The sequence below is a fragment of the Fistularia commersonii genome, chromosome 12, assembly GCF_037954325.1.
Source record: "Fistularia commersonii isolate RoL2024-O1a breed Wild chromosome 12, RoL_Fcom_v1.0, whole genome shotgun sequence".
NCBI lineage: Eukaryota > Metazoa > Chordata > Actinopteri > Syngnathiformes > Fistulariidae > Fistularia > Fistularia commersonii.
The window spans coordinates 2,964,091-3,540,806 of NC_141295.1; the positions used below are offsets into that span (position 1 = coordinate 2,964,091).

General features: G+C 40.5%; 24 protein-coding genes, 3 long non-coding RNA genes and 2 other non-coding genes across 47 annotated transcripts in view; 17 read left to right on the forward strand and 12 right to left on the reverse strand.

Annotated features, from left to right (window-relative positions):
• Positions 1-15,349: 15,349 nt before the first annotated feature.
• On the reverse strand, positions 15,350-26,399 carry LOC147228134 (uncharacterized). Its single transcript, XR_015106888.1, has 4 exons — positions 26,257-26,399; positions 19,449-19,532; positions 17,232-17,282; positions 15,350-17,052 (listed from the first exon to the last, which is right to left on the reverse strand). It is a non-coding gene; the product is annotated as an uncharacterized LOC147228134 (long non-coding RNA).
• Positions 26,400-38,939: 12,540 nt separating this feature from the next.
• Positions 38,940-64,856, reverse strand: LOC147228135 (cytoglobin-2-like). Its single transcript, XM_086156570.1, has 3 exons — positions 64,440-64,856; positions 42,514-42,745; positions 38,940-40,365 (listed from the first exon to the last, which is right to left on the reverse strand). The coding sequence occupies exons 1-3, from the start codon at positions 64,637-64,639 to the stop codon at positions 40,201-40,203; spliced, it is 597 nt and encodes a 198-aa protein (XP_086012696.1). The 5' UTR covers positions 64,640-64,856; the 3' UTR covers positions 38,940-40,200.
• An 8,659-nt stretch (positions 64,857-73,515) lies between these two features.
• On the forward strand, positions 73,516-142,789 carry LOC147228136 (myosin-10). The gene is made up of 44 exons (XM_086156370.1): positions 73,516-73,652; positions 77,208-77,582; positions 86,756-86,912; positions 99,735-99,762; positions 102,799-102,901; positions 103,310-103,339; positions 104,212-104,229; positions 108,614-108,706; positions 109,677-109,740; positions 109,965-110,063; positions 110,318-110,461; positions 110,986-111,081; positions 112,060-112,178; positions 112,630-112,782; positions 113,317-113,490; positions 113,830-114,003; positions 115,642-115,756; positions 117,666-117,859; positions 118,055-118,176; positions 118,286-118,355; positions 118,602-118,762; positions 120,955-121,063; positions 121,508-121,639; positions 121,880-122,086; positions 122,904-123,041; positions 123,300-123,423; positions 124,654-124,825; positions 126,995-127,207; positions 127,962-128,106; positions 128,194-128,400; positions 128,830-128,934; positions 129,544-129,696; positions 129,839-130,087; positions 130,816-131,028; positions 132,280-132,492; positions 132,603-132,764; positions 133,843-133,971; positions 134,083-134,171; positions 134,314-134,437; positions 135,475-135,564; positions 137,253-137,371; positions 137,977-138,085; positions 138,209-138,381; positions 139,359-142,789. The coding sequence occupies exons 2-44, from the start codon at positions 77,238-77,240 to the stop codon at positions 139,501-139,503; spliced, it is 5,979 nt and encodes a 1,992-aa protein (XP_086012496.1). The 5' UTR covers positions 73,516-73,652; positions 77,208-77,237; the 3' UTR covers positions 139,504-142,789.
• LOC147228137 (uncharacterized) lies at positions 142,070-162,492 on the reverse strand. Its single transcript, XM_086156371.1, has 17 exons — positions 161,930-162,492; positions 161,046-161,162; positions 160,153-160,251; positions 159,191-159,301; positions 158,245-158,348; positions 155,692-156,277; positions 155,041-155,111; positions 154,572-154,701; positions 153,670-153,776; positions 153,258-153,368; positions 151,390-151,533; positions 150,357-150,407; positions 150,186-150,228; positions 147,573-149,102; positions 147,284-147,491; positions 145,009-145,077; positions 142,070-143,760 (listed from the first exon to the last, which is right to left on the reverse strand). The coding sequence occupies exons 1-17, from the start codon at positions 162,230-162,232 to the stop codon at positions 143,714-143,716; spliced, it is 3,831 nt and encodes a 1,276-aa protein (XP_086012497.1). The 5' UTR covers positions 162,233-162,492; the 3' UTR covers positions 142,070-143,713.
• A 1,094-nt stretch (positions 162,493-163,586) lies between these two features.
• Positions 163,587-180,155, reverse strand: LOC147228138 (intraflagellar transport protein 56-like). Its single transcript, XM_086156152.1, has 18 exons — positions 179,900-180,155; positions 179,617-179,760; positions 178,888-178,980; positions 178,527-178,641; positions 178,128-178,177; positions 177,608-177,753; positions 170,842-171,013; positions 170,440-170,514; positions 170,255-170,357; positions 169,988-170,043; positions 166,985-167,038; positions 166,830-166,893; positions 166,648-166,736; positions 166,340-166,423; positions 166,199-166,268; positions 165,193-165,299; positions 164,665-164,798; positions 163,587-164,487 (listed from the first exon to the last, which is right to left on the reverse strand). Exons 1-18 carry the CDS (start codon positions 179,900-179,902, stop codon positions 164,373-164,375), a joined length of 1,674 nt encoding a protein of 557 aa, XP_086012278.1. The 5' UTR covers positions 179,903-180,155; the 3' UTR covers positions 163,587-164,372.
• A 3,378-nt stretch (positions 180,156-183,533) lies between these two features.
• LOC147228139 (uncharacterized) lies at positions 183,534-194,343 on the forward strand. The gene is made up of 11 exons (XM_086156382.1): positions 183,534-183,630; positions 183,809-183,898; positions 184,297-184,377; positions 184,651-184,793; positions 184,922-185,016; positions 185,160-185,224; positions 192,555-192,644; positions 193,235-193,315; positions 193,531-193,673; positions 193,784-193,878; positions 194,035-194,343. The coding sequence occupies exons 1-11, from the start codon at positions 183,549-183,551 to the stop codon at positions 194,177-194,179; spliced, it is 1,110 nt and encodes a 369-aa protein (XP_086012508.1). The 5' UTR covers positions 183,534-183,548; the 3' UTR covers positions 194,180-194,343.
• A 130-nt stretch (positions 194,344-194,473) lies between these two features.
• Positions 194,474-223,291, forward strand: LOC147228140 (centrosomal protein of 95 kDa-like). Its single transcript, XM_086156379.1, has 21 exons — positions 194,474-195,061; positions 195,993-196,121; positions 196,417-196,524; positions 196,697-196,807; positions 198,389-198,506; positions 199,165-199,283; positions 199,556-199,770; positions 200,384-200,453; positions 200,666-200,733; positions 201,070-201,260; positions 201,356-201,488; positions 201,773-201,890; positions 202,201-202,406; positions 202,795-202,875; positions 203,301-203,457; positions 209,464-209,630; positions 210,508-210,582; positions 210,675-210,827; positions 211,007-211,153; positions 216,778-216,849; positions 216,943-223,291. The coding sequence occupies exons 1-21, from the start codon at positions 195,037-195,039 to the stop codon at positions 217,117-217,119; spliced, it is 2,640 nt and encodes an 879-aa protein (XP_086012505.1). The 5' UTR covers positions 194,474-195,036; the 3' UTR covers positions 217,120-223,291.
• LOC147228141 (E3 ubiquitin-protein ligase SMURF2-like) lies at positions 220,386-290,055 on the reverse strand. 2 transcript variants are annotated; one of them, XM_086156381.1, is made up of 21 exons: positions 289,969-290,055; positions 289,666-289,863; positions 267,065-267,103; positions 265,757-265,865; positions 258,877-259,010; positions 254,943-255,008; positions 253,375-253,459; positions 252,897-252,980; positions 250,917-251,128; positions 248,274-248,358; positions 246,797-246,955; positions 246,385-246,441; positions 240,659-240,872; positions 235,119-235,222; positions 234,914-235,028; positions 231,762-231,940; positions 230,225-230,362; positions 227,726-227,846; positions 226,582-226,783; positions 226,339-226,414; positions 220,386-225,024 (listed from the first exon to the last, which is right to left on the reverse strand). In XM_086156381.1, the coding sequence occupies exons 2-21, from the start codon at positions 289,715-289,717 to the stop codon at positions 224,925-224,927; spliced, it is 2,331 nt and encodes a 776-aa protein (XP_086012507.1). In that variant the 5' UTR covers positions 289,718-289,863; positions 289,969-290,055; the 3' UTR covers positions 220,386-224,924. The 2 variants fall into 2 exon arrangements, with proteins under 2 accessions (XP_086012507.1, XP_086012506.1); XM_086156380.1 differs by having other exon boundaries at positions 289,666-290,043.
• A 1,010-nt stretch (positions 290,056-291,065) lies between these two features.
• LOC147228142 (importin subunit alpha-1-like) lies at positions 291,066-300,115 on the reverse strand. Of its 2 annotated transcripts, none has more exons than XM_086156372.1 (11): positions 300,060-300,115; positions 299,412-299,517; positions 299,190-299,327; positions 298,430-298,518; positions 298,065-298,333; positions 297,724-297,818; positions 294,248-294,511; positions 293,673-293,906; positions 292,555-292,737; positions 291,565-291,714; positions 291,066-291,412 (listed from the first exon to the last, which is right to left on the reverse strand). In XM_086156372.1, exons 2-11 carry the CDS (start codon positions 299,475-299,477, stop codon positions 291,326-291,328), a joined length of 1,575 nt encoding a protein of 524 aa, XP_086012498.1. In that variant the 5' UTR covers positions 299,478-299,517; positions 300,060-300,115; the 3' UTR covers positions 291,066-291,325. The 2 variants fall into 2 exon arrangements, with proteins under 2 accessions (XP_086012498.1, XP_086012499.1); XM_086156373.1 differs by lacking the exon at positions 300,060-300,115 and adding an exon at positions 299,769-299,899.
• A 3,060-nt stretch (positions 300,116-303,175) lies between these two features.
• Positions 303,176-303,248, forward strand: trnar-ccg (transfer RNA arginine (anticodon CCG)). Its single transcript has one exon. It is a non-coding gene; the product is annotated as a tRNA-Arg (tRNA).
• Positions 303,249-304,410: 1,162 nt separating this feature from the next.
• On the forward strand, positions 304,411-313,582 carry LOC147228144 (UPF0450 protein C17orf58 homolog). Its single transcript, XM_086156378.1, has 5 exons — positions 304,411-304,545; positions 304,996-305,649; positions 306,179-306,265; positions 306,443-306,634; positions 309,639-313,582. The coding sequence occupies exons 1-5, from the start codon at positions 304,473-304,475 to the stop codon at positions 309,824-309,826; spliced, it is 1,194 nt and encodes a 397-aa protein (XP_086012504.1). The 5' UTR covers positions 304,411-304,472; the 3' UTR covers positions 309,827-313,582.
• LOC147228145 (nucleosome-remodeling factor subunit BPTF-like) lies at positions 313,580-370,176 on the reverse strand. 3 transcript variants are annotated; one of them, XM_086156374.1, is made up of 36 exons: positions 369,438-370,176; positions 364,568-365,390; positions 361,563-361,614; positions 361,269-361,437; positions 358,231-358,482; positions 356,890-357,099; positions 355,929-356,117; positions 355,650-355,825; positions 355,056-355,232; positions 353,604-353,785; positions 353,146-353,277; positions 352,122-352,251; positions 351,007-351,142; positions 349,544-349,828; positions 347,268-349,356; positions 343,695-343,819; positions 342,464-342,592; positions 342,225-342,375; positions 342,076-342,115; positions 341,341-341,566; positions 341,011-341,160; positions 337,305-337,432; positions 336,134-336,248; positions 333,992-334,209; positions 332,660-332,900; positions 331,589-331,872; positions 331,199-331,312; positions 330,104-330,265; positions 329,314-329,396; positions 325,854-326,079; positions 325,398-325,753; positions 324,325-324,498; positions 322,547-322,739; positions 320,942-321,026; positions 317,737-317,923; positions 315,685-316,576 (listed from the first exon to the last, which is right to left on the reverse strand). In XM_086156374.1, the coding sequence occupies exons 1-36, from the start codon at positions 370,009-370,011 to the stop codon at positions 316,570-316,572; spliced, it is 8,970 nt and encodes a 2,989-aa protein (XP_086012500.1). In that variant the 5' UTR covers positions 370,012-370,176; the 3' UTR covers positions 315,685-316,569. The 3 variants fall into 3 exon arrangements, with proteins under 3 accessions (XP_086012503.1, XP_086012501.1, XP_086012500.1); XM_086156377.1 differs by lacking the exons at positions 315,685-316,576; positions 356,890-357,099 and adding an exon at positions 313,580-315,650; XM_086156375.1 differs by lacking the exons at positions 315,685-316,576; positions 331,199-331,312 and adding an exon at positions 313,580-315,650.
• LOC147228146 (uncharacterized) lies at positions 321,787-331,197 on the forward strand. Of its 2 annotated transcripts, none has more exons than XR_015106895.1 (3): positions 321,787-321,951; positions 329,339-329,430; positions 331,168-331,197. It is a non-coding gene; the product is annotated as an uncharacterized LOC147228146 (long non-coding RNA). The 2 variants fall into 2 exon arrangements; XR_015106896.1 differs by lacking the exon at positions 331,168-331,197 and adding an exon at positions 330,221-330,405.
• Positions 370,177-371,274: 1,098 nt separating the features above from the next.
• Positions 371,275-371,356, forward strand: trnas-aga (transfer RNA serine (anticodon AGA)). The gene has a single exon. It is a non-coding gene; the product is annotated as a tRNA-Ser (tRNA).
• Positions 371,357-378,333: 6,977 nt separating this feature from the next.
• Positions 378,334-382,620, reverse strand: LOC147228148 (small ribosomal subunit protein eS6). Its single transcript, XM_086156383.1, has 6 exons — positions 382,562-382,620; positions 381,809-381,940; positions 380,968-381,178; positions 380,381-380,527; positions 379,116-379,273; positions 378,334-378,462 (listed from the first exon to the last, which is right to left on the reverse strand). Exons 1-6 carry the CDS (start codon positions 382,565-382,567, stop codon positions 378,367-378,369), a joined length of 750 nt encoding a protein of 249 aa, XP_086012509.1. The 5' UTR covers positions 382,568-382,620; the 3' UTR covers positions 378,334-378,366.
• Positions 382,621-386,481: 3,861 nt separating this feature from the next.
• On the forward strand, positions 386,482-407,135 carry LOC147228149 (alkaline ceramidase 2-like). Its single transcript, XM_086156384.1, has 6 exons — positions 386,482-386,847; positions 387,196-387,310; positions 395,004-395,145; positions 396,003-396,140; positions 404,525-404,662; positions 404,760-407,135. The coding sequence occupies exons 1-6, from the start codon at positions 386,734-386,736 to the stop codon at positions 404,944-404,946; spliced, it is 834 nt and encodes a 277-aa protein (XP_086012510.1). The 5' UTR covers positions 386,482-386,733; the 3' UTR covers positions 404,947-407,135.
• Positions 407,136-408,570: 1,435 nt separating this feature from the next.
• On the forward strand, positions 408,571-419,000 carry LOC147228150 (tetraspanin-5). Of its 4 annotated transcripts, none has more exons than XM_086156388.1 (9): positions 408,571-409,027; positions 410,984-411,034; positions 411,653-411,799; positions 411,873-412,043; positions 412,133-412,258; positions 414,686-414,733; positions 415,327-415,443; positions 415,863-415,924; positions 418,818-419,000. In XM_086156388.1, exons 1-9 carry the CDS (start codon positions 408,944-408,946, stop codon positions 418,843-418,845), a joined length of 834 nt encoding a protein of 277 aa, XP_086012514.1. In that variant the 5' UTR covers positions 408,571-408,943; the 3' UTR covers positions 418,846-419,000. The 4 variants fall into 4 exon arrangements, with proteins under 4 accessions (XP_086012514.1, XP_086012515.1, XP_086012516.1 ...); XM_086156389.1 differs by lacking the exon at positions 418,818-419,000 and adding an exon at positions 416,463-417,040; XM_086156390.1 differs by lacking the exon at positions 418,818-419,000 and having other exon boundaries at positions 415,863-415,928.
• Positions 413,243-465,608, reverse strand: LOC147228151 (uncharacterized protein C4orf54-like). 3 transcript variants are annotated; one of them, XR_015106898.1, is made up of 3 exons: positions 461,668-465,608; positions 455,281-455,311; positions 413,243-413,360 (listed from the first exon to the last, which is right to left on the reverse strand). XR_015106898.1 is itself a non-coding variant. In XM_086156385.1 (2 exons), the coding sequence occupies exon 1, from the start codon at positions 465,505-465,507 to the stop codon at positions 461,692-461,694; it is 3,816 nt and encodes a 1,271-aa protein (XP_086012511.1). In that variant the 5' UTR covers positions 465,508-465,608; the 3' UTR covers positions 455,066-455,311; positions 461,668-461,691. The 3 variants fall into 3 exon arrangements, 1 of the variants encoding a protein (XP_086012511.1); XR_015106897.1 differs by lacking the exon at positions 413,243-413,360 and adding an exon at positions 447,293-447,441; XM_086156385.1 differs by lacking the exon at positions 413,243-413,360 and having other exon boundaries at positions 455,066-455,311.
• Positions 430,406-448,407, forward strand: LOC147228152 (microsomal triglyceride transfer protein-like). Its single transcript, XM_086156387.1, has 18 exons — positions 430,406-430,524; positions 432,048-432,235; positions 433,890-434,033; positions 437,467-437,574; positions 437,660-437,776; positions 437,858-437,997; positions 438,701-438,851; positions 439,709-439,866; positions 439,976-440,144; positions 441,274-441,381; positions 441,491-441,703; positions 441,783-441,994; positions 442,088-442,185; positions 443,858-443,979; positions 444,055-444,282; positions 444,566-444,690; positions 447,307-447,477; positions 447,567-448,407. The coding sequence occupies exons 1-18, from the start codon at positions 430,464-430,466 to the stop codon at positions 447,712-447,714; spliced, it is 2,661 nt and encodes an 886-aa protein (XP_086012513.1). The 5' UTR covers positions 430,406-430,463; the 3' UTR covers positions 447,715-448,407.
• A 15,852-nt stretch (positions 465,609-481,460) lies between the features above and the next one.
• On the forward strand, positions 481,461-487,645 carry LOC147228153 (leucine-rich repeat LGI family member 2-like). Of its 2 annotated transcripts, XM_086156204.1 has the most exons (8): positions 481,461-481,725; positions 481,841-481,912; positions 482,026-482,097; positions 482,266-482,337; positions 482,463-482,534; positions 484,402-484,571; positions 485,643-485,807; positions 486,797-487,645. In XM_086156204.1, exons 1-8 carry the CDS (start codon positions 481,553-481,555, stop codon positions 487,630-487,632), a joined length of 1,632 nt encoding a protein of 543 aa, XP_086012330.1. In that variant the 5' UTR covers positions 481,461-481,552; the 3' UTR covers positions 487,633-487,645. The 2 variants fall into 2 exon arrangements, with proteins under 2 accessions (XP_086012330.1, XP_086012331.1); XM_086156205.1 differs by lacking the exon at positions 482,463-482,534.
• Positions 487,646-491,255: 3,610 nt separating this feature from the next.
• On the forward strand, positions 491,256-506,008 carry LOC147228154 (coiled-coil domain-containing protein 149-like). 5 transcript variants are annotated; one of them, XM_086156397.1, is made up of 14 exons: positions 491,256-491,500; positions 492,012-492,173; positions 492,258-492,296; positions 494,124-494,231; positions 494,808-494,924; positions 495,073-495,245; positions 496,729-496,801; positions 497,434-497,518; positions 497,598-497,745; positions 498,390-498,466; positions 498,577-498,612; positions 499,248-499,322; positions 499,396-499,554; positions 505,512-506,008. In XM_086156397.1, the coding sequence occupies exons 1-14, from the start codon at positions 491,450-491,452 to the stop codon at positions 505,643-505,645; spliced, it is 1,437 nt and encodes a 478-aa protein (XP_086012523.1). In that variant the 5' UTR covers positions 491,256-491,449; the 3' UTR covers positions 505,646-506,008. The 5 variants fall into 5 exon arrangements, with proteins under 5 accessions (XP_086012523.1, XP_086012524.1, XP_086012521.1 ...); XM_086156398.1 differs by lacking the exon at positions 505,512-506,008 and having other exon boundaries at positions 491,976-492,173; positions 499,396-503,292; XM_086156395.1 differs by lacking the exon at positions 505,512-506,008 and having other exon boundaries at positions 499,396-503,292.
• LOC147228155 (extracellular superoxide dismutase [Cu-Zn]-like) lies at positions 500,820-503,039 on the reverse strand. Of its 2 annotated transcripts, none has more exons than XM_086156400.1 (2): positions 502,901-503,039; positions 500,820-502,017 (listed from the first exon to the last, which is right to left on the reverse strand). In XM_086156400.1, the coding sequence occupies exons 1-2, from the start codon at positions 502,912-502,914 to the stop codon at positions 501,402-501,404; spliced, it is 630 nt and encodes a 209-aa protein (XP_086012526.1). In that variant the 5' UTR covers positions 502,915-503,039; the 3' UTR covers positions 500,820-501,401. The 2 variants fall into 2 exon arrangements, with proteins under 2 accessions (XP_086012526.1, XP_086012527.1); XM_086156401.1 differs by lacking the exon at positions 502,901-503,039 and adding an exon at positions 502,706-502,873.
• Positions 506,009-507,342: 1,334 nt separating the features above from the next.
• On the forward strand, positions 507,343-517,365 carry LOC147228156 (ATP-dependent RNA helicase DHX15). Its single transcript, XM_086156463.1, has 14 exons — positions 507,343-507,472; positions 508,346-508,688; positions 508,799-508,992; positions 509,078-509,237; positions 510,119-510,337; positions 510,442-510,609; positions 510,701-510,787; positions 512,498-512,647; positions 512,715-512,823; positions 512,905-513,096; positions 514,305-514,427; positions 514,523-514,713; positions 516,870-517,039; positions 517,114-517,365. Exons 1-14 carry the CDS (start codon positions 507,411-507,413, stop codon positions 517,229-517,231), a joined length of 2,286 nt encoding a protein of 761 aa, XP_086012589.1. The 5' UTR covers positions 507,343-507,410; the 3' UTR covers positions 517,232-517,365.
• A 978-nt stretch (positions 517,366-518,343) lies between these two features.
• LOC147228157 (solute carrier family 22 member 7-like) lies at positions 518,344-523,114 on the reverse strand. 2 transcript variants are annotated; one of them, XM_086156239.1, is made up of 9 exons: positions 522,734-523,114; positions 522,276-522,379; positions 522,038-522,192; positions 521,785-521,953; positions 520,945-521,068; positions 520,752-520,861; positions 520,289-520,503; positions 520,089-520,197; positions 518,344-518,554 (listed from the first exon to the last, which is right to left on the reverse strand). In XM_086156239.1, exons 1-9 carry the CDS (start codon positions 523,112-523,114, stop codon positions 518,344-518,346), a joined length of 1,578 nt encoding a protein of 525 aa, XP_086012365.1. The 2 variants fall into 2 exon arrangements, with proteins under 2 accessions (XP_086012365.1, XP_086012364.1); XM_086156238.1 differs by having other exon boundaries at positions 521,785-522,192.
• A 4,485-nt stretch (positions 523,115-527,599) lies between these two features.
• On the reverse strand, positions 527,600-531,754 carry LOC147228158 (solute carrier family 22 member 7-like). The gene is made up of 9 exons (XM_086156226.1): positions 531,380-531,754; positions 531,095-531,198; positions 529,874-530,028; positions 529,627-529,795; positions 529,396-529,510; positions 529,184-529,293; positions 528,288-528,502; positions 528,055-528,163; positions 527,600-527,948 (listed from the first exon to the last, which is right to left on the reverse strand). The coding sequence occupies exons 1-9, from the start codon at positions 531,752-531,754 to the stop codon at positions 527,717-527,719; spliced, it is 1,584 nt and encodes a 527-aa protein (XP_086012352.1). The 3' UTR covers positions 527,600-527,716.
• Positions 531,755-548,115: 16,361 nt separating this feature from the next.
• LOC147228159 (uncharacterized) lies at positions 548,116-551,902 on the forward strand. Its single transcript, XR_015106880.1, has 3 exons — positions 548,116-548,199; positions 549,405-549,447; positions 551,881-551,902. It is a non-coding gene; the product is annotated as an uncharacterized LOC147228159 (long non-coding RNA).
• Positions 551,903-552,190: 288 nt separating this feature from the next.
• On the forward strand, positions 552,191-556,244 carry LOC147228160 (synaptopodin-2-like). Its single transcript, XM_086156402.1, has 2 exons — positions 552,191-552,440; positions 553,168-556,244. Exons 1-2 carry the CDS (start codon positions 552,206-552,208, stop codon positions 555,438-555,440), a joined length of 2,508 nt encoding a protein of 835 aa, XP_086012528.1. The 5' UTR covers positions 552,191-552,205; the 3' UTR covers positions 555,441-556,244.
• A 3,690-nt stretch (positions 556,245-559,934) lies between these two features.
• LOC147228161 (myozenin-2-like) lies at positions 559,935-567,085 on the forward strand. Of its 2 annotated transcripts, XM_086156403.1 has the most exons (6): positions 559,975-560,124; positions 561,063-561,173; positions 563,179-563,345; positions 563,677-563,767; positions 564,567-564,729; positions 564,809-567,082. In XM_086156403.1, exons 2-6 carry the CDS (start codon positions 561,092-561,094, stop codon positions 565,032-565,034), a joined length of 729 nt encoding a protein of 242 aa, XP_086012529.1. In that variant the 5' UTR covers positions 559,975-560,124; positions 561,063-561,091; the 3' UTR covers positions 565,035-567,082. The 2 variants fall into 2 exon arrangements, with proteins under 2 accessions (XP_086012531.1, XP_086012529.1); XM_086156405.1 differs by lacking the exon at positions 561,063-561,173 and having other exon boundaries at positions 559,935-560,124; positions 564,809-567,085.
• A 6,749-nt stretch (positions 567,086-573,834) lies between these two features.
• The window catches only part of LOC147228162 (ubiquitin carboxyl-terminal hydrolase 53-like), a 21,728-nt gene continuing 18,846 nt past the window's right edge, over positions 573,835-576,716 (forward strand). Inside the window, exons 1-2 of the mRNA XM_086156408.1 lie at positions 573,835-574,080; positions 575,728-575,883. Of these exons, the coding sequence (XP_086012534.1) occupies positions 575,799-575,883 (85 nt within the window). The 5' untranslated portion in view covers positions 573,835-574,080; positions 575,728-575,798. The remainder of the gene's footprint in view (positions 574,081-575,727; positions 575,884-576,716) is intronic.

Sequence of the window (576,716 nt, forward strand, 5' to 3'; positions counted from 1 at the left end):
CCATGCTTCTCCAGACAACTGAAAACCCGAGTTCGGTGCTCCAGGTGCACATTAGTAGACAGGCAGGACGAATGGGAGGTCACGCAGCACCGTGTCCATAAGCCTTTGGAAGGTCTGGGCGTCTCCCCTTCAATCCGGAGGGCATATGCAGAAACTTGAACAGGCCAATCGGGGTGATCACCGCAGTCTTGGGCACGTCCTCCTTTTGTCAGCGACGGAAAGGGTCGATGAAACTATTGTTTCAACCAATCAGATTTTGAGTTGCGACACCAAGGCCTTCTAGAAGGCTGCGGTAACATCAACGTGTCACACACCCTTTGATTGGATGATCAGAGAGCGCACTAGCCAGATGCAGGCAGCATCTGTAGCAAGCGTCGATATAACAGCTGATTCGTCAACCCATGACGACTGAAGGAAGATAAGAAATGCATCTGGTTCCAGATTTATTGTCAAGACTATTTTCAAGAAAAGCTGGACATGGCTAAGAAAGGTCGGGCAATGCTGAAGCTAGCTGGCCTGTTGCAGTGAGGAAAAGGATTTGTCTGTCACTTTCAGTCTGCTAACTGCATAAGATGGGTTTTGTAGCAGTTATTAAGAGGTGGATTGAAAAGATAAGATAAGATAAGATAAGATAAGATAAGATAAGATAAGATATGATACGATAAGAACGACTTTATTAATCCCGAAGGAAATTGTTGTGCCAGAGTTACAGAAAATATAACCGTAATAAATAATAAAAAGAAAAAGGCAGAATTGGAAATAAAAATAAACTATAAACTATAAAGTGTCTCAGTGAAACTATAAAGTGTCTTAGTAAACAAGTGATAAAACTATAAGTGTCTTAGTAACAAGTGAGGTAAGGAGTGCACAATAGTATGATAAAAGGAAAAATTGTAGTGTAGCTGTTATTGTCACGACTCATCGGATCCCCAGGCAGGTGGCACAGCAATCAAGGCAGTTATCCCCTGCACCTGGTGAACACGCCTCACCAGGAAACAATCCCACTAATTGGGCAAGAGTATATAGGGTGGACCCAAAGTTGCAGACATTGTCTGATCTCGTTGCTATGAGAAGTCTGCGTAGTCGTCTCCCTGATGTGGGTATGACCTCCCGGTCTATCAACTTATTAAACCACCAGCGATTCTACGAACCTGTGTCTGTCCTCTTGGGAACCAACCATAACAGTTATGAAATGAAATATTGCACAGTTCTGAATATTGCACAGTGAAATGGAATATTGCACAGTTTTTTTGTTTTTTTTTTTAGGTTAAAGGTAGGTTTTTATGGTTGCCGGCGGCTGAATGGAGAGGAATTAAAGTCTGATTGCCTCAGGGAGGAAAGACCTCCTGTGGCGTTCAGTGGAGCTCCTTGGTATCAGTCTACGGCTGAAAGAGCTCTGACAGGACGTCAGTGTGACATGCAGGGGGTGATGGACATCGTCCATGATGCTGAGGAGCTTCCTCAGCATCTGCACAACAGACTCCAGCTCCACACCCAGGACAGATCCAGCTCTCCTGATGAGCTTGTTGAGTCTGTTAGCGTCAGCTGTCTTGAGCCTGCTGCCCCAGCACACAACAGCGTAGAAGATGACGCTGGACACCACCGAGTGGTAGAACATCTGCAGCATGGTCCTGCAGACGTTGAAAGATCTGAGCCTCCTGAGGAAGAACAGGCGGCTCTGACCCTTCTTGAAGATGGCGTTGGTGTTAACAGTCCAGTCTACTGTCCAAGTGGACACCCAGGTACTTATAACTGTCAACAATGTCCACCTCTGTAAGGTCACCCTGATGGTGACTGGGGTCGGTTATTGAGAGGTGGATTGATAGCACTACTGAAGGTCTAGTGAAATGCACGGCCCGCCGCTGAATTAACCATTCAGCCCTCTCAATTTGCACACTCTCAATTTGCACTTACAGTTAGCTCATGTTCAATTGCATGATCATTTCTTTTAGTCCCATTCAAATTATTTAAATTTTTGCAGACTTTACATTTCTGTATTTTTCACATGCTGCCTTTTAATTGCATTTATCATGTACTATTACATATTTATTTCATACTGAGATTATTCTAGTTTGCATTCATGTACAATAGCAAATAAACAGAGTATCATGGTAAAAGGAAACATGTTTTCTGACTCTGCATATGACCATAAACACTTGGAATACTTGGATCCTTGAATAATGTTCTTCAAAATGTAGACACCAACCAGCCCATTGTCACATTTCTGAGATTTAAACCTTAAGAGAAAACTGCCTGATTGGGGAAAAAAAGCCAAAACAAAATAAATAGAAAGAGTTTTTATATTAACTGAGCAGAGCTGCCGTCAAGCTTGTACGTCACCATGTCCTATTCCTGTCCTCAACACTGACAGCAGAACCCACAGAACTAGGACTGGAACTCTCTGCTGAATGCAAGTGTATTATCCAGTATTCTCACAGGAGAATGGAGCCTTCCATTAACTTCGCATCAGAATCTGTAGAAGGGGAAAGATGCCCGGTAATCACCATAACAGCTGGCTGCAGATAAAAAAAATCAAAATGAAAGTGGATATTAGACCCCAAAGATGGTTTAAGCTGGGGATGAGCTCCAAATAAAATGATTCCCTGGATATTGTGACCACTGTTAAGCACAAAAGAGACATTTCCAAATCCCCATGTCAACCAATATCTCCCCGATTTTAACTAAAATATTTGAAAGCGGCCATCCAGATGGATTGTATTGTTAAGTATTTAAATTCCTTATTTTTTGTGCAGTACACAGTATCATATCTTGAATCTCATTCTTTCCTCCATCCTGTGAGATTGTGAGAAACGTCTTCTCCTTTGTATGTCCAGTACATGTGGAATTATTGACAATAAAGCTGACTTTGACTTTGACTTTCACCCCTCCGCCCCAAACCCCCACACACATTGTTATTCTACCGGAATGTATATCTCTCAGCTAAAGGAAAATTACATCAAACAACCAGTACCCATCCAGGAGTGGAACATTTTGTTTCTCCTTCCACTTCAACTGAATTATTGGCCCTCGGATCCCAGTATCAGATATGAAATCACTACTGACATGAACAAGATTTTGCTGCTTTACATTAGGTGGTTGACACTAGTTTGATTTTATGCAATATTCAGCCTGTCTGATAAGACATATCTCCTCTTCTTTGGATTGTGTGAAATTAAAATGAGAATACAGTGTACCACCGCTGCTGTTGAATGACTGCTTTCCTAATTGTTAAAGATTGAAGCAGTTACCTCTGGAGACCAATAGATGGTGATGTTAGATTAGGAAAAAGAAAGCATACGTTCACCATTTTGCAATCGTTATTTTCACACCAATAATGTAGTAACATTAAACTGAAAATAAGTTGACCTGCAATACATGACTAGAAGTATGACTGAGTAACTGTTTTAGGTTAAAAAGAATGCAAATATTTTCAAGCGATTTGAATTTCATTAGGGAGGAATTTCTCCTTCATAGTTTATATTCATCAGGCATTCTGTAAACTTAAGTCGTCTGCATTCAAGGTGTTCTCTCTTTCTCGTTCTCTTACAGCATGATTCAAAGTTTTCTTTTGTTGATGTCCACATTGTTCTCTTTTAGTGTCTGCCTGTAAATATCTAAAATTAGCTGTGTTGAATAATGGATTTGCAGAATTGTACTGTTTGTGAAAATGTGTGTATAAGAGGCTAGCCTATATGTGGATGTTGTGACATCACAAATGTTTCAAAGTCAATTTGGAAAAATTCGGCAGCAGCAGCGAGAGTACTGTTATTGTAATGACTAAAACTTTTGTATATCCATATATTTCCAATGATATATGTAAACTCATATTTTTCAAATTAGAGCTAAACCACGGAGGGGTTTTAATTAATTTTATGTTGTAGTCATATTGGTCTCTATGGAAAACAAACTTCAGTTGTACTTTGACAAGTATTACATTCATGTCTCTAAGGGGTTCTAAATGCATATAGTACATATAGTAGAAGCTTTGGATCTAATGAAGTCCATCGAATTATCCATGTAATCCCAATATAATTGAGAAGAGGTTTAATTCGCCTGACCATGCATGTACAATATTTTAACAAGACCATGCCTTTGTACCTCAGCGATGTATCCTTGTGATATATTGTTCTAAGAAAATAATTAAGAAGTTGTCTGACTTGGCTCCGGTCAAATTAAATTCATTGTTGTTTTCTTGTTTCGCTCCAGGCGCCAGAACCGGATCTGGAGAGAGGAGCCGAAGAGTGGGAGGAGTAGGAGGAGGTAAAGCATATATACAGAGGGGAATTAGAGGTCCCAGTTAACACCTGGAGCCATGGGGGAAAAAAGATGGTTGATTCACATGCAAGCATTGTGCCATACAGTACATCACAGTGCTTTTCAACCACTTCACTCCAAAGGATAGGTAGACATCACCTTAATTCCTCTTTGGCTATGAATGTTGCTTTCCCCCAAAGCTTTTCAAGGTTTACTTACATTAGCATATTATGTAATTTGCTGCAATGAGAGAAAATGCCTTTGAAAATGTGCCCGTTTCTTCAGCTTGCAGATCATTACGCACACTATGGGCTTCACAACAAAAGTCTTTTCATTGCAAACTGCAGGGTAGAATCTGATTTCCTAAAAGCTATTGATTGAGAATGGAACAGCTGAGGAACGGGAGTGGAGCAATGAATGGAGATAGTAGATCCTCACTTCCACAGTTCTCCAGCTGTGAGCTCTACTGCAGCCCAGTCTCAATGGGGGTATGTAACATCTTTCATAGGATTTAAGAGACAAGGCTGTCACACCCACATGTGTTAGTCCTTATAGTTTTGAGAGGGTTCACTTCATACTGGACGAAAACATAATAAAAACTGTCTGATCATGTGCCTCGGTTTACACTAAATGGCATCAGCATCGCTCCCTCATGTGTTTTCATCAGAACATCAGTGTCACATGCTTCAGTATCGTTCAACTGCCATATTATTTTGCAGCCGTAATGCAGCAGAGATGTCAACTAACTTAATATCAATAGGGTTAAAACTCAGCCCTCGCCACCCCACAACCTTCAGACAAGGGTGGGAGGAAGGGCTGTCATATACCTTGGCATTTATTTAGAACCGGCATCCAACATGACAGATACCCCGTCTGGGTCGCTTATCACTGAGGGCTTGCAGAAAGGTTTCGCCTGTCTGTCTGGCTCCTCTTCAGTTGTCCCTTAATTTTGCTCCGTTTCTTCAGATGCCCACCACATTTGTCAAGGCACTGCAATAATTATATGAGTTATGCAAATCTGCCTCTTGTATGAACAATGGATTTCAGCAATACAATATTTCTTGATTAGGTTAAATGGTGATAATTGTGATTAATGCACAGCCCAATTTTGCCAGCAGTTGATGCAAATAGATATTTCAGTGCCATGATGATATCCACAGTAGCTGTCTGCATTCTGTGCTTTGAGCTAAATTAACTTTATAATACGCAAGTGTGTACCCAATGTAAATACTAACATACTGACAAACTATGAAGCAGATGGGCCAACCATAGTCATTGTCATAGTTTGCCAACATTTTATGACCATAATAGATGGAGTTTTAGATATGTTACTGCCATGAATCAAAATGAAGTCAGTATTCAAAATACCACCAGACCAGAGAAAGGGTGGGAGTTTTAAATTATTTTCTCCTTCGCCATCCATTCCCCCTTCTTTACCAGCCACATGGTAAAATGAACAGTGCTGGTACACTATTATCTTTTAATTCTTTTCCCTGCTTATTAGATTGTTCCAGTAATCTGTCAACTGTTACATAGTCGGGCACATGTTACAGCAAACACCTGGAGGCAGCTGATGCCTCAGTGGCCATATTGTAGAAACCAGCTGCAGGTGCTTCAAGTATCTCTTGTATCATTCAATTTGAACCCTTTCCCCCCTTTTTGTTCATTAAAAACATTTTTTAACTTTTGCTCAATAGCAGTTAATTAGTTTGCATTATTTCCCAAAAGAAGAGTTATGTCTATTAAGATTTTTTGCACTGCCTAAACTGGCAATCCAAAATCCACATATATTCAATGTAATTGTACACTATTGTTGATATATGCATCGCTCTTGATCTATTTTATACATTGATCTGTTTTTTTGTTTTCTTTATTTGTGCAAGTCTCCCCTATCCTTTCCCTGTGGAAAAATCATAAAGTGTGATGTGAAAATTAGTGAAACACTAAAATTAGTGTTTGGACAATAGACTTGAACAAGACTCAAACAGCAGTTGCATTTAATTTCCTGTGGAGAGACACTTTTGTCTTACCAAGAGCACTTTAGAAAGCCTACTACTGCATTTTTTACAATTAAACTCCATTCCAGTGAACTGTCTCAGCTGCCACCCAACAGATTTGGGGCATTCAGAGAGCTGAGTCACTCGCTGAACTGAAGCTGGGCCAAGAGGGGCAGAGTGGGGGAAAGCCCAGGCCCTCCACCACTGCAGGATTCACTGCTCATTACGTACAGGGTTTAGTGGGTCGAGCCTGTCAAATAACCTGGTTGTCGGTGCATGATTTATTGGATTCAAATCGAGTCAGCCGGAAAAGTCAGGCTATGAGTGTTGATATTTGTCATGAGGGGAGATATACACTCTGGCAATATAAGTGACCCAACTTGCCTGACCTGATTAGAGGGAATTTGTGTAACTCTTGAGATGTAGCATTGTGTTAGGAATGTTCTCAATATTGCAGCCAACGGGCAAAAGCGTGCGCGTTCACTGAATTGTACTCATGTCTGCTGCATGTTGGTGCAATTCGTTGGCAGGTGAGATTTGGCTCTTTTATAGTCAAGCACAAGAGTAATGGGTCAAATATGTCATAAACTGTTCACATCTCATTATTTTCATCTGGATTCAGAACAATGGTGCTTTCAATTATTCTTCTTAGTGGTTTGTAAAATCCTTATCAAGTAAGTTGTGTCACAACAGTATATTTTTTCGGATGTTTGTGTGTATCAGTAACTTGATTAACATAATCCAGATAATATTCAACTGTTTTTGAGCTCTGAATTGTCAACAGCTGGAGTATCACATTTTTAGTAAAAGGTCCTTTTACCTTGACCTCACAAAACTTCTGACCTCTTTCTCATCTAATACTTTAAAATGAAATGGACCTATTAGTTATGTTTTCAACAAAAGGGGAAAAAATGTTCACGGCATTATGTTGATAAGTTACCCAGGCTGTTCCTAGACAAGTAACATAGTTAAAATAATTAAAGAAATTTGTAAGTAAGTTAACTAATTTAATGTAAACTCATCCGCTAGGTATAGGTAATTGCCGTAAATCACTTTTGCCGCTTAAAATATGAAATTTATCACTATATACCATCTGGCTACACGGCTATACACAGCGTTCCTTCACAGCGTTGCCTATTTCCTCCATGACAGTCTTGGTCACCTCTCATGATATTCACACAGATTCATCCTATTTTACCCCCCATTTCCTGAACTGGCTTCCTGTTGGTATCCAGAAAAGCCCCCCCCAAAAAAAACCACTGTATTGACTGCTATTCTCACACCACTCCAAACCACTCAAGACCCATGACAAAACTTAACACCCTCACAAAAGGTTTGCAGATGATGTGTTTTACACCCGCTTTGGAAAGATAATGAAAGCAAACTATCAAATAGCTCTGACGCACTAAGGAACACATATTGGAGAAAAAAATAGGAGTTACAACAGATTCGTCTACTATAAATTACCTTTTAATCCAGAAAATTATCCAAAACTCTCTGCAATCAGTTTTGAGATTTCAGGAGTCACTGGGTGGAATCTTTGGTGTAGCCTCCCAGTGACGGCTCCCTAACAATTTTGATTTAAAAAAAAAATCAGTTTGGAGCTGATTTTAAAATACTTGAGATATTTCTTCATAATACTGTGTCATTTTAAAGGAAACAGAAATTAGTTTTGAAGATAAATTTAACGGGTCACCCGTTGGTCGGGTCGGGAACCAATAGCGTCCGAGCATGTCCGGGTCATTTTAAAGGTGAAGAAATTAAGTTTATTAGATAGCCAACTAGTTTATCCGCTTCAACCCTTGTAACGGAAAAGACAGTGAAAAGAAAAAAAGACGATGACTAGCGTGCATTCCAGGCTGCGTGGACGGAGGAATTTGCATTTGGATCTGCGGTATGTCTAATGTGCAATGATAAAAGTGCATCAATAAAATGGTCAAATATACACTTTGAACAAATCCATGCAGCACCAGAGGTCACATTGAAAATAAGACATATTTAATTTATTATACGGTGAAATACTATATGGCTCTCAATGAAATATTTGGCTTTTATGGCTCTCCCAGTCAAAAAGGTTCCTGACCCCTGCTCTTGGCCAAGGGTGTCAAACTCGTTTTAACTGAGGGCCACATCAGCATAATGGTTACCCTCAAAGGGCCACATGTAATGGTAGCAGTATAAATGCAACTGAATATAACGAAATGTAATGTAAAATAAATATAACGCCGCCTTAATGTTAAATAACTCTAAATTTATTACTCATTCAAATCCAAATGTTACATAGGCATTCCCATCTCTCTTGAAACAGCATTCAATCTGCATCGGCTTTTCTCTTCCTGGACATTGAGGGATCATTCGTATTTCTCAATTACACTTGTTGGAAATCGCATCGATGTGGATGCACTTCTATCTAATGCCGGGATGCCGTCACTTTGCTGGTCACATGGTCGGCATGAATTGTGGGAAATGTATTTTATGTATTTAATGTTCTCGCAGGCCACATAAAATGACGTGGCAGGCCACATTTGGCCCGTGGCCCTTGAGTTTGATACATGTGCTCTAGGCTTTTGTACAGGTGAAGTTCAGTTTCAGGGGTCGCATCAGACACTGCTTTTAGAGGAAAAAGTAAAACAGGACCTTGATTTTTTTCTCAAAAGCAACTTTGACCCATTCTGCTGGTACTATTTACAAGCTGGAGTGTCCCAGAGGCAGCCTTCACTGAGACATGTAGAGCACTCCCAGGCTTCAAACTGGTTGTTGCACCAGGACAAGAATTTTCTGGTGAGAATTGCTGTTCTCTTCTCCTTCTGATGCCAATTTGTCAACATCTCTCGGGGTGTGTAGAAGATATAACAAGTGTTACGCTGCCAGCATATATTTGATATCCAGTGTCCTCAGGCATTCGGATCTGTTACTGTATCACAGCTAAGGGCTCAATGCAGTCAGGAAATCCTGGAATTTTTTGCCTTCGGGTGACTCAAGTTGTTTGCCAAGAGGTGGCTGCTCTTGTGTTAGGCTAAAATAAGGAAATCTTCCCCTCGACGTTCAAAGGTGCCTCGGAACTGGATGTTGCTGTGGAAGTCTCTCTCACTCAGGATAAAGATGGTGAATGCTAAGCTCCACTCTGCTGTGACGGCACCATAAAGATGAAAGCTTTGAATGCATGAGGAATATCGCAGAAATGTCATAGTAGTTACGCTGCAATGCATAAAACAGAGAAATAGTAATCCTGTTGAAGTGATGTATCTGAATAAAGACTAGAGTAAATCTGACATAATTAGACTTTAAAGGTGAAGACAATCAAGCCCCTTAAAGGTCAGACTGATGTCTAAATCTTTTTACAATTATTCTTCAAGATTCAAAGTGTTTATTGTCATATGCACAGCGTGGAAACATGTTTCCCTGTCGAATGAAATTCTTACTTTGCTGTCCACAGTGCATTTGGATTTGTATTGGCATAAATAGGTATTGTAAACACTATTATAAATATGAATGGTGTTGGCCGTGCAAGTAAAACATTGAGTGCAGCTTGGTGTGCAACTCACAAAGTGCAGATGCAACAGTGAGAACAGTTTAAATGGCAGTAGTTCCATGTGCAATGCTGCATTTAAAGTGCAAAAAAGAAGGATGAGTGTCAGCTGTTTTGGATTCTGATGGCAGCCGGGTAGAATGAGTTCTTCAGTCATGTCATTCTACATTTCACACTCTTGCATCTCCGGCCGGAGGGTAGGAGTGTGAAGTCCATGTTGAGGTCCTTAGTGCGTGGTCCTCGGCGATGGAGGCAACTCTCCTCTTGACTATGCGGTGGTAGATGCTCTGCAGAGAAGGCGGTTCTGGTGATCCTTTCTGCAGCCTTTAACACTTGCTTCAGGGGTTTGCGGTCCAGAGCAGTGGTGCTGCTGTACCACATGGTGATGCTGCTGGTCAGGATGCTCTCAACAATGCAGCTGTAGAAGTTCTCCTTCTACAGCTTCCTCATCTCCACTATCATCACCTTGGTCTTGTCTGTGTTGAGGGGTGAGGTTGTTGTCCTCACACCACTTCATCAGACTGGCCATCGCCATTCTGTAGACTGTTTTGTCACTGCTGGGGATGTGTCCAATCACTGCGGTGTCGTCTACGAATTTCAGGATGACGTTGTCCTCATGGGAGGCAACACAGTCGTGGGTAAACAGGGTGTAGAGAAGGGTTGTCCAAACTTTTTCCACTGAGGGCCACATACAGAAATGTATAAAAAGGACTGGGCCACTCACTAGTGGTCAGGTATATAATTTCACCTCTAGTGTATTAAAATGGGTAGAATCAAGAAAATTTTAGTTAACTATGCTTTCTAATTGAATATGGTTAAAGTAAAAATAAAAGCATATATCACAGCTTTCTATTGATGGATATTCATTTATTTTGTTACCAAAAGGGTAAATGTAATTTGCAGTGAAATAACAGTTACTCTGAAAACCAGCAGACTGAGAAATGAAATAGCTCACAGCAACATCAATCTCTTCAATATTCAAAACAAAAAATGTATAACAAGGTAATACAGTGTGAAGAGATTTAACTGCCCAAGTTACAGGACCATGTCTAACATTTCTATCTTGTAAATTAATATTTATAAACCAATGGAAAATGAGTTAAGAGTAAAGCAAGTTGGAGTCGATTTTGTGGAGAAGTCTGCATCTCAATACAAATTATATTGTTTATGAGTAGTCAATAAAAGTCTTGGGCTGGGTCTGCTTTTTAGGATGGTTATCCCCCTTCACAGCCCCATGTAAAGCGGAAAAAGAAGGGACAAGGGGAGATGGGTAAATTTCAAGCTTGTTTATGCAAACGATTTTTGTTGAGCTTGGTAACACATCAACTAATGTTTGTGAAAAAAATGTAATCAACATTAGTTGACCGAATTTATTAGGAACTATGATTATTAACACATGAATGCTGTGTAGGCTTAGACATTTTTTAACTCACCTATAAAGGGAACGGCATTGCACTCAATGTGCACAGTGATGCTGCGCTTTAGATTGAAGGATAGCTGGCAGGTCAGGAGAGAACTTGGTGGTTGAGATACAAAGGACATCACGGAGATGGCTGTCGGTCATTGTTGTTCTCAGTCTGCTATTGTTCAGACTTAACAGAGAAAATGTTTGCTTACATACGTATGTTGACTCATCATGCATTTTGCTTGGCGTCTCATCAGTGGAAACTTGGCCTTTACCAAGCTCTGGTAGAAGTCAGGGAGGGAGAGAAGCTGGTATCGATTCTTCAGAGAATCATCACACTGCATTTTGATGAGTTCTAACTTCAGACTCTCTTCCACTTCTTCTGCATTCATCAGGAATGGAGTCCAAAACAGCCGGTTTTCTTTGTCAATGTTAAAAAAATGCTTGAAGCGTCAACTGAATTCTGTCTTAAGAGATGTGATCACAGACACATATTTCTCCTTTTTGTCAGAAAGGTTGGCTGATGGAAAATGCAGATTTGATTTCAGACAGCATGGGGAAGTGTGCAAGATTGTAGTTGTGCAGTTGCGTCTCAAAGAGACGGACCCTCACGCAGAATGCTTTCACTTGCGCATACAACTGTGTAACAAGCTACTCTTTCCCCCGTAGACTCTTGTTCAGTGTGTTGAGATGATCGGTAAGATCAACTAAAAATGCCAGATCTGCCAACCATAGAGGCTGACTCAGCTCATCGAGAGGTTGGTTCTTCTCTTTCTCAGGGAATAAAACCGGTGCAATACGGCACCACGACTGAGCTAGCACACTTCGGAGTGGTAGAGTAGGTCCCCGTATTCCACCTCTACATCTGACAGGAAATCCTGAAGTTGTCTGTGGTTAAATCCTCATGCTCAAATTGTGTTGACAGTTTTCACAACAGTGTTCATCACATTGCTAAGCTGGACTACTTTGGCACAGTGGGTTTCTTGGTGAATGATACAGTGCATCTTTACAGCCTCACCTCCGTTTTCTTGCACCTTGATGCACACCATAGAAGGCATTCCTTGGTGCTCACCTGTCATAGCTGGAGCCCCATTGGTAATAACTCCACACGGCTTTTCCCATTGAAGTCCCATCTTGTCAATTGAAACCGACACAGCTTCAAATATGTCCTTTCCAGTTGTTGCGCCTTTTAGACTCCTGAGCTCAAGCAGCTTCTCCGGAATGCAAAAATTATCATCAACTCCCCACAAAAAATTTTACAGCTGTGCGGTGTCTGTGGCGTCTGTGCTCTCATCACACGTGATCGAATCAAAATCAAAAGCACAGGCTTTGTCTGATACTTGAGGTTTTATGTTGGCTGACAAGTCTTCGATGCGCCGCACAACTGTGTTTCAGGACATGCTAATGTTGTCTACGTCCTGCAGTTTTTCTGAGCACATTATTCGCACGACCTTTGTGAGGCACTGTTTAATAAATTCACCATCTGAGAAAGATTTTCCATGTCGGGCGATGAGTTGAGCTACTTCATAACTTGCCTGTGTGGCATTTTCTTGTATTTTCTGAGCACGAAAAAAATACTGCTGTTGATTTTGCAGGCTTGCGGTCATTTTTTTTTACTTTATCTTCTCTTCCAACACCAGTGTAAGAAGTGTAGGTCGGATGTTTTGTTTTGTAGTGTCGTCGGACATTATACTCTTTCATCACTGCAACAGTTTTGTTGCAAATTAAACAGACATTGGCTTCTTCCCATTGACTTCTGTAAAGAAATATTAATTTCCCCATCCTATCTGAAATTTCCTGCTCTCACTTGCGATTTTCCATTTCTTTGGTTCAGCTATTTTTGGTCGTTGTTGGCAATTTTTATTTGAATTCTCTTGTCAGGAAACTGTCTGGTTCAAGACTGTATCGCCACCCTGTGTTGAAACTAAGAAGTGAAATGCAGTCAAGTTTCATGTGTGAGACATATTCAATTATATTTTTAGAATTTGCTGCAGGCCAATTAAGAATGGGCAGCGGGCCACAGTTGGCCCGCAAGCCGTAGTTTGGACACCCCTAGCATAGAGGATGGGTCCCCATTGCATGTGTGACTCAATTCTGTGTTGTGGGTGGGGATCTCAAAGCGGGCATAGAAGATATTGGGGTTGTCCCGCAGGCTGTCTGTGGTGATGCCGATGCCGGGGATGGACTTGTGGTCCAAAATGGGCTGCTGGCCTTGCCACATCATCCCAGGATCAGCAGTGGAATAGAAGCCATCCAGCTTCTCTCTATACTGCCTCGCGGCTGTTCTGATGGCCTTCTCCTGTCCGTATCTAAACGCATGAGAGAGCGTACGCAGCATGCTGCGTACCAAACTGTTAAGCCAAACCTTCAGCTTGGGGAACTTCCTGACTTGTATGGTGGGCACGATGTTGTCAACACAAGTGCTGATGTATCCAGTGACATACTCAACATACTCCTGTACGCTGACAGAAGAGTCCTCCTGAGTGACTGTGGTCGAACACATTCCAGTTGGTTGAAGCAAAACCTGATGCCCTCTTAGTCCAAGTTTGATTTATCTGGTTACGGCGTTTGTTTGTTTCAGTCTCTGTCTGTACATGGGGTACAGAAACAGAGAGATGTGGTCTGCTTGTCCAAAGTGGGGGCAGCCCTGTACACGCCACGGACGTAATTGTTCACGTGGTCCAGGGTGTTTTTCTCACGGGTGGGAATGTCCACTAGTTGGTGGTACGTAAGGAGAACGGGCCTCAAGCTGCACCGGTTGAAGTCGCCAGCCGCGATCACAACGTCATCAATGTGCGCCGTTACCTGCGCACTGATGACGTCATGAAGCTTGCCCAGCGCTGCCGTGGAGTTAGCCCGTAGCGGGATGTAAACAGCGGGATGTGAACAGCAGCTAATACTCGGTTCTTATTCCCTCGGTAAATGGACGGCAGTTAAGCAGGAAAAACTCCACGTCTGGTGAACAGTACTTGCGTACAGTGCACGGAGTGGGTCTTCAACTGAACTACGTATTGCGGGACATTGTCCGGGGGACAGTGGGGTCCGGGGGTGGTTTCACGCTGGGTTGTGATCCTGGTACACAGGTCGTTCAGATTGTTCTCGAGGGACCGTCAGCTAGCAGGGGGCTAGGTAGCGGTGGTCGGCTCGCTCGGGCTTTTAGCCTAGCATGTAGCATGAAGGTGGTGTTAATGAAAATGATTTTTTTTATTGCTAAACTAAATGCAAAACACTATCAGAAAGTGGAAATAATTAGAGAAAGAAGAAATACAAGATTTTTAGCTGTAATGGGAAGGCAGCAGGTGAAGGAGATATGTAAGGCGATGAATGGCTGGTATGATGTGGCAGGCTTTTGTGCAGGGGATGTAACTGGAGAACAGAGACATAAGGGAAATTTTGAAGGTCACAAAAAGTAATTTTAGTATTCACAATATTCCTCACGGGCTGCCCAGCAAGTAGGCAAAGACTGTATTTGTCTTTGCAATTAGGCAAAGAGTTCAATTAAGATGAAACTGATGTATAAAAGATGTGTAACCAGATTGGATTTAGATTTGAATCAGAGGGAGGGACACACTCACAGGGAGTTTACTATCTCATGAGTATTAAACATCTGACAATGAGGTTCATATAAATAAAAGATTCATACTAGTTTAGGACAATAGCAAATTAAATTGGACCATTTTTATGGGTGATTTCCAATTATTTTAGAGCTGTACGGCAAAAATGTCAGGGGTGACTTTTCCGACCCCTGATGTTTTAGTCTGTCTTGCTGATGTTAGTGTAGTCCCTTAAAAGTCAACTTTCTGTTGAGTCAACAAGAACTATATATGCTGTAAGTTTTCCTTTACGGTTTGAAAATGTTTGTTTCTCAGAAATTATGTATGACTCAAAACTTAACCAAGTCGACTGTAAGAACCTTCATAATATAGACAGGAAGAAACCATGTTTTTGTGTATACATATTTTTTTTAGCTATTCGTGATTTCAATGCCATGATGGCTATAGATGCTTGATGGAAAAGATTTAAAGAAATATGTAACAAAAAATATGTGAACCATATTGAGAATCTGTCAGCTGCCTAAGTACATTTATCTGCAGAATTCTGGAAACACTTTTATACTTGCCATTACCATCAGAAAAACTTGTAGAATCACTGTATTCCATTTTCTGATTTATTAAGCACGTGCAGAGATTTCATATGAGTGCCCCTCGATACATTTCTCAAAGTAGTACACACATATGAAGGACTGTACATTATCATGTATTTAATTCATCCATTTATTACAATTTGAGGAAACAAGGAAGGTTAAGGAGGGTCACAGGAAGTTAATAAACACTCCTGGATTAACATCCAATGTTCTGTGTATCTAGAAAAAGATCACTCAATATGATATATAGTACATGATTTTCTTAGATGATTGATGGAGGCGTAAATTATGTTGTTAAACATAATTTATAATTAGCATCGCCAACACTACCTCATCAAATGTAGAATCTCTAAATAATTTTTTCCTAATGACTGGGGTATGCAGACCAAAATATTGACTTGGTGACAAAAATTTCCTGCATCCTTCAACTGCCAATCGTGAACAGCAGTGACAATATTCATCACATTTCCTTTGATTCCTCTCAGTAAAGAGAGGAATTAGTGTCGAAAAAGCAGGCTGCCCCAATCATTGGAGAGGAAAGGGGGGGCTTTGTGTTGGAGCGTCCATCACTCCATATCACCCACCTTGTCTCTCTCTCCCCAAGGCTATTAGGAATCATAGCCCTCTCGCCATCATTAGATTAACTCCTGTGGTCTGCCAGTGTATGCAGGAAGACCAAGCTCATTACCCACACTGCCCCATTTTACCACCGGCACAAATGCCCTTTTAACTTGTAATATGAGTCTGACAGAATCATCAGTGAAACAGTGAGAAATTGGTGACCCGACTCCACTGTCTGCCGCTATCTATACTCTACACCACCGTATGATTACCCAGTCAGATTTAGACTGTTTGGAAGAGGCAATATTTCTAGGGACGTATCAAGCACATCAGTCCCTCCAGCTTCAGCCAGTAGTGCATGACGGCTGGAGGGAGTTGGTAGACAATGATGCACACAGACATTTGTGATAATAGAGTTCTTAATGGAGTAGATGCATAATATTCAGCCATATTCCTACCACAGAAGTGGCTTTGGTCTCTTTGGAAAAAAATAACTCTATGGCCTTTTAGTCCCTGTGGAACATAGATGAAATGCGTGCTGTTATCCTGAGGAACGCAAACAGGGAAACAACAACACAAGCATTTATGTAATCAGGCAGGAAGCAACAAAGGAAATAATCAAGCACATAAAATGATGAGCAACATTAATTATCTAGATCCTTTCATTATTGAACTTGTTTGATAATATTCATTATCAGCTTTTAACATGGCCAATGCCAAATTAAATATAAGTAATGCTTCTGGTTGTTGGATTTCCCTTCAAATAAAGATTTAGTTTTTCATGTATGTGCCACAGAAAACCCTTGTTTATTTCAGTAAGGGGTTCATGGCAGATAACAAAGTGTAGTTGTCCAAAGAACCTGAAGTTGTTTTTTCCCTTTGTCAGATAAGGGACAGTCAAGTTACAAAACACTCGGGTGTGAAATTGTTTTCCTTTATTAAAAGCCTTAGACCCATGAGGGACTGTGGAAGTCACTGTAAGAAGTTGCCTAAGGTTTTGCCTTCAAAGTCTGCCTTATAAGATTATATTTTAAGAACTGTAGTAAGTCAGTGTTGAATAACTCTTTTTCCAGAAAAACATCAAATAACATTGAAATAATTTACAGGAGCCTCTGGATTTTTTCCACTCTTGCAGATACGGGCACCTCTTGAGAGAAGCATTCTGGGAACAAGAGAGGGTAAATCAGTTTCAAGCTATTACTATTACATCCAACTATGTATAACTGCTGAAAAATGCACATTACTGCATCTTTCTAATCTAGAGTGCTCAAATTGATTCAGTCATTCAGGCTTCCGTTGATCCACCTCTTAGTTTTTGGCATCCAACTTGATTTAACTTACCGGCTTTCTCATCATGGACCTAGGGACAACTTCCATGTCCAATATCCACATCTGTGCAGTGAGATGGGAAAGGGGCAATGTTAATACTGTATTGCATCAGTTAGCAAAGCAGGACTCGCTCATGCTCCTTTTTATGGTAGTGGGCCATTATCAGAACAAAAGTGAGTGATGAAAATATGAAGGATTTCCAAGGAACCACACTACCACACTACCCCTCAGACATTTGCGAGACATGTAAGCCACAGAGGAATATGTTTTTTTTCATCCATGGAAATTTCTTTTGCATACTTTTATCTTGCACAAAGAAGTTTTCACCTCATTTTTTCCTGAAGTCAAACCCTAGTGTTTTGCTGAAGAGTTAGAGGAAGAGTATCTTAATAATAATAGTCTGAAAAAAATCTCAGTAACAGAATGATTGTACAGTTACATTTCACTAAATGTGCAAAAAGAAAGCTGACAGATTGATCTCTAAGCAAAAACCTATATTTTTCCTTCATGAAGAGTAACAAATAATTGCCCCACGGCCTGTCAGTAAGAGAATACTTCATTTTCTGAATAGCCGCATCCATCGTCTGCCGCTTATCCTTCACTCAGGGTCATGGGGATGCTAGAGCCTATCCCAGCTGTCATCGGGCAAGAGGACGGGGTACACTCTGGACTGGTCGCAGGTCAGTCGCAGGGCTACATATACAGACAGGCATTCACTCACTCATTCAGGGCATTTTCCCCCTTTTTTACTTTATGTTATTGGAATGAAACCCAGAGAGACATGCCAGACAGAATGTCGGAATGCTCTGAATCCCTGCAGGTTTAGTATCAAAGGGTGTTTTTCAACTTATTCCCTTGTCTCGTCAAATAATTGTTCAAGTAAAATAGAAAACAATGGTTTCAAAGGTCAAACAAACAGTGGAAGAAACAGAGTAAGCTTTCAGGACCGATGTGTGTTAGTAGGGGAAACTTTCTATGTAGTTGATTTTGGATGTTCACACAAATTTGCTGTATCCCTATGCTAATGTAATCGTAATAATAATAATAATAAAAATATTAATAATAAATAAATAAGTAATAAAATAATAACCATTATAATAATAATAATACAATATTAATAATAAATAAATAAATAATAAAATAATAACCATTATAATAATAATAATAACATATTAATAATAAATAAATAAATAATAACAATAATAACAATAATAATAATAAATAAATAAATAATAAAATAATAACAATAATAATAATACATTTTATTTCAGGTGCATTACTCAACACTCAAGGACACCATACACACATGTGATATGTCTGGACGTACACATATGTACGTAATATATATGCATAATGTGATGTTATTATCGCTTACATATAAAACAGTCAATTGATGAAATTAGGTTATTATTTTGTGACACCAATAGTGATATAAGAAATGAAGAATGGAAAAGCTAATTTTTATCGGACTGTTTTCAGATCAGACATTGCAACACTGAATGATAAATCAACAAATATCACTCTTCAGAGCCATGGCTTTTTTTTTTGCCATTTTGGTGAGATGTTTGCTTTTTAACATACCTACATAAACAAGGACATGCAGCACGGAATAGGACCATTCACAATGATGGATGCACTAAACAAAAGCCAGAAACTTTCTACATTGAATAAAAAACAGATACTCAAAATTACTCAGTATTGACTGTACTGGAGGAATATACAAGGTCACTGAGTCTGACAACAGGCTTTGGTTTTGCTTCTTCAAATTGCACTACTCTCACACATCCTGAACACATGTCAGGAATCAGTCTGTCACCCTCCTTTGTATCCAGTCTGTTCCCTTGACATTGTCTGTAGCATTATAGCATGTGTCCAACATGGTTTTAGAAATTATTTCCTGATTTTTAATGCTTCACTTACCATGCATAAGAATACATACAGTGATGGCATCAAAAGCAGGAATATGAGTCTAAAGAAAATGACCTGCTTCCAATGATGTACCAAACAAAAGCTCAATTAGAGGCTCAGTTTCCATTTTATCTATACAATATGACAACTTGAGATCAAGTTATTGTCCACATAAGGCAATCGTTCTAGTTTGGGTCAAAGCCAGTACAATAGTAACTCATTAAAATGGGCATCCCTGTGCAAAATTGGATCTGAAAATGATTGTTGGTTGTTCTTGCTGGGGATTGAAAACACAACCTCAGTCTATTTTTCTTTGCTTACCTGAGATGCATCGTAGAAACTCATTTCTCTGAGTCTTTAACGCATTCACTGGCCGCTTCCTTCGTCACCGAGTCTTTGGGGTAGCTGAGAACAGAAAGATATCATGCTGAGCGAAAGGCATGCAGAGCTGTTAGTGGAAAGAATTAGGTAAAACTGAGTGGATAATATATTTACCGGGAAGAGAAAATAAGATGCTGAGGTTAAGTGATGGTGCAAGGATAAATGTTACTATTATCTGTCAGAGTCAGTAATCTCCTGCCTGGAGAAGAGGTTTGTGAGTTTAACACATCGAACGGAGAGGAGATCTGCATGTGCCAAGACTGCACAAAAACACAATGGATTTGTTGATTAGGCCTGCTGATGCGAAGAAGACCTCAGACATTTTAAATATCACATTACCAGCAACAGTCACAGACCAGGCCACTTGTTTTTCAGCCTGTCTATTTCTTTCTCTCAAATTAATTTGAATGAGATTCTACAGGAATGCCTCATTCAAATCTGACACAAATGTATAACTTTAAACTGACAAGGGAGATTAGAAGTCAAGGTCTCTTTGACTTCATCAAGCGCAGCTATGGTCAAAGCCAAATAATTCACCTGCTGATTAGAGTGCAATTTTACATAAAAATGTCATTGGATAAAACATGGTGAAATGATTATGATCATCTTATAACATTATATTAGCATAAACACTTTTGTGGCATTTAATCACCAAGATGTAATACTAGAGCGTGTGTTTGTTTGGAAGAACAAAAGCAGGGATTTTGCCCTTTGAAGAAGTGTTTTTGTTGTGTTCTAAACTTTTCTTTTTCACTCTTTGGTTTCCATTTAAACCACTACTGTGGGATATCAGTTGATGTTGACTTCGGCGATAGCAATGTTTACTCCTCATCACCGCTGCCTCATGTAATCTAGATTCCGATCTCACTAGCTGGGGAAGGATAGAGCACTTTCGCTTGTTTTGGCAGCACCTGAATGACGGATGCAGATTTGAACATATGTGATTTACAGGCTGGAGAGTAATGACATAATGTATCATATTTGGGACCAGGGTTAGACCTGAACTTCACCATCCTCTTGCTGCAGTGGTCAATGTCTTAGTCAAAATGGTCTAGTAATGCATGACTGCATGTAGAAAATTGGAAAAAGAAGAGAATATCTTGTGAGAAATTCTGACTCAAGCTTCATTTAATGATATTTTGGGATTACATTAACACAAAAATCGTTGTTACATTGCAGTCTTTTAGGAGACGCTTTTATCCAAAGCGACTTACAAAAAGTGCAATTCAGTTGTCTATGTGATCTTCTTCTTCTTTTTCGTTCGGCTCTTCCCGTCAGGGGTCGCCGCAGCGAGTCAACTTTCTCCATCTAACCCTATTCTCCGAATCTTCCTCTCTCACACCAACTACCTTCATATCCTCTCTCACTACGTCCATAAATCTTCTCTTTGGTCTTCCACGAGACCTCTGACCTTCTCCCCAAAACATCAAATATGTGCTATTCCTATGATAGACTCATTTCTGATCCTACCCATCCTGGTCACTCCTAAAGAGAACCTCAACATCCTCATCTCTGTAACCTCTAGTTCTGCCTGCTGTCTTTTGGTCATTGTAACAGTTTCTAGTCCATACATCATCGCTGGTCTCACCACTGTCTTGTACACCTTTCCTTTTATTCTGGCTGAAAGTCTTCTATCACATAGTACCCCCGACACTTTTCTCCATCCATTCCAGCCTGCTTGGAACCGTCTCTTCACCTCTTTTCCACACTCTCCGTTGCTCTGGACTGTTGACCCTAAGTACCTGAAATCCTCCAGCTTCTTGATCTCCACCCCCTGTAGCCTCATCGTTCCACCCGAGTTCCTCTCATTCACACACATATATTCTGTCTTTCACTTTCATTCCTCTTCTTTCCAGAGCATACCTCCACCTCTCTAGATTTTCCTCTACCTGTTGTCTGCTCTCACTACAGATCACAATGTAATCCGCAAACATCATGGTCCATGGGAATTCCTGTCTAACCTCATCTGTCAGCCTATCCATCACCATTGCGAACAAGAAGTGGCTCAGAGCTGATCCCTGATGGAGTCCCACCTCCACCTTGAACTTCTCTGGTACCCCTACAGCACACTGCACTAATGTCTCCCAGCTAGCATACATGTCCTGCACCAGTCTTACATACTTCTCTGCCACTCCAGATTTCCTCATATAATACCAGAGCTCCTCTCTTGGCACCTTGTCATATGCTTTTTCTAGGTCTACAAAAACGCAATGCAGCTCCCTCTGACCTTCTCTGTACTTTTCTATTAGCATTCTCAACGCAAATACTGCATCTGTAGTACTCTTCCTAGGCATGAAGCCATACTGCTGTTCACAAATGCTGACTTCTGCTCTCAGTCTAGTTTCCACTACTCTTTCCCAAAACTTATTTGTATGGCTCATTAACGTTATCCCTCTGTAGTTGCCACAATTCTGCACATCCCCTTTATTCTTAAAAACAGGCACCATCACACTTTGTCTCCATTCTTCAGGCATCTTCTCACTCTCTAAGATCCTGTTGAATAATCTAGTCAGAAAATCTACCGATACTTCTCTGAGACACTTCCACACCTCCACAGGTATATCATCCGGACCAACTGCTTTTCCACTCTTCATCCTCTTCAGTGCCTTCCTCACTTCACTTTTACTAATTTGTGCTACTTTGTGGTCTACGATAATGCCCTCTTCTACCCTTGCCTCTCTTTCATTTTCCACATTCATCAGCTCTTCAAAGTACTCTTTCCATCTTCCCATCACTCTTTTAGCATAAGTCAATACATATCCCTCTCTGACCTTAATCACCCGGACCTGTTGTACATCCTTTCCATCTTTATCTCTCTGTTTCGCCAACCTGTATAGATCCTTCTCACCCTCCTTACTATCCAACCGAGCATACAAGTCATTGTACGCCCTTTGTTTTGCCTCTGCTACCTCTATCTTTACCTTTCGTCGCATCTCCCTGAACTCCTGTCTGTTCTCTTCAGTCCTCTCAGTATACCACTTCTTCTTCGCTAACCGCTCTCTCTGTATCCACTCCTGCACTTCTTCATTCCACCACCAAGTCTCCTTATCTACTTTCCTTCCAGATGATACACCAAGTACTCTTCTACCTGTCTCCCTGATAACACTAGCTGTAGTTGTCCAATCATCTGGAAGCTCACCCTGACCACCCAGACCCTTTCTCAACTCCTCCCTGAAAACCATGCAACACTCCTCCCTTTTCCGCTTCCACCATTTTGTCCTCTGCTCTGCCTTTGTCCTCTTCATCTTTCTTGTCACCAGAGTCATCCTACAACCCACCATCCTATGCTGTCTGGCTACGCTCTCGCCTACAACTACTTTGCAGTCACTGATCTCTTTCAGGTTACCTCGTCTATACAAGATGTAGTCTACCTGCGTGCTCCTACCTCCGCTCTTATAAGTTACCCTATGTTCCTGTTTTTTCTGGAAAAAGGTATTCACTACAGCCATTTCCGTCCTTTTTGCAAACTCTACCACCATCTGTCCCTCTGCATTCCTATCCTGGATACCAAATCTGCTCATCACTTCTTCATCCCCTCTATTGCCTTCACCAACATGTGCATTGAAGTCTGCACCAATGATCACTCTCTCATCTCTGGGAATATTCTGCATCACTTCATCCAACTCATACCAGAACTTCTCCTTCTCTTCAGAGTCACATCCCACCTGTTGGGCATAGCAACTAACAACATTGAGCATCACACCTTCAATTTCCAATTTCAGACTCACAAGTCTATCTGACATTCTTTTCACCTCTAAGACGTTCCTAACAAACTCCTCCTTCAAGATAACTCCTACTCCATTTCTCTTCTTGTCAGTACCATAATAGTACAACTTAAAGCCTGCTCCTAAGCTTCTAGCCTTTCCACCTTTCCACCTGGTCTCCTGGACACACAGTATATCCACCTTCCTTCTCTGCATCATGTCGACCAACTCTACCTTTTCCTGTCATAGTCCCAATATTCAAAGTCCCTACTCTCAATCCCAGACTCTTTCCTTTCCTCCTCTCTCTCTGCTTCAGAACACGCACTCCTCCTCTTCTTCTTGTTCTTGTTCTTCGACCCACAGTAGCCCAATTTCCATTGGTACCCTGTAGGTCCTCAGTACCAATGGCGGTCGTTGTTAACCCGGTCCACGACCGATCCGGTATGGTATAGTTATGGTTGATTCGCATGTATGGTTTTGGCAAAAGTTTTACGCCGGATGCCCTTCCTGATGCAACCCTCTGCATTTATCCGGGCTTGGGACCAGCACAGGGAGACACTGCTCCGTGCCCCCCCAAGGCAGGCTTGGAGAGACACGGGTCAGTGCCGCCCTGAGGCTGCATTTCAGTTGTCTATGTGATAAAAGCAGCTTATGGGAAATTTAGCATCAGGATGTAAATCCTGAAACTGCAGGTAACTACTTGTATCTCTGCTTGAGTTAAATCCACTTGTAAGAGCTTGCTAAATGTCCTAAATATAAGGCCTTTGTAACCATAACTGTGTTGATTTGATAGGTGTCGATGGATTTCAAAACAATCCAAATAATAAGCAGCATGAATGCCGAATGTGGATTTGTGTTGGCAGGAAACTAAAGAAAAGCAGCCATAGCTTGATTGTTCTGACCAAATCTGAAACGAGAAATTCTATCGCCCAAGTACCTTTTGAGACACTGGGTCTGACACCTAAATCTAGCTAAACACTTATGAAATGTAGGAATGTTACGTTGCAGAGTCCCCTTCTGTGAGAAGACCTAGGAAAGACAAAACTGTCACAGTGGTCATAAGTGGTTTCCCAGCACACAGCCTTATAATCAGTTCAAGCGTGAAATGTGACATTATTCACACCACATAATTGCTTTGTTTGTCTGTGGATGTCGAATGCTGTAATGAGCTATATGGACGGATCCTGCCGAGGGGCTGAGAATCTGAAGGGCACTTGGAAAATGACTCATTTTGTCGGTCCCTATCATGTTGTAGCATTGGACACGGACCTCCTGCTGTGGCGCCATACCCCCTGACATGTGGAGGTGTGTGATATCCAAAGGATGATGACATCTAAAGCAACTTATTCTCAAGCATTGTGCAGATCCCTGCACATCTGAAGCACCTGCTGCATCTTAAAAAGAGATCAAATGTATTGCTAAAACCTGAATCTCTTGAGAGATCAAGAAAGCAGCCAGGGAGTAAATCAATGTTCTTAGCATAGCGGCGAATAACTAAGCGAATAACTTAACTAAGACTGGACAGGGAAGGATGAGTTTAAAGTTGATGCTTGATTTGGTGAAAGCACAAAAAAAGTGTAAGTGACCTAAAATGAAAAATTAATGATAATCAGAGCCTTGTAGCCTGTTAATCTCATTTAGGCTCTTATTTAGCACGCATAACTAGCCATCGGGTGATATTTTAAGATTGAATACTTTAAGAAAAAGCCCAAATCTTGACATGAGAAAACACAATCTGGAGAAGGTTACTGTCTTTTCAAATTGTGCCGGTCCTGTGCAAATAAAATAGATTTCACAGTTGCACAGTCAAAAGATAACTGTCAGATTAATCCTAATGTGATGAAAGAAGTATAGCGTATATTTATTAAGAGGGACAACACTTGCTTTTTTTTTTTTTTGAACTATTCTTTTTTTTTTTTTCCTTTTTGTCTGATGCCAGGGGAATCAATTGCCACAGTTTTCGATCAAGTCTCAGTTTCCAAACTGAAAATCTCATATCAATGAGTTTTCATCAGTTCTGCAGTACATGCTTGAATAATAAGATATTAGCTAACAAACACATACGGTTTTCACTTCTCTGTTGGCGTAACCGTTGAAATACCCGTGTGAACCTGATGAGACTAAACTGGTCCACTTTTGTTTTCAAAACAAACCTTGTTCTTATATCTTTTTTGTAAGGTGGCGTGTTAAAGGGAGAAAGAAAAGCCTTAATCCATGAGTCCGCAGGCAGGCATGACCTTGAATAAATTGAAATCTTTTTAATGCAAGTAGGACCATTGGACTGGAATACAGAAGTAAAAGTCAACACTGAGCACAAACAACGTGTGAAACATTTCTCGGTGATGGTCCCATCTGACAAAAATTAAGGTGACGGCTGACACAGGTCGGCATCATGTGGGCGGGTCGTACGGCGTGGAGCACAAAACCCCCCAAAAAAGACAGAAAATGAAATCGAAACTGACAAGGAACAGACAAACTACACTGCTCGAAAAAATAAAGGGAACACTTAAAAAACACATCCTAGATCTAAATGAATGAAATATTCTTATGAAATACTTTGCTCTTTACACAGTTGAATGTGCTGACAACAAAATCACACAAAAATGATCCATGGAAATCAATTGTATCAACCCATGGAGGTCTGATTAGGAATCACACTCAAAATTAAAGTGTAAAAACAAACTCCAGGCGGATCCAACTTTGATGTAATGTCCTTAAAACAAGTCAAAATGAATCTGTGTTGCTTCCTGAGTGGACACTATGATTTCACACAAGTGTGATTGACTTGGAGTTACATTGTGTTGTTCAAGTGTTCCCTTTATTTTTTTGAGCAGTATATTAAAGGAAATGGGGAGTAAATAGAAACAGCTTTTAACGCAAAACTATCCAGCTGACTTATATAAATAAACCCAAACAAAGCACAAACTGAAACGGATTCCTGAGACAAAAGCCCATCTGAAAGTCCGAACAGGTCTGTGAGAAGGCGTCACGGTCCTGTGGAGGTGACAGGTTACATAACTGGCAACAAATAGAAGAACACTTACGTCTTGACACGGCTGATGAAATGCTGGCGCAGGACAAGAGCCAGTGTGGAGAGAAACACGATTGTGGTGCACATGTTTCCTGCAGCTCGGCACTAGCACAGGGCTAGAGACGCAGGGTTAAAGTCCACCATCCATTAGGACGGCCGCTGTCCAACAAAATGCACGTTATCCAGGTGTCCCTATATCTTTCTGCCTGTCTGATTGGATCAGGAGCATCAGAGGATTAGTCAATCCCGGATTAGAAACAATGACACGGTGTATTATTGAGTCACAGCGAAGCAAAACTAAGCCATGATGTAAAGTGGGTCCTCCTTCATTGCATTTAAATTCTAACCAGTGTATATAGATCTGTGTGTATTTTGATTGTGATCAATTTTGTTTGCATTTTATACTTTTTGTTACTTCTGTGTTTTGGATTCTGCTTTCATCTCTCCATTTATTTTCACCGTCTTTGTACATTTTTGAAAAAAACATTGGGTCGTTGAAATATTATACTCACTAGATTGGATTTCCCAGCATCTCTTTTTTTAACAGAGGCCACCCTGCATGTTAAAATAAACAAGAATTCAGATTTTTCCCTTTTTTATCAGCAATTTCTATTTTCATTCTTCCAAATTGTTAAGCAATAAACACCTGGTTGTCCTTTGTGTACTTTATTATTGTTACCCTCCAATACTCGGCACATTTCAAAGGATTGCTAAAATACAACCACTTGTTCAGATATTGATCACCCTGCCTCTGAAAAGCAAAATGGCAAGCTGTCAACATCAAAAGTTTCACTTCAAGAGGATGGCTAATGATCCACACGCACCCGCCCTGAAAAAAGACACCGTATGAATACACAAGGACACAAGTGAAATCCCAACCCGCCCCTTTCTGTGTCTCATTAGGCCAAGGTTGTATGTCTTGCAGGCAGCAGAACGTGGAATACTCTGAAAACAGCAGCGACATCCTGACAACCCCATCTGTGACTCTGCTGCCACTCTGTCATGAAACCTCTCTGGTGCACGAATAAGACAGATGGAAGTTCACACAAGTGGCTGTCAAGAATGTCAAGTTGCGACGATGTGGCTGTGCATCTCATTTTCAGCTTTAGGACACGCTCATGCACCCTAATTGGACGATTCTTCGGGTCTTCTCTCAAGTGTTAAGCTGATCGAAAGCTACGGGAACTTGTCGTTCGCCTAAAAATCAGGGGGTTTAAAAGTCATGGAGCTATTCTTTGTGTTGACCTGCATGTTCAAGCTGGCTTAGCTATAGTCTGGGCTCTTCTGGGTAAAGAATGACGGGATTTCTTTGTTGTGGGTATCTGATGAAATGGAATAAATGTAGTTGGTGTTTTTCCGTGTTCATTAAGTCAGCAAACTATGTTTAAAGAGGAATTAACACTCCGAACCAACTGAGCTGAAGAAAATGCTTGTGGATTGTATCGCCAATTGACAAAGGTCCGTATTTTGACTCTTTTGTTTCGTTAACATGCATCCCATTCTAAAATAATGACATGCTAGAATTTTGCTCGCACTTAGAATACTTATGATATATCTAGCCTTCCAAATTTTTTTTGTCAGCGTAATTTAATTTGGCATTCTAAATCTATCTTTCAGGTCTCGCCTCAGAATTAAGATCCCAGCAAATCATGGACCTTAGTAATCCTGGAAATGGCAGAAGTATACAAATGCATCGAAACCATACAAAACACATGCATACTAATAGGAATGAGATGATATTGAAATAAAATCACAGAGGGGTGAGCAAAATCACACTCAAGTGCAGAAATGGTTTAACATGTGACGCCTTTATATGCCATTGAATTTATTTATGTCAAAAAAGTCAAATCAAGCTGGGCTGTCACTTTTTGTAAGTCGTCTTGTGATCGAACACTTTTGTTAATGATAGTAACTTACATAGTAACTAACAGTTTTACCAGAAACATGGGCTTGGAACAGCCAATTGTCCAGAGTCATCCTCAAGTTTATGGCATCGATTTGGTAATCAGAGATTTAGAGGGATGCGGGAATGCAATCTTTTTTCCTCTCTGAGGAGAAATTGCTTAGTCTTTTCTGTTCAGTTCTGATTTGAGTGCAAAGATGGATGCCCCATTGTCTTTGAGCTAAGCTAAGATGAATCTCACAGTTTCTAAATCTGAGGTAATCTTAGAGTTCAAATACCAGAGATTGGAGAAGCCATGTTAATAGTCTGACTCGGATTTAGATGTACAGTTGGCTAACACAAGCCCTAGAACCGAGTCCTGGGACATGCCGGTTTATAATATTGTAACGTACTCTGGGGAGACTCTTGGGAGAGTCTTCCCTGCTTCTTTAACTTTGGCAGTTGGAAGCTTTTCTAGTCTCCAGGAGTTTAATGGTTGAAAGCCCGAGTGTTTATGTAAGCCAGTGGTCCCCAAACACAGTGGTGGGCCGTCAGGGCCTGCAAGGCCTTCTCTGCTGGCCTAAAAAAATATCTGAACAACTGACTGATTTTAATCATCTTTTGTCCATGAATACTTATTAAATAATTCCGAATGGTCTGTCCGCTTCCTTTCATAGCTTTTTCCTTGGCTGTTCTGCTTCCAGACATGTATCTTTATACTACAGCATTTAACCAATCACATTTCAGCCATTATTTTTTGCCAGGCAGGGTCAAAGTCAAATAATCAGATTCACGGGCGCTCTCGCAAAAAATAAGGGTCGATGAAACTGTTGTTTCAACCAATCAGATTTTGAGTTGCGACACCAAGGCCTTCTAGAATGCTGTGGCAACGTCAACGTGTCACACGCCTTTTGATTGGATGATCAGAGAGCGCACTAGCCAGATGCGGGCAGCATCTGTAGCGAGCGTTGATGTAACAGCTAATTTGTCCACCCATGACGGCTGAAGGAAGAGAAGAAATGTATGTGGTTCCAGATTTATTGTCAAGACCATTTTCAAGATGGACGTTTCAAGAAAAGCTGGACATACCTAAGAAAGGTAATGTCGATGCTAGCTGTCCTGTTGCAGTGAGGAAAAGGATTTGTCTATCACTTTCAGTCCACTAACTGTATAATATCGGTTTTATAGCAGCTATTTAGGGGTGGATTGATAAATGTAGCACTATTGAAGGCCTAGGTGTGAAATGCACGGCCCAAACTATGGCCCGGGGGCCGGATACGGCCCGCCATCACATTTTGCCCGCCCCCGAACAATATCAGAGATGCATTATGATTTTTTTTTTTAAATTCCGGCTACATAATCGTGACTTGTACATGCATGAAACTTAACATTCTGTTCCACCCTTCTGCAGTCTGTGCCGTATCTGAAACCCCTCCCACAAAAAAAAAAGATACTGGTCACTCTCCTGTAAAATAACATGGAATAATGACGAAAAGATTAGGTAAGAGAAAAATAGATTCAGAATGCAGGGTATTTAACCTGGTGGGTGTATTTAACTTGGTAGGTGTTGGTATCAGTTCGGTTTCATTGCCTGCTTGCTTTCTGGTTTTCACAATGAATTTGATAGGAGAGAGCTGCAAACAGTTGTGTCCACAGGAAAGTTAATGTTTCTTGGCCTTTTTATCCGTGAAAAACTTGAAAATGGTATTTTGTTATTATTATATATTTCATAAATTGTGTTATTATTTATTTTCTGATTATTTTTTTCCCTGTCAAGATCCCAGAAAGGGTTAATTTTGGTTATGTGTGGCTTTCTGGACACCTCTGCGATCGTCATACTTTTTGTTACAAACTGGCCCGGCCCCCTCTCAGAGAAGGGAAAAGTTATTTGGCCCTCGCAGGGAAAAGTTTGGAGACCCCCTTATATTGTAAGTATCCTATACATGTGCACATGTGATGCACTAAGCCATGCTGTACTTTTGCATAACGGCAAGGGGAGAATGTGAAGGCACCATGAGTGTCGTTAATCAACCCCTGAGGATTTTCTATCCGTTATATTGTTTATAACCTACATTTTCATAAAAGGGCATATAGCTCGAGGAAGAGTCTACTCTATTTGCTTCCTGCAACCTTGGCTCGCCACCGTATGCTGGGCCAGGACAGAGAAACCCTCCATAAGACTGGAAAGAAAAAAGCAGAATCCAAGAGTGTTAAGATTCAGCAATTACAATGAAAGCAGCGCACATTTAAGACAAGGTTAGCAGAGAAGGATTTAAGCTATAAAAATAAGGAGGCTCCAAAATTTCAATTATAGATTGAATATGTTTATTGCATATGGTAAAGTTATTAACAGAATATGTACCAAATTTACAACCCGGCATAAAAGCCGTATCACTTCACCTTTTGTTGTCCTCCATGTTTTGAGACCATTTTAAACTCTTAAAAACACAGTGGAGTTAGTTTTCTCTCATGTGAGCAGTTAAAATCACCATGGTAACATCTTACCATAGTTATGGCCTCCCAATGAATTCAAATCAGCTGACTGGATGGTCCTATGTTGTCTATGTCTCACTGACATTTTTTTCTAGAACTCATTTTAACTTATTCCTTGTTCTGAGATGTTATTTGAGCATGCATTATTTTTTATAAGGGACTTTACTCCTATTTCTCTCAAAGATAGGATGGGGATAACAGGTAAAACAGGTAAAAACGTTTCTCTTTCAGGACTTTTTACTGCGCTGATGCCCCAGATCAGTTTGGCAGCAAGTTAGGCTATGCAGTGTGTGTGTGTGTGTGTGTGTGTGTGTGTGTCTCTGTCCAAAAAAAAAAAAAACCTCACTAACCCAAGCTCACTGTTCTGTATATTTCCTGTGCATCGTGTATTTGCAAGTGTATTTACAGTCCCTATGTCCTCTATTGTAAGTCGCTTTGGATAAAAGCGTCTGCCAAATGCAATGTAATGTAATGTAATAATGTAATGTAATGTAATGTAAAAAATGTAATGGATAATGCTGAAGACAGTGACGACATTGCCAGTGAATGAAAACATTCGTACAATGAGCTTTCCTGTAGACATTTTTCATGAAAATACCATGAAAATGCAAAGGCTTGCAATCAAAAATTGCATCTAAAAATATCAATGTGGTTTTTAAAGTCCTCAGCATTTTTAAATGTATAGAGGAAACTGTCCTTCCCACCTACAGGTAATATCTCATCGGGTTCTGCAGTTCAGGCGGTTTATATTTAGAACAACCTTCTTAATCCTAATAGAAGACTGCCCGCTGACAGACAGATATATGTGAGTTTTCTTTGCACACACTTGTGATTAAATGACAAAGTGTTAATGCATCTTTAAACATACCGTAAGAATCTGATGTGGGTACGACGCATGGATATTTCTACCCGATCCTGTTTGATTTCTGAACCATGGATTGATGTTGTGCTTCTCAAATCGTCACCTAATATTAGAATCCTTGTATTTTGAGGGTAGTGTTTGGACAGGTGCGTTTGTGCATCAGTCTCATTGGGTGTGATGATCTGCTGTAACCAGCACTCTCTGGAAATTACAACATCTGACAGTGGGAAAATGTGTCGCCATGGTGATAAGTCAGTGTCCTGTCGACCACACTGTGCACACTGAGAAATTCATGGGTGAATGATCCTATTTTCTGACTGTCCTGGTGGTGTTTACTGACTTCACCCATCCATATTTCTCAAATGGGAAAGTAAAGTGAAACTAATTACTGTAGTGTATCTTGAAAATGCAGAGACTGAGCAACAGGAATTCACCTGCAATTTAATACGCATGGATACTTGTTTGAATACATGATGAAGGTAAAGGCTCTAAAATACATTATTTGGCTAAAAGTATTTACTCACCTGCCTTGACTTGCATATGAACTTAAGTGACATCCTATTCCTAATCCATAGGGTTCAATATGACAAATTTAACTCTTCTGGGACAGCGGTCCACAAGGTTCAGGAGTGTGTTTATGGGAATTTTTGACCACTCACACACTGATGTTGGCCGAAAAGATTCGGCTCTTAGTCTCTGCTCTAATTTATATATAGATATTTTTAGATGCAAAATTTGATTGCAAGCCTCTGCATGCTCTAATCCATCCCAAAGATGTTCTATCGGGTTGGGGTCAGGATTTTGTGCAGGCCAGTCAAGTGCATCCACGCCAGACTCTGTCATCCATGTCTTCGTGGACCTTGCTCTGTGCACTGGTGCACAGTCATGCTGGAAAAGGAAGGGACCAGCTCCAAACTGTTCCTACAAATTTGGGAGCATGGAATTGTCCAAAATGTCTTGGTATGCTGACACTCCTTTCTTTCACTGGAAATAAGGGGGCCAAGCCCAACTCCTGAAAAACAACCCCTTCACCAAACTTCACATTTGGCACTATGCAGCCAGACAAGTACCGTTCTCCTGGTAACCGCCAAACCTAGACCAACAGATTGCCAGATGGAGTAGCGTGATTCATCACTCCAGAGAACGCATCTCTGGAGTGTCCAGTGGCGTGCTTTATACCACTGCACGGCTTGAATGAAGCCATGGAAACCCATTCTATCAAGCTCTCTGCGCTCTGTTTTTGTGCTAATCTGAAGGCCACATGAAGTTTGGAGGTCTGTAGTGATTGACTCTGCAGAAAGTTGGCGACCTCTTTGCACTATGTGCTTCAGCATCTGCTGACCCTGCTCCATCAGTTTATGTGTCACTTTGTGGCTGAGTTGCTGTCATTCCCAAACACTTTCATGTACTTATAATACAGTTGACAGCGGAATATTTAAGAACGAGGCAATTTCACAAGTGGATTTGTTGCACAGTTCCACACTGGCATTCACTGAGCCCCTGAGAGTGATCCATTCTTTCACAGATGTTTGTAAAAACAGTCTGCATGCCTAGGTGCTTGATTTTACACATCTGTGGCCGTGGAAGTGGTTGGAACACCTGATTTGATTATTTGGATGGGGGAGCGAATACTTTTGGCCATATAGTGTATATTCTACTGTTCAGACCACACAGCCCGGTACAGCAAAATCTCTAGCCTTTGAAGATAAGAAGTATGTTTGAATGGATCCTCTTTGCGTAAATCTCCCACTGGAGTCTCAGAGTCTTGCTTAGAGCAAGACGGGAACGGGCGATCGTTAATCACTGTTTAAGAACATTTATATACCATTCCATTTAATTATCTCTTGTCTCTGAAACAGTGGGACTGTCAAACAGAGTATTTGCGCAGACTAACTGCCGGCGAGAGTTCAGCGGTACGAGGGGTTATCTGGGTCAAGTTCTTCATGACCGTGCTTTTTTCGTCTAAGAACTATATGCCTTTTCAAGCAAAATAATCGGAGACCATTTGGAATATATAATGTGATCAGACAAGCTTTGCTGTGTGAAAGAAAAGTGTTGAACATGGAGCTGGTTGATACAGCACTAAACAACTCAGGTCTAAAATCAATTCTTGATGAGCAGGAATGGTGAGGGCAGTGACGTGCGGTGACGTCATCACAGTCAGATTCACAAACATATGAACCCTACAGAGTAGCTTATTCACCATTTTATTGGCAGCAGTTGACGTGTTTTGTGTGAAATATCATACCAGCATTCTTTACATATACAAACTGTAGCATAGAAAAAAGCACATGTAAAAAAAACATTGTTATCTCTTACCTTTACTTATAAATGAAGTCCATGCGCCCCTCCTTCTGAAGCATCGGTAACTTGCTTTTAGAAGTCTTCTGTTTCTTTCTTCAGTTTTAGAAGTGTCTCCGTCTCAATGGAAATCACTTCCGGTGAAGACAGCCGCCTTGATCCGATTGCATGTTTTGAGTGTTTTCGGCGCCGAGAATGACCGCTCCTCCGATGCTGTCGTAGCCGGAACGGTGCCTCAGGAACAGTTTGAATGAGATCCTTCTGGGCCAAAAAGTTGAGAAGCTGCCCTGGAGATTCACATTCATTCCTCACCGTTTATGAGCTATGTGATCGGCAAAAAAATAGTTGGATGGCTTCACTTGACTTGTTAATTGTTTACCGTAGCTTGCTATTGCTAATTCTATTATCCTGTAGCCGAGTTGTAAGAAGGATCCCTGGGATCAGCGGCGCCCTCTACCATGAGGCACCGTCACTGCGTGCCTCACTTAATGTCCCTTCGCAGTCGTTTTACAATTACGAGAAATACGAGAAACACGTTACAGTTGTTGACAAAAAACATTTGACTCATCAACTAAACTATAGAAATTTAGTTGACATATTAAAAGTGTTTTTAATAGTGACATCCACAGAGACAGCACTATGGTGTCAGTGCATAGCATGCCAACACAGTTAGCAGAATCATTGCGCAATCCATAGCGAGATCAGCTAGTTGTCGCGTCACCGCACGTCTCTTCTTCTTATTCGAATGGTAAATGTGAATGTTTTTTAGCGATTTCGAAAAAAAACAACTAAAAATGGTGAGGCTACGTGAAAAATAACTTTATAGTGCAAATCACTGAATAAATATAACCATTTAATTTATTTTTTTCATTTTGCATTTTTTCTTTCCATGATGACGGGTGAGGCCCGGCCTCCCCTGCCTCTACTGACTGCACGTCACTGGGTGGGGGCCATCCAGACCCCCTGTGGAGGGGGTCAGTATTTGGAGGTTGCTCTCAACTCAGTTGGTGTTAAAGCAGGTCCAAAGAGCAAGAAATAATTGTTGACATTTTGGTTCTCAGAGATACTCCTTTCATACTCTTGCTCTTGTTAAATGTAATTTTTTTTATAAATATATAATTTCAAATGATCAAATGTAAACAAGGAATGCCATCATTTCTTGACTTCCCAGGTGGCAGAGGTGAGTGCCATTTTCTTTTCATCTCTGTGTGTATTTTTCAAATTAACTGCAGCAAGACTGCTAATGTTGCTGACAGATGACCGGTATCAGATGCAGTGACGTGCGGTGAGGTTCATGGCTGGTGAGGCACTGACATTTACTGTAGCTTGCCTTTGCTAATTATATTATTCTGTGGCCGAGTAGTAAGAAGAATCCCTGGGATCACCAGTGCCCCCTACCATGAGGCACCGTTACTGCGTGCCTCACTTAATGTCTCTTCGCAGTCGCAGTTTTTGATTGCTCAGCACAAGAAACACGATACAGTTGTTGAGGAAAAACATTATAGACACCAGCTAAACTATGGAAATTTAGTTCATATATTAAATGTGTTTGAGCATGTTAATAGTGACATACACAGAGACAATACAGTTAGCGTAAACATTGTGTAATCCATAGTGGGCTCAGTGGTTGCTGTGTCACCGCACGTCTCTTCTTCATATTTAAACAGTAAATGTGATTTTTTTTTCCTGGCGATTTTGAAAAAAAATAACGAAAAACGATGAAGTTACATGAAAAATAACTTAATAATACAAATCACTGAATAAATATAACCATTTAATTAATTTTTTCATTTTGAATGTTTTTTCCTTCCATGATGACAGGTGAGGCCCGGCCTCCCCTGCCTCTACTGACTGCACGTCACTGATCTGATGTAATTTTATCTGGAAACAGCAGTTGAGGCTCATTTAGTGTGTGCTTGCTCTAATCGGATGGTTACTCTGTCCACTCAGCCCCTCCAGTCAAAGTGCCGAAGTGTCCTTTGGCAAGACACTGAACTCCCCAGTTGCTCCCGGTGGCCTGATTGCTGCCTTGCATGGAGGTGCTGCCATCATTGGTGTGTGAGTGCATGTGTGTAATGCTGAATTGCAAAAAGCACCATATAATTAGAAAAAAAAATTACTATTTACTTGTGTGTTCCACAGGTGGCAGTGGTTTGCGCTTCGGCGCTGCACCAAAGGACCCTTGCTCGATTCCAGGGGACCTTTCTGTGTGGAGTTTGCATGTTCTCCCTGTGTCTGCGTGGGTTCTGCCAGTCTAAAACATGCAGGTTAATTGGGAAAAATTGCCCTGAATGAATAAGCGAGTGGTTGCCTGTTTGTTTGTGCACACACATATATATATACATATATATACATATGTATATATATTTATGTGTATGTGTATATTGTATATACATGTGTGGCCCCTGTAATTGAGGGTGTACCCTGCATCTCGCCTGATGCAGGATAAGCGTAAGAAGATGGATAGTGTGGTCAAAAGCTTGGTCAGAAATGGAAAGATGCTCATTTATAAGTAGGCTATATTTTATTGATACTCATTATGAATTTTCACCAGGTCTACAAAGGTACAAGTCTGTTTTTGGCTCTGCAAACATGCTCAAAACACAACGAAGCAACTGCACTCGCTCTCACAAACAACGCAGTAAACAAATGACATGTTCATATACAGTATTCAAATACATAATATCCCTCTTATAGACATATTTAGAAAAATATAAAGTCCTAACTTTTCAACTTATGACAAAAACACGAGAAAACGCATTGATCCACATAAACTCTGATGCCCTTATTTTTTTGAAAGAGAACAAATGTATAATTGATACATTATTGTGTATAGGAATGTGGGTTTGATATTTTTTCCAAACTACTGTAGAATATATGTTGGATTAAGTGCTGTTGTACACCTGGCATAAGAGGAAATACCCGCCTCACCATCACTTTAACACGGGCTCTTTGGTGAGTGTATCTATGTGTGTGTGTGTGTGTGTGTGTGTGTGTGTGTGTGTGTGTGTGTGTGTGTGTGTGAGGAGGGACATGCTGCATATTGACAAGGGGTCACAAGTCAACAAGATTCTTTAGTGACGGGTTTCACACCAAGCTGTGTTTACTATACAAAATTACATGGAACTCTTCCGGGCCACATTTATTCAGAGGTCCGGCAATGAAGGTGGTCAGTGTGTGTTTGGAAACGTATCATTTATGACTGACAACTTTATAGCTTCCAGAGTTTGTTTAAGCCAGTCAAGATAGTTTAAGTTTAGATTTGTTTGACACCTGTATAATTTTACCTACGGTGTGACTGAGGCCTGCATCTTAACTTGAAAAAGAAACCATTTAACAGTTGCTTTTACTGGTTTTCTGCCAGACATGTATATACAGTAAATGGGCAATTTAATAGAAATGGAAGTAGACATTGGAGATGGCTGCTGCTTGGTTTTAATGCCAATATAGTCTTCATTATGAATGTTTATGTTTTTTCATAACATATGTATTAAAATATAATCTCAGATGGGTTTTGAGAAAATTGCTGCTGTCAGTCTTGCAAATGTTATTCCGGTAATTAATGTAAATTCACCTGGATTAAAAGTTTCGCTAACCTCATCTTGTTAATTTCATTTTATTGATGTACTCAACATGTTTTGAGGCTGAGGGAATTTGGTTCATCACCACTGTTATACTACTGAATGTCTACCACAGATTATAAATAGCAATTTATAGATAGATAATGTGTGCAAATATGGTAACTTCATGTCAAATTAAGGGCATTAGACGAGGGTAGACGCACCAGGACAAAACCTGGGGGTTAATAAACTTCTCAACAATTTTTGCCAAAAATACCATTACCAATGATCGGAGCAATGGCTGGAACAGACCTTTGAATGACTCTGCTTAGTTGTATTTGTCCTTTCCAAGAACAAGGATATAGCTTCCCCTACTATATCTGTTTAACCTGAACCCCACTGAGCAAAAATGTGTTTTTGGAATAATTTCCAAAAAACACATTCCTCTTTCACTTTTGGAAACAACCTGAAAGGCTGCAAATAACATAAAAAAAAAAAGAAAAAAAAAAGTTACATCCGGATAAACATATTGATGTATACATTTTTTGATGAATTCTTACGTTTTATGATTTCATGAGGGTCACAACAGCTGAAAGAAGCCTTGTCGTCAACGAATGTTGATCGTGGGTTGGTAAGACCATCTGTTTAGTTGTAATTGCTTTTGTTCTCAGTGACACAGCTCTCAGCAGACTATGGGAAGTTACAGGAGATGAATGACCAGATGAGGAGGAGAGTAGACTCATTACCTCCTCATTAATGCCAGATGCCAATGCCAAGGGGGGTCAGATGGGAGATGAAGGACATCACTGGAACAGATGCAAAGCCAAGATTGGATCAAATGTCCAGCCTAAACAGATTTGCTGTGTATCTGTGTATGTCTGGGAATTAAATAGAGAGGCGCCCACAGTTGGGGACTGTAAATGACAGCGCATGTAATCCAAAGCCTGGAAGAAGAGGTTGAATAAGGTAAAGGAAGGTCGATGGTCGGGCTTGTATTTTGAATTTCGGGGTGTGACAGACACTTTACCGAATCCATTTTTGGACAAAAAAATTACAACTCTCCGTGTTATAGATAAAGAAACCCACAAGTGCTGTTGAACGAGGGCACTGTAATCTGTCTAGATTGGTCAGAACCTGTGCGGCAGCACCTCAAAATAGTTTTTGTCCAAAGAGAGCAAAAACCCTTAATGGAATCTTTAATGCAGCATGTCTCTCTGACGCGTGTTGGAGAGATAAACTAACCAACGGTGCTGTAAATATTAGCACAGGGGAGGTCTAAGGGCATGTGAGTGTGCTAATGTGTACATGTAGCGGCTGAGTATGTCCACCTGTCCGGGTTGCAAAACTAAAACATCGGAACTATACGTTCTCACAAAGCCTGCGTCATATTTCAATGAACCTGTAGAAGAGTCTAATTTTGGGCGCGGCCTCATCGGAGGAACGCAGTTTCTCATTCGGAAATCCGCTTTTAAGCAGGTAAAGTTTAGATATAGATACGGCTGTCGATGTCGACGCGATGCTCCGGGTTTATCGAAAAATTACGAGAAGGGGTGTCGGTATGCGATGCTGAGGGAACCCTCCCTGTTCGTCAGGCTGTTGTCGCATTGGGAGTGTGAACGCGTTACACTAGTCTGAAACTTTCAACGAAGAAAAAGAAAAAAAACCTGCTTTTTAATATGCCAATTAGTTGTAAACAAAGGCCGGAGAGTATGCACACTTTGCCCACTGTACGCTTATACAAACGACACTTCTGTAATGTTAAACAAGACATTAAGAGCACGCAATGCTTCAATAGAGTGAGGGGGCGCGGTTCCCCTTAATATGAGGATATATTACAGGACAGAGAGATTCTATTAACAGTCAGCAGCTCCATGGTCCCATAACCGGGGCTTCGACAGCTAAGTGCCCCCTAAAAATCATTCTTTGTCTAAATATTTTCCCGAACTTGCTTTCAAAATATCACAAGGTGTACTTGTACGTGTGACACAGCCAGAAGTTGCATCTTAGACAGCAGAGTTTCCACAGAGATTTTCCCTCCGTAGTAGTAATACTTAAAATTCCCATTCGAAAATAATTGGAACCTGTAATCGATGATCGACATTAGCGATTGACAGACGGCGAAAAACCCTCCATGTACAACAATGACATGTTGCCTTGCAAGCTGAGCTAAAGTTGAATGATGTTAAGTGTGTTTGTGAGTGATTGATAAAAAAAATGGATTTTGAAAGGTTGCGGATTCAGAAATAATACAATGTTTGTCCACATTTGTTTAACTCCAGAGCATTAACTAATTCTCTTCCCCAAAATGAGGGAATAAAGTCTCAGCTTGCATTTTAAAACCTGGGCTACAAACTACACCGATGACCATTCTTTAAATTTTGCCCAATTTAGGTTTTGTCAATCGTTAGCAACAGCTGCCTTGGTTGGTACTACTTCAGATAACATAATAAAAACTTTTAGTTACAAATGCAAAGTTCGTATATAGAGGTTAATCCTATTTCATTGAATGATGGAGTAATTCATCCATTTAAATCTGGGATTAAGGGCATCAGCTTGAGTCAAAGGTCAATACCAAGTTGAAGTTCGTTCCACTGCTTTTTGTATTTTGTGAAGATAAAATTGTATTTTGCAACAAGCATGAAGTCAGTAAGCTTTAAAATCATAACATCCATGATCTGTGCCTCGGAAACACCTCAGCAATGGAAAAAAAAAACCAAAAGTGCAAATTCTACTGTTATCCATGTCTGCGGAACCCTTCCTGACAGATCACTCAGCTTTATAATATGACTGACTTACCATTTTACTTTTTTTCCCAAACATATTAAGTCCATCTAACTACGTACTCTTCTAACCGATTTTTCACACAGCTGAGCTGGAGACCTGGAGCCAGCCCACCTCCGTATAAGCCCCCGTCACATGCCAGTACACTGCCCCCATTAGTTTGGTCCAGACCATTTGCACCTCTGCTGTAAAGAATTCTGGGAAGTCTTCTGCCAACACCTCCAGCATCACGCCGCTCAGGATCTGAAAAGAGAAGAATTAATATTATCATAATTGTAATATTATTATGTTAATATTAAAAAAAAAAAATCAAATTAATATTATAATTGTGTTATTATCATTATTATTGATGATAATAATAATAATAATAATACTAGTGCTACTACTAATGATAATAATGATAATAATATAATTATAATATTAATATTAAAAGCACAAATGGCCTGAGGTATTGATAAGAGTCATTACTGTTATCATTATATTGCATTGCTATACTGGTGCGGAGGGAGCAGGGGAGAGCAGAGCCGTAGGAAAGAGAAAAAAAAAAAATCCAATTTACTCTTGCAAAAATGAAGGCAAGACAGGTGAGAATTGGAAAAGGAGAGAGCAAAACATAAAAGAGGTGGGTGGACAGGCAACACAAAGGGAACGGCTGCGATGAAATAGAAGTGGGACACTGCATACGTTGAAATGAAATATCAAATGCTGAGAAAAATAAAAAGCAGATGAGTGTTGAAACTACAGCTATGGCCATGCACATTAAATTGTTGTAAACAACCTTTGATAACAGGAGGAAACGTTTCCTTTTCCTGCTTTGTCTGAAATAACTCACTTGTAAGTGGCTGAATGATAAGAGAAATATGTTGAAAATCAAGCAAATTTCTCTTCCTATTTAAAGTAACAGAAGTTTCCGCAGGTCTTTTTTTTTTCTTATTTAAAGAATATTTTAAAGACAATATCCTGTAAAGATGCACCTCTGGACATGCAGTATTAGACCCGTATAGTGATTCATTTAGTTACACAAAATACCTTTGACATAGCAGACTCTCAGTGGAACCCTGTGTGATACACAGGGTTTTGTTTTATTTCTAATTGTCTTCAGATATCTTTCGAACGCCCAGTCACTGAACAAATTTTTTGTGTGCCACCAAAGTCAAACTCAGTTGTCATAGTGACATACACTATTGGCTTAGAACACAACCGCCATGCTGAATGAATAGGAAGTGAAATACGAAGAATACATGTAAATCGAAGCGAAGGGGCCACTGTTTAAGGTTCAGGATTACACAGTCAAATAAATCCATGCAATGATTTATTCATAAAAGTGATCCATTAAACCTTGAAATGTATTCTGAAGGCAATCGGAAGCCAGCCGAGGGATGATCATGGTGGTAATGTGTTCTCCTCGCAGCTGCATTTATAGACTGACTGATGATATTCAAAAGACTGGAAGAGGGGAAGCATATGCTTCCCCTCTTCAATCACAAGATGCGATTCTCACATTCGAAATTATGCAAACACGTGATCCAAATTAAACACTGGAACTTGAATGTTGTGGAAGGTAGTTTTTATAGTATACTTGATTAAAATCACCTGACCTGCTACGCTTACTTTTAAATGATAAACCGCATTAAGATCACAATCACAGCTAGATTCCGACATTGTGTATCACGCATAAAACACTTACTTAATTCTTTCTATGCATGCATGTGCCACATAGAGGCGGTGAGAGAATTCCTTTACACCTACAGGGGCTAATTTATATCAAAACACAACTATCCAGCTATCCATATTCATTTACATTTTGTTGTTTTGATCCAAGGAAAATAATTACCCTCACCTTTGACCCCTATCTTCCCTTGAGGCACTTGCAAAAATCCTCTGTTAAATGTAGTATAGATATACAGCATATCCCTGACTGTGTGTGTGTGTGTGTGTGTGTGTGTGTATGGGGGGGGGGATATGTTTGTACAGGATAAATGCAAGCCTGGAATGATTTCACAAGTCCTTAGCTTTCTAACAACCAGTATTTTGAGATGAGATGAGATGACAACAACTTTATTAATCCCGAAGGAAATTGTTGTGCCAGAGTTTCAAGTAAAAAAAAAACCAAAACATAACAGTAATAGATAATAGTAGAAAGGAGGAAGAATAAGACATATAATGAAATATGAATTGTCCTAACTGTCAACTGTAACTACAAAGATTGAAGATTCCCTGCGGCTGAGGGAAGAGGAATTAAAAAGTCTGATAGCCTCAGGTAGGAAAGACCTCCTGTGAAAACAAAGTGTGTGTTTGTCAGTGTGTGTTTGATTGTAAGTGGACCTGGAATGAGTGATAGATGAGTAATAAATTGCTACTGAAGGTCAACAACCAACAACCTGATAATACCTTGAAGTACATCGGTTCCACCTTGTGTTTGATGGCATGTGCCTTTCCCACCAAGGCCAGAACAGCGGACACTTTCTCTGGGTCGTTGAGGTTCTCCACCACGGTATTGATGGCGTTCATCACCCTGCGGGCGTGGTGCCGAAGTTGGCTGCTTCGCTCCATCTCCTCAGGATCCTCCATGTCCTGGAATTGGCTGAAGTACTGTTTTGCTGATGGGAAGTTGACAAAGAACCTATGGTGGCAAATACATTTGAGAAATTTAAATAGAGAGCATATCAATTAGGTTGGGTGCAAAAATATATGCGTAAGTCAACTCCCTGCCGATCACGACGCATTATCGAACATGTTGTCCCAGTTGTGTGCGGGCTCAGAGGAGCTGAGTAGTGAGAAGTGCTCTTCTCTGTTATCTGATATTACCGTGGCTCTGCATAGACCATCCTCACAGCTGAAAAGGGTATTGCTTATTCTCCACCTGGTTGAGTTGTGATAAGAAACCTGTCACCAGCACCTCATTTCTCGCCTCTTTTTATTCTATTCTATACACTACAATTATTAATGATTAGGACTCCAGGCAGTGGGTTGCTGCTATTTGCATTTTCACCATTAAGCCAATTAAAATTCACTAAACGGAAAACACTTTCCACAGATGCTACTAATTAGTCGGTCGGCATGAATATTAATGATTTAATAAACCTCCGACTTCTGACTGATGAATGAATCTCAAAGACTTTGGTGATCCCTGAACACTGGACTGACCCCTTCCTGTTATTTGGTGATATTTAGCAGGGTTGTCAACAAAATCTGCCAACCTGAACCTTTTAATTTCAACAAAAGTGCCCTTTGAGTGTGAAGAATTTCTCATTTCAAGGCATAAAGAAACAATTTATTTGAGTCAAGCTCTGCTATGTTTATGCTTTCCAACCTGGCAGATGGTGTGAGGTAAAAATTAAAAAACTTAAGACTTGCCATCATGATGAACCTAAGTGGAGGTTCAGTACATTCTTTCCTTTATAACCTATGTTCAAACCTCCATGAAAGGAAAATTTCTGTTCTATTGAATTGACAGCACTAACTTGGTCCATCTTACTACGAGCAATGAGCAAGAACCAGTAACTTAAGGAAAAAAACTTCGATTAAAAAAAAAAAAAAAAAGTTAACTGGTAAAAACATAACAGACGGGCTGACCGTGAAATTATCTAACCTGCAAATTGTGTTCTGACCAAAAGATAAAATATTGTCAGCGCGTCACGGAACACAGCAGGATCAACAACTCAGTAGAGATCCACTTCAAAGAACCTCACTTCTAAACTCCTCAAAGAAGTATTGTTACGGCACAATGTATAAACGAGACTACGAAACAACAGGGTTTATGATCGCTTAAGAAAATGAAAACTATAATATCACAATAGACCGATTGTCCATATCTGGGATATGTGACTGGATGCTTAGACCGTCTCCTGTATATCACCAGGAAGAAACTTACCAAACTCAATGGGCTGATAATCAAGGTTAACTAAACAGAGTCTTAGCTCCCTTTTTTACTGATGAATCTCACCATATTCTTATTGAAGACATACCTATAGTTAAGTGCTCTTTATAATCGAGTGAGGGCCTCTGTGACTTTGTTTTGTTTTCTGAATATTTCATTGTAGAATGCAGTATCTTCGATCCAAATCATGCATATCTGTTTGATTTCCAAACCGTAGATTCTGACAGAGAGTCCAAATGCCAACTTAGAAACACAAGGATGTTGCAAAATGACTGTCGGTTTCCCATTCACGTGTTCAGTTTGAAGTACAACTTCACAGGAGTAGTGATAGAATAATGAAAAATACATTTAAAACATGTAACATGTTCATTAAGAGTGAACAATGACTATGTCTGTTGAATGAGCAGACCTATAGTCACCAAAAAACATTGTGGAAATCTACATTACTATTATTCACAGTTACCAAACCTGTTAATACTCGCTAATGAATAATTGACCAAAAAGAACAAATGAGCCATAAAGTAATAGCTAATGATATATTATTTATAGGTTTGGCAAAATGGAAATCCACTGTCTGGCTGGAAACAAAATGATATGTTATCTAAACACGATACATTTTTTTATAAATGTGGTAAAACATCTTTTTCCTCGGCAACTGTGTTTCTGACTTAGTATATTCTTTGTGATAGGTGTTAGGTAATACACATGCACCATCAACATAGGAATGAAGTGCTTTGGGAGCTCTGCTCAGGCCCTCACACTTTAAGATTGTTTGACGAACTTGAGTAACTGGATCCAGGTGCACTGAAGAGCTATTTTCACTTTGTTGCTTTTCATTAGAGTTTGCAAATGAACACACATGAGCAACTGCCAATATTACACAAATACACATTTGTAAATGTGCATTCAAAAGATTAAGGGGATGAAATAGACTATTAAGCTTACAGCTTGCCATCCATTGATGGCAAAACTCAAAATGGCTGTATGATTAATTGCTTGATTAGTTGTGGGTTTGAAATAACGTGGACGGGTTGATGCACCACCATAGCTTGTGAATGTGGACATAATCACCTTGAATGTCAACTGTAGTTCAAAATGACAACACTGACTCAGTCGTGAAACATCTCTGTCTATGCTCGTTGTTGAGAAACAATGACGGATCAATTGAAGTCTACAAAAAAAAATATACAATTTCTAGTCCTTATTACAAATTTGACATTAAACAATGTTTGCAAATCATGATTAACACCATTTTAATGCAATGACAATTATCCTGAGATTCTTATATTCAATTTATTCATCTACTGTATATACAACAATCTTGTATAATATAATTTATTGGTACAATTTTTTGCGTCAACCACAAAGGGTGGCTGTAGGTGATGGAAATGTTGTATTATATAGACATACATAGGTGGACTAACAACCCCAGATTATTGCTATTGTAGCGCTTGTAGACTTGGACCTGCAAGCACTAAACATCTACCTAGGCTCAGGAGAGAGGTATGGCTTAGGTGTCTCACCGGTAAAAATTAGTTGAACAGTTAACAAATGTATTGACTAAATGAACAGGAAAAAGAAGAACTCTTCAAAGCAATAACAATTTTCATAATTTTCACGAATAATGAAATTACATCACATCAACCCAAAATAGTGTGATATAAGCATTTGCATTACTTATAAACTTACTCGTCGGTGTAAAGAAAATATATCGCATAAATCACAAAATAAAATGTCCTTTTTTCACTTAAGAAACAAAGTGCTTCGTGAAAAGCATTGCCACTTGCTAACTGGCTTAAACCGAGTGGCGTAAAATAAGCAAAATAAGCGCCATGTTCCTTTTAATGCTCAAATGTGGTTCAGTAGGCTACTACGCTATTATGTAGCACTAGCAACTAGAGCATTTGATACCTCTAATCAGACAAAACCTTAACATTAACGCTAAGTGTATTTGTAACTGTAATAACTCATAACACAATTCTTAACATCTACTACGACTGGGTTTTGTTGGAATCCTTCTTGTCGATAAGCTAAATATCAATCATCTTGTGTTGCTAGCAAGGCCTGATTTAGTGCTCAACTCGCTGGAGTTCCGACTGCGATAAAACTCAATATGACAGTCTTGCTGTCTTGCATCAACCTTCGTTTCGGGTATAAAGATAACTTAAAAGACTAAGCAGGTGGAAAACAATCAGTTTTAAAGTATTCTTCACCTTTTTTCAATTCAAGACCAGAGAGCTCGCCGACTCATGTTCAAAGCGAGGGCTGAAGAGGGGAAAAAGTAGAAAAACAACTTAGTTGATCGCTATTCTCCTCCACTTTAGTAGGCCTATATTCATGGGGGGTTACACCATCAAATGAGAAATACCATTGCCGTGCTTAAAATTGAAAACATTTAGTCGTTGCCTATTAGATAACTCAGGGGTGGGCAAACTTTTTGGGGCTGCGTTGACTTAAAATTTGACTGATGGGCTGGCCCACCACAAGATACGATACATATAAGGAAAAAAAAAGCATTTGTTAACTGTACAAATCAAACCCGTCTGACAATTGTCTGAAAATTTTCTGATATTTTTGCTTTGAAAATAAAACCAGCTTGGTTTTGTAGGCTCTGACATTTGCTTACGCTTCATGAACAAGCCAGTTTTTCCCTTGTAGCTTCACGTCCAGTAAAGGCTAAAGCTAAAGCTAAATCATAAAACTAATCTGTCACTCAGCTCAGGAAAATTCTCAAATGTTCTCAAGTCGCTCCAAAAATGAAATAATCTCCTGTTTGAGCTCCCGGATTCATTGATCCAATCATTCAATGGATCCAATCTTTGGCGGACCGGATTAAAAAGACCAATGGGCCGGATGTGGCCCGCGGGCTGTAGTTTGCCCACCCTTGAGGTAACAGAGAATAGTGGTTGATTTTTACAGTTTTGACTTATATTTCCCTATGCCAAAGTTTAAACTTGCCCTGTCACGTTAATTTAGTGTTTCGCATCCAGGAAGGTTACTTTGAGCCGATTTGATGACAACGTAATGCAAGTACATGAACACTAAAAACCTAAAATGCATTACATCACCTGTCACTGATTTAAAAAGGGAGCGAAACTCGCCAGCTATTTGACCGTAGAGTCTTGACCCTAGATAATTGATGAGATGATGTAACGAGGCTCTCTGGTCAAGTGTAGCGAACAGATGACCTTTTATTAATTTAAGTTTGTTGCTTGTCTGAACTTCTGGTCCAAAAGCAGAATACTTTTAAGCCTTTACTATCTTTGTACTAGTTTATAGATTCGAATAATCTTTTCACACAAAGAAGTGATGGCCTCCACTGGCCCTAAGGCAGTTTCGCAGCAGAGCGCAAAGCGAGCAGGATGAGAGTCAAAGGCCATGTTCTGTGTTTTGCTCCCCCTGGGTTGGAGAGGTCATTCCAGTTAAGTGCCTCCATTATGTTCACCGAATTAAAATGGAAAGAGGGTCAGACAGGAGAATCAGCGAGACGTAAGTGTCGAAGAAGAAGCTGAGTTGAACTGTACATTTACTGTACAACCATCACATATATCAAAATATCTGCGTAATAATTGCAGGAATTACATTATTGATCAAGTACAACTACTTTCTTGTAAAGGAAGTTGGCCTGTATTAAAGGTTTGATTTAGTTTAGTCAGATTTTTCTCACCTTAAAACACTTTATAGCCTTGACTTTGACACTTAATAGTTTTATTTGTATTTCTTATTCTCCCTCCTTCCCACTATTATTTATTATTGTTATGTTTTACTTGAAACTCTGATATAACAATTTCCTTCAGGATAAATAAAGTTGTACTTATTCTTATTCTTATTCTCATTCTCATTCTCATTCTCATTCTCATTCTCATTCTCATTCTTATTCTTATTCTTATTCTTATTCTTATATAGCACCAAATTACAACACAGTTGTTTCATGACACTATACAGGACTGTCTCAGAAAATTAGAATATTGTGATAAAGTTCTTAATCTTCTGCAATGCAATTACAAAAACAAAAATGTCATACATTCTGGATTCATTACAAATCAACTGAAATATTGCAAGCCTTTTTTTATTTGAATATTGCTGATTATGGCTTACATCTGAAGAAAACTCAAAAATCCTATCTCAAAATATTAGAATATCATGAAAAAGTCATTTTTGTTTTTTTTAATTGCATTACAGATGATAAAGAACTTTATCACAATAAAGTTGAGGGAGAAGGACAGAGAAAATAGAAAGCGAGAGTCTGATAGAGAAAGAGGGGGTACGATGGTTGGTAGGCACAGGCGCAAATGACCTATTACTATGAATACCGGCAGAACTGAAATTAGCTGAAATTTTACATTAATAGCTTTAATATTCACAAAAGAAATAACAATGGTGGTCGCCTGGCAAGATCACTGCAGTTGATCAAACCACGCCCCCTGGTAACCCGGGAAATGAGAGAGCCGGGGACTAGGAAGTAGACATGAGGTGACTATCGTGCATCGATTTAGAGACACAAGAGCAAATAAGAAAGGACGAGGGGGAGGAATGAGAGGGGTGGATCATTGGATATCCCTAATAAGCCTATGGCAGCATAACTAGAAGTCATCCTAACCCTAACTCAGTGGTTCTTAACCTTGTTGGAGGTACTGAACCCCACCTGTTTTACACGCGCATTCACCGAACCCTTCTTTATTGGATCGAGGATCGTTTCGTTGATGGGTACAAAGAACAGGCAGAGTAGCCTTTTCATGGAATCTGGCTCCCTTCACCTTGAATTCAGCAAGCGCTATGTTCTTGTAGTTCCCATCTCCACGCAGCTGAAGGAAGCCTTCCCTTAGTTTTGCCGGTGCAGGACTAGAACTGCTCATCTTGTCTTTGCAAATCCTGCAGTTAGGACATCGATTCCGATCGCGTTCCGTCATACATGTGAATCCGTATTGTACGTGTTCTTCCGACCGCTTTCTTTTTTTTGCCCGACATAATTAGTATGAAGGGATTCAAATATTAAGAAAGAAATCACATGACGTACCATCACGACAGTCACAAGTTACTACAACTGAGCGCGCCAAAATCCCCGCGGCACGGATAGGCTAAGCTATGTAGCGTGATCACCCGCTGCCAGTGATGTCATCACCAATGCGTGTCTTGACCTCCGCCGAACCCCTGAGACTGACTCACCGAACCCCTGGGGTTCGATCGAACACAGGTTAAGAACCACTGCCCTAACTATAACCTTTAAAAAAAGAAAGGTTTTAAGGCTATTCTTGAACACAGAGAGGGTATTCTAGGTCAAGAATAGAAGATTCAACAGAAAAGGGGCTTGATATAACTGAATGCTCTTGTCCCTGTTCGGGTTTTAGAGACTTTAGGGCCCATAAGAGGTCCTGGATGCGTAGAGCAAGCGGGTAAAATGTATGGCGTTCTCCCTAATGATATTACCAAAAGGAAGAATATATAGGGCCCTTGTCTGTCCTTGCAGGACACCATAACTTAGTTTGGTGCACATAGAGGCCACTTTGTTTACATGTTCAAATTGAGATCTCTCAAAGAGACATGACTTGATCCAGTCCAGTGCATTTCCTCTAATGACAATCAACTATTGCAGCCTTTGTAATACAATTTCATGATCAATGGTATTGAATACAGCCCTGAGACCTAAATTATCCATCACAGAGATCTGATGCAACTAAAGGGGCATTTGTAACTTTGACCAATGCTGTCTTAATGCTATGGAGCATTCTAAAGCCCGATTGGAAAACTTCAAATAGCCCATTGTAATGCAGAAAGTTATTGATTTGCGAGGATTTGCTCATGAATCTTAAGAGGGAAATGGGAGATTTAAAATGAATCTAAAGTTAACTAAAACCTCTAGATCTAGAGCGGACATTTTAAAGAGAGCCCAGCCTGGGAGGACCAAGTGGCATAAATATGTGCTTTATTGTTTGTCTCACACCCAAATGTTTCGTTAAAAAAGTATGAAGAACTGTTATTTCTTTAAAAATCTCAATTTATAACACATATTTTAACCTATGGGTGCAGACATTGTTTTACTAGCGCGCTGCATGCTGGGTTGATGACAGGTTTCATTGTAAAAAGTGGATCTTATAATAAATGCTATCCTCTTGCTCAAGTCTTTCTGCTTCAAATGAGAAAGGTTGCACAGATGACATGTTTTTACACCCAGAAAGTTTTTTTTTTTCATAATCTTATAGAAACCAAGATATAAGGACGTAAAAGACATATGAAAAGATTCTTGAAGTTGCTCAAGTTTAACTGCAGATAAGCATTGTAGATATGTATCTAGTTTCGCTAATGTTCCTGTGTCAGTAGCGGTTGGGGACGAAAGCTGATTAATTTTGTCTCTTAGTTTGCTGAGTTTTATCAATAAAAAAGTCCATAAAGTTCTTTCTTGTCAGGTTTAACAATATATGTGTCTCCTAGGAGCTCTGACTTTCTGTTAGCCTATGGCGCTAAAAAGGAACATGGGATTGTTGTTATTCTCTTCTAACCGTGCTGAGTAATAAGTTAGTCGAGCATTAAAAAGGGCCGTCCTGCATGTTTTAGTTTGTCTTGCCAGACTACGCAGGATTTCCAATTTGGTGGAATGGCACAGAGTTTCTTTCATTGACAATCTTCATTTTTAGAGGAGCAATAGTCTCCAAAGTAATTTAAGTGCACCTGTGACACTAAAACTGGTCAGCATGTTATCTATTCTGTCAAACTATGATTTTGAATTTCATATCCTTAAACTTTACCACATCAGACAGATGTCTTATAGGTAGGTATTGCAGCGTTTTAGTCAGGAAAAAACCAGGGTGATGATAAATCGTCCGTTTAATAAGCAATAGCTGGTGTTGACCACGGCCACAACATACGTGCCTCCAATACAAGTAACTGTTCCTGGTCAATTCCAAGGAAAAAAAAACAGAATTCCTTGCACCCCAAACCACACCCACAAAATTCCCAGCAACCCCCAAATCACACAGAAAACAGGCAACATAAACCCCAACATTTGTGACTCGCGACAGTATATGAGATGAGATGAGATGAGATGAGAACAACTTTATTAATCCCGAAGGAAATTGTTGTGCCAGAGTTTCAAGTAAAAAACATAACAGTAATAGATAATAGTAGAAAGGAGGAAGAATAAGAAATATATTGAAATATGAATTGTCTTAACTGTTAGCAGTAACTACAAAGATTGAAGATTCCCTGCGGCTAAGGGAAGAAGAAGTAATAGAAAAATAGAAGTAGAGAATTTAGGAAAAAGAGACACTTAGGTGAAGAGAAACTCTGGCAGGCAGCCATCCGAGACAGCGCCGGAAGTAAAAAAAAAAGAAAAAAAAAAAAAAAAGTGTGATTCTGCTGATAGACCAATAATTGTGTGGTCCCTATGTCGTATGCCAGGACGAGGTCAATAGTTTAGTTAAAACAAAGGGTGGGTTTATGCATTGACAGAAGCCAGTTGCGTCCAACAGTGAGATTAATGCAGCATCCAGGCTGTTGCCATCAATGTCTACATCACATGTGTCAAACTCAAGGCCCGCAGGGCAAGAGCTTCAAAGTTTTGAGTGTCTAAAGATAAATACAAAAAATAATTAAGAGCGTGCTTTGACCGAAAACTACATTTCCCACAACACCTTTTGACTACGGTAGCCGCGGCAGTGTTTCCACATCCATACCAATGAGTGGAATTGAGATATAAAGGTAACCCTAACTTTTAAGAGGTAGCGTGCCAGGACCGTGGGTGTTTCGGGTTACAGTGTAAAGAACCAAAGAATATTCCAGTGAAAAGGACACCGTTACGGCCGGACAGGGGAGACTTTATTTTGTTCTCACTTGCGGAATCAGTCAGGTTCAACCCTCCCTACCCTCTTCCCCTTGCATCCTCAAAACCAGTCCCCACAAAACAAGGGCAGGTAGAACCGATCACATCCCATACTTTCTCCCCATTGCATCTCTTTAGGCAACTGCCAACAACAACAAATGAAATTGAAAGACCACCAAGATACAACCCATAATCAAAATAACACATAATTTACATGGTTACATAAATAATGATCCCAAAATGTCCTCCCAAAAGGGGAATACTTGTTTGTGCTTCAAGGAGAAAGAACAGTATGTCTTTTGTGTTACGAGGCGGTGTCGGTTGTCAAAGAGTACAATCTGCGTCGACATTTTGACACCAAACACGGAGCTAAGTACGCTAAAGCTAGCCTTCAGGAAAAGCAACAATGGCCCAAGAAAAGGCAAACTGCGGTCGCAGCAGAGTTTGTTCACGAAATCCACAGCCAAAAAACGAGGCCGCGATGAAAGCTAGCTTCATCGTCGCTGAAGATATCGCCCACGTTTCCAAGTCTTTATCAGAGGGAGCGTTTTTTTTAAGCATTGCAAGCTGAAGGTCTGTGAGCAAGTGTCAGTATAAATGTTTAAATGTTAAAAAAGTCAGTTTACAAGAAACACCATCGCGGAGCGAGTGAAGGAACGAGCAGAAAATTTTACAACACAGCTGGCTGAGGAGACACGCTGCTACACAGCTTTTTCATTGGCTGTTGATGAAAGCACAGATAACATGGACACAGCACAGTTGTCAATTTTTATTAGTCGTCAAGTCGGACCTCTCTATCACTGATGAGCTTTTGGATGTGGCTGCAATGCATGGGACCGCGACAGGACAGGACATTTTTGATGCGGTGGAGAAGTCCGTAAGTAAAAATGCATTGCAGTGGGAAAACTTGGTGGGAGACTGAAGGGGAAATTGCAAAAAGCCATGATATATATAAACGCATGATATTCATGTAGACTCTACATCAGGGGTGGGCAAACTACGGCCCGCGGGCCACATCCGGCCCGTTGGTCTATTTCATCCGGCCCATCAAAGATTGGTACAGAATTCATACTTGATTTAAATGATTGAATGATTGGATAGATGAATGTGGGAGCTCAAACGGGAGATTATTTCATTTTTGGAGCTACTTGAGAATTTTCCTGAACTGAATGACACCGATTGGCTTTGTGATTTAGCCTTTAGCCTTTAGCCAAAAAAAAAAAAGAAGAAATGAATGTATGTATATGGTTTTGAGATGGCTATTTGGTAGAGTGGTGACTTCTGAATAACGACTACTGGTACTTCAGATCTTCTGTTATTGAATTGCAATTTTTGTAAGTTGCTTTGGATAAAAGCGTCTGCTAAATGACTGTAATGTAATGTAACTGACGCACTGACACCCATGAATGGGCTGCATGTGAAGCTACGAGAGAAAAAACGGTTTGTGCGTGAAATGCATGCAAACGTCAGAGCCTTCAAAACCAAGCTGGTTTCAAAGCAAATGTCAGGTGAGTCTTATACGTACAGTTAACAATTGTGTTTTTTTTTAATTTATTCATTTTTTTATATGTATTTTATCCTGTGGTGACCTGGCCCGTCTGTCAAATTTTAAAATTCAATGCGGCCCCTGAGCCAAAAAGTTTGTCCACCCCTGCTCTACATGAATATCATGGGTTTCCTCTGGGTTCTCCAGTTTCCTCCCACAGTCCAAAAAACACGTAGAATGTTAATTGGAAATCGGGCGATGGAAAAATACCCCAATGTACCCCAATGATAGCTGGGATAGGCTGCAGCATCCCCTGTGACCCTAAATGTAGGACAAACTGTTGTTGAATGAGAGACTAGAAAAGAAGATTTCAAATGAGCTATAGTTAGAGACCAATCAACAAACCTTGATTGAAGATTAAGAACAGCTACTCCGCCTCCACAACCAGAATTTTGGGGAATGTGACTATCATTATGACTGGGAGGAGTGGACTCATTTAGGGTCACATATTCGCAGCCATATTTGGGGAGGCATCCTTCTACCAATATATTCCCTATCACTCCTCTGTACATGAACAAGCCATCTCATTCTCACTTCCCTGACTTTATCTCTACAAAAAAACAAACATGCTCTCCCTCTGATAGACTCATTCCTGATGCAATCCATCAATGTCACTCCCGAAGAGAACCTCAACGTCTTTAACTCTGCTACCTCTAGCTCTGCTTTGTGTCTTCTTTTTTAATGCCACTGTCTCAAAACCATGCAGCATTACTGGTCTCACAACTGTCTTATACCCCTTTCCTTCCATTCTGACTGACATTCTTCTATTTCATGGTACCCCTGATACTTTTCACAACCCGTTTCAACCTGCTTGAAGGTATTTCTTCACCTCTTTTCCAAACTCTCCATTGATCTGAACGTCTGTATCTCCAATCACTGTAGCCTCACTGTTTCACTTAGGTCCCCTCGGATTCACACACATATATTCTGTCTTGCTGCGACTAACTTTCATTCCTCACCTTTCCAGCGCATACCTCCACCTGTCTAGGTTGTCCTCCATCTGTTCCCTGCTCTCACTACAGATCACAGTGTCATTTACGAACATCTTGGTCCATGGAGATTCCTGTCTAACCTCATCTGTCAGCCTGTCCGTCACCACTGCAAACAAGAAGGGACTCAGAGCTGACCATTGATGGAGTCCAACCTCCACCTTGAACTTCTCTGTTACTCCTACTGCACACTGTTACTCCCACTGCACTGTCTCCCAGCTAGCATACATGTCCTGCACTAGTAACAATATTTCTCTACCACTCCAGCCTTCCTCATACAATACCATTGATCATCTCTTGGCACCCTGTCCTATGCTTTTTTTAGATCTACAAAGGCACAATGCAGCTCCCTCTGGCCTTCTCTGTATTCTGTATGCATTCTTAAAGCAAAAACTGCATCTGTTGTTACCGCAATTGTCCACATCTCCCTTTTTTCTTAAAAATGGGCACCATTACACTTCTCCATTCTTCAGGCGTCTTCTCACTCTCTAAGGTCCTGTTGAATAATCCAACCAGAAACTCTAGAGCTGCCTCTCCTAGACACTTCCACTCCTCCACAAGTATATCATCAAAAACTGAATTTCCACTCTTCATCCCCTCCAAGCACTTCTCACTTCACCTTTACCAATCTCTGCTATTTTGTGGGCCAAAATTGTCATCTCTTCCCTCTCTTTCAGTTTCCTCATCTATCAGCTCTTCAAAGTGCTTTTTCCATCTTCCCATCACTCTTCTAGCATCTGTCAATACATTTCCCCCTCTATTCTTAATCACCTTAACCTGCTATACATCCTTTCCATTTCTATTTCTCTTTTTTGCCAACCTGTATAGATTATTCTCTCCCTCTTTAGTTTCAAACCGAGCATACAGGTCATCATACACCTTTTGTTTGGCCTTTGCTTCCTCTACCTTTACCTTTAACTGCATCTACCTGTACTTGTGTCTTCAGTCCTCTCAGTGTCCTTCTTCTTCTTTGCTAACCTCATTCTCTGCGTATAATCCTGCACTTCCTCATTCCACCACCAAGTCTCCTTATCTAATTTCCTTCCAGACACCACATGAATCTGTCTCCTACCTGTCTCCCTGATCACATTCGCGGTACTTGTTCATCTGGAACCTCTCCCTGACCACCCAGTTTCTCAACTCCACCCTGAAAACCATACAACACTCCTCCCTTTTCAGCTTCCACCCCTTTGTCCTCTGCTCTGCCTCTGTCCTCATGATTTTCCTTGTCACCAGAGTCATCTCATAAACCACCATCCTATACTGTCTGGCAACACTCTCACATTTCTAACAAACTCTTCCTTCAAGATAACTCCTATTCTGTTTCCCCTTCTGTCAATATGACAATAGTGCAACTTAAAACCTGCTCCTAAGCTTCTTGCCTTGCTGCCTTTCCACTAGAATATCCACCTTCCCACTCTGCATCATGTCAACCAACTCTCTGGTTTTCCTTGTCATCTTCCCAATACTCAAATTCCCTCCTCTCAGTCCCAGATTCTTGCTTGTCCTCTTCTCTTTCTTCCAAACACGCCTTCCTTGTCTCCTTCTTCGACCCAATTTCCGCGGGTACCGTGTAGGTTATCACCACCAATGGTGGTCGTCGTTAACCCGGGCCAAGAAAGTGTAAGTAAAAACAGTAACAGAACAACAGATGGGTTCACACACACACACACACACACACACACACACACACACACACGCGCGCACTCTGACCCAATTTAGATCTTGTCAGAGCTTGCGCTGACTGCAGTTGCTAATACAATTATTTCCCAGTTAAAATTTGGCCTTCGGCAGCCCTGCCAGACTACATTCATATCCCTGGGATCCAATGTCCTGCTAGGCCAACACACACTTGGCTTGCCTTTAGCACTTCTAGCTTGACACCACCAGCTGTCATAATATATAGCCTCCACACTGTTTTCCTGGGTCTCAAGAATAATGGGCTGCCAAGCTCTCGCTCTGATAAAAAAAAAAAAAAAAAAAAAAAAAAAAAAACAATCACATTCGGGATATCAGGATATACAGTTTTGTGTTCTGGTGATATCTTTGAGGTAAAAAAGATAGCCTTGCGTGTGTTAACTGAAAGAATGTTTAATCCTCCGTAGTGAGTGCATAATTCTTGAAAGCCTAATGGGGGGTGTCAACGCCCCAGAAAGCATCTTAATCCAGAGTTTCCAAATCAATGACGCTGGATTCGGGGACCCTCAGAATTAAATGTAAAACCTAAATTGTAGGTAGTACTTTATATAATCTTTAAAAAAGCAATCTGAAAGAGAAGAGAAAATTCCTCCCTGGAGATGAATCAATCTAAGACTGACTGCTTTGAGGTTTTATCTCCACCCATCTGCCCTTTAGCTGACTCCCATTTATCACCGAGCAAACCAAACAGTTGAATTTTACATTTCACTTCCATTCAGTAATACAATGGTAAATTGCCAAGATTGATTGTGTCTGCAGCGTCACACCCTCTGAAATATAGGAGAAATCGTTAGCATTACGATGATTATTGATAAAGAAAAGCTATTTAATGCAGCCAACTATGAGGGGACATAATTTTGTTGAGAAAATGTGATAGTGGAATCAATTTTGTGGTTTAGTTTTATAATGGGGAATAAACATACTGCAGCCATTCACTGTTTCAGATTATCTGATTCTCTGCTTCTTGAATGGAGCGGAAAACAAGTGTGACTAGAACCAGCATTAACAATTTACCTTGAAAGTCAATGAGACAAAGGTGTTCAGTCCAAGTTATTGATAAAATCCACTGAAAATGAATTTTACCACACCCCTCTTCATCTTGCATGTTGGAAAGTCTTTTGGAACTGAAATTACTTGGTCGTATCAAATCATGACAAAAACAAAACCCAACTTTCTATGATGGGGCTCTGTGTTTTTATCACTTATTTGTGAATGTAAAAATCAGGACTTGCCAAACGATGCAAATTATGAAAGTATTGCAAAAAAATGTTCATGGAAGACCATCTTTCCTTAAGTCCAATGAAATGGAGGGAGAGCCTTAAAGAAGAGAGAAAACTCAGGAACAGTAAAATGGCTGAAAATGATTTACAGTGATTTGGATGTCTGGTTTGTGCTCCGGAGATGTTTATTTTCAAAGCTCCCGACCAAACGGATTATGAAAACAGTTTATGTCTGTTTTTTGTTTTGTAAGGTGGGATATGTAAAAAGGTCACCCTTCAAGTCACAGGTTCCACTTTTTTTTTTTTTTTTTTAATCGGAGAAACGTACAAACAGTATAAACAGAGGATCCTTCTGCGACACTCTTCATAAAACTCCTTGTCTTACATCCCTCCCACATTACTGCTCTGGATTTGCACTGGTTTTCATTTGAGAACTCACACCTTATGCAGTAGCAACAGACCAGATAGGAGTTAAATGTTGGATATTTGTCATCCACTGGTTGTCATTTTATACACTTTACCGTGCGGGTAAACCATGAAAAGAGACGACCAGCTGCATTTTACCGTATTATCAAGTACAAATCAGCTGGTAATGAATGGAATCCCATCATTAAATTGATCTGTGAGTGCTGTTGTGACTCTTTTAAGTGCAAAGAATGGAAACCAGCCCAATTCCAGCCCTTCAATAGTAGATAAAATAACCCATGGGATCCATAATCACATGATATTCCCCTAAAAATGTGGCCCCAGTGATTTTAACTACTAGCTATTAAAACATTAATTTGTCCCATCTTGACTTATCTTAATTTCATAAAGCAAATCCCAGATCTTGTAATGTACAAAAAAAAAATTACAGTTTGACCATCTAGCATTTCTGTCATGCTTTAAACATTTTAGGATTTGGCTTTCATTGACAATCCTTTGAGCACGATAAGTTTATCTCTTTTAGACAGACCAATGTGGACTCGTTATTTGAAGGCTCACCTGGGAGATACGCTGCTGCAGTAGCAAACTGTGTATTTTCCACCTTGGGCAACAAGGATAAATTATGAGAGCATGAGGATCACAGAGCCACTTGATCCTTAATACAGTCTGTTACAGTAATACTACATGCATCTACAGACACAGACAGGAACATTTTGTCCCCATGTTAAAGGAGGACTTTGGAGAGCTCTGAACACAAGTCTTGCACCTGTCTCTGCATTTAAATGAAGCTATCAAAGACAATGCAGCCCCATTAGCGAAGCTTGTTAATCACATATTCATTAAGCTGGAAGGTTTTTTTTTTTTTATCAATCTTTAGAGAAACAAGAACAACCTTGAGCCTTCCTGCCGGATCTTGGAGGACACTTTCTGACAAGGTCTTATCTGTAACTTAATTAGCAAAAGTTATTGAGAAAAAAAAAAAAAAAAAAATATATATATATATATATATATATATATATATATATATACACACACACTCAAACAATGAGTATATATATTTTTTTAAATATATATTTTAGATATATATATATATTTTTTTTTTAAGTGTTTTTCTCCATTTTTTTTTCAAGTTACAGTTTAATAAAAGGGACTATTACATTTTATATATAATCTTTCTGCATTGCTAACTCATTTATGACATACTTTCTATGAAAATAAAAAGGATTGTCCCCAAACAATGAGGATACATCAATAAGCTGACTTGTAACTTAATTATGTTTTTATACAGTGCTGGCAGACAATTAAGAGCTATTCTATTGTATTCATTTCTAGGCTGTTGGCAGGAAATCATTTTGGGATGAGAGCACAACAAATTGCATTAACAATTTCTATGACAAAACAATTTCTAGAAAGCAATGTGAGCAGCAAGATAAATTAAAATATCAAAGCCACCACAAAAAAAGGCCAGACCTTCATAAACATAATAAACCCTAATCTTATTAAATCCCTCAACAGTGAAATCTTCAGGAGCTTTATTAATGTTGTTAATTTTCTCCCATTTCAGTGTTAAAAGGTCTGGCATTTGTGCCACATTGAATATAAGCCAATGCACCGTTATATTTTAATGATAGCTCCAACAAGCATTTGACATTTACTATTAAGATGTTCAAAATACATACATATTTTAGCATATCTAAGTTTTCTGTTCCGCATTTAACAAACTACATGAAATGTTATCTTTTAGCACTGTGGAGCGGATGCTTTATGTTTAAGCATGTCATCGTTGACTGACTTACCTCATCCACTGCACAAAACACTTACATTAAATCAGTTTCCCACTGCAGTGTCCAGTCACAAACAAAGCAGCAGATATCACAAATTAATAGAGTGCAACAAACAATATTCTGTTTTATTGACACATGAGTGCTTTGTAAAATGCACTCCTATCCCATTGCCATCACGACAGCGATACAATTTGAGTCAAAACATGGAGAGTTTGATTGTATTAACAAAGCTACCATGTGCACTGCGTGTGCCCGGGGTGCACTCACTCTTTGGTGCAATTGCATTTGTACGCATTGGTGAGATCAACTGAGGCTATTGTCACTGTGCATTCTCCCCATGCATCCAGGCAGATGGATCAACATGGAAATGCAAATCATCGTTCACGTGGCTGCTGTTGTGCACTGATTTGAAAAATAAGATGTCGACTGTACAACCAAGTGTCAGCCTCTGGTTACATAAAGTAGCCAATTTCTAAGTAGTCTCTTAATATTCCCGGCAGAGATAGTACAGTGAATGTAGTTAACATGTCTGCACAATTATGTTGAATCGTCAAAGAAATAAGTTGGGTACAAATGGATTAATTTTTTTGTAAAATATCCCCCCCAAAAAATTCAAGACATCACCAGATTCTGAAATATGAAGATTGATAGAAAGGGTTATAAAATATTGGTTGGACAGAAAAGACAATCTGAGGACATCGAACTGGCTATTTTCTACTCCATGGCTGCCTTATTTCAAGGCCAAATGTCTTTAAAAGTGATGTCATACAATACAGGCCGTAATGTCTGGCGAACAGAGAAAGAATTTGAGTTGATTGAAATGTTTTAGGGCCTTTTTTGGCACATGTCTGAACCAAAATATTGCCCAACTATAACTTTAGGGACACAGAGTGAGCACAGAGTGTACAGTACAAAGTGGGTTGATGTGACTTTTTGCCATCAGACAGGGCCTCCATCTCAAAAACTATTTCTAATATTAGGGCTGAATAGTACTAAGAGTCACAGTAGAATGTTTTCAACGAAATATATCTTATATTGCAATGTACCACATCATTTTCTGATATCGGAACATCTTCCGTCTCTGCTTCTAAGGTGCCCACTGTTTTTTTTTTAGTTTTGAAATATACCCAAATGTCAGCTTTGACACATAATGGTGCATCTCCATTGGTATTTGTCCTGTTCTGTTTTTCTTCTTTTCCTTCTGTTGTCCAAATACCAGAAAGCACGATTATAAGGGAAAATATGTTGATGAAGTATTGTAGGAAATAATATTGTGATATGTCGACAGTATTGAAATTATTTGGGCCTTAATTTAACCCCGCCTTTATAGGATTAATGGCTTAAGAGTTATTGCACTCCCAATTCTGGCAATGGCTTTGGTTGTAAACCTAGAAGTGTATACAAAAGGTAAACAAACGATGAGTTTTCCGTTGCACCTTGGTTACAAGAGGCTCCTAGTGGTCAAAATGTTTCTGAGCCAAAGCAAGCAAACCAAAATCCTGAGCATGTAATCTGCCCGGCAGCTCTGACATAATTGATTTGAATGGGAAGAAGAATTTTTTTCATCATCCTTCACCAAGGGCAGAAAAAATGTGGCAAATTGTGGAACGAAAAGAAACATGAGAGATTGAAAAGAGTGAAAGAGGGGGAGACAGATATGAAGGCGCAGAGGGAGACATAGAAGTGCCAAAGCTTGTTGCTGTCAACCCCAGATAAGAACACGAGACACACACATCCACAAAGATGCTCCCTGCCCCTTCCTCTCTCGTCTTCGGGGATCCCAAACACCCCAAAACATCCGCCTCCTTGACTACGACTGACTGTCCATTTTGACAAGCCTGAAGTAGTTTCTAAGTGTAAAATTGAGAAAAGTTAGGTATGGGTGATTAAAAAAAAAACAAAAAAAAAAAAAACCTTCTCTTTGGAAACATGAAGAAAAAGATTTAAAAAAATTCTTCTTCAAAGAATATTGTTTTATAACTTAAGGAGGCAGCAGCTAGGAACATGGATGAAATAAAGCAGGGTGATGAACAGGTAAAACTAAAAATATCCAAGGACCCCTGTTTAATACTCTGTGTGTGTGTGTGTGTGTGTTGTCTGCAGGTAAAGCTTAGCACCTTGAATTTAAGCAAAATTAGAATTAAAATGTATTAAAAAAAACAAAAATAAAATGATAATAAAAATTTAAATTTAAATTAAAATTAGTCTTGAAACTACATTCATTCAACAGGGAGACTACCGCTGTCTTAAAGTTATCTCTGTTATTCTAGGCTCTGCAGAGCTGAGTCTATTTAACTGTCATTATATTTTGGATTTTAATGTATACTGCAACAAACCCTGGTCCTCTTTCCCAATGCATAAGGAAATGTAAAGACAAACCCTATAAAAGACACATTACTGCATTAGGGTAAGCATGAGTATTCAGGGACAAAGTATTTTCTTTTCTTTCACGATGAAAACCAACACGATTGAGCATGATCTAAACAAAAGCCAGAACATGTTGAACTGAGACGCACTTGCTGTAAAAAGATAAACCTTGGTGTTGACATTTCAAACCAAAGTCCAACTCCAAGCCAATACTTGTTGAAATATAGCTCAACACACAGCACCTTGACAAAACACAAACAAACTAAGAACAGATCTTCACCGTTGTGACAAGCACCATTTAGAAAATGTGTTTGACAGAAATATGACAGAAATGCACTTTCTGTACCAGGGGTATGTAAAAATAGTCCAGCTGCATCACATTTGTTATCACTATCAATAATATCCTGCATCTTTTTAGACGACAAGCAGACTCAGAACACACTTGAACACTAGCTTTCTGCTGAGAGGAAGGTCTGACCAAAAACCTTTTTGGAGGCACATGCTGGTGTTATTTGAGTGAAAAATATTTTTTATTCTGACATTTTAGCCACTCTTTCTAGTCAAATGCACGATAAGCACCAAAGACAAAGGAGCATTTTTATACAGATGGACTTCATTGCGAATTTTACATCGCCATGTCATCATCGTCATGAGTGTCAACATATGAACTACAACCCTGGACCTCATCCCGCGATTCATTGCAAATGTATAAGGATGTGCAAGAGACTATTCTGTGTAATGAATTGCATGTTCTTTGTTTGTTTGTTTTAATTGGTTATGCTGATACTGACCTCAATACATCAATAGAAGATTTTTTTTTGTCCAAATCTTATATTGAGTATGAGTATGAATGCATAACCAGTCTTTTATATCTGATTAACTGGCTACATTTTTCCACCAGCATATGAACTTGTTTACATTATGAGCCATGTTAGTTTGTTGACACTGTATTGCACGGTCACAAAGTACCGCATTAAGTCATTCATTGCCTGCTTTATTGCCAGAGTAAGGCAAGATGTAGTAAACTGATTCTAGGGATGTAGATTGTCACCAGCCCTGCAGGAAGGGCTTCATAGGTAGTGTTGGGGTTGGAAGTAGAATCACATATAACCATGTGTTTGGGCTCATCTCCATACACCAAAATTTCAGGAAACAAACTTCTAGACAGAGGCAGTTGGACTCACTCCTTATAACACATGTGATATGTTATATATGTTTGATGCGAATGTGGAAAAAAAAAAAAAACAAAGCATGTGGAATTTCTCATCACGAAAACAGAAAAAAAATTAAGCTCAAATGATATAATAATGATGAAAATAAATAAATAACAGAAAAAGAAAAAATGAAGCTCAAATAATATAATAATAAAAAATAAAATATGATAAAATGTTTTTACTGACGTTATGTCTTGGTGGAATTTCTCATCACGAAAGAAAAAAGGAAGCTCAAATCATATAATTATGATAAAGATAAATAAATAACAGAAAAAAAAAAAAAATGAAGCTCAAAAAATATAATAATAAAAAATAAAATATGATAAAATGCTTTTATTGATGTTACGTCTTGGTGGAATTTCTCATTACGAAATGGAAAATATGAAGCTCAAATAATATAAAAATAATAGTAATGATAAATAAAAATATGACAAAATGTTTTTATTGAAGTTATGTCTTGGTAGAATTTCTCACTACGAAATAGAAAAGAAATGAAGCTCAAATAATATGATAGTAAAAAGATAAAATATAATAAAATGTATTTACTGATGTTATGTCTTGGTGGAAATTCTCATCACAAAATAGAAAAAAATGAAGCTCAAAAAATATAATAATAAAATATAATAAAATGTTTTTACTGATGTTACGTCTTGGCGGAATTTCTCATTACGAAATAGAAACATATGAAGCTCAAATAATATGATGATAATAATAATAATAATAATAAATAAAAATATGATAAAATGTTTTTACTGATGTTATGTCTTGTTGGAATTTCTCATAAAAAAACAGAAAAAAATGAAGCATAAATAATATAATAATAAAAAAATGAAATATAATAAAATGTTTTTACTGATGTTATGACCAAATTTCTCATCACGAAATAGAAAAAAATTGAAGCACAAATAATATGAAAATAAAAAAATAAAATATAATAAAATGTTTTTACTGATCTTATGTCTTGGTGGAATTTCTCATCACAAAGTAGAAAAAAATGAAGCTCAAATAATGATAATAATAATACATAAAAATATGATAAAATGTTTTTACTGATGTTATGTCTTGGTGGAATTTCTCATCACGAAATAGAAAAAAATATGAAGCTCAAATAATATGATAGTAAAAAAATAAAGATATGTTGAAATGTTTTTACTGATGTTATGTCTTGGTGGAATTTCTCATCCCAAAATAATGATCTCATCACAAAAAAAAAAAAAAAAAAATAGCTCAAATAATTTTACAATAATGAAAATAAATAAATAACAGAAAAGGGAAAAAAATGAGCTCAATGAATATAATAATAAAACATAAAATATAATAAAATGTTTTCACTGATGTTACGTCTTGGATAAGTTTATCCTCTGGACAAAAACTCACCTTATGAGCACAGACACCCCAACATCCTCGCAGTTTTTGTAGACGTGCCCCCAAGTGTCCTGAATGATTTCTCTCTCGGCGTCAGAAAGCGGTTCTGCGCGCTCAGGACGGTCCACGCAATCCACATCCCCTCTGCGCACTCCGAGAAGCTGCGGGGTCGGAGGTGGCGAAGGTGGCGGTGGAGATTCCCTGCGTGACATCCTCCTGCGGTGCAGCAGCCCGGAGGCTCCCAGCAGTGCCCGCGGGAGGTAGGGGGCGAGGGAAGGGGGGAGGGAGACGGAGAGCTGAGACCCCACGGCGGGAGATGGGAGAGGAAGGTGCAGAGAAAGAAGAAGAGGTGGAAGAGAAGAAGGAAGGAAGAAGGACGCAGGCGGCGCTCACAGCCAGAGAAAGAAGAGAGACAAAAAAAAACAAAAACTGCTCTCTCACTCTAAACTCCCTTGCATCCTCTCTCTCCTTCTCCCCCAGATTTGTTTGTCCTCTCTTCACCTGAAAACTTGTTTTGTTTCCCTCCTCAGTCACAATCTATGATGCTCTCTCTCCCCCAGTGAGGGAGATCCTTCAGAGTAAACACAGATGTTCCCGCGTCACTTTCACTCTGTCTGATCCTTTCGCTCTTATGGTGGAAAGAAGGCATTTATAGGCGGTAGTGTGTGAGTGTGTGTGTGAGTGTGTGTGTGTGTGTGTGTGTTGTGAGGACCTGATGGAATGAGAGTGGGGTGGGGAAAGAGAGAGGAAGAGAAAAGGAGGTAGACAGGGCTCAAAAAAATGGTCAGAGACAACTAAATTTGAAATTACAATGACCTGAAATATCACTCATGCAATTATTTGATAGTTCGAATAACAGATTATTATTATTATTATTATTATTATTATTATTATCATTATTATTATTAGTTGTAGTAGTAGAAGTGGTATTATTATCATTATTATTATTATTAGTGGTAGTAGTAGTAGTAGTAGGAGGAGGAGGAGGAGGAGTATATAGTAGTACTAATATTATTACTATTATTATTATTATTAATAGTAGTAGTAGTAGTAGTAGTGGTTGTACTATTATTATTATTATTAGTAGTAGTAGTAGTAGTAGCAGTAGTAGTAGTAGTAGTAGTAGTGGTAGAACTATATTGCTATCATTATTCGCATTATTATTATTAGTAGTAGTAGTAGTAGTAGTATTACTATTGTCATTATTCATACTATTATTATTATTATTATTATTATCATTATTATTATTATTATTATTATTGTTATTATCATTATCATTATCATTATTATTAGTAGTAGTATTATATAGTAGTAGTACCATTATTATTATCATTATCATTATTATTATTATTATTAGTAGTAGTAGTAGAAGTAGTAGTAGTAGTAGTAGTAGCAGTAGTAGCAATAGTATTATTATTATTATTATTATTATTATTATTATTATTATTATTATTATCATTATTATTTGTAGTAGTAGTAGTAGTTGTAGTAGTAGTACCTTCACCAATGTTGTTATTTTTCTGGTGTCATCTCTGAGTGAGTGAGCGTCCTTTATATGTTGAAGTGGCTCGTAATCAAGTTTATTGATTATAAATAAAAAAAACAATAAACCAAGGGTTTATTGTTAACATTTCATAATATTTCATTACCGATAAAACTAAATCATCAGAGGCTTACACATGATTTCAGACAATGTTGGAGAAAGGTTGTACAGCCTATTCAGGTCCAACAGCATATTGCCCACATTATATGTATATACATGCATATATATGTAAATATATGTAGATATGTAAATCATGTGATGCCTCTTATTTACAAATATGATTTGTAGTTACTCAGGAAATACTACATGAATTAGGCATACGCTTCCTTTTTGTCTGTATCTGGTGATTTGGCAAAATGAGAGTGCTCATAGTATTTGGGTAATTGTAACATTTCTTTTTATGCAGATGATACTCTAGTATTACTTGAGGATATTCGAATCAGAACTTTGGAACAGTCGATCATGAGCCTCATTTTTATGACAAGCTTGCAGAGAATTATAACAAGACTCCTGTGTTTTTTTTTTCACTTTTCAGTGCATTATAGCATTGTGTTTTTCAGCTCCACATTGGCACTATAGAGTTTTATTTCAAAGGCCTCACTCTTGTTGACCTTGTTTCCAGTGATAGCAGCAACAACAGATAAATAAAAAGCAACTACTGATGAACATTGTGGGGCATTTAGCAGCAAGAGAGCTGGATAATGGAGGGACAGAGTCAGATGGAGAGTAAACGTAGGTATTTACCAAATAACCATAATTAGGATTATAAATAAATACTAATGGATTTGTGTTTGATGGATAGACATCTGTTTACAGACAGTCATTTTAACCTCAGAAATAACAGATTTTATGGGCGACACTAACATACCTGTGACATTTTGAGTTGACCATTTTTTCCAAAATAATTGTTAAAAATTAGAGGATTGTTGGTTTGATCCCCTTCTACTTAAATGGCACTATCAAATAAGACAACAGGCCCAGCGTGCTTTCCTACTCTTCTGCTGTTTCTTTTTGGCGGCTCCCTTTGTCAAGCAGGCCGGACCAATAAAACCATTACCGAGAAGTAACACTAAGTCCAAATTTTTCCTTAGTTTTAATGTAAAGGAGGTAAATTATAAATACATTAATATGTAATGAACTGTTCCACTAAAAAAATGTATGACGAATTAATATGAAAAATAAATACTAAAAAAGTATTGATGAATTACACCCTAAAAATATTGTTGATCTCATCACAGAGGGAAAATTAACCACTGGTAATTAAATCAATCTTTTTAATTTTGCCCATTTTTTTTTTGCTATTGTTTTTGTGGTTTTTATAGAAATAAGAAAAGAAAAGATTGTTTTAGCAAAATCACTGGACCTTTTTTTGCATCAAAAAATCATTTTGTTTTCAAATTTTGAAGCAAAAAAAAAACATTGCAAAGTTATTTTTTCATTTTTTCTTTTCGAAACCCACTGTATAAAACCTCCAGATGCATGTGAGAAAAAACAAGCGGGCCGCACTAACACAAAGATAACACAAAGAGCCAAACCTACTCGTTTTTTTTTTTTGCTCTAGGTGAGATTTTATATTGTGCCTCCTTCCATTGGTGGTTTACATACTCTTACAGAAGAAATCGAATACACTGCTTTTACCGTTGTCTCTAATTTATAACATCTTGCCCAATTTACATGATAAACAAATTACAAATAAATGCAAAAACAATTAAATACAATACAAATATGCTTACTACAAATCAAAAAACCTGTAAATTAGTGAATAAATGATAACAATAGTAAAAAATTATACCCTTCCCCCACAACAGGAAAGGGGACGATTAATTAGGCATTACTTTACATTTCAATCAATTTTGAATTTTAAGAGTTAAAAATTATGACTCGTTTTATATAACAACTTCAGAGATTACTTTTTTCCTCATTTTATGGCACCCCCTGATGGGCATTGCGCCCTTAGCATTTGCCTATATTGCCTTATGGACCAGCAAGTTCTGCATGAGTGTGTGTGTGTGTGTGTGTGTGTGTGTGTGTGTGTGTGTGTGCGTGTGTGTGTGTGCGTGTGTGCATGCGCAAGCATGTGTTGATTTTAGCGTCAAAGAGCGACTCACCAAATATGCCATATATTGGTTCATTTACACTGCACACAGCCTTCACTGCCCACCAGAATTTTTCCTACAAAAATTTAGACAAAATAAAGAATATCAAAAGTGATGTTAACGGACTAGATTAAAAAAAAAAACACACATACAGACATATACATGCAAATTCCCGCTTGATAGTCATTACCAGTGGCAACCCGTTATACATGATGTTCAGAGAAACCTGCGAACGACCTGGAATTAAATGGAAAGACCCCAGTATAATGTCTGTGTATAATGTCAATCTACTGCCAACCAGAAAACTCAGTTACACTTCTTTTATTTGGAATAATCCTAAATCATACCATAGATGTCTGTGAAAATCACCAAAAATTAAAAAAGTGAAAATCTGATGCCACTCACTAATCTTTGCAGAGATACTTCAAGGAGATTACATACAAAATATACAGGATATTTTCTTTGCAGTCTAAATTTTGGTGAAGAGCATCTTCATACTGCTGTAAATGAAATAGACAGTCTAATCAGGCTGCTGGCATTCCCAAATTTCATGAGAAATTCAAACATTTCCTGCTTGAGATAATTGATCATCTGCCACCATAATAGGATGCGAAAATGGGGAATTTCCAATAGGTCAAGTATAGAATTAAGAAAAATAATAGAAAGGACAATGGATTCAAAGGCAAAACAAAACATCAGAAAGGTGAACTCATTTCCCCCACGCTGAAGATGTGTGTCACACAAAATTACTTGTTGAGATGGAAATTTTTGTCCGAGCCAAGAGAGCACATTGATACATACTGAGCAGAAATGTGAAGACGGTGCTCATGGAGGTCAAACATTTATCTCCGTCTAATACGGCTGTGTGGTATTGAAAATGGCACATTTGACATTCCTTATCTATGCTTACAAAAAAAAAAAAAAAAAAGATGGAGATGTGTGATAAACTGCCGTCTAGACAAAAGCAAGAGAGGGATGGTGGAGGACGGCGCTGATGACAGGTCTATTATGCCACAGAGGCGACTGGAGAAGCCAACTATTGAGAGATTGAGCTGTCACAGCATATTGAAAAATGGCAGATTTCTGCAGCACACCAAAGGGTCTCACTTTGTCACTCATCCAGACAAGATGGACTCGCTCACACACACATCCTGCATCTTTCATTTATATTTTGCCAATGTTCAGTGTTGGTTCTGAAATTCAAAAGTAAATCATTCTAGTTGGTACGGATGAAAGTCTGTATCGTTCCATGATTGATCGACGTATGAAATTGAAAAGATTGACAGACAGCAAGAATACACAGAATCGTTCTAATTTAAAACTCAAATGTGACTCAATTTGCAGAGCAACTGGATTATAGCACAAGATCGCCAAGGAGATAAGGATAACCGTGTCTTATTTTGAAATAGTTCCTTTCCTGCTGCTGCCCTCTACTGTCAGCCCAACTGCACATCTTCATTACGTTGGCACCATTTCAGTGTTTACAGGAAAGGTAGTTCAATAAGGGAGTTACAGCTGGATTAAAGTGGTGAAATATTGCACTTGGCAAATAACATCTTTCCCAACGATCTGCATCAATTAAATGCAGATTAAATAAAAGGCTCAAACTGAAAATTAAATTGTTGTACACTTTTCTATGGTGCAGTGATAGACAGTAAAGTCATTTTTTGTTAATTTCTTGATTTTCATTTTTTGCAAGCTTAGCTGTCCAGATGAAAAAGAATGGAAATATGGAAATAAAAATATGTATATGTGTGTCTATCTACATATATATATATACACACACTCGCATATACATACACGTTTGTGTATATACTCTCGCGTCAGTGAGTGTGTGTATGTATTTTGTGTGTGCATTATACACACACACAAATCCACATAAACACATTTTTTTGACATTGTAGTAGAAGTTTTTTGGTGTGTGCCCAAATGTAATAATTGTGTTCTACACACTAAACATTTAAAGATCATGTCAAATGTGTTCTTTTGGCCGTGTTTATTATTTAAATTAATAAATGTGAAACAATTGTAGTAATAAATAATACATGTGAACAATAAATTTATATAGATAGATAGATAGATAGATAGATAGATAGATAGATAGATAGATAGATAGATAGATAGATACATACATACATACATACATACATACATACATACATACATACATACATAGATACTTTATTAATCATCTGATCTACACAAGATCTGCTCTCTGTCATTGTAGGTGAAAAACTGTTCACAAATTCATATTACAACTAAAAACACACACACAAAATATCCCAATGCTTCAATTTAAAATGATATAATGTCTATGTAAAGGAACATACACAGCTTTAGAAGTTTCCCCTCTAAATGTTATTATTATGTTAAGAAGAACACACAACATGAAGGATAAATGACAAAACTAGCAGTACTGCTGAGTAGGAACAGATTGGTGTGAAGTGCACATTATTGCATATAGGGGAGGGGACATTGGATATTTATCACATACTGCACGCATATTGTAGAGTTCAATCACCTTCAGGGTTGCATGCTATTGTTTATGATACTGTTTATTCTGTTTAGCATCCTCATTTCAGCCTTTACAGTACTGAGTGACACTAACGGTGGTGCACGTCTTTCTCATAAGTTTATTGATCCTGCTCTTGTCTTGTGTGCAAACACCCGCCCAACAGCACAGCAGAAGTTTGCAGGTGTTAAAAGATCTGAGCCTCCTCTGTTTCTTGCAAAAAATTTGTTCTGAGCCTCATCCCCAAAGGTAGATGACCACTTCCTTGGTCTTTGTAGTGTTTAAATGTCAGATGATTGTGGTCATACCTGTTGGTGTTTGAGGTTAACATGATAATGCCAAGTGTATGGATTTTGTTATGGTACTCTCTGGCTTACTTCAGTGTTCATTATGATGATTCCTCTTTAAAGTTTGTCTATGAAAGACATCGTCTCATCCAAGATTGGACTGAGCCATACCATGATTAGGACGAATGGCCACAAACATTGTGTATTATAAATAGTAAAATATAGAGCTTATAGAGAGCATGCTTACGGAGTATTTTTAGGACAGTTAAACACTGTCTCCAAATCTATATGTCCCTTCTGCTTTTGAACATTTTTTTTTTCAATTTTGCATGATGATCAAACCCATGGCATAAAGAATAAGCCAAACTTGGAATTAAGATTCACTCCTAAATGTAACAGGTTTTTCCTGGGCTCAAGTTTCTTTTAATTAACCTTAGTATTCATGTTGTCATCTGCAAATGGAAAAAAAAATTAACTTTATCAAAACAGGATTGAGCGGTACCCTTTTGTCTTTAAGTATCTATAATAAAATTTAATCAGTCAGACACAGGAGGAACTATGCCACTTGACATCAGCTAATGTTGTGTTGTAAATGGAAAGCAAACAGTCATATGTACTGTTACTAATAATTTTCACACTTGACACAATGAAAAGTATGTATATTCAACTACGTTAATTCTTTGCCAGTTACGTTACCAATTTAGGCATGCCTTGAAAGTTTGTAGAACCTTCAAATTTGTCTGCACAGCACACTGCAAAACCATGCAGTGAGCTCATTTCAATGATTGCATTTCGTTTGTTTACTGCTGCCAAACGTACTAGAACAATAATACACGGTGCGTTTCTTAAGATTATCCTGACATTCACTGACGTGTTCTCGCAATCGACGCATTTTTGCTCAGAGAGGGATGCAATACGTCCTAAAATCGTTGGAGAGCGCTATTTCAACACGTAAAGACTTCTGTAACGTCATCTATAATGACGTCATCTCAACAGGGATGCATGGAAATTCATTGAGACAAGATTTGGAAAAAAAAAGCAAAACAGAAAAAAAACGTAAATCAATTACAGTGAAAATGCATGCAATTAATGAATAAACAAAGTCCCAACAAGATTAAAAAACAAACAAAGGAACAGGCGGAATCGTTTAAACATGATCTATATTACTTACGGTCATGCGCATGAAACATGCAGAATCCAAAGAGGAAAGAAGAAAAGCAAAACAGCCTTCTAAAATCCATGTGAATGTTAAATACATTTTGAAAACAAATTTAGTGATGCGTGAAAGATGATGAATATATTGTTTCTGGTGGCCCTGACTTTAAATGATAAAACTTTTGAAAATGTTAAAGATGTCATCACATTATGTTGGCGGGCTGAATATCGAGCTTTACCAATCGGCATTCAAAATGTCCTCATTGATGTCTTAACCTTTGTAGGTCGCCATAAACTATCACTAAAAATTTGCTATAAATTTGCTGATTACCAATGTGGGACTCATTAAGGATGACTTTACCTTTATAAGATATCTATACCTTTATAAACTCAGAACGGACAAAATATCTTCATTCGAAATGTTCTACTTACTGAAAACAATATTATCTGTACAGCGTTGTGATAATACAGGTGTGTAGTCAAAATATGACAGTACTGTAAGACAGTGGTGGGCCTGCAAAGCCTTCTCTGCTGGCTTAAAAAAAATTCAATCATAGAATGATTTGAATTACAATTGAATCTTAATTATATTTTGAATCTGGAATCTGATTAAATAATTCCAAATTGTCTGTCCACTTCCTTTCATAGCCTTTTCCCTTACTGTGCTGCTTCCAGACAAAGAGAACAAAGAGCATTTTACCAATCAAATGTCAGCTATTATTTGTTGCCAGGCAAGGTCAAAGTCAAAAAAATCTGCCTGGAGGCCAGCAGAATCCGATTCACAGGCGCTCTGGTGAAAAATAAATGTTGATGAAACTGTTACTTCAACCAATCAGATTTTGAGTTGTGACACCCAGGCCTTCTAGAAGGCTAATGTCAGTGTGTCACACGCCTTTTGACTGGATCGTCAGAGAGCATACCAGCCAGAGCGAGGGGGCAGCATCTGTAGCGAGCTGCATGAACACAATTATAGTTTGTGCAAAACTTTCCTGGGGGGAAACACAGCTCCACAACGAAAAAGTGAAGAAAAAGAGGAAAATCTCAAAAAGACTAACAGTTTTATAGCCATAGAACAGTTATCAAGGGGATGAATGGATCGCTAAAGGCCTGGGTGTGAAATGCACAGCCCACCACTGTTTTAGGATAATGTGTACATTTTCACCAATGGCAACATTTCATTATAGAACAACGTATCAGCTGTATGTCGGAGATATTTCCGAATATACAAATGTAGCTTTGTCATATCAGTTTGTTTGTTCTTTCATCAACACTCTCATGTGAAAAGCAGCATCAGCCGCATCCAGCATTTTGCAGGTGTTGAATAGCTCGGACGGCGGTTGTCGGCCGAAGAAGTTTTGCGATGGAAATTATGTTGGACCAATAGCGTTGAGGTACAAGACCCGGACAGCCAATCAGATTAGCTATTGTATTGTGGGCGTTACCCAACGTGCGGCGGCGCGTCCTGCCTGGCCGGCGAGAGTTCGGTTGAGAGCGTGCCGGATGGTGGAGGAGTACCACTGATGAGAGAGCAGCCAAAGAAGGGAGAATTTTAGCACGCATTGGAGGACTATTACATTTATCGACTGGATACGGATAAACTGCAGGGAAGGGTTTCTTCATTTGCTGCGTGTGGTAAGTTCAGCAGAGGTGCCGTGGCTCTTCATTTCAATGACAATCTAGGTTGTGGTTAGCCAGTTAACGGTAGCTAGCGGATTATTGTGCCATGACTTTTCAATGATGGAGGACCATCAGCCTTGCTAATGTTAGCCGGATTCGGAGAACCAGTCTACAATTTAGTAACATTTTTTCATTCATCACTGTAAAACGCGACATAGACATATATTTTTGAAGTTCGACGTATTCCCTTCAAGCCGCGGGAAGCTGTGTGGTCATTGTCCTCCTGCTTTTATCCCCACCCAGACGTCTTTTGAGCCTCCCACACCCATGATGGGATTTTGCCCGAGGAGACAGCTTACTTCAGTCTTGTAACTCACATTTGAATGGAAAATAAACTGCCAGGGAATGGGTATCTCTTTGCCAATTGTCCTTTGCCCCGTTGAAGTTGAAACGATCGTTTAAGACCCTATGCAGTTTTACACTCGCCAGTTATCGCGTTTGAGTCCATGCAGGCATCTTTTCAAGCGGGTGGGACATTAAGCACAGCACGCCAACTTTGAGCTAACGTTAGCAAGCTAACCTAGCCGATGCAGCTGTTTGGCCTTGCCTGTCTGGAGTATCCTTTAAGTTATAATATAGGCTATTTTTAACCAGTAATTGCTGAATCTCGCCCCTCCCTCCTTTGTGATACACCAGTTAGTGCTGCGGCTTGCTATTTCCAGGGCTACATGCGGAATGAAAGTATTGAGCGAGGGGATGCAGTGACACGGCACCCTGCAGCAGCCACACTGATCCCCCATCCCGTGACCTGACCCAGATTCGTGTCTAACAGGCGCCTGATTCAAGCATGGGGCATGATTGTAGGTTAAATATCTCAGGGCATTTATCAGCAGAGTGTCTTCGATTAAAAAAGAAGTGAGAACTTGTTTCTATAAGGCTAAAATTCAAATTTGTCAATGATCTGGGGATTAATATCTCTATTTTCCACCCAGTCACTGTCCAGGTCATTTTCTTAAAGGACATAATTTTGTCATCAGCCACCGTGGTGAGGTTGCAGCTGAAGATTATTTAATCCTTTTCGTTATCATTTAAAGTCGATATTACAGAAATTCATTAACAAATTACCCTTAAATGTACACACTGTCTGACCAGCATGTCCTGATTGTTACTTATTCATTTGCCTCTCAGTTCATTAGGGAAAAGAAAAAATGAGAAAACCAAATGTCTTCATGAAAGCAATTACTTTTGTATTATATAGTCTTTATGTTGTTGATAAAGTAAGTCGGCCTTCCTTAGAGTGACTCAACAGATCTTTTGAGTCATGCTTACTGTGTTCTGCTTCTTCATTTATATTGTCTATGCACACATCAATAGGTGCATAATCAGACTCAACATGATTATTGAATGTTAATATGTATTTATATACATATTTTTTAACTTTGCTTTTCAATACTGTGGGCATGAGTGATGCATCGATTCACCCGCAGCTTCTTTTTCATTGAATTTATATTTATTTGTTTGTTTGTTTATTTATTGAGGGAAAATCCTTTGCCGTCAATGACTGGGTGCGCTCATTTTCATGACTAAATCCTAAATCTCCTTTACTGCAATACTTTGCCAGGTCTTAAATGTTGCCGTCTTAAGTTGCTGCTTGTTAGTGATCTTACTGCCCCAAATTTTGTCTTCAGCTCCAGAAATCACACTCTATTGAGTTGGGTTGAGTTATTTGACTGTTGAAAATTATCCCAGTACTTTGTAAAACTTCCAATTTTGCTTTCACAATTTGTTGTTGGCTGTTATTCATCTGTGCTATGAAGCTGTTATCAGTGTTACAGAAATTTGCTAAATGTGATTACAGTCCAGCCACATGTCCTTCAAAGATTGCTGGACTTCTGTGAGGACTTCACGTCATCAATTTACATCAGTGACCCAGATTATAATGCAGCCCAACTTTTATCTTTTCTTAATTTTGGCACAAATGGTCATCTTGTTTTCCTCCGTAAATAGAATGTCAAGACCTCAGCTTTTAAATTGTTCCTGGCAAAGTCTGATATGACTTTACTGTTCTTGAGTGCTACCAGTGATTTTCACCTTCTAGTCCACTGTGTCTTTATTATAAACTTAATTTACTTTTCATGTCTTGAGTTTTATTAAGCTAGAAGCTGTTAAGCGTTTTCGTCTCACCAAAGATAGAACTCTGTAATGCCGAACTACCGTAATTTCCGGACTATTGAGCGCACCTGAATATAAGTTGTTGGGGTAAAAATGAATAGATATATGTGTACGTATATAGGCCGCACTTGTCTATAAGCCGCTGGTGTCCACATTGTAACATGAGATATACACACAGAAAGCTGTTACACAAACTTTTTTTTTTAACTTTTAATTAAACACATACGTACGACCACAAATATGTGCTGGAAATGTTTCTTTCCGAACAGTGCCTGTAACATGGCTGATGAAAAACATAATAATAAAAAAAAATAATAATAAATGACTCAAGGAAAAGTTCCGCCATCCAATCATTTTCTATTCCTGCTTTGTCCTATTCTAGCTGATCGCTACCTTCGTCTTCCCCCTGTGCACTAAAACCATTAAAGTCGTCTTCTTCAATATTGGAACCGAAAAGCCTATTATTTTCATGGTAATTTCATTGGTCCGAAATGTTTTGGTGGCATGAAACTTGTTAGCTTCCCAAAAAATCGGGCCAAAAATTGTTTAAGCCACAGTGTTTAAAGCGTGTGAAAAAAGTAGTGGCGTATAGTCTGGAAATTATGGTACTACATTTGTCTTTGAAGGAATAGTTCGTCCTGATGCAATAGAGAGCTGCTAATGAGGTCATAAAGGTATTCTAAAATTAAAGTCATTTTTTTGTTGGATATATACCTAAAAAATATATCAGAAAAAATTCTGTCATTGTTTCCAAAACACAATTTTTCTAATGTGCTCGATTCGGATATAAAAGTCATATTTGAAGGAATTGCACTTTCCAACTGCCAAGTCAGTCTCTCCTTTTTCCATTGTCTGTCAAATATTGACAATACTCTGTTCAAACAGTTTGCTGTTATTGTTGCTGTTGCGATCATCACTAACTGACAAGGATGGATGTGGGCAACTAACGTGTACCAAAAATAATATAATCTATTAAACCTAATGAGATGACTTTTGATATTACTGTACTTTCTCCTTATTTTAAAAGGGGAGACTTTGACAGTGTTGCATGTCAAGAGTGCAAGTGGTCAGCACAACCTCTTTATGAGCTGCTAACTCAGCCCATCAGAGGTTAGTGCTGATACAAAAGTGAACATCTTTACTATGCAATTTCTTTGAATTTGTTTTGTTGTGACATCAAATTCTAACAAACCATCTTTTGATTTAACATATTAACTACAATTAGCTGAAGTTTGACATATAAACAAATGAACATGAACGAGCTTATTAATGTTGATAATGTTTATCACCTTTCCTTCCTTGTTCTCAGTGTCTTGTGTATTGCAAGAGTGCAGGTGTTTACTGCATGCATCAGTATTAACATCCAATCTTTTTTTATTCTCTCTGTTCACCGTACAGGTGGACTAGTGTCTCCTGGTTCTGCTGGCCATGTCTCAGAGGAGTGGCCATGAAGACCCAGAGCGGTACCTCTTTGTGGACCGTGCTGTGGTTTATAACCCAGCTGCACAGGCTGACTGGACTGCCAAAAGGCTAGTATGGGTCCCATCAGATCGCCATGGCTTTGAGGCTGCCAGCATTCGTGAAGAATGTGGAGATGAAGTGGTGGTGGAACTGGCAGAAAATGGAAAGAAGGCCGTGGTCAACAAGGACGATATCCAGAAGATGAACCCACCAAAGTTCAGTAAGGTGGAGGATATGGCTGAGCTGACATGCCTGAATGAAGCCTCAGTGCTTCACAACCTCAAAGATCGCTACTATTCTGGCCTCATCTACGTAAGTGTTTTTATGTCATAAGATCAACTATCCCTCACAACTGTGTTTTCATGTGTATACTTTGTATCATAATCATTTTTTGGTTATGGAGGGAGAAAGCCTCTTCAATCAGAGACAGTTTTAAAATGCTTCAATGTTGAGGTCTCCCATGTCAAACTGCACAGAAAGTATGGGCGGCAGCTCATTGATGTGAAGAATGTGGGTATGGAAAGGACGAACATACTGTGTATAATTACTGGGGATGAACTATGGAATTCTTTCCATTTGACAAGGAAAATCTACCAAGGAACAGCATCTATAATATTTATTCAGACCCTTCATGGTCCGCAAAGAGATGTTATGCTGTAAATTATTAAATTATGTGCTGAATGGATTTCAAGAAAAAAAAAAGTCACACATAGGTACTGCTAAAACCTGTAACTATGATATTTGAGATAGATTAGTAAAAACATCATTGTCTAGAAGCTAACACCTTTCCATGACACAGTGTACAATGCTGAATAAATCATATTACTTTTGAAATAAGCAGTAGGAGTTGCATTTTAATATTCTCATGGTTGGAATAAATTAGAAATTTGCTGAGAATAGACAAGAATAAAATAACTACTGGACTGGATAAACAATTAACACAGTTTTTAAGCTAATCTTTTCTGTTTGTAGTCCGCAAAATATATATGTTCTCAATAAGCCAACTGGCTAATTGCAAAAGATCAATGAGACAAAATCCAGGTGACATAATTGGTCAAAAGGATATCATAGCAGGATGAAAAAGAAGCAGTTTTGTGGTGTACAAATACATTAGTGAACAGTAATTTGTGGGAGTTGCTCTCCCTCATATTTAAGTAGTCAGATCAATGGATGTACTTCAGACCTTTTGTTTTTATTGAGAAAAAAAGCTCATTACAGCCATCAGTTTTGATTAATTGGCGTATCAATGTTTTGTCTCCCTATATCATGTCTTCAGTGCTTCTCGCCGTTCTTACCAAGACAACATGGCATATAACAATAAACTAATAATCTTTGTCACATTAAGGTAACAGCTAACCTAAAGAGATTACTCACTTAAATATAGTGAAACTGGTCATTTGGCAGATGCGATTGTCAGATGTGTCTCGTGTAAGTATTACCTAATTTTGAAACATCCAAATTACAGCCTTGAATATTTTTTTGCATCTGAAGTACTTCAGCAGGCTCAGAAACAAGTTTTCCTTTCAGGAGCAAGCATTATGTCCTACATCGGCTACAGATTTCCCCTGTGATTATGACCCACTTAGTGACATGCATTCCTGGAATAGGCCAGGCACAGAGCTAGTGGGCCACCTGAGACCAGGGAGGAGATGGCGGTGCTATGAGGTTCCACACTAAGAGGCCATTTCTTTTGCTCTATAATGCATTTTTTAAATGATGAATGTATACATTTAATGGTTAGATTTTTGTCTTCTCGCACTAACTGGACTCTCTGGATTTTCTTTCCTTGAAGATGTTTCACCTCTCATCCAAGAAAGAGGGTTCTTCATTTCACTTCTTCAGTTGATGGTTAGATATCAGCCAATTGAAAACTTTATAAGGGCAAGAAATTACAGGAAGAGTAGAGTAGTAGTTTGTGACCAGTACTAGATTTTAAGGCAGATGCTAAAATTTTGAGTATTGATTTCTACTAATAAATATTTTTTTTTAGTACAAAGGTATTGCTTTTAATAGATTAATTATAAAATGAAAACAGCATTTCAGTATATAAAAAAAACCTTGAACACTCCTCGCTCTATGTCATTTAGTATTTTAGGTATAAATACATGGGATCTTTGAGTACATGGGAGTCATTATTAAATATTATCCTTCCAAGAAGCTGTTTAAATTCTGCTTTTTGACTAGCAATGGAATCTCACAATGGTCAGGTGACATTTTAAAGCCTGTTGTTCAGAACTGAGATGGAAGTGTTATAACTCTCAAAGGGATGAAGGACTTCCATTTTTGTCCAATACATTGGTGTGTGTGTGTGTGTGTGTGTGTGTGTGTGTGTGGCACAGTGGTTAGCCTCATTGCAAGATTGCCCTTGGTTTGATTCTGACAGGGGGCCTTTCTGTGTAGCGTTTGCATGCTCTCCCTGTGTCTGCATGGTTTCCTCCCACAATCCAAAGACATGCAAACGGTTAATTGGAGACCTTACTTTTCCCGAGACGTGTGAATGTCTGTCTCGATATGCGGATATGTGGCCCTGTGATCAAGTGGCAACTGTACTCCGCCTTTCACCCAATGGCAACTGGGAAAGGCTCCAGCCCCCTCTCGACCCTGAGTGCAGGATAAGTGGTATAGATAATGAAAGAAAGAACACTGGTGTGTGTGTGTGTGTGTGTGTGTGTGTGTGTGTGTGTGTGTGTGTGTGTGTGTGTGTGTGTGTGTGTGTGTGTGTGTGTGTGTGTGTGTGTGTGTGTGTGTGTGTGTGTGATAATGGTTTTTTTCGAGATCAGATTTCTGCCAGTCACTTTTATTCAAACCAAGCGTCCCATACTGTGAAGCTACCATAACCCACATGTTTAGATGTTTAAATTCGATGCCTGTAGACCATGTTGACCAGCTGCTTTATCATCAAAATCTTCTTTTCTTCGTAACTGGACTTGAATTTCTTCACTTGAGGATGTTTTACCCCTCTTCCAAGAGGCTTCTTCAGTTCTTATGACCTATGGGGAGTTTTTGAATATAACTGCCAAGGTTTTGGGCAGGGCTAGTTTATGATGTCTTGTTGTATAAATGGTAGAGTCGATCTGGAGAAACTAGGTGTAAGGGGGTTGTAATGCTAATGGGAGTGTTGGTCATTGGAACAAAAGAGCAATTTTATGGGATTTCTTGGATTGGAATGTGAATAGGTAAAGCTAAAACAAAGGAGTGAAATCTGTTGAATCACATGAACTGAGGCTCATGTGGACATTACTGGCGGCTGGTTCCGGTGGTGGGTCTTTCCTGGTTGTTTGAATGGTGTAGATGGTACGCTGTTGTACATCTGTGGAAGGTTCTGTCTGAAGCCCCCGCCTCTTTTTAAAGACGTTTTTTTTTTTTGTTTTGAGAAAGATGGCGTCTTTGACTCCTCACTTGAACCATGTTGTCGTCTCTGGTCAGAATATGGATATTGCTGTCTTCAAAAGAATAGCCCTTGTTCTCCAGGTGAAGGTGTACCGTGGAGTCCTGTCCTGAATAGGTGGCTCTCCTCTGTTGGACCGTCCGTTTGTGCAGAATTTGTTTGGTCTCCAATATAGACGTCATCATAATCCTCAGTGCAAGTGACAGCATACGCTAAATTCTCTATCTTGTGCCATGGTGTTTTGTCCTTGGGGTGCACCAGTTTTTAACTTGGGCTGTTGTGGTGTTTGAAACATACTGTTGTTCTTTTTGAACACCCTTCGGAGTGTCTCAGAAACACCAGCAACATACATTGTGACGATATTCTTTTGTTTATTGTTGTCTTTCTCCTGTTCTATATTCCTGCCTCTGGTGGTTTCTGATTTGGCGAAGGCCCAATTAGGGTAGCCACAGGATGTCAAGGCTTTCCTAATGTGTTGCACCTTGGTCTTGCTTGCTTTTGGGATTAATGAGATGTTCTTGGCCTGGTGGTGTAGAGTTCTGATTACCCCTAGTGTGTGCTCAAGGAGGTTGTATGAGTCGAAAAGTAGATACTGGTTGGCGCATGCAGAGGTTTCAGAGAGGAGTCAAAGAAGCCATCTTTGTTGAAACAGAAGAAACATATCTGAACAGAGGAGGGGGCCTCAGACACAACCTTTCACAAACGTACAACACTGTCCTGGAAAGATTTCGACAAGAATTCACCATGATCTGGATGACTGAGAACCTCCACAGACATCTGCTGCTTAAGCGTTTCTGTGAATATGTCTCGTCCTCCTTCTTCTTCTCCTTTCGGCTTTTCCATTCAGGGGTCGCCACAGCGAATCAACCCTCTTTATCTAACCCTATTCTCTGTATCCTCCTCTCTCACACCAACTACCTTCATATTCTCTGTCACTACGTCCATAAATCTTTTCCTTGGTATTCCTCGATACCTCCTGCCTGGCAGCTCCAATTCCAGCATCCGTCTACCAATATATTCACTCTCCCTCCTCTGTACATGTCCAAACCATCTCAGCCTGGCTTCTAACATGAGTCGTCACTCTGATAGACCATTCCTGATCCTATCCATCCTGGTCACTCCCAAAAAGAACCTTAGCATTTTCATCTCTGGACTTCTAGCTCTGCCTCCTGTCTTTTTGTCATTGGAACTGTTTCTAGGCCATACAGCATCGCTGGTCTTACCACTGTCTTGTACACCTCTTCTTTCATTCTGGCTGAGTCTTCTATCGCATAGTACCTGACACTTTTCCCCACCCACCCCAACCTGCTTGAACTTGTCTCTTCACCTCTTTTCCACACTCTCTGTTGCTCTGGACTGTTGACCTCAAGTACCTGAAATACTCCCAACTTCTTGATCTCCACTCCCTGTAGCCTCACCGTTCCACCCGAGTTCCTCTCATTCACACATATATACTCTGTCTTGCTGCGACTAACTGTCATTCCTCTCCTTTCCAGCGCATACCACCACCTTTCTAGATTTTCCTCAACCTGTTCTCTGCTCTCACTGCAGATCACAGTGTGATCTGCAAACAACATGGTCCATGGAGATTCCTGTCTAACCTCATCTGTCAGCCTGTCCATCACTACTGCAAACAAGAAGGGGCTCAGAGCTGAGCCCTGATGGCATCCCACCCCCACCTTTAACTTCTCTATTACACCTACAGCACACTGCACCACTGTCTCACAGCTAGCATACATGTCCTGCACCAGTCTAACATACTTCTCTGCCATTCCAGATTTTTTTTCTTCATTTCCTCTTTAATTTTCCACATTCATCAGCTCTTCAAAGTACTCTTTCCATTTCCCCATTGCTCTTCTGGCTTTTGTCAATACATTTCCCTCTATCCTTAATCACCCGGACCTGTTGTACCGGTTGTACTTTTCCATCGTTATTTCTCTGTTTAGCCACCCAGTGTAGATCAGTCTCTCCGTCTTTACTGTCCAACCGAGCATACAAGTCATCGTATGCCCTTTATTTTGCCTTTGCTACCTCTATCTTTACCTTACGTTGCATCTCCCTGTACTCCTGTTTGCTCTCTTCAGTCTTCTCAGTGTCCCACTTCTTCTTTGCTAACTGCTTTCTTTGTATATACTCCTACACTTCCTCATTCCAAGTCTCCTTATCTACTTTCCTTCCGCATGACACACCAAGTACTCTCCTACCTGTCTCCCTGATAGCGCAAGCTTTAGTTTTCCAGTCATCTGGAAGCTCTCGCTGACCACCCAGAGCCTTCTCAAGTCCTCCCTTAAAACCATACAACACTCCTCCCTTTTCAGCTTCCACCACTTTGTCCTCTGCTCTGCCTTTGTCCCCTTGATCTTCCTACCTCCTACCTCTGCTCTTATAAGTTACACTATCTTCCTTTCTTTTCTGGAAAAAGGTGTTCACTACAGCCATTTCCATCCTTTTTGCAAAATCTACTACCAGCTGTCCCTCTGTGTTTCTATCCTGTATACCAAATCTGCCCATCACTTCTTCATCCCCTCTGCTGCCTGCACCAACATGCCCATTGAAGTCTGGACAAATTACCACTCTCTCATCTCCGGGGATAGTCTGCATCACTTCATGTAGCTCATTCCAGAACTTCTCCTTCTCCTTAAACTTACATCCCACCTGCAGAGCATAGCCACTAACCACATTGAGCATCACATCTTCAGTTTCTAATTTCAGACTCATAAGCCTATATAACATTCTTTTCACCTCCGGAAATTCCTAACAAACTCCTCCTGCAAGATAACTCCTACTCCATTTCTATTCTTGTCAGTACCATGATAGTACAACTTAAAGCCTGCTTCTAAGCTTCTAGGCTTACTACCTTTCCACCTGGGCTCCTGGACACACAGTATATCAGCTTTCCTTCTCTGCATCTTGTCGACCAACTCTACCTTTTCCTGTCATAGTCCCAATATTCAGATTCCCTACTCTCAGTCCCAGACTCTTGCCTTTGCTCTTTCTTTGCTTCCGAACACACCTTCTTCCTCTCCTTCTTTGACCCACAGTAGGCCAGTTTCCTTTGGTTCCCTGTAGGTCATCAGTACCAATGGCGGTCGTTGTTAACCCGATCCTTTTTGATCTGGTTATTATGACTGATTTGCATCTTTGGTTTTGGCAAAACTTTCACGCTGGATGCCCTTCCTAATGCAACCCACTGCATTAACCTGGGCTTGAGAATATACCCGGCCCGTGCCCCCCCCCAATGCTGGCTCGGGGAGACACTAGCCTGAGGCTGACTTAAACCAATGAGCATAAAGCATCTCAATTAACCCAATAGGAAATGAACACCCTCAATTGCAATAACAAAAAGATTCACAGGTCAACATAATATTCAAGATATGCCACATAAAATGAAACATAAAATGAATATACAGTTCTATGATTTCCAAAATCTTGCTACTTAATCAGTCCTTTAGCAAGTAAATGGGAGTTAGCAAGTGAAAGTAAAGCTATCGCTGCTTAGACCGTGTGGATATCCGCTCTCGGTAAACAGTTGGAAAAACGGTACTGTTGGCTTTGCAGTTCAAAATCCACGTTCCCCAAAAGCAAAGAGAACAGAACAGTAGGGAGGTTCTCCTACTGATGTCACATCCAGTCGAGTCGAGGCACTTATTGTGGTGGCTCGCCATCAAGCATTCCTATCCAGTGCGGGACGCATGGGCTCTAGAGTTCACCGTTTCTCCTGTAATACAGTCCTTAACTTAGCAGGAAAATGTTCAAAGTAACCAGTCTATCAACATAGACAGAACATTAAATAAAACACTTAGAATGATAAAGTAAACATCAGAAATACTTAACCTTCATATTGTGTTAAGGGTCAATTTGACCCATTAGGTCAATGGGTGAAATGGGTCAAATTGACCCTCAACATAATATGAGGGTTAATATCTGTTCCTTTCTTTGCTCACTGACTTGATCAACTCATCGACATGACTTTCTATGCTTATATCGTGGTTTCGCGTTTTTGTCTCGTAACTTCTGGAACAAATCGCTGTCAGCATTATGATTGGTCGATAGATCTACCACTCCCGGAAGCAACTGTACGATTAAACTAAATGACAAATAAATTCACCAGCAATATGAAATGATAATTTCATATTATTTGTCCCATTTAGACATTTTATATCACTAATATGACATTAAAAAAAATATGGTGAAATTCTATTTATTCCTATTTATTCAAACATTTATTAACTTATGGCCATCCTCAACTGGGTTACATGATTCTACACAGTATAATGTCAAAATCACTCAAATCCAGCCACAAGAATAAAAGATATGTCTACAGATATAACCCTTGAACAACAGGAATGAGAAAAGGGGCACACTTAATATCTAAATTTCCAAATCCTTTTCTGACCACTAACATTTCCAGATTCAAATCCAGCTGCCTGGATTTAGGTTTCCTTTTCTTTTATATGTTACCAAAACTTGAACAGATTCGCTTTCAATAATTAGATATTAAACAAAATGTAGGATTATGACATTTAGATCAACTGTAGCATTTTTTTCTCAGTCTGTCTTTACACAAATGGAAATAAGTTTAATACCTGTATCTGCAGATGTATTTCTTCTCCATATTTGCCTTTTAGGCTTTTACTGATACCTTACAGTCAAGTTATGTTTGAATTAAACTTGATTCAGAGACCCATGAAAAAAAAACCCTGTGAGAAGCTGGGGCCCTGTTGCTTAGCATTGGTTGTTTCACAAACGTTTGTCTTTGCAGAGGCCTGGGACTATTTAGACTGTTCAGAAGTTCTCTGCTGTTAACCATTATCTTATCAGATTGTGCTAGTCTCCCTGTTCACTTTCCATCAGGTCGAAGCATTGTAAATTCCCCTCAGATTTACAGTGATTTATCTGTACATCTATTGAGTAGGCCTAATGGATTGAAAAATTAGTTGTGCAATCTCCTTTAAGTTGACGTCTAACGATGTCCAAAGGTTACATCTTTAGAAACACATAACCTTCTACAGTAAACTGGCTGGTGTCTTGATGTGTAGGCATCCCACCCCTTGCCCAAGGTTCCCCAAAATATCCCCTGGGGTGCATAAGCATTTGTTGCATTTTGTTGATTTGGTGGGCTGCCAGCTGAGTCATTCCTCTCCCCACTGCCTCTGGCCCCTGATGGTTCAGTAGCAGTGATCTGTCTGCTTGGCGCTGTGCCTAGAATAGGGGGTCTAGATTATGGAAACAGCCTGGCAATACATTTTGCAAAAACAATCAGCACCTACCATTAAGACTGTATATCCATCCATCCATCTTCTACCACTTATCTTGCACTCCAGATCACGGGGGATGCTGGAGCCTATCCCAGCTGTCATCAGGGCGAGAGGCGGGGTACACCATGGACACGTTGCCAGTCAATCACAGAACCACGCATACAGGCAGACAACCAATACAAATACAATAAAGGAGCTTTATTGTCATTTCTACATCCATGTACAAACACCCAGAAATCCGTTCTGCCACTGCAGCGTGAATACTCCATCTCACCATTTTTCCAGTTCAACTACTGGGTCCCCTGGAGCCCACAGGTCACCATATATGCTTTAAAGAATGTGGCTTTGCAGACCAGCCAGTGGTAGAAATGGAGAGAGGGGGTTGAGGGAATGTCAGTAATACACAGAAGGTGAGGAGGTTCATGGAAAGCATATTAAGAATTAGCCAGACTGGACATAACAGCAGATAGAATAAGGGAAATAGACGTGCTGGCAGAGTTATTTATATTTGCAGATAAATAAAGAATTTTGATTCCAGCCGTTGATATGTGAAAAGGCTTAATCTGTCGGTGTCTAATATACCCTTATACACACTTGAATTAACCGAGCCTTCCTGCAGAGGCAGACATGTTGCGGATTAACCCTGTCCTGGCGTGTCTGTCTGCATTATGTCGCTGACAGATAGATGTACTGTCATAGATTAAATCTTTACCTCCTTTGTCTGATTGCCAGTGTCTCTTAAACCTTAAAATCTCTGTCCATTGTGACTGAAAATTACATAATGTTGGCGAATAGCCAGTAAAATAACAGCATCTGATTGTATATTTTGTTTTTTGCAGACATACTCGGGTCTCTTCTGTGTGGTAATAAATCCCTACAAAAACCTGCCTATCTACTCAGAGAACATCGTTGACATGTACAGGGGCAAAAAGAGACATGAAATGCCCCCTCATATCTACGCCATCTCAGAGTCTGCATACAGATGCATGTTACAAGGTAAGTGTGTTACTGTTGTATACCGTGGCCCTTTCACTATAGTTGGTTTTGATTGATATACACAGCAAAACATGAGTTTAAATTACGCATTTTGTTGATTTGGTAAAAGTCCACTGGGTATTTATCCAACTGGCTCTTTGCCACATTAATTCAAATATTGGGAAACACGAATAGACCTCAGTCATTGGAATAACTGTTTTACTGTTATAACAAGGGCATGTTGTTTATTGTTGATACATATGATATTCTCTGGCTTGCCCTGTAGTTTTCAAGTGGTGACAGCTGCCGTCTTAATTTTGCTCCATTTACCAGCTTCTTCCTTGTCCGTTGCAATGAGTGGCGACAGACGGAAGGCAAAAATCACTTTTGAGCTATATGTTTTCCGCCTGCAGTCTTGTGACTACAACCCACTCTGTGTGGTCATACAATTCTTCCTGTTGAGACTGATTGATTGAAAACTAAAAGGCATTATAGCAAGAGTGTTCATGTTTTTTTGAGTTGAACTCTTCTGGCTTTTATTCATCACACGAACCTCACCATGGTGAGGCTGTCATTTTCTTGGCTTTATCCCCAAGCTGTCAGCCTGCTGTCTTGCTCTTAGTTACTGGCGGTTCTCTTGGGCTGTGAGCTCTGAATGCATAAATATTCAGGATGTCCACGAGTCATTAAAAAGCATTAAAAGTAATTAAATAGATTTAGCAAAAGTTCGGGCCTTAAATAGCATTATAAAGTATCAAATTCAATGTCTTGAGGAATTAAGAATTCAAATACACTTGTTTGGAAAAAAAAACCATTGCTATTTGTAATTTGTTTTGATTAGGCTACATAAACATTTCATCGTTTCGATGATGTGATGGTCGGTCATAATTTAATCGGCTATTGTTTATGCCCGCTGTTCTGACGATGCACAAAGTTACTACAGTGAATGTTGAGCGTGGCAAAAGAGCGGAGAATAGTGTTGTGTTGGGAAAATGGGAAAGTGTCCTATTCTAGACAAGTGGATGGATGAAGGACCGTTCGAAGGCTGTTTAAAGCCTGTTGGCGGGATTTGTAGCGTGTCTGAAAAAAACTTTTAAATTGTACATGTGATCAGAAGGTCATAAGTCGGGGAAAGGCGGGCGGATTTTTTTGCAAAGCAACTGCTCCGGTCGCCAACACAACAGCTGTTGCTGCTTCGACCACCAACTTCGCCACAGTGACTACTTTTGTGTCTGGACACTGCAGTGTAGCACCACTTGTATTTGTTAAACCAGGGCTCAGGAACCTTTTTGACCGGGAGAGCCATAAAAGCAAATTTACTTCTATATATATATATATATATATGTCATTGAGAGCCATATAGTATTTTTAACGTATTATAAATTAGATATGTCTTACTTTTAACGCGACCTCTGGTGCTGCATGGATTTGTTCGATGTGCCGCTTTATATTTTACCGTTTCATCGATTCAGTTTTATCATTCCATATAAGACATACCACAGATCCAAATGCTAATTCCTCTGTTCACCGTAATCATCATATTTTTTTCTTTTCGTCATCTTTTCCGTTGCAACGGTTGAAGCGGATAAACTAGTTGGCTATCTGATAAAATTAATTTCTTCACCTTTACAATGACCCGGACGTGCTCGGAAGCCATTGGTTCCAGACACGACTGACGGGTAACCCGTGAAATTTATCTTCATAACTTATTTCTGTTTACTTTACAATGACACAGTATAATGAAGAAATATCACAAGTATTTTAAAATCATTTCCAAACTGATTTTTTTTTTTTTCTCAACTCAAAATTGTCTGGGAGCCATATGCCGTCACCAGAAGAGCCAAATATGGCTCGTGAGCCATAGGTTCCCGACCGCTGTGTTAAACAATGGTGTCTCTGAGCTGTTTGAGGCAATGTTTCCGGTTTCTGACATAGCTAAATCTTTTACACGTGGAAAGGACAAATCAAGCTATAGTATAACATTTTGATTTTCCCCATACTATAGAAAAGAACTGACTTCCAGAGTCACGTTCCTAAGGGAAGTGAAGATCTGCAACACAACTGAACAAATTGTTGAGGCCCTGAGACAAGTCTGTGACCAGGTCAGAGCTTGCGGAGATGTTCTCATAGTGTCCCGCACAAAAGAAGTACTGGCATCTGTAGCGCCAGCCAGGACAATATAAAGGGTGTAACTCAATTAAGAGAGAGGGAAGCGAGAGGGTGCAATGCACGGACTGAAAAAAACAGCACTGGAAAATGTGCTTGAAGCACTGAGAAAAAAAAAAAGGCTGTGTTGACAGAGGTGTGCGCCAGCCTTCAGAAGGACTAGATGAACTGGCTGAGAAAGCTGAACAATGCAGGCAGTGCACTCATGGATCAAATGATCTAAGGAGGAGATACAAGGACAAATGCCTTGAACTGAAAAACGTTGACAGTTGTAGGAAAAAGGAACTAAGAAATATGGACTAATAATCAAACACAAAGTTTTTTCCATGTGCTTCTTTAGTTGCATTGTCACTCAAAATCTGTTCAAATCTGCTACTGTGCGAAATCTATTCCAGATGTAAATGATATTGTTATAGGGGTGCTGCTCGCTGGCATGCCAACTGCTCATGGTTCATCCATGATGGGTTAAATGCAGAGAATAAACTTTCCGCAAGGGATTAATTAAATATAATAAGGTATATTGATATATATTTAAAGTGGGATTGAAAAGGACACTGAAAAGCATTAAATTAGAGTAGCTGATACCTGCAGAAACCTTGTATATCGTAAAAAATTGAACAAGAATGAAATGATGTGTTTCCTGTTTTTGAAGATTTTTTTTCCAAATACCTGAGTAAGGAAGTTTACTTCATTCAGCGCCATATTTCTCAATTTCACTTCTTCTGGTGTTCTGAAGATTTACCTAGAAAAGTCTATTCCTCAAAATTGTGGCAAAATAGATGTTCTAATGGCCTTTGACTGTGTTCCCTAAACCCACACTAATTTATTGATGTTTCAAGGCAATTTTTATCATATGGCTTGTGAAGGAGGCGGCACGGTAGTGCAGGCGTTCGCTTCACACCAAGAAGGGCCTTGGTTCGATTCCAACAGGGCCTTTTTATGTGGAGTTTTCATATTCGCCCTGTGTCTGTCACTTTGCTCCGGGTTCTCTGGTTTTCCCCGACAGTGCAATTACATGCTGTAGGTTAATTGGAGACCCTCATTTGGCTTGACATGTGAATGAGAGAGTGCATGGTTGTATTTCTCGAGATGAGACCCTGTGATCGACTGGCGACTGGTCCCTGCTTTACCCAGTCTTACCAAATGACAGTGACCCTGATTCTAGGATTAGCTGTATAGCTGTAATTAATACATTTATTAAGGATCGCTAAGGTCAACTTAAGGTTGATATTGGGTAAGCTGATTCCTACCCCTTTCAGTCAAGTTTCCCTGCACTGTAGATTTAATTTGATCGATCTGATGTGACTTAGGGATGCTACATAATCAAATTGTTCACTATAAGACTGTCGTGCTATACCCTTGTGACTGCGGATTGCTAGCATGCTGCTATAAAAATGTTAAATCTAATTTATTTTCAAACAAAGCTGCATGATTAATGGCATACTTAAAAAAATAAAAATTCTTTTCAAGACAAGTATTTTTTAAATGCATTTTTTATATGCATTTGTTTTAGACAGAATGTCTGTCTGAAACATTTTATTTGTATCAAGCCTTCACCCACATCAATGGTCAGTGTCAATGCATTTGTGTCTCTGCACACAATAAAGACATTTTCACATTTTAAATAAAACGACCACAGTCCGAACTTGAATCGTCTCATGTGATGGACGTTATTACTCAGCAAATTTCTGAATATAAGTAGGTAGCTGAAGCTTTTTTCAGTTTTGATAGATTTTGGTTTTAGAGAAAAAAAAAGGAAGATTCACAGTGAAAGAGATCCTCCCAGGTTGGTTAACAAACTTCAGGACACGAGGACACTAAGATCACTGACTTATTTTGATTGGACCAGGGAGAACAGAGGGGGTGACCCAATTGTACTTGACAATTGATGCTTTGTGCTATTGAGAGGGCTAACTAGTGGGGGAGGAGACACACTGGACAGTCCTGTCTGTCTTTTCAGGCTTCATGTGTCCACTAAAGGAGGTGTCGGCGATGCCTACAAGGAATTGAAGATACCTCTCGTAATAATACTTTTTCTTGTCATCCCTTTCCCATCACCAGGCTTTTGCGTTGTGCTTTTGAATGTTGACCAAATTGTTTTAATAGGGTTTAGTAGCTGGTCCGCCAGCTACATAATCAGGGGGAATGAACAACAATACAATATAACTGCACACACAATACTGTTTGTTTTTCTCAGTTTGGCTACCAAAGGCGCCATACTTTATTACACTTTTTATTGTTTCTATTGTGGTATATCTTCCCTTTGCTCCTCTTTGCTTTTGTCTCTGTCAGTCATTCTTTCATGCTTCAGTTATGTCAGCAGTGTAAGTTGATTCCCACTTAAGTGCTCCACCCTCATGTAAAATTGTTTGATTTAATGATTATTCGTGAAGTAAATTTTGTAATTGAATAAGCCAGTTATTCGAGGAACCATTTCAGCCCTAATTTGAATGAAACTTTTCAAAACTGTAATGAAATGTTAATTCATATTTCACAAACTTTGAGAAACCTTTTTTCAGAGACGAAATTCTGAGATTATAAGAAAGGGCTGCAAGAAAGATGGTCTCCGTTTAGGATCAAAACTTGAAGATAATTGGACTCAAGTCTCAACCTGCAATTTTTTCATAGCACTTTCATTCCATACCATTATTTGTGTCTATACGAGAATCAACCATGCTGTGGTCAGAAAAAGAGGTTTATAGGTTGGAGATTAGTGGAGGCCAGCTGCTGTTTTGCTGTAGCCCAGAGCATTTCAGCAACATGATTAATATCTGTGAAGATCCACAACATTTAACATGCTCTACCCTGTTTCCTTCAAAGTTTTTGATGAAGATGAAAACCTGAGCGATGCCCCAGATATTGTCTCACTGTCTGGAATGAGCCACACCATGAAATTTGCTTCATTTGTTTGTCTTGATAGTCATTTAATTGCATTCTATCTGAAACTTGCTGTCATCTCAGAGTTGAGTTCATATGACACTTCAGAAGTTAAAAAGCAGAGAATAGATGTCTACTTGCTAAGTTTTCTAACTAGCTTGTCAGCCGTTCTAGCATCAGATACAGTGGTGGAATTAACATTCAATTTTTACAATTAATTTTTTTGAACTAACTTGAATATATTCACATTCAGTTTTTCATTAGTCCCACAAAAGGGAAATTACACAAATGAGGAACACTTCATGAATATCCAAGTCATCCCTACTTAGAGGCCATACTGATTTATACTAAGTATTGCACCAATTTTTGTTTGTCTTAGATTAACCAAAACATTTCACCTAATTGAAGATGGGAGGGATTGTCCATTCCGTGATTTTGGACACTCATGTAAAGTCGGATGACACAATTATTCAACCCTGAAATCCAAACCATATTTGTAATTACAGAAAATAACAGAAATGATGAGCAAATAGTTGATATGATGAAAATACTATATGTCAGCACTTTACTTATGCACTAGCAAGCATTTAAACACATCGTTAGACTGAAACATGCTGAGAAATTTAGCCACAGATGTTCGATTTTGAATATGGTATTTCTAATTTATGATACATGGCAATGAACAAAAATGTCAAAAATCACATTCATGGCTGAGCAACATCTTAAAACCTGCAGGGATATGTTAATTAACTGCATTGCTGTGAAGCTAGTCGGTACTCAGATGGGTAGTTAAATGAGGTGTTACCTAACAAACACAGGGTGTGTAAGCTAACTGCTGGAGCTTACTTGACATCTGCCATTGATTAGTGCTCCAGATACACAATCACCCTCAGTGCTGTGCTGATATAACCTCAATACAGGACAACACACCCATTTTACTCTATGTGGAGATGTTTTATAAAGACATTCTGATAAATACAAATGCCTTGAAGGTCAATGAACATGTCATGTCAGCAGTTGTGATGGATTCCAACAGTGCACTTGCATCAACATCACTGGAAGGATGCCTTGGTTGGGTTGTTAAACAGGGGATCTTTGTATCTGATGTAATGGTGAAAGACACCCCTCTTTAGTCCTTCCTTGGGGTTTTATCAGGGTGACAGAGCTCTTTCTCTGTTAGAATTAAAATGTATCCTCAGGGAAAATATCTTACGAGCCATCAGTAACATCAATATATTAGTAGTTAAACTGTTCAAAGAATGCCTGTTGTATTGCATTTTCATCTATTGACCTGCACAGTGCCATAAAAATAGCTTGACCTTCACAATGGCAGAGCAGACACTTAAAGCAAACACTAACAGTAACACACTTTTGAGCTGGATAATTCAAGACAAGGTTAAATTATTGAGATATTTTTGCAAATTTTATCTGTTCTTAATGATACATGGAGTGGTTTTGGCTGTAAAACCACTCTCATTTCACTATAAGGAGTAGTCTTTTTTTGGGTGTGTGATAATATATAAATCCCATCTGAGCCAACAGATTTTCCGCCCAATTGCACAGTTGGAATTTTATAAATTTGAAGAACCTTTTTTTTATCAATGTCCCACTGCAATGCATTAGTAACTAAATCCATGAAAGCTGCATTTCAAACAATTCATATTCTGCAGCTTAACACGACCCAACTTTAAAGACCTCATGAAAAATAGACAAAACTAAAATATAACAAAACCACTACTTGCCCATCTACCCAAAAAACATTTCCTTTAATTGCCTTGTAATTTCGTGTTGAAAAGAGCCCGATAGTTAATTGTATTTGAGGAGTATTTCAAATAAAGTGGAGCTATCCATCTGTTGACCAGAATCTCATTTGTCACTTTTGCAGCACTTTTGCTGACTGATTTTACAGTTTTACTGTTTTTCAGTAAAAGTTTTTCAGTTTTACCACACATTTTCTGTGTCAGAAATATTACATACTGGTTACAAAAGGCTGTGAATCTCCACTGCCATTAGTTTCTTGGCATGAACCCCAATTTAACTCACACATGAGCGCTTTATCATCTTACCCATAACAAATGAATGATTCCTTTTTGTTTCTTAAAAAACAAGAAATACCTCTGAAAGTCCCAGGTAGTACATTCTTCTTTGGGTGTCAAGAAATAATTTTCATTTGTTTGGAAGATGTCACAAGAAGATAACTTAAATGGGTTTTAAAGCTGTCTTGCACACCGGCATAGCTGAGTCGTTCAATGGTTTTCATGATTATGTTTTTCCAAACCAGAGAGGACAATGCAACACACATACAATTATTTAAAATCAACAAGATTTCATGCTTGTATTGGTAAGATTCCTGCCAACCCATATTCCAGCTGTGTGCAAAAAGAAATCTAGTAATTGCTTCATGGGATGCTTAACCACTACTTTATTTTACGTGGAAAATGTAATATGTAAGGTAGTCTATGCATGGTCATGTTGCACTTCTTAATATTTCTAAATTGACTAGATTTGAAATGTATGTCAGGTTGTTTTTGAAATATGTTATACCATGTTTTAATATTTTATTTGTTTATTCTGTTTGTGTGGCATCTACTGCATGTCTGTCCATGTTCAGAGAGGGATCATTCTTAAGACCTTTCACTGACAACCTAAACCTGCAAGAAAGGCAGAATGCCCTAATTTGTACTGATTGAAATGCCCTTTGAGGCAAACTAGGTTTGTGATTCTGGGCTCCTTCTCTATCGAACTTGACATGTGTGTAGTCTAAAAGGACGCAGTTTTAGCATGCTGGTTCGATATTTGGGTTTTATTGCCTCTCTCATGTACAGGCGTTAGCTGTCACTGGCCCAGCATGCTACTGCCTCACAATAAGATCCCTGTCCTAAGCTCAGATCAGCTCTTTCTTCAATCTCCCTCTCTCCTTGTCCTTCCTCATCACCGGGAGAGAAGCCACATGCACCGCCGAGCATGTCAAAGCACAAGATATCGTCAAATATGCTGCTGTCACATGTCTTTTACACCACTGAAGCAGACATCTGTTTCAAGGCTACCTTTATTAACGTCAGTCCAGCATTTACATTTTAAATGTTCTTTCCCCATGTTTCTGTCAAATACTCAAAATAAATGTCCTTTGTCTGCGTCAATCAACATTATTATACAGTGGAAACTGAAAAAACGAAAAGTCACGTGTTTAACCAACTCTACTCAGGGGATTCCTTGAAACCATCATTAGGTTTTATCAGGTGACTGAAGGCCATAGCATATGATTCACATTATCTTCATAACCATCACAGCATTTCCTGGCCTTTTTGGTCATCATGCGACCATCTGCATTCATGATGTCCTTACACTGATTTAGTCTTCATTCCTTTAATTTGTCATCTTCATATTATATTCAGTGGAAAACCTCAGTCCCCCCCAGACAGTCATGTGAATCTGCCAAGCAGTTCTACCAATCATGCCCAACTCACAAAACAGTCCTTATGACCAGCTTGTAATGTTACAGAAATAAAAGTGGTTGTTTGGATATTTCTCTTCTGTACAGACCCAGAGTGTCTCTGGGCAATTAATCAGAGCTTAACGCCGTGTTAACATCGCAGCTGCACCGTCGCCTCAGAGAATGGAGACATAGATGCTCACAATGACGGGATCATATCTTTCCACTGAGTCTGCAATCTCTCTGATAAAAGACACCAGCTTTCTGAGGAGTTTTGTGTTTCTCAGATACAGATGTGAATAATGGCAGATGTCAAAGAGGTTGGGATTATCTACAGATTGTGGCTGATGGATGCTTTTATTCGGTGTTTATGTGCCTGTGAGGCCAGCCTCTTCCCGCTACAAAGTTACTGATTCGAGCCAGGAAACCTTGGTTGTCCCTGATGAGCCATCCAGCTGTGTCCTCAGTCAGATGTGATTCCATCAGAGTCAGCACTTTTTACCACAAAACTTTCATCTCTGTCAGTGTCGTCAAGCCCGGGATGTTGAGTGTCGAGTTTTCAACCTTTTTCGCCTTTAGCCATAGAGCCCTGTGAAGCAACCTTTTCCATTTCGGATTAAATACCCAAATGTGGACGAATATTAGCACTGTGAAGGTTCGCCGTAATAAACAGTTCTTTATTAATATTTTTAGCTGCTTTTTGAAAATCCAGGAATGGCCTCTCAAAGTGCAGTGGTTTAATAACTTTGTTCAACCCAAAACAGCTAACTCTTCTATTTTTATTCCTTGTAGCCTTAATCAATAATGGTATAATACTTTACCTTAGACCCTTGGTTATCATTCAGTGGAAGTCTAATGGTATAACAGTAGAAGGGCATGTTTTGTTTTAAAATGTGGCTACTAGATCCTTTGTCGACACTGTGGCGTTACGCTCTGTTGTCAGCTCTTTAACTTTTTATCAGTTTTACTTTTATCGGTATGTTTTGAATACTGGAAAGGAATCAATTGCAAGTGATAAGCTAGTGTCTATTTAAGATCCTCTCTGCAGTTTGCAACAATTTGAACACAATTGTGTTTTCTACTCTTTTCCCTATAAAAAAAAGTGCAGTTGCCAAAACAAGATTTGGGAATAATTAACCATGACGTGGATGAATGAGAACATTCATAGACCCACTTTTTCTTGTATTCAAAAATAGCCAGACTTCACAATGTTTGCTATTCAGTTTGTTGCTGCATATGCTGTCAGTTTGCATGATGTGTGCTAAAAGTATAAAACATATATGATCTCTTCGGTATAATTTCTACACATTTGTGGCCATTGTCTTTTACACACACACACACACACACACACACACACACACACACACACACACACACATACTGTGAGAGTTACTGCCACTGGATATGTATCTTCAACTCTGACAACACTGCCTATATTCTGGACTACCTCACAGGATGGCTGCAGTATGTCAGGGTGGATGGCTGTGTATCTGAGGCTTTAGCGAGTAGCACAGGAGTGCCCCAAGGTACTATCCTGTCCCTATTCCTTTTCTCCGACTTCCGCCACAACTCTAGTTCCTGCCACCTCCAAAAGTTCTCAGATGACTGTTCTATAATCGGATGCATGATTGACTACGACGAGGAGGAGAATAGAGGACTGATTGAGAGTTTTATTGTGTAGCGTAACCAGAACCCCCGTATATGAGGACACCTGTACCAATCACTATCCAGGATGAGGAGGTGGAGATTGTGGACTCATAGAAGTACTATGGGATCCACATAAACAAACTAGACTGGACACACTTAAAACAGATGCCTTCTATTGGAAAGGTCTTAGCACGATGCTCTTCTTTTGGAGACTGAAGTTGTTTTGTGTTTGTTGTTGGCTCCTCAAGACCTTCTACCAGTCTATGGTAGCCAGCGTGCTCTTTGTTGCCAACACTGGCGAGGTCAACAGGCTTAACAAGCTGGTGAGGAAAGGAAACTTGGATTGTTGGGAAATGGTGGCAAAGAGGAGGGTGAAGGACAAACTCGGAGCAATCATGGACAATCCTCACCCTCTGGATGATGAGCTTTGGCTGATGGGCAGCCCATTAAGCCAGCGGATCATCCTACCCTGGCGCAGAACCCAAGTCTAAGGTCTAAAAGTTTTGACCCTTCTTTGTGTCCACTGCTATCAGACCGTACAGCAGCAGTCTGGATGGCACACAACTCTGACAGGCTGGAGTCACTTCTGTACTACTGGCCACTACTTGCAATTTTCTCTTTGCTCCCGTTCTCAAGTAGTAGTTTATCTATTTTTATTGTTGTTGTTGTCTATATCCTTTTTAATGTCTATTGTCTATTGTCTATTTATTAACCTTAATGTCTTCTGATACCTGTCCTCTGCCCTATGCTGCTGCAACTCCCAAATTTCCCCAGTAGGGATCAATAAAGTATTAGTATCTTAATCTAATCCACTGTGCACCAGCTTGGAAATAACCAGTTATCTAACTGATTTTGCAGTTTTTTGGTAGTACTGATGACACGTCAGCCTAAACTCTTTTTGAATGGGCTTGGAAGAGAAGTAATTGTTACAAAAATGTCAATGAGTACCTACCATTTCCTTTGCTGATTGAATGTGAATTAATCACCTACAATTGGGGTTGTTCACTTACATAATTGCAAGCTGTTTAACAAGTTTGACTATTTGGCTTCTTTCACAAGTGATCATTAGACTTTGGATTCATGGATTCATGTCTTGTTTTTATCTCAACCTCTACAGATTTTGAGACCTGGATTGCAGGTATAGACAGATCTGGTCAAGAAACAAAAAGCATAGAGCACAGTTAAGTGATTTGGCTGAAACTGATACATGGTGGCCCCATGGTTAGTGCTCGGGCTGCCCAAGACCCTCGTTTGATCCCCACGGGTAGGAAATTGAATTGTTGTGAAGTTCTTCACTTGAAGACGTTTCAACCCTCATCAGGCTTCTTCGGTTCAGAATTGAAGAAGGTGATTTCGCTAATTCACCATGTATTGGATTACTGAGGACCTCCACAGACATAGGAAATGGAATGAATAAAAGGGAAACATGCTGCTGTTGTTTCAAACTTTTTTCTTTTCTTTTTGCAGATATAAACTCCACCAGTTTTCACTAACAGAATGCACTATCCAGTCAATGCCCATGACCAATTTTTGGTTTAATAGACAAGTGCAGATAGATGACTTTTTATCTAATCTTTGGCCTTTTGCAGCACTGCAGGACATGTGACTTGACGGGAGGGTCCCTCTGGTGGTTGGGGTATAGGGGAGGTGTTTTTGATGAGAGAGTTCTCTTTTCCCATGACATCATCACTTATTCCCTGGAGGGCCTTTCAAATGATTACTTGGAATCTCAGACTAATACTTCATGCGAAGCAGTATACTGGCCTACTTTCATGGTTCATTGAGACCCATCAAGTGTAATTTTATTACCCCATAATCATAGTGAAAGCTGTCCCTCTTATGATAATCATTAAACATTTGTAAGAGGGAAAATACATAGATCAAGTGGTCAATATAGGCTTTTTTTATAAATATAGTTGGACACTTTGTTTTGGTTGCATTTATAGAAGTCTTTTATTCAATTAATCGTCATGAAATATCCCTTACTGATCATATCAAGACAGCTGGATGAGCTTCATGAACATCCCTTAAATGTGGTTAGAGGTCTAGCCAGCAAACCCAAAGATGACAAGCGGCTGATGTGGTGCTGTCACAGTGGCTGCTCTAGCCACTAAATGTTGGCGATAAAATCAAAAGCAAACATTTCTATAACAGCTTAGCAGTTATTATTCCCAGGCATCAGTATGCAGGACAGTCCTGTAAAATTTGACTTGATACCAACATGTGTAACATTTCAGGTTTATGAACCTTTATTGAATCTGAGTTAGCCTTTTCTAGCAATTAACATATCTTTGAACTTCTCCAAGTACCACATATATTCTACAGAACTATAGGCATCCAAATAAGAAGCTAATCGTACTTTGACTTTATGTCCCTGTGTAATTTGATTGTATATTTTTGCTTTTTCTGATGCTGCACTCAAGGAAATGCATGCTGTTAAATTCTGTGTAGGCTGAAAGTGCAACCAGATGAAAAAACACAGATTAAACTCACTTTCTTTTTCCGACTTCAAAAAAATGCTGTTTGTGAAAAGCTGTGTGAGTCCATAAACAAGCAAGGCTGACCTTCAGTTGTGCTCACTGCTGATAAGACACTACTTTGGATCCAGTATTTTTGTGATGCTGTCAATCACATCGGTTGAAAACCCAATAGGGATTGGGTAAAAGACAGAAATTGAGGTTAACCTTTTCTCTTCCTTTTCTCCCTGTTATTTGCTACAGATCGAGAGGACCAGTCCATTCTTTGCACGTGAGTAAGAAGTCTTACTTTCGATAAATTCAACTCTGCTTTTATTTTAAGCCTGTTTTCTTGTGGCATAAGATCATTTTTCATTCAACAGTCTCACGCATATGTCTTCTCCTTATTCCAATTCTATGAAAGAACTTCCCTTGCTTTGGATGCATTAAATTATATTTTATATGACTAGAATATGTTTTGGCAGTTACATGTGTTGATGTGTGGTGCTAGTTGATCAGCTGCAATGGGGCAGTGGGTTATTTTAAATCTTGGTGTCACTGTTACTACTTGACAGAAAAGGAAGAAATGTGGGTCTGAGATTTGCCCCGCATTTCTGCTACATTGCTGTCTGGTGTCATTGTAGTGATAAGTGACTGCAGATGACAGGAATGAAGCCATAAGACAACCCTTAGAGGTATCAAGACACAAACCATGTAACTGTCATTGTGTGATTTGTTCTTAAGTTCTCATTCCCCCCCAGTTCTCATACCCCCCCCCCAACTCCCAAAAAAAGCTCAAACTGAACATGGCAGTCACACTTTTGGGTTTATGCCCGCTTTACTGCTTAAGTACTGGCACACTGGCAGCCGTCTTGGAGGGATTCTGTATTTTTAAAAGTAGCTACAGCTTACCAGCGATGTTTTCAAATCCAAATGACTTTACAGACAGTCCAAAGACTGTATTAGTATATGAATTGTGCTCATTAATTATAAATACAATTAATATACACTGCTCAAAAAAATAAAGGGAACACTTAAAAAACACATCCTAGATGTAAATGAATGAAATATTCTTGTGAAATACTTTGCTCTTTACACAGTTGAATGTGCTGACAACAAAATCACACAAAAATGATCCATGGAAATCAATTGTATCAACCCATGGAGGTCTGGATTAGGAATCACACTCAAAATTAAAGTGTACAAACAAACTCCAGGCTGATCCAACTTTGTCCTTAAAACAAGTCAAAATGAATCTGTGTTGCTTCCTGAGTGGACACTATGATTTCACACAAGTGTGATTGACTTGGAGTTACATTGTGTTGTTCAAGTGTTCCCTTTATTTTTTTGAGCAGTATATTATAATAAATCATGCGGTAATGTTTTTGAGTTCTTTACATTTGAGACAAGCCAAATTTACAGAGGACAGAAGGCCATGCAAAAGCTTACAGGATGTGCACTGAATTTTGAGCATGTAAAGTCTTTCCTGACTTTGAACACTTGCAAATAAACCTTCCAGAGTTGATAGTTAACTTTCAATTAAAACATTAAAAGAGAAAAATACAGATCTACTAGTACCACTACTAATTAATGGGCAGTCAGCATCATTAAACCATGATTACTTCACTTTTCAATATCTGGTCCTGTCAACCTCTAATCCCAAGGCTAAATGTCCTACTGAACGTCCATGACACTTCAGATATCTGGTGGCCATTGTCGCTGTCAACAGACGAAACTGTGCTATAAGATACAAATAGCTAAATATATTGCCAGTCAGTCCAAAGGAATGTGGGAGGCAATAAACCATCTGATTAAATACTCAAGAAACTGTAGCTACCAAGTCCCTTTAGAAGTCCCACAAAAAGATTTCTTTTCAGCGAATCTTAGTGTTTTATTGTTTACGTAAACTGATCATCTAGTTAATCGAGCCCATCCTCATTTGTAAGAATATCTCTGGCAAGGCCCTGTATTAATTGGGCTCTCCCAATCTTCAGTAGCTGTCAGCAATTTTTCTTAGAAAACCTACCTAACACAAAATAACAATTTCACAATAGGCCTGCTGTTGATGGACCCAGTGGATGTCAAAATGTATGAAAGCAGAATTGGCCAGAACTGAAAAACAAACTTAAAATTTAACTTGGCATCGTAGCAAATTAGCCAGATCACATTCCGGTGACTGTGAACTGTCTGTTGTTTGTTCTTGTTCAGGTGTCTGTACCAAAAGTGAGTATAATATACTTAAGATTAAGCAGTATGATCATTATTAATCATTTTGATTCTGACAATTAAAAATATTTGCCAGGAAAGGAGTTTTCCATAACACAAATAAGTCCACACTTGTCATGTTTTGGCTTGTTTCTTGAAATGGGAGGTGTGGAGGAACTTAACACCCAGTGATTTGAGGCTAACAGCAGAGATATTGACGTAATACCTTCATGATTACCCTCATTCACAAGACAGACACTTCTTACACTCTGTTCTTATAGGCTTTACTTAAAAGTCACATCACATTCGCTGACCCATAAAGAAAAACAGTATTTTGTGCATACTTGGTGTATACAAATTTGCACTTACGGAAAACCCAAGCTATACTCTAAATCTAAAAGGCTCCCCAACAGTCTTGTGTTGGAAGAACTATTTGGGAGAGTAGCAAAAAGCAGGCAAAACTCCAGAGTAGAATGACAGACAGAATTGAGCAACAAAAAAAGCATTCACAAGCTGTGCAGTCTAAGACATTTCAATGGTTTTGGTTTGTCAGGGTGATTCGACAGCTTCAAATTACATACAGTATTTCTACCTGCTGCACTTTTACTCGTTAAAAATTGTGGTAGCACAGCCACTAATGTCAAATGTGACTCATCACATTATTTTTACAGCTAAACTGCTCTCTAGATGCTTTGGAAATATAGCAAAATCATCTTGGGGAAACCCCTTTTTTTTGCTTTTCTTTTTTACTATAGATAAAGCCTCTCAGCAGTGTATTGTAAAATGAGTCCTATTACCATCAGCTGCAACACTGAAGATTAAAATGTTTGCATCGTTAATTATAGTACAGAATTTAAATTCTGACAATTGAGTTCATTATGGTATAGTTCAAGTATTTTAAAGTCTGGGTAATATTTCAAAACTCCTGTTTCCAGCCTAAATGATTGATAGGAACTAATGTTTTTGAATTTTGTTCCACTATTAAGTGAAAATTGTTTGGTTAAAAAATGTCTGTAGGCAATCCTCTGGAGCATTTGTCATGAACGATAAATATCCACTAAAAGTGCTGTCGATGCCCATGAAAAGTTAAAGTTATTGATAATATTTTCTTTTGTTTTGACAGAGGGGAGTCTGGAGCTGGCAAGACAGAAAACACAAAAAAAGTCATCCAGTACCTGGCACATGTTGCCTCCTCCCACAAAGGAAGAAAAGATCACACCATTCCAGTGAGTGTTACCTAAATGTGAACAGCATTCCCTCCTACTCCATCTCTGCCTTTTACGCTGCTGGTTTCTACCATAAGCCATAAACTTTGTAAAACTCAAATTGACCTTTTTTGAAATTTTGACCTTGTCCTTTTATGCGAAATCAATTTCCTCTCTCTCATGCCTTACAACGTCCTCATATGACCGCAAAACTTCTTTGGGATGATGAAGTCACTTTTTAAAAATTGATTAGAACAAATTTAGTGTCTGTTCTTGTGATGATCATTGGAATGATTGATCAAGCCTGGCAAGATTGTTGTGGGCTTTGCAGTTTTGTTCAAAGCTCCTTACATGACAATGTTTGGGTTCTGGAAGCAGATTTGTAACCACACAATCTAACATTTACATTTTTTTATTTGTAACAAACAGGCAGAATCTCCTAAACCAGTGAAGCTACAGGCAAGTCCTCATTTTTTCTTAAACTATATTCATATGCATGTTACACTAATGTTGTACTTCTCCGTAAAACGCAAAGACTTTCTCTATTTTGGATAATTACTAAATATTTCCTGTTTCAAGGTGGGTATTGGTTAAACAAAATCCACTGAAACAGACTGTAATTGAAACATGATGATTACTGGAATGCAAAACAAGAAACCAGTGTATTTAGAATATATCCTTTCTGTCTCTGCCAGGCACAAAATGCATTTGTAAGTAATTTCTAACATGGCATGAATCTATATTGTTAATTGTATTTCTTGTGGAGTATTTTGGGATTACCCTACTGTAAACCTGTTTGCCATTTTTGTGCTTCCCACTCAGTCAGAATAATCACACATGTTTTTTGTATTTGTTGTGACAAACTGTCATGTCTTGGGGTCATCTTGTGCAATATGAAATGTTTCTGTTTGACCGTATCCAAAAAGTTGAATTGTTAATTTTGTTATTTTATTGTTAAGAGGATGGATATTGTTTGTTAGAGATGTTGATTTGAGACAAACATTGATGATGAGAAATTTCATTTGCAGTAAATAAGTGTACTAGTCTTCATGACCCCTGCAGGCTCTTGCAATCTACCCATTTACTTTTGGCAAATGTTAAAAAGAACTCTTATCCATTAACTACAAAACATGAACAAGAAAAGGGGTCTTGTGTGCCAGCAGGGGTACACAGCAGGGAAATTTTCAGTTATATTCATGGACTGCTGTAGATTGTGCTTCACTTCTGCTGCCACAGTGTAATTGAAGTGCAAATTTTCTCAAGTCCATGACACTAAAGCAAGTTGTTATTTACATTCAACGATAACAATTGAATCTCCCCATGTCCTACAGAGTGGACCCCTGTTTTATGTGAGTAGACTGTAGTTTTTCACCTATCTTGCCTTGCATACAATCTAAAAGAAGTGCTTTGCCTCCTCTGTTGCATCTAATCTTTAAATTATTAACATTTTGGTATTGCCAAAAGCTAAGCCATAGCCGCTTTCCATCCACCATAAGCCACCTGCTGTAGTCGTGCCTTAACTCTTGCATAGCATGATCTGTACTTTTCTGTCCTCTTTATGCTATACGATTCTGCATCTATTCTGCAAATGCAACTCTGCTTTAATTAGAATTCATTACACAATTGGGCTGGCATGGAAATGATCAAGAACATTTTATATTTGCCTGAGTTGTAAAGTCGCTTCTTATTACTCTATCTGATTTTTAAAATGTACTGCTCAAGCTAACTGATATAGATACTGCGCTGATGGTTTATCACATAGGTTAACTGTTTCTCTCTGCTTGATAGCTTGTTTTTTTTCCATATCGCAGCTTGTTTTTCCCGATAAACTATTTCTTTGAGATTTTTTTAATTTAATTTTCTCCTATTTCCATAATTTGATTCCAAATTACTTTTTTAATTTTTTTTTTCCCATTTAAAAAAAAAGACTTGCTTTCAGAATGTGTCTATAGAATAAAGTTAAGAGATTGCATTTGACTTTTGTCGTTGACAGGGTCAGTTGCTAAGTGGTCAGTTTCTCTGCAGAGTTGTCCTATTTTCTAGTACAATGTACTAATCCCACAGCTAGTGCTATCTTAGACCAGTTTATGTAATAATGACAAACTTCCATCTGCCAGTGTTTTGACGTCAGGCAGATGGCATCAATTAGTTCTGTTAATAGTTCTGTACTTAAGCAGCTAAAGATAACAGCTTTATGCTCTGCCGTAACCTCTAAGATTACCTGTTTTTAATTTCCAAACCTATGATGATGAGCTGAAATTATGACCAACACACATATATATTTTACAATATATACACATCATGGTTGGTTGGTCTTTGAGAAGCAATAACAACCCCCACTTCAATATTTCCTTGTGTCAGTTTATTTGTGCAGTCAATTATAATAATTATAGTGTTCTTGATTTCAAAATTATACTCAAATTGTGATTGTAGTATTAAAATTATAAGTGACTTCTCAAATATTCATTTGCTGTAATTTGTGTATAGTTCTGTTTAGTCTTGGCTGTTAAAGAACAATGGCACCACACCATATTTACACTGATTTAATGTAAGATTAATTCTCGCCTCTTTCTCAAACTAAGAAGCTGTAAAGCTCAGCCACACAAATGAGTTCTGCACATCATTCTTGTTCCTGTCCAAATTTTTAAAAAAGTGCCACTTCCAAGAAGTGTGCTCCTCTTTCTTGCTCGTGAAATAGTGGTTTGTAATACATGTGTGACCTTGTGATCTCTAGAGCACCTTGTGATCTCCTCCAACAGCCTGCACTATTGGAGTAGAGAATCTTGTAACTAAGCAAACACAGGAAAGACAAACTGTAAATAATATGAATTAATTAGTTTCAGGGAGACAATGACTCCCATTGCCTCAAAAGACTGTATCTTGATTTGAGCACAGCCACGAACAATTGGCCATCTCAAGCAGGGTACCCAGTTAGGCCAGCTGTCAGATGTCTGACTTGTTCCTGTTAAAATGGGGATATGGGTCAACCTCTAATGCTGCTAAATTGAACCCCCACTGAGTTTTGTAATCTCCTCTCTCTATTTGTTTGCGTGGAGAAAGATCTCACAAATTAAGAGAGCTTTCCAATTAATTTTATCTACCAAGCTCCACCACAGAGCTGTGTCGATGTTGAAACAAAGAGCTTTGGTTTTAATACTTTGCTGTGCCACTGCTCTGTTAGTTGGAAGGGAACCAGAAATACCCAGTTTCAACTCCGCTTTATTCCAGGTGTTCAAAAACTCAATTAAAACAGCCCACTGTGCTCGCCGGCCAAAGATCACATAACACGTCTCACATCCCTACTGCAACGCTTGATTCCTCATCTCACAGAAATATTTTTTTCTGGAAAATGGCCCCCTAGAGAATGCATAGTGCGTACGGCTATTTTGCAAATTTGGGAAAATATTCTGTTTACCCAACAAGAAGACAAACTGCAGAAGAAATATTTTCCTCTCAGGAGTTGTGGATTTTCAAGTTGTAACAAATGTCACGGTGTGGTTTAACTCAAAATATAATGGACCAGAGAACATCTGGATAAATACATTTCTAAATGGATTTATCAAAGTACCCTAGTAAAGACAAAATCCACAAACCCCTAAATTACACAGAAGGTTAAAGTTTTCAGACATTACCTGTGATTTATTGTTAGCTTACCGGTGATTCCTAAATAATGAATAAAAGGAAGGATTAGCTGCAGTTTGTACATACTGAACACCATCAGTGGTATATGCTAAACTGGTTTTATATGTTTTTTTTTCTCTCCGAATGGTTTCTTTTGTTATGAAATTAACTAATACTAAATACTGTTCTACTAAATTTGGGTAATTTCTACAACAAATAAAATAAATCCATCCATCCACCCATCCATCTTTCCCTGCTTATCTGGAGTCAGGTCACGGGGGCAGCAGTAGGAACAGGGAGTCCCAGACCTTCCTCTCCCCCGCCACATGGTCCAGCTCCTCTTGGGGGACCCCGAGGGGTTCCCAGGCCAGCCTAGTCCCTTCAGCCTCTCCCCGGTCTTCCCTTTGGTCTGCTCCCATACGGACATGCCTGGAATACCTCCCCTGGGAAGCTTCCGGGAGGCATCTTGACCAGATGCCCGAGCCTCCTCACCTGACTCCTCTCTATGCGGAGGAGCAGCGGCTCTACTCCAAGCTCCTCCCGGATGACCGAACTTCTCACCCTATCTCTAAGGGAGAGTATGGCCACCCTGCAGAGAAACTCATTTTGGCCACTTCTATCCACAATCTTGTTCTTTCTGTCACTACCCACAGCTTTTGACCATAGGTGCCAGTACCTGTCAGCTGCCTCCAGAGCCCCACAGGCCAGGAAGGCCCTATAGGGCTTTCCTTAGAAGCTCTCTCATTCAAATAGGTGTCCACCAGTGGCCTTACGGCTGCAGCTCCGATCTGCCACCTTGACAATAGAATCACGGAACAGTGCCCATTCGAACTCAATGTACCCTGCCTCCCTTGGGACGTGGTTGGAGTTCTGCAACCATGTCCTTCTGACAGGAGACTCTGCTAGACATTCCCAGCAGACCCTCATGTTACGTTTGGGTGTGCAAGGTCTGCTCGGCATCCTCCCCCATGAGGGAGTAGAACGAGGGAGTCCCTTCCCAGTAGGTGCGCTCTCTAGGGACCCCAAGAAGGGTGGGGAAACTGAACTGTTGTTGCCCACACCTGCCAGGCGCATCTCACTGGGGGCAACTGCAGAGTAAAAAAAGAGTCCAGCCCCTCTCGAGTGGCCTGGTTCCAGACCCCCCGGTGTGCGCCAAGGTGAGTCCGACTATCTCATTGGAATCTCTCAGCCTCGCACACCACCTCGGGCTCGTTCCACGCCAGAGGGGGAACATACCGTGTTCCAAGAGCCAGCTTCTGCAGTCGAGGATCGGACTGCCAAAGTCCCCCACTCTGGCTACTGGTCGGCTCATACTGCACCCGACCCCCTTGGCGCTTCCTGTGGGTGGTGAACCTAGGGGAAGAGGGACCCATGTCATTCCTTTGGGCTTTACTACTCTTCATAGTTCACCATGGGCGAAGGCCCAGCCACCAGGCACTTGCCACCGAGCCCCGTCCCCAGGCCTGGCTCCGGGGAGGAGGCCCGTTGCCCCGTGTCCAGGCAAGGGAAAACTGGGTCCGATGATTGTCTTCTTCATGGGGGGCTTCTGAGCCACACTTTGTCTGGTCTCTCACCTGGGACCTGTTTGCCTTGGGTGAGCCTTCCAGGGGCATAAAGCCCCCGACAACATATCTCCCAGGATCACTGGGACGTGCAAACCCCTCCACCACAGTCAGGTGGCAGCTAAATTTTGTTTTATAAAATAAAATAAATGGAGACACTATGCCAAATTTCTATGATAATGTCAACTCAAATAATGGTAGACATTGTGGAACTTATTTTAGTCAAATGGCTAGTCATGTAATTACCAAACTGGGAAGCAAGAAAAATTAACTTTTGTCCATAAATGCTCTTTTTTTTCTCCTAAATTTGCCAGAATTTCTTACTACTATCCAGCTGCTCTTCTGTATCTAAATATGTATAATGTTTATGTGGTCTTACTGTATGAATCACATAGTATTCGTGTATCTGCTTTCTTTGTCTGCATGTTTGTTTATTTGTTTTCCCTCTTTGTTTCAGTTTCCAATGAAAATCAATTGATCACAACCATTTTCTCAAGGCCTGGCGTAAACGTAGAGACAAATGATTGTTTTAACATGACATTCTTTTCAGGGTGAACTGGAACGCCAGCTTTTACAAGCCAACCCCATCCTTGAATCTTTTGGGAATGCTAAGACAGTGAAAAATGACAACTCATCACGTTTTGTAAGTACAGATGAAGGATACTTGCAAAGGCAGTTTAATTTCCTAGTGTTCAAATGCCTCGTATATAGATTTCAGAGTTTTGTCACAGTATCGCTTCTCTGGATCCTAATTGTGAAGCTTGAATAGAAAATATGAGTGTCTTAATATTTTGAATTCAAATAGCGCTTGAACTAATTGAAAACAATTTGGTCATCCTACTGTATCTATTAAGTTCATGACAAGCAATGGCTACTTATTAGTTATGATTTTAATGCATAACCTGGTCACTTTGAAGCTTAAAAAAATCACAGATTTTCAAAACTTTCAAGATTCCAGTCTCAAATTTTTCACGATTAACAGATGAAAGGGTGTGACTAAGTGGCATGGGACAGGCTATCAGTGCGAGGCAAGAGTTGCACACTCTAAATGCAGAGAAAGGATGAAGTTTAGGAGTTTTTTTTTCCAGGACATTCTCCACCACGATCCCCCTAAGCTGTCATTACTATCGTGAAATTCAGAATTCCGGAAAACAGAATTCTTGACCTGTAGCAGTTTAATTCATTGATTCCATCCATTGTTGTCTGCTGTGGTAAATTGTATACTGTAAGTTTTTTCTATGTTAATAAGATTTGGTATTTACGAAATGCATTGAGATACTAAAGCTAACCAATTGTTTGATTTTGTTGAGTTTTTTTCTTTGTTGTTTTTTTTTTTTGTCTTAATCCAGAGCTCTGTGTAACACCATGAATTAGGCCACTTTGTAAAGACCTAATATTGTGGATGAGTCTTTATTAGTGGTCATATAGTGGATGATGCATATTTTGACTATATGTTATAGCCACTTGCTCCTGCAATTGTTTCTTTGTACCTTGTTTTATTTTTTTAGTTGTCACTCCTCAGTGTGCGCTTTATCAGTTATATTTTTAAGAATTGCTTTGTGTATATCCTGTCTTGTGCACTTCCTGAACGCTCTGTTTTGCTTCACCTGCAGGGCAAATTCATCCGGATCAACTTTGATGTTACTGGATACATTGTCGGAGCCAACATTGAAACTTGTATCCTTTTTATAGCACTTGAGTAGAAAAACATGTCCGTTATCATAGCTGTAGTTGAACAGTAGGGTCTATTTCACAGAATGTCATTTGATAGGAAAATCCTGTCTTACTTTGATACGGTGGGCTATAGAAATGAACTCTGGCTTATCTACAAAATGAGCTAGACTGACTTTTTCTTACAGGTGCAATTTGGATGTGTTTTTTCCCCTTAACCATTATGTCAGATCTACTTGAGAAATCAAGAGCTATTCGTCAAGCCAAAGATGAACGCACCTTCCATATTTTCTACCAGCTGCTTGCTGGTGCTGGGGAGCACCTCAAATGTGAGTAGTGAAATATGAAACACTATTGCAAAAAAATTATCCAGTGCTTCTTACTCTCTTCAGTATTTCATACCTACAGACTATACTGTAGCTGAAGTGGCTGTGTACATGTGTGAAGTATCTTACTGTTCATTCCTGCCAATTAATATTTTGAATATAAGATCTGATCAGTCACTGTCACTTTTTAAAAGTCCAAACATGTCTTGTTTAAAGTCTCAAAGCTCCTAAATGTTCCACTACCTCTTTGTTCCCAGCGGACCTGCTTTTAGAGGGGTTCAGCAACTACCGTTTCCTCTCCAATGGTAACATTCCAATTCCAGGCCAGCAGGATAAAGACAACTTCCATGAGACGATGGAGGCTATGCACATCATGAGCTTCGCTCATGAGGAAATTCTGGGTATATTATGTCATTGCTTGTATGCACTGGTGGAATCATTAAGGCACAAGGACACAACTGTATCTATATAGATGACAAATCAATTAAGTATATATGTGGGTGTGAAAATTTTCAGTAAATGAGATGATAAATTAGATTACTGTAAGTTTGTGTAGTTACATGTACATCAATATGATTAAGAATGATGAAAATTTAGTGTACTGATATCTTGTATCTTGCCACTTTTGGAAATGGTGTGATGCTGAAGTATTCTAAATATTCATGCATATCTAGAAACTGAAACTGATGACACGCGCACAACATTTGTTTCTCTTTCACTCTCATTTTTTTAACCATACCAAATATCTCTCTGAAATATGAAAATGACTCTCCAGAGAATGTAACATGCAATAAGGATCCTCTTCAAAATACTGCCTTGTCTAAGAAAATGCCTTGTTTGTCAGTTTCAATGCCCTGACACATTTATGTGAGGTAAATGTCATGTACAATTTTAAAGTAGTTTTCTCTGGATTCTTATTTTGTAGCCATGTTGAAAGTGGTGTCTTCGGTCCTTCAGTTTGGCAACATTGTCTTTAAAAAGGAGAGGAACACAGATCAGGCCTCAATGCCTGATAATACAGGTAAGTGCCCCCACAAAGTCATTAAATGTTACTTTAGAAAACTTTACGTTGTTCTTCATTGATAGGAGGACCACTATGATTGTTTTTCCAACTTACATCATTCAAATTGAATGGTTGATTTGATTTTCGGATGTAATACGTTTCACTGTCTAACAACGTGTTACCAGTGTACACACACACACACAAGCACACACACACATTCTACAACCAAACATCTGCCTCATAGCCCAGGTAGTGGAAACACTCAGGTCAAGTTTCTCTCTTCCTCCTTTATCGCTTACCATATATTCTTCAAATACACCCCCAAACACACACACACAAACTTACAAATAACCCCCCCACCCCCACATCCACACACAGAAACATACATACACACTATGATACTCATTACGAGAACACAGGATCTTGTGATTTCTGACCTTTCTATTCTAGAGCCTTGTCAGCCTAGTGTTAAGTCACATCATTATGAAGATTTACTTGTGAGGGAAATAGGGCACATCCTTCCAGTTAACCCACGTGTGACTACATATTTTGCTTTTGAAAGACAACCACAGAATGAGTCCAAGCAGTGATCCGGTAGTGTCTTTAGTTGTCAAGCTTATAGAGAAATTCTTGCTTAGCGTACTTTTCCAACAGATATTGAAAATATTATATTCCACATGAAATCATTCTTGAATGATTTGTGAACTTCAACACTAATCTGATAGATGAACAGCATCAACATTTTTTTATGTTTGAGTTCTCTTCTTGTGGTCTGCATAACATTTAAACAGTGAGTCTATTTCAAATCTTCCTTGTTAAAAAAGGTGTGGCAAAGACCTTTATATGGGCCTTAGCTAAATATCTTGAACCCTATTACCTCTCTCAAGTTTTTTTTTCCGGATTATAGTCCATATCTTGATTTGGCAACAGAACTTGCAGGGGAAATTGGATGTCCTATTTCATTTAATTTTCTTTTCTTCCACTTCTGTTTCTTAGCCGCTCAGAAGCTATGTCACCTGCTGGGTATGAATGTAATGGAGTTCACAAGAGCCATTTTGTCGCCAAGGATTAAAGTAGGAAGAGACTATGTTCAGAAAGCGCAAACTAAAGAGCAGGTCAGTTATACATCTCTTTCATTTGACACCAAAAAACAAGAATACAGTTATTCTTATTGATCCAAAAATGGATCTATTAAATACTGTATGAACATGTCATGGCCTGTATTTTGAACATATATCCCCTTTCTTAAGTTCCTTAACCTCTCTTCATATTCTAGTAATTCTGTAAATTACAATTCTGTCATTTACAGTACAGCTCACCTGGACTTCTCTTTCTTAATCGTAATGAATGCATCTTTTCAAGATGATAATATATGTCTGACTCAGACAGCTCCCAACAGTGAACTCACAGGCCAAAACGAAAGAGATTTTGTTCCCATTTAAATTTAGCACCTCCCTGCTTACCTGCCACACATTTTTACTATGATCTTACGATGACATTTCTCTGTATACTGTCTTACCCTTGTCTTTCCCACTCCTCTTTCCTTCTTCCTCATTCTGCCTCCAGGCGGACTTTGCAGTAGAAGCCCTTGCTAAAGCGACATATGAACGTCTATTTCGTTGGCTGGTCCATCGCATTAATAAAGCTCTGGATAGGACCAAGCGGCAGGGGGCCTCCTTCATCGGCATACTGGACATTGCAGGGTTTGAGATTTTCCAGGTAAGACTTTCATTGTTTTCATTTCTAAATCTACATTTTTACCAACAAAAAAGGGGTAGTGAAAAATATCGCAAACACCCACATCCAGCACTTTCATTGTCTCGTTTTAGTAGCAACACTATATGTCAGGCCTGGCCAACCTGTGCCTCCCGAGCCGCATGCGGCTCTTGAGTTCATGTCAAAATTTTGTGTTTGTGTGTTTTTCACTTGTGCAATCACGTGCCGCTCCAGCATCCTCCCCACACAGCTAAAAAGTAAATAAACAAAAACACGCAAACACAAAAATCGACATGAACGTAAGAGCTGCATGTGGCTTGGGAGCCACAGGTTGGCCAGGCCTGCTATATGCGATCTCTCTGACCTTACACATAGTGATCTAATATATTGTCATCGTCAAAAATATTCATCATAGCCAATTTACATCAAATGTGTCCAACAATAGGTGGAAGAAATATTTCTCGTTGTGCACAGTTCACTTCTCTGATTGCGTTTGTGGTTGTTGTTTTTGGCATGGTTCCTGTCCTCGTCCCGCAGTTGAACTCCTTCGAGCAGCTGTGTATCAACTACACCAATGAGAAGCTGCAGCAGCTCTTCAACCACACCATGTTCATCCTGGAGCAGGAGGAGTACCAGAGGGAGGGCATCGAGTGGAGCTTCATTGATTTTGGCCTCGATCTGCAGCCCTGCATCGACCTCATTGAGAGACCGGTCAGTTTGAATAATTATTTGGCGTAAATAATTGAATGAATCAAAGTCACCCTTTCATGAATAGTTAAATTATGCTGACTAACTATTTATGAACTAGATTAACAATATTCATGCAATGCTAAGTTGCTCGTAGATATTGTTTACTGTGGTGTCTGATTGAGAATGCTGTCTTTGTAAAGAGACAGATTTCTCTTAAAGGTGTGCTGTTGGGCTCCGGATTAAAGCTGTTCCAAGAAAAATAAGTTGTTTTCGGACTGAGTGGCTTAACAACATCATACCACATGTATGCGTTCTACTCTTTGTAAAGTGTGTTGTTCTGTACTTTTATTATTTCCTCAGGCTAACCCTCCAGGAGTATTAGCTTTGTTGGATGAGGAGTGCTGGTTCCCAAAGGCCACTGACAAGACTTTTGTAGACAAGCTGATCCAGGAACAAGGCACACACACCAAGTTTCAGAAACCCCGTCAGCTTAAAGACAAAGCAGACTTTTGCATCATCCACTATGCAGGCAGGGTATGACGGATTTCATTCTTTTTAAAAATCTCACTCTGCAGGCTTTGGTACTTGCTTTAGTGAATTCATACACTCAAGGTTTTAACAGTAAAATAAAGTCCTTGCATACATTTTTTTCAATAAAAAGGCATTCAAGTGTAGGAAAAAATGGTATTCATATCACTTAAGTATCACGATATATACAGCTGATGCTTCATATGTTTACTGTTACTGTACTCCCTGAAATCTAAGAATATATCTCCATGCCATGCAGAGAGGTAATGATTTTGTTTCTCGAAGACTTGCATTATGTCTGTGGTGGTCCAACTACTTTGTTTATTATTTTCTCGACAAATCAGTGAGTGAGAAGTTCCTACCGATCAATGGTTCAGATAAAACAGTGATGCAAGGGAAACACTTAAGTGAATTTGGACGTTGTCAGTGGTGTTATGCAACAGAACATAGCATTTGTCAAGCAGACAGACCTGCTGAGTCGGACATCTGCTTTTCACTATCCGAACTTTGTTCTTTTACGCCACAATCTTTCACTGCTTCAGTGATTTGATCTCCAGGAATGTCTGTTTTGGGATCAAATCTGTTACACTGCAAGAACTGTCAACTTAGATATTTACCAAACAAGGACCTTGAAGATGCAATTTAAATCACTAGTGTAGCTGATACATTTAGCAATTATCCAAGGCAGGTAGACATGTCCAAGTCATTCATATCTAAATTTTTGACATTGTAAACATTACTGGTTAGCTACCCATGTGCTCTCTGAAATAACAAAGCTATTATACCAAGGCTTCCTAATTTCATTACCTAAGAGTGGCTTGCAGTATTTCTAATTATTTTATAGCTTTAGTTCGAAGTGAGTTCAGTTAGCAGTGCTAACCTTTTTATTTAGCTGTTTTCCAAAGACCGCTGACTTGGCAAATGATTCAATGATAATCTTGTTTTTTTAGAGTTTTCCAAATAAACCTTTCAATACACTGGAAAACAATAATTTGGAAAGGAAACCTCTTGAGTTGTTAAATAACTAGATTTAACAGTAATTAAATAAACTGGCCTAATTATAATATCCCTCTTTGGCCCACTCAGTATGAATGCAAAAAAAAGCTCCTAGGGCAGTAAATCTTAATTTCCTTAATTTGTTATGTCATTGTATAATTGCTAGTTTAATTGCTTTTAAAATGCCAAATTAAGCATTGCTGTGGGTCTTTCTCTTTTTGAAATGTTCACATATCATGTTATAAATTTTCTTCCTCACAACTAAATAACCTGCAAAAAAAAAATTGTCAAGGTCATTTAAAAGTCTGTTTGTGCCAGAGGCATCCAGCAAAACTTGTCTTAAAGTTATTGATAGTGAAAGCTACTCGTCTACAGGGACGATTTGTTTTGTTAGTTTTAGTGTCAACTAATTCTTAATCGGTTGAATTACAATGACCTATGTGAAATTATAGAAAGTTATCAGTCTCTGAGCTATTTATGGAAAATGAAGTCTACCGTATGGGAATTTTCACCTTTCACCTTTGGAGAATATTCTCCATTATTTTAGTTACCAAGCATATTTTGAACATTTTTGTTATACAAAACAGTTCACTAAGCTCACAAGTTCCCCAAACCAAACATTTTTGTGTATCACACACCATTCTACAGGTGGACTATAAGGCAGACGAGTGGTTGATGAAGAATATGGATCCCCTCAATGACAACGTGGCCACACTTCTGCACCAGTCAACTGATAAATTTGTTGCTGAGCTGTGGAAAGATGGTAAGATACCACCTGTTTTGCCAGTCAGTATTGCTGACCACAATAGGCAATCATCAGTGTACGCATCCTGTAAATAACTGTGTGTACCCGCTTATTAACAAGCACTTTCATGTCTCCGTCACTGAAGTTGACTAAGAGCAACCTTGTCCAGGCGGACGTATGTGTTTGATTTCACCAACTATTTTAACATCATCCTCCCCTCCTTGTCTTTTTCTGTGTTGTAGAGATTCAGACCATTCAAAGGGCTTCATTCTATGACAATGTCACTAGTCTGGATGAGCCGGCAGGTGAATTTTTGGGTAGTGCTTTAGCAGACCTGGGCCAAAATAACAGCTGCAAACAGAGTGTGTGGGACTGTGAAACCAAGCTGCTCAAGTCTAAATACTGTATAAGCGATTTTTATATTTTTGCCCAGATCTGGCCATATGTGTCATGCTTCAGCCAGTGCTCTGTCTCATAGCTACAGTGGCTCCCATTGCTTCCAGGCTGCATGGCTCCCTTAATTCAGTGAATTCCTAAACAAGATGAGTAGAATATAGTTCATTGTTTAGTTGAACCAGTGTACGTTCAGTCTTTGCAAGCTGACAGGGTCTTGTGATATCTGCATGGTCAGCGGCCCTGAAGCAAGCATGTAGGAGTGAGTGCAGCAGTTCGGAGTCTTCTAGTGTATTTCTGTTTTAGTACCTCCTCTGTGATGTAGTATATATATATATATATATATGCGGTATATCTACAAGCAAGTTAAGGAATAGCAGATTGACTGAATACTATTTTACTGGCGTTACTTTCCTGTCTTCCTCCATCTCAGATAGGATCATTGTAGTAGTGAAATGGACCCAGATGTTGTTCATGGTATTTTTGCTGGCTCTAAGCTCAGACATCAATGCAGGGAGCCCAGACAGGCTGTGACTCACTACATACTTGTGACTTTAGTTCAGCCAGAGGGACCTTAATAAGTGACATAGTCTCGATTGAACCGAGTGTTAAGGCATAATTCTTTTGCCATGCCATTTTGTGAAGCTTTTTTTTAGGAAAGGTCTGCCAAATTATTTATAGGTTTAATAAATTACTCCGATGTTAGGCTGTGTAAATTTTTTGAAGTTGAAAATAAAAACCCAACTGATTTTGTCCCTTTTGCCAAAATATTGAATTCAAAACAACCAAAAACACATGCGTAGGCCACATGGCTTTTACCAAATATATGTCATTTAATAAAAAGTAATCAGTAAGTAAACCTGCTCTTAAAGCTGATAGCAGCGAGGTGTTGGTAGTTTTGATTCTTAGTGCATTGGCACTGACAAAGTGGGAGATGAATTACACTAGCATTGGTTTTGATCAGCGATGTAAGGATTCAATTGATTGTGCCCATTTGTAAAGTTGGGTGTTTTAGCTGTCTTGAAACTGATATATTCTGATTTTTTTGTGCCTAGATTCACTAAAATATTAGGAAATTATCTTCTTGGCTTATCTACAAAACATTATTTTCCTGGAAAAATATTATATCATGTTCATTTTCCCAACAGTAAAAGGAGAAAATCTTTCATGTTTCTGTCATGGACTTGCAAAGACCATTTGTAATTTTTGCATCCCATTTTTTGGAAATGTATCGAATAAATTATAATACAAAAATGTGCCTCTCTTTAAATGTAAAATGCGCTGTGTATAGACCCTTAAGCTAATAATTAGGAGTGCACTATAGACCCGTTTGCAGGCGCTAGTGGTAGTTCAAGATTTCAGATGCTACTTTGTTAGCCTGCTGCTTTTTGACAATCATGTGGAATGTGTTTTTCATCCATGTGCACTTACTCATGTAGCTACAATACATCATTTTTCGCACCTGCAGTTTCTACCACGGTTCTGGCTCCCCATGCCTCCAGATAATAACCACTTTTTCCCATTCCTCCACCAGTGGATCGTATAGTGGGCCTGGATCAGGTGGCCGGAATGAATGAGACAGCCTTTGGTTCTACATATAAAACGAAAAAAGGCATGTTTCGAACAGTGGGTCAGCTGTACAAGGAATCACTCACCAAACTTATGGCCACACTGAGGAACACCAACCCCAACTTTGTCCGTTGCATCATCCCTAACCACGAAAAACGAGTAAATACATACTTTACCTGTGACCTCATTTATATAGCATTTTTATTCACTGTAATGTTGAATTTTATATTCATTTATATAGCTTTTTTTTTCCTAATCCAAACATGTTCACACTCCATGGAAATCGTAGCACTGAAAAACAAAAAACTCTTGAGACTTGTTTTTATTATTAATGCTATTGTTTTTTCCCCTCAGGCAGGCAAACTGGAGCCTCACCTGGTCCTGGATCAGTTGAGGTGTAATGGAGTCCTCGAGGGGATCCGTATCTGCAGACAGGGCTTCCCCAACCGCATTGTCTTCCAGGAGTTCAGACAGAGGTAAGAAAGAACACATTATTAAGGTTTATGAGCCTTTCAACTCTCATGTTTCTAGTAAATCACACGGGCCACATTTTCCACTCATATTTAAATCAACGCTTGTTTATAGGTATGAAATTTTGACCCCAAACGCCATCCCCAAAGGGTTCATGGATGGAAAGCAGGCCTGTGAGAGAATGGTAATTTTCTTCCCCACTTAGATTTCAACTTCAAATATGGATACACTGGAAATTAAGCTGGAATAAATTATATGCAGGCAGATCTATATCCTAACTGTTGGCTCCTATAATATAAGTGAAAGTTCCTTTTTTTGTGATATCCATATTTAGTGCTGCAACATTTTTTTTAAAACTTGAGAATAACATTTTCTTTATTAAATTGAAATGTGAAAAATGTAACACCTTTTTATTTTTTTCCTTTTACAGATTCAAGCCCTTGAGCTGGATCCTAACCTGTTTCGCATTGGTCAGAGTAAGATCTTCTTCAGAACTGGGGTTCTGGCTCATTTGGAGGAGGAGAGAGATCTGAAGATCACTGACATCATCATTTACTTTCAGTCTGTGTGCAGAGGATACTTGGCACGCAAGTGAGAACCAGAAATCTGCATGTGTATCTACACTTTATCGACAATAGAAAGTCAAGCATCCTACTCCCCTTTCTATCCTTAACCTTTAATGTAGACCTCAAAAATACACATCTGCATGGATATAGAAGATTATTACAAAATGCACTCGCAACTTTTTTATTCTCTCGGAAATGTAATAACACGGTGCATTATGCAATAACAATTCTAAAGCATAGTTTATTTGTTTTTTAATTGTATTTTATTTTACTTTAAAGAATTTGTAAAAGCTAGGCCTATTATTAGTATCACTGTATTAGCCTAGTAGCAGTACTTAGCAATTACTATCAGTACACTATTCAAAGGTTGCATTAACAGAGAATATTCTGTAAATTCCATGTTATTACATTTCCTAGAGAATAAAAAAGTTGCAAGTGCATTTTGTAATAATCTTCTCAAAATGTAACAACTTATTACATAATGCGGCAAAATTTATTACAAAATGCGTAGGGGCAGTTAAATACAAAGTGCGGCAGTTTATTACAAAATGCGGCTTTATTACAAGATGAAATGAAAAAGTTATTACATTTTGGACGTTTATTACAAAATGCACTGTTATTACAAAATGCGGCTCAACAAGGATGATGCGCTGAAGTGCAGCTACATATCATCCCTGGTCAATTAGTTCCACTCTGTCATCGATGTAGGATATGAGCTTCAACACCAACATGGACTATTTTCCTCCACACCGACCCCGTGCTCAGCTTTCCCAACTCCAAACCTCCTCACATAAGTGTTTGGTGACCTATTTAGCCATATCTGGAGCCAGTATTTATGGCTTTGTTATATTTTATTAAGCCAAACTTGATGTGTTTGTCTCAGTCAGGTGTTTTGACCTCGTTGAGGACTCCTGTGTGATTCTGGTGCGCCACCGGATCCTCCGCATGATTCTCATATTCAGTAACTTTTCAACCGTTGAAAGCAAGATGTAGGAGTCATCAGCAAACAAAAAGAAAACTGTGACTTACTTGTGATTGTGTTTCTGCATCCTCTGCAGGAAAAAAACGGTGTAGGGTATTTTCCTTACTGTTCTTCTGGAATGAGTCTTCAGCGTGTAACAAAAATGCAATGTTTAAGATTGTTAGTTTTTAGATGGAGCCTTGCTTCAACGTGTTGCAATTGGAAATAACTCTAATACCTCCAACTGGTCTGTGATTCATGCTACTGTGATTTTTGTACATGTGGGTGAACTTATCTATTCCTCTATTCTGGTCAGACTGTCATATGTTTCTTAAATCTACGAATACCAACCATTTATAAATATTTGTAGCTGCAAGGGAGTGATCTTTTCTGACTTTATAATATCCCTTGCCTGGCTTGACTATTGAATCGGACTCTAAACAAATTTTTGCCAACAGTTTACCAGCAATTATTTTTAGGGACGTTGTGTCATCAATCGTCACAGGCCCGATGAATCCGTCTACGCTTTTGAAGGTGAAATATAGTGGCATCCTTAAACAACCACTAAATAAGGGAGGAACAGTAAGACATCAGTCTGGTTGTTGGTTTAGTCTTGCAGATCTCACTGGGATTTTGAGATTAATGCAGAGCCTTGATGTTTAGTCCATTTCCCACTCCCTTTCTTTCAACATCCCAATGAAAACTCACCTTCGCTGAAGGTAATCTTGGTCTCTCGGATCGGTTCTTTTGGGTTCCTTTGGCGGGATGTGCTTCACCAGGAGTCGTCATCTCTCCTTTTACACAAACTGACATTTCTGGGGGGGGGTTTCAGCGCCATCTCTTACTTCTAAGTCAAGCACCTGTTTCCTTTACTCATCCACAAAGTGTTTTAAGCCTAGTGTTAACCTTTGATAACAGTAACAACCGCCTATGTGAATCATATTACAAAATACCACTCTCGCTGGACTGCACTTCATTTCGATATCGTAAAGCATTATATTGTGGCGGGAAGATAATTCTCTAGATGACCTTTTTTTGTCATCATAGCTGTGAAATGCAAAACTGCCACGTTTGTCAAGGTTGAATTATGCTTGAACTATAATTGACAGTGCAAGTTATATGAAAATTCTCAAAAAGACTGCAGGGATTTTTAACAAACCATTCCAAAAAATGAAGTAATCAAATGCCACACTTGCTTAGAAAAGTAGGACGATGCAGCGCTGGTTTATAACATTTTAATTTACTTTATTTAATAGAGCCTTTGCAAAGAAGCAACAGCAGCTGAGTGCCCTAAAAGTCCTCCAAAGGAACTGTGCAGCTTACCTAAAGCTTCGACACTGGCAGTGGTGGAGGCTTTTCACCAAGGTGGGTTCCTTGATGGCTGCATCTTCCAGTGTGTTGTTGATTTTACACACATTACATTACGAGGCCCAGAAGCCTACTTTAATTGAATACATGAGTGAAGTTGATCATCTTATACCTTGCAATGCTATGCCCTATGGCTGTGATTTTGAATTTACTATGCAGAACAGTAGAACCCCCTCTGAAGTAGAAAGGACTTGATTTAATGGGTCGGTAACAGTCTGACCCAAAACTGAACGAGTTTTTTGCATACAGAGCGTCACAAATACTCCGTAATTAAAGTCAAGCTTTTGAATGTTTTGATATTGAGATCATTTCGGAGCTGATTTTCTTTGCAAAGGCAAATGAACACATTTGCACTCGCCAATGTGATACTATCCTGACTTTCAGACCAACAATCTTACAGTAAATTGTATAATTAGACTAATCAGATCTTTGCTCTCCTAGGTAAAACCTCTGCTGCAGGTCACTAGGCAGGAGGAGGAAATGCAAGCCAAAGACGAAGAGCTAATAAAGGTGAAGGAGAAACAGCTCAAAGTGGAGAATGAGCTTGTAGAGATGGAACAGAAACACCAACAGGTAAAATATATTATCAGTTTTGAAAAGCAAAACATTTGATCCGGTAAAACCATTTGTCCATTGAAAGAACTTTATATAATACAAGTCTTTTGCATACTTTAGCCTCTGACTGATGTTGTCTTCTACTAAAATGCGTCATGAAATATGTTTGAGCCTTTGAATGACAAATTTAAAATGTAAATGATTTCAAATAATTGCTTCAAAAAGAATCTAAAACTGCATGTTTCTCACTCCTGCCAGCTCCTAGAAGAAAAGAATATTCTAGCAGAGCAACTTCAAGCAGAAACAGAGCTGTTTGCGGAGGCCGAAGAGATGAGAGCTCGCCTGGCCTCAAGAAAGCAAGAGCTGGAGGAGATCCTCCATGACCTGGAGTCTCGGGTGGAGGAGGAGGAGGAGAGGAACCAAAGTTTGCAGAATGAGAAGAAGAAGATGCAGTCACACATTCAGGTTTGTATCATTATATACTGCTCAAAAAAATAAAGGGAACACTTGAACAACACAATGTAACTCCAAGTCAATCCCACTTGTGTGAAATCATAGTGTCCACTCAGGAAGCAACACAGATTCATTTTGACTTGTTTTAAGGACATTACATCAAAGTTGGATCCGCCTGGAGTTTGTTTTTACACTTTCATTTTGAGTGTGATTCCTAATCCAGACCTCCATGGGTTGATACAATTGATTTCCATGGATCATTTTTGTGTGATTTTGTTGTCAGCACATTCAACTGTGTAAAGAGCAAAGTATTTCATAAGAATATTTCATTCATTTAGATCTCGGATGTGTTTTTTAAGTGTTCCCTTTAATTTTTTGAGCAGTGTATATGTCAAAACTTTTGTCTTTTAATTTACTAATTATTTTCAGCATGTTTAATTCGGAGTATGAATGTTCATTTCTGGTAAAAGTAGCATTTTTGACATTTTCTTTTCTTTATTTGGCCATTTAAGTCTTCATCAACTATGACTGATAAGGTCCCAGGTGAATATTTAAGTGTTACAATTAAAAGCAGAGCTATTTTCTGTTTAATGTCTGCAGCTGTGAAAAGCTCTAATAGATCACCAGTTAATTGGACCAATATTTGAAATGCAAAACTCAATATGCTAGACCTGCTTTTGCAAATGACTGTATTAAATGTTAAAAAGACGCATAACACCATTCAAATTCAGTTTCTCAGGCACCCTTAAATGTTTGTGCCCCATCTGTTTCAGACCTCGATCTAGTTGAGCTCAGCTGATACAATTTTTTCTTTGTCTTCTCCTCCCAGGACCTGGAGGAGCAGCTTGATGAAGAAGAAGCTGCAAGACAAAAACTGCAGCTGGATAAAGTGACAGCTGAGGCAAAGATCAAGAAGTTAGAGGAAGACATTGTGCTCCTTGAGGACCAGAATTCCAAATTCCTCAAGGTTAGAAGATTCTGCATCTGCGAAATACGATGCAGAAAGCACAAATATGAATATGAATCAATCGGGGTACAATAATAGATAAGGTTAATTATGCATTAGGGATTTCCCCCCCAAAAAAAAGTTCTGTCTTTTTTTTTCCACTTTTCTGGTTCATTTCCCCTGAAACTAAGAAAACAAGCAGTGTGTATGTAGTATTCACTAATAATAGTTTAAAAGCTAGTTGAGTTATCAACCATTTCTAACATTTCAACCTGACAGGAGAAGAAGCTGCTGGAGGATCGGATCAACGAAGCCACACTCCTGCTGACAGAGGAGGAGGAGAAAGCAAAGAACCTGGGCAAAGTCAAGAACAAGCAGGAGATGATGATGGTGGATTTGGAGGGTACGGGACTCTGTTACCTGCAATTCATGGCCAAAGTTTAGAAAGAATACATGTATGTTTTTAAGGTACCGAAAAAAAAAAAAGCTTAAATGGATGTGGATCATCACATCCGATTAGAATGTCGACCAAAACAATAAATCCGGTAAGGATTCTTTCAGTTTTACCCCACGCCCTCCCAACATTCCTGGCAGGCAACACAACACACGACTTCCATGAACAAGACACCAAACGCATAAAAAGCTCTTAAAACCACAGATTGATTCACTGCACAAGCACAACGCTGCTCAACTCCTCAGTCTAGCTTAAATACTTTACTGGCTTATTTATAGGTGCTGTAAGTCTTCCTCATTAACTACTTGCAGCTAACAAGGTCTTATTTATCGAAATAAGAATCAGGAATACTTTATTGATCCCGGAGGTCATTGAGTGATCTCAGTTGGCTTACACAGTAAAGAAATAGAAACATATAAAACGAGAAGAACAGAAATAAATAAGAAAATGAAATAAAAGTAGTGTCAAAAAAGGCGCAAAATGCCTTCTAGAAGTACATAGTGTGGTGTTGTTACCGGGCAACGTTAAAGCCTGATCGCCGCAGGCAAGACCGACTTCCTGTAACATTTTGTAGTGCACCTTGGTGGAATCTATCTACCGCTGAACAAACCCCAGCGATTGCCTTTTTTCAGTTAATAAAATACATAATGTATATTGTTTTTGAATTTTATTTTGTTTATTTTGATAGGGTTAAATTTATGGGATTTCATAGATATCCAGTTCTGTCAACCGGTAAATTTAAGCACCTGTGAGCCAAGGTTTTGGGGTCAGAATAAATGAAAATGTCAGTCTTAACAGCCTGGTGAGCCGTGTTTGATACTGATCTTCTATTATCTTTAATATATTCAATAAACTGGATCAGTAAACCGAGATTTGATATCGAAGCAGATCAACACAGAGCTGAAATAGAGGATAAATCTAGTTTCAATCATGAGCCTTTATCTTGCGCCGCAGGCTACAGTTGATATAAGAGAGTCAAGGCAGAGAATCTGGCCACTAGACTCTCCCCGGCTGTTTATTATTAGATATTTGTTTCAATTTATGATTTGTTACCTTGCATCACCCATTTCTTGGGTTTAGAGATAAACTCATGCCAGATTTTTTGAATCGTCCGCGTAATTCAAGCGAGTTTTTTTTTCCCGATCGTTTACAATGTATTCAAACCCACTTTCAATGCAGAGCGTTTAAAGAAGGAAGAGAAAACGCGGCAGGAGCTTGAGAAAGCCAAACGCAAGCTGGATGCTGAGACAACTGACCTTCAGGACCAGATCGCTGAGCTTCAGGTGCAAATAGAAGAGCTAAAGATTCAACTTGCCAAGAAGGAGGAGGAGCTCCAGGCTGCTTTGGCCAGGTCAGCACACCTATTACAAAACATGGCCTGTGTAAACACAAACCAAACGTGCAAACACAAATACAGTCCTTCTATTAGTCTTAAGCCGCTGTTCAACAAAATCAGACAACAGTCACTTCACCGCTGTAACTTTATTTGATTGAAAAAAAACTTTTAAGAGCCAGGGTTTTGACAGCATGTGCATTACATTACATTACATTGCATTTGGCAGACGCTTTTATCCAAAGCGACTTACAATAGAGGACATAGGGACTGCAAATACACTTGCAAATACACGATACACAGGAAATATACAGAACAGTAAGCTTGGGTTAGTGAGGTCTTTTTTTTTTTTTTTTGGACAGACACACAAACGTACACACACACACACACACTGCATTAAAATATTAGCATCTTTCGGATGAAAAATTAGCTAATCTGCCTGTCCGTTTTCTTTAGCTGTTGTAAATAGAAAGATGCGAGTACCTCTACTGCCAGAAGAAAAACAATCTGTTTCTCCATTCCTTTTCAATGAGCTTACAGGACTGTCTCAGAAACTTAGAATATTGTGATAAAGTTCTTTATCTTCTGTAATGCAATTACAAAAACAAAAATGTCATACATTCTGGATTCATTACAAATCAACTGAAATATTGCAAGCCTTTTATTATTTTAATATTGCTGAACTCAAAAATCCTATCTCAAAGTATTAGAATATCATGACAAAGTAATTTTTGTTTTTTTAATTGCATTATAGAAGATAAAGAACTTCATCACAATATTCTAAGTTTCTAACACAGTCCTGTATATATAGATTGGGAGCTGTTGGTGAAAGCAACCAATGGTCAGGAAAAATACAGATTTAACAAACTATTATTGCTTCAGCTAAAAAAGTGGACACATTATGAACTATTAACAACTATTAAACCAGTGTTAAATCCGCAGTCAGATTCAAAGCAGTGGGTCAAATCTCATAGATGCAACAATGCAAAAACCATTCCAAACACTAACTTTTCTCATAGATCACAGATGTGGCACAGTTACACCACTTTAGGTGTGTTTGGCAGACCCAACACACACACACACACACACACACACACACACACACACACACACACACACACACACTAGCTTTGTATGATCTATTTGCATGACAACTCCACTAAGATATGCTGCTGCGCCACTAGGTATACCTGAAGTACAATTTACAGCAGATGATGAAAACAGGCAAAAAAAAAAGGTTTATCTCATGTTTATTCTAGTAGATGCGCTGTTTGTCAGGCTGCAGGTTGCATGCACACCGGTTCCAGCTGCCATATTTGCTGCATACAAAACTGGTGGAGACCTTTCATCTTGAATGCAGCTGTCTCTTATTACACACAAATTGATCGTGATTGAAGCTCTGTTTGTCTTGTCAGTAGTTTTTTTTTTCCACATGAAAGGATAAAGAGTTGAGCTCAAACTGGATGTCAGTTCTTGGTAGTGAGAGAAACTCAACACAAACCTCCCTTTTTTATCGTTAAAATATCTCGTCCCGGTTGAACAAAAATGAATCCAGTTTAAGCTGGAAAAAATGTGGCTCAAGGATAAAATCATATCGTAAAAATGTATTCTCCTTTTACATTTATATTTATCTTTACTTGCTATACAAATCTGGAGTTGATGTCAAAATGAACTTTATTATGTATAATTTTGTCCGTCAGCATTCATAAGACTGAATGGAGATGCAGTCGGCGATGGAGGTCATTTATTCAGAAGCTGGTTCCCAGGATTAAATCTGACTTGTCATTAGTTTCCTTCTCACACGCGGCCAGTAATTCTGTTAACATGGGTGACTGGTAAACATCTGTCAGGCAAATTTCACACACATATTTCATCAGTTTAGTCACACCCGCTTACCATTAATTACTCTTGGCGGGCCTTGGAGTAAATTCAGATGCCACACTTTGAACAATGGTGACCTCTTTGTTCGTGACGAGGAGACTTTCCATCACATGGAAGTCAAAATTGCCACAGAGTGCATTTAATACATTTTTTTGGCATCCATTTACATTTAGACGCCGTTATTCATTTCAGCATCATGTGCATAAACACTGTTTAAACGCAAAGAGGCTCCAAATATGTTTATGTCAATCAGTGTTGAAGTATCATCATGACGTACAATAAAATATCTTGCGTGTCTCCCGCCAGGGGTGACGAGGAGTCGGCTCACAAAAACAATGCCCTGAAGCAGGTGCGGGAGCTGCAGTCCCAGCTTGCTGAGCTCCAGGAAGATCTGGAATCGGAGAAAATGTGTCGAAGTAAAGCTGAAAAACTCAAGAGGGACTTGAGTGAGGAGCTCGAGGCTCTAAAGACCGAGCTGGAGGACACGTTGGATACGACCGCTGCCCAGCAAGAACTCAGGTCCTAATTTGAAGTTGGTTTATCTTTATCAGTTCCTCGTCTGAACACACTGAGCGTTGTCGCCAAACATCTTGAAAGACACCATTCCTTATTCCATATTAATCAAAAATAGATACAGTGGTTTTTGGCCAACACCATTTTCAGTTACAAAAAAAACAAAACAAAAACTGTGCAATATTTCATTTCACTGTGCAATATTCAGAACTGTGCAATATTTCATTTCATAACAGCTACACTACAATTTTTCCTGTTATCATACTATTGTGCACTCCTTACCTCACTTGTTACTAAGACACTTTATAGTTTTATCACTTGTTTACTAAGACACTTTATAGTTTCACTGAGACACTTTACAGTTTATAGCTTATTTTTATTTCTAATTCTGCCTTTTTCTTTTTATTATTTATTACTGTTATATTTTCTGTAACTCTGGCACAACAATTTCCTTCGGGATTAATAAAGTTGTTCTTATCTTATCTTTTTCATTTAAAGAGATTTTACCTCTGTCTTTTTTTATCTTTGTGACTATCCTACTAGAATAGCCAAAAACAGTTTATCTAATGACCCAAGAGTTGATCACATCTATCTAAAATACTTTTAGATAAGTGTTGGAACCCAGTATATTCTGCAGAAAAACAGATTGAGCTTAAAACTGTTTAAAATATGCAAAGCGTTGAGAGTGATGGAGTTTCTGAGAAACGTTTCTCAGATAGCATCATCCTTCCTAATATGTGCTTGAATATCTGAACATCAGGACCAAGCGAGAGCAAGAAGTTGCGGAGCTGAAGAAGGTTATAGATGAGGAGGCTAAAAACCACGAAGCCCAGATCCAGGAAATGAGGCAGAGGCATTGCAGCGCACTGGAGGAACTGTCTGACCAGCTGGATCAGGCCAAGAGAGTGAGTTTAACCGCACGCCATGAATTCTTTACTCTCAATTCAGACGCGAAACACGGGACCGAGTGACGGTATTTGCGCTCGACACAGTTTAAGGCCAACCTGGAGAAGAACAAGCAGAGCCTGGAGAACGACAACAAAGAGCTGAACAGCGAGGTGAAGAGTCTGCAGCAGACAAAGACCGAGTCGGAACACAAGAGGAAGAAACTGGAGGCTCAGCTGCAGGAGTTTATGGCCAGGACCACCGAGGTGGAAAAAGCCAGGGGGGAGCTGGCCGATCGCTCACACAAACTACAGGTAAAGAATCATTCCGTCGGTTTTTTTCCGGCGATAATACGCCGCTCGAAAAAATAAAGGGAACACTTGAACAACACAATGTAACTCCAAGTCAATCACACTTGTGTGAAATCATAGTGTCCGCTCAGGAAGCAACACATTTTCATTTAAGGACATGACATCAAAGTTGGATCAGCCTGGAGTTTGTTTTTACACTTTAATTTTGAGTGTGATTCCTAATCCAGACCTCCATGGGTTGATACAATTGATTTCCATCGATCGTTTTTGTGTGATTTTGTCGTCAGCACATTCAACTGTGTAAAGAGCAAAGTATTTCATAAGAATATTTCATTCATTTAGATCTAGGATGTGTTTTTTAAGTGTTCCCTTTATGTTTTTTGAGCAGTGTATATTCACGAGGGATCTAACGATATTACTCTGATCTACTAGACGGAGCTGGACAACGTTTCCACCCTGTTAGAGGAGGCAGAGAAGAAGGGGATCAAATTGACCAAGGACACCGAAAACCTCGGAAGCCAACTGCAAGACACGCAAGTATGAAGGACGACATCATCGCACATTCTTTCTCGAGAGCAAGACTGAACTTTATCTTGATTCCCCCCCCCGATCTATCGATTGTTATTGTTTGCCGATAAAAAAAAAGCATAAAACCCCAATTCCCCAGTTAGATAATTGACTCATGAGCTGACAAACACATCGTTTTTTTGAATTTGTACTGCCAATTGTACTTGTTTTTAGTTCTATCCATCCCCTTGTACTTTTTAATGTGATCTCATTTTTTTTTTACTTGTTTTGAGTTTTATCTACTGCTTCCGCACTGTCTTTAATTTAATCTCATTTTCACCTGTTTTAGTTTATCTCCTGTTTTTTATTTTGATCTCATTTTATTGTTGTGCCGTGCTCTGCTTTGTTTGTAAACTTGTCGACCCTGAAAATGAGGGAGACCTCAGTGGTCTTACAAGTATAAATAAAGGTTATTATTATTATTATTATCATTACTATTATTTGGCTGCCAAAATCCGTGTACACAAAGCAAAAAAATCACAGTTAACATTACATTCAGAAGGTTTTCAAAATACAAATTCTCTTGAGCAGAGCCTCTTGCGTGTCTGATCCCTTCGCTTTTTGTTTTCACGAGTGCAGGAGTCGCTGCAGGAGGAGACCCGTCAGAAACTAAACCTGAGCAGCCGAGTCCGACAACTGGAGGAGGAGAAGAACACTTTGCTCGAGCAGCAAGAGGAAGATGAGGAGACGCGGCGAAACCTGGAGAAACAGCTGCAGACGGTTCAGGCGCAGGTAGGAGGGGTCGTGACCGATATTCATCGTCTTAAGACGCCGATCGGTCTCGTAAAACGCGAAGCTTGTGATCTGTATCACTAAAGTAAGTCTGCGCGTGCGTTCTTTATGTATTTTATCGATGGCGATCGAATTCCCACAGCTGACCGAGACAAAGAAGAAGTTGGAAGAGGACGTAGGAGCGATGGAGGGGCTGGAGGAGGTGAAGCGAAAACTCCAGAAGGACATGGAGTTAACCAGCCAGCGTTTGGATGAGAAGGCGATGGCCATGGACAAGATGGAGAAGACAAAGAACCGACTGCAGCAGGAGCTGGACGATCTGATGGTGGACCTGGATCACCAGAGGCAAATTGTCTCCAACCTGGAGAAGAAGCAGAAGAAATTTGACCAGGTACGATATAGCCGAGAAGACGCCCGTGCACAGGGTCGATACATTTTGAACGGTTAAGAGGACACTGAAGTTAAACTAGGGATGCAAGAGGCAGTAATTGTAAATTGTAGAACAGCAAAATGCAGAACGACATCGGGCCGGTCATCATTTTCAGTAATCAGAAGCACACATTGGAACGAATTACCACTTAAAATCAAAACAGAACTCAGTCTTTTTACACGTGCAAAACACCTACTGAAATGAAATTTGGGCTCTCGCATACGATTGTACTCTTTTAATCTCCTGCCCCTATCCGTTTGCGTTCTTCAGTTTTTGTTTTTGTCTTTCTTTTTATTTTGATGTGAATTTACTGTTTTCTGAACATTTATTAGAACAGGTTCCTTAACAGAGGAACACATTCTTACAAAACCTCATAACAAGATATACATTATACAATAATCTTTATAGGTCACTTATTTCCTCAATAGCAAGTGAAAAATAAAATAAAACTAAAAAAACACAAAACAAAAAAAAAACTCAAAAACAAAGAAAATGATGTAAATTTACTGTTTTAACTGTAAATGCCCGAAAGAGTACCGTCGCCTAGACACTCATATGTGCGACAGCTGTTTTATATTTTACACGGACTATAAATGACTTATAAATCAAATGTTTTATGCATTTGTCCCCGTTCAATAAACGTGGAAGTAAATAAAAAAATAAGGCGACGTTTGCCTCGCGCGCAACAGATGCTGGCCGAGGAGAAGACCATCTCAGCGCGTTACGCCGAGGAGCGCGACCGTGCCGAAGCCGAGGCCCGAGAGAAGGAGACCAAGGCTCTGTCCATGGCCAGGGCGCTGGAGGAGGCACTGGAGGCCAAAGAGGAGCTCGAGAGGTTTAATAAGCAGCTCCGTGCAGAAATGGAGGATCTGATGAGCTCTAAGGACGATGTCGGGAAAAACGTACGTGACCTCGTCGAGCCGCATTTTGTTATAACGGTGCATTTTGTAATAAATGTCCAAAATGTAATTGCTTTTTCATTTTCGTTTTGTAATAAAAGTTTTATTTGTTTTTATTTAAATTGATTTATGTAATTATATATATATATAATTTATATAAAGTTATTTGAATTTAGATTTATTTATTTAAATATAAATGTAATAACATGGAATTTATAGATTATTCTCTGTTAATGCAACCTTTGAATAGCGTACTTGCTAAGTACAGCTTCTCGGCTAATTCACTGATACTAATAATAGGCCTAGCTTTCATAAATACTTTAAAATAAAATAAAATAAAATTAACAAACAAATAAACGAGGCTTTAGAATTGTTATTACATCATGAACCATGTTATTACATTTCCTAGAGAATAAAAAAGTTGCAAGTGCATTTTGTAATAATCTTCTCAAAATTGAACAACTTATTACATAATGCGGCAACATTTATTACAAAATGCGTTGGGGGAGTTTATTACAAAATGCGTCAGTTTATTACAAAATGAAAAGAAAAAAGTTATTATGTTTTGGACGTTTATTACAAAATGCACCATTGTTACAAAATGCGGCTCAAAAGACCTTCAAATTTTTTCGAAATCTGACTTTTATGTGCGCCTTATGGTCGTGAAAATACGGTATTTTAAGAAGTATTTTCAATCAATATTGAATTTAGAAACTCCTTATTTTTTCCCCTTTGTTTAATTTTGTATGGATGATTACATATAAAATAATGTCGGTACATTTATACGTTCATTCATGATTTTAACGTAAAAAAAAGAAATAAAATGCCAAAAAACGTAAATAATTAAAATGAAATTTTCATTTTGTTCGATTTACATGGTACCGAGTTGGCCCGCGCATAAAAATGAAATAAGACATGTGGCCCACCAGCCAAAATAATTGCCCACCCCTGATATAGACTGTCACCATTTTATGGTGACTTTGCCTTAAAGTTTATTTAGTCGGAAAAGTCAGGTTTAGGCTAAGGATATTCAATCTGAAATATAATGCATTTCACTTGGGCTTAATGTTTAATTTGCTAACACCGCTTCCTACTTGCTGCTATGCTTACATGTTTATATCGGTGTTAGAGTAGAGGTTTTGTTTATCTTCTCTCAACGTTACGTGCGAACAGCATCTCGACTTGAGGAAAGTAACGCCTTAGAAATCCAACCCCGGGAGTTTCGGTTCACTTTCCGTCGTGACTCGCGAACAGGTCCACGAACTGGAGAAGTCCAAGCGTACGCTGGAGCAGCAGGTGGAAGAGATGCGAACGCAGCTGGAGGAGCTGGAGGACGAGCTGCAGGCCACAGAAGACGCCAAACTGCGTCTGGAGGTCAACATGCAGGCCATGAAAGCCCAGTTCGACCGAGACTTACAGGCCAGAGACGAGCAGGGAGACGAAAAGAAGAGGGCCCTGGTCAAACAGGTCCGCAACTATTGTTTTTTTTTTTTTGGGGGGGGGGGGTGAAAGGCAATTCCTTTTTATCGTCGTAGACCGGCACCGGGGTTCATTCGCTCGCTCTGTTCTACCATCAGGTGCGTGAAATGGAGGCAGAGTTGGAAGACGAGAGGAAGCAGAGGACACTCGCCGTGGCCTCCAAGAAGAAGCTGGAGATGGACCTGAATGAGGTGGAGGGCCAGATCGAAGCTGCTAACAAAGGCAGGGAAGAGGCTGTCAAACAGCTCCGAAAACTACAGGTTTGCACACACACACACACACACACACACACACACACACAAACTCGCAAGCACTCTCGGGAAACCTTGTTGAGCCGCATTTTGTAATAACAGTGCATTTTGTAATAAACGTCCAAAATGTAATCACTTTTTCATTTCATTTTGTAATAAAGCCGCGTTTTGTAATCAACCGCCCCAACGCATTTTGTAATAAATTTTGCCACATTATGTAATAAGTTATTACATATTGAGAAGATTATTACAAAATGCACTTGCAACTTTTTTATTTTCTAGGAAATGTAATAACATGGAATTTCTAGAATATTCTCTGTTAATGCAACCTTTGAATAGTGTACTGATAGTAATTGCTAAGTACTGCTACTAGGCTAAAACGTGTAATAATGTAACATGTAACACGTAATAACATGGTGCATTGTGTAATAACAATTCTAAAGCATAAGCTTGTTAATTGTATTTTATTTTACTTAAAAGTATTTGTAAAAGCTAGGCCTATTATTAGTATCACTGTATTAGCCTAGTAGCAGTACTTAGCAATTACTATCAGTACACTATTCAAAGGTTGCATTAACAGAGAATATTCTAGAAATTCCATGTTACTACATTTCCTAGAGAATAACAAAGTTGCAAGTGTATTTTGTAATAATCTTCTCAAAATGTAACAACTTATTACATAATGCGGCAAAATTTATTACAAAATGCGTTGGGGCAGTTTATTACAAAATGCGGCAGTTTATTACAAAATGCGGCTTTATTACAAGATGAAATGAAAAAGTTATTACATTTTGGACGTTTATTACAAAATGCACCGTTATTACAAAATGCGGCTCAACAAGGATGATGCGCTGAGGTGCAGCTACATATCGTCCCTGGTCAATTAGTTCCACTCTGTCATCGATGTAGGATATGAACTTCAACACCAACATGGACTATTTTCCTCCACACCAACCCCGTGCTCAGCATTTTGGACGTTTATCACAAAATGCACCGTTATTACAAAATGCGGCTCAACAAACCTTCAACCAAAGTAAAGGCAACCGCTCTGCTGCTTTTCATGTGGCCAATTTCTGGGTTCCTGCAGGCCCAGATGAAGGACTATCAGAGGGAGCTGGAGGAGGCCAGAGCCTCCCGAGACGAGATCTTCACTCAGTCCAAAGAAAACGAGAAGAAACTCAAGGGCTTAGAAGCTGAAATCTTGCAGCTGCAGGAGGTAAACAAACCGGGCGTATAGATTCCTTCGGTATCAAGAAGCCAAAATCGACTTTCCAATCGGCAAATGTGTGTGTGTGTGTGTGCGTGGGTCGGTGTCTGATTCGTGCAGGACCACGCCGCATCGGAGAGAGCCCGTCGACACGCCGAGCAGGAGAGGGACGAGCTGGCCGATGAGATCTCCAACAGCGCCTCTGGAAAGTCGGTGTCACCGAGCACTTTGAACATTTAGACGTCTTTTACGTCTCGCTAATCTTTATCGATCCGCAGAGGACAAAAGTAATGTTTTGCGGAGCGCGATCGGCGTCGTTTCTAGTCGGGGCGTAACCGAGATGTGTGTCAGGTCGTCCCTGCTGGAGGAGAAGAGGAGGCTGGAGGCTCGGATCTCCCAGCTGATGGAAGAGTTGGAGGAGGACCAGGGCACCATAGAGCTTCTCAATGACCGCATCCGAAAGACGGCGCTGCAGGTAAACCCGACAAGATCGACAATCCCCGTCCGAGATATGCGAGAACGAGGGGCTTTCGTTCCGGAGAATCCGCGGCGCACGCGTCAAAACACCTTGTTCATCGTTCATACAATATCAGATATATATGGCAGGATACGTATGGACACTTTAGTAGACACACTGGATGTGAAAGCTAAGTGGGAACTGGAATCTAATGCCGGGATTGCTGATGGAGAATGGGAGAGTTCTTGGTTGCTCCGGCAACAATGTTTAAGCAGCCCAACATGGAGGGAGTTCAGCTGGAAGTTAAGAATAAGGTATTTTAAAACTCCCTTGATAATAGCTTCTTATGATAATAACTGTTCTCCCCTGTGTTGGAGGGGCTGCGGCATAACGGGAGACTTCTCCCACATCTTTTGGGACTGCCCTAAACTGATGAAATTCTGGGAAGAGGTAAAAAAAAAACAAATAAGTGAGATTTTAAAATTAAACAGACCAGTTGATCCACAGCAATTTATTACGGGTACAGCATCAACAATCGGCCTAAGGAAAAACCAGGCGTTTACGCTTAGAGTTCTTCTATTAATTGCACATAAAATGATCCCAGTAAACTGGCTCAAACCTCACCCACCCACCCTGGACCAGCGGCGTCAGAGACTTAAGGATGTAAACGGCATGGAACGCATAACAGCAAACTTACGACTTCAGACAGACCTATATCTTGACAAATGGGCACCCATTAAAAAATATTTGGAGATATTATCTCTATTTGACTGAGTTAGATGCTTTTCTTTGTGGTTTTTTTTTTCTGTTTTTTTTTTAGTTTCATTTTATTTTTCACTCGCTATTGAGGAAATAAGTGACCTATAAAGATTATTGTATAATGTATATCTTTTTATGAGGTTTTGTAAGTATGTATAAAACTCTGTTAAAGAACCTGTTCTAATAAATGTAAAAAAAAAAAAAAAAAAAAAACACCTCGTTCAAACTGCAAAACCTCAAGTGAGATCCGCCTGCGCTCTCCTGTTTTTTCCTCACCCGCTCTTTTCCGTCGTCAGGTGGACAGCCTGAACGCAGAGCTGGCAGGAGAACGCGGCACGGCGCAGAAGAGCGAGAACGCTCGGCAACAGATGGAACGGCAGAACAAGGTCCGGTGTGCCCGCCGTTATTCAAAACGCGATTTCACGGATTCAACATATGTATCTAACACGCTGATGAATGGAAGACGAGAGCTGCTCAGTTTATAAGGGCGGGAGAAATTCAAGGGCGACGTTTCCCTCGATCCTCTTTCGGCCGAAATCCCTCGACTGTCGAGAATAGTTCGAGGGATCTACTTCCTGTTTGCACTTACCGCGGTGATACGTTGTATAACAGCGCTGAGTCATATGTCACACTCGGAGCATCTCAGCCTGCCCGGGACACGGTATTGACTTCACTGTCCCAACAGCTTGACGTGAAGCTCCAAAGCAGAGAAATATTTCATTAAAAACAGCGTCAAAAGGCGCCTGCCCACATAAAGCCCCCACAATGCGTATCCAGTATCCTCTCATTGTTAAACTATAGCCCAGGGGTCGGCAACCCATAACATCCAAAGAGCCATTTGGACCCGGTTTCCTCGGAAAAGAAAACACTGGGAGCCGCTATTGGTTTTTGACGTCTAAAACAGTGGTTCTTAACCTGGGTTCGATCGAACCCCAGGGGTTCGGCGGGTCAGTCTCAGGGGTTCGGCGGAGGTCAAGACACGCGTTGGTGATGACATCACTGGCCGCGGGTGATCACGCTACATAGCTCGGCCTATCCGTGTTCCAGGGATTTTGGCGCGCTCAGTTGTGACTGTCGTGATGGTACGTCATGTGATTTCTTTCTTAATATTTGAATCCCTTCATACTAATTATGTCGGGCAAAAAAAAGAAAGCGGTCGGAAGAACACGTACAATACAGATTCACATGTATGACGGAACGCGATCGGAATCGATGTCCTAACTGCATGATTTGCAAAGACAAGATGAGCAGTTCTAGTCCGGCACCGGCAAAACTAAGGGAAGGCTTCCTTCAGCTGCGTGGAGATGGGAGCTACAAGAACATAGCGCTTGCTGAATTCAAGGTGAAGAGAGCCAGATTCCATGAAAAGGCTACTCTGCCTGTTCTTTGTACCCATCAACGACACGATCCTCGATCCAATAAAGAAGGGTTCGGTGAATGCGCGTGTAAAACAGGTGGGGTTCACTACCTCCAACAAGGTTAGGAACCACCGCTCTAAAATAAAGGTACCACTGTATGAATTGCTTTTTATTACCTTTACACTTTGTATAAACAAGTGTGTAGTGTGTTGCTTCTGAAATTCACAAAGTATTACAGAGAAAATTCAATTTTATTTATGTAATGAACTCATTTTGAGTTTTGGGCTTTCAGAGCGTGTAGCGGAGCCTCGACCTGAATTTTAAAAATAAATTGGGAAAAAAAAATCGCTGTGTCTGTAAACAATAAGAAATAAATATTTGCAAAATATCTTCATAAATATTTATTTTACCCGGTTTATGGGACTTCTGCTCCTGAACTTCTGCGCACGGCATCTGCAAATTGGGACTTTACCGGCTTCCGCGAATGTGACGTTATTTTGAGCGCCGAAAAATAATAAATATAATTTTATTTGATATTTCAAGATCACAAAAATCTTCCAACTTAGAACTAAAAGTTAAAAAAAGGAATTAACACAAATGAAATACGCTTCAATTAAATATTCATAATTTATTTTCCTAAGCCACTGGGAGCCGCAGTGTAAAGACGAAAGGGCCGAAAACTAGACCGTTTGCTTCTATTTATATTGCAAATACAGGAGCTGAAAGCTAAACTTGCAGAGTTGGAGGGCGCCGTCAAGTCCAAGTTCAAGGCTTCCATCACTGCTCTGGAGGCCAAGATCCTACAACTGGAGGAGCAATTGGAGCAGGAGGCCAAGTAAGTTTCCTTATCCACCAGTTTAAGATAAGATAAGATAATATAAGATAAGATAAGAACAACTTTATTAATCCCAAAGGAAATTGTTGTGCCAGAGTTACAGAAAATATAACCGTAATAAATAATAAAAAGAAAAAGGCGGAATTAGAAATAAAAATAAACTATAAAGTGTCTTAGTAAACAAGTGATAAAACTATAAAGTGTCTTAGTAACAAGTGAGGTAAGGAGTGCACAATAGTATGATAAAAGGAAAAATTGTAGTGTAGCTGTTATGAAATGAAATATTGCACAGTTCTGAATATTGCACAGTGAAATGAAATATTGCACGTTTTTTTTTGTTTTTTTTTTTAGGTTAAAGATAGGTTTTTATGGTTGCCGGCGGCTGAATGGAGAGGAATTAAAAAGTCTGATCGCGTTCAGCGGAGCTCCTCGGTGGTATCGGAGCTCCGACGGGACGTTTCCTCTAAATGTGAACGAGGCAATGAGCTAGGCTAACATTTAGCATTAGATATTGGCACAAGTGACTCAAATCATGGCAGCGACATCTAAAAAAAAAAAGCGGGACAAAAGATGGCGAGTGCTGAACTCTTCTTACCCGCTTCCAGGGAGAGAGGAGCGGCCAACAAGATAGTGCGCCGCACGGAGAAGAAATTGAAGGAGGTGATGATGCAGGTGGAAGATGAGCGTCGCCATGCCGACCAGTACAAGGAGCAGGTGACCGGACTCGAACGTTTGATCAAATTCCAGAGGAGCCTGGCGACGCACGTGGAAAGATTTGTTCCCGACTCACGGTCTCCCGTTTTTTTTTTCCCCCCCTCGTATCGCCCTCCCCGTCAGATGGAGAAAGCCAACTCTCGCATGAAGCAGCTGAAGCGGCAGCTGGAAGAGGCGGAGGAGGAGGCCACGCGGGCCAACGCCTCCCGCAGGAAGCTGCAACGGGAGCTGGACGACGCCACCGAAGCCAGCGAAGGCCTCAGCCGGGAAGTCAACACCCTGAAGAATCGCCTCAGGCAGGTTGAGGAGAGCAGGAAGCGAAAAGACGCCGCTCGTATCCGACGGAAAAACAAAAGGAGGCGTCGGGACGCCGCATTTTGTAATAAACGTCCAAAATGTACTCACTTTTTCATTTCATTTTGTAATACAGCCGCATTTTGTGATAAAGCCGCATTTTGTAATCAACTGCCCCGACGCGTTTTGTAATAAATTTTGCCGCATTATGTAATAAGTTACATATTGAGAAGATTATTACAAAATGCACTTTTTTATTTTCTAGGAAATGTAATAACATGGTGCATTGTGTAATAACAATTCTAAAGCATAAGTTTGTTAATTGTATTTTATTTTACTGAAAAGTATTTGTAAAAGCTAGGCCTATTATTAGTATCACTGTATTAGCCTAGTAGCAGTACTTAGCAATTACTATCAGTACACTAGTCAAAGGTTGCATTAACAGAGAATATTCTAGAAATTCCATGTTATTACATTTCCTAGAGAATAACAAAGTTGCAAGTGCATTTTGTAATAATCTTCTCAAAATGTAATAACTTATCACATAACGCGGCAAAATTTATTACAAAATGCGGCTTTATTACAAAATGAAATGAAAAAGTGAGTACATTTTGGACGTTTATTACAAAATGCGGCTCAACACGCCCGATGACAGAAGCCTTTTCTTTATGTCCCGAGATGTTTTCTGTAATAAATCGCATTTTCGTAGAAGCTCCACAACTCACTAATTCAGCTTGTTTCAAAAAAAAAAAAAAAAAACGTCGAAGCGTTTGTCGGCAAACCGACTTGAATTATTTTCACAGGAAGCTGGAACCTTCCCGTTTCGCTGACTGTACGTTTTAGTTCTGAAGGGAGTTGTTAGCAAAATCCATGATAACGTAATGTTCATTTTTAGAGGCAGCGAACGGTATCGTTTGCTTGGAAAGCGACATCTCGACGCCACACGGACTTCAGGGTGTATTTGTTTTCCTCCCGGCAGGCGCGGCGGCCCCGTCAGCAGCTTCTCGTCCGGCCGATCGGGCCGCCGCAACCTCAATCTGGACGGCGCCTCCGTCGACCTCTCGGACGACGACGCCGACAGCCGCACCGGCGACTACAACGAGACGCAAGCCAACGCCGAATAAACGACGGCCCCGTCCCACCCTTTGCTTTTCCCCCCCACACACCCGCTCTCCACTCCCCACCCCACACACCACCGACCGGGACAGACGACCGGAGCGGGACGCTTCTCGGTCCAAGCGGAGCGCTTTTTTTCGGCAGGGAAACTCCACCGCCCTCCCCCGACGTGCTCCAGGCGAACGGACATACTGTATACACCTCTCCGGTAAACCGCTAGTCCCGGCGTCCCCGACACCCTCCTCCCATCAGGCCTGAATTTTGCTCAGCTTCCATTCATTTTATTTTTTGTTGACCAACAATGCATTCTGTAGGTACAAAGTGCTTTTAATCCACAGGAGGACAGCGGAATGTGGGGCTATGCGGTTGTTTCTCTCACTCTGACGGCGTTACAGATGTTTTAAGTTACCCATTCCCGCCCCCCGTTCCACCCTCTTTCCAGTTCTCATCCCCGTAAAGCTAAAGCCCTTCTCCTGTTGGGTCCCGACTGGAACAAACCGCAGCAACGGCTAACATCTCGGGAATAGAAAAAAAAAAAAAAAAAAAAAACGTACAGGGACTCTAAATCATATTTACTGTGAAGAAGAAGAAGAAGAAGAAGAAAACAAAAGTTGTTTTATTTCTGTTGCTTCTTCTCAACCCTTTTATTATAACTGGAGTTTTAAACCGAGGTTCAGCCACTGAGAACAAGAGCAGGGAGGGTTTTGTATGTTTTGCCCTGAAAAATACATCCGAGCCGCAAACGATGCTGGAAAACAAATGGAAACGCAGTGTATTTTAAACTGGAAATATTAAGGCAAATTTTTGAAAAAAGTTACTGGAAGCACTACGGTGATATTTTGGCTTTTGTATTTCATATGACACTAAAGTGGCAGCCGCAAGAATGCGGTTTGATCAGGAAGTCACTACATTTTACCTTCTGCTTTGGGTCCCATGTTGCTCATAATGTACGATGAAACAAGTCCTGAAATTCAAATGGGAGGTTGTGACCCAATGATTCCTAGAGAATGTGTTTGTGCAACATGAACCAAGTTTGTTTTGCCGTTACCTCTTATTTTATATTTTATTTTGTTTTCTTGCCATGTACAACAGCAATCTCACCTGAACACGGGTTTATTTTTTTTCCCCCCCAATTACAAAAAAAAAAAATTCAACAGATGGTACTAGAATTAACCCAGATGTGAATGAATGAATGAATCTTTGAGACACTTTGAAATTCCAGTGTTTTCCTCTCAAAGGTCACCTGGTCTTCCTCCTTCAGACTCCTGAATATATGAAGAAGATGGACCTACCGGGACCGCTTGGATTGTGTGACATAAAAAAAAAAAAAAAAAGACTGCATGAAGCACTTGTATTTGCAAGTCACTTGCTTCTCTTCCACCCTCTCCATTCCTTAGAAATTCCGCCGAAAGTATTTTAGCACTCCGAACGAAGGCTCTGCTTGAAGCACAGCAGCCGAAGGACCACTGGTGTGGTTAAAAAAAAAACAACCTGTTTGTAAGACAGTGGTCGGTGGAAGAACCCTCCCGACTTTCAAAACTTAACAGTATGTTTCTTTAAAAGTGCCTTAGACACTAAATAAGAACATAAAGTGGACAAGGATTTCGTTAATAACATGAACTCGACAGATCCAAACCGGTACAAAGAGAAGATGTGATACACTTACTCTTTAATTTTTTTTTTTTCTTGTGCATTTTGCTGTGCTTCATATCATATCTGACGTGTACTTCTATTGTTCATTATCAGCTCCTAGCTACAAGTGTTTGGTTCTAAGTCAGTATTACACGATTGTTGAAAGCCGCGCGAGAACCAAACTTCCCAAAATAAAGATGTTCTCCCCTCTAACCATTCTGACGTTATTTTTGGAGCTGACGCTTAGGATTTCATTTGGTTGGAAGCTTTAACATCCACAGGTAGTTACTACTCATTTGTCTTTTTATTATTACTCATCTGGCTGTTGACAACCAGGCATTTTACTGCAAAATACCCCCATTGTTATTTCTTGTATACCGATATTTCTAGACAGTAATATGTTTGTTTTTGTAAACAAAACAAAAAAAATAAATAAAGAATTCATTGTAGCTGTGACACTGCTCCGGTTGGTTTGTGAGGCCTCGTCCACCTTGCTAATTTTACGGAGGGTATTTTTCCTCGCGTTAAGATGTATCCTGCTGTTTACGTTTCAGTGTACGGGTACAAAACTAACGGAGTAACACAGACTTTCTAAAACGCCAGCGCTGGCTGGCTGAGCCAATGTCTATATTTTTTAACAGGAATTGTAACTCTACCAATAGCATTTACTTCGGACTTTAACAAGTCAATTTGTGAATAAAAACAATCGGAAATTATCGGAAAGAATTCTCAAAAAAAACTGAGCGCTGAGGATATCTGGCTATTAAAAAAAAAAAAATCAGATATCAAGTTAAATATCATTTTATTATTTAGTTTTTTCCAGGCCACCCTTTAATATTTTCCTCACTGTGTAGGAGCTGATGGGCTGGAGGAAAGCACAGAATTTCTATTTGTTAGTGATGAAGTATAACAAGAGAGAAAGAGCAGACGCACACAGGATCACCGCAGTCATTATGAAAACCAACTTGTTTTTAATTTCTTATTTGACACACAAAAATAATCTACAAAAGACCAAATTAAGTAACCACGAAATGTCAATTGTTTTTAATCCTCCCACACGGTTTATGTCACCCGCTGCTCCGGTCACATGACTTCACGATGACATCTCCCGACACTTGTTGACACTCATTGGTTTTACATTTTGGGTCAAATGTAAAAAGAATCACGCTTCGACTGGCGCACCCCATCCAAGAGAGCTACGGAACAATCTTTGGCATCGTTCTCGGTGCGGCCGGCCACTCACTCGTACACAACGGGGGAATTAGGTGGAGGATCGGGGGGGGGTCTAGTCAGGAGGCCAGCGAGAGAGACTCAAGGAAGAACAGTTTCTTGTTAACAGAGGTATTCAATGGAGGGAAGGAATCTCTAAGACCGGGGTCCGGGGGGGTCGGGGGGGTCTACAAACATTCACACCTCCAGAAATGCACTGACAAGTTGAGTAGAAGTTGAAAGCCAAGCAACGACTTGCACTTTTGCATTGAGCGTTATACAGTCCTGCATAGATCTTTTTCATACTTTTTTTTCAATACAAACTAAGGCGTTGTGTTATATTAAGTTGGTTTGAGTCAATAAGCAGAGAAAGTAAATAGAAAAAAAAAATCTCGAAAAAAAAAATCTTGAAAACAAAAAAAAAAAAAAATCTTGAAAAAAAAAAAAAAAAGGAAATTCAAGTAGGCTACAATCTCGACGTTTCTCCCCTCTCTCACAGGGGGCGCCTCTCCGGAGCCCAAAACAATTTCAAGCCTTTTTTTTTTTTTTTGTTTGTTTGTTTGTTTGTTGTTTTCCCAGAAAAGGTCCAGTGTGATTAAACAGCACCAAAACACACTGAGCGAGAGAGGGCCCTCGGGCTTAGACTCCTCATTGTGAAATGGGGGGGAAATACCCATTCATACAGAATTATCTGGAAAGAGATTAACAGTATATTGTGTTTCTTTTTCTGTACATACACATTCAGCTCAACCTCTTGGAACACGCACACACACACCAACATGTTTTTGTCCCTGTGTAAATTACAAATAATTTATCAATATCGATTTAAGCTACTACTTAACAGTCATTAGTGGGAGCAGAGGTGACCAACAATAAAATTCTACGGACACGACGATTCCCACATCTGAGACAAAAGACAGAAAAATAAAAATTACTCAATCTATTTTTCTTTTTTTCTTTTTTTCTTTTTTGTACTGAAAGAACAGAGTCCTGTTACTCCACATCTGCTTAAATACAAATTATATTACGTAGCGTCGCGCTACTCTCATCTGTACCACTGCCTCGCTCACACTCACTCCACAGTGATCAAGGTCGGTCATATGTAAACATGTTGACGAGAAAAAAAAAAAAAAAAAAAAGGAAAAAAGAAAAAGTGTTCTCATCATCCGCAACCTCTTGTTCTCAATACCCGATTAATTAGAAAATACAGTTCGGCTAATTCTTCAGTGACGATTCTGCTTTAGGTCCGTTTTAAAAGAAGCACTGGAGTCCTGCCCCCTCATACCACATCTCCATGTCAAGTCAGTCAAGGTGAAGATTCCTATTGGTGGGCGCGTCCGGGACGCCGTGGCGTCAGCCTCCCCGCGCAGTTATTGGTCAGTGGGATTTCCTCTTCACGTCTCCACCCTGGCTTTGGTTCGCATCTGCCCGAGAGAAAATGCAAGACCCGTGACTTACCGTGCCATTAATACGGTTTAACTGCCGTCCTAATTCAGCCGCGTCGGCATTTACGGACACTTATTGATCGGGTGACCTCGATGAAAGTGAGGATATCCGGACGGGTTCGACTAAAGAAGGAAAACGCCGCAAAAGTCCCGGATCGGCTGAGCGACAATTGGGGAAAATGACGAGTAGAAAATCCATTGACCCTCGTGCGATCTTAAAATTGCGTTTACTCCCCTCTTTGTACCCTAGTGGTGTACAGCCCACATGGAAACATAAACAAAAAAAGAAGTATGGCTTTTTCTAATTATGGGGTCTCTTTAGGAAAAGTCATAAGATTTTAAGCTGGAAAAAAATAGGTTAAGGTGTTTTTTCTACAGCTAAACATGGTAGTGGGTCACTTTTGACCCGCAAGACAACACAAGGGTTAAAATCTACTCATTTTAAGTACGATTTGAATTCGGGTCTGGTGGATTCCAAACTTCACATAAATTGCGGGGGAAAATTCCTCGAGTAAATAAACTACGAAGAAAAAGACTCGCGATATAATCTCAATCAGAAATGTAGGGAAAGTCTGCTAAATAACCCCCCAAAATTTGGAAAAGGCTTAAAAACGTCAATACGTTTTCCCCAAATTCAGCCCAAAACAAAGTAAAATAGAAAACAGAATTCAATTCATCAGTTCATTTAATCATTTAACCCTTGTGTTGTCTTGCGGGTCAAAAGTGACCCACTACCATGTTTAGCTGTAGAAAAAACACCTTAACCTATTTTTTTCCAGCTTGAAATTTCATGACTTTTCCTAAAGAGACCCCATAATTAGAAAAAGCCATACTTCTTTTTTTTGTTTATGTTTCCATGTGGGCTGCACACCACGACGGGTCATTTTTGACCCGTAGGACACAATTCTAAGATCGCACGAGGGTTAAAGATAAATTCTCTGCTCAACAGCACGTGAAATCGGCGTAAGGAAAAGGCTATTACGAAAGAGAAATAAATGACGGCAAGAATTCGGTTGCATTCTTTCAACCGGACGCTTCTATTCACACTTTGTTTCCCCTCAACGAAGGCTTTAACTTGTACGGTCCAGCTGCCGCTCCCAGATGCTTAAAGCCCAGGTGTGTTTCCTGTGCGTTGACTGACGCCAAACTTCCCGAGCGAACGGGGGCGGCGCAGGTGACGACAAAGACGGATGGGGAGGGTCGGACAGGACGACGAGAACGGATTACCTGAGAAAGCAAGCTGCAAGTGAGGAGGTAGGGCAGCCTGCGACCCTGACTGGAGACTCTTATACAGATCTGAGGAGAGACGGAGGGAGGGGATGGACAGATGAGGACGACGACGACAAAAAGGTATGATTATGGACGAGGAGGAGGGGGCGGAAGTAAAGTAGGAGCGCGAAAAGGTGGAGAGACGGATCCGAACGAAGGGGGGGGGGGGAAAATGAGAACATATAAAGTGTGTATCGAAACGTGTTAGTGACATGCACACACACACACACACACACACAAAAAACATGTAAACTGCTACTTCATCAAGCAGAAGGGAGTTCAATGCGGCCGGACCGGTTAGAGGCAGATACACGTGTGGGAAAATTTAACTGAAAACGAATTCTTCAATTTTTAAATGGTAATTATAAATTGTAGTATTGTCTTTCAGAGGGAGATGTTTTTTTTTAAGGGGATAAGAACAACTTTATTTATCCCGAAGGAAATTGTTGTGCCAGAGTTTCAAGTAAAATATATCAAGAATAACTAATAGTAGGAAATTGTATAAACAGTATTAAAAAAAAGGGGGGGGGGGTAAAAAATACAAATAAAACTATAAAGTGTCTAAGTAACAAGTCAAGGCTATAAAGGTCTTAAGTACAAAGAAGAACTTTGTTTTTTTTTTTTTTAAATTGAATTTTTAAATGGTAATTACAAATTGTAGTACAGTATTGTCTTTCAGAGGGAGATGTTTTTTTTTAAGGATAAGAACAACTTTATTTATCCCAAAGATAATTGTTGTGCCAGAGTTTCAAGTAAAATATATCAAGAATAACTAATAGTAGGAAACTGTATAAACACTATTAAAAAAAAAAGGGGGGGGGGGGTAAAAAATACAAATAAAACTATAAAGTGTCTAAGTAACAAGTCAAGGCTATAAAGGTCTTAAGTACAAAGAACTTTGTTTTGTTTTTTTTAAATTGAATTTTTAAATGGTAATTACAAATTGTAGTACAGTATTGCCTTTCAGAGGGAGATGTTTTTTTTTTTAAGGGGATAAGAACAACTTTATTTATCCCGAAGGAAATTGCTGTGCCAGAGTTTCAAGTAAAATACATCAATAATAACTAATAGTCGGAAATTGTATAAACAGTATAAAAAAAAAATATTTACAAATAAAATACATTTATTATTTACAAATAAAATACATTTTATTGTATTTCATATTTTTATACAAATAAAAATAAAAAATACAAATAAAACTATAAAGTGTCTAAGTAACAAGTCAAGGCTATAAAGGTCTTTAGTACAAAGAAGAACTTTGTTTTTTTTTTTTTTTAAATTGAAAAAATAAATAAGTAAAGCCAAACACCGGAGTACTGAGCAGGAGATTTGGACACTTTGGGGGAAACAATTTTTACGGCTTGGAATTTGGTTCGACGTTTTGTTTCTAATTAAATCGATCCAAACTGAGGAAAAACACACCTCGGGTTGGGCGAAGTTAAAAAAGTGTTCGAATGACATTGTTTGGTCTTGCGCACCCTCTGGAGGCAGCACACACACCTCGGCAGGAGTCCCAGCAGCCGGGCAACATCTTTGCTCTCCCGCTGACATATTTTCAAAGGAGGCCGCGAAAAAAAAAGAGATAAAACTGATATACTCTTGTTTTTTTTTGGGTTTGTTTTGTTTTCTTCAAGAGCCTCCCTTCATTTTGATATCGTAATTACCGCTTTTGCCAGACATTAACAAAATATTAACAAGAACATCAGCATGAAATAACACCCCGAAAAATACTAGAGAGTATCCGGATTTTTTTTTTTTTTTTTTTTTTAGATGTTTTCAACTGGCTAGGATTGTGTGAAAATGGACTGAAATTGTGTGGAAGCCTTGTTTTGTAAAAAAACATCTAAGTGAAAGGAGGTCCCTTCCATCGCTGGGACTGTGATGCTGAAATCAAACATTTCATTTTTCCGCTTTCAGAGAGATTTCAGCACGAGGAAAAACATTGTTTTAAAGCTTCGGACTCGCTTTCATCCGCTCGATTGCTATTTTCGATGATGATGATGATTCGGGCGTCGGAATAAGTTGTTTTTTTTTTTTCTTCAGAACCCCGGAGGAAGTCTCCGGCGTACCAGAACTGGATTTTTTCCCAATCGAACTGGAAATGTTTTGGTGAAATATGTGTGTTAAACCTCTGCGCAGTACTTCAGTACAGTGATTTTTTTTTTTTTTTCCCCCAGTTTAGAAAGATGCAAAATTAAATATTACGTTTTATCCTTCCTTCCAACATACTCACCCATTAGGTCACTCTGTGCTAGGGGGTATCCTGAGTTGGAGCTGGAGGAGGAGCCCATGCCGGCGGCCCCCGGCGCTCCAGGAGGGCTGAAATTGAGCAACGGCGGGAACTGGAAGGGCAGCGACACGGGCACCAAACCCCCCAACATCCCAAATCCTAGAGGAAGAGCGGAGGAGGTGCCCAGAATAGGGGTGCCTGCTGTTGACACCTGCAGCGGGGGGAAAAACAAGAGACGTGCGGTCGGTTTTGGCTTTTCGTCGGCACCTTTCGCTTTGAGGCGTTCCCGCACCTTTGAGAGGTGTGACGTTGTGGAGGACGTGGCCAAAGTTCCTGAAGCCGCCCAACCGTTCCCCGCCTTGGAGTTCTGGTTGGCCCCCGCTATAACCCTCTGCCTCTGCCCGTGATTGGCCGAGGCGGAAGACAGGGTGGTTTTGTCTGAGAGGCTGCAGGAGGCGGCGGCGGCGGCGGCGGCGACCCCCCCCTTGCTGTTGCTGTTGGAGCCGTTGCCGCTGTTGCTCATGGTCGACGGAGACTTCTGAGCTCCGGCGAAGCCGCAAGCCCCCTGCGTCGGCTTCACCTGCACGCCGCCCGACACGCTGAACGGCGGGCGGAAGGTTTTGGGGGTTTTGGGCGAGTACTGGTGCTGCTGCTGCTGCTGCTGCTGACCGGGGATCATCTGATGGGGGAGCGGGTGCGACGGCGAGGACGACGGCGAGGGGGAAGAAGACGGGGGCGGCGTCGGCGCCGGGGGGCGCGGGGTCAGCTTTATGATGGGCGAGGAGTTGCTGCTGTGGGGGGACTTGGTGAGGGTGGCCTGCATGGGCGTGATGAAGTTGGGCTGGGAGTGGTGGGTGTGAGATTTGCTTTGCGGGGAGTGTGTGGTTTGAGAGGTGGGGGACGGCGAGGAGGAAACCGGAGAGGGAGGGCAGAAGGACTGCAGGCCCGGGTGGGAGGTAGAGTTGGAACGGGATTGGGAGGAAGGGGAAGAAGAAGGGTTGACGCCGCCGCCGCCGTTGCTGCTGCCGCCGCCGCCGCCGCCGCCGCCGCCGGATTTGGCGGCGCTCTTCGCCGGCCCCTGGGGGGCTCCCATCGTTCCCAGAATCCCCGCCGGGGTGACGAAGCCCTTCTGATGGGGGGGCAACAGAGGAGACGCGGTGGAGGGAGGGCGTTGCTTCGGAGGCGACGGGGAAGGGTGCGGGCGCATCTTGCCGCTCCCGCCCATTATGGAGCTCGGCCTGTGATTCGACGTCGCCATGGTAACGTGTCTCTGATTCTGGGTTTGGCTCAGAGCGGCCGATCCCTTGATCAAGCCGTAGGAGCCGTCGGCGGTCCTGGAGGCCAGCGACAGGCCGGCGGCCTGCACGCGCACCATGGAGGACGCGGCGGGAGACGAGGAAGAGGAGGTAGAAGAGGAGCTCGGTTGCATCGTCGTCGGCGGCGGGTTCCCGGCGGCCGTCATCACTTTAGACAGGGAATGTTGCTGCGTCGCGGATGTGACCAAAGCGGGGAGCTGAGAGGCAGACGGGTAGTGGGGGGCGACCGGGGGAGGAGAGGAGGTCGGGATTTGTAAAGGCGGAGGCGACAGGGGGCTGTCGGAGGGGCCGATGCCCTTGGACGCGTTGCTGAGGAGGGCCAGAGCGTGGGAGATGGAGTCCAGGGAGGGAGCGGTCAGGTCCTCGTCCAGAGAGTCCGACAGGCAGATGGGCTCTGACGGGGAGGAGGGGGGAGGCTGGCGGTTTGAGGTCGGCGCGGATGTGGAAGTGGACAGAGACGACGCGGAGGTCACGCTGACGGGGGGTTTGTGGATCCACAGACCCTCCTAAAGAAAGAACCAGACGAAAGGATTTACAAGAGAGGGGTTCCATGATACGCGGAGACGCTGAAAAAATGGCGAGATATACACCGCTCCAAAAAATAGAGGGATTATTTTTAAACAGAAAATAGTTCTGCTTTTAATTGTAACACTTAAATATTCACCTGGGACCTTATCAGTCATAGTTGATGGAAGACTTAAATGGCCAAATAAAGAAAAGAAAATGTCAAAAATGCTACTTTTACCGGAAATTAACATTCATACACCGAATTAAACATGCTGGAAATAAATTAAAAGACAAAAGTTTTGACATATACACTGCTCAAAAAAATAGAGGGATTATTTTTAAAACAGAAAATAGTTCTGCTTTTAATTGTAACACTTAAATATTCACCTGGGACCTTATCAGTCATAGTTGATGGAAGACTTAAATGGCCAAATAAAGAAAAGAAAATGTCAAAAATGCTACTTTTACCGGAAATTAACATTCATACACCGAATTAAACATGCTGGAAATAAATTAAAAGACAAAAGTTTTGACATATACACTGCTCCAAAAAATAAAGGGAACACTTAAAAAACACATCCTAGATCTAAATGAATGAAATATTCTTATGAAATACTTTGCTCTTTACACAGTTGAATGTGCTGACAACAAAATCACACAAAAACGATCAATGGAAATCAATTGTATCAACCCATGGAGGTCTGGATTAGGAATCACACTCCAAATTAAAGTGTAAAAACAAACTCCAGGCGGATCCAACTTTGATGTAATGTCCTTAAAACAAGTCAAAATGAATCCGTGTTGCTTCCTGAGTGGACACTATGATTTCACACAAGTGTGATTGACTTGGAGTTACATTGTGTTGTTCAAGTGTTCCCTTTATTTATTTTGAGCGGTATATTTTGAGCTTTTTTTCGGTTTGAAGAAGGGGATTCTGTCCTCGGGCAGCGTCAAAATACGACACAAGAAGCCGAGATGTATTAACGACGACAGGAGACAGTTTCTTGCATTCTTAAATTCATGACGTAATGACATTAGACGGACAAAAAAAGGGAGAGACGCCTTTCCGAGCCGTCGCTCACCTTGGCTTTGGCCTTGGGTCCGGGCACCATTCTCCTCTTGACTCTGTGCAGAGAAACGGCGGTAAACATTTAGCCTTTTTTTTTTTTTTTTTTTTTTTTGATTGACATTCTGCACTCAACCTCTATTGCAGAGCCAAAAAAGCAGAAGAAGTATGTGAGGTAAATACTTACAGGTTTCCAGTGAGGTGACCGTGAACAGCAAGACTCTCCTTGAACAGAATCCTGAGGAGAGGAGACAGTGTTAGTGCTGGAGGACGAGGAAAGCCGGATTAAAGTCCGGTTACATTTCTCACGCAATTCTTCACGCTTTTTTTTTTTTTTTTTTTTTTTAATAACACCGCTTACTGCAGTCATGAGAACATTGCTATCGTGGAACGAGAATTATCCAGCTATATCTAATAAATCACGACAGATCTGAGATAATAAGGGGAGAAAAAGATCGGGCTCCTGAGAGAAAGGCTTATTTCTCAACTTTCCTTTTTTTTTTTCTATTTCAGGCGGTGATCTTTGTTAGAGGTTCAAGAACCAGTTTGAGCATCAAGGTTTTAGAAAAATATACCAAATCTGGAAATTCTAAACTTACCAAAAAAAAAGTTACAAATTGATAGACTTATACAGGATCAGCCGCTTGTTATGGTAAAACAAGCAGAACCAAAAAATAGGGCACAGAAACATCGGCTTCGGGATTAACCTGGTGTTCGTTTAAGTGAAACTGAAAGTTTTGAAAAACAGCCCCCTTTTGAGCGTCTTAAGCGTTCCGTAAATCGAACCTAACGTTTTCCACATTGGATCGAATCGTCTTTTTCGATAAACGCGTGGAGCTTGTAATGGCTGTCTTTGCAAGTGCGCACTTTACATAAAAGTGTGGCCAGAAAATTGATCCTGTTCATTAATAGGAACTTAGCTGCGGCGGTAAAGCTGAATTAAACATTTAAAAAAAAAAAAAAAAAAACAAGTGTTTTCATTTGTGGTAATTACTGGTCTACATTGATGTATGAAATGCATTAGTGTAAGATGATCACGGATTTACTGACTGCATAAATGGCAAACCTGATAAAACAAAGGTATCGGTCTCTGCTTGAGGAATTCTCAGTGATTTTCCTAACAGCGAGAAGGAATTCCTTCAACCTTAATTACATACAAGGCCTATATGAGGACACAGACACACACTAATACATGCACACACACACACACAGAAACAGACCTGGACTGCATCCAGCCCTTGGGCCATAGTGGTTTGACCTCATTCTCTAAGAAGGCCTTGAGGTAGTCCTCCACCGACAGAGAGCACTGGCTCTCCATCTCGTAGCAGCTCAGCTTCACTCGCACCAGGCTGCACAGCAGGTTCCTGTCCGGGCACAAACTGTTCAACACGACTTCGACTTTAAAATGGAAGTCAAGCTACCGGTGCAAAGTGCATGAAAACTGAGGACGCGAGGACGTGAAGGTGTTGCCTTTTCCCTCCGTGAAACGACGACGGTGAACGTATACAGCAAAAGGCGTACGAGCGAATGTCAACGAATCCATTTAAACCTACTCCGTGAAGGCTCTAAACATATTTTTTCCCGCTGTGGGTTTTAGGTGATAGAAACAAAGAGAGGGAGACAGAAAATAAGCAGAAAATAATCTCATCCTCATTTCAGGTCATATTTTCTCTCCTTCTCCGAAACTGTAGACGATCGATCTGAAACATTTAGTTATCAAGCAGGACAATGTCAGTGGAGATAAGCAGGAACTATAAAGACAAAAACTACAAATTATCAGATCTTTTTTTCCTGGATTAAAGCTGGGGATTAAGATCGGCTACCAAATTATTTAGTAGAAGAATTAATAAAGTCAACTCTTATTTATACTTCCATCATATAAGTGGATTTGATGTTCCAGACTTAATGCAATTGCGGCAGCAAAAGCATTTGTAAGTTTTCTTATAACTGCGGGGCGGCGCAGTGGTTAGCGCTTCTCACGAGTAGACCTCTCCGTGTGGAGTTTGCATGTTGTCTACGTGAGTTTTCTCCGGGTTCTCTGGTTTCCTCCCACAGTCCAAAAATACGAAGCAGGTTAATTGGAAAAAAGTGGGAAAATTGCCCCGAATGAGTGAGTGAATGCTTCTATGTATGTATGTATGTATGCTGTATTTTCCACACTATAAGGCGCATTGGATTATAAGGCGCACCTTCATTGAATGGCCTGTTTTAAAACTGTTTTCATATATAGGGCGCACCGCATTATAAGGCGCATAGAATAGCAGCTACAGTAGCGGCTGGGGTTGCGTTATGCATCCACTAGATGAAGCTGCGCTAAAGGGAATGTCAACAAAACAGTCAGATAGGTCAGTCAGTCAAACTTCATTGATAGAACACAAACAAACGTTTTGACAACTCCGTTCACTCCCAAAACAAGTCAGTGCTCTTACCGGTATTTGCGCCGCCTTCGTTGAAAACAATGTTTTGCCGACTCCGTTTGTCATAGTTCAAAGCGTTTCATAAAACGAAAGCACCGAGAAGGGCCGCCTCTAAATTCACCGATGTTCATGTCGCTAGCTAGCGCTCTTGCCTTCATTCGAATAGCGACTGTAGAGACGCTTCTACTTGCCGCTCTCTGTTCGACAACCCACTGTTCAGGTTTGTCCTCCAACTGTGGCCGTCTCGCTTTGTTCCCTCGGAAACTCTGTTTAGTCTTCTTTAGTCGTCGTAGGTCATCTTGTCGCTTCCTCCACTTCCGCACCATTGATTAATTTATGTTGAATTCTCTCCCTGCTGCTCCCGTATTCTACTACCCGGCTGATCGCCTTGAGTTTGAACTCTGCGTCGTAAGCGTGTCTCTTGAAAGGTGCCATTTTGGGGTTTTAATAACAAACACAAAGTGGTGTGGGACTGGAATTCCCCTATACCGTTTTTACCGCTGCTACTTCGGCGACGCTCCCTGACTACCGTAGCCGTAATGAACCGATATTGATCCATATATAAGGCGCTTCGGAATATAAGGCGCACTGTCGGTTTTTGAGAATAACCGGGATACAAATGAGAGTTCTCCTTTTAGCACATTTTTATACCGCCTCCCCGGTTTCCTCACCTGAGCTTATCGTCCCAAATGAACTTCTTCCGAGGTCCCATCACCCTTTTCCCAGGTTTCTCCTCATCCTCTTCCTCTGATCCGTTCTTATCACCCTCCTCTGACTGCTGCCTGCAAGAAGCAAGAAAAGGAGTTCAAACACAGAGTAAACATGCAATAAAATCAATAAATAATACACTGTCTCTAGAGTCTTATTGAATGTTGAAATTCTTAATTATGGTAGCAAAACTAGAGGACCGAGGTGCTGAAACTGAAATGGACCTTTGTTTGTTTGACGATTTCAGTAATGAACTTCGATAACTGCAAACAAAAGCCTTATTGTCACCACTGAAATAGGAAACATTTCCAAAATACCAGAATGAAAAGCACTCTTCCCCCCCCCCCCCATTTTAAATCAGGGGGACCTCCTTACTTCGCGACCTTGGCCATACAGTCCATGTTGTATCTGGCTATCTGCTCCGGCATCACGCTGCACACCGCCAGCTTCAGCTTCAGAAGCGGCGTCCGCAACCTGTCATCCTGTAAAGAGAGAAAACAAAGAAAAGGAGCGAGGAAAGAGATGGAGAGCGAGCGCAGAGCAGAGGAGGCAGGGAGCATTAGACGCACAACATAAAGGCGGAGGACAGAACAGGAAAATAAGGAGAGGGAAGTAGAGGAGATAAAAGTTCGCGGTGAGGGGCGGAATATGTTGATGTATTTTGTCAACAATGCTTCTTTAATGGTCCGTGAAAAAAAAAAAAAAAAAAAGACATTTAGAGGCCTGTTCTCAGTGGCGGCCCTCGGTGAACTCGCACGCCTACGCCGAAAACCCTGCGCTCGACAACTGAAGCGGAGAAGTTGGCGACGAAAAAAAAGGCAGGAATAATGTGCAAACTAAAGGATCGGTATAGAAACTTTAGACTGCGGGAGCTGAAAGAAGCAGCTTAAGCGCCAGGGGACATCACACAGCTATAAGTAAACACCGCTTCCCTCATGTACTGTTATAAGCAGCTACTTTTTGTGTTCACAGATGAGCGGGTGTGGAGCCACGGGGGATCCTGAAGTCGTGGGTACTTGGGGAAGTAGCAGACACTTGAGAAAGACGGGCACTGACAATAACGTTTGAAATTTTGCAAAACAGGCGATTACTAGGTGAGACGCTCAAGACGACGAAACGCGCGCTTTTACGAATGAGGGAAAACGCGGATCGTTTCGCACCGGAATACTCTGGAGCGTGTTTCACGCATTCTCGGATGAAAAGATGCGCGGCGGACGAGATTCAAAGGATATCGTTCCGCTATGCGGTTCTCTCGGTTCTGTCTGGATCTCACTCACCTGGATGTTGAGGCTGAGTTTCTTCAGCCGTTTGAGGAGGGCTTCTTTGTTACACGGCACAAACGCCTCCATGTGTGAGTAGATTTCTGAGCGCACCTGGGGAGGCTGCTCCTGGACCTGCAGCTCAATACTGACGGCGGAGAAAGAGAGTCAAGGTTGTGGAATACAGACGGGACAGAAGAGCAAAGTGGTGGTGGATGGCGGGTGGGGAAGGGAAGATGGTAGAAAAAAAAAACACAGACAGACACCCACGAGGCGGGGATGAAAATATGTCAAGTTTAAGGAGAAAGTGGTGGAAATAGTCAGCATGTCATTACATTAACGGAGACAATGAGAAAGGGAGAAAACAAAGCTCTTGACACGGGAGGGGCGTCGAGGGAAATTGCTGAAAATGAGCGATAAAGACTGAAAGGGAGAGGAGAGTGAGCTGGGATTTGCAGGATGGTGATTTAAAAGGTGTCCTACTCACTCTTGAAGAATATTATTCATGTCCAGTGTGAAAAATTTCTTCCTGCCCTCCTGATCGAACTGCCGCGAGGCCTGTGGAAGAGAAAGGGTTTGAGTCAGCATTCCGACACTGTTCCATACCAAACAAATTCATATCTCCGAGGACCCGGCACTGCTCCTCTTGCCTTGACAAGACTACTTTTGCAGGGCTCTCGCATTTAATGGCTTCGAGCAAATGCCTTTAGCTAATGCTCAATAACTAGCTGTATCCGTTGGCAGAGGCCAAAAATGACAGCGCTTCGACTCCTTCAGTCTTTTCATTTTCACCTCTCTATCCTTCAATTGCATCATCCTTCTCACTTCACTTTTTACAACATCTTGAAATAAAAAAAAAAAAAAAAAAAAAAAAAAAGGATTTCTCTGCCGCTGTTTCGGGTGGCTTTGGGATATAAAGTGTAGAATATAGGTGCTTTGTCGAAGGGCTCTAGTAATGCTCTCCCGTTTCGGCCAAATTAAAAACCAGTCGAGTCGAGCTGGGAAGCCATGCTGTTTACAGGACTTAACAATAAAACATTTTGAGACAGTCTGCTGTCTAATTGACGTCTGTTCAACCTGAGAAAAGAGGCTTTGCGGGTAATTGCAACCACCCACAAACGGACTCCGTCTGACTCACCGATCGCAGGTCCTCTATGCGTTTAATAAGAGGAGCAGGTAGTCCATCGGGCAGCGGAGGAGGAGAAAAAAGTCCACTGGAAGACCCCGGGCCTTGCCCTTGGCCTCCGCCTCCTCCTCCTCCTCCTCCTCCTCCTCCTCCTCCTCCTCCGGCTTTATTCGCTGGGACACCGACTCCCAGGATGCCATTTTCTCTGGCAGATGACACAGAATGGTGCTGGTCGGTGTCCAGCACACTGAAATCTAAGTCGCCTAAGAGATCCTGAAGCTCCTTCTCAGTGGCCGATCCCAGCAGCGACATCACGGCGGGGTCTGAGGAGAGGTCGGCCAGCGAGAGGTCGCTGGCGGCTGCGTTGCCTTGCGGTTGGGTGGGGTTTGAGGCTATTAGATGGTTTTTTGAGTCGGCTGATTGGGGCTTGGCAACGGCGCCGCCTGCCAGACCCAGGTGGGAGACATTGGGATTTAGTTTCCTCATCTCCTCCTTTTCCCGAGTGAAGCGACGGAGCATGGCGGCCAAATATAGAGAGTCCTTCATCAGCTTCTTCCTTTTCTTCTTCTCTGGTCGGTGGAGGTTGACAGCGGTCACTCTGTTGGAGGAGAAGACGCACAAAAGCAAAATGTAAATGTGTGTACTACACGTGTAAAAAGAAAAGTCAGACTGAACTGGAAATTAGTACATTTCATTTGGGGGGGGGGGGGGGGGGGGGGTTGACACACTGGCCCGGGACCGTAGTGTTTATTGTGTCATAGAGAAGCCTCTAAATACCAGGGCAAAATCAGTGAAAAATATTGAAAAAAGTCCTTTTAAATCTGGTATCAACAGAAGTATGCACTATGTTTTTCTCTGTTGGCATACAACTCTTGTCATCTATTGGACAAAAGTCAGCTCTGGTAGCTCTGAAAATTTCCCATGGAGGAAATACAAAATGCAAATTTCAGAGTATTTTCCTTTCAGTTGAATAACAGGAGCAGCACTTTTCAGCCAAGCAATACGTTGATATTGAATATTATAGTGTGATTTGGATGCTATGGGATTTTTTTCATGTTGATACTTCTTTCTTTCTCTAATGTGCTCAGCTTATACACTTGATTTCCTCTAAAAAAATGCAATGCATGGCATCTAAAAAGTAGCAGAACAGAACTTGCAGGAAGAAAAAAAAAAAAAGCTTTAAATCGGGGAAGGTATCTGAAAAAACTGAATTCAAATACTAGACATTTCCCAGGTACCAGAAGTGGTGTACCTGAAATTGATTTTCAATACCCGAGCAAATTTTTTTCAGTCCACTTCGGCAAATTAGATTAATTTTTTTTTTTTAACATTTTTCAAACACTAATTGCATCAGTCTTAGTCATGTTATGCTAGGGACCAACGTAAGATAATGCCCTGACACAATTCCCCAATTGTAGAAATAAACTCGACTTTGAACGACTCAATTTTGAACAAATGTCAAAATGCGTTTGGAAAGTACTCCATTAATTTTGAAATGAAATCTGACACAAATTTGTTTTTGTTGCTTATCACAGGTAAAGAAACAATTATAGCGCACTAATTTGATTAAATGCATTTATAATTTTTTGCACTATCTAGCTGATGCTGCTTAAGAAATAGCCCGTTCATCAGTTTCAATGCCTTTTCAGTTGCAGCACTTTACTTGCTCTGAAAATCTGTTTCTTTCTGCATTTATGAGAGGCTAATTTTCAGCGAGCACCAGACAGAGGACGACACGCACGATTGAAAACAAAAGCTAGAGAATGAGTGAAACCGTGGCTACAACTGCCATTTTTCACTGGTACACGGAGGCGGCAACGGTTTCTGAAAAAGACGCCTCGGAAATGCGGGAAGATTATAAGGGATTAACCTGCAGTCTGCGTCGAAAGATCTGACACGCACACACTCACACATTCAGATATATAACATCATCAGTTTCATAATGGCACAATAGCTGCTGCTATTTTTGGAAGTTGTTTTCATGTAAGAGTATTTGGCCTATCTGAGCGTGGATAATGCGGCGTTTTCTAGAAGGTGGCTGGCTTGTCACAGCAACTAGGAGCAAGTCAGCGTCAGCATCCCTGCCTCACGATAAATGAATGAGAGAGTCTTCACAAAAGAGGCGATGCATAATGACACCTAGGGTGGCCGATTATTAGCGAGGTAAAGAGTAGACAAATGCGTCATCGCATATTCGCCGTCGGCAACGAATCCTCGGGTGTCCAAAAGCTGTCCTTTTATGCCCGGAAGCGAAACATGTTCATTTTCCAAATGGCATCTGTGTATCTTTGACATTTTATAATGTGGTGTGTTTTCAAGAGCCTGGCTTAATTGCTCTCTTGATGAAGTGGGAGGTTAAGAGTTAGACTGCTGCTGAGCAGATGTGTGGCCCCCTGACAAGAATGCAGAAAGAGACTTGGCAACAGGTTTACTTAGTTAGGCGTATGACCTGTTTGGTCTCTGTATTTATTTACATCTAAGAATTCCAAATACAAAAGAGGTTTAGTTTTGTTAATTGGCAAATGAAAAAATAAAGACAGCACACTGCGCTACAGTGATACCCACCCTTGCTTCGGCACTTTGTTCTTCTTCAGGTTCTTCTCTTCCAGGTTATTGGCCTCCTTCTTTTTCCTCTTTTTGATAACCTGCTCCATGTCTTCGTTCGGCTTCTGAAACACAAGCAGAGACGCCTGTCGGATTTAACGGATCTCGCTCTTCCACAGTTTGCATATTGGATGTCCTGTTTTCGTGCTCCTGTGTTATTAATGATTCCTGACCTGTCATCCACAATCTCTTCAGAAGACAAGACGCTGGACAATCTCAAAAGTGACACAGAAATAAATATGAAAAATGTACATATTTGCCTCCATATGCCTCCATATTACCAATTACCATTGTCGTGTACAGTCTTAACCTTGTACATTTTTAACATACATTTTAAAGCCACAACAACTTGGTTACACATAAAACATACAATGATTATCATTGACAATATATACTTGCCGCGGAAGATTTGTTTTTCAACGCTAAAGTTCCTATAACAGGGAATCGTAAGGCATTTAATGTTTGGCTTCAGAGTCGACGTTTCTTGTTTTCTCTAACACTTCGGATACTTCACTTCAGTCTACCTACCAAGATCACTCTCTAATCTGATTGCAGGACTTCCAAGGTTCCCCTAGTCTTTTCCAGAAACTATTTTCAAGGTCCTTTTCAGGACACTCTCAGTGACAACCTAGCTGCTGTGACGGGTGGGGATGCCGTCCAAAAGCCAATATATTTCTCTCTGAGGACATGCGGTAAAGTCTACCTTCATCTAGGTTATGTGGACTAAAATAGTAATCAGGTAAAAGAAATATATGTTGCAAAATACTGATAGAGAAATAGGTTTAAATGCATTTTTTAGAAAAAAAACATAACGGTCTGGGCTTTTTTTTTTTGTTTTCAAGAGTTTTGAAAAAAGAAAAAAAAAAAACAGGATAAATGTGTGATGTACATGTTCAGTCAGTCTCACCTTGTCCTCCTCTCCCTCAGAGTCTGAGGCAGCTCTGAACTGCAATGTGCCCGTGTTGATGTAAAATCCCCCCAGCTTTGTGGTCAGAGAGGCGGGCACCAGCTCATCATACTGAGGAAAAAAATAAAGTAATGGTTTCTTGCATGAGATTACAGGAGTGCAGTAAATAATAAATCCTCTTACACAACAAAATATAGATGCTGTCGCCCGATTTCAAAAACACATTGAACGTATAATAATGTTTTATTAACCCCTCACAGAGCAGCCCATGCCATGTATTACTGATGATCAGGGAAAATGAAAGACTTCTGCAGCAAAAATAAATACCGGTAAATCAAATATAAAAATATATATATATATAAATAGATAAAAATCACTGAAAAAAACAATCTCTCCTGGCCAAAGATGATTCATTTTTATATTAGGGAGCACTTTGAAGCAGAATAGAAGGTCAAACAGGATTTAACAATATAAAAGTGAGGGGAAGACACAATCGTATCACATAAACAAACACCTATCCTATAATAGTATAGGATCCATACAAATAGCATAAACGCCGATATTAAAATCAGTTACACTGATGTTCTATGAATGCCGAGAAGAAAATGGAAAAATGATACCATAATACCACGTGTGGATGACAACACAGCACACGGAAATAACACGGAAGATTTCAGATCGTACTGTGAAGCTGGTCGTAAGAGACAACAAATGTCTATCATTTTACCACCCACTGTGCCAAAACACAGATCTCGGGAATGAAATATTAAACTACGGAGGACTAATGTCCAGCTCACCCAAACGCACCGACATAATGGCCGGTACAACAGACGGCAAAGAACAGCAAAGCTTGGAGACGGGACAATATGGGATGTTTGAAAAGAGTCATTGTGAGATGTTGGATATGAATGAAGGGGTCTCCGAGATAAAATCTAAGAGGAAATGATGCGAAGGATACTTACGGCTTCTGAGTTGTCAATAAAGGGGTCGGACTCGTCGTACCCGAAGCCTATATCGATCAAATCTTGCATTCTGTCCTTCCTCTTCTTCCCTGTGTTGCCCTGGAAAATATAAGCAATTCCAATCCAATGATAAGATTTTGACTTCAATGCAGTTTATTCTAATCCTTGTGTATAAAAAGATGGTCATAAGTTGAGAAAGGTTCCTCTGGTGACAATGTATTTGTCTGCTCCCTCTCTTCCGAAAACGCAAATGCAACGCGGCATGGGAGAACCAAGGCTGAAGCACAGGCTGAACTTGTTTTTACTGCTTCAGTGTTATAAAAGATATACATCAGCCAGTGAATTAATAGAAGTACCGGAAATGTGTCTTGGCTGACAGAGGAGCTTTTTGTCCATGACAGATGTTGGATGTCAGAAACTGCTGACAAATCTACTTTTCAAACGCATCTCAGGACAATGCTTTCTATTTGGAAAACAAATACGAGCCTACATCATAAAAAAGATGTATTGAATGTACTCATATGATGAATGAGTGTAGGAAAATATTCCATGATTTATATTAGCCTTAAAAACCCATAATCACACATTTAAAAGACTGAATGAAATTGCCTGCTATGTATATTTACATGAAAACTCAAATCAGGAAAAAAAAAAAAGCTTTACATATGCATGACATTTACATTCTCAATTGTAAGTGTTTCCCGATAGCTTAAATGTCTTCTAATGTTTACAAACTAGTAATATTGAAGTTACAAACACAGAAAAAGTGTTACATTTGCCTGTTTGGGAAAAACCTGAAAACAAATCAGATTTGAAAGGCCGGCATTGGGAAATTATTTGGACTTTATATGATCGGACAACACTCCAAGAGGAAGCTTAAAGAAACAACTCACATATTTATTCTCAAACTTCTTGGCCAGGGCCTCCACCTGGAGCCGTTCTCTCTCCTCATCATTGAAGGGGTCATTGGGATTGGTGACGGGAGTCAGACTTGGGGGTTTAGTCTTGACCTGGAACAAAGATTAGAAATGTTGATTTATCAAAGGGGGATATTGAACAGAATTGAATTTGAAACTCCGTTGGCTTCATTCTGCTGCAGGCAAGAGAATCCCACTCATTACAAACACAGATTTGAAATAACGAAAAAAAAAAAAAAAAAAAACACGCATGTAAGAAATACTAGATCGCAGTGAGGTTTGCAAACTTTTCCCCACTCGTTTTAAAAACCTAACTCACGGCACTAACCGAATGGTTTTAAAAAAAAAAAAAAAAGTGCACAGAAGCAAAGTGTTTTGGATCCTGCAACTGACATTTGCCTCGCTTCCCAAGCTACGTCCTGATCCCTCCATCAGCAATGCTCTCTCATCGATCACCCGCAGCCACCGGGCCAAACTGCATGTGGCATTTCCAAGTGCTGTAATGGCTGTGTGACTGTTGCTGGGCAAGTCTGTGTGCTCGGGACACACAGGTAGCGGCAGGAGATAAGCTTTATCTCGTCATGTGCGAGGGGAAGAGGATGGTCCTCGCTTAAATGCTACGATCTGTCAGCTAGCTGCTGAAGTTGGAAAGCGTCGGCGGTACAAGTATCCAAAGCCGGGGTTGTCTTTTGTGTGGAGTCGCACTAATGGTCACTTTCAACCACGCTAGTCCACCGGAGGACAAGGTGCACTTCCCCCCCGTTGTTTAGCCAAGACAAGTCCACACAAACACTCGGAAAGAGCGATAAAATTCACTCCGGCTCCCGTGTCGTCCTACCCGGCTATGTTAGTTAACCTACCTGGTGATTCTGGATGAGTTCTCCGTAATTAAACTCGGCGGAGGAGCGATCGTCAGGCTCCGACAGGGACAGGTTCAGCCGCACCGTCGCCCTCTTCTCGGCTCCAACCTTGTCCCTTTCGCCGGTTTTGCCTAAACGACCGTTGCTGGCAGCACCTCCTGCTCCGGTCGCCGCCTCCACTTCCCCGGCTCTACCGAAGTTGAAGTCGGCCTCATCCTCCAGGCGCCGTTTCCTCGATTCCGCGGCTGCCCCAGCCGCGAAGGCCGAGAGGGTGACAAATTGCACTTTTCTCGGTTCGGCCATTTGGATGTGCTGCCCGCCTGCCTGAACCTCGCTCCGGACAGACAGCGACAGCGAGGAGAAGAGCTACTTCGCGAAAGTACTCCAAATTGGTGGCTTGAAGAAGGTTTCGCGGAGCCCCGACGGCTGCTCAGTGCCTACACGGATGTAAAGGCCTCCCCCGCACCATACAAAATGAATTCCAGGGGATGCGACGGTCGGGGAAAAGTTGTTTTTTCGGCCGCTACTTGCATCCTCAATCTGCTATGGGACCGAGACATTCACAGGAGCCATCTTGGGTTTCGGGAGTAAATAAAATATCAGAAGAGAGGGGTCGCTGCGCCTGCGCGCGCACACACACCGGAAGCACCGTGACTCGGGGGTGACGTCACGTCCAATCAGCGCTTGCCCCGACCCTAAACCCGCCCCTGTCACAACAGGCGATAATAACAACACCATCAGTACTATTATGACCTTTATAAAGTGACTGAGTGAAGGACAACCGGCGGGATACGCTGACCGCCTGGTGCTTGCGTGTCCAGACATGGATTCCGTGCTTCGTGTCCGTGGTCACGGCTCTCGTTACACGCATCCCATTGTCTGTTCAGGAAAATGCAGAACTGTGCACTTTTTCCCTACAATGACACTAGAACACACACCTCAACATGAGTCCTTGAAGGCCGCAGGATGACTGGTCGTCTCAGGGAGGAGGCCGGTGGTCTGACGTGGACCTGAGACCACCTGTTGACACATTAGGCGGTCTGCATAATCACACCAAACTGGTTTTGCATCTCTTTTGTGTTCCGTGTTTGCATGCAGGGGTGCGCTTCCATAGCAATGCTAGGCCCGTAAATGTGGATCGCGGGCGACAAATGTTTCAAAAAGGCAAAAGAAACATTTTTGACCTCTCTAACTTTTTAAGCTCACCTATTCTGTATGCGATCTGCTCACTTGACCCTGCCACACACAGAACTCCAAAAGGGAAGAATTAAAGCATTGGCGATGCCTTTGTTTTTGTTACACTGGGAAAACACCTCAAATAAGAGGCTAAAACACACAGCAGAGGCTCCAACCAGTAAATGGAGGTGAAGGCTTTCAACATTAGATTCACCATTTCTCATCTTAAGGACATCATGTAGAGGAACTTTGCTATTCCTTCTACATAAATCCTAAACGATATAATTTAAACCTTTATCCCAATGTGAATATATGCACTATATCAGCAATACAGTTTCACTGACACACTTATTTGCAGTCCTGATTATCACTCCTTTTCCTATCCCCCGTTTTCTCAGATATGCCCACATTTCTTTATTTTTACTGTTTTTGCATTTCTCCCTTTTCATAGCAATTGCTAAATATCAATACATCAATGGCATTTTTAAAAGGATATACATTTTAATTAAGATGAACAAGGATTCAGACATTCAATGCAGGACATACATATTCAATGGTTCCAGACATCAAGTGGTATTTATATCATATAATGATTTCAAGTAAAGCCTCCATGTGTAGTGGTGGAGTACACATTCCTGTAATTTACTCCGATAAAAGTAGAAATACTAGGCTGTAATAAAAATTCTCGAACACAAATGACACTCTTGCATACAAAGCCGTACCTGAGTATGAAAGTATTATCAGCACAATGTACTTAAAAGTACTAGGACAAGTTGTCCTTGAAAAATAGCGCTCTTAGATTTCTATGATTAGTTAATTATGACTTAAGGTCTATGTTTGAATTAGTTCTGTGCTTCAGTTTATGGTAGTAGAGATTAAAAAGCGGAGTAAAATTTTATCACAGCGTGTTCGTAGCATTATTGTCGTGTGAGAAACACAAAGAATACACAAAAGCTATGACATTTCGGAAAAACAGCCTTTGGAAATGGCGTTCCCTCATTGTCCAACAGAGATTTGGTCAAATTAATTTGAAGTTTTCTTGAAGATTTTCTCTACCCATAAAGAAACAAGAGATTTTTCAATCATCCACACAGAGCCCTCTGTTTTGAGATGAATTGGGCAGGCATGATCACAATGTAACAACCAACTACTTGTTTTTGCACAGTAGACTTTAGTAAATGTATATCTATATTTTCCACTACAGCACATGTCAAACAATGACAGCTGATATCTGCATGATGTCGCATGCAGTGAGTAACACCGAGTGTCATGACAGCAAGACTCTATTGTCTTTTGCCCATTTCCTTAGCGTCCTGATGATGTATTCCACCTGAGGGTTTCCGGAATTTCGAAGTAGGAGCACGACCTCTTTAAGCGTCTCCCTGGTATGCAAACAGGATATAAGAGGAAATAAGATTAGATCATAACTGTAGCTTCACTCATCTTTTATTTATTTACTTACTTGTCCCACCCACTCGGGGAGACCAAAGACGGTTATAATAAGGTTTACGAATCGGATTTTTGTTCAAAACAACATTTTTCAACTCTGACAAACATACTTGGGCTCTTTGTTTGCCAGTATGAGCTGAAAGACTCCGACACATGCCCCCCTCTTGCCTTCCCAGTAGTTGGAGCTGGGGTCTAGCTTCTCCAGGGCATCAAATGCTTTGGCTGCATAGAAGAACTGACCCATCTGAAACGATTGACAATGATCATGAGTATCTGGTCCAACATAATGACTTTCAAGGCTGTGAGGATGTCTCTTAAGTCTGAATAAAACTGCATCATTATTTCATTCTTTGAGAATGGGGATATTCTCATACATTTTGAGCATCTGAGTATCTGACACATGCATCCATGCTCATACACACAAGCACACACAACAAGAAAATAATAATTATATCTTACAAAAATATAAAATATAAAAAAAATCCCTTTTTTCCTTTTTGGCCAAACCTATGCTAAAGACATATCTTGAAGTTTCTTGACAATGAATGAAACAAAAACCCCTTAGTAGGGTTACAAGTGAAAAGGAGTAATCCATGCCATTTGCATTGCAATAGTTTCCAGAGTGAGAATTCTCTCACCTTGTAGCAATCGTTAGCGATGAGCTGAAGCAGATTGAAGGAATCAGAGGAAGTGCCAATCTTTAGATAGAGCTCCCAGGCAAGATGACCCTTTTTGTTCATTATATCTGCCAAGAAAATGAGCCATCATTCAGGTAGTTCCAGGGATATTGTATGGATTCAAATTTGAGAAATATTAAATGCCTTTGGGCAGCCTTTAGTGGTTCAGATGTGAGTAAGTAATACAAGAAAGCCATTTATCAGCATGGTTGAATGTAGCACTAGCAGCATGCGAGGGTGACCCTTCATTGTTTTGTAGCTTTAGGCTAGCAATTTAGCATAAAAAAATTATTCAGACCTCCGCTTCAGTGAACAAATATAAGAGTTGCTTGGATATCTATGAAATTAAGGGTCCCATATCTATTGGCTATGAGAGCATATTTGTGCTTTTATTTCATTAAGTTCAGATTAATATAAATGTGTTAAATGTTTGACTGGGAGGCCTTGCTTTTGAACCTTGCAGCTTACGGCGGGGCAAGCCTGTTAGTCAAGGAATTCAATGATCTTGTTTTGTCATTTATAATATACGTAACACTCTCAACCCTTGGGACCGAACAGGTTTTTCTTCAAGTATCAACAGGCTTGGTCCCCGACTTTTAAGACTGTTTATATCCACCATTGTTTGAGATTTATTTCCAGAAGTTTTTGAAAAGTAAAACAGCCTGAAATAATTACTCCGATTTTTTTTGTTGTGAGGGCAGTACGTTTCATTATGCATCCTTTTGTGCAACTGTGTGAGCCTGACTGGATTTATTTATTCATACCAATTCATTTTTGATATTTTTTTTTACCAACTAGATTACTGTTTATTTTCTGCCCTCTAATTTTTTTAAGATTTGACGTTTATTTTTCACCTGCATACAGGTGCATGTTTCTTTTTATGCAATTTAATTGTAATTGTTGTGTAACTGTGAGTTTCCCCACATCAAATACACATGAATTACATAATCGGGGCTTCTATACATACAGCAACGTGCCAGCCAGCTGAGATAAATATAGTCATTCTTGATCTTTTCACTTTGGATCATCAGGAAAACCTGAAAAGAAATGAGTCAGAAGAATAGAAAATTCAGTAATAATGCAAATAAAAGAGCAGATGAAAGTTTACCTCCTCTGCTTCTTTGTAATCTCCGAGGGCAGCTTTTGCCTGAGCATAGTTGAAGTTAAACGTGTCGTCATTATAGAAGTAACTCTGTAAAAATATCAAAACGGTAGCACGTTAATTATGTTGCACCTTCTGTTTGTTGTTATCATGCATGAGCAAGGAAAAAAATGTAGAATCTCGCAATACATAAATTCAAAACATCTGTAAAGCACCACTTTCTTTTAATACCATCATTATACCAATACTACAACTTTATGACTCTTTCTTTGACTAAACCATATCAAATGTGCCTGATAATGATCAGCAACAACCTTGACTGAATTCAAATATATGAGAACATCTTCAAACTGGCGCACGAGGAAGAAGCAGGAGGCCATGCACTGTCTGCCAGGAATAGTGTCTGAAAAGTGAATAAAATATAAACACTGTAGCTCAAGCAGCTTTTCTTTCAAAAAAAAAAATATCACATTGATTAGATTTCTTTTCAGTATACCGCATTCGCTGGCTGACCCTCCAACTAACTGAAAGAACTGCTGAGCAATTTTCAAGTGTTCCCTCTGAAAGATAAAAGTAACAATAACACACATCTGTATTACATACACTTTTTACATTTGGTTGCAACAAGGCAAATAGTTCAGAGATACTCACTGATCCAATTTCTTGTCCCAGTGCAGCATTTACTACTCCTTTCAAAATATACTCCTGAAAAATAATAATCACAAAATTTTAAAGGATGTTATTTGGGGGGGGGAGGAAAAAATAATAATAATACTGCATAACGATAAATTTTATTCATGGCACCCTACTCAACATTCAAGAACAGAGTAATATATGTAAAAAAAAAAAAAAAAAAAAGAATAAAAAAAAACCAACGTAAATATGGAATTAAATGTCACTGTTGTGTATTCTCCAGAATGATAGAATCTTATTTTGTGAAGAGAGTCAACTAGAAAAAACTGCAAAAAAGGAATTAATGAGATTAAACTGACAACAGTACCATAAATAAATGCACGAATTTGTGAGTATAACGACCACTCATTTCAGAAACTGAAACCCATTTAAATATACATCACAGTGAAACAGAGCCTTGATTTCTTGATATTTTTCTTTTTTAATGATTATGGCTTACAGTTAATGAAACTCAGAATTCAATGTCTCAGAAAATTAGAGTAATGTAAAAAAGTTCAGTTTTGGAAAGTAATAGTGTCATACCCAAAACAGATAATTAACTCAAAACATCTACAAAGATAAGATAAGATAAGATAAGATAAGATAAGATAAGATAAGAACAACTTTATTAATCCCGAAGGAAATTGTTGTGCCAGAGTTACAGAAAATATAACAGTAATAAATAATAAAAAGAAAAAGGCAGAATTGGAAATAAAAATAAACTATAAACTATAAAGTGTCTCAGTGAAACTATAAAGTGTCTTCGTAAACAAGTGATAAAACTATAAGTGTCTTAGTAACAAGTGAGGTAAGAGTGCACAATAGTATGATAAAAGGAAAAATTGTAGTGTAGCTGTTATGAAATGAAATATTGCACAGTTCTGAATATTGCACAGTGAAATGAAATATTGCAGTTTTTTTTTTTTTTGTTTTTTTTTTTTTTTTCAAATGGTCTCTCAGTCTGGATCAGTAGGCTACACAATCATGGGGAAAACTGCCGCCTTAGACTTAGACAGACTCTATGGACTTGCCAGATGTCCAGAAGACAGTCACTGACATCCTCCACAAGGAGGAGTTAGCCACAAAAGGTCATTGCTAAAGATGTTGGTTGTTCACAGAGTGCTATATCCAAGAATATTTTTAGAAAGTTGAGTGGAATGACACAGCATGGTAGGAAAAGGTGCACTAGCAACAGGAATAACCATAGCCTTCAGAGGATTGTCAAACAAAATCCATTCAAGAATTTGGGGGAGCTTCAACGAGGAGTGGGCTGAGACTGGAGTCAGCACATCAAGATCCAATACACACGGACGAATGGTGCATTCCTTGCGTCAAGCCACTCCTGAACCATAGACAAAGTCAGTTGCGTTTTACCTTGGCGGTGAAGAAAAAGAACTGGTCTGTTGCTCAGTGGTCCGAAATTTTGCATGACATTTGGAAATCAAGGTCCTAGAGTCTGATAGAAGAGTGGAGAGGCACGGAATCCACATTTCTTGTAGTCCAGTGTGACGTTTCCAGATTCCACGTACATTGTTTGGGCTGCCATGTCATGTGCGGTTGTTGGTCTACTGTGCCATCTACCAGGGGATTTTAGAGCACTTCATGCTTTCTTCTGCTGACTACACTTATGGAGATCCTAACTATAGTTTTCAGCAGGACTTGGCATCTGCCCCCACTGTAAAAGGTGCTAAAAGTTGGTTCAAAAACCATGGTGTTACTGTTCTTTATTGGCCAGCAAACTCACCTGTTATGAATCCCATAAAGAAACTATGGGGTATCATCCAGAGGAAGATGAGAGACAACAATGCAAATGACCGAAAAGGCTGCTATCAAAGTAACCTGGGCTTGAAATACACTTGAGCAGTGCCACAGGCTGATCTCCATGCCATGCCACACTGATGCAGTAATTCATGCAAAAAAGGGGGCCAACCAAGTATTGTTAATAACTGGTTGTGAAAACAAATGAAAATACAGGACTTATCTTCTGTAATGCAATTATAAAAACAAAAATGTCATACATTCTGGATTCATTACAAATCAACTGAAATATTGCAAGCCTTTTATTATTTTAATATTGCTGATTATGGCTTACATCTTAAGAAAACTCAAAAATCCTTTCTCAAAATATTAGAAGATCATGAAAAAGTATTTTTTGTTTTTTTAATTGCATTACAGAAGATAAAGAACTTTATCACAATATTCTAATTTTCTGAGACAGTCCTGTACTTTTCAGTAGCCTGCCATTTCTGTTTAAAATATCCTTTTTTATTGACCATTTGTAATATTCTTATTTTCTAAGGCACATAATTTCAGTTTTCATAATAAGTAAAGTTTGAAAAAATCTGCACACCAAACGTGCTCCGAAAAGAAAGATGATTTGTTACATATAACACAAAAAAACATATTCTCGCATGACATTTCGAACAAACATAGGCTCTTCCTCAGATGCTTACTGGAGATGTATTTTGAGATGAATGTTTTTTGTGTTATATGTAAAATGAATCACACTTTTGGTGTGCAGTTTTTTTAAACTCTATTTAGCTGACTTTTTTGATCCACCACCCATCCCTAACTGGGCAGCGGACATGTCTGTTTTCCTTTTTAAGATCTTTCATTATCAGTAAATCATAACTAAAATTTCAACATAATGGGGCTTGAAATATTTCACTCTTTACAATGAATCTTTGTATGGGTTTCATTTTCTGAAATGAGTGACAGGTTGTTTTTTTTTTTTGAAAATATTCCAGTGGTTTGAGATGTACCTGTATCATGCTGATATGAAACCTTTTCATAGTAGTTTTCTTATGACACAGATTTTAAATTACAAGTTCAAATCAGACTAAAGTTAGCAAAACGAAGTCAAGAAAACTCTTAAAATTAGGGCAGGGAAATTCAGAAAGACTCTTTTGTTGGCCAAAGACACATCTTTAAATTCATAACTGAAAAATCACACGAGAGCTCAGTGTCAGTTAGAATCCCAACCTGGGGTGTTGTAGGAACTAAGTCTTGTATCAGGTTATAAGCCTCCTGCACATCATCTAGAAAAGGAAAATGAGTCACAAAAAGCCCAGAAAAAAGTTTTTCTTTCCAGAAATCTGACAATCAAACATTGTATTTATACATTAAATATATATAGAAATACATAATACATACATCATATATATTCATAAGTTATTATTTTGTTTTTATTGTAATATTCTATACATTTAAATTAAGAATTTCATATCTCTGGCTGTCACAAATTCAAACCTTGTCTGAGATAGTAGATGACAAGGTTGAGTCGGGCCTCAGGGATGACATCGATCAGAGGAGGCAGCACCTGCAAAGCTCCCTCCCCACCACGAAACACCACCTGCAGAACAGAGGAGAGATTCAGTGCATACACACAACGGCTACACCTACACACACTCAATTTGAGCTAAGGAGGAGCTTACTAGGTTGTGTCGGATAAGCTCCTTAGCGAACTCAAAGGAGCTGGAGGAAATGTCAATTAGATTCTTCAATTCCGCCTTAAAAGGAAAGAAAACTGATTTTATGCATGGATAATGCAAACACACATAAACCAGATCTACCACCATCTAGAGTTCCCGAGTGAATCATACAGGCAAGCAAGCAAAGACTTGGTTTCAGAAATAAACATTTGCTGTGAAACCAATTCAGCAACCATCATACAATTACATTCAGTTATACTAATTAAACATCTAAAACTGAATTTATATGGAAACTTCTAGTGCATGCGGACATACACAGGGCTATGGAAGTTTTTTTTTAATTTGTTTGAAAAAATATAAGCATGCATATTTCAGTGGCATTTAGCATGAAAAACATGAGCGCACCTCAGCTGCTTTGCCATTGTAGAGTCTGAAGTGGTTGCAGGCCTTGAGGTTAAGAGCGATGGTGGAGTCAGGTATGCTATGCAGGTACACAGCCAACACCTCCTGGGAGACATCGTAGTAGTCCAGCTTGTAGTAACATAGCGCTGCATACACTTTCAGAGCCAGGAAATCTCTGGGAGACAACATATAATGAGGGCATAAGTCTGACATTCAATCTTGTTAATTTCAAATGGCTGAACATGAGCCATTTGATATTTTTGAAAAGCTCCCCTCGTTCAAAAATGGGTTTCATCTCTTTGCTCAACAGGTGATTGTTTGTTCTTTACGTTCTTAAATGATGTATGTGTATGAGATGGCCTCAGAAGGCTGCTTTCACAATCACTGATGAAAGGGCACTTTTTTCTGTGATCACAGTATTAGAGTTTGAGTTTTGAAAATACAAACAAGAAGCGATCAATAATTTACTTAGTTTAACTCAATGGCGGTGGCAGGGTGATCAACTTAACAAGACAATGTTGACGAACCAAAGCTTTTAATAGAATACAACATGTTTCCTACAGCCCAAGAAGAAATAAAGTCCCCCATGTTGTTAGTTGATAAAAAGAAATCATATTCCACTCTTAAACAAGTCTCAATTAGTCCTTTTAAAACTGTTACTTGATCCTCATTTCCTAGGTTACGAGCCTTCGTGATTCAGCTAAATGGCCAATTTGGCATAGCCAGACAAAAAAAATTAACATGGCTGATACCTATTTATTTTTGCTGGCATATTTCAGCCCAAAGATAAACAAATGGAGAGTAGAGGGAACCATCAGACCAAGAAACAAAACCTTTAAAAATTAAACAGTGGCATCAACCTTTGAGAAAGCAAAAATGAAGGTATGAAAGAGTTTGAGTTAAAATAATTCCTTTATTCAAACGCTGGAATTTGACAAGAATACATTCAAAGGGACCACATAAAGATACTCAGTTTAACTTAATGGCAGTGGCAGAGTGATCAACCCAAGAAAGAGAAAATCAACTCAGCATTGTTGTTAACAAAATACAAAATGCCTCCTACCATCCAAGTAGAAATAAAGTTTCCCTTGTTAATGAAACAGAAATCAAATTCCACTTTTGAGCGAGTCTTAATGCTTTTAAACCAGCCACTGGATTCACATTCCTTTGGTTACAAACCTTGTTTTCTCATGTTAGCCAAATGTCCAATTTGGCTAACATGGACAAAAAGTTTAACATAACTGCATACTTGCACTAATTTTCATACTTGAATTCAGTCATACTCAGACCAAAAATAAACAAATGGAAAGTGAAGGTAACTCTCAGATCAAGAAACAACCCCTCAAGAAACTAAACAGTGGCAGCAACTTGGGCATACAATAAACAAATGAGGCAATGTATCCAGGTGTGAACAAGACAAACAGTCTCCTGTCACCACAGAATCAAAATGTGTTCTGAATCTGTTCATGGCCATCTTCCACTGGAGGCCACCAGCCTGTTTTCCAGTGGCCATCGCCATCTTGCCTTCAGAGTCAGGTGTCTGGTCCAAAGAAGTTGAGCTACTTGGATAACTTCACTTGCAACAGGGGTTGAATGTTAAGAACCTTGACACAAGTTACATAGAGGTCTTTTCAATATGTAGCTTGGAACAACTTCTAGCTTGGTGTCTTGAGAGACCATCCTTCCTATCTGTGGAAAGATGGTCAGCGAGGGGAACCTGTAGTTGACGTTCTCATTCCGTGACTTGCGGCAGGAGTGATCGGTCTCAAAGCATTTCAGGTAGGGTGGAGGGCATCACAGATTTCCTTGGTAGCTCTGGCAACCAACCTAACAGAGTTGATGCGTCCAGATTCCCTCAGTGCATTCAAGGAAGAAGTGGTTGGCAGCAAAAGATGACCCAGCTTTGTAAGACCAGTCCCACTGAGGCTGACACACAGGTCTCCAGAACACAAAGACTCGGACCTCAGAAAATCATTGAAGAGCAATGCTCTTGCATTAGCCACCAGCCCCAGGTGTCATTATCAACCCACCTAAATGCTTGGGCCTGCCAAGCTTGGAGGGCTGCATGATAGAAGGATATAAATCCTGTGATCAGCCAGTTGAGTCCACACTCATATTCATGCTATATGAATCTGGAATACCTCACTGAAGTGAGACCTTGGGCTCCCTCTGTAACTGGAAGCACTGCCGTTCAGGTACAGTGCTTTCCTGACCAGAAGAAGTCGAAGATTAGCCTCTAGATCTCCTTGTGCCAAATAAACTTGTGCCAAAGAATTGAGGCAATCAGGCTGTTGATGACTCGCGCCCTTCCGAGTCATATGAAGGCTGAGGCAGTAGCCACCTCCACTTTAACAGCCCTGCACATACTGTCTTAAACCCCAACCGAATTTCTTCCCCTAAAGGCCTCAGTCCCTAGGCCAGTGGTTCTTAACCTGGGTTCGATCGAACCCCAGGGGTTCGGCGAGTCAGTCTCAGGGGTTCGGCGGAGGTCAAGACACACATTGGTGATGACATCACTGGCTGCAGGTGATCACGCTACATAGCTCGGCCTATCCGTGTCGCAGGGATTTTGGCGCGCTCAGTTGTAGTAACTTGTGACTGTCGTGATGGTACGTCATGTGATTTCTTTCTTAATATTTGAATCCCTTCATACTAATTATGTCGGGCAAAAAAAGAAAGCGGTCGGAAGAACACGTACAATACGGATTCACATGTATGACGGAACGTGATCGGAATCGATGTCCTAACTGCATGATTTGCAAAGACAAGATGAGCAGTTCTAGTCCAGCACCGGCAAAACTAAGAGAAAGCTTCCTTAAGCTGCATGGAGATGGGAGCTACAAGAACATAGCGCTTGCTGAATTCAAGGTGAAGAGAGCCAGATTCGATGAAAAGGCTACTCTGCCTGTTCTTTGTACCCATCAACGACACGATCCTCGATCCAATAAAGAAGGGTTCGGTGAATGCGCATGTAAAACAGGTGGGGTTCAGTACCTCCAACAAGGTTAAGAACCACTGCCCTAGGCACACTCCTAGCACCTAAAGGCCGTCCCTCTCCCAGCTGAGGTCAGCAGGTAGGGTGGGCAATGTCTGGCCACTCCATTGGGCCAGTAGCAGGGCTTTGCTATTCCCACAACTTGCTAAGCAAGCCCTCTTATCCAGAGAGAAAGAGAGAGAGACCACTCAAAAGGTGCTGGACATCGTCCTGGTTGGATACGAATACATTTACATCGTCAGCATAAGTGCACAGAATAAAGGGGTGATCGTGTTCTCTTGGCCACGGCAAAGGAAAGCCATTCAGCCAGTTTCTGAGCAAAGAGAGCAAAGCTTGATGGCATAGAGCTGCTTAGACAGGGGAGCCTTGTCTTATTTCCCTTGTCTTATGAAAAACAAAAGGCAGACTCAGCCCTGCTGCCATTTTGCCAAGCATTGTGCGTTATGATAAAATAAACACAATCAGGATATAAATTTGCTTCCAAACCCAAAGGCTGTGAGAGCTGAAAACAAGTATGAATGGCCCATCCTATCAAAGGCTTTGTTTTAGTCTAGGGCGATTATGCCTGCTTTCACATTGTAACTGTTCCATACATCAAAATAACGTCCCTCATTAGAAATATGTTATCCATTATATTCTTGTCCATAACACAATAGGACTGATACATGCGTATTAGTTACAAATTACAGACAAAGGCCTTCAGTCCGTTGGAAAACACCCAGGACAGGATTTTTTAGTTGGCACACAGTAGGGCCAAAGCCCTACATTTTTTCAGCAAGGCTTAGTCTCCTGTCTTGGGGAGCAGGACGAGAACTGCCCTCTGGCACGAGCTTGTTAAGGAGCCAGTCTGACGACACTCCGTTAGTGCCGCGTGAATGTCACGGTCGATGGTGCTCCAAAAGTGTATAAAAAGAGTCCACGGGGAGCCAGTCGAGTCCCAGTGTTGGGCCAAAAGGCATTTGGATTATGGCAGTGGTGAGTTCTTCGAGGATAAGTTAATTGTCAAGAGTAGTTCTTTCCTCTGAGATAAATTGAGGGAGGCTCTTTAGTAGATCCTCACAGCTCCCAATGTTGCACTCCACTATTCCAAACAGGCTTCCATTGTCACAGTCCACTATTCTAAACAGGTCCGTATAGAAACTTAATTTCCACTGTGTCAATGGTTACCGTCTCTAGGTAGCTTCAAACAAAGCATTTGCTTTCGCTCAGCAGAGGATCTTTCAGGATTGAAAAAAAAGGAGCATGGAACATCGATGTCCTTAAGTAGGAAAAAACAAGACCTGACCAGAGCTCCCTTTACCTTCTCCCGGAGGAGTGTGCTAAGTTTGAGTCTCCCTTCTTTCAGCAAACACTCAGCGGTGATGCCTGTTTCTCCTTCTAACCCTTCCTGGATATTCTTAATTTCAGACTGAAGATTTTCAACTACATTTTGTTTTGGCCAAGCAATTGGATGTATACTGATAACAAAACACCCGGATTTGCGCCTTGCCAACTTCCCACCATAAACTCAGAGTGAAAGGGATTCTGTTACTTTTCCATTCTTGCCAGAAAACAGTGAACTTTTACAGAAATCTCTGTAGTAGAAGTAGTTTATTGTTGAAGAGCCAGTACAACTTGACTCATTGGTCAGGAGCTGTGACTCGCTCAAATGCAACTGAATGAGGATCTGAAAAGCCAACTGGAGTTAAGTTACATTTAAGTAATCAGGGTATCCGGGTCTTTGACATATAGAACCTGTAAAGTCTGGCTGCTGACACCTGATCACTGCAGCTCCTGACCCAGGTGTACCGTTTGTTTTGTGAGTTTTTTATCTTAGTATCCAGCAGGTAGTGAAAGGATACGGCAATTCAGATGGTCTGAGAGGTTGATGGATTGGCCTCCCAACCTCTTCTGTCAACAGAATCATCAAGGGTCCAATCAAAATATCCACCAACAATGATGTTTGCTTGCTGGTAGGTGTAAAGTTCATTCTTAAGAGCATGGGACATGTTCAACTCTCTCTGCGCCACTCGGTGCATATAAATTGACAAGGCAAAAGACTAGAATCTGGTATCATTACTCTTTCAATCAGTAGACAGCCTTTCACTGCCTCAACAGAAGACAGACAAACTGCACTGGCTGAGGTCTTGAGGAGGATGGCCACACCTGCACTCATGGTGGTTCCATGGCTGAGGTAATAGGATCCATCCCACCACAAGCCCCAGTCCACCTCATCCTGCCGAACTAACAAGAGCACATTCAGCTTTTTCTGGCAACACATACCAACTAGTAGAGCTCTATCGTTCTGTCTCTTTCGCTACTGATGTTTTAGGAGCTCATTCTAAGGAATGACATGGAGGGGACAAAGAGAACCTCCACAGAAAAACCTAGACATGATAGACAGCAGGGCAGATGAATAAGCGGTTACTTTAAGCAGTGCCTTTTATTTTCGTCCAAAGCTTGCTAAGGGCGTTTACCGATCTGATGAATTCATCAGTGTCGCCAAAGTAATCCATAACTTTAAATTTGCTTGTGGAAGGTGTCATCTAAAAAGTCATTAATGTCCTCTAGGGTGGAAATGTCATTCACTTCCTAATCGCTTCCGTAAAGCAAAGCAGTGTCTGACTCCATGTCATCGCCCTCACTTAACTGGCTTCCTGACTCACCTTTATCTATAGTAGCTGTATCATTCCTGAAACCAGAAACACTTGAGAGCTCGCCTCCTCCAGCTGTTTCCAAGGAGGCCTCGACTTTGTTTCCGCAACGTCTTGCTCCACGATGGGAGCAGGGGCTCGCAATGCATGCTCACTCTGCACTGAGCTCTTATCGATGGGCAAAGAAGGACTCGGGTTCACTGGACGAGTGGTATCAGTGGGTGAAGTGGCAGGACCAGTGGTGGGGCAAGAGTAGTGGTGGTGGCCCACACCGCCATCATTCTGCAATCAGTAACCAGATCGCCTTCCGATTCTGGTTTCCTGTGTGGACAAGCGACGCGTTTTTGGCCCATATCCTCACACTCAAAAAATTTCATTTGCCCTGAGCTCACAGACCATGGAGGAGGCATCTCCACACTTCAACCTGAAGGAGACCTCCAGAGTCTGTGACAGCGCTTCCAAAACCTGAACACCTGCCTCCTCAGGGCCTGAACATGCTTCAGCCTAGGGTCCCTGCACCCCGGGCTCGCAGTTTTAATTTTGCTGGCAAACTTTCCAAACCTCCTTAGTTTTCCAAGTTTGTTTAGAATCAACAGCAGTACACCAGACACGTAGATACGCGTGGAGAGTACAGACAAGAGAGACACCTGTACAAAGGTATTGCCAATGACCACCCTGTTAGCAATCAGCTGCCGAACATGGTTGTCAGTATTCAGGGAGGCTACCACGGCTTTTCATTTTAGACACATATGTCAGGTTGTCATGTCCTACCTGCTTGCTGGCTATGCCCATAACAAAAAACTGTGCTATCCAGCAGCATTATCCGCCCTCCCTGCTGGAGAGACAGAGGAGGAACCTCGGAGGATGCCATGATTCCGGTTAGCCAGCACTGCCAGTCAGCTGCCTAAGAGCTCCTCCCGGCTCAATCACTCAAATACCGTAAATCAATCAATCAATCGGTCATTAATGCAAAAAAATATGGAGATACAGAAAAAAACAAAAGCAGGTACCTATGAGACCTAGGTGAGTGAAAGTGTCCCAAAAGGCCCAAAAAGGCACTTTCAATTTCCTCCTCCCTCTTGCACACTCGCACCAGGAGGAATAAATAAAAGCAAGACATAAAAAAAGAAAGTAAACAAACCTGTTCTGCAGTAGAAGGCGTTTATAGATGTCTATAGCTTCCTGGTAGTGTGATCGCATGTAGTGAATGGATGCTAAGCTAAGTTGGTCTTCAGTTACATCCTCCAAGTTCTGATGAAAATCCATCAGCCTCTTCTCATTGTTGAACTGAAGCATAGTGTAATCAAAGCACACAACGAAAAATGTGATCAGGATGATAATGAAATAAAAAAATAAAAGACTGAACAAAATCACACTAAATAGCAGAAAATGTAAGACATCTGAAGTAGAAAAGGGATTTTATATGTGGAGAAATTCAGAACAGAATGAATTGCTTAACAAACAAGTAGTACTATAAATGCATCACTAAAATATTCTGTCACTAAAATATTCTGATTAATGAAGACCAATAGAACAACTGGGGACAACAAACTTCTTGATGTATGCTTCTCAACCGGAGTTACTTATCAAAGTATTGTTAAGTGAGGGAAAAGACAAAAATCCAACACATTATGGTAAAAATATTTATATATTTGATTTACCTTGTGAGCCAAATGGAAAAGGAGCCGGTTTTGAAGAGGGGATGAGGGCGCTGCATAGAAGAGTAACCAGATTAGACAATACAACACAAATAAGAAGACAGGGTTTAAATTATTGACAGGTCTGGCAATTAGCTTTATGAGCTTCTTCTTTTTTTTTTTTTTTTTTTTTTTTAATGTTTATACAATTTCCTACTATTATTTATTATTGTTATGTTTTACTTGAAACTCTGGCACAACAATTTCCTTCGAGATAAATAAAGTTGTTCTTATTCTTATTCTCTATTGTTCTGACGAATAAGTACAAGGAATTTAAAAATGTTAACAATAGTTTCTCCATAAGCTAAAAAAGATACACAATTCAATATGGTATGTAGTCAGGGGAAGAAATTACTAAAGTACCCTTAGATGCAGCTTCTTCAGACTCTTTATAGAGTCCCAGAAAAAACATGGCACATGCCAAGTAGACCCACACCTCAGGAGCACATTCAGACTTCAAGGTCAGAGATTTGTACTCCTGTTGAAAGAAAATTAAAACATAACACATGTGAGCTGAAATAAATAATTTTGAAAAATCAGGAGGAGTAAGAAAGTTAGTTGGAAATACAGGAATTTAAATGTCAGCATCATTAGCATACATTACAAATCGCAAACTGTACATCACATCACTTCATTTTTCAGTCACAAATGTATTATTCTATATTTATTAGGGTAATTTAAAAAAATAATGCAAAATTTAAACACACACGTCAACAAAAACTACCTCCAAAGCTCTTTTATAGTCGCCCAGGTGAAAGGCACAGAAGCCGATCCAGAGGTCTGCATGTTCTTGTTTCTCTCCAATACTTCTCTGAAACTGGAAATAGATAGAGAGAGAGAGGGAGAGAGAGAGAGAGATAGCAAGAGAGCGATGATGGATGAATGAATGAATCAATCAATCAATCAATCAAATAATCAATCAATCAATGAATACAGCTATTTGACTACTATTTGACACTTTAAAGGTGCAACACAGAAAATTCTTCGGGAGGATTCATGAAGGTTAAAAAGAAGGTTGAACATTGATGAAATAACGTCAACTGCTCATTTTTCTGACAACACTATTTAACAGAAACTATGCATTGAGACAAATTTAAATGAAGGAGGCGTAAACATAGACACACATAAATACACACAGGCTACATGATTTAACTATACATTTCTTATTTTGCGTTGCTTGTATTTGTCCCCAACAAATCTGCCAGCAAACAGACTGGAATGAGGGACATCGACGTGAGTCATTTTGGTTATTGCTGTAATTTTAGTAATGTCTTCATCCCTATTTACATGGTCATAAAACTTTTGAGTCAGTGAACAAGACACAGGACATTTTATGTGAATAATAATTGAACCCACCCATCCTATACCAATGACCATGGTGACAATACAGTGTCCTGTAGATTCATTTCGAAATTAACTATAATATTCAGCAAATATTACAATAACAAGTTACCTCTAACAGCGTAAGAGCCCCAAGATAGTCCCTCTGCTGGAGATATTCCTCCAAACGCGGACCTTTTGTCTTGTTTTTCTTCTTTTTCTCGCCGATGCTCACCGGTGTTTCTCCTCCCACGGCGGGCTTCACGCGAGACAGGATCTACCAAGGTGCAAAACACACATCCGATCATTTCCTTCCACTTATAATGGGCCCCGTCAATTTGGGGACGATAAGGCAATACTTAGAAAAGACTAACTCTTGCATTAGCGTGCCATGTAACTTGATAGAATAAACTTACCATGATAGCAACTTCTTAAAATAAGGTAGCAAGCATCACAGAGGAGATACTTGGAACGTTCCTCACCTCTCTAAACAGTTTACACTAAAGCTGGATGCTCTTTTGAAAACGCCAAACGTTTGACATTACTATACGCACAAGAGCACAAATGGAAAAATTGGTCACAAAGGGGCACTATCAAACTTATGTTGTTACAAAATAATAAGAGAAATGTATCTCTGGCCAAAAACTGACCAGGCTCTTGGTCAATTCTAGCTATCAGGTACTTAGCTAACAGTAAAGAGAAGTACTTCCGGTCTGTACTTTTCAAATTAAAAGCACGGTCCATTATACATTTGACCCATTTGTCATTTGCCAGCTTCCGGCGTTGCTTGTTGGTTAACTTTACATCAGGCTTGGATTTTCTGAGCAGTCAGTATCCAAATTTACAAGTGTCAGTTGAATTAAACGCTGAAGCGTATTTTCCGTTTTGGTTCCTTACTTACGGTCGACATTTATTTTGTAGTTGAGCAGACTCTAGCGCTTAGCAGGAAAAAGCCAGTGTCTTTGGTATTTCACATCAATTGGGGGGGTGTTCTTTGTTGCCTAGCAACGGAACGTGGTAAACCGCTTTCGTCGATTTCGTAGGGTTGTGTTGTTAAGGAAACACGTGGCTTCCCTGAGAAATGAAGAATCGAAATAAATAAACGGTGTCGTTCTTTTGATCATTTTCCGTATGTAGAATGATGCTTATGAGTCTTGTAAAACACCACTGGCATTTTGGATAAAATCACTGGCCAGGGATTGTGGGTTCGAGTCCCATCTGGTCGATTTTCCTGTTAACTTTAGGAGTAAGAAGTTAAAATGTATTTAACTCAGTTTTTAATGGGGTTGTTTATGTAAACATTTCTCCACTTAACAGCAAAACCATGCATTTCGATAGTGAACAAAATGGACTTTGTGTTATAATTATATGTGACTGTGCACTGTTTTAATCAGAGTGACAAATGTAAGAGCAAATCTTTGTTTAGCCCTATTATATAGTCAACAGGCATGCGTTATTTGCAAGTTTTTGTTTGTTCTTGTCTTTTTTTTTTTACTGTATAATGTCCATGTTACAATATGAAAGCTGATCACAAAAAAAGTTTGACTAAACCTTAAATTCATTTTAACCTATGAATTAATTCAAAGGGCTACATTGACACATATTTGAAACGAGAGCTAGATAAACATTCAGTGGATTTCAGAGAGACTCTGGTGGCATAGGGAAAAAGAAAAAAAAATGTGAGAAACACATCTTTACATTTCTGTTTATCATTGTGATAAACAGCTTCAAATGCATATACATTTTTATTTTTTCAATGAGCAATTGACTAAAACAATTCTGATAGTTGACAACAAATGATAAGTATATCAATACAGACCAGTTAAGGGGTGAGCGATTATACCACATTAGAAAAGGACACATTTTATCCGTAGCCCCTGGGTCAGAAGGAGATATTGTCTGCAGTTTTATTAATTTCTGCACCCCGCATCATTTCTCTCTTGAAAGAATGTGCGCTGAGCTGAGTCTCACAGCTAACAGACAAACAATGTCCAGCACATGGGCCTAATCCTGTCACCAAAGATTCTGCTGAATCATCCTATACGGCTGTTAAAGTAACCACAGTCTTAAAGCGTGGCTTCCATGTGGAGCATGGCTGCCCTTTTGTTTTATATTTACTACCTTCAACAAATATTTCTCAACTCAGTGCATTCCGCATTGTTTTTTTTTTCCAGCATTCTTATTTAGAAATGTCATATAACGTCCAAAAAAAGGCATTCAATTGCCCTGAAAATATTGGGAGGTGAAATACATTGGTAAGAAACAGTGATAATGAAGATAACGGTGACAAATAAGCATAGCAGATAATTAAACCAAAAGACTTTAGTGCAAAGTGATTTATGTGATTTGTATACTTATTATGAGCGATTATGATGTGCGTCTGTAGGGTTTTATGATCTTAATCAAGTGGAGTTTGAAATATTGTATTGTTGTAAAATCCTCAAGCATATCAACAGATTATACAATTATTTTTCAAATGAATTAAGCCATAGAATTAATTTATCTATACAGTTTCTATGTATTCGTTCGGAAGGTTATGTCAATTTAGAATGATTTAAAAAAATATCTTCAATCGCTTGAAGTAAATAATCTTTATTGTGCAACATTGACACCATGTGGCAATAAATGGGAACGCTACTACTAGTACTACTGCTATTTCTAGTAATCATTTTAATAATAATAGTAATAAAAACAATAATAACAAAAATAATAATAATAATGATACATGACTCTCTTGAGTGATAAATGGGGAAAATTCAGAAAAATGATCAAACAAGGAAATTAACGGCACAACTTTTAGTGTACTGGTAAAAATACAGTTAGGCCCGGAAATATTTGGACAGTGACACGAGTTTTGTTATTTTATCTGTTTACAAACACATATTCAGGATACAATTATATAATCAATATAGGCTTAAAGTGCAGACTTTCAGCTGTAATTTGAAAAGGAGTTTTTTAAAGCGAAAAAGTGGAATATTCTTCAATGGCCAAGTCAATCACCAGATCTCAACCGAACCGGGCATGCGTTACACTTGTTCAAGACAAAACTTATGGCAGAAAGACCCACAAACAAGCAACAATTGAAGACAGCTGCAGGAAAGGAGCTGTCAAAGGAGGAAAGCCAGCGTTTGGTGATGTCCATGGGTTCCAGACTGCAAGCAGTCATTGCCTGCAAAGGATTCTCAACAAAATATTGAAAAATGACATTTTAGTTAGGGATTATGTTTATTAGTCCAATTACATTTGAGCCCCTGAAATGTGGAGCATTTGTATAAAAATGGCTACAATTCTTACACGTTTGATCATGTATTTTTGTTCAACCCCTTCAATTCCATTGTAATTGTTTCATTTTAAATCTAATGTTCTGGGATGCAGAGTCCAAATTATGAAGATTGTGTCACTGTCCAAATATTTCTGAGCCTAACTGTAAGTCATACTTCCTCTTTGGGCTGTGAAACAGATTTACTGTGCAAGACTGGGAATTTAGTTTCATCACCTCACGTATCAAGGTTTTGTTTTTCATCGTAGTATGTTGTAGAAACTACAATAAGCAACAATATACATCTCCAATATAAAATGTAGATTGAGCCACCTAACTGAAAGAATATTCTGTATGTTTCAAAAGTTGAAACCTCATTTGAGGATACAATCATATGTTCATAGCACTCAATTCAGCCCAGTCATGTGGTATTTTCTATATATAGTGTAAAACTTGTAATGGGTAAAACTTGAGAGTGCTTAAGTTACAAGTTTGTCAAACACAAATTAAAAATAGCTTTTTTTTAGATAAGTCTATGGAAATCCTTTTATTTGACTTACCGGTAACTTATAGTGTAAATGTCTCTCTATATTATAAACCCCACACAGGAATTCTTTTTTCAGTGCTTTCATTAAACCTGATGTTTCATCACATGATTTCATGAATTTTCCCTTCTGTTACTTCATCTTCTGTCTCTTGCAAAGTGGGCTTTTACAGTCTAATAAAAGAGGAAGTGTGCATGCTATTTAACAGCAAGTTTACATACTGACAGTCTCAAATAATCAGTAGAAAGGGGACACAACATCATGGATTACATAAATATACCTACAGCATCATCTAAAGGTGGGCGCTCAAAGAGCCACCCGGATACCACAGCTATCGTATCTGGTGAGACGGAAGCCCTTATCAACAAATTACCAACCATTATTTATATTCATAAATAATGACAACCTAATTTGGGTGTAGAACTTCAATTGATTGACCCTGCTAAATGGACTGACACAACCAAATTCTTCAATCGACCGATGTCACTGTTTTATTATTTTTCATCTTTTTACCCACGAAGGGCTAAAAGTGTACAAAGCGCTTGCTGTCGGCTTTGGACTCCTCTGTTTTCTGCAAGTTGCTCTCAACGTTTGGCTGCGTCTTTCCGTCAGTGAGTGATTTGGGGGAGTGTTACTTTACCTAGTATTCTTCCAATGCATACACACAATAAATATGTTTTACCTTTATCATCATAAAAAAGAAAATGCATATTTAGTTTGAATAACAATGCATTACAAATCATGATATCAGAGCTTATTATCCATGGTTTGTGTTTTGTTTGTTTTTATCTGAAATAAAATTCAGAGGTTTGAGGAAGTTAAGAAACCCAACTAGAAAATGCTCAAAATAAGGAATGGGCTTTTTACAATATAAGTAAAAACTTGAGTGTTAAGCCTCTGAAGTTATTTTTCTTTTAATTACAAAGTGTATCTTGAGATCATCTCTTTAGGGCACAAATTGTAAAAATGATAATCAAACGCTTGATATACAAACTCACTTTTCTTTCAGACCATATTGTACATTATCATTCCATTTGCCAAAACCTGTCTGCAAATCAGGATACTTTGAGAACAGAATACATCAACTTTGGTAAGTTTAATAAGAAATGTACACTTCTGACACTCAGAATCAAATCTGCGCAAACCTGGTCTCGATATCCCATATAGGTTAACGATACAGAAGGTAATGCACTACTATGAAATAACTTACTGCCTCAGTCGATTTAATTTGTTGTACAACCGTGGTTACAGAGTACAATCAAATGATGTTAAATTCAGATTTGCTCCCATATTTGCTCACTATGACATCGAGAAGTTTTTATTTGAATGTTTTTGTGTGTGTGTGTTTAATGTTTCCAAACAGATCATCACTTCCAAGATGGATGGGTGTATTTTGGTACTAGTTTATACTACATTTCTTCAGCAAAGGCTTCCTTTCTAAACAGCAGAATGGACTGCGAGCATCGAGGAGCAGACCTGGTCATTATCAACAGCATAGAAGAACAGGTGCGGACAATAACCTTTGCTTTCAAAGGTCAATTCTGACCACAAATTTTTTTTTGTGAAATCCATATCCAATATAAAATTGTGGAGCAATCAAATTATACTTTTCCTCCCGTTTATTTTTGAAAAAGAACTTTACCAGGAAGTTCAATAAAATCTTGTGGATCGGGCTGAGTGCAAAGAATAAGGCATGGGAATGGGTGGACGGAAGCCAGCTGACCAAAAGGTGCGCACATGACTGTCAACTGATACCATTGGCCTAAACATTCTTTCTCATTATATAGAATTTCTTATGTTATCAATCACAACATATTTAATTTCTATACAACACATTACAGAGTGATTCTTTTTTTCTCATTTTCTCTTTAGTTTCAGCTTCTGGGGCCCAAATGAACCCAATGGCTTTGAAAACAAAAAAGAAGACTGCGTTGAAAGTAGGTTTTTTGAGAATGTAAACAGCTGGAATGATATACCATGTGAAGATGAAAACTTCTGGATCTGTGAAAAGACTGTTTGTCTGTAGTGCAGCTATGAGAAGAGTTTGATGAAGTGACTTCATTCACAATGACACATGCTATCATCACATGAGTAATACAAAGATAGAGCAGTTGCAGTGGACAAAAAATCCCCCACAACAGAACAACTGTAAATGTTAAGGGAAATTATAGTCATGGTGCTGAAAGCAAACTTCAAACAGGCCATTTAGAAAACAAAAAGTAAAAGGTTAACCCGTGGATAAGATTTCTGAGAACGTGAACGAAACCTGAAAAAGTTGAGAATTTGAAATGTTGAAATTTCCCCATCTGGGAGAGGTTTAAGAAGCAATATATCAAAAGCAGAAAAATGGGTAACTGAAATGATGAAAACAAAGAGGACGACAAATAAATTTGGATAATGGATGTATTAATCCGTATTTACTTTAAATTTCTATTGAAGTTATCCCCGTGTGCAGGACCAAAGAGAAATTTCCGACATGTCACTATGTAGGTTTTTTTTGGAGTGTAAAGATTTCTCTAAAATAAAAAAAAAACAGTATTATTGTACAAACTAAAAAAATAAATGAATATTGATAAAAGACTTTGTATGCCTACCACACTTTCACTCAGGTTGAATGAAGGACGTCGGAAACTTTGGCTCTTAAGATTCTTACTTTCCTCGTCTCCATTCTATTGCAGCTGTGAAAATAACACATTTTTAATTTCCGCGACATCGGCGTTCATTTTCATGGAACTTTAAGGAACATCTTTCTCAGTTGGTCCCGCCTCTGACCCTCTGCAAAACTTTGCGGCGGTCTTCTGCCCGTCGTCCTGTTACCATCCCAGATGGTCTTAGAACCACGGGTTTGAGCTCCAAAGAAGTTTGGGGGGGAATCCTGAGCTTTTTTTTCTTAATTTCTGACCATGCTCTGTAGCCTGCGACCTCATGGGTTTACCACAGAGGAAGTCAGGGTGGCTTACGTAATCAGCGACCTGACAGTCAGAGCTCTCCTCTGGGGAACCGCTAAGTGGGAGAGGCGAACTGCCACATGTACATTGTTTGTTCCAGGCCTTCTCCGAAGAGCTATTCAAGATTTTTGGAATGAGAGCTTCCAGTCCTGATGCTGCCCATGATCTGCTCTCTCTGTAACAGGGGAGTCAGTCACTGGCTGATGTCCTTTTTCCCCCAGATTGACTTTCGGACGAGGAGCAACTGGAACACTGGACCTCTGTGCGATGCCTTCCTGCACGGCCTGGCTGATTTTGCATTAAGGATGAACTTGTCTCCTCCCCCTTTCCACTGATACTTGATGAGCTCCAGCCAGAGCTAGACTTCCATATCCAAACCCCCAGAGGAGAAAAGAGACAAGACATCCCCGGTGCCCTTGGCTCTGCTTGTTGGCCTAGTTCCCCACCAGATCCCTGCTTCCTCTCCCCTGACTAACGGCAAGCGTCTGTAGCCATGCAGCTGGGTTGTACTAAACTGGGTCACACTCAGCTTACTTCGTAAGAATTGGAGCATCGCCGAACGGAGAACCTCTGCATGTATTGTGGTCAAGCTGGCCATTTTGTTTCCCACTGCCTGGTAAAAGGGCAGGGCTCACCAGTAAAGAGGAAGTCCAGGTGAATCACGTCAGAGCCAAATCTTCCTCCTTGATCATACGTCCCTTATGTAGAGTCAAGCTCCTCCTTCCTGGTGGGACACACACCCTGCCCTCCTTCATAGACTGATGCAAATCCCAGTATTATGGCTGAGAGCTTGATTGGACAATTAACAGTCAACTTGGCCTAGAGCGGGACCCATTAGACACCAATCCCTCCCAAAGCCCTTGATGAAAATCTGCCAGGTCACTCACCAGGCTACTTCAATTCACAGGCTTTTCTCAGGTTACCACCATGAGACCCTTCAGTGTCACATCTGATCCCGGGCTACCCTCGACTCCTTCGACACCGAGCCACAGGGGCCGTCAGGAGCAACTTCTGCCACCTGGTCTGCCTTGAAGATACATTTGTTCCGCAGCTGACAACAGACCCCAGTTCCTGTCCTGACCAGAGTTTCACCCAAGTACCATGATTTCCAGTAGGTGTTAAACAAGGGCTAAGGCAACTTCATCACCTCCTCATCACCCATATTATTGCCCCAGTGACTTGAGGCCTGGCAACTCACCTCCCAAGGGAGGTTATTGTCCCTTGTTTATTAAACAAGGGAGAAGAGTGGAGAGCTGTGCTGGGTCCAGGTTGTTTCTGAAGTTGCGTCACGGGGGTGTCAGGAGCTAGGACCTTCAAGGAGGAGCATTGAGTCTCAGGAACTTGCGAGGAGAGGCGCCGACCTCTGGGACTGGGAACTGGTGAGGCAAGGTGACGTAGAATACAGGGACAAGGAACCAGCGAGGAACAAACAACAATCGGGTACCGAAGGGCTGGCAGCAGGCTCCTCCTATCCTCCCCCTGATGAGCCACAGGTGTACACTGTCCCTTGCTGACGTCCAAATCAGGCTCTCTGGAACAGAGGTAAAAGGAAATGTAAATACACGCTTAGACCCGGGTCCTAACAACACCAACAGCTGCACCTCCATGACCTCAAGTGGGAGCTGATGTTAAGCAAAGCGCAGCAGAGGATGTTCCTCCAGAGGTCATTAAAGAAGTTTAACCTGCCAAAGACGATGATGGTGCACTTCTACACCTCCGTCATATAGTCCATCCCCACCTCCTCCATCACCATCTGGTATCGGCAGAGACAAGACCAGACTGCAGCATACCATCCACTCTGCAGAGAGGGCGATTTGCTGCAGCCTGCCTTCTCTACAGGACTTGTATGCTTCCAGGACCTGCAAGCCCACAGGCAAGATCCAAGGTGACCCCTCCCACCCAGGACATAGACTTTTCGGATCACTCCCCTCTGGCAGGTTTCTTCCCATCGTCAGTCTGCCTCAGTAATGAGAACCCGGACCCCCACAGACACTTCCCAAACTCCTCTACTGAACTACTTTGCAAAACTTACCACTTTGCACATTTAACCACATTTGCTCTGATTTCACTATTAATTTATTTAATGCCTGTTACCTACTGTCTTTTTAACAGTCAACCAAAGCCTATTCCTTGTAGTTGTAAAATTAGTTGGCGATGAAAGCAATTGTGATTGTGATTCTGATGTTTTATGGAACTTTAAGGAACAAAAACCGTTCTAAATATTAGCATAATAAACAGTCCAGTGCAGTGATAACACAACTAACCTTAACTAAGTAAGAGGTGACAAGAGGTTTGCTTGTGAAAGAGATACAGCGCTGTTTTGATCAGGTAAAAACAGAACTTTGTGTTTCTTATGTTAAAATAAGAGGGTGCATTACGGATTCAATTGCAACAAAACAGGAATTTCAAAAACCATTTGAGGATACAAGTAAAGTTATTATTCTGTTTTCTGCCAAGTACATGTCAGTGACACCGTTGAAGATTTTGGGTATCTGGTAACTGTCATAAAAGATGTTTTTAAAAGGGTATACAGTTCATGATGTAATGAAGAAATGGTGGACAGATGTTGTATCCAGGACAGGAACACCAAGGGACAGATGGTGGTAGACTTTGCAAAATGGATGGAAATGCCTGTAGTGAATACTTTTTACAAGGGGAACGTAGGGTAACTTAGCAGAGGTAGGAGCACGCAGGTACACTACAATTTGTATAGACGATGTAATCTAAAGGGGATGAGTAACTGCAAAGTAGTTGTAGGTGAAAAAGTAGCCATACATCATAGGATGGTGGTTTGCAGGATGGCTCTGGTGACAAGATAGGTGAAGAGGACAAAGATAGAGCAGAGGACAAAGTGTTGGAAGCTACAAAAGGAGTGTTTGGTTTTCAGGGAGGAGTTGAGAAAAGCTCTGGATGCTTCAAGATGGCCACATAACTACAGCAATTGATCAGGGAGAAGGTAGGAGAGTAGCCTACTCTGTGTGTCATCTGGATGAAAAGTACCAAAGGAGACTTGGTAGTACAATGAGCAAGTACAGCAAAGAAGATATTGGACATTGAGGGGACTGAAGAGAGCAGACAGAAGTAGAAGGTAAAGGTATAGTTAGCAAAGGCCAAAAAAAGGGCGTATGATGACTTGCTAGGTTGGACAGTAAGGAGGGAGAGTGATTTATAAAGGTTGGCCAAACAGTGGGATAGCGATGGGATGGATGTACATCAGGTTTGAGTGATTCACCCTCATATTATGTTAAGGGTCAATTTGACCCATTTCACCCATTGACCCAATGGGTCAAATTGACCCTTAACATAATATGAGGGTTAAGGATAGAAAAAAATATATTGACAGATGCTAGCGCGACAGGAAGACGGAATAAAATAGAATATTCCTCTAATGATGGTAAAAGTATTTTGAAGAGATGATAAATGAGGAAAATGAAAGAGGTCGAAAGTTAGAGGAAGTGACTATTGTGGAGGAGTGGAAGTTTCTAGGAGAGGCAGCAGTAGAGTTTTTCGGTTTGATTATTCAACATAACCTGAGAGAGTGAGAAGAGGAATCAAGAAGAAATTTGATGGAGCCCATTGTTAAGAATAAGGGGGATTTGCAAAATTTGGGTAACTATGGAGGAATAAATTTGATGAGCCATACAATAAAGTTATGGGAAAGAGTAGTTGAAACTACACTGAGAGGAAAGCTCTGCATTTGTGAGCAACGGTATGGTTTCATGCCTGAAAAGAGTACTACAGATGCAGTATTTGCTTCAAGAATGCTGGCAGAGAAATACAAAGGTCAGAGGGAGCTGCATTGTACCTCTGTAGACCTAGATAAAGCATACAACCGGGTCCCAAGAGAGGAACTATGGTATAGTATGAGGAGGTCTGGACTGACAGAGAAGAATGTTAGACTGGTGCAGGACATGTATGCAAGCTGTGAGACAGTGTGAGGTGTACTGGAGGTATGAAAGAGAAGTTCAAGGTGGAGTTGGGACTGCATCAGGGATCAGCTCTGAGACCCTTCCAGTTTGCAGTGGTGATGGACAGGCTGACAGATAAGGTTAGACAGGAATCCCCATGGACCATGATGTTTGCAGATGACATGGTGCTCTGTCATAGAGCAGGGAGCAGGTGGAGGAAAATCTTGAGTGATGGAGGATTGCTCTGGGGAGGAATGAAGACTGGCTACAGCAAGACAGAATATATGTGTGTGAATGAGAGGGACCAAAATGGAACGGCAAGTGGAGATGAAGAAGGTGGAGAATCTTAAGTACAGTCCACAGTCAAGTCCGGAAAAATGGAGAGTGTGGAAAAGAGGTGAAGAAATGAATTAAAGCAGGTTGGAATGGCTTGGAGAAAGTGCCAAGGGTAATGTGTGATAAAAAAAAAGTCTCAGCCAGTATGACAGGAAAAGTGTACAGGACAATGGGAGACCAACAATGCTGTCTGGTTCAGAGACAGTGGCACCAGGGAAAAGACAGAAAGCGGGGCTGGAGGTAGCAGAGATGAAGATGCTGAGGTTCTCTTTGGGAGTGACAAGGATGGATAGGATCAGGAATGAGTCCATATGAGGGGGAAACACAGTAAATGTTTTGGAAATAAGAAGCCAGACTAAGATAGTTTGGTCATGTACAGAGGAGGAGTAGTGAATATATTGGTAGATATATCTCAAAGAGAAGATTTATGGATGTAGTGGAAGAGAACATGAAGTTAGTTGGTGTGAGGGAAGGATACAGAAAATAGGGATAGATGAAGGAGGATGATTCAATGTGGTGACTCCTGAAGGGAGTAGCCAAAAGGAAAAGAAGATCAAATAAATACAGTTCATGATGGATTTCAGTCTACAATTCCATAAATCAGAATTTCATCCGACAGCTATTTTTATCTCTGTTAAGTAACTCGTTTTATATAGGTTGTGTTTGTAAAGAAAATCTTTTGCTGTTTTTCCTCTATGCTATTGGCTCCCTGTGCGCTCAATATAACTTGAGAATGTGTAAAAGTCACTGAGTTCAACAAACCCTTTGTGTTGGTGGTGTTTCATTCACAATATCGAAATGAATAAGTCATATTAAACCATGTTTTTAAATTTAAAAAATACAAAGCTGGTGTGCGTTCCAAAGAGTGAATCTTCATTGGCAACATGCTGCCTGGCAGTAACTAAGGCAAAAGAGGAAGGACACGTGTTACTGTTTCAGAAGGGAAAGGGATATAGAGTGAATTGCATAGTCGGACAAAAAGCCAAATATCTACCAAAAGGAGATACGACACCATGGATTATACAAATACACCAGATGCTTCATCCAGAGGAACCTCAAAAAGCCACAATGACATCACAGCTGCCGTAACTGGTGAGACAGAAGCCCCCATCTCTGCAAATCACTAGCCGTTGTGCAATATTTAATTAGAGGAATGATGAAACTGAATCAGATGCAGAACTTCGAAACATGTCTGTTTGGTCATTTGCAGATTTGTTTCTTTGTTTTGTTATGTAAGGTGTTCTATATCTTATATTTCCATTTTTTTTCCCCTAAATGAACGGTGTTTAATGTGTCCATTTTTGTACATGCGTTCCCTTGATCAATTTCTGCTGAAATCCACAATTTCTATTGAAAGTGTAGAAAATGCAGGAAGGAGAAGATTCACTTTGACCTAACTACAGCCTCAAATACATATCTTAATATCTTGATGTCCGCTTTTTATTGTTCCTTTTTTTGTTTAAAAATGTGGCTAATATCTAGGAGAAGAGTGCTATTGACAGGGTAAGAACAATACAAAAAACATTTCAAAGGAAACCAAAAATCTAAGTAAATACTGTACAAAGTGGGCCACAAACTGTTAAACATTTTTGACAACAGCCACTCTTTCAGTTGCCCATGAAGGCACTACATAGTAATTCACATTCTGCAAACACACAAGGTTGACTGCATTTGGGTCTTTGAACATTTAATTTCTACATTGTGAGTCTAAAGACGGATGTTGGATTTTAAGGTCAAAATGATTTCAGTTCTGTCGTTTTTAGATTTCAGTGATAATTTTATTGGTTAGTTACTTTCAAAAAAGAAGAAGAAGCATAGACCGCAAGCTAACTGTGCTGAGAAAGACCAGTCGAAACCACGCAATCAGCACATTCTTGCATTTCAGTCAAATAAATAAATAAAATAATAATGATAATACTTATTATTATTATTTAGATGTTTCTCTGCATTACTTAACTTTGGTAAACCAACAACCTCTTCCTGATTCATGACTCAATCCATCTAATAATGCCTCTTTAAAAAACAACAATTGTGATTTTTTTTTTTTCTATCTCCTGTCTGATTTCTCCACAAAGGACTAAAAGTGTACAAAGTGGTTGCTGTCAGCTTTGGACTCCTGTGTTTCATACAAGCTGTTCTCAACATTTGGCTGCGTCTTTCTGTCAGTGAGTAGTTTTTGGAATATTATTTTATTCCTCCATGTATACGTATATGTATGTATACAGTGAGGAGAACAAGTATTTGATACACTGCTGATTTTTCAGCTTTTCCCACTTGCAGAGCATATAGAGGTCTGTCATTTTTATCATGGATACTCTTAAACTGTGACGGTATCTAAATACAAAAATCCAGAAAATCACATTGTATGATTTTTAAGTAATGAATTTTACATTTAATTGCATGACATAAGTATTGATCACCTACCAAACAGTAAGAATTGCGTCTCTCACAGACCTTTTAGTTCTTCTTTAAGAATCTCTCCTTTTCTCCACACATTAACTATTAACTGCACCAGTTTGAACTCGTTACCTGTAGAAAACACACCTGTCCACACACTTGAAGAGTACCTATGATTAAAAATTAGACCTCTACATGCTTTACATGTGGGAAAAGCTGAAAAATCAGTGTATCAAATACTTGTTCTCCCCACTGTATATGAAAACAGTGAAGCTGTAACACCATAGAGTTTATTCTGAAGATATCTTTAATTGTGAAGTACAATGAAATGCTTGATACAATTTCCCTTTTCTTTCAGACAATCCTGTAGCCACTCGGTCCATGTGCAAAAACCCATCTGAAGATCAAAATGCTTTGAAACCAAAGCTCCCAAACTTTGGTAAGTTTGACAAGAACGGACGTATATATTAACAATATAGGAGATAAAAGCAAGAGGTAATGAACACTTGAAATAATTGATTGACCAGGTTCAATTTAGTGTTAGGTGTATTTTCAGTGTTTTTAATTTCTCAACAGATTGCAATCAAATGATGCTTCAAATTCGCTTGGAATTATGTTTTTTTTATATTGTGTGTGTTTGATTATTTCAAACAGATCGCTATTTCCAAGAAGGGTGGGTGTATTTCAATACCAGTCTGTACTACATTTCTTCCACAAAGGCTACCTGGCTCAACAGCAGACAAGACTGCCTTCAAAGAGGAGCAGACCTGGTCATTATCAACAGCAGAGAAGAGCAGGTGCGGACAAAGGCTAGTCAATCTTGACCATTCTGACCATGTGTAGTAAAGAAAATGTAAAATGCAAACAAATCTTCAAGAGTAATCACACATTTTTCTTTTCGAACAAGAACTTTGCCAGGAAAATCCAGACCCGCATGTGGATCGGGCTAATTGCAAGGGATGAAAGCTGGATATGGGTGGATGGAAGTCCGCTTACCACCAGGTGCTTACTTGATTGTAAACCAATGCCGAAAGGCCTAAACAATATTTCTAACTATTTCATATATATTCAGAATTAAGACACAATTTCCATTTAAAACATTGTGGGACAGTGAAGTCCATCAAATGATTAGTTTTTTAATATACCCTTGGTTTTCAGCTTTTGGAGCCCTAACGAACCCAATGGCTGCCAATATGGAGAACACTGTGCAGAAATCAAGTTTTTCCAGATAGAAGACAGCTGGAATGATACACCATGTGGAACAGAAGACTTCTGGGTCTGTGAAAAGATGGTGACAGTGTAGTGGAATAAAACGAAAGTCCCTCCTTAGAAGAGGATACCGTGCCAACTTCATATCTTTGATTTAAATGTAAGATCTTGTAAAAAAAAACAATTCATTTGTATTTTAAAAGCCCTTTATCATAAGACGGGTGGCAAAAATTCATTGTGTACTGGCGCAACTAGCCGTTGCTTTAAATAAAATGCATAGTGACCAACAGAGGACTTTTTTAACATTTATTTATTGAACACATGGTATAAACAGATAATACATATGTACAAACAAACATGGCAAAATAGAATTGAATGTCAATGATACAAACGGGCATGAGGAAACATATGGACATAAGGACATGCGTTTTGTATGTAATCAATTAACTGTTAGAGCGAACAGGATTAAAGATTTGTGAGATTTGTTTAATTCCAGAAGATAAGACAATAAATTAATAAAAATAAATACAATAATAAAAAAATAGAAAACGAAAACAAACAAATAAATAAACAAAAAGCAAGGGGACTACAATATGTACTTAACTCGGTGGTTCTAAAGGAATACCAGTCATAAAACTGTATATTATTTTGGTTTTTGGATTTTTCCATAAGTTTTAAGGATTTTTTTTATCTAATTCAAAATCGTTTGTGACCAACAGAGGACAGTATACGCTGAAAGAAATGTACTTCCGGGTTCTAGCAGCGAGAGTAACATCCAATCAAACAAGACTTAAATTTTAAATGAGAGACAATAGTTAACTTCTCTGTGATTAAAAAAAAACGAATGTACCAACGGACCTTCGCTTTATTGGGCTCCAACTTATAGGAAGACTCATTTGCGGCCATTTAGTTGATTTCAAGTCACAGCTGCCTCCCGTCGACAGCTGTTTCATGGGAACCCAAGAGGGAGAGAGAGGTAAGGAAGCCGATAATCTGCTCCAGTTCGATGGAAGCTAGCGTCACGTTAGCTAATGCTAACCTAACGTTATGGCTAACGTTAGCCACCGGGTTATTCTTGTTGTTTGTCAACTTTGAGGTTTGATAATGTATCAAGACCTCTGCAATTTGGAGAAACTGTTAAATGAAACATTAGTGTCGCCAGTTGAATGCTATTCGACGAGACAGAAGGTAAACAAGCAAGCTGCTTCAGAGCTGTGGAGGTTCTCAGTCATCCAAGTCATGGTGAAAACTTGAATTTCCTCATTTGAAACGAAATCTTACTGTGGCAACTGGACTAAGTGAAGAAATTCAAGAAGATTTCGATAATAGCTGCTTTAAAGTTAACTCAGCCGGGTAAAGTTGCGATAAACAGCTTTAAGGGCTGGTAACCGGTCAACATATAGTTTTGTAAAACCTCTATCACAGCACAATAACTGCCCGGAGGTTTCAGATGTTGTAGCTTGACTAACATCCAGAACAACTTAGTATTGAGCGATTGCTAGTGTTTTATCTGTTAACCAAAGGTTACTCCCCGTTCTTTGACTTTTTACATTTTAACAGTCACCCTTAAATGCTGTGCTTTTCCCTACTTTGTGAATTGACGACTTTGTATATTTTACACATTTAACATGTATCACGAATGCCCCTTTTTTGACGTGTAACTGTAACAACCCATCTATTATTCTAGCTTTCAAAAGAGTTTGTGTTGTCATTGGTTCTATCTTGATATTGGGTTTTACACTGTCTTTAAAAGAGCCAGGACCTTTTTCATCAAGTATCTTCTCCAGTGAATGGCGCTTTTCATCAATAAACATTGTGCAGTAAACCTACATTTTTTCATATGTTGTCTGCCTTGACTGATTTCTTAATGATTGTTTAACATACACAAGACATCTTTTTTTCAACAGATTGGGTAGATGTGGCAAATGATCTACTCAGCAAGTGTCACATAGACCAGAAGCTGAAGAATCTTACAGACTGTGATGCAAATGTATTTATTGTACTGTATGAGAATATCTTGGGCGAGAAAGTCCCAGGTAAGACAAAGGATGACATCTGTATTAAAAAAAATAAAATAGGAAATATTTATTTTGAAATCGAGATCACGTACTGATGGCCAACAAGATTGGTGTGCTTAGTCAGGAATTCTTTCTTTGACTTATAACATGCCATCACAGGGCTGTTACTGAGCAATTTCCTGCATTCTATGTGTGTGTGTGTGTGTGTGTGTGTGTGCGCGCGCACGTGCTTGCTGACTGACAATGATTATTGCCCTTCGGCTTCCTCCCTGTGCATATCAGTTTTGTGCAGTCGTTGATGTTTATGTTTTAGATTATATCGCTGCACCATGCAGTCAAGAGGATGATGTCCATAATGTGCAGTCTGTGATTGATTCACTGTCCCTGGATTACCTTCAGATCAGCCTCTCTCATATTACAGGTATATCAATTTCTTCACATGTAATAGATATTATATATTTATTCTTGAGTATGTGTGTAAATCAATGTCTGACTGAGTGATAGATGAAACCATTTTAGTTTGGTCTTTGTGATGAACAGATGATGAACAGAAGGACAATACTAAGGATGTGTGTATGTGTGTGTGTTTGCAGGAGAAAACGTTGTGAGGGGCAACATAGAGTCTATCAAGAACCTCCTGGAAATCTTTGACGGTCTGTTGGAGTATCTAAATGAGGAGATAAGTGAGGATTTACATAATGGCGGTAGGCACATTGCTATTTACGTTTTGTTTTAGCTTAATAGATAGTAATAGTATACACTGTTGGATTTTACAAAGGACTTTATGGCAATATGGACCAAAAATGTATTCTTTACAAGATAGTTTGGATTTGTCAGACTTGGACACATGGAACCCAACTTCTTTTCCTGTGGGCTATTCCCTTCAGGGGTCGCAACAGCGACTCTCCATCTAACACTATCCCCAACATCCTTCTCCCTCACACAGACTGACTTCATGTCCACTTTCACTTTTATCTATAAACCTCCTTTTTCATCTTCCTCAAGGCCTTTTGCCTGGCAGTTCCAAACTCAGCATCCTTCCAGCCATATATTCACTATCCCTTCTCTGCACATGCCCAAAACATCTCAAACTGACTTTATCTCCTATCCTGTCCATCCTTGTCAACTCCTTTCCTATTCTGTCCAACCTCATGAACCTCAACTTTTTTTCATATCTGCCACCTCCCATAGTATGTAAAAAATTCCATCACACATCTAAAAATGTTGTAATTACAAAATGGTATGGCCAAAATCATCCGTATCTTACCTGGTTCCACTACAACTAGTTAAAACATATTGACTCATATTATTTATTAATGAATTCCCTGCTTCCTTGACTGAGAAGCTTTAAAAGATAATTGCCTTAAATCGTGTCCCTTTTTATTGTAAGTTTGTTTTCAATTGGCTCAAAAGTAAGATAACTCCGCCCAATTGACAGTCTCAGTTAAGCAAGCTTATATCTTCCCTTTGGCGTGGAGACATATTAAAATCTGTTGGCTCTGGGCTTTAACAGGAAACACCCAACCCTTTCATTTGGCTGAACTGAGCAGAGCTTTGTTTGAATGGCCTGTCCCTCAATTCACCGTCATTAACCGCAGTTAATTACTGTGACTACACAATTAAATGGATGTGTAATACAAAAAAATCAGGTGTTTCACATCAACAGAGGTTGACAGTCTCCCCTCTGGTCTTCAGGATATGTACATAACAGATAAAATTCATAGTAACACAAATACTGGTGTGTAAAAGTTTATTTCATGTTTTACACTTTAAAGGAAATATGTTTGGAACCATTGCCATTAAATACAACAATGATCTGTTTAGTGGAATTCCTGCGCAAAAATAACATGTAACATGGTTACATAGGTCAGTATGTTGTCTTGAGTGAGCCAATGTGATAAAATTTTGACCTCTGTTATTATACTCAAAATTGTTGGTATTTTATGCTGCTTGTCTTAGTTTTGCTTCAAACCCCACGCAAGATGGTTTGAGACTATTTGGATTATATCTTCATGAAAAATCTTTGACTTTAACTTTTTTCCATCTGTATTTTTTTTTTTTTTTTTTTGGGAGTTACTTTGGATAAAAGCGTCCGCCAAATGACTGTATTGTAATGTAATTTAATGTTAATTAAATGTCATGAGTTTGTTCCTGTTTCATTCTCCAAAGAGGCCATTGTGACATAGCCGGAGTGCAACATTGTGTTGCAATCAGTCTTCTTGTTGATGTTTTCATCTCTTTTTTTGGGTACTTAGCTATTTGTACTTCTCACAAACCTTTTTCAGAGGAACTCCATGACAGTTTAAGTGAATTTGTTCCTGGCGAAACTAAGGAGACAGGTTGTGATTACACAGAGGAGAAGGAGGCTAAACTGGATTGCACATGTTTGTCTTCTAATGAAGAGTAAGTAAAAGATATTTTTATTCACTCCAAACAGCAGATGAATGCAGTATTTTCAATAAGTGCTAGTCATACTAGAATTTGGCCATTTATTTTGTGCTTATCTTTCTCTGCTTGCACTATTTCTGATGACTGAAGTGTAATTTGAGGTTGTCACACCTCTTCATTACGTCTTGTGATCATCATCTTTGTGAATTATGTGTGAGGATGTAGACAGACTAAATAACAGACAGGGCAGCTTAAGGATGTGAGACCAAAGTAATGCAAAACACTGAGAAGATAAAGCATCTCACAGGACAACAACATGGTTTGTACATATACCTAGCCAAGGCTAGGTATACATTAAATGCATAATTGTTTAATAACTGATAAGCATAAATGGTTAAGTAATACTAACACAGTTATTTTGAAAACAATTTTTTTTCTAAATACATAAAATATACACTTTGAAGGTTTTACATTCAATGGTGAAATGGAGGGACAAGTTTGTTAGTCTTAGACTCTCCCGTGAACATTAAACTATTCCTGATGTGCCATTTGGCTAGAGCACAATGGCAGTGTTGACACAACAGCCACCGAGGCTGTTGCTTCAAGTCAACATAAACTATGCGAGGAAATACATGTGTTACCCACATCGGTCATGTTGCTTCCTGAAATTCAGGTCTGCTGCCACGTCTAGTAAACATTCCCTTTATTCCTGGAACGCTGAAGAGGTGGGATCGACCAGTGAGCTTATCGGGCTGGGAGTCTCAGCGCGCACATTCACAGACAAGCAGGAAGGTAAGCCAGTGACGACACAATCCATTTTAATGTGTGTCAATTACCTTGACACTTGCAGTTGTGAAAAAAAATATGATAAGGCGCTTAATAACATGTTGCCACCTAGAATTGAAGGGCTTTACTAATGGTGCATTTGACTTGGCACATACCTGCTCATAGTAGACTTCTACTATGAAATGACAAATGATAAATAAGTGTATGATTATTTTTTGAAAGATTTATTCATTTAACTTTTCAAAGTAAATCCCACAACAAATTTATCCCTCTACAAGCAACACCTGTTCTTCCTGAAACAACGGATGCAAAAGCCACCACTGGTCCCCAGAATGCCAAGGATGCTCCTGTGTATTCAGCTGCCTCTATTCAGCCACTCACAGAGAGCAAGGCCTCCCACAGATCCCACTCTCGTTCACCCAGCCCACCCCCCACAACAGTTTGCCTCAGCAACGGGCACGCGGTGGAGGAAGCCAAGCCCGTCAACACAGAGGTAGTCCACAATGATATTTAGTCATTAAATCCACTTGCCTGTTACTTTTGTGTAATTCTATTTCTCAGAAGCCACCCTCACACTGTCAACAAGGCCTGTACCTTTTTCATACTTGTAGACACTTTTAGAAAACAACTTTTTGGTCAATGAAGGGTCTCAAGCAAGAATATGACGTCTGCATTACTTTTCAATAATTTAAAACTGGTGATTTTAGACAACTTTTGTGTCAGCTTAGTCTAAATATAATTTTGAAGGCAAATTAACAGTCTCTTATAAAATAGACAATACAACACCCTAATGCTGATATTTCATCAAAATTGAGTGCAATTGGCCACAAACATCCAACTGATGTTTTGTGCCTGCCTGCACACAATTAAAGGTTTGAGTTAAGAACAACTCCAAAACTGAAACTTAATTCTGTAGTGCCTGTTATAACATTTGCTCTCCATCTCTCAGGATTTCTATATTTTCTAAAATTATTCAAAAAAAAGTGGCTTTTGAGAGTAGCATATAATAAAAATGGACCGTCTCCTTATTTTGTACCATGTGATTACACTGTCCTTGGCTCCAAAGTAATCCTTTTTTTCTTTTTTCCTTCACTTTCTTCTAACAGACCCCCAGAGAATTAGCTGAGCCAATCATCACCAATGGGCTGTCATCTCCTCCCCTCTGCCAGTCTCCCAGTAAGTCAGGCTACAACCTGGTTTAACTAAATTACGTGTCAATTGATCAATTTAACTATATTTCTTTATAATATCTACTTTATTTCTGGGTGGAACAACAGGGATGAATGGTGAATGTGGCCACTTAAAAGGTTGAACAGGAAATTGATTAAAAATCTCAGGGGTGGTTTGTGTCATTAAGGTTTTGTTTTGATGATTTGCTCAATTTCCAGCTTCAAGTGAAAAGTCTTTGTCCGGGCATCAAAGAGCCAGGATGGAGATTGAAGGAGAAATGCTTGAGGTAGGAATTCAGTCAAGCCGTCTGTCATATACAGTAACTATAGAAAACTGTGTCAGCCATGGATGTTGGATTCGAAAGTGTGATTTAAAAAAAAAAAAAAAGAACACGCTAATCGGCTGTTGTCCAATCTGATGGAAACAAATAAACACTACAATGCAGTCAATCCCGTCAGGTTAGATCATTTAAAACCTTTCTGCAGTCATTCATTTCCTGCTGCAAAGTGCTCTAATAAATCATACTTCACTATTCTACGTCCTGTTGATTGTTTTCTATTTTATCCTGCTATTTTAATCCAGAATATTTTAGTTCTCTCTTTCTTCCCCCCCCTCAATTCAGCCAACTAACGGGGGCCCCCGGAGGGTTTTATTCCGCACTCAGCCAGATGTGCTCTTCCTCACCCTGCAAGATGAAACGATGGCAACAACCCCTTCTCCACCCATCACAGATGAAGAGCTGGAGGAGGATCTGAATTATATTCAAAAACGAAAGGAAAGTAGAGCGGGCCACAAAGAGCAGACTGGCCTCAGGTAAGAGACAAAGCTGCTGAGAGCAGTCATGTTACTTTATGTGCTGCCTTAGTATTCTACAGGCTAACCATATCTGCTGTATTGTGACTTTACAGCAGCAGCAACTGGCTGGAGGAGGAGAGTTTGGAAGATCCCCTGCCTTTTCGCAGACAAAGGAACAGGAAAGCAGAAAAAGAGCTGCATGACATATCAGAGAAACTCTCCCATCGACTTGAAGAGCTGGATCAGGTCTGTCATCCCATTTAATCGTGTTGCTGTTAATGCACGTTCAAAAAATCTCGAGTCCCTCAGCAAATTGTTTTTGATCTTTGTTTTTGTCTCTTCACTCAGTGCAAGTGCAACTTTGCCAAATCTCTATTGTAGATTGTTGAAATGACAAATCACAGAGTCCTGGTTACCCTTCAGTCGTTTTTTTTATAAGACGGGATCTTATCAACATCATATTTACTTCTGTGTTATATATAATCCATTTAATTTGTGATTTTTTTTTTTTTTTTTTAATTTTTTTGAAGATGCTTAAACGGGTTCTGGAGGAAAGCGGTGTGCCCGCTGAAGTCAGAGAAGAAGATAAGCAATCTCACCACAGCGACAGTGTAATGGAGTGTCATAGGACTCCCAGACAACAGACAGGTACCCAAAATTTATAGCAGAAAGAACACTTTGGATTATTTTACATCATAGGCCTGTAAGCTTTTCTTTTTAAGCCGTCATTTCCTTTGTCATGTTATTTTCAAATAGTGCACACCGAGTTAATGCTTATCGGTAGCTTTTGAGCTGAAACAAGTCATGGCTTAAAGTGCTGACAAATTGATGTTTGTTATTTTGACACAAGAGCTATTAGCCACAGAACCACAGAACAGATAAGTTTGCATTGCTCTGTATCCCTTTGTGCTGAAAAGGAAACAAAATGTTACTGCTGGGTAACTTTGCATATTTGCAGGAACAGTTGATCCCGAATCCACCCATCGGACGCGCTCCTTGTCCCCCTCTCCTCCATGGGATGGCTGCTCTCCACTGACATGCTCAATTGATATCACAACAGAAGCTGTCATCCTAAATGATGGGAGACAAACACAGCTCACAGCTTGCGATCACACACAGCAAAGTGATCCACACTACAGACAATCACTCAGAAAATCTAGCAAGGTATTCATTTAGCAGTTGTGTTCTCTAGGGTTTAAGTTGTGGTCTTAGAATGCACGATCACAGGGACCTTTTTAGGAAATCAAAAAATTACTTAGTGCCATTCAGCATTGTGTTGAAAGAAAAATCAGAAATTTTTCATGAAAGCATAATGACGTTAAATATTAATGTGAAATACTGCCCTGTATTTTGTTATGCTATATTTTAACACAACAAAACTCAAACTAAAAAGTCTATTTTTGCTATATTGTCCATTAATTACATTTTTACCTGCTCTGAGAAGCTTGCTTGAAGACAATAATGAATTTCCAGTTGTTACATGTGTTTAGGCTCTTGCTGTTTTTATTTTGTCATGTAAATGAAATATATCTTTTGGTATCTGCCACACAAGGTTGACGGGGAGGAGCTAAAAACATCCAAATGCAAAGAACGGACAGATCTGGACAAGGAACGACGAAAGGCTCTGGAAGCTGTAAGTTGTTTTAACTTTACTTCCCCAATCATGATGTTTCATCTGGGTGTAATTCCCATTAGTTGAAAAAATAAAGCAGTGTTGGTTTTTGTGTGGGTTCAGTGTGGCTGAACCTAACTAACAAGTGGATCTGGGCTTTTTTAGGATGAATAGATTCTGTAGGCAGTGCTGCTTTATGATTTGCAAAGCAGCAGCCACACAGGCATTTAACAATGTCAAAGGTAGATGTAATTGGAAGACAAATGCAAATTACAAGGGTGAATAATTATTGCTCAGGAATATTGTGGTATACCAAAATAATTTAAATGGGTGAAAATGGTTGAACACAAGAATACATCAAAGTAGGTCAGTGAGTGTTTTGTCACAGTTGTATAAATGTACTTTTTTGTATATGTGTATACGTGTGTGTGTTTCCGCACGTGTAGGAGAGGCAGTACAGAGAGGCCATATTACAGGATGTGTCCAAATCTGCCAGACCATCTCTTGCTCAAACCAAGGTCCAGCACAAGGCCCATCACAAGCGTAACACACAGGCTACTCCAGGACGAACACGACAGGACGTCCACAGGAGAGCTCCAAAACGTAAGACAAGTCTCGAATCTTCCAGTGCATGACGGCTTCACTGAGCAGCCGATGGCAGCCATTACGAGTTGCGTTTAAATGGCACTGATTCTCAATAAAACAGTAGACGATAGGTCTAAAACAGTTTTTTGAGAAGTGGTTGGTATTTGCCCCGTTAATAACTGCTCCACAGGCAGCATGGTGGCGCAGTGGTTAGCTGGTGGTTAGTGGTTCGATCCCCACAGGGGGCCTTTCTGTTTCGAGTTTTCATGTTCTCCCCTCTCCTGCGCGGGTTTCGTCTGGGTTCTTTGGTTTCCTCCGACAGCCCAGGAAAAAAAAAAAAACGGGCAAAATTTGTGAATGAGAGAGTGACTCAATATACAGTTAGGCCCAGACATGTTTGCACAGTGACAAGTTTTCTTACCTTGGCTGTTTATGAAAACATATTCAGGATACAGTTATCTAATCAATATGGGCTTCAAGTGCAGACTCTCAGCTGTAATTTGAGAGTACCGGTACACATTACAGCTCTTAAATACGTAAGGGACCAAAAGTAATAGGACATTTGATTCAGAAGGCCGCTGTTACGGTTGGTTCCCAAGAGGACAGACACAGGTTCGTAGAATCGCAGGTGGTTTAATAAGTGGATAGGCCGGGAGGTCGTACACACATCAGGGAAACGACTACGCAGACTTCTCATAGCAACGAGATCAGACAATGTCTGCAACTTTGGGTCCACCTTATATACTCTTGCCTAATTAGTGGGATTGTTTCCTGGTGAGGCGTGTTCACCAGGTGCAGGGGATAACTGCCTTGATTGCTGTGCCACCTGCCTGGGGATCCGATGAGTCGTGACAGTACCCCCCCCCCTCCAGCCTCCTCCTCCTTGGACGAGGGCGCACGGCGACGGGGACGCGGAGCCGGTTGATCTGGATGGGTGCTATGGAACTCCTCCCACAGCCCTGGGTCCAGGATGTCCTTGCGGTGGACCCAGGAGCGTTCCTCTGGCCCGTACCCCTCCCAGTCGACCAGGTACTCCAGTTGACCCCGGTGGCGTCGAGATTGGAGTATCTGGTGTACTGCGTAGATGGGTCCCTCGTCAAGGAGGGGAGGTGGCGGAGGTGGCACAGCAACCCCAGGGCCTGCAGCGTCTGAAGAGTCTGAGGAATAGCACGGTTTTAACAGAGATACATGAAATACTGGGTGAATTTTATATTCAGGCGGGAGTTGAAGGCGAAAAGTAACCGGATTGATCTGGTGGGAGATCCTGAAGGGCCCGATATACTTTGGCCTGAGTTTTTTGCAGGGGTGTTTCATGCGAAGGTCCCGTGTCGAGAGCCACACTTTCTGTCCCACGACATAGGCAGGGGCCTGGGCTCGGTGAGCATTTGCACAGCGGCGGCGGCGGCGGAGAGCCCCTTGCAAATGCCGGTGGGCCCTGGCCCACACCCTCTCACTCTCTGAACCATTGATTGACTGCTGGGACTTCTGAGGATTCTCCTGTCCAGGGAAACATGGGTGGTTGGTAGCCAAGCATGCACTGGAATGGCGTTAACCCGGTGGTTGGTTGCTGGAGGGAATTTTGAGCATATTCTGCCCAGGGAAGGAATTGACTCCAATTTGCAGGGTGTTGCTGGCAGTACGTTCGGAGGTAGCGGCATACCTCTTGGATCTTGCGTTCTGTTTGTCCATTGGTCTGGGGATGGTAACCAGACGACAAGCTCACTGTCACCCCCAGCAGGTGAAGGAAGGCTCTCCAAAACCTGGATATGAATTGGGGTCCCCGATCAGAGACGATGTCCTCCGGCAGTCCAAAGTTCCGGAAGACCTGGTTGAAGAGGGCTTCTGCAGTCTCTGATGCTGTAGGGACTCCTCTCATGGGGATCAACTTGCATGCCTTAGAAAAATCGATCCACTACCACTAGGATGCTCGTGTATCCCTTGGAGGGGGGAAGGTCTGTGGCATAATCAATGCCGAGATGGGACCAGGGTCTATTTGGGATGGGTAAGGGTTCCAGTTTCCCTGCTGGTAGGTGACGAGGCGTTCGCCCGGGCACAGTCGGGGCATTGGCTGACATATCTTCGGACGTCTCTAGACATTCCTGGCCACCAATATTTGTCTCGGAGTATGTTCTGAGTCGCACTCATTCCTGGATGCCCGGTACCTGGTGCAGAGTGTGCAGAGGTGAGGAGAGATTCCCGGATGGTTTGTGGTACGTAGGTACGATTGGCCGGAGTGTTGGGTGGTGCGGGGTCGGACACTGATGCTTCCCGGATTTCTTCATCCAGGCTCCACCGGATGGGGTTTACTAGCACACCGTCACGCAGGATTTTCTCCGGTTCTTCTGGGGCGTTTTCTGGAGAGTGAATCCGTGACAGAGCGTCGGCTCGCCCATTGAGAGTGCCAGGGCGATATCGGATGTGGAACTGAAATCGGGTGAAGAAGAGGGCCCATCTTGCTTGGCGGGGGTTTAGCCTCTTGGCGCAGGTACTGCAAGTTCTTGTGGTCGGTTAGCACCGTGAATGGGTATTTTGCGCCCTCAAGCCAGTGGCGCCACTCTTCCAATGCCAGCTTGATGGCCAGGAGCTCTCTATTGCCGAGATCATAATTGCTCTCTGCTGAACTCATCCTCTTTGAAAAGAAAGCACAGGGCTGGAGTCGGGCTGGCTTTCCATGGGGTTGGGACAGGACGGCTCCCACCCCCGTGGTTGAAGCATCAACCTCCACTGTGAAGGGAAGATCTGGGTCCGGGTGGTGCAGCAGAGGGGCGGACGTGAAGGCCTTCTTGAGCTCCAGGAAGGCTCGTGTGGCGGTTGGGTTCCAATGCAGGCGTTTTGGTTTGCCGCGTAACAGGGAGGTGAGGGGCGTAGCCAGTTGGCTGAAGTTCTCTATGAACCGTCGGTAGAAGTTAGCGAACCCCAGAAACCTCTGTAGTTGCTTGATTGTCTGGGGTTGAGGCCAAGAGTGGACGGCACTGACCTTTTCTTCATCCATACTCACTCCCTGTGGATGGAGGTGGTAGCCGAGGAACTGGACGGTGGTCTGGTGGAACAGGCATTTCTCTGCCTTGAGGAACAGTTGGTGTTCGCGAAGCCTGGTGAGGACCTGGGTGACATGGCGAATGTGACTGGACAGATCAGGAGAGTGGATCAGGATGTCATCTATATAGACGACCACAAATTTTTGGAGGAAGTCTCTGAAAATCTCGTTCATGAAGCCTTGGAACACGGAAGGGGCATTGGCTAGGCCATATGGCATGACCCGGTACTCCCAGTGACCAGAGGGGGTTACGAAGGCAGTTTTCCACTCATCCCCTCTTCGAATGCGCACCAGGTTATAGGCGCTCCGGAGGTCCAGTTTGGTGAATATTTTGGACCCCCGGAGGGACTCCAAAGCCGCTGGCACCAAGGGTAGAGGATAACGGAATTTTACAGTGGCTTGGTTCAGGATCCGGTAGTCCACACAGGGCCTCAACCCTCCATCCTTCTTTGCGATGAAGAATGGCGAGGCCGCAGGGGATTTCGACGGTCGGATATAGCCCTGGCGCAGGGATTCCTCTATATAGGTCTCCATGGCCGCCTGTTCAGGGAGAGAGAGAGGGTAGATCTTTCCGTTCGGTAGCGGTTGGCCTGGAAGTAGATCGATCGCACAGTCCCAGGGACGATGGGGAGGCAGCGCAGCGGCTCGTTGGGAGCTGAAGACGTCCTGAAAACCCGCATACTGGGATGGGATCTGGGCCCGGTGGTCTTGCTCGGGGCTTTCTACTGATGTGGCATAGAGATGCACTATTCTCCTTGGAGGGAGCTGGGGAAAACAGTGCTCCTTGCAAGTCTCACCCCAGCGCAGGATTTCCCCAGTGGCCCAGGAAACCGTAGGCTCATGCGCCCTCAACCAAGGTCTGCCTAACACCAGATCTATCTGGGATTCCTCCAGGACATGAAACGAAATGTTCTCCACATGCAGAACCCCAATGCTAAGCTGAAGGGAGGAGGTTTGTGTGTTGACTTGCCTGGAAGATAGGGGTTTTCCCATCACTGATCACACGGTGAAGGAGGGGGAACACGGGAGCCGGGGAATTTGTAGCCGTCGGCAGAGTGCACCGGAGATGAAGTTCCCTGCCGAGCCGGAGTCCAGGAGGGCGTGCACCAGGTGGGTAGAGTCAGACACACGAAGCTGGGCTGGGATAGTCAATGGTGTCAAGTAGACGTTAGGAGAAAGCACAGCGCCTACCTGGGGTGTTGGAGGTCTCGTGGGGCAGTGTGATATCCGGTGATCCTTATCTCCACAGTAGAGGCAGAGGCGGTTGGCTATGCGTCTGCGTCTCTCTGTGGTTGATAATTGGAGGGCATCCACCTCCATGGCCTCTCCGGCTTGCTCCGGCTGGTTCCGGGACGGCCCTGTGGCAGACCTTCCCGGGACAGAGAAACAGGCCTCTCTCCGGTGCGATACCCGGATGGCTAGCTGGATGAACCTCTCCAACCCCATGCCGTCATCGTACGCCGCCAGGTGGAGGCGCAGGGAGGTGTTCAGGCCTTGTCGAAACTTGGCCAGAAGGGCCGGCTCATTCCATCCACTGGCGGCTGCTAGCGTCCGGAACTGTAGGGCGTACTCCACGATGGACCCCTTCCCCTGGCGGAGGTTGAAAAGTCGAGCCTGGAGGGAGGAATCCCCATCGGGCAGGCTGAAGGCTTCTAGGAAGTGCTCCATGAAGTTCTGCGCTGTCGCCGTCACAGTGCCTGGGGTATTCCAGATCGCCTCCGCCCACTGGAGTGCCTTACCCGACAGGAGGGAGCTGACGTAGGCGATCTTGGACTTCTCCGTGGGGAACCGAGCGGGCTGCATCTCAAACATCAGCGAGCATTGTAACAGAAAGCCCTTACAACTTTCTGGTGCGCCGGAGTAGGTGGCCGGGCTAGCCATCGGGGCAGCCTGGATGACCTGATGAGGCGTGGAAGAGCTAGTGGGCTCCATACCAGGTCTGAGCTTCTGTTACGGTTGGTTCCCAAGAGGACAGACACAGGTTCGTAGAATCGCAGGTGGTTTAATAAGTGGATAGACCGGGAGGTCGTACACACATCAGGGAAAAGACTACGCAGACTTCTCATAGCAACGAGATCAGACAATGTCTGCAACTTTGGGTCCACCTTATATACTCTTGCCTAATTAGTGGGATTGTTTCCTGGTGAGGCGTGTTCACCAGGTGCAGGGGATAACTGCCTTGATTGCTGTGCCACCTGCCTGGGGATCCGATGAGTCGTGACAGCCGCAAACAAATAACAAGGCTGCATGGGCTCCTCCCTCGGTAACCGGTCATCAAGTTAGTCAAGTCAAATTTGTATATGTAGCGCAGAATTGTCCCGTGACACTTTTCACGTCGAGCAGGTCTGGATCACACTCTGATTTACAGAAACCCAACATTCCCCCATGAGAAAGTACTTGGCAACAGTGAAGAAGAAACACTACCCATTACTGGGCAGAAACCTTGGATAGATATGAGTTCAATTACATTAAGACATATTACAGCACATAGCGACAACTATCTAACAGGATTTCCTCTTCAGTTGCCAGTTCATGAGTTTTATGACTTTCTTGCCAGGAACAACCAAAATACCGTGTGAATGCTATGTACTGAGATTTTCTTGTGGCTTTTGGACACCAGTCGCTGTGTTTTACCACTCTTATATCGAAATATTCTTCATTAGACCATGTCAGATGGTGTATCACCGTCAAAGCTGTTCATGTGGTGCTACAGACATGACGTTACATTACATTACATTGCATTTGGCAGACGCTATTAGCCAAAGCGACTTACAATAGAGGACATAGGGACTGCAAATACACTTGCAAATACACGACATTTCTATCGTGTATTTGCATTTCTATCCTTCTTTTTGTTTTTGTTTTCCCTTGCGCTTGAACCGACAACATGGTTTGGGAATCCAGCGCTTAAATATCTGTATACTGATCACATGACTGCTAAAACCCAAGACACAAGAGATGTAAACACCAGTTATATTTCTTTCTAGTCACTGTGAGGCAAAATGAGCTGCTCCCGGTGCTCATGGAGGAGATGCCTCACCTCCACATCTCCCCCCATACTCTCGGGCGGATGTGGGAGCAGCAGATGCAGCAGGTGGACAGGCTTCACTCTCTCTCCTCTCACAGCTGTCGTCGCAGCAAACTCTCCAGCCAGGTGAGATGTCGGCGCAGATGGACCTCTTACCGCCATCAAATCCATCATTGGCTATTAAGAACCCAAGGGCTCAAATAAAACCAACATTTTGTCTCCGTACTTCAAATGGCCCAATAAATAATCGAAAGGGGAAAATTATGGACGGCAAAATGCGGCGCCTACTGGTCAGCAGATCAAATTTGCAGATGTAGCACAACGGGACACTGGTTGAGCTTAACCCAAAATGAGCCTCCAATTTCGTGGAAATCTAAGAAGCAACCAATGGCTCTTTTGGACCCAGTTTTACCTCAATGATGTGAAGGTTTTCTTCTGGTTCTGCAACGTTTGACGGTAAAATGACCACCTGCTAGTGCCCGCAGCAAAGATCATAACTGAAAGTACTATTAGTTAGTTGATTGGAAGATGGCCAAAGGTGTGTTTGCTGTTATTTTTACAGTACAAGAACCGGTGTTCTATTTGACAGTGACACAATGCTTTCCTCTGACATCATCTGACCCATTACTGGTGTGTAAGCTCGAACAAAAATAAATGCTTCTCGTTTCCTGGTTTTAAGCAGCACTAATGGGTATGAGTGCATTAAAATTGTAATTTAGCTGGTTTTTCTATCCTTAATGATGTCAGTACTGAAAGCAGCTTGAAATGATAACTCACCCACCGGCTGTAATTTGCTATACTTTGCCAGCTACAATAACAATCTGGAGTCCTCAGTCAGTCCCTCCAGAACTACATTCATAGCGTGAACACAGAGGGGCAAGTACGTTATGCTATAATTAATACTTAAGCTTGAAAGTTAGAGCCCGATTTTCCTTGCCAAACGGCGAGGAAACTTGTCTGACTGTGACATCATCCAAAGTCTAAATTCCTGAGTGTCTTACAGTTGGATGAAGCTCAGAAGAAACACGACCTGCTCGCAGGGATCCTCCACAAGGAGCAAGACCACAGCAGGCGTCTGGTGAGCGTTCGAGTCCCGGTCCCAGAGAAATACGCCGCTGTAAGCCGGCGACTGTCCGCCTGTTAGTGACGAGCAACACCTTCACCTTTCAGAGGGACTTCAAAGAACGGATCCAGCAGCAGAAGCTGACCCAGAACAGACTGAGGGACCAGAGGCAGCAGGTGGCCCGGGCCAGGAAATACCACCAGGAATACCATGTCCAGCATCGCGCCCGCATGATGAGAGCACGCACCAAGGAGGAGAGGGTGAGGAGAGAGGGCGTCTCGTCGCTTGCCCGATCACAAAGACTTATCCTGATTTTTTTTATCTCGGTTTACAAATTTCTGAGCTCAACGAGACAAAGGACTCTCACATAACCACTGTAAAAGTCATGTGATACTATCACAGTGGTCCGCATTGACATGTCGACCGCGCATGTGCGTAGATGTTTCGGCAGTTGTTCGAGGAGGGGTTGGAGGTACAGAAGGTGCGGTTGAGAGAGCAGAGAGCCCTTGCTAGAGAACAGCGACTAGAACACCAGAGAAGACACCAGGACCAAATCAAATCCATGGAGAACTACTATAGAGACCAGGTAGGACACGCTCACCCGGTCAAAAATCTGTTGTAACAATGGTTGTTTGTCTCTATATGATGTGTGGATGAGAGAATGAATTGATTTATGTCTCCTGCGACCCTGAGCGCAAGATAGCGGCATATAGTTTATTTTTATGGCACCAAATCGCATCTAAGTTGTCTTGTGACACTTCAAATGTAGAGCAGGTCTAGACCACACTCTTAAGTGATTTACAGAAACCTCTGTCTTCTTTTCCTTTTGCCTTTTCCCCTTCAGGGGTCACCACAGTGACTCAACCTCCTCCATCTAAGCCTACTCTCGGTCCTTGTCTCTCACATCGGCTCACTTCATGTCCCCTTTCGTTACATCCATATTGAAATCTTCTCTTTGGCCTTCCTCTAGGCCTCCTGCCTGGCAGTTCCAACACCAGTATCCTTCTACCAATATATTCGCTATCCCTCTTCTGTCCATGACCAAACCATCTCAGTCTGGCCTCTCTGACCTTCTCTCCAAACATTTAACATTTGCTGTCCCTCTGATAGACTCATTTGTGACCCTACCCATTCTTGTCACTCCCAAAGAGAACCTCAAAATCTTCATTATTGTGACCTCCAGCTCTGCTTCTTGTCTTTTCCTCAGTGCCACTGTCTCCAAACCATAAAACAATTTTGGTCTCACCACTGTCTTGTATACCTTTCCTTTCATTCTGGCCGACTCTTTTATCACACATCACCTCCGACACTTTTCTCAAGCCTTTCCAACCTGCTTGAACCCGTTTCTGCACCTCTTATCAACTCTTTCCATCTCTATCTCTACTCCCTGTCGCCCCACCATTCCACTTGTGTTCCTCTCCTTCACACACACATGTATTTCATCTTGCTGCGATTAACCTTTATTCCTCTCCTTTCCAAAGCATACCTTCATCTCTCGAGATTTTCCACCCGCTGACTGCTCTCAATACAGGTCATGATGTCATCTGTGAACATCATGGTCCTTGACGATTGCTATCTAACTGCATCTGATAAGCCTGTCCATCACCACTGCAAACAAGAAGGGGCCAACAATAGTCACTTCTTCTAACCTTCCTTCTCTTTCGTTTTCCTTATTTATCAGCTCCTCAGAGTGCTCTTTCCATCTTCCCATCACTCTTCTTCTTCTTCTTCTTCTTCTTCTTTCGGCTTTTCCCGTCAGGGGTCAACTTTCTCCATCTAACCCTATTCTCTGTATCTTCCTCTCTGACACCAACTACCCTCATATCCTCTCTCACTACGTCCATAAATCTTCTCTTTGGTCTTCCTCGAGACCTCTTGCCTGGCAGCTCCAATTCCAGCATCCGTCTACCAATGTATTCCCTATCCCTTCTCTGTACGTGACCGAACCATCTCAGTCTGGCTTCTCTGACCTTCTCTCCAAAACATCGAACATGTGCCGTCCCTCTGATAGACTCATTCCTGATCCTATCCATCCTGGTCACTCCCAAAGAGAACCTCAACATCTTCATCTCTGCGACCTCTAGTTCTGCCTGCTGTCTTTTGGTCATTGTAACGGTTTCTAGTCCATACATTATCGCTGGTCTCACCACTGTCTTGTACACCTTTCCTTTTATTCTGGCTTCTATCACATAGTACCCCTGAAACTTTTCTCCACCCATTCCAACCTGCTTGGACCCGTCTCTTCACCTCCTTTCCACACTCTCCGTTGCTCTGGACTGTTGACCCCAAGTACCTGAAATCCGCCAGCTTCTTTATCTCCACTCCCTGTAGCCTCACCGCTCCACCCGAGTTCCTCTCATTCACACACATATATTCTGTCTTGCTGCGACTGACTTTCATTCCTCTCCTTTCCAGCACATACCTCCACCTCTCTAGATTTTCCTCTACCTGTTGTCTGCCCTCACTACAGATCACAATGTCATCTGCAAACATCATGGTCCATGGGGATTCCTGTCTAACCTCATCTGTCAGCCTGTCCATCACCATTGCGAACAAGAAGGGGCTCAGAGCTGATCCCTGATGGAGTCCCACCTCCACCTTGAACTTCTCTGTTACCCCTACAGCACACCGTACCAGTGTCTCACAGCTAGCATACATGTCCTGCACCAGTCTAACATACTTCTCTGCCACTCCAGACTTCCTCATACAATACCAGAGCTCCTCTCTTGGCACCCTGTCATATGCCTTTTCTAGGTCTACAAAAACACAATGCAGCTCCCTCTGGCCTTCTCTCTACTTTTCTATTAGCATTCTCAACGCAAATACTGCATCTGTAGTACTCTTCCTAGGCATGAAGCCATACTGCTGTTCACAAATGCTGACTTCTGCTCTCAGTCTAGTTTCCACTACTCTTTCCCATAACTTCATTGTAAGGCTCATCAACTTTATCCCTCTATAGTTGCCACAATTCTGCACATCCCCTTTATTCTTAAAAATAGGCACCATCACACTTTGTCTCCATTCTTCAGGCATCTTCTCACTCTAAGATCCTGTTGAATAATCTAGTCAGAAAATCTACCGCTGCCTCTCCTAGACACTTCCACACCTCCACAGGTATATCATTTGGACCAACTGCTTTTCCACTCTTCATCCTCTTCAATGCCTTCCTTACTTCACTTTTACTAATTTGTGCTACTTTGTGGTCTACAATAGTCACCTCTTCTACCCTTGGCTTTCTTTCATTTTCCACATTCATCAGCTCTTCAAAGTACTCTTTCCATCTTCCCATCACTCTTTTAGCATAAGTCAATACATTTCCCTCTCTGTCTTTAATCACCCGGACCTGTTGTACATCCTTTCCATCTTTATCTCTCTGTTTCGCCAACCTGTATAGATCATTCTCACCCTCCTTACTATCCAACCGAGCATACAAGTCATCATAAGCCGTTTGTTTTGCCTTTGCTACCTCTATCTTTACCTTTTGCTGCATCTCCCTGAACTCCTGTCTGTTCTCTTCAGTCCTCTCAGTATGCCACTTCTTCTTCGCTAACCGCTCTCTCTGTTTGTACTCCTGCACTTCCTCATTCCACCACCAAGTCTCCTTATCTACTTTCCTTCCAGATGACAAACCAAGTACTCTTCTACCTGTCTCCCTGATAACACTAGCTGTTGTTGTCCAATCATCTGGAAGCTCACCCTGACCACCCAGACCCTTTCTCAATTCCTCCCTGAAAACCATGCAACACTCCTCCCTTTTCAGCTTCCACCATTTTGTCCTCTGCTCTGCCTTTGTCCTCTTCATCTTCCTTGTCACCAAAGTCATCCTACAAACCACCATCCTATGCTGTCTGGCTACGCTCTCACCTACAACTACTTTGCAGTCACTGATCTCTTTCAGGTTACCTCGTCTATACAAGATGTAGTCTACCTGCATGCTCCTACCTCCGCTCTTATAAGTTACCCCATGTTCCTGTCTTACCTGGAAGAAAGTGGTCACTACAGCCATTTCCATCCTTTTTGCAAAATCTACCACCATCTGTCCCTCTGCATTCCTATCCTGGATACCAAATCTGCCCATCACTTCTTCATCCCCTCTATTGCCTTCACCAACATGTCCATTGAAGTCTGCACCAATGACCACTCTCATTTCTGGGAATATTCTGCATCACTTCATCCAACTTATTCCAGAACTTCTCCTTCTCTTCAGATTCACATCCCACCTGCGGGGCATAGCCACTAACAACATTGAGCATCACACCTTCAATTTCCAATTTCAGACTCATAAGTCTATCTGACATTCTTTTCACCTCTAGGACGTTCCTTACGAACTCCTCCTGCAAGATAACTCCTACTCCATTTCTCTTCTTGTCAGTACCATAATAGTACAACTTAAAGCCTGCTCCTAAGCTTCTAGCCTTACTACCTTTCCACCTGGTCTCCTGGACACACAGTATATCCACCTTCCTTCTCAGCATCATGTCGACCAACTCTCTACCTTTTTTTTGTCATAGTCCCAATATTCAAAGTCCCTACTCTCAATCCCAGACTCTTTCTTTTCCTCCTCTCTCTCTGCTTCCGAACACGCTCTCCTCCTCTTCGTCTTGTTCTTGTTCTTCGACCCACAGTAGCCCAATTTCCATTAGTACCCTGTCGGTTATCAGTACCAATGGCGGTCGTTGTTAACCCGGTCCGCGACCGATCCGGTATGGTATAGTGGTATCCCATCACTCTTCGAGCTTCTGTCAATATATTTCCCTCTTTATCCCTCATCACCCGGACCTGCTGCACATCCTTCCCATCTCTATCTCTCTGTTTTTGCCAACCAGTATAAATCAGTCTCTCCCTCCTTACTTTTCAACCGAACATACAAGTCATACACCCTTTGTGTGACCCTTGCTATCTCTACCTGTACCTTGCGCTGCATTTCCTTGTACTCCTGTCTCCTCTCTTCAGTCTCCTCAGTGTTACACTTCTTTGCTACCCGCTTTCCCTGCACTTCCTCATTCCACCACCAAGTCACTTCATCTACTTTCCCTCCAGATGACACACCAAGTACTCTCCTACGTGTCTGCCAGATCACTTCAAGTGTAGGTGTCCAATCATCTGGAAGCTCTCCCTGACTACCTAGAGCCTTTCTCAACTCCTCCTTGAAAACCAAACAACACTCCTCCTTTTTAAGCTTCCACCACTCTTCACCTTCTTTTTCACCATATTTATCCTACAAACCACTATCCTACACTCAACTATCACTACTATGCAGTCACTGATCTCCTTCAGACTACATAGTCAGTACAAAATGTAGTCTACCTGCATGGTCCTACCTACACTCTTATAAGTTACCCAATTCTCCTGCTCTTTTGGATACAGCATTTACTACAGCCATTTCCATCCTTTCTGCCAAGTCTAGCGCCATCTGTCCCTCTGCGTTCCTACCCTGGATACCGAACCTGTTCATCACCTCTTATTTCCTGCACCAACATGCCCATTGAAGTCTGTTACTCTCTCACCTCTGGGGATAATATGCATCCCTTCATCGAATTCACTCCCATCATTTTTCCTACTTAACTTTTTTCTACTTTATATCTCTCCCTATCAATGCCATGATAGCACAACTTAAAACCTGCTCCTGAGCTTCTAGCCTTGCTAGCTTTCCACCTGGTCACCCGAACACAAAATATCCACCTTCCTTCTCTGCATCATGTCAGCCAACTCTCGTGCCTTGAGAGTTGGCACCCTGTAGTTCATCTGCACCTGTGGCGGTTGTTGTTTATTTAGACATGGGCTATGGAAGTCATAGGTTTGATTGGCATGGTTGTCTTTTGGCATAAGTTAGTCCGCAGATGCCCTTCCCGTCGCAACCCTCTGCATCTGTCTGGGCTTGGGTCCGACTCAGAAAGACACTGGCTTATGCTTCCCTGTGGCTGCATTTAATGACTGAATAGTGGATGAATGAGGGAAATTCTGACTTAATTTGTCTACGAAAAATGTCAGCTGATTTTATTTGTCAGGTCAGTCAACAATCGTGGAACAGTTTGAGGTTTTAATAAATCTTTTAAAAACCCAAGTTTTTTTTTTTTTTTTTTTTTTGTTCCTTATCCCGTCAGTCAGGATCTATTGGTTGTACATTTCATTTCTACCCGCCTTTAAAATGTTCCGATGCGGCAACATGAACAGTTTACATACGTTGTGTTTTATTCCCTTTCCTTTCAGTTTTCAATACTGGCCGAGAAACTGGCGCAGGAGCGACAGGAGATCCAGATTCGGAAAAAAGCCCAGGAAAAAGTAAAATAAACAAGACTTTGGCATATTCCTGCCTCTTGAGTGCACGATGATGGCTGTTGTAATAAATACGCTTCAACCTTGGCTTCGCCGCAGGCTCTGCTCAAGATGAAGCGAGAGCTACGATCCAGAATGGAGCGCGAGATCGGAGAACTTCAGAAGATCATCGTCCAGAACGACGAGGACGACTTTTTCGTGGATCTGGAGGTGGAGCGGCTGCGCAGGCGGGTCCAGACGGCTTCCTTCCACTACAACACCAGCTACCTGCGCTGACCCGCAGACTCGATCCAGACAGAATTCACGTCCAAGTTACACCGGGCGGCTAAAGGTACGACATTGTGACAGCTGGGTTTTTGCCCTTGCGTGTCAAGACATTTGCACAGAAGAGGAAATTGCACCGCAAGAACTAAAAACGACGTAGAACACGACGACGAACTGAACACATGCCAACAAAATGTAGCTTTTTGCTGATTTAACTCTTCCTTTCACCTGAGCTGCTATTCCTAAAGGTGATGACACGTTGGACCTTCCTCCGTCGGTTTTAGTAACGTAGCAGAATGATTTGAAAAGCGGTTGCGCTTTTAGGCCGAGTGAATATTCTTCCTTTTGCCAAATTGATACCGCAGATGCAAACTGCAAATGTAATGTCAAACACTGACATTTTTAACTTTCCCTTTTACATCAGATGTCATCCTTAAATGTTTTAAAAATCACTCCAGAGGATTTATTTATTTTCTAACTTAATTTTTCATTTTTTTTTCTGTTTTTAATTCACCTGGGCAACTGAATGATAATCAGTCAACTCTTTTGGATTTGTGTGTAACTGTTGCTGGGCAAGCTTTTTGTGAAATAATGGTGTTCCCCGCTCTACAAAAAAGGCGCACAAAGTTCACGGCTTCAAATGAGAGACGACAACACTCCAGCAGCTAAGCCTTTTTTTTTTTTTTTTTTTTTTTTTAAATATGTAATCGAAGAAAAAGTCTTAAAACGTCTTCCATCCGTAGACCCCAAGAGCTGAGTCCACTACAACTCGAGTGAATAGACGAAAACATGTTTGGACCAACAGGCGCTGCAATAATTACAACACCGAGTACCGATTTCATACGGGATGAAATTTGCCCTCTTCTATTAAATGTGCTGTTGACTCGTCTCTGGCTGCACTGCCTGCTGATGTTACAACACTTTGCATTAAAAAGGGAAAGCTGCGGCGGAGATGTCAGTTCTGCTCGCGAGGGAAGAGTTCTGACGTCCCCCGGGGAGAGCCTGTTGTTGTGCATCATGATTTATGACGCCGAACGAAGGGGGCAGGATTTAAACGGTTGATTCATTTTCATCTCATTGACTGCTTCTGACTTTTGGCGAAAAGCACTCTGCTCGGCAGAACATCTACGTCAGGAGTTATTCCTTTCCTTTGTGAGTTATGAAAGTGTTCATTATAGATTCCATATTTTAATTTGACCGGGATAGTAAATGAAGCACATTTTTAATGCAGTAGAATTTAACAGAAGGACAATTAAACATACATGGGAGGTAGTTTCCTTCTTGTTTGAGAAAAAAGAAAAAATATCTTTATTTTCCACATACAGTTATACACAGAGCACAACATCAGCGGAATTTTACTACGGCATTTAATCCACCCCCCCCATTACAATAACTAATTATAAATAATCATGGAATTTTTCTGTTATTTAGAAAATAACTTTTATTTTCTTTATAACTTTTATTATTATTAACTGTTATTTAGAAAATAGAAATAGAAAATAAATTAGAAAATAACCACATCATTCAAGGAGAAAGATGATCAGCACATAGCATGGAATCATGTTATCAGCGTATATGACAGTCCAAGCCAATAATCTCTACCAGATAATGATTGGATTTGGATGCACACAACAAAAAATACGGACTATGATTTGATATTTAAAAAAATATCCCTGATTTGTCATCTGGTGATATTTGATAAAACCTTATCTCAACCTAAAAGCCAGTGTCGGGAGAGATGATGACAACAAGTGTCCGTGTCTCTAGAAGGAACATTGAATGTGTAACAACCTCCATTCAAAGCTCGCTACATCGTGCACGAGCCTCTTCGGAGAGATGGATGACGTCAAAACACGCGACCAAAATCCGACAGTTTTGGAAACAACCACAGATGTGGATCAGCAGAATCTTAGTAAAACCTCCGTTCCTGTTTGCCTTCCATGAATTGCAAGTTCTGCACAGATCCAGACACCCGCTCCTGCTCAATCGTTGTCACCCTCCAGCAGGTTAGTCCACTTCGTGGTGGCTGTCGCAGTGGCGACAGGCCTGATGGACCACCAGCTTCAGTCCAGTCACGTGCTTACCGACTGTGCACGGCCTGTCGCATTTCCTACATGACCTGAAAAGCTGAAGGATGCATTCCTCGTCCTTAACTCCACGGAGCTGCAGGAGTCAAAATAGAAAGCCGTCAGTCACGTCGTGTTTATCGATTAGACTTGGTTTTGGATTACAAATGAGAATCTTGTCCCTTCACATCAAAATTAACTTTGTGTTACTCATAGTGGGCCATGCATTTCACACCCAGGCCTTCAGTAGTGCTCCATTCATCCCCTTATAACTGTTATATGGTCATAAAACTGTCAGTCTTTTAAAGATTTCTCTATTTTTCTTACCTTTTTCATTGTGGAGCTGTGTTTCCCTGCGCACTTGCTCACTCCACCCAGGTTTTCCCCCCAGGAAAGTTTTGCACAACTATAATTGTGTTCATGCAGCTCGCTACAGATGCAGCCCGCTCGCTCGGGCTGGTGCGCTCTCTGACGATTAAGTCAAAAGGCGTGTGACACAATGACGTTAGCGTAGCCTTCTAGAAGGCTTTGGTGTCACAACTCAAAATCTGATAGGTTGGAGCAACAGCTTCACTGACATTTATATTTTGCCAGAGCGCCTGTGAATCGGATTCTGCTGGCCTCCAGGCAGATTTCTTTGAGGTTGACCCTGCCTGGCAACAAATAACAACTGAAATTTGATTGTTTAAATGCTCTTGGTTCCATGAAAATACATGTCTGGAAGCAGCACAGTCAGGGAAAAAGCTATGAAAGGAAGCGGACAGACCATTTGGAATTATTCAATCTGATTCGAGATTCAAAATATAATTAAGTTTCAATTGTAATTAAAATCAGTCAGTGAGTCCGATTTTTTTTAGGCCAGCAGAGAAGGCTTTGCAGGCCCTGACGGCCCACCGCTGGTGTTACTGTATTATCATTACCTCCCCAAATCCACCAGATGACATCCATCGCCCACGCTCAGAGAGGTGCTGAACTCTTGATCATCTTCTTCAGCATCTGTATGGTTTATTCAAACTATCATGTATTGATTCTTCAAGAAGACAATGGGTGAGATTTAGCCAACCTCGAGCTGCCTCACCTCTACTACTGTTTTGTTCTGACAACTGCGTTGTCCAGCCTCTGTCATCTTTCTGTATTTCACGGTCAGCATCCCTCGTCCCACTCCCCTGAAAAGTAACAAATTAAAAGTCCAGAGCTTCAAAACCCAAGATCTTACATGATTTAAGTCACAGTTGCCTTTAATACACTCAATTTCACTGCATTTCGATGATACAAAAATCAAAAGCTATTTTTCTAACAAATAACTCAAGAGGGAGAATGTTTGGAATACACAAAAAAAAAATGCTGAAAAGAATCTAATGGTTTATTTTATTTATAAAAAAGACTAGAACTACAAAATTTGGTTCTGTCAGCCCAACTTACAATGTTGCAAGTTTCCTGGGCTCCACAGCTCATCCGGGCGTCCAAAAATGCAAACTTACACTGAGCAAAAACATTATATTTCTTAACTTAAACTATGTAATGTGCCAACATTTTGCTGTTTGTATATTCTCCGTAATGACTGCAAATACTTTAAAAACAATGTCATAGACAAGATACATGCACACAGATTTAGCTCTTAGCTGCCAAGGCACGTTCTTTGCATATCTGTCAAAACAGTAACGAAACCCATCGACAAAAAAATCAATTTTAACTACCTAAACCAGATTACGATATTAGACGATTAGTCATGGTTGGTTGTGTTTGTTGTGATGCGCGCACCTTGCAGGCGCTTCTTGCAGATTCGCTTAGCAATAACAATCAATATCTAACTTAGATAAGAGTCTGCAAGAATTACCGAGCATCTGGAAGTCTAATGAAACATTAAATTATTCGTACTTATATGTTCAGGTTAACCCGCCAACACTAAGGTGTTTTAAAGTTCTTAAGGATGCTAAACGCTGGTTTTCTTCTTGTTTATTTACGGCCTCCTGTGACAGTAGATTAGCACTGCGCATCCTGGTGGTGAAGAAGCGTCAAAGCAGCTCCTAAACCGGCTGCTTTTACACACTAAATAAATAAGCGTTATTTCTGATGGTTAAGCAGATTAGATTACCGATACTAAATACCTAACGAATTCCCGTTTTTTTTTTTTTGTTTTTTTTTTTCCCAAAATGCTGAAATTATGACACGAAATGTTGGGATTAATCCGAATAAGGATCAATGATTTAATTAAAAATATTTTCAAAGACGTCAAAATAACTAGAAAGCCCTTAAGTGAACAAATATTAGTTTTTTTTTTTTTACATAAATATATATATTTAGAGGTTCAACATTGTGGTAATGCATCATTTATTTTTGTAATTTAAAGTTGGATTGAAGCGGTCATTCATAGACGCAGGCATTGAGCCCAAAAGAATCCTCAGATAATTTGACATTAGAACTTTGCAAGCTTGAGTTATTAAAAGTTTTTACATTTTTACATAAATGTATACATTTAGAGGTTCAAAATAGTGGTAATGCATCACATATTTTGTAATTTAAAGTTGGATTGAAGCGGTCATTCATAGACGCAGGCATTGAGCCCCAAAGAATCCTCAGATACTTTGCAATTAGAACTGTACATGCTTGAGTTATTAAAGTGGAACTGCCCCCCACGTATATATATTTTTAGAATGTTTTTATATATAAAACATATAAATACACGGGATCAAGTGAAGCTGAAGTGAGGGGAAGAAAAGTGAGCCTGATCTCTCATCAGAATCACACAGATCCAAAGTCCAATGTAACCTTCCTACAAGGAAAATGTACACTTAAATAATACAGCGATGCAAATATTTATATAAAACATAATGCTGTGAAGTCCAAACAGCATAGTTTTATTGCTCCACTTTTTGCAAGGGTACAAGAAGTTTATTATTTTGATTCTTTATTGTCCTTATGTACAGGTGTCAGTTACAAGCTCACAGAGCAGCTGATGTGAAAAACTATGAATACACGTATAGAAATAATGACAACCAAAAAAAAAAAAAAAAAAAAAAAAAAAAGGGGGGGGGGACAAGAATTGATTTCCAAAAAAAAAAAGGAAATTAAAGAATTAAACATGGGTCTCTAAAAAAAAAAAAAAAAAAAAAATTTTGTAATCAAATCCCAAGTAATTTACAAGCACCCTAAATCACACCTGTGAATTTGTAGTGAAGAAGTTAGGGGGGGGGGGGGGGGGGGGGAAATGAAAAAAGGGAGGCAACCAAAAAATAAATTGTGGCTCGTAACCAATTCAACACTGAAATGGACACTACAGCTAATCTGAAGCCCGATTGACAAGATACCTGCGAATCTGGGGATGCGGAAAGTGAGACTGACTGTCGTCTGGAAGCCCTCAATCCCCGAAACGTTTTGCGATGAAGACTGAACCAGCCAGGACACGTGGTATATATCATAATCAGACATTGACTGTGTAACATACATGTGAGGCTCATCAAGAGCACATACGTGTGTGCGTGTGTGTGTGTGTGTGTGTGAGAGAGTGAGTGAGTGAAAATGAATCTACATAAAAATGAGTCCACTAACTATTTGGTAAATAGAAGGAAGTTTCTGATTATAACTTGGAAGTCCAAGTATGCATAATGTGTGCACATAAACCTTGCCAGTCCGGTTATTAAAGAAAAAAAAATAATTTGGATGACAAAGATAAAGACGACACTTTTGATAGGATTTTTTTTTTCTTTTCCTGGTCTTGTGACGACCATAAATTAAAACGACAAAAAGCCAGAGTATCGAGTGACATACTCTCAAAGTCTGACAAACCTATGGCTGCAAAGAATGCAGGCCGTAAACATATATTAAAAAAAGTTTACCAATAGTAATAATAATGCAAATAAATAGGTGTTTTCTTTAGAGCATCCATTCATACAAAGAGAAATCAGTTGCACCTCATTCACACTTGCAGTTCTGAAGATCTGAGGCCACTGACAGCAAAAAGTCTACATGGTATGTTTTGGAAAATGCGTTGCTAATAGACTGGATGTGAAATATTACTGTCCTCTGTGGGGTTTGGCTTTAAGTGAAAAAAAAAAAAAAAATATCCAGATGGGAAAATGGTTAATTAAAAAAAAAAAAAAAAAAAAATACAAAAAAAACTGCCACGTTGTGTCAGATTTATAAGACATGGCCTCCAAAATATAGTTTCCATTGAAACCACATTAACCCTCCTAACACACCATCCTAATAAAAATAAAATACATCAAACACGCAACTTCACCTGAGAATGCAAAGAGGTCTGAGACAGACATCAACATGCTCGCATTTACAATGAACAGAAAGAACAAGCAACAATATACAAAATAGTTATGTTTGTACATATATATACTCAAAAATTACAGGTGTATAGATATGTTTTAGTTTGTATATGTCTAATGGAGTTGTGTATCAAATGAAACATGATTTTTTTTTTTTTTTTTTTTTTATCTTAAGGTGAAGAAAGCACTTCTGCCATCACTGCTCTGTTTGTAAAGTGCTCTATAATCAGAAAAGAGGAATATTTCCGCATTTTATAAATTTGAAGAAGTGGCCGGAACTAGACGTCAAGCCTGGTCCCTCGGTTTGTTTTGGGGGTTTTGGGGAAAAAAAGGAGCTTAAAACATGCGTCCTTATTACAGCTAAGAGCGACGTGTTTAATTTAGAGAAAAGGAAGACAAACCAGGCTTAAGAACTCTGCAGCGTCAATATCATGATCCTGCATGTAGAGATGAAAAGAATTTCCTCTCAGAACGTCCACATCCCTTGCATACGAACACATTTTTACACACATGCGGAAAAAACGGATTCACACAGGCGCCGCGGCCACACCGTGCCGTGACCTTGAGGAAAAAAAAAATGAACTAAAGATTCATACCTTCTTCAGAGTCACTCACTTATTTTTTTTTATCACCACAAACACACAAAACATCAGACCGACATCCAAATCAGAGATCCATTTGAGAACAATATATTGCCTATTACACCATTCTATAATTACATAATGACTGGTATGGACTTTGGACTGATTAACAAAATATCTACTACAATAAAAAAAAATGACTCCCCCCCCCCCCCCCCCAAAAAAAAAAAAAAAAAAAAAAAAGGGGCACAAAACATTTTTAAAATCAAATCCCCCAAATATAAAAAGCACTAAACTGAGGTAGGATGAACTTGTGGTGCTCCAACAAGACGAAGCTCACCAACTCTGCGGCCGTGAGGGTTGGAAGGTGTATTGGTTTGAGGTTCAAATGGCTACCATGGGCAAGATATGGCTACCTGCAGAATATATTTTTTATAACTCAGTAGCATTACATAGCGCGGTTCAATCTGTTGCGAAAAAAGGAAAAATAGTGACTTATTTTAAATATAGGGACGATTTTTCTTTTTTTTTTTTTTTCTTTTTCTTCTTTTTTTTTTTTTTTTTTTTTTTTTTAAGACGAGCTGCTTAGCCCCCCCCGGCTGATCGGGAGTTTGCGTTTCCGACTGCTGAATCGACGAAAAGTTAAAACTGGCCACTTAATGATGCGACTTTCAAAAAAAACACGTAAAGAAAAACGCTCATTTGCTGTTTGCGTTTCCCCCTTTAACTCTTAAAAGCACGCCGAAGAAAAAAAAAAAAACACTACGGGAGTGAAGATGACGGCGAGAGAGGAGGAAGACGGCGGGTCGGCCGACAAACTGACAGTGATGGTCTGAGAGTCCTGAACACATTTACTCGCACACACACACACACACACACACACACTTCAATGCTCATTCCACGGCAAAGCCACAGGTCTCCTCGATTGCCGTAAGCAACTTGTCGTACAGCTTGTCGTAGCTCTCGTAAGGTGGAATGTCAATCCGGTTGAAGCTGGAGGGAGAAAAGCGGGATCGGCATGAATAAAAGACAGGATGAAAACATGTACGTCACAACATGCTGCCAGAATATATAGCTATATTCAATAATACTGTCCAAAAATCACATATACATAGACGTTATGACGTGTCTTTATGTCTGGAATGATATTGATCTACCGTAAATTGTGGACTATAGAGCGCACCTACATATAAGAAAAAGATAAATTGTACATAAATAAGAATAAGAACACCTTGTTGAGCCGCATTTTGTAATAAACTGCCCCAACGCATTTTGTAATAAGTTATTACATTTTGAGAAGATTATTACAAAATGCACTTGCAACTTTTTTATTCTCTTGGAAATGTAATAACATGGAATTTATAGAATATTCTCTTTTAATGCAACCTTTGAATAGAGTACTGATAGTAATTGCTAAGTACAGCTTCTCGGCTAATTCACTGATACTAATAATAGGCCTAGCTTTTATAAATACTTTAAAGTAAAATAAAATGCAATTAACAAACTTATGCTTTAGAATTGTTATTACATAACGCACCATGTTATTACATTTCCGAGAGAATAAAAAAGTTGCGAGTGCATTTTGTAATAATCTTCTCAATATGTAATAACTTATTACATAATGCGGCAAAATTTATTACAAAATGCGTTGGGGCAGTTTATTACAAAATGCGGCTTTATTACAAAATGAAAGGAAAAAGTTATTACATTTTGGACGTTTATTACAAAACGCACTGTTATTACAAAATGCGGCTCGACACACCTTTATTTATCCCGAAGGAAATTGTTGTGCCAGAGTTTCAAGTAAAACATAACAATAATAAATAATAGTAGGAAATTGTATAAACAGTAAAAAAAAAAGGGGGGGGGGAGAATAAGAAATATAAATAAAACTATAAAGTGTCAAAGCTGCAGGTGTCATTGAAACATAAGATATTAACGCAGCAAGATGTTACAGGAAAGATTTTTTTTTTTTTTTGGAAAATTTGAATTCAAAGACAGTAACATCTACAACTACCGGTACGTAACGCAAATGTTTTTTTTTTTTTTTTTTTTTTTTTTTTGGCAGAACGGATGCTGAACTCAAGTGCGGCAGCTCTATTTCCTTCTTTTGACAGCCAAACTGCCGCGTCAAATGCTTTTTAACGACGCTTGTGAGCGCAAAACGGCTGATCTGAAGAACTGCCGTAAATATAACCCTATAAAAATCCAGAAATGAGCCGCGTCGTCGTAAAAGTCGCCGCTCTCAAAAGCGCGTGAAAAAAGTAGCGGCTTATATCGCCGGAATTTCCGGTATATGACACATACCAGGTATGGGCTTTGGGCAAATTGTTTGTGTTGGCATCAATCTGATGAATGGTGAAGAGTCTTGGGCCGGCGGCTCCTGCGGACGAAACAGGAGATGAGCATCGATGCAAACATTTAATGTAATGTAATGTAACATTTAATATTATAATTCACTTCCATAGTCAACGGGAGAACGGGCTTCCCGTTAAAAGCGCGACGGGAGTCCGAGTCAATTTGCGATTTTTCCGACGAGACGTTTGATACCCTGTAACGCCTTGAAGCCTTGCAGCGGCACGCGGGAAGATCCGGTGACAAACTGCAGCAGCCGGGCTCGCCGCTCCTCGTCGAACGACTCCACGGCTTTCCAAAACCATTTGACGATGTTGCTGTCGGGGGTGCAGTGCTTCAGTCGAGTGTTGGACTTCCAGTCGGAGACGTCGATTTTCCCCAGGCCGCATACGATCAACTACGGGGGGGAGGTTGAAAGAAATAAATGTTAGCTTGGTTTTGACTTGGAAATATACAGAATGGTAAACTTGGGATATAAGATAAGATAAGATGAGAACAACTTTATTAATCCCGAAGGAAATTGTTGTGCCAGAGTTACAGAAAATATAACGGTAATAAATAATAAAAAGAAAAATAAACTATAAAGTGTCTCAGTGAAACTATACAGTGTCTTAGTAACAAGTGAGGTAAGGAGTGCACAATAGTATGATAAATATACATAATACATAATATTGGTCCAATTAACTGGTGATTCATTAGAGCTTTTTACAGCTGCAAACAGACATTAAACAGAAAATAGCTCTGCTTTTAATTGTAACACTTAAATATTCACCTGAGACCTTATCAGTCATAGTTGATGAAGACTTAAATGGCCAAATAAAGAAAAGAAAATGTCAAAAATGCTACTTTTACCAGAAATTAACATTGATACACCGAATTAACACATGCTGGAAATAATTAGTAAATTAAAAGACAAAAGTTTTGACATATACACTGCTCCAAAAAATAAAGGGAACACTTAAAAAACACATCCTAGATCTAAATGAATGAAATATTCTTATGAAATACTTTGCTCTTTACACAGTTGAATGTGCTGACAACAAAATCACACAAAAATGATCCATGGAAATCAATTGTATCAACCCATGGAGGTCTGGATTAGGAATCACACTCCAAATGAAAGTGTAAAAACAAACTCCAGGCGGATCCAACTTTGATGTAATGTCCTTAAAACAAGTCAAAATGAATCTGTGTTGCTTCCTGAGTGGACACTATGATTTCACACAAGTGGGATTGACTTGGAGTTACATTGTGTCGTTCAAGTGTTCCCTTTATTTTTTTGAGCGGTATATATACAGGAGACCGTTTGGGATTCTGAATATAGCTTTTAATTTCGTACTTCAAGTTCCTTCTCGTCAAAGGATTTGAGCAGATGCTGGGGGATAACCTCGTTGAAACCTTTCTGCAGGGCCAGAAACTGAGCCTCTATGCCGTGAAGGAAACGCCAGTTCACGTACAACCTGGAAGGAGAAAAAAAAAAAAACAACAGACATTCAAATTTATCATCCTGACCGAGACTTTGGCTTGGTGGCATTGTGGACTTTGGGGCGGATTTGCACAATTCAACAGTAGTGATGAGGCACAAAAGACCCCGTAATGAGACGTGTGAATCTTCCTCTTCTTTCGGCTTTTCCCGTCAGGGGTCGCCACAGCGAGTCAACTTTCTCCATCTAACCCTATTCTCTGTATCTTCCTCTCTCACACCAGCTACCTTCATATCCTCTCTCACTACGTCCATAAATCTTCTCTTTGGTCTTCCTCGAGACCTCCTGCCCGGCAGCTCCAATTCCAGCATCCGTCCACCAATATATTCACTATCCCTCCTCTGTACATGACCGAACCATCTCAGTCTGGCTTCTCTGACCTTCTCTCCAAAACATCGAACATGTGCCGTCCCTCTGATAGACTCATTCCCGATCCAATCCATCCTGGTCACTCCCAAAGAGAACCTCAACATCTTCATCTCTGCAACCTCTAGTTCTGCCTGTTGTCTTTTGGTCATTGTAACAGTTTCTGGAGCATACATGTCACTGGTCTCACCCCTGTCTTGTACACATTTCCTTTTATTCTGGCTGAAAGTCTTCTATCACATAGTACCCCTGACGCTTTTCTCCACCCATTCCAACCTGCTTGGACCCGTCTCTTCACCTCTTTTCCGCACTCTCCGCTGCTCTGGACTGTTGACCTCAAGTACCTGAAATCCTCCAGCTTCTTGATCTCCACTCCCTGTAGCCTCACCGCTCCACCTGAGTTCCTCTCATTCACACACAAATATTCTGTCAGAGGTTTGGAACACATCCCCGATTCAAGGTCGGCGGCATTTTCAGAAATTCGTGACAGGATGAAAACGCAGGGGCGGGCGGCTTCGTCAAAATCGTTGGTTCGCGTACAACGGTCGTACGCGAACCAACGTTTGTGGCCAAAAATGTATTCTCTCCTCGTCGATGAGACGCAGGCACTGGGTATCATTTCAAGATTTTATTTCGATAGAACCGTTTGGGTTTTTGCTTTTTTTCATAAAACGTGTCAGGAGTTACTTCATTGAAAAACTATTGATTGAAGTACATATTTAGTAATACGCGGCCCAAATGACCTTTTACCTCACATCAGGTATCATCTATTCAGTTCAGATTCGGGGTACAGGGAAGGCGAGATACAGTCAGAGAAGATTTGGCGACGTGTTTCCGAGAGAGACATAAAATCCGGGGAAATTTGCGAAAAATACCTCGAGGCCGAGACCCGGAATCGATGACCACGTATCATATTATATACTCCAGGCTGTTTATTCACATGTCTAATGAGACGTGCCTAAAGCAGGGGTGCTCAATACGTCCATGTCGATCGCAAAGGTAATCGCGTGACGTTAAAAAAACATAGACGCCAGCCTATCGTCCAGCCAGTCAGATGACGTCTGATTTTTTTTTCTGACGCTGATGTCACCGCACGTGCACAAACAACGGCGCCAAGTGCAGCAAAACTAACAAGCTAGGTAGCAAGTTACCTCCAATTTTTAGCCCCATCGTTTTTTTCTCTTACACTTAAGGAAGGGTACAAAGTGAGTGGGGGAGCCGGACCAAGAAAGAAGACGAAAACGTATCACTTTCATAAAGAATTATTTTTCACAATGACATTTTGCCTCATCTGCCGGTCTTACATCGCAGTACCAAAGAAGGGTAAAGCGGAGCAGCATTTTCGGACCGTTCATGGAAAATAAGACACAGACATGCCGCCGAATGGACATAAAAACATACATAATTATTTTGTGTTGTGCAATATTGGCTCATGCAAGGCACATCAACATACATTGTACATATAAAGAACGTTTTATAAGTAGCTCGCATGCTGAATAAGTGCGAGAACCCCCGGCCTAGAGGATCTTTAGTTTGAAATCCACAGACGACCAAAATCTAGCTACTCATTTCCAACTTTTGGTGACAGAAATATAACCAATGCTAATTTCTTCCACTATTTCCTGCAACACATAGCTACAAACAGTCGACCGCGTCCTCGGATGAAGTCTTGTTTGACTTGAAGGTTTTATGAGATAAAACTTTCTTTATCTGCCACTAAGAAACCCAGTGTCTGCATTCCACTATCGTTAAGTTAAACCTTCGCTCTGTTGGTGATCTTACGTGTTTTAATTCTTTTGGCATCAGGTAAAGCCAACCATGGAGACACTCAGACAGACGGAATTGCTTTAGATGTTTGGGATATTAAGCGCGTCGGCCATTGTTGGAAGTTAGAAGCCAAAAAAAAAAAAAAAAAAAAAAATCTGCTTTGGTGCGTTGTTGCCATTGCCTGATTTCAGTTTTGAGTTTCTGCACGTCACAATTCATACCTGACATATTCTTTCTTGGTGTCCTCTGTGACAGGGATACTCTTTCCATTGGGTTTCAGCTCATGTTGGATGATCTCTCCATATGCATTGTGCTCCACGCAGAAGGTGTGGTCAAGGACACCGGTGATGTCATTATCCCTGGAGAAACGAGGAGGAGAAAGGGGGAGAAGTTGGATGATCGGAGCACAAAAATAGCTGGTGTACAAAAAAAAAATGGTATTGATGAGATGAGATGAGAACAACTTTATTAATCCCGAAGGAAATTGTTGTGCCAGAGTTTCAAGTAAAAACATAATAGTAATAGATAATAGTGGAAAGGAGGAAGAATAAGAAATATAATGAAATATAAATTGTCTTAGCTGTTAGCAGTAGCGACAAAGATTGAAGATTCCCTGCGGCTGAGAGAAGAGGAATTAAAATGTCTGATAGCCTCAGGTGGGAAAGACCTCCTATTACCTCTCAGCATCCAGACATTTCTGTTATTGTTTTAAGCATTATTATTTGGGAGAAAAAATATGCACAACAAATAACAGGTAAAGTTTATAATCTGTGATCGGCTGGGTTGAAATGAGCACCTGGTGTTTGATATATACACTGCTCAAAAAAATAAAGGGAACACTTAAAAAACACATCCTAGATCTAAATGAATGAAACATTCTTATGAAATACTTAGCTCTTTACACAGTTGAATGTGCTGACAACAAAATCACACAAAAATGATCAATGGAAATCAAATGTATCAACCCATGGAGGTCTGGATTAGGAATCACACTCAAAATTAAAGTGTAAAAACAAACTCCAGGCGGATCCAACTTTGATGTCATGTCCTTAAAACAAGTCAAAATGAATCTGTGTTGCTTCCTGAGTGGACACTATGATTTCACACAAGTGTGATTGACTTGGAGTTACGTTGTGTCGTTCAAGTGTTCCCTTTATTTTTTCGAGCAGTATATTTTATTTGGGATTAAAGTTTAAGCTGAAAATACAGTACCCCCTCAGGAGAAGGCCAAAAGATCACTCTGTACAGGAGACTTTCAGACACAGCAGAGGGCGCCACAATGGTGGTGCGCGGTGCAAATTCATTTTGCAAAAGCAAAAGGGCAGGTTTAAGGTTCGTAAGAACATTTAAACCGCTACTGTGCTTCTCACTGAGAGTAGGTTTACAAAAAAATGAAGGGAAACTTATAAATTCAAAAAATGGGTAAAATGTGAAAAGTATAACCGCTCACACATAGTTAACCTTGATGGATTTAAATTTAGTGAGGGAACCTGAGTAGTAAATGGTATTTTTTTGTAACACGTGAGCTACATTTCTGTTCCACTTTGGGTTAGATTTCAGAAATGATGTTGGTAAAAACAATTCACGGCCTCTTCTAGAAAACTTTCACTTACTTAAGCCCTTAACCGTTCCAAATAGGTTCGATCAAGATACAACTTTCACCGTCCGAGTATTACTTCCCTGGTCTAGTGAGCTGGCTTGTAACACAAATGCGCAATATCGACAAAATAGTAGGTGAGCTGAATAGAAAAGTCTTACAGGATCCAGACCAGGCTGTTGTGAAGGTCAGGGTCGACCGACTCCATGTCGTCCAGGGTGATGGGTTTTCCTAACAGCTGTTTGTAGAAGGGTAGCGTGAATCCTCCGTCGATGTAGTGGCCGTGAAATACCGCCATGCCCATGATACGGCCCACAAAGTGGAAGTATGACAGATGCTCCTACAAAACATAAAAAAATGGACTCACTTTCATTGAAAAAAATTGTACTTTTAACCTGAATGATACTAAGCTTATGTTTATCATGTTTGTGATCAATTTGGATGAGATTATTAGGACTAACATTATCCTGTAAATTCGGTGTTATGAACTCTGAAATGTATTACTGTAGTTCTTCGGTCAATGAAATGAATGCCATATGATACTGAAAACAGCCCAATGATTACATCGATTACATTTGTATTTGAAAAACAGGATTTATTTGAATATTTTGTAGCTAGTTTGTTTGAACACAATCTTTGGATCTAGTTCTCCCTTGACCGGACGAGGGTCAGCGGGGCCCCACCCTGGAGCCAGATGGCCGGGCACGGCCCAAAGGATTGACACGGGTCCCTCTTCCCCTGGGCTCACCACCCACAGGAAGGGCCGCAGGGGTCGGGTGCAGCGTGACCTGGCGGTGGCCGGAGCCGGGGACCTTGCCGATCTGATCCTCGGTTACAGAAGCCGGCGCTCGGGACATGCAAAGTCACCTCTCTGGTGGGGCAGGAGCCCAAGCTGGTGCACGAGGCTGAGAGATTCCGACTAGATATAGTCGGACTCACCTCGATGCACAGCATGGGGTCTGGAACCAGGCCTCTCGGGAGGGGCTAGACTCTTTCTTTACTCTGGAGTTGCCCCTGGTGGGAGGCGCCAGGCAGGCGCGGGCGTATGGATTGCCCCCTGATTCGGCACGTGTACACTGGGGTTCAACCCAGTGAACGAGAGGGAAGCTTCCCTCCGCCTTTGGGGGGGGGGGGGGGACGGGCTCTGACTGTTGTTTGTGGCCGTGCACCAGTTCAGTTGGCCTACCCTTCTTGGGGTCCCTAGAGGTAGATATCGCTAGATATCGCTCCTATCAGGGACTCCCTCGTTCTACTGGGAGACTTGAACACTCATGTGGGCAACGACAGTGCAAGTTGGAAGGGCGTGATTGGGAGGAACGGCCCCCCGATCTGAACCCGAGCAGTGTTTGTTATTGGACTTCTGTGCTCGTCACAGACTGTCCATAACAAACACCATGTTCAGGCACAAAGGTGTCCATATGTGCACCTGGCACCAACAGACCTTCGGCCACAATTCTTTGATTGACCTTGTAGTCGTGTTGTCGGACTTGCAGCCGCATGTCCTGAACACTCAGGACATGAGTGAAAATTGATCACCGCCTGGTGGTGAGCTGGCTCCAATGGTGGGGGAGGATGCCGGTCAGACCTGGCAGACCACAACGAAATGTGAGGGTCTGCTGGGAACATCTGGCAGGGTCCCCTGTCAGGAGTTTCAGCTCTCTGGCAGAGCTCCAACCACGTACCGATGGAGGCGGTGGACACGGAGTCTGAATGGACCATGTTCCGTGCTTCCATTGTTGAGGCAGAAGACTGGAGCTGCGGCCATAAGGTGGCCGGGGCCTGTCGGGGTGGCAACCCCTCGAACCCACTGGTAGACCTCTGCAGTGAGGGATGCCGTCAAACTGAAGGAGTCCTATCGGGCCTTTCTGGCCTGTGGGGCTCCATAGGCAGTTGACAGGTACCGGCAGACCAAACCGGGGCGTGGGAGGAGTTCGGAGAGACCGTGGAGAACGGCTCCCGGTGGGTGTCCAGGAGATTCTGGTCCATGTCTTGAGTTGAGGAGGGGAAAGCAGTGCTCCGTCAACACTGTGTACAGTGGGAGTGGGGCGCTGCTGAGCTCAACTCAAGACTTGTAGATCAGTTGCAGGAATACTTCCGAATACTCTCCTCAACCCAGTTGACGCACTGACATGCCTCTGCTGCATTGTGTGGATGTCAGGGACAGTGCTGCTGGACTGGCAGGTGGTGATCCACCTTTTTAAAAAAAGGGGGATCAGAGGGTATGCTCCAACTACAGGGGGATCGCACTCCTCAACCTCCCTGGTAAGGTCTATTCAGCAGTGCCGGAGAAGAGGGTCCGCCGCCTCGTTGTACCTCGGTTCCCGGAGGAGCAATGTGGATTTCGTCCTGGTTGTGGAACAGTGGACCGGCTCTATACCCTCGGCAGGGTCCTCGAGGGAGCATGGAAGTTTGCCCAACCAGTCTACATGTGTTTTAAGGATGTGGGGGGTGCTCCGGGAGTATGGGGTACCAAACCCCATCATATGGGCTGTTTGGACCCTGTATGTCCAGTGTCGGAGCCTGGTTCACATTGCTGGTTGTGAGTAGGATTCGTTTCCGGTGAGCTGCACTCTGCAGGGCTGCCCTTAGTCACTGATTGTGTCCATAACTTCTATGGACAGAATAACTAGGCGCAGCCAGGGAGTTGAGGGGATCCGGTTTGGTGGCTGCAGATGATGTGGTTCTGTTGACTACATCGGGCCATGATCTCCAGCTCTCACTGGAGAAGTTCGTAGCAGAGTGTGAAGATGAGGAATCAGCACCTCCAAATCTGAGACCACGGTGCTCAACCGGTAACAGGTGGAATGCCCCAAGTGGAGGAGTTCAAGTATCTTGGGGTCTTGTCCTGTACCGGTCTGTCGTTGTAAAGACAGAGCCAGATGGCGAAGCTCTCAATTTACCGGTTGATCTCCGTTCCCACCCTCACCTATGGTCACGAGCTGCGAGTGACCGAAAGAACAAGATTGCAGATACAAGTGGCTGAAATGAGTGTTCTCCTCAGAGTGGCCGGACTCTCCCTTGGAGATAGGGTGAGAAGTTGGGTCATCCGGGAGGAGCTCGGAGTAGAGCCACTGCTCCTCGGCGTATAGAGGGAGTCAGATGAGGTGGCATCTGGTCTGGATGCTTCCTATGTCTATGTCTCCAGGCTGGCCCGGGGGGGGGGGGGGGAGGTCTGGACCTCTTTGCTCCGACTGCTGCCCCCATGACCCGACTCCGGATACGCGGGGGAAGATGAATGGGTGGATTTGTAAGTATGTAATTGGTTGGTTAAATATGCCAAATATCAATTTGTAAATCTGTCAAACTTTCTCACAGGGTTGACGGCAGAGTCCGGGTTAATCTGTAGCGTGTAGATGTCATCTCTAGAGTACTGGAATAGACCATAATAGGGGTTCAGCATCTCATGGGACAGCAGGTACAGCCATTCCCTAATGAGGAAACACACAAATAATGAGGATGCATACTGTTGAGGGACATTTGAAATACATGAAGAAATGGTTAGAACATCAAAAAATTACCTCGCCACCCCACCATAATCCAGTCCCTCTTCTCCTCTGAATTTGATCATTAGTCTCTTCCAGAGATCCTTCGGACGCATCTTCATCACTTGTCGGTATGACTCCTATGATTTAAACCAGACAGATGGTTACTACAGCACAACGGAGGTTTACAAAAACTAGAGCTCCCAAAACAGTGGTTCATGAGTCATTCAGTAGCGGGCCGGACAGAGAGAATACATGATATTATTTTTTTTGTTTCTTATTTCATGATCAATGAGAAGCATGTTTCATTTAGAAAAATGAAAGACTTGTCTCCTAATAACATCCTTCAGTCAAGACACTTTTCTTGGTCATATGACACATTAAGCCCACAAGTTACTAAAAAAAATAAAAAATAAAAAAAATATATATTAAAAAAATAACGCAGGGCTCCATACTGATTCAACATTATGGTGATGGTTATGGTCATATTTCATTTCACCACACCTTGAAGGCTGGTCCATGAAACTATTGTCTCACATGAAAGTGATCCCTGTCACAGAAAAAGGACTGCTGCTTGAAACTGTAAAATTAAAATGAAAATAAAAATGTAATTCCCCCCCACCTTCCACAATTACAGATTTCCTGTAAATGGTGAGGCGTGACAGACTGTAATATTTTCCGATCACGTATGAATCCTGTCAGACAGATTATACACAATCAGTTCAATAAGTATTTGATCCCCTTATGATTTTGCAGGTTCTCCCACTAAGAAATCATGGAGGGTTATAAAATTTTCATTGTTGGTGCATTTCCACTGTGAGAGACAGACTAAAATAAAATACAATAAAATGAATAAATAAAATCGGAAATCACATTGTATGATTTTTTTTTTTACAATTTATTAGTAAATTACAGGGTCAAATAAGAATTTGATCCCTTTCTTATGAGCAAGATTTCTGACCTTCAAAGACCTGTTCCTCTGCTTTTAAAAGAGTCCAACTACACTCTGCTCATCATTCTCATTGAGTAGCACCTATTTGAGGTTGTTGGCTTTCTTAAAGACACCTGTGCACCCTACAAGCTGTCAAAAGTATAGTAGCCCACTTGAGTAAAACCAAAGAGCTGTCAAAAGACTCAAAAGACAAAATTGTCGACCTTCACAAAGCTGAGAAAGCAGAAATTGCCAAGCAGCTGATGAAAAAAAAGAACAACTTTTGGAGCCATTCCCAGAAAATGGACGCGGCTAATGACCGTCAATATCCCTCGGACTGGGGCCCGACAGAAGATCTCTCCTCGTGGGGTATCAGTGATGCTAAGAAAGGTGAAGAATCAGCCCGGAACTACACGGAAGGAGCTGATCTATGACCTGAAGGCAGCTGGGACCACCGTTTCCAAGGCTACTATCAGTGATACACTGAGACGTAATGGTTTAAAATCATGCATCGCGCTGAAGTCAGCTTAAGTCAGCCCATGTCAAGGCCTCTTAAGTTTGCCAGGGACCATCTGGATGATCCAGAGGACTCATGGGAGAAAGTTTTGGGGTCAGATGAGATCACAATAGAACTTTTTAGTCTTAACTCCATTTGCCGTGTTTGCAGGAAGAAGGATAAGTATCATCCCAATAATACCATACCTACAGCGAAGCATGGGGGTGGAAGTATCATGCTCTGGGGGTGTTTTTCAGCAAAGGGGCCGGGACGACTGCACTGTTTTAACGTGAGGATGAACGGGACCATGTGTTGTGAGATATTGGGCCGAAACCTCCTTCCCTCAGTCAGGGCACTGAAGATAGGTTGTGGTCGGGTCTTCAAACATGACAATGACCCAAAGCGCACGTCCAGGAAAACCAAGGAGTGGCTCCGAAAGAAGCATATCAAGGTTCTGGAGTGGCCCAGCCAGTCTCCAGACCTAAATCCAATTGAAAATCTTTGGAGGGAGCTGAAAATCCATGCTGCAGTGTGTGCAAATCTGGTAAAGACTTAAAGGAACCATTTGACCTTTGTAATTGTTAACAAGGGCTCCCGTCCTAAATATTGAAACTATTTGACTCAAGGGGTCAATTACTTATTTGACCCTGTAATTTACAAATAAATTGTAAAAAAAAAAAAAAAAAAAAATTGATTTTTTTTTTTTTTTAGATTCTGTCTCTCACAGGGGAAATACACCAATGATGAAAATTTTAGACCCCGCCATGATTTCTAAGCAGAACTTGCAAAATCATAAGGGGATCAAACACTTATTGACCTGACTGTATTGCTTTAGTATGAACTGTTGTGACATTACGCACAGTGTTTCCTTTAAAACCTAATATACACTCGACCATTAACATAGGCTACAACTGCAGCTCTTACAAGAAAGAGGCCCTAATAACTGCTCCTGAAAAATCAGACTCCAAACATAAATAACTAAGTGCTTGTGATTATCGTAACATAAGAAGTGAGAAATGTGTGTGTGTGTGTGTTTGCGTGCGTGCATGTTTTAACAAATCCCTACCAGATGAAAAGCTTATTAGCCATCTCGGGAAATCCAATTTCCTCAAAATTAAAAAAAAAAAAATTAAAATACGGGCTGGAGTTGTATTATCTTAATTCCCATTCATTTTGAAATAAACTTTATTATACCACTAACTCTCCTACACTCCACACTGAGGTCATTTGAACACATTTTTACTGGCTGTCCTTCAAATTTATTTGGAAAATGAGAGATAATGTTGCTTTTTAATCTGTCTCCCAAGTAACGAAGAGCTTTCCCAATCTCACTGCATTTCATCTCAACTTCTGTAAAGGGTTTATTTATCATTCACAAATGCTTTATTATTCTGATAAGCCTTAGCTCACCATTTGCAACATCAATGGCTACTTGCATTGGTGTCCTCTGTACTTTGCCTTTGTGGCTACCCTTAATCATGACTACAATTTTTTCTTACCAGCCTTGTGCTATTAATCGTTTTTCTATTCATGTTTCACATGTGTTTTCTATATTCCCTTAACTGCATTTGATTGGAGGAAATTGGTGTAATAGCAGATTACTACCTGTCTTGATAATCACAAGTTTGTCTTTCTTAACTGAATCTTTTCACCAGTTATGTACAGTGGGGAGAACAAGTATTGGACACACTGCTGATTTTTCAGCTTTTCTCACTTACAAAGCATGTAGAGGTCTGTCATTTTTATCATAGGTTCTCTTCAACTGTGAGTGACGGGATCTAAAACAAAAATCCAGAAAATCCCATCGTATGATTTCTAGATAATTAATTTGTTTTTTTTATTGCATGACATAAGTGTTTGATCACCTACCAACCAGTAAGAATTGCTGCTCTCACAGACCTACCGTAATTTCTGGACGATAAGCCGCGACTTTTTTCACATAAACAATGCTGCGGCTAATATTCTTTGGGTGGGGCTAACGAGCTTCACGCCGCTAAAACATTTATCGGACCGATTAAATGACCAAGAAATTGAGAGTCTGTTCAACTTCGACACCGAAGAAGACGACTTTGAGGGTTTTAGTGCGCAGGAGGAAGCCCGAGATAGCGATCGGCTAGCCGGTGCGGCTTATATTGAGGTGCGCGGAAATTAGGATATTAGTTCTTCTTTAAGAAGCCCTCCCATTCGCCAACCATAACCTGTATTAACGGCACCAGATTGAACTTGTTACCTGTATAAAAGACACCTGTCCACACACTCAATCAAACAAACTCCAACCTCTCCACCAAACAAGACCTTTTTGGTCTAAACTCCATTCGCCGTGTTTGGAGGAGGAAGAAGTATCGAAAGATCTTTGCCAACAACCTCCTTCTCTCAGTAAGAGTCTTGAAGATGGGTTGTGGCTGGGTCTTCCAGCATGACAAGGACCCGAAACACAGCTAGGGCAACGAAGGAGTGGCTCTGTAAGAAGCATCTCAAGGTCCTGGAGGGAGCTGAAAGTCCATATTGCGTGGCGGCTGCCCTAAAACCTGAATCTGGAGAAGATGTGTATGTATCTGTATGGAGGAGTGGGCCAAAATCCCTGCTGCAGTGTGTGCAAACCTGGTCAAGAACTAACAGGAAACGTCTGATCCCACACAAAAGTTTCTGTACCAAATAGTAAGTTCTGTTTTACTGATGTATCAAATACTTATGTCATACAATAGAAAGCAATTACTTAAAAATCATACAATGTGATTTTCTGGATTTTTGTTTCTAGACTGCGTCACTCACAGTTGAAAAGTAGCTATGATAAAAATGACAGACCTCTACATGCTTTGCAAGTGGGAAAAGCTGAAAAAATCAGCAATGTATCAAATACTTGTTCTCCCCACTGTATAAAATATACAAACAGACAGTGAATGTGTTTTCTTTTTGGATAACATAAGAATCAACTCATTGGAGTCCAGAGACTCAGAGGCTGCGCCGCAGTAAACACAGAACTGCTGCGACTGCCACAGCCTGACAGATCTGGGCCGCACACAGAGGCCTGTAAATTACCACAAAACACAAGCATGTAAATTGTTAATTTGAAAATGTATGAGGTTCAAACTTGTAATAATAATAATTCATCCTTTATTAATCCCCGTGGAGAAATTCATTCTCCGCAATTATTCATTTTTCCGGATATTTTGTACGGCGTGGCCTTCAATGGTGTGTACAAGATTACGATGTACTTTGACCGACCTGTACACCGAATTGAGGTATTTGTGTTTTTATGAGAGGCTGCATGTTGAAATGATAAATCATGACACGTGCATGAACATCATCGTAACAAAACACCTGAGGTCTATTGTGCATGTAAAGTTGTGTGCAGTCATGACCACGGGAGGTCGACAGGGCTGGTTCCTGTGTGAGAACCTTAAGTGGATCTGCAGACATGGTGTTTCACACTTTCCCCTTCCACAGCTGTCACATCGAAGGAGGATGAAGTCATATTTTTAATTGCTAAACTTGAAGTTATGAAGTTATGTCTGGCCCAAAATACTTGCCACCGCTGCCTTCACTCCTTTCCTTACATCCTCCTTCCCACCCTTCCAATCTCTTTAACTGCTGAAATCATCTAGAAAGAATGCCTCGCCTGGGTCGAACAAATGATTGCGAGAGCAGGAGAAGTCGACGGAGGAGGAGAAGAAAAGGAACAGAACAAGCTTCTGAGGTGCTGTGAAGGCCTTAATACTCTGGTTTTGCCTGGAAATCATAAAGTGGTTCTGAGTACTGGTTCTGTGTGGCCCCGGGCCATTTTCTGGTGCACATCTAAAACAGGGTGAAAAAATGTCAGTAAAAAGCAAAGATGTGGGTTTGTGAGCATTCTTTTATTGTTTTCATAGACGTCTTAAGCTTGCTGCTCGACGTGATCCAGATGATGATTTTATACATCATTCACAATTTGGTAAATTTACTTGTCTTTATCATTATTCTAATGGAAAAATCCTATCAGAATTTATATTCAGCTTTCGCCGTGCATATCTGGACTCATATCAACTTTTATGTGTCTTTCAGAGGCATGATTGACACGTGAAGTATTAGGAGTGCACTCGGTTACTGTGCGGCGCAACGCTGCACATGATAGGATAGGGTTCAATTCAAAGGAGCATTTTTTTTCTTTACCTCAAATATCTCCTCACGGCAGACCTCGATCCGGCAGTGGCCGGCCTGGGGCTGTTGCTGGGAAAGTTCCTGACGCAGGATCTTCAGCTTCTGTACCAAGTCTCTCTTGTATTTGGGCACTGTCAGGCACTCTGCCTCTTCGGGCAGCTGGGCCGGTGACAGAGCTTGCTGTAGGCCCCCAGGGCCACCCTGGCTCTTCAGCGGAACAGGATGACTACGGGAATAAGGTGGATGGGAAGAAACGTCAAGAGAGGAAGGGTAGGGGCAGTTGGGGAAAATGCAGAAATGAATGGATGAGTAAAGAAACGGATTTTCATGTCCACATGACTAATTATACACAAAGCAATTTCACGGCAGATGTTTCTAAGGGGTCATTTCAACTTAGTGCGATGCAGATGTTTACCCTCACATACTCATCAGGAAGATGACTTTTTGATGACAAATGCTATGTCTACAGGTGGTGGCATCGGATTTTATTGACGGGGATAGAAGAAATAGGGACACATCCTGTTGGGAATTCCCCGGTCCATTCCATCTCAACCACTTAGCTGTGGAGTTCTGTAAGAAATTCCTTCTCTACACACAACCTCTTTACTCCCCTCAAGAGTGCCAAGACTGAGCAAATGTGATCCAGACCTGTAGACAAGCTGATCTTTTGACCAAATGGTAAATAATACAAGTGGGAAAGAAAGAAGAGCATATAAACCCGGTTCGAGGTGAGAACTGCTTCATGGTCGAAGCATGGATTGGCTGTGATACCATTCAAAGCAACATGCATGTATAACTTGTCTATCCAACAACCTCCCAAATGAATCAATGTTCAAGGATTTAGAAAAAAAAAACAAAAAAAAAAAAAAAAAAAACAAAGTATAAACATTTCACTCTACCTCTGTATTACGTTGATTCCGATCTACTTTTATTATAATTTATTGGGATAAATGTCTAACATTTTTCTAAATAATTATCCGTCAAGCCCTTGACTTCTTTAAAGAAGAATCTTGACGTTCCCTTTCCCTGAAGAAGAGGACAGCAAAGGTAGACCGTCCAACCAGCCGAGCGCCGACATTATATTTTTCCGTTACCGTTCTCCGAAATGTCATTTTTGTTTCCATAAAAATGACAGCAGGTACTGTTGTCTGCACTACAATCAATGATCTGGTCAGTGTGAATTATAACCACAAGTCATTTTATTTTTGCAAGGCCGGTCTCATTTTGCAAGTCAGGGCTAAGTGCTGGAAAGGGCGTGAGCAGCGAGTTGGTCAATGAACAGAATTAACTCTTGACTATAACCTCATGTATCCTCTTTCTTTTACAATATATATGTTTTATATAGATCTACCAACATGGTCAGCTTGGTAGTTCAGACATCCTCCAACCCTGACTGCGGTAACGGTGGTGAGACGCCTGGGTGGCCCATGAAAAAAACATAATCCACCTCTCACTTCAACAGGACAGCGGCCTTCATTTTCTTGTGTAAAAATGCTGAACCAGCAGAAAGCTTCTTTAAAAGAAGCTACTGTCCTCCACTGGGAGTGGAGTGTTGAGACTGGTCAAACAAAGACGGCACACCATGAGCCCTGAACTTGGTATTTAAAGGAAAGGGGAGGCCTTCTAAGGTAGCAGCATTTAGCCACCCACTTATTCCGACACTTCTTGTACACTTGGGTTCTCTGGTTCAGTGGGTTGAAAAAAAAAAAGCCTTCATCTATTTGGACTTTCCAAGCTAAACGGGTACAGTGTTTCGCCAGTCTATCCCTGTATAATCACATCCACTGCTATTTATTTTTTTGGCATGGTCTGGGGTTCCAAGCATGTCAAAGAAAGGGTAAGACTGCAGCAGTGCAGTCCTGAAAAACCACTTTAGGAAGGAGGAGGGAAAGAAAAGATGCCCTTAAAACAAAATGGAATGAGTTGCTTTTGGCTGGGAGGCTCAAGAACCATATAATAAAGTGTAATTTCAGCGCAATTTTTTTTTTTTTTTCTTCCGAGGGCACAGTGTAATCAAAAATATGTTTTGAAATAGTTCGTCTCCAGTTACTTGAGAATACAAGCTCTGCATATTTGATGGCAAATATAGAATATATCAGAAGAGCAAAGCTTTTAGCAGAGCAAAAGAGAGCAATGGCTGCTTTGCTGGTGACAGCACGTATAAAATATGATGATTAGGTAGAAATATAAACTTTCAAACCCGACATAAGAGCCAGATAATATTATTATTGTTATTTTAGAGTAAAGGGAGCAGGGGAAAAAGAGCTGGAGAAGCCAAGAATCCGAACTGGATCACCTGCACCTGAACTTGCAGAGTCATGACTGTGCTCCATCCTCTTTCAGTGTCTGGAGGGAGACAGGATGTGTGTGTAGGGGGTTACAGAGTGCAAGCACAAGAATGTCTGTGTGTATTAGAGAAATTGTACTTGCTTCTTTCTCACGTGTGTGGCACAGCTGGGCTGTAATGAGTGTTGAGTAGGTGTGTTGGTGTTAAAGCTACACAAGCCACCCCACCCACTTCAGCCCCTACCCCACCCAGAGAACCAAAGGGCCCTTTATGAGCCGGCTTAAAGTGTCACTCAGTGCCCAGCGCCGAACATCCACTGCCTCAAAAGTAGGAAAAGCGGACCAAACGGTGTTTTCTGTCAAGTGCATGAACCATCACTTGAATATATGTCACCTACATAGTGCTACCAGATCCAAAAGAAACAAAGAAGGTGAATTACATCTTATCCCAAACCAGCTCAGTAAACGTGGCATCAAACATTTGATAGCGGTTCATTTATTACGCTAAATCACTATGAATACAGCAAAATTAATCTTTCTTACATGAATGCCATCATTCTATCACAAACAGAAAAAGCTTAAAATAATGTATAGTTTGAACTAGTATGTATAAGGCACTGACTTTATCATCTGTTGATTCCTACGCAGATAAACATGAAGTACAGCTTCAGGCTTTCAAAACAGTCGTCGCGTCACTTTTCAGACATGTAGTATTTACCACTAACGAGGAACATGTACGTCTATCTTCTATCTGAAGAATAATTAAATTAAAAAAACCTTTCTAGACCACCAATATATGTGCATGATTTTGCTCACCCAATGATTTGAATTTATATATATCTTTCAGGGAGTCACGGCTGTAATCCACCGAACATAATTACTTCTTGAAACATCAATGCGAATATTGACACAAAAGTCACGATTTACACCTCGGTTTGGAAAATACCTGTGACGCCCACCGATTCTAAATCCAACGGCAACTAAAAATATTTTTAGCAAACACTGATGTAATCTTTCAGACATATACTGGTGCAAGGGAGGATGCAAGGTATGTGAGAAACAGTGTGGCAGACCACAGCAATGTAGCTGTGTCTGACTGTCTGACAATCCAAGGCCAATCATCAGTCTGAGGTCGAAGGAATCAGTGCTGTGAGTCACGTTTTTACCAGGACATTTCTCATGGATCACACTATTGCTAGTTGTCAAATAGAAATTCATAGTGTAGTGGCATACATCCACTTTGTGCATTTTAACTTCTATGAAAATGCAAGAATCGGGTGAATCAAAAAAAAAAAGTTTTGATCCAAAAGAAAGGATTTGTTTTGTTTTTGTCGAGCGGGTCCATATAGGAATAGGAATCCATATGTGAAGTTTATATTTGATAGCTTTAATGTTGCTTCTTTCTGTTAAAAACACTGGATTAATGTTGATAGAACTACAGAGTTAATGAGAAATATAGCAGAACAGCAAAATGATATTGCTATGCAAGATAAATTACCCTTAGCACTTCCTTTCTCCCATTTTTAAAACCTTTTTTTCCCAAGTGAAGGACAATCAGCATTGTGTCTGCACAACAGTATTACAATCTACAGAAAAGGCAGGCATTTTTTTTTTTTTTTTTTGCTTCAACCTCAAGCTCCAAAATAGTGGTAACACCCGGTCCATAATGACACGCAGCCACACTAATTACCCTCTTCAATCTTTCTATCTAAAAACAAGTGAGTGCAGGGCTGGATTTCAGCAAAGTCAAGGTAGCGTACGTGTGGCAGACCTGGATGGATGCTGGTTGAAATATTCGTAAAACCTAGTGATAAAAGACAGATGTCCTGATACATAGCCAGCAGGGAGACTTATAACTTTGATCGTTTTTGGAGCACAGACAAGGGCAGATATTGAGGACAGAAGGAATAATATATTTTTTAAAGGGGGCGGGGGGTACGAAGATGCATGAAAGGAGAAGCAGGGGCATTTGAAGAGAAAAGAAAAAGGGGCAGAAAAAGCCGGATGTTTAGAGCAGTGGTTTAACTGGTTGTACTGGTTTCTCAATCTGTATTTTGTATGCTTGTCATCATTTGTTCTAAGCAATTACAGATCGGCCTTCCATAAACTGACCGATCAAACTCCTTTTCTTGGATATGGAAACCACAGCCTACCCATCAACAGTGGTGTAGAGCGAAAACTTACACAGGGTTAAAACTGAAAAACTGATTTCACACAAAAAAAAAAAAGCATTTTATCTATCTATTTAATTCCTGTAAGTTACAAATTAGTCAGCCTGTGCAAAGGACAAATTCTTACCTGGTTTTCAGGTAAGGGAAAAGACACCTGTATTTAGTAAAATACAAATGTATGTGGACCACATGATACATGTAAAACAGATGGCTTATATTTATGGCTCTTAAGAGATAAAGTGACTTGCAAAGTTTCCTGACACCAATAGCAGAACCTATCAATGGAGGACCCTCATTCATTCCTGTGCCTTGTTGCTTGAAATGAAGCCAACATAAAAGCTGGATATCCTTAAGAATCACTGATGCTTATTTCAAGACTGCTACCTCACACAGTACTGAATACATCTGATGCTGTGACATTAATTGTCCTCAGAAGGTTCAGATATTTTGATTTCATGAGTGCGTTTTAATGAGAGGATGCTTCATTCGAAAAAAAAAAAATCTCTTGTTCAATTTGTAAGTTTTAAACTTTAAAATATTGCTTTGGACTTTCTCAAATCTGTCCTTGTGAAAAGTCAAGATAGGTAGCAAATTACAACTGGATAATGTGGCTCAATTTCAATGAAAATGCCTAACATTTGTTGCTGTCCTTTTCTGTGAATTATTAAAGAACAAATACAAGTATTAAGGCGATGATTGCTCAGGACAGGAAAACATCTGCTGTGTTAACAGCTGTTCTGCCAACACATGTTTAGTATTATTTTCCCAAGTGGGCTTGGCTTCTTCAGGTCTCTGCTGGATTAGCTAAGCTTCAGTGGAGACAAACAGCTAACACACACATGCGCACACACACACACACACACACACGCACGCACGCACACACACACAACCACACAGACAGACTCACAGCCCTTCGATGTAGACAGCCAGACAGAGTACGTTGGGAGTATGTGCTGAACTTGAATGACATTCACATAAATGTTAAATAAAGAAAGGTTAAAAAGAGAACGCACCCGAATATACATCCTCATTGACTTAACTTTCTGTCACAGAAAACCATCGCAACCAACATTTTCTATGACATTTAACAAAGGGTATGTAATTAAAGCTTTGTTTGGCTACCTGCTAAAAAACACACAATATGGGAGAAACACACCGTATAGACCACAATGTTCAGATGCATGTAATTTTCAGCAAACAGTAAGTGCATGGATGCAAATGCAGAGGCAAACGATATGCAAAAATGTGTGGGAAAAAAAAATCTCTGTCTGAGGAAGTTACCTGAGGTTGGTGTTCTGGCTGTCCATGGCCCCTCGGGATCCATTTGAAGTTGGGCTGCTGGAGGGAGAAGGGCATAAGAAAAGAAAAGTGGGTGAATGACAGAAAAAGGGATTGCAGAGGAACATCGGGGACAGAATGAAAAAGAAGAGACAGGACAAAAAAAGTATAGGAGAGACAAAAATGACAAGCAGCAGAAGAGGAAACAGGCGAAAGGGGAAATGGTACAAAAACAATACAGGTTTTACAGTGAAAGCCAAACAATAATCACATCTTCATTGACTGTTTTACTGAAACTATTGCTACTGGTGAGTTCATTTTATTATTCTATTTAATAGATGAGATCATTTTTAATGACAAAGTCATGGCAATGGTCCACGCGTGGCCAAAGTGAAGGGAATATTTCTTTACTTACTTGAGAACAAGGTGGAGGTTTGCAGAGAGTCGGGGGTCCGTGAATTGCGTCGTTCGATTGTTATGGTCGACGAAGTAGACACGGCCGGTTGCTGTGTTTCTGATCTCCCAGCCTGGTGGCAGGGGGCCAAGCTCTTCACAGTTCACGTTGCTTAAGTCCCTAAATAACCATTAAAAAGGATCAGCGACAGTGGGATAAATACATTTTTTATGTTTTTAGTGTTTTGTATTAAAGAAAATATTCATGATACATAAAGAACAAGCTCGCTGACCAAACAGCACCACAAATTAGTAGGAATTTGACGGAATTCAATGACAAACATTTTTCCTACCATAGGTTACTGATTGTTATATTGACAAACCAAAAATGTTATAACTACTGGACTCACTCAACTGTTGTCAAAGTTGCTAAATCGAACAACAATTTTTTTTAAATTCCAGGAGAAAAAAAGGCTCTCATATGCAATACTGTGAGTTCCAAACTGGCTTCATTCATTTAGTTTTTTAATTTGTGAGATACTCACTAATACACTAAACTGGACTAATACCAACGTAAAAGTATAACAATTAAGAAAAGGCACGATTTAATCTATTGTCCTTGTACCAGAGTATATCATTGACCGGTTTGCTTTGGTATTGGCTGTTAATACATTATGTATTATGATGAAGATGCTTGAAGAACTACATTTTAGTTGTAGGCAAATACAAAGAAAAATTATAAATTATAATTATTAAATTTATTAGAACTGAACAATTTGATTCTATTGAACTTTATTTTCTAAAATTAATAATCATCTATTTGCACTGACTGTAAATTAGAAGTGGCATCAATCATGACAGACCTGATGTCTGTTGCCCGATGTATTTATTGTGGTATTCTGTTCCCATATCTGCTCAAACTAGTTAAGTAAGTTTGATAATCTATTAATCAGTTTTGTGATTGCTTTGAGGCAGAACACAAAGCACCCTCCTTGCTGAACTCGCCAAAACACAGGGACGTGTGCCAAAAAAAATTTCCAAACCAAAAGGTCGCTACCGCGAGTTGAATTTTTTTTTTTTTGACATATGTTTCATCTTTGCAAGCATCAATGCAAATGTAATGCAATGGGAATTACTACATTATCTGGTGAAATAGCTAATGGGCTAATAAAAGTTGGTGAAAGAGTACAATTGTATTTATTGGGCCATGATGTAGTCAGACAAGGTAGTCTTCCAGCCCAGACTCAGCTCATTAGTTTAGTTAACTCTTTCTTCATCCTGTTTCTCTTACATTTTAAACATCATTAAATGTCATTAAAATCGATATTAGGGCTCATCCTACTGAGCTGAGTTCGCTTTGTTGCTTTCAACTTTGTATATATGTCACGGTGTAAATAAGACCTTTAGTCATTATTATTTAGAAAATGAAAAAATATAGCAACAATACTCATTAATTAGATTAAAATATGCAAAAAAAGAATTATTTAAACAAAAGTTACCTGGGAACTCGTGGGTCATGCCAAGTACTAACTCCAGTCTGTGTGTGTAGGAAGTAGACCTGCCCCTGCTGAGTTGTTCTTTGCTCTAAAAAAGAAAGAGCAGGGATTAAAATATTGAAAAATAAATCAAAATATGACGGCGACTGTTGATTAGGGCGGAAATATATGTTTTGCTCTGCTAAGAAAAACAAAAATTGTAGGAGTGTGTATAAAAGAGTCTTTTTGAAATGAATGTGACAGAGACACGAAGGCCACGTTGTTGACGTCAGAGTTTTAATGTGGGTGCTAATGTAACCAGTTCCTGTCTTTGGTGAATATGGAATTTAAAAAGTGAGGAATGGTCTGCAATATGTCTTGTACTGTTTTAGTTCTAATTTGTTGGTTGCCATTACATCTAAAGGATATTATATGTGCCTAGAGACATCCAGCCCTCACTTATAAATGGCAATAAACATTCTTAACAAAACCAGAAATCCAATTTGCTGTAAATACATATAACCCTGGGCACAAAGAGGCAAAACAGGGTTATTTTCAATATGTATGTAGCTCATGGATGAATGGACGTGAATTCTGGCGCTCAGTGTATGTGCTGCATAGGAATGAGTGTGTCAATTAACCACAAATCCATCACTGCCCCTCACCCCAACTTCCTACTGGCACAATTAATTTCCTACCCACCTATCCCTCTTTCCACCTCAACACATTCCCTCTCTTTCCCTCACCACACCCAGCAGTTCAGAGGGTTCAGTGTTGGAAGAAAGCCCACTAGTTGTTGAACATTAGTGATTCACTTTTCCTGACCTCAGCCGGTCTCAGACACAGCGGGACATTTCAAAGGTGGCAGACTTCCAGGACTGCCACTCAAAATCATCGGCATACGGTTGCACACAAATTATTTGATTTTTTTTTTAAAGTTTATTTCATTATACTTTATAATCCCTTGCGGGAAATTCCTCTCTGCTTTTAACCCATCACGGATGAGCCATGAGCAGTTGGCAGCCACTTAGCGGCGGCAGGAGAGACGTTCAGCTTTCAATGTCTTGCTCAACAACACTTCCGCGGGCGAGAAGTGCGGGAATCGAACCAGGAATGTTCGATTCCAAGGATCACCGCTCTAACCCTGCTGAGCCACGTCAGCCCTGTTATAATCTATATCGTAGATTGTGCAGATGCAGATATCGTTGGCTGGATAAGTCGGTTTGAAAAAAAAAAAATCAAACTTGCAGATGTTGGAAGATGATAGTTGTACGTCTGGATTATTCCCCAAAAATGTTTGAATCCTGTAAGTAAAGGTGACTCGATGAATTAAAGAGAGAGCAATACCCATTGGTGCCGTCAATGAGCTAACCATTCCCACCCAAGGGGAAGAGAGGAGTTAGTACATGATCAGATGGAATGGAGGAGTGGTGTGCAAGTGAATGACAACCAGGACAAAGCAGTGAGAAAAAGAAAGTGAAGAGAATAAAAATCTTTTGAATGGAAAAACATGACCGAACGTGTTAGGTCTCAATAAAATGTAATGCATTTAAGCATCCTATGAAGGTAAGTAAACCAAAAATAAGGATATGTGTAATGTGATGAGGATATATGTAAAAGCTGTTTTGGGTTGGTGATGTGTTCACAGGGGAAAATCACAACTCCTGCATTGGTTGAGAGAATTTGAGTTTTGCATTGCATGAGCAAATGTCTTGCTTCTTACACGTGCAATTATGACGTTGCATTACATTTTGTAAGTCACGTGGGCTGTTCGTTCATATATTTTATCACTAATAAAATTTAAGTATATCGTTAAATCAATATTTTAGCGCAACTTGAGTACCAAACTAAATGTATATTTGACATTTTCCACTTGGAAGAATTAAACTATGAATGTTAATTAAAAAAGGGCAGGGAAGCAGCCCAATGATGGATGCAAAAACTGCTTGGCAAATTATAAATCTATATGGCGCCATTTTAAATCATTGATGGTAATGACAGGGTTGGTATGAAGCATATAAGATTAACAATAAAAATATTTGTATAAATATGCATCTTTTGATTATCAAATATTTAAAGTTGTGATGAACTTCTACATAACTTATGTCCATTGGTGCAACAGAGCACAAGAATGCAGATGGTCAATTCATCAGCTACCGAAAAACAACCCGCTAAAGCCCTATTGCTTTCACACCATCCTCTCCAAAAGCCTATTTTCTTCCGTTATTGCCCAAGTTTCAGGTGCCTTTAAGGGGGGAGCACCCATTGACGAGAAGCACTTTCCCAAGTTTCTTTCGCAACCAAAAAAGGTCTCATATGGAAAAATTTCTCAGCATGCAAAGTCTTGAGCGTGATGGTTTAATAACGTCACAGGCGGATTAAGAGTGAGATGGGTGACAATTTAACTGGCTGTTTCAGTTACCATGTAGAATTTTATACACCCTTGTGGGGACAAAAGCAGAGAATCCCCAAATAGTAACGGGATACGAATTGACACACTGGTCACCTTCATTTCCCAGACCTTTCAGCACTCAAAATAAGGAGAGCTTACGAATGACAATATCAGAATGCCTTTTCTGATTTATAGGTTGAAATCGAAATTGAAATTGGACTAAGACTGAAACCTGTTTGGCTCGTAAGTTGACGAAGGTATGTCTGTGCGCGTACCGTAACCCTCGGGCAAGTCAGGCGGCGTGTGCAGGTGTGTTCGACTCATGTAATTTCTGTGTCGCTGCGATCGAACCCGCCTCTCCTGAAGCCGTTGTTCACCAGGTGGCGCACTGGCCTCTGCCCCATTAACTGGTGTCATCACCGGTGTGTTCTCATCCACTACACAGCTGAGTGGACGCCCTGAGGGGCTGGAGTATTCCGAAGCTGGCCTGGAAAAAGAAAAGGGAGTTCACATGCAGACTGCGGTTTAGAGGAAAGTGTTCAAATTTTATTCCAGTTTTTCAGCACGAATGAAGGCGAAAGCAGCAGATCCTAGCAACATGAATATTTATTACTTGTATTAGTATACTATGTATTAAAAAGAGCACCATTTGTTTTCATTCCAAAGAGTTACAAGTCCAGTTGACTTTGTGAAAGGAGTGGTAAGGAGCCAGACTTTTTGTTCTCATAGACAGTATGAAACTTACATTAGTTTTGAAGGTTTTCAAAACATTTCTATGAGTGGGATATGGTAGATGTCGATTTAGATATTGATGAATTACATTTTTTGCAACTGTTGGGGGGGGGAAAAAATGTTGGACCCGGAACTTGAGAAAAAGAGTTAAATTTTACGGTCATGGTCAAGAATATTGTTATATGAAGGATCATGGGTTGCAAAGCTGCAAACAGAAAGTTCCTCATAATCCTCCAGTCATATGTTTAGTGTGTTTGTGTGCTACTTAAGAGCAGGACGTTGAAAGTAGATATAAGATAAGCAAACACAAACACAGACAGGCCGGCTTACTGACACTTACTGCATGTCTCTTACAAGTCTGACTGCTGTCTGGCTTTCCAGAGTTACTGACGCCTTGGCTATCTTAAAACGTGGACCCCTGTCTGTCAACCCATAACCCCCCTTTTCCTCAACACAGTACCTCCCTCTCATTTCCGCTTCCTCCTCCCAAACTCATTCACTTATGTAGAACATCTACCTCCATTCCCTCCCCAAAAAAGTTCTCACTTCTATTTAGCTGATTACATTCATTTTCTTCATGAGAAAGTCATGAGCACAGCCTATTGAGTTTAGAGAGAAGGAAATCTGTTAGGAGCCAGAAAGATTTTGAACATTCTTTTATTCAGCTTTTATAATTTTCAGCTATTTGTATTCGTTTATACATGAGCAGGACTTGCAAATGGTATTTACTACAGTTGCCACTGAATATTCAGGGCTCTCTCCACTTCCAATCTTAAAAACTATACTTCCTTTCAACTCACCTGATCCTATTTACTAAATCACTCCGCCGCCTCTTCCAACATATCATCTTTCACCTCCTCCTGTGTTCCACAACTTAACCTTTTCTTTCCGAATTCCTGTCTTCTCTCACTCCACTATGCTGCCTGGGGACCACTACAAATGTTGTAGTAAGACTGGCGGAGGAGGTAGTATATTTGTTTACTTACTCCCTTGAGGGCTCTACTGATATGGGTCAAGAAGGAAGGCGACAGTTGTTCCTGTAGGATCAGGGGCCAAGTAAAACCTGGCTGGCTGGCTGGCTGGCTTATATGGTCATTTGTGTATTGTGGTAGAGTACGAAGGTTGAGAAAATTACCCCCTAGCTGTTCTTGCCAAAAGTCAAGTCTCTTGTGCATGAAATCCGCATAATTGTTGTCCTACAGGGAGGAAGTGTTGCATAAAATTTGTCTCACTTTTGGTATTTCCATCACGCTTACCATTAAAGGCGCAGGGACAATTGAGACAATATTAAAAATCAAAAATCAGAAACATGGAGAACATTTTTTATCTAGTATCTTGAGTACACTTTCTATTAAATGTATTTGGCTGTGCATACGATTGTCAGAATGGCCAATGGGTAGATCCCCCCTGGTACCCGAAAAAACTGTAGAGGTTACAAGTCTGCAAGTCTGTCCCCTTAATTTTGGGTCTGAGAAAATGAAAACCTTGTTCACAATTGAAGTCGAGCTTGTGTGCGGTTCTACCTGGTAGGCCTCTCCCATTGTGTTGTACGTGTGATGTGATTCAGGTATTGTATTCTTCCGGAGGCGGTCCTTCTTTCTTCCCATCTGTTTAATATCCAAATTAAAATAGGTCAATAAAAATCATCCATTTCACTCGCAACACATTCAGCAATGACAGTATTTGAGGTGAAACCAAAAGTAAAGACCAGAATATTCTCGCACATATTCTATTCTGAAACGTTCAAGGAGAAGTCAATGAGACAGCAATACATACATAATAAAGTCACAAATATAGAATCAAGGACATAAGGATACACATCTAAAGATATCACAACTTAGCCTAATTCCTACCTTTAAACTATTTTTCCTTTTTTAGTCATAAAATTTGAATTTCTTACAGTGTTTAATCCATGAAGTTTCAGAGAGGCGAAGGCTTCTGACAAGAATCAAAGAAATAAGAGGATAGTTAATGATGTAGGAGATCTGTAAATATACCAACCCATCAGGTAAGTCATTGTCAAACAGCCGACTGCAGTCCACCACTGGTCCCCCGGTGCCAATTCGATCCCTGGACTGAAGACTTACTATGTGGTTACAAGATAAGGAAGACAATAGATCACACACTTCTTCCAAGAAATTTGCCAATATGCAAAAGGCTTGTGTTGTTTTTTTTTTTTTTTTCACAAAAGGTCTTTCTGTTTATCCCCTACAGGCATGTGTATTTTAGTGAAACTCACACTGCTTAAAAACAAATGCAGTCTTATCCTTTTTGTCCTCTGACATATACACGGGGGGATAGAAAAGAAACCAAAGAGAATCTGGATACAACAAATAGAAAATAACCATGACTTTGAGAATTCGGCTATGTGGATAATCAAATATTAGAAATAACTACGAGTTTGTTTTTTGACCACTCATTTGTCTCGCACAAATTTGAGGACGTCTAAGTCGACCTCAAGGTAATTTTTTCGAGCATGTTTTGTTCACCACTGCAATATGTTTCGACAAGCTTCGTTGTTGGCTGAAGTTTAGTGCAACAAAGTCTGGAAGTACTTGTGGAACCTGAAAGAAAACTGAGAAGAGTAAAATAAGCCAAATCCAGCTAAGCTATCAGAGCACTAGTCAACATGTGATTTACGCATAAGATTTCACTGACAAAATAAACTGAATTGCAGCAGCACCCAAGTGTGGCAGCTTTCACCACGGCTGTGATTCCAACCCATGAGGGGTTCCACAAGAGACACAGCCTCTGAGATTTGTGGAGGATCTCCAGTTATTAATCAGCTATTAGTGTGCTCGTGGAATACAATCACAAACCACATCATAAATACTGAGCTAGTACCAATATAAACATTAAATGATGTGACTACTACGATAATATGTTCTTTTGAAACTATCCTTTGTCATAATGTAACCGATCCAAAGTATCTGTTTTGTTTTTGTTGGATTGGGTGAGTGTAAAATGCAGGCCAATTCTATTTACTTTAAGTTACAGGCAGCACGGTTTTGAAGTTGTGAAGGACACACTAAGAATAATATGTGACTGTACTGATTTTTATCATTCACACAAGGTATATTGTGGTAAATGTTATTCTTGTTGTAAGATGGGTTCCAAAATAGATTTGCTCAAACAATTAATTGCTCTCATGACGAGCTATTCAAACAACCTATCATTTTAGGAATATAAGAATTGTGTCCAACCGAAACAAGTGTATCTGACTGAATTGGTTCAAACTTTGTTAAAAAAAAAATTTGTATTTAGTTATATTTTCATTTTGACTTACTTTTCGAGAATTGAGATGGGGGGAAGAATGAAACTGATTTAATTTAGAAAAAAAAAATAATAGTAAAATAATAAATAGATATTTTCCACAAAGGCAACTACTGGGGAGAGATTCAGAAAGTATCTTCTTACAGTTCCCCTTACAACCTTTCACGGTGTAACCTGAAATGATGATTTGTCTTGAGGATAGGGGATCAAGTAATTCCGATAACGTATGTATAGCTTTCTTTTTGCTGACACACAGGATGGAAACCAAAAGTAAAGACAAGCGGTCTGTTTCTTACCTACTATTTGTCCTCTGACAGTATCATTGTCATTGGGGCCGAGCTTGTTCAGGTCAAGTCTCTGATCTACAGGAAAATATAATACATTGAAAATCACATACAATGTCAGAGGGTTTTTTTTTTTTTTTTTTTATTCAATCACAAAGTAAAGCACTGCATCAGAGAACCACAGGGGGGGCTGTGTGTGTTCATGTGGGTGTGTTGATTCGGGTACCAGTGAGAGGATCCCGCTTGGACAGCTTGAGCGATCGATCCTTACAATGGATTATAGTTCAGTGAGGGAAAAGTACAAAGACGGTCACATCTGTATAGTCACATGTTGTTACTATGGACATGTTATTTTATTAGCCAATACATGTCCCTGCTGAATTGACACAACGATGGTGAATAAGATAAACCAAACTGAAGACTTTTTCCGTTAGTAATAAAAAGTATTGCCTTGCACAAGGAAATTGAAACAAGTAACACATCAAATAACAGCCCAGCCTTGTGTGTAGGCTGTTAATCCATTTACAGTACATGTCATCCAACGTAGTCACGCAAAACTCCAATCCCAGATATAGGAAGAGAGAGTTGGGTTCATCTCTGGATAACAGGGATCACAAATAAAGATAAACATTCCACTCAGTGGCCAATTTAGTCACTTCAACTAACCACACTACAGGTCTGTGGGAGGAAGCCACAAAAGTTGGAAATGCCCCACACCCATACACTTTGCTTTTTGCATGAAAACACTGAGAATGGGAAGAAGATAAGAGACAAATGCTAAACAAAGAGATGCTCAAGGGGCTCAGTGCATTGAAACTTATCTGAAAGTTAAGCTATATTTTTTATGTCTTTGGTCCGCTATATGATTTTTTTGTGCATGTGATATGGTGCATCTGTACGGACTAAGTAGATCTAACCAACACTATAGCCTGTTTCCAGACTTGTGTGCAAGCATCTGTTCCGGATAAGTGTCTAGACTAAACAAGGACGTCTAAGCCTTACATGGCTTGAATAGTAAGCAGATTTTTCTCTTAAATAGGAGGGGAATGGAGAAATGGTGCACTTAAACCACAGGCCCTCATTGCATCATTCTTTAAGGCTATTAAACAAGCTTGTGTCTATGTGCATGTTACATCCGCACACGTAAGGTGGGTGCTGAACAGCACTGTCACTGTGTGGAATTATTACATTTTTGTATGTCCTTTCATCAAATACACACAACTCTATTTGTTATTTGTTATTCTATTTGTTAATGCGAACATACTATATACAGCCGGATCACCCTGACTGACATCACAAAACATAATGAGCTGTTAGACAATTCTGTAAGTAGTACACACAAATCATCCGTATGAGATATTTTGGATAATCATCAGTAAGGCAAAGGCGAGAGTTATGTGTCTGTTGTGCCACAGGAAGTGGAGTTAAGCGCCAGACAGACTTGTAGTAAATACAAAACGAATCACACAGTGTCTCACTTTGGTTTGAAACAGTGTGCATGTGTCTGTAAAAAGCAAAGTAGTTTGGGTCTAAGATTCTGTTTGTACTGGCTGACAAAGTGAGCTATGGGTATGAAAACTGCTTCTAGGAATCATGGGACTTCCAGTAAGGTTTTGCTCTTCGTTTAATGTCTGCCTGTTTGTGCATCTTGGTGAACCACAGAATGAACACTGTTCGGGACTCTTGGGGCACACAAGACAAGGACAATGGATTTATGTGAAAATTAGTGTCCAGTAATAGGTCATGATTCGTTTGGCGGGGGTAAAGTATAATTTTTACCATGCTGGCTAAACACAGAGACAAGTCTGGAGCCTGAATACAGACTATAATGTCTTTCTCTGAAAATTGGGACCAAATCTAACAGCTTGTCCTTTGACACCAAGTAAGGTAGAATATGGCACCAGGCTGCCATGGTTATAAAAGACTCTATTGTGGCAAGACTTGTGCTATTGAGGTTCATGGTGGATTACAAGATAGACTTTATAAGCCAAAACTGCTGTTAAGAGTATTGACTATAGTTTTTGGGAGTATAGTTAGACCATATTCTTGGAAATATTTGGGTTGACATGTTGGAAACTGCTGCTGTTTTCCTACGGAGAATAGGACTGTGCTGTTTGAGTTAAACAAAAAAAAACTGTCCCCTAGAAGATATCCCAAATCATTACTTAGGACAATGGTCAGGGGGGGTACAAGTACACAATTATGAATAGGTATTGGCAAAATGTTAGGTAAACTTATTCTGATCCCCTCATTATTGTAAATCAACTATGTTCCCTTTTATATACTGTATCCTAACTGTTATAAGGAGTGATTTTTTCCTTTCTAAATGTATGGACTGAAATTGATTTTCAATTTCAAAGCCAGGACAAATTACAAATAAATACTTTCATTCCCCCACTGTTTTCATTCTAATATCATAAAAATGGATGACTATAGCTTCCTTAAATTCCAGGAATAACCAACAAAATATAGTATAAAGCACCCTTGATGCTTGCTTTTATGCTTTTGGATTGAAAATTCGGAATGGCTGGACAACATTTAGTTGCGAAAATCATATTCAAAGAGTTCCACAAAATATGTGAGTAAAAATAATTTCATATGAATATGAAACATAATTTTTGCGCAGCCAATTCAGTATTCACACATATTGTGTCAAATGGACCAAAAAAAAAAGAGAAAGAAAAACACTGCTTTCATTCTAATATGTATAATGATCTTTCTAAAGAAAAAATTATCTACACTGCATTCAATGGGTCAACTGTCAGTAATTCATTTTACAGTAAATTTGATTAATCTAAAAAAACAGAAATAAATTGACCGGTTGTCAAGATAATTTTCATCCAAACACTTCAATGAGGATAACAGCCTCATTGGATAACACAAGAGACTTTCAAAGCAAATACATCCATACAGAGACATAATGGAGTGTGACTGTAGATCTGATGAAAACAAGGACACAACTAGATACATTAAAAAGGGTGAATCTAATTCACTGTGGTAGTTCTGGTACATGTCTTGAAGTCTGTGTGAAGAAGGGCTGGGAGTTGGATTGAAAGGGGGGCGAGTGAGTGGAAGGAATGTTAATTTGACAGTACCGACTACAGTTAAGTGTATGTGTCGGTATCAACTCCCTGGTTATGCCAACAAAGCAGACATAACTAAAATGGTATGATGTAGACTTTTTTTGTTAACAGTTAGAAACTATGAAAAATTGAAGTATCAATTGGAGAGTGACTGTCTCTGTCAAAACATTATGTATTCAGTCATCAGCATTATGTTCTCCCCCTTTTTGGAACAGAATCCAAACATTGACACAAGATACACATGCACGGCTATATTTTCCAGGAAAAATTTGGTTTCCTTAACAGAGACATTTAAGCTATTCTATATTAAGCAGTACCAATGTTGTATTATGAGGGAAGGTGCGTTCCTATGACAAAATATCTACAGCGGTCACATTTTTGAAATTTGTTGTTTGAAGGAGTACACTGGGAATGATTGCAAAAATTTTATAGCAGTAAAGGCCTCGAGTAGCAGCATACTGCCACAGTTGCACTTCTGAGTCTGTTACACAAGTATCATCAGTTTTCTAAATAAGACACTGCAGCAGCCAAATAAACCAAGGTACAGGGAAGACAGTAAACCTGGTTCCCAGCCATGAAATATGTCTCTGTTACTGGAGACACTACGTCTGGTCCACGCATTTGTCTGTGTTACTGTGTACCGATGGATATGTGCAGCATATGTGAAGAGAGGCTGGCTGTGTCGTGGCCTCTGTCCAATCTCTGTCTCACATCCCGATCATGCTTCACTGAAAACCAGACTGGCACCTCAGGGGAAGCCATGGAATGGCATGAATGAATGGAAGCAGAGCTCATTCACTTGTGTTCATTGACTGTTCATACAAAGGAAGAACACAATTTTGTAACCGTATACATGTACTTACAGCCAGTATCTTTAAGTCTGTTGATGGCATTGGACAGGAGGCGGACGCAACCTAGAAAACCAGCTCCTTGCTTTTTGTGGATCTTCTTATGGTTCCAAACACTTATAGTGATTGAATCAGCCTTTCCAATGTAGCTATGAGAAATATATCAGAGGAAAAAAAAAAAAAAATCACAATACAGCCAAAGGCATGGATAGGAAACCGATAACATAATAACATACAGAATTTTACATGGGCACTTTATTCAGTGAAAAGTTGATAGTATAGACATTAACCCAAATCATTAGCGAAATATCCTTGAAAAATAACTGAATGAAATGAGCAAAAAAAAACAAAACAAAAGAAATACTACTCAGGCAATAAAAAAAAGGGTAGATTAGCAGTTTTGAAAATGCATTTTGATTTACCAGCATACACGCAAGCATTATAGATATGATACTTGGACTAAAAAGAAATTACAAACGCCAAGAATCTCTGTAAGAGTCCAATGATTTATGTTTCAGCCTAAAATTTTGTCAGAATGCAACTACTAAGGCTAGTACCTTAGTTCTGCTTTTGTCCAGGAATTTGTGATAATATTATATATGTGATATATCAAAGTCTCATTCCAGCTGCTTAAGTTTGTTTCCTAAACAATTAATTGAAAGTAGGTCAAATTAAATAGTACAGAAGCGCTGATAAAACAAGTAGAGAAAAGGTCTTAAAAGAATTATTTGTCAAACAGCTTTCTGAAGGTGGGCTCATACATAACTTTAGAAAATTTGGGATGATCGGATGAGCAGAACGATTTTACAAAACATTTCCTCCTAATCCCAAATAAAAATCCAAAATGCATGAGGCTATGTGCTCCCGTGTTTTAGGTCGGTCACAGGATTTTGGTTGCTATTCTGCAAATTGTCCCTCGGAGAACATCATTGTGTTCTAAATTTAATCTCTCGCTCCTCTCTTCTCACAGTGGTGTTGGGAGATTAGCACGGGAATGTGATCCAGGGGTATACATGTATCAAACCATCTTGGAGTGAATGTGAGAAAAAAATGAGGTCACAGGTACTAAAAAATATTGTTTCTCTCTACTACACAATACTGGATGACAATGCAGCCTCAGGGCGGCACAGGCCAGGGTCTCCCTGAGCCGGTCTCAAGCCTGGATAAATGCAGAGGGTTGCGTCAGGAAGGGCATCCGGTGTGAGACGTTTGCCAAAACCAAACATGCGAATCAAACCCAATAATCTCATACCGGATCAGTCGAGGCCCAGATAACAACGACCTACAGCGTACCGGTGGAAAGTGAGCTAATGTGGGTTGAAGGAGAGGAAGAAGGCGTGTTTGGATGCAGAGAGAGAGAAGAGTAAAGGCAAGAGTCTGGGACTGAGAGTAGGGACTTTGAATATCAGCTATGACAGGAAAAGCTAGAGTTGGTCGACAAGATGCGGAGGAGGAAGGTGGATATACTATGTGTCCAGGAGACCAGGGGGAAAGGTAGTAAGGCTAGAAGCAGGTTTTCAGTTGTATTATCATGGTACTGACAGGAATAGATGGGAGTAGGAGTTATTTTCAAGGATAAGTTGGTTAGGTATGTTCTGAAGGTGATAAGAACGTCAGATAGACTTATAAGTCTGAAACTGGAAAATGAAGGTGTGATGTTCAATGTTGTTTGTGGCTATGCCCAACAAGTGGAATGTAAGTTCGAGGAGAAGGAGAAGTTCTGGAATGATTTAGATAAAGTGATGCAGAAAATACCCAGAGATGAGAGAGTACAGACTTCAGTGAACATTTTGGTGCAGGCAATAGAGGGGATGAAGAAGTGATGGACAGATTTGGTATCCAGGATTGGAACACAGAGGGAGAGATGGTGGTAGATTTTGCAAAAAGGATGGAAGTGGCTGTGGTGAACACTTTTTTCCAGAAAGACAGGAACCTAGGGTAACTTATAAGAGCTGAGATAGGAGCACCCAGGTAGACTACATCTTGTATAGACAAGGTGACCTGAAAGAGATCAGTGACTACAAAGTAGTTGTAGGTGAGTGTAGCCAAACAGCATAGAATGGTGGTTTGTAGGATGACTCTGGTGACAAGGAAGATCAAGAGAACAATAGCAGAGCAGAGGACAAAGTGGTGGAAGCTAAAAAGGGAGAAGTGTTGCATGGTTTTCAGGGAGGCGTTGAGAAAGGCTCTGGGTGTTCAGGGAGAGCTTCCAGATGACTGGACAACAGCAGCTAATGTTATCAGGGAGACAGGTAGGAGAATACATGGTGTATCATCTGGAAAGACAATAGATAAGGAGACTTGGTGGTGGAATTAGGAAGTGCAGAAGTATATACAGAGAAAGCAGTTGGCAAAGACAAAGTGGGACACTGAGGAGACTGTAGAGAACAGATAGAGTATAGGGAGATACAGCGTAAGGTAAAGATAGAGGTAGCAAAGGCAGAACATAGGGTATACAATTACTTGTATGCTTGGTTGGACAGTAAGGAGAGACAGAATTATCTATACAGGTTGATGAAACAGAGAGATAAAGAGGGAAAAGGATGTACAACAGGTCCAGGATAGGGAAAGAGGGAAACGTATTGACAGATGCTAGGAGCGAAGATCTCATGCATGAGGGGCAAGGGTAGAAGAGGGGACTATTGTAGACCACAAAGTAGCGGAGATTAGTAAAAGTGAAGTGAGGAAGGCATTGAAGAGGATGAAGAGTGGAAAGGCAGCTGTTCCTGGCGATATACCTATGGCGGTATGGAAGTGTCAAGGAGAGGAAGTGGTAGAGTTTCTGGCTAGATTATTCAGCAGGATCTTAGAGAGTGAGAAGATGTCTGAGGAATGGAAACGAAGTGTGATGGTACCCATTATTAAGAATAAGGGGGATATGCAGAATTGCGGCAACTATAGAGGGATAAAGTAGATGAGCCATACAGTGAACTTATGGGAAAGAGTAGTGGAAGCTAGACTGAAAGCAGAAGAGCATTTGTGAGCAGCAGTATGGCTTCATGCCTAGAAAGAGTCCTACAGATGCAGTATTTGCTTTGAGAATGCAAATAGAAAAGTACAGAGAGGGCCAGAAGTACCTGCATTGTGTTTTGTAGACCTAGAAAAAGCGTATGACAGGGTGCCCAGAGAGGAATTCTGGTATTGTATGAGGAAATCTGGAGTGGCAGAGAAGTATGTTAGACTGGTGCAGAACATGTATGCTAGCTCTGAGACAGTGGTGTGGTGTGCTGTAGGGGTAACAGAGATGTGGAGGTGGGAGGTGGGACTCCACCAGGTATCAGCTCTGAGCCCCTTCTTGTTTGCAGTGGTGATGGACAGGCTGACAGATGAAGGATGAGATCATGGTCGATGGAGACAGGAATCTCCATGGACAATGATACCATGGATACCATACGGGGGGTGGAGATCAAGGAGTTGGAGAATTTCATGTACTTAGAGACATCAGACCAGAGCATAGAGAGTGTGGAAAAGAGGTAAAGAAACTGGTCCAAGGAGCTTGGAATGGGTGGAGAAAAGTGTCAGGGGTACTATGCGATAGAAGGCTATCAACCTGAATGAAAGGAAAGGTGTAGAAGACAGTGGTGAGACCAGTGATGCTGTACGGCCTAGAAACAGTTACAATGACGAAAAGACAAAGAGGCAGAGCTGGATGTTTCAGAGATGAAGATGCTAAGGTTCTCTTTGGGAGTGACCAGGATGGATAGGATCAGGAATGAATCTATCAGAGAAACAGCACATGTTAAATGTATTGGAGAGAAGGTCAGAGAAGCCAGACTGAGACGGTTCGGTCATGTGCAAAGGAAGGATAGTGAATATATTGGTAGACGGATGCTTGGGGCTGCCAGGCAGGAGGTCTAGAGGAAGACCAAAGAGAAGATTTATGAACATAGTAAGAGGATATGAAGATAGTTGGTGTGAGAGAGGAGGATGTAGAGAATAGGGTTAGATGGAGAAGGCTGATTCACTGTGGCGACCCCGGAAGGGAGAAGCCGAAAGGAGAAGACGACACAAAACTGAATGACAAACCGTTTCACATAACCACTTCCAGTGAAATCTAATCTTTATATTGAGCTGTAGTAGGGAAGTAAAAGATTAAAATGTTAAAATAAGGACAATGCACATAAAGTCTTTTCTACTTTCCCCGTTCTACTATTTTGAATTGTATAGTTTTCCATATAGAGATTTAGTAAATGTAACATCCTTTAAGGTCCCATGACCCATGTCGAACTATGAACTTTCAACGTGCTCTTGAACCTGAAATGGCCCATAAGAAAGAAGTCTTGTCACCATGATGGCTTGAAACTTGAATTAGTCCTCAACAAAAAAGGTAATAGAAGTAAAACACCACCTCGTCTGATACTTCATTAGGTGGTTACACAAACAACAAAAATAAGGATTAGTGGCTCAGGAGTATAGAGGGGTCAAAATCTGATGAGTGTTCCGGACTCTGTACTAAATTTAGATCAAAAGGATTGTTTCTCACAGAAAAAAAACAATCTCACTGTGAAATCACAAAGTAAAAAATGATATATATATACATATACATATTTCTTTTTCCTATTTCAAACTCTAGGTTAAACAGCTCTGCCTTTAAAATGATAAAACTTAAGCTAATTTATGTAGGTTAAGGGCACATTGGACCAGTCATCTTCTTTTCCCTTAAGGTTTTACTAACTTCATGGATATAATAAACCTACAAATTATAGATATTACCACACTACAGCTGACAACTTCACAACAAGCTCAAAACTGACAGATACAACCAGAAAAATCTTTCCCCTTTACAAAACCAAGAGCAAACAATTAGTATTCTGTTATACTCATCTAAGAAAGGAATGAATAAGAAAGAAATGTTCTCTCAGTAAAGATCGATAATTAGACTGTAACATTTTTAATTATGTTGTAGGTGTGTGTGCCATATAAATTACTAGGGCTGGTGATATATGAGATGTGGTGAGCGCAGTGAACTTGGAAACCACTGCCAATGAATTTTCCGTATGGATGGCCACGAGCAGTTTAAAGTCTCAGTACATTAATGCACCTAGTACATTACTGGGTAGAAATAATATTCCAATAAGCAAGAATGTTGGAACAATGTAAGGATTACAGGATTTTTGTCTTTACTTTGCTTTGCTTTAAATATGTATGTAGCTTTTTAAGCAGATGTGGGAGGGGATAGATGTGACAATAACAAGAGCAATATAAAGAAATGTATTATAAACACAAGCACGGGGAGGACAGTTCCAAAGCTATACCTCTGTAAGGATATCAACAGATGACATTTGCAAAAAATCGTTGACACAGTTAAAATATGTTGACTCAAAGTTAAAAACAAATCTTTATCTATTACGCCTATGGGGATTTATGAATTTAGGATAAATGAATAGTTGGATCCAAAGCACTATCTAGGAGATGTAGTAATAAACACCACCTTATAAAGCTGGAAGCTGGATATGGGGGTGTGGTGAACTGGAAATCCACCAAGCCCACACTCCATCTGCTTTCTGTGGCATGTTAGCCATTTCCTGAATCAGAGGAAGAGGCCAGGGGTCGCTGGCAGGGAATACACTCCTCTGAGAGGGTGAGGATCCAGAAGGGGGTAGGAATTTATTGTTTAAAAAAAGGGAGGGGATCTGTGGTTGATATTAACAGGGATGAAGCAGCATTGGGATTCTGGCAAGTGGTCACAACATTCGACAGTAATCTGTAGATGTAGGAAGACAGATTCCGTCTTCCAAAACACAAAATTACTAATAAGTGGCTCTTCTGATCGCTTAAATATTTCTATCACAATTGCGGTTTCCACTAAATCATCTTTCTATTCAGAATTTAGTGAGTAATTTTAGGTAGGCAACGCATTGAGACACTTATTCTTCTCCGCATTTTAACTTTATAACATTATTCTCCCTCAGTGTCGGCAGAATATCATTCATTCCTGCTTGTGTCTTCCTTCAATCTCCTCCATTGCTTATTTCCCCCTCTTGTACAGAGCAATGATTTCTCTTAGTCCTTTGACTATTGCTTTTTCTCCTCATCTCTCTACACTGCTTAGATCTGGTTGCCAGTGGGTCCTGTGAGTCCTTTAGGGTGATCACTGCTTGTAACAGCCTGTCAACACAGACCTTAATACAGAGAACATTCACAACTCAGCTCCTCCTTCCACTAACTCATGCACATAGTTTCATGAAGGCACATGTGGAGTGTAATGGTCATTTCATGCCAGTGTTGGCTGATCCTCAGCCTCTGAGGCCATCAAAGAATACCTTGACAACAGTTCTTAACTATACTGAGCAAAACCGTAATTGTTTTCTAATGTTTCGTTTTGTTCTTTTTTTTTACCATTGCCAATATTAGTTAAGATCATTCTTTAAGATTTAAAAAAAAGCTGATATTATATATATATATATATGAGAGCGATGGGGAAAAAATATAAATCGAATAGGTTGTCAAAACAGAGAAAGATGACCATGCAAATTCAAAACTAAGTCCGACAAACACATACCGTAACTAAGTAATTCTGAGCAAAATACTTTAGAAAATGAAACACAATGGATAGTTTGCAATTGTAGAAATTCCTTCATTTTGTTATTACTTCCAAAATGTCTTATAGGAATATGTCTTTGGTCCTAAATGTGGCGTGAAAGGTCCACAATCTCAAGTCTTCGGAATTTTTTTCCCATGTAATACAGCTGCAAAAGGTTAACAGATTTCAGCACGCAGAAAATATGTGACTTCAATCGACATTCCTCACATACTTGTCATAGTCGTGTTTCATTATTAATACTCTCTGTACTGTTTCAACTTTGAGGTGGCCTGTGACCTCATTCAAATCCATTTCAGCCACAATGCATTTGTTTGCTAATGAGAAATAAAAGGTTACAGCACTCCAGCTTACAGATCATAATGTTGATTCCATTTAGGGTCCAATGTATTTCTCACAGTATCTGTTGAATGGCATTGTCCCGAGCCATCCACCACAACTTTGGCAAAAGGATCGGGCAACCCTGTTAAACCAAAGCAGAGGAGATAAAGAGAAGTAAAGATATCTTGTTAGCAGCTGTACAAATCACAAACATGCCTGTTGTGGGAAGATTGACAGATGACTTGGGTCAAGCATTTGCTTATTGGTTATGGCTGACAGCATTCATAGAAAATTATGCCGGCAAATGCAGAACTCTTCCCAATGGTCTCCATCTAAAGTTTGAAAAATAACACGTACCATTTATTACAAGTCTGGTTTTTGATTTCACTATACCTGCTCCTGTTAAATTCTTCAGAGCAACTGAGTTATGAGTAAAATGCTGTTAAATATCAGGCAGCGTTGCATTGGTACAACTAGGCTAACCACAGTGTACTGTGAGCGAAAACAACTTTTGATCAATTCAATTGCTGTTTGAAGCACAACTTTCTTTTATATGAATCCTGCAAAGGCATAAGAAGAAGCCGAAGAAGATGTTACATTTTTCATAATAAAAGGCAGAGTATCATTATCCCCTCCGGATAGTGGAATCCCTTCCACACTTGAAATAATTGCTGTTGATTAAGGTTATTATTTGTGTGATCACCTACTATCACCTATTACATCATCATCTATTTGAAATCTGATGAGGGACTTTTTTACACTTCTCCACGTTACCTTGCAGGCCTGTATCAGTCCAAAATATCTGGCCACTGATACTTCATGCAGCCCAAACCTGTTCTGTTGCCCTATTGCTTTCCTGGGAATTCCCTCTGCCATTGTGTGTTGGTGCTGTCATCTGAAAATTATATGCCTATTATTATTCTATCCATGACTACTGTTTCAAAGAAAACCCTCCAACAAGCTAAAAAAAAAAAAAAAAAACTACTACTGTTGGCATTAATTGCATTATTGACAACTACAGTAATAAAGTTTTTACTTTGATTACAGTTAACAACAAGGCACAATGCAAATAATATGTCCTATCTAATAAGCTCAAGTAGATCATTTAAAATTGAGTGCTTACATAATTTGCCTGATTTTTACAATACCCAAGAGATAGGTTGTTGGGGGAGTTGTATTGTGTGCCAGGCCTCTATGCAAGTAAAATACATAGACAATTTCCGAAAGGACTTACTTTACAGTACGATTTAAAACACCAACAGTGCTGACAAAGCCCATTCCGATACACATGCCATGAAGTATAACAGGAATTGCAACCCATCAGAAAAAGGCTCTACTTACGGAAGAAGTCTTTCTTTGCCAGGTTCTTTGCACACAGAACTAGAAGACAAGAAATAAAATTATGTTTCCAAAATTCATGAATAGATGTGCACAGAAGATAATGAAATGAGCCATAAACATATCAGACCACATTAGATGTTCACATAGAATTACTTTTGTCACTTTATAGGCTTTTGCTTGTCTGTTATATGTGATTTGGATAAATTTTCAAAATAAATTTATTTTTGACATCATTCAGAAATAAAAAACGCTTTTGAGAATAAATATGATAATGCCTCTAAGTCTAAAAATATTAGACTTCACTAGCCGTCCTGTTTTTTTAAACTGTCATTTTATTGTCAATTATTCAAATGAAGTGATCTACTTACAGTAAATGTCATTTTCTGTAATTGTGAAACAATACATTAGTCTGAATAAATTGGTTGTCACTCGAAACTTTTCAGCATAAATGTCTTCACAAAGCTTGAAAACTGGGAGCATATTAAATATTTTCACTTCAGAAAGGTTTTAAAAAAATATATATATATTTTAAAATACTGCAATCTCAAATAATTTTGTATGCAGATGTAGAGGGAAAACAGAAGTTAGAAATGCCGGGCTAAATATCAGTTGTTTAGTTTGCCTATTGAAAACTGACTGGCTGCCAGTGTGCCAATTCTACGACATAAACTATAGGAACAAATTTGCAAACTTCAAGTCATGGTCAGACACTGTGGACTACTTGCAGATTTTGAGGAGCAATGGCCAAATCTACATCCGATTATAATAAATATACATCTCTAAGTATTTTTTTATACTGAACGATGTTTTGCAACTGTACAGGTGACCTACAAACTGACACAATTTATTCATTTTCCCCCACTGAAAGGGATTTGTAGGTTAGATGAAGAGACGTTAGCAGAAAAGCTAATGTGGGTTTAGTCTGTGGGTTTTGAGTAGCATATCAGGCTACTGTCTGGCTCAGAGTGACTGTCTGCCTTTGTAAAGAGAGCACAAGTTATTTACAGAGCAGATGTGTATGCTTTAAGGGAAAAAATGCTATTTCATTTCAAACGGGCTTAAGATAATTACTACTGTCTTATTGCTTACATATTAGTTTGTCCATCTGCACTGCCCCATTACAGACCAGAAGATTCAGTTTAGTAGTTTCTCCTCATTAAACGCTGAGCTGACAAGCACTCTTTCCGTTACGGGGCAAGTCTCTCGGGTGTTTTTGTCAAAGACGGACAACAATCGGTTTTAATGGAGACAAAGAAGTGAAGAGCTGACGAGACACTTCGCTTTCAAATGTGTTTAAACACACAGAATTAGAAAACGAGTGACATATGACCTAAATGTATATGAAGTTAGACATTTCCCACTCCATCGGATTCGTCCATCATTACACACAATGATGAAAAACGTAGAATACTATCGAGCACTTGAATTATTATTGTTTTTATTATTTGTATAAGGTCAGTAATTCTATTTCATAACAGACACACATCTGTTACCTGCCTGACCCAATTTCACTGTCATATTGTTCCACCCAGGGAGTTTGACAGAGCCTCTCTAATTTCATTTAATATGTAAAATACAGCCAGGGCTGCCCTTTGTCACAGATTCTGTTCATTACTTTCATGGACAGAATTTCTAGGCGCAGCCAGGGCGTCGAAGGGATCCGGTTTGGTGGCAACAGGATCGAGTCTCTGCTTTTTGCAGACTCTGTGCCAGTCTGTCGTGGTGAAGAGGGAGCTGAGCCAAAAGGCGAAGCTCTCAATTTACCGGTCGATCTGCGTTCCCACCCTCACTAGCTGTGGGCAGTGGACAAAAAAAAACCGCGATAGCGGATGCAAGCGGCCGAAATGAGTTTCCTCCGCAGGGTAGCTGGACTCTCTCTTAGAGGTAGGGTGAGAAGTTCGGTCATCCAGGGAGCTCAAAGTAGAGCCGCTGCTCCTCCGCATAGAGAGGAGCCCGATGAGGTGGCTCGGGTATCTGGTCAGGGTGCCTCCTGGGCGCCTCCTGTGGGAGGTATTCAGGGCACGTCCATCTGGGAGGAGACCACGGGGAAGACGCAAGACACGCTGGAGAGACTTTGTCTCCAGGGTGTCCTGGGAACGCTTCGGGGTCCCCCCAGAGGGGGCCCATGTGGCGGCGGAGAGGGAGGTCTGGGCCTCAGTGCTCCGACCTTGGATAAGTAGGGGAAGATGGATGGATGGATGGATGGATGGATGGATGGATGTAAAATATCCATTCAAAATATTGCTTTGATAATATGTTGAGCTGAAGTTAATTGTGTGACATTAAAATGCTCTCTTGTACACACCTTTGACCTCATTAGTTGGATCAAGCAAGCGTACTTTGAATTTCAATACACGGACTTTGTTTACAAAGTTACACTGCTTTTACTTTCTTAACGCAAAATGTAAAGGAAAAACTGCCATTGTGGGTGAATAGATTTCTTTTCCCCAAAGTTTGCAATTATACTTCAAAAATCAGTATACATTGGGCTCCAGTTGTTTTTCTTTAATAGATCATGTACAAAACCATTCAATTATGTTCTGCCAATCATTAACCTTTGTTTCTTTTTATAAAATGCATTGAAAAAATTCTTTATTTATTACTGAAGTGATTTCAAGCTCATGAGGACTACTTCTCGAGACAGTAATAAGATGGAGATGTTTAAATGATTACAATAGATCATTTAAGAGTGTGTGAACCAAACATGAAAAAATAACAGGCACTGTGGCCAAACTGAGAAAATAAATTTACATCTGGTTGATGTGGAGACTTAACAATGATCAAAACTAAATGATACGGTCAAAAAGTCAGACTAAATCACACTGGAATGACTATGGGACACTTTAGTCAACAAATCAAATTACACTCGGCTGACTGCATGAACACTAACCATCAGCTTGTCAGGGGAAATTACACTGCTAAGGCCGACAGTAGTGCAGTGCAAATAAAAGACAGCCAGGAAAGCCTTCTATGGGACAAATGGACACCATGTTGTTGTCAGATAGGGCAAAAACAAGAGAAACAGGCGCCTTAAATTTTGGCAGAACATCTATGGGAAAAAAAAAAAAGACACCAAAATTTATATGGCCAGTCAACAATTACTGTAAAGATTCATGTATAATCATTGTCCAAGAAACAAGTCTTCTAGGACATTTGTGGCAGTCTGGTGTACTTATTTACTTTATTTAGTATGCAGGGCTTATTTATGAACATGACTATTCACAGTTTTGCTAATCTCAGATACAAACTGTCATAATGATAAATCCATGTATCAATGACTCAGTATCTAGCCTTAGACAGGTAAATAATTTGATTGTGGCGAACCCTGAAGGGAGCAGCCAAAGGGAGACGAATGACTTAATGAGCATCTCAAGTATCTCGAGACCTGTGGATATGACTGACAGGGTTTTCATAAAAAATGCATATTGGTGAACGTTAGCTTGTCCTGCGTGTACCTACCATATGTACTATCAAATATACTGTACACATGTAATGTGCGGTTCACAACCGATGGGAGAAAAATTGATTCATCCAAAAGGTGTGAGTGCAGACCAAAAAAGGTAGCTACAAGGTTAAAGTGCACATGCGGAATCCTGAGAAAGATTTGGCATGCTACACTTCTCCACAGTAAGATTATGGTATTAACTGCACACTGCTGTACTGTTTGGTCTTTACAGTTGGTAAAGAGGGATATCTCCCAATTGATATATCGACAACAAACCTCTGTTATACACCCTAGCCAAAGAGGTTGATGAGGATAGGGGGAAAAAAGAAGTCAGGATTTTTTTAAATTCATGCCACAACAGTGAAGTGAAAATAAAAAAGGCCAGGCATAATGTTAAATGTAGGGATCCCATAGCTTATCTGCAATACAGACACACACAAAAGAGATCTGCATTAATGAATTGAACTTCTCAAATACACTGGGAAACCATCTAACAGGGACTAAAAATAGCAAAACAGCGCTCAAAGTATACTCAGGAAAAGGAAGTCAAAGAAAAAAGTTAAACTGATCATCACCAACAAAGAACAAAACTCCAGATGAAACATGACCATTATATACCTTTTTTAACTTATATTTCTGAAGTTGTTAAGAAATTGTTTACTCTACGTGAAATGTTTGTAATTTTATTTAGACTATAAAAAAAGCCCTGAGGAAATAGTATTAATTGTGTCACAATTACACAAAATTAGAACAGCATTTATTTCAACAGGGATACTGCATACTTGTCATATGTAAATGGGCATTCATTTTCACTGTTGGTATTATTTCTCAACTGAGATGCATAAAATTATCGGAACAATAAAAAATACTGATGCGTAAATTATTTATAAATTAATTAGCGTGTAACATTTTTCGTTTTTTGATATTATTTGTTGCCTTTTTTGGCATTATGCTGTTAGCCTATTTCATTAATTAACCCCATGAACACTAACTTGCTATCAAGCAATGACCAACACTGAAGTCTTTCGTCTGAAGTGTAGACATTAATTTATAGACACTCATGTATGATAAAGCAGAGGACATAAGAACACACTGGGAGTGTCAGAAAAACATAAAACATAAGAATGCTACAAAATAAGTGCTTACTTTTTAATCCATCACAAAGAGATCCATACACATGCCTATTACTTTTTGTTGTTTCTTTCTAATCCCAGTAATTTAAGAAGTCTATTTCATCTATTCAAACGACACAAATGCATGGGTCAGGGAGTTACAGAGTAGAGGAAGAGTTGTGGTCTGATTGCAAGGGTATCTTGCGAGTTTATAACATGATGACACCGTCACGAATTAGACAATGACATGCCTCAGGGTCTCTTATCCTTTAACATCCCAGATTGATGCACTTCAATAGGTTGGACCAAAGAGGCTGGACTGAATGTGAAACCAGATCATACAAATCACACATTTCAAGATTTGTTGATTAGGTGGCTCGACCCCACAGCCCCCAAAAAGACTATTGCAGACTAATTTACAGGGATTTGGATCATTGATTACCTTATGAGCTTATACAGCCTCTACCAGAAGTAAACCTAGTATCAATGAGGAGTTACAATATTGTTTTGGTATCCTTTATTGAACCAGCAGTGTTCAAAAGCTGCAACGTGAACCAGAACTGGCAGGAGATCAAATTCATTCAGCTCCCAACAAGGAAAGATAGGTCAGCTTGGACTCAGTGAACAACCAGGGAGCCCCAGGGTGGATGCTCTCTCAGCGTTGCCCTGGTGCAGACCCTCACTGGAACGGTAAAAGAAGCCAAAACTATGTCCCAGAAATAAGAAGGGAGAGAAGCCATCAATGCACTTCACAACAGCGGAAACCATCCAAAATATTTTGAGGCTCCTTGAAAGTTACAGAAGACGACGAAAAAAAGAAAAAAAGAAATAATGGCATTGCTTTTATTTTACATTAACGAGTTTAATCGATTGAGCTGTAGGGGTGCTCTTAATCAATTAGAATTTACATAAAATTTACTGAAAACAATTTGCATGTTGACGAAAACAGTGTAACGATCTGTCGATAACAGCAAGATGAATAGTGGAATTTGAACTTCTAAAGATTTGATCTTGATCTTGGTCACCTATTTTAAACGAAATCAACCAATTCATTTGTCAATAGAAAAAAAATAGCATATTAATCAACTGTGAATAATAATTTACGGAACCACATCTAAGCTTTGAATACATGACTCCCTTGTAGCCTGGCAAATAAAATAAGATGGTCTTGAGTTAAAATCAAACTCCGAAGATTACTAAGAACAAGTCAAGGCAGTAATTGTACAGCTGCACCTTCACAAAAGCACGCTACACTCGGCTGCTCTTGCGGCCTGGCAGGATAAATGGCCTGAGATTAAAAGTTAAAAAAACAAACAAAAAAAAAATTGGCAAGCTGGGGTAAACACTGCAAATACAAATTAGTGCAACTTGAAGTTCTGATTCAGTGATGGCCTTCAAAACACTTGGTTTGTGCTCATACCACACAGCCTCAATACAACCAGATGTAACCAACAGAGAGAGGTGTAATATATGTCACAGAAATCTACTGGACTATTATTGAGAAAAAAAAGGTTCATGTAATATTCAATATTCCATTGAGCTTTTTTCCTGCAATTTTTATTTTGCCTGTTGATGGGACATCAAATTTGCCCTGTCTAGCCAGATTTACCAGAAGAATATTGTTGACAATTGTACAGACAGCAAATCGGGCACACACGATTGACTATGAGATGACGTTAAATTATGTTAAAAATGGTCTTCATATAATGTCCTGTATATTCATTCCACAGAAAAATAACATCTACATTTGATTATTTGACAATCTCATAAAGTATTCTGTTGGGTTTTTTTGGCGAGATCACTTTCTGCAGGTTTTCACAATCTACAATTCCAGTTACCTTATAGTAAAATGGGATCACGAGAAGGTCAAATGAGGGTCAGTTACGCCCCTATGCTATTAGAACTTCAGACTACTGCAGTTTTAAGTTCTTTGGGCCATTTGTAGGTGAATCACTCAACCACACGCAGGGAAAAAAAAAAGTCATAAATCAAAGTTCAGTTCCACCAAGCTAAACCTATCCATCTTTACAATTAACATATGGTCATTATCTCTTTTGTCTGGAGTAGAACAACAAACAGTGATGTGCCACTGCTATGGTCCCTGTGTTTTATTACATGGTTCAGTCCCAGCCTACTATTTCTAGGGGTCCTGCTATTTACACACCATTGCATTTAGAAGCTAGCCAAGTTACAATTTTAATATAGTTAGAAGTAATTATATCTTAACATCTATGTATCCTATGTGAAGATTTTGAGAAACTAAATAAGGGATACAATCAATGCCATACATGGAGTAACTGACTATGGCTATAAGTGGTTTAACACTGCCATTTACATGATACTCTTGGCAAATATTCACTGAGATATGTGATAATTACATTGTGTATCACAAAAGTATTGTCTTTCATCATTCATAAAAAAGAAATGCATAATGTATTTCTGACCACGAAGGGAGACAGCAAGCACAGAGGGAGGTTTTTAAAACATCTCTGTCTATCTTCATGCAAAGGTTAAACTGAAGGTTGGCATTAGTTCTGGTCAAAAGGTGAAAGTTCATAAAAAGACAGGGGAAAGGGGGTGTTTAAGGACTTTTGCTCCTTTCTCAAGAGACTCTGCAAACGATAATTTACAATAGCTGCTTAAAGAATGACTCCGGGGAAAAGAAGAAAGGTGTTGGATGAGTAAAACTTTCAAATCTTTCAAAACCGACCACAGAAGGGTCAGCGGGGTAATGTCAACTGATACTGCAGTTTTAAAGATATAGCATCTGCATTATATTTGAAACTTAAAACAATAAGTAAATTTGATAAAACCAAATAAAAACTGCTCTCTCTAAAAAGGAAACGATGAACTGAGTAAGACAAAATGCCAATAATACTTCCTTAAGGACTGTTTCTGTAAAATGACAGATGTAGGCAGATTATATTTTGTTTGTCCAAAAGGGGGCAATGAAACAAAGATCTGACCTGAATCACTGATCCAAGATCGCCAAAGTGAATGATTTCACTGTACAGTCCACTGAGCCACCGGCAAGCCACTACCATTATTAAACTGCAAAGCTGGCAGCTTTGCTCAGGACTGAAAGGTTTGGGGTCAGTGACTCCAGTAGATGATTGCGTGATCATAAACCTCCAGCTCAACTGTCAAACACAGCCATTTTGTGGTCTATTTGTTCAATTATTTCTCAAGCAGAACTACAGTGACAGGACAGTAAACCCACAATACATCACGTGTCATTTGGTTAGCTTGGATGTAGTTTTGAAGAGCCTCTATGGAGTAGTGTTGTTTTATTTTGACTTAAAAAAAGAAACATTTCTGGCAAACTTCAAAACTCTAACCTACAGTGTTTTTACTTTCCAAACAGGATACCTGGATGTATCCGGCTGCGCCTGGAATCACAGCTCACCGACACAATATAGTTGATTCCATTAAGTTCAAATAACCTCCATATTGATTAAAAATGATAATGTTTCTTCTTGACAGCAGAGTACAGCAGAGAGCAGAAAGAGGGAGGAAGATAATATTTCAAAGAATGTTCAGACCCTGAGCTGCAAGTACATTATTTTTGTAACATTTATCATGCTGCTAATACACACTCACTAAAAACATATCAACAATTCTCTGTCCACTTTGAGATAATGTAGTACTATATGAAATGTAATCAGCCTCAACTTCCAATTATAACCTAGTCCCCAGGCTTATTTGCTTGGTAAACAAATAGTTCATAAGTGTGCTATGGGATATGAGAACAAATATGCTTGGGAGTTGTTCCAAAGTACAGATCCAAAGCTGGGGTGTAAATTAGTATTTCTATAAAGCCAAATATAAATTCACCATCCCATGGCTATTACCCCCTCCATGCAGCATGTTTAAGGAGTGAAAAAGCTCCCATTCGTACGAGACTTGGAATCGTGTTCAAGGGAACATCTGCTTCCTTTCAAAACTACATTTCTGACAGGCAAACAGGTCAAACTGATCTACAACAAGACCACAAAAAACATAATCTGTTACCTCAAATGAACATATACTAGGATCTAAGAAGGTAAAGATCAATTAAATGTAACCCTACCAGAGTATTTAAGCAGCATGAAAAAAAGTCATCAGCCTCTGGCACATTTTTTTTAAGCATTCATGTTACAGTATCAAGTTTAACCATTAGCTTGGTCATTCCAAAACCCTGTGTATTTGAGGCCAGTCAAGGGTGTTAGGTGACCAAGCTTGTTCTGGTTGTGTGCTACAGAGGTTGATAAGCGTTCGTCTTTCTTGAAAACAACTACCCCCTCAAAACATGTAATGGCCTAGATTTGATGCAACTCTACAAGATGCAGGACAAACAAAAGTCTTGCGTTCAGGTAATATTACCGATAAAAGTTCTTCAACAAAAGATGGGGCTTATAATACAAACATAGCTACACCCCTATTTTCCAAATATAGATTCCCTGACATGTAACACTTGCAGACACTTCCTTGTATCCTATGGGCAAATAGTGACAGTGCTGACGTTTAAATTGACACACACACATACGCGCACACACACGCACCTCGCCTTTGTCCCCAATATGATTTTGCTACAGCACCATGCGGTCTCATTCACAGCATTGTTGTGCGGTTAAACAAAACACTTCCTCTTCCCTTCCTCACGCCTCCCTGGCCAGCTCACTCGCTTACCTCAACGCACACGCAGAATACATTTTGCCACAATGTCAAGAACAAGTACTTGAGGCTACGTGACTAACTTTATGTTGCTTCTGCAATATGTAGTGCAGAATAAAAGGACGCTGTAAATGACGTGGGACGCAAGGGTCTCAAAAATAAGAATGTTACCAACAAGTGATCTAAGCTACAATGCACTTCCTCTGGAAAGCCATGACTACATTTAACATACTCCCTCCCAAACTCTTTCTCCAGTCTAGTAAATGCAAAGTCAAATATGTCACTCATTTAGAAGCCAACAGTCTACAGCTGACACCATCCTCCCTGGCTCCCTGAGGACACACCATCAATCTTGGGAGTCGGTAATCTGGAATCACAGTCACTGCACAGAGGATGAGGGCTGTGGTGAAGAAGATGAGAAGGTATAGAAGAAATGTACATCTGGAAGCAGAAATCTACAGTGGAATGGAGAAGGAGGGTGAAAGGAATGCAAGGAGGGGTGGAGAGAAGTCTATCTTGAGTCACAAATCTGTGGAACGCAGACAGTAGAGGAGGAGAAAGGGAAAAAGGGGGGGGGGGATACAGGGGAGAAGATAATTTACACCAAGTAATTCTCCTGATGGCAACGGGAGACACACTAAAGGATAGAGTTCCAAGAATAGTGAGAGAGATAAGAAGAGATGACAAGAAAGATACAAGAATAAACAATAGAGACCCAAAAAATGCTAGAGTACACTTGCAAGTCCAGTCCCCCTGTCTGACCAACTACAATAGTGTGTTCAACACCATTTGTGCTTCATCCCCGTCTTGCTGGAGATCATAAAAGATCCAGTGTTTTAACTTTGGTCTTTTCGAGCTCTGAAATAGTAATGGCGATCTAAACCATCAAAACACCGCAGAACTAAGAAATATTTTCATTCATATTTTGATTTATTATGGATGAGTAAAGACTGATATGGAGGGAGGGAATTCAAAACTTAAGAGCGATTATGAAATCCGAACTGATTTGGATTTCTAACTTTGATTAGAGACTCCTGCAAACAAGACAAAATTGATGGTTTGATTGGTGATTTATTATTGAACACCTGTACTGTTACTCAAAAAAATGCACCATATCACAGTAGTCCAGTACATAAGTTCTCAGATATGTTTTCCTGTCTTATTCACATACACACAAATCAACTGTTTGGTAAATAGCCATGACAACATACACTCATCGGTGAAATCTTTGACATTATAAATGTTAAAGAATGTCCACAGACAAACAAAACAAAGAAATTTGGATGAGAGAAACAAGGCAATTGGAAAAAAAACACATGTAGATCAAGAAATAGATCAGATTAAGGATGGAAGAAACAAGTCTCTGTGAGTCAGAGTTATAAAGTACCGTAACTACTAATACAGGCAGCACTGTGGCGTAGATACATTGCAATATTTGAGAAAAGTGTGATTCAGTGATTCATCCTTAAAGAAGTTTGCATTTGCATCACTGTATTGATGTGGCAAAGAGAGGTCATAATCGCCGGGCAAGTGATATTGATTACAATATTGTTTTAGGAAGGTAAACGGGTTCCAGGGCTTGAAGAATGACTGGTGTTTGCAACTGCTACTCCGGTAACGCCACAACCCCTTTTGATGTGAGTGGTTTACCAAGAATAGAAAACTACGGGGTCATTCAAAAAAGTTGAAATCCACACTTACAATTCAACTTATCCATGACTCCAGTTGTGTGGATATATTATGATGGCTGAAAATATGCTATATATGTTTAACCCATATTAGAATATAGCTTCCACGTGGCGTACATGTCAATGTGTTGCATAGTTGTGAATTTATTCTCTTATGGAAAAGTGAATCATTTATTAACAGTCTGTAGGGGTTATTAGCCATTAGAAACAAGTTGATGAGAAAAGACAGGGGTAGAGTTAGAAGACAGTCATAACTGGGAAGTGGAAAACAGCCTACGTAAATGGGGAGGTGGTGGTAGTATGACAAGGGGGGAAAAAGAGCAACAGAGAAGAGCATTACACTGATGGAGGAGGAGGAGGAAGGAGATGGACAAAACAGAAGATGGTGAAATTAAAGTAAATGAAGGAAATGGAGATGGGATGATGGAGGGGGGGCACAAAGTAGTCCCTGGGTGGGACAAGGGAGTTTTAATCATTGCATGTGCCAAGTACGGCCATGACTTTAGGAAACTGACAGATGCTTTTTTTCAGCCGCACAAAGCATCAGCAAACAGAAATAAAAAGGAGACCGAAGCACTTTTATAACAGAAAAACATTCCGGTTTTTCTCTTAACCTAAATAAAAAACGAAAATAAGCAGATCCGACAAAAGTTACATGTCAGTATTAACCATCTGTGCTTCATTAAATAGCTGGTAAGTGAGACTTAACGAAAACGTCGATCAAGAAAAACAGTGTGGCATGAGATTTATGCAGCCTTTCACCGACAATTCGTACAGGGCTAAAGCAATTATGAAGACCGTCAACGCTTTTATAGAACCAGATACTCTTGTGTTGGGGAAAGACAAATTTATGTGAAAACCCCAGTCATGTAGCTTGAAACCCACAATCACTTCAATGGTCAATACTCAATATGTTGTTTGGCAACACCACAACATTTTGATATTTGTAGTGTGGGCTTAGATGGTACCTGTTTAAATCTATGTTTAAAAGGTTGGTATACGTAGAAAACGCCAGCAAAAAACTGAGTTAAGCTACACTGAAGACAAACTGAATTGGTAATTGAAAAAAAGTGCTGTATCCAGATACTTTCATGGACAATTCAACACCCAAGTATCTTTCTCTAAATACAGCTATTCAATTTACTGCAGGTCTGTGAGAGGAGGCCAAAATAGGATTGGGATGGTCAGCTTCTGTGGTTAGATGAGTAAGAATTAATTGAGGAAATAAGACAGCTATTATTATAATTATTATTACCTAAGTAAAAGAAAATAACACTGAAAGGGAACAACGGTGAGAAAAATGTGCTTTGTTCTGCAAGTCTACCAGACATGTTTAGCTGAATCTGGCGTTCAGAGCATTTTGATGGCACTATTTTGGCACTATTGATGGCAGAGCACTATTTTTGTCGATGAAAGAGGGGTGATTGATGCAGTTCACAAATGAACATCTCTAAAAACAAGAGGATAGCAAGTAAGTAAAGCACAAAGGAGAACATATCTTTATCGGACTGTAAATCAAGTACATAGGATCACATATATGAATTAAACATTGACATCTTTGTTAAACACTTCGATACAAAGTGCAGGAATATAAAAGTGCAATATACCTGATAATCATTAACGTTTTGTTGCAAGAAAATTTGTTTTGTTTGACTTGAAACATTCTATTTAGCACACTTGATACAAATAACTAAGAACCACGATATATATTGTAGATAGAGAGATAATATAGTTATATACTATTTTTCAAGGTTTTCAGCTTCAAATTCAATGGTTTTTCAGAAAGGGAAAATATATTAGCCTTGAACAATGTCACAACATAATTCATGATTATTATGTATTCTAATGCATTAGAAGGCTAATCTTTGTCTGTTAAGGTATTATTGTTATCATAAGTTGAACTTCCTCTGCTTTAGAATCACATGGGAAGTGCTAATGTGTGGGTAAGGGTGCAACACTGGCACTGTGGACATGACTTTTAATATTCTCCATGATAAAAAAAAATAAAAAAATAACACTGCAACCTTAAGTCTTCCAACTGTCTCTTTCCCACACTGAAAGTGGAAACACAGATTCAGCAGAGAGGGAGATGCATTTTGCGAGGGCTGTGTGTGTCTGTTCATATCGTAGACATGCTGAGTGGTCTACCAGACACACAGACACAGACACACACACAGACGCAGAGACACACACTCACACACAAACTGGTGGGCAGTCTGACCACAGAAACAGTAGCAGGAAAATAGTGAGGGGGAGGAAAGTGGGATCCCAAAAGTCTCCTACTTTAACAGGCTTTAAAAAAATGGAGGGGTGAAAAGCCTTCATTCAACAAAAACAAGTTAATATTTATGATTCTAACCCGGCAACAGTGATAAACGTTGCCCGATTTCTGTATGCTGTAAGGTGAGGACGTTTATTTTAACACAATTACATTTTACCAGTTTTGAGAATCAACAATTGAATTTCAAAATAAGTATAAAAACAACTTTCATTCATTCTAATGCCTATAAGGCATTATGGTAGTCTGGGTTACAATTTAAGCTGTGCTGATCATGTTTTCAGATATCTGAACGAATGGAGCATTTAATCTCTGATTATATTTAGAATGCTTTATAAAATTCACTTGCTAATAAATCTACTATGTTGTGAAGCTCGGGACCCCACACCTATTTTCATTGTTAATCTTGACAAGTTAAACTGCACAAATGTCAACACAATAATTACTGAAACCTACCCTTATAAAGTGTGAATTACAGTTGTCGAATCTGTGCTTTCAAAGTTTTTTACAAATATTTTTTGTAAAGAATTCTCTCTGATAACCTTCTAAGAACCTTTAGAGCTCACCTAAAACCCTTTACAAACACTAGTCTGTGCAGGCAGCAAGTTGAAAGCAAAGAAAAAAAGCAACAAGCGCGGTTGTCTGTCAACTGTCTGAACAAGATCCGGGGTTGAGTTAGAGAGGAAGGAAGAAAGAGAAATGACAAAAAATGGGGGATATCCTGTTAAAGGAGAGGTGAGAGGGGGAAATAAAATGCAGATACACAAAAAATGTAATTGAAGGGGTCAGCGGGGAATAGCGAAAAAAGGAAAACTAGGCTGGATGCTTACACCAACAAGGAACGTTTTCATTTTTATTTTTCAAAAATATAACTTTTGAATGACTTCCATGAGCAAATTAAAACACCAGCGATAACAGGGGCTTTTAATTAATTCATGTTACTAAGATCTGGCAATCAGCCCAATTTGCAAACGGACAGCATTCTGGAAGCTCCTCAACTTATATTGGCAACTATGCAGGCAAAAAATGTTATTTACAACCCATGCACCAAGAGGTTGTAACCAGCTAGCAATTTTAAAGAAGTGTGAAAACATATGACAATAAATGACAGATATACACCAAATTATTTACCAAATTGCCAGTGCTTCTGACAAACCATCAGCTCATTCTACCTGCACAGTGTCTGAAATTTGAGACATTGATTACCAGTCAGTTCGAGTTCAACACCTCATATGTATTTACTTTTTTTCAGGGGACTCCTCACATTAGAAGTTCATTACCACCTGCTACATACAGCTATTTTAACAGCTAAATACTGCCACGAACCTCAACTGTGTGTTTAGATTACTGCTACAGTATGATGGGTTAGCTGAGGATCCCACTTTAGCAAACTAGCCACTCTCTGGATGAGGGCTGGAATATGTTTCACACAACCACTATCTCTGGCAGCACAAATTTTCTACTTAGATTGCATAACTAGTTTGTCATTATTCATCTGATATCCCCTACAGCTGTCGGAAATGATGGCAATTATTCACAACACTTAAAATAATTGGCATTTATCTAAAATTAAAGTAAACCTAATTTGTCTGCTACTACAGGCTGAGGTAAAGTAATGGGGAGATTTCTCTTACATATACTGCGGGAAAATCCCCCTGAAGCACTTGGAAAGTTTAATGTATTATGCATATTGAAGCCCACCTCCTCCCCAGTAAGAGCCTGTTATGCAATCCCGAGGTGTTCAGTCTTTCCATTTTCCTACTCAGAGGTACTCTGATGCCACCAAGTCCAAACATAATTTGAAAAGCAGATAATACTAAGGATTTACTGTAACAAACATAAGCTAAGATAGAAAGTTCTTGGTAGCGATCAAGTGAAAAAAAAAACTATACAGACTATCATGCGACATTAACACTATAAAACTCACTTCCAATAAGTTATGTGACCGTAATTAATCTTATTCAAACTAATATCTGCTTAGTTATGCACATGGGTGTTAAATTAATGACAAATCAGGTTCTCAAGAGTGCAGCTAAAACAAAAAAGTTCAGCCAAATAGCATGTAAACAAATAAGGTTGCAGGCGACCAAAGAGTACAGCGCTCTTTGTGTGTTCCATGGTTAAACTCAGGTCAAGAGTAGAGAACAGCTTCCTGTGTGATTTCATTACTGAATCGTCATCATTGCAAATTCTTTGTAAAACTTTAAATTGATATATTAATAAGCCTTGAAAGGCGCAGCTCGTTTGCAAATTTCAACAGTTATGTTTTAAAACAAATCTTAAAGGCTATATCAAATATCAAAGAGGCAATTTGTCTGCGTGTCCCATGTTTTCCTTACAGATGGACTGGATGTATAACGGAAAGGAGTAAATATGGCTGGAACAGATTGTTTCCACATGATGGTGAAGGGATCCCCGATAACACTGAGCGTACACAACATGTACAATGTGTGTGGTCAATCGAAGTACATGCTAGAGAGGTAGACCAAACAGAGCTGGAAGACATTTGGGTGCAGAATTCTTTATTGCATTATGAAGTCCAACCACAACACTGTGACCTCAAAGGAGGAGGCAATCAAACTGCTACACTAAAACTGTGTCGGACTGATATTTCATAAGACGTGCTGGCTTGATTTTGCTCTGTTTGCAAATCAACTGAAAAGGAATGGTTAAAACCTCTCACAATAAAAATCCAATGTATTTTCATTGAATGTTTTCACTGTGATGCAGCAAAATTGGGAAGGCTTTAGGTTTCTGAACAATGCTAGCCAGTGAAAAATGAATTTCATAGGGCAAGCAGATGTAAAGTACAACCATGAAACATACAAGGAACTTCAAACAAAGCCAGAAATATTCTTTTAAGAGCTACGGACCAACTAAGAGCATATACATTGCTTTTCTGGTGTTTTGCACAGACTTAAGTCTAGTACTGAGTAACCGCTGTATGACACAGACACGCCAAACAGAACATTCGGTCCGGTGTTAAGAATCATGAGACAAAGATAGCTATTAATCCTGCGTCAAACCCCAAACTGCAATAGTTAATATCAAACTCATTTTGAAGTGTTTTAATTCAATCCTGAATTTGAAAACAAGTTGCTCATCCAATTTAGTACTAGATGCCTCTCACGACATGTTTTGACACAGTCTTGAGCCTTAAGCTACTAATATTAATTAATCCAATCACAATTGCACTTTTAAATGGAAATGGAACCCCTAAATTAAGGGGAACCTGCCCTTCTCCAACATCGGAAAACGATCCAGAATCAGATTGTTTTTCTAAATTTTCAAAATTTCTGACAATTTTCCCTATCCTGGAAAATGATAAACAAGAAGTTGGAATTAAAATATTAAATCTGCTCTAAAGGTCATTCAAAGCTGACATGCATGGAATGCAATGACTCAAAATACAAATTCAATGTGTCACTGGGTGGATAGAAATAATGACAAGACAAATTCAGCAGCAGCTTGTCAGAAGACTCCACATCGGGAGGAAAGAATCAGAGGGAAGTTTAAGGAGAACGTGTTAACTAAGGAGAAATAATGGGATATAAAAGATTGAACAAGAGCTGAACTGAGGGGGAGATAACTGACAGGGGGAATGACGGGGGAATATTCACCATGGACTCTTTTCTGGCGGGGTCAAATTTAAACATTTTGAAAAACAATATTCACAACTATTACCGAAGTTTGAAAATCTCATTATTGTACAGACCCACTCATACACGCCAGCAAATGACATACATTGTAGCCCATCTGCTCAGGAACCAATGACAGACAGCTTTCACATAGGAAAAGAAAACAGCTATGGCAAGAGTGATTAGTCAAAATAGCTATGGCAAGTGCTCGATTTAATCCATCTAAACGACATCTTGGATTTAACACAGAGTTAACACTCAGACCACATAAAAGGGAATTATACTGCAAACCCACAAGTAAGTGCCCTGAATGTAGGTCAGCGGGCCACATATTGATAAAACATACTGCTTTTTCAACCAAGTGAAGTACAAACAACCCCATTACTTGCCAACCCAAAGAATATTTCTCTTTGCGGTGCTTCACATCATTTTCACACCTAATGGCAGAGAAGGAGGCTACAATTTTGTGCTTTCTTTAAGTTTGCTTTCACAGTGCTCTTTGTCAAATGGACCAAATCAACTGACCAATATCATGTGGTTGCAACAGTCACTGGTCTATAGCAGTAATGCACCTTCCAGCTGGATTAGCATCCATCAATAAACACCAGAGCAGAAGATAATGTCTTCATGTACAAGACAGAACAAGGAATGGAAATCCCCTTCCATCGGCTTATTCAATGAGCCGGACCTACAGTTTTTTAACTGTAAGGCAACACTGTTCAAAGTGTGAGATTAAAACCCACTGCCACCATTCTTCCACTGAACATTTCGAATCCATCATTGTTTTTGTGAACAGTCACAAGAAACAGCGAAATAAAGTTGATAGACCATATTTAATTCGGAGCATTCATTCATCCACATTGTCTCATTTGACATATGTGGAGTGGGGCAAGAGCTCAACACATCATTTGTTTATCTTCCTGATGCCTACAATACAGTGGGTTATGGCCCGCTTCCTCTCTTTGGTCAATTTGCTTTCTGACCTAAAACAAATCATCCCAGAGTTCAATTGGAAGCTAACCTAGAACCACCTTTTCAAGCAGACCAGAATTTGTCTTTGTGTTTCTGCACCAGTCTGAGCATTCACACCCCTAACTTGATTATCTAAAGAAGCGCAACAGTTGTTTTTTTTTCCAAGTGGACTAAACACCGCTAGGGTGAATGCAACCTGAGACTTCGAGTTTATGCAACCTCCCACATGTGTCTATGATGGATCTTAGTCAGCCAGGTCACAGGTCTTGTAAAAATCAAAATTGTAGCGGTTGGACTTGTTCTGCATTTTGAAGACGTTTTGTCTGTCATCTGAGAGGCTTCTTAAGGTCTGACAAACTGCGGGTAGTTTCCAGTATATGTTTGCTTGAAACGGTGGTTTACACTGATCTGGTTTGAATGTGGTTCATTTTGCTAATGCGTGAGCTGCTGGGAAAGAAAGGAAAGAAATATGGGTGGCTCACCTCAGTTGGGAGCGCAAAATTATAGCAAAGCTCACAATCACTCTGACCTTTCTGAGTTGGCATCTACCTTAATTTCTCATAATCAAAAGAAATGTGGGAATTCTGCAACAGTCAGGACTTTGGCAATAGTAGATTGCAGCACTATGGTGCACATCACTTGCTTTCCAATGAATTATCACAATTTCCAGTGGAAATGTAAAAATCTATGTCGATGGCGGTAGCCTTTAAATGACACAGCTAACAAAATCAATTAAACCTTCAGAATAGAACTTAACTAAATGACGTGACAATAAATATACCTTATAAGATAAAAATGCATTGCTGTTGATAAGTAATTATTGAATCCTGATAAAGTGAAAGATGCTGGATTTCAATCACCGGTTTCCATTTTTCTGCACATGCATAAACTGTAGCACAAGTCTCCCAAAGAAAGAGTGGACAGAAGCATTGGCAAGGTGTAATAATAGATGACAAGTGTACATATGTCTTTACTTGTGTATCATGATACGAGACAAAAAATTAGTGAGGGATTAAAAAAAACTTCAATACATTTCACTTCGCGGGCAAAAGAGACACGTATTGCTTCTTCAAGCAATCCGTCAAGCTTTGTGCACATATGCAAATCTGCAAATGCAAATCAGACTAGCATATAAGTGTATTTATCATTTATGCTTCAAAGAATAGCTTTTTTATTTTTTTTCTATAAGCAAGCTCAAGCACCATAAAGCAAAGCCAGTAAAAGGTGGTATGTGAAAACAGTTTTCAATGTGTACACTGTCAGTGATTTGAGTAAAAATCCTGTAATTCTGTGTGTGCTCTTTTTATGTACAGCCTCTTTGTGGACACTGATGAATGGAAGAAATTTTAGTGGTCATTTGAATGCGTACACCCCTGCATGTGCTCTACACAAGTCAGCCTGTCCCATACAGGCTGTCAAAGGGTGGGGGGGTTACCAGTCGCCTGGTTTGACACACACGCGCACACACTTCTTTTGACACCTACAAGCCTACAAGTATTGATGCTGATGAAACTTTCAGCAAAACTTAGTGCAGTCATTTCTGGAGGACATGGATGTACTCCACACATTAATGGAGCGCAGACTCGTGAAAGTATAAACAGGACTACGACATGTCTGCATGGTCTGGACAATATACATATGTGTCTCAGAATAGGGGTTCAGCAATTGTAAATCCAATGGCGGCGCTTTTTCTGTATCCATTTCTTTTAGCAAAAACTTCAAACCATGGTATAAATAACCTGACAAAACCATAAATGAAAAACATTTAAAGACTTTTGATCTTTGATAATGTCCCTCTCACAAAGGGAAAAAAAAAAAAATGCATCTTTCAAGCTGAGACCAGAGCAGACGGCCAAACTGGTCTATGTTTGGTGTACAATGTCAGCTTTAAATGTACAGTCTCAGACATAAATCAGAGGCTGCTACGAGTAAACACACATGTAATGGTTGCAATACGTCACAAGTCTGAAACTAGAATAAGCCAGACTGATCCTCATTGAACGACCGACAATTCTGGTTGCTCTCAGCATCCAAATTTCTCACACCTCTCCTCCTTTAAAGTAACAGGATAGATGGAGGATACCTCTGTGATCTGCACAGACTCACATTTCATTTCTCAGGTTTCGCATTCCTGGTATTCAGACTTAAGATCACTCTGGGCCCATTAAAAAGAATTCCCCATATGGATGAGAAACAGCAACTTCACCCAAACAGGCAGATGGATGGCCTTGAGGACAGTGCCAGTTAATATATGTTTATAATATTCCATTTTTTTATAACATACTTAGTGATAAACAATAGGAGACACCATTGACATTATGTGGCCTACATCTAGAGTGTGAAGCTCATTTTTATGACAGGCCAAAGTTTCGTGAATTGAAAAGCTAAAATTATTCAGCCTTGCCGTGAGTCTTTCAGAAATGTTTAAGTATGGTCAGCACTGGCCGAAGACGTAAGTGAGCTATGCAGTTGTTCCCTACAGCCTGCAGGGCTGAAGGGCCCTTTAGCCAAAAGAGAGCCCCCCCAAACTTATGCACCATTTTGTAAACTGGCTGATCACCTGCCCTTTTGAGCAAATATATCCACAATGAATACACTAATTTTGTTCTAGCAGAGGAAAGCCCTTATGATGGGCTGATAAACAAGCAATCATTCAACTTTTATTCACCACAACAAGAGGCAGCGCCCACCCACAATGCCCACCTCCAACTGTCATCTTTCCAGAAAGAAAAACAATCCTTAGAATCAGAAAAAGAGGAAAAACAACATCCTCGAGGCAATGCTATGCCATTTAATACTTCCCAGAGAATGAGGGCAGAGTGAAAATGCTTTTAGTGTTTAATGGGATTCTTTTAGGAAGTTGTAAATGTGTGGTTGATTGCTATCTGCAAATGTATATTGCATCGGGCTCTGTCACCCAGTTAGCTATAAAAGAATTGTCGGGGCCATGACTGGGTCCCTCTATAAAATGGATTGGAAGGGGCCAGTCTGTGGTAGGATCCATTGGGACAAAATGTGTTCTCCTAATAGCAAGGGCTAACTGAAGGACTGTAAGAACATTCAGAGGTATAAACAACACATCCTCAAAGTGACATGAGTGATGGAGACATGGACTAAGGCTGTGTGATTAGGTGACACCTAAGGCTATATAACCCAGTAAAGTCTGTGTGCGGTCAAAAAGAAAGCTACCATTAGCTAACTCTCGCTGTGTTGCAGTGTGTTTATGTCATAACAGGAGCTTGTGCTGTGGCATCTTCGGCTAATTTTCTATTCAGTGTGGATATTTACTAAAAACACTCATCGAGCAGTAGCATACTTGAAAGACAATGCTATATTGGACAATTTCTTTTGTTTTTGTTTTCTTTTTGTGTTCTGAACATAGTGCTTGTGCATTAGGATTTAAAAATGACAAATAATTAATTTAAAATCACCAAGAATTACAATTTAACTTGATATCAATTATCAAAAATGCATTTTGTAAATTATTATGTAATTAATATAACACTTGCAGCATGGACCCGACAGGGTTCAGATTTATGGGTAAAAACAGATCAAATCTTTATTTAGCTAAGTAAGAGAAAAATGAAAATATACCTTATTACAAGATATTTATTCTGCCTGCTTGTATTGTTATCAATTTAAATCATTTCAAAAGTCATGAGATATAAAGACTCGAACGACTAAAATGTTTACCATATTGCTATGCTTTCACCCAAGAAAACAAACTTAGATTTTATTTCAAAAATTGAAACCAAAAATGCATACAATTTAAAAAGTATATGCAATTATTTTACATTTAGTCTGCTTCACATATGAGAATGTAACCATTAAAGAATAGCAATTCACCATGATTTACAAATGGAAATGGGCAAGCCTTCTTGCTGGTCTTGGAAACTGATTTTAATGAATAGTTCAGTGTCTGGAGCCCCCAAGTTCTTTTGCACAGGGTCCCCAAAACAACATGATGCCCTAATGATGATTATCAACACCAGTTAAATTTAGCAAATTTCAGCATAAGGGATTCGTTGGAATGATATATTATCAGGTTCTTTGTATTTTCCTTGAGGTTAGCAGATTCATCAACAGACGAAGCAGGCACCAGGTAAGGCAGATCGAATAAATGATTATTATATTAAGGCATCAATTCGAGTAAAACGCACTACAGAGGACTTTCTCCTCTTAATGACACAAAATGGTATGATACGAAATGCGCACGTCGTGTTGAGACACCGTGGCATCTTAAAAATCCCACCCTTAAATCCCTAAGTCTTAATTTCAGTTTCAATTCAAAAATAACTCCTGATTACTATAAATGACTGTTGCGAAATGGAAGTCTGTCAATCGATAACTTACACACACGCAATGTTCGCTTAATAGAAAAATGTAGCGCGCAGTTTAATGTCGCTAAGAACTCAATGTTGAAATAGGTAAATTACTTTAAGCTATCATTAACAAGGATAGAGAAAGTAAAATTATTAAGTCACCGCAGACATTTGGAGGTGCTTCAAGTGATAGACATGCTACAGCCAAAGACCAACGTTACCTGGGTAGATTAGTAAAATTTAGCACAATATTACAGCTAATGCTAAGCTGATATTTGCTAGCAAGTGTCTGATGTTACTGTTGACCTCTCTCGTGTGTGCAGTCACACTCCCCAAGTTGTCACAATTGTTCGTGTCATATAAATGTAAATTCGAGGATTTATGTTGGTAGAAAATTAAACAATTACACATGCCACTACCCAGCTGTACAACTAGCAGATATTAGCCAGCTTGGTTAGCAGCTAACAGCGAAGGGGGATTTAAATTCGCTTACCTGTCAACCGCAGCTTTACTGGGCCATTTCTCCGAACTCCTTGGTTAGACATTCCCCGCTATGTTCCAGTTTGATGAAAATTAATGAAGTGTGTATTAACTGTGTCAATATGAGAGTTCTTCAAAACCGTATCCCCCAAATCAGCTCCTCTGCTAGCTTCGCGTTAGCTTGTAGCATCACCATAGCAAATCACGCTGGCTGTGTATGCAACAGAATGGTGACAAAATGACCACATTGCTGAAATATCACTCATCTCCTGAACTCCGTTCCTTGGCAAATGCAAATTGTTACATTCCCAAATACCGTTCATGCCGTGAACCAGGGGCAGCGATTTATATCAAGTGAAAGGTTTGCCCTCCATCCGGACAGCCGTGTGCTCTTAGTTGGTCGTGCTGAGAAGACTGTCGGCTGCTGCAAGCAAACGGGCGAGTCAGGGATTGATAGCAAAATACATCCGGCACACATTTTCAAAATAAAATGCACATCACTACTGTAACTGAGATCAAATATATTATTCCTAAATCATAGTCTTTGTATGCATCATAGCTTAAAAATTTATTTGAAACAATTTTTCCGGGGACAAAAGAATTCCTCAACCAAATCAGAATGGTTTCTTTTGGAGTCAGGCATGCGGCATTGAAAGATAATCATATTTCAGATAAAAAGAAGTAAACAAAATGAGTCACTATTGGTTTACAACCAGTTTTGCCTCTTGTACAAAATTAAACATAACTGCAAATTTACACAGTTTCAGAGGTACCATTTCTAGTTGCAGTGTGAATCGAGGCACAAAAAGCCCAATGCTGCCCTCAGCTGGAATGTCAGCAATGGGAGAAGAGGAGGTATCAAAAATAATCAAGAGTAAAATGGACATATGACTATTCAGTGCAGAATTGTCAGTGCTCAGCACTGCACAGATGCACTGCTGTCTGTAGATAGTATCTAGTGTCTATGCTTGGATGGTACTCTAAATGATTTTAAATTGCATCTGAATGTCAACAGATGTGATAGATTGGCAACTTCTCCAGGGTGAACCCTGACTTCTTGGCCTCTGTCATCTAGGTATGGCCCTTGCTCCCTACAATCCTATTCAGGAAAGATAAATAGTGGGTACAGAGTTAACAGACTCATTTTGTTTCTTAGATTATCAACACTTTGACAACTCTTAAATCATCAACAGAAAAACAGCACTGCATAGGGGTGCCCCTGTTGAATATATGAATTAGTCATACCCATTTTGAATAGTTTGGTTTGTTGAAAACGTATTTTTGGCTTTGAGGAGCGTTCTTCTGTGTAAAATGTAAGGCGATCTGTAACGATACAGGAGTGATGGCATTCTTAAATCCTTGAAACATGTAGACTCACAGCCAGTAAACATGCTACATAGTGGTAGCAAGTGATACCTTTTAAGAAAAGTTGCTTTTTTATTTATTTTACATCGGTGGTTAAACCTGAATATTTTCAAATGTGCTGAAAATATTGTATTTTCATATCCATACAGAAGACAAATTCTGTTGCATGAATACAATTTACTTATAAAATTAACTTTGAAACATGAGGGTTTTGGTGCTGTTATGTACAAAGGTGAAAGGTCTAAAACAGTTTAAAAATATCAGCTTATAAATTTTGCTTCAAATTTACAAACAGCAATTTGGATGTGTTAAAAATGGTAAGAGCTCTGGTTTTCAGGGATTTGGAAGGTAAATCTGTTTGTTGCGGCCTCAGGAACAATAGACAGATCTTCATTCTGAGGGATGAGATGGAAATAAAATCTTTAAATATTGTCACATGAAACGAACAAAATAATCAGATGGACTTCAAGGTACTTTTAAATGGTTCGATCAAAACTTGAGATTTCTGTGAGGCCCTTCAGAAGGGCGTCCTATTATTACAACTCACCTCTTCAGAAAAAAATTTGTCAATAATGTTGAATGATGCCTTAAAGACAGCTTCACTGCCATGAGACTGCAGTGCTTCAATTTTGTCTAAACCACCCAACTCCTCAATCATTAGGCGTAGTTGTTCAGTTTCACCAGTTTTGTTTGCCACCTGTTGAGAAAAGGAGGAAAAAGTTAAGTTCCAATGTGTCCATACCTTAATCATATTCACTGGTGATTGAACTATTGCATATTGAAACAATAAAATAATATATCATATATAATTAATCTCACCTGCTACTGTTTGGTATTACTTACTGACTGTTTTTGCACTAAACTATACAGATAAGACTGCTGCTATTCTCTACATTCAAATTCAAATTACATATATTTATAAATTTCAGGTTTTTGTGCTGTGAAATCTCTGTCGTCCTTTCACCTCATCACCTCACCAGTTGATTGTATTTGCATACACTTTGTAGTTTAACGTTTATTCTATCTTTATTGTGCACTTTACTGTTGATGTGCACTCTTTTATTTTGTTAATTTTGTGTCATTGAGGGAACATGAGAAGCATCTTCTTGTTTCCTCTGTATGTCTAGAACATGTGGAGAAACTGACAATAAAGCTGACTTTGACTTTGATATCAAATTTTACATTACACCTCCCCATCTCTAAAAATTATTTGTAAGTAGGGAACAACAGCAGTTATCGGTTTGTGGACACAATTGGCCAACATGAACCAAAAATGCACCTAAAATTGGTTGAGGGGAGTATATGCTTGCAGATATATTCACTTGTATCTCAAATGTCAAACTATTATTTAATTAAAATTGAAACACAAAACATTACTAATAACTGTAGAAACCTTTTTCTGGTGGATGCAAAGGTCAATAAGCAAGAAATGGCAAGATTTTAAATGTTTTGATCCCCCATAAAACAGGACAACTGTGGGAAACTCTGATAAAAAGCTACCAACACGACTAAATGTAGAGCTGGTCTTACTTTATACCTGTAAAATATTATCAATTGCATCCAAGATAACCAGGACGATCTTATTGTCTTTGCCTGTAAGTAGGTTGAGTAGAGGGCCCAGGACGTTACAATGCATCAGGTAGGCAATCTGCTCCTCGGTTCCACCACTAGTATAATTAGTGATGGCCCACACTGCCTCTTTCTGGGTCTTATAGTCTCCCTAAAAGGGAAATAAATAATTTTGGACAACAAAACATTCAGACAGAATAAGAAAAAGCTCAGGATACCATAAATGATCATTCATGTACATTTTATATCAAGAAAGATTAAGCGATTTGTAAATTTTGTGATTGTGAATGGAAAAAGAAGGTGTTGATTCTAGGGAGGTGTGAAAATGAATAAATGAATACCACGCTGCAAAATTATGTTTTGACAACCATGTCTAAAATTCCTTATTCTGTGCTTAGGATAATTGATTGTAAATTGTCCTGCACATCTGGAGAATTTAAATGTACGCATCGCGGTTAGGTATAAGAAACACACAAGATAATGCAGGACAATCCACCCTGATATCTATTTTAACTTGGCGCATTCGGAACACACGCACGCACGCACGCACGCACGCACGCACGCACGCACGCACGCACGCACGCACGCACGCACGCACGCACGCACGCACGCACGCACGCACACACACACACACACACACACACACACACACACACACACACACCGCTCCCCCATAACACTTAACGCCATGCACTAACAAAAACATCCATACCAGGTCATCACTTCCTAAATACCAACTCTATCCTAATCAAATTCCAGACTCATTACCATCTCATGTCACCACATTGTCACTATTTGCTGATCATTGCACAAACTATCTTTGCACTACTTAACTGACAACTTTACTCATTTGGAATCTTAATCACTGAACTACATTGCGCTCTGCACTTTGTATTTTGTATTGTGTATAATGACTATTGTGTATAATGACTTTATCAGTCTTTGTTTACCATCATGTCAATACAAAGTGAAACTATAAACCATAGACAAATTCTGTGAACGTGTGAACGTACTTGGCCTATAAAGCTGATTCTAAGCAGATAAATCTGATTATAAATTTCAGCCATTTATATTTTTCAATCTGACCTCTTGGAGGATCTCCACCAGGATGGGAATCAGCCCAGCGCTGATAACTTCCTGGATCTGGCAAGTCTTGCCAGCAGTAATGTTGGACACTGCCCAGGCTGCTTCTTTTTGAATGTTGGATTTGTAATGCTGTAACAGCAAAGGGAACTTTGCCAAGGCACCTGCATTGAGCACGCTTTGGGTCTGGTCATCTGTCCCAGTCACTATATTCCCCAGGCACCGCAGTGATGCAGTCTGTGACAGTCAAAATGTCCATTCAGTTACTTCACAAATAATAAGGTAACAATAATATAGAGGGCAGTAATCAGGTAATCGAGTTCCAGTAGCAGTTGCGGAAATTGTGGTGTTTTTTTTTTTTTGTTTTTTTTAAAAAACAGCCTTCATTTCATTCTATACATGTCAAAAATAAATTACAACTTGATCAGAGATGAAGCCAGCTCATGTGACAAATGCAGAAAGTGTATTACATGTAAGAATTTAACTCCCACATATTATGTGAAAGTTAAATATGTAACAAACTGCATTTCTTTTTAAATGGACATAACGAACATTAAGTAAAACAAGTCATTATTTACCACAATGGAAAGCGAGGAACAGGTTAGTAGCTGGACTAGGCGAGGCACAGGCCCAGCCTGCACTACAACTTCTATCCTCTCATTGGAGCCGTCAGTCAGGTAGGATAAAGCCCAGCATGTGTCGGCCAAGACCTCCTTGTCATCATGATGGAGAAGGCGCATAAGCGCTGGAAGCAGCTGTTGCACCGCTGCCAAAGGGGGTGCTGGGTCTTTGTTCCGACACAGGTTAGAGAGCGTCCAGGTGATGTTCCGTATGTAGCTTGACTGCAACGGGATGGTGAGTCCATTATTGTTAAAAAGCATCCCCATTTTTCAATTTCACAGAATAGCTGAATAGGGAAATTTTTAACTTGGGCTGCAGATAAGGGGTCACTTTTTTATGTGATACACAGAGAGGAACTATCTCCTGCTGTCTTCATTTCTAAATTGTAAATGGCCACGGTAATGTAAAATTTGAATTAAGGAACATTCTAATTAGATGAAGTTTAAAACAAACGCTAAATTACACCTGTTGCTGAATCACTTTTTAAACACTGAATTGCGGATTTTGACCAGCCAAGAAATAGTGATTTCTTTTACTGTCATATACATACAATTGAATAAAAAAAAAAGGATTTCCGCAGCAGCCAGACAGGCCATGACTAAAAAGTCATAAACTTGCGGTGAAACTTGTGGATTTCACTTGATGCAAATAACAGTCAAAATGGCCAAGGTTGCATTGCTAAGGTCCACATGCAAAATTCTAAATCTTGTATTAGCAGCCTACAAAAGATTAACATAAAATGACAGAATTATCACCCTTGTTGACACATTTCAACTAGGATGAGATATTTCCCCTGAGTTATTAATTTAGCTTTGGTCCACTATTAAAAAGTTAAAAAGTTATTAAGACTTCTTCTTCTTCTTTCAGCTTTTCCCTTCAGGGGTTGCCATAGCAAATCAACCCTCTCCATCTAACCCTATTCTCTGTATTCTCCTCTCTCACACCATCTAACTTCATATCCTCTCTCACTACATCCATAAATCTTCTCTTTGGTCTTCCGCGAGACCTGCTGCCTGGCAGCTCCAATTCCAGCATCTGTCTACCAATATATTCACTATCCCTCCTCTGTACATGGCCAAACTATCTCAGTCTGGCTTCTCTGACCTTCTCTCCAAAACATCTAATATGTGCTGTTCCGATGATAGACTCATTTCTCCTACCCATCCTAGTCACTCCCAAAGAGAACCTTAGCATCTTTATCTCTGCGACCTCTAGCTCTGCCTCCTGTCTTTTCATCATTGTAACTATTTCTAGTCCATACAGCATCGCAGGTCTCACCACTGTGATGTACACTTTTCCTTTCATTCTGGCCTTTAGTCTTCTATCGCATACACTTTTCTCTGCCCATTCTAACCTGCTTGAACCTGTCTCTTCACCTCTTTTCCACACTCTCCGTTGGTCTGGACTGTTGACCCCATGTACCTGAAATCCTCCAGCTTCTTGATCTCCACACCCTGTAACCTCCCCGTTCCAGCTGAGTTCCTCTCATTTGCACGCATATAGTCTGTCTTGCTGCGACTAACTTTCATTCCTCTCCTTTCCAGAGCATAGCTCCACCTCTCTAGATTTTCCTCATCTTCTTCTCTGCTCTCACTACAAATCACAATGGAGATTCCTGTCTCCATGGACCATGATCTCATCCTTCATCTGTCAGCCTGTCCATCACCACTGCAAACAAGAAGGGGCTCAGAGCTGATACCTGGTGGAGTCCCACCTCCCACCTCCACATCTCTGTTACCCCTACAGCACACCACACCACTGTCTCAGAGCTAGCATACATGTTCTGCACCAGTCTAACATACTTCTCTGCCACTCCAGATTTCCTCATACAATACCAGAATTCCTCTCTTGGCACCCTGTCATACACTTTTTCTAGGTCTACAAAACACAATGCAGGTACTTCTGGCCCTCTCTGTACTTTTCTATTTGCATTCTCAAAGCAAATACTGCATCTGTAGTACTCTTTCTAGGCATGAAGCCATACTGTTGTTCACAAATGCTGACTTCTGCTCTCAGTCTAGTTTCCACTTCTCTTTCCCATAACTTCATTGTATGGCTCATCCCTCTATAGTTGCCACAATTCTGCACATCCTCCTTATTCTTAAAAATGGGCACAATCACACCTTGTCTCCATTCTTCTGGCATCTTCTCCCTCTCTAAGATCTCGGTTAAATAATCTGGCCAAAAACTCCACCGCTGCCTCTCCTTGACACCTCCACACCTCCACAGGTATATCATCAGGACCCACTGCCTTTAAACTCTTCATCTTCTTCAGTGCCTTCCCCACTTCACTTTATTAATCTCTGCTACTTTGTTGTGTACAATAGTCACCTCTTCTACCCTTGCCTCTCTTTCATTTTCCACATTCATCAGCTTTTCAAAGTGCTCTGTTCATCGTCACATCACTCTTCTAGCATCTGTCAATACATTTCCCTCTCTGTCCTTAATCACCCGGACCTGTTGTACATCCTTTCCATCTTTATCTCTGTTTCGCCAACCTGTATAGATCATTCTCACCCTCCTTACTATCCAACCGAGCATACAAGTCATCATAAGCCCTTTGTTTTGCCTTTGCTACCTCTATCTTTACCTTATGTTGTATCTCCCTGTACTCATGTCTGTTCTCTTCAGTCCCCTCAGTATCCCACTTCAGTAGCTGTTGTTGTCCAATCATCTGAGCCTTTCTCAAGTCCTCCCTGAAAACCATACAACACTCCTCCCTTTTCTAGCTTCCACCACTTTGTCCTCTGCTCTGCCTTTGTCCTCTTAATCTTCGTTGTCACCAAGGTCATTCTACAAACCAGCATGCTATGCTGTTTGGCTAGACTCTCACCTAAAACGACTTTGCAGCCACTGATATCTTTCAGGTTACCTCGACTATACAAGATGTAGTCTACCTGCGTGCTCCTACCCCCGCTCTTATAAGTTACCCTATGTTCCTGTCTTCTCTGGAAAAAAGGGTTTACAAGGGCCATTGCCATCCTTTTTGTTAAATCTACCACCACCTGTCCCTCTGCATTCCTATGCTGTATACCAAATCTGCCAATCACTTCTTCATCCCCTCTATTGCCTGCACCAACATGCCCATTGAAGTCCGCTCCAATTACCACTCTCTCATCTCTGGAGATATTCTGCATCACTTAGAAAAGTTATTAAGACAAACACAAGAAAACAGAAACAATTCCACTAAAACCAATACGGAGCAAAATGTGAATATCTGGCTACAGAAATTGTTTGACCTCGGTATCTGCACTTTGTTAATTATAGAAATTTACAAACAGGAAAACAAAAAGTAGCTATGTCTGGGACAGGGAGAGGTGAAGTCACAGCTGCCTTTATATTCGGCTGTACTAAAAATTGTGGATGAAAGTCACTGTTTTGGATAAAAAAATTCTCTCTGCCTTTGCGATGTAAAAATGCTTAAAAAGCTTACTGTCAACAAAGATAGCTCTGGTGTTTCCAATAATGCAAGCAGTGGCTGGAGACCCCCATGTTTGATCACAAGGTCTCTGTAGGTGGATCCATCCCCTAAGTTGGGGAATAAACATACATTTATAGTTTAATGATTTCATGGGGTAGAAAGAGTAGGAAGTAAGTAGGTTACAATCAAACATTTTAGAGTATTTAGATATATATTGGAAGTACATTTGCAACTGTTCTATTCAAAAACTGTTTTTGTTATAGATAACCAAATACATCATATGATAACAACATTACATTTTAAGGTGCTTTACATGACACTCAGAAAGCCACCGTATAATGAATATTCAGTACCTGCAATGTTACCAAGGGCCCAGATGGCTTGCTCACTAATGTTCAAGTGGGGAGATGAGATCAGATTGATGAAGGCTGGAATGGCGCCTCCCTTCACAACAGCGCTGGTCTGAACTGAGGTGCCTGATGCAATATTAGTTAGGGCCCAAGCTGCCTCATACTGGATAGGAGGGCATTCTGACAGCGCAAGAAATCTTATAAACTGTGGGATGAGGCCCGCAGCAATGATGGAGTCAATAGGTGGTTGCTCTCCTCGCGATAGCAGCTTTCTGTACATTACAGTGGGAATCAGGGGATGTCCGGTTAATTGTAAAGGCAAAGTAAAATCCTGAAAAGAACAATATCATTTTTGCAATGAACCCTACCTTGCTGCCTGTGTGGCCTGTAGTTGGTGTTCTGGGTTCTCGCTGTTTACATATGTTACAATGTCATCCACAGACCACAGGCGTGAATGCTATGGATATAAAAACGAGGAATTTAGGAGCCCGCTTTAAAGGTTGGTGTAAAGAAATTTTAACAAATAAACAGCGCTGACACCTCTTGACATTTATTATATGAAAAGGACAACGCAGACTATCATGCTGCCTAAAATCTTCATGTCTTCCCTCAGCCGCAGGGAATCTTCAATCTTTGTAGTTACAGTTAACAGTTAAGACAGTTCATATTTTGTTGTATTTCTTGTTCTTCCTCCTTTCTACTGTTATCTATTGCTGTTATGTTTTTTACTTGAAACTCTGGCACAATTTCCTTCGGGATTAATAAAGTTGTTCTCATCTCATCTCATCTCATCTCAAATATATTTGGTGGATAACTAACAACTAATTATCAACACTGACAGAAGCTCTTCAATGTAAGTGGAAGCACTGATGACGTGACAAAACCAATACTTATGAGGAAAACATCCAAAACAACTTATCACACTTTTGGCAACTGAGTGGACACACAGGATGCCTACCTATATCATTATCAGTAAGATGTTAAAGTTTAATATGATATTCTCTCATGTAAAGGATTAGGTGAACTTGAAGTGAAAATGTTCGAGCTGGAAATGTGCTTAGTATTGCAGACAAGATCTGTAAGGAGTACATGTCTGTGAACAACAACTCAAGGCTTGCTATCTGTTACCTGCGCCTCTAGATCGTTGTCTTGGAAAGAGGTAACCTCGTCCTCGAAACTCTGGACGTTCCTTCTCTTCTGGATCTGATCGTCCTTTTTAGCTTTTCTGAGCTCCACGTTGACCTCCGCTCTGCGACGCCTCAGCTCCTGAGAAGATGACAGAATAAAATAAAAACCTTGGGTAAAGCTAGAGTATTGCGGTAAACGTGGGTAATGGCGATGGGAGCTTACGTTGACATCTTTCCCTTTGTTTTTAAATTGGCTGAGTCGATCTTCACGGAAGCTCGGGGCTGACATTCCTGACCGCTGAAGAAGTCAAATCCAGAATAAACGAATCCTGTCGAGAAATGGGAGTTTGAAGCTAGAGCTAAAAAACAAAAACAAAAAAAATAGCTAGACGAAAACCGGACACATGACCGTAGGCTACTTCTTGTTAGTTTCACATTTCCTAGCTAGCTGCCAGCAGTTAGCAAGCTAACAGTTAATTTGTTGTTTCTCCACGAGCGAGGCCGGTTATCAACCACCATGCGACCAACACCAGCAAAACCCTCTAAAATCCATCTAGCCATGCTACAACCGCAAGTATACCGCTGAAATTGTCTGTGGAGGTTCTCAGTCATCCAGGTCACGGTGAATTCTTTTCTAAATCTTCTTGTCTTGGAAACTGGACTCGACTTTCTTCACCCCTCATCCGAGAGGCTTCTTCGGTTTAAGAAGCCTTTCGGTTTCTTGCCTTCATGAGGCTTCTCGGATGAGGGTTGAAGAAATTCAAGTCCAGTTGCCAAGACAAGTATATTTCAACAATAATTCGCCGCTGAAAGTGTTACAGAAAATCCGTTTAGAACACATTTCACATCAAAGCTTAGACTACATGCTTACCAGCGCTTTTGCCTCCTTTTCCCTTTGCAACTGCCGTGACGTCATTCGCAGTGACCGTTTTTTGTGACTTTTGATTGGTCATTTAGTGAAACAAGCCCCGCCCACCTGTCAAACGACCCGAAAACGCGTCAACAACACAGTCGTTGTCAAGGCAACGGCCTGACCTCTGTCACATCTGTTTCTCACGTCTTCTGTCGCTTCCTTTGAGCTGACATGTAGAATTCTTGTGATACTGCAACGTTTTCTACGGACAGCACATGTGGGAGTGTACAATGACATAAGAATGTAACTCACTGGATGTTCAAGAAGAAGAGGAAGAGGGAGAAACCGTCCTAGTATTGTGTTTTAGCACTTACCAACTTCACCCCATTGGATCTAGTTATTTGATACAAAGTTCAACTACAGCTTCCTATTTCCATCTCCTTTCCACTACTTGGCTGCAGTACCTATTTGGGGGCAGTGGGCAATGGTTTCTCTAGGTCCAAACTCAGCAGAACATATGTAATCTACTTCAAATTGATTCTCTTACCACTCTCAAGCTCACTCTTACAGCTTGGACTTGTTTAGCACACTAGTTTGCCAACATGGGGCTTCACCTCCGTTATCTGTCCTTGGCCAGATAACTAGATATTGTCCTCTACACACCCTTCCTCATGACATTTTACACTTTTTACACGAAATGACATTGGTAAGAGATTAAAAAGTGAAAAATGATTCATAATCTAAGTGTACTATTTTCCCCTCATTGTCAATGACAACCTTTCCATTGGTGTCAAACTCTGGCCCGCGGGCCAAATTTGGCCCGCACTGTAATTATATTTGGCCCGCAATATTTGCTTGGAGCTTCAAACTCCCATTTCTTAACAGGATTCGTTTATTCTGGATTTGATATTTCAATAAATATCAATGTTGGCCTACGACTTTGTCCCAGTTTTGAATTTTGGCCCACTGTGTATTTGAGTTTGACACCCCTGCCATAGCAGATCATGTTACATTTCCCAAAGAACTCTGCATCAACTCATCTTTGATAACTTGAGTTTTTCTGATTTCAATGTGACATATAGAGGCCATTTAAAAAAATGAATTGAGATATGCAAAATTGAGGCGATTATACAGGAATAAAGTTGATGACCCATACAATGAACTTGTGGGAAAGAGTAGTCTGAGAGCAGAAGTGACCATTTGTGAATAGCAGTAGCCTTGAAAGAGTACTATATATGCAACATTTGCTTTAAATGGTGATAAAAAAAAGCACAGAGAACATCATAGGGAGCTACACTGGGTCTTTGCAGATCGGGAAAAAGCATACGGAAGGGTGCCGTGAGGAACTATGGTACTGTAAGAGGAAGTCTGGAGTGGCATAGAAGCATGTTAGACAGTTACAGGACATGTATGTCAGCTGTGAGATGGTGTTGAGGTGTGTGATAAAGAAGTTCAAGGTGGGAGTGGAGCGACATTATTGGTCAGCTCGAAGCCCCTTGTGGGGATGGACAGGCCGACAGATGAGGTTAGACAGGAATCTCCACGGATTATGATGCTCGCAGATGACATTGTGAGCTGCAGTGAGAGCAGCGAAGAGGAGGAGGCATGTCCTTGAAAGGAGATGAATCAAGGTTAGCTGCGGCAAGACGGAAGAAATGGAGGATTTTAAGTAGGCTTCTTTGGGTCAGTTGTCCAGGGCAATGGAGAGTGTGGAAAAGAGGTGAAGAAATCAATTCAAGCAGGTTGGAAAGGATGGAGAAAAGTGTCAGGGGTACTTTGTGATAAAAAGGAATCAGCCAGAAGTAAAGGAAATTTGTACAAGATAGTGTTGACCCAAGCGAAGCTGTATGGTTTAGAAGCAGTGGCACTGAGGAAAGGACAAGAGGCAGAGTCAGAGGTTGCAGAGATGAAGACGTCGGATATAGAGAATAAGGTTTGATGGAGGAGGTTGATTTGCTGTGGCGACCCCTGAAGAGAGCAGCCGATGGGAAAAGAAGACGCGCTCCTTTTCTGAATCCATATTGATAGGAGCCCTCGTGTTTTTCCCCTCAATGTGTTCATGAAAGTAATACACAAACTTCATCTTTGCCAGCTGGAGTGTTTTCTGTTTTCCCAGTTTGACTCTCCCTTTCTGAAGGGAACATCTACTCAATGTCTCTGTTCTCAGCCTTTCTATATAATGGACTGCTCAAATCACACCTCATCCATCTTGCTTGCTGAATCAAAAAAAATCAATAAAAACTTTTGTCTACAATTGGTGGAGAACTGTCCGATGAGAGGTGAAATGTCTTCAAGGGAAGAAAATCAGTTGCTATAATAAGAAGATTATAGCAAGAATTTCTCAACTATTCCTTAAGAATAAGAATAAGAATAAGAATAAGAATAAGAATAAGAATAAGAATAAGAATAAGAATAAGAATAAGAATAAGAATAAGAATAACTTTATTTATCCCGAAAGAAATTGTTGTGCCAGTTTCAAGTTAAACATAACAATAATAAATAATAGTAGGAAATTGTATAAACAGTAAAAAAAAAAAAAAAAAGAAGGTACTTTTACACTCATTTTGCACCATGTTTTGACCATTATTAGCTTTATACGGTAAATTAATTGCCTAATTTCACATTGTTACGACTTCCCTGAACTCATATTTCTCATATTTCTACTGTGCCACCATTTATCAGCCTTGCTCTAGAAGAACTTTTGACAAAGGCAAAAGTGTTTTTTCAGCAGCCGGTAATATTTGTTATTTATTTTAATTTTTTTCCATTTTTTTTTCCATTGAATCCAGTCAAATTTGGCCATCTGTTCGATCACTGAGACGGTCACACTCACACACACTCACACACGCCCACTTTCCTTGGTTTCTCATTGGCTCGTTGGATGACACTCCCAAAAACGCACCAGGTAACTTTAGCCTCTGCGGCCTAAAAAAAGAAAAGTACGTAACTCAAATCAGCCTGTCAAAGTCTCGCGAGATTACGCGGTCTTTTCCTGCTTTGACTGACGAGTGTGAAACAACCGTCGAACTGTGGACAACATTTATACGCACGACACACGGAAACGCCAAAATATACGTTTCACGTGGATTTTAATGTCCTTTATAAATACCTTTTTTCCATCTTCACCACGTAATGACCCAGTGGCCTAATGGATAAGGCATCAGCCTCCGGAGCTGGGGATTGTGGGTTCGAGTCCCATCTGGGTCGTATTTAGTTTCATTTTACAAACAACCAATCGCTTTCGTGTCTCAATCTGCGGGAATAAATCTTTATAAGCGTAAGAAATCTCGTAAAAAATCAACTACACCCTCTAATGATTATTGTTTATTAATTCCCGTATCTATCCGTATGAAGTCGTTGAGTAAAAATAACACAACCCTCGGAATGGACATTTAAAAGTGTGAATAGTTCTCAACGTGTGGTGTAAACAAATAACGGCGTGAAAATTAATTTTATTATTATTATCATCATCATTATTATTATTATTATTATTATTATCAATGCGCATGTTTAATTCAGCGTTGATCCGCTAGGGTGTAGCAGAGATTAACTCCAGCTTGGTGTGGTCGTTTTGTGTTGTGGTGCGTTTAGAAAATTTAAATGAAATTCAATTAAAAAATAAAAATAAAAAAAAAGGCCAAATCACAGTATATGCTCAGTTGTTATGTAGATTAGGATTTAGGAAAATCTAAACAACTGCATTTAAAGCACTTTCCATAAATTTCTTTAGATTGCTGTGATTACTCATGGCAGCTAAAACTGAAATAATTACACATATTTTAAAGTTATCAAATATGTTTCTAAATAGAAGATACCCTTTTAGTACTCTGACTCAATTTGATATCTCCTGGTCAAACCACAGGGAAAAAAAAGCATTTTAACAGCCACCAAAATGGCTATTTTAATGTTAAAATTAAACTAATTTGCTAAGCTACCCAATTAAATACTAAATTTCAAAATCATGCATTGCTGTCATGGTTTGTAAAGTAGTTTGTAAAATAGTAGCAGTAGTTCAAGACTATCACCAACAAGTAAGATCAAATAATTATGTTATTTTATCTGCAGAATTCTATTCTGATATTTGAAACCAAGAAAGTAAATACATGCTGTGTACACACACACACACACACACACACACATATATATATATGTATATATCCATATATACTGCATTGTTGCATTGTATTCCATAAAAGATGTGAATTTATTCCATCTCATATGTATTTCTGATTAACAGCAGACAACATATAGGATTTACACACCTTCCAGCATTTGTACTTTAACAACAACAGACGTTTGGTGAATGAAAGGAGTGTGAGTGTGTTTGTCTCGGTGTTTAGGACGTCCCACCTCTCCCCCATCCCATCTCCGTCCTCTATAAAAACCCTGGCTCTGCAGCCAAATTCACAGTGTTCCTCCAGAACATCCAGGATGATTGGGATTACTCTCTTTCTCTTGTTTATAGTGTTTCCTCTTGACAAGTCAGAGGAGCATGTTGTTAACGGTAAGTCTGACCGTTTTGTGACAATCGAGAAGAGTATGGTTTTACATTTGTATTTACGCACTGACCGAAATAGTTCTCTACTTTGTTGCATTTTTATTAAATCCGTTCGGTTCAGTCAGATTCCGATCTTTGCGCATTTGGCAGCCTTGGATCTTGTAATGAAATCCAAGTTGTTGTCGCGTCAAGGGTGTTTGCTTAATTCTCATAAAGACGTACTACCTGCCTAGCAGTTATGAAGTAACTATTAATTTGATGGATTGAAGTATTCGGTTACTTTTCGTCATGTTATCCTGAGATCTTTTCAAGTCAAGTTAAAAAAAACTTGTATACCATAAAGGGAGAAACCGGAATCGAATTTTAAACCCATTGTTTGACCAGTAGGACTTTGATAATGCCGGTATATAAAAAGCGTTGTTTCAAATGCAAACCTTTTTTTTGTCTCGATTCCAGAGTTGTACACTCTTATAGAAAAGGGCCAGACCAGCTTTGTAGATACAGGTCCGGGCAACCAGAGCAGACTAGTGGTTAAAGAGCCATCTCTGCCCATCAATGAACTTCTTGAAAAGAGCAGCAGGACCAGTGAGTCCAAATTTACCCTCCATCCTTTACCGTCTGCCATTTGGCCAAAGCACACTGACCTCGCTCCCGTTCCTCGCCATCACAGTCTCCACAACAAAAGCAAGAAGGGACCCAAGAGCGACCGCCTGGTCGAGTTCAACGCCGATAAAACCCGCGGAGAAGCGGCCGGTCTGCTTCCCAAAACCCAACTGACCGCAGCTACGGTCGCCAATCGCACCGTGCAGAAAACCAGTCACGATAACCAGTCCAGCATCGGACCTCCGTCGCAGAGCGAGCCGGAGATTCACCCGAACTCCAGGCCGAGGATCGCGACTCACGCGCAACCGGCGCAGCCGCACCAACCGGCTCCGTCGTCACGCAGAGACCCCGCCAACCGGCGGTTAGACCCGGAGGAAAACCGGCCGGGCAAATCCAGCATCTATCAGTCAGGTATCGGCGCGGCGACTTGGAACAACAGCCGACCGTCCGTCAACTTCAACCGGCGCTCCTCCAGCTTGCTTTACCAATTCGACCTCCAGAGACGAGGTACGTCGCGATTTTGTCGTTTCCAGGCCCCGGAGTCCGACGTGTGTTATTCACGTTTCAATATCTCTGAATTTAAATTTAATATCCCTTTTTTTGGGATTTCAAAAGATAAGCAAATAATGCTTTCGTGCTTTCACACGATTTATTATTCATTACCCAAAATAATCCGCGCAGACATGCCTTGAAGTATTTTATTAAGATCGTCATCATGTGAAATGACTGAAACCGGATTCGTTGTGTGTTTTTCTTACTTGGAATTAGTTTGACCCCCGACCGAGCACAAAATGACCTAATGCCTTTGAATAAATAAACAAAAAGACGCTCCCAAAAAAAAAAAATAAAATCTTATTTTCACAGCATGCCATTCTTCATCTCTCTTTTCTCCAAGGGAAGTGAATACAGGACAAAATAATTTAATTTCAGGAGGGAAATTTACAAAAGAAAACCGATTCTGTAGTTCTCTGAGATTAGACGCTATTAAACAAATTTTTTTTTTTTTTTAATGTTTTCTTTTCTCTTTTCCCCGCAGAGTCCGACTTCTCACACGACGCGTTCTGCATAAGCGAATGCAGGAAAGAGAAGGAGGAGAGAGAATATTACTGCTACAGCGAGTTTGGTACGTGAGCCGGATAAATGGCGATCAAACGCAGGAACGGTTTAAAAAAAAGCGGCGACTAATCCGCCTGAGCTTTAATAAAACACACCGCTAATGACATTTTATGTCACTTTTAACTCGTCGCTCATCCACAGATTTGAATTTCTAATATTCCGATCCTAATTTCCTCCATCGCAGCTGTCAACGGTATCGTCCACGACATCGACGTGGTGCGTAAAGGGATACGTCTCATCACGCTGATGGTCGGCAGCGACGGTTTCTACAAGATGAGTCGCCTCTACGTGACCCCCGACAGCTTCTTCTTCAAAGTTCGCCTTTTGGTTTTGGACACGTACAAGTGCAGCAAACCCTGTCCTGATATTAAACTCGGTGAGTCCGGTTTCGTCATATGTAAACCCCAAGTTCAGAGGTCGGCAACCCGTAACACCCAAAACGCCATTTGGACCCGGTTTCCTCGGAAAAGAAAACACCGGGAGCCGCAATTACTTTTTGACGTCCAAAATAAAGGTACCACTGTATATGTTGCTTTTTATTACCTTCACACTTTGTATAAACAAGTGTGTAGTGTGTTAAGATAAGATAAGATAAGATAAGATAAGAACAACTTTATTAATCCCGAAGGAAATTGTTGTGCCAGAGTTACAGAAAATGTAACAGTAATCAATAATAAAAAGAAAAAGGCAGAATTAGAAATAAAAATAAACTATAAAGTGTCTCAGTGAAACTATAAAGTGTCTTAGTAAACAAGTGATAAAACTATAAGTGTCATAGTAACAAGTGAGGTAAGGAGTGCACAATAGTATGATAAAGGAAAAATTGTAGTGTAGCTGTTATGAAATGAAATGAAATATTGCACAGTGTTGCCTCTGAAATTCACAAAGTATTACGGAGAAAATTAAATTTTATTTATTTAACGAACTCATTTTGAGCTTTGGGCTTTCAGAGCGTGGAGCGGAGCCTTGACCTGAATTTTAAAAATAAATCGGGAAAAAAATCACTGTCAGTAAACAATAAAAAATAAATATTTGCAAAAAATCTTCATAAATATTTATTTGACCTGGTTTATGGGACTTCTGCTGCGCACAGCATCTGCAAATCGGGACTTTACCGGCCGGCGGGTATATCGGCTTCCGCAAGTGTGACGCTATTTTGAGCGGCGAAAAATAATAAATGTAATTTTATTTAATATTTCAAGATCACAATAATCTTCCAACTTAGAACTAAAAGTTAAAAAAAGGAATTAACACAAATGAAATACACTTTAATTAAATATTTATAATTTATTTTCCCAAGCCACTGGGAGCCGCAGTGTAAACATGAAAGAGCCGACCCCTGACCTAGGCCTTTTGTCACAAGTACTTTTTATTTTTTTGCGACTTTGATTGATGCATAAAGTCAATATGCAAGGGTTTTTCTTTTTATACCTTACTCTAGAGCTGGGTCGGTTTCAGTGAATCCAATATTCAATTAGTTTTTAAAATAATCCTCATTATAAGATGAGTCATAAATATCACAAGAGTCTATGTAAAATGTTAATTACGGTAACAGAACAGACATATTTTGCTTATGAGGATTTAAAATCTGTTTGTTGGAGTCGAGAATGAATGATTTGTTTCGAATAGACTTTTTTGAGAAATACTTGGACCTTCTTTTTCTTCTTTTCCTTTTGGCTTTTGCCTCTTCGGGGAATGTCTAGGGGAGATTATTTAACATGATCTTAGAGAGTGAGAAGATGCGAGAAGGGTGATGGTGCCCATTAAGAATAAAATAAGTGTGTGTGTGTGTACAGAATTGCAGTAACTATAGAGCAGGGGTGGGCAAACTTTTTGGCTCAGGGGTCGCATTGACATTCAAAATTTGACAGACGGGCCGGGTCAGCACAAGATATGATACATATAAAAAAATAAAAAAAAAAAATAAAAAAAAAACGCATTTGTCTGAACATTATCTGACATCTGCTTTGAAAATAAAACCACCTCGATGCTGAAGGCTCCGACGTTTGTTGACGGTTTTTCCCTTGTAGCTTCACGTCCAGCTCATTCATGTGTCAGTATGTCCACAGAAAAGGCTAAATCACAAATCCAAATTTTGAGTCATTCAGCTCAGGAAAATTCTCAAGTAGATCCAAAAATGAAATGATCTCCTGTTTGAAAAAATTCACAGCAAGGAGGAATTCTGTACCAATCTTCGGTGGGCCGGATTAAAAAGACCAACGGTCCGGATGTGGCCCGCGGGCCGTAGTTTGCTCACCCCTGCTATAAAGGGATACTTCAAACTGATGGTTTATATCGTGCTCTTAATGTTGCTCGGTGAAACTAAAATCAGTTTATTCTGGTTTAGGCCCTATGTTTCCACCAGGCCCTATGTTTCCACCAGACTAGCTAAGCTAAGCTAAGCTCATTTGGCCTTTTCACTGCTTGTTCTCTCCGCTTTGGCCTTTTTGTTGCGGGTACGTGGGATGTCAAGGAGGTGTTTCCCTCCCCGCCTCCCTCCGAGGCTTTCCGCGGAGACATGTGAAAGGGCAGCGAGGTCCCTGAACGCGGAGTCATAAACCCAAATCCAAACAATCACGAATGGAATAACAGTTTCTTTGACCAAGTGATCCAGAGCGAGTTAGTTGTTTGTTCCAAATAACAGAAAAATGGGAAAATCTTGGTTACTCTTTCCCCTGAGCCCGGGATGACATCATTAAAACGTCTTACTATTTCACGTTCGACGGTCACAGCGAGGACTGGAGAAATAATAAAAATGCACATTTTTGAATTAAATATTTTTCACTTAAAAATGATGATTTGCTAAGATAAGATAAGATAAGATAAGATAAAAACAACTTTATTAATCCCGAAGGAAATTGTTGTGCCAGAGTTACAGAAAATATAACAGTAATCAATAATAAAAAGAAAAAGGCAGAATTAGAAATAAAAATAAACTATAAACTATAAAGTGTCTCAGTGAAACTATAAAGTGTCTTAGTAAAACAAGTGATAAAAGCTATAAGTGTCTTAGTAACAAGTGAGGTAAGGAGTGCACAATAGTATGATAAAAGGAAAAATTGTAGTGTAGCGGTTATGAAATGAAGTATTGCACAGTTCTGAATATTGCACAGTGAAATGAAATATTGCACAGTTTTTTGTTTTTTTTTTAGGTTAAAGATAGGTTTTTATGGTTGCCGGCGGCTGAATGGAGAGGAATTAGCTATGAATTATGATTCCTAGCTTTATCAGAGGGGTGAGATCCACTTTCTCAAATCCTGAGCAACAAAAGAATTTCAAGAGATTTGCAAAAAAAAAAAAAACCTCAATGACCGACTTTTCATAACTCATTTGATCCAACATCCCTCTTTTTTTTTTGTTTTTTTTTTTTTGCTCCCAAGGGACCAGATACATAATAATGGGCCACATCTACCATCGGAGGCGCCATCTTCCCAGTGACCTTCTGAACCTGTTGGGAGGTCGACTGAAACCCGGAGACGGTCTCCTGAGAAGCAACAACTACGTTAAGAGGTTCAACAAAAGGAGGCATCAGAAAACCCTGGAGGCTACACGCTCCAGGTGTAGGTGAACTAAAAAAAAAAAAAAAAAAAAAAAAGACTACGGATCATAAGAACTGAGAACTGATCATAAGTAACCCTTCAGTATTATAACAGGACGAAGATGTTTGCAATAGGAATGGATTTACTTTCTTGTGGAACCGCTTCAGCGTATCGTAATCCAGTCGTTGAATGAATCTTTAAAACTGACAAAATGACAGGAACGCTAATGCAAGGTGGAAAAAAAACAGGATTTTTTTTTTTTTTTTTTTTTTTGTTAAATAATAACGCACCAAAAACAGCTGATCACGACAACTCCACTGTAACTCCTCATTCATTCGTTCATGGCTGGCACATGAAGTTCCCCGAAGCGTTTGAAAAGACACCGAACTGGGAATCCCACGCTTGAATATTTAGCTTTCATTTAATTTATAGTACTGGGAATATTCTATAATTAGTTTCTGTTAGCATTGAGCAGCTGGGACTGAGAATGTGGCATCGGTGTAAAAATGGATAGACGATAAGTGCATTTCCTTATGAAAGCCGAATTATATAAGCTTTGCCGAGATAACTTGTCATTATATAAAGTCGGTAGATGAAGTCTGGTCATTTTTTTCTTTTTTTTTATCAAAGTGATACGAACACAAACTGTTGTTTTTGCACTGAATAGCATCGCTTTGCAGAACCCAGCCGGGGGCATTCTGTCATTATTGGTAAGCAGGAAGTGCATTATTATTGTTGCAGGGTTTGAAAAAAACAACAAACCCCAGCGGAGAAGGTGGAAGAAAAAAAACTAGAGGAGAAAGAGGGATAGACAGACAGCTTTTCATGAAAGCAGCTTATTTTTTCTAACCATCAGTATATGTTCATATCAAAATTTTCACCCCTAGTAGTCTGAGACATCAAAATGAATGAGGAGGGGGTGTGTGTTGTTACCGGAATATGCCGTTAATCTAATCCCGGTAATCTGAGCCCCCCCGCACCTGGACGCACGACGGGGAAAAATGCCTCGGACGTCGCTTCCCTTTTTTTTTCGACGGCTCCTGTTTTCTTGCTCGCACACAAACATTCGGGATTATTCAAAGTATTGAGGCAGGGAGCAAGGTGGACGGGGAATAAAGAACTTTATGTGAAATGGCACGGGACGGAAGTCGAAGCAGGAAAGGGGGTGTCGGGTCTATCCTCAAAGGGATCGCGTGTGATTTAATCAGAAATCTATGGCTTGATTGTAACAGTGCGACCTCTGGCTCGTAGTTTTCTTGAAAGGGAAAAGGACATGCACTGAATGATGACATTGTCTGACCACATGAACCCAATAAAAATGTCTGTTTTGTACTCTCACAGAAAAATGCTTTTGTCCTCAACGCAACTCTTCCCTTGAACTTGGCAGACGCTTTCTTTGAAAACATCCTTCCCCGGTACGCCGGAGCGGTGGCTTCTCCCGTTCCCGTCGCTCCGTCGGCCCGGTCGGTCGGTTCCCAGGCTCGGGGAAGGCTCTTTTCGGGATCGGGAGCAGATGTAGGCGGGCAGGAAACAGGAGCCTGTTACACATCTTGGCTACTATCACAGTGGGAGGACATTCCTCCTCACAGAGGATGTAGAAGAGGAGTGGAAGAGAGCGAGACGGCGGGGGTGAGGGAGTTATTTCTAAGTCCCTCTCTGTATGCTGGCCCCACAGGCGACGGTATGAAACCAATTTAGGCCAGCGGTCATCCGCTCCCACTGTCCGTGCAAGACCGAGGAGCAGTGGCGGGCCGTGCATCCCCTTAATAACTGTTACATGGCTATAAAACTGTCAGTCTTCTGAAGATTTCCCTATTTTTCTTCATCTTTTCGTTGTGGAGCTGTGTTTCCCTGCGTGCTTGCTCACTAAGTTCTAGATCCACTCTGGTTTCCCCCCCAGGAAAGTGTTGCACAAACTTTAATTGTGTTCACGCAGCTCGCTACAGATGCTGCCCCCTCGCTCTGGCTGGTGCGCTCTCTGACGATCCAGTCAAAAGGCATGTGGCACGACGACGTTAGTGTAGCCTTCTAGAAGGCCTTGGGTGTCACAACTCAAAATCTGATGGGTTGAAGCGACAGTTTCATCGACATTTATTTTTCACCAGAGCGCCTGTGGATCGGATTCTGCTGGTCTCCAAGCAGATTTCTTTGCTGTTGACCCTGCCTGGCAACAAATAACAGCTGAAATTTGATTGGTTAAATGCTCTTTGTTCAATGAAAATACATGTCTTGAAGCAGCACAGTAAGGGAAAATGCCATGAAAGGAAGCAGGCAGACCATTTGGAATCATTTAATCAGATTCGAGATTCAAAATATAACGAAGATTCAATAGTGATTAAAATCAGTATGTGATTCAGATTTTTTTTTTAGGCCAGCAGAGAAGGCCTTGCAGGCCCTGACGGCCCACCACTGCCGAGGAGTCACTGAGCAGCTTTAGAGGGGGAGGGGAAAGCAGTAGGGGGGGAGGATGGGCGCGAGAGGACGGCCAAAGGTCAACCTCCGAGGTGCATCTTCGGGGAACGCGATCACAGGAAGTGTTTGTGGGAGCATGTCGGAGGTCACGGCCTTGTCTTTCAGCGTTCACGTGTTGCTTTGAAATGTATGGACAAAAACTTGAATTTCAGAACTCTGAAATTCTCTTAGGGCCCCCCCGGTGGGATTCCTCATATCGCGCTTACTTTGCGGCGCGTCATTACGCATTATTGTTATGAAGTTAATACTATCCATTTATGAAATGTATCGTAAAAACAATACATGTTGACATTGGAAGGCATCCTTTTACCATAAGCCCACCATCTTGACCATAATATCACCCTGAAATATGGATTATGTTAAAAACAACCGAACTATTAAATATCTAAATTTCAAAGTCGATTCATAATCTGATGTAGCCTAAAGTTGTTTTTTTGTTTCAAGAATAAAATCAGTAAACATGCAATATTCAGATAAACACATTGTTGATGCTTCAGAAATTGCAGATCAGATTGTCTGTATTTTCATGGTTCCCTCCAAATCAAGACCATCCTCATTTTTCAAAACCCAGGTGATTAAAAGGTGCAGACAAGGACTATTGTGATGTTTTTTGGGCTGCTAAACTGTAAATGTGATGCTGCAGCGCTCCCATACTAGTAGATCTCTGACATCCTTCAATTTGAGTACGGAATCTCATGTGAGCCTTGAACTAAAGCAGTTTTTGGCTTTTTTTTTTCCTTTGGATATTTAAGGCTGTCCTTTAGAAAAGTGGGTCAAATCCCATCTCTCTTTTATGTTTCCATATTTATGTGTGCTGTATGCTATTTTTACTTTTTTTTTTTTTTAATGTGAGGCGCTTTTTTTGATGTTTTCTCGATGGGTTCAATTGAAATAAACACACTAATGATGTGAGAAATGCGCAATCCTTTAAAGAAAAAAAACAAACACACACACACACACAGGGGGCCTTTTTTTTTAAATAACTTAGATCAAACTTTCTGTCGCAATCAAACAAAGAAAAAAAAAAAAAACATCTTTTAAAAAGTGGTGTCAAAAACATTATTTATTATCTAGGATGAATTGTCCTATCAAGTAAAAAAGAGAATCTCTTCAGAGTTGCCACAATCTGTTAAAAACATAGAGTACTTTTTTTAATAGCTGTTACATTTCTTTTAACATTACTCAAAAAAAAGAAGAAAAAAAAACAGAATATTTCATTGATATGAATAAATAATACAAGAAATGCCATGTCAATATAGAAGTTATGCTGAACTGGTTGATTTCTTACAAAAAAAAAAAAAAAAAAAAAAGAACTCTTCACAAGAGTTCCTGTCACTCTACCTCATCCAAAACCTTAATGCTCACAATATGCAGCGCTTTAAATATAAAGGGCAATTTCACTTAATTGGAGAGTTCACTTCAATTAAAGAGAAAAATAAAAATAGTTAAAACATACAGGTGGCCTTAGTTGCTGGTTCAAAGAGTGAAAAATTATATACTGCTCTAAAAAAATCTTTCATTTCTACACATTTGGACAATTGTCATATACAGTCAATATAAACAGTGGATAAAGCACGTCATTGTCAGATTACATGGGAGATTTTTCTGAAAGAGACCACGAAAAAACAACGAGAAGACGGAAGCTACATTCTCTCTCAACTCCGCTTACTCACGCAAAATGAAAAAATAATTTTTTTCGACTCGTATCGGCTTAAAACGACGGCGGACGCACCCCCCCCTCCTCTATAAAACCGATAATCACAGATCACAAAAAAATTCCCAAATATGCTAAAAATGCAGCTATAAATTTTTTTTTTATTTTTTTTTTAATACAAACCCCACAGTACAAAGACTCCCCAGTCTCTGCTCAAATTTGACTCCCACACCGGCTGCCACAGACCACAACATAACGGAGTTGATGAGTGGAAAAAAAGTCTGTTATCCAATTACTTTCACCGTGTTTTGACAGCGAGTTGAGAGACATATGTAAGCAAACCTGTCATCTTCAATGAAATTTGGTGGAGGAAGCGGCCGATAGGAGGGAGCAGCTACGTTAGACAAGACGATGTGTGTGTGTGTGTGTGTGTGTGTGTGTGTGGAGGGAGGTACAGTACATGTGGGTTAATCGAACCTTCCCTGAAGACTCTAAACCCATTTCTTCACTTCTTGTCATCGACGAGTCAAGTTAACATGGAGAGTGAGTTAACATTTTTCACTTGCATATCACAAGGACAGACAAAAAAAAACCAAAACAAAAACACCATGTGTGTGTTTGTGTGTGTGTGTGTGTGTGGGGGGGGGGGGGGGTGAAATGGCCTGTCGTAGGTGTTTTCTGGTTGAGTAACGTGAAAGAAGCTGCCCTCGGACAAAAACGGAGACCCCTGAATTAATTTGACGGCGATGTAAATCCTTCGGAAAAACAATTTCTAAGAAATATATCTTCTATTACAAATGGATCACAGCAGAGAGCTACACGAACGAGGAATGTAGTGAAACCGATCGCCGACTTTTTCGATGTGGCACCAGATGGATTCGATGAGGCCGGTTCATGCTTCATGCAGAGCGAAACTCCTGTGTATAAAATCCAAATAAGGCATTTACAGTCAAAATAACCGGGCACGTGGGAGGTCACATGAGGTCACCTGAGATCGACTAATTTAAAAACCCAACATATTCTCAATGTTGACTGGCTCTGGGATTTCTTGCCGGGGTAAAAAGAGCGTCGTTCCGCTCGTGTTAGGTAAATAAAAAAAAAAACAAACATCTTTGAGGTGCTTATAAACTCAAAAGTCTTGATATGCCGTTTAATTTTCCATTTGGACGTCTTGCGTCCAACGTTTGGTGCAGGCGTGAGGTTTGATGGGGACGTCTCTGTTGTTGAGGGGACAAATGAATGTTTACACCTCGGAGGGGGGGGGAGGAAGGAAGAGCAAAGTTTCCAATACGGGATACACCAAGTTCAGCTACAGAAATAACCCATCTCTTAAAAAGAGCCGGTTTCCGTGCGATCAAACCGTCAGTCCTGTCCGCCGCTTTGCGTCTTTCCTCTCACGGATCGGTCCGAACAGTCCGAGGTCGACCTTTGACCTCCCCCCCCCGCCCCACCCCCCCCGGATCTTGTGAATGCGTCCGACCCCCTTCGGACGGCTTCGCAATCCACTTCTTGCCTCTCGGCTCCACAACGGCGGCACGACGGAGGGTTTAATCCAGCGGTGTTGACCTTTACTAGCGAGGCGTCGGGAGCAAGTGAACTCTTCTCGTTCGGCCTCCGGGGGCGGGGAGTTAACCGAGGCAGAGGAAATGTCGGGCTTTATCTTTTTAAGAAATAAGCTTTTAAGAGAGAACTAAGAGGCTGCTGATTGTAGTTTGTTGTTATGAGACCTATAGAAATGGAAGAAAACAGGTGTATAATGTGGTTGTTTTCTTTCTTTTTTTTTATTAAAAGCTTTACAATATGACAAAAATATGCACTAGAGAACATACAAACGAACAAACAGAACTAAAAAAAATCGTATTGGATGCCAGTGGGTCAGACATTTTGACATGGACCGAGCAGCCATGTTGGTGAAATGATACTTAAATGTATGATGTGATATTTACTGTATTTAGAACTGAGGCCAGCAAACTTGGACATTTTCTCCAAAGGTTCTGCAGTCTATGATTACTTCCTTTAGAACATGAGAATAATCCTTCACAAAACAACAGAATCTGCAGATAAAATAAAATTATGCCTGGGTACAGCCAATAAAAAGTATGCCTTTTTTTTTTTTTTCAGAAAAACAAAACGACTGAGCTGAGAGATGAGGTAAAATGTGCTGCTGTAACACGTTATGACCAATATCATAAACAGTCATATTAAATTAAGTTATTCATGGATGGTGTTTAATTTTGCATCTACAATCACCCCCCCCAAATAAAAAACAAATAAAAATGAATTTTAAAGATGAGGTTGATAAACTTCTAAATGCACCATCCCAACCCAAATATAACCAAAATATTAGTTATTTGTTCCAGGAAGTGTAAGAAAATAAAAATTTTCCCTCTTGTATGCTTTGTGTTACCAACATGGCTGCCATCATTTTGACAGTAAAAATTGTTTTTTTCTTCTAAAATAAAAAAGGATCACACGTACAGTGTGGCTTCATATATGAACATTCTTACAAAGTGAATTTTTTTTTTTTTTTTTTTTTGTTTTTCTTTTTAAATCGCTGTTTTTACAAAGTGGAAAAACAGCAACATCCGGGATAACAAATTCTTTTGTTTGATTTTTAGAGTGACCCTGGCACCCAGGAGTTTGACATCACAATCTGTGAGAGAGAGAGAGAGCGTAGGAAAGAGAGAGAGGTAGAAGTAGAGATAGAGAGGGAGAGAAGGAGAATGGGTATAAATACATGCAAGTGAAGCACACTTAAAGCACAGCTTTGGATGCGAACCAAAAAAGACTAACATTTTAGGTTTAAAGCTTGTAAGCAGTGTCTTTTAAAGTGAGGAAATGACGTGTTGGGAAAAAAAAAACAAAACAACCAACGCACCGTCACTGTGTGAAATTTTTGCAATCCTCCCTGCGGCGGTGATACAACCACGCTCTTTCCTGCGCGTTCAGATGCAGCGTGGCTAACGTGCTAATTAGCGTAGCACGTGGTAGATGGGCTTCTACCCGACTGGGAGTTTTCAAGTAAAATCGGAAACGAATAATTTGGGACGATGACGCAAACCCTCTACCGACGGACGTGCTTGTCGGTAAAGGGTCCGTGTTTTGGAGGAGAAGCGAAACATAAATGAATGAATACATTTTTATGATCGGAGGTTTGGAAATGGCGGCGTTAGGCGAAAAGATGGAGATGAACGTTTTGTTTTACTCTCGCTAACCGGCAAGGTAGCACGGAGAGAGAATACGGTGCAACGAGCGGTTAAATCCGCCAAACGCCAAAAGTCGTGATTGAACTAAAGTTGACGGATTAGTTGTTTTATCGTGTAAGAACGAAAGTTCTTTCAAGTGCAGTTATTGGATATCTCTGTCCGCTCTTTCGCTGAGCTCGGCTCGGTCGGTGGTTTCTGCCCGGAAAAAGGCGTTTGTTAGCCTACATGAATAAAATCTACTGCTTATCATTCGTAACCTGATGACTAAACAAAACTGACAGAAAGTTACAAAACGGAATCACCGCAATACTAGGATTTGACTTGAATCAGCAAAAAAAAAAAAAAAGATACACTGGAAAACTTTTAGATTTGCTCTAAACGTTCTGGAGTCAGCGGACAGTTCAATCCCGAAAAGAAAATTATTTTCACAGCGGAGAACGTGCGTGTCAACAAAACCTCCACAAGAGGTCAGAGGTCAGATGAGCTGATAACGACTTTTTCGCTCTCCCCATGCTTGTCGGTCTCCTCGTTTTTGGACGTTACCCGTCGCTCCTTTGCGTTTCCTCTCGCCTGTGAAATTTCGGGGTCGACGCGTTCGCCGTCTTACCTGCTGGCTTTGAAGCCTTTGAGCTTCTGGACAAAGAAGTTCTCCAGAACCTCGGCACACTGGTAGAACGGCGAGTCACTGGGGTTGTAGTAACGGCAGTTGTCGAAGATTTTGGTCATGTCTGCTACAAACTCCGTGAGCTTCACGTACTCTCGCTTCTGCAGCCTTTCCTCCATGGTGGAAAGGTCTTAAAAAAAAAAAAAAAAATATTTCAGACATTATTACTTGGTTTTTCTAATCCATCACCATACAATGCTTAAGTAATTGCAGCTCATGTTGCACGTGCTTGAAACGCGTTCAAATATGTTTCCTGGGAGCAATGTTCATCTTTCATCTGTGACCTAAGTAAAAAAAAAAAAAAAAAGGAAAAAAAAAAAAAAACCCTGCCAGGTTCGACCTCAGTCCTGCGTATCAGTTTCTGAAAACCCGGCTCATTCTCGAGTTATACGCAAATCGTTCCCGGTTCTCGGGAAATAAACCCTTATGACGGTCTGACAAAATATCGGCGCTTTCCCGGCGCATTGAAAAGAAGCTTTCAGCGAAGCTAACCTACTTATGCAGAATTTGAAATGGAAAAAAAAACAAAAACGTTTAATGCGGAAGCAAAGCGGCGACAACCGAGCCTTCATTGGGATTCACCGCTGCCCGGTGGTTTGCTTTGTGCGGCTGCGTTTTTAAACAAACACATCCGACTCGTAACCTCATTAACCCCCGCCCGGCTGGCCGAGGGCTCGCAAACTTCACGGTCGATATCAAAGACCCCCTTCTTCCTCCGTCGTCGGATTTCACCTCCTTACAGCGTTCGCCGGCCCCGAATGCTCCTTTTTGAAAAACCAAACAAGGTCTATTTCTTGTGGTGGAGGAGAGAATTTTTTTTTTTTTTTTTTTTTTTTTTTTTTTTAAAAACGGGAAGACCCGTTAAGAGTTTGCTTGTGTGGAAGTTCAAAAAGTACCTGTTGACGCAACCACGCCCGTTTACGTGGCCGGTTTGATCCGAGTCGGAGGGCTCCCTCCCCCCTCCCGATGCATGGGGTGATTATTATACGTAACCAGGACTCCGTCGGAGAAACGGGAGTGGTTCCCGGCTCTGGTCGGAGCAAATGACTCCCTCAAGATTAAATCTTACTGCATTACACGCGCACAAACTAAGGTGAGTCAACATTGAAATTAAGTAAACCGGACCAATGTTGAACGCAGTGGTCTCTCGCCGTCCTTTCACCTTTCGCCGTCTCACTGTATCGCAAATTTAAAATTTTTTTTAATCATTCTATATCTTACTTGACTGTGTGTTGCGATACTGTGATACTATGATTGGTTTAAGCCTTGTGTTGTCTTGTGGGTCAAAAGTGACCCACTACCATGTTTAGCTGTAGAAAAAAAACACCTTAAACTATTTTTTTCCAACTTGAAATTTTATGACTTTTCCCAAAATTAGAAAAAGTGATACTTCTTTTTTGTTTATGTTTCAATGTGGGCTGTACACCACGAGGGTACAAAGATTGTCTTATGGGTCAAAAATGACCCATAAGACAAGGGGAGTAAACACAATATTAAGATCGCACGAGGGTTAATATATCTTTTTGTTCACAGAAACCAGTGACCTCTGTTGATATACTATAAAAAACCATAAAATTTTTAATATTTTTAATAATTTTATATCTTACTTGGCTGTGTGTTGCGATACTGTGATACCATGATTTGTTTAATATATCTTTTTGTTCACAGAAACCAGTGACCTCTGTTGATTTACTATAAAAAAACATACAATTTTTAATTTTTTTAATCATTTTATATCTTACTTGGCTGTGTGTTGCGATACTATGATACTATGGTTTATTTAATATATCTTTTTGTTCACAAAAACCAGTGACCTCTGTTGATATACTATAAAAAAACATAAAATTTTTAATATTTTTAATCATTTTATATCTTACTTGGCTGTGTGTTGCGATACTATCATACTAGGGTTTGTTTAATATATCTTTTTGTTCACAAAAACCGGTGACCTCTGTTGATATAATATAAAAAAACATAAAATATATTTTATATTGACAATTTTTTTGCGATACTACAGGTTTTTGGGGTATAAACATATTTTTCTATATTTATTAGCTCAGTTATTATATGGTAAAAAAGGGTGCGCATGGTGTTCTGTATCCTGGACTCTGATTGGCTCAGCGACTGCAGCATCATTCTCTGCATGTTTTGCGCTTATTAGCATGCATTCAGCATCTTGCCATGTCATTTCACTTTGAGGCGTGATTGACAATCGGACGTTTTAAGACGTCCTTGCAGATGCCGTGCAACAATTTGGCCTTGCGGGCCTTGAGTTTGAAATGAGTTCTAAGATATCTGGCACCGAAGCTAAGCGGCGTGGGAAGATGCTAACCGGGTAAATAAGAGTGTGAGAACGGTTCATAAGAGAATAGGGAGGGTTATAAAGCTTTGAAATACATGCAAATACTAAAATAAATATACAGTAGCTACTTTGCATATTTTCATTATATTATTCATTTCATAACTTAGCCGGCCGGTAGTTTGAGTATACATTGAATGGGGATCGTCATAAACATCATCACTTCTAGAAATCCCCTAAAAACAGCGTATAATCGTCCCTTTGTATTAGCCAGCAGCAAAGTTAGCTGTCAACGAATCTTTGAATAAGTACTTTTGACCGTCTTGTACATTGTTGCTAAGATGCTGCTTGTTGATGGCGTAAAGGGAAAACTATTTACTGTTAAATTGTTTTTCTCACTCGAATATCTTCCTGCATGACGGGTGTATCGGACGATTATATAAACATTCTGCGGTTTCTTCTTCTTATATACGAAAAAGGAACTGCAGAATGTTTTGAAAAAGTCCCGGCTGCATGCAAAAATGACAAAAAAGAAAAAGTATTGTGGACCGAAGCGGTGGTCGAGGTTCTGTTTCCCCGCTAATGCTTTGTTCCCGCTAATGCTTTGGGGTCAGAGGGGGATTTTCTATTTATATCAGATTATGAAATCCACTTGCCTCAAGCCACTCATCGTACTGCAAACGAAATAATGCCCCTCTTAAGTGCGACTGAAAACTTGCAATGTTTGCATTGCTTTTAAAACGGAGTAATACAAGCGCTGCTATTTCAGGCGCTGTAAACCGGGAAAATATATATTCTCAATAATGCATCGTGCATTTTGCATTTAGCGGCAACAATATCTTCACTCACCCATTGGTTCCTTGATAACCCTGTAGTAGTCTGGGGCGTCATTTGTGTCTACCGGCTCCAGAAACGGCCACGCCATTTTATGTGCCTGCAAAGGGGGGCGGAAAAAAAATTATGTTTGCAGGAAAAAAAAAAAAAAGGGTGGGGTACCGGGAAGGACGAGACACTTGAGAAAGTTGAAACGTTTGAAGAAAAACAAACAGCGGTGTGAAAATGACACCGAGAGAAGGTGGGTCAACACAGATGTTCTCTTGACCTCTATTTGCCATGTTTGACTCTCATACATGCTGTACATCTCGGGAAAACAGAACGAGATGGTAGGATGAGGAAAGGGAAGGCGAGGGGGAAAAAAAAAAAAAAGGGAGAGGCTGGGCAGCCGTCCAACTCGTCCTACAGGGAGAGCGATCTATCAGATAAGAGGGGATACAGAGGACTTTTGTATTTTTACACTGTGGTTGGCCGTGGACGAGGGTGTGTTTTGGTGCTGGCGCTGTCAAAACTCCTATTGAAATGATGCAGTTGTTTCATTTACTGCTTTACCGGGCTCCAAATTTAATCGGCAGGCGATTAAAAATCGGTAGATTAGGTCAACAAGATACACGTCAATTACCGTATTTTACGCACTATAAGGCGCACCTAAAAGCCTTTCATTTTCTCAAAAACCGACAGTGCGCCTTATAATCCAGTGCGCCTTATATACGGATCAATAGTGAGCCGCAAGAGGTCTCGCAACTACGGGAAGCAGCCGCCGACTCCATATTCTCCCGTAGAAGAAGTAGCGCGCGGTGCATGCTGGGATATATGACTGCTTGCATTTTCATTTCCGTGTGTGTGTGTGTGTGTGTGTGTGTAGACCCAAAAACAGCTCCTTTCAAGAGACATGCTTACGACGCAGAGTTTAAACTCAAGGCAGTAAGTCATGCAGTAGAACATGGGAAAAGAGCAGCAGCGAGAGAATTCAACATTAACGGATCAATTGTACTGAAGTGGAGGAAGAAACAAGATGACCTGCGGTGAGTAAAGAAGACTAAACACAGTTTCTGAGGAAACAAAGCGAGATGGCTACAGTTAGAGGACAAACTTGAACAGTGGGTTGTTGAACAAAGAGTGTGTGAGTGAATGTTGCGCTTAAAATCAATGAATTTAGAGACGGTCCTTCTCGGTGCTTTCGTTTTATGAAACGTTTTGAACTGTGACGAATGGAGTTGGTAAAACATTGTTTTCAACGAAGGCGGCGCAAATACCGGTAAGAGCTACCGGTACGTACGGTACCGTATTGTGAATGCGTCGTCAGAACGTTGGTTTGTATTCTATTAATAAAGTTTGATTGTTTTGTTGACAGCTTTTAATCTATGCGCCTTATAAGGCGGTGTGCCTTATATATGAATTTTTTTTTTTTTTTAAACAGACCATTCATTGAAGGTGCGCCTTATAATCCGGTGCGCCTTATAGTGCGGAAAATACGGTAGATGTGCATGTGTCGGAATTCTCAAAACAAACATTTGAAGTAAGTTCATGTTAAATTCTATTTTTACACGTCCTGCGATTTTTACTAATCCACCACCGACAGCATGTTTATGCAGGTCCCCCCCCCTTTTTCATGCTCACCAGTAAGGAGCGCAGGATCCTCCGCAGGCCCTCGTAGTCCTTCTCCGTGAGCGGGGTAAAAACCGTCATGGCGTCTTCCGTTGATTGACACTGCGGGCACACGTACTCGTCGATGTGGTTGGCTTCGCTCTGCAGGATTCCCACACAGCGGCCGTGGTACCAGTTCTGACACCGATCGCAGCCGATGTAGAACCTGGAAAAACAAGAGATGTTTTACATTCGTGGTCGCTATGCTAACGTCGTTTTTAAATACCGCAAGAAATTAAGCTTGGATACAACTCTGCGGTGAGTATAATGGGAAGTTACCCTTTTTTTTAAAGACAGTAATAAGATTTTTTTTTCCCCACTGAACAATTAAAAAGGGAAAACAAACGATTTAACAGAAATGAAAACCAGTGGATTAAAAAAAAAAAAATAAAAATTTTTAATGAACCGTAATTTCCGGACTATTGAGCGCACCTCAATATAAGCCGCACCGGCTAGCCGATCGCTATCTCCAGCTTCCTCCTGCACACTAAAACCGTCAAAGTCGTCTTCTTACGTGTCGGAGGTGAACGGACTCAGAATTTCCCGGTCATTTCATCGGTCCGATGTGACGAGGATAAACGTTTTAGCGGCGTGAAGCTCGTTAGCGTCCCCCACCCAAAGTCCATATATTAGCCGCATCGTTGTTTACGTGAAAAAAAGTTGCGGCTTAACGTCCGGAAATTAGGGTATGTTTCAATGAGCACTGTCATTTAAAATATTATTATTATGAACTGGTGACCCTATCTAGTCGATGGGTTCCTTCCTCGGATTGAAAATCGATTCCCTGCCCCATCGATTAGTGATTTGAATGCTACTAAAAGAGGATTTTGTACGACGGGTAAAGTGAAGTGAAGCCAGGATGGATAGGACTCACACAGAAGGATATATTCACATCTTTCTTGAAAAACCTCTGGTTGCTCACTTCATTTTTCTTTTTCTTTTTTTTTTCGTCATTTCAATAAATCCATAAAATGATCCAGCTTGAGGATTGCAACAATTTCTCCAGGTTTTGTTATACTACCGTTACAATAATGTTATAGTGCAACAAGAAATGCAATTTCTTGGGCAGCTGCCTGCCAGAGTTTCTCCTAACCTTAGGGTCTCTTTTTCCTACATTTTCTACTTTTTTTTTTTCTATTTACTTCTTCTTGCTGTCTTTCCTACCTGAGGCTATCAGACTTTTTAATTCCTCTTCCTTCAGCCGCAGGGAATATTCAAATCTTTGTACTTAGGACCTTAAAACACTTTATAGCCTTGACTTTGACACTTTATAGTTTTATTTGCAGTGTGTGTGTGTGTGTTTGTGTATGTCTTAGTCAAAAAAAAAAAAAAACAACCCAAGCTTACTGTTCTGTATATTTCCTGTGCATCTTGTATTTGCAAGTGTTATTTGCAGTCCCTGTGTCCTCTATTGTAAGTCGCTTTGGATAAAAGCGTCTACCAAATGTAATGTAATGTAATGTAAATTATTTGTATTTCTTATTCTCCCTCCCTCCCCTTTTTTTTTTTTACTGTTTATACAATTTCCTACTATTATTTATTATTGTTATGTTTTGCTCGAAACTCTGGCACAACAATTTCCTTCGGGATACGTAAAGTTGTTCTTATTTAATCAAAGTGGCTCTGACTTTTGCTCTTTGCTGTCAGTGAATCCGCTGATTATTTACAAGATTCTACAATGGCAACAGGAGCTGAGAGAGAGAGGGTCGCGACAAACACACACACAAACACACACTGCGGCGTCTCCTTACTGAGACTCGTCGTACGGCGTCTGGCAGATGCAGTACAGCTCTTCGGTGCTTCCCTCCTGTCCACGTTTACACTCCATGCAGATGTAGTCATCCATTTTCTTGGCCTCCTTCTCCGTGATGCCCACGCAGTCGCCGTGATACCAGTTGGTGCACAAGTCGCAGCCGATGTAGAACCTCGGGAGAGAACCGGAAAGTGTTGCTCGGACAATCACGGGAATGCGGGATGCACATTTTGGGTTTAAGAACGTAAACACCAACGATGCTCGCAATGTCTCTTAGCTTAGCCTCTTAGCTCAATGCGTGACTGCTACGTATTGTTATGAGGTAAATTTAGGTTAAGTGTTTTCTGGTTGAAATCATATGCTCTACATATCAGAGGTGAACCGTAAAGAACTTAAAACCTCTGATTAAAAGTATCATTTTAATCAACATATTTGCCATCGCAGTTTGGGGTCTTTAAGGAAAAAAAAAAAAACAATAGCAATTTATGACATCTTGTATGGGTGTTGTCATGCATGTCATAAATTGCTATTGCTAACAGTCACTAAAAAACAAACAAACAAAACAAAGGGAGTTACTGCGAGACTCAACATGCGACTTAATGTTTGTGCAGATATAATAGCATGTTATAATAAGACGTTTAAAAGGTAATTATAATGCAGTTTAACAACCTCACAGGCATTGCGTTGATATTGCGTTTAACAACCAGATTCGAGTTTAAAACCTCTGATTAAAGTATAATTTTAATCAACATATTTCTTTCAATATTGTATTGTCACGTCATTGTAAATACAATGACCTGAATGAGTCTTGTTTTTTTTTTCTTTATTATTATTAAATAAATAAAATTAAAAATAGTAGCAATCCGCAGCACCACAGTCCTTCTGACTGGTTGAATTTTAGTTTCTGATCTCAAACTCATGATCTGGGATGTTATAACCAACACTTCTGCTGTCTATTGAAAACAGTCACCACTATAAGATTGCAATGTTGTCCTTCTGTGCTTTGTTATGCAAACAAACAAAACAAAACAAAAACTAGATGTGTTTACTGCAAGCAATAAATCACCGTACTTGGTCTCGTCATAAGGAGTTTTGCAGATGCAGTAGAGCTTGGTGTCCCTCTTGCTCTCCTTGGCGCTTGTCGTCGAGATCATCTTCTTCTTCTTGGACTTGGCTGACGGCAACGTCGTCGTCGCCTCCCGTTCCTCCTCGCGTTTCCTTTTATGCGCGGATGTGACCGTCGTGGTGAGCTGGTGCTGAGCGTGCATGCGCGCTTCTGTGTGTTGCTGTTGCCCGTGGGCGGCGGCGGCGGCGGCGGTGGCGGCGGCGGCGGCAGTAGCGGCGGCTGCAAGGGCAGCCTGTTGGGCTGCAGCCTGAGCCTTCTCCTTCTCCTTCCTCATCCGCAGCAGGTCCATCTTTAGCTCCTCCTGAAGAAGAACACGCCCGGGAGACATATTTGTCACTTGAACCTTCTTCATTTGCCGCAGACTTTAGGCTATTTCTTTGGTTTAGCTACTAGTAACCCACCTGCGCCTCTAGCTGCAGCTCCTTATCGAGAAGTGCCCGTTTTTTCAAGATCTCCATTTTGAGGCTCTCCTTGTGCCTATAAAGTAGCGAGGAGAGTTTGCTGGCGTTGGCCAACCTCTTCTTCGCCTCCACCACTTCCTCCTTCTTCCTCCTTTTCGCAGCCTGTCTCTCATCCTTGTCTATCCGGTCCAGGATGTACTTCATCACCTGATTGCAAACGATCATCCTGGACAGATATATATAAATAGAGAGAATAAAAACAGAAAAACCTGAGGTCAGTGATGCATATCTTCATCAAAGAGAATAGCACCGTATTTTCACGACTATAAGGCGCACACAAGTCTTAGTACTTTCTTCAAAATGTGCGCCTGTGTGTGTTGTTGTTGTAAGACAGACGTAGTAGAGGACACAATGAGAACGTTAAAGGGGGAAGTGTGGGCGTTGATTGTATATAAAACCCGCGCCTTATAATCAGGTGCGCCTTATGGTCGTGAAAATACGGTACATAAGAACATTATGCAGAACATCGTTGTTTTAACAACCCTGAAAACAGCAAAGAGACACGCTTATGAAGCACAGTTTAAACTGAAGGCCATCGGCTACGCGGAGCAACATGGAAATCGGGGGGAATCGAGAGATTTTCAGACTAATGAATTGATGGCTTGCGAGTGGAAGACGCTGGAGAACGGGCTCCTACGAGTCAAAAAGACGCAGCTGAGTTTCCCCGGACATAAGACGAGGTGACCCAAGTTGGAAGAAAGACTCGAGCAGTCTTCGAGCAACGAACGAATGTGAACCGCTGAGATTACGGCAGCAAGCAGCTTGGGAGCGATGTATGACCGATGGAGACCACTAAGAGTGGAAGGCAGCGCAGGGCGAGTTACGCCACAATTTGCGAATGGATTGTAGATGCTCGGGGCTAACGTGTCTGCTGGCACTGCTGTTCCAGCTTTCGCAAAAGTCGGCATCGTTTCCGAGGAGGGAAGAAAGTGAACCTGGCATGTTTGATGGAGATTTAGTGCAAGATGAGGACTTCGATGGGTTCGATCAATGACGATTACCGGTAAAAAAATGTGAATACCAAATTCAGTTTAGCTCCCGCTCTACTTTTAAATACGCAGACTTGTATGCTTGTGTGTTGTTGTTGTTCTGAGGCGGACGTAGTAGAGGACACCATGAGAACGTTAAAGGGGGAAGTGTGGGCGTGGATTGTATATAAAACCCGCGCCTTATAATCAGGTGCGCCTTATGGTCGTGAAAATACGGTACATTAGAACAGACCCCTGAAAGTAGTAGAAAAATCAAGGTTATCTCCACAGCAGAAGAAATACCGAAGAAAAGATCCAAATTTGGCTCAGGCAGTTTAAGATCGTTCCTTAAACAAATAAACAAGTAGAAAAACTCAGAAATTCAGATGGGCAGGGGAAAATCAAAAATGATTAATAACCAACAGATTCACTTCTGAATGTGTACAACTAAATTTCTGCGTTTCTCTGAGCACGGATCCATGAGGCATCTTGAGGCCGAGGAGTTGGAACCAAATACCGTGTAACTGCATATTTCAGGTTTTATTCTGGCTCGCGGCTTTCCGCTCTCTAGATCTTTCCCTTCTTTGCTGCGAACTATCAAATGATCGGCTTCAATTTTAAACAAATAAATCCGTTACTGTTGAGCAGGTAACATCTTTTTCGAGACGCGGAAGTGCCAAAACAGTCGCGACAAGTCACATGCAGCCAGAATTAATGAAGCTGCGAACCGAAGATGGATGCTACTGTGTCATGATCTCTGTGAGAGAGGAGCGAAGTCACACTGCCGCCCGCGTGTTGCACAGATGTCGAATTAGAATTGAGGTTTTTCAGTGTTTATTAGTGTTAGGCTTGTTAAAATGGGAGTGGCGTTGAGGGCTGGACGACGTGTTTGGGGAGTGAAGACCTGGAAGCCTCGCTGCTCCTGTAAACATGGGAAGCAGCGGCTCAAATATTGTACACACACACACACACACACACACACAGATGCTAGTTGAAAGAAAAGTGCCGAAAGTGTGGGTTGGGATCCACTGGGTGGGTCGTGAGACACAGGCGAGGCGCGGGGGAGGAGATTTTTGAACATTAAGTACATTGGCTAAAAATCTTTGCGGGTTTCTTTTTCACCATTTTTACAGATTGGAACGTCATATTTGTTCGTGTCGTCCAACTTTCAAAACATAAACAGGGGATCGGGGAAAAAAAAAAACAACTAAAATGAATCAAGACTATTATTAAATAAAAAAAAAATGTAAATAAATAAATAATAATAATTAAAAAAAATATATATATATATTATATTTTTTAATTATTTATATATATATATATTATATATATATTTTTTTTTAATTTTTTTTTATTATTATTTTATTATTTTATTTTTTGTAAAATAAATAAATAAAAATAAATAAATAAAAATAAAATTACCATTAATATGACCATATATATATATATATATATATATATATAAAATATATATATATAAAATAAAATAAAATAAAAAAAAAATCAGCTAAAAATGAGAAAGAATCAACCTTAAAATTATGGCATTTTTAATATGACATTAAAAAAGGTGCACTTAGAATTAGATGAGTATGATTTGTGTTCAGGATCACAAGATTAATATGTGGAGTAATACTAAGCTTTTCAAATAATATTATCGCTGCCTGCATTTTCTCAAAATCCCGCATAAACATATTACGGTAAATCTAGAAAATTTGTGGCTCGGCGTGAAGAGTATGTTCACTTGTGTTTGCTAACATTCGCGGGTGAGATCGAAAACTCTTGCAACAACACGCCTTGTTCAGTGTGTGTTGGTGTGAGCGACGCGCAAGAACACACCCGTGGCCGTCGAGGTCAAAGACGGGGCCGGTGTGCATGTGGAAGACATGAACGCCAGGCGCCACGAAAACATATGCGAACTGATGTCAGGACTTTTACGGTCATTAATAAGAGAATTGTGTTTTGGAGAAAACATGTATGTGTGTGTGTGTGTGTGTGTGTGTGGTGAAATGAAGACATGGAAAACGGATAGAAAAAAATAAGCAGAAAGTCACACAACAGACAGGGCTGCCGTGGTGAAGTCACAGTAGTCTGGGTTTGGTATTTCAGGTCTGTGTGAATGGGCACAGTGTTGACACACCTTACTGTGGACACAGACACATGCTTGTCAGAGTCAGCTATAGGTCAGACAGACCATAATCTTTCTTTAACATTAAAAAAAAAAAAAAAGAGAAGGCTAAAGAAAAAAAGAAAAAACTTGAAGAAAGAGATCAATACGATTAATCTTGGTTGAGTTCATTGAGACCCAGAGAAGGCCTGACCAAATTGTAAAAGTTTGCTTGTCTCTTCCTGATATGATACTCTAATAACACACTTCTTTGTGAAAACTATTGGACACACACACACACACACACACACACACACATGCAGCTGACCTCTGATTCTCTTCTCTCTCTGCAGGGGTCATGGTCTTCTTCTGCTTCAGATGCTCGATCACAGCATTTTGCTTCATCACCACCTGGGATATCGATGCAGAAAAAAAGTCGGCGCAAGTACGCTATAGCGATTAAAAAAAATCAAAATAATAAAATAAAAAAAAAAATATATATATATATATGAATATATAATATATAATATAATATAAAAATATATAACATAAAAATATATATAAAAAATATGATACTCAAATGATATCCGTAACAATGATCCAAACGAATTACCATCATTAATATGACCAATTTGGCTGAAGATCACAAAAGGGTTCCTTATCTTAGTGTATGCACACACACACATGCACAGGCACTGTCTAATAATACACTGCTCAAAAAAATAAAGGGAACACTTAAAAAACACATCCTAGATCTAAATGAATGAAATATTCTTATGAAATACTTTGCTCTTTACACAGTTGAATGTGCTGACAACAAAATCACACAAAAATGATCCATGGAAATCAATTGTATCAACCCATGGAGGTCTGGATTAGGAATCACACTCAAAATTAAAGTGTAAAAACAAACTCCAGGCGGATCCAACTTTGATGTAACGTCCTTAAAACAAGTCAAAATGAATCTGTGTTGCTTCCTGAGTGGACACTATGATTTCACAGAAGTGTGATTGACTTGGAGTTACATTGTGTTGTTCAAGTGTTCCCTTTATTTTTTTGAGCAGTATATTTTTAATAGAGAGTTGGGGGATGGTGACAATGTTTTATCACGTCCGCACCTGTTTCTGTATGATGTCGCTCTGGCTGGCTGCATTGAGGGCTTGTTCTCTCTTGGCTTCTGCTGCTTGTCGCTTCTTCTGCTGCTGCTGCTCTCTGATTTGCTGGATCCTCTGCAGCTGCTCTTGGACAGAAGCTGCCTGGATGGTCACCACGTTCCCGATCTGCACGGACGGCGGGGTGCGATGAAGAACGACACAATTCCACCTCAACGTCAAACCTGACCCCCGCGCTGTGATCGTACTTGGGCGATTATCAGAAATTTGGGGTTTCACCCGTCAGTAAAAAAAAAAAAAAAAAAAAAGTTCAATGAACATCTCAACTAGTTGCTCGGACAATCACGGGAATGCGGGATGCACACTTTGGGTTTAAGAACGTAAACACCAACGATGCTCGCAATGTCTCTTAGCTTAGCCTCTTAGCTCAAAGCGTGACTGCTACGTATTGTTATGAGGTAAATTTTGGTAAAGTGTTTTCTGGTTGAAATGATATGCTCTACATATCAGAGGTGAACCGTAAAGAACTTAAAACCTCTGATTAAAAGTATAATTTTAATCAACATATTTGCCATCACAGTTTAGGGTCTTTAAGTCTTTGTAGTTACTGCTAACAGTTAGCTAACAGTTAGCTGCTAACTGGCTATTCTTCCTTCTTTCTACTTTATCTATTACTGTTATGTTTTTGTACTTGAAACTCTGGCACAACAATTTCCTTCGGGATTAATAAAGTTGTTCTCATCTCATCTCATCTCAAGGAAAAAAAAATCAATTGCAATTTATGACATCTTGTATGGGTGTTTTCATGCATGTCATAAATTGCTATTGCTAACAGTCACTAAAAAAAAAACAAACAAAACAAAGGGAGTTACTGCGAGACTCAACATGCAAGTTACTGTTTGTGCAGATAGAATAGCATGTTGTAATAAGACGTTTAAAAGGTAATTATAATGCAGTTTAACAACCTCACAGGCATTGGTGGATGAACAATAACCAAAGTAGCCGGGGTGTGACATTTAAGAGAATATTTTCCGATAATTCTGCAACTCCCATTGCGATTTCCTTTAAAGGTACTGCAACGTTTCGGGCTGGCAGCACTACCTGTCCTCCCTGAGCTGATGTAGACCCGCTCTGTTGTATCTGGATGGGAAGCTGCAGTTTGATATGCTGTGGCAGAGATGCTCCACCCTGCTGGGCCTGCAGCTGGGCCAGCACCTGCAGCCACGACACAAAATCCACACACAGAAAACTGCTAAAACACCAATTTTGTTTGCAGATTGGTAGGAAAAGTGTGCTATTAAACATGCTTCTCAAAGTCTGGGTTTGAATGTGCATTTTGAGTCTTTTTTTTTTGGGGGGGGGGAATGAAAACAAAAGCCTACTTTTATTGGAAATCATACGGAGCTAACTGAGACGTTTCGGGGAAACCTCATCTTTCTATTAAACTGCATTAGTACCGCAAAGACGAAGGTTATCGTACGCTCCGCGTACCTGTACTTGCTGCTGTAGTCCAGACACGCTGATGAGCTGGGGGGTCTGCTGCACCTGCAGCTGGCCAGCTCCTCCCTGCGTTTTCACTTGCAGTGACGTGGGAGACTGGATGGGCATTTGGGCCTGAGTCTGGGGGGGTAACTGGCCTTGGGGAGTAGCCGACAGCAGGGTACCCGTGGTGGCCAGGGGAGATGCCCCTGCTGGAACCGGAGCGGCGGCCTGCTGAGCGGGCTGGGCTGGTGCTTTGGCGGGGGTGGAATTAGGCTGGCCGAGGACTGTTGTGGCTGTCGTCGGAAAAGAGGTCGGGTCAAACGAAAAGTGAGGGTAAGAGTTTGTCAACACCATTTTGAGCACCACTCTTGGGTATGCAAGATGTAAGCATGCAAGGAGCCTATAAAGATTATAGGAAAGAACACAAATGTACTACCTGAAATCGTAAATAAAGAAAAGGCTGCTTATTCTATTCTTTTCACTTTAGCTCACAATTTTTTACATTCACTGTTTACATTAAAATTATGATTCGGAGCTGTTACGTTGCAGGGTAGGGAAATGGTATAAAGCAGGGGTGGGCAAACTTTTTGGCTCAGGGGCCGAATTGACTTTTAAGATTTACATATTAAAAAAAAAAAACGCATTTGTTTTAAAGTCTTCTCCTACATATCAGACTCGTCTGACATTTGGTTTGAAAATAAAACCAGCTCGGTTTCGAAGGCTCTGCCGTTTGCTTTGCACAAACCATTTTTTCCCTCGTAGCTTCACATCCGACTCATTCTAGTGTGTCAGTATTTCCACGGTAAAGGCTAAATGACAAAGCTAAATCTGTGCCATTCAGCTCTGGAAATTTCTCAAGTAGCTCCAAAAATGAAATAATCTCCTGTTTGAGCCCCCACATTCATTGATCCAATCATTCAATGGATCCAATCTTTTTTGGGCCGGCTTAAAAAGACCAACGGGCCGGATGTGGCCCGCGGGCCGGACGTTTGCCCACCCCTGGTATGAAGGTGGCGCTGGAGGATGCGGACAAATTGTTATCAAAACGAAACCATGATTCGCGCTTAATTCTCGTGATACCTGTGCTTGGTGTGGACGTAGCGGCTGAGGCCAGGGGCGTGAAGAGGAAACGCTGCACTTGACCGTTGGGCAACGCCGCCTGCATTAATTGCTGGCCGGGTCCCGGGATGACGGTGACTCCGTGAGGTATGATCTGCAGCTGACCGGTGGTCTGACCTTGACCCTGAACCATCACCGTCAGGGCCTGTTGGCCAGCGCCGACCCCTGCCTGCCGATCCACGCCGGACGCCGCTTGTTGCTTCTGCGGAGGGAAGGGAGTTCGTACGTAGATAAACTAGTCATACGATATCGTTGATTTGTGTAAATTGTGTACGGCAGTGGTTCTTAGCCTGGGTTCGGTGAGCTAAATAGCTAAATAGCTCGGCTATTGCGCTCAATAGTCAACTTGTGACTGTCGTGATGGTACATTGTGTGATTTCTTTCTTAATATTTGAATCCCTTCGTACTAATTAAGTCGAGCAAAAACAGAAAGCGGTTGGACAAATATGTAAAACATGGATTCAGCATCCTAACTGTTTTTTGTGTGAAAATCACATTTTGCTGGTTTTGTTCTTCAAACACATTCAACAGTAAAACATATATTTGAAAATTTTGAAAAATCATATTCTATTTTCCCAATAAAGAATGCGCATATAAACCTGATGGGGTTAAGTACCTCAACCACTGCTGTACGTTAAGGTGCATTGAGCTAGCATGATGCTCTAATCGAATGAAATCCATGTAACGAAAGCAGAGGAAAAAAAAAAAGTTTATCCTAAAGTGAAACTTAAAAACAGATGGTTCATTATTCAATAAGTTCCCATCAAAGTGTGTTTTGTCAGGCTGTAATTAAAAACAACCGCGAAAAGGTGATTTCTACAGGGCAATGTCCCTATTCATACAGGACTGTCACAGGAAATTAGAATATTGTGATAAAGTTCTTTATCTTCTGTAATGCAATTACAAAAACAAAAATGTCATACATTCTGGATTGATTACAAATCAACCGAAACATTGCGAGCCTTTTTATCATTTTAATATTGCTGATTATGAATCCTATCTCAAAATATTAGAATATCATGAAAAAGTAATTTTTGTTTTTTAATGATACTACTTTATCATGATAGTCTAATATTTTGAGATTGGATTTTTGAGTTTTCTTAAGATGTAAGCCATAATCAGCGATATTAAAATAATAAAAGGCTTGCAATATTTCAGTTGATTTGTAATGCATCCAGAATGTATGACATTTTTGTTTTTGCAATTGCATTACAGAAGATAAAGAACTTTTATCACAATATTCTAATTTTCTGAGACAGTCCTGTATTTAACACCAGTGCTTCCGTCACTTACCTGTGCAAGCTGTGTGAGCTGCGCCAGGCTCAGTTTAACCTGGCCTTGCCCTTGTGGCCGTGGCGCGCCGGGTGGCGTTTGGCCAGATGCCTGTCCCGCTATGGTGGGACTGGCTGCCCCCTGACCGGTCACCGTGGCAACGGGGCTGGCTCCGGATACAGCGGTGGACACGGCCTGGCCACGAATTATCTGTGTCATTACTTGCTGACCGCCTTGACCTGAGGATAAAAAATAAAGACAATTAAAAAAAATAAATAAATAAAATTCTTCCCAACATTTCATTTCATTTATTGGTTTATTAGGACCGTGTACATTAAGCACAGAGGCAGAGATGTTTGCACCAGATTGTAGCTCATAGCTTATTTCCATCTGTAGTCCTGAGAAGACAATGTAAAACGGTGCAAATAGACAACATATACAAAATAAAAAAAATAGACAATAAAATAACTTTACAATATATAAACAGGTGATAAAATAATTACACTGCTCAAAAAAAAAATAAAGGGAACACTTAAAAAACACATCCTAGATCTAAATGAATGAAATATTCTTATGAAATACTTTGCTCTTTACACAGTTGAATGTGCTGACAAAAAAATCACACAAAAATGATCCATGGAAATCAATTGTATCAACCCATGGAGGTCTGGATTAGGAATCACACTCAAAATTAAAGTGTAAAAACAAACTCCAGGCGGCTCCAACTTTGATGTCATGTCCTTAAAACAAGTCAAAATGAATCCGTGTTGCTTCCTGAGTGGACACTATGATTTCACACAAGTGTGATTGACTTGGAGTTACATTGTGTTTTTCAAGTGTTCCCTTTATTTTTTTGAGCAGTATATTTTGCAAGTTGAAAATGCAATGTATAATGTGATTTAATGTAATGAAATGTAATTTAATGTTGTGACATTATTAGTTTGGTCATCTGGGGCGAAATACCTGTCTGGTATTGTTAGCGTGAGCATGTTTGGTGCGCCAGAATCCAATTTTTGACAGCCCGTGTAAAGGTGTAAAAATCAGTCATGTTCTTTAGATCAGTGTTTCCCAAACACACATTAGTGCACCGTGAGAGATCATCAGGTGTGCCGTGGAAAAATGCCCACTTTCACCTGATTGGTCCGAAAATTATTTATCCAACGCAAATAACGTGTCTTCCTATGTCTATTTGGGCAGCGCGCCCCTTCGATGGCAACAAATAGTGAATTAACCCGTGCATCTGTGTATCAGAGTGATTAGTGACGCTTTGCGTGAAACATTTTTAAGATAAAAAGTACTTGTATCTGCGTAAACAAACAGGCAGCGTTGTTGAAAACTACCAAGACGAGTGAGAGAGCAGTGAAAGCTTGCTGCAAAGTTGCCGAACTCATCTCTAAATCCAAACAGCCACACATCGTAGCAAAACATTAATACTACCTGCCGGCAAAATCACTGTAGAAGAAATGCTCGGCTCTGGCGTTGATAAAGAAATAGCCCGAGTTCTCTCAAATAATACCATTTTCAGAAATATTGATGACATGTCTTCGGACATTGCAAAAAAGTGTTGCGGAAAAGTTGCACATCAGTGGGAAATTTGCATTGCAACTTGATGAATCTACAGATATTAGATATATTAGATTTCACACTAAGTAAATTGAGACTACGGTTTCATTCTAATTCGTTAAAAACTGTTTTTGACATATTTATTTTGGTGGTGCGCCGTGTGATTTTTCGAATGTAAAATATGTGCCGTGGCTCAAAAAAGGCTGGGAAACACTGCTTCGGATTGTCTGGAAGCCCGTTCCATTCTTTGATGGCTTTATAGGAAAAGGCAAATTTAGAAAAGGCGGACTTTTTTTTTAGGAACATCGCAGTCTCCTCTGGACACCGACCTTAACACTCGACTTGTGAGTTGAGAGCGAGACTTGATGTAGGTCTTAAGAGGAGGTGGGGCGGCGTTATGTAAAATGATGTAAAATTTTGCGGATCAGACGGATATCAGAGTATCTGATCGAGTTGTAAAAACTTAATATTTTGCATTTTTCCAAGACATGGCAATGATGGTAGTGCCTTGGCTTTTTATCCAGAATTTTCAAAAAAATGTATATACGTTCGGTATTGTAGCAACATATAGAGAAAAAACATTCCCATTGAGTTGTTTACCTTGCTGGACCACGAGTGGTGTTCGCAGAATTGTCTTGCCCAAGGCTCCCGCCTGCTGGATTGGGGTTCGGATCACCGTCATCCCTGGACGTATCTGACCACCAGCTGCCATTACCTATATTGAGGGCGATGCAACTAGTTAATAATTTCAAAAGCCCTTCATAGAAAATGACAGGACAGTCTAAAATATACCATAAGTATGATATAATACAGCGGTCGGGAACCTATAGCTTGCGAGCCATATTCGGAAGAGTTTGAGTTGAAAAAAAAAAAAAAATTGGAACTGATTTTAAGATACTTGTGATATTTCTTCATAATACTGTGTCATTTTAAAGTGAACAGTTTTGAGGATAAATTTCACGGGTCGCCCATCGGTCGAGTCGGGAACCGACGGCTTCCGAGCACGTCGTTGTGAAGGTGAAGAAATTAATTTGATCGGATAGCTAACTAGTTTATCCGCGTCAACCCTTATAACGTAAAAGATGGCGAAAAGAAAAAAAAAAAAGGTGATGATTACCGCGCATTCCGGGCTGGAGGAATTTGCATTTGGATCCGCGGTATGTCTAATATGCAGTGATAAAATTGAAACGGGCAAATATAAAGCGGCATTCGGAACAAATCCAGTGGCACCAGAGGTCGCGTTAAAAGTAATTCATATTTGATAAGAACAACTTTATTAATCCCGAAGGAAATTGTTGTGCCAGAGTTACAGAAAATATAACAGTAATAAATAATAAAAAGAAAAAGGCAGAATTAGAAATAAAAATAAACTATAGATTATAAAGTGTCTCAGTGAAACTATAAAGTGTCTTAGTAAACAAGTGATAAAACTATAAGTGTCTTAGTAACAAGTGAGGTGAGGAGTGCACAATAGTATGATAAAAGGAAAAATTGTAGTGAAGCTGTTATGAAATGAAATATTGCACAATTCTGAATATTGCACAGTGAAATGAAACATTGCACTTTTTTTTTTTTTTTTTTTTTTTTTTTAAATACCATATGGCTCTCAATGAAATATACTTAGAAATATGTGACATGTATGGCTCTCCCAGTCAAAAAGGTTCCCGACCCATGATATAATAGAAAGACTATTAATCACTATGGAGGTTGTGTATTGTGGACATTGCTGAATAGATACAAATATCGACAAGTAGGCGGAAGACTGGAATACCTGTTGGGAGCCGGCGGCATTGGGCCTCACGCTGAGTGTGGCAGTGCGTGGCTGGAATGTGGTGTAGGTCTGGGCACTGCCTGCTGTGCTAGATGGGATGATTCCCAATACCTTTTGCTGAACCACACCTGTAGAAAAGTGGAGGATCGGTTGGTAGGGGTGAACCGAGTTTGCAGAAGAGCCGATTATTACTATCGGTTAAAAAAAACAGGGTACAATGAGGAGAAAAACTTGAATCCATTTATGTGTGAACTCTAATATCTCGCTGTCTGCGTGTCAGCTGAAGCGGTGAATTCTTGTCGAAATCTTCTCATTTCACCCCTCGTCCGAGAGGCTTCTTCGGAAATGACCTGGGCGACTGAGAGTTTCCACAGAAAAAAACAAACCGGTGGACTTCTGGGATGACGGGAAATCTGGGGTGGTTTGGATGTAAGAAGTTCTCAGTATCATCCAAAGAAAACATCAGGAGAATTCCACCTGTCCAGGATGGCGATATTAACGGACTATTAACGCAGCTGCGACTCTCCTCCATTTTCGTAGATATATCACCGCGCAACTTTAATAAGGTGGGGGGTTCGAATTTGAAATTGCGCAAACATTGAAGTCAAGAACCTTCTACTTTTGATTAGAGAGGTTCAATGCACGACTTTACACTGTTTCCTTAAATTCACAGCCAGGTTTCTTTTAAAGTGGTTTGCACGTTTAACTGCCGAGGTGCCAAAACTAAACTACCGTATTTTCACGACTATAAGGCGCACGTAAAAGTCTTTGATTTTCTTCAAAATGTGCTATAGAGCAGTGCTATAGTGCTATGTGCTATAGGACTTCGACGGGTTCGATTGATGACGATTACCGGTAAAAAAAATGTGAATACCGAACTCAGTTTCGCTCCCGCTCTATTTCTAAATACGCAGACTTGTATGCTTGTGTGTTGTTGTTGTAAGGCGGATGTGGCAGAGGCCAACATGGGAACGTTAAAGGGGGAAGTGTGGGCGTGGATTGTATATAAAACCCGCGCCTTATAATCAGGTGCGCCTTATAATCAGGTGCGCCTTATAATCAGGTGCGCCTTATGTGTGTGTTAAACACAGTAATGCCACACATAACTGAGACTGCGCCTTTTTGGTCGTGAAAATACGGTACTGTAACGTGTACCATTTTTTTTTCTTCTGTAGTGATTGATTTGGCATATTGTAATGGGATGACCGCGGACACCAACATAATGGCAATCTCATAAAGCTCATTACTTGCACAAATTGTCCCGTTAGATAAAATAGATCCCGGATAACGTGCCATCAACTTATCCATAAGGACATCGGACTAGAGAAAGAGAGAGAGAAAAAGAAAAACGCTGCAAGAAAAAGAAGAGTTGGGTAAACGTCATTATTAAAAGCGCCCGCTGAAAGAACCAAGAGGGGTGATTCTGCGATGTGATACTTGTCATGTGATTTTTTTGGTATTCGTATTCTTGATATTATACACCTTTCCAACATCAAAAAGACAAATTTAACAAGCTCACAGCCTGAATATCCCTAATACAATTATTGGTGCGAGGGAGCGGTTGCATATTACAAGTGAGCGGTTGTGCATCGACAAGGCTCAATACATTATCTGTGGGTTGCTCTCCTTGCACGACGGCCAGCTTTTGATCACGGCGACGGTAAATATTAGTCGAGCGGGTAAACAAAATCTTCAAAGGCTCACTGAAAGCTTAGTTGGGTTTCCCCCAACATATCTGAACGCGCTCATAAATTATTCATGAATCGGCTGGCTTTTTTTTTTTTTTCTTTTTTTCTCTCTTTTAAAAACTTCAATCCGACAAAGGGAGCGTTTCACGTTCGCCCGGTGAGCACATGCGAAAGCCGACGGGCGAAATGGAAACCGAGAGTGTCACTCTTTTTTTTTTTTTTTCCTTGGCGGCCGCTACCTTCTCGCTGCGGTTTTTGGAGCACGACCAAGCAGGTAAACCTATACATCAAGGGTCTCGCTCTTCAAACGGGGACCCGGTTGTAAGAGTTTGCTGCTCTGGACACACACACACACACATAGACAAAGATACCGACAGACACACACACACTGCTGTTTGGAGAGGTCGGGGAGTTGGGACTCCGCTGAGTGGAGAGTTACGCGTTTATTCAAAAAGACGGAGGGGAAAAAAGAAAAAAAAAGAAAAATGGAATCCCGCTATATAGAGAGCTACCTGTCTGGGATGCAGACCTCAGGGTAAACTTGTTTTCCTGCCTCACTTCCTTAAGGCCTTCCAAAAAAAACAGGGAGCCCCACAGTCATACTGGATAAATACACATGTCCATTAAACGCTTACACTCCACCTGAACTTAGGTTCTCCTTTGGTGTAACTTGAAAGGTAAGTAAAAATCGCTACGTTACTATAAGAATTTAATCAAAAATTTTTTGTTAAATTTCAGCAACTTTAGATGAAATGATATTGCATAATCGACCAGCGAATCTTTTGTTAATTTAGCTTTTAGACCGTATTAGTGGGCTCTTATCCAGCGGACGGCATTTTGGAATAGCTTGAGGAGAAATTTCTGCGCAGTTTAACTGAAATTTACAAATGGATAAAAATTATAGCTGCATGGCAATCGAATCGTGTTTTTTCTTAAAATACAAAAAAAAAAAAAAAAAAAGCTGTATTTTTCTCATAAACCACAGGAGAGCTGTCACTACCAGCATGTTAACATGATGGATGGATATTATTCTTGTACAATATCCATCATTTTATAACACGACCGCAAAGAGCAGGTGTTGCCGAGGTTTTTTTTTTTTTTTACATCGAAGAAATTTACATCCGTATCTTAGGTGTCAATCGTGATCTTTTTGAGGCATCGCTGAGGCTACACATCCAGAAAGTAGTTATCTTTCATACACAAGATCGCTATCCCTTAACCATCCGATGAAAACAGCTTTTCGTTATTTTACCGTATCGACAAAACACTACCAGAAATGATGCCTCATTCTTAAGCGAGGCGCCGACTCGTGCATCAGGAACCTGGTCGCCGCCACCGTTAAGTGTGTACTACGGTGCGATAAAACATTTCTAAAGCCGTACAGCGAATATTTAAACTCATATTTAGAGTTTGCCCGGGTGCCTCCTGTCTAGATCCTAAGAAATCATCGTCGGAAAGCAAAAGCGTGAGCCGAAAAACGCTAAGAGGTGGCCAGAAAATGCAGAGTCGGGGGATATTTTTTTTACCGGACCGCTTTCACATGACACGTGGTGATTTGATCACGTGTTATTGTCGAAATATTTATAAAGAAATTATGGTGTATGACTTTTTCAGAAACAAGGGGCACAAAATAGAATGTTTGACAGACGTTAATATCCAGCCGGCGAGCCCTATAATTTTGCTAAGTTGCGTTCTTATAACACGCTTGTGTACTTGGCCCGGAGTCAGATGCAACCAAGGGGGAAAGAATATCAAAATATTTTGGCTTCCTTGAAATCTAAATGAATTAACACACGTTCGGACACCCGTGTCGGCGGGCGGCGCGTGCAAACGCTCAAAAGGGGCATCCGATTAACGAGCCAGCACTGATTTTTGAACCTTTTGAAAAAAAAACTCGGCCGTGGGTTCTGCGGTGCCGGAACGAAAAAAAAATGCAACTTTGATGAATGGAAAGAACAAAAAAAAAAAAAAAAAAAAGGGTTCTCCGAATGAGAGTAAGTGATTATAACCTGATGTACCTCCTTGTGAGGTCGGCACGTTGACCGTGACGATCTTGCTGTTGGCCGGCAGCGGCAGCTTGGTGGTCACTACCTTTCCGCCCACCGAGGTTCCCGTAATCTGTATGGTGTGGCCGCTTGTCGTGGCCACGGTGGTCTCTGTGCCGACCCCTAAGAAAGCGTAAAAGCACAAAAAAAATTTTTTTTCGCGAATTCAAATTCGCCGGGATGAGCTTTAATCTTGCTATGCACACCGTGTTATTACCATTTAGTTCATAACTACCAGTTAAATTGCACACATTCCTGTTATGTTGTCTCATTAACTTCCCCTCCTTCTCAACCGCACTTTACCTTGTGTGCTTTGACCCTGTTTGACCCAGGTCGCGAAGGACTGCTGAAAATTCTTATTCTGCTGGAATGTGACAGGCGTGCCTATCTTGGTGGACAGCACCACCTTGGCGTTCGGAGTTCCCTGGCCCGACAGCGAGCCGACGATGACTTTGGGTGCGGCGGCGGTTGTTGCCGACGTTCCCGTTGGAGTGACTGTGACGGCGCCGGGCTTCTGCTCCAGGCGTTTCTGAAACACGCGAGTTAGTTTGCAAAAAAAAAAAAAAAAAAGTCAGCATTAAGCGTGACGTTTGGGGGCTTCCTGCTTTGCATTTTTATGTGCAAATTTGGCATTTTGCAAACATCAGTGGGCATGTTATACCTCGAGGAGATACAATTTTTCCACTACGTCTTACAAAAGCAAGAAGCCTTATTAGCCTTATTTTCTGTAAGTCTGGCACAACAATTTCCTTCGGGATTAATAAAGTTGTTCTTATCTTATCTTAAATAAGTTAAGAACACGACGGGCATTATTCTTGCGCAACTGCATTTCATACTTAAGAATAAGAATAAGAACAACTTTATTAATCCCGAGGAAATTGCTGTGCCAGAGTTACAGAAAATATAACAGTAATAAATAATAAAAGAAAAGGCAGAATTAGAAATAAAAATAAACTGCTCTTGGGTTAAAAATTAATTAAAAGTGATTAAAATTAATTAATTAAAAGTTAAAAATTAACCCAAGTACACAACTCTCACCTTGGCTTGTTCAGCTGCTTGAGCTTTTTCTTTCTCCACCCTACGCAAAGAAAAAACAAAATTTAGCATTTGAAATCAATTGGAAAAAAAAAAAAAAAGCGATAAATTGTGTTGCGCCGATAAAAAAAATGGCAACTCATGGGATTGACCTTTCCGAGAAAGCTCTGATCTCCCAGAGGTCCAGCTCCTCCTCGGCCACCCAGGTCTCGATCACCACCGGGCCCGTTTGCTTGGCGGGTTCCGGCTTCTTCGGACGCAAAGCGCTGGAGCGAAGCCCCTTCCTCTGAGGAGTGTGGGTCTCTGGAGAGCCAGAACCAAAAGGTGAACTGGTTTTAATCTCTCATTTTTCTCATAAATGAAAAGAGAGGAGTTGCAGTTTTTATGGTACCTTTTGGGGTTTCAGGAACTCCTAGCGGGCAGATAATCTTGCGGATGCAGTATTCGGAGCGGATGCTGTAAGGCCCCACGTCGCGCCGCTTGATGATCTCCGTGGTGGTGATTTCCGTATCCGATGTCTCTGTGGCAATGAGTGGGGGATAGGGCTGCGTTGGTATGGACGATGAGGAGGAGAGCCCGAGAAGATGGAGAAGACGCACTCCGATATAGCAGTGCAACCCAGTAGAGACTGAGAAAGTCAGTCTTTTTGTCAAAGAGACGTTTCTGTGTGTTTTTCTAGCTTGACGGGAGCAAACTTTTAAGTTAGCGATCGGCAGAAACGCCGTGTAGCCGTCGACCGAGACGCGAAAGATCTAAGAGTGAAATTAAAAAAAGAGACTAAACAGGACAAGGGCTGCAAAGTCCAACGAATAAACGGCGTTATTCCATGACGTTAGACTTTTCCCCTTCTTCCCAAAATCTACAGCAGGGGTCTCAGACTCCCTCGGATCAATATTTTGTGCCTGATAATCAAATCTTTGCGTTCGTGCGGCCCGTGCATTTTTTTCTCACATGCATCTGGGGGTTTTATGCGGTGGGTTTCAAAAAAAACAAAAAAAAAACAAAAACAGACAAGGAAAAAATGAAAAATGTTTTAAATTTTGAAAACAAAATGATTTTTTTGATGAAAAGACATCTAGAGACATTGTTAAAATGCCCTTTTCTTTTCTTATTTCTATAAAAACCACAAAAACGATAGCAAAAAAAAAAAAAAAAAAAACGGGCAAAATTAAAAAGATTGATTTAATAACCAGATTAGCCACCATTAGCCTTGTAAACATTATACCTCCTTTTAAACACGCGAACAATCAATTTTCTAATAAATTCTAGTGGCAAATTTTCCCACAGTGACAAGATTTTCTCTTTTAACTCAACAATATTTTAGGGTGTAATTTCATCAATTCATTTTCTTAATATTCACTTTTAACATTAATTCGTCATAAATCTTTTAGAGGAACAGTTCATGACATGTAAAGATTTTTATAATTTACTTGTTTACCTCCTGACACTAAAAAAAAAAAAGGAAAAATTTGGACTTGGTGTTACTTCTAGGTAATGATTTTACTGGTCCGGCCTCCTTGAATTCAAATTAGGCCGTATGTGGCCCCCGGACCAAAATGAGTTTGAAACCCCTGCTCTAGGCCCTTTTATCGTCCAATTTTTGGGAGAGATGAAACGTCCACCTGTCCTTGTCGTGCCGACGGCTGCCGACGGTTTGACGGCCATGTCGTCCCACCTCAAACAGGCCCACAGAAGTCTCAGCATCAGACTCACGCCGGCGAGAGACCTCACGGTTTGCAGACGATACCTGGACGGAGAAATTCCCCCAAATAGTTAATGATTAAAACACGCCGAAGAGGCGTGCGAGCATCGTGCGTTGAGACAAAAGCGAATTTATCAAAATAGGGGATGGCAAACTGTACGGGTAACCCCAAAATGAGCGCTCAGCCTATTGTTGATAAATTCAATATTATCATACGTATGCAAAAACGTCATCATGACACTTAACTATTTGTCCTCTTTTGAGATAACATGCATGTTGACTTCTAAACAGGAAACATACAGTACGTATGAAGTACGGATTTTTTTTTTTTAAAGGCCAAGCAGTTTATTAGTGGAGCGGGACGAGCTCTTGAATTATTCTGTGACTAAATATGCACTAAAGAAAAACCATGGGACAGGAGGAGGAGTAACAGAATAAGGAATTGGGGATGTTTCTGTCTGCTCGTGATTATATTTGTGAAATATATGCGGATTTCTGCGTTCAAATACATTTGATGAACCAGTTTTTCAGTGGATAGTCTGACTACAAAGGGCTGACACACCAACTAACACAAAGATCAAATTAAAATTCTTCGACTTGGCCATCCGCTTCACCGAAAATAAAAATACGTGCCAAAGTCCACGAGTTTAAAATTAGATAAGAGATGGGAAGCGACCACTTTATTATTACTTGAAATCATGTATTTCATGAGGAAGTTCTATATTATTATCTTGACCATCCTTTTTGTGACCAATGAATCCCGAAATGATCCAGTAACAATAATGCAGAAGAGCTGTGCAAGCGAAAGCCGTTAGGACTCTCATTCCCTTTTGTTACCACAGATGGCAAAATGTGCCTGGAGTCGCCGGGTTGGGTCAGAACACAAAGTGTATATCCTGACACTTCGGCGACCGCAAGATGATTCATGTCTGCTTCAGAATTCTGAGGTCCGGTTAAGAATAACCAGAGATCCTCGTATGACACGTAGCTCCGAGCCAAACACTGCGGAGTGTCAAAGCCAGGAAATGGTAAATGGACTGTATTACACGGCCCTTTTTCTGGTCTACCAAGCACTCAAAGTCCTTCACAACGCATTCGTATTCACCGGGGATCAAAACCGGGAAAGTTGTAATAATTAGCTCCGCATCCTGAGCTGTAGCCGCCCGAGGGGAGCTTCGAGGTATGAAAATCGAGAATGCATTCACAGATGGGGGGAAAAAAAAAAAAGAAAAAAGTTAACTTTGTTGATGTAGAAATTGCTAATTTTTTTTTATTTTTTTTTTATTAAATCGACTTGAAATATGACTCTGGAAAGAAAAATTGCAACACGAGCCTTGTTATGTCACCCATTATTCTGCGATGAGAGTATGTGCGAATCTGTCAGCCAATAAATGGAATCAAGTGTTCCCCCAAATCTTGTCGGGATAGCGAAATTGCACACCATTTTTTTTTTTTTTTTACTAATTAAATCATTTTTTATACTAGTATTTTATCTCAAACAATATCATACGACACAATCAAAGTACTGTCGCATTTTAAGTAAATGCCTCTTCAGTGATGTGAATTGAAACACAAGTCAAAGCAAATGGTTTATCTTTCAGTCTAGCTTTTATATATTGTTCCGACTTTATTAGATGTGGGATTATATGTTATATTTTTGGACTTCTTAAGGATAGGCAATACGGACGATGCTGCAGAAATGAGTCTCTGAGCACTGAAACACAAGAGACGCGACAGAAATAAATGACTGAAAATATTAGCAAGCATTACAACCACATGCAATATTTTCAGAGCAATCATATGTCAGTTCACACACACACACACACACACACACACACACGCCCACACACACACACGCAAACAAGCGGGAACTGCTTCTGGAGACGTATCCAGGATAAACATAGGGGTGTCCCGGGATTGGTTAATTTTGGACCCTGGATAACTTCAAAGTGAAATGTAGCGTATCTCTATTTCTAATTAAAAGTTAATTTGGAACCCGAAAATAATTTTTTTGGGGGGGGGGGGATTTCTACACATGCAAAATGTTTCACGGCCAGACACTCGAAATAAATTCTATTTTTAAAGAGTACCAAAATGAGATTTGGTGTTACTGGATTTTGTATTACTATGATTTATGTTTTGCAGCTGTAACAGTTAAAAACCCACAGTGAAAAAGTGACAGTCGTGACCGTCGGTTTTCCCCACAAAAAAAACCCACAACCCACTGCTCTTGAATGGCATAAGCAGCTACGAGTGGGGTGGCGGATTTCAACAACGCTCAATTAGACGTTGCGTAACTCGCGACTTTTCCATTACATATGGATTATTTGAGCGTGCGGTTGCGCCTGCGTAACAGACAGAAAAAAGATTTTCTACAATGAAGGGGCAAATGAAGGGTACCGTAATTTCCCGACGATAAGCCGCGACTTTTTTCACGTAAACAACGATGCGGCTAATATATGGATTTTTTTTTTGAGGGGGGGCTAACGAGCTTCACGCCGCTAAAACGTTTATCCTCGTCACATAGAACCGATGAAATGACCGAGAAATTCTGAGTCGGTTCAACTCCGACACCGAAGAAGACGACTTTGACGGTTTTAGTGCGCGGGAGGAAGACCGAGATAGCGATCGGCTAGCCGGTGCGGCTTATATTCAGGTGCGCTCAATAGTCCGGAAATTACGGTACATTAAAAGTTTTTTTTTTTTTTTTAATCTACTGGTTTTCATTTCTGTTCATCAGAATTTTCCCCTTTTTAATTGTTCAGCAGGGAAAAAAAATCTTGTTACTGTCTTTAAAAAAAAAAGGCTAATATATGGACATTTTTTGAGGGGGGGGCTAACGAGCTTCATGCCGCTAAAACATTTATCCTCGTCAGATAGAACCGTTGAAATGATCACGAAATTCTGAGTCAGTTCAACTCCGACATCGAAGAAGACGACTTTGACAGTTTTAGTCCGCAGGAGGAAGACCAAGATAGCGATCGGCTAGCCGGTAGCAGCCGGCTAGCAGCTTATATTGAGGTGCGCTCAATAGTCCAGAAATGATGGTACATTAAAAGTTTTGTTTTTTTTTTGAATCCACTGGTTTTCATTTCTGTTAAATCAGAATTTTTCCCTTTTTAATTGTTCAGCAGGGAAAAAAAATCTTATTAGTGTCTTTAAAAAAAAGGGTAACTTCCCATTATATGCGGCTAATATATGGACTTTTTTTGAGGGGGGGCTAACAAACTACACGCCGCTAAAACATTTATCCTCGTCACATTGGACCGAGGAATTGACCGAGACATTCTGAGTCCGTTCAACTCCGACACCGAAGAAGACGACTTTGACGGTTTTAGTGCGCGGGAGGAAGACCAAGATGGCGATCGGCTAGCCGGTGCGGCTTATATTCAGGTGCGCTCAATAGCCTGGAAATTACGGTATTATGAGAGATACCTAGTTAAAAAAAAAACAGAGACGGGTGAGGTTAGGAGGTTATGGCTTGCGGCCTTACCTCCAGGTGATCCCAAACGTAGGCCTGGGCGAAGGGTACGGCCAGATATCCAAGGCTGGCTTGGCATTGTAGTTAAATACGGGGACCTCGCGGAATCCACCTCGCCGAGCCAGGATCTTCAGGTTGTCAAACGGCAGTACGAAAATACTCTTGCGGTTGCTCTTGGTGATAAACTTGCGGTAAGAGGGGAGGGCGGTGTCCGAGCGTGTCTTCTTGGTGCGGGAGAATTTGAGAAGCCGGACGCGACCCTTCGTGAATGAGTCCTCCTGGCTCGTGGCGACACATGACACGGAAGTTCTACTACCGGCATCGGTTGACGATTGACTGATTGAGCCGGTGACTTTTGTCTCCTGTTCTTGCGTGACGACTTCGCTCTGACCGTCATCGGAACCGATTTTGGTCACGGTAGTCTTGGTCATGGTCGTGAGAGTGGACACCACGCTGCTCTCCGCCGCCGACACCACGAGAACGTCCCTTGACGCGTTCCGTGGCTCCGAAATCAACTTGGACTCCGTGGAGACGACGGTCGTGGTGGTCGTAGACGTGGTGGTCACTTGCGTGATGACGGTCTTGAGCGACGCTCCCGTCCCGCTGTTGCTATTTTCCTCGGCGAATTCATCGCTTAAACTGGAATCCTCCGCCGAGGGGATCGGGGAGGGCGCCATTCGGATGATCTTGACCGTGGAACTCGGTTTGTTATCGACGGCCTCGAACGCCGACGTGTTGTTGTTGTGCTGTTGAGTGCTTACTCCAAGTGCATTTACGTTGTTCTCCAGCCTCATCATCTTCAGCGGAGGTTTGTATTCCTGCTCTGAAATTGTAAGCTTACTCTCGACCTCCGCCTTAGCGGTAAGACTTGGCTCTTTCCCCCCGACCTGTTTACCATCATTTACAGGTGCCAAATCTCCATTGACCAAAGGCTTTTGCTGAGCGCTGTTCTTAAGTAAAACAGCCAGCCCTTCCTCCTCGTTTTTGCCGATGTTGTTCAACTTAGGCTGGGGGCTGCTGGTAAGTACTCCGTTATTTGGGGTCCCGACAGAGTTACTCAACCTCGTGTCGCTCCTCACGCCGTCGTTACCGTTTACCTGAGGGAGAGGAGAAACTGAAACGGGAGTGCTAATGCTTTGGATTGGACATTGTCCAATACCTTTCGTATTCTCTCGGTTCCTGTCATGCGTCGTGCCATTTTCCTCGGAGTCCGGCTCCAGTGAGCTTAAGGTTTCAGGGCTCTGCTTGAGAGGATTAGCAGATGCGGGCTGATTGTTATTGAGCTCAGTAACACTTACGAGTGTCCGCGCTGAGTCCAATTTTCGGCACGATTCTGAGTTCGGTACCTCGGAGCCTATGTTTTCAATATGTGTAGCCCTGGTAACATCGGATGAAACACTGGCCATTTCTTGCTCCCCAGAGCAATTAGTCCCCTGTGCTGATGTTTCGTGCGCGTCAAGTGTCTGAACGGCCTCTTGCTTTGCACTACTCAAATGAGTTTCTTTTGGCCCCTTCGTCCTTCCCGATGAGTCCGTCACCAGTTCCGTCGTCGGGATTAGGTTTTGGGGTGAAGCTGAAACCGTCCCTGCGCTGCAACGGTCTTTGGATGTGGAATCTGAACCCGGGGAAGGAAGCAGGGGAGTAACATTCCCATCTGTAGTTTTAGCGAGTTCAGTCTGACCGCAGCCTTTATGCTCTCCTTCCGTCACTTCTGATGGCCCATAAATTTGTTGCGTGGAACATTTCTCCTCCTGTTTCACAGTTTCGCCCAGTGACACCTGCGTCTGGACCAGAACGTGGGGCTTGAGCGGTGACCGAGGCCGGACGGGAGTGCACGGAGCCGGTGCCGAGTTGGTTGAAACCAGGGTAGGAGTGTGAGGCTTGGAAGCAGACGCCTGTAGTTTCTGCCTTTCTTCAATAATGTGCTGCTTCATTCTGCGCTCCAGCAAGCTGTCCAGCTTCGAGACCTTTACCTTCTTTTTGTATGCAATGCGGGTGAGGAAGCCCTTGCAGACATCCACTACATCATAGTTGAAAGGCCGTTGGGAACTCACTGGTTGCTCCTCCTTCACTGAACCCTTATCCTCCTGGACACTCGGCACTAAAGAGAAAAATAATTGAGACTTGAATCCATACATTTTCTAAAAATTCCATCCCGTTGGCCTACAATTTCAGCTCTTGTTGAAAGCTTTCTAAGTGAAGAACTTAAATGTTGTCCGATTTCTCAACCGTTACGCAAACTCCACACGGAACTGAACATCAAGACTTATTAGTCATCAGACACTTACTCTGCGCTACATCTGTTCTTGGGTCCACAGAGTCCACGTCCATCTTTGCCGGTGATTCATCTGACAGGTCCTCGGACTTTGTAGTTTCACAGAGCGCTTCTTTGTTTTCCCCTTCCGTCTTCTCGTTGGGCTCCGACAGGCAGTCCGATTCGGATTTAGAGAGGGTAGATGAGTCTTGATCTCTCGCGTCACTCCTCGAAGCAGCAACTCCCTGAGCATCTGGTGGAAGTGTGCTGGATCTTCGACTCAGGTCCAGCAGATTGGATTTCTTCCCGAGTTTCGCATCTGCGTAAAAGAGAAGCGAACATTGTTTTGTTTTGTTTTTTTGAATCGGCTTCTATCAACCAAACATCAAAAGCTCCAGGATGGACTAATAAAGTCCTCATGTCAAGGACATTCACACTTTACTTCCAAACTCCACCCGACTTGTAAGTAGTTCTGTCAACAATAGAATTATTAAAAGCGACATTTACAAAATCCTTGCTGGCAGGCAATGAGTAAACAGAGCAAAAACTAAATTACGAGGCTTAATTATCACATTATGAATACAATAAAACTTTAGAGAACTAAAGAACAAACTTGTCCAAATAGATCTAGAAATCTGTTTCATCTCAGCCTAGGAATCATTTCCTATAAAAAAATGATCTTGAAAAAATCTTCAAGAACAAATGTTCGCCTAACTCTTCGGTAATAATCGTTTCCTGACCGGGGTTTCTGCAGGTTTCAGCTAATCTAATGAAATGCGTTTTAATACTTTTTTTTTTTAAGCCCACTTTAATGCCCAGAAATTTAATTTAAATTTAATGCCCATGTCCAACTGCAGATACTTTTTTTTTCTAATAATGTCAGTTATTTACTTTTGGAATAGATTTCGCTCACTGGCAGATACGGACAAATGACCTTCCGAGTGACAATAAAACTAAAGGATCACATGGATTTAACGTTGCGAATGATTATTAGGATGTTTTTACGAGTTTGTTTCTTTTTCGCTCCAACTCTGGCATCGTACACTGTCACAACACCGGCCATAAGCGATTAACTAGGGTTCCACTTGGCAATCATCACACTATTCCAACCAAAAATCACTAAATGTTTATAGTCTAATGCAAAAAATTGCCAAAAACAATGTTTTATTTTATTATCTTTTATTTTAGTATATTTAATGTTGTATTTAATGACTTTTAATGGCCTGCGGAAACCCTGCTGACCCAAATAACTGAGAATCTTCTCAGTCAGTTATTAAATTCTCCTGAGGTTTTTTTTTTTGAAGTTCGGAAATACTGCGAAATACAAATATGTAACCGTTTCGATTAAACGAACTAACGAAAAAAAAAAAAAAAAAACAATTCAGCCACTGAGATGTGCAAGTAAAAGACGGATTCTAATCACTACAGAGAAATATCCCCCCCAAAAAAATAATCGGAAAAACCACACTTTAAGCCCCAGAGTTTCCCATTCCAGACCTTCTAGTTCTTTGCGGTAGTTGGCATTGGTGTTGCCAGGAAGCCTAGGGAGAAACCGCTGCACATACGTCCTACTGATCCAACTCCAGCCGCCGTAGCCTGTAACGCGATATTCCTCTCCTTTCTGTTTCCACACCTTCAGATAGGTTGAGAAGGGATAAAGGGAGTGAGCGGACGGAGGGGAAAAAAGACAAAGACGAATCAATACGCTAGTGGAGGTGAAAGGTTCGAGGGGAGAGCGGTGATTTGGGAGAATGGCTAAAAAAAAAAATCGAGGAAAACACGGTGAGTACAGAAGATCCAGTCTTCTGCTTTAACTTTCATCACTGATTACTGAGGGGAATTACTTAGTTAAAAAAAAAAAAAAAAAAGAAAACACGCTTCTTAGCACTGGTGGTTTCCTTAACAGTGACCTGAACACTGAATTATGTGTTGTTTACAGCAAAATACATGCTCTAAAAAAACAAAAAAAAAGACAGATTGGGATGTCCAAATGAAAGGCCACTTTGAGGAGATAGATTAAAAACAGCTCGGTAATAAATCCTCCTTTCACGAGAATTCAGAATGTTTAGTTTGTATTGATTCTGTCTGTGAGAGGTGCTTTTTTTTTTTTTTTTTAACACATTTCACAGGCCATTTTGGTGACTATAATTTGTGTTCTGTTGAACTGAATTGGGTTATACTCAAGATTTTCCAAACATTTATTCATATAAAGGGGATGGGAAAAATTACAGCAACACCTCTCAGGAGTCACCACAAATTACATCCTCCAAGATGACCATTAAAATAAACAAATACCTCTCTCAAACAAATTGAATAAAAGCAGAACATTATAATCCTTGCGTATGTTTAATCCATGTATACCGACTGACTAGTGAATGAAAATGTGCCTTGCTTGTGCGCGTGAGAAAACAAACCAAAAAAAATATATATATAAATAAATAAAAATAAATAAAAAAAATAAAAAATAAATAAATGAAAAAATTTATAAAAATAAATAAATAAAATGAAAAGAATATAACATTTCAAGAAAGGTCCCTGAGTGCAGTAGTGAATGGATAAAGTAAAACAAACCGCTTAACATATATAAAGAAGATACCTAGAGATATGCCTACCTGGTGTTTAATTGGGAAAGTGTATTTGACCCAAGTGGCTTGTTGCATCGTCTCTTCATCCTCCAGCTTCTTCTCTCTCTTCTTCACCTTTTCTTTCTCCTCGCGCTCCAGGGACGTCATGCGGTTTAACCTAGAGACATTTAAAATGATCATTTTTTTCGAGTCATTATAAAGAATTCACGCGGGTGTGGTTTGAAAGGTCCGTTCTTAATATGACAAGCTTATTAACATGGAGAGCATGGCAAGATGTCGTTGAAAACAAGTATGTTGTTCACGTGCTTGAATGCAACCCATGAGAAAAGCTTTCTTAGGGACTTAAAATTTAGAGACATACATGCAGTCTGATCCAAATCCAATGAAATGTTGGCCAATCACTTTAGTGGGGGTGAAGTGTTGAAATGGTTGTAGAGACATAAGTGGGTGGTGCTGGTAGTAGACGTGCAGTCTAAATATTATGCTTCAGCTAGAGTGGGCCTTTTGATCTGATCTGGTCATGATCACGCCTGCTTGCTTAACTACTCTGCTTGACCACACGTCCCCTGTGTTCATGCACTGAATGCTTGTTTCAAGCTTTTTTTTTTTCGGTATTTCAATGCTTTCCATTTAAGAAGGTAATCCTAAATGTGTTTCAGAAATCCCCTCGGTACGACGTGAGATACATGATAGGGGTCGAATGTCTTTTAACAGTTTGTGTTTTAGGCCTGTGTTCACAAAAATGTGTGTTTACATAGGGAGCATCTATTTTCTATACAGATGTGAAGTTTGAACGCCCTCACGGGAGGGGGAACATCTGTCGAATCCAGCTTTTTCAAGAGCACACGACGGTTTCGGTTCGATATAATCCAAGAAACCGGCCCGTGCTTGCGAGGGTCTGCTCAGGAGGACGAGGATGGGACTTACCAAAACGACGGTGATTTATTTTGGAGCATTTATTTCCGAGACGGTAATTCGGGTTTATTTCCTCCCCCCGCGTACAAACCGTTTTAAATGAATGTTTCATTACAGTGCTGCATACTATGTGTACCTGGTGTGGCCCAGTGAGTCCTTCCAGACAGGCAGCATAGCCACAGGTTTGATGGCACACTCGAGGATGGCCAGCGCCAGAGCAAACTCTCTCGCCTTACTGCACATCTGAACTGCTTTGATCCAGTTGGTCCTGCAAAACAAACACTCGTGAGACATCTCTCTTTACTTTGGTCGCCTTCACTTTGCGGATACATTCGGGTTCGAGTTTACAGCTTGGCCGCCGAGAGAGCTTTTTACTTTCGGCAAAAAAAAAAAAAAAGCCCTACTTCTGACTGCTTTCATTTCAACACATGAAGTGGTTTAATTACAGAAGGGGGCCAAAGTCAACAGGACTGACAGTACCAATATTATTACCGGTACAATATTTTTGCGTGGTTATGAAAACCGATAGCGAGCAAGTCAATTATCAGCATGTGTCAGAATTCGCACTTGCCAGGAATCCACTGTAAAACGTACCTGTGTGAGGCCCAGTTCGGGTGCATGAAAGGGGCCGGGACATTGTTCTCCAGCTGGATGATGGTAAGCCTTAATGTAGAGACGGTCAGGAGCTTGGAGCCGTGAATAGATCCGTTCCACTTGAATTCTCCGGCTGGTGTCATGCAGAACTTGTGCGAGAGATGCCTCCTTTTGTCATGGTCCTGATGGAAAAAAAAAAAAAAGGTTATGGGAAATCGTGGTGGAGGTTATCTAAGGAGGCTATGGAAACACACCATTTTGAATACCGTATTTTTCGCACTAAAAGGCGCACCTAAAAGCCTTTAATTTTCTCAAAAAACGACAGTGCGCCTTATAATCCAGTGCGCCTTATATATGGATCAATATTGAGCCGCAACAGGTCTTGCGACTACGGGAAGCAGCCGCCGACTCCATTTTCTCTCGTAGAAGAAGTACCGCGGTGCATGCTGGGATATATGACTGCGCGAAGCGTGCATTTTATTTAACATTACGTCACCGTAGTAGCAGAAGTAAAAACGGTAAAGGGGAATTCCAGTCCCACACCACTTGTGTGTATAAAGACCCCAAAATGGCACCGTAAAATCAAGGCGATCGGTCACGCAGTAGAACGCGGGAATGGAGCAGCAGCGAGAGAATTGAACATTAACGTGGAGGAAGCAACAAGATGACCTGCGCCAATTATAGAAGACTAAACAGAGTTTCCGAGGGAACAGAGCGAGATGGCTACAGTTAGGGGACAAACTTGAACAGTGTGTTGTTGAACAGAGAGCAGCAAGTAGAAGCGTCTCTCCACTATTCCAATGAAGGCAACAGCGCTAGCTAGCGAACTTAGCATCAATTAATTTAGAGGCGGTCCTTCTCGGTGCTTTCGTTTTATGAAACACTTTGAACTGTGACAAACAAGAGTTGGAAATATATTGTTTTCAACGAAGGCGGAACAAATACCGGTAAGAGCTACCAGTACGTACGGTACCGTATTGTGAATGCACTAACTTGTTTTGGGAGTGAACGGAGTTGTCAGAACGTTGGTTTGTATTCTATTAATAAAATTTGACTGACTTATCTGACTGTTTTGTTGACATTCCCTTTAGCGCAGCTCCATTTAGTAGATGCATAACGCAACCCATGCCACTACTGTAGCTTTTACTCTATGCGCCTTATAATGCGGTACGCCTTATATATGATTATTTTTTTAAAATAGGCCATTCATTGAAGGTGCGCCTTATAATCCAGTGCGCCTTATGGTGCGGAACTTACGGTAAATGAGGAACATTTTGTTGAGCAACAGATCCAGATTAACACGGGGATCTAGAGGGGGACGTTCTTACAAGCAACCGAAAGCAAGCCTACTGTGATGCCTTCATGTTTCCAATCCTTACAAACAAAACTCAATAAATCCGTCTTGTTGCAAAAAAAGAAACAAACAAACAATGGAAGCGAAATGCAACTCGCCTCTCTGTGCTGGTGCTTGTTGAGGGCGAGGGTGTTGGCGCTGTACTGGTTATGATAGACGCGATATTTGCCCTCCTGGCCGAGCTTGAAGTACTGGCTGAGGGTGCCCTTCATCACCACCTCCTTGCTACGCATGCTGACACGGGTGATGTCACCTTGGGCGTTTACTACCAGTACCTACACACAAAGAAAAATAGAAAAATGAAAGGAATCGGTTTAGTACTGCGATGAGGAAGTATGGCAACAGCCATAGAGACAGTGAAAATCCGCGGAGCTTGTCAGTCAGTCATCCAGGTCATGGTAAATTCTTGTCAAAATCTTCCACGACAAGAAGATTTTGGCTGTGGAAATCATTACCATTTATTACTATGTTTGCTAACATTAAAAAAAAAAGCCTCTGCTGTAACTTCTTTTGCAGTTGGCTCGGTTCTTGTCTTTTTTCTGATGTCTTCTGAACATGAACGGATATTTGTTCTGGTTAAAATTGACGTTTTCATGGGATTTTTCCACATTGGAGACAATCTTTCCGTCTGAAATTCTTTTTTTTTCCGTTTTCGTACGGAAGTGCGTTGGAAGCATACATGGAGTTCTCACCTCTTTACCCTCCTTGAACACTTTGTTGGCTTCGTGAACAGCCGCAGCCACCTGCTGGTTCTTCATCTGACTCAGTTTGCTGTCTGGGTTCCTCAGACGCGTTACCATGCGAGTTGCTGAGGACTTTTTACCGCCGAGACCGGTCACCTCACCGTTGGCTGAATCTTTACCGTCGCCTGGAAATGCATTACCAGCTTCAGCCAAAAAACAAATGAATCTTTCACACTTAATGCCTGGATGCGATGTTACTATGTATATTTGTACACTCCGGCGTCAGACCTGTGTCTTCGAAGCTGGCAAGCGATGACTGGGAGGACTTGTCAGCCAAGTCTGGGGGTTCGGGACCCCTTAAAGGGAGCCCGGCCCCCATACTGCTATTGCTGTTCTCCTCACTTATATGGGGGGGCTGGCTAAGGGGGGGCGCGTTATCTCCGCTCGCAGGAACGGAGACGGCCGATGTGCTGTCGGCTGTGGACGAAATCAAAAAGAAGTAGAAGACGGTTCACTCGTGCTGTGAGGCGAGTGACGACAGAATATATTTCAGATACAGACAAGGGCTTTGGCTCCCTCTGCTGAAATGTGAAATGCAAAGCAAGCATCGCAGAAGCAGCTCACGTCAAGAAATGGTTAAGTGGAAGCAATGCCAAAACAGTACTCTATAATTAAGAGACATGGCAGGCAATGTGTACACTGTCCACGGACCTTTCGTTTTAGTCATGCTGACTGCACTGGCGTAACAGTCTAATTGCAAATTTTACTATATAATCAGCTTCTTCACTCTTCTGGTGGAAATACAGAATCAAAACAAACAAACAAAACCATAGACCAAAAAAGAAAAACTGCTTGAAGAGAGCCACATGCAAAGAGGCGGCTTGAGTTTAACCATAGAAAAAAAACAAAAAAAACAATGCTAGCTCTACAAATCAACTTATCTGATACCACGAATGTTTTAAGTCTTCCATCTGTCACATTTTGCAATACATGCCAACTGACAACATCACATTAAGAAATTGCAAATGTCTTTTTTTTTACCCCTTTAATTTTATAGATTTAACTGAATAACAATCCCTTAGCGGAGAAAAATGATCTACAGCGCATTAGTTGCAGCCCATGGCGAGTTAAACCCCCGAAACGCAGGGGGGGATACGGACAACCATGCAGAGTGCGAATCAGTGAAGCCGATCTGCCTCAAAAAGTGGGTTAATGATGTCTGTTTTAGCCCAGACATATCCTTGGGTACCTTTGGCGCTGTTAGAGACCTCCATATAGGAACATCCCTCTATTCCAGCCTCCGTGGTGGAGGCAGGAAGGTTTGGGGCCTCAATGGCCAGGTTAGAGCTCATGGAGTTGGGGGCGGTTTGTGTTGGAGCAGAGGCTGCTGGGAGCAAAGGTCCGTCTGAGGTGCTACTCGCGCTACTGCCTTCTTGGTCAGTGGGTGAGGCTTCGGTGACTACGGATAAACAGCAGCAATGTTGTAAAAAAAAAAAAAAAAATGTGGATTGTAATTTATGATACAAAGCTAACTCGGAGGTGATGGAAGGGTTAAGGCTGACGGATGCCCTCGAAACCCCCCCCCCCCCAAAAAAAGAAGACGCCTATCATCAATAGAAAACATTTGAAATCAACATTAAATATAGTTGCAATGCTTCGATCATTTGGATCAGGGGTGTCAAATACACAGCGGGCCAAAATTCAAAACTGGGACAGCATTGATATTTACTGAAAGAAAATCTTCCTCCAGATATAACAATGAACCCAAACACGTTTTGCTTAAAAACGAAATATGAAACAAGCATAGCTTAATACTATACAATATATAACTTAATATTGCACACATGCAAAATCTTGTTTTCTGCCGAATTAACAGGGTGGCGGTATTAGCATAAGATCGCTATGACTACTGTCAACAGAAGAGAGGGCCTTTACGGGTCCTGTTGTGATTTTTGTGCCAAAACACCAGCAGAAAATTCTGGGATTTGTAGAATTAGCGATACATGCACTGTAGACTATCCCGGCGAACGGCTTAATGGCTTTGCGGGCCAAATATAATTACAGTGCGGGCCAAATTTGGCCCGCGGGCCAGAGTTTGACACATATGATCTAGATGAATTAAATCATCTGGGATAACGTGAAGACCTTATTATGTCAAAGATTATTACAAAGTCCCTTGGGGGAAAATGTGAAACTCAATATGAAGTTGTTTACGCCGAATAACGTTTTGGCCGACGATGCAACAAATGCTTTATTGCGGCCGTTTTTAATCGACCGGGGTGATAAATACCGACGAAAATTGGCGTGCGTGCTTTGCGGATGCCAGGTTCCATCATAAAAAGGAGCACAGCTTTTGAACTCGCCCAAAAGCGGGATTGATTCTTGAGTCAATAACTAATTATTCAGCTCTGATGTGCTTTTCTCAGAGGTTCAACAACAGAATAAAACTCAGGCACACAAAGCCTGTTTTTTTTTTTTTTTCCCCCACGTCACACATTGTAAGTCATTGGGCATTTACCCCAGGCTTCATAGGTGGTTTGTGTTTTTCAAACTATTTTTTTTTTTTAGTAAAAAACCCACAATAAGTTACCTCCAGTTTTGATAATATCACTTTTCTCCTCCTTGAGGTCGTCTTTTGTCTCCTCGTCCTCCTTTGCCAGCTCTTTGACGGCGACATCCTGGTGGCCTTCATTTTTCAGCAGGGTCCCATCATCTTCCCTTTCTGCATCCAGCTCCTCCTTCTCCTTCTCCAGTCGCTCTTTCTTGGCCTCTTCGGCAGCTCGTCTTTTCACCTCTTCCAGTTCTTCCTCTCTCTTGGCCCTCAGCCTTTCTAGAATCTCATCTGGATGAATGAAAATTACGAAAACAATGAAACTAGGGGAATAAAGGGCTGAGCATATAAAGGACTGCCTCAGAAAATTAGAATATTGTGATAAAGTTCTTTATCTTCTCTAATACAATTAAAAAAAACAAAAATTACTTTTTCATGATATTCTAATTTTTGAGATAGGATTTTTGAGTTTTCTTAAGATGTAAGCCATAATCAGCAATATTGACATAACAAAAAGCTTGCAATATTTCAGTTCATTTGTGATGAATCCAGAATGTGTGACATTTTTGTTTTTGTAATTGTAGTACAGAAGATAAAGAACTTTATCACAATATTCTCAAAACCTTAAACCATAAAAAAAATCTAACCCACTTAATGTAAATTGTAATTGTTTATCTGTATATATATTCATAACTGTGCAATATTTCATTTCATAACAGCTGCGTGTGCAATATTTTTTCATACTCTTGTGCACTCCTTATCTTTCACCTGGTACTTACGCACTTTATAGCCTTGACTTATTACTGAGACACTTTATAGTTTTATTTGTATTTCTTATTCTCACCCCTTTTTTATACTGTTTATACAGTTTCCTACAACTATTTATTATTGTTTTATTTTACTTGAAACTCTGGCACAACAATTTCCTTTGGGATAAATAAAGTTGTTCTTATTCTTAATTTTCTGAGACAGTCCTGTATGTGCAAATTGAAAAATCCATAGGAGACGTCACAAATACAATACAAATTATACAAACAGCAGTACAGTGCATTCAAACGAGACATAAAAAAAGATCACTGAATATAATAATTTAAACATTTCACAACAAATACCATATTATTTTGAGCAAAAGATAATGGGCGAAATTGGTTTAATCGAACCGATTCAAAAAGCAAAAACAATATAGAAACACGGAACTAGAAGAGACAACAGTGAATGGCTACCTAAAACTTTTACTGGTACATTTTCATAAAAAAACTAAAAATAAGCAGATTACATCATTCAATTCAGCCAAGGAATATTTCATGTGATTGTGGTGGAAAAAAAAAATCTACCAAAGAATCACTAATATTGACTTCAAGAGTTCAAATCTACTGATACTCATCATGAACTTGCATTGTAACAGTGTAAGAAAGCACAATAGCCTCATTGTGAGGAGGCTATTTTAATCAAAAGTGCCACCGCTTTATAACAACAACCACATTCTGAGGTACGGTGGGACTTAAAAGAACAGTAAGAAAAATATAACTTTCTTTGTGATCGTATTAAAACACCAGTAGCAGCAAACCACATGAAGCGCACTGATCGTATGAATCGGTACGACGTGCAAAACTGACCTCTATAATTTACAGTAAATATGTACCAAATCTTAATGTATGGTATTTCACCTGGGACGGACTAACTTTAGTATAGGCAGGTGCAAGTATAGACATAAAATTTTTATACATCCCCATGAGTGATTTTCAGTTTTGTAGTGCACCATTATGAATAGGCAATTTGGTACTTATTATATATTTTTAAAAAATTATCCCGTAAATTAGAGGGCATCCACTCATTTTTTTAAGGAAAAAATAAATTGTACATAAATAAGCTGCACTCGTCATTGAAACATAAGATATTAACGCAGGAAGATGTTACAGGAATGATTTTTTATTTTATTTTTTTTTATTTAAAGACAGTAACATCTACAACTACCGGAACATTACGCAAATGCTTTTCTTTTGCAGAGGGGATGCTGAACTCACGTGCAGCAGCTCTATTTCTTTCTTTGACAGCCGCGTCAGATGTATTTCTTTTTCATGATGCTCGAAAAAGCGAAAAGTGGCTAATCTGAAGAATTATAGTAAATGCGAGTGGATTTGCCGAAACGGTTTCATTTGTCCATTGTGACGCTGTTGGTGGAAGGAAGCTACTGTAATTAACCTATAAAAATCCAGAAATTAGCCACATCGCTGTAAAAGCCGCAGTTCTCAAAGCGTGTGAAAAAAGTAGCGGCTTATATGCCGGAATTTACGGTGCTGTAATGTCATTAACATATTTGCATGTTCTGAAAATAAATGAAATACAATCTTTGTAAGGGTGGCAAAGGAAGGAAAAAATGAAAAAGTGACTTTGCTATGGAATTTTTAGCTTCAAAATTTGAAAACAAAATGATTTTTTTGATGAAAAAACGTCTATTGACATTGTTAAAATGACCTTGTCTTCTCTTATTTCTATAAAAACCCCAAAAACGATAGCAAAAAAAAAAAGAAAACGACCAAACTTAAAAATATTGATATAATAACCAGAATAGCCTTGTAAACATAATACCTCCTCTTATACATGCTAACAATCAATTTTCTAATAAATTCTGGTGACAAATTTTCCCACGGTGACAAGATTTTCTCTTTTAACTCAACAATATTTTTAGGGTGTAATTTCATCAATTCTTTTTTAATATTCATTTTAAATATTAATTCGTCATGTATTTTTTAGAGGAACAGTTCATGACATATAAAGATTTTTATAATGTACCTGTTTACCTCCTTTACACTAAAACAAAGGAAAAATTTGGACTTAGTGTTACTTCTAGATAATGATTTTACTTGTCCGGCCCCCTTGACATCAAATTAGGTCAAATGTGGCAAAAATGAGTTTAGGACCCCTGAATTAAAGGTTCAAGTGTGGAAGTTACCCAACCGAGGGGGAAACGCAATATCCAAAAAAAAAAAAAAAAAAATTTTTTTTTAAATAAAAACCAAAAGCATACTGAACTTGTTACATCTGTGTGAAAGTGCAAAGAATGTAGTCCTCCTCACCGTTTGCGGCGGTGAGGAAACACCTGTTGCTCCCTCGAGCCTTGTTGGTCAGGTCCTCTGTGATGTCCATGTGTGTGTGGACCTCGTCCCTTATTTCTTCGAGGGCGGCAAACAGATCGGACTCCCAGTATTCCTTGTCCAGGCAATCGATCAGCTCAGCCACCTGGACCTGGGTTAGTTGGGTTGCAGGGGTACGTAAAACAGAAAAAGTGCAAAACGTGAATTGACGTTAACTAAATAATAACTTAAAAGTGACTATCTGAAAGCATCCCCGATTTAATGATTCCCGTTTACCTTCGTGCTGTAGTACCAGATGGCTTTATCCTCGTTCTCGCCATCCTCTTCTCTGTTGGGGGGGGGGGCATTGAGGGGAGAAAGAGGGGAAAAAAATATGGGAAAAATTAGCATAAATAACAGTGAGATGCGGGGGGGGGGGGGGTGCAAAGATTTAACTGGAAGACGCATGTTTTAAATATATTCTGGTGTTTTTGTTAATGCTTCTTTTCTGCACGGGGCTCTAGATAAAAATAACAAAAATATATTCAATATATTCCGAATACTATGGAGACATTATCTACATTAGCTGTATATTTGCGGTAAGCAAACCCAGATAAATTTCCTTAAAAAGACTTGCATTAACTGAACAGTTTTGCGATGTCTAAATCACTTTTATCAGTTTTTTTTCTGTTATCAATTACATTTAGGAAATGAAAAGGCATCTCAGCATTTACGATATTAAAATAAAAACCCTCAGGAACAATGGTGACATGTGGTGCTGATGGGGGGGGGGGGGGGAATCATGAAAAGTAAAATCGGAAAAGAAACAAAATGGATGTTTTGATTAATCTAATGGCAACAGTGAAACTGAAGGCATTTTACACCAACCGGTCGGCAAAACATTCCAGATTATGATGTGGCGACATTAAATACGTGGTCGTATGGCGACAACCCATCTTCACTGGTGTTGGGGGGGAAATAAGGATTTGTTTGCCTGGCCATACGTGACACCATGCGGCATATTATTGTTTAAAAATCATGACTTTAAAAAAATGTTTGTGCGGTTCTTCCTTGAAATAAATTGCTTACGACATGTTTGCACCTGCGGGCATTAAAATGCACTGTTTAGAAGGAAGATTCAGCAGGGAACTAAAGACTGGGGGCTGTGCAACAACACTGTCTATTCAGCATTCTCCCGAAACTTCAGAGGTCCATGAACACAGTTTACTTCTCTGCCCGGAATTCAATGCATGTATATCCAATCGCACAAACTTTCTTTTGTGCGCAGTACTTCTATGTGTGCGTGCACACACACACACACACACACACCCTAGCACTGCACCAGCTGGGGGCCGGTTATGAGCTGTGGCAGAAACTAAGTAAATTGCAGTGATGACGAATCTTGAGTCGCTGACCTTCTTAAATCTTATAGCATTCAGGTGATGCGTGTTCTGATTTGTTTAGCGTGCCTTCCATCGCCGCTGATTCACAATCCTTGTGTGTTTCTATACCAAGATAATTTGATATTTAATGCGCGGGGCTGATGTTGCTGTTGGCGGTACTAAGCCAAACTCTGCAGGGAAGGTGGTTGTTTTTTTTAATGCCTTACGGGTGGACAATAAATCTATGACAATGAAAGAATTCTTGATCTTTCAAAGTTTAATTTAAGGGAACCGCTAGGAAGGCGTTGAAAAAAAAAAAAAAAAACCCTACGCCTGCTTGTGAATATCCAATCCTTGATAAAGGGGTGTGCAGCGCAACCAACGGTCCATCATTAATTGAGTTTTTTTTTTTTTTTTTTTCGACGTGTGACACCGACACAAAGACCGTGAAGTGAGAAAATGATAATGGCTGAGAAAATAAAGGACAGCTCTGCTCACACCTACATTTCGCAATTTTAAGTTTGATGAATACATGAATTGGATTCCAAAGACGGCGGAAAAATACATCCATTTTGCTGAAGTCTTTATCAAATGTCACACTTATGAGGTAGGAACTGGATCATCAAACCAAATATGCAAATTGAGCGCAATAACGTTGGTTCTAGCTCTGGTAGAGTATTATTAACCTGCTCTTTGCTACTACTTGTTACTACTCATTGCAGCCATTTACAGTAAGTCAGTCTGAATTGGTCCATCCAGGTTGATCGGTGGTCCGTTATACCTTTGCGTTACACACGGCTTGGGTTACCCGACTTTATGATACCTCCCTTGACTTGACTTGGCCATTTTAAATTTAAAATGACATCATGCGTGCCTGTGTGTGCTTGTGCACGGCGGGGGTGGCAAAGGCAGGTTCGGTATGTTTTGAATAGATTAGAGCTTCATTGTCCAGTGTCGGTTAGATCTGAGCTTTCACTAAATATCCGACTAGTTGATTATCAGTTGAAACTACAAATGTGTTTGAGGAGCTCCAACAAATCTGAAGTTCAGGAGTCCAAATGAAAAACTAGTAACGGAACACCTTGTGGTGATGGTCGCGCGTGCAGATGGTTTGCGACATTCATAAACACTTAAAGAGTTTTGAGGTCTGGAACCATATAGTGTGAAAATGTTAGAAGTTCTGACCGACCAATTGATCCACAGCAATTTATTATGGGTACAGCATCAACAAGCGACCTAAGGAAAAACCAGGTGTTTACGCTTAGAGTTCTTCTATTAATTGCACATAAAATGATCACAATAAACTGGCTCAAACCTCACCCACCCACCCTGGACCAGCGGCGTCAGAGACTTAAGGATGTAAACTGCATGGAACGCATAACAGCAAACTTACGACTTCAGACAGACCTATATCTTGACAAATGGGCACCCATTAAAAAATATTTGGAGAGTTGAAGATATTATCTCTATTTGACTGAGTTAAGATGTTTTTTGTGTTTTTTTTTTTTTAAAGTTTTATTATATTTTCCGCTTGCTATTGAGGAAATAAGTAACCTATAAAGAATATTGTATAATGTATATCTTGTTATGAGGTTTTGTAAGAATGTGTATGACTCTGTGAAGGAACCTGTTCTAATAAATGTTCAAAAAAAAAAGAAGTTCTGACCTACGGCAGCTCAAAATTAAACTCGCATATCTTTCACGCTGCCTGGTTAGAATACCCGTTTCATTTTTTTTCAAGAAATAGTGTCCATGCACATTCATAGTGTGCTGAAGGATTAAGCGTTCTACCTGATATTACCCGTTAATTTTTTCTTCGATTGAAATCTTAAAACTAGATGTTGTCTCTCACAGGGGTTCCCCAAAAAGCATCACCTTCCATGTCCATCTCAGTACGCATGTGAAACATCGTGGACTTACACTACGATGCGTCGGTTCAGGAACCAGTACTTTCGGTGGTGTCGATCGTAGCCGACTGGCAGCTGACGAATGAAAGGTCTGCTCTTCTGTACCTCGGGAATGCAGTCTGCAACTCCGGGCACCTGGTGTGCCACACACACCTCACACTGCCACTCGTCCTCCGGCACTTCCTGCAACGGCGGCTTTACACACTCCAGATGGTAAACGGCCGAACACGTCTCGCAGCACAGCAGGTCGCCGAGGCGGTGACACACTCGGCAGTGGTCGTCGTAGGCGACCACGCCCTCTGACATTAGCTCTTCCCTGGCGATGTTGGTCGCCAGAAACTGGTCCACTAAAAACTGGAGAACTTTGATTTTGCTCTCCAGCGGTTCAAACGGGTAATCCTCTCCCTCCTGGAAAGGCAAAATATGCCGGTATTCTGGATCGCTTTCGCAGTATGCCCGCAGCACCTCCGGCCAGGTCATACCGTCCACAAAATATAGAGTAGAGTTGACAGAATCCTTCACATCAGCAGGACCAAATGTGGTGTTAGAAGTGTCCTCCTCTCTGAGAATAGCTTTAAGGAGGACGATATGAGTCTCCGCCAGCAGCGTACACTGCTCCAGGCTGGCCACCGCTGCACAGAAATCCTCAAAGCAGAATGGTGAGAGACGAAGCACTGAGCCAAAGTTACGGAGAACCTCGTAGACAGCAGACACATTGAGGAGCTGTGAGGTAGGAATCAGGAGGTCTTCAGAAGACTTTGGAAGCTCCAAGGGAGGAATGTCTTTTGCCTCAGATACCGGAGACGGCGGTCGCATCGGCCGACTCCTTCTCCGACCTGCAAGAGTCAAAGGGGCAGAGACAGGGGACTCATGGGTTCAAATTGAAAATGAAGAGCGTGTGTGTATAAATCACTGTAAACCTCATCTAAACTTTGTATTACATTTAATGTTAACGCGAGTTTTCCCAAAGAAGAAAAACTACACATAAGAAAATGTCAACCGCTGGTTTCACTTACAACTACTACCACATTGATTCTCAATAACATCTCATAAGCAGAAGTTAATTCGCATTGATTTTCAGTTTTTTATTCAACATAGTAGGTGTATTTGTTATACTGTGGTAATGAACAATACTTTTTCAGGACTTCGGAAGATCTTCAGTTTCGGATACTGTAATTAGATGAGTAAAATATCTAATTATTGACACTGCCGTGTTTATATAAATGTGAATTTTACCAACAAGGACGGGAAAGTCAGCAAAGCACCATCATGACCCAGTAATGTTGCCAATCACCAACAATTTTATCATTTCCTGATCAGTGCAGTGATAGGAAGCACGCTTGTGTTTATGGTTGACTTTTAATAAGTCAGTGGAGGTCATCAGATCTGGCTTTAAAAACCCGCTTCTGACCAGAGATAAATGCTCATCTGACACTGTTCAGCTCTGGCACAGAACACTTACATAAGGAGGTGGGGGAGTGGGGGGGGGATACACACTCAACATAAACAAAGTGAAGAATACACATATAATATTGAGTAAATGGGTCCTTCCACAGGGTTTTGGCAGATAAACCATCAGATAAATAAGCCAATGCACAGAGCTAATGATTTTTATTGCTGTTTTTTATTGGAATTTATTGCGTAGCTTTTATCCTCAATTTGAGGAGACTGCCGGAATTTCATAATTTCCCTTGGGGATGAATAAAGTATCTATCTATCTATGAGATAAATAGATAGATATCATAGGAGATAGTACCATGCGGTCTGTCCATACTTTCAACTAAATCACCATGTCCTATACAATTTCCTTCAGTTTCTTCTATGTGGTATGTTTAATTTAAACACTACACAGAGATCGAAAGCTTTTTTTTTAGATTTTTTTTTTTTAAATACAACATATTGTGGGACATCTTGCATGATTTTCATAACAGCAAAACTAACCGCTTCATGAGTGATGACATACAAGAATCAATGTGTGACAGCCGCCTGGCATGGGTGGGCCAAACGGGGTTGACAGCAAGTTCATTATAATGCATTAAATGCTGGATTTTGTGCGTGAAAGTGGTGTGTCTACACATGTGTGTATGCAGTGTGTGTACGAGTGCCTATGCCGCCTATGCGGCTGTGACAGCGAGAACACCATATCTGTCTGTCACCGTCATGAAAGAGCCTTCACAATATTGCACACGGCAGAAAAAGTAGGCGGTCTTGCCATTGGAAGCTGAGAAGTATGTGTTTAATCCCTGATACACTAATTTCATATAAGCATGACCAGGGCAAAGTGGGACAGAATGAACTTCATTTCTAGTTTTAAAACTAGAAATTAAAAAGAAAAACATTCATATCAAATACCAGAAATCCAGTGAGGTCATTTCTCTTTTAAAAAACATGTGGTCTTCTATAATCCCATATAGGTTTTTGTAAATAATATTTTATAGATACGAATAAAAAAAAAAAAAACAACATTTGATTGACTGGTCTTGCCATTGGAAGCTAAGAGGTATGTGTTTAATCCCTGATACACTAATTTCATCTAAGCATGACTGGGGCAAAGTGGGACAGAATGAACTTCATTTCTAGTTTTAAAACTAGAAATTAAAAAGAAAAACATTCATATCAAATACCAGAAATCCAGGGGGGTCATTTCTCTTTTAAAAAACGTGCGGTCTTCTATAATCCCATACAGGTTTTTGTAAATAATATTTTATAGATACGAATAAAAAAAAAAAAACAACAACATTTGATTGACTGGTCTTGCCATTGGAAGCTAAGAGGTATGTGTTTAATCCCTGATACACTAATTTCATAATTTCATCTAAGCATGACTGGGGCAAAGTGGGACAGAATGAACTTCATTTCTAGTTTTAAAACTAGAAATTAAAAAGAAAAACATTCATATCAAATACCAGAAATCCAGTGGGGTCATTTCTCTTTTAAAAAACGTGTGGTCTTCTATAATCCCATATAGGTTTTTGTAAATAATATTTTATAGATATGAATAAAAAAAAAAAAAACAACATTTGATTGACTGGTCTTGCCATTGGCAGCTGTAAGGTATGTGTTTAATCCCTGATACACTAATTTCATAATTTCATCTAAGCATGACTGGGGCAAAGTGGGACAGAATGAACTTCATTTCTAGTTTTAAAACTAGAAATTAAAAAGAAAAACATTCATATCAAATACCAGAAATCCAGTGGGGTCATTTCTCTTTTAAAAAACGTGCGGTCTTCTATAATCCCATATAGGTTTTTGTAAATAATATTTTATAGATACGAATTAAAAAAAAAAAACAACATTTGATTGACTGGTCTTGCCATTGGAAGCTAAGAGGTATGTGTTTAATCCCTGATACACTAATTTCATAATTTCATCTAAGCATGACTGGGGCAAAGTGGGACAGAATGAACTTCATTTCTAGTTTTAAAACTAGAAATTAAAAAGAAAAACATTCATATCAAATACCAGAAATCCAGTGGGGTCATTTCTCTTTTAAAAAACGTGTGGTCTTCTATAATCCCATATAGGTTTTTGTAAATAATATTTTATAGATATGAATAAAAAAAAAAAAAACAACATTTGATTGACTGGTCTTGCCATTGGCAGCTGTAAGGTATGTGTTTAATCCCTGATACACTAATTTCATATAAGCATGACCAGGGCAAAGTGGGACAGAATGAACTTAATTTCTAGTTTTAAAACTAGAAATTAAAAAGAAAAACATTCATATCAAATACCAGAAATCCAGTGGGGTCATTTCTCTTTTAAAAAACGTGCGGTCTTCTATAATCCCATATAGGTTTTTGTAAATAATATTTTATAGATACGAATAAAAAAAAAAAAAAACAACATTTGATTGACTGGTCTTGCCATTGGCAGCTGTAAGGTATGTGTTTAATCCCTGATACACTAATTTCATAATTTCATCTAAGCATGACTGGGGCAAAGTGGGACAGAATGAACTTAATTTCTAGTTTTAAAACTAGAAATTAAAAAGAAAAACATGCATATCAAATACCAGAAATCCAGAGGGTCATTTCTCTTCTGAAAAATGTGTGGTCTTCTACAATCCCACATAGGTTTTTGTAAATAATATTTTGTAGGTACTAATAGGAAAAAAAAACAATTGATTGACTCCTGTCTTAAATTGTGAACTATTCCTGGATCACCTTTAACCGGACCTGATTCATCCACCTGATTCACATACTAGTTACTATGGTAACGTCCCGCCGCTGTACGCAAGGTTGTAATGAGCTGCAACAAGTGGAAAAAGGGCGCCTCACTTCAAAACAAAGACCTGTCAAAGTAATTCACCAGCTTCGTGACGGAAAGTACTAAAAAAACAAAACCAAAAAAAAGTGCAAAAGTTCAATAACGTGAGTATTGTTTTAAATTTTAACAACTAGTAGTAGATGCATTGTTTAGTAGTGCAAAAATCGGCATGTAGCATGTTGGAAAAACTCGAAAGGCGACGTCAAAAAATTGCAAATAATGAATGAATTAAAGTATGAATTTTGCGTTTTGGAGCACGTATTGAAAGGTGGCTAGTAAGTTGGATCGAAGGGTGGTTTGTAGGAGGGGGGTTAAGGGGGATCGGTGGGGGGGTTAAGGGGGAAACAACGACCCGCTAACAGTTTGTTTACTACGAACTGACAGAACATGTGCTGATCCGACAAAAAAAAAGTCAGAAAGAGCAGAGCCCGACTGAAACACGGGGGGCAAACCTGCGATCCGGCGGCCAGCCGTGCACACGATAAACAAAGGCCCGTTTTCTGAGTGCAAGCTCCATTTTGAACAATGCGGCTTGCTTTCCGAATTGGGGCTGAAATTGGGAGAAAAACAAAACACCCCGTCGGTACCGGGAACCTGCAATACCGACGTACCTGGGGTGCTACACAGCGTGCTGTGGCTCCGTAAACTACTCTCCGTGCAGTAGCTGGCATCATCATCATCCGGTAGTTCCTCCAGATAGTCCGAGTCGTTACCCAAGGCCTCCTCTTCTTCAAGATCCGACGAAGGGTTGTCGTTTAGGAGTTCGTCGTCTTCCGACCTGTAGCTTAAATTATCGTCCTCTTCGTCGCTGTTGTCGTCGTAGACCACCTTGGTTTGAGGCCGCCTCACTCCGCCTCTCCCTCCGCGGCCGCCTCTCGACCCCCTGCCTCTCCCTCTGCCTCCTCTGCCCCGCGATGCCGCCGCTACGACAGTATTCGAGCCTCCAACTTTCCTTCGGCCCCGGGACGAATTAAAGTTCTCTCGGCCGGATATTTCCGTATCCACCTCCGCGGAGACGTTCCCGCAGCCGCTGTCACTCGCTCCCCGTCCCCGACCGCGGGCTTTGCCTCTCCCCCGTCCGCGCATCCCTCTACTCCTCCCGCTCCGGGAGCCGCGGACTGGCCCGGGAGAGCCTTCCCGCATCACGGCTTCTGGTTTGGGCGGCCTTCCTCTTCTCCCCCTCATTGTAGGAGAGAGTCTCTCCTGTTCCGCTTCAATCTCGGTGCTGGAAGAAGCCACGCACGGCGAGGAAAATAGGGAAGGATATACCCAACCGATAAGTCCCCGCCAAGCCCCGGCCTCAATTTCTGGGCGGAAAGCTCAAACTGAACGGCCGGTGTCCCGCTCTGGGTCGCCTGCAGACGCCATTTTTCTTCTCGGCTCTCCCTCCGTTGAAAACACAGCAGGCCCGATACATCCGTCAAGTTTGCCATAGAAAGCATTTGTTACACCGGAAGTGCACGGACATTTCCTTCAAAATAAAACTCAAAGGGACTGGATAAACAGCGAAATAAAGTGTGTTCACAATGGCGCACGGGACACACAGCACTCCTCGGATCCATTGGTTTTATTCGTACATCATATCCCGATAAAGGTTTCGTTATTTCTTGGTTTCGATGTCGTTGAAACGGTTCCACTTCCGTAAGTGCGTTCTTTTAATCTCTAGCTTGACTACACCAACGGCGAGTCTAGGCTTGGTCACGTGACTCATTATTCTACAATAGACGCAATAAGCATGCTAGTTTATGAAAATAGTTATCCGTGCAAACGCTGCGCGTCAAGTCAACTTATTCGGTCCCGGTTATTTCTGACGACTTATTCAGGCCACATGGAGGTGAATCGCACACAGCGAAACACAGTGAACCATGATATCCTGTATCGCTATCGTCGTCACAGCAAATCCAGCAAGAGGATAATGCGTCCGACATTGAGCGCAACATGCACCTGAACAAGTCGTCGTCAAAGTTTCCAGTGCACGTATTAAGGTTTGAAATAACACAAATGAAGAAATCAATTCTTTCGGTTTCGATCGAATTCTGGCTTTGCGTTGTTATTTCACAACTTGTTCATTTACAGCGGAAACTGGGTCGATTTTTTTTTTCCCTCACCATCCACTTTAAATCACCGAGTTCAGCTGTACCAGTACTAAAATCCCAAATATCACGATGAATAACCACAAACATTATATTTTCTCGCAGTGGAGATCCCGATATATTCCTTTGTCTTTATTATGAGCTCTCGATCACACGTGAAAAACACCCTTATAAGGTCCAATTAATCATGATTTCATTAATCTCTCGTTAAATTGGCTCTTACTACACAAGACGGAACACCGATCGAACCGTGATCCGGACGAACACAGCAAAAGATAAACGTAGATCACAGAAAGGATATCAAAATATAATACACACATTTATATAAATATACATTCATCTGGTTGGAAAGTGTGTTGTCGTGGCCGAGTGGTTAAGGCGATGGACTAGAAATCCATTGGGGTCTCCCCGCGCAGGTTCGAATCCTGCCGACAACGCAAGATACTTTTTTTTTCAGTTTTTATTTATTATGAAAATTCAAACAGATTTGGGCGCAAAATTTGATAGATAATAGGGAACCACGCTGCGATTGCATTTATCCAATGTCCTTTAACGTATATGTGTATCTATATATTTAAAGAAATAATATATACAAGGAAAATGAAACTCAAGTACATTTTTTTTTTAAAAGAAATGTAAATGATTTGTTGAAGGAATGCAGTTATACACTTATATTAGGTATTTACAGTGTAATTTAAATGAGGAGATGGTCATGGTTACTGTGTAATAGTTGCATTTGATGGACAGTTTTGCTTTAACCCAGGGGTGGGCAATTATTTTGGCTGGTGGAGCACATTTCTTATTTAATTTATTTTATTCAATTCAAAATTGAAGAAAATGAAAATTGCAATTTTAATCTATTTTTTGGGGCATTTTATTTCAACTTTAAAATCATTAATGATTATATAAATGTACTGACATTATTTTGTATGTTATCATTCATATCATTAAACTTGTCGACCCTGAGTAAACTTGTCGACCCTGAAAATGAGGGAGACCTCAGTGGTCTTACAAGTATAAATAAAGGTTATTATTATTATTATCATTATTCATAGAAAATTAAACAAAAGGAGTTTCTATGTTCAATATATTCAAAGAAAATTGTTAGAAAAGCAAAATAAGCCGTAAAATTCCCAGGTCTGGTTTAGCCTGACAAAATAATAATACGGAGTGATAATATTTGTGTGGAAAAGAGGTAAAGAAATGGGTACTATGCGATAAGATAAGATAAGATAAGATAAGATAAGATAAGATAAGATAAGATAAGATAAGATAAGATAAGATAAGATAAGTTTTATTGATCTCCAGAAGGGAAATTCCTTTGTCACAGCAGCGTAATAGCTATAATGTAAAAAAAGGGGAAGCGAATATCAATATGAATATAAACAGAAAGACAGAAGTTAGCAAAACATCCACAAATAAATAGAGAGCAAATAAATAGACAGCAGACGACGACAACAACAACAGATGATGAAGATGTTGAGGTTCTCTTTATGCCGATGATGGGAAATTATAAGAGACCGCTAGATTTTATGCTTTACGTATGATTCGGGTGAAGTGCAACATTTTCTTCAAATCTGATCTTGTGTTAAACTGTTCCATAACCGCCTGGACTTAGATAATACCATTTTTGTGGTGAACCAGGAATAGCATATGCAATTACCACAAAAAGTACTTTATGAAAAATCTGCCAAATTTTTTACTTGTTCAACCAACATAATAGCGCTCTCTTATATTAATGTAATTTGTGGATATGCATGTAAATCAATAAACAAGCATCGAAGGAAACATCTTGTACCTTTTAAATATCGCATTCACTGTGTAGGTGCAGTTTTTGCCTTAGGAAGGAAAACAACAACAACAAAAAAACATATTGAACACAAAAATAGAAACCTTCTGAAAGGTTTTGAAAGAAATCCTATATTTATCATAATCGACGTCTATTTTGTTTTCGTCCCATCAGGGCAACAACGGGTGACCGCTAATTGACCTGTATTTTTAAAGCAATAAAATTTAAAAATGAAATATTTTAACTATGTGTACCTTTATTTTTCTCTCCCTTCAACGAAAAGCATGAAACATGCTGATGAATAACAACAACCAGGTGGGTAGATTTACGGTTAATCTTAAGAGGTGGCCCCATTTGACGCTTAATACACGCATTTATTATTACACGACGCTGCAGTTATGTAATAGATATAATTATTACCAGTATCCTGCTTCAGTATTTATTAATTGTATACCTCATCTTGACCCCCCTCCCCTCAAAAGGATCAGAAATGCCCAATTATCAAAGGTGGATTTTAGCAATAACTCTTTAAAAAAACAACTTAATTTGAAAAAAAAAAAACAACAATAAAAAAAAACAGCCCCAAGTTGTGATGTTTGAGCGAGCAAATATTTGGTGTGTGTATCTGTTGTTTAAAATCAGTTTTGATGAATTACTGTACCTCTCAATGAAATAAATCATACTTCTCTACTTGCAACTTTTACTTTGAATTACTTAAGTAATTTACTACCTGTATTTTTTAATTTAATCAAACAAAATATCAGTAAGCCTGTAGATATTCACATTTTTGATATAATGCTATTGTCTGCCAAAAAAGCCTGTTTCCCATTTATTGTTAGAACAGATGTTCAGGAAACAGTAGCCTATGAGAAAATAGGATGCCGTTTATGATGCCCATCCTAGAACTCAAGATAATCCAGACCTCCTTTTGGAGCAGTTGAATGAAGCAGTAGCAGATGCTTTCCAGCTGTAAACGATCTCTCGCTCGGTTATTGCTTGACTGTCCCCGATATACCGTAGTTTCTGCTGCAAAGGATGTGGCATGTAAGTATGGACTGGTTGGAGAGCGGGTGAGTTTAATTTGAAGCTCAGATACTGAGATGAAATTGACATGAATTTTGAATGATGGAAGAAATCCTTGTCTTTAGTCTCCTGGTTTGTTTGACTAAGATTGCCATTGGTGTGAAGAATAAGCGGCTTCAGATTCAGAATGTGGTACATGGTGCTGCTACTGGTGAAACTAGGGAGAACCAGCTCGTCTACCAATACATTCACTATCCCTCCACTGTACATGACCGAACCATCTCAGTCTGGCTTCTTTGACCTTCTCTCTAAAACATCCAACATGTGCTGTTCCTCTGATGGACTCATTACTCATCCTATCCATCCTGGTCACTCCCAAAGAGAACCTCAATATCTTCACCTGTACAACCTCTAGTTCTGCCTGCTGTCTTTTCGTCATTGTAACAGTTTCTAGTCCATACGACATCGCTGGTCTCACCACTGTCTTGTACACCTTTCCTTTCATTCCAGCCAATAGTCTTCTATCACATTGTACCCCTGACACTTTTCTCCACCCATTCCAACCTGCTTCAACCCGTCTCTTCACCTCTTTTCTGCACTCTCCGTTGCTCTGGATTGTTGACCCCAAGAACCTGAAATCCTCCAACTTCTTGATCTCTACACCCTGCAGCCTCACCGTTCCAGCTGAGTTCCTCTCATTCGCACACGTATACTCTGTCTTGCTGCGACTAATCTTCATTCCTCTCCTTTGCAGAGCATACCTCCACCTCTCTAGATTTTCCTCAACCTGTTGTCTGCTCTCACTGCAGATCACAATGTCATCTGCAAAAATCATGGTCCATGGAGATTCCCGTCTAATCTGTCACCCTGTCCATCACCACTGCAAACAAGAGCTGATCCCTGGTGGAGTCCCACCTCCACCTTGAACTTCCATTACCCTTACGGCACACTGCACCACTGTCTCACAAGTAGCATACATGTCCTGCACCAGTCAAACATACTTCTCTGCCATTCCAGATTGTCTCAAACAATACCAGAGTTTCTCTCCTGGCCCCCTGTCATATACTTTTTCTAGGTCTACAAAAACACAATGCAGCTCCCTCTGGCCTTCTCTGTACTTCTCTATTAGCATTCTCAAAGCAAATACTGCATCTGTAGTACTCTTTCAAGGGATGAAGCCATACTGCCGTTAACAAATACTGTTCACAAATTCCACTACTCTTTCCCATAACTTCATTGTATGGCTCATCAACTTTATCTCTCTATAGGTGCCGCAATTCTACACATCCTCCTTATTCTTAAAAATGGGCACCATCACACTTTGTCTCCATTCCTCAGGCACCTTCTCACTCTCTAAGATCCTGTTGGGGTGTGGGGATAGACACCATGCTTACCATATCTGAGGCTCTGATAGACCGAATACTGCCTCCTACAGAGGAGGAAAAAGGTGTGTGACCTTGACACTACAGGTGTGAAAAGACGTCATTTCATACCTATATAATTGCGCATACCTTTTCAATGTTTATTTGTTTATATTAATGCTTATTTTCTTGAACCCTTAAAATAGGAGCTGCTACTGAAGAAGATACTAATCATGTTTGGAGTTTTTTCTGAATTAAATAGTTCAAATTGTCCCCTTAGAACAAAAAAACCTTGAAGTTTTTATTTTCAGTTCAATCTGTTGTTTATCAAATTTGCATGCTTGCTTTGAAATGAGTTGGCAATGGCTTAAAAAAAAAAAGGGTGCCAAAGTAAGCATTTCACTCAAAGTTGGAGGATTCTGAAGTATTTACGGCTTCAGAGAAAATGAAATACAAGAGAGCAACATTTTTAAAGTAGTTGGGAAAAGAATAGCTGCAACTGGGACAACAGAAGTTATTTAAAACCATTGTTCAGATATTGTTCATATCTGAACAATGAATCATTGTAATGTTATGGGAGGAAGGAGGTTAGACATGCCAAATAAATTGGTATGTGATATCTGATTAACTTGTTCTTTTCCTTTTAGCTTTTCCCTTCAGGGTCGCTACAGTGAACCAACCTTCATCCAACCCAATTCTCTGTGTCCTCTTCTTCCCCAAACTAACCTCCATGTCCTTTTCCACTAATCCATAAATCTTCTCTTTGGTTTTTCCTCTACGCCTCATGCCTGGCAGTTCCAACCCCAGCATCCTTTTATCAATTTCTGATCTTATCTCCGAAACATCTAACATATGCTGTCCCTCTAACACTCATTCCTGATCCACAGCATCGCTGGTCTCACCACCTCTTGTACACCTGTCCTTTCATTGTAGCTTATATACGTCCATCCCATAGTACCCCGATGCTTCTTTCAACCCGTTTCCTCGCCTCTTTTCCACACTCTCCATTGCTCTTGACTGGTCATCCTAAGTACTAAATCTTCCATCTTCTTTATATCCACTCCCTGTAGCCACATTGTTCCACACACGTATATTCTATCTTGCTGCGACTTATTGTCATTCCTCTCCTTTTCAGGGCATACTTCCATTTCAAGATTTCCCCCCACCTGCTCCCTGCTCTCACCACAGATCACGATGTCATCTGCAAATATCATTGTCCATGGAGATTCATCTCCAACCCAATCTGTCATTCTGTCCATCACCACTTTTTACAAGGGGTTCAGAGCTGATCCTTGATGTAGTCCCACTTTTACCTTGAACATCTGTCACACATAACCAGTCTCACAGCTGGCTCTCCCAGCTGGCATACATGTCCTGCACCAGTCTATTACTTCTCTGTCACTCTGGACTTCATCATTCAGTACCATAGTTCTTCTCTTGTACCCTTTTGTATGCTTTTTCTAGATCTACAAAGAAACACTGCAGCTTACTCTGTACTTCTCTACCAGCATTCTTAATGATAATACTGCATCTGCACTACTTTATAGGCAGTGAGCAATACTGCTCTTCACAAATGCTGACTTCTACTTTGTCAGGTTCCCACTACTCTTTTCCTTTAACTTAATTGTACGGCTCATCAACTTTATTCCTCTACAGTTACCCCAATTTTGCACATCTCCCGTATTCTTAAAAATGAGCACCATTGTGCTTCTTTGCCACTCCTCAAGTGTCCTCTAACTCTCTAAGATCCTGTTGAATTATCTAACCAGGGATTGTACAGCTGTTTCTCCTAGATATTTCCATGACTTCATAGGTGATCTCCGATTTACTTATTCTGCAGTACTAGCCATCAAAGCCGGAGACAAACTATTATCTCAAATGGGGATTTTCGTTAAATAAACCAGTCATTTCTGTAGTCTAATGGTGTTTTAACTGTCATTCTCTTGTCATAAGGGAGATGAAGAGCCTCAAATGAGAGCTGTTACTGCTCAAGATTGCTTTTCCTTTTGTTTTTTAAACCTATTTGCCACACCTTCCAACATATACAAAAAATGATTTGTTCCCCACAGTCTATAATTTTACAAATAAATACAAGTGTTGTCCTTGGTTTCACATTATCAATGCCAGTCGGTTTTCTCCCACCATCAGGTAACAAGAGACCTTGTCCAAATCTCCAAGTATGTTCCAAGACCTTCATACTGTCTGGAACACCACAATGTTAAGCCTTCAGCAAGTCCGACGGTATCTCCAGCATCAGGTTGTGTCTGTCTTGTTCTTCATTGTTGTTCAACTTAAGCTGCCCTCCATCACAAAAGCCCAAAAACCTCTCCAGATGAAAACCACACAATTAAAATCCAAGAATTACAATGTTCACTGAGCCCCCGTGTTTGAGAATGGATGTAGTGTGAAGGTATGCACAGTGAAATGATCTAGGATGAGATGTTTGTGTGTTAAATATCTGAATTTTCCCTTATATTGTCCAATAAAATCATGTATTATGTATATTTATTAAAAAAAAAAACATATTTTATATATATAAAATATATATATATAATATCTGTGAAAGGAGTCTTACCTCTGGGTTTACCAGTTTGCATTACCAACTATGACAATTCTGACGGTCTCTAATGGATTGAGGAATGGAGTCCAAATGTACTGATTGTTTTATCGTCTTTGACCACTTTCATATTCTATTAAGTTACCCGCTCTAGTAACAGAATAAATTTTACAAACGATGGTACATTTTTAAATGTGCACATTTACGTGACTAGTAATGGGATCTGGTTTGATTTTGTACCATTATACAAGGTCCAATCCCATTATGTTTGAACATATTACCAGTCACCATAGTAAATAGTGCTTTACACTATTCTGATTTAGTTATTGGAAGGTACACACACACAACTAGGAGAACTACCAAATTAAGTTAAAGACTTATGGCAGTTGTATTAGCACTACAAGCGCCAGCCCTGGAACTTGATCAGTCAACCTCAAGATGAAGACTAATGATCTTTGGACTGCTGCCGAAACGGCTGTGAAAAACTGATTTGGAGGCACAATGAAGACACTGGATAAACTTCGAACTTGTGCCTAAAATAAAACTTGATAGTGGCAAACAAGAATGAAAAATGCTTTGGTGCAAGTTTGACTTGAACATTTGCTTTCAAACAAGACAATCAGCACATTTAAATTCTAAAATATCCAAAAGACCTTGTCAAGACTCATAAATTACAAACAGAGCTTTCAGCAAAAACATTTATTTGATTTTATGAGTTCACTTTTGGCTAGACTCTGACTTGGATGTGGATGCCCTCAGAGAAGAAAGGCGACGCCTCTTGGCAATCTGTTCCTGGCGCTTCTCCTTGGCCTCCTGTTTGTCAAGAAAAAATAAAATTACTCAAATGATTCAACACCCCCATCATATCCCAATCACAACTCCATTAAAAGCTGTTTGATGGCCAAAGATGACAGCCTTGATGTGATGTAGCACACAAGACCATAACCAAACAAAATCTCTACATTCTGATGTTATTGAACTAAGAAATCGTCGATCGTAAATTTGTAAATAACGTAACGATAGAGTGAATTTACAATGGTGAGACCCAGCTTGTTGAAGTCAAGGAAATGAGCCGACAAAATGTGTTCTGTTTAGGCTTGCACCGTCTAAAACAGTGTGAAAACTCAAACTTAACCCACACTTGGACTAAATGTGTGAGAATCATCTTTTTCAATTTAGATCCACAGAGGTTTTAAGAGGGTACTAATGGTTATAATGGAAGCCAAACTGCTCACCCTGCGTGAATAAGCAATTTCTACACACACACACACATATACATATGTATGTATATATATATGTAATACGCTATAATATTCATCCTTGTGACAACTGCAAACCGTCTATTCCTAAGAGTTGCTGGCAATGATCTTAAAAATTGACCTGATCCGTCATATTGCATTAATGGTGGGATAGGCTTTGGTTATCTGGACCACTCACAAAGTTGTTCAACACTCAAGACAACCCACCTTCATCCTCTTAGCCAGCAGCTTGGCATACTCAGATGCCTCCTCCTTGTTCTTCTGGGTGCGCTGCCTCTTGAGGGCAATGCGGCGGCGCTTGTGCTGCAGCACACGGGGCGTCACCAGTCTCTGGATCCTGGGTGCCTTGGTTCTGGGCTTCTTGCCTGTTGAAGGGGGAGATATGAGGTTTCAATCACCTAGTTTTTATCAAATGAATAAATCAACCAGTATTTCAATGACAAAAAAAATGCATCTAGAAGGATGATTTACGAGCCCACAAGTTCCTAATTTTGTGCATTGTATCCTCAGTTCGACAGTAAAACCTTTAGTTTCTGATGTGTATTTCAGACATTTGGAGGAAACTAAAATTCTCCTAGTTATATTGTGGAAGACTACCAGATCATAGCAAAAAAGAATAGATTTCTAAGATGACTGTGAAATTCTTTAAACTGGTCCCTGACTTATAAAATGACAATTTTATAAGTAAAACTGTCCTTTACTCTGTTGTTTTGCTTCTAAAACAGCGGATTTCAGAGCCCAATTTAAAATGTACATTATGGGTAAAGAGGTGCAGTACTCCCACTTTTGTGAAAGCCAATAAAAACACCAAATTATGTGTAGGAAGATATTTGAGTGTAAAGCTAAACAACTTCTAAAATTCCAGATTTCCTGACACTAGTCTTAAAATTCAGATGAAATGTAACGCCTACAAAAAGAAATGCCCATATTCAAATTTTGGGTTATTTTAGTTTGAAAGGACTTATCCCTGTTGACATTGATCCTATGGATATTCAAAGAGCCCCGAACAACAAACTTAAAACATAGTAAATGATGTTGCTAAGTATTAAAAGACAAAATTGTCCATCATATTGTTGGGGTTTGTGCTCGAAAATAACTGAATGGGATGTGTGTAACTGTGCAATCTCCTAGCAACCAAACTTGTTAAAAAGACCACCACTGAAGACGGTCTGACTTTTCTATACAGTCCCAAGACTGTTATAAAGTGTGTATTAATGTTTGCGGTGCAATGCGAAATGTTACTGAGGGGCTGCATCCATTTGAGATGATTATATGGGTCACACTTTTGTGTACATTGCCTTATTTAAAAAGCTATTCTGGGTTTGAACATGGGGCTATGTGAATATTCACCGGTGTTCTGCATAATCTGCGCTCTTGCAAAGGTAGAATATAAAACCTTGTACTCCAGGGAATGCAAACCCAGGAAGTTGAAACTGTGGTATTATTAATATCAGTTTCAAGTCAAGTCCTACCTTCTTTAGTCACAGGTCTCCTCACAACATACTGTCTAACATCATCCTCTTTGGCCAAGTTGAAGAGCTTGCGGATCTTGCTGGCCCTCTTGGGACCAAGACGGCGAGGGACAGTGCTGTCAGTCAGCCCAGGGATATCCTTCTCACCTGAAAATACCATTTTAAAATACAAAGTCAGTAAAGGGGGGGCCTTAAGGCCTTAATTTGATTTTAATCAGTAGGACCATATAGATTCAGACTCAAACTTAATGCCTGCATGATGAAAATCTATTTCTAAACTTTAAAACAACATAATCGAACACTAACATATAATGAGAGAGCAACACAGTTCGACCATCCACTGTCGAGTCTGGTCACATCTGGTAGGCAGCTCCACGGATATTTTTGCACACTCTGTCCCCCCTTAATGACTACAGCCAATCAAAAAGGGTCTACGGGTGTGCCATTAATACAGTACAAAACAGAGTTCAATAATTAACTTCTGAACCAATAATCAAAGTTACTAACTCATTGCCAAACCAGTTGGGACCAGAATAGATGTTCACTGTAATTACACTGTGCGCTTTTGATATCTGCAAAAGTGTTACCTTTCTTGACAATGACCAAATTGAGAACGCTGAGATTGGCGTCAACGATGCAACCACGGACAGACTTGCGCTTGCGCTCACCAGTCCTGCGGGGGCGGTAGCAGGAGTGACCCTTGCTGAGCAACAGGCGCACACGACCATGGGTCAGCACACCTTGCTTCATTGGGAAGCCCTGTTTGTCATTGCCTCCACTGATTCGCACCACGTAACCCTACAAAAGCCAGAGAAAAGTTCAAGTACTTTGTAACAGAAGAAAATATTCAGTGTTATCCCTTCTCGCTAAAATTATCAAATAAAAAGACGCTGTATGAAGAACTCTTGCAGCAATTTTCAGTTGCATGAATGAGTTGCAAGGATATGTCCTGAATCAAAATAACCTTTTGGGAATACTGTTTTCTGATCTCACATTTTGCCAGTCAATGAAATGTTGTTCTAACAATAACCTTTACAACTCCCGATCAACAATAATGAAAGCAGCTAGGGACATGAAATAACAGCCTCTAGTTATGTTGCACGGCCTTTTAATTTTTTAGTCTTTTGAGACACATCAGCTACCTTATCAAGTAAGAATACTTTTATCCCTTGAGGAACTTACTTTTATTTACTGGTAGAATTAAGGGATTGTTTGAGCGATACTGCTGCCATCAGTCAGTATGTGCTGTCTGAAAGCATCTGATGAGTTGCTCAAATTTTTTTGGCACACACTGTCCCCCCTTAATGACTACAGGTAGAGTCAGAAAGGGTCTACTTGTGTGCTACATATCTGCACAGTTCTAAATGGGAACTTAGGTTACACTCCCTGTAAAGAATGCTTCAAGACAATGAGACGATCTGCACATACCTTCCACTCATCTCCAAGGGGGTCAGCAGCCACCTCTGTGGCCATACGTTTCTCATAGAAGGTTCGCAGCTTACGCTCATCATCGACTTCGATGAGCTTTTGGCAGCCAGTAGCAGGGAACGAGATGTTCAGCTGAAAGAAACCCCCAAAACAAACCCTGATTAGAAACACAGGCGTGAGTATTCCAATGTTTGTGCCATTGAGCAAAACCTGAGACTCACAGCCAATAATCGAGGAGCAGCTTTGGTTCATTTGGTGTAATAAATTCACATAAATAGGACACACAGACCGTAAATTGTAGGTTTTGCAGTAAAACCCTGTACCTCAAAGTGGGCAACCTTGTAGGCCTGTTGGCTTCTTCACCGGTAGCTATCCAGAAGCTAAACAGCATTAGCTTACCTTACGACTAATTCAACTTGATTTACTTCTTGTTGAGCGTCAAGAAGAACCCATACGCGTAAATTATTTGTGGGGGTTAGAATATTTCGGGCAAAAAAGAAACTCATTTGGTAAGGAGAAGCTGAATCCGTCTCACATTTCTTGCAGTGAGCGGCCATGTTTCCATCGCTCATTCCCTGATGTGTTAGTCGGCATTAGCACTCATTCTGAATCAAAGCTCATCCTGCCTCACGGAGCCATGAATACGACAACGAACAAGAGCGCGTATAAATTCTAAACTAATGCTACAAATATTAATGAGTATTTTGATAGAATATTGGCTTTTCAATACATATAAATAAGGAAAAGTAGTACCTTCATTTTGCCAAACCGACCAAACGACGGTCCGCCGCGGAAAAGAGGCCGGATATCCGCCCCGAGATCTCACATAGGCACCGTGGCGTTCTCGCGATAACTGGTTCAACCCCGATTTACCAATCAAATTATATGTTCGTTTGTCGTTGTTTTGGGCTTTGTTTTACTTTTGAACCCGACATACAAGTTTTTTTAACGTAACATTAAACAACTGCATTAAAATAAATTGAAAATACACGCTTATTGTGTTTTACACTGTTTCATAATATTTGATATTTTCATACCGTGTATTTTAAACAACCACACGTGTAAATTACTTTAGTTTTATTTTTAATATTATAAACTACTAATTGTTTTTGTTTTTTAAAATGTGGACAAAACTAAAGATTGGACAAAAGGATAATTTCTTTGAATTTCAAGAAGACTGTAAAAGCCATTCCCCTTCAAAAACGGATTACTTTAATGATCTATTGTATGAGTAGACGACATCGGGGTACGTTATCAACATATTTGAAGACACCGTTGAGTCAATCAATTTATCTCATTCAAAGACTATAAAACCATAGTATTGTCAAGATAATTGTCTTCTCTTGAGGGAACATAATATATGTCATAAATATCTTGTACTTTCCTTGCAAAATAACTATTTTTTAACATATAAAATGTATGATTATAATGGATGATTCTAATACCAGATTTTTAAATTTATAGTTTCATTCTTTTTACCACCTTTTATCAATACAATCAATGCTTCATAAGTGTTTTTCTGTCATACATTTAATGACAGTTGAGTCTAAATTAACATTATCATACTACATTTTCTAATTCTGGACAAAATTTCAATCAACCAAGGTTTGATTGAAATTTCAGAAGAAATCATCGTATATACCAGTAGTCATTTCAGTTATTTAATTGAAAATGTTACCCATGCAAAGGTAGAGTATTATTATTATTATCATTATTATTATTTATTTATTATTATTATTATTATTATTTATTATTATTATTATTATTATTTTAGTCTCCCTCCTAGTTTCTGAGTTTTCTATATTGCATCCAGTTGCTCATCAATAGCCCAACTATTTTGACCCTATTTGAGTAAGAGTTATATATGCTATGTTATTTGGAACCCCGATTAATGTCACATTGTGACATTCCAGATCTTGACACCAGACAAAAAATAACAACACACAACGAAACCCCCCCCCCCAAAAAAAACAAGCAAATAAACAAAAAGGTATCATAGTATGTGGAGTAAGGAGAATGTGGAAACCGTCTGTTTCTCATGGCAAACACTTTAATTTCCCAGTGTCAACTTTGTAAGATATTTCTCCAGCATTTTCAAGCCCGTAGCTATTGCAACACGCCTGTATAGCAAACTATCATTATATTATTCCGGCAAGTTAACTTTTTATTTGCACAAAGACATGTGGTTATAAAAAAAATTCAAAACAGTCTGGATGACTTTACAAAACAAAACAACATGCCAACAAGATAACTTTATTTTTTTTTAAACCACACATGCGTTCTGATCACAATTTTATTGCGTTGATATATTTTTTTTTAATTTAGTTAGTGTGGTAAGTAGTTTGTTCAAGTAGCATGATTATACAGTGGGTTTCAAAAAAAAAAAAAACGGGAAAGAAAAAATGAAACAGTAACTTTGCAATGTATTATTTGCTTCCAAATTTGAATTAAAAAAAAAGATTTTTTGCTAAAAAACTGTGACATTGTTAAAATGATCTTTCCTTGTCTTGTTTCTATAAAAACAATTCAAAAAAATAAAAACCCAGGCAAAATTAAAAAGATTGATTTAATAACCAGAATAGCCTTGTAAACATTATACATGCTTATACACGCTACCAATCAATTTTGTATTAAATTCTAGTGGCAAATTTTTCCACTGTGCCAAGATTTCTTTTTCAACTCAACAATATTTTTAGGGTATAATTTTGTAATTTCATCAATTCTTTTTTGAAATAATTCTTAATATTAATTTGTCATGTCTTTTTTAAAGGAACGGTTCATGGGTTTCATAAAAAAAGGGGCAAGGAAAAAATAAAAAGGTAACTTTGCAATGTATTTTTTTGGCTACTAAATTTTAAAATGAAATGATTTTTGGATGAAAAAACATCTAGTGATGTTGTTAAAATGATCTTTCCTTTTCTTATTTTTATGAAAAAGACAAAAACGACAGCAAAAAAAAAAAAAACGGCAAAATTAAAAATAACCAGAATAGCCACTATTAGCCTTGTAAACATTATACCTCCTCTTATACGTGAATCAATCAAAACAATCAATTTTCTACTTAATTCTTGTGCCAAATATTTTTTTGATTTTCTCTTTTAACTCAACGATATTTTTAGGGTGTAATTTCATAAATTCTTTTTGAATATTCATTTTTATTATAATTCATCATGTATTTTTTTAGAAGAACAGATCATGACATATATAGATTTTTGTAGTTTACCTGTTTACCTCTTTTAAAGTAAAATAAAGAAAAAATTTGGACTTAGTGTTACTTCTAGGTTAGTGTTTCCCACGGCACATATTTTACATTAGAAAAATCACACGGCACACCACCAAATAAATATGCCAAAAACAGTTTTTCAGGAATTAGAATGAAACCGTAGTCTCAATTTACTTAGTGTGAAATCAAATGTATCTAATATTTGTAGATTCATCAAGTTGCAATGCTAATTTCCCACTGATGTGCATTTTTTCCAGAACACTTTTTTGCAATGTCCGAAGACATGTCATCAATATGTCTGAAAATGGTATTATTTGAGAGAACTCGGGCTATTTCTTTATCAACGCCAGAGCTGAGCTTGTCTTCTACAATGATTTTGCCGGCAGGTAGTATTAATGTTTTGCTACGGTGTGTGGCTGTTTGGATTTAGAGATGAGTCCAGCAACTTCGAAGCAAGCTTTCACTGCTTTCTCACTCATCTTGGTAGTTTTTAACAATGCTGCCTGTTTGTTGACGCAGATACAAGTACTTTTTATCTTAAAAATGTATCATGCAAAGCGTCACTAATCACTCTGATACACAGATGCACAGGTTAATTCACTATTCGTTGCCATCGAACGGGCACGCTGCCCATGTAGACATAGGAAGAAACACTATTTGCGTTGGATAAATAATTTTGAGGCCAATCAGGTGAAAGTGGGCATTTTTCCACGGCACACCCGATGATCTCTCACAACACACTAATGTGCCGTGGCACAGTGGCTGGGAAACACTGTTCTAGGTAATGGTTTTGGTGGTTCGGCCACTTTGACATCAAATTAGGCCGTATGTGGACCCTGGACCAAAATGAATTTGACACCCCTGTTTTGAGATGAGATGAGAACAACTTTATTAATCCCGAAGGAAATTGCTGTGCCAGAGTTTCAAGTAAAAAACATAACAGTAATAGATAATAGTAGAAAGGAGGAAGAATAAGAAATTCAATGAAATATGAATTGTCCTAACTGTTAACTGTTAACTGTAACAACAAAAAGAATCAAAAAAATTTGAACTGCAAAACTGCAAAAAAAAGAAAAAATGAAAAAAAAAACCTTTAGAGTAGAGTTTTTTTTTTACTATTTTATATTTATATTTTATTTTTTCATTTTTTAACAGCAGTTAAGTTACAGTTAACAACAGTTAACTGTACAAATAGGATCAAAAAGGATTTAAAAGGATCATCTGTATCAGCTGCATAGAAAAATAAAAAAATGAAAAAATAAAATATAAAATAGTAAAAAAAAAAACTCCTCTAAAGGTTTTTTTTTTTTTTCATTTTTTCTTTTTTTTTTTTTTTTGCAGGCCTCTAATGGTGACAAGGCAGCACGAAAAAAAAAAGAGAGGGGGGTGAATCATCTTGCTGTGTGTATATACTCTTTGTGTGCAGCCGGAGCAGCTGTCAATGAACGACGTTGCGCGTCACGACGAGCAGAAGGCTTTGTGGAAGGACAGTAAGACTTAGAATGCTGCACAGTACTTTATCGCGTCGCCGTCTTACGAACAGTATGTTTAATCCCTCAAAAGCCAGGATCTAACCCGCGATCTAAACCCACGTCGGATACCACAGACATCTCGATTTTTTTTTTTTTTTTTTTTTGTCAACGAAGCTGACGGCGGAGTACTGTCTGCACTGCACTCCGCATCCGACGCAAATAGTCCAGACATGAGTAATGTTAATCTGATTTTTTGGGACCAGTTGCAGGCTGGCAGCTCCGAGGTGGATTGGTGCGAAGGAAATTACCTTATTTATCCCAGCATCGCCGAATTCTACAACACGGTTGGTTCTGATTTTTTTTTTTCCTATACGTTTACATACGTGTGGGGTTTGTTTTGCATAACAGTTTGTTTTTTTTTACAGCCACGGCTGCACATGTTCGAGCTTTGTCCGTCTTTGCACCGAAGTGCATGTGTTATATGTGTTACAAATCTACTGTTAACTTAGATTTGACTTTTTATATGAAGTTGAGCGGTGTTTACTGTTCGCGTTGCAGCATCAAGTTACATTTTTTTTTTTTTTTTTTTGGTTTAAAGGCCAGTGAAGCGGAAGATGAACATCTCCGTGGTTGATCTGACTCATGACGTGGGGGGGGTGTGTTTTTTTTTTCTCCCTTCTTCGTCGTTTCAGATCAGCAACATTTTGTTTTTCGTCCTACCGCCCATTCTGATGTGCTTGTTCCGCCAATATGCGACACACTTCAACAGCGGGATTTACCTCATATGGATTCTGCTGGTGGTGGTTGGTAAGTCTTACTAGCCACTGTGGCGACTCCTCCTGCACTTTGGTAGCCCACCCACCCCTCCCCGGCATCTTCAACAACAACCCCAAATTAGTTTCTTTTGTTTGTGTCATCATTTAGCAAGTTGAGATTTTTTTTTTTAGATTTTTTTTATTATTTATTTTTAACTTTTTTTTTTTTTTTTTTGGATTTTTAACTTTTTTTTTTTTACAGTCATACATGTAGTAATCCTCAGTCCCTTTTCGGGACTAATGATTGTTTCTTATGTTTGTGACATCATTTAACATGTTAAAACATTTTTAGATATTTTTATTTATTTAATTTAATTTAATTTTATTTTATTTTTATTTGTTTATTTTTATTTTTTTTTAACAGACATACATGTAGTAATCCTCAGTCTCCTTTCGGGACTAATGATTGATCCTTATGTTTCTGACATCAATTAACATGTTGAAACATTTTTTAGATTTTTTTTATTTATTCTTATTCATTTTTTTAAATCAAATATTATAATTTTTTTTTTACAGACATACATGTAGTAATCCTTAGACCCCTTTCGGGACTAAGGATGGTTTCTTTTGCTTGTGCCATCATTTAACAAGTTGGAATATTTTTAAGAGTTTTTTATATTTATTCTTATTTATTTATTTTAATTTTTTATTCAATTTTTAATTTTTTTTTAACTGACACATGTAGTAATCCTTAGTACCCTTTCGGAACTAAGAATGGTCTCTTTTGTTTGTGTCATCATTTACCAAGTTGAAATATTTTTTTTTAGAATTTTTTAATTTATTTTAATTTATTTAATCTAATTTAATTTTTTTTTTTTTTTTTCACAGACATACATTACAGTAATCCTTTGTCCCTTTTCAGGACTAATGATTGTGTCTTATGTTTGTGTCATCATTTAACGAGTTGAACATTTTTTTGAGATTTATTTATTTATTTATTTCATTTTATTTTTTATTTTTTATTATAATTACTATTATTAGTTTTTTTTTTTTTTTACAGACATACATGTAGTAACCCATAGTCCCCTTCCGATCCCTACATCTATTTTCACAAAATTCCAGCAATCTGTGTTCCTTCCTGCTGTCACACTGATCCAAAAAGGTTGTTTTTTTTTTTTCTTTTAAGGGATCCTTGTCTGGAAAGACAGAAATATGATTTAGTGTTTGTCTCGAAGCACGAAGAATTGTTATTTCTTTAAAAATCACAACTTATAACATATATTTTAACCAAGGGGCGCCGCCATTGTTTTTCCTATTGCAATGCATGCTGGGTTGATGACGTATTTGCGAGGGTTGCTTGTAATACCGAGCAAATATATATAGTAATAATGCCACATTGTGCTGCTTTTTGGTGCAAGTCCCAGTCCAAGAGAAATAAAGGGAGTGATGCTAATCTACATAGCTTTCTAAGGGACAAGAAGAAAAGAAAGAAGCGAGAAATAACGTACACAACTTCGGAAGAATCCATGGTTATGTGCATTTGATGCATTTAGCCATGCTAAGCTTTAAAGCTATTTTTAAAATAGATGCAGTTTTCTTTCAAAAGCGTACAAAAGGGGCGTCAGGAAACGATTGATGCCCGTTTGAAGAAATGCTACAGGCAGGAGATGCTGGATGCACATCCAGCAAGTAAAAAGTGAACAGACCAAAAGTGGAGCTTCTTACAACAAAATGCTTTTCCAGCTCTCTGTTTTTACTGCAACACAGCTGCAACACGCACAACGGCGACTTTTGCCGACTCTTGCCGACTCTTGCCTTTTCGTTTCTTTGTTCGCCTTCATTTTGAAACTCATTTGGACGTCTGTCTTCAGCCTTATCCTCCTCGCTCTCGTCTTTCTTGTGTTGGCACAGATGACATGTTTACAACAAGAGGTAACCTTGTGACGTCACTACCCAGACGGTGTTGCAGGGTAAACCACAATGGCGGCCTCGTGTGAATTTTTTATTTTTTTTTTACATTTTTTTACATTTTTATACAAGTAACAATAAGTCCAAATTTTTCCTTTGTTTTAGCGTAAAGGAGGTAAACAGATAAATTATAAAAATCTATATATGTCATGAACTGTTCTTCTAAAAAAATACATAATAAATTTATATTAAAAAAGAATTGATGAAATTGCACCCTAAAAATATTGTTGAGTTAAAAGAGAAAATCTTGTCACCGTGGAAAAATTTGCCACCAGAATTTATTAGAAAATTGATTGTTAGCATGTATAAGAGGAGGTATAATGTTTACAAGGCTATTCTGGTTATTAAATCAATATTTTTAATTTTGGTCGTTTGGTCGAAAAGGTAATTTTAACAATGTCAATAGGCGTTTTTTCATCAAAAAATCATTTTGTTTTCAAATTTAGTTAAAAGAGAAAATTAAAAAGAATTTGGCACTAGAATTTAGTAGAAAATTGATTGCTAGCACGTATAAGAGGAGGTATAATGTTTAAAAGGCTAATGGTGGCTATTCTGGTTATTTAATCAATCTTTTTAATTTTGCGTTTTTTTTTTTTGCTGTCGTTTTTGTGGTTTTTGTAGAAATAAGAAAAGAAAAGATCGTTTTAACAATGTCACTGGACGTTTTTTCATCCAAAAATCATTTTGTTTTCAAATTTTGAAGCTAAAAAAGTTGTGTGTTTTGAAAGCTATATGTGACGCGACAGAAGAGGCTTGTTCAATAATTGCTGTTTTTTTTTTAATTTAAACGTTCAAAGCGCTTTGAAAAACTCGACGAACCTAGAAATCAAAAAAAAAGAAGAAGTCCAACTTATTGTTTCCGAGAATTGGATATTTTTGTCCGAAAATCAGAATGGCGACGACGCTGTACATAAATGTAATAATGCATTTTGATTTAATCATCCTTGGAAGCCATTTCGTTTCTCCACTGATCAATCAATCAATCACCAATCACCAATCAGTTTTTGTACTTGAAACTCTGGCATAACAATTTCCTTCGGGATTAATAAAGTTGTTCTCATCTCATCTCTCAATCAATCAATCAATCAATCAATATTTGGGTTTGTCATTTTCAAAAAATTAATAATATAATAATAAAAATGAAAATAAAATAAAATAATAAATAACATAAATAAATAATCATTTTAATAAATAAAATAAATAAACAATTATTTGAATAAATAGAATAAAAAATAATCATTTTGATAAATGAAATAATAAAAATAAATAATAATAAAATAAATAATAATTAATACTGTTAAGTAACAACTATTGTTCTGAATGTCCCAACGCTGACATAGTGTACCTCTATAAAGTGCAAAAAAATGCAAAGAGCGCATCGGATTATTACATATGTTTATATATGTTTTTAACATTTGCATACACGGATGAATGGCCGTCATTTCGTCGCTAAAACCCCGATATGGCGGCACAGTAATCAGCGCCTTCGGCTTCCGGTTCGATTCTGACGGAGGGGGGCTTTTCTGTGCGGAGTCTGCATATTCTCCCCCTTGTCTGCATGGGTTTCCTGCGGGTTATCCGGTTTTTTCCCCTCTCACAGTATCTGCAGTTGTTTTATCAGCGGCCTTAAATTCCCCAGCTGTATGAATGAGAGAGTGTTTGTTTCCGTCCGAGGCGGTCGATCGACCGACGACCGGACCTGCGACCCCCAAAGTGCGGGCAAAACCTCAGAAATCGATCAAGATATTTGTCAAAGCTGTAGTTGTGAAATATCCAAACCTTATATAAAGTAGACAGGTTTCTTACGTAACATGGAGTTGATTTACACGGTTGTTTCACGTCGCTGTTAAGATTTTAAGTCCCCGTAGCTCCAAGCGATCCTTTAACCCGTTTTAAAACTTTCTTCCGATGACTAGACTTATTCATCGCGCGAATGAATAAGGCTTTTGCGAAAGACTTCATTTGATTTTACCCCAGCGGTTTTGGGCCTTAAATGGAGCCTCTGTACGTAACTGACAACACGGTAACGGAGAAATTACAGTTCCTTGTTCCCCCCCTGCTGCTGTTTTGAAATGACAGCGGTCGCACCGGTACCTCCGAGAGAACCTCCCCCTTGTTCCCGAGAATCCGCCTTATTTATAAAAGGGAGGAAATAGAATAGAAGAGGATGAGATTAGAAAGAAAAAAAAAAAAGATAATTTACCATCCTCCCGTCGTGTGTGTGTGTGTTCAGCGCGTGCGGCACGACGTACACTCCGTAACTCGGACCGACGGAGCTTAAACAAAGGTCGGCGTTCGCGTTCTTGGTCTTTTTTAGTTACCTGACATCGGTTTCGCTCATGCCGAAGTGTGTGACCTCAGGCTCCGTCCGCCCTTCCAGTCGCCGGAAAGTTGACGGACAAGCGTTTTTTTTTTTTTAGGAGCTGTTGCCGCTCTCCCGTCTCTTATTTCACGATAAATTCGGTAAAAACGGGACGCGGGTGGGCTGACGCAATATTAAAAATGTTCTCGAATAGAAGAAAATGCGCCAAGGAGTTCATCGACTCTATGTATCCTGTGAAAAACACACCACACACACACACACACACACACATCTAGCCAAGTTGAGTGCACTTTAGGGAAAGAAGGTACGCCAAGATCGCCATCCGTAGTGAATACAAATGCAGATTTACGACAAAATGCAATTTACTAGCGATGCTCAGGAACAGGAAGGGTATATTAAATTTAAGATTTTTTTTTTTACATTTTTTAAATTTTTTTGCATCTGGGATTTATTTCTTATAAGAACATGAAAAACACATTGAAGGAAAGGAACTGCTTCCACCAATATAAACAATGTTTAGCTTCAAAACCAACAGTGTTTATATTGATAATGTGATGATGGTAAAAGTAGCATGTTGCATTTTGATCGGATTCAACAAAATGCCTCGCAAAACAGACGGATGACGACTCAAAGCAGAGCTGTGACGGCTGCTCCGGATTATTTTCAATCGAGTAATGGAATTAGATCTTCTCAAATGGCAGCAAGATGAATAAAGCATTTTTTTTTTTTTTTTTTTCTGTAACTGAAGATGAAATAAAGGGCAGCGAGACCACTAAGAAGCAGCGAGCGAGGTCTGCTGCTCTGGAAAAAGTATCATGTTGACGCCGGGTCTGGGTTCGGGGATAAGGATGGCGTTCAGACCACAGGAAGTCACCGGCTGCACCGCTCATCTTGTTATATTCTTACTTTTGAATCCCTGAAACTGAAAGCCTGTGCGTAAGAATGGGCGGAACTCCTAAGTGCCTCAGGACGAGAGCTTACATCCTATCAAATAAAAAAAAAAATTGTAGATGATCTCTAGTTAAGATTTCATTATATCTTTTTTTACAATTTTTGTAAGCCTGTGTGTAAAAATGGTCGGAGCTCCTAAGTGCCTCATGACGAGAGCTACCATCCTTTCAAATTAAAAAAAAAGTTGTCAATCCCTAGTTTAAGATTCTTTAATTTTTTTAAATTTTTTACATTTTTTAATTTTTTTTAATTTTTTTAATTTTTTTAATTTTTTAAATTTTTTGTAAGCCTGTGAAATTGGTCGAAACTCCTAAGTGCCTCATGACGAGAGCTTAAATCCTATCAAATAAAAAAAAAGGGTGTCAATCCCTAGTTTAAGATTTTTTAATTTTTTTCATTTTTTTTTAATTTTTGTCAGCCTGTAAAATTGGTCAAAACTCTTAAGTGCCTTATGACGAGAGCTTAAATCCTATCAAATTAAAAAAAAAAGTTGTCAATCCCTAGTTTAAGATTTTTTTTATTTTTTAATCTTTTTAATTTTTTAATTTTTTGTAAGCCTGTGAAATTGATCGAAACTCCTAAGTGCCTCATGACGAGAGCTTAAATCCTATCAAATGTTAAAAAAAAAGTTGTCAATCCCTAGTTTAAGATTTTTTTATTTTTTATTTTTTTTTTAATTTTTGTAAGCCTGTTAAATTGGTCAAAACTCTTAAGTGCCTCATGACGAGAGCTTAAATCCTATCAAATTAAAAAAAAGTTGTCAATCCCTAGTTTAAGATTTTTTTTATTTTTTAATCTTTTTAATTTTTTAATTTTTTGTAAGCCTGTTAAATTGGTCAAAACTCTTAAGTGCCTCATGACGAGAGCTTAAATCCTATCAAATTTAAAAATAAAGTTGTCAATCCCTAGTTTAAAGTTTTTTTTAATTTTTTTAATTTTTTTAATTTTTTGAAAGCCTGTAAAATTGGTCGAAACTCCTAAGGGGCTCATGTAGTACTGAACGACAAAAGCTTACATCCTAACAAATTAAAAAAAGGGAAAGTCATCGATGATCCCTAGTTTAAGATTTTTTTTAATTTTTTCTTTTTTTAATTTTTTTTTTTATATACATTTTTTGTAAGCCTGTGTGTAAAAATGGCCTGAACTCCTACGTGCCTCATGACAACTTTTCCTATCAATTAAAAAAAAAAAAGAAAAAGTCAGAGATGATCCTTAGTTTAAGATTATTTTATTTTTATTTACATTTTTTGTAAGCCTGTGCGTAAAAATGGTCGGAACTCCTGAGTGCCTCATGACGAAAGCTTACATCCTATCAAATTAAAAAAAGAAAAAGTCGTCGATAATCCCTAGTTTAAGATTTTTTTAAATTAATTTTTTTATATTTTTTGTAAGCCTGTGTGTTAAAATGGTCGGAACTCCTAAGTTTCTCATGACGAATTAATCCTATCAAATAAAAAAAAGAAAAAGTCGAAGATGATCCTTAGTTTAAGATTATTTTATTTTATTTTACATTTTTTGTAAGCCTGTGTGTAAAAATGGTCAGAACTTGTATGTGCCTCATGACGAGAGCTTACATCCTATCAAATTAAAAAAAAAAAAAAATTGTCAATCCCTAGTTTAAGATTATTTTATTTTGTTAGTTTTTACATTTTTTGTAAGCCTGTGTGTAAAAGTGGTCGGAACTCCTAAGTGCCTCATGACTAATTAATCCTATCAAATTAAAAAAAGAAAAAGCCTTAGATGATCCTTAATTTAAGATTATTTTATTTTTTTTTTACATTTTTTGTAAGCCTGTGTGTAAAATTGGTCAGACCTCCTAAGTGCCTCATGACGAGAGCTTAAACCTGTCAAATTAAAAAAAAAAAAAAGTTGTCATTCCCTACTTTAAAAAAATATTTTTATTTATTCATTTTTTTTACATTTTTTAAGCCTGTGTGTAAAAATGGTCAGAACTTGTACGTGCCTAATGACAAGAGCTTTCGTCCTATCAAATTAAAAAAGAGAAAAATTCGTAGATGATCCCTAGTTTAAAATTTTTTTTTACATTTTTTTTTTTTTTTCACTAGAAAAACGAGGGTGTTTTCTTTATAAACTTTACAACAGAAATCTCTCCGAGCACCTGTTGTGAAAGCAGACGCTGGCGGAGAATAGCGAGTCTGTTGGACGGTGATAAGGAAAGGCAGTGACAGATCTCACTCCCCCTTATGAGGTTAAAGTAACAAAGTGTAACCAGATTATTTTGAATTGCACGTTATTAAAACTGCAGTCCGGTCATTCAAAATATACCCGCGTTTACGCTTCGGATCTGCAAAGGCAGGATGTGCATCCTGTGAATCCCGATTAACTTATTTATAATGCACGTTGTTGCCGTTTAATGAATGGAAATAAGCAGAGATGGGATCGGCTGGAGTTTTTAGTAACCGAAGCATAGCGGTGAATGTAGTTTCAGTTAAAAAAAAAACAACTTTTTCCTCTCTTCTCTGACGTCTCACGTCGTCCCCAGGAATCGGTTCGACATATTTCCATGCCACCCTCAGCTTCCTGGGCCAGATGCTGGACGAACTGGCCATTTTATGGGTGCTCATGTGTGCCATCGCCATGTGGTTCCCGAAAAGATACTTACCCAAGATGTTCAGGAGGGATCGGTACGTAAACAAACAATCCGACTCTTGAATTAACGGTCAACTCTATTTGAGCCGTATTAAAAAACAAACCGTCTCCAAAGACGCGTTTTTATATGTTGTTTTTGTTCACTGTGACGGATTATTGACACAAATCAACATTAGAATAGAACCAGACATTTTTTTAGCCTTATTTAATAGATAAAAAATCCTCGCTGAAAAGGAAAATATATGGTTGTAGCTGTGGATTAGTGTGAGGCCGTGTTTGCGTATCAACCAGCAGCAGCTGATGATGTGTTAAATCAGTATTTGGTGTTAAAATAGATATATTTCGGACGACGTGCCGTTAAATAAACACACACACACACACGCACTGTGCTTTTTGATACATCGGAATTTAACCGTGACCCGAATGCTGTGGGTCACAGGTGTGCTTTAAAAAAATTCTTAATTCAAATTCAGCGCTTATAATAAAAGCACGGCTAAGAATAAAATCCCTGCGAGCCTAATTTTATTATATGAATTAAACATTTGTTTCCCTTAGACTTTTACCGCTATCTTTAATAACGCTAGCTTATTATTCGTAAAAACGGGACTTCATCCGGGCGCATTTCTTAACGCTCGCTGCTGAATTTTGTCATACGATGCATCCGCTGCCGTGTCCCACTTGTTTAATAATAGTCCGGTTCAAGATAGCTGACACCGTGTAAAACATGCATCACATGTCTTCACTTCTCTTTCCATTGTCACCGAGCCACGGCGCCCGTCGGTTCGCCGCTTACATTTTTTCCCCTCCCGTCAGCTTGTCAACTCTATATCTCAGTATGTCAAAGAGTTTGACTCGACGCTTTTACGCTCGTCTCGACTTGTTTTCGCTCCAGGTCGAGGTTCAAGGTGGTCATCGGCATCTTGTCGGGGATCACCACGGGTCTGGCTTTCGTTAAACCCGTGGTGAACTCCTTGTCCCTCATGACCCTGGGCATCCCCTGCACGGCGCTGCTCATCACAGAGCTCAAAAGGTCAGTGGACGGAAAAATATCGTGGAAACCCTGGGTAATGATTTAACAATACATCGACAGAGGAAAAGAGGAAAACGACGGACTCCGGCCTTGTTATCTCCTGAATGAGACTCAAAAGCGACGTGCTCTACTCAAATTGGGAAAAATTTTTCCATCCGGCCAAAGTGGGAGTCCAAACTAGTCCTTCTTCGGCGCCGAAACCGACATGTCACGTTTTCTACAGAAAACGATAATCCAGAACGGAACGAGCTGATCCGAACCAGCCGTCGGCTCCTTCTGTTTCACTTTTTGTCGGATTGGGCGCTAATTTCTTTTCAAATTACGTCCACGGTTCCCAAAACAGGAAGCTTCTGTTTACATGCCGTAATATACATATTCAATTTTTTTTTTTTGTTTCAGAAACTTACTAGTTATACTAGTAAGACCCATGAAGACCCATTACATCAGCGGTCTCTCGAAATATATTTTTTGGCCCCCTGCCTGAAATCAAATGGTTAAATACAGTTGGTTTTAAAAAAAAAAAAATAGGCAAGGAAAAAATTAAAAAGTAATTTTGCAATGTATTTTTTTTGCTTCAAAATTTGAAAACAAAAATTTTTTGATTGGGGAAAAAAAAAACCTCTAAAAAAATCTTTTCTTTTCTAGTTCCAAACTAGTCCTTTTTCGGCACCGAAACGACATGTAACGTTTTCTACAGAAAACGATAATCCAGAACGGAACGAGCTGATCCGAACCAGCCGTCGGCTCCTTCTGTTTCACTTTTAGTCGGATTGGGCGCTAATTTCTTTTCAAATTACGTCCACGGTTCCCAAAATAGGAAGCTTCTGTTTACATGCCGTAATATACATATTTAATTTTTTTTTTTTGTTTCAGAAACTTACTAGTTATACTAGTAAGACCCGTGAAGACCCATTACATCAGCGGTCTCTCGAAATAATATTTTTGCCTGAAATCAAATGGTTAAATACAGTTGGTTTAAAAAAAAAAATAGGCAAGGAAAAAATAAAAAAGTAATTTTGCAATGTATTTTTTTTTTTTGCTTCAAAATTTGAAAACAAAAATTTTTTGATTGGGGAAAAAAAAACCCTCTAAAAAAATCTTTTCTTTTCTAGTTCCAAACTAGTCCTTTTTCGGCACCGAAACCGACATGTCACGTTTTCTACAGAAAACGATAATCCAGAACAGAACAAGCTGATCCGAACCAGCCGTCGGCTCCTTCTGTTTCACTTTTTGTCGGATTGGGCGCTAATTTCTTTTCAAAATACATCCACGGTTCCCAAAACAGGAAGCCTCTGTTTACATACCGTAATATACATATTTAATTTTTTTTTTTTTGTTTCAGAAACTTACTAGTTATACTAGTAAGACCCGTGAAGACCCCTTACATCAGCGGTCTCTCGAAATATAATTTTTTGGCCCCCTGCCTGAAATCAAATGGTTAAATACAGTTGGTTTTAAAAAAAAAAATAGGAGAGGAAAAAATAAAAAAGTAACTTTGCAATGTATTTTTTTTTTGCTTCAAAATTTGAAAACAAAAATTTTTTGATTGGGGAAAAAAAAACCCTCTAAAAAAATCTTTTCTCTTCTAGTTCCAAACTAGTCCTTTTTCGGCACCGAAACCGACATGTTACGTTTTCTACAGAAAACGATAATCCAGAACAGAACAAGCTGATCCGAACCAGCCGTCGGCTCCTTCTGTTTCACTTTTTGTCGGATTGGGCGCTAATTTCTTTTCAAAATACATCCACGGTTCCCAAAACAGGAAGCTTCTGTTTACATGCCGTAATATACAAATTTAATTTTTTTTTTTTTTTGGTTCAGAAACTTACTAGTTACACTAGTAAGACCCGTGAAGACCCATTACATCAGCGGTCTCTCGAAATATAATTTTTTGGCCCCCTGCCTGAAATCAAATGGTTAAATACAGTTGGTTTTAAAAAAAAAAAATAGGAGAGGAAAAAATAAAAAAGTAACTTTGCAATGTATTTTTTTTGCTTCAAAATTTGAAAACAACATTTTTTTGATTGGGGGGAAAAAAACCCTCTAAAAAAATATTTTCTTTTCTCATTTCTATAAAAAACACAAAAACAATAGCAAAAAAACGGGCAAAATTAAAAAGAATAGCCACCATTAGCCTTGTAAACATTATACCTCCTCTTATACATGCCAACAATCAATTTTCTAATACATTCTAGCAGCAATTTTTTTGTAATTTTTTTAATATTATCTTTTTATATGAATTTATCATGTATTTTTTTTAGAGCAACAGTTCATTACATATAAAGATTTTTATAATTACCCTGTTTTTACACTAAAATAAAGGAAAAGTTTGGACTTAGGTTATGATTTTACTGGTCTGGCCCCTGCACCAAAATGAGTTTGACACCCCCTGCATTACACAATGTTTGAACTTCCACCCGCACAGTATCAGACCGATTATTTTGCTTCAGTTTAAGGTCGTCTTGTCTATTTAAATCGTCCGCCTTGATAATGTTTGCAACTGGATGAAACAACAGCAGCGTGTCAAGGGGTGCCATCTGCAGTAGATCAGCACAACACCCTTGGCCTTTTGTACTGACACTGTGTAATGACATGCCTTCCCAAACTAATTATAGAGACTTATGATACAAAAGAATGTCCTCAAAAAACACACACACACACACACACACAACAACCACACCGCTTGCAACGCAGTATGCGGAGCTGCACTTTGCAGCTTCCTTTTCCCACAACCCTTACTCACCGCCATCAGCCAAGTAACTTCAAGTCATCCATTGTTCAACCTGTTCGCAATTCTTGACATTATTGTTGGTGCCAGTCATTTGCGGAGGGCCCTTGTTTTTGTTCCGCCTCAGAAAGAAGGGGGGGGGAGAATTCCTGCGGCCCCAGCCAGTGGACTTTTGCCCTCACATAGGACCAAATATGTTGTTGTTTGCTTTTCTTCCGCAGTGTGACTGATATCCCCCTTTCAAGTCACTTCCAGTCGGGCAAAAACAATTTGTTCGGTACGCGGAATGTCAATGTGCGTCGGAGGAATAATAACGGATGCCAATCTTTGGGGAAAAAAAGAAACAATGCCTGTCGATTAAAGTTGTTTCTAATGTGGTGTGTGTAGTAGCAAGGGAATATTTGCAGTCGGGAGTGTGATCCCCTAGTCCAAGGGTGTCAAACTCAAATACACAGCGGGCCAAAATTCAAATCTGGAACAAAGTCGCGAGCCGATATTGATATTTATTTTAAAAAAAATCTTCCTCCTGATATAACAATGAACCTCTCATATAGACCCAAACAAGTTTTGCTTAAAAACTAAATGTGGAACAAGCATAGCTTAATACTATACAACAGGGGTCTCAGACTCGCGTCCCTTGAAACAAAATATTGCATACATTGCAATGTATTTTTTGCTTCAAAATTTGTAAACAAAAAGATTTCTCCGATGAAAAAACGTCTAGTGACATTGTTAAAACGCTCTTTTCTTTTTCTTATTTCTATAAAACCCATAAAAAAACGATAGCAAAAAAAAAAGTGCAAAATGAAAACGATGGATTGAATAACCAGAATAGCCACCATTAGCCTTTTAAACATTATACCTCCTCTTATACATGCTAACAATCAATTTTCTATTCAATTCTAGTGCAAATTTTTTTTAAGATTTTCTCTTTTAACTCAACAATATTTTAGGGTGTCATTTCATCGATCCTTTTTTTAATATTCATTTTTAATATTAATTTGCCATGTATTTTTTAGAGGAACAGTTCATAACACCTAAAGAATTTTAAAATTTACCTTTTTACCTCCTTTACACGAAAACAAAGGGAAAATTTGGGCTTCCCTTGACATCAATTTCGGCCCCGGACCAAAATGAATTTGACACCCCTGCTATACAATACAGGACTGTCTCAGAAAATTAGATAATTGTGACAAAGTTCTTTATCTTCTGTAATGCAATTAAAAAAAACAAGAATGACTCTTTCATGATATTCTAATATTTTGAGATTGGATTTTTGAGTTTTCTTAAGATGTAAGCCATAATTCAGCAATATTAAAATAATAAAAGGCTTGGAATATTTCAGTTGATGTTGTAATGAATCCAGAATGTATGACATCTTTGTTTTTGTAATTGCATTACAGAAGATAAAGAACTTTATCACAATATTCTAATTTTCGGAGACAGTCCTGTTTATAACTTCATATTGCACAGTAAGTAGCAGGGTGCCAGTATTAGCATAAGGTCGCTATGTCTACTGTACACAGAGGAAAGGGCGTCTATGGGTCCTGTTGTGATTTTTGTGCCAAAACAACTGCAGAAAATTCTGGGCTTTGTAGAATTAGCGATACATGCACTGTAGACTATCTCTAATAGTCATTTGGTATGGCTTTGTGGGCCAAATATAATTGCAGTGCGGGCCAAATGTGGCCCGCGGGCCAGAGTTTGACCTCTATGCCCTAGTCTTTTAGAGAGGATTTCAGAAACCAGAACGTCATCGCTTTTCTTTCTACCTGCACAAATTCAGTGTTTTCCATCTCGGGGCTGCACCAGGGACTCCCAAACCTTTCGGTTCCAGTCTGTCACATACAGGACTGTCTCAGAAAATTAGAATATTGTGATAAAGTTCTTGTAATGCAATTACAAAAACAAAAATGTCATACATTCTGGATTTATTACAAATCAACTGAAATATTGGAAGCCTTTTATTATTTTAATATTGCTGATTATGGCTTACACCTTAAGAAAACTCAAAAATCCAATCTCAAAATATTAGAATATCATGAAAAAGTCATTTTTGTTTTTTTAATATTCTAATTTCCTGAGACAGTCCTGTATCAATATTTTACACTCCCATATTGTTTGTATCACCACACAAACCGAGTGTCAATATTTCAGTTGATTTGTAATATTTTTTGTTTTTTTAATCGCATCGCAGAAGATAAAGAACTTTATCACAATATTTTAATTTTCTGAGACAGTCCCGTAAAGGTGCTACAGATTAAACCTGGGAAGGGCTTCATTTACAATTTGAAAGTGGTAAACTTTTCAAACAACTGAGTAGTGAAATCAGATTTTTATTCGTTATTTATACTGCTTATCTCAGCGTCGCCAAGCTGCAGGAGCCGATCCAAGCTCATGACATCGGGCAAAGTTGTCAAAATCTTCTTGTCGTGGCAACCAGACTTGAATTTCCTCACTTAAAGATGTTTGACCCCCTCATCCGTTTCACCCGTGATCCAAGAGGGTTCTTCAGTTGACTTATTGACGAACAATTAACTCTCGTTCACACGTCTGAAAGTCCAATCGGCATTGGAAACTGGAGAAAACGGAAGAAACCAAAGCAGATCTTTTGAAATTGACCTTCTCACTGTGAAGCGGAAAATGCTATCTATGTAAAATGTGTAGTTTTCACCTAAATAATAATCATTTTAAATGAGTTAATTAGATTAATTGATTAGTTAATCATGAGTTAATTCTTATTCATTTTTTTCTACTTTTTTCATACTTTTGGTATGATCAAAAACCACTGTTTTGCATCACATTTTCACTTTTAGTCACTTCATTTTTATCATTTGTATCGAAGAAACAAGCAAAACTCTTCTTCGGCCATCATTGAGTTTTCACCGATATCGCGTATATACAACCACGACAGTGCACCGAAATGAGAAATTCACCAAACCTTCCTCCGAATGACCCCGCGGAGCTTCTTCCTATCTATTCCCTGGTGTGACAGAAACATCTCAGACTCCACCCTGGTCAGTTTTTCCCTTCACTTCTCTTACCCTTCGACAACCCTTCCATCACTGGCTCACAAAAACTCATGCGTTTTCTTATCTTGCATTCTTCTGCTCTCGCTGATAGTCACGGTCCGGTAGATATCCTGATTTTGTGGCGACGGTTCTGTATGTATCTTGGCGGAAAAAGGATGGAGGGGTAACACGAATCAATTTTAACGGCAGATTCTGGCCTGATATACTGCAAGAACAATCAATTGAAACGCTCAAAGTTAAATGTTGTATCAATGGCGGTTTAATCACCTATTTCCCTGTGGGAAGATACATCACTAGCTTTCTATTTTTGTACTTCCTTTTGTCCGGTAGTAGCCCCTGAGCTTTTTTCCTTTTTTTTTTTTTTCCCCCCCTATCCCTCTGAATAAGTTATGTAAGATAGATGGAATTTTCCATTTTGCTCTTTTAATTGATTTATTGCATTAATAGCAAGACCGTTTTGAATGTTAAAAGACAGTAAAACATGTTTTATTTACCCGATCCAATTGTTTTTGCATTTGTGATAGAAATAGCTGAAAGTTGATTCATGAAGCCAACTATGAAGGAAGTGAAGAAACATATGTGTGTGTGTGTGTGTGTGTGTGCTAATAAAAATTTCCCATCCACTTCTATTACCGGGGAACACTTCAAGTATGAGCGAGGATTTCTGTCGAGTTTTTGCGAGTTTTCGCCCAGTTGGGCCTCTTTTTGATTAAGTTGGGCGAGAAAGAAAAGCATCTGGCAGTGGAAATGGAAATTAGGCTGCTTTATTTATACCTCCTTTACCTTTATTTAGCGTACTATTCGCTAAATAAACAAATATTTGTTTATTTATGGTGAAAAATAACTTTACATGCTGGGTTTTGCTAAGTTAAGTCCCTTTGAGGTTCTACTTCTGGACCTGATGCTATTTTATGTCCCGTTTTGCTTTTTTATCCGTCCCGCCGAACAATTTTATTTGAATATTTTAATAATCATTATCAATCAATATTAAAATTAGAACCTCCTTTTGTTTAATTTAGTATGGATGATAACATACAAAATAATGTTGGTACATTTATGTGATCATGAATGATTTCAAAGTTGAAATAAAATGCCAAAAAAATGCAAATAATTAAATTGCAATTTTCATTTTGTTCAATTTACATGAGATCTAATTGGCACATCTATAAAAATCAAATATGGCATTGCCATCATAATGCTGATGTGGGGAAAATATAAAAAAAGATTAAAATATAAAAGATTACAATGTACATTAATTAATCAATCAACCAATCAATCAATTAATTATATTATTATTATTATTATTATTATTATATGAAAACTCAAAGACAGTTAACAATAGAGAACAGTGGAATGAAAACTACACAGAGAAAGAACAGAAAGAAACTAACACCTGTCTGTTTACACATTTTTATCAATTTTATTTTATCAATCCACATTCATCCTCAATATTTTTGGGTGCATCGATCACAATTTTAATTCATTTAAGGATGCATTTCATTCCTTACTCTTTTATTTCTAGACCTTTTCAGTGGAAAAATTATGTTTTGTTTTGTTTTTTTTCCCTGTGTCTCGTATTTAATTTCTCATGGTTGCTCTGCAGAGTTGGTTGTCTAATTTTACTCTGTTTTGAGGCGTTTAAAAAGCTTTTTTGTTAGGTATGTCATGGTTTTACCCATTTTAGCTTTTATAGAATTCGGCGGGTTGCTTGTTGCGATTGGGCTTGGCTTATCTGGTGACGCCGTTTTTATTTTCTGTCGCTAATCCACACGACTAACGTCAAGGTCGGTCTGCAGGTGGAGCGAAAAATTTTAAAGAAACACTGATTTCTGTATAGGTGTTTTCACAGTTGCAGTAATTTGGACGTAACAGTTCATTTTGTTCATTGACTACTTATATGTGATGTTTTTGACTGTAAAACTAGCAAATTAGCATGAAAGCTGCACACACAATGTGCTTAACCACAGCAAGGGATCATGTGATCATTATTTTCATGCTCGTCTCTAACCAAAAAACTTTGAGAATTACAACCAGACCGTACAGCTTCGTCATAAATAGCCAAAAGTTTAAATAGATACGGCTTCGTATTTTAAAATCATGTGATTTTCACTACAATAAGGAATTGAATGCAAACGTCACTATAGCCATGTGACACGTAAACTCAGTATTATCATATCCTGTGGGAATAAAACATAATAATAGTGGTATAGAAGAGACATTTTTTAATGGCGTGGCACAAAACCACGGGAAACTTTTGGCTCCGTCGTCCAGGGAAAACAAGTTTTCACATCTGAAAATGAAATTTAATAAATGACCACATCTAACCTGATTTATTTCTCAATTTTTACTTTTTTTTTTTTGTAACTTCCAAGAATTTGTGATCATCATTAGTATCATTATCACTAGCAGTCGCGGTCGTGATTTTTGTATGTATGTGTTTTTTTTTTTTTTGTTTGTTTTTTTTCTCAATGATTCGCCTCCGTGTCGGACGTAAGAATTAATACCCGGCATTTTTTGTGCTGAGATAAAAATGTTGCTAATGTGCGCGGGTGTTTTTTCGGTCACACACACACACACACACACACACGAATCTCCATTTTTTTTTTTTTTTTTGGTCCCTGCAGGTGTGAAAACCCCCGCGTGTTCAAGCTGGGCCTGATCTCAGGGATCTGGTGGGCGCTGGCTCTGCTCTGCTGGATCAGTGACAGGATATTCTGCGAAATGTGGTCATCTGTCAACTTTCCCTACTTACACTGTGCTTGGTGAGCTTGAAAACAATATTTGAGAAAGAATAACTCTTACTGCTTGCGGCCTACTTTTGTTTTCCTCTTGTTCATTCAACCCGTCCTGCTATTCCAGGCACATCCTCATCTGTCTGGCTTCCTACTTGGGCTGCGTTTGCTTCGCCTACTTCGACGTAGCGACCGAGGCCCCGGAGCGAGGTCCCGTAATTATGTTCTGGCCCAATGAAAAGTGGGCTTTCATCGGCGTTCCCTATGTTTCATTGCTCTGCGTCCACAAAAAGTCCGCGATCAAGGTCACCTAATGGGGTTTTTCGACGGGACGCCGAAATGTCTGGATGAGGGGAGTGATGCGTGTTTTTTTTCCCGCTGTAAGGATTTATCCCCCCCCCCCTCTTGGTCCGGGCCGTGTTACTCAGCAGTGTTTCTACAGCTTAAAGAAAAAATTGTCACAAATTAATTTATCCTGGTGACAAAAGTGGACTTTTTCACCTAACGCTGGATAGAAGCAAAAACAAACAAACAAACAAAAAAAAATATATATATCAGTTTAGCTTCTGAACAATTCTCAGGCTTCTCAAAGACGAGCATGTGATCTATTTAAAGGTATATGCTTTATTGAAGTTTTTGTATGTTTTTGTGTTTTCTAGTAACTTGGAAAACCTCATTGTAAAGCATTAGGCTGCCTTTATAAGCAATAGACACATAAACGGCGGTCTGGCCATTACGAACAAAGGTTTTGAATCAATAAAGCACTGGACAAGTCAACTGTGATTATTACGACGTGCGCAAAAACATCACGTTATATTATCGAAAATAAAAAAAAGCCACCTGAACGGAGATTTATGAGAGCGTCGTTCACACTAGGCCTTAAATGTGTGAATATTTTCAATCACAGTATCAGCATCACAGCAATGGGTATTTTATTTCCAGCATGCGATCGATCAGGATAGTATTTGAATATTTCTTTTTAATATATTCCTGTAGATAGTTTCTCAACTGCTTGTGTAATTTTTTTTCTTCTTTTTTTTTTTTAAAAGGATAAGCAAATCCTTTGCAAATAACTGACTCTACTAGGTACCCTGTGAGAAATGCCAACAAATGTTCAAAAAAATGAATGTAGAAATCAAAATGTATTTATTTAGGACCATTTGATAAGTACATATGTTTTGCACAAATTGAATGGAAAAACTGCGTGGCGTCATCAGATCAATTATCAACCGATATTATAGTTAAACTGAACCAAATTATCTTCGCTCTGTCCCTTTGAGCTCGAGTTTTTTTTTTTTTTTTTTTTTTTTCCACTGCTGATATTTATTTCATGCAAACATCTCATCTCTCAGACGATTCCATCAGGGTTATTTATTCCAGACTCGGTATTTAAGACTGCGTTTAAACTATGGAAACTGTGCGAAAAGCCTTATCGAGTCAAGATAATGTGTTGCAAAAGAAGATGAAGTTGCACATGCGATGTGATAGCGGCTGAAAAACAATAGTCTGATGACACCGAGTAATTTTAATAACAGATGTGTTAGTTAGTGAAATTGTTGGAAAAGCTACTTTCAGTTACCTCTGATCTTAAGCCTCATTTAAGAGCATGTTTGAGAAAAGGACAAAACAGAAATTGTGTCGTTAGAATTTAAAAGGGAAATAGAAAGACAAAACTAGAGACGACAAGGACCGCCAAAGCTTCTTTTCCTCAAATCTTTGTCAGACGGTAAAGAACTGCCTCAAGCTTTTTAAATATGATTTTACTGCCGGGGGAAAGAAACCCGCCTTCCAGCAGAGGCTCGTGGGAATTTTAAAACTGCAAATCTGACCGGTGCAGAAACGACGGGGGCAAATGAAGAATCGCGATTTGCATCGAAGCTACTTTGCTCAATGTGAAATGTTTGTTAAATCCAAAAAAAAAACAAAAAAAAAAAAACATTGTATATTTTTTACAAGTGATGTGCAGCCTGAAAAAAAAAAATCAGCTGCCTAAAGGGTGAATCATTTTTATATTGTATCATTACTACCTTTGTATTGCAAAATAAGCAGTTTTTTTTTTTTTTTTTTTTTTTTTTTTTAATAATAGCCTTAGGACAAACTTACAGTATTAACATTGTCGACAAACTAATTGTCGAAGACAATACTTGTGGTTTATATTGTGCTGCAAATCATAAAAGAAGTCCCAAGTGTTACATGATTGTGGGCCATTTTTACCTTGTAAAAGTAAATCACTGTCAGGTTAACAGGGTCTCCTGTTCATAACTGCCTAATCTTTGTCCACACCTTTTAATCATGACATAACGACGAAATGTGTATTTTCCTTTTTTGTGTAAATAAGTCCCTTTTTCCCGCCCCCGACTTCTCCTTGTCATGTTGACAATACAAGCGAACCGCACAGAAATATTTATTTTCATAATTTATCCTGTTTTTGTAAGCAAATGTTTTTAGTAGATTATAACATTTGTATTATATTTTATGCAATAAATCATGCAAATATGGAAAATGGTCAAAGTTGTGTTCTTTGCATGATCCTCAATTGCCAGGTAGTAGATTAATGCATGTCATATAACCGTTTTTCCCACTAGAGGAAGTAGTTTCCCCACTTCTAATTCATGATTCACGTTATGGTACACACACACACACACACACACACACAAATGCTCATGTTCTAGCAGGGACTTCGGACACAAACAGAGCAAACTGTGGTATTTTGGATTTGTTGGAAAAGTTGAAGGCCTTGAGGGGAAATGCATCTTTTTTTTTTTTTTTTTAACATCATGTCTTAATTATTTATTTCCATGAAATAAAAATAAATGATAATTTGATAATTTACACGATGTCATTGTTTTCAAAGCATGACAGAAACTAGAAGATAAAAGAATGAAAAAGAAAATGAATTAACTTCTCCGTATGCTTTACCACTCTTATATATGAGCCTCAGAATTGACTTTTTATGTTTTCACTAAATAATAAAAAGTCAGTAAAATGAGTAAACATGGCCAGTGGGATCAACTAGTGATCCAAATAGTTCAAAATAAATAAAAATTAAAAGATAGTTCGTGTTAACTGATGAAATTATTTGTCAAAGCATGAGAGCGGTACTATTTTCACTGTGCGTGCCTGTGTCTTTGCCTGCGTGCATGCCGTGCACCACTATTTATTATAAATAAACCCCCAAATTATTGTGTTTTAGTCAAAGTAAATATTCAGTTTGAAAGAAGTGATGCTTCTCCGAGTGAGATTCCTCTCATGGTAATTGGGTGAAAGCATCAACATAATAATTTTGGTCGAAAGCCTGTCATTAACGTTGAAAACTGTCAGCTTTGGCAAAACTCTTTATCTTGATTGACAGATGCTGTGATCAGATCAGATTTTCTGCAGCGATCCGTAAGGAATGACTTTGTCACCGTTGAACTCAAATGAAGTTGATACTAAATAAATGCAGACAGAAATGAGAATATTTGAAAGGACGAGAGTTTACATGACTGGTAAAAATGACTCGATAACACACTTGACATGTGGAAATCGGCATAATGAAACCATCTCCTGTTAATAAACTGGTAATTGTATTAATTGTTGTCACAGAACAATGATAAATAATCATAATATAATAATTATAATAAATTATAAAAAATGAATAATCTCAGTTAGATGTTAGTCGTATGTCTCATGTGTTGTCTTATATAGTTAAACTGAATATTTTTGCAAATGTGACTTTTAAGTCTTTAGGAACGTGACGATTAATAAAATAAATAAAAATAAACGTTATCAATGAGTGTCGTCATAAAATTTGTCATTAATTCGTGTTGTCGCAATTCATAAAACTATTTATTAATAAATAAACGTCGTGCTTTTTAAAGCGGACCGGAAGTCCCGCCCCCTCTGACAGTCAAGCGCCCCGATTGGCTGCCGAACACGTCAATTTACTCAGCCATGTCTAGATAATGGGTCAGATAGAAGACTATCGCTTTTTAATCCGGTTGATATTTTTTTTCTGAGGATTTATAATTCACCGCCGACAACCTTTTCCTCCACCCTCATCCGCAGCGGGAATACGGACACCCTCCCCCTTCTTCAACCCTCCTCCTCGCCGACGAACGAGTCGCTCCTCCGGACACAGCAGCTGCTTTTCGCTCCGGGACGATGTCTGTCATCCGACGCTGAAACAGCCCCCCCCCCCCCCCTTCCCTCCTTTATTTTTAAAAATATATAGATATATATTTGTTTAAAGGGCAAAAACATTGTGTGTCTCCACGTCCGACATCCTTCAGGAGTAGATGTGACCCCCCACCCCCAACCGAAACCCCCAGGATGATGTCAGGGAAGCATTTCAAGGCTCATGAAGTGAGCTGCTGTATCAAATACTTCATTTTCGGATTTAACATCATATTCTGGGTGAGTTTCTCTCTTTTTTTTTGGGGCCTTTTCTTCTCCTTTGCCATCTTTTCGGGCCTCCACCGGTGCTACCTGACCCAGCCGAGTCCATCCTTACAAGCCCCGAAGCCCTGGTGCACTTGCGTTGTTATTGTTGCGTGGGGTTGCGGGGCTGCAGCGTGGACCGCTTAAATGGGGGAGGGGGGGGAGTTGAGGTGTGGGAGATTTGGGGGTGTCGTTTATTTACATGCAAAAGGTTGGGGTACCCCCTTGTCCTCGTCTGAGGACATTTTGAAATCCATTTTCTTCTTTTTTTTGTCTTTCTTGCGGGTGGTCTGGTCTCATCACTGCATCCCGCAGCACAACAACACCCACCACCCGCCAGATGTTATTGTCATTGTTTATCGGCGAAAGTCTTAAAAATATTATAAATGTATATAATTTTTTTTTTTTTTTGTATTTCCTCTGCATGCCTGCGCTTGGCAGTCTGCAGCTGGAATCAAATCTATATGCGAAAATAACAAAGAGGCGTTCAAGGCAACAAAGATAATTTGCGACCTCCGCCACCTTTTGTGACGTCACAAATACACTGAAGCCTTGCATGGTTCGATAGTCACTTGGTCAGTGACACACACACACACACACACACACACACACCTAAAACAGAATCCAGCTGTTCAACTGGAGAAATCAATATTACTCCGAATTTGTTGGGATTTCATCACAAGTCGCCTCTTGATTCATCGTATTGCAACAATTTATCTCTTAAAATGATATAAACATAGGCGTACTAAATCAGCGATAGCATATGTATTAGTAGTAACACTGTTTTTATAACGGTTTATACAATGTCTTCGATCTCTTTATTCATGGGCGCAAATTTGCGATACTACTTTTAGTTACATCATAAAGAAAAATCCCGAAATTGTTTAAATGACTCGTTATGATTTCCCAATACAGAGGCAAATTATTGAACTTGATCACAGAAGAATGATATTCACGTTACACAAACTCAAATTTTCTACACATTGATCAAAATGTAGGAATCGTGTTGCCGTTTTAATCCATATTAGTAACAGCTAGCAGCATTCTGCACCAACTTTATCGCACTAAAACACCGCAAAATATAGTTTTCACCGTAAAGGCCTGTGCGGTAAAACAAGAACACACACGGTCGCGCACGTTGTGTGGTGTAATATCCTGTCACTTGGTTAAAAAGAGGTCATAAATGCGCACTTCCTGATGATAAATACTCCGCCGAAATGATTCAAGGAAACGAAACACGTCGAACTTTACGATTAAAGACGACGCGGCCCTATTTCTTGTTGCATCACGTCTTCGATATTTTATTCCCCGTGATACCTGTTGCTTTTCTTCCCTCGCTAAAAGGGATCATAAGCTAAAATAAAAAGCGTTTATCCGACATCGGTACAGTTGGTTCCTCTTTGTGTTTATTTTCATTCACAGTGCTGAGCAGGAAGGCCATCCGTCAGATGCATTGTCCCGTCTCAACCCTCCGCCATTCATATAACATTTCCTCCTCTGCAGCCGTTTCACCGATATGTTTTTTTTTCTTAACAATTTTATGATTTTACCAACCTCTATTAATCCGCTATAAGCTTATTTTCTCAAATCGATGTGACCAAATCACAAATTCAAATCCGTCATAATTCTATGGACTTAATCATTCGTCTATGGCCTTTTTTTTTTTTTTTATACATAGAAGTTTACATAGAAGTTTAGAAACTTCCGAGATGAACTCCATGTACAAAATGTACATGTCACCGCGATAAAAAGAACCATTTCTAATGTGGCAGCCTCCTGCTGATTCTGCAGACTGAGATGAGAAACATTTTGTCAGGGACGACTGCCAGGAAAATCTCTTGTGTTCTTCTGTGTTATGACTGCGCGCCGCGGTCGCAGAGGAATCATCCCCTTCTCCCGTCTCTCTGGTTTTTTTTTTTCTTTTTCTGTCAGTTCCTCGGAGTGGCGTTCCTCGGCATCGGCTTGTGGGCATGGAGCGAGAAGGTGAGTCGCGCGGCCCGGACGGCGGCTTTTGACCTTTCCCGCGGAAAAATTCACAAACCCGCAGGCTCAGTTACTCGAATCACTTCTTGTTTATACCCGTTTCTCTGCTCGAAATGCAGCGACGTACTGAATCACAAAGGAATGTCGGGCTTTCTGGTGGGATGCCCTTCTGAACAATGGGCTCTGATCCCTCTCCCTGAAACCTTCCTCTGTGTTCACTTGGGTGTGTGTGTGTGTGTGTGTGTGTGTGTGTGTGCGTTTGAAAGAAAGACAGACTCAGTAAGTTTCACTGAAAAAAAAAAAGGTTACTGCGGTTATTGTATTATCTTCCATTGGCTTAGTGTTATAACAGTTGATAATAACACAAAATGTAACAATATAATTCCTAAAAACACAAGTTAAAATACGTGTCCGCTGGTTAAAAAGACACTTTTCTGAAAGCAACTGTCATTTTTTTATATATAAGCTCAACTCCGAGGCCAAAAGTATCTTGTGTAATAAGCGGAGCGTACAACCATTATGTAATATTTGCTTTTTAAGCTAAAATAAGTTGCTATTTGCTTAATCCGATCTGCTACACGCATCCCTCCGATTCATCTCTTTGTGTTTCCTCACCAGGGCGTTCTGTCCAACATCTCATCCATCACGGATCTGGGGGGCTTCGATCCCGTCTGGCTCTTCCTGGTGGTGGGCGGCGTGATGTTCATCCTGGGATTTGCCGGCTGCATCGGAGCGCTGCGGGAAAACTCGTTCCTGCTCAAATTCGTAGGTCGGCCGATCAAACGGAGAAGCGGGGAAAGTCGGCTATCGCTCCACGTTTCGCTTTTTGTACTTTTAGTTCTCCGTGTTCCTCGGGATCATCTTCTTCCTGGAGCTGACCGCGGGAGTCCTGGCCTTCGTCTTCAAGGACTGGATCAAGGACCAGCTCAACTCTTTTATTAACAACAACATCCGGGCCTACAGAGACGACATCGATCTGCAGAACCTGATCGACTTCACCCAGGAATACGTGAGCTTTTCCTTCCGAACCGGCGCGAAGTCGTCGATTTCGGCGACCCCGCCGACGCCGTGTGACGTTCTTTCTGTTTGAACCCGTAGTGGGAGTGTTGCGGAGCTTTTGGAGCCGACGATTGGAATTTGAACATCTACTTCAACTGCACGGATTCGAACCCGAGTCGTGAGAAGTGCGGCGTGCCCTTTTCTTGCTGCACTAAAGATCCGGCGGTATGTCCTCCCGATGAAGTCGGACGCTTTTATCCAAAGCGCAATTCAGTCGCCGAAGATCCGAAGTACTTGTAGTCGGAAGTCAGAAGTGACCCCTAACCAAATAGCCAACTCAGAAACATTCATAGTGCCAGACTTGTACATGTGAGAGACACTCTAGTTCAGTGGTTCTTAACCCGGGGTTCGATCGAACCCCAGGGGTTCGGCGGAGGTCAAGACACGCATTGGTGATGACATCACCGGCCGCGGGTGATCACGCTACATAGCTCGGCCTATCCGTGCCGCGGGGATTTTGGCGCGCTCAGTTGTAGTAACTTATGACTGTCGTGATGGTACGTCATGTGATTTCTTTCTTAACATTTGAATCCCTTCATACTAATTATGTCGGGCGAAAAAAGAAAGCGGTCGGAAGAACACGTACAATACGGATTCACATGTGTGACGGAACGCGATCGGAATCGATGTCCTAAATGCAGGATTTGCAAAGACAAGATGAGCAGTTCTAGTCCGGCACCGGCAAAACTAAGGGAAGGTTTCCTTCAGCTGCGTGGAGATGGGAACTACAAGAACATAGCGCTTGCTGAATTCAAGGTGAAGGGAGCCAGATTCCATGAAAAGGCTACTCTGCCTGTTCTTTGCACCCATCAACGACACGATCCTCGATCCAATAAAGAAGGGTTCGGTGAATGCGCGTGTAAAACAGGTGGGGTTCAGTACCTCCAACAAGGTTAAGAACCACTGCTCTAGTTTAAAGGGGTGAAATTAGCAATGTGAGGCGCGCCGTTAGTCTTCCCTTTCTGGGCCGAGGACTTATCTTGACCGAGACTGTTGTTTTGTTTCGGGAGGGTGGGGTGGGAGGGAGTTTGGCAGCAAAATGCTGCAAAAGCTGCAAACTGTGCAAGGCTGTGAAAAAAAAACAAAAAACCTGCGTTTCAGCAAAAAAAATAATAGACAGGGTTCACGATTCCTCGGGTTGGACGACAGTCCTTGTTTTTGCTGACCCATGGACATTAACAAGTAATAACAAATAGCACAAATTCCAGGGATATGATACATGCCGTTCCCTGAGACGTCATCGCACTGGAGGCTGGATGCTCACCTCCTGGAATACACATAAAAAAATTGCATTATTTCTCATAGTATCGAGGTTAGCCAAATGTTTTGAAATATATTTCATCAAGAGCCATATAGTATTTTAATAATAAATTAAATACGACTTACTTTTTACGCGACTTCTGGTGCCGCATGGATTTGTTCGAAGTGCCGCTTTATATTTGACCGTTTCATCGATGCAATTTTATCATTGCATATTAGACATACCGCAGATCCAAATGCTAATTCCATGCACGGTAATCATCGTCTTTTTTTCTTTTTCGCCATCTTTTGCGTTACAACAGTTGAAGCGGATAAACTATTTGGCTCTCTGATGTGCTCGGAAGCTATTGTTTCCCGACCCGACCGACGGGTGACCCCTGAAATTTATCTTCAAAAAAATTTTTTAGTTACTTTAAAATGTTACTTTAAAGTTACTTTTAGTTACTTTAAAATGAAGAAATATCACAAAATATTTTAAAATAAGTTCCAATTTTTTTTTTTTAACTCAAAATTGTCTGGGAGCCGTATGTCGTCACCGAAAGAGCCATATTTGGCTAGCGAGCCATAGGTTGCCGACCGCTGATCTAGGCGGATACCGCAAAATCGACCCGTTGCTATTTTTATCATCATTACTGTAATTTGATTCAAATGTCGTTTGACTTAAACTCTATTATGAAACACAAAGAAAGAGCGTCGTGAATGCGCCGTCAGCCGCTTCACGGGAATGCCGTTCTTTTGTAAGCGGCTATAGGTCAGCGACCTTCAAGTGTGCGTTGTCACTGTTTGCGGCTACGCTAGCTGACATCTGAAAAGCGTTGACGTTTTGGGTTTTCTGCACGTCCGCGTCGACCAAATAAATGCATCTGGCTGCTGCGAGCACCACGGATTTAGGCAGATCTCTTTAACATACCCCCAAATTTTTTTTTTTTTTTTTAATTTTCACTTTGAAGGAACTTTCATTTTGAAGGTTTTCGGAAACAACTCTCGCAAATATACCGTTGGGGACAAAGAGATGTAGCCTATCGGCCAACTTTTTTGACACGTAGTACTTTTTTTTTTTCTGACAACCCTTAAGGGTCTATGGTAATTGTAAATAAGATCTACTTTTCACAGAATGTTAATATCAATAGACACATACAGAAGAAAATCTCATCTCGAGACATTTAAGGATTCGAGATTTGTCTTTTCAAATAAAACCGAAACTGCAGAAAGAGGAAAGATAAGAATGTGAATCCCAATACGTGAATGCATTATCAACAGTGGTGTGTTTCCTCTAAATAATGTCACTTCTGGGAAATTTGTAAGCGTAAAAAAATCTGTTATTCTTCATAGGAAGATGTAATCAACACCCAGTGTGGATATGACATCAGAGGTAAAACGGTGAGATCCTCTTTTTTTTTTTTTTTTTACCGCTCTCCAAAAAACATTTCGAATGGACCGTGAACATGTTTTGCTTGCTTTTTTTTTTTTTTTTTTCTTTTTATGGTTGCATGAGGTCATCAGGTACTCCACCCAGGGCACAATATTCTCCTTTCACTTCTTCAAAATACTGCAGTTGGCTTCCCATCGCTACTTGTGGTATTACTCATGCAGCAGCAATGCAATGGAAATTGAAACCCCTCCCCCATGATTAAGTTTGGCTGCAGTCCATTGCAGCATAATGTAAGGAAAGGCTGTGTTTGTTTTTCCTTTCATGAAATGTGAAGAAAGTAAAGGATTTTAACCAGAAACACAGTGAAACACTTCAGACCGGACGACCGAATAACATCGGTTCGGGGAATTTTATCGTGGAGGGCTTCTGGGAGGGAAGCGTGAAAAGAGAATCATGTGCTTCCTTTAAAAATAACAGTCAGCGTCAAATATATGTCAGCGTGACCGTATGTTTACCGTGATCTCGTGAAGAAAAGTTGCGTGCAAAACATTTCCACCTCAAATGACGGTTCCAAGGCTGACCTGATCTCCTGGACTTCCAGGACTCAGAGCAGCGGATGTTCATCTATATAAAAGGCTGCGTCCCGCAGTTTGAGAAGTGGCTTCAAGACAACCTGACAGTGGTGGCGGGCATCTTTATTGGGATTGCATTACTACAAGTGAGGAAATGAAGAAAATATATATATTTATGAAAAATATTTAATGACTCAACACATATGTGAGACACATCCGGCCAATTTTTCTTTTCCAAACTATTTTTTTTTTGAATATTTTAATAATTATTTTCAATCAATATTGAATGTAAAAGCTCTTTATTTTTAAGTTTTGTTTAATTTTGTAATCCTGATTGTAATTTTGTTCATTTTAATTTTTGGATGATTACAAAATTTTGAAAGTAGAAAAAAAATGTAAATAATTAAATTGCAATTTTCATTCTGTTCAACATGGTACCTAGTTGGCCCGTCCATAAAAATTAAATAACAAATGAATGGCCCTGCTCTGATAAAGATATGTACATATTTTTATATGACATTTCTTCTATATTTTTTAGAATAACACTTTTTTTTTTCTATTCTAGATCTTTGGAATCTGTTTAGCACAGAATCTTGTGAGTGACATCGAAGCAGTCAGAGAAAGCTGGTAAGTGGCCGTTGGTTTTATTTATTTATACATTAATCTATTCAATAATGTCTATTTTGGCGCTCTGTCATGATTCGATCCGTGTTGCTGATCCGACAATATCCAGCGAGAAGCCTTCCGAAAAAGGATGAATGAAATCAGTGTAGCTGCAAGCCTTGTAGAAATGTTCGCAGATTTTACAGCACTATTTATTTATACAGCACTATAATATCAATCAATCTGGACTATTTAATTCTTCATTAATTCAGTGCTCCTGATAACTGATAATTATCCCATTATATCAGTTAGATTTTTTTTTTGGGTAAACTTTAAATTCAGATTGAAGTCTTCGTAAGCAAACCATGCGCACGGAAATGTAAATTAATGAGATTAGCATTTTTTTGATGATGGCGATTTCATCAGTTTCATTAGATTGTTTTGTGATTCAATCAACTGGCCAGTGCCTTAGTGCCACGAGTCTTGTTTTGTAAATATGAATTCTTATATCTTGCTTTTTTTTAAATGGCAATAAGAATCCCTCTCTTCATATTTTGTGCAGTTTGTTCACCTAAGGTCTCCAGGGAATCTGTACTGGCAAGAAGGACGGACCATACATGTCCTGCACCCGTCTTACGCGCTATATTCCGAAAAACCTCCCCGTTTCTCCAGGCGTTGAATTTCCAACAGGACTCTTCGGACTAGATGCCAGGAATATCGGGAAATAACATTCATCCATGAAAGCATACGCAAGGAAAAGCCTCACTTCTATGTCAGTGTTAAAATGGAGCTATTTTTTAGAGCTATCTGTGCCCCCCGGTTTTGAATGAAGGACAACCTCTGAAAAGTCAGTGTAAAATGCAGCGGTTCCTGCACCGATCTGAAGAAAAACGAGGGAACGTTTCATATATTGTTCTCAGAGGCGGCGCTTCATTCAGAAAGCATTATACAAAAGCAGTTTTTAATGCTGCATGTAAAGGTTGTGTACAAAGATATTCTGAAAATGCACTGCATGCCCATTGTCTACTTATAGGACATTGGCGCTCCTAACTGTATTTCATTTATATCAAGTATTAGATCACACTTTATAACAGCTGCACACTATGAGCCATTAGTTACGTATTAGTAAATACTTCATTCATTACTTGCAAATCAACCCCCCATTAATAATATGAATTTGTTATTTACAAACACAAATGATAGCATTTTATTGGGATAAATAAAATCCATGTGCTTTATGGTATTTTTAAGAATAAAAACGTGTCGGACACCCCTCGACACAATATCATTTAATGCAATTATAGTAGCGTAAACAATTTCTAAATTTTTTCAAACAATTTTCGAGTTAATTCAAAGTGAGGATCGCCTGTCCTCCGCCAAGAAACGTGAGCGGTACCTCCTGATCGACAGGGATATCACACTTGACTTTTCAAGAAAATACAAGCGGTCCTATAAAATATATACATTTTTTATTCATCTGTGTCCTTTTAATCTCATGTCTATGTCTGTAAGATATGTATATATTTTTCCGCTTCTGCCAGGTTGCGTAAATTGGTTTTTGACTACGTGCATTAATCATGAGTTACATTTCTCAGCGTTCACACTAACCGTCGGGACAGAATACGCAATTTCTCCTTCAATTAAAAAAAAAAAAAAAGATTTATAAGCGGTAAATCCATCATTCATAAAGTTGTAATGATATCATTAGGTTACATTATACATGGGGCTTTTAAAGCAAGCAAAACAGTCAATGTATTCCAATGTTTATTAATGTTATAAATAATTCTTGATAAATAATGAATACTAAACTAATACTCAACAGTGTGTAGTTATTATAAAGTTTTAATACATTTTAAAGTATTTGTGAAACAGTTGCAAGTTTATTGTGAGATAGCTGGCAAGCACGATTTTGCTTTATATAAAGTCAGATTTGACGGAATTCATTTTATAAGCTGCCACGTTTCAGTCGGTGTCTCCGGATGAAAAGGTTAAAATATTTTGAACCAACAGCAAAAGTGAATTATCACTTATAGTAAAGTTGCATACGTTTCAAATATCGCAAAACGCAGAGATTCAATATAGAGCTGCAAAGAAAAGGATGGGAAGGGAAGTTACAAATGATCATTTAACAAAAAGAATACCGGTACCGCCATCACTTTAACAAATCCCATTTATGTTGTTACGTACTTTATATAACGCACGTAACAACGCAGATATTATTATTATTAATATGAAAGGGTTTCTGAAATAGCTCACCATTCTGGGCCTTTTTTTATCAGTTTCAGAACTGGGTCGTATAAGAAAGAAGAATATATTCTGGCCCAACGTCAGCTCTTTATGTTTGATTTAACAGTTATACTCTGGAGGCTGCTGCGTGTACATGCTAGAGAAAAAAATATATAAAATATATGACCAAAGTATTAGTAGTATTAATGGTTATATGTGGTATAAAACCACCCCTGTGGGATCGTACAGGATTGTCTCAGAAAATTAGAATATTGTGCTAAAGTTCTTTATCTTCTGTAATTACAAAAACAAAAATGTCATACATTCTGGATTCATTACAAATCAACTGAAATATTGCAAGCCTTTTATTATTTTAATATTGCTGATTATGGCTTAAAAAAAAACAACTCAAAAATCCTATCTCAAAATATTAGAATATCATGAAAAAGGAATTTTTGTTTTTTAATTTTTTTTTAATTTATTTCATTTTTTTAATACAGAAGGTAAAGAACTTTATCACAATATTCTAATTTTCTGAGATAGTCCTGCGTAAATATTTTACACTCGCATATTGTTTGCATAACCACACAAACAGAGTATCCGGTATGCTAAAGTCGGCTAGAATAACACAGATTTTGCCTGGTTATTCAACGGATGTATCTGTTTTGTTTTTGTTTTTGTTTTTCTCAAGTTCCAGTACGCAGAGGTTTCGGCCGTGACATTGAATATGTGTTCGGGAGACACGCCGATACAAGGCATCAGACAGAAAAATCAACCTTAAGCACTTTAACCTTCCTGGACGAAAGATAAGACTCACTGCAGCCGCACAGCGTTGACGTGACAGACTGTTATCGTAGTCAAATAATGGCCGCTAGAAGGCACACTTTCTTCAGATCTCGCATTTGTAAAACATGCTGCCTCATGATTGTCACACATTGACTCTTATTTAAACGCCCATGTTTTTAGTGCAATGCCATAAAAAAAAAAAAAAAAAATTAAAAAAAAAAGACCCTAAACTTAACAGTAAATAGGGAATTTTTAATTATTCTTCTCCCCCCCCCCCCCCCTGTCTGTTCTCTTTAGAAAACTCCATGTTTTAAGTGAGTTTCACCAGGAAATTCGGCAAAAAATATTTCCAGTGTTGCCATGCTGGTAATTTTGGTTGTAACCTGATGTACCGTAATTTCCTGAATATAAGCCGCACCGGCTAAAAATAAATGTGTATATCTGTAGGGCGTACTTGTCTATAAGCTGCAGTTGTAATATCACATTGTAACATCAGAAATATGTGACACAGAAACATTTTTTGATTAAATACATACCGGTGGCATCCACAAACATGTGCCGGAAATGCTATTTTTTTCCCCGAACAGTGCCTGTAACACGGCTAGTGAAAAAAATAATGATAAATAACACCAGAAAAAGTTCATTACAAAAAAAAAAAATTAACCCGTTACAGTCGTCTTTTTCAATGTCGGAATTGAACGTCCTCGGAATTTCACGGTAATTTCATCGGTCTGACGTGATGGTGCTAAATGTTTTGGTAGCATGAAGCTTGTTAGCCAAAAGAAAGCCATAAATTAGCCGCATCATTGATGGAGAAAAAAAAGGTAGAGGCTTATAGTCAGGAAATTACGGTGATATTTATATAGATTACACATGATTGGCACTTAAAAGTGGAGCAGCTAGGCTTTATTACCAGCATTATTTGAAACGTGAACTGGGATACAGTTAGCAGCTTTGTAACGCGGCCTAGGGGACGTGTAACTTGGTGCGATCTTCACAAGAACATTACCGCAGGAAAAATAATAGCAGTCATTTCATGTAAAAGTTGTGCGAGTTGGTTTGCGGAGCTTTTGAAGTAAAACATTCTGCAGCCTAGACAGAAAAGAAAAAAACCGCTTTTCATTGATTGTAAAATGTCACACGTCATGCCGCAATGGTGTCAGATATCCTCTTTCCCATTAAAAACTTGATGATTGTCTATTTGTATGATCGCTCTTTTTCTTACCACTCAGTGCCATATGTGTGATTTCGAGATATTCCTGATTTGATGTGTTCTATTGATTCTTGTAAATAACTGGATTATGGAAAGTTGTAAATGCTGATATGAATAAATATATGTGGTTCTTTGTTTACTTGGGCTCTTGTCATTCTCATTGATGTTTTATTTTTCTCATACACAGTATATGTCAGAAAATGCATTTAAGAACACATTTAGAATTACATCTCTTGCCTGGCAGCTCCAATTCTAGCATCCGTCTACCAATATATTCACTATCCCTCCTCTGTACATGACTGAACTATCTCAGTCTGTGTCACGACTCATCGGATCCCCAGGCAGGTGGCACAGCATGGTGAACACGCCTCACCAGGAAACAATCCCACTAATTAGGCAAGAGTATATAAGGTGGACCCAAAGTTGCAGACATTGTCTGATCTCGTTGCTATGAGAAGTCTGCGTAGTCTTCTCCCTGATGTGCGTACGACCTCCCGGTCTATCCACTTATTAAACCACCTGCGATTCTACGAACCTGTGTCTGTCCTCTCGGGAACCAACCGTAACAGAAGATCAGACCCGGTATGGAGCCCACAAGCTCTTCCACGCCTCATCAGGTCATCCAGGCTGCCCCGATGGCTAGCCCGGCCACCTACTCCGGCGCACCAGAAAGTTGTAAGGGCTTTCTGTTACAATGCTCGCTGATGTTTGAGATGCAGCCCGCTCGGTTCCCCACGGAGAAGTCCAAGATCGCCTACGTCAGCTCCCTCCTGTCGGGTAAGGCACTCCAGTGGGCGGAAGCGATCTGGAATACCCCAGGCACTGTGACGGCGACAGCGCAGAACTTCATGGAGCACTTCCTAGAAGCCTTCAGCCTGCCCGATGGGGATTCCTCCCTCCAGGCTCGACTTTTCAACCTCCGCCAGGGGAAGGGGTCCATCGTGGAGTACGCCCTACAGTTCCGGACGCTAGCAGCCGCCAGTGGATGGAATGAGCCAGCCCTTCTGGCCAAGTTTCGACAAGGCCTGAACACCTCCCTGCGCCTCCACCTGGCGGCGTACGATGACGGCATGGGGTTGGAGAGGTTCATCCAGCTAGCCATCCGGGTATCGCACCGGAGAGAGGCCTGTTTCTCTGTCCCGGGAAGGTCTGCCACAGGGCCGTCCCGGAACCAGCCGGAGCAAGCAGGAGAGGCCATGGAGGTGGATGCCCTCCAATTATCAACCACAGAGAGACGCAGACGCATAGCCAACCGCCTCTGCCTCTACTGTGGAGATAAGGATCACCGGATATCACACTGCCCCACGAGACCTCCAACACCCCAGGTAGGCGCTGTGCTTTCTCCTAACGTCTACTTGACACCATTGACTATCCCAGCCCAGCTTTGTGTGTCTGACTCTACCCACCTGGTGCACGCCCTCCTGGACTCCGGCTCGGCAGGGAACTTCATCTCCGGTGCACTCTGCCGACAGCTACAAATTCCCCGGCTCCCGTGTTCCCCCTCCTTCACCGTACGATCAGTGATGGGAAAACCTCTGTCTTCCAGGCAAGTCAACACACAAACCTCCTCCCTTCGGCTTAGCATTGGGGTTCTGCATGTGGAGAACATTTCGTTTCATGTCCTGGAGGAATCCCAGATAGATCTGGTGTTAGGCAGACCTTGGTTGAGGGCGCATGAGCCTACGGTTTCCTGGGCCACTGGGGAAATCCTGCGCTGGGGTGAGACTTTCAAGGAGCACTGTTTTCCCCAGCTCCCTCCAAGGAGAATAGTACATCTCTACGCCACATCAGTAGAAAGCCCCAAGCAAGACCACCGGGCCCAGATCCCTTCCCAGTATGCGGGTTTTCAGGACGTCTTCAGCTCCCAACGAGCCGCCGCGCTGCCTCCCCATCGTCCCTGGGACTGTGCGATCGATCTACTTCCAGGCCAACCGCTACCGAACGGAAAGATCTACCCTCTCTCTCTCCCTGAACAGGCGGCCATGGAGACCTATATAGAGGAATCCCCGCGCCAGGGCTATATCCGACCGTCGAAATCCCCTGCGGCCTCGCCATTCTTCATCGCAAAGAAGGATGGAGGGTTGAGGCCCTGTGTGGACTACCGGATCCTGAACCAAGCCACCGTAAAATTCCGTTATCCTCTACCCTTGGTGCCAGCGGCTTTGGAGTCCCTCCGGGGGTCCAAAATATTCACCAAACTGGACCTCCGGAGCGCCTATAACCCGGTGCGCATTCGAAGAGGGGATGAGTGGAAAACTGCCTTCGTAACCCCCTCTGGTCACTGGGAGTACAGGGTCATGCCATATGGCCTAGCCAATGCCCCTTCTGTGTTCCAAGGCTTCATGAACGAGATTTTCAGAGACTGCCTCCAAAAATTTGTGGTCGTCTATATAGATGACATCCTGATCCACTCCCCTGATCTGTCCAGTCACATTCGCCATGTCACCCAGGTCCTCACCAGGCTTCGCGAACACCAACTGTTCCTCAAGGCAGAGAAATGCCTGTTCCACCAGACCACCGTCCAGTTCCTCGGCTACCACCTCCATCCACAGGGAGTGAGTATGGATAAAGAAAAGGTCAGTGCCGTCCACTCTTGGCCTCAACCCCAGACAATCAAGCAACTACAGAGGTTTCTGGGGTTCGCTAACTTCTACCGACGGTTCATAGAGAACTTCAGCCAACTGGCTACGCCCCTCACCTCCCTGTTACGCGGCAAACCAAAACGCCTGCATTGGAACCCAACCGCCACACGAGCCTTCCTGGAGCTCAAGAAGGCCTTCGCGTCCGCCCCTCTGCTGCACCACCCGGACCCAGATCTTCCCTTCACAGTGGAGGTTGATGCTTCGACCACGGGGGTGGGAGCCGTCCTGTCCCAACCCCATGGAAAGCCAGCCCGACTCCAGCCCTGTGCTTTCTTTTCAAAGAGGATGAGTTCAGCAGAGAGCAATTATGATATCGGCAATAGAGAGCTCCTGGCCATCAAGCTGGCATTGGACGAGTGGCGCCACTGGCTTGAGGGCGCAAAATACCCATTCACGGTGCTAACCGACCACAAGAACTTGCAGTACCTGCGCCAAGCCAAGAGGCTAAACCCCCGCCAAGCAAGATGGGCCCTCTTCTTCACCCAATTTCAGTTCCACATCCGATATCGCCCTGGCACTCTCAATGGGCGAGCCGACGCTCTGTCACGGATTCACTCTCCAGAAAACGCCCCAGAAGAACCGGAGAAAATCCTGCGTGACTGTGTGCTAGTAAACCCCATCCGGTGGAGCCTGGATGAAGAAATCCGGGAAGCATCAGTGTCCGACCCCGCACCACCCAACACTCCGGCCAATCGTACCTACGTACCACAAACCATCCGGGAATCTCTCCTCACCTCTGCACCAGGTACTGGGCATCCAGGAATGAGTGCGACTCAGAACATACTTCGAAACAAATATTGGTGGCCAGGAATGTCTAGAGACGTCCGAAGATATGTCAGCCAATGCCCCGACTGTGCCCGGGCGAACGCCTCGTCACCTACCAGCAGGGAAACTGGAACCCTTACCCATCCCAAATAGACCCTGGTCCCATCTCGGCATTGATTATGCCACAGACCTTCCCCCCTCCAAGGGATACACGAGCATCCTAGTGGTAGTGGATCGATTTTTCTAAGGCATGCAAGTTGATCCCCATGAGAGGAGTCCCTACAGCATCAGAGACTGCAGAAGCCCTCTTCAACCAGGTCTTCCGGAACTTTGGACTGCCGGAGGACATCGTCTCTGATCGGGGACCCCAATTCATATCCAGGTTTTGGAGAGCCTTCCTTCACCTGCTGGGGGTGACAGTGAGCTTGTCGTCTGGTTACCATCCCCAGACCAATGGACAAACAGAACGCAAGATCCAAGAGGTATGCCGCTACCTCCGAACGTACTGCCAGCAACACCCTGCAAATTGGAGTCAATTCCTTCCCTGGGCAGAATATGCTCAAAATTCCCTCCAGCAACCAACCACCGGGTTAACGCCATTCCAGTGCATGCTTGGCTACCAACCACCCATGTTTCCCTGGACAGGAGAATCCTCAGAAGTCCCAGCAGTCAATCAATGGTTCAGAGAGAGTGAGAGGGTGTGGGCCAGGGCCCACCGGCATTTGCAAGGGGCTCTACGCCGCCGCCGCCGCTGTGCAAATGCTCACCGAGCCCAGGCCCCTGCCTATGTCGTGGGACAGAAAGTTTGGCTCTCGACACGGGACCTTCGCATGAAACACCCCTGCAAAAAACTCAGGCCAAAGTATATCGGGCCCTTCAGGATCTCCCACCAGATCAATCCGGTTACTTTTCGCCTTCGACTCCCGCCTGAATATAAAATTCACCCAGTATTTCATGTATCTCTGTTAAAACCGTGCTATTCCTCTGACTCTTCAGACGCTGCAGGCCCTGGGGTTGCTGTGCCGCCTCCGCCACCTCCCCTCCTTGACGAGGGACCCATCTACGCAGTACACCAGATACTCCAATCTCGACGCCGCCGGGGTCAACTGGAGTACCTGGTCGACTGGGAGGGGTACGGGCCAGAGGAACGCTCCTGGGTCCACCGCAAGGACATCCTGGACCCAGGGCTGTGGGAGGAGTTCCATAGCACCCATCCAGATCAACCGGCTCCGTGTCGCCGTGCGCCCTCGTCCAAGGAGGAGGAGGAGGCTGGAGGGGGGGTACTGTCACGACTCATCGGATCCCCAGGCAGGTGGCACAGCAATCAAGGCAGTTATCCCCTGCACCTGGTGAACACGCCTCACCAGGAAACAATCCCACTAATTAGGCAAGAGTATATAAGGTGGACCCAAAGTTGCAGAAATTGTCTGATCTCGTTGCTATGAGAAGTCTGCGTAGTCTTTTCCCTGATGTGTGTATGACCTCCCGGTCTATCCACTTATTAAACCACCTGCGATTCTACGAACCTGTGTCTGTCCTCTTGGGAACCAACCGTAACAGTCTGGCTTCTCTGACCTTCTCTCCAAAATATCCAACATGTGCTGTTCCTCTGGACTCATTCCTGATCCTATTCATCCTCGTCATTCCCCAAAATGACCTCTGCATCTTCTATTGCAAAGTACCCATGACAATTTTCTCCGCCCATTCCAACCTGCTTGGACCCGTTTCTTTGCCTCTTTTCCACACTCTCCGTTGCTCTCAACTGTTGACCCCAAGTGCTTGAAATCCTCCAACTTCTCCACTCCCTGTAGAATAACTGTTCCATCAGGGTTCCTCTTTCACAAACATATATTCTATCTTGCTGCGACTAACCTCCTCTTCTTTCCAGCGCTTACCTCCTCCTCTCAAGATTTTCCTCCACCCGTTTTCTGCTCTCACTACAGATCACAATGTCATCTTCAAACATCATGGTCCATGGAAATTCCCGTCTAACCTCATCTGTCAGCCTGTCCATCACCACTGCCAACAAGAAGGGGCTCAGAGCTGATCCCCGGTGAGTCCCACCTCCACCTGGAACTTCTGTTACTTCTACTTCACACCGCACCACTGTCTTGCAGCTAGCATACATGTCCTGCACCAGTCTAACATACTTCTCTGCCACTGCAGACCTCATACCAGAGTTCCTCTCTTGGCACCCTTTCATATGCTTTTTCTAGGTCTACAAAAGCGCAATGCAGCTCCCTCCGACCTTCTCTGTACTTTTCTATTAGCATTCTCAAAGCAAATACTGCATCTGTTCTCTTTCTTGGCATGAAGCCATACTGCCGCTCACAAATGCTGACTTCTGCTCTCAGTCTAGTTTCCACTACTCTTTCCCATAACTAGCTATAGTTGTCCAGTCATCTGGGAGCTCTCCCTGACCACCCAGAGCCTTTCTCAATCCCTCCCTGAAAACCATACAACTCTTCTCCCTTTTCAGCTTTCACCGCTTTATCCTCTCTTCTTCCTTTGTCTCATCGATCTTCCTCGTCACCAGAGTCATCTGACAAATCACCGTCCTACACTCGACACACTCTGTCCTACAACTACTTTGCAGTCACTGACCTCTTTCAGGTTACCTCGTCTTTACTGGATGTAGTCTACCTGGGTGCTCCTACCTCCACTCTTATAAGTTACCCCGTGTTCCTGTCTCTTCTGGAAAAACAGTATTCACTACAGCCATTGCCATCCTTTTTGCCTAATCTACCACCATCTGTTCTTCTGCATTCCCATCCCGGATACCGAACCTGCCCATCACTTCTTCATCACCTCTATTGCCTGCACCAACATGCCTATTGAAGTCTGCACCAATTACCACTCTTGTCTCTGGGTATCTTCATCTATCTCACAACACTGAGCATCACAACTTCACCTCCTGAACATTCCTCATAAATTCCTCCTTCAAGATAACTCCTACTCCATTTCTCTTCCTGTCAGTACCATGATAGTACAACTTAAAGCCTGCTTCTATGCTACTAGCCTTACTACCTTTCCAACTGCTCTCCTGGACACACAGTATATCCACCTTCCTTCTTAGCGTCATGTCAACCAACTCGCTATCTTTTCCTGTTATCATCCCAATATTCAAACTCCCTACTCTCACTCCCAGAGTCTTGCCTTTCCTCTTTTCTCTCTGCTTCCGAACACGCCTTTCTCCTCTCCTTCTTCGACCCACAGTAGCCCAATTTACAATAACGTAGGTATTTCAAAGTCTGTTCATGAGCTTTTGTTGCTCAATACCTCTATCTAGTGGCAGCTCAGAACACATTGCTGTACCTTTGTGGCACTGCATATTTCTAAGCCAGCTCATGTAATGAAGGGAAATAATTGTATGATTTAAACCCAATTTTAATTTGTGCAATGGCAGTGACGTTGTCTGCAAAGTTTTTAAAAAACTCTACAAAATACGAAAAAAAAATAAATCAGGCGACAAGTCGAAATCCCTCAGAGCCCTTGCTGTTTGTCCAATAGATTAGAAAAAAAAAAAAGTCAGTAAGGAACTCATTTTTCTAGTATTTCTAGTACTTCTAATATTTCTAGATTCTAGTATTTCTGATTACTTTAAGTCATTTTCAAGTAACCTTAAAACACTTTATAGCCTTGACTTTGACACTTTATGGTATTATTTGTATTTCTTATTCCCCCCCTTTTTTTTTTTACTTTTTATACAATTTCCTACCATTATTTATTATTGTTATGTTTTACTTGACACTCTGGCACAACAATTTCCTTCGGGATAAATAAAGTTGTTCTTATTCTTAATCAGAAATACTTTAGAGGATTGAGGGAATGAGGTGCTGAGGGAAAATACAGACCTACATCACATAACAAATTTATCAGTAAAAAACTTATATAATTTAATTTGTTGAATGACTTTAATATTTCAATATATTTTAATATAATATGATGAAAATTATAAATTTAATTTATAATTTAATTTAAAAAACACTATATAATTTGATGACAAGTAATATTTCATGCATAAAGTTATTTTGGGGCATTTTCCTGGGATATTGTCAAAAGTCGCACCTTTAAAAAAGGATGTGATATCACGTGCTGTTATACTATTAGACCCTAGAGACGTTACACCCTTTAACTGTGGCGAAAGAGGCTACCCTACCGTTGTTATCTAGCCATTAATCTCATCCAAAGAGAGAAAAAAGGACCGTGGATTAATCGCATAGACCTTGCTTTCAACACCACACAGATAATTTGCAATTTAGATACACGCCATTGATAAGCATATCTGTTTGCTGTGTTCTAGGAATCCACTGCTTAGCGCTGATCTGACCTTTGGCCAGATGCCCTTTACTGTTGTTTCTCTGGGGTTTTTAATCATCTAAAAACACAATACCAGCAAGTATTTTGGGATGTGGACCATCAGAGCAGTCACAAAGGTGTTCCTGCTGATTTGATCAGGCTTTTTAAAACCATCATAATGTTCATTATTTTAACATTCCTGTGCATCTAAAGGCGTGTAATTGCACAGGCATGAATCTTTATGCATTGTTTGTTTTTTGTTTTTTACCTCACTTGAGATAAAACCTTATGGTTTGAGTGTCTCAAGAAATATGTTTTTGTTGAACAAATGTTTAATATGACATTACTCCAGTTTGAACATTTGCACAGTTGAAGATTTACTTGAAATTATCTTAAACGTGACCAAAAACAATCTTCTTGTTGGGAACTGCAGGTGACACTCACTTGAAAACTGTTGCCTTTAAATAGTCAAAGTCAAAATCAGCTTTATTTTCAATTTTTCCACATGTACTAGACATACAGCAGACTTTTCTTACTTTCCCAAGGTGACATGAAATGATCAAAATAATAATAATAACAAATGGCACATTAAACAGTAATGTGAACATTAATAAACATTAAAGTATAAAGTGCAATCTACCGGTACTGATTTGAAAAGATGATGGAGATTTAATGACATAAAAATTGAAATGTATAAATATATTTAATTTGAATGTAGAAAGTAGCAGCAGAGGTTTGTGTACCAGTTTAATGCTAAACTAGTCAGTAAGTAACAGCAGCATGATGGTAGCAGGTGAGAACATGAAGTGGATTTAAGGCATAAAGCAAAAAAAAGAATGTATAAATATTAATATTTACATTTATTAATACACAGGACAAGGGGTTACCGTCCCTTGAGCTCAATTCCTAGGTAATAACATACTATCTAAAACAAACAACAAGCCAGCTACCAGCAGGCTACCACCAGTATGGTTAATATATGTCTTGTGTTATTGAGGGAGAATAGCAGCACAAACCCCTTGGTATGTAATATATAATACAATAAGTATTATAAACTAAATATATATATATATATATATATTTGAATCCATATTATATGTGCCCAGCTCTTATTTATTTTATTTTATTTTGGGGGTTGCAAATGATCATTTCAAAACATTTTTTTCACTGATATTCCGTTCAACTTTATAGATTATCATACAACATAAAATTGCCACATTAAAAGGCATTAGATTTAAAGTCCAGCTTTGTGTTTGTGACAAAAAAGTTTGTATTTAGTTCATTCATTCACGATTTATGCTAGGTACAGGGTGGAGCCTGAATCGAACCAGTATTTAATGACAACCAAATGAATAAATAAATAGGTCGATCAATAAATAGTGCAGAAAATGTGCCTGCCAATCTACTACAGTGCTATAATTAAACAAGAAATAAAAGTTAACAGAGAATTTTTTTTTTTTTAAAGATTTAAAAATGTATTTATTTTTGTAGTATTTTTCTCTTTCTCAGAGTTGGGAGTGCTAATGTTTTTATAATATTTAAATATAATTCTAAAACGTTCACCTGGATATTTAATAAAAGCAGACTCATACTGAAATTAACATTGACTAATCAAACTGAATAACACTTATTTACCGACTACAGCAGGCCGCATGTGGAATGTTTGAATTTCAACTGCTAAAAATGTGTTTCCTTTACTTGAGTCACAGACGCAAAGTGAAAAAGAGTGAACATGTTGCTTTGGTTGAGAAATTTACAGAAATGTCATTTTAAAAATAGAGAGGAAAAACTGTAAATTTTAAGAGATGTGTCAATGATGCGTGTTAAGAAAAAGAGATAAATTAAATGATGTTAAGATTTTTTTTTTCCAATTTCATCCAAATAAGCAGGGGGTGAGAATAAATCTTGTTGATGAACTGGATGATGGGATTATGTGTGTGTGTGTAGAACTAGTAATCCAGCCAATCAACGAACACCACTGTAATCCGATGTTTTTTTTTTTTTTTTTTTTTTTTAAATTTCCCAAATCCTGGAATGCTGACACTTCCCCCTCCCTTCCACGCCAAACTTTTTTTTTTTTTTTTTTTTTTTTTTTACGCGCCAAACAAAGTCGCGTCTGTTTGGAAGACGCGTGTAGCCTTCACGCATGCGCAGTAAAAAAAATACGCACAACTCCCTTTTTTTTTCCTCAATACCATCACAATTCTACTTTTTTTTCTTGACTTCGTCTCGCTTGATGACATCAATCGATCGGATAATCCCATCGTGGAGTGGGTTTGGGGGCGTCCGCGTCATAAATCCCCACCCACACCCACCCACCCACGCGTGTATAAATCACGGAGGGGTACCTGAACGCACCTTTAATCAATAGCAGGAGTTCCTGTCAGATCTGTTCTCGTCGGGTTAATGATTCCCGGGTTATCTCGTACTTAGTACTCAAGCGTGGAGTTTGGAGTCTGCCCTCCCCTCCGATAAAACATAATAGTAGGGGCTTTTAGTCGCTTTGCCTTTCTTTTGTGCCCCCCCCTTGCCACCGGTGTGTGTGTATGTGTGTGTGTGTGTATGTGTGTGTGAGTGTGTGTGTGTGTGCGCGTCGGTTTTGATCCACCTGGCAGCAGAAAGGACGCACACAATGTTAACCCTTGTCGTCTTCTTGCTCTGTGCAGCTTCCTCTGTCCCAATTTATGCCAAAGGTAAGTTGTGGGAAATTGATGGATTTTTTTTTTTTTTTGGTACTGGGATGTTTTGTTAAGCCTAGATCATGTAAACATTTTGATTTAAAGAACCCATGCATCATGGTGGGAGTTGAGTCAGTATCCGCTTATTATAACAGTATAATGATAACAAAAAAATTGTGTGAAAAAAATGCATTACAGTGGGAGTTGAGTCAGTGTCGGATTCTTGCAACTGTATAATTATAACAAAAAAAAAAACGTGTGAAAAAAATGCATCATCGTGGGAGTTGAGTCAGTATCCAATTATAACGGTGTAATGAAAACAAAACAAAAAAAATGTGTAAAAAATATGCATCACGGTTTGAGTTGAGTCGGTATCCGATTATTATCAATGTATAATGATAACAAAAAAATTGTGTGAAAAATATACATCACGGTAGGAATTGAGTCAGTATCCAATTATAATGGTATAATGATAACAAAAATTTTTTTTAAAACATTTTGATGAAAAATATGCATCATGGTGGGAATTGAGTCAGTATCCGATTATTATAACAGTATAATATCAAAAAAATTGTGTGAAAAAAATGCATTACAGTGGGAGTTGAGTCAGTGTCGGATTTTCGCAACTGTATAATTATAACAAAAAAAAATGTGTGAAAAAAATGCATCATTGTGGGAGTTGAGTCAATATCCAATTACAACGGTATAATGAAAACAAAAAATAAAAAAAATGTGTAAAAAGTATGCATCACGGTTGGAGTTGAGTCGGTATCCGATTATTATTATTATTGTATAATGATAACAAAAAAATGGTGTGAAAAATATGCATCACAGTAGGAGTTGAGTCAGTATCCAATTATAATGGTATAATGATAAAAAATTTATTAAAAAAAAAATTTTGATGAAAAAAATGCATCACGGAGGGAGTTGAGTCAGTATCCGATTATTATCAATGTGTAATGGTAACAGAAAAAAAGTGTGAAAAAAATGCATCACGGTGGGAGTTGAGTCAGTATCCGATTATTATAACAGCATTATGATAAAAAAAAAGTGTAAAAAAAAAAAAAAAAAACAACACAGAATTTTCATTTGTTGAATTCGATGGCTCGTTTCTCAGTGATAAAATGAAATAGTGACACGTCAGTCACTATTTCCTCACGGCAAGATGTCATACCTACCGGGCAGCTCGTCAGTCAGAAAGAGGATTATTTCCTCTGAACACACCCATTTTAACAGTCAAGTGACCACTAAGAATGAAATTGTGCCTGGAATTTGCATTCGATAACTTGATTACATAACATTTCTTATTCAGTCCTGTCTTATTTCTTCTTTACCTATTACTTCTCGCCTTGTGGAGTGTTTTCTATCAGTCTCATTGCAATGAATCAAAACCATTCATTCAAATCGCGCTGTGAAGAAATGCAGGAAAATGCATTCAGGCACAAACAGATTTATAGCTGTGCGCTTGTAAGCCGAGGGTTTTCATCGCAGTGTCTTTGTGTGTTTGTTAACCGTCCGTCATTGCCGTGTTTCTTCAGGTGCTCCCTCCGGACCCTTGCTCAACAACAACCAGCTGTATAAATTCAGCTACAGCGCCGAGGTGCTTGTGGACGGGGCCCGAGGGTCAAAAGAGGGCAGTGCCGGCAGCAAAATTTCAAGCGATGTTGCCGTCAGTCTTGTTTGGAGGGATCCGAGCAATAAAAATGAGCAGCTAATTCGGCTGACGGTACGCCGATCATTTTTGAATTTTTTTTCCCTTCTTTTTGTGCTGATTGATAATATTTTCGATCATTTGCTAATCTCTTGCTTTTCTCTCTCTGATTTGTTCTCTGAAATTAGACAAAAAAAAAATCGGTGAAATTTCACCAAGACTTAACAAGAAATTATTTTTTAAATGAGCGAAATTTAAAAAAAATGAGTTAACATTCCAAATGTGTATTGTTACGCAGAGCCCACTAGTACTTTCAAAATGGCTTCTCATTATAATGTTATAAATTCGCTAATTTGCTAATCTCTTGCTTTTCTCGCTCTAATTTCTCCTCAGAAATTAGCCCGGAAAAAAAGCGAGAAATTTCACGAACAATTGACAAAAAATAATCTTTTAAACGATCAAAATAAAAATAAAAAAAACAGCTTGATATTCTTGATGTGTATTGTTATGCAGTCGATTAGTTCTTTCAAAATGGCTTCTCATTATTGTGTTTATAACTGCTTACAAATTCGCTAATTCGCTAATCTCTTGCTTTTCTCGCTCTAATTTATATTCAGAAATTAAATATAAAAATCAGCACCAATTTCACCAAGACTTAACAAGAAATTATTTTTTAAATGAGCGAAATTTTAAAAAATGAGTTAACATTCCTAATGTGTATTATTACGCAGAGCCCATTAGTACTTTCAAAATGGCTTCTCACTATAATGTTACAAATTTCGCTAATTTGCTAATCTCTTGCTTTTCTCGCTCTAATTTCTCCTCAGAAATTAGCCTGGAAAAAAAAGCGAGAAATTTCACGAACAATTGACAAAAAATAATCTTTTAAACGATCAGTAAAAAAAAAAAAAAGCTTAATATTCTTAATGTGTATTGTTATACAGAGTCGATTAGTGCTTTCAAAATGGCTTCTCATTATTGTGTTTATAACTGCTTACAAATTAGCTAATTCGCTAATCTCTTGCTTTTCTCACTCTAATTTGTATTCAGAAATTAAATATAAAAATCAGCGAGAAATTTCACCAACACTTAACAAGAAACAATATTTTAAATGAGGGAACTTTTGAAAAATGAGCTAAACTTAATAGTCTTAATGTGTATTGTTACGCAGAGTCAATCACTATTTTCAAAATGGCTTCTCATTATTTTGTTTATAATTGCTTACTAATTCGCTAATTTGCTAAACTCTTGCTTTTCTCGCTCTAATTTCTCCTCAGAAATTAGACAAAAAAATCAGCGAGAAATTTCACCATCACTTAACAAGAAATAGTCTTTTAAATGAGTGAAATAAAAAAAAAACAAAGCTTAATAGTCTTAATTTGTATTGTTACGCAGAGTTGATTAGTACTTTCAAAATGGCTTCTCATTATTGTGTTTATATCTGCTTACAAATTAGCTAATTCGCTAATCTCTTGCTTTTCTCGCTCTAATTTGTATTCAGAAATTAAATATAAAAATCAGCGAGAAATTTCACCAACACCTAACAAGAAATTATTTTTTAAATCTGCAAAATAAAAAAAAAAGAGAAAAGCTTAATACTCTCAATGTGTATCGTTACGCAGAGTCGATCAGTACTTTCCAAAGGAATCCTCATTATTGTGTTTTTACAAACTGTCCAAATGGGTGACTTCTTCAGTCCCGTTTGACCTAAATCCTGTACCCTTGTCAGATCTCAAATGTGAAAGTCGACCCGGCGTCCGATTGGTCGCAGAAGAATAATCTCCTCCATGGAACAACAACCGAAAGTCTTTTGGGGAAAACCAGACTTGCGGCGCTGACAGAACCCTTCTTTGTGCATCTGAAAAATGGGAAGGTAAGAGGAACACCTCCCCCTATAGACAAAACCCTTATTACCACTTATTCTGTCACCTTCTGTCATAATTAATTCTGTAATTACACAATTATTAACAATGCTCCTCTAAAAAGCTGATAATAATGGAAGAACATACTTTGCTTTGGCTCCAATGGCAACTTGAAATTACCTCTTGAATTTATTTTAAGCGATGATTTCAACAACAGCATTTGAAAAAAAATGGATTTTACATCATTTTTAGCAGATTTAAAAATTTGATATCCAGCGGCACGCCTTGAGCAATTTTTTTCTGTCGCGCCGAAGTGGCGATGCTGGCAGGGGAACGTGAGTTAGATATCACAGTGTGTGCAAGGTCAAAGGTCAAAAGGATCAGAGGGTACAGGGAACAAAATGGCCGCAGGTATCACCGTGACAACCTGGTGACGGTCCCTTCTTTAACAGTATATCGGCACCAAAGCCTCTTTTCTCTTGCGAATAAGGACTGTATTTGTTTGAAAACCATTTACCATCATTTCTGGACCATAGGGCGCACCTGATTATAAGCCTCACCCAGTACATTTTAAAAGGAAAAATTTTGTACATACATAAGCCGCACTTGTCTATAAGCCACATGCGCACATTGAAACATGAGATATCTACAAAGAAAGACGGCACACAGAAAGTTTTAATAAAATACCTTGGCTTTTGTGTCCAAACAGCAGCAATACGGTAGTAACACAGCACTAACAGGGCTGGTTAAAAAAAACAAAACGGTAAAAATTGCTGAGAGCCATCTTTATCTTCCTCCTGTGTTCTTCCCACTGCCGTTTCCAGCGTCTCATTCATTCATGCCGAGTTTACGTGTTTCCTTCTTTATCGGCCAGATCGATCGCTTTTAACTCGAAAGCTGCGTCACATGCATTTCTTCTTGCATTTTCCATGATGAGGGTCTGTACATGCTAATTTTATTCATGCACAAAGCGCAAAGTTGCATAAAAAATTGCGTGTTCCCGGACACATAAATTCAACCTGTCTACCTCTTCTGGCGGCCGTTAGGAAAAAATGCATAAATTATCCGCATCATTGCAAATCAAAGTATATGACAAAAGTCACGGCTTATAGTCCGGAAATTACGGTACATTTGCTTTACAAGCGAGTGTTTCTGGACATGAATCTTAACAAAACGATGAGTCTGATTCATTTGTACCTTCTTTAAACGGAGAGATCTGGTTTAAATAGCGGAAAATTACCATGACGGTACTTATAATACCGGAAGACAAGCTTCATCTCGCGGTCATTTGTTCCTCTCGTCGGCAGTGACGCTGGTGAAAGGTTACCGGCAGTTGCGTGGTTGTTATTAATAAAAACGGACAAAAATAATGACTAAAAGTTTGCGTCAGCTCGCCCAGAGGAACTTCTCGGTTACTAAGTTGGAGGATGTCGGGAGCGCTTCACGCTCCTTTTAGGCGGATGATGTAACACGATGGACGAGATCCAGTATGTCTGGCTTGTGATATTCAAAAGAGGACTTAGTTTTGCAGACGCTAAAAACGTCTTTCACCGTCATGTGATGAACGCAGCCGATTGCGCGAATGGAAATGTCCACTTCCGAGGATACATTTATCTGCGTCCGGGTATCGAGTCGTACGACGAAATTTGGTCGCGTTAACATCGGCGTTGCGCTCCGTTTTGTGAAAAATACATCCGATAACGATTAGCATTGAAGCTAAGACAGTGGTGAAAACCTAAACAGGATGACGAACGCGTCCGTCGTTCCAGTCATCCGTTTGCGAATGCGTGCCTTTTTTTTAGTACGAGTCAGCCTTGCATCATCGCGCGATACGAGTGAAGCCTATGGGATGTTAGATTTAAACCTCATATTTCCACACCTGTCCTTGAAAAGTTCAGCCAACTATTTACTCGACCGGTTTGTTTTGCAATTACCGTGTCATGACAATCAGGGCCGGGTCATCAAAGATCGCATTGATATTTGCGTTCCTCGTCACCGGCGCTGAAGTTTGCGGGATTGGTAATTTGTGATTGACGCAGCAGAGTGGACGGACCCCCACATTAGTGGCCTAATATTACCCTGGTATTCATTACATGGATAGTCATCACAACAACCTTAAAATAAAGGGCACCGGGCGGCTGCCGCTCAGTTGGCGGCGTGGGCGTCCTTCCAAAGTCGGCGGTTCGATTCCTGCCTCTTTCCGTCCGCTTTCCCCGAAAACCGAATCGCCCGGTTAGCGCTCGGCAGCTTTTATCGAAGTTTAATTTGTTTCAACGGCGCCGTTACGTTTTGCCCAACTTCTGCTCAAACTGAATTGTAATATACTTTTTTGCTCATTTTGCAAAGAAGATTAAAGTAGTCTTCTCTGCTGATGTTTTTGTTGGAGAACTTATTTTTATATTTTGTCATCTTTAGTCATTAACTTTCCATCCAGTTGGTTTGGGAAGGTCAAACATCTGATCTCGTTTCTTTAATGGCGTAATAAAAAAAAACAAAAAACAAAACCCTAATGACTTTAAAAAAGCTGCCAAATCCAAGACAGAAGGTTGTTTTCCTTTTGCCAGAAATTTTGTCGATATTATATATCATATAACGGCATATATCCTTTTTTTTTATGGTGCAATGGTAACCAAAATCTAATGGTAAAAAGGAAAGGAAAAAAAAATGACGGCCACGCTTCGTCAAAGAAATTACCGTGATTCATTTCTACTTTCTAAATGCCAAATTACTGCAAAGTATATTCCGACGTTTTCTCCCGTCATGATCTCTCTGGCACAGCCCTCCGCAGACGGCGGACCTTTCGGTCGACGCCAGGTGGAATTTTAATGTCGCGGTACGCGACATTAAAATGGGAAAATAGTCTTACGCCTTATATCCACGCTCCCCTAAACTATACCTAAAAAAATACCGCAAAAATTCCCCGGAAATCAATATTTCGTCCGGATTCCTTCATCCGAATTTTCGCGTAAATTTGCCTCTTTTATATTAGCTATCAGAATGAACCAGAGTGAAATAGGAGAGAGACGTGTTTCCCCTTGGTTGTGAGTTTATTTTTACACAGAGCAGCAGTCTGCAATCTATTTATGGTGGTCCTATCTGATATTGTGGTCGGGAGCCGCAAATAAATGACATACTGTGGAGGAGACACTGTAGGGTGGTGCTGATTTCTGCACCCCTGACCCGAACTGAGGCCTCGGCGGAAAACCTTTAGTCGTAAAATGCTATTTCTTCCTTACCTTGAATCCATGACGGGGACGGACATTTCCCAGATCCGGTCTTTCAGCCGGTCGTATTAAAGGATATGTTTAAAATTCAGCGTGCGCGTCAAACTGGCTTTTATTTGTGTTGGCGTTCATCGTAACCGATGTCATTATCGCTGGATAAACGTTGCGAAATGCAGAATTTCTTCTTACCTTGCTTTCCCTGTACACGTGTGTGTTGCAGGTGAAAGCGTTTTATTCTTACAGAACCGAGCCGGCTGTCGTCAAGAACCTGAAAAGAGGAGTGTCCAGTTTATTGCAAGTGCAGCTAAATACGGGAAAGGTTATAGAGGTAAAAGTCGTAAATCATCGCCGCGTTTATCCCGCGTGGTTTCGACGCACGTTCATTTTTCGCGCGTTTTCGTTCGGGGAAACAGAACGACGTGTCCGGAAGGTGCACGGTTCAGTACAAGGCGGCGAAAGGTCAGGTGACGAGAACCAAGATCCCGGAGACGTGCAAGACGGCGGAGGCCGGATTCACCACGCACATTCAGGTCAGTCGGCGTCCGGATCGACCCGCCGCCGCCGAACGGGAAGCGCCGATCGGAAGTCCTCACGTCTCACTTTCCACCCAGGCCCTGGGAGTGAACAGGAAATCCAGCTCTGTGACGGTGTTTACGCTCCAAGACGGGTTCATAAAGTCGGCCGTGGCTGAAGAAATCCACTTTTTAACCGTGAACGCCCATCGGTCCTCCGCAACCAAAGTGGTGTCCAGGTACCGTATTTTTCGGATTATACGTCGCTCCAGCCAAAAATGCATAATAAAGAACGAAAAAAAACATATATAAGTCGCACTGGAGTATAAGTCGCATTTTGGGTGGGTGGGTGGGGGTGGGGGGGATTTATTTAATAAAATGCAACAACAAGAACAGACATGTCATTTAAAATTTTAATGACGAACAATTTAAAATAAAAATAGAATAGAGGCAACAACAGGCTGAACGATACGCTTACATTACATGACACAACTGAGAAAGTGCGTGGTATGTTAATATAACATACTGACAGTTATTCCGATAACACTAGCATAAATAACATGATAAGAAGTTTACCAAAACCATCCGTGTCATTCCAAAAACCCGGTAACTAAAATTAAAAAAAAAATTTTTTTACTACTTGCAGCTTGTAATCAGCAGAATACGATTTCCTTTTCGGTGCCGTTTTTGTTAAGTTCTTCGCTAATGTTGAAATTATTATCACAGGCCTATAGGGCCCTCTTGCGGTTCAATAACATGTGAAATGATATACCGGTACCGGTAATAATGTGTTAAAAACGTCACACATAAGTCGCTTCAGAGTATAAGTCGCACCCCTCACCAAACTATGAAAAAAAACGCGACTTATAGTCCGGAAAATACGGTAAACGCCTCTAGTGATTTCTAACCGAACCAAATACTCACATTACTCTCGCGTGCCAGGCAAACCTTCACATTGGTTGGAACAGAAGCCGGGCCGCCGGAAGCCGCCGGAAAAGATGTCCCTGGGGTCGTCCGATCCATCGATACCAAGCTGGCGGCTGTCGGTATCATCGCTGAGAAGCTCAAATCCCAAAACAAAGGCCGTTCATCGGTGAGTGATAGATTTATTTTGACATTTCCCATCGTGACAAGGTACCTTTCTTAAACACCACGAGATCCATCTCTCATATAGACCAGGGGGTCGGCGACCGTCTTTACACTCCGAGTGGCTTGGGAAAATAAATCATAAATATTTAATTGAAGCGTATTTTATTTGTGTTAATTCCTTTTTTTTTTTTTTTTTTAAATTTTTAGTTCCAAGTTGGGAGATTATTGTGATCTTGAAATATTAAATAATTATTATTAAAATTATTATTATTAATATTTATTAATAATTTAATATTATTATATTAAATTATTATTTTTCGTCACACTCGCGGAAGCCGGTATACCCGCCAGCCAGCCGGTAAAGTCCCGATTTGCAGAAGTTCAGGCGCAGAATTCCCATAAACCAGGTAAAATGTATATTTATAAAGATATTTTGCAAATAATTATTTTTATTGTTTACTGAAAATGATTTTTTCCCGATTTATTTTTGAAATTCAGGTCAAGGCTCCGCGACACGCTCTGAAAACCTAAAAATTAAATTTTCCCCGTAATACTTTGGGAATTTCAGCAACAACACTTGTTGGTCCAAAGTGTAAAGGTAATAAAAAGCAATATATACACAGGTACCTTTATTTTAGACGTCAAAAAGTAATTGCGGCTCCCAGTGTTTTCTTTTCCGAGGAAACCGGGTCCAAATGGCGTTTTGGGTGTTAAGGGTTGCCGACCCCTGATATAGACCGTAAATGTAACGCAAGGTGATTCCAATGAGTTCTTATCGAGACATCGTGGGGTAGAAAGGAGATCATTTTTGTCTTGTAAATATCGCCTACTCATTCGCTCTCCGTGCGTCTTCCCGGGTAGCTCTCCGAACTTTGGCAAGCCCATCAGAAGCAGCTGGAGCCGGCGGGCTTGTCCAAGGCTACGGCTCCTCGCGGCTTCCTGGCTCTCCTCCAGGGCATTAGGAGGGCATCCAAAGATGAAATTCTCAAAGTGATGAAGAGCGCCAGCAAGACGAGTCTGTAAGCCTCCTACCGCTAATTTACCCCCTCCCCGGTTAAGAATCCATCCCTAAAGTTATACGATTCTCCAGATTTAACAGCTTTATTATTTTTAAACCTCTTATCTCAGACCTCAAGTAGTAGACGCGGTGACCTCCTCCCAGACCTCTGCATCTTTGGACGCCATGCTCGAATTCCTCAACTTTACAGATGCCAAAGGCTTAGTTCTGCAGGAGAGGTTTCTTTACGCCTGTGGATTTGCCTCGCATCCCAATGAACGCATGCTGCAGGCTCTGCTGGTGAGTTTGGATGGTGTCTTTCCTACCTGAGGCTATCAGAATTTTTAATTCCTCTTCCTTCAGCTGCAGGGAATCTCAAAATCTTAAACCTTAAAAAAAAAAAAAAAAAAAATTCTCACCCACTTAGTGTAAATTGTCATAATTTATCTGTATATATAATCATAAATGTGCAATATTTCATTTCATAATAGCTTCATATACAATATTTTTTCATACTCTTGTTGCACTCCTTACCTTTCACTTGGTACTTAAGACCTTTAAACATTTTACAGTCTTCACTTGTTACTTAAGACACTTTATAGTTTATTTGTATTTCTTATTCTCCCCCCCTTTTTTTTTTTTTTTTTTTTACATTTTATAAAATTTTCTACTATTATTTATTATTTTATGTTTTTCTTGTAACTCTGGCACAATGATTTCCTTTTTTTTCACTGTTTATACAATTTTCTACTATTCTTTATTATTATATTTTTCCTCTCTGTTCTTATTCTTATTCTTATTCTTATTCTTATTCTTATTATGAAAAAAAAAACTTTTAGAAATGTTGTTTTGCTTGTCAATTTTAATGAAGACCCGTTCGCCAACCAAATTTTTTGGCAATAGATATCCACAATATGCTTTTTTCTACCGAGCCGAGAGTAATGACTGCATTCTTTATTTCGATCATTTAGTTTTTACGCCGTGGACTGAACAGTCATCTGTAAAAACAGATTTAAATCAAACAAACTTGGGAATAATCATGTTTTTTTTAATTTTTTTTTAACTGTATTAGAACAAATAAAGAAAGAAACAATAAATAATTTCCCCGCTGCTGTCCTTCATGCTTTGGTGCAAATATAACACCGTCCAGATGCGATTTGGTCCATATTTACCACAAACGCAGACAGGGAAAAAAAAAAAAGATACTCATCATGATCCAAAAAATTAAAACATTCCACACAGAACATAGAAAAACGATGTCGCAATTTATAAAAATAAATTCCAGCCACGTTTAGAGCAACAACCAGCCCAAATCTTAAGAAAATGCAAGTGTCTTTTTCCCTCTTTTTTTGCTACGTTTTTTTTTTTTTTTTCCGTCGTGGTCGTTGTCGTCGCCGTCTCCAGTTAAATCTGATGTTTTTCATTTCAGGAAATATCTAAGGGCAAAATCGGCAGCTCCGACATCAGAGAGTCGGCGGTGATCATTATGGGAGCTTTGGTCAACAAACTGTGCCAGAAAGGCGGCTGCAATTTACCGGTGAGCATACAAGTTAAGAGCCCAAACCGGAACACTCAGTTCCCAGACGGGAATATTTTCGTAGTTTCTAAATGACTGATGATCTGCTGCGGCGTCTTTTTGGTTTAAGACGGTGGAGAAGGTGAAGAAGATGATTCTAGAAGGTCCCGACAGCACGCGGGTGGAGTCAGAGGTTCAGATGTACCTTCTGGCGCTAAAGAACTCCCTGCTCCCAGAGGCCATTCCCCTTTTAACCAAATACGCCGAGTCGGAAGTGGGTTCTTACTGTACCATCGCCCTCACTGCTCTGCAGAGATACGACATCAGTCAGATGACCAAAGAGGTATCCCGTGGTTGATGTAAACCGCATGTATTTCTCAGCGGCATGCTTGAAAACTAAAACACTGCATCTTTGATTCCAGGTAAAAGAGACGGTAAACAGGGTTTACCATCAGAATCGACGGATTTACGAGAAAAATGTGCGAGCGGCCGCCGCCGACGTCATCCTCGGCAGCAACCCCTCGTACATGGAAGTGAAGAATCTTCTGTTGTCCATCGGAAACCTGCCTCATGAGATGAATAAATACATGCTGTCCAAAATCCAGGACATCCTCCGTTTCCAGATGCCAGCCAGGTTCGGCTCCCACCGAGAGAAATAGAACTGAATTCAAGGAATGATTCATCTATATTTTTTTCCTTTTTTTTTTTTTTTTTTTTTTTTTTGCAGCAAAGTTTTGCGGGAAGCCATGAGGGACACGGTTGCACACAACTATGACCGCTTTGCAAAAGTGGGTTCGTCGTCCGCTTACTCCGGTTTCATGGCGCGTGAGTAACCGTCGTCTGCAGAACGTCACTGACATTCAATGTCTGGGAAATATGAAAAAATACCGGTATTTGTGGTATTTGTGTATTTACATAAAAACCTGTTCCTCTGTGGGCTCGACAAATTGCAATTTTACAGCTAATTTGACTGATCAAAATTGTTTTCCAAGGAGCCACATGACACCGAACTCATTTACGAGTTCGTGAAGACTTTTTTAAAATTATTATTATTATTTTTTTTTTTTTTTAAATTTAAATATTCAATGTCTGAGCTTCAGCAGTTTTGGGAAATATGAAAAAATACCGGTAAATTTGTGTGCTTACATAAAACCTGTTCCTCTGGGGGCTCGATAAATTGCAATTTCACAGCTAATTTGACAGATCAAAATTGTCTTCCAAGGAGCCACATGACACCGAACTCATTTTCGAGTTTGTGAAGAATTTTTAAGTTTTTTTTTAAAAAAAAAAAACATTTTTTTTTTGAATTTGATATTCAATGTCTGAGCTTTAGCAGTTTTGGGAAATATGAAAAAAAAATGGTAAATTTGTGTATTTCCCTAAAACCTGTTCCTCTGTGGGCTCGATAAATTGCAATTTTACAGCTAATTTGACTGATCAAAATTGTTTTCCAAGGAGCCGCATGACACCGAACTCATTTTCGAGTTTGTGAAGAATTTTTAAGTTTAAAATTTTTTTAAAAAATTTTTTTTATTCAATATTCAATGTCTGAGCTTTAGCAGTTTTGGGAAATATGAAAAATACCGGTAAATTTGTGTGTTTACATAAAACCTGTTCCTCTGGGGGCTCGATAAATTGCAATTTTACAGCTAATTTGACAGATCATTGTTTTCCAATGAACCACATGACACCGAACTCATTTTCGAGTTTGTGAAGAATTTTTAAGTTTTTTTAAAAAAAATTTTTAATCTTTTTTTTTTTTTTAAATTTAATATTCAATGTCTGAGCTTCAGCAGTTTTGGGAAATATGAAAAAATACCGGTAAATTTGTGTATTTACATAAAACCTGTTCCTCCAGGGGCTCGATAAATTGCAATTTCACAGCTAATTTGACGGATCAAAATTGTTTTCTAAGAAGCCACATGACACCGAACTCATTTTCAAGTTTGTGAAGATTAAAAAAAAAATATATATGTCTATTTTTTTAATTTTTACATTTTTTTTATCCTTTTTGACTCAAACAGCTTCTTAACAAGTTTCTAATTTTTTTATGAATTGAATTCAATTTATTTATTTTTACTAGCGCCTAAAATTGAAGTACAAAGAAAAACGTCATGTTTTTTTTTTTTTTTTTTGTCGTATTTTTTTTAACCCCCGTGCGATCTTATCATTGTGTTTACTCCCCTTGTCCTACGGGTCAAAAATGACCCATAAGACAATCTTTGTACCCTAGTGGTGTACAGCCCACATGGAAACATAAACAAAAAAGAAGTATCACTTTTTCTACTTATGGGGTCTCTTTAGGAAAAGTCATAAAATTTCAAGTTGGAAAAAAATAGGTTAAGGTGTTTTTTTCTACAGCTAAACATGGTAGTGGGTCAACACACGGCTTTTAAGCCTCAACAATACCAAGTATGGTTCTTAGTTTTTGGTCTTTCAGCAGTGACATCATCGTTACATCTAAGTAAAGTGTCCGAAAACGTCTGTCTTCCCACAGAATCCGCGGACGTCACCTCAACATACAGCCTGGATATTCTGTACTCTGGTTCTGGGATCCTGAGGAGAAGCAACATGAATATTTATGGCGCGAGCAAAGACGCAACCCTTCATGGTCTGCAGGTCAGGTCAACTTTTGCATCCAAAATCACGAAATCTAAGAAATCGGGAGGACCTGACGGCTAGTTTGGTGTCCAGGTGGCCATCGAGGCGCAGGGTCTGGAGTCGCTGATAGCCGCCACGCCCGATGAGGGGGAGGAAGACCTGGATTCGTTTGCCGGGATGTCCGCTCTGCTTTTCGACGTTCAGCTGAGACCCGTCACCTTCTTCAAGGGTTACAGCGATCTCATGTCCAAAATGTTCTCCATGACCGGAGAACCCATGAATGTAGTGAAAGGTCTCATCCTGCTGACAGATCATTCTGAGGTATGTGGTCATAATCGCAACCGGAGTTAAATATAGAGCTGAAAGGAGTTAAATATATGAGCTGAAACTTCACCTTCGGGTATCACAATTTTTATAGATTAGTCATAAGTGATGACCTCGATGCTCCCTGAAGGAAACTCCAAAGATGCACAAATGTGCGCTGCGTCTAAATGTGCTGATACAGGCGAAAGCCGAAAGTTATTTTATGCAAATATGGGAAAGTTGGTCTGAAAAAAAATTGTTTTTTTTTTCATTCCTTTCATGCTCTACTTGGGTTTACCAGGTTATCCAGCTGCAATCTGGCCTGAAGGCCAGGGCAGAGTTCCAAGGAGGGTTAGCCATCGACATCTCTGGAGGCATGGAGATCAGTCTGTGGTACAGGGAGTCCAAAACTAGCGTGAACAACAGGTAATAGTAGCAATACAGTATATCCTTATTTTTCGCGGGGGTTACGTTCCAAAAAGAACCCGTCACAGGCAAAATCTGTGAAGTATAAACCTTTATTTTTTTTTTTTTTTACAATTATTATACAATTAAATACTCTATTATACATTGAAAAGAAAGAACAGTACTGTACTTTAGAAACTTTTTTTTTTTTTTCAACAAATAACTTCTGTACTGTACTGCTAAATAATAATTTTAATCATCAATGTGAACAGAAGGCTTCAAATTGCGGAGATTAGTACCGCCCGCCGCGACCCGAGTAATTGGATTAAACGGGAGAAAATTAAAAATGATTATGAAAAAAATTGCGGACAGTTGCAACCCTTTTTGCATCCTTATTAAAACTTATCGCTGCCGTCGTCCTTATGTTTTTTTCTTCCTTCTTTACGGAACGAACGGAAGATTCATTCATTCCGTAATGCCGACCTACAGCCGCATAGCTTTTACCTTCCCTTAGCATGTCCAGAAGTTTAACTTTAGCATCTTCCGCTGCCTTTTGGGGCTTTTGTCGGTCCAGAGCGTTTCGTCAACATTATGGGTTTTAGAGAAACTCGAAATCGCGAGAGAATTTGCACGTACGTCATGTAAAATTTGGCAAGCTGTTTCACGTACGTGTGCATATTAAACTGCAACGTTATCGGTAGAGGAGAAGCGGAGTGACTTTTTAGCCAATCAGAACGCAGAACACGATGCATCATGCAAATCCGTGAAGTAGCGAAACCGTGAAAAGCGAACCGCGTTACAGCGAGGGATCGCTGTGTTACCTAAATGTTTACGTTCTCTCGGGCTTTTCTATAGCGACGCATATGTAGGTCACAGCCTCAAGTACGTCCGAGGGCCACTGATAAGCATATGTTTGTGAGGACTGTATGTACAACGTGATGTAAGATGCTTGCGGGGCAAAGGCCTCCGTGATAGACAGGCAATTCTTAGAAAATAACCTTTGTGACTGAAAGAGAAGTTGTTTCAGAAGTTCCAGTTGTGTCTCCAAACTGCAAATAGATCGGTGTTGATGTTGGAGTCATGCGTCGACTTTAAATAGTCTATAACCGTCGCCTGATTCATTTGTTCCGCAGGCATGCTGGACTCAGTCCAGTATTGTTCTTTACACTTATCTCATTTAGAGATTTGTGAAAATATGACGTCAGCTCTGTCTGGGGTCTCTATTTTAAAATCTCACGGCCAACGCGTGACAGTAGTCGCTGGAAATTGAACGCGTCATCGCGCCGCAATGGAATATTAGCAGCGCTTTTAAAAAAAGCAAAGCCGCGGAAATTAAATCTTACATTCGCGGATCTAAATATGGAATCTTAAGACGGTTTAGGGCTGAAATGATTTGCCTAACAAGAGACGGTAGGCTGAAAACACGGCGGAAGTTGCCGAGTTATGTTTATTGATCATCACGGGCACGATTGGGACTTCCGGGGTGATTGTGCACGCAGGTGAATGGCACGGGCAGGTGAATGGATCAACATGGCTGCACCTCTTCCACTCTGATAATAGTCTGGCAGGCTATCTATAGTCGCAGAACAAACTACACTAGCATCTTAGCCAAGGAATGTCTCCTCAGGCAAAGTTACAGACATTGGATTGGATTTGAATCATGCTGGGAAGGCAGTTACAGTAGTTAAACGTTGGCGCCTGAAGTCTTTTGGGTCCCTGATAATGCAGTAAATACACGCTCACAAACAAGGACCTTATATTATTATTGTTATTATCATTATATTACTGTATTATTATCATTGTTATTATTATTATATTACTGTATTATTAGTATCATTATTATACTATTATTACTGTATTATTATTATCATTATATTATTACCATATTACTATTGTTATTATTATTATTATATGACTGTATTATTAGTATTAATATTATTATATATTTAACTGTATTAGTATTATTATTATATCATTACTGTATTATCAGTATTATTATTATATTACTGTATTATTAGTATTTATATTATTATTATATTAATATTACTGTATTATGATTATGATTATTATATATCATTGTTGCATTATTATTATTATTACTGTATATTATTATTATTATTATTATACTGTATTATTAATATTATTATTGTTACTATTTAGATAACATTTTAAATTAATCTATATTTATTATTATTAACAAAAACAAAAGCAGCAACAATGATAAAAATAATAGTAACTTTTAATTAAAATAGTTAAATAATATATCTATTTAAGATTTTTTATTCATTTTTCAATATTTTATTTTCAATATTTAAATATGGCCATGTGTGTTTAACCATCATTCAGATATTTCACACTCTATGTGGGGGCATAAGCCAATTATAAACATGGTATTTTCCTTAGATATACCGTGGTGGTTCGGTTTTACTCGATCTTGCCTCTATCAATCCAGTATCCTACAGAAAAATAAATGATATCGACACAAAAATAACACTAATAGTATACAGTAACTGGAGTGTTACGTTTTTTTCGGATGTGCCGCGCTGGCATTTTTAATTTAATTTGCAGTAAATAAAACCCCAACCGTGCTGGAGGATGTTATTGCTGTGCAGAATTTGATTTCCATGTGTTGTCCAGAGGAGCTTTAGTCGTCACGGGAGACGTAACCGTGGACGTGGACTTCATGAGCGCGAGTGTGGAGGTCAGCTTCGAAACGGAGGCCTCGCTCGACTTCATCACGACCGTCCAGTTCTCCGAGTACCCCTTCCTGGTCTGCATGCAGATGGAAAAAACGACATTCCCAGTCAGGTAGCGTGAACGCCCTCCCCCTGGACGGCGGCGATGTTTCCGTAGACTCAAAATCTCTCTTTTTTTTTTTTTTTGCGATCCGCTTTCAGCGAGTACCTCGTCAAATCCGAACGTCTGCCGTCGGGGAAGAGCGCCGTGTTGCGGAAGAAGAGGAAAACGCTCGTTCCCGGCTCCGAATTCCCGCTTCATCAGGAGAATTCGAATATGTGCAAGAAGGTTTTCGACTCCGGTTGGTAAAGGAGACGTCTGTAATTTTTTTTTTTTTTTTTTGTCATTCGAGCGGGCGCGTTATTGGTACTCAGATTTCATTTTTTTTTATCTATTTTTCTTTGCGATGTTTACATTCCTGTGAGTATTTAAATAATTAGACATTGTTTGAAATCAGGAATTCTTCCATTGTGTTTGTATGGATTTCTTGAAACCCGTATTTATGACGCGGCACGCCGATATTTTACTCGTCAGATTATGACATCATGTGATTTACCCGCATTTACATTAAAGATTTCATGTAAATATAACTCTGGAAAGCTTGAACTAACTCTTCCAACTATCTTTTGTTTTCCGATTCAATGTGTTTACGGAAGCAAGTTTTCGTCACTGTATCGCTGTTAAATCTTATGTACCTGACCTTTTTTAATAATAACAATAATAATAAGTGAATTTAATGAACTGATAGGAAACACATGTTTGATTTTTTTTTTTTTTTTACTGACTGTAATAACCCTCTTAAGACTTTTTAGGTAATCCACATTTATTTCTGAATTTTGTGACAATTAGAATTGCCTGAAAATAAATGCGTTCTAGATAGTTGGTTGTGGAAGTGCATGAGAAACATGAAAAATATTATTTTTATGGACATAATTAGCTGCAGAGAAGGTCATGGTAGTAATACGTTGAAATGCATCATCATCCACTATCACAATATCCAAATTTTCTTTGTGAAATAAAAACAAAATGACCAATGTACAGGACTGTCTCCGAAAATTAGAATAGTGTGATAAAGTTCTTTATCTTATGCAATTAAAAAAACAAAAATGACTTGATATTCTAATATTTTGAGAGAGGATTTTTGAGTTTTCTTAAGATGTAAGCCATAATCAGCGATATTAAAATAATAAAAGGCTTGCAATATTTCAGTTGATTTGTAATGAATCCAGAATGTATGACATTTTTGTCAAGATAAAGAACTTTGTCACAATATTCTAATTTTCGGAGACAGTCCTGTATACAAGTTGGATGCTGAGTTACCAAATAATCTGTGCATGCTGACATAATTTCATCGATAAAAAATAATTGCAAAATACAAAAGAGATCATCAACTGCAGAATTATAAACTGTCGGACATGTTAAACGCGTTACCGTGCCGCCAAATACCGCTTTCAATTTAATCTTAATTTGCCACGATTATTTGGAGGGTAAATTTGTGCAATTGCTGTGTGAGATTTTCTACCAAAATTATTTGTTATTTTAATTCATACGTTGACGCCGACGACGAAGTACAATTTTATTCTGCGAAGACACAAAAAATTTTTGAGGTATCTCCTGCCTCCATGCAGGGTTTTTTTTTTTTTTTTTTTTTACTTCAGGGCCTGATAGAAATGAGTTACGTTTCAAAATACTGGCGCAAATACACACACACACTCACACACAGCGCTGTTGTTCCAGGTGAGGAAATAAATCTTGGCTTTCTCTGTGTCGCAGTTGTGACATCAGAGCCCTGACTGGCATCCCAACACAACAACTGGGTTTTAATGTAGATTCTTTAAAAAAACACAGAGAGCAGCTGGGGGCAAACCAGTGTCTGCCAGTCTCACTGCATCCATGGCAACCAAGTAAACACAGCAGCAAACTGTCAGGTTAAACTTAAGCCTTGGCTGGGTGATGTTTCAGTGTCACCAGAGCTAACCTTGCACTGGCAGACGCCAAATGACTTCTTCGGCTGGTGGACATTGGTTCGATTCCCTTTGACCCTTACCATTTATCAAGTTTTCATAACCGGAGTGATCAAAATGTAATACGGGCGTTAAAGGATGAACGAGTGAAGCGTGTTCTTTCAAAGGTGGAAAAAGGACTGTTGCATTGGAAGCTAAAAAAAAAAAACAACAACCATGTGATGGATAGAAAACATGACAAGAAAATAATACAAACTTTTATTATAATATTATAATTATAAAATAATACGAAAATAATTATTATAAATGATAATTATTATAAATAATTATTTATAGAAAATATTATTTATAATAATTATATTTATAATGGTTATTATTGTAAATAATAATTACTATAATAACTATTATTTAATGAGAATTATATCTATTATAATTACAATGAAAAAATAATTAAAATGATTATTTTATAATAATTATTATAGAATAATAATATAATAATGTTATTATAATATGATATAATCAAATGATAAATAATAATAAAATAATTATTATAGATAATAATCATCAAGTAATAATTATATATATATTATGATTTTAATTACATAATGATTGTAATTATAATTTTGAGATTACAATTAAACAATCATTATAATTATTATTTTATAATGATACTTATGAAATGATAACATAATAATTGTTTTATGATATAATACATTTTATTATAATAACTTTTTAGTTAATTATACATCCATTTTGTCTTCCAGGTTTGTTTGATTATATAAATAAATATGTAATATATTTATATATTGAAATACATTTCAATATATAAATATATTTATTTACTTATTTTTCATTTGAATAAATAATATCCAGATGACTCTCCACTTGTGTTGTTTCTCAATTTATTTTCTCAGTTTTTCACCTCTTTGATACATTTTCTGAGCCATCCAAAGGCGCATTTCAGAGGGGGACAAAGAATTAACAGACACAAACATCTTTATGTTGCTTGCTGTTTTGAATTTATTGCAATTTCAAGTAGGCTTGTCGGTCTACTTTACATTCATTCTTCATATTCAGGCACGTATGTGCTAACACAGCATTTACTTCCGCTTTTAAAGTATCTTCCCGCTGTCATCCTGACCTCTGACCCCCTGGTGTTGCCACGTGGCACAGCTGACATTATGTATAGCCGTCTTACTAAACAGCCACACGTGTTTAAATACAGTAGATCCACATTTCCTCGTGACAATCAGATCTGCAACGTATCCCGAACCGTCTCACATTCTCATCACCATCTTTTCCTTAAACAGCATCAAGCGTCGATTCAGTCTGTTTCTCCCGTTCAAACTCAAGGTCACTGGGTTTGTTGAAGGGCATGAAAACAAATTTTCTATGTAACAATTAATATTTGGGGGTGGGGCATTCAAAAAAAAAAAAAAAAAAAAGTTATTCTCTGACTAAATCAAAGTTTGCAGCCATTCATTGCTGTCAGTGTTCCAATCGAAGTGCATTAAGAAAATAAAATTTCACAGATAAAGATCATACAACAGACTGAAAATTTGCAAAGGATAAAAAGGTATGTATGAGTTTATGTTCATAAAATGTTTCGGACAAGAGGTTCGCTGGATGGAGCGTGAAATCTAAAGCTTTGACTTCCATTATTCTTCACAGGGTTGCATGATATGTAAATTCAAAATGTGCTACTTTAAATCTGAATCAAGTTTTGTAAATAACTTGCAGGTCAAACACACATCTGATGAAATTATAAAAAAAAAAAAAAAAAAAAGGGTTGAACGAGCAGACTTTCAATTCTTTTGAAATTCTTATTATAAAATTAATATCTAAATTTACGTTGGGGAGGTAGCAATATTATACCTCACATTTTGGACCAGCAGACATTGACGTTTATCTGTCTGTATACATATGTGTGTGTGTGTGTGTGTATGTACTTTATATACAAACATAATTTACTTTTTTTAATATCAATAGATAATGATTTTACTTGCACATCTCCCAAATGCCTCACAGGCGGCAAATTCATTTGAAATGACAATCGAAAGTACTAAGATTAAGAAAAAAAAAAAAAAAAAGGAAAAAAAAAATTGAATTACACGTACAAATTTTTATGTAACATTTAAGCTACAAATGCATTCATGATACATGAAGTTGCGCTGAAGAGCAACCCGTGTCTGATCTACCGCACGATCAATAACAAATCTTTCCAAATCACTGCATAAATTCACATCACTTACAATGAAATTCATTCATAGGGCCAATTAAAATAAAGTTTCTTAGCACAGGCATAACTATATGAATTTTACAGAAGTGTGGCAAATAGACTGACCAGCAGCTCCAAATGACTTAAATATATATATTTTTAAAACTTGTTTAGTTACAGCAGCTCCTGCACGGGCTGCTGGCAGGACCGGTAAAAAGAAATGACTTAAGGAAAAAACATTAAAATTAAAAAAAAAAAGGGGGGTTTACACGAGATAAATGGACACTGCTGTGTTATGAAAGACACACCCAACACATGTACTGTGTGTCTACACTGAAGTAACACGACTCCTCCTTGTGCAGAATGCCGAAATGCCGTGCATAACTAACAACCACAAGCGCAGACACATTCGGACGCACGCATACTAACTCCCGTCTCATTACACAAAAGTGTAAAATAAACCAACATCGATAGAGGAAGTGATCCCCTAAACATCTAAGCTGCCACTGGCTCACCGAGCACAAATCTACCGAGGAACTACTGACCTCGGTGCGCCGTCGAACCAGAGTCCGCTTCGTCTCGGCAACACGTGCTGTGCTAATTCGATTATCTTCTAAGCATGACACTCAAAATGTGCCCTTTCACAATATAAACGTACACTCCTTCATACAGGCCTAAGATTGTGCAGGTATTAGCAGCATTTTGTGATACAGATGATATAGAAAAATCAGCTGTCAACTTGAACTGTTGGCATGTAAACATTTGGAAATGATTTGGTGAATTTGGGAATATTATATTTAGGGTGGTGTTATCCTACACAGCAATGTCGGAAATCTATTATTTGACTAATGTTTACTCGAGGGGAATATTTTTGGAAAAACATACAGGCGTGTTAGTTTGTGTTCTCATGGGTTTGAGTGTGAGAGAAATGATGAGGTGGTTTAAAACGTGACATTCATTGCAGACAAATGGTCCCTGTCCTTAGAAAAACTGAAGAATGTCTATATGTTATACTCATTTTAAGTCATCTGTGGGATTTGCAGCAAAACTTTGTAATCTTTGCGTAGAAAGTGGCCAATCTGACGGATAATGCCGTGTTGACATTTCCTTGGATTTTTGGACTCCCTCTTTCAATTGTGTCCTGGCAGAAACCATTTGGAACTAGAAGTTACCAAGACCATATTTGCTCTGCCGGCTCACAGACTCTATCCCTAGGCCACCGATATTAACCCGACAAAGTCCGGCATCCTCTTGGTTTCAGCAGAAGACTGGGTGGCCCTTGCGGCACTGTCCCGTAGATGAGGTGTCCGTCCAGTCAAGGAGTTCCTCAAAATAGTCCTTCAAACAGTTAACTGTTCTTTTCCTGGGCAAAAACAGCCTTTTTCCTCAACGTAAACTAACCCCGAGCACAAGATGTGCCCACCAGGTGGCCCTTACGGCACTGCCCCGTAGGCGAGGTGTCCGTCCAGTCAAGGAGTTCCTCAAAATAGTCCTTCAAACAGTTAACTGTTCTTTTCCTGGGCAAAAACAGCCTTTTTCCTCGACGTAAACTAACCCCGAGCACAAGATATGCCCACCAGGTGGCCCTTACGGCACTGCCCCGTAGACGAGGTGTCCGTCCAGTCAAGGAGTTCCTCAAAATAGTCCTTCAAACAGTTAACTGTTCTTTTCCTGGGCAAAAACAGCCTTTTTCCTCAACGTAAACTAACCCCGAGCACAAGATGTGCCCACCAGGTGGCCCTTACGGCACTGCCCCGTAGACGAGGTGTCCGTCCAGTCAAGGAGTTCCTCAAAATAGTCCTTCAAACAGTTAACTGTTCTTTTCCTGGGCGAAAACAGCCTTTTTCCTCAACGTACACTAACTCCGAGCACAAGATGTGCCCCTGCTACCTTACACGGAAGCTTGATTCACTTGTAGTGCTTTACACACAGTTAAGGCACTGGATGGCACGTGGACTAACGGTCACTCAGATGTACTAAGCCGTACTTGGCTTGGGTCTCTGTAGGCGTCGGCGGGCCGGATAACGCCCCAAATGCAACGAGTCGGGAACTCACTTATGTTTATGGCAACTTTTAAGCGTGCCAGACGGGACCCAAATATAATCAAACGGAGATAAACTAGCGGACTGTTGTGATGGAGCCTCTTTAAGAAGCCTTAGTTACCTTGATTCAACACTATCATTCAAGACCAAATATGGGCTCATCAGGACTGAGTAGAAGACATTTTGGCCAAAAGGTCTTCGCTAAAATGGACTAATCGACCAATCTTTTTTTAGCGCAATGGTTTCCTTCGTCAATGAGATCCAGCAGCAGATTATTTACTTGCTCCCACAACGAGCATCGTTTCTGATCCCGACTTGTTCTACCATGGAGACCCTGGATCGGAAAACATCTCCTGCCTTCCTCAACAACATGGACGCTTTGTCATTTACACAGTGGCAGACATGGCTGATGTGTCATATCAATACAGATCAATAATATCTATTGCTACGGCTACGTGGAAGGATATTTCCCTTTGTGTGTGGAATTTGTGTGCTTGTTAAACGAGAAAGGCTTTTTTGGTTCTTCCTTCAATGATTGCATAGTCTTGTTTTGAACATCAGGACAAAGTCTTTTGATTTAAAGCAGGGGTGTCAAACTCATTTTGGTCCGGGGGCCAAATTTTGCCAGATCGGTAAAATCATTACCTAGAAGTAACACAAAGTTCAATTTTTTTCCTTTGATTTAGTGTAAAGGAGGTAAATGGGTTAATAATAAAATCTTTATATGTAATGAACTGTTCCTCTAAAAAAATACATGACGAATTTATATTAAAACAGAATATTAAAAAAAGAATTGATGAAATTACACCCTGAAAATATTGTTGAGTTAAAAGAGAAAATCTTAAAAAATTTTGGCACTAGAATCAATTTATAAGATCGATTGTTAGCATGTATAAGAGGAAGTATAATGTTTACAAGGCTAATGGGGGCTATTCTGATTATTAAATCAATCTTTTTAATTTTGCCTGTTATTTATTTATTTTTTTTGCTATCGTTTTTTTTTTTATAGAAATAAGAAAAGAAAAGATTGTTTTAACCATGTCAATTGACATTTTTTCATCAAAAAAAAATCATTTTGTTTTCAAATTTTGAAGCAAAAAATACATAGCAAAGTTACTTTTTCAATTCTTTTTTTCAATTTTTTTTTTTTTCTTCTTTTTTGGAAACCCCCAGATGTATGTAAAAAAAAAAAAAAAAAAAAAAAACGCGCCGGCGATTTGATTTCAGGCGGGGGGGGGGGGGGGGGCACAAAATATTGTTCCGAGGGCCGCGAATCTGAGACCCCTGATTTAAAGTGTAGCAAAAAAAAAAAAAAACGCAGACAGAAAAAACCTCTGAAAAGATGTTTTGCAGTGAAAAAAATCTGACCGGCCGCTGAATGGAAAGTATTACAAAGCGGATTCATAAGGCAACACAGCAGAGCATCAGCCAGCGGATGTGAGGCCATTGGTTTATTCTAAAAAGTGCTGCAATGCATACAGAGTACAGTCACATCTGCCGAGGGGCTAAACAGCAGCAGCAGCAGAGAATGGTGGAAGAAGTTGCTGTCGGTGTCCGGGGCGAATACGTCGAATGGTTTTGGAGTCGGGGTGTGTGTGTGTGTGTGTGTGTGTGTGTGTGTGTGGAGGTTGGGGGTGAAAACTGCACTTACGGTGAACGGTGCACTTCTCGGTGAAGTTGTTCTGGAAGTGAAAAAGAAGAAAAGTGAAATTTGACTTTGCAATGCGAGGTCCGGCGGGGGGAGGGGGATGTATCTCAATTTGTTTACGTATCGGTCAGGGGTCGGCAACCCGTGGCACTGAGTGGCTTGGGAAAGTAATTCTAAATATTTAGTTGATTTAATTGATTAATATTTATTTTATTTGTTTTAGTTCCTTTTTTTTTAATTTTAGTTCTAAGTTGGACGATTATTGTGATGTTGAAATATTAAAATAAAATTATATTTATTATTTCGCTCAAAATAACCTTCACACTCACGGAAGCCGATTTGCAGATGCTGAGTCCCATTAAGAAGATATTTTCCAAATATTTGTTTTTATTGTTTACTGACAGGGATTTTTTTTTCCCCAATTTATTTCTAAAATTCAGGTCAAGGGTACGCTACATGCTCTGAAAACCCAAAGCTCAAAATGTTCAAAATGTGTTCCCTTCCATAAAAATGAAATTTAATTTTCTCTGCAACACGCTACACACTTGTTTATATACTGCTCAAAAAAAATAAAGGGAACACTTGAACAACACAAAGTAACTCCAAGTCAATCACACTTCTGTGAAATCATAGTGTTGAAGCAACACAGATTCATTTTGACTTGTTTTAAGGACATGACATCACAGTTGGATCCGCCTGGAGTTTGTTTTTACACTTTAATTTTGAGTGTGATTCCTAATCCAGACCTCCATGGGTTGATACAATTGATTTCCATTGATCATTTTTGTGTGATTTTGTCGTCAGCACATTCAACTGTGTAAAGAGCAAAGTATTTCATAAGAATATTTCATTCATTTAGAACTTTTTAAGTGTTCCCTTTATTTTTTTGAGCAGTGTACAAAGTGTAAAGGTAATAAAAAGCAACACACACAGTGATACCTTTATTTTAGACGGCAAAAATTATTTGCGGCTCCCAGTGTTTTCTTTTCCTTTTCCGTGGAAACCGGTTCCAAATGGCAAAATGGGTGTTAAAGGTTGCCGACCCCTGGTCTAGGTAAAGGCAGCGCTCGCCACCTCCATCTCTCCACGCTGAGGAAGAAACCTCGGGGGGGGGAGGGGTCTATAAAAAGTTGACCCATCTCAGCCCCGCGGACTCGCCTCCAAGCCAGAGCAGCCGCAGCATCTGATCTCTCAGAGCAGCTGTCCTCTCCCTGCATCAGCACAACAAATACTTTACATTGACCTGACCTTTTCCTCTCCTGCATCACTAGCCAGGCTGTATCCGCCCCCCCCCTACCATCAGCCACACACACACACACACACACACTTGTTGCACTTAACACCACTACGAAAAACCCTGTGCACAACCCCCCTGCCTGCCGTGCACTTAGACACGAATCCCTCAGGCTCAGAGTGTTACATTATTGCCCGCACATGCTGGAGCAAAGGGGTCTTGGACTCGTAGCCCGCGGGCCAGTTGTGGCCCTCGGAACGATATTTTTCCCGCCGGGAATCAGGATCTTTGTGTTTTATAAAGTGGGTTTGAAAAATAACAACATTGAAAAGTAACTTGGCAATTTTGCTTCAAAATTTGAAAAGGATTTTTTGATGAAAAAACATCTAGTCACATTGTTCTTTTCTTATTTCCATTAAAAAAAAACGACGCAAAAAACGATAACAAAAAAAAAAGGGCAAAATTAAATCGATTGATTTAATAACCGGAATAGACTTGTAAACATTATACGTCCTTTTATACATATTAAAATGATCTTCTTTTTTCTTATTTCTATGCAAATCACAAAAAATGTTAGGAAAAAAAAAAAAAAGGGCAAAATTAAAAACTTTAATTTAATAACCAGAATCGGCACCATTAGCCTTGTAAACATTATACCTCCTATTATACATGCTAACAATCAATTTTCTAATAAATTCTAGTGGCAAGTTTTACCACAGTGACAAGATTTTCTCTTTTAACTCAACAATTTTTTTAGGGTGTAATTTTTTCGATTCTTTTTTTAATATTATTTTATCATGTATTTTTAAGAGGAATAGTTCATTACATATAAAGATTTTTATAATTTATCTGTTTACCTCCTTTACACTAAAACAAAGGAAACATTTGGGCTTAGTGTTACTTCTAGGTAATGATTTTACTGGTCCGGCCCCCTTGACATCAAATTAGGCCGTTTTGAAAAGCCGGTTGAAGAAATTTGAATATCATGAACGATATTTAAAAGGTCTTCAACAAGTCAACCTAATGCCCCAGGACGAAATACGTCTTTAATATATTGCAAAGGTCCATTCACACTGACCACTTCCCTCAGTTTTACCCGCAAATTGCGTGAATATATACAGATTACGCCAGACTGAAAGCTACTGTCTGTCTGTTTTGCTAATTATATGTATAAAGCGCCATTGTTTTTATTAGTTCCAGTTATGCCATGTGTCAAACTAAAGCATGGCGATGACAACATTGCAGTGTGCGACCTCTTTAAATGCACATATTTAAACAGCTCGTGCCAATTTGCGTGTACATTTTGCCAATGTGTGGTATTCATTGTTCACTGATTTAAAATCCAATTATATTCTTTTTTTTTTTTTTGCATATTTTCCACATTGTCTTAGCTTTCAGTTTTTAATGTTTTTGAAAAAGTATCAACACGTTATTATCCACTAATTAAAAAAAAAACATTTTTTATGTATGAAATGACTGAAAAACAAACTTTTCCTTGGTTTGTGGCAAAAAGAGTGGCTCATTCACTACATTTCTTTAAGTTTTTTTTGGATACATATTACTGTCAAAACAGCTTGACGTTAATGTGAAATTAATATCAAATATATTATAAATGCAAAAAATATATTTTTTATTAAAAGATATAAATAATATATAAATATAAAGCATATATATTATTTACATATAAATATAATAAATATTGATAAATATTCATATAAATCTAAAGTATCATATTATTAATATCATATATTATTGTTGTTGTTGTATTTACATTATTATACTAAATTATTTAACTATTATATGATTAATGTTATTAAAATATTGATATTATCTTTAGATTAATATGAAAAGGTAAATAATCTTAATCTCATATGTATTCTTATATAAATGTTTCTGAAGAGGATAGACCATATAAAATAGGAGTAGGTAGGGTTAGCATTGTTTCGGCAGTTGCGCACATTTGTTTATATCTAATATACTTGTTAAGAACTGGTGTCCACTTGGTTTCCTGAGATAAACAAGGGCCATTTATTAAGAATAACTTGATGTTAAGTGTCACGGAGTGGAATAGTTTCCTCTGACTTCTAACCCAAGAATAAACCATGTAAACAAACTTGTCTCACACTATCAAAATAGCCCGGCGATGTGTAATGCAGAATAAAGGGAACTCGACCAACTCGCTCCAGGCGAACGGCTAAGAATCTCCCAGCATGCAACGGCGGAGCTCGACGGGGTCGGATAACCTGTCATGAAGCTACTGCATGTCTATTAACGCTGACATGCCGCAGCTAAAGCGACAGCGCTGAACCCTTGCTTTAGAAACACGCCAAAAAGATGTAAAATAACAAGTGTGAGTACCAGCATTATATCAGCATTAATCACAAAAGTAGGTCACGTTAAATAAAATTCAATTTAAAGAGAATGTTAAATTGGCTTCATCCGCCATTTGTTATCCCATTAAAGAAGCAGTTCAACCTTAAAATAAAAGTTGAAAAAAAAAAAAAAAAAAAAATCTTGATCAAACGTAGAAAAAAAATGACCCGACATGCCGAAATCATCGTGTAGAAAAAAAATCATAATATAGAAAATACGCAGATTAAATTATGTGAATTGCGTAAATATTATCTCAGTTCGGTGAAGACCTGAAGAAAGTCTCCAAAATCGAAAATTCCCCAAAGAAAGCAACAGTAAAATAGAATAAAAAATTACAAGAAATGAATCCCTTTATTTTCTGTATAAACATGTTCTAGCGTATTATTTTAACAGGGTTAACAAATTTATTTAATTTTCAGTTGAGTAAAAAACAGACGTATCTCGTCTCAAATTGATAGTTTTGCTGATGATCCTGTTTGGAATCTTAAATAAATAAACGAATATGGCATTTTGGAAATTATGATCAGTATACTAAAATTCATGGCAAGTTATTTTTCTTTTAGAAAAGCGCAACTTAGAGCAGACTTGGGCATTTTTGCTTTTTCTTATTCTGCCTGCCAAACAATTTTCATTTAATATTTTAACATGTATTTTCATTCAATAATTAAGTGAATTTAGTGAATTTAGAAACTCCTTATTTTTTTTCTTTTTGTTTGATTTTGTATGGATGATTACACTCAAAATAATATGACCATTAATGATTTTAACGTTGAAATAGAATGCCGCAAAAATTCAAATATTTAAATCGCAAGCAAGGAAACAGCAAAAAGAAAACAGAAAAATAGTGCTTTTTTTATGTCGATTTGTAACGTCCATGTGTTATGACTAAAACGAAAACATTTTTAAAATATATATATATATTTTTTTTACAGATTCAATCCATTTTGCAGCAATTCCTTAATCAATGCTTCAGATTAAAAATTGAATTAATTTTTCTGCATTTTTTTTCAAAGATGGAACCTCTAAGTCAAACCATTTACACCTGTATTAGACTTTTAAAATGAGGGAAATTGAAAAAAAAGAAGTAACACTTTTTTTATTCAAATTTCAACGCTGGAATACACTTTAATCGGGGAACCTGAAAATTCAGTCACCAGAAACATTTCATTTTGCATAAATTCTTTGTCGCTGCTCTACCAATTCAAAAAAGTATTTATTTTTCTCAAACCGCTTCATTTAATTCCTGCATAAGGCTTTTAAAACTGGTCAGATTAAATGATTTTTGAATTAAAAAAAAAAAAAAAAATCCTCAAATTTCAACACTTATTTATATTTTAATGTATCATAATTGTAGCTATCCATCGCTCATTGAATTCTTGTTTATTCAAGGATAAACACATATAAAAGTGCTTTTCCCTGTTACCAATTTGTTGCGTCTACTCTTTGGGAGAACATGTCTTTCATTAACTACGGTGTTATAACTTTAACAATAAATTAAACTGACTTAACAGATAGTTTTTTGGTTTTCTTACAGCATAAAATCCATTTTGCAGCAATTCCTTCTTGTGCTTTTGATTTATTTTTCTCTTCAATCAAGCAAAGTGAATGGGTTATTCATTTAGAAATAAAAAGCGATACTTTATCCTTAGCGGTTTCTGTCTGTGTATTCAAATTACAAACACTGAAAATATAATTTCTATATAATATATGGAAAAATACTTATATATTCTGGTCGTGCCATATCTGCGCAATATAGGGAACTGTTTTTGGACAACGGTTGGAATGTAATAACTAATAAAATGTAATCACTTTTTCATTTCATTTTGTAATTTAGCCGCATTTTTTAATAAACTGACACATTTTGTAATAAACTGCCCCTACGCATTTTGTAATAAATTTTGCCGCATCATGTAATAAGTTATTACATTTTGAGAAGATTATTACAAAATGCACTTGCAACTTTTTTATTCTCTAGGAAATGTAATAACATGGAATTTCTAGAATATTCTCTGTTAATGCAACCTTTGAATAGTGTACTGATAGTAATTGCTAAGTACTGCTACTAGGCTAATACAGTGATACTAATAATAGGCCTAGCTTTTACAAATACTTTAAGAATAAGAATAAGAATAAGAATAAGAATAAGAATAAGAATAAGAATAAGAATAAGAATAAGAATAAGAATAAGAATAAGAATAAGAACATCTTTATTTATCCCGAAGGAAATTGTTGTGCCAGAGATTCAAGTAAAACATAACAATAATAGATAATAGTGGGAAGGAGGGAGAATAAGAAATACAAATAAAATATAATATATAATATTATATATATATATATATATATATTTGAAGTAAAATAAAATACAATTAACAAACAAATAAACTATGCTTTAGAATTGTTATTAAATAATGCACCATGTTATTACATTTCCGAGAGAATAAAAAAGTTGCAAGTGCATTTTGCAATAATCTTCTCAATATGTAATAACTTTTTACATAATGCGCCAAAATCTATTACAAAATGCATTGGGGCAGTTTATTACAAAATGCGGCTTTATTACAAAATGAAATGAAAAAGTTAGTACATTTTGGACGTTTATTACAAAATGAGGCTCAACACACACCTGTCGGAATAAAAACTAGGTACCGGAGGTGCCTAAATCTTACGATTTAAAAATGAAATACACCGAAGGATTCTATCGATGTCTTAAAGGCCTGATATGGTCTGATATCGAGTAACCGGCTCCTAATTTAAAGTTTTAGTCCTGAAATGTTTCAACTTACATGTGCAATGAGACATTTTCTTGGTCACCGATGCTCCACTACGAAGCTCATCGTTGTTCCGTCGAAGGAAGGCGGGGCGATGATTCTTGGACCTTGTTGCGTCGTGATACTGATGATGGGCTTCCTGTCGCCGCCCGCCGCGCTCCCTTGACCCGTCACGTGTCTCAGACTCACGGGCAGCGACCTGTGCGGAGTCTCTCCGGTCGCGTTGTAGTAGGCGGCCTCCGCGGTGATACCGGCGGCGGGACTCCTTGGGTTTTTCAGTTTCTCCCCGACCGCGTCGTCGGACAGACCCGGCGACCGGGGCAACGGCGCCTGGGTCGCCAGGGTCGGCGAGGGGACGAACCCCGGGTAGATCACGTACGTGGGCGCGTACGCTCCGGGACTCACGGCCAGGGGGGGTAAAGCGAGAGGCACCGGGGTGACGGGTGTGACCGGAGCCACCGGCGAATGGGGTACGTCCACGTATCGCCCCGTCTCCGGGTCGAACAGTCGCTTGGTGGTCGCCTGTACGGGCGTGTCGACCAGATAATAATGTCCCGTGGTTGGATCCAAGAGCATCTTGCGCTGAGTGTGTTGGACCGTCTCTCTCGCGGGAGCGATGGGGGGGGAGAAACACATCACCTGCTGTGTTTGGGACGCCGCCACCGGGGGGCGATAGAGAGCGGAATTCGCGTACTCCATGATCAGCGGAGACGTTTTCCGCGCCGACCTCTTTTCTCGCTGGATCGCCTCTTCGGACGCGGGGTCTCGTTTCAGCACTTGGATTTCACTCGTGTAGCCCGGTATGGCTAAGTAGTTTTCGGCGTCCGAGCCGCCGTGCGTGACGGTCGCCGGGCTGACCTTCCCCTTCTCCGACTCCTCTATTTTCTCTATTTTCACCGAGACGGGAGCGGGCGGAGTCTCCGAGCTTTTCGCCTTGTTGCCGTCAAACTGAACGACGCTCTTGTCGCTGAACGTTTCGCCTTGCGTTTTGAAAGTGTCGTCGTCGTCGTAAGGAACGCGTATGATGCTCGGCGACCCTTCGTTTCCGTCCGGTTCCTCGACCCCCTGCTCCTCGCTGGCGATCAGCGAAAGCACGTGGCTGTCGGTGACGGGTCGCGGCGCTTGGGATTTACGCTTCCATTCGTTTCTGTCGAAAACGTAAAGCTGCTCCATCGTTTTCACCGCGGCTTTGAGTTTCTCCAACGCCGCCTGTTTGGGTATCTTAGGCTCGAATCTCCTCTCGGCCGTCTCGCCGAGAAACTTCTCCTGTCGTTGTTTCGGCTGCTTCTCCGCGACCGTTTGCGTCTCCGGCTGGTCGAGGTTGAGCTTCTTCGCCACGACGGCGCGCCCTCCGGCGACAGGTTTGCTTTCGCTCCGGGACGTCTCGGACGGTGCGTCCGCTTCGGTTTGTTTCCGGGACGCCTCCTCCGTCCGCGGTTTCCCGTCGGTTTTCACCGATTGACACTTAATCACGATAGGAGAAGGTAACGCGTTCTTCGCCGGTTCTTTTTTAGCCTTCTCGTCGACACTTTCACCCGCCGCCTTCCCGTCGCTCCCGTCCAAAGACACAAAGGGATACGAGCTCTTCACGAGTTTCCGCACATCCCTGACGCGATAAATCGGCGTCTGAAACTTGCATTTGGTTTCCCTCACGTCCCTGACGGTAAAGTTCGGGATTTTATCCGACGCGGACAAAATGTGGTATTTCGTGTCCCCCGCCGCCGCCGCCGCCGCCGCCGCCGCCGCCGCCCGGAAGGTGTTGACGCTGTTGAAACTGATTTTGGGAGTCAAAAGGTTGGCGATGTTAAGCGTGCAACCTTTGTTTTCTTTCACGCTCCTCAGGCAAATCTTTATCCCCGGTGCTTTGGCGCCCCTTTCCAAGTCTTCTTTGCCTCCGTCGGCGTTGTCGGTTTGGAGCGATTTCTGCGGAGGACCCGAAACGGACGGCTCCGTGACCTCGTCGTCTTTTGAAAAACGCCGGCAGCTCGGAACAAAAAGGAGCTTGGTCAACATGCTGCCGGCGTCCAGCTCTTCTTTGTCGTCGCTTTCCTTTCGGGTCGGCGCGTCCGGTTCGTCGTCTTTCCACGAATCGAAAGCGCTTCTTTCGCTGTGGCTCAACAGGGCCTTCGGAGTTTCGTCCGGCTCCTTCTTTTTCACCTCGTCCGGCTTCTGCGCCTCCCGCGGCTCATCGGCGGGTTGCTCGTCCCCGGAGTTGCCCGTAAACCCCGACCCCGATTCCGAGGTCTGCCTCTGGAGGCCTCGCCCGGCGCTCCTGTCTTGGTCTCTCAGCTGGCAGCACGGCGAGACGGCGGGTCGTCGGTCGCTGATCTCGCCCCTCTCCATTTTGCGCTCCTGCTCGAATTGCATCTTTTTGGAAATGACGTTTTTCAGCAGGCTGGACGCGAAAATGGCCCTCTTGTGCGTGCGCCCGACGCCGTCCGTGCGATACTGCATCTCGCAGCCGCTTCTCGCCAACACGGTCCCGGTCACCTCGCCAGGCCCCGCGTTTTTGGAGCGCCCGGCTCCCGCGGCGGCTTCCACGTTGCAGCGGAAGTTCAACGTGACCCCGCTCTGCTGCTGCCGCTGCTGCTGCTGCTGCTGCTGCTGCTTGCTCGGACGAACCTCTTGCCCCTCCGGGTTCCCGCCTGAAGACGCCGCTCGCCGACGAGCCGACCCGTCGTCGTCGCATCCCGGCTCGCCCGACGCCGTGGCGCCGGAGGCCTTGTGCGCCACGCCGCCGTAATTCCAGTCCACGTAGGCCGACCACTTGTTGAGGCCGTATTCCGACACGGACGACTCGCTGGAGGTGCTGAGATTGATGGCGTCGAAGTAAGGACACGCCAAACTTCGGAAAGATTTGGCGGTTAAGTTACGCACCTCCTTGTCGGCGTCGTCCAGCTCGCTGACTGAGCTGGACGCGCCGCTGGAATACTCGTTGATGTCTTTCCTTCTCAATTTGGTCGCAAGGTGTTGACGCCCCGGGGCCGGGATGAAATACGGAGCCCCGTCGACCGGCGGTTGCGCGCCGGTTGCGCGCTCCGGCGCTCCGGTGCGCACCAAGGAGAAGCCGTCGCCGTGCGCCCCGGTGGACGCCTTGATGGATAAGTGGATTTCCCTCATGCGTTCGTCCCCCGCGTGGGTTTTACACGCACTTTCATCCGAGCTGGCGCACAGGTCGCTCTCGTCCGGTTCGGCGCCGACGAGCGCGGCTCCCGCGTCGGCCTGCGCCCTCGCCCAACCCCGACCCTCCAGGATCAGGGTCCCCTCTTGCGCGTCGTCGCCGTCGAACGGTGCGTAATCCACGAAGGGGTAGACCAGGTTGTCGTCTTCGAAATCCCAGCTGGAACCGCGGCCCAGGTCGTAATCCGCGTCGTGGTCGAGCTCGGTCAGCTGGATTTCGTGCGTCGTGATGTAGTGCGACTCGTCTTCCGCCGCGTCCGAGCCGCAGGGGTCGGACAGCACCGCGCTGGCACCGTCGTCCGACTCCGTCCTGCTGTTCAGGTACATGTCGGTGTACCGGAGGTCCGGATCCTCCCGGCGGATGTCCGCGTCATGGACGGCGTCGGAGAGCTCGGAAAGCGGATTCAAGGGGATCTCGATCCCGGTAAGCCACTCGTCCTCCGCGGGGATCTCCTCCCCGGTGCCGCGCTCCTCCCCGTACTTGATCACGGACAACCGGTTCCCGTCGCCGGTGAACGTCACTTTGACCGTCTTGGCTCCGTCCGGTTTCATGTCCAGATCCACGTAGTTGGACTCCGCCGGTTCCTCGCCCTCCTTCGCCTTTTCCACCGGGAGCAGCTTCCCGTGAGGGCCGGTGTCATCGCGGGAAATGAGAGCTTCCTCCGCGGCTTCCATCGGCTCCGCTCTCCGGGGGTCCGGAGGTGTTTCTCCAGACGCGCGACGGAAAACTCTGGACGTCCGTGAGGCGAGAAGAGGCGACGAGGCCGGAGGGGGTGGGATGTGCGTGTGTCCGAGCGCGCACGCGTGGATGTGTGTGTGTGTGTGTGTGTGTGTGTGTGTTTGTGTGGGTGTGTGCCAGTGAGGAAAGGGGTGGTGGGTGGGTTGTATGTGTGTGGGAGAGAGAAGATGTGTGTGTGTGTGTGTCAGTGACGAAAGGGGTGGTGTGTGTGTGTACGTGTGTGAGAGAGAAAGTGTGTGTGTGTGAGAGAGAGAGAGAGAGAGAAGTGTGTATATGCGTGTGTGTGTGTGTGTGTTAGTGACGAAAGGGGTGGTGGGTGTCTGTGCGTGTGTGTGAGAGAAAGAAAAGTGTATGTATGTGTGTGTGTGTGTGTGTGTGTACGTGTGTGTGAGAGAGAAAGTGTGTGTGTGTGAGAGAGAGAGAGAGAGAAGTGTGTATATGCGTGTGTGTGTGTGTGTTAGTGACGAAAGGGGTGGTGGGTGTCTGTGCGTGTGTGTGAGAGAAAGAAAAGTGTATGTATGTGTGTGTGTGTGTGTGTGTGTGTGTGTGTACGTGTGTGTGAGAGAGAAAGTGTGTGTGTGTGAGAGAGAGAGAGAGAGAGAGAGAGAGAGAGAGAGGAAGTGTGTGTATGCGTGTGTGTATGTGTGTGTGTGTGTGTGTGTGTGTGTGTGTGTGTGTGTGTGTGTGTGTGTGTGTGTGTGCCAGTGACGAAAGGGTTGGTGGGTGTGTGTGTGTATGTGTGCCAGTGACGAAAGGTTGGTGGATGTGTGTGCGTGTGTGTGTGAGAGAGAGAGAGAGAGAGAGATAAGTGTGTGTATGCGTGTGTGTGTGTGTGTGTGAGAGAAAGCGAGAAGAAGTGTGTATGCGTGTGTGTGCCAGTGACGAAAGGGTGTGTGTGCGTGAGAGAGAGAGAGAAGGAAGAAGTGTGTGTGTGTGTGTGTGCGTGCATGTAAGAAGTGTATTGGCATGATTTTGTCAGTGTGTCCGACTCTGCGTGAGTTCGTGCGTGTACTTGCGTGTGCATGGGGTATCGTTACATTGATGAGTTCCCTCCAATCACACCGGAGATTTGTGTCATAATAATTATAATAATTATAATAATAATAATAATAATAATAATGATAATGCACGTTTTTGTGCGTGAGGTCATGCGTGTATGTGCGTGTGTGGGGAGTTAATTACAGTGATGATTTCGCTTCAATCACACCAATGTTTTATGTCATAACAATAACAATAACAATGACAATAACAATAACAATAAAAATAACAATAATAACAACAATAAAATAATAACAATAATAATCATCATCATCATCATCATCGTCTTCATATCAATAATGCTTATAATGTTAATAATGTTTATAATAATAATAATAATAAAGACAATAATGCGTTTTGTTGGTGTGAGAAGAAGTGTGTGTGTTTGTATGTGTGAGGAGAGGTGTGTGTGCATGTTTTTTGTGCGTGTGTCCGCGTGTGCGTGAGTTCGTATGTTTACGTGAGTGTGTGTGTGTGTGTGTGTGTGTGTGTGTGCGTGTGTGTGTTTGAGGAGATGGCTTGGGTGTCGTTACAGTGATGATTTCCCTTCAATCCTACCAGTATTTTGTGTCATAATAATAATAATAATAATAATAATAATAATAATCACAATAATAATAATCACAATAATAGTAGTAATATTCTAGTAATAGTAATAATAGTAATATCTGCAAATCTTTGCACTTAAGACCTTAAAACACTTCATAGCCTTGACTTTGACACTTTTTAGTTTTATTTGTGTTTTTTAATCCCCCTTTTTTATACTGTTTATCCAATTTTCTACTATTATTTATTATTGTTATGTTTTACTTGAAACTCTGGCACAACAATTTCCTTCAGGATAAATAAAAGTTATTCTTATTCTTATTCTTATTCTTATTCTTATTCTTATTCTTATTCTTATTCTTATTCTTATTCTTATTCTTATTCTTATTCTTATTCTTATTCTTAATAATAATGATAATAATAATAATGATAATAATAATAATAATGATAATCATAGGTAGCTACTATCTATTGGTATTTATTTATGCACCATTTAATGTCCATTTCAACTGTTTTTTTGTATACCTTGCTGTACTTTTAATGCAAATATCCATCTGTATAATATATACATAGTGCCCAATTTGTAAATCTGCATTTTATTGCCCTGTTGTCGTACATGTGTAATAAAAATAAAGTACAATCTAATCCAATATCATTAAACATTTTATTTGTAAGCCCCTTTTCTCAAAACTCAAGGACACTTATAGAACACCATATAGAAAAGTGGATAAAAACAACATATACATAAAACAGCGCATATCGATTAAATAGGAAGGGATAAAACTCACATTAAATAGAAAAACAAGATAATATAACATTTTGAATGCCATTAAAGATATTGGCTAGATAGATAGATAGATAGATAGATAGATAGATAGATAGATAGATAGATAGATAGATAGATAGATAGATAGATAGATAGATAGATAGATAGATAGATAGATAGATAGATAGATAGATAGATAGATAGATAGATAGATAGATGCAGGACCGTCCCAGAAAATTAGAATATTGTGATAAAGCTCTTTATCTTCTGTAATGCAATTACAAAAACAAAAATGTCATACATTCTGGATTCATTAAAAATCAACTGAAATATTGCATATTTATATAACATATAATATTTATTATTTTGCTGATTATGGCTTACATATTAAGAAAACTCAAAAATCATATATCAAAATATTAGAATATCACGAAAAAGTAATTTTGGTTTGTAATTGCATTACAGAAGATAAAAAACTTTATCACAACAGTCTAATTTTCTGAGACAGTCTAGTCTGTTGCATTTGATGCTTTTGTGCTTTTATGGTGAAAATGTTCTAGTTTTCAGGTTTATGTCCTTTTTTTTGGGTGTAATGTAAAATCTCTATGAGTCTGAGTTTGCATATGAGCATTTATTTCTGGAGAAACCAGGATTGTTGTCATATCAACCTTTTTTAATTGACTTCACTGCAAAAATAAAAGCGTCTAAAAACAAATTAGGGTGAAAAAAAAAAACAAACAAACAAAAAAAACTGTATAATTACAATTGCGAAGATCCTCACAGCTGAATGAAACCGATGAGACGGTATAATGGCGGCGCTAATAATATTTGTGAATAAGAGAATTGCGTCAGTGTCCTCTCGCCGAAACAGCTGCCCACCATTTATAGAGCGAAAAAACAACAGCAGCTGGTGCCGCTCGCCGAAAAGGAATTTACTATCCATCCATCCATCCATCCATCCGTCTAGAGATGTCGCTTTTTCTATCGATCCCGCATCGCCGACACGCCGATGTTTTAATCGACGGAGATATTAATTTCCCCATTTTGTTATTAGAGAATAATAATGGAAGCGTGGATTTTGGATGGGGAGCCAGGTTTGGTGGTATGCGGCAGGGAGGGGCCCCGGCCAACAGTTGCTCCATGTGGAGGACACATTATCAAGGACAGCGGCGGCTGGAATAAAACCTCCGCGACCCTCAAATCCCACTCTTACTCTCGGCTGAGTTAACGGCTTGTAGCCTCTTGAAATAAGCTGTTTTTGAAGTTTTCGAAAAGCCTTATTCACCCCTGTTTTGCAAGGGTGAAGACCCAAAAAAACAAGTCATTGACGGCTTCTTTTTGCAGTCAAAGAGAATAATTCAAACTTTAAAATCTTTCTGATAATGAAACCGTCACGCGAAAGTGACATAAGCCGGTTTTTATCACCTAATATTAATTTTAATTCTGTGTATCTATGAAACCCAGCCTTCCACAAAGATGATACATTTATTTCTATTTCAATTTTTGCAGCAACAGATTTCTTCAGCCGCAGGGAATCTTCAAATCTTTGCACTTAAAACCTTAAAACACTTTACACTTTGACACTTCATAGTTTTATTTGTATTTCTTATTCTCCCCCTCTTATTTTTACTGTTTATACAATTTCCTACAATTAATTATTATTGCTATGTTTTACTTGAAACTCTGGCACAACAATTTCCTTCGGGATAAATAAAGTTGTTCTTATTCTTATTCTTATTCTTATTCTTATTCTTATTCTTATTCTTATTCTTATTCTTATTCTTATTCTTATTCTTATTCTTATTCTAAGAATAAGAATTATTATTTTTCTTATTATTTCTTATTATTTTCTTATTATTCTTATTCTTATTCTTATTCTTAGATTTCACTCAAGAATTAGATCAATAAGTAACAATTGACTTAAGATAAATATTGTTATCATTCACTGTTCATGCTAGTCATGCTGTTCATTGCTGTTCAACATTGTTTTAGCAATTTATTCATTTCCTACTCAAAGATCCCTGAAAATATTCTTTGAAAAGGCAAGAAATTGTAACATTGGATATATTTTCAATATTTTCAAATGTTAAAAAGCCTCCAGGCCCCAAACACTAATAATGGATGAGAAACAACGCTACTGTTTCCAGCACTTTATATTTAAATATTTTGGGTATTTGGTGATGAAGAAGGCATAAGCGATGGTCCAGTGTGTTTATAATAACCTCCTATTTCATATATTTGTGAGAATATCATCCAAATGTGTCTCTCAAAATGCTGCTGAATACTCTTGTAAAGATCCCAAAGATTAAAATTCCTTAAGGACAGATATTATTCTAATTTTATTGTGTATTCAAGCCAAAATAATGCCAATATTGAATTAAATCTATAAAATCTTTGCTGTGGCTGATTCAAAACTGAGAAAAGTTTTTTTCTAAGTTCATTCCCTTCTCACCTGTACAGGACCTTTATGGAAAGTTTTGTGTGAATACATTTCTCATTATCATTATTATTATTATTATCATTATTATTATTATTATTATTATTATTATTATTATTATTATTATTATTATTATTATTATTATTATTATTATTATTATTGTTGTTGTTATCATTATTGCTGTTGCTGTTGTTGTTATTATTGCTATTATTATTATATTATTGTTGTTGTTATTGTTATTATAGTAGTGTATTATTATTATCATTATTATTGTTGTTGTTGTTGTTGTTGTTGAGAAAAGTGAGATACATTCTCTTTCAGTCCAACAATACAGAACTCTTATTTTCCAATTTTTCTCTCATATATTTCCCAGCTTGCTTTCATACAAAGATAATAATAATAGTAATAATAATATTAGTTTGATCATTATAATTTTGTGATTGTTATTGTTATTGTTATTGTTCTTACAACCACCACCATACTATTTCAGTCAGACAATACAGTACTTTTGTCTTCCAATTTTTCTCTCATATATTTCCCAGCTTGCTTTCATATAAAGCTAATAATAATAATAATAGTAATCATAATAGTTGATCATTATTAGCATTAGCATCATCATTAGCATCTATATTATGCATTATTGTTAAATGTACCAAAACAATATTTCAGAATAATTCATAATTCATTCAATGCACTTCAAAGTAGTGAAAATACAGAACAATATGATGTAGGGGAATATAAAGTTTTCAGTTGAATATTCTATTCAAGGTTAAAAAATTCTTCCAAACTTGACTCAAATGCGTTATAATGACAGCTCATACCCTGTTTGTATTCAGATCAGTTTCCATATGTTGCTTTTTTCCATTTGATTTATATCAATAATGCAAATTCCCAAAATATGAGAATGCGAACCCTCATCCCAAGCAAATTATATATAAATCTCAAGCCAGTGATAAAATTAGAGATGAGCCTTGACAAGTTTAATAACCTATGTAACATATACAGCTATATTTAGACCCTCGGACATCTTTGATTTACTCCGGCTGTCAAAGGTGAGCCGGGAACAAACTTCAGAGTAAGAAAGTTGGTCGATTTTAAATGCATTTCAGTTACGCTTAAGTATCACTTCAATCAGTCAGTTTGATTTATTATATTGTTCCTCCATCTATTCAATGGGGTTACGCTTTATCTTTGAGGGACGTGAGTGGTTTAAAACGTGGCCAGTAATGACTGCATAGGCTTTAAGAATACACTTTTTCACAGTCAGAACACTGACTTGATTTGCTATCAATAAATTACAATGATAATCAAATTTCTTTGAATTAAATGTTCATTGAAAATGGGCTGCATTCAGATTTCAATGGGAAAAAAATGGTTAATTCTGAATATATCAATTCCTACCAGCACACTTAATTTGGGTTTGTGGATTATCTGCTCTTTTAGAATCTTAATTACTTTTACTCCCCAAAATGTTTCCTTTACAAGTATGTTTATAAAAATTATGATAATTTCCCACAAATGCAAATTCTATATTTGTCCTTGTGTGTGAAAGGTAAACAGTATCTACCATGTGACCTACTGAAAATAGCATCTTTACATTTTCCCCAATAAAAGATTAGTAAATATGCATATTAAATGGAAATCGTTGCATTAGCTAAGTGTTATAATCTTTCTAAATTTGAACAAAACGCAATTAGATAAAACCCCCATGCTCAAATTTTACCAGTGACAAACATCTCCTATATCTGAAAGTAAAAACGCTCAGCAGATGCTGTTGGCATTTTTTTTTTTTTTTTGGTCAGCAAACAAAATATTTTTCCAGGCAGGAATTTCCAGTTTGTCAATTGCATCTCAAGTTTACCTTGAAAAATAATAGCAAAGAGATACTTGTTTTGGCGTCATCTGGTTTCCTCTTGCAGGCGCCCCGAGAGTTTCAAGGATACCGGCAGACTTGGAACAGCGGTGCTCGATGCAGAGCTGTCATGAATTATGCTAGCGATGGCAAGCATGTACGGTAGCTCATTTCTGGCATCGGGTGTTTTGTTACACTCTTGCTCACAGACCAGTGGTCCTCCAGCAAAGGTCACCATCTCATCAGGACTTGCTAGGTGTAACCCCATTGTTTGCATGAGGACTCTTTCTAATAATAATAGTAATATTAAAAGCAAGCTCTTTTGGAATTTGTAAGTGTCAGAAGACCAGCATAAAAAAAACGCGTCAGTGTCATGTTATACTCCTCGCAGTTGCTTTCGCATTCTTTTTCTTTTCTCCGGTGCTCAGAATAAACAAAAAAAAAAACAGCTGGTCTTTCCAAAGTATCCTGGTACGCGTGAGAAAAGGGCCATTACATCACATTGCTTGATGACATCAGTTGCCGACCAAGCGTCACAGAACTGCCTATCTCCTGCTAGGAACAATCCGTGCAATGCACACTTTCACTTGCAGAAGTTGTTTTTTTTTTGCACATATTTGATGAGGAAGTCTGGAGATATGTTAGAGTGGTGCAGGAATTGTATGAGAACTGTAAGATAGTATTGATGTGTGCCGCAGGTGTGACAGGAGTTTATCGGGGATCAGCTCTGAGCCCCTTGTTGTATGCTGTGGTGATAGACGGACTGACAAATGAGTTTAGACAGGAATCTCAATGGACTCAATGAATGATATTTGCAGATGACACTTTGATCTGTAGTGAGAGCAGGTGTAGGCAAATGTAGAGAAGTGGAGGTATGCCCTTGAAAGGAGAGGAATGAAGGTCAGCTGCAGCAAGACAGAATACATCTGTGTGAATGAGATATAACAATGAAGTTATGGGAAAAATAGTCAGCGGAAGTCAGCATTTGTGAACAGCAGTATGGCTTCATGCCTTGAAAGAGTACTATAGATGCAGTATTTGCGTTGAGAATGCTAATAGAGAAGTACAGAGAAGGCCAGAGGGAGCTGCATTGTGTTTTTGTAGACCAAGAACAGCATACGACAGGGTGCCAAGAGAGGAACTCTGGTATTGTATGAGGAAATCTGGAGTGGCAGAGAAATATGTTAGACTGGTGCAGGACATGTATGCTAGCTTTGAGACAGTGGTGCGGTGTGCTTTGGGGGTATCAGAGAAGTTCAAGGTGGAGGTGGGACTCCACCGGTGATCAGCTGGCAAATATAGAGAGGTAGAGGTATGCCCTCGAAAGGAGAGGAATGAAGGTTAGCTGCTGCAAGACAGAATACATCTGTGTGAATGAGAAGGACTCATGAAGCTACAGGGAGTGGAGCAGTGGTTCGTAACCTTGTTGGAGATACTGAACCCCACCAGTTTCATATGTGCATTCACCAAACCCTTCTTCATTGGAAAAATGAAATATGATTTTTTCACATTCAAGACACAGGTATATGTTTTTTCCGGTGCACAGAATGAACCGTGCACTACCTTACTGTGTTCAAAGACCAAAACCAGCAAAACATGATTTTCACACAAAAACAAGAACATAGTAATTAGCGGTGTAAAAAAAATCGATATATATCGATATATCGATCCAACAGCTGACGATCCGATGCATCGACACGTCCGCAAGAGTATCGATCCATGTATGCATTTTACCTGTCTATTTTTAAGTCTGCTCTGAGGCGTAATTCTCACTCCGTGCTGCGGGTGGCGGTAACCTACTTTGTCTCCACCTACTTCGCTTCCCTTACCCTCTTTCAGCACAGTCTTTCAGCGGACACACCCTCTTTGGCATAGCACTCGCATTTAAACATTCGGGAGGCGGACATTGATATGGCTGAGAAGGACGTGGACTCACACACTCCTGTAGGTTTAAAATCGTTCGTGTGGAAGTATTTCGGCTTCCGCAAAAACGAGAAAGAGCTGGTAAAGGATGTGGCGATATGTAAAGAATGTCGAATTGAAGTTAATTGAATATATATGAAGTTATATGATATTACAGCTTCCGTTGATTTATTCAAAATTTAAAAATAGTTAAAAAAAAATCGTATTAAAAAATCGTGTCGTAGTTAAAAAAAATCGTATCGAATCGAATCGTGGGGCATTTTTAAGTATCGAAAAAAAAATGGAATCGATCGAATCGTTGCCTTGAGAAATCGAATCGGATCGAATCGTCATGATGGCTCTGATTTACACCCCTAATAATAATGATAATACTTACTGCAAATCAACGTGACTTCTGCTGTTGCCTTTAAGAGACCAGTTCAGAAATGTTGGCAAGTGCCACTCTAATGTCATTTCGCAACAAAGTCTGTTCCCTTTCTTTGTTTTTATGTCCAGGATCCTCAACAAGGACTGCTAGCAAACATGTGATCACAACAGTCATAAGTTGACTACTGAGCACACCAAATCCCTGCAGCACAGACAGGCCAAACTATGTAGCGTAGTCACCAGCAGCCAGTGATGGCCAAGCAGGGCGTGCCATCAAGAGTATACGAGTAGGGTCTGTGTCTTTACCTCCGCCAAACCCCTGAGACTGACTCATCGAACCCCTGGGGCTCGATCAAACCCAGGTTAAGAACTACTGGAGTGGAGGGAAAGACCTCCGTTGTCACATTCAGTTAAACATTCAATTGACCTGTATTAAACCCATCATGAATGAACTATGATGGGTACCTTCTGAGCAGGAGGTAATTACTAAACAGCACCTGGGGAGCTGTGGGGGGGTTTAGTGGGGTTTTGCTCAACAGCACTTTGACAGGCTTGGAGGAGCTGGGAATCAAACCAGGAACGCTCGGTTTCAAGGATAACTGCTCTAACCCTCTGTTCTATGCCGCCCTACAAGTGGAGATAAAAAAGGTATAAAGTATTTTAAGAATGTAGGGTTAACAACCCAGAGAAATTGATAGAGTGGCAAAGAGGTGGAGAAACACATCCAAGCAAGTGCCAGGGGCACTGAAAGGAAATGTGTACAAGATAGTGGCGAGAACATTTGTAGCAGAGACGAAGATGTTGAGATTCTCTCTGAGGGGGGACGAGAATGGACAGGATCAGGAATGAGTCAGAGGGACAGGACATGTTAGAAGTTTTGGGATAAAGTCATACTGACAATCTTTGGACATGTACAGAAGGATAGTGAAAATTTGGGTAAAAGGATGGGTTTGGACTGCCAGGCAGAAGGTCCAGAGGAAGACCCAAGAGGAGATTTATGGATGTAGTGAAAGAGGACATAGAATATAGAGAATAGATTCACTGTGGCGACTCCTGAAGGGAACAGCTTAAAGGAAGGAACAGAAGATGACCTGATACATACTGGACTGATGCAGCCAAACCATAAGAGCTGATGGGACATTTTCATGTGGACAAACACTCCACTCGAACACTTGTCAACATCCTAGAGAGTGAGGTGGTGAGATCCCTTTACAACCTGGGAATTGTAAGCACAGCTGCATCTTATCTTATCTTATCTAGTTGTGGCTCAGTGGGCGACCCTTCAATTGGAAGGCCGGTGGTTTGATTCCAAGCACAAACTGTCTGCGTTCCTACTTAGCTAGACACTGAACTCCCAGTAGCTTCAGTGCCTAGTTACCGCCTTGCTTGGCAACTCCCTTTGAGCATGTGTGTGAGTGGCTGAATGTAATCTCGTGTACAGCGCTTTCAAACCGTAACATACATACATTTACTATCTTGTCTTGTCTTGTCTTGTCTTGTCTTGTCTTGTCTTGTCTTGTCTTGTCTTGTCTTGTCTTGTCTTGTCTTGTGCAATAAAACCACTGCAGATGGTACAGAATGCAGCAGCACTGTTGGTATTCACTCAACCCAAAAGGGCTCATGTTACACCTCTGTTCATCCAGTTGCACTGGCTACCAGTAGCTGCCAGGATCAAGCACAAGGCCCTGACCCTGGCCTTCAAAACCACCTCAGGAACAGGTCCAGCATATCTGACCGAAATGGTAAGACCTTATGTTCCCGGCAGAGAGCTGCGTTCCTCTAATTCAGACCTATTAGCAGTAGCTTTTGCTCGCTCTAAGCGATCTCAGGCAAAACTGTTCTCAGTTCTAATACCTCAGTGGTGGAACAAACTTCCGGAAGCAACAAGACTAGTATCATCTCTCTCAACCTTCAAGAAACAGGTAAAAACGTTTCTCTTTCAGGACTTTTTACTGCGCTGATGCCCCAGATCAGGTTGGCAGCAAGTTAGGCTATGCAGTGTGTGTGTGTGTGTGTAGGTTTGTGTGTCTCTGTCCAAAAAAAAAAAAAAACCCTCACTAACCCAAGCTTACTGTTCTGTATATTTCCTGTGCATCGTGTATTTGCAAGTGTAGTTGCAGTCCCTATGTCCTCTATTGTAAGTCGCTTTGGATAAAAGTGTCTGCCAAATGCAATGTAATGTCTTGTCTTGTCTTGTCTTGTCTTGTCTTGTCTTGTCTCGTCTTGTCTTGTCTTGTCTTGTCTCGTCTTGTCTTGTCTTGTCTTGTCTTGTCTTGTCTTATTTGGCTGTGGCTCAGTGGGCATTCATCCAACTGGAAGGTATGTATTCGTTGATCACAACAAAGAAGTCCCTCAAAATTTACACATATGCAAAAAAAACATTAAATACTGATCAAAAAACAATAAATAATAAGAGAACTTACAAGAACCCTGGATGTAGTACTTGAGAAAGGGCAGATGTAAATATATACGAAATAAATAATATTGCATTACTCGTTCTTTTGATAACTACCCACAACATGTGACCACAGGTGAGGGTGGGAAGGTAGATCAACTGATAAATTGAGAGCTTCACTTTCTGGCTCAGCTCCCTCTTCATCACAACAGACCGGTACAGAGTCCGCATCACTGCAGACGCCGCACTGATCTGCCAGTCGATCTCCCGCTCCATCCTTTCCATAATTGTGAACAAGACCCTGACATACTTGAACTCCTCCACTTGGGGGAAGGACCTCTTTCCCCAGGAGTGGGCATTCCACCTGTTTCCGGTTGAGCACCATGATCCCGGATTTGGAGGTACCGATCCTAATCCCGGCTGCTTCACACTCAGCTGCAAACCGTTCCAATGGGAGCTGGAGATCATGGCCTGACGAAGACAACAGAACTACATCATCTCCAAAAAGCAGAGACTTGATCCTGCGGCCACCAAACCGGAACCCATCGACGCCCTGGTTGCACTTGGATATTCTGTCCGTAGAAGTTATGACCAGAATGGGTGACAAAGGGGAGCTCTGGTGGAGTGCAACTCTCACCGGAAACGCACTTGACTTACAATCAGCGATGCGGACCGTGCTTCGACACCAATCATACAAGGACCGAATGATGGGGTTTGGCATCCCATACTCCCGGAGCACCCTCCACAGGATTGCCTGAGGGACACGGATGAATGCCTTCTCCAGATGCAAAAAAACACATAAAGCCTGGTTGGGCAAACTTCCATGCCCCCTCGAGGACCCTGCCAAGGGTGTAGAGCTGGTCTGCTCTTCCACAACCAGGATGAAAACCACACTGCTCCTCCTGGATCCGAGGTTCAACGACTCGGTGAACCCTCTTCTCCAGCAACGCTGAATTGACCTCACCAGGGAGGCTGAAGAGTGTGATCTCCGTGTAGTTGGAGCACACCCTCTGATCCTCCTTTTTATAAAGGGGGGGATCACCTCCCCCGGTGTGCCAGTCCAGTGGCACTGTCCCCGACATCCACGCAAAGCTGTAGAGGCGTGTCAGCTAGGACAGCCCTACAGCTTCCAGACCCTTGAGGAACCCAGGGCAGACCTCATCCACTCCTGGGGCCCCATTACTGAAGAGCTTTTTGACTGCTTCAGCAACTTCAGCCCTGGAAAATAGGTGTGTCCGCTCCAGAGTCCCCCAACTCTGCTTCCTCATTGGAAGGTGTTTCAACTTGGTCTTGGAAGTATTCCTGCCACCGATCTACAACATCTTGAGGTCAGCAGCGCCCCGCTCCCACTTAACGCAGTGTTGACGGAGCACTGCTTCCCCCCCCCGAGCCACCAGATGGTGGACCAAAATCTCTTTGACGCCCACCGGAAGTCGTTCTCCATGGTCTCCCCAAACTCCTCCCATGCCCGAGTTTTTGCCTCGGCAACCACCGAAGCCGTGTACCGCTTGGCCTGCCAATACCTGTCAGGCGCCTCTGGAGCCCCACGGTCCTGAAAGGCCCAAACGGACTCCTTCAGTTTGACAGCCTACCTCACTGCTGGGGTCCACAAGCAGGTTCGGGGGTTGCAGCCATGACAGCCGCCGACTGCTTTACGGCCACTGGTCTGGTCTTCCGCCTCGACAATGGAAGCACGGAACATGGCCCATTCGGACTCAATGTCCACCGCCTCGCTCAGGACTTGGTTGTACCTCTGCCGTGGAAGTAGAAACTCCTTCTGACAGGGGACTCAGCCAGACGTTCCCAGCAGACTCCTATGCTACGTTTGGGTCTGCCAGGTCTGACCGGCATCCTCCCCCACCATCAGAGCCAGCTCACCACCAGAAGGTGATCGATCTTCACCCGAGTGTCCAGGACATGCGGCTGCAAGATCGATGGCACGACCACAAGGCTGATCAAAGAACTGTGGCCAAAGGTATGTTGATGCCAAGTGCACATATGGACACCTTTATGCCTGAACATTGGTGTTTGTAATGGACACAGAAGTCCAATAACAAGATGCCCTTTGGGTTGACATCAGGGGGGCCATTCCTCCCAAACACGCCCCTCCAAGTCGCACTGTCATTGCCCTCATGAGCATTGAAGTCTCCCAGTTGGACAAGGGAGTCCCTGGTCCCCGGTGGGTAAACTAAGCTGTTATTGGGTGCATAGCCACAAACAACAGTCAGAACCCATCCCCTCTCCACGAGACGGAGGGAGTCTACCCTCTCGTCGACCGGGTTGAACCCCAACGTACAGGCGCCGAGTCGGGGGGCAATCAATATGCCCACACTTGCTTGGCACATCTCTCCAGGGGCAACTCCTCTCGAGAGACCTGGCTCCAGACCCCATTCTCTACGTCGAGGTGAGTCTGACTACATCTAGTTGGAATCTCTCAGGCTCGCGCACCGTCTCGAGCTTCTTCCACGTCCCAAGAGCCAGCTTCTGCAACCGAGGATCGGACCGCCAAGGTCCCCCGCTCCCCTTGGCCCTTCCTGTGGGTGGTTAGCCCAGGGGAAGAGGGACCCTGCATCCAGACCCTGGTCCAGGAGGGGCCCTGGTGACCCACGTCCAGGCAAGAGAAGACTTGGTCCAATGTTTTTCCGCTTCATAGGGGTCTTCTTGGCTTCAGAAAGAGATTCATTGAATGAATGAATATCTGAACTGATGACTGTATTTTGTCAGAACTTTTAGCATGTTATTATTGGGATCTTGTTGTTAGATAAATAGTAACACTACAGTACAGCACAGTATAGTACAGTACAGTACAGTAATAGATTGTCAAGTTTTTTTTTGCAATAAAAAAGGAAGAAAGATATAATGTAGAAAACTGACCACTTTAACTTTTTTTTATTTTTTTTATTTTATTTTTTAGACAAATGTCAGCAGCTTAATTAAAAGAGAACTAATTAACACATTTTTGTTGAGCTAAGCTCTTAGTGTTTCTAGGCAGCCTGGAATGTTACCATTATGGTACGATGCATGGAATCGGCACATCTGATCTATTTCCTACAAGACCAAAAACTTGACAAGATATAAAGTATAATTTATACTTCATAAACACTTGCACTATCTTGAAGATAGGATGATTGTGGCCTGTAGAAATAATGAAAAGTAGTCAGTGAATCTCTACCTCGTCACTTCGTCTAAATTTAAGTCTACTGTCGCCATCTGCTGGGGAGTTTGTATTGTGAAAGTCATCCAGTGGGATGAAGAAATAAAGATAGAGGGCTAAATTTGAATCTTCTTTTTTTTTTTTTTTTTTTTTTTTAGGTCACATGTCTCATGAATCACATGCCTGTCATATTGGAAGAGAGGTATTCTCACTATGCGTTACTATTAATATGTAGTATTTTTAGTCATCTAGTGATTTAATGATACAAGTCATAATTCACTTCCATAGACGGTGCCGCAGTAAGAGTATGATGCATGGGAAATAGAATTTTAATATTTGATATATAAGAGTTAGTCATTTAAAGTCACTGTTGCCATAGAGTCAGATTAAGAATCACATCACAGCACTCTATAACAGTAAAATAAGTCATAGGAGAAATAAAAAGGGAACTTAGCATTTAAAAAAACAAGTTGTGTTTGAGAAGACATGCAATTAAAAAGGCAAATATATATATATATATCTGTATATTTATGTCTATCGGGTTGCCCTCTTGTGGGATATGATGCGCTTCTTTCTTTCCTCCCCACTTTCCTACCTGCACTTTGCTGTTTATTTATCTGCTGTCTATTTATTCTGCTGTCTTGCTATCTTCTGCATTTATATTTATATCTATATTTATTTGATTTTTTTTTTTTGACATTACAACTGTTATGCTGCTGTGACAAAGGAATTTCACCCTATGGAGATCAATAAAGTTTATCTTATCTTATCTTATCTTATCTTATCTTATCTTATCTTATCTTATCTTATGTCGCGTCATCAGTGATTGATAGTGACCTCATATCTTCAGCTTCGTATCTCACATTGACCTGCCCTAAATTAAAAGTTATGAAAGTGGGGAGATGATTTCTCACTTTTTTTTGCAAAATAAATGTATTTTTTTGTATTTTAAGTCATACTTTGAGGAACCAACAGCGCCCCCTTGCGCTCTGGAGGTTGAGGTTACACTTCTATTACACTCATATTGAGTCTGCACATTTTTGCTTTTTATAAATCATGTAAACTAGTACATGCTTACACTTAATTACAAAAAAAAAATAAAACGTTTTGCACCACAGGGAGCGACAAAAAATCTTCTCAGTGTTGAAACTCCCCAAGTTTTCCTGTACTTCAACATGAAAATGCCTGCGGATCCCAAATCTGTAACACCGCCCCTGTCGTTCTCCATGGTGCTGAACTCTGTTAAACCCAGAAATATTATTATCAGAAGGTTATTTCGTGAAATTTATTTAAATAAAAAATATTTATTAACACCCCCCCCCCCCCTCCCCAGGTCCACAATGACCACTTGTGAATCCTGGAGACGTCGTGCTTCCGGGGTGCAGCCTGCAGCCGTGCCAGTCCGCGTCAGGATCACGCAAGGAACAAGAAGCTCCTTTTTGCACGGTTTCTTGATCATTTTTTTATTTTTATTTTAAAGCTTCAGGGGTGTAGGAAGGGTAACATGACTCCCTCGTCGCTGCTGCTGGTCTGCTTTGCGCTTTTGTGCTTTTTCGGAGCCGGTGTATCCAAAAGGAATTTCAAATGCCCTTCAGGATGCTCCTGTTCCAAGGAGACCATCATCTGCGTTGGCGCTTCCCAAATCCCGCGGACTGTGCCGAGTGACATCAACTCACTGTGAGTAAAATTCAGTTTATTTTTATTTTTCAAATTGGGTTCGGTTGCTGCATTGGGCCTGTGTAACGCTGAACTGTAAAAAAAAAATAAAATAAAATAAATAAAAACCCGACAGGAGCGTCGTCAATGGATCTATTGCGGAGATCTCAGAGGGGATGTTTGCACTCATGCCTTCTCTTCAGCTTTTGTGAGTGTGTTAACCCCCCCAACACACACACACACACACACACACACACACACACACACACTCATTTAATGCAGCCTGATTTCCCTGTCATTCTGCCTATCCTCAATTTGCAGGCTTTTAAATGCAAACTCATTGACCACAATCAAAGATGATGCTTTTTATGGACTTCCGCATCTGGAATATTTGTAAGTATTATAATTTATAGATATCTGATTTATTTTTCATGACTTAAAGCTGCAACTTAGTAGGTGGAACTATGAATATCATTGAAGAATAACTATCGTCGCACTTCCTGACGTAGTGTGTTTATCCATATCAGATATTTTGTCACTTTTTTTTTCTCCACCCAACAGGTTTATTGAAGGAAACAAAATAGAGACCATCACCAAAAATGCTCTTCGCGGCCTACGAGATTTAACTCATCTGTAAGTACCAGCTGTTTTCCTCAATCCGATCCAGTAGAAAGCAAAACAATGCCATTCTAGTACAAGGCCTTTTTTTTGAAAAATGTGCTTTTTTTTTTTTTTTTTTCCTTCTCCCCCCCTTTTAGATCCCTTGCCAATAACAAGATGAGGTTTCTGCCTAGAAATCTCTTTTATGACTTGGATTCCTTGCTGGAACTGTGAGTGGGGAGCTGCAGTATCAGCAATGTGTGTGTGTGTGTGTGTGAGAGAGAGTGTGTATTTTCATGCTGCATTACAAGGTGCAGCTGACTCAGGTTGTGCACGATAGAAGACAGCAGTAAATTGTAGTGCAGCACAAATATTCAGTATCGCCTACTTAACTACGGTGCGCCACATCTTTTATTTCACACACTTGAAAAAAAAAACATCACACTAACTGTTTGCTTTATTCCTCCCTGTTTTCCCTGTTTGAAGGAAGGAGTACAATTCATTCTCTTATCTCTGCTTTAAAACTGTTCTATTATGTTTGTCATACATCGTAGCCTGGTATTCAATCAGAATCTTATCTTTCTATTCATTCGTCCATTGATGATAACCCTGGATTCGATCACAGGGTCACATATATTTTCATTTAAATGTCATTTAGAGACATGCAACCATCCGATCTCTCGTTCATGTCTGGGTAAATCAGGGTCTTCAGAAAGTGTATTCCATGTTTTGTGGGCTGTGGGAAGGAACTGGAGTATCAGACTAAATGAATATATTCCATTTTATTCTATGAAACCATTTAAATATATCGTTTTTGACACATTACAGGGGAAAAAAAACAGATTTATTACTTTTTAGTTCAAGAATAACAGACCTCACACAAATATAGTATCCGTCTAAATTGAGTCACTTCTTTTTGCCGGAAACCGACATACAGTATACCCTTGTTTTTCACGGGGGGTTTACGTTCCAAAAAGAACCCGTGATAAGCAAAATCCGTGAAGGAGAAACCTTTATTTTTTTTTTTAAATTATTATACAATTAAATACTCTATTATACATTGCTGCTGTCGTCCTTGTGTTTTTTTCTTCCTTCTTTATGGAACGAACAGAAGATTCATGAATTCCGTAATGCTGACCTATAGCTTTTACCTTCCCTTAGCATGTCCAGAAGTTTAACTTTATCTGCGATAAATAGCATCTTACGCTGCCTTTTGGGCCCTGCAAGGTGCTTTTGTCGGTCCAGAGCGTTTTGTCAACATTATGGGTTTTAGAGAAACTCGAAATTGCGAGAGAATTTGCAGGTACGTCGTGTAAATTTGGCAAGCTGTTTTACATACGTGTACATATTAAACTGCGACGTTATTGACGCACAGGTGCAGAAAAGGCGGAATGACTTTTTAGCCAATCAGAATGCATAACACAATGCACGATGCAGATCCGTGAAGTAGCGAAACCGTGAAAAGCAAACCGCGTTATAGCGAGGGATCACTGTATATACTTTCCCTGGATCTTAGTAAGTGTCATCTGCTGCTATGGGTGTGAGTGTGTTAGGTATGGATATCAAAGTAGCATGCACGGTCGCAGGAGAGGTAAATGATACGAGTTCGGGTCACAATTCAACACCTCTCACAATGTGCACATTTAAATCACCGCCTGCATCCATTCCCACATACCTGCATTGTTTTAGTTGTATATATAAACTCAATTGTCAGCAGATCACTTGCGTGCACAAGGACTGCAAGAGGAGATGATGAGAATACGTTGTATTTGTCCCGCAGCTAAATTTTATGGAATAAAAATTCTGTAATGAATACAGAGTTAACTAAACTTTTAGTTTTCTATGTTAAAAAAATTGCAGGATTGGTGATTTGGAATACCGAAATATTCAGCAGAAAATGTTCAACGATTTGTCAGTATATATGCCTGTCAATGCAGCTGGTTTCAGTATTTTGAATATTTGTGATTATGACAGGTGTTTTAGGTGACGTTGATCAGAAAAACCCAGAGACGACAGTAAAAACGGCCTTGTTAATGTGCAACATTGGTTGGGAATTCATGGGAGATTTACTGACATGGTTTCCCTGTAACACCTTAGGGATCTGAGAGGAAACTCCTTCCAGTGCAGCTGTGAGAACAAGTGGCTGATGACATGGCTGAAAAACACAAATGCCACAGTATCAGATGTCTTCTGTGCAGGACCCGCTGACATGAAGGGCAAGCGGCTCAATGACCTGCCCCTTCCGCCTGGCAAGTGTATCTCCACAGGTAAAACGATCAGTACATCAGTATGTGTCAGTCTGTATACTGTATATACATCAGTGGTGGGCCGTTAGGGCCTGCAATGCCTTCTCTGCTGGCCTAAAAAATATCATAATCGCAGACTGATTTTAATTATAATTTGTCCATGGTTAGCTTTTTCCCTGGCTGTGTTGCTCCTAAACATGTATTTTCATATGGAAGCATTTAGCCAATCACATTTCAGCCATTACTTGTTGCCAGGTAGGGGCAAAGTCAAAGAAATCTGCCTGGAGGCCTGCAGAATCCAATCCAGTGGCGCTCGAGCAAAAAAAAAAAAGTGTCTATGAAAATGTTGCTTCAACCAATCCGATTTTGAGTTGCGACACTAAGGCCTTCTAGAAGGCTATGCTAACGTCAGCGTGTCACTTTTGATTGGATAGTCAGAGAGTGTACTAGCCAGAGCTTGCAGGCTGCATCTGCAGCGCGATGTATGAACACAAATATAGTTGTGTTGATGTAAAAGCTAATTTGTCAACCCATGATGGCTGAAGGAGCCATTTTCAAGATAAGCTTTTCAAGAAAATGTTAAGAAAAGTAATTTGTATAGCCATAAAAGAGTTACTGAGGAGTGGAGTGACAAATGGAGCACTACTGGAAGGCCTAGGTGTGAAATACACGTCCTGCCACTGACACACATACACTGTATGCGTATATGTATACACCCACACTTACATATATATATTAACATATAAACATTCATGCATTCATGCACACATATTTAAATATACATATACATAGACACACACACACATATATATGCATGCCATGCATCTCATCCAATGACAGCTGGGATATGCAGGATAAGCAGTAAAGATAATAACTGAATGAATGAACATATATATATATATATATGTGTGTGTGTGTGTGTGTCTATATATATTTATCGATATACACAAACTAATATAGATATCTATCAATACAGTATTCACAGTAGATGCTACAGACTCAAATGGTTTTGCAGTGTAATAACATGTCATACGGTGAAGATCTTTATTTTGTTTTCAAACTTCTCCTTCTGTTTTCCCCTTTATCTCTCAGACTTTGTGCGGCATCAGTCCATTCCTGTTCAGTCCATGTCCGCAGACATCTTCTCCTTCAAAGAGGACATCTATGTGGCCTTGGCTGCGCCTAACACCAACAGCTGTGTGGTGATGGAGTGGGACCACATCGAAATGAATTTCAGAAAGTTCGACAACATAACAGGTTCGATACAACAAACCTGATGTTTATTTTGTTAATTTCCCATAAGGAATTTTTCACTTCACTAATCCAATGATAACGTCAGCCAACAACTGAATGGTAATTCTATCCAGCATTATCACTAAAGCCCGAAGCCTTCTAGCTAGTCTTTGCCGTAAATCATATTTGCTAAAACCACAGAAATAACCCCAATGGCCATGTGTCAGATCTAAAAAAGCCAGGACCGAGTCCACTTGAATAATTTTTCAACAACGTAACATGTCACGAGAAAAGGGAACCGAACCATATCTGAATATAACCATACAAATATACAGCCTTCGCCTGTGTGAGTAAGAACTAACATTGCTATAAATGTAGATTATTAAGTCTAAATTAACGGTATCACCCGCCGCTGACCTAAGCGTTCAAAACAGGGGCTTCGAAACTTGCCGATTCAATTCAAATTATATTTCTATAGAGCCAAGTCACAACGGAATTGCCTCATGGCGCTTAACACAAAGAGCAGGTCTGGAAAAAAACCTGATTCCCTCATGAGAAAGCAGATCCCACCTAAATTTGGGGGGCCTTTTGTCTTGACCTGTCGGGGTAAAAAGATAGAGGCTACTCGGGGCTACCCTATCCCCAACTCTAAGCTTTCTCAAAAAGAAACGTTTTAAGACAATTCTTAAACAAAGAGAGGTTGTCTGTCCGGCGGATTGAGATTGGAAAGTTATCCCATCAAAGAAGAGCTTGGTCACTGAACCCCCTATTTTGCTTTTAGCGACTCCAGGGACGACAGGTAGCCCTGCATCCTGGAACTGTAGAGATTGGACTGGGCGGTAGGGTTCTAGGAGTTTTTGGAGTTGGCCTTTTATTTTAAATTCGTCTCAACATAGTACAGGGGGGCCATTGCAGATAAGCCAATACCGGAGGGCTACGATCCCTCGTACGAGGAACAAGGGTAGAATCCATAATGGTGTTATTTAGTGTTAATAGTTTGCTCTTCTTGCCAGGTAAATCGGTTGTCGGGTGCAAGTCAGTCCTGGTTGACAACCACGTGCTGATAATTGTCACCCAGCTGTTCAGTGGCTCCCACATCTACAAGTTCGACGATCAACAGAACAAGTTCACCAAGTTTCAGTCCATCGAGGTACTCAACATCTCCAAGCCGAACGACATCGAGGTCTTCCAGATGGACAGAGATTGGTTCTTTTTGATTGTGGACAGCTCCAAGGCGGGCCTGTCTACTCTGTACAAGTGGACCGACCAACCCGGGCGCAATGAAAGCGGTTTCTACTCCTATCAGTTTCTCCACGAGTGGTTCCGAGACACGGATGCGGAGTTCGTCGAAGTGGACGGGAAGTCCTACCTCCTGTTAGCCAGTCGCTCTCAGGCGCCGGTCATCTACCTTTGGAACAAGAGCACCCTGAAGTTCATTGTCCACGGTAGTATTCCAAACATGGACGACGTTGTGGCTATCAAAGCATTCCGGCTGGACAACGAGTTGTATCTGGCCATGACGTGCTACATCGGTGACTCCAAAGTCCTCAAGTGGTCCAATAAACAATTCACGGAGGTGCTGGCTCTGCCCTCTCGAGGGGCGATGGTTCTCCAGCCTTTCACCTTCACGGAGAGACACTATCTCGCCCTGGGAAGTGACTACTCCTTCACGCAAATCTACCTCTGGGACGCAGAGGTCAAAAACTTTAAAAAGTTCAAGAACATCTATATCCAGTCGCCACGGTCCTTTACCGTGATGACCACTGATAGGAGAAACTTCATTTTCTCCCCAAGCTTTAAGGGCAAATCACTAGTTTTTGAGCACATTATTGTAGATCTAAGCTTGTAATGATCAAATACTTACAGTTTTCTGCGACTGCTGCTTTTACGGTATCTATCCCTAAGATTGCAGACATTTTCGAATGGCAATGCTAAATCAATTACGACTGTTGAAATGTAATCAGCTTATACCAAATGTAATATAATCAAGGGGATATTGGATTTATATCGACGTTAGCAAAGCCCCGGGGGTGGAGTAATGTCGTTTTGTTGCAAGTCAAAAGACTGTTCTGAAAATTACACTTTGAATTCATCGAGTCTCTGCCCTCGAGGTCTGAGCATCAGTTATATGAAAAGAACAAACGTCGAATTGTATGAAAGGCTGAGATTTTCTCGAGGCGATCGAACGTTTGTTGTTCGCCGCTGTTCCCGGCGCCGTCCTATCTGTCATGACTGCCGATTTCAAATTTGCATGATGCAGTTTTCTTACTAATCCCAAACACAGCTGAATGTACCAGCTAGACCAGGGGGTTTTTGGAGTCGGGGGTGGGCTCATCCGGGGGGGTCGGAGAGGGAATGAATGTTATTTGGTCAGAGATATTTTCTATTTTTGGGGGAATTTAATGTTTTCCCTGATTTGTACTGATCTAACCTTGTCATTTAAAAAGATAGACATATTTTCAGCTCCATATTCTTTTGTTTTAAAGCTGTTTTTTTTTTTTTCTTCTAATTACAAATTGATCATTTTCCCTCTGATTTCCTCTCTTGTTTACGTCATTGTTCTGGAATGAACTCATTTCAACTCATCTCCTGCGGACTTTTCCAGAGGCCTCTTCCAAGTATTATCTGAAGGAGAGCCCACTGTCAATCTCCGAAAACCCACGAGTTAGAAATGAATGGCTTAGCCCGGACTGCACAATATTTATATAAACCTACTGTAGGAAAATAGTGCCTGAACGGTGAAACAATATGTAATATAATTCACCCCTGATGCCTATGCAAATTGTATAAAACTTACTGCAGCAAGCATGACGTTCAGGGGGTTAGTGTGCATGATGCTGCTACCCGTGCGGTCCCTCTCTTCTACTGACATTTTTCATGTGCAATAGTGTCAAATTATTTCCTCTCAGTTAGTGGTGTCTAAACAAAGCCAATATCATTCCCACAGTGGCCGGCCGTGCATTTCACACCTAGGCCTTCAGTAGTGCTCCATTTGTCACTCCACTCCTCAATAACTCTTTTATGGCTATAAAAATTACTTTTCTTAATGTTTTCTTGAAAAGTCCATCTTGAAAATGGCTGCTTCAGCCATCATGGGTTGACAAATTAGCTATTACATCAACACAACTATATTTGTGTTCATGCAGCGCGCTACAGATGCATCCCGCTAACTCTGGCTAGTTCACTCTCTGACTATCCAATCAAAACTGACACCCTGATGTTAGCGTAGCCTTCTAGAAGGCCTTAGTGTCACAACTCAAAATGTGATGGGCTAAATGCTTTCATATGAAAATATGAAACAAGTAATGGCTGAAATGTGATTGGCTAAATGCTTTCATATGAGAATACATGTCTAGAAGCAACAAAGATAGGGAAAAAGCTACCCTACCCCATAATTAAAATCAGTCAGTGATTATGATATTTTTTTAGGCCAGCAGAGAAGGCCTGCAGGTCCTGATGGCCCACCACTGCATTCCCAAGATGCTTATTGAAAAAATGTTTCAAAGTCATTTGTATATTTTGCGACCAGTTTGAGAATTCTTGCACATTTAAATAATGCACACCTCCCTCCTTGCTTCATTCTTTTATTAAAAAATTGTGGCTTTGATTATTTTAGTTGTGCAAAACCTTTTGCGTAGTTTGAAAAGATTATTTAAAATGAGATGAGAATAAAGCTTTCAAACGATGGATGCGTTAATTCACTAATAGGACTGTCCAGCCATAGAACGCAGTCAATAAAACTGAGTAGACACATCTTGAAGAATATTTATAATCCTGTCCACAAAAAAAAAAAATTTGAACATGTTAATTAATTAAATACGTTTTCCGTGGAATTCAGAAGCCCATCAAGCCAATCAAACACAAAGGTATTGTATAATTCAAATGATTTAATTCGTTTTCTCTCGGTTTCTTTGATAAAAGAACAATTTTGGATTACTTTTATATTCTTTTTATTACCTATAGATTATCTCCCAAACCACAGACCACATCATAAAATTGACGACACATTTAAGAGGATGTCTGGCTGCATCATAGACTGTACTAGTGTAGCAAAGTCATGAATGTTGGTGTTCATGTTGATGCTTGTTTTCTGTGTGATTTTGGGGGTTGCTGGGAATAATGTGGTTGTAGTTTGGGGTGCAATGACTTCAGGATTTTTTTACCTGGAATTGAGGGGAACAGTTTGCTGTATTGTTGTATTTTGTTGTGGCTGTGGCCAAAAAACAGCTATTGCTCATTAAACAACGTTTTACCGTCACCCGGGCGTTTTATTCATGAAAAAGGACAAAAAGTTAATGACATTATAGACAATATAGACAAGTGGTCAAGAGGTCAAGACACACAACCGACTAGTATAATTCGTGATGGCTACAGGTGATCACGCTACATAGCTTGACATATATGTGTTGCAGGGATTTTAGTGCTCTCAGTAGTCAACTTGTGACTGTCGTTATGGTAGGTCGTGTGATTTCTTTCATGGTATTTTAATCCCTTCATACTAATAAGGGGGGAAAAAACAATTGTCCCTAATTTAATTATGTAGAGCAAAAAAAGAAAGTGGTCACGCGAATATGGATTCAAATATATAACGGAATGTCCTAACTGCATGATTTGCAATGCCAAGTTGAACAATTCTAGTCTAGCACCGGCAAAACTATGTAAACACTTCCTTATTCCTTCCTTTGCATTATGTTTTTGTGTGAAAATCACATTTTGCTGGTTTTGTTCTTTGAACAAAGAGATATTGACGCACGGTTCATTTTGTGCACTAATAAAACAAGTCAACTGTCTCAAATTTGAAAAAAATCACATTTTATTTTTCCTATTCTTCCAATAAATAAGGGTTCGGTTAACGCGCACATGAAACTGGTGAGGTTCAGTACCTCCAAAAAGGTTAAGAAACACTAATCTAGACACAAGTATCTCACATGTTAAGGTGACACTGATTCCTGCCCAATGTCACAAAAGTCTGTTGCGTCGTGACGCCCCTCTGACGTATGAGGATACCAAAGATGTTGCGTCGTGACGCCCCTCTGACGTATGAAGATACCAAAGATGTTAAAAAGAAAAAGATATACTTACTGATAGTAAAAAGGCGTAACATTTAAGTGGTCGGTTCAAAATTAAATGTCAAAGAAAAAAAAACATCAAATGTCAAAGAGAAAAAAAATTAAATGTCAAAGGCGATGTGGGTGTGTAGGAATTTCGTATTAGTAAAAATACGCTGCCATCTGCTGAAACGCAATTTTCATTTAAAAAAAAATACATATTTTTTTTTTCAAAATAAACAGTCACGACAGACGACATCGTCGTGGTTGACATCTAAATATTTTACATGAAAATAAACCGATATTCCTTTTTGGACTTCTAATCGAGTCCAATATATATGACGTCAGAGACAGGTAGCCTCAACCCATTGGCTAATAGTAACCCATGTGACCTTGGCTAATGCTAGTTTGCGGAACGATTAGCGGTTGCCTTTCAGAGCCATCTTTCTTCAACATTGATAACATCTCTGTTTGTGTGTTCCTCCTACCTCGTCCTGCTAATCCACAGGCAAATGTCCCTGAAAGTCTCCGGCGAAGACGACGCGGTTTATGTGATGGAGAATCCGAGATTCGCCTCGAATCGGTAGGAAATTCTCTGCCTGTCCGGGTTTTGGGGAGATGGATCCGACCAAGAGGAGCGAGAGTGAGTGGCAGGGGATGATCAATGAGGTGAGCACCCAAATAATCTTTTCCTCTTCATGTTGACAATATAATGATAAACACAAATCTTTCACAATGTCAGTCTTCTCTTAAATATTGAAATACAATTAAAATCAGAGTATCAATTCGGTTTTTGAAATCACAGTAGTATGAATGTCATTCACTTTATCTTAACATCACTGATATGACAGCTAAGTGATCCTTGTGCTAGTGTAAAGCTTAAAGCTAACTTATGAAAATTTAGATAAAATCACATTTCAACACACTGCACATTCTCACCTCACTACTCTGAAAATTTGATTGATTCAATTATTTTGCACAATGATCCCACTTTTGGGTCCACTTGGTGTACAATTATTGAACAAAAAAAAAAGCATATTCATCAACATTGAAGAGAACTAAAGCAGATAAGCCGACATTGGCTTTTCACAATGAGTTGTTTTTTGCATTTTTGTCCAGCTTTTTTTTTTTTTTTCCTCTGAAGTGATTTCCGTCATGTGATATCTGTATCCGCGAGCAGTTTGTCATTTGCAAGCGGAAGCTGGAGAGCAAGAAGGAAGCCCTGCTGATTCTGTCCAAGGAGCTCGACAGCTGCCAGCAGGAAAGGGATCAGTACAAGCTGATGGCCAACCAGCTCCGCGAGCGACACCAAGGCCTCAAAAAGAAGTACAGGGAACTAATCGTGAGACGAACACGCACGCAGATTTATCATTCGTGTCAACCAAAGGTCTTCTGTCGTAATTCACTTGTTTCCCATCTTCTACAGGACGGTGATCCGTCTCTTCCTCCTGAGAAACGAAACCAGGTAAGTGATGTTCAGTCACGGTTGTCCGTTTACAGAAGCAACGGCAGCACGTCATCGCAAACCTAAATCATTACATAAATGAGGGACTGCTCAATTGTGAATGACCGTATTGTTTGTTTCAATCCACGCTTCTTCTTAAACCAGTGGTACCCAAACTACGGCCCGGGTGCCGGATACGGCCTGCCTTCACGTTTTGCCCCTGGACAATAAATTTTTTTTTTTTGCCATTCTGGCCACGTAATCGTGACTTGTACATGCATAGAACGTAACCTAACCTTCTATTCCAACCTTCTGCAGTCTGTGCCTTATCTGACACACACCAGTCATATAACACAAAATAGTGGTAAGAGAAAATAGATTCAGAATGCAGGGTATTTAACATACAGTGTATGAACGATTATTTTTTTGTTAAATTCAAAGAAAAGACTGTTTGTCTCATCTGTCATGAGACGAGACAAAGACATTATTCATTAATGATGTTATTATTTATTTTCCAATTTTTTTTTTCCTGTCAAGATCCCAGAAAGGGTTCATTTTTGGTTACGTGTGGCTTTCTGGAAAACAATATATGTTTACGTTTAGACACATCTGCGATCGTCACCCTTTTTGTTACAAACTGGCTAGGATTTTTGAGTTTTCTTAAGATGTAAGCTATAATCAGCAATATTAAAATAATAAAAGGCTTGCAATATTTCAGTTGATTTGTAATGAATCCAGAATGTATGACATTTTTGTTTTTGAAATTGCATTACAGAAGATAAAGAACTTTATCACAATATTCTAATTTTCTGAGACAGTCCTGTAGATCGCACTTGTCTAGAAGCTGCAGGTTTCCTCATCGTAATATGAGATATTTACACAGAAAGAGGTTACACAGAAACTTTTTTAAATTAAATACCTACCGGTAACATCCATAAATAGTTACTGGAAAGGCTTTTTCCGAACAGTGCCTATAACACGGCTGATGAAAAAATTAATAATAAATAACACAAGGAAAAGTCTATCCATTTCCTATCCCCGCTGATCGCTATCTTCGTCTTCCTCCTGCGTACTAAAACTATAAAAGTCGTCTTCTTTAATGTCAGAATTGAACAACCTCAGAATTTCACGTTGATTTAATTGGTCCAATGTGATAAGGCTAAATGTTTAGGGTGGCATGATGCTTGTTAGCCCCTCCCCCCCAAAAAATCCATAAATTAGCCGGCATGTAGTCCGGAAATTTAAGGTATATACGGCATGTGATCGAAGGGTTGAATGGTTGTATTATAATCCTCTAGCCCAGGGGTGTCAAACTCATTAACTCATTAATGTTAAAAATGAATATTAAAAACGAATTGATAAAATTACACCCTAAAAATATCATTGAGTTAAAGGAGAAAATCTTGTCGTGGGAAAATTTGCCATGAGAATTTTATTAGAAAATTGATTGGTAGCATGTATAAGAGGAGGTATAATGTTTACAAGGCTAATGGTGGCTATTCTGGTTATTTAATCAATCTTTTTAATTTTGCCTGCTTTTTGTTTTTTTTTTGCTGTCATTTTTGTGTTTTTTTTTTTTTATAGGAATGAGAAAAGAAAAGATCGTTTTAACAATGTCACTAGACGTTTTTTCCCCCCCATCAAAAAATCCTTTTGTTTTCAAATTTTGAAGCAAAAAATACCTTTTTTTCTCACCCATTTTTTTTTAAATCCACTATATAAGACACCCAGATGCATGACCTCTAGCCCAATGACAGCGGGGATAGGTTCCAACAACATTGCGACCCTTAGTGCGGAATAAACTGTTTTTATAATGAATGAATGCATTAAAAGGCCCTTGTTGAACAGGTGAATTTAGCCCAGCTGCTCAGAGATTCTGGTGAGAAGAGTAACAAGCTCTCAGAGGAGGTGAAAGACCTGAAGCAGCGGCTGCTGGAGGCGCAGGGTGACAACAAGGTACCGCTGTTCTAATCGAATCATTTAATCTTTAGAATTGCAATATATCTGCTGATTTTTACAGATAACTCCCACCGGCTGGATATGATTTTATCTCATCTGTATTTTACATTACATTACATTACATTGCATTTGCAAAGCGACTTACAATAGAGGACATAGGGACTGCAAATACACTTGCAAATACATGATACACAGGAAATATACAGAACAGTAAGCTTGGGTTAGTGAGGGTTTTTTTTTTTTTTTTTAAATTTTGTATTTAAAGTCTTCAGTCCGTTTATTACACACACAGAGCGGACAGTGATAATAAAAGTTTGTGATAAATGTAGTGGGTTTGCAATTGGATCTGTTAGTTTGGCCTATTTTACATTTCTTCTCACAAAAGTAGGCTTTCAATTTTGGAAATGTATGTGTTTGTACAGTATTGAACTCACAAATATTCTTTCTAGTATTAAATTACACATCCTCTAGAGATTTTTTTTTATTGCAAAATGATGTCACACATTCTAGTATGTATTAAAATGTTTTTAATTCAAAGTGAACTTATGATGCAGTGGTCTATTTTAACAACAGCTGCTACGGATGACCATCACTAAACAGAGGCTGGGCGACGAGGAAGTCGGGGCCCGACATTTTCCAGCGCATGAACGGGAGGATCTGGTCAAACAGTTGGAGAGAGCCCGAGAACAGGTGAAAACAGCGAAGAAATAATCGAACCCCATTTAAATTCCACTTTAGATTGACAAAACATGCCAAACCTGATTAGAATAAAAGACACTTTGCAAGCAGCTTCTCTGACACTTATCAAGCTCACAGGGTTTCATCTCTGTGGCTGCAGAACGAAGTGCTGGAACACAGCGTGAAGTCTCTGACGGACGAGCTCCAGGATGTTCGAGCGGAGCGGGATGTCTTTCAGCAGAAAGCTCATCGCCTCAACCTGGAGATGAACCACCTCGTGGGGAACGATGACCTCCGGGTTTTGGACATCGATGCGCTCTGCATGGAGAACAGGTTGGTGCAAGATTTTTAATACGTTTGCTAAATAGCCCTTTCCCTGTACGTAAGGTAAGGTAAGCTAAGCTAAGCTAAGCTAAGCTAAGATAAGATAAGATAAGATAAGATAAGGTAAGGTAAACTTGATTGATCCCCTTAGGGGAAATTCCTTTGTCACAGCAGCATAACAGTTATAATGTCCCAAAAAAACACACAAAAAAAAAAAGGAAATAAATATGAATATAAATAGAAAGGCTGAAGATAGCAAGACAAAAAAAATCCACAAATAAATACACAGCAGACATCAACAACAACATATTGTTTCAGCAACATATCTACTTTCATCTTTTACTACTTTTTCTTTTCGGCAAGTGGTCAGAGCGAATCATCTTCCTCTCTCTAAACCTATTTTTTGCATCCTCTTCTCTCACATCGACCGACTTCATGTCCTCTTTCGGTCTTCCTCTAGGCCTCCTGCCTGGCTGTCCCACCTCAACTTTATCCTGATATCATTCACACACATGTATTCTTTTTTGCCATGGCTATGCTGCATACCTCCATACCTCAAGATTTTCCTCCAACAGCTCCCTGCTCCCACTACTGATCACAATGTCATCTGCATACGTCAAAGTCCATAGTCCATGTTCAGTTCTCAGAATTGAAGAAGCCTCTCGGATGAGGGGTGAGACATCTTCAAGTGAGGAAATTCAAGTCCAGTTGCCGCAACGGGGATTTTGACAAGAGCTCACCATGACTTGGATGATTGGAACCTCCACAAACATCATGGTCCATGGAGATTTCTGTCTAACCTCATCTGTGAGCCTGTCCTTCACTACTGCAAACAAGAAGGGGCTCAGAGCTGATCCCTGATGGAGTCCCACCTCCACCTTGAACTTCTGTTACCCCTACAGCACACCGCACCACTGTCTCACAGCTAGCATACATGTCTTGCACCAGTCTTACATACTTCTCTGCCACTCCAAATTTCCTCATACAATACCAGAGTTCCTCTCTTGGCACCCTGTTGTATGCTTTTTCCAGGTCTACAAAAGCACAAGGCTCAAAGCTGATCCCTGATCTAGTCCCAACTCCACCCTGAACCCCTCTATCATGCCTACGGCACACTTCACTACTGTCTCACAATTCTGATACATGTCTTGCACCAGTCTAACATACTTCTCTGCTACTGCAGACTTCCTCATACAGTGCCATAGTTCCTCTCTTGGCACCCTGTTGTATACTTTTTCTCGATCTGCAGAGTCACAACACGGCTCAATCTGCGTTCTAGAAGCTAATACTGCATCCCTAGCACTGTGGTATTCTCTCTTGGCACTGCTGCTTACAAATGCTAACCTCTGCTCGCAGTGTAGCTTCCTGTTGCTTTCATATGCCTTATTAACTTTATCCCTCAAAAGTGACCAACTGTTACTAACTGAAGTTATCTTTTAACCGTTGTTACAGCCAAGATATGACATTTCTTGTTTCTCTTTATTGTGCTCAGGTATTTGCATGAAAGGCTGAGTCAGTTTCAGGAAGAGGTCAGCCTGCTGAAAACAAACCTAGTAAAATACAAGGTAACTACATTCGGTCTGTTTTTCTTTTTCTCTGTATTTTGATTCTTTTTTTTATATTATGCGTTTATCGTTGAAAGCAATCATAAGGTACTGACATCTGGAAGGAGCTCCAATTTGCTGTTTTTTATGATAAATGAATTGATACACAAATAGATAAGGATTTAACTTTTTAACTATAATCACAGTAATTTATTCATAAATGTGACCATATCTATTTCTTTCGGTCACAGTATGTGTAGATTTTGTTGTATCCAGCATCACCGTTTTGTCAAGAATTGGAAAAAAAAATGCAGGAAACAAATCTTATAGTAAGCGTTTATTGGAAATATGAGGATTTTCAGCAAATAATGAATTTATCAATGTTCAGTTCACCGTTTATTCAAAAATGAATAAATAAGGTTGTAGAAAACTGAACAGTTGTCATTTTTATTTATTCTTTGCTATGATCATATTTATTTCTTGGGGTCCTTTTTTGACCAATCATATGTCATGTATTAATGACTTTTCAACATCCCAGTCTAAGTAAATGACACTTTTCATCTCTTCACTGATGCAACCATATTTACATATACCCTGCTGAGTTTTGTGTGAAAGTATCCAGTATCACCTTTTTTTGTTTTGACCAATCACAGGGTGCACTGGAGTGCAGGAAGAACTCAAAAATTTACGGGAAGCCCACCAGCAGCGCGCTCACCGGGGTGCTGTCGGCCAAACAAGGTCAGTAAGAAACACAAAATGAAATGATGCAAATTCGCGGCAGCCTCCGTGTCTGTAGTGACTCGTGATGTGTGTGCAGTGAAGGAACTGTTGTTAGCGGAAGAAAACGGTTGCAGCTTACCGGTGACTCCCCAGTCAATCTCCGACCTCAAGTCCCTTGCAACAGCTCTGCTGGAAACCATCCATGAGAAGAACATGGTGATTCAGCACCAGCGCCAGACCAATAAGTACTTGAATCTCTCTTCTCTTAGATCAGGGGTGTAAAACTCATTTTGTCACGGCCTGATTTGACGTCACCGGACCGGTAAAATCATTACCTAGAAGTCACACCAAGTCCAAATTTTTTCCTTTGTTTTAGTGTAAAGGAGATAAACAGGTCAATTATAAAAATCTTTATATGTAATGAACTGTTCCACTCAAAAATACATGACGAATTAATACTAAAAATGAGTTTCTAAAAATATTGTCGTGTTGAAAGAGAAAATCTTGTCGTAGTGGGAAAATTTGCCTCAAAAATATATTAAAAAATTGATTGGTAGCAGGAGGAATAATATTAATGGTGGCTATTCAGGTTATTAAATTAACGTTTTTAATTTTGCCCGTTTTTTTTTTTTTTTTTTGCAATCATTTTTGTGGTTTGCATAGAAATGAGAAAAAAAAGATTGTTTTAACAATGTCACTAGATGCTTTTTCATTCCCCCCAAAAATTTTTTTTCAAATTTTGAAGCAAAAAATTCATTGCAAAGTTACACAAACACACACTAACACAAAGATTCAGGCAGGGGGCTACAAAATATTGTTCCAAGGGCCACAATTTGCAAGTGTGTCTTTTTTTTTTTTTTTTGTCGGTCACTGGACTTTGTTTCCCCAGGATTCTGGGAAATCGAGTTGCCGAATTGGAGAGGAAGTTAAAAACGCTGGAGATGTCGGGATTATGGAGCCTACCAGGTGGACATACAGTAAAAACCTACTCTGTCAATCAGTATTTCTTGTTTTAACGCTATAATTTTTTTCCTTGTTTTTTCTTCTCCTGCTCTTTCACTTCTTGCTTCTTGGAGGCCTGACTTATAATGTTTCTCTGGGAAAATATGGAAGTATGTTCCTCTTTTAACACCTCCTTCTAAAACCACTGATTCAAAACCTGCACACATCACTGAGTGTATGCGCCATAAAAACCTATCTTTAACTGAAAAAAAACAAAAACTGTGCAATATTTCATTTAACTGTGCAATATTCAGAAATGTGCAATATTTCATTTCATAACAGCTACACTACAATTTTTCCTTTTATCATACTATTGTGCACTCTTACCTCACTTGTTACTAAGACACTTATAGTTTTATCACTTGTTTACTAAGACACTTTATAGTTTCACTGAGACACTTTATAGTTTATAGTTTATTTTTATGTCTAATTCTGCCTTTTTCTTTTTATTATTTATTACTGTTATATTTTCTGTAACTCTGGCACAACAATTTCCTTCGGGATTAATAAAGTTGTTCTTATCTTATCTTATCTTATCTTATATTGTGCTTTTTTTTTTTTTCAAAGATAGAAGTTGGTGGGAATCTGTATAAGCTAGCAGCCATTTTGGTAAAACCTCTGGCCAGGAAAGTCCTGAGTAATCTAGAGCTACATTTTTTTGTTACAGAATCACTGATCAATTTTCAATTACATTCCAATCGATTCCTTTGAGAACGTGTTTGAAATGACTTTTCATTCCCAACAGGGGGAAAAGACGGCAGCTCCCGCGGCTCTCGCAGCTCTCAGCAGGCTGTGACGGCGGCTCCCGAAATGCGACGAGGTGAATGACGCGTCTGTTGATGTTGACGCATCCCTTCTTGTGCTGATGCTCCATTTTTTTTTTTTTCTTGCAGAGGGAGAAGGGCGCCAAAACGTACCGGCCGAGCCGCAGAGTTCGACAACCTCCGGCCGGCGACCCGGATCGCCGCGGGCAGACGATGAACTCGACGGCAGCCGATCGCCGATTACCGTGGATTTAGACGTCGTCTGTCCGCAGCCGGAAGACGGGGCAGGTATAAGCGACCCCTCTCGGGCTGAGAGATTCGAACGAGCCCCGCCGTCGAATATCAGCTGCTCGGTTCAACTTTCAGAGAACTTCACGAGAGAGGGAGAGGACGGCGATGAAAGAGATTGTCTAGTTATTGAGAATATCCACATCGACTCCGCTCCTGCCGAGGAGGAAGAAGGAGAAAAATGTGCAATCGAACCAGAAGCCGGTACAGATGTTTGCGTTGGACGGGAAATATGACGTCCCCTGGGATCAAATTGAAGGGAACTGATATAGAACAATTCTATTTATTTTGATAATGAAAAAAATATCAGAGTGGCGCCATGTAGCTGTAACAATAGTTTTATAAATGATGACTCCAGACGAACGGTCTCCTCTGTGAAAATTCGACAGAATGAATTTTCCGCACTCTCTGCTTCCATACTACCTGACACGGAAATCGACAACCGATTTACAATTCGTCGCAACCTTCAACCTCACATCCGTATATTTTTACCTAGTGTCTGAAATCCCGTAAGATAACAATGACTTCTTGCTCCTGCGTTTAGCGCAAAAGGTTATTTTCAGATGGATCCAAATGCAACAAAAGCCAAGGATATATATGAATTATATGCTAACTATTAGCATTAGTCGCTGAATTAAGGGGTGCCGTATCTCCTGCTAGCCAATAAGTAGCCTGGAAGGTCTTTTTTTTTTTTTTTTTTTTTGCTTCTCTCACAGTTTATGACAAAAACATGAAGATATTGTGCCAGCCGATATTTTAACACATATCAGGGACTCTCCAATTTATGCACAGAGCGTCGGGATATCGAGGAGCTCGGGGGGGTCGAAGACAAATGGCCACCACCTCGTACCTCAAACACTCAACACCCGCCGTGGCAGCTCCGAGTGGTTATTTCGAGATGAGCCAAATGCCAACAAGCTAAAAAAATACACTCGCGCTGTGGATTTTTAAGAGAAAACCTCCCGGTTTTGATTTCACCACATCAGCAAAGAGACGTCCACCGGGACGGCGGCGTGTTAAACCAGCCACTGACACGCGCAGGATAGCAAAAGGACAAAATGTTGCATGACTGTAATATTCGTCGGCTCGGGATAAACGCTTTATTTATATGGTTTTCGGGTTTTTGAAAACAAAAATAACAGTTTAAAAGCAATTGTCAATAGCGAGCGAACAGTAGGACGTATTACCGACCCCGTTGATTGATTTTCATGTGTGTTTTGACATCACTCTTTTCGCTAACAGCCCACAGAGATTTGTGCACGTTGTTGGAATGTGTATACAATCTTATTTATTCAAGTGAATTAATTTTCATAGACGGTCCTAATTATCCGTAAGTTTTGATACATCTTTGGCTGTCTGACGCGTTCCTCTAATCACAAAATCAATTTTTCTTTAAATTTTGCATAAATGTCTACAAAGACTCCACAAGGGGGAGGTCATAGGTCAAGTTCATTGTACATTGTAAAAGACGCTCATTGATTATACTTGTAACACTATTTTCATACAAATGAGCCTTGAATGCAACGGTTAGCGCTTCCACTTCACAGCAAGAACGTCCCTGCTTCGATTTTTCAGGTCGGCGGAGGTAAAAACTCCCCCCCCTGTTGTCTTTGTATCACATTTTTTTTTTACATTTGTGTTTTGATTTATGACCCGAAATCTATAAGGTTTTTCGTTCAGGGCGAAAAAGGGTTTCGATTTTCAGGCAATTTAAACAGGAAACCACGATGTTATCAGCTCGTGGTTGCAGTTTACCTTTGATTAAATCAGTGCGATATCACCCTTTCAGCCAAAGAATATAATGATTGTGTCAACTATTTAAAGGGGGAAGCCAAACCGGCGTGGGATTATTTTCTCCTCATATACTTATTGGACGTATTCCAATGTTTGGGGGAGGAAATCCCGATTACACAGCAGCCGAGCCTCTGGCCTGCGTTTCCGTGCAGCAGGCTGCCAGTGTTCCCGCCTCGCCCGAGGTCGTCCGCGCTCTCGTGGACCACGACCGCCCGTCCGATCACGGACGTCGGTCCGAAGAGAGTGCCGTCGGAGGCGAACGTCGCGTTGATTTTTCCTTCTTTGGGTGTAAAGTTGCCAAAATCTCCAGGGTGGTTCGGGTGATTGACGTCGTGCGGGTTGAAGTGTCCACCGGTTGCTCCGCACCCTCCGTGCACGTCTCCGTACTGATGAATATGCACCGCTCTGGGCTGGGAAGGGCCGTCCTTGGGGAAACCGTGCAACCGGAGATGAACTTTGAGTTTTCCGTCGGGATAATCCTGTTTGAACAGCACATGGCCGTACACTTTGGGCAGACCGTCGGCCAGTGAGGCGGTGGGTCTCATTTTACAAGCCGCGTACATGGTGCCGTTGAAGAGCGAGACCTCTGGTGAAGCCGCGGTGTCGTCGTGAGCCGAGACGCTTCGTCGACAGACCGCCAGCAGAACCACCAGGGTCGCTCCCGAAAAGCTAATTCACAAAATAGAAGTATCAGAACCATCACATGCATTCGTCTTGTTTTAACCGCATTTTCACTTTGTATCACGACTTGTAACTCCTGGCAATTTATTCTGAGGTGTTGTATTTTGTTGTGTCATAACCTTAAAGCTGCCAACAGTATAAAAATAAAGGATGTACCGGGAAAGTGGATATTTTAAAAATATTAATAACAGTAATTGATGATTTTGCTATCAAATCACAGCTAAAAGACAAAATAGTAGATCTCCTTTCTAACAAAATACTTCCAAAAAGACTTGGACCATACAGGGTGTTCCACAGAAATCCATTGTTAGTTTTTTTTTTGGTGTTTTAGAAATAAAGGTTGAACTTTTCCACAGCTCCACCATCTTTCCTCATTGCACCGCAGCAGTAAATATTAAAACAAAAGATGCTGGTATACCGCAGTACTTTAACAATGCCACCTCAGAAGATTCATAATTTGTATTTTATTACTGCTTTCTTTGCCAACACCAGAACACAGCAGCGCAACTGAAACCGGGCTTTGAATAAAAGCCGTGATAAATCACTAATGCAGAGGATGTTAATATTTCGAGATATCGCTCAAGTGCAACCTCCAAATGCTTTCTAATAGTGTCAAAAATGTAGATAAATAAATTCATGAATTAGCGTAGACTTGAAATAATATATAATTACGTACCTCCACTTCATTTTAATGCTGATTTTGACAGCCGCAGTCCAAAAGCGCTGGTGGTTAATACTGATTTGACTTTATTCGTAATGCTTTTTTTATCTGGGCTAATACCTTAAAAATGTCCACGGTGAACAAACTCACGGGTGTTTAATTTCTAATGTCACATTATTACACAAAGAAACCGATGCAGTGGTTACTTACATGTCATGACGCATGGTTAGTTGGTTGAAAAGGTCAGATTGCGAAAACAAAATAAAAAGTTTCTGTCAGTTGTGCAAGAGGCTGTGCACTGTTTTTGAGTGTTTTGCAAGCGCGTCCAGAGGCTTTGCTAGAAATCCTGGGCGGAGCGTGAGGGGGGGGTCTCAGCTGTTCCAGCCGAGGAGAGCTCTCTAGAATAATAGAATAATAGTCGCTCTCAGATGATGTTTCTGATGTGTTCGAACCGACGCTGGATTACTGCACTAATGTAGCAACGTCGACGGCGGAAGGGTAACGGAAGACCGCCGCATCCCCGCCACACAAGCATGCGTCAAGATATATACAATTGTCATTCTCTGTTTCTGACATTTTCTGCAATAAAAAGCTAATGTCCATTGATGTCATTGGCGGTTTTGGCTTCTCACACACACATATGCCTGCTCCCGAGGCGGAGCCACCGAGGGTGATCAGGTCCAGGTCTGTGGGCCTTTCCTACAATGGATCCAGTGTTCTGTGTTGTCTGACAGCTTCTTGATAGTCCACTGGGCCCGGCATTGTGTCCATTTGTGAGTTTGCGATCTCAGATATCGCTGAAATAGCCTCTATAATCTCCTGTTGAGTTGTAGCCCTCCCAACTTCTTCCTGATGGTATCTCTCTACTATCATTCTGTCACATGTTGTTTGGCCCACGTTGATCAAAAATAATTAGAAATAAATCAAATATACATATATATACATTTTCTTCTTGTTAAAAAAATACATATATATATTCTTCTCTCTCAAAAGGATTGACTGGTTTCCTCTTCAAGCCTGGCTGCTGCTGTAAATTCTTATGTCACAAATCTCCTCACAAGTCCGTCAACACTTGAATCTGAAAGGCTTAGGTCTAAATTGGGTCCGTCTGTCCGCTCTCACTCACCGGTTTCTCAATAATACCGTGCAATAATGAAAAAAAACATTTTATTGTGGGGAGACGGCTAATGCGAGAGCTGGCCTAAGAAGAATTGGAATGCCCAACAGGGCCAAGGTATTCTTGTAAATACAGAATACAGTAAATGCAGCTGCTGATGTGAGTTCAAAGTCTTTGGCGATATGTTTGCTTAAAAAGACGGGGGGGGAACGAGATGTTTGAATTGCTTTCAGCGGGATTTGGATTGAACATAATGAAAAATCTAAAAACAACCGATAGAGACCATGGTAGTTAACCTTAAACAAAACTAGCTATGCTGAAACACGTGACTGGAGGAAATTTAATAATCAAGAAAGAACATTGTATCACAATGATGGGTACAATATTGAAGTATTACTTCAGCATATGGCATAGCCTTTGGCTTATTGTCTCCCAAACCTCAAATGAGATTACAGATACTCATTCCAGAGCGCTGGGTAACAAATCCCAATGATGCAGCAGCTGATCTGCTAGCCGGCATTTCTATTGCGCAGGATCCAGTAGTCCCCGGCTGTCCCACAATAATCAGAATTTTCATGAACTTCTGTGGCTCTTCAGATGGTAGACAGTGGTCCGAAGAGCATGGCGTTAGATTCTATAATTGAGTACTTTTTGCCTTCATGGGATGTAAAGTTATCAAATTTTTCAGGGTATTTTGGGTGGTTTACACCCTGTGGGTTGAAGTGGCAACCAGCTGAAGTACACCCTCTGCGCAAATTTACATACTGATGAATATGCAGCGCTCCGAGCTCTGAAGCACTCTTTGGGTAGACTGTGGAGCTGGAAGAGGACTTTGAGCGTTCCATTTGGATAATCCTGTTAGAAGAGCACATGGTCAAATACTCTGGGCAGATCCTCAGGCAGTGGAGTGTTGAGACTGCATACGTGGAGCCATTGAATAGTGAGACCTCTAGCGGAGACACATTATCATTGCGACACCTTGTCCACTGATCGCTAGCAGAACCACCAGGATCACTCCCAAAATACTAATTCACATGGAATACATGTTGAAAGATTAGGAATACATAAATAACTAAACCACATTGTCTAATAGAAATTATTGTGACCAAGTGTGTCACCAGTGGATGATTTGGACACTTGGTTAGCTTAGAGCCTCAAAACAACCTGCTGCATGTTCAAACAGAAAGGCCCGCTGGAATGGAACCAGGGCCTTCTTAAATACCACTGCACGGAGCCAGATATGTTCTACATCAAGTAAAGGGTGGTGCTGGAAAAGTATAAACTCAGTTTGGGTGATCAACAATAGTTTGTGGAGGTTCTCAGTCATCTAGGTCATTGTTAATTTTTGTCAAAATCTTTTTCCTGTGGTCTCACCACAGTCTTGTACACCTTTTCTTTTATTCTGGCCGATAGTCTTCTATCACGTAGTACCCCTGACACTGTTCTCCACCCATTCCAACCTGCTAGAACCGTCTCTTCACCTCTTTTCCACACTTACCGTTGCTCTGGACTGTTGACCTCAAGAACCTGAAATCCTCCAGCTTCTCGATCTCCACTCCCTGTAGCCTCACCGCTCCCCCCGAGTTCCTCTCATTCACACACATATATACTGTCTTGCTGCGACTAACTTTCATTCCTCTCCTTTCCAGAGCATACCCCCACCTCTCTAGATTTTCCTCTACTTGTTTTCTGCTCTCACTCCAGGTCACAATGTCATCTGCAAACATCAAGGTCCATGGAGATTCTTGTCTAACCTCATCTGTCAGCCTGGCCATCACCACCGCAAACAAGAACGGGCTCAGAGCCGATCCCTGATGGAGTCCCAACTCCACCTTTAACTTCTCTGTTAACCCCACAGCACACCGCACCACCGTCTCACAGTTAGCATACATGTCCTGCACCAGTCTAACCTATTTCTCTGCCACTCCACATTTCCTTAAACAATACCAGAGCTCTTCTCTGGGCACCCTGTCACCCTGTGCTAGGTCTACAAAAACACAATACAGCTCCCTCTGGCCTTTGCATTCTTAGCATTCTCAAAGCAAATACTGCATCTGTAGTGCTCTTTCTAGGCATGAAGCCATACTGCTGGTCACAAATGCTGACTTAATGATTTTGTAACCACTGTCTAATGAAAAAAAAGCAGTCGCCCAGATGAACCAAAGACTGTGCACGGCATTCTGCATAGCAGCGTTACTTGCACTGACCCAATGTCTCCATTAAACAAATTCTGCACATCATATATTTATTTTGTTTATTCTTTCTCTTTGACTATCACTTGTGTAATGGAGAAAATAAGTCTTTTAGTCTCTGAAATTTCACTTAAATAGATGCTGCTAGCTAAGGGGGGAGCAGAAATCCACACTTATTTTCAGGATGATTTAAGCAAATGTTATATAAATATAAGTGTTTGCCCAAACCTGGATGTTTTTTCAAAGTTCCAATTGTCCTGATGTCTCAATTGGGACATTTAAATATGCAAACATGAGGCAGGTGACATCTGTAAAGAGGACCTGACTTCAATGTTAACTTTGCAGCCCACTGGATCTAAAAAGAGCATCATTCATAAAAGATGATAGATGTTTGAGAGTTAAAAAGTCACATGTTTGCTATTCTTTCCATTGCCTTTTGAAGTGAGCAAAAAATACTGTTTCACGCATTATGTCTTCAACAACAATGATATCATTGCTTAACATTTAACATGGTAAATGTATCAATTTGTTGGTTTTGGACAAAAAGGATAGGATCAAAATATGGCTCAAAATGTTTTCTTTGTATTGTTTTAGCAATGGTATGTTTGCTTTTCCACAGGTCAGAAATTAATCTCACTACATTTTCATTATGACCTTGAATAAATAACTTCCCCTCGTAAAACTTTCCTGACATCACAACCACATAAGACATTAGATTTCATTTTACCCCCTTCACAGTGCAATATTATAGGTAATGAACAAAATGTAAAAAACAAAAACAAATTCACAGTTCACTCAACTGGTTCTGTGACGTCAATTTTCGTAATACTAGGAATTACCGCGACACTGCTTATTTAGACGGAGGATTTCTACTCAATGTCCAGATCCTATCTCTAATAGTATCGGAAAAAAAGACAGGGCTTACATTTAGAACCCTACCATGTCAGTGAATGTATAATTTTTATCCAACTATAACTATCCAAAAAAAGGAGGAGCAATTCAGCCATCAGAAGATGTTGTAAATATCAGACTACGCTCTAATATGAGACAATTCATCGGGACAAGATTAGCACATTTAGCATGTGGGAAATTTCCACATCCTCAAATTACAGTCATGCAGTCGGCAAACCTTAAACTGTGGTGAAAAGCAACAAATGATGGATTTGTGAAGAAAAAAAAAACGAATAATGGAAATGTTTGTTTAGGAGAACTTATTAAATCTTTGCATCAAGTTGCTGCCCTACTTCCGCCACACCAGCTAGCGGCGCTAATCATCAATTTGCTATTTGAAACGGACCCATAAACTTTAACATGAAGAAGCCACAATCAGGAAACAAGTTAGCTGCATTCAGCCCGGCAGAACCGTATTCGCGGTCATCGTTTCGAAGATACACCTTGCTCTCTCCTAAAGATGTCTAAAAGGCATCGTTTGGATTTAGGTGACGAGTACTCCAGTAAGAAGAGGTCCGATGGGTAGGTGAAGCTGCGCTGCTAACATTACCCATTTATTCAGTAAGCTAAGTTCTGGCTAACTATTAGCTATTGCTAGTTGGCTAATAGCCACCATACATGCATAATGACAAGCCGTGTACTATAGCTAACCTTAGCTTGAAATGTTGTAGCTCCCGACCAGGACAGAAAAGCCTGCATTTGTTCAGAAAGACACCGTTGGATATTTAATTTATAGACTCGCAACGCCAGTTAACGTTTGGTGTTACGAGTCGTGACGGTTGAAGCTACATTCATAACTGGGGCACGTGTGTGTAACTTAGCGTGTTGCTAACTGCTCCAACGTAAGCTCGGCGTAACTTTAGCTTTGGGGATTTAGCTGGCTAACATTCGCGGCAAAATAAAGCCCACGCATTTGTTTTTTTATGTCCTTTTTAACATAAATAATCGATTCACTGACTCAACAGCACCCGGCGAAGCCCGTCAACTAGCACGTTTGTCGGGGACGGGGACTAAATTCATTGCCCCATTCATTGTTGTTATCAGAAGCCCTATGTAACACGAAGGAATAAAGATATCAACAAAAAAAAGCCAATCAGATATTTCACACACACAATTATTATTGATGTTTGCATTCAAAAAAAGGTGTTTATTATTCTGCTTAAAGGATAAGGGCCTCGTGTTAAGTGACATTAGTTGGAGTCACAACTGCACGGTTACTTGCAGTTAGGTTACTACTCTCTGAAATCCAAGATTTCAAGAACACTTCTAACAAAAAACTTCTGAAAATGTGGACCCAACTCAGATTATGATGCACTAACCATAAAGCGAAAGGTTTTCGTTTCTTTGCACTTTCCCTCCAAATTCCATAAACACGTGCTTTCTTGTCGTGGACAGGAGAGACAGGGACCGGGACAGAGATCGGGAGGATCGCTCGCGGGACAGGGACCGAGATCGGGATCGGGAACGGGACCGAGACCGAGACAGAGACTCGAAGCCATCTAGTGCATCATCCAACAGCACACCGGTCGCTCCGGTCTTACCGCCCCTGAAGCAGATGGTTGTGCAACAGCAAATCAATCCATTCACCAATCTGCCACACACGCCGCGCTACTACGAGATCCTGAAAAAAAGGTTACAGCTGCCGGTATGGGAGTACAAGGAAAGCTTCAACGACATCATCACTCGTCAACAGAGTTTCGTCCTGGTCGGAGAGACCGGCTCCGGGAAGACCACACAGGTCGGTAAAAGCAGCAAACGGCATTGAATCATAAGATGAAAGGTGTCAGTTTTCAATTAGCTGCTGATGTGATGCAGAGCATCGCTTAAATTCACTGTGAAATCTTGTAGATCCCTCAGTGGTGTGTCGACATGGTCAGGGGTTTGCCCGGGCCTAAGCGGGCGGTTGCCTGTACTCAGCCGAGGAGAGTAGCGGCTATGAGTGTGGCTCAAAGAGTGGCAGACGAAATGGATGTCATGCTTGGGCAGGAAGTCGGTTACTCCATCCGATTTGAGGACTGTAGCTCCGCCAAGACAATACTGAAGTAAGTAACCAGCCTTCGGCAAGTTCCGTCTTTCGGTCCAAATCAGACTGGCTTGACAACGTGATCGTGGCTGCTGTATCTTCAGGTACATGACAGATGGTATGTTACTAAGAGAAGCCATGAATGACCCGTTGCTGGAGCGATACGGTGTGATTATTCTGGATGAGGCCCACGAGCGAACACTTGCCACTGACATCCTGATGGGGGTATTGAAAGAGGTGGTGCGTCAAAGAGCAGACCTGAAGGTGGGTGGCTTGACTGCTAAAGTTATAGGGTGGAAAAACTCTGTGTGCATCTTGAGGGAATATCTCTTGAGCAGCCAATTTGCTCATTTGACCACGAGACAACACTATTTGCCAGTGTAAACATTATTTTCTTGAAATGAAATTGTAAAATGACACCTGAAAACTTCGAATTTTGGAGAGAAAAAAATATCAACACGTTCCTATCAGGAAATCCCAACACTTTCATAATATTTTTTTATGTAATATTCATGTAATATGTAAAAGTGTGTGTGCACGCGCAAATGCATATACAGAGAATAGGCTTAGATGAAGAAGGTTGATTCACAGTGGTGACCCCTGAAGGGAAAAGGAGAAAAGTATACGTGTGTGTGTGTGTGTGTGTGTGTGTGTGTGTGTGTGTGTGTGTGTGTGTGTGTGTGTGTGTGTGTGTGTGTGTGTGTGTGTGTGTGTGTGTGTGTGTGTGTGTGTGTGTGTGTGTGTGAGAGAGAGAGAGAGACATGACGCCACAATAACATATTTGTTAACACATATCTGTTAAGCATCTGAAGAAGCATCTATGTCATATGAGAATACGTTTTTTGTACTAGTAAAATAAATTATATTTATTTTTGGAGCACTTTTGGTGTGCGGATTTTTTTCTAAACTTAAATCAGGAGATACATTAGTTCATAATCATTACTGTTCATCCTGCTCTCAGGATGGCGGGGGGCGGGCCTATCCCTGCTGTCATTAGTCCGGGCACCTGTCAATCACAGTGCCACATTGAGAGACACAACACGAGTACTCACTTTTTCATTCACACGTCTGAGCAATTTAGGGTGTCCTCCTTGTGCGCAGGCTCACAGGTAAATCAGCGGTACAACTGTTCACTCTCTCCGCAGGTGATAGTTATGAGTGCGACGTTAGACGCGGGGAAGTTCCAGGTGTACTTTGACAACTGCCCCCTGCTTACCATCCCTGGGCGTACACACCCGGTGGAGATCTTCTACACCCCGGAGCCAGAGCGGGACTACCTCGAGGCAGCGATCCGCACGGTCATCCAGATTCACATGTGTGAAGAAGACGAGGGCGACTGCCTTCTCTTTCTCACCGGCCAAGAGGTGAGAGACATGCTCGGATCACCGGCCCCGCGTCGATTTTCTCGGATATACCGCGTCTTCCTTTTCCACACGCGGTGAAATTTTTCCCGGATTTTCTGTTCTAGGAAATTGACGAAGCGTGCAAAAGGATCAAGCGGGAGGTGGACGACCTCGGACCCGAGGTTGGAGACATCAAAATCATTCCACTGTATTCCACATTGCCACCACAGCAGCAGCAAAGGATCTTCGAGCCACCGCCTCCGAGGAAACCCAACGGCGCTATTGGAAGAAAGGTATGTTCAAATAAAGGAAAAAAAATACAGGCTACTGTTCGGTCATTGCTCGATCACAAGAATTTGATAGAAAGCTGTGTTTGCTGCTTAGGTTGTTGTGTCGACAAACATCGCCGAGACCTCGCTGACTATCGACGGCGTGGTGTTTGTCATTGATCCTGGATTTGCCAAACAAAAGGTGAGCAATCCATGTCCATCTATCCATTCAGCTTGTAGATTGACCGCTAAATTGAGAGCTTCAAGACTCCGAGATACTTGCGTCTACTTGGAGCTGTACGTTACTTGCGATTAGAGAATTTCAAACAGAATAATAGTTGATTTTGTCAGCCGTCTATCGATTGTTTCAAAGGAACTACTTTTTCCTCTTAGCAAGAGATTGAAGAGGGAGAGCGAGTAAAACAGATGGGGAAGATCAATAGATGGTTGAGCTGAATTTACATTGTAACAAGACGGCATGTTAAGTTAAAAAAAAAAAACACATCACGTCACTAACATTCTACTGTTGACCAAGAGCCAGACAAAGAAAATGGATGTATAGTATAGACATTGGGAGTAATTAGTTCCCAATTTTTATGTACCGTATTTTCCGCACTGTAGGGCGCACCGGATTATAAGGCACACCTTCATTGAATGGCCTATTCTAAAACTTTTTTCATATATAAGGCGCATAGAATGGCAGTTTCATTAGTTGCTGGAGTTGCGTAATGCATCCACTAGATGAAGCTGCGCTAAAGGGAATGTCAACAAAACGGTCAGATAAGTCAGTCAAACCAATACTCTGACAACTCCGTTCACTCCCAAAACAAGTTAGTGCATTCACAATACGGTATTGTACGAACAGGTAGCTCTTGGGTCGCCTTGGTTGAAAACAATGTATTTCCAACTCCATTTGTCACAGTTCAAAGCGTTTTATAAAACGAAAGCACCAAGGAGGGCCGCCTCTAAATTCATTGATGTTAAGTTCGCTAGCTAGCGCTGTTGCCTTCATTCGAATAGTGACCGTAGAGACGCTTCTACTTGTTGCTCTCTGTTCAACAACCCGCTGTTCAACTTTTTCCTCTAACTGTAGCCATCTTGCTTTGTTCCCTTGGAAACTCTGTTCAGTCTTCTTTACTTGGCGCAGATCATCTCATTGATTCGTTAATGTTGAATTCTCTCGCTGCTGCTTTATTCGCACGTTCTACTGCGCGACTGATCGCCTTGAGTTTAAATTCTGCGTTGTAAGCGTGTCTCTTGAAAGGAGCCATTTTGGGGTCTTTATACACACACACAAATGGAAATGAAAATGCACGCTTCACGCAGTCATTTATCCCAGCATACACCGCGCGCTACTTCTACGGGAGAAAATTGAGTCGGCGGCTGCCTCCCGTAGCTGCGGAAAATTGGTCCGTATATAAGGCGCACCTGATTATAAGGCGCACAGTCGGTTTTTGAGTAGATGAAAGGCTTTTAGGTGCGCCTTATAATGTGGAAAATACGGTAGTGCTTTCAAGATGGTGATGTCACGCCTCAGGCAATATGAAATTGTTTGGAGGTGGATTCAGATTGGATCGTTCCGGCGGCATATGTTGGCACTCAATGTGCACCCCCCAAAAAAAAAGGAGACCGTCGAATGGAAAAGCCTTACAACAGTACTTTGCTGTGTTGTGGCATGCCAGAAAACAGTATTTGGGGGTTCTGTGTACAAAATTGTGGGTCAGTAGAAATGGCACCCTTTGGGGATACTTGTTCAAAAGGGCACTATTGGTGCTCAATTAAAAAAAAAAAAAAATTTTTTTTTTTGCTGCTTTCCTATATTTTTGTTTTTTTGTTTATGAAAATTATGAAAACGCGGACGCATCTAGGCGAGTTGTGTTCCTCAAGCGTGGTTTCTCCAACTTGTGTCCAGGTGTACAATCCCAGAATCAGAGTGGAGTCCTTGCTGGTCACAGCCATCAGTAAGGCGTCCGCCCAGCAGAGGGCGGGGCGAGCCGGTCGAACACGTCCAGGGAAATGCTTCCGCCTCTACACAGAAAAAGCCTACAAAACGGAGATGCAGGTCAGTGAGCGCGGCTTCTGTTTTGTTTTTGTTCAGAACAGAGTATTTAATCCCTGCGCCCTTCCAGGATAACACGTACCCTGAGATTCTGAGGTCCAACCTGGGATCCGTTGTGCTCCAGTTAAAGAAGCTGGGTATTGATGACCTCGTGCACTTCGACTTCATGGACCCCCCAGGTGAGGCCACCGATAGCCGTAAAAACTAGTCTCCGGCCTGCCGCCGCCACCCGCTGACCCCCCCCTTCCCTCCACCGCCAGCTCCCGAGACACTGATGAGGGCCCTGGAGCTGCTGAATTACCTCGCTGCGCTCAACGATGACGGCGACCTGACGGAGCTGGGCTCCATGATGGCCGAATTCCCTCTTGACCCCCAGCTGGCGAAGATGGTTATCGCAAGCTGCGAGTTCAACTGTTCAAACGAGATCCTATCCATTACTGCCATGCTGTCAGGTAATGCCCAGGACTGGGCCAACATCTCCCTTCCCTCCTGTACCGCTCAGACCCCCGTGGGTCCCTATGTGCACCCACGCGCTGGTGGTGTTTGCAAAACACTGAATGAGTGTATCTCACACACATTTCGGTCAGTCTTAGTCAGGACCGGAGGCTGATTTCGATTTTTTTTATTTTTATTTTTTTCTTCCGTATTGCGATACTTTGCATGGTGCATTTGTGACGAGTCAGTCTTTTTGAATTTGAAAAACATTATCCAAATGTTACTCTCAGCTTTTAGCGAATAAGAGATAAAACCATGTGCACACGTCGGCCATGTAAACACTGCTGCTTCATTTCATCTGTCTATGATTGACATCTGTGTTTTTATTTTAAATCTGGACATTGAAAAGCTGAAATCTGCACTTATTTTAATTTCATATTTAGAACAAATATGCATTGTATAGATAGTAAGTATAATCATGGGAACCTTTTTTTTAATTGTATAGTTTATTTTATTTTGGTGGCCTTAGTATGTATTTTTCTAAGTTACTGCATAAGAAAAATGACTGAAAACTTAGTCAAAGAATTGAGGAATATGAATTACATCTTCTTTCTTACCCTTATCATAATTATAGATAACATACAAAAAAGAATTCCATCAAATTGTTCATTTAAAAGCTGTTTAAACACACACTTAGATATTTTTATTTTTTGATCAATGCATTTTTGAGGCTTAAACATTTTGAGCACAGGTTGGTCTTTTTTAACAGGCTGTGATATTTTTGGATCCCAGTTAAAATGGATAGGGCAGGCACCACATCAATATTTTCACCTCTATCACATTTTTCAAGAATTTTTATTTGAAAAAAAAAAAAAAAAAAAAAAAGCACGAAATTCCAAGTAGCCTGTGTCGATGAATAATCTGTCTAGTAAATGTCCTCGTCAGTATATCATGAAAAGTATCAAGTCAAACACTGTTGATGTCCCTAACGCTTTGTAGTTGTGTGAAAACTTTTGTTTTACAGATGTGGTTAAATGACATCCCCCCCCCCTCTCTACGATCTAGCAGCCATTCCAGTTGGGAATGATTTGATAGCGCTTGTGGTCCTGCCCTGTCCGACGCTGTGTCGAGTGCCCTAGCATCATAGGCTTTGCTCCATGTTTCTGTGAATGTTTGACTCATCCCTATGGGCGGCTTTGTTGGGGCCCATACCAACCTTGTTTAGTCCCACAGTGTTTTGTCCGCCCCACGGAGGCTAAGAAGGCAGCAGACGAGTCCAAGATGCGTTTCGCCCACATTGATGGTGACCACTTGACTCTGCTCAACGTTTACCACGCCTTCAAACAAAGTGAGCAGCCCCCCCCCGTCCGAGTCCGGATTCGGTCCGCATCCGATCCCCCCGACGCCTAACCGAGAATTCCCTTCTTCCCCCCCCACTCCCAGACCACGAGTCTAACCAGTGGTGCTATGACAACTTTGTCAACTACCGCTCGCTGATGTCCGCCGACAATGTGCGGCAGCAGCTGTCCAGGATTATGGACAGGTTCAACCTCCCTCGCCGGAGCACAGAGTTTACCAGCAGAGATTACTACATCAACATCCGCAGAGCCCTCTGCACTGGCTTCTTTATGCAGGTGAACACACACACACACACACACACACACACACACACACACACATGCACGCGTGGGATTCTGCAGCGAGCCAGAACAATTTATCCATATAATGGAGTATCATCTTACTATAATGTCATATTGTGTGTGTGTGTGTGTGTTTTTTTTAATACAAAGTTTTCCCCTTAGTACTGTTTTTTTTTTTTTTTTTTTATATCATAGAGTGGAATTCTAATTTTCATCTTGTAAAACTTTCTTTTGTTTTTTTTTTTTTTAAAAAGATCTTCCAAATACTTAATAAGTTTGGATCAGTGATGTAGCCTTTAACAAAAATTTATATATGAGAAAACAAATTACTGTTATTTCATCTGTCTAAATCTGTCCATGCGTTATCTACACATGTAGATAACATGTTCTCCGATATGTAAAATGTTGACTGTTTACGTTATGTTTAAATTACATATTTACATTTTCTATGTATATATCATCCCCTTCCTAAAATTCAGTCTTTTTACATCCAAGATTTTGAAAAGCCATATATTGAATTAGGCCTTCATTTACGCAAACATTTTTGTCAAAATGTTACGTGTGCGTGCGTGTGTGTGTGTACACATGTCTATATATACAGTGGGGAGAACAAGTATTTGATACACTGCAATTGTAATTTTCTGAAATTTTTATGATAGGTACTCTTCAACTGTGAGTGACGGGATCTAAAACAAAAATCCAGAAAATCACCTTATGATTTTTTTTTTTTTTTTTTTTTTTTTAACAATTTATTTGTAAATTCCAGGGTCAAACAAGAATTTTATCCCTTGAGTCAAATTATTTTAATTCTTGGCACAGAAGCCTTTGTTAACAATTACAGAGGTCAAACGGTTCTTGTAGGTCTTCACACTGCAGCAGGTATTTTTAGGCCACTCCTCCATACTGATCTTCTGTGGATCTCTCAGGTTTCGGCGCTGTCGCTTAGCAACACGGAGTTTCAGCTCCCTACAAAGATTTTCTATTGGATTTAGGTCTGGAGACTGGCTGGGCCACTCCAGAACCTTGATATGCTTCTTTCGGAGCCACTCTTTGGTTTTCCTGGACGTGCGCTTTGGGTCATTGTCATGTTTGAAGACCCGACCACAACCTATCTTCAATGCTCTGACTGAGGGAAGGAGGTTTCGGCCCAATATTTCGGCCAAAACACATGGTCCCGTTCATCCTCACGTTAAAACAGTGCAGTCGTCCCGGCCCCTTTGCTGAAAAACACCCCCAGAGCATGATGCTTCCACCCCCATGCTTCGCTGTAGGTATGGTATTATTGGGATGATACTTATCCTTCTTCCTGCAAACACGGCGAATGGAGTTAAGACTAAAAAGTTCTTTTGTGATCTCATCTGACCCCAAAACTTTCTCCCATGAGTCCTCTGGATCATCCAGATGGTCCCTGGCAAACTTCAGAGGCCTTGACATGGGCTGACTTAAGCTGACTTCAGCGCGATGCATGATTTTAAACCATTACGTCTCAGTGTATCACTGATAGTAGCCTTGGAAACGGTGGTCCCAGCTGCCTTCAGGTCATAGACCAGCTCCTTCCGTGTAGATCCGGGCTGATTCTTCACCTTTCTTAGCATCACTGATACCCCACGAGGGGAGATCTTCTGTCGGGACCCAGTCAGTCCGATGGATATTGACGGTCATCATTAGCCGCGTCCATTTTCTGGGAATGGCTCCAAAAGTTGTTCTTTTTTTCATAAGCCGCTTGGCAATTGCTCTGTAGCCCTTTCCAGCTTGGTGAGGGTCAACAATTTGGTCTCTTGTGTGTTTTACTCATGTTTGCTGCAACCTCAAATAAGTACTACTCAATTAGAATGATGAGCAGAATGTAGTTGGACTCTTTAAAAGCAGAGGAACGGGTCTTTGAGGGTCAGAAATCTGGCTGATAAGCTAATAATGTACAAATAAATTGTAAAAACAAAAAAACATACAATGTGATTTCTGAATTTTTAATTTTTTTTTAAATTTGTTTTATTCGGTGTCTCACAATGGAAACGCACCAACGCCTCTCTCCCGCTTTCAGGTTATAAACAAATGTCGGCCTCGCTGATATGCGTCTGTTATATTTCCCAGCTCGATGCTTGTTGAAGCCCCAACTTTTTTTTTTTTTTGTCTTTTTCCCCGCCGCTCAGGTGGCTCATTTAGAACGCACGGGACATTACCTCACAGTCAAAGACAACCAAGTGGTCCAGCTTCATCCCTCCACAGTCCTGGACCATAAACCCGAATGGGTGCTCTACAATGAATTTGTCCTCACAACCAAGAACTACATCCGCACGTGCACAGACATCAAACCGGAGTGGTAAGTGCGCGGGGACGTTACAATCGAGCATACGAGGGATGAGCTGTAACCCTTGTCCGTCCCTTGTGTTTCAGGCTGGTGAAAATCGCTCCCCAGTACTATGAAATGAGTAACTTCCCACAGTGTGAAGCAAAAAGACAGCTGGAGCGAATCATTGCCAAACTAGAGAGTAAGGAGTATTCCCAGTACTGAACAGTAGCCAAGAAGTGTCCTGGAAAACAACGGCATACCATAGTTTTAGATCTTTCTGTATCATTGTATCTTAATGTTTAAAATTTAGCATTTTGATTTTTTTTTTTTTTTTTTTTTTTTTATATTTCGTTTTCCTTTCACTTTTTTTTTTTTCTGCCCTCTTCCCTCTCTCTTCTCCCCCCCCCCATCAATGTTGACTCTTCAACTGTGTGATGCCAGATTAAATATCAGCAGCAAAATATTAGACCTGGCTATAAATATTTTTCGGAAGGAATATCCTAACATGTCATGAATCTTTCCTTTAGAGGATTGTGGAGTCAAGATTTATGTGCTTGCTTTGTTTCTTTAATAAAGGAGCTTTGACTTAAATTCTGTGTATACACCTCAACATTTTTAATTGAAAATCTAGTGAGGTTTGATTTTGGCATAAGCGGTATGACACCGTCAAGTAACGAATTACATCTCAATATGGATATACTTTTTTTTTTTATTCCAGTAATGATTTTAAATTGAACGTGAACTTTATAGACTGTCTTCAGTGCTGTTCTCCCAACGTCTCTGTATCTACTACGTTATGTAATTTGAGCTGACTGACCGCAAAATATCCCGATAGCCTCATTTCTATGATTTACATAACCTAGATGTTTTCAACAGAGGCCACCTCAGACACAACGCTGCCTTTACAACTTAATAAATAACAAAAAGCTGATCTTTGAAAAGTTGGACAATTACCTTTTGTTACATGTCAACTCCTCCCGGATAGATGTGCATTGAGAGGCCTCGGTTAAGTCGCGAGCTCTTTTTAAAGAAATTATTTCATTCGGCACTTCAATAAAACATACCGACGCAACCTGGTAGCTGCGGATCGAGCAACGTAGCTTTCATTTCGGCCGGATTGGCTGTTAAGCCTTATTTTTTTTGCTGGACTGATTTGTTTAAAAAAAAGACAACCAAACAATCTCAAAGGTTTATTGGATCACATCTTTCATAGAATCTACCAAAACATCCAGTTGCGAGTTCAGGTGACGGTCAGAAGAAGCTGTCTCGACCATTTCCAATGATAAAACCTTGACGTAAAACCAATCCCAACAGATAACTCGTGATCTATTTTGTTACTTTTGCTCTTCAACGTCCTCGATGGTCTCTGGCAGGCACCTGTCGCGTGTCTCCATCAGAGTTCTTGAAACCAATCCCCCGAGCACTGCCGCCGAGCAGAGGATGACCTGGGGAAGCTCCTTCCACACATCGTCCAGCAAAAGGATCAACGGAGCCACGGCCACACCTAGTCGAGCCATGAAGGAATTGTAGCCCATTCCGTTCTGCCTGAAAATATTGAAAAACATTTTCTCTTGAGACTCCTCTGCTCTTTACAATGGATGGAGTAGGAATGCAGAGATAAATTGTTCTAACTAAGGTAATCCCATTTAGGGTTTTATGGATTCAACTTTTCAATTACCAATCCGGGATGGTTCAAAGCATGAAAACGCAGTGAATCACGAATACATGGATTCAAAATTTAAGTCCGAATAATTACTTTTGCAAATCCAGTTGTTGTGCCTGTTGCAGATATGAGCCTTGTGACTCGACGAGGAGGAAAGCCGGAGCTTTACATCCATCCCGGACTAACCCCGGTCACCCGGTCCTGACCACCTCTCACTGGAACAGGGGTGGGCAAACTACGGCCCGCGGGCCACATCCGGCCCGTCGGTCTTTTTAATCCGGCCCGCCAAAGATTGGATCCATTGAATGATCGGATCAATGAATGTTGGAGCTCAAACAGGAGATTATTTCAATTTTGGAGCTACTTGAGAATTTTCCTGAGCCAAATGACACAGATTGAGCTTTGTGATTTAGCCTTTCCTGTGGACATACCGACACACAGGAATGAGCCGGACTTGAAGCTACAGGGGAAAAATCGGTTTGGGCATGAAATCAAAGCGAACGTCAGCCTTCAAAACCGACCTGGTTTTATTTTCAAAGCAAATGTCAGACGAGTCCGATATGTATATATGTGCGGCCCCTGAGCCAAAAAGTTTGCCCACCCCTAGACTCGAGCATACAAGTCCAACTCCTCTGGCTGCCTCTGGCACCTTTTGCTATGGAGCATCTCTACCACAAGTACCACTCACTAATTTTCCAAATCGTGGACAAATAGAGTGTAAACCAGCGGTCCGAAAACTACTCCACATTTTTCCCGGCCCCTGAGCAATACCAGAGATGCACTTTTATTATTTTTTTTTCATGCTGGCCACGTAATCGTGACTTGTACATGCATGGGACGTAACCTTCTGTTCCAACCTTCTGCAGTCTGTGGCTTATCTGAAACCCCTCCATCAAAAAATAAATCCTGGACACACACCCCTGTCAAATAACATGGAATAATGGCGAAAAGATTAGGTATGAGAATAAATAGATTCAGAATGCAGGGTATTTAACCTGCAGTGGACAATTTTTTTTTTTTTTTTAATTCAAAGAAAAGGCTGTTTGTCTCATCTATCAAGCGATGAGACAAATACATTATTCATGAATAATGTTATTATTTTTTTCAGATTTTTTTTTTTTTCCTGTCAAGATCCCGGAAAGGGTTCATTTTTGGATACGTGTGGCTTTCTGGAAAATAATAATTGTTTACATTTAGACACCTCTGCGATCGTCACACTTTTTGTTACAAACTGGCTTCCCGTCTGAGAAGGGAAAAGTTATTTGGCCCTCCCAGGAAAAAGTTTGGGGACCCCTGTTATAATGATTTAAATGACATATCGAAAGTCAGACCATTTGACGGCTTATCGGGATTAATGCGATTTTCAATCACAAAACATTATGGGATGGCGATGAGACAGGAGGTGCGCGTAGTTACCTCACCACGGTGGGGTAAAGCTCGGAGCTGTAGAGCACAATGGTCGCAAAGGATGCCGAGGAAAATCCTTTTCCAATAACCGCTACCACTGTTCTGACAATGAACATATCTGAGAAAGAAACATGATGAAGTGTGTAATTTTGAACAAAAACATTGAAGTAGTTTGAACAACGTGGGTTCAAATCTGATCTTAATCTCACCTTTGGGTATTGCGATATTAATTCCAAGGCAAATGGCAACCATCATGAGAGTTCCGACCATGATGCATCTCCTGCCTATTTTATCCAGGAGGAAATAAACTGATAGTTTGGCCGGGAACTCGATCATGGCGTAAACAAACTGGGTCAAATAGATATTGAGCCCGAAACCAGTGATGTTGAAGCTGATGCCATAAAACGCAGTCGCCACGCAAAACCTAGAGGAAGGGAATAGAATTAACTGGAATAGCCTTTATTTTCACTGCATTTCAGAAATGCAACAAAATTAGAACGCCGCTCTTTGGTGTAGGAAAAAATGCAAAAATACGTGGCACATTATAATAATAAATGAATCAGTGAATGGAAATAAAGTGAGATGTGCGACAGAAGCTCTTGCACACATGCTCAGATGGGTCCACCTTAAATATTCATTTTTATTTGGATTATATAAGTATGGTATACGCACCAAACGGTGCCGGTGCGCAGGGCCAGTTTTCTCATTTTGGGCGTACGAATGAGATCCAGGTAAGAATAGTTTTGATGTTTTCTGTCGGTCACAACGATGGTGGACAGCGCCTGCAAGAATTCATAGCGACATTAGCCCATCAGCGTTTCACTTGGCGGAAAAAATCGCTAATGAAACATTTAAATATGCAAACCTCCGGTGTCAGTTTGTGCGTTAACTCTTCTCTTTTATTCATTTTGGCACATTTTTGCAAATAAACTTGAGCTTGCTCCAGCTTTCCATTGGCGATGAGCCATCGGGCTGATTCCGGCATCCACCTGACGACAAGGTGCACGTGTGACACGACAAAATATTTTTTCACCGAAGTCCGATTAACGGCCATAAGTCTGATATCCCGAAAAAACGGTTGCGTTTTTTTAAACGGTAACAATATCAACTGTCACTTTGCAATCAAACATGCCAACTACGCTAGCAAGCAGCTAGCGTAGTAGCAAGAGGTTGATGGCTAATTCTCTGCAAAGACGTGTTTTCATCGATAAACAAGTACCAAGGCATTTTTTTATTTTTATTTTTTTGCTAGCATTTGAATTAGCAAAGGCTAAAGATCAGTTTATCACGCGGCACAATGGCTCGGATTAGCCGGTGAGCTAAACAAGACGTCAGAGTTGTTTTTGTTCTAAACGTAACAGAGTCGGGCTATAAAACAGGCAAGTTTTATAGCCTGATATAAAAAAGATACACTTTACAAACACATTTTTTCACCCCAATTTCAACTTTTCTGAGGTTTATTGCGGCCCTTGATTAGTTCAAGCAGACTTGTCCCACCTTGGTCAAACTTTTGAACCCATAGTGGCCTTTGGGTCAACAAGTTCGTCCCTGATCTAGCTTCTTTTTTGGCATCTTTTTGGCCAAGTTACAAGTTTTGCGGTTTGCATGATTAATGAGTAAACAGCACTTTTTTTTTTCCCCCCCCAAAAAAGCCTCAGTTTAACAAAGGTTGGTTCTTTTTGCGAGGCCTACGTTCGAGAGTTACCTCCAGGTGAAGATAGCCAAGATAAGAGGGGAGCTGACACAGACGATCAGCCCCCGCCAATCTCTCACAAAGTAAGCTATAACTGCCAATGCCGTGTTTCCAAACGTCCAGGATAAACTGTCGATCACTCCCACCAGCTTCCTGTGCTCGATGTCCACCCACTCCACACCTGCGCACGAAGACACGAGGGTCAACGGGTTCGTCTCGGACGCCGGAGAAACGACTTGTCCCGGAAATGAAAATTCCGAATTACTGAGAACCGTCGAGACGATGACGATTCCGGTGATGCAAAATCCGGTGGAGAATCTCAGCAGCGCAAACATCACGTAGCTGGTGGAAAAAGCGCTGGTGATGGCGAACAGCAGACCCGACAGATACGACACCAGGAGCATGATCCTTCGTCCGAACCTGCAGAAGATCGGTAAGCGATCGTTGAGTCGCACTTCGCGACTGTCTTCGGCTCTCGTCGGCCGCGACCCGGCGGTTTTTACCTGCAGCTCAGACTTCCGAAGGTCACGGCTCCGAACATCACCCCGAGAAAGAAGATGGTCGCGGTTGCTTTATTTTTGCCTCTTTTATCGCACACCAGGTCCCACTGTACAAAAAAATAAGATTTCACCGGTACGCTATTGAGACGGTCGCGTTTGTATCCGACTGCTTCGAAACAGATACGAATACGACTTTACTGACAAGAGTTTTATTTTTTTATTAGGCTATGCAGTGTGTGTGTGTGTGTGTGTGTGTGGGTACGTTTGTGCGTCTCTGTCAAAAAAAACATTTGTACATTTGTACATTTCCTGTGTATTTGCAGACCCTATGTCCTCTATTGTAAGTCGCCAAATGCAATGTAATGTGATATTAAATGTCGTTCAAGATGATAAGAGCTCCAAATGTTACGTGAGATTTTAAGTCGTCTTAAATGGATGGGTACTTGGAGAAATACATTTACCTCAGAAGTTATCGTGGATGTGAAGGTGCTGTTTTCGTACACCCAACCGTCCTTGCAGGTAACCGTGGGAAGCGCGAGCGAGGACGAAGAGTTGAACAGCAGTCGATACTGAGGCTCCGCAAACATACGACAGGAGCTCGGCATCCCGTTCTCTTCTACCGGAATACTGACGACGTGCCTCTGCGCCAGGGAAAGATTCCCGAAAGTTCCCCCGTCGTCCAGGGAGCTGATGTAGCACTGGTGCGAGGGAACGGCGGCTACGAAGTTATTCAGCATGAAGTGGCACGGCAACGTAAAGCGACCGAGGAAGGCGATGACGATGATCATTATCTGAAATCGTCCGAGCCCGTTCAATTCCGCGATGATGTTCTCAAACTTCATCGTGGCCGAGATCCTTTTAGGAAAGAAAAAAAAAAAAAAAAAAAAGTCCAGACCCGCTTGCAGGACGACACCGGACGGCGGAGAGAGAAAATCTTATTCCGAAACCGGCCGAGGCAACCTTTGCATCTGACTCTGGCGTCGGCCCCTTGGATTGGAGACGGATTTAGTGAATATTTTACCTCACTTAACCACCCAAATAAGTTTGTCTTTGTGACTGTGACGGAAAGTGCACGAGTGCCTTTGTGAAAATACAACTGTGATAAAGCATGAATAGGGCTGAATAGATCACGAGCACGGCGACGGAGACATGGATTCGTTTGGTGTCTTAACCAATAAGATGCGGTTTAAGCCTGCGATTTAAGCGTAACTCCTCACAAATACGCGAAATGAATGACGTTTTCTCGACGAGAAATCGATTTTTTTTTTAAAATTCGTTTTCAAAATTTGGGTCGTATAAATAACGCAGAATCAAACTTGAAATTTTAGGATATGTGAACTGAAAACAAGGGTGGGAACGAAGGAGAATCTAAGGGACGAAACTGCTCGAAAGAGTGAAAGAGCATGAGAGAATCCAACGTTATGCCTCGAAAACAACGTAATACGGGAAGCGCTAGAATTGACTATTATTTAACGTAAGCGTTTCGGATATTGCCTTCGATTAACGTCTGGAATTTGATTAGCCTCGCCGCTAAGCAGACAGTGCTACGAAAGCGCCTCATCCCACGGCGTTGCGGAAAATCCATGTTAATGTTCTACGTGTGAACGTCTAAAACACGAGATGTGCCGTAATGGAAACCGGTTTATGAAGCGTCGCTTTAATACAGTTCAAAGCTCCTGATGGGAAAAAGTGAACGCATCTAAAATACAATTAGATTCATATGAAAGCGTATTTTATCGAATATCATTAATATTTTGAATGGATGCCACAATAAGCATAAACACCACGGGCTGTGAAGATATTATTTTAACCCAAGGGGAGCTTTTTAAAGTCTCAAAACGCAACGGACTTTGATTCTTTGACAATGAACCGGTTGCACTTTATCGTTTCTCTCCGGTTCTCCGTTTCCCCTCGGCACGAACTTCCGGAGATTAAGTCTCGGGTACACGAGCCGCCACTGACCGCTGTCCGCGGGAACTGCAAGAGCAAAGGTTATAGAGCAGGGATGGGCAAACCTTTTTGGCTCGGGGGCCGCGTTGACTTTTAAAATTTGACAGACGGGCCGGGTGAGCACGAGATACGATACACATAAAATAAAATTCATTTGTTAATAGTACATATCAGACTCATCTGACATTTGCTTTGAAAGAAAACCAGCTTGGTTTTGAAGGCTCTGACGTTCGCTTGCATTTCATGCACAAACCAGGTTTTTCCCTTGTAGCTTCCTTGTATGTCCACAGAAAAGGCTAAATCACAAAAGCTAATCTGTGACATTCAGCTCAGGAAAATTCTCAAGTAGCTCCAAAAATGAAATAATCTCCTGTTTGAGCTCCCACATTCATTGGTCCGATCATTTACATTTAGTGTGAATTCTGCACCGATCTTTGGCGGGCCGGATTTAAAAGACCAACGGGCCGGATGTGGCCCGCGGGCCGTAGTTTGCCCACCCCTGTTACAGAGCAATGAGTTCGTATCAGCTCCACTCGTCTTAGTAAGTCCCGTGCAGTCTTAAAAATTTGTGACAACTTGCGCCGCACAGATACAAATGTGAAAAAAAGGCAAAATTTGCCAGCAACTACCATTCAGCCCCAATATCGCTATGTTTTATATAAATACACCAATAGACAATTATACGTTGTTAGAAAACCAAGTGTAATCCTATTAACTTGTCTTGGCCGGTCAATGTCTGGAGAGGCCGGGGGAGACTAGACAATAAGAGGAAGGCATTGTAGAGTTAGGAAACGTGTCTCCAGCTAGCGCCACTTTGTTTGACAAGGTGCCAGTTACGGGGAAGAGGCATTGCTCAATTAGAAAGGACATGAAAAATTCATAAATATGAGCAATGAAGGACCCGTGAAAGAAAAAAATGTGATGGAAATTAGCATGGTTCAAAAGGAGAGAGAACTGGCAAGTAAACAGTCAGGCAGTTCATGGCTGTTAAACCACTTTGACCACTATTGCCCAATGGCAACAAGTTGGTGGCTGTTGCACAATGGCAACGAGTTGGCGATTATTGTACAATGGCAACGGGTTGGCGATTATTGTACAATGGCAACAAGTTTGGGGCTATTGTACAATGGGGACAAGTTGGTCACTATTGTATAATGGGAACAGGTTGGCTATTATTGTCCAATGGCAACAAGTTGGCAACTATTATACAATGGCAACAAGTTGGCAACTATAGTACAATGGCAACAAGTTGGTGAATATTGTATAATGGGAACATGTTGGCTATTATTGTACAATGGCAACAAGTTGCCGAGTATTGTACAATGACAATGAGTTGGCAACTATAGTACAATGGCCACAAGTTGGCTAGTATTGTATAATGGCAATGAGTTGGGGATTATTGTACAATGGGAAAAAGTTGGGGACTATTGTGCAGTGGCAACAAAAGTTGGCAACTACTATACAATGGCCACAAGTTGGGGATTATTGTACAATGGGAACAAGTTGGCGAGTATTGTATAACGGCAAAGAGTTGGCAAATATTGTACAATGACAACAAGTCGGGGACTGTTGTGCATTGGCAACAAGTTGGCAACTATTATACAATGGCAACAAGTTGGCAACTATTATACAATGGCAATGAGTTGGCAACTATTATACAATGGCAATGAGTTGGCAACTATTATACAATGGGAACAAGTTTGGGACTATTGTATAATGGCAACTAGGTGTCAACTTGCATACAATGGCAATAAGTTGCCAACTATTGCACATTGTCAATGATTACTATGCAATGACATTAAACATGCAGAAAGAGACGCAAACAGTCAAATACAGAGTTGAATGTGCAAAGTGCGAGCTGAATGTAAACAGTAAAGTGTAGCACTCGAGTGTGCAACATGGAAAAAAGGGCAAATCGAGTTTGTCTGAAAAGTATTATACTAGGCACAAGAATCAGTGTTTTCAGTTACATAGAAGATGCATTGGTCAATTAGAAAAAAAAAAATCTGGAGTCTTTGTCTTCACTGTGAAAAGGGCAGGAAAAGATGATCACCAGGAACCCTGGGAAAGGAAAAAATTAGGTTAATGCATCTGGGTGCACCTGGCGAGAGACACCTGGAGGACAGTGCCCCTTGTTGACTCCATAGGTCCGATAGGACTCTTTGTTGGGAATACGAAATGAATCAACGTGCACAATGCATGATCGGAGGTACAACTCCCCATCTACAGTACCCAACCCTTGATGGAAACACTAATCAGCATTATAACTTTGTTTCCACATAGGAAAATCTTCTTTTGCTATAGCTAAAAATACAGATATTTTAGTTCAGTCGGAATCTGAGTTGTTGCTAGGAGAGTCAACAAACTTGGTTGGATAAAATTCTGTTTTCCATGCCCCCTTTTTGCCAAAATCAGAAGTGGACGTCACTATTTCACAGGCCAATCAATACTATCCTCCATCTGTGTTACTTTGCTTCTTTAAACATATTTACAACCGCGACTGTTTGAGTGTTTACGTACTGGGTGCTTAAAATGTAATTTTGTTTAAGAATGCGTCTCACTTTTGAGAAATACAAGAATTATTGAAACAACACAGTTCAAAGATGCTGTTTCCTCACGAGACCCCAAGCAGGTAGATCAGAGATCTTCTTCTGATTGGACTGTGTATATTTTAAAACAAACTCACTCCTCAGGGATCAAGTACAAATCTGTCAAAGAGTAGACGTTTGAAATAAACAAGGTTAAATTCGCTAAATCCCTAAAATTCACTGAATTGTCCAAGTTCTCCCACTTAAAAAGGTGATAGAGGCCAATTTTGGTCATAGGTACTCTTGAACTATGAGAGACAGAACGCGAAAAAAAAATACAGAAAATCACATTTTCTGATTTTTACCGCCAACAGTGTGTGAAAACCTTTTGACGACTTTAAGAAAACATTTGACCTTTGTCATATAATGACAAAGTAATGAGATGAACTTTTGTTCTTGACCAAATACTTATTTTCCACCATGATTTGCAAATAAATTCTTTAAAAATCAGACAATGTGATTTTCTGGAATCTTTTTTTCTCAGATTTTTTTTTTTTTTTTTTGACAGAGAGAATAACAGAGAGCACAATGGAGGATTTTTTTTTTTTTAATGATGAAAAGGCAACACATTGCTTAGACGTATTAAAACACTTTTTTTTTTTAATTCTCCCAATTTTCCATGTAAATTTCAGAACCTTTTTTTTTTTAACCAGGGAAATTACTATGCTGTTTTCTCAATACAAGTAAATATAATAAAGGCATGTCAATAAATCTGTTTTTTATTATCAAGTATGACATTTTTGAATAAGGAAATATTTAATAATTTGCAAAAAAAAAAAAAAAGGCATACAGCGTTTGGTGAAGCGTTTCTCCACTGGCAACAAGAGACCTCCCCCCAACTGACGTCACAGCGGAGATTTGTAAATAACCTCAACCTCCCGGGTGTGGTCTGGGTCTGGTCGGCTTCTACTTGGGGCCGTCTTCTCTTTGCTTCGGTGTCTCGATATCCTCAATGAACTCCGGCAAATGGACATGGAGCGTTTCTGGTAGGAGTAAGGACACCAGACCGGCCCCGAACGCCACCAAGCAGTAAGTTAGGGCAGGGAGGAGAAGCCAGACGTCTTCTAGAAGGGTAATGAGAGGCGAGATGGACACAGCCAACCGCGCAATTAGGGAGGTGTAGCCTAATCCGTTTTGTCTGTGGGAAGAAAAATAACGGTCGATTAAAACATGTAGCGCAAGGACTTGCAACATAACGGGAGATCGTCGGTACGAGACGCTTCTCGGCTCTTATTTAGACGAACCGTACAACCGTGGGGTACAGTTCCGTCGTGTAAAGGAACTGAATGGTGAATGCGGCTTCTGACATGGCTTTTCCAAGGACTGCCACAACGGTGCGGATGACCCATTTATCTAGGAAACGATCGGATTTTTTGATTAAAAGAAATTCTTAAAATGCGTCTCGTGATGAAAAACTGTCAACACCAGTATCCACCCCCCCCACCCCCAGCCCAAAAAAAAAAAAAAAAAAAATTACCTTGTGGAACAAATATATTAATAAACAGACAGAATCCTGTCAACAGCTGCGTAGATGTCAGACCTGGTTTTCTACCAATGTTTTCCAGGAAATAATACACGCCGATCTTCATTGGCAATTCGATGGATGCAAATATAAACTGCGTGAGGTACGGATCCAGCCCAAAGCCGGTGATATTCAAACTGATCCCATAATATGTAAATGCGACTCCAAACCTAGAAAATGTGGGAAGAGCGATACGCACATGTTGTGTATTTGCGGTTAGATATCAAACTCCCATTCATGATAAATTGCATTCACGTGGGAGCACAATGAGTAAGGTTTTAATAACTAATAATAACGGCTATGGCATAAAAATATAAAACATTTTCATACTAACAATATAAAACATACTGATAATGAGTGATGTCATCATTATTGCTGTGAAAGTAATGAAAAAATTCATAGTTAACTTGAGAATGGTGTGAAAAAAATCGCACATTTATTTTACTTTTGAAAATATGCTATCCAGATGATTTTGTCTCCAAACAGTTTTCAGATTTGTGTTTCAATTTTTGTCCCCAAAATGCAATGACTGATACCTAAAAAAATACTCCTGTTTCCCTTTCCCTTTCCAAACTTTGCAATTCCAGTCTTTGTAAAGAAAACGGATGAATATTTCTTAAAACACGAGACTTCTCCAACCTTTTGGGAAAAAAAAATCACAAAAAATTTGTCAGAGCCGCACTATAGTACTGTACACTGAAAACTTCAAACGCACTGAAATTCAGATTTTGTCAGGATGGTACGTAAAAGTATGAGTTTTTTAAATAATGCCTCAAAATGGTGTTGTTTTTTTTTTTTTTTTCCAATTTTTTGATATTATGTTGGCATCCCAATTTTCCTCATAAACTCACCATATCATCCCCAAGCATATAGAAAGTTTCCTAATCCTTGGAGTCCTGAAGAGATCCACCAAAGCATACTTTTTATTTTCCGTTTTTTCCCCCACAGACTCCATCATTGCCTGCAACGCAAAAAAAAAGAAACCGAAACATTTTATTCGTATCAAATCATCAAATTTTCTGAATTTGTTTGCGGACCAAACCAATGAGTATCTTGAACGTACAATGGCGTTCATACACCCGGATCGGTTGTTTGTCTCGGCACATTTCCCGATGTAGTAATGGGCGGCGTCTGCCTTCCCATTGGCCAAGAGCCATCTGGCGGACTCTGGAAGTGACCTGGGGAAAAAAAAAAAACAACAAAAAAAAAAAACAACCCAAAGCTCAGCATCTTAGCAACGTCTAAAAAGAAATATTTGGGCTAAAATGTAGACTAATATATCAAATGTTATTACTTCCAAGCAATGACAGCTAGTATAAGAGGCGAGGTCACGGCCAGGATGAGCAACCGCCACTCTCTTACGAAATATGCGACTCCGACCAGAGCCCAGTTCCCGATCGTCCAATCCAGGCTGATGACGATGCCGGAGAAGGTTCTGTGTTCTAGTCCGAACCATTCGACATCTGGAAATTGGCAATTTTCTCATTCTGGCGAAGCAACTTGGAGCCAATCGTGAACGTTCCCGTCTCGATTCCACTGACTTAAAACGACGGAGATGATACTTATTCCCGCCAGAGAAATCCCGGTAAAAAAACGCATAAATGTAAACATGGTGTAAGACGTGGAGAACGCGCTCAGGATGGCGAAGCTTATGGAGGCCAGGTATGACACCAGCAGCAACGGGCGTCTGCCAAACCTGGGTGAGCAACAAAAATAAGGTACATCAGATATAATTGGAGTATTCATGTTTCTCTTACATTCATTTTCTCAAAGATTTGAATGAGACTGTGGTTTCCCACTCTCCTTTTTATTGGCACTATTCTAGGACTTCTTTATTTGGCATTTTAATGAGTCAAGTGACTGCATATTCTGTCTTGTAAAATGGATGACTTTCCTTTATCTTGTTTGGACTACTGCAACTCCCTTCTTGCCGTTGCCCAAGCGGTAACCATCGGGCCTCTCGGGCTTGTTCGGCAACCGTCCCGAATTCTCCCACACAAGTGGGCGGCTACCAGGCTACCTCCCGGTAGCCGCCCGCCTCAAGTACGAGTCCCTGGTGCTCGCCTACCGGGCAGTGAACGGGACAACCCCTTCTTATCTCCAGGTTACGGTCAAGCTACATGTCCCGCACCCGTCCCCTCCGATCTGCCACCTCTGGGCAACCGCCCACCCCATCGCTCAGAGCCCCCGGTCGCCGAACAAACCGGTCTCAGCTGTTCTCGGTCTCCACAGCGGTGGAACGAACTCCCGAAAAAGGTCAGAACGACAAGGTCGCTTCCCCATGTTTTGGCGTGAGCTGAAAACATACCTTTTCACCAAGCACTACCCTACTAATGGTACTTGGCCCCCGACCCCCCCGCCAAAAAAAACAAAAACAAAAAATGAAATGTATGTATGTATTTGGTTGAGTGGTCACTTCTGACTTCCGACTACCGGTACTTCGGATCTTCGGTGACTGAATCGCACTTCTTGTAAGTCGCTTTGGATAAAAGCGAAATGAATGGAATGTAATGTAATCTAACTTTAATAGGCAAGCTCTGAAAATGATGTTATTAATTAATCTTTATTTGTCTAGTGTGGGGTTTATTGATAGATCATCTGCGTGTATATTCCATCTTATTACAGTAATGGACAAATAAATTACCAGTACACACATTCAAGAACCGCTTATTAAGAGATTGGCTTGTCAATATGCTCAAGACTACTTACTGTGATATAAATGAATAGTTACTGCAAACATAATGATAGATGACTAGCAGTACCTGTCACTGAGAAACCCAAACAAAGGGGCTCCAACCATGACACCGATGAAGAAAATGGTAGCTGTCGCCTTATTCATCGCTTTCCTATTGCACACAAGATCCCACTGAAAAGAAACCAGAGCGAAATTCAAATTTGAACATTTAAACACTTGTTTTTAACAATATGTAGTGAAAGTGGAACTCACTCTTTGCTCCTCACTTGTACCTTACTCACCTCTCTGGCATCACAAGAGTACGGCTCTTTATTTTATATTAAATTTTAAGAGAAATTGGAATTAAACTTACCTCCGTCGCCAGGGTAGATTTAAATGTGCCGTTGTCGTAAACCCACCCGTTCTGACACTCGACCGCGTCGTCGCTTCCGTTTTTGGCCGAGAGACGTTGATAACGGGGCATCGAAAACATCAGGCAAGAGCTCAGCGCCCCGTCCCCTTCCGCCGGAATACCAACGGCCAGTTTTTCCTCCGACGTTAAATTCCAGAAAGCGCTTCCGTTCTCCGCGGCGCCGATGTCACAGCGGTGTTCGGGCACGGCCGCCATGAAGTTATTCAGCAAGAAGTGACACGGCAGAACGATACGAGATAGAATCTGAATTAAAACCAACTGAATTTGAAATTTTCCAAATCCGTTTATTTCTGTAAGAATGTCGTCAAATTTCATCCTGACGCCCCCGTCCAGGGTAGCTAGCCGGTATTCTCGTGCGATGGAGGTTTGTTATCTAAGTTTGAGCCAACAAGACACATTGGCTACGACCGAGTAAATGATATGCGGGTGGACTAACAGCTGTTATACATTAGGTTACATAGGAAACATTCATCTGAAGCAGGGGCGGGAAAACTGCGGTCCTATACTGTCCCTATACGGGGACATAAGAACTCCGATGTCAGGTGGAACTTTGGCATCGTCTCCAAAGAGCAGCGAGCTGAAGCCTTGCCACCAGCAACCCAAAAAAAAAAAAGATAAATATTTGATTAAAGTGTATTTCATTTGTTCAAATTCCTTTTTTTTTTTTTTTTACTTTTAGTTCTAAGTTGGAAGATGATCTTGAAATATTAAATAAAATTATATTTACGCTCGCGGAAGCCGGTAAAGTCTCGATTTGCGGATGCTGTGCGCAGAAATTCAGAAGTCCCATAAACCGGGTAAAATAAATATTTATGAAGATGTTTTGCAAATATTTATTTTTTATCGACACAGCGATTTTTTTTTTCCCGATTTATTTTTAAAATTCAGGTCGAGGCTCCGCTAAACGCTCTGAAAGCTCAAAATGAGTTCGTTACATAAATAAAATTTAATTTTCTCCGTAATACTTTGTGGATTTCAGAAGCAACGCACTACACACTTGTTTATACAAAGTGTAAAGGTAATAAAAAGCAATTTATACAGTGGTACCTTTATTTTAGGCGTCTCCCAGTGTTTTCTTTTTCGAGGAAACCGGGTCCAAATGGCTCTTCGGGTGTTACGGGTCGCCGACCCCTGGTCTAGAAAATCTTTTCACAAAAATAATGAACAGAATCAGTGACAAAGGGCAGTCTTGATGTACACAAAATATTTGGGCGCGTCCCCCCTTGTGCGATGCCAGCTCTTCGATGTTGTTTTTTTTTTTTTTTTGCATCAAGCAGGCGATATGAAGTGCAGTAAACAAACCCTCAAGGGCCGACATGAAAACATTTTTAACAGGGATGACAAAAAAAAAAAGGCGAAGATAATGAGACAAAAGAAAGTCACCAGAAAGCCGGGACGAGGAAATATGACGAAGCGTATGAGAATGAGAACAACTTTATTTATCCCGAAGGAAATTGTTGTGCCAGAGTTTCAAGCAAAAACATAACAGTAATAGATAATAGTAGGAAGGAGGAAACAGCAATCAAGAAACAGGTAAAAACATTTCTCTTTCAGGTCTTTTTACTGCGCTGATGCCCCAGATCAGGTTGGCAGCAAGTTAGGCTATGCAGTGTGTGTGTGTGTGTGTGTGTGTGTGTACATTTGTGTGTCTCTGTCCATTAATAAAAAAAAAAAAAACACTCGTTAACCCAAGCTTACTGTTCTGTATATTTCCTGTGCATCGTGTATTTGCAAGTGTATTTGCAGTCCTCTATTGTAAGTCGCTTTGGATAAAAGCGTCTGCCAAATGCAATGTAATAAGAAATACAATGAAATATAAATTATCTTAACTGTTTTAAGGTCTTCACTGCAAAAATTTTGAAGATTCCCAGCGTAGAAGATGGCGCCGGACACCACCGAGTGGTAGAACATCTGCAGCACGGTCCTGCAGATGTTGAAAGATCTGAGCCTCCTGAGGAAGAACAGGCGGCTCTGACCCTTCTTGATTGGTGTTCAATGTCCAGTCCAGTTTATTGTCCAAGTGGACACCCAGGTATTTATAGGTGTCCACAATGTCCACTTCTGTACAATAATATTCTGTGCAATATTTCATTTCATAACAGCTACACTACAATTTTTCCTTTTATCATACTATTGTGCACTCCTTACCTCACTTGTTACTAAGACACTTATAGTTTTATCACTTGTTTACTAAGGTACTTTATAGTTTCACTGCTAAGACACTTTATAGTTTTTTTTTATTTCTAATTCTGCCTTTTTCTTTTTATTATTTATTACTGTTATATTTTCTGTAACTCTGGCACTACAATTTCCTTCAGGATTTATAAAGTTGATCTTATCTTATCTTACCCCTGATGGTGACCGGGTTCAGGTGGGTCCTTTGTTTCCTGAAATCCACCACCAGCTCCTTTGTCTTAGACCAGTGGTTCTTAACCTTGTTGGAGGTACTGAACCCCACCTGTTTTAAGCGCGCATTCACCGAACCCTTCTTTATTGGATCGAGGATCGTTTTGTTGATGGGTACAAAGAACAGGCAGAGTAGCCTTTTCATGGAATCTGGCTCCCTTCACCTTGAATTCAGCAAGCGCTATGTTCTTGTAGTTCCCATCTCCACGCAGCTGAAGGAAGCCTTCCCTTAGTTTTGCCGGTGCCGGACTAGAATTGCTCATCTTGTCTTTGCAAATCATGCCGTTAGGACGTCGATTCCGATCGCGTTCCGTCACACATGTGAATCCGTATTGTACGTGTTCTTCCGACCGCTTTCTTTTTTTTGCCCGACATAATCAGTATGAAGGGATTCAAATATTAAGAAAGAAATCACATGACGTACCATCACGACAGTCGCAAGTTACTACAACTGAGCGCGCCAAAATCCCCGCGGCACGGATAGGCCGAGCTATGTAGCGTGATCACCCGCGGCCAGTGATGTCATCACCCCTGAGACTGACGCGCCGAACCCCTGGGGTTCGATCGAACCCAGGTTAAGAACCACTGTCTTAGACACATTGGGCTGCAGGCGGTTCAGTCCACAACACTCCACAAACCCGTCCACAACACTCCTGTTACTCCTCCGTTGATGCAGCCCACGATGGCGGAGTCATCTGAGAACTTCTGCAGGTGGCAGGACTGCGAGGAGAACCTGAAGGTAGAGGTGTAGAGCGCAGCCGCAGGGAACCTTCAATCTTTGTAGTTACTGCTAACAGTTAAGACAATACGTATTTCATTATATTTCTTATTCTTCCTCCTTTCTACTATTATCTATTACAGATGCAGCGCAGATGCAGCGCTTGGCTTCAACCGTGACTACAGTGGGTGACGAGGAAACTTAACACTCAAAATCTATATTTCTTTCTTTTTTTTTTTTTTTAATGTTAATAGGAAGTAATTTTATGCGTTCGTAAAAAAAAAAAATTATAGACAAATGATATTTATAGTCGTGGCAGACAGTTGGGGGGCGCAAATTGTTTTCTTCTTGCCAGGGGGGGCATAACAGAAAATAATTAAGAAGCACTAAAACAACTGTCACCGGAAAACGAATAAACTTATCAGACGATTGGTCCGTATTTTAGGATTTGCTCCCCAAAACCCCTGCAGCCCCACAGGACTTCCCACGGGACAAGGTTGATTGAGAAAAAGAAAAGCTTCATTTGCTGTGTATTGGATTCAATGGTCTCTGCAATGTGGGGTCTCTTTTTCTATTAATTTTTATCAATTGATATTAACATTTGCAAAAGCGGAGCAATATACAACCCCGTTTTCAAAATACAAAAATTGGGGAAAAATTAAGCAATTTGTAAAATGTTAATAAAAACAGAATGTACAGACCGGTATTTTATCCCGAGTGGAAAATTAACAACATATCAGACAATGAATCTGAGATGTTTTACCACTTCATGGAAAATATTAGCTTATTTTTAATTGGATTTTAGCAACAAAAAAAGTTGGAACTGGACGACGTCTCCCAACAGGAAGTCGACGGTCATGCAATATAGGGAAAATTTGAATTAGCACACAAAAGGCATGATACTGGTTCGTTGCACCCCTGGACTGTCCTTTTCAGACGTCAATAGAAGAGCTGTGCCTGATGAAGATTTCATACAATGAGGTTCAGCCGAGGTGGTGGGGATTTTAGTAAATGGAACATTGTTTAAACATTGTTTAAAAATCGCTTTTTCAGCCGCCGTCGCCAATGCATGCAACGCTTGCAGCGTATTAATGTACATAATCTACTGTATAACAGCTGCTGGTCCATCAACATATCATTTGTCAATGTGTCTTGGTGGCTTAAACTTAGATAAGCATTTATCTGGACACAGGCATCGGGATGAAATTCGACCGCATTCTTTCAGAACGGATTTGGAAAATTTCAAATTAAGTCGGTAATTCAGATTTTATATCGGATCACTCTGCCATGTCACTTCATGCTTTAGGGTTGGCGTGGCGCAAGAGGAAGAGCAATCGTCTTCTTTCTGGAATTTAACGTCGGAAGAAAAACTGTGGTTAGTTTAATTACAATTTCTCAATTTCCCAGAAAGTACAATAACATTTAAGAATAAAAAACAGAGCAATATTACTATTGTGTTTTCTTCATTAGTATCATGGTTGGAGCCTCTTTATTTGGGTTTCCACTGCGACAGGTACTGGCAGTCATCCACCATTATGTTTGCAGTTATTTATATTACAACCATAAAAACCTATCTTTAACCTAAAAAAAAACAAAAAAAAAAACTGCAATATTTCATTTCGCTGTGCAATATTCAGAACTGTGCAATATTTCATTTCATAACAGCTACACTACAATTTTTCCTTTTATCATACTATTGTGCACTCCTTAACTCACTTGTTACTAAGACACTTGTAGTTTTATCACTTGTTTACTAAGACACTTTATAGTTTCACTGAGACACTTTATAGTTTATTTTTATTTCTAATTCTGCCTTTTTCTTTTTATTATTCATTACTGTTATTTTTTCAGTAACTCTGGCACAACAATTTCCTTCGGGATTAATAAAGTTGTTCTTATCTTATCTTATCTTATCTTATCTTATTATTGATTATATTAGTGAGTTACATTGCCGAGAAGCAAATGTCTAATATCAGGTTCTTAAATGTGTGTAATTTATCTGCCCATTACTGATATGAGATGGAATATACTTGCAGATGACGGGCTGTCTCTCAATAAACCTCACATAAGACAAATAACGATTAAAAACATCATTTTGACAACTTGGCTAGTCCTAAGTTTCATAGCAGTGACAAAGAAAAATTAGAGGTACAGCCAGAAGTCAGAGAGTCATTATTCAGCCTAACTTCACTCTAATTAATAAAAGAAAATGGAAAAAAAAAACATATCTTACGTGCAAATCTCATCTTTTGTCAGGGTTTACACCTGATCCCCATTGTAATCGGCGCCAGCTGCAGCAGATGCCGCTAATCAAGATCCCTATAAAGGGCAGCGGCACTCTCTGCCTGGCACTGGGGGATTGTGGTCCTCACAGACTACTGTGGAGCCTTGCCACGACCGGACCGCATTCCTTGCCAGCACTGGACCCCAGGTGTGATCTCTGTCCCTTCCCTCATCCCGGCCGGGCCCAGTCGGCCGGTGTGACCTCTGTCCCCTCCCGCAACCCGTCCAGTCTGCCACCCTGCCTGGGGCCCACCCCGTCTGCATCCCGTACTGTCCCGTCTGCATCCCGTACTGTCCCGTCTGCATCCCGTACTGTCCCGTCTGCATCCCGTACTGTCCCGTCTGCATCCCGTACTGTCCCGTCTGCATCCCGTACTGTCCCGTCTGCATCCCGTACTGTCCCGTCTGCATCCCTGTCCCATCTGCAACCGTCCTGGTGAGCCCCTGCGTCCGTCCCGTCTGCAACTCGTCCCGTCTGCAACTCGTCCCGTCTGCAACTCGTCCCGTCGAGCCCCTGCGTCCGTCCCGTCTGCATCCCGTCCCGTCTGCATCCCGTCCCGTCTGCATCCCGTCCCGTCTGCATCCCGTCCCGTCTGCATCCCGTCCCGTCTGCATCCCGTCCCGTCTGCATCCCGTCCCGTCTGCGTCCCTTCCGCAACCCGTCCCGTCTGCAACCATCCTGGTGAGCCCCTGCGTCCATCCCGTCTGCATCCCGTCCCGTCTGCATCCCGTCCCGTCTGCATCCCGTCCCGTCTGCATCCCGTCCCGTCTGCATCCCGTCCCGTCTGCATCCCGTCCCGTCTGCAACTCGTCCCGTCTGCAACCGTCCTGGTGAGCCCCTGCGTCCTTCCCGTCTGCATCCCGTCCCGTCTGCATCCCGTCCCGTCTGCATCCCGTCCCGTCTGCGTCCCGTCCCGTCTGCGTCCCGTCCCGTCTGCGTCCCGTCCCGTCTGCGTCCCGTCCCGTCTGCGTCCCGTCCCGTCTGCGACCATCCTGGTGAGCCCCTGCGTCCATCCCGTCTGCATCCCGTCCCGTCTGCATCCCGTCCCGTCTGCATCCCGTCCCGTCTGCAACTCGTCCCGTCTGCAACCGTCCTGGTGAGCCCCTGCGTCCTTCCCGTCTGCATCCCGTCCCGTCTGCATCCCGTCCCGTCTGCATCCCGTCCCGTCTGCGTCCCGTCTGCATCCCGTCCCGTCTGCAACTCGTCCCGGTGAGCCCCTGCGTCCCGTCTGCAACTCGTCCAGTCTGCATCCCGTCCCGTCTGCAACCGTCCTGGTGAGCCCCTGCGTCCGTCCCGTCTGCAACCGTCCTGGTGAGCCCCTGCGTCCGTCCCGTCTGCAACCGTCCTGGTGAACCCCTGCGTCCGTCCCGTCTGCAACCGTCCTGGTGAGCCCCTGCGTCCGTCCCGTCTGCAACCGTCCTGGTGAGCCCCTGCGTCCGTCCCGTCTGCAACCGTCCTGGTGAGCCCCTGCGTTGCCCGTCTGCAACCCGTCCCGTCTGCAACCGTCCTGGTGAGCCCCTGCGTTGCCCGTCTGCAACCCGTCCCGTCTGCAACCGTCCTGGTGAGCCCCTGCGTTGCCCGTCTGCAACCCGTCCCGTCTGCAACCGTCCTGGTGAGCCCCTGCGTTGCCCGTCTGCAACCCATCCCGTCTGCAACCGTCCTGGTGAGCCCCTGCGTTGCCCGTCTGCGTCCCGTCTGCAACCGTCCTGGTGAGCCCCTGCGTCCGTCCCGTCTGCAACCGTCCTGATGAGCCCCTGCGTCCGTCCCGTCTGCAACCCGTCCCGTCTGCAACCGTCCTGATGAGCCCCTGCGTCAGTCCCGTCTGCAACCCGTCCCGTCTGCAACCGTCCTGATGAGCCCCTGCGTCCGTCCCGTCTGCAACCGTCCTGGTGAGCCCCTGCGTCCGTCCCGTCTGCAACTCGTCCCGTCTGCAACTCGTCCCGTCTGCAACTCGTCCCGTCTGCAACTCGTCCCGTCTGCAACTCGTCCTGGTGAGCCCCTGCTTCCGTCCCGTCTGCAACCCGTCCCGTCTGCAACCGTCCTGGTGAGCCCCTGCGTTGCCCGTCTGCAACCCGTCCCGTCTGCAACCGTCCTGGTGAGCCCCTGCTTCCGTCCCGTCTGCAACCGTCCTGGTGAGCCCCTGCTTCCGTCCCGTCTGCAACCCGTCCCGTCTGCAACCGTCCTGGTGAGCCCCTGCGTCCGTCCCGTCTGCAACCCGTCCCGTCTGCAACCGTCCTGGTGAGCCCCTGCGTCCGTCCCGTCTGCAACCCGTCCCGTCTGCAACCGTCCTGGTGAGCCCCTGCTTCCGTCCCGTCTGCAACCCGTCCCATCTGCAACCATCCTGGTGAGCCCCTGCGTCAGTCCCGTCTGCATCCCGTCCTGGTGAGCCCCTGCGTCAGTCCCGTCTGCAACTCGTCCCGTCTGCAACCCGTCCCGTCTGCAACCGTCCTGGTGAGCCCCTGCGTCCGTCCCGTCTGCAACCGTCCTGGTGAGCCCCTGCGTCAGTCCCGTCTGCAACCCGTCCCGTCTGCAACCGTCCTGGTGAGCCCCTGCGTCAGTCCCGTCTGCAACTCGTCCCGTCTGCAACCCGTCCCGTCTGCAACCGTCCTGGTGAGCCCCTGCGTCCGTCCCGTCTGCAACCGTCCTGGTGAGCCCCTGCGTCCGTCCCGTCTGCAACCGTCCTGGTGAGCCCCTGCGTCCGTCCCGTCTGCAACCCGTCCCGTCTGCAACCGTCCTGATGAGCCCCTGCGTCCGTCCCTACTGCAACTCGTCCCGTCTGCAACTCGTCCCGTCTGCAACCGTCCTGGTGAGCCCCTGCGTCCGTCCCGTCTGCAACCGTCCTGGTGAGCCCCTGCCTCCGTCCCGTCTGCAACCCGTCCCGTCTGCAACCGTCCCGGTGAGCCCCTGCGTCCGTCCCGTCTGCAACCGTCCCGGTGAGCCCCTGCGTCAGTCCCGTCTACAACTCGTCCCGTCTGCAACCGTCCCGATGAGCCCCTGCGTTGCCCGTCTGCGTCCCGTCTGCAACCGTCCTGGTGAGCCCCTGCTTCCGTCCCGTCTGCAACCGTCCTGGTGAGCCCCTGCGTCAGTCCCGTCTGCATCCCGTCCCGTCTACAACTCGTCCCGTCTGCAACCCGTCCCGTCTGCAACCGTCCTGGTGAGCCCCTGCGTTGCCCGTCTGCAACCCGTCCCGTCTGCAACCGTCCTGGTGAGCCCCTGCGTTGCCCGTCTGCAACCCGTCCCGTCTGCAACCGTCCTGGTGAGCCCCTGCGTTGCCCGTCTGCAACCCGTCCCGTCTGCAACCGTCCTGGTGAGCCCCTGCGTTGCCCGTCTGCAACCCGTCCCGTCTGCAACCGTCCTGGTGAGCCCCTGCGTTGCCCGTCTGCAACCCGTCCCGTCTGCAACCGTCCTGGTGAGCCCCTGCGTCCGTCCCGTCTGCAACCGTCCTGATGAGCCCCTGCGTCAGTCCCGTCTGCAACCCGTCCCGTCTGCAACCGTCCTGATGAGCCCCTGCGTCCGTCCCGTCTGCAACCGTCCTGGTGAGCCCCTGCGTCCGTCCCGTCTGCAACTCGTCCCGTCTGCAACTCGTCCCGTCTGCAACTCGTCCCGTCTGCAACTCGTCCTGGTGAGCCCCTGCTTCCGTCCCGTCTGCAACCCGTCCCGTCTGCAACCGTCCTGGTGAGCCCCTGCGTTGCCCGTCTGCAACCCGTCCCATCTGCAACCGTCCTGGTGAGCCCCTGCTTCCGTCCCGTCTGCAACCGTCCTGGTGAGCCCCTGCTTCCGTCCCGTCTGCAACCGTCCTGGTGAGCCCCTGCTTCCGTCCCGTCTGCAACCCGTCCCGTCTGCAACCGTCCTGGTGAGCCCCTGCTTCCGTCCCGTCTGCAACCCGTCCCGTCTGCAACCGTCCTGGTGAGCCCCTGCGTCCGTCCCGTCTGCAACCCGTCCCGTCTGCAACCGTCCTGGTGAGCCCCTGCGTCCGTCCCGTCTGCAACCCGTCCCGTCTGCAACCGTCCTGGTGAGCCCCTGCGTTGCCCGTCTGCGTCCCGTCTGCAACCGTCCTGGTGAGCCCCTGCTTCCGTCCCGTCTGCAACCCGTCCCATCTGCAACCATCCTGGTGAGCCCCTGCGTCAGTCCCGTCTGCATCCCGTCCTGGTGAGCCCCTGCGTCAGTCCCGTCTGCAACTCGTCCCGTCTGCAACTCGTCCCGTCTGCAACCCGTCCCGTCTGCAACCGTCCTGGTGAGCCCCTGCGTCAGTCCCGTCTGCAACCCGTCCCGTCTGCAACCGTCCTGGTGAGCCCCTGCGTCAGTCCCGTCTGCAACTCGTCCCGTCTGCAACCCGTCCCGTCTGCAACCGTCCTGGTGAGCCCCTGCGTCCGTCCCGTCTGCAACCCGTCCCGTCTGCAACCGTCCTGATGAGCCCCTGCGTCCGTCCCTACTGCAACCCGTCCCGTCTGCAACCGTCCTGGTGAGCCCCTGCGTCAGTCCCGTCTGCAACTCGTCCCGTCTGCAACTCGTCCCGTCTGCAACCGTCCTGGTGAGCCCCTGCCTCCGTCCCGTCTGCAACCGTCCTGGTGAGCCCCTGCCTCCGTCCCGTCTGCAACCCGTCCCGTCTGCAACCGTCCTGGTGAGCCCCTGCCTCCGTCCCGTCTGCAACCCGTCCCGTCTGCAACCGTCCTGGTGAGCCCCTGCGTCAGTCCCGTCTGCAACTCGTCCCGTCTGCAACCCGTCCCGTCTGCAACCGTCCTGGTGAGCCCCTGCGTCCGTCCCGTCTGCAACCCGTCCCGTCTGCAACCGTCCTGATGAGCCCCTGCGTCCGTCCCTACTGCAACCCGTCCCGTCTGCAACCGTCCTGGTGAGCCCCTGCGTCAGTCCCGTCTGCAACTCGTCCCGTCTGCAACTCGTCCCGTCTGCAACCGTCCTGGTGAGCCCCTGCCTCCGTCCCGTCTGCAACCGTCCTGGTGAGCCCCTGCCTCCGTCCCGTCTGCAACCCGTCCCGTCTGCAACCGTCCTGGTGAGCCCCTGCGTCTGTCCCGTCTGCAACCCGCACTGATGAGGCCCAGCCTCTGCAGTTCCGTCTGCACACCCGTCCTGTCCGCAGCCCCGTCTGCAACCCATCCCGTTTGCAACTCACCCTGCCATGTCAATCCAAATAAAAGCGCTTTCAACCACCCATCCCTACTCTGAAGTTTGGTTCCCTGCTCGAGTCCGCCCTTGCGATTTGTGACATCCTTTTTTTTTTTTTTTTTTTTTTTTTTTTTGGCCGTTGCTGCTGGTGTCATACTTGGCCTCCAAAGAACTCCGCCATCCTGAGTATTTTTACAGGATTTTTCTGGTTGAAATAATCATCTCACTTAAGTCAGTGGAGAGAGTTCACGGTGGCTCAAGTTGCTTTTAAAGAATGAGAAAATTGCAGATTTTCCAAATGTCGGATGGTTCGGGCTCAAAAACAGGACTTCGTCTATCCGTATCCTCAGCCTGAATTGGACACTTGGGAAATGGGCTCTACTTGAACACCAATAGTACGTTACACATTTGTTCAAGAACAAATCCAGAAAAGCACAATAAGATTAAATACGAATAAAACGTTTCTTTTTTTTGTTTTGCGTTGCAGGCAATAATGGAATCTGTGGAAGATCAAACTGAAAACAAGAAGTTTGGTGGATCCCTTCTGGACCCCAAGGATCAGGAAACTTTCTACATGCTCAAGGATAATATGGTGAGTTTATGAGGAAGAATGGAATGCTAACATGATAACAAGAAATTGGAAAAATAATTTGAGGTATAATTAAAAAAATACACTTTTACGTACCATCCTGACTAAATCTGAATTTCAGTGTGTTTGTAGTTTTCAGAGTACAGTACTCATATCACAACCACTAGGGATATTGTGGTTCTGAAAGTTTTTTTCCCAAGAGGTTTGGGAAGTCTCGGGTTTTAAGAAATATTCAAAGACTGGTGTTGCAAAGTTTGGAAAGACAAGGAAAAGATGACAAAACTGTCCTGGTCAACTCCAAAGTTCAAACCCACTGTGGATTTCGAAACGGGAACTTGTACTTTGGACCGATTCTTCCGGTTGCTTCTCTCCACTTCAGTGCTCATCATCAAACAGACGTGGTCAGCTACAAAGCACAACAGGGGTATTTTTAAATATCAGTCATCTTCTTTTTGGGACAAAAATTACAACACAAAGTGTGATTCTGAAGACTGTTTGAAGACACAATTATCTGGATAGCATAGTTTCAAAAGTGAATTAATATGTGACATTTAACATGATTTCACCTGTGTCCTACTCTTATTCTTTTCCACTTGGATCGTACATTGATGGAAAGTGCTACAACGTAAGGCAAAGATAGAGGTAGCAAAAGGCAAAACAAAGGGCATACGATGACTTGTATGCTCTGTTGTAAGGAGGATGAGAATGATCTATACAGGTTGGCGAAACAGAGATAATGATGGAAAACAGGTCCGGGTGATTAAGGACAGAGGGAAATGTATTGACAGATGCTAGAAGAGTGATGGGAAGATGGAAAGAGTACTTTGAAGAGCTGGTGAATGTGGAAAATGAAAGAGGCAAGAGTAGAAGAGGTGACTATTGTAGACCACAAAGTAGCAGAGATTAGGAGAAGTGAAGTGCGGAAGGCATTGAAGAGTGGAAAGGCAGTGGGTCCTGATGGTGGTACCTGTGGAAGTGTCTAGGAGAGGCAACGCTGGAGTTTCTGACTAGATTATTTAGAGAGGGAGAAGATGCCAGAAGAATGGAGACAAAGTGTGATGGTGCCCATTTTTAAGTATAAGGAAGATGTGCAGAATTACGGCAACTGTAGAGGGATAAAGTTGATGAGCCATACAATGAAGTTACGGGAAAGAGTAGTGGAAATTAGACTCAGAGCAGAAGTCAGCATTTGTGAACAGCAGTATGGCTTCATGCCTAGGAGAGTACTTCTGATGCAGTATTTGCTTTTAGAATGCTAATAAATAAGTACAGAGAATGCCAGAGGAAGCTGCATTGCATTTTTGTAGACCTAAAAAAAAGCTTATGACAGGGTTCCAAGAGGGGAACTCTGGTATTGTATGAGGAAGTCTGGAGGGGCAGAGAAGTATGTTAGACTGGTGCAGTACATGTATGCTAGCTGTGAGACAGTGGTGCGGTGTGCTGTAGGGGTAACAGAGAAGTTAAAGCTGGAGGTGGGACTCCATCAGGGATCAACTCTGAGCCCCTTCTTGTTTGCAGTGGTGATGGACAGGCTGACAGATGAGGTTAGACAGGAATCTCCATGGACCGTGATGTTTTTCAGATGACATTGCGATCTGTAATGAGAGCAGACAACAGGTTGCGGAAAATCTAGAGAGGTGGAGGTATTACATTACATCACAGTCATTTGGCAGACACTTTTATCCAAAGCAACATACAAAAAGCTCTGGAAAGGAGAGGAATGAAAGTTAGTTGCAGCAAGACAGAGTATGTATGTGTGAATGGAGGAACTCAGGTGGAACGGTGAGGCTACAGGGAGTGGATATCAAGAAGTTGGAGGATTTCAGGTACTTGGGGTCAACAGACCAGAGCAACGTAGAGTATGGAAAAAAGGTTAAGAGATGAGTTCAAGCAGAAAAGTGTCTGGGGTACTATGCGATAGAAGACTATCAGCAAGAATGAAAGGAAAGGTGTACAAGACAGTGGTGAGACCAGCGATGCTGTATGGACTAGAAACAGTTCAAATGACGAAAAGACAGGAGGCAGAACTAGAGGTTGCAGAGATGAAGATGTTGAGGTTCTCTTTGGGAGTGACCAGGATGGAGAGGATCAGGAATGAGTATCAGAGGAACGGCACATGTTAGATGTTTTGGAAAGAAGGTCAGAGAAGCCAGACTGAGATGGTTGGGCCATGTACAGAGGAGGGATGGTGAATATATTGGTAGACGGATGCTGGAATTGGAGCTGCCAGTCAGGAGGTCTAGAGGAAGACCAAAGAGAAGATTTATGGACGTTGTGAGAGAGGATATGAAGTTAGTTGGTTTGAGAGAGGAGGATTCAGAGAATAGGGTTAGATGGAGCGGGTTGATTCGCTGTGGTGACCCCTGAAGGGAAAAGCCGAAAGGAGAAGAAGAAGAAGAAGAAGAAATAGTAGTAGTTGTTGTAGTAGTCATAAACCCTTACTTATTGTACTTCCAAGGTCACAATGGATCATTTATTAATCAGATGAAAGTTATAATGAATGTGAGCTTGATTTTTAACCAGAAATATGCAACATGCATTTAACTGTCTTCTCACATTTGGAGTTACAGTTACATATTATGGGATCAGTTTGAACGCCACTGGCTTTGGACCGGACCTGTACCTCATTTCCTGGAAAGCGTCTGACACTGACCCTGATAATTTATCCTTTATTAATTGATATATGTTAATCGATATGGCCGTTCTACATGGTCATTTTTTAAATTTTTTTTTTATTTGGATGGGCTGGTGGGGGATACTGGCATTTACAGTTTTTCATCACTAGCGACAACTGAACTGTATCCCACAGTTGTACGGTTAGTCTGAATCAGAGCTACATACAAAAATACATACAAGTGTTGAATTTAAAAAACATAATTGCGTGAAATTATGGACTTTCGACCTAAAAAAAAAAAAATGCGGGATGTGTTATACAGTGTTTCCACCCCAGTTACAGTATCATTCAGTCATTTTCTGCAAAGACAAGCGGATTAAACACGTTTTCGATGCTTTTCTACCCGTCTTCCTCAAGACACTTCAATTAATTCATCATTTGGCCAAGAATTTGCATGACCTTGAACTCTGGTACCATTTAGAATTAAGAGAAATGTGGTTATATTCATTAATTCCCCTTGTTTTCTTCATTCCTGAACGTCATTCGTGTCGCTATCTGATTGGATCATGATGGACTAGAAGTAACCATGTGTTTTTGGTAAGGGTTGTTGGGCATGCGGATGGTGAGAATCTAGAAAATCTGATTAAAAGAGAAGACAGAGGACGGGAAGGGAAGAGTTGCCCAGAAAGAAATAGCTTTTTAATAAAAACAGCTAAAAGAAGTGGTTGAACTTGAAGCGACTATAAGCATTGATGGGCCGAAGAAGCGCCAGAAGACGGTTCCATACGTGCTTATTTGCCCGGTTGGGCTGATTTAACCTTGTTTACACCAAACGTCTGCAGATTTGTACTTGATCATTGACCTGAGGAATGAGTTTGCCACAATCCAGTAAGAGCAGGTCAAAAAAACATCTCAGATATTCCTCCTGAGCAAAAGTGTCCCATGCTCTCTAGGTGAGGACAAGAAGAGCAGCATCTTTGAACTGCGTTGTTTTGATAATTCTCGCCGAAAGGAAAGCCCTTCTCAAAAGTGGGATGTATATTGACACAGATGGAGGGTAGCATTGTCAAACCCGTGACATAACGACATCCACATCAATCTTTAGTTTACTCCCACAGTCCGAAAAGCATGCAGTCGGTCGATCGGAAACCCTAAAATTGCCCAGAAAATGAGAAGGTGAATTGTTGCATGCCTCTATATTATGTGTCCCTAGAATTGACTGCCTCTTGCCCAGTGGCAGCTGAGGATAGGCTCCAGCACAGTCGTTACCCTAACAGCAGAATAGGTGGTATGGCTAATGACTGACTAAAAATGTAAACATGACTTTGGGGTAAATGAGGTGGTAGCCATACTGTACTAGTATAATTCAGTTATTCATTACCTAAACTGCTTATCCAACTGTCATTTGGCGAGAGGCGGGGATCCCTCTGGACCAGTCACCCGAGGAGACTGAAGAGAGCAGGCAGAAGTATTGCGAGATGTAGCACAAGGTGGAGGTAAAGGTGTCAAAGACCAGCCAAAGGCCGTTTGATGACTTGTATGCAATGTTGGAAAGGAAGGAGTGAGCAAAACAGGGAGATAGAGGTGGGAAGGGCGTGCATAGAGAGGGAAATGTATTGACAGATGCGATAAGAGTGACGGTAAGATGGAACGAATACTTTGAAGAGTTGATGAATGAGGAAAATGAAAGGGTAGAAGAGGTGACTACTATTGTGGACCCCAAAGTAGCAGAGATTGGGAAAGGTGAGGTGAAGAGAAGAGGGTATTGAAGAGGATGAGGAGTGGAAAGGCAGTTAGTCCTGGTGATATACCTGTGGAGGAGTGGAGGTGTCTAGGAGAGGCAGCAGTAGAGAGTGATAAGCTGCCTGTGGTCTAAGTGTAATGGTGCCCATTGTTAAGACTAAGGGAGATGTGCAGAACTGTGGTAGTTAGAGAAGAATTAAGTTGACGAGCCATACAATGAGGTGATGGGAAAGAGCAGTAAAAGTTAGACTGAGAGAAGTCAGCATTTGTGAGCAACAGTATGGTTTCATGCCTAGACAGAGTAGTACAGATGCAGTATTTTTCTCAATAATGCTGGAAGGGAAGCACAGAAAAGTTCAGAGGGAGCTGCTTATGCCTTTGTAGATCTAGAAAAAGCATGACAGCATGCGGAGAATGGTAATGTGGTTCTGTATGAGGAAGTTTGGAGCGTCAGAGAAGTATGTTAGACTGGTGCAGGACATGTATGACAACTGTGAGACAGCAATGAGGTGTGCTGTCGGTGTAACAGAGAAGTTCAAGAAAGCGGAGGTGGAACTACATTAGGGATCAGATCTGAGTCCCTTCTTGTTTGCGGTGGTGACAGACGGGCCGACCAATGAGGTTGAGCCAGAATCTCCATATACCGTGATTTTTGCAGATGACACTGTCGTCTGGAGTGAGAGTAGGGAGTAGGTGGAGGTATGCTCTGGACAATAGTAGAATGTGGACTCGCGTGGAATTGTGAGGCTACATGGAGTGGAGAAAGGGAAGTCGGACGATGAACACTAACACTAGAACACTAACGTAAAATAAGTAACTCCATCACTAACTTGGGTATATTTTACCCAATACAATATCCTGGATAAAATACAGGACTCATCAATTTTTAGATGGGCTGATTGGAGGAGGGAAACAAACATACCATTAATAACATCAGTGAGCAGCCTGAAGCTACCCAAGGACACATAAAACTCAATTGCAACGCAATGAAATTCACATGACAAGAATTGTGTGGGTGAAAATCACCCAACGTTAGTGTTCCAGGGTTAAGCATGTAGGGTCATCAGTCCAGAGTAGGGAAGAGTTTTGAGTTCTGGAATGCTGTTATATTGAAGTGCCACTCGGAGGCACCACAGGGACATGTAGGAGTGTGCAGAAAGAGAGAAGAAGAAGCTGTTGCAATGTTGTGTACGGGCTGCTGAGCATGTACAGAGTAAAAGTTCACAAGTTGCAGGGTTTGTCCTTACGGACAAAAGTTGGAGAATGGATGGAGAAAGTGTCACAGGTAATGGACGATAAAAGAGTATCGGCCAGAACGAAAGGAAAGGGGTATGGTTTAGAGACAGTGGCGCCGAGGAAGAGACACGAAGCAGAGTTGGAGTCGGCAGAGATGAAGATGTCGAGGTTCTCTTTGGGAGTGCCCAAGATGGATAGGGTATGAGTCCATCAGAGGAACAGCACATGTTAGATGTTTCGCCCAGAGATGCCAGATTGAGTATTTTTGGTCATGTTTAGAGGACAGATAGGTAATATATTAGCAGAAGGATGTTGAGGTTGGAACTACCAGGCAGGAGGACTGAAGGAAGACTGAAGAAAACATTCATGGAGGGAGTTCAAGAAGACATGAGGCTAGTTGGTGTGAGAGAAGAGGATGCAGAGAATAATATTATATAGAGAAAAATGATTCGCCATGGTGATCTCTGAAGGGAAAAGCTGAAAAAAAAAGAAGATATTGGTCAGATAACTTTGGGTTGATCCATGAACTGTTTTTCTTTTTTGAAAAAAGAGGCATTACACAAAGAAAGCAGGTAAACATCATCACATATTTTAAGTTAACATCGAGCTCTTGTTTGAGATTTGCTATTTCAAAAATGAATTTGTGTTGCAACCAGTCATTGTCAGTGTCTCTAATCGTGCAAAGCAGGGTTCCAACCTTTAAATTTAGCTCCATATATGGGCACCTTGTCAAAAAGTTCACCTTTCCTGCCTCGTTTATTAACTGTAAAGGTTTAATCAGGTAATTTTCACAAAACCGGCATTGATCCCACATTCACATCATAACCAACCCGTGACATTTACAACTTTTGTGTCTAAAAAGACACATATAGCATATCTGTTTTGTTTTTGTGTTCTAAATTTCACAGTTAATTCTTTAAAGCTGTCACCTTAACAGTGAACTGAGTAAATTACAGCATTTTCATCAAAATAAATCGAATTGTGTCACATTTTTTTTTTTCAACCCCAAGGTCATTTCGTGGGTTTTCCTTTTGTTGCCGCAAAAGAAAAGCGAGGAACATCTCGGGGGTGGCGGCCTGTGGGCAGGAGGGGGTCGGCACTCCAACACCTCTTCTTCTTCTTCTCTCTCGCTGCAAACGCTGCCATACGTTAACCAAAAAAAGCTGCACTTTGCAGGAAAAAATTGGAAAGCGCTGAATCGAATCATCGGAAATACCGGATGTTCACTTTTCACGTGATTTTTTTTCTTTTCAGACGCTTTCTTTTGTCTCTCACGGTCGCTTTGGAGATAAATAATGTAAGTACCGAACTTTTTATTGGGTCAATTCAGCTGGTAAATACAATTTTCATGTACTATTTGAATATGTTAGCATGTGTTTAAGATAAGAACAACTTTATTAATCCCGAAGGAAATTGCTGTGCCAGAGTTACAGAAAATATAACAGTAATAAATAATAAAAAGAAAAAGGCAGAATTGGAAATAAAAATAAACTGTAAACTACAAAGTGTCTCAGTGAAACTATAAAGTGTCTATATATACTTTTCACTATTTACTGTTGGGAATTTAATGCACTGGATACTGCTGTATAGTGGAATCGATGTGGACACCCTTAATCAATACAATATCTTTAAAATAATCATAAAATTATAAAGTGATATATTCCCAAAGGGTCTTTGAAAGCTTTGTAACACAAAGTTAACAATCACCACTGCACCATGTTAAATAAAATCAACAGTATTATAAAAGACAAAAATAATAATTCCACGTTGATCGTTGCGTGAAAATGTTATTTTTAAGGTTCTCGAGATTCGAGGGTTATTCTCTAATAACGTGGAACATTTAATCTGCTACGGCAGGATCTGCAACAGGGTCATGAGTTGGGCCAAAAGTTCACTCCGTTGTCAGGGATGCTTACTCTTGGTTTCCATGGCGATGAGCAAACAGCAAATCTGATACCTTAAATGGGAATATGAATTGTTGCTGCACAAAAAGGAAGAGGAAGTTATAAATTGACGTGAAACCAAGTGTGAAGGTGAAGTGCCAGTAGGCCCTAATTTATCCAACGTACATTTTTATACACATCTTTTAAAATCCGATGCCAATTCCAAACCGGACTATTTCATGCTGGTATTATAGTCTTCATTTTTGATTTAATTTTTTTAATTTTTAATTTGATCACCGATGTTTAGCTGCTGCTTTATGGAAGCGGAATTTAGTTATCAGCCACCAGAAATATAGAGAAACTCACTCCAGGTGCATTCGAGTGCCCAGAACGCATAAATTCTGCACATTAATATATAAAATATATGCACTGATACTTGGACGACTTGTATTTCTGATGAGTGACTTTACTGTCTCCATCTGTTTGAGGCGGATTCTCAAATAACAATGAATTTTTCCTTATATTTTGTCATTTTTATTTCATAAAAAAAAAAAAGATAATTAGAAAATAAGATTTTCCCTTCTTCCTCAGGACAAATAGAATTTTCAAATATTGGAACAAAAAAAAAATCAGTTATTTTGTTATAATTTTTTTTTTTTTACTTATATTGCAATAGCTGAGATGACCATTAATAAAACATAAATAGAGGGCTGGGGTTGTAATGTGAAGTCTACTAAGACACTTTATAGTTTATAGTTTATTCTTATTTCTAATTCTGCCTTTTTCTTATTTATTACTGTTATATTTTCTGTAACTCTGGCACAACAATTTCCTTCGGGATGAATAAAGTTGTTCTTATCTTATCTTAAGTCCCAAAGTGTTGACTCTACCGCCATCATCAGGCCAGAATATTAACTTGCATGGACTAAAACCAACCAATCCAACAATTCAGGAAGAGCGGTGAAGAAATAATAATCATATTCATATGTTAGAATTACATTATTGTTAGATAAATGACAATAAAATTTAAAATTTGCAATTGAAAAGTATATTTAGTACATACGTCTTCTCTTCTGGTCCATGTCACCGAAGACCAAACGGCACCGCAAAAGAAATATTAAAACAGGACAAAAACCGCAAACCCTTCTTCATGTCAGCTGAGGACGCCTAAATATATCTTCAATGTCCTTATAATAAATGCAAAAAAGGTGACTAATTAATAAATACTAGTTAGGTGGGATTAATAGAGCCGTTTCATATTTGACAAATCACTGCGAGATGCTTTTTCAGTATGAATTACAAACACTGAACACCTATTTAGTGAGATGTTTTCGGCGTTTTATTGTGTGTGTGTGTGTGTGTGTGTGTATAAAACAAATCCTGTAGCCCTACTGTTTGTTCTTAAATGGAAATCCAGATGCTTCTGAGGTGCTGATATTTATGGACGAGAACAGCGGAGGGAAAGAAACTGCAATATAAACAGGAGTTCGGGAAAACAGCAACCCAATTGTTTTGCTTACACTCTCGGATGCAAAGGCTGCTTCCCCCCCCTCTTTTCCCAAATATCACATACCATTCCATTTAAAGTGATGGCAGCGGTGATGAAACTGCGAGAGCTGCGCTTCACATCCTATTGGGGATAGGAATTATTTTGGACTTTTATTTGGTATCAGGGAAAAAAAACAAGGGAACTCATGACATCATTTAAAAACCTGCTTTTGGAAAAGCTTTTGGAAAATGTGCAAAATGATGCTCTTCTTTTGAATTTAGATACTACGGTGATTCAAAATATCATTGCAATAAAGTTGTTTTTATTTTTTACCCTTTTTATTTCTGTCTTCATTGAGGTATCGTTGGTGACCCCGTGGACGTTTTTAGAAGATGGAACCGGAAAATGCGGAAAAATCGGACGCCTGGTCGGGTTCGGACGGATCCTCGGAGTCTTACGACGATTTCCCAAATTCTAAACACGCGTCCCCGGAGCATTTCGAACCGGCATGTGGGCGCGAACCGAGCGCCGGCGAAGAGGAGGGCTCATACCGAGAAGATGAATCGGGGAAATCGACAACAGATTCTGACGTTTTGACAGCACCGCCCGAATCCCTCGTCGGTCAAATACCGCGACCGCGCTCTCGGTCGTCTTCGTCGTCGTCTCTCGGACGCGCCGCCGACATGACCCTGGCCTTGACCCTGACCGCAGGAAAGCCCCGGGGAGTCGGCGATAGGCGGACGCCAGGCGTCGGCAACGGGAGGGTCGGATCTTCCAAGGAAGGAGGGAGCAGTGAAGCGCCTCCTGCTCGTGTCTTCTTTGGAATTTCAGATGAGGGTGCTGAGCAGGCAGAGAGGTGGAACTCTGAGTCTGACACAGATCTGTGCAGACGGGACGGGCACGGGACGAGGTGCGCACGTAAGTAACCAGATTTCCCGCTTAATATTAAATTCGGGGTGTGGGGGGGAAAAAAAAGAGGCTTAAAGTGGGGATTGTTGTGCATTTTTTTTTTTCGACGAAAAAAAAAAAAGTATAGGTTCTTTCTGTGTTTTTGTTGTACGAGACTCGAAGCGACTTAGGCGGCGGTAATTCCGAAAACAAGTTAAAAGAAAGCGGCCGATTTGGCGATTTTCGGGACGCCGGTTCTGCTTGAAGTCGATGCGCGGTGAGATTTCCCATGGATTTATTCGTCAGTGCTGGGTAAGAATAAAATACGGCCATATGATGAGGCAGGCAGAAACATATTTGACGGACACGAGCATGTGTCTGCCCGGCCCTGTCACCCGATCTCGCCTCCAATCGTAACGTGGTCATGGAAAGTGAGCTGCCCACTTTTCTTGCCACACGGAGCTCTCTGAGTTAGCTGTAAGTAAATATGATGCTTTTATTAGTGTCGCTCGCTTCGGCCAGTAAAGGTCTCTGCGGCTTGATATTATTGTACCTAATAATGAAATAACGGTATATGTTATGAGGCGGGTGAAATTAAAAAGAGAAACCTGGCTTTTACTCGAAGCGGCATTTCCTTAAGAGTCCCTCCGTTGACGGATATTCAATGTGAAGTACTTTTCGGTGCATTTGTACTTATTCCGTGCTTTTTTTTTCCCCTTTCTTTCTTACGCCACCCGACGCCACCCCTCCATCTCAGGGCTCAGTCACAAGGAGAGCCAATCAGAAAGACGCGTCAAGGAGACCAAGTCCAAATGTAAGCGAATCGCTCGCCTTCTAACCGATGCGCCGAACCCCCGAAATAAGGGAGCGTTGCTCTTTAAAAAACGCCGACAAAGGGTCGAGAAGTACACGCTCGTAAGCTACGGAACCGGCGATTCGAACCTTGACAGCGAAGACCAATTTGAAGAGGAAGCCGAGGAAGTCCGAGCGGCCGGGTACGACTTTGTAACGAGCGATTCCGAGCTCGAGGAGGAATATTCCGTTTATCGCCGGCAGAGTCGTTTGTATTGGGAAAGTGTCGGAGAAATGGACGCCTTGCCAGACACGAAAGGGAAGGGAGTTTTGATGTTCGCCCAGCGTCGCAAGCGTATGGATGAAATTACGGCGCAGCACGAAGAACTCGCAGGTAAAGGGTCGCCCGTGGAAACCGAACGCAGGGAAACACCCGGAACATACAACTCTAATGAAACGTACACGCATACCGATCAAGCGAACTATTTGGACGCGAATATTCAACAAGCATACCTCCCATCTGATGCGCCCAGACCCTTTGTGCCAAACAGAACTGCCAAGCCCTTTCTTAGATTTCAAGTCCGCGCAGTCGCACCTCCCGTGCCTGGCGGTAGCCCAGCGACAAAGAAGCCCGAAACGAGATTCAAAGTTCCCGTTCCCATTAACACGAACCCGCAGGTGTGGTCCCCGACCGGAGACATTATTGCCTCAAGAGATGAACGGATTTCGGTGCCGGCAATCAAGACCGGTATCCTACCGGAGCCCAAACGGAAAGGCGGCAATAAGGAAAAACCCCCAACCAAGCATGAATCGGAGCGCCTTATGAAAAAAGGGGACAGGAGATCCTATATTGAACCAGAGGAGGACTGTTTTAGTCTCGGCGCCGAAGCTTGCAACTTCATGCAACCGAGACCAATAAAGCTTAAGAATCCCCCTCCGGTTGCCCCGAAGCCTGCGTTTAACCCAATGACCCCCCCTTGGATGAGAGGTCCGTCCGGCGAGCCAATTCTTCCACCGAGAAGTCCGGTTTCTCAGCCCCCGCTCGGTCCTGCGAGGCCTCACGATCAACACGAACGGATGGCGAACCGCTGGGCGCCAGATCAAGCTCAGGCTCCACGTCAAACAGTCGCCGGTGACTGGGCCCCTCTCGGCACTACCGCTGAACCGCATCTTCAACCGGCTCCAAATAGCTGGAGTCAACCGTTGCCGCGATCCCCCGTGAGTATGCAGGCTCGAAGTCCTTCTTACAGCCCGACCCGCCCGCCGTCGTCCTCCAGAAACATATCGGACAGTGGACCAAATTCATTTGCCTCTTGTCCACCCCAAGCAGGCTTGTCAGATATCCATGCGTCAAAAGCACTTCAGGTCTCGCAGAAGGTGCGAGTCCCCAACAGAGGCGTTAGTCAGGGTGCTGAAAGCCAAACTATAACGGGAAAGGGTGCGGAGTTGCTTGCCAAAAGACAGTCCGGAATGGAGAAGTTGGATGTCGGCCGCGAACCCGCGAGACCCCCTAAAACGAGAGTCCCCTCCCCCACCTCGTCCTTACCCATCTCATGGAGATATTCATCCAATGTCCGTGCTCCACCTCCCGTAGCATACAATCCCCTCCTTTCACCGTTCTACCCTGTATCCGCAGGAAAACAAGCCCCTTCTTCCTCTATCCAAAAATCCAAGACCAAACCTAAAGCGCCCCCGAAGCACCTCAGCCCGTTAGACATCATGAAACACCAGCCTTACAAGTTGGACTCGTCATTGTTCAGTTATGACGCTGCTACGGAGGTCAAAAATCCCAGCGCCAAACAAACCCTGCCTTCAAAGTTTGAGGTGATGAAGAACATTAAACAACAATTTGGCCCATCCCCTTACGAAGTAGCTGAAATTGATTTTAATAGAAAGCCCGAAGCGCCGGCTAGGTCTTCCGGGTCGGTAAGTTCACAAACTTCTTCTGTCCGGCAAAACACCAGACCCGCCGAGTCCCTGGCGGTTGACAAGCACTGGGATGAAAAGCATACCGTCAAACCGGCTTCCCATCAAACGGGCAGCAAGCAAGCGCCGGGGATTCGACCCGGCAGCACGTCCTCCCAGCGGTCATCTACCGATGACAGCATAGCTTCGGCTTTTTCCCCCGCGTCGCTCATCGCCCGAGGCGTACGTCAAATGGCCCCCCGGCCAAAATTTTCCGCTAAAAAGTCCGTCGTTAGCACCAAACAGTGGAGGCCTATCGCTATTTTAAATTAGCTCGGATGCCGTAAATGGCGTTATCGCAGGGGAGTCGACATATACTGTATTTTAACATGAAAGCTGCATCCGGAATAATTTAATCGATGTAGAGCATGCAGCTGTAAAGATTGATTTAGGCGTCGACGCCACAGAAACTACTGAAGGCAGTTGAATGTAAAGGAAATGACTATCAGTGAGATATAAACTTCAAAAAAAAAAAAAAAAAAAAAAAAGTTGAAAACATCAGACTAAGGAAGTGCTTAAACATGTGCAATAATGTAGAAAGAGATCTCAGTTTGGCCGACAATCTGCAATTTTAGTCGTTTTAGTGATATTATTTAAAGCTATACTTGTATATTTATACGTATCGGACGTCATCTCGAAAATGAAAACATGTATGTATGAAAATTCACGCATATAAACCGCTTCATTACGTCATCTGGGATAAGAATAAGTCAATATTTAGCGAGCATACCGAAGCATTTAGTGTTTTTCGCTTCTTTCATGGATACAAACGAATCTGAAATTCCTTCAGTCTCATTCCAGACTTTAACATCACAACAACCAAAAAAAAAAAAAAAAAGTGTTCACGCTAGTTGTGATCAATTAACCCTGACTACTTTAAATGGTTTTACTTTATGTCGATATTTTTCTAGAGATTTGAGTTAGTGATTTATACGAATTCACCGATTAGCGTTAGCGTTAGCGACGCAGTGAGACGACGGTCTTGTTTGTCTCTTTGTATGTTTCTCTTTAACATATCACTATTTATTGCACATTTTGTTTTCAGCACAGCCATTAAATTTCTCTTTCCCCCTCTTGTCTATCTTTTCTGAGAGTTTCACTTTTTCCTTTTTTGCTGAATGTCTGTTTCCACCCTTTTGCATCCATCTTGAACGCACTTTCACCCAATATGTCATCAACGAGTCCATCTTTTCAAATTCGCATCTTTTATCATTTTAAGATGTTAAACCGTTGAGGGTTAGTTTTGTGACTAAAATCACGTTTGTCTACGTTCCGCTTCTAGATGAAAATGTGACGGATAAAAAGGTTTTAAAAGGCCGTAAACACGCTATGCTCTCTTTAGCGAAATGCTAATGTTGATTCTGCTGCGCAATTAAATCCATATAACAGTTAATCATATTTTATCACAATGCACTATGGATTTTATTTCCTAACATTAAAAAGATGTTTGATTTTATTTTTTCCAGAGAATCATCGCTTGCAAGAACTGACTGAGCAATTTTACACAAATATTTTAAACCGCATTTTGTGCCGGTATAACGACACACAACTTGGTTATTCTTTCTCTGATAATCTTTATAACTTACCGAGATTATGTTGTCGAAGTGGCAACACGTAAAATGAAGACATTTGTATTCAATAAACTCAAACCATATTGAAATATCTATAAAAAAAAGCAGATACCCGACAGTGTTTTAAACTATTACAACACAATTTAGAGAATTTTGTGACATCATCAGCTGTTATGTAAACACTAATAGATCTTAAAATAAAATTAGAAAACAGGTGGATAAGCTAGTTGTACCTGCTTGAGTCAAAAGAAACCTTTACCATTATTCATTTGACGTGTTTTTTTTTTTCTAAAATCAAAACCAACAAACCACCTCGCAAATTTGGAGCAACTGTTAAAATGATTTTCTTTATTTTTTTTTATATTTTTTTTACATACATTAAAAAAGGAAGTGTGAAAAATACCATTATCATTTTAACATATCTTACACATATGACCTTTCATGTATCAACAAAAAGGTAGGCTCTGAAATCTTACTATTTTTCAATGTGGAAAAAATATAAAATAAGAATTTATCCGACGATTATCGGCTTGTTTTAGCCTCTGCGGAGCCAGACAGTGAAAACTACCATTATCATTTGAGCTGCTTTGCAAATATGACCTTTCATGTATCAACAAAAAGGTAGGCACTGAAATCTTACAATTTTTTTATGTGGAAAAAAATATAAAATAAGAATTTATCCGACGATTATCGGCTTGTTTTGGCCTCTGTGGAGCCAGACGGTGATAAATACCATTATAATCTTAACATATCTTACACAGTTAGTGAGCTGTTTTGCAAATATGACCTTTCAGAGAATCAACAACAAGATAGGCTCTTAAAACTAACTATTTTTTAATGTGGAAAAAATGTAAAATAAGAATTTATCTGACGATTATCGGCTTGTTTTAGCCTCTGCGGAGCCAGACGGTGAAAACTACCACTATCATTTGAGCTGCTTTGCAAATATGACCTTTCATGAATCAACAAAAAGGTAGGCACTGAAATCTTACTATTTTTTAATGTGGAAAAAAATATAAAATAAGAATTTATCCGACGATTATCGGCTTGTTTTAGCCTCTGTGGAGCCAGACGGTGAAAACTACCACTATCATTTTAACATATCTTACACATATGACCTTTCATGTATCAACAAAAAGGTAGGCTCTGAAATCTTACTATTTTTCAATGTGGAAAAAATGTAAAATAAGAATTTATCTGACGATTATCGGCTTGTTTTAGCCTCTGCGGAGCCAGACGGTGGCAGCAAAGGCTACGCCAACCGATGCTTTTGTTTTCCCTCAGGGACACGGGAGAAGCCGCTCCTTAAGTTTGCCTCGACGTCTGAATTCCGTGTCGTCTCCCGGACCGTTTCCACGTTTCCAAGGGTCGACCCGCAAGCCGCCGACGCCCTGGGAGGCGGCGGCTCGAAGCCCCATCGGCTCGGTGGACGAGGCCTTCGTATTTCCGAAGTCGGTGGTGTCCAATTTGAAAGCGGCCGAGCGTTGCAGATCTCTGCCGGAACCGCCCGACGAGTGGAAGCGAAGGGTTTCTCTCGATTCCGCGCCCGTCGGTAAAACGTTTTACCACGCCGTCCCTGTTTTTCAGCCGTCGCCTTTTAGCAGGACGTTGTCGTCGCAGGAGAAACCCAACTTCTACGGGCCGCCTTTCAAACCCGCCCGGCCGCTGACACCTCCTGGTTGGACCAGAGGTTGGTCATATTCCTCAAAGTACGACCACCTTTACAGGCCGGTGTAGAGAAGATAAGACGTTTGAGAACTTCGCAAAAGCCGATTTCTTAAAAATCCTGTTTGGAAAAGCGGTCATTTACCCCAAAAAAGGGTCAAAGACACTTGTTGAACCAGGTTTTCCTGGGAAATCGCATGAAAGGTTTGCAGCACTTGTTGTTACTTGGTTTGTGAAAAGCACAACACGGTTGAGCTGCCACTGATTTATAAATGTGTAATAACGCCTCCTGGGCGTTAACTTGAGATTTTTTTTCCAAACCGTGATGTGTCGTAAGGAGGCGACGTGTACGTTTAAAAGGAGGATTCAGATGAAATCGAACAAAGCAGCGTATGAGTTGAGTTGTCTGCAGATGGATATGGAAACTGTCGTGTGTGCGCTTGTCGAAAAGACGATTTTTTTAATTTATTTTTTATTTTTTGTCGCAAAATTGGGTAACTAAATATTCTACGTGTGACTTTTCACTCACCCGTATTTAATTCCGACACGCACCGTGACTTTGCGAGCACTTTTTCGGCCTTGCCTTTTACAAATTAATTGAAACACGGATATCTTTCTTGATTTTTTTTTATCCATCCAGTAATTATCCATCTCACCGCTGCATCGGCCAATGAATATTCTAATTCATTCAAAAATTGTGTAAAAGCTCACTTGTGCTGTTAGTGATTTTTGGTTTCATGACGCCGGTCACACTTATTGCTTTATTTCTTACATTGATATAAAAACCTTCACCGTTGAGATTAAAAACATGAAAATGACTCTAAATGGATTTCTCTAGCTTTATTTCTATGCTTAGGCCGCATTCAAGCATGAATTACGTATTAAATGTATTAAAATTCTTGGTTTTGTTGGAGATCAAGAACAAGTTAATTTCGATTAAAAACTTAATCGAAATGGATTAAGAACAAGTTAATTTCGATGAACTGTTCCTAATCAATTACATTGCTATAAAAACCTTCACCATTGAGATTAAAAACATGAAAATGACTCTAAATGGATTTCTCTAGCTTTATTTCTATGCTTAGGCCGCATTTAAGCATGAATTATGTATTACATGTATTAAAATTCTTGGTTTTGTTGGAGCTCGAGAACAAGTTAATTTCGATTAAAAACGTAATCGAAATTGATTAAGAACAAGTTAATCGAAATTAACTTTAACTTTTTTCCCCTCATTTGTGTGTGCAGTTTATATAAAAATACAGCAGGCCTGTCAAGAACAACATTAACAACATCACGAAGCATCCACTGGAAATAAGCACCAAACACACACACACACACTTGAAGACAAGGCGCTTTAATCCACAGAGATGTGTTAACTTTAAAGATTCGGACACGAGGAAAGAGGAGATCTCTGGACTTTCTCCAAAAAAAACAACACTTCTATCATTCCCATCCTCTCTCTCTCTCTCTTTCTGACACTCTCTGTTGGCTATCCTGGTGTTTGAGAGTGGTTCTGAGTGTTTGGCGGGTTAATTTTAGCCTATTGATGCAAGCCGCATTCCATTCACAACAGACTCGGAGACACGGCCACAGTTTGGGTTTAGTGTCCGGGAGTGTGAAGATCAGGGAAGATCAAACTACCGACAGAGGGTCGACCCCCCCCCCCCGAGCCTCTGTGTTTCCCCACCTCAAGGATACGCACCCTCGGGACACCGTTGCAGGTATGGACAAGATTCGTCTGTTATTTTTATTTATTTTTTTTGTAAATGATATATATGTGTAATAAATGTGACATGGAAAATGAATGACGGACACAGTCGCTCTCTATAATCTTCTTTTTTTTTTTTTTTTTTAAACCTCTTCTGGAAAATAACGAATAATTCTTATTGGATTACTTTTTTTTAATAATAATAAAAAAAAAAAAAAATCAGTTCACACTGTCTAAATATATGATTGCTTATTTTTAAAACCCTTATATGTTCTTTCAGGATTCAAACTAACAAGCAAAAATACAATAAATATACAATATATGTAAAAAAAAAACAACAAAAAAGACATATAGTTTGGATGTCATGTGTGACCATTTAATGTTTTCTGTTCCTGTTGTACGAAGTTTAAATAAAACATTAAAAATAATATTCACCCTTGACCTTTACAGGGTCGATTTATCTTGTTACTACATCGAGAAAAACACTCGAATGCCGATAAGTCTCATTCACACTTAAAAATTATGTGGTTTTTTTTTAACGTAAGTGTCACGGGTTTTTTAATTTTTTTTCTTTTTAATTAATATTTTATTTATATATATATATATATATTTATTTTTTAATTCAGAAACACAGTTTACATCCAGAGAGAAAATTGCCTTTGTATGAAATGTACTTCAAAAAAAAACAAAAAAAACTTTAAAACATGCCGGTATATGATTTAAAAGAAAAAACCCAATTAAAAACAAATCTATAAATTAAAGACGTAAAAGCTGCTGCGTTTGTTCTGTCATCATCTCTTACTTTAATATTAAACAACCATCGTCCGACAGCCATATCTGGCAAGCGAAATATCTGGCTCAACATTTGCAAAAGTATCTCTATTTAAAAACAAAAACACCATCAAAATATGGGCAGAACAACTACATTATTTGTCCTGTATGTGTTTACAGTACCCCTGCTTTCTGCCAACAACGCCCCAATGTCACAATTCTGTACAATGCCAACCGGAGAGAGGAAGAAGTGTGCGGCAGCTATTTGTCGAGAAGTCCACGGCACCAACGGTATGACGTGGCGCCGGGGCCCGACGAGGCCCTCGGCTCAAACAGAATAGCGAATCCCAAAATGTCAGGGCTTCCATAAATAAGCGAATGTTTTACTACCTATGGTGACTAATCCTTTGTCGTTGTCCTTTTTCAAACGTCTATTTCTGGGCGTGGAGGTGGGTGGAAGAGGGGAGGGAAGTTGTGCCGGCCAACTATGTAGCTGTTTGGATAGCGTGAAGGTCTGTGACAGCTGGGGCACATTCTGTCTCTCTTGGCATACGGCGAAGCATCGCGCGCTCTCGAAACTAATTCTCCGGGACAATGACGACTCCTTTTTTTTCCCGTGATATGGGATTAGAACATGGAAAATATGTTTTTTTTTTTTTTTTTGTGACACCTTCATTTCTGTAAACCGGCCCAGGGGGCATGAATGGGAACTCGTATCACTTCGAGCTCCAAATTTATCCCTCTAACTACCCACAAAAACAAAGAAAAATACATTTTTTTCCCGCAAGTATTAAAACTAAATCACCATCAGAGACCATATTCAGGTTGGCAGCAAGTTAGGCTATGCAGTGTGTGTGTGTGTGTGTGTGTGTGTCCAAAAAAAAAAAAAAACCCTCACTAACCCAAGCTTACTGTTCTGTATATTTCCTGTGCATCGTGTATTTGCAAGTGTATTTGCAGTCCCTATGTCCTCTATTGTAAGTCGCTTTGGATAAAAGCATCTGCCAAATGTAATGTAATGTAATGTAATATAATTATCTATCTCAACACTAGTGTGTGTATAGATTAAAACTTGGCCATTCCAGTTTAGTTTAGTAAGTTTATTTTGATCTTTTCAACAGAAATAAACAGCAATATATACACATAAGATTTAAACCTAAATAAACAAGACAAGTCATTCATATAAAAAATCCAAAACATCCCAAAAATAATATTACCTTGACTGAAAAGGGGCAGACACTTCGGCTTGTTTTGCCCACCAAGAAAATAATTAATTTGTGTATATTATACATACAATAGGCAACTTATAAGCCAGTCAACTAGTGTTCATAATTCAGTTCTATTTTATTTTGTTTTATTTTAATTTCACAAGTAAGTACGTGTGTGGATGAAGTTAGTGGTTATTTACTTTTGGGCAACTCTTGTGGCTTTCCAGAGGACGTCATGGATCTGGGAGAAAAGCTGAGCATTTTATTTTATTTCATATTATTTTATTTTATTCTATTTTATTTAATTCTATTCTATTTAATTAATTTTATTAGATTTTATTAGATTTTATTCTATCTATTATATTATATTATATTATATCATATTATATTACATTATATTATAGTTTCACATCAAAGTACACCTGTGGATGAAGTTAGTGGTTATTTACTATGTTTTGGGGAACTCTTGTTGCTTTCTCGGGATCGTAATGGATCTGGGAAAGAAGCTGAGCATCTTATTTTATTTTATTTTATTTTATTTTATTTTATTAATTTCATTAATTTTATTATATTTTATCTAATTTATTATATTATATTATAGTTTCACATCAAAGTACATGTGTGGATGAAGTCAGTGGTTATTTACTATGTTTTGGGCAACTCTTGTTGCTTTCCCGGGATCGTCATGGATCTGGGAAAGAAGCTGAGCACTTTATTTAATTTAATTCAATTTTATTTTATTTTATTTTATTTTATCTTATTTTATTTAATTTATTATATTATATTATAGTTTCACATCAAAGTACAGGTGTGGATGAAGTCAGTGGTTATTTACTATGTTTTTGGCGACTCTTGTTGCTTTCCAGGGGACCAAATGGATCTGGGAAAGAAGCTGAGCATTTTATTTGATTTAATTCAATTTTATTTTATTTTATTTTATTTTATTTCATTTTATTTTATTTATTTTATTAATTTTATTATATTTTATTTAGTTTATTGTATTATATTATAGTTTCACATCAAAGTACATGTGTTGATGAAGTCAGTGGTTACTGACTATGTTTTTGGCGACTCTTGTTGCTTTCCAGGGGACGTCATGGATCTGGGAAAGAAGCTGAGCACTCCCAAAGACATAATGTTGGAAGAGTTGTCGTTGCTCTCCAACCGAGGGTCCCGGCTTTTCAAAATGCGCCAGAGGAGATCAGACAAGTACACTTTTGAAAGCATACAAAACGAGGCCAACGCACAGCTAAATGTAAGTCACTTCATTTTTTTTTTTGCCCCGATTTAGACATTAAGACGCTCGAGATCTGTCCTCTGGCAACACATCGACGGACATTTGTCACAAAAATATGTTTCAAATGCGACGCAACACTTGGACGATATCAGACATGTGCCTCGTGTCTTTTGTGTCCTCCAGCCAAATCGACTAAGCGGCTACTCAAGCACTTAGAGCTGCTCCCTGTTTATCGGTGTTTGTTGATATGAATTTCTGTGTGTGTGTGTGTGCCTGTGCATTTTTTTATTTTTTTTTTTCCAGACGGTTGATACAAAAATGCCTGCATGTTATATATTCAATTCTGCAGAATGATATTTTGACGGTGGACTGCACTGTTGAAATCAAAGTGGAGGCGCCGACCGACGGGGACGCCGCTCGTCCGGAGAACGCGCAACCAGGTAAGGATACGGAGTGGCGGTTGAGGTCTGCAATTTAAAATCGCGAGTTAAAATCGCAAGTTCATATTATGTTAAGGGTCAATTTGACCCATTTCACCCATTGACCCAATGGGTCAAGATAAGATAAGATAAGATAAGATAAGATAAGAACAACTTTATTAATCCCGAAGGAAATTGTTGTGCCAGAGTTACAGAAAATATAACAGTAATAAATGATAAAAAGAAAAGGCAGAATTAGAAATAAAATAAACTATAAACTATAAAGTGTCTCAGTGAAACTATAAAGTGTCTTAGTAAACAAGTGATAAAACTATAAGTGTCTTAGTAACAAGTGAGGTAAGGAGTGCACAATAGTATGATATTGACCCTGAACATAATAGGAGGGTTAAGATGTCGGTCGGTCGGTAGATCCGTTATCCTAATCGGATAAAAGATAGCGATGATGTCATTGCGACATTGAAACGACATCGTCATTTGAGCCGTCGCCGCAATGCTTTTGATTTCATGTCAACTTTCAGTTGTGCGGGAAGGCGAACAAAGCCCGAGCGCTAACTTCTTTTGCGGCTTCCCCGTTCCGCACAGACACGTTATATGATGAGCGCACTCTTCAAGCATGTCCTATTTAAAGGACGGAGATTCCGATGATGGACAACCGAGGCCGCCTGTCTCTATTCCTGATCCCGTCCGCTCTAAATCTTCCGCCGACCTCTAAAACCCGACCGTCCGATCATTCTGACGCGATGACGGCGGCCGTCTCGCCAGTTTTACGTCACGCCGCCGTTTGGTTTCTCTTCCGCAGACGCCACGGCAGAGAGCTCGAATGCCTCCACGATGCCTAAATCCTACTGCTCGCCTTGGGAACAAGCAATACTCAGTGACCCCGACCTCGCCGAAACGATCAAACCGGGAATGCCTTCCCCGGACGCGCGACAGGATCTCCCCGAATACAAGAGCTTCAATCGGTGAGGAAACTTTTTTTTGGGAATTTGTTTATCAAACCCCCGAGAAAGAGTTGGATTCACTCGTCGATCTAAACCGCAGGGTGGCTACTCCGTACGGCGGCTTCGACAAAACTCCGCGGGGAATCACTTTCAAGCTGCCGGAGTTGGATCTGAACCCTCCCAGGTACCCGGAACTCCAAGAGCCTGGAATGAAAAGGCCGACTTTCAACAGGACGGCCCAGGGATGGATAACCGAGGGGACCCATCTGATCCTGCCCGAAATCACCTTGGAAGCGCAGAGCGTCCCGGAATCCGATGACCTGTAGCTAACGCGATAGCGCCACGTAAGCTTTAGTATCTTGGCCACGATCTGTGACGACTTCCATACTGTTACTTAGGGCCACGGTTGCAGTTTGATTTTTTTGGATAGTCATTTTCTTCCCACACAATGGACATTTACTTCCTTGTATATTTCCTGCACACTGGAAAAACAGCTGCATACAAGTCATGGTGTAAATAACAAAAGAATGGGCTATTAACGATATAAGAAGAGTTTCCAGGGATACCGAAAAGACGAGTGCAATTTCTGTGAATGTTTAAATGATTTGATGAATATGCCGTGTAAATAAAGCATACAAGTTAGGTCGCGAATAACGCGCAATGTTCGAGCTAACCTGACGACACTACACATTGTTCACTGCATTTATCAAGATCCTATCTGAATAAATCTAAAAAGACATCACTGTAGTTGTCAAGTCGTCATCTTCAACATCGGCATCGGAGTGCGACGTCAGATGATCTAGTTGGAAATAGCGCAGCTGAAAACTCATGCTCGTGGTGAAATACAGGTCTGCTATTCATAGCTTCATGGGGGATTGCTTAAAATCCAGTAGCGGGCCGTACATTTCACACCTAGGCCTTCAGTAGTGCTCCATTTGTCACCCCACTCCTCAATAATTCTTTTTTGGCAATAAAAATGACCTTTCTTAACGTTTTCTTGAAAAGTCCATCTTGAAAATGACTCCTTCAGCCATCATGATTTGACAAATTAGCAATTACATCAACACAACTATATTTGTGTTCATGCAGCGTGCTACAGATGCAGCCTGCTAGCTCTGGCTAGTACACTCTGACTATCCAATCAAAAGTGACACGCTGACATTAGCGTAGCCTTCTAGAAGGCCTTAGTGTCACAACTCAAAATCTGATTGGTTGAAGCAACAGTTTCTAGACACTGGTTTTTTGCTCGAGCGCCTGCGAATCTGATTCTGCAGGCCTCCAGGCAGATTTCTTTGACTTTGCCCCCGCCTGGCAACAAGTAATGGCTGAAATGTGATTGGCTAAATGCTTCCATATGAAAATACATGTCTAGAAGCAACACAGACAGGGAAAAAACTAACCATGGACAAGTCATAATTGAAATCAGTCTGTTACTATGATATTTTTTGGGCCAGCAAAGAAGGCCTTGCAGGCCCTGATGGCCCACCACTGTTAAAATCGGACCTAATATGGACAGATGTACGCACATTTGATGTCTTTTGGACATTCTTTGTTGTCATAGATCAGTGGGGCTCGCGAGCCATATATGGCTCTTCCGGGGACGGCATATGGCTAATTTTGAGTTGTGATATTTCTTCATAATACTGTGTCATCTCAAAGTAAACAGAAATAAGTTATGAAGATAAATTTCACGGGTCACCCGTCGGTCGGATCGGGAACCAATGGCTTCCGAGCACGTCCGGGTCATTGTAAAGGTTAAGAAATTAATTTTATCAGATAGCCAACTAGTTTGCAACCCTGGCAAAAAAGAAAAAAAACGATGATTACCGTGCATTCCAGGCTGCGTGGATGGAGGAATTTACATTTGGATCTGCGGTATGTCTAATATGCAATTATAAAATTGCATTGATGAAACGGTCAAATATAAAGCAGTGCTTCCAACAAATCCTTGCGGCACCAGAGGTCGCATTAAAAGTAAGACTTATTTAAATTCATTATACATTAGAAATATTTGGCTTTTATAGCCCTCCCAGTCAAAAAGGTTCCCGACCCGTTTTCAATGGATAGAAAAGTTGGACCCCCCCTACAAGGAATTTAATGACTGGACAAGAATGAAATACAAAGTACAGCGTGCAATGTTTGTTTCATTTAATTAGTGCAAAGATGAGGAGATGGGATGAATAAAATTATAAATAAAGCAATGATCAGGTACAGATGTTATTGTTCTTGCATGGTATGGTGTGGAGCAGGGGTGGGCCACATTTCTAATTTTAATGAAGTAAATTGATTGAAAAAATTGAAGTAAATTGAACAAAATGAAAATTGCAATTCAAATATTTCGGCATTTTATTTCAACTTTAAATTCATTCTGGATCGTATAAATGTGCCGCTATTATTTTTCATGTAATCCCCCATACAAAATTTAATAAAAGGAAAAAATAAGGAGTTTCTAAAGTCAATATTGATTGAAAGTAATTGTTAGTATATATGGTATATATATGGCTTTTGAGGGAAAAAGCTTTTCCTATGTGTGTGGAAAATAATGGTTTTCTTGAGTCCAATAATTCGTCATTTCTCACTGAAAGTGCTTTTTAATTACTCATAAATAGATTTCATCCAAGTCTAGTTGGCCACATCAGTGGAACAACTCAAGATAATGATTTGGACCATTTTTTCCAGTGTGTTCTGCTTGGACACACACACACACACGCTCACACACACACATCTATGAATAGTGGCAGCTGATGAAAACTACAGCACGGTGATAATAAGCACTGGGCTCACTCACGTGGATTTCTGATGTGATCTAAAAATGTTTTTCCTTTCTTTCGACTTCCAGCCTGTCTCTTCAATTTGAGTCTTGTGCTATTTTTTGCCAAGTGACCCTCGAGGCCGCGCGTCAAAATCGGCAAAATATCGCACATTTCTTGCGAAAGCAAACACTTCATCCAAATCTATTTTAATACTTCCAACATAATGTTTTTTTTTTTTTTTTTTTATTAATATCACACACACCAACAGTACACACAATGAACTCTTTTTACACGCCAACAACACAACCATATGCTCAAGGGGAAATACATCTGAACTGTTTTTCTCTAGCCAGGCACATAAAATTGTATTTTATTTTATTTTATTTTATTTTATTTTATTTTATTTTATTTTTAGTTTGTATTAGTGTATTTAACCCTTATCCTACCCCTAATTTCAGTATGAACATGAACAGAGAACACCTGGCATTATACATTTATATAGTGTAATAATAATAATAATAAGAAGAAGAAGAAGAAGAAGAAGAAGAATGGCAGTAATAATAATAATAATATCAACAACAACAATAATAATGAAAGTAATATAATAATAACAAAAACAACAATAATAATAATGACAGTAATAAAAATAATAACAACAACAACAACAATAATAACATGACAGTAATATGAATAAGAATAAGAATAAGAATAAGAACAACTTTATTTATCCCGAAGGAAATTGTTGTGCCAGAGTTTCAAGTAAAACATAACAATAATAAATAATAGTAGGAAATTGTATCAACAGTATAAAAAAGGGGGGGAGAATAAGAAACACAAATAAAACTATAAAGTGTCAAGGTAACAAGTCAAGGCTATAAAGTGTCTTAAGGTCTTAAGTCCAAAAAAACAAAAAACATTATAATAATAATAATATCAGGACTTATATATATGTAATGCAGCCTCAGGGCGGCACTGGCCCGTGCCTCTCCAAGCCTGCCTTGGGGGGACACGGAGCAGTGTCTCCCTGTGCCGGTCCCAAGCCCGGATAAATGCAGAGGGTTGCGTCAGGAAGGGCATCCGGCGTAAAACTTTTGCCAAAACCAAATATGCGAGACAACCAAAACTATACCATACCGGATCGGTCGCGGACCGGGTTAACAACGACCGCCATTGGTACTGATGACCTACAGGGTACTAATGGAAATTGGGCTACTGTGGGTCGAAGAACAAGAAGAAGAAGAAGAGGAGGAGTGCGTGTTCGGAAACAGAGAGAGAGGAGGAAAGGAAAGAGTCTGGGACTGAGAGTAGGGACTTTGAATGTTGGGACTATGACAGGAAAAGGTAGAGAGTTGGTCGACATGATGCAGAGAAGGAAGGTGGATATACTGTGTGTCCAGGAGACCAGGTGGAAAGGTAGTAAGGCTAGAAGCTTAGGAGCAGGCTTTAAGTTGTACTATTATGGTACTGACAAGAAGAGAAATGGAGTAGGAGTTATCTTGAAGGAGGAGTTTGTTACGAACGTCTTAGAGGTGAAAAGAATGTCAGATAGACTTGTGAGTCTGAAATTGGAAATTGAAGGTGTGATGCTCAATGTTGTTAGTTGCTATGCCCAACAGGTGGGATGTGACTCTGAAGAGAAGGAGAAGTTCTGGTATGAGTTGGATGAAGTGATGCAGAATATTCCCAGAGATGAGAGAGTGATCATTGGTGCAGACTTCAATGGACATGTTGGTGAAGGCAATAGAGGGGATGAAGAAGTGATGGGCAGATTTGGTATCCAGGATAGGAATGCAGAGGGACAGATGGTGGTAGATTTTGCAAAAAGGATGGAAATGGCTGTAGTGAACACCTTTTTCCAGAAAAAACAGGAACATAGGGTAACTTATAAAAGCGGAGGTAGGAGCACGCAGGTAGACTACATCTTGTATAGACGGGGTAACCTGAAAGAGATCAGTGACTGCAAAGTAGTTGTAGGTGAGAGTGTAGCCAGACAGCATAGGATGGTGGTTTGTAGGATGACTCTGGTGACAAGGAAGATGAAGAGGACAAAGGCAGAGCAGAGGACAAAATGGTGGAAGCTGAAAAGGGAGGAGTGTTGCATGGTTTTCAGGGAGGAGTTGAGAAAGGGTCTGGGTGGTCAGGGTGAGCTTCCAGATGATTGGACAACAACAGCTAGTGTTATCAGGGAGACAGGTAGAAGAGTACTTGGTGTGTCATCTGGAAGGAAAGTAGATAAGGAGACTTGGTGGTGGAATGAGGAAGTGCAGGAGTGTATACAGAGAAAGCGGTTAGCGAAGAAGAAGTGGGATACTGAGAGGACTGAAGAGAACAGACAGGAGTTCAGGGAGATGCGGCGAAAGGTAAAGATAGAGGTAGCAAAGGCAAAACAAAGGGCTTATGATGACTTGTATGCTCGGTTGGATAGTAAGGAGGGTGAGAATGATCTATACAGGTTGGCGAAACAGAGAGATAAAGATGGAAAGGATGTACAACAGGTCCGGGTGATTAAGGACAGAGAGGGAAATGTATTGACAGATGCTGGAAGAGTGATGGGAAGATGGAAAGAGTACTTTGAAGAGCTGATGAATGTGGAAAATGAAAGAGAGGCAAGGGTAGAAGAGGTGATTATTGTAGACCATAAAGTAGCAAAAATTAGTAAAAGTGCAGTGAGGAAGGCATTGAAGAGGATGAAGAGTGGAAAAGCAGTTGGTCCTGACGATATACCTGTGGAGGTGTGGAAGTGTCTAGGAGAGGCAGCGGTAGATTTTCTGACTAGATTATTCAACAGGATCTTAGAGAGTGAGAAGATGCCTGAAGAATGGAGACAAAGTGTGATGGTGCCTATTTTTAAGAATAAAGGGGATGTGCAGAATTGTGGCAACTACAGAGGGATAAAGTTGATGAGCCATACAATGAAGTTATGGGAAAGAGTAGTGGAAACTAGACTGAGAGCAGAAGTCAGCATTTGTGAACAGCAGTATGGCTTCATGCCTAGAAAGAGTACCACAGATGCAGTATTTGCGTTGAGAATGCTAATAGAAAAGTACAGAGAAGGCCAGAGGGAGCTGCATTGCGTTTTCGTAGACCTAGAAAAAGCATATGACAGGGTGCCAAGAGAGGAGCTCTGGTATTGTATGAGGAAGTCTGGAGTGGCAGAGAAGTATGTTAGACTGGTGCAGGACATGTATGCTAACTGTGAGACACTGGTACGGTGTGCTGTAGGGGTAACAGAGAAGTTCAAGGTGGAGATGGGACTCCATCAGGGATCAGCTCTGAGCCCCTTCTTGTTCGCAATGGTGATGGATAGGCTGACAGATGAGGTTAGACAGGAATCCCCATGGACCATGATGTTTGCGGATGACATTGTGATCTGTAGTGAGAGCAGACAACAGGTAGAGGAAAATCTAGAGAGGTGGAGGTATGCTCTGGAAAGGAGAGGAATGAAAGTTAGTCGCAGCAAGACAGAATATATGTGTGTGAACGAGAAGAACTCGGGTGGAGCGGTGAGGCTACAGGGAGTGGACATCAAGAAGCTGGAGGATTTCAGGTACTTAGGGTCAACAGTCCAGAGCAACGGAGAGTGCGGAAAAGAGGTGAAGAGACGGGTCCAAGCAGGTTGGAATGGGTGGAGAAAAGTGTCAGGGGTACTATGTGATAGAAGACTATCGGCCAGAATAAAAGGAAAGGTGTACAAGACAGTGGTGAGACCAGCGATGATGTATGGACTAGAAACTGTTACAATGACCAAAAGACAGCAGGCAGAACTAGAGGTTGCAGAGATGAAGATGTTGAGGTTCTCTTTGGGAGTGACCAGAATGGATAGGATCAGGAATGAGTCTATCAGAGGGACGGCACATGTTAGATGTTTTGGAGAGAAGGTCAGAGAAGCCAGACTGAGATGGTTGGGCCATGTACAGAGAAGAGATAGTGAATATATTGGTAGACGGATGCTGGAATTGGAGCTGCCAGGCAAGAGGTCTCGAGGAAGACCAAAGAGAAGATTTATGGACGTAGTGAGAGAGGATATGAAGGTAGTTGGTGTGAGAGAGGAAGATACAGAGAATAGGGTTAGATGGAGAAGGTTGACTCGCTGTGGCGACCCCTAACGGGAAAAGCCGAAAGAAGAAGAAGAAGAATATCAGGACTTATATATATGCATATATACTGGAATAGCATATCAGACACAAATATGCTTTTCACTGTAAGGAACAGTAGGCTGCACCCAGTTTGACTCACTAAAATATTTCTTCTAAATATTAGTATTAAAATAATCTGAGCTGCTCATAGCAGGGAGGTCAGCGGTTCTCCACAAGTCTCCCAAATAACCCAATGAGAGCGCGAATCCTCGTTTGTCTGTATAAGCGTCCCCGATTTCGACCGGGTGAACCCCAAAAACTGGGATTCGGAAAAACCCGAGCCGCGTTTTCCAAAGATTTCCTCCAATCGTGCAGCCGTTCAGCCGACCCCGTTCGAACCGTCGGCCTCTTCTAGTCGTCCAACACCCTTTTTTACCAACACTGCAAGATTTATATACTGCTCAAAAAAATAAAGGGAACACTTGAACAACACAATGTAACTCCAAGTCAATCACACTTGTGTGAAATCATAGTGTCCACTCAGGAAGCAACACAGATTCATTTTGACTTGTTTTAAGGACATTACATCAAAGTTGGATCAGCCTGGAGTTTGTTTTTACACTTTAATTTTGAGTGTGATTCCTAATCCAGACCTCCATGGGTTGATACGATTGATTTCCATGGATCGTTTTTGTGTGATTTTGTTGTCAGCACATTCAACTGTGTAAAGAGCAAAGTATTTCATAAGAATATTTCATTCATTTAGATCTAGGATGTGTTTTTTTAAGTGTTCCCTTTATTTTTTTGAGCAGTGTAGTTTATACATAATTCATTAAATTGTCACTTTTGAAAATGAGTCAGTAGATTATATCCATTTGAAAAGATTTTTTGAAATGTTAGTTTAGTTTATAATATAGTTAATATAGTTAACTTTAGTTTTTAATATTGTTCCTATAGTTATATAGGATATGACAGATTCTTGTTTGTAATATAAACATATATTCTTCCAAAACTGAATTGGAGTACATCTCGGTCACACCAATACCAGCAGCTTCCGAAATCAGAGGATGTTTGCACAGGGAGGGAGAAGACGGTATCACAAATTAAAACTTAAAATTAATCGCGATTAATTCACATTAAATTTCACCCTGATTAAAATTGGAGTCTCTGATTCCACAGTCGCCTTTCATTATTTATCCTAGACCGAACCCAGACCCCCCCTGTGGAAAAGCTTTAAAAATTTGCTCAGTGACTTGATGTTTATGTTTTGTTTTGTTTTTTTGTTGTTTTTTTTTGGGGGGGGGGGTGGATATTTATTTGTTTTGTTTAACTGTAGCGGATTATAAAATAAAATCCCTGTGGTTTAGTTTTTTTGTGCAAATATATGCAGAAGTGCAACCAAAATAGAGATTACTGATTTGAGGATGACAATATATCAACCAGTCGAATATATGTATTTTCTAAAATTAGTACTTCAAACACTGAAACAGATGACCTGAGTCTGCATCAGTTGAATTTCAAACTTTGAAAGGCATTTACTTTACGTAACGAGCTCAAATTATTACAGACGGCTTCTCATACGTCCCAACATCGTACCTATTTTTTAACAAAGCACGAGACTGTCATGACGTAACGGTGTAATAACAGTGTAATAACAGTGTAATAGTAGTGTAATAACACTGTCATAACACACGGTGCCCACATGTGTTTGTGCACTAACCTCTCTGCGTCCATGTGATGCCGTCGCGGGGCCTTGTAGGGTCCGCGATATAAGGGGGGGGGGGGGGTATTTGTTTTGTTTTAAATGTAGCGGATTATGAAATAAAATCCTGTGCTTATTTTTTTGAGCAGTGTATCTACCCCTCCTCACCAGGGCGGGAGGGAAAAAAAAAAAAAAAAAAACATATTTACCAGTTTGAGTTGAAGTCGCCCTCCTGCTACCTGGTATCTTTGCAGCGGAAGAGGTTTACCCCTCCACCACCCCTCCCCACATTTCTGCACGATTATGAAACCAGCGCGGTCATGTGATGTCTCCTCTCATCATCATCATGACAAGTTGGAAATCTGACCTTCCGCCTGCACACACACACACACACACACACACACACACACACACAGCTCTGTCGTGCACGGCGGCAGTGCACCCGAGGCTACACTAGGGGCGGAGTTTGACCTCGCAAGTCTCGAAACATCACTAATCCTCCTCGGACGCTGGTGGCTGCGACCATCACCGGCCTGGATTTTGCATTTAAAAAAAAACAAAATCCCCCCAAAAATCTGAGAAACCAGCAGAAAGGGAGTTTTTTTTTTTTTTTTTTTTTGTATCGGGGATTAAACACCGCAGATCCCGCTTGGTTTGTGTGTGTGTGTGTGTGTTGGAGAGATCCGGAATGCTGCACTATGACAGATAGTGCGTTACATGCGCGTCTTCTCCGCAGTCATCCGTAGCCTGCGTTTCGCGGCGGCGGCGGCGGCGGCGGCGGGCCGGGATCGGTGCGGTTCCCGCTCCGGGAGGCGTTCCGGGTTCCCGCACCGCTTTCGAGGTGAGTTCCCGCACCGCTTCGTTTGCTTCCCCGAAGCGTCGCCTTGCAAGTTGCGTCGTATTTATAGAACCGGCGAGTCTCTGCCGTGTCTCTCCCGCGTTTGCGTCCGACGCGGAAAAAAAAAAAAAAAATCCACGGTGCTCGCAAAATCCCGTCGCGAACGGCGGGCGCTTATATCGGACCTTACAAGGCCCCGCGACGGCATCACATGGACGCAGAGAGGTTAGTGCACGAACACATGTGGGCACCGTGTGTTATGACAGTGTTATTACACTACTATTACATTGTTATTACTCTGTTATTACGCCGTTACGTCATGACAGTCTCGTGCTTTGTTAAAAAATAGGTACGATGTTGGGACGTACGAGAAGCCGTCTGTAATAATTTGAGCTCGTTACGTAAAATAAATGCCTTTCAAAGTTTGAAATTCAACTGATGCAGACTCAGGTATCTGTTTCAGTGTTTGAAGTACTAATTTTAGAAAATACATATATTCGACTGGTTGATATATTGTCATCCTCAAATCAGTAATCTCTATTTTGGTTGCACTCTGCATATATTTGCACAAAAAAAACTAAACCACAGGGATTTTATTATGTAATCCGCTACAGTTAAACAAAACAAATAAACATCAACCCCCCCCCCCCCCAAAAAAAAAAAAAACAAACAAAACAAAACATAAACATCAAGTCACTGAGCAAATTTTTAAAGCTTTTCCACGGGGGGGGGGGGGGGGGGGGGGGGGGGGGGTCTGGGTTCGGTCTCGGATAAGTAATGAAAGGCGACTGTGGAATCAGAGACTCCAATTTTAATCAGGATGAAATTTAATGTTAATTAATCGCGATTAATTTTAAGTTTTAATTTGTGATACCGTCTTCTCCCTCCCTGTGCAAACATCCTCTGATTTCAGAGGCTGCTGGTATGGTGTGACCGAGATGTACTCCAATTCAGTTTTGGAAGAATATATGTTTATATTACAAACAAGAATCGGTCATATCCTATATAACTATAGGAACAATATTAAAAACTAAAGTTAACTATATTAACTGTATTATAAACTAATGGTAAAAACAGTGTTGACAACATCGGAAATCATTTGCAACTTTGCATTTCAATAATCTTTTCAAATGGATATAATCTACTGACTCATTTTCAAAGTGATAATTTAATGAATTTTGTATAAACTACACTGCTCAAAAAAATAAAGGGAACACTTAAAAAAACACATCCTAGATCTAAATGAATGAAATATTCTTATGAAATACTTTGCTCTTTTACACAGTTGAATGTGCTGACAACAAAATCACACAAAAACAATCAATGGAAATCAATTGTATCAACCCATGGAGGTCTGGATTAGGAATCACACTCCAAATTAAAGTGTAAAAACAAACTCCAGGCTGATCCAACTTTGATGTAATGTCCTTAAAACAAGTCAAAATGAATCTGTGTTGCTTCCTGAGTGGACACTATGATTTCACACAAGTGTGATTGACTTGGAGTTACATTGTGTTGTTCAAGTGTTTATTTTTTTGAGCAGTATATTTTACGTCTCTCTATTGAGGGACTTCTCAGGGGATATTTGCGTTATTTTAAAAGCGTATTTACATTTCAAGTCCCGTTTTTTTTTTTTTTTTTTTTTTCCAGTGTCCCGCATCTGCAGCCGCCGATCCTGCTTCCCGTCTTAAGCGCTCTGGAGGTGCGAGGGGGTGAAATGGATGGAGCCGACGGCCAGATCACCGCACCATCTCCCACCTCCCGGCATGTCCAGCTGCAGCAAGTCCCCCTCTCAGTCGGGAGAAGGTAGATAATATGATTTACCTGGCATCCGACCAAATCAGTCATTTGGATTAGTGATGTAATGAAAACTGAGTCCGAGATGAACTTTCATCCGGGAGGGTCTGCTTATTATGCTTCTATAGATCCCCCCCCCCCCCCCCCCCCCGTGCCGTGTAATATAATCACGTAAAAAAAAAAAAAAAGAACCGCCCGCACGATGTGTTTTATGTTGACGAAAGGCGATCGATGAAATGTCCGATATTTGAAAGGTTTCGTTTTTTTTTTTTTTTCCGGCCGTAACTCATGAGAGATCGCGAAGGCGTAAAGAGAACTGGTCGGAGAATCGAGACAAATTGAATTCCATAAAAGTGCCTCGGTGTTGATTTAAGCCAGAATGGCTTGAATTACCAGATATATTCAAAGTAATAATAATCATTTCACTTTGCGACCACAGAATAAAACACACTATAGGTGAACATATTCACAAAATTCAATAACCTATGCAGTTATTAATTTTGATTAATTAGTTAATTTGGTTAAGTTACTATAGTTAATTCAGTTTAGTTAATTGTTTGAGTTAATTAAAATAAAAATCAAATCAAATAAAGCTTACTATAGGTGAATATATTCACTATATTAAATATACTATGTGGTTATTAATTTAAGAGTTATTTTAGTTAAGTTAATAAGTTATTTTATTTAATTTAGTTTAGTTTAGTTAATTGATTAATTTACTCTAGTCAATTAAAATGAAATAAAAAAACGCATTATTGGTGAATATATTCACTATGGTCAATAACCTTTGCGATTATTAATTCCCATTAATAAGTTAATTTTGTTAAGTTGATTTGTTAATT

What these genes read in the sequence shown, in the direction of transcription:
- LOC147228160 (XM_086156402.1), top strand. Translation starts at nt 552,206, where the DNA reads ATGACCCTGGCCTTGACCCTGACCGCAGGAAAGCCCCGGGGAGTCGGC. An exon ending in GCACGGGACGAGGTGCGCAC is followed by an intron (nt 552,441 to 553,167) that starts GTAAGTAACCAG and finishes CCTCCATCTCAG; the next exon opens with GGCTCAGTCACAAGGAGAGC.
- LOC147228145 (XM_086156374.1), bottom strand. Translation starts at nt 370,011, where the DNA reads ATGAGGGGGAGAAGAGGAAGGCCGCCCAAACCAGAAGCCGTGATGCGG. An exon ending in ACCACTCGTGGTCCAGCAAG is followed by an intron (nt 334,210 to 336,133) that starts GTAAACAACTCA and finishes TTTTATCCTCAG; the next exon opens with GTCAAGGCGGTCAGCAAGTA. An exon ending in CATCAGCTCAGGGAGGACAG is followed by an intron (nt 330,266 to 331,198) that starts GTAGTGCTGCCA and finishes CCGTCCGTGCAG; the next exon opens with ATCGGGAACGTGGTGACCAT.
- LOC147228151 (XM_086156385.1), bottom strand. Translation starts at nt 465,507, where the DNA reads ATGGAAGCCGCGGAGGAAGCTCTCATTTCCCGCGATGACACCGGCCCT.
- LOC147228142 (XM_086156372.1), bottom strand. Translation starts at nt 299,477, where the DNA reads ATGTCAGCCCCGAGCTTCCGTGAAGATCGACTCAGCCAATTTAAAAAC. An exon ending in ACAACGATCTAGAGGCGCAG is followed by an intron (nt 298,519 to 299,189) that starts GTAACAGATAGC and finishes TTATATCCATAG; the next exon opens with CATTCACGCCTGTGGTCTGT. An exon ending in GGCCCTTGGTAACATTGCAG is followed by an intron (nt 297,819 to 298,064) that starts GTACTGAATATT and finishes TCCCCAACTTAG; the next exon opens with GGGATGGATCCACCTACAGA.
- LOC147228140 (XM_086156379.1), top strand. Translation starts at nt 195,037, where the DNA reads ATGGGAACCCAAGAGGGAGAGAGAG. An exon ending in TCCCCTCTGCCAGTCTCCCA is followed by an intron (nt 200,454 to 200,665) that starts GTAAGTCAGGCT and finishes CTCAATTTCCAG; the next exon opens with CTTCAAGTGAAAAGTCTTTG. An exon ending in AGAACTACTATAGAGACCAG is followed by an intron (nt 211,154 to 216,777) that starts GTAGGACACGCT and finishes CTTTCCTTTCAG; the next exon opens with TTTTCAATACTGGCCGAGAA.
- LOC147228156 (XM_086156463.1), top strand. Translation starts at nt 507,411, where the DNA reads ATGTCTAAAAGGCATCGTTTGGATTTAGGTGACGAGTACTCCAGTAAG. An exon ending in GTCAAAGAGCAGACCTGAAG is followed by an intron (nt 509,238 to 510,118) that starts GTGGGTGGCTTG and finishes CTCTCTCCGCAG; the next exon opens with GTGATAGTTATGAGTGCGAC. An exon ending in CGACTTCATGGACCCCCCAG is followed by an intron (nt 512,824 to 512,904) that starts GTGAGGCCACCG and finishes CTCCACCGCCAG; the next exon opens with CTCCCGAGACACTGATGAGG.
- LOC147228135 (XM_086156570.1), bottom strand. Translation starts at nt 64,639, where the DNA reads ATGTCACGCAGGGAATCTCCACCGCCACCTTCGCCACCTCCGACCCCG. An exon ending in GGGGTGTCTGTGCTCATAAG is followed by an intron (nt 42,746 to 64,439) that starts GTGAGTTTTTGT and finishes TTGCCACCATAG; the next exon opens with GTTCTTTGTCAACTTCCCAT. An exon ending in TGGAACCGATGTACTTCAAG is followed by an intron (nt 40,366 to 42,513) that starts GTATTATCAGGT and finishes TTCTCTTTTCAG; the next exon opens with ATCCTGAGCGGCGTGATGCT.
- LOC147228141 (XM_086156381.1), bottom strand. Translation starts at nt 289,717, where the DNA reads ATGTCTAACCAAGGAGTTCGGAGAAATGGCCCAGTAAAGCTGCGGTTG. An exon ending in TGGAATCAACATTATGATCT is followed by an intron (nt 259,011 to 265,756) that starts GTAAGCTGGAGT and finishes TATTTCTCATAG; the next exon opens with CTACATTGGAAAGGCTGATT. An exon ending in AGCCAGAACACCAACCTCAG is followed by an intron (nt 240,873 to 246,384) that starts GTAACTTCCTCA and finishes TTATTCCCGTAG; the next exon opens with TCATCCTGTTCCGCTGAAGA.
- LOC147228136 (XM_086156370.1), top strand. Translation starts at nt 77,238, where the DNA reads ATGTCTCAGAGGAGTGGCCATGAAGACCCAGAGCGGTACCTCTTTGTG. An exon ending in GGTGGAGGCTTTTCACCAAG is followed by an intron (nt 121,064 to 121,507) that starts GTGGGTTCCTTG and finishes TTGCTCTCCTAG; the next exon opens with GTAAAACCTCTGCTGCAGGT. An exon ending in ACCCTGAAGAATCGCCTCAG is followed by an intron (nt 138,382 to 139,358) that starts GCAGGTTGAGGA and finishes TCCTCCCGGCAG; the next exon opens with GCGCGGCGGCCCCGTCAGCA.
- LOC147228149 (XM_086156384.1), top strand. Translation starts at nt 386,734, where the DNA reads ATGAGTAATGTTAATCTGATTTTTTGGGACCAGTTGCAGGCTGGCAGC. An exon ending in TCGCCGAATTCTACAACACG is followed by an intron (nt 386,848 to 387,195) that starts GTTGGTTCTGAT and finishes TCGTCGTTTCAG; the next exon opens with ATCAGCAACATTTTGTTTTT. An exon ending in AAGATGTTCAGGAGGGATCG is followed by an intron (nt 395,146 to 396,002) that starts GTACGTAAACAA and finishes TTTTCGCTCCAG; the next exon opens with GTCGAGGTTCAAGGTGGTCA.
- LOC147228157 (XM_086156238.1), bottom strand. Translation starts at nt 523,114, where the DNA reads ATGAAGTTTGAGAACATCATCGCGGAATTGAACGGGCTCGGACGATTT. An exon ending in TTCGGAAGTCTGAGCTGCAG is followed by an intron (nt 522,193 to 522,275) that starts GTAAAAACCGCC and finishes GATCTTCTGCAG; the next exon opens with GTTCGGACGAAGGATCATGC. An exon ending in CGCACAAACTGACACCGGAG is followed by an intron (nt 520,862 to 520,944) that starts GTTTGCATATTT and finishes GAATTCTTGCAG; the next exon opens with GCGCTGTCCACCATCGTTGT.
- LOC147228153 (XM_086156204.1), top strand. Translation starts at nt 481,553, where the DNA reads ATGACTCCCTCGTCGCTGCTGCTGGTCTGCTTTGCGCTTTTGTGCTTT. An exon ending in ATGCCTTCTCTTCAGCTTTT is followed by an intron (nt 481,913 to 482,025) that starts GTGAGTGTGTTA and finishes CTCAATTTGCAG; the next exon opens with GCTTTTAAATGCAAACTCAT. An exon ending in TTGGATTCCTTGCTGGAACT is followed by an intron (nt 482,535 to 484,401) that starts GTGAGTGGGGAG and finishes GTAACACCTTAG; the next exon opens with GGATCTGAGAGGAAACTCCT.
- LOC147228150 (XM_086156388.1), top strand. Translation starts at nt 408,944, where the DNA reads ATGATGTCAGGGAAGCATTTCAAGGCTCATGAAGTGAGCTGCTGTATC. An exon ending in GCTGCACTAAAGATCCGGCG is followed by an intron (nt 412,259 to 414,685) that starts GTATGTCCTCCC and finishes TATTCTTCATAG; the next exon opens with GAAGATGTAATCAACACCCA. An exon ending in GAAGCAGTCAGAGAAAGCTG is followed by an intron (nt 415,925 to 418,817) that starts GTAAGTGGCCGT and finishes GTTTTTCTCAAG; the next exon opens with TTCCAGTACGCAGAGGTTTC.
- LOC147228152 (XM_086156387.1), top strand. Translation starts at nt 430,464, where the DNA reads ATGTTAACCCTTGTCGTCTTCTTGCTCTGTGCAGCTTCCTCTGTCCCA. An exon ending in CGTTTCCAGATGCCAGCCAG is followed by an intron (nt 441,995 to 442,087) that starts GTTCGGCTCCCA and finishes TTTTTTTTGCAG; the next exon opens with CAAAGTTTTGCGGGAAGCCA. An exon ending in AAAACTAGCGTGAACAACAG is followed by an intron (nt 444,691 to 447,306) that starts GTAATAGTAGCA and finishes TGTGTTGTCCAG; the next exon opens with AGGAGCTTTAGTCGTCACGG.
- LOC147228148 (XM_086156383.1), bottom strand. An exon ending in CCCTTGGAGATGAGTGGAAG is followed by an intron (nt 381,179 to 381,808) that starts GTATGTGCAGAT and finishes TGGCTTTTGTAG; the next exon opens with GGTTACGTGGTGCGAATCAG. An exon ending in GAGACCTGTGACTAAAGAAG is followed by an intron (nt 379,274 to 380,380) that starts GTAGGACTTGAC and finishes CCCCTTCAACAG; the next exon opens with GCAAGAAGCCCAGAACCAAG.
- LOC147228161 (XM_086156405.1), top strand. Translation starts at nt 559,950, where the DNA reads ATGCAAGCCGCATTCCATTCACAACAGACTCGGAGACACGGCCACAGT. An exon ending in CCCTCGGGACACCGTTGCAG is followed by an intron (nt 560,125 to 563,178) that starts GTATGGACAAGA and finishes GTTGCTTTCCAG; the next exon opens with GGGACGTCATGGATCTGGGA. An exon ending in AGGCCAACGCACAGCTAAAT is followed by an intron (nt 563,346 to 563,676) that starts GTAAGTCACTTC and finishes TCAATTCTGCAG; the next exon opens with AATGATATTTTGACGGTGGA.
- LOC147228144 (XM_086156378.1), top strand. Translation starts at nt 304,473, where the DNA reads ATGATTGGGATTACTCTCTTTCTCTTGTTTATAGTGTTTCCTCTTGAC. An exon ending in ATTCGACCTCCAGAGACGAG is followed by an intron (nt 305,650 to 306,178) that starts GTACGTCGCGAT and finishes TTTTCCCCGCAG; the next exon opens with AGTCCGACTTCTCACACGAC. An exon ending in CTGTCCTGATATTAAACTCG is followed by an intron (nt 306,635 to 309,638) that starts GTGAGTCCGGTT and finishes TTTGCTCCCAAG; the next exon opens with GGACCAGATACATAATAATG.
- LOC147228154 (XM_086156395.1), top strand. Translation starts at nt 491,450, where the DNA reads ATGGATCCGACCAAGAGGAGCGAGAGTGAGTGGCAGGGGATGATCAAT. An exon ending in AGAAGTACAGGGAACTAATC is followed by an intron (nt 492,174 to 492,257) that starts GTGAGACGAACA and finishes CATCTTCTACAG; the next exon opens with GACGGTGATCCGTCTCTTCC. An exon ending in GGTGCTGTCGGCCAAACAAG is followed by an intron (nt 497,519 to 497,597) that starts GTCAGTAAGAAA and finishes ATGTGTGTGCAG; the next exon opens with TGAAGGAACTGTTGTTAGCG.
- LOC147228158 (XM_086156226.1), bottom strand. Translation starts at nt 531,754, where the DNA reads ATGAAATTTGACGACATTCTTACAGAAATAAACGGATTTGGAAAATTT. An exon ending in TATCATCTCCGTCGTTTTAA is followed by an intron (nt 529,796 to 529,873) that starts GTCAGTGGAATC and finishes GCCAATTTCCAG; the next exon opens with ATGTCGAATGGTTCGGACTA. An exon ending in CCGGGTGTATGAACGCCATT is followed by an intron (nt 529,294 to 529,395) that starts GTACGTTCAAGA and finishes TTTGCGTTGCAG; the next exon opens with GCAATGATGGAGTCTGTGGG.
- LOC147228139 (XM_086156382.1), top strand. Translation starts at nt 183,549, where the DNA reads ATGGATTACATAAATATACCTACAGCATCATCTAAAGGTGGGCGCTCA. An exon ending in GGAAGCCAGCTGACCAAAAG is followed by an intron (nt 185,017 to 185,159) that starts GTGCGCACATGA and finishes TTTTCTCTTTAG; the next exon opens with TTTCAGCTTCTGGGGCCCAA. An exon ending in TCAACAGCAGAGAAGAGCAG is followed by an intron (nt 193,674 to 193,783) that starts GTGCGGACAAAG and finishes TTTTCGAACAAG; the next exon opens with AACTTTGCCAGGAAAATCCA.
- LOC147228138 (XM_086156152.1), bottom strand. An exon ending in CATCTACTATCTCAGACAAG is followed by an intron (nt 170,044 to 170,254) that starts GTTTGAATTTGT and finishes TTCCTTTTCTAG; the next exon opens with ATGATGTGCAGGAGGCTTAT. An exon ending in AGGGTCAGCCAGCGAATGCG is followed by an intron (nt 166,737 to 166,829) that starts GTATACTGAAAA and finishes TTCACTTTTCAG; the next exon opens with ACACTATTCCTGGCAGACAG.
- LOC147228137 (XM_086156371.1), bottom strand. Translation starts at nt 162,232, where the DNA reads ATGGCCGAACCGAGAAAAGTGCAATTTGTCACCCTCTCGGCCTTCGCG. An exon ending in GGTCACCTCACTGGAAACCT is followed by an intron (nt 150,229 to 150,356) that starts GTAAGTATTTAC and finishes TTCTCTGCACAG; the next exon opens with AGTCAAGAGGAGAATGGTGC. An exon ending in AGCACAGAGTGACCTAATGG is followed by an intron (nt 145,078 to 147,283) that starts GTGAGTATGTTG and finishes GTCTCTCCTCAG; the next exon opens with ATCTGTATAAGAGTCTCCAG.